Source organism: Canis aureus, chromosome 9 (assembly GCF_053574225.1).
Source record: "Canis aureus isolate CA01 chromosome 9, VMU_Caureus_v.1.0, whole genome shotgun sequence".
In the NCBI taxonomy this organism is placed as follows: domain Eukaryota; kingdom Metazoa; phylum Chordata; class Mammalia; order Carnivora; family Canidae; genus Canis; species Canis aureus.
Window position 1 is genome coordinate 16,862,269 of NC_135619.1, and position 576,716 is coordinate 17,438,984.

The window sequence follows — 576,716 nt, forward strand, 5'->3', positions numbered from 1 at the left end:
ATGCATAGTTTTCAAGATCCAAATCTGCTCCTCTGTGACTAAGCCACAATAAAGTTCTCTTTCTGGGATAAAAAATACTAAGGAATTTGTACAAACAATATTTAAGGATGAAGTCCTCCTTTTTACCAGCATGCATAAATCGACTTAAAAACTAGTTTTAACTACAGGTATCTCCATATAATTCATAATAGCTTAACAGGATACTTTGTCTGCAATATTTAAAATTAACTCATGACTTATCTTTATTTGCTCTTTTCTGTATTTTGCAGATTCCACACTAAACACATTATTTTTTAAATAAAAGTGTAATCACTTAAAAAAGTTACCCAGAAAAATATCAACCATGTTAGTCTAGCTCATTTTTTAGGGTTTTCCCATCAGAATGTCATTTCTGTTTTACCTAAGGCTCATTTTTAAGAATTCTATTCATTATTTTACATATTTCCAAAAGAAAGTCTGAGTGAAATAAAATATCCAGCTCAGAGAAGAAAACTATTGTTGCAGGGGCAATGACACTGAATGACATTTCAACTAATCCCAAAACTTTTTTCTATAGCCAGGACACAAGATTATCTACCTAATTCAATCACCTGGTATTTCTTAAAAACTGCTATTCAATGATAACTATAAGGCATTTTCTCTTTAGCATGTAGATATAAACAAAGCCAAAATAAGGAAGTACTTGCTAAATCAACGTCATCATAAATTTAATTCTAATGCAGCAGCTATTCAAAGTCTACACATGACTTGCTAGGCAATAGTATTACAAGTTGTCAATCAACAATGTTACTTTTAAAAATCAAGCCTAAAAAACCCAGATATGTTCTAAAATCTAAATATATTGCAATTAGGAAAATGGCTAACACCAGTTTTGTTAGCTTCCCATCCTGTTCTCCCTTCTGTAAAAGACTTTTTGAAATGGAAACTATAAAATATCTTTACATCCCTTCATAACATAATTATCAATAAGCAGTAAGAGTAAAGGGGTTGTCACTCTTTTTCTCTAGTTCTTTGATCCATAGCTTTATTTATTTTGGGGGGTGCCTGCGTGGCTCAGTTGGCTAAGCGTCTCTGCCTTCAGCTCAGGTCATGATTTCAAGGTCCTGGGATTGGGCCCCACATCAGGCTCTCTGCTTCTTCCTCTCCTTCTGGCCTTTATCCCACTCATACTCTCTCACTAATAATAAAATCTTAAGAAAACAAAGAGATTTATTTATTTGAGAGAGAGAGAGAGAGACCATGCAGGGGAGGGACTGACGGAAAGAATCTCAAGCAGACTCCCCACCGAGCACAGAGCCCAATATTGGGCTTGATCTAACAACTCTGAGATCATGACCGGAGCTAAAACCAAGAGTTGGACACTTAATTGAGTGAGCCACTCAGGTGCCCTATAGCTTTTTTTTTTTTTTTTTTAAAGATTTTATTTTTAAGTAATCTCTACATCCAACATGGGGCTTGAACCCACAATCCTGAGATCAAGAGTTGCACACTCTTCCAACTGAGCCAGCCAGGTGTCCCTGATCCATTGCTTCTTTATACACAAAAGGTTTACACATTAATCTTCACATAAAATTCTTTTACATTTATTTCATGAAGTCTACATCTCTTTTATATCTTATTCCTTATATGATATAGCAACATTTTATGATTTCTAGAACAAAGTACTGCCATTTTGACCTTTGACAAAACTAATTACGCCAATTTGGGAACTGCCTACCTTTTTCATATGGTGATTTAGTTTGTTGCTAATAATAATTTAAAAAAGGCCCTATCAGCTTACAGGAACACATAGAAATTATGGGCCAGGGATCCCTGGGTGGCTTGGCGGTTTGGCGCCTGCCTTCAGCCCAGGGCATGATCCTGGAGGCCCAGGATCGAGTCCCCGGATCAACCCGGGATCGAGTCCCACATTGGGCTCCCTGCATGGGACCTGCTTCTCCCTCTGCCTGTGTCTCCGCCTCTCTCTCTGTGCGTCTGTCATGAATGAATAAATAAAATCTTAAAAAAAAAAAGAAACGATGGGCCATATGCCCACAAATTTTGACTCACTCAGTAACTATCAATTTCCCAAAGGAAATATTTGAAATTCCACCATTACGAATATATAAAATGAGGAAAAAAGTACAAAAGTTCGTGCCATTAACTTGAGTTTTCATGTTAGAAAATTATACATTTGAACAAAAATCTGTTCCAAATTTTCATGTTATCTGTTCTTTCATGTTATGCCGAATAAACTACTAAACCATTCTGTATGCATAATCAAACTTGCTGTAGAAGTCAAGAGTAAATGAAAGTATTTATATATCTAGATGAAGAGTAATCAAAGCTATTTCCAAGTGAACAAATCTAAGGTACATTTAAGAAAAATCTAATAAGCTCAAAAGATTAATTGGCATTTTCCATTTTTAAAGATTACTTTGCTTATCAAATGCATATTCTCATATTCCGTTGTTTCAATAATCTAGAATAAGCCTTTTCTCTTAATGGGAACAAATTCATTTGTGTGCCTTTAACAATACAAGCATTGCCAAAGACAAAAGTAACTTTTTAAAATATTAATGACAATACACAACTGATAAATTATGGAACACTACGTTTGAAACATGATGTACTATATGTTGGCTAATTGAATTTAAAATAAAAAAATTAAAATATTAATGACAGGGATGCCTGGTGGTACAGTCCATTAAGCATCTAACTCTTGGTTTTGGCCCTGATCATGATCAGGTCATGATCTCAGAGTTATGAGATAGAGCCCTGCATCGGGCTCTGTGCTTAGTGATTCTCTCTCAACCCTCATTGCTAGTGCTCTCTCTCTCCCCCCTCCCACTTGTGCTCTCAAATAAATAAATCTTTAATATATTTTTTTAAAGATTTTATTTATTCATTAGAGACAGAAGGAGAGGCACAGACATAAGCAGAGGGAGAAGTAGGCTCCACTCAGGAAGCCTGACGTGGGACTCAATCTTGGGTCTCTAGGATCACACCCTGGGCCAAAGGCGGTGCTAAACCACTGAGCCACCGGGGCTGCCCTAAAAATATATTAAAATTTTTTATAAATAAAAATATTTATATTAAATATTTTTAATAAAATATTTTAGATGCCTTGCAGGGATACAGCAATGCTTCTTTTATCTACAGCTCAGCTATTTTACATACTTACTAAAAATCCAAAAACCAAGAATCCAGAAAGTACACCAAAGTTCTTTAAATAGCCAAAAGAAATGTTAGGAGGTTCATGTGCTCAGGTATTTTGCTCTCAAGCCCAAGTCTATTCACTTTATATACACAATTCTAAACAACCTGGCTTTCCAAGTCCACATGAGATGAAAAGCAACAATTAAGAGAAAATGCTATAAATAGACTGTCAATAGTAAAATGCAGTATCTAAGAGTTTGTAAAAAGTCAAAAGGAAAGCTAAAGTGGCACCTGGGTGGCTAAGTCGGTTAAGTGTCTGACTCTTGATTTTGGCTCAGGTCATAATCTCAGGGTGAGATCAAGCCCTGCAATGGGCTCTGTGGTGGGTGTAGAGCCCGCTTATGATTTTCTCTCTCCTTCTTCCTTTACCCCTTCCCCCCATCTTCTCTCGCTCTGATTAAAAAAAAAAAAAAAAAAAGGAAAGCTACAAAAAAAAAATTGCATTAAAAAATCCAAAGTTGACTGTTCTGAGGCCAATTACTTAAAAGTAATCATGTACTTCAAGAGAATCTTAGCATACTAGTACCTTATAAAGTTGAAATTAATAACTTTGAATTTTTTATACAGTTTCTTCTATTTAAGTATTACATTTTGACACCAGCCTACTTTTTGGTAGTATGACTACATCTGGTTTGCTGGGAACTGTTACAACTTAAGCCTGTTGTCCTGGGATAATTATTAAAACTCTCCCTTTTGTTCTAAAAAAAAAGTCCTGGTTTGGATTGCAAATTTAAAAAAAAAATTATTTATATATTCATGAGAGACACAGAGAGAGGCAGAGGTCTAGGCAGAGGGAGAAGCAGGCTCCCTCTGGGGAGCCTGATGTGGGACTTGATACCAGGACCCCAGGATCATAACCTGAGCCAAAGGCACACTCAACCACTGAGCCACCCAGGTGTCCCTATAGAGCGCTATGTGCCAGTAATTACTCAAGGTGTTTTCATTAATCCTCAAATTCTATGAGATAGGGTACAATCACTATCTCCTTTTATACATGAACTAAGGCTCCGAGAGGTTGATTTTTTTAAGGTCACTCGATAAGTGTTAAAGGCTGATATGTGAACAACCCAAGCAATCTGATAACAAACTTCTAATACTTAGCCACTTTAATACAAAGTACTATTTCTTCTTTGAAAGATGACTAGAGGAGCATAGGGAGGGAGACATCCAAGTTTTTGGAAAAAGAATGAGGTATCAGCCTTGGGGGCCTGGCTGGCTATGTCCAGTAGAGCATGTGATTCTTGAATTCAGGGTTGCGAGTTTGAGTCCCATGTTGGGTGTAGAGATTACTTAAAATCTTTAAAACAATTTTTTCTAAAAAAAAAAAACAAGAGGTATCAGCTTTCTGGAAAATGGGTCTATACAATCCTTACGGGTTTCCATAATCTCATAAATTTACAATACCGAAACATCTAAGAAAATCTTTGAAGTGTAAAATTATTTTAGGCTTTTATGACCATGGGCTTCCTTAGGAGACAAAAATCCCAAGACTATTTTTCAAATATTCTTGAGACACTACTTTGAAAATATACTGAGTAATTATATCCTGCTCAAAAAAAAAATAGATTATTCTACTTTTAAAAAAAAGTAAATTAGTAACTCGTTCTCCATTATATAAATGCAGAGTGAAAAGTATACTGGACAGGAATCAGCTTTGCTACTCAGTAACTGAGCTGTCTCTTAACCTCTCCAGACTTTAGTTTCTTTGTGTGTAGCAGAGAAATAATGAAGAAAAAAAAAGGATGTTAATAATGATAAGCAGGCATAGGTTTTCAACAACCTGGATCATGACTCATGACAAGTATTCCATACCAATTATTTCTCTAGCTTTATTTCCTCTTTAATTCAAAATTATTTGGGGGAAAAGACTAGTAATTGGTTGTATGTAAAAAAGAAAACTACACTTAAAAAATTAAGCGCAGTCACAAACATCAACTCAGCAGCTATGCTTTGCTACTTTCTGAAAAACCGATGTCACGTGCCAGCTAATTCTCACACTGTAAGATTAAGTGGAATAATTACAAAAATGAAGCGGTTCAAAGACTTATAATAAATCTTAAGATTATAATAATCTTATAATAACCTTATCTTAAACATGGTTGTCTACTTAACTACATTTAGAATGGTTTAACTAAATTATTACATTTATATAGCATTTTCTTGTTTTCCAAAAGTCATTTCCATAGTTGATCCTCTATAATGAGGAATGATAGACAGTTATTATGATAAGGCTCAAAAAGAATAATTTACCCAACTGCTTTATGACAGGAAATTGAAGTGGAGGAATGACTCCCAATTCTACAAGGAAAAAAGCAATTTGGATGTTCCAAAGCAAAAGAAAAGGCTCAGACTTCTTTACTGGCTGAGATGAACACGGAACATCCATAAATTCAAGCTGTCTGAAAAAGTAATCATCACTGGAGCCTGCCAGCACATCTCTAACAATTTTAATATTCATGAAAAATTAATATGCATGTTTGTTTGGATCTCAAAGTATCATTAAATTTGCTACCAAAAATAGGACCTATAAAAAGCAGAATCAGATTTTTTGAGCGGCAAACCTAACGAAGGGTGTTCCCAATCCTTTTATGATTAACCATTGCTGAGATTATTCCTTAATAAGGTACTTAATTTTCTCCCAAACCTCATTTGCTAGATTTCATCAATTAGCTCCTACAAGGGATCTATATCAGAAAAACTCAAAGACGACTTTCTTCCAATCTACTAAAAAGGCACATTAAATATACAATGCTGGCCTCATTATTTTAGATAATGATTGAAAACAACAGCTGATGATAGCCAGTTTGGGACAAATGCCAACTGTTCCCATTTGTCTGAAAATGTTAAAATTAATTGCTATAGCATTAAGTTTTCAAAGAATATTGATACCTGTAAATGAGAAAGTTTATCAACTAAAATCCTGAAAAAGACTAAAGATAATGGTGCCTCCTTGATCTGCAACATTAGTTTTGAAATTTTTAATGTTCTTAAGTGTAAGGAAACACATCTCAACAGCTTTATATATTTTCATACATTTTATTTTTTTAAACACTTATAATTTTGCAAGCTAGCAGTAAAATATTGCCCTCAATATTTTACTAATTAGCACCGTATACTTTTTAAAGCTAACTGGAACATTGTTTCATTGTAAATGATTGTAAAATAAAATGATCATTTCAAATGCCAAATTAGTCTCAAGTAACATGTGAATCATTAATTTTATCATTATTTTTGGCTTTATGCACAAAGATGTATTTCAAAGATGAACTTAGTATCAGTTCCGTCAATCGAACAAAGTACCACAGTTTAAAGCAATATTTAATTTCTGAAATTATTATTTATGAGGCATATAAGAAAGCTGATAAATCAGCTATAAAAAACAAAAGATACTACATAACTTATTTAGAGTCCCTTATTTTTTAGACGAATGAGGAAAATAATGAAAAATTCCACGGTATAAGAATCAGTTACACATATGGTTTAGTGTATGTCAGTATGAGTTTAGCCTTACCAAAAAGCCATCAAAATGTCCAGCATATTTCACAGGGACAGCTGGAAGCCTGAAATAAGATGGCTCAGTACAAAAGACCCCAAGCCATTCATATAATTTTAAATGGAAGCCTAGACATTTAAATCCTATTTTTGTTTTTACTTGAAAAAATATTCTGAAAATATGGGAAAATATCTAATTATACTCAAATTACTTCCACACATTAAAAAAAGGGGGAGAGTTTTTGTTTCCTGTTTTCTGATAAGAGCATTCTTAAAAAAAAAAAAAAAAGAGCATTCTTCAGAGCTATGGGGTTAAGTTCTAAGCCACGATTGACTGCTTACTAGCATGCCTGTTTTGCATACCAGTAGAATCAAGTCCAGTTTTGCCATTTGTGGATAACTATGACAAGATACAAAAGCATGTGTTTGCCATAAATAGCTCTGGCTAACAGCAAACTGCTCACACTGAGCAGATCAAATTCTCTATAAGGAGAGCACTCTGGACCACAGCCAAATCCCACTACTAATGCTTAAGACTGCTACATCATTATTTTTTCCAATTTGCAAAATATATTAAGAAATAATAGCTGAAATGAAAGTTCCTAAACATGAGAAGTATTAACCTTTGAAGGACATTTTATAAGTTTTCATTATGACCAAATATGCAGTAAGAGCTTCCTGCTTCTACTAGTCATTTACTTAGAAATGTAAACGTGAATTAAAAAACAACTACCCTAATTTATCCAGAGAATAAATCTGGTATTGAAGAATATTTTTCAAAGTGCAAAAAATAACTTCTGATCTTCATATTAACATATAAGGAAATAAATAAACTAATGCTTATAAAAGTATCCCGCTATAACAATAATATTTTCTATTAGTTGGCTTTAGGATAGAATATTTTTTAAACTCAACAAACTGGAAAATATCATGCATGAATGTTGTACAAAAAAATTCTTAAATGACCAGTGCAAAGATTAACAGTAGCTGTTTACCCTAAAAGTTGCTTCACGTAACATTTTGCAAAATGTCCAAGGAAAACAAGGCAACGTTCTGTAATATGCCACAATTTTTATTGCAACGTGGCCATTTTTGTGAGGGTAGGGAGTTTGATCTCAAAAACAATGTTCCATTTAAGGCTCTTTTATACAGAAATTGCCATCATGACTGATATTCAAAATATTTTTAGTGTTGCAAAACTTACATGGTAAACATAAACTCCTACACTTATTCAGTAGTGTACACTCAATAGAAAACAAAAAGGCATTAGTAACAGCTATTTCTTTTAAGATATGCAGGTAACAGGAATGAATACTGAGGTACTAGGATAAGTTGATGACACAGTTAACAAAACTTAATTGGCATTCCTTTTGGGGGGGTGGGAGGTTAAACTCATTACAAAAAAAGTGCTTTCAATGCATAGTGTTAAATCTGTGCTGCCATGTCACAAAAATAGGCTTGCCAAGGCAGGTGAGGTGTATGAATGCTCGAGCCTCACAGAACTGCAATCAAGTGCAACTATAAATAATACTGAATAAAGTTTACCATCTGACCAGTGGATAATACTTTCAAGGCATTCAATCAGCTTACCCTTTGCAGTATTCTAAGCTATTCACATTGACAATCACTTTCATTGTAGTGCTTGCTGCAAGGGAGGCATATAACGAGTTGTTTTGGCTAAAATATGATGGGAAGGCATTCCTTGGGTTCTACATAAAAGTAACAGTATTAAACAGTCTAATGGCAATCACTGATAGGCTGCTTACATGAATGATATTTCCTTCATTCACTGTATTGGAAGGACCCAGTGGGAAGAGGGGGAAAAAAAAAAAAACACCACCTAATACTATTTCAATTGATTGAGCTGGAGAAATGGAAGCTCCTTAAGATCCAGATGGCACTTGAATCTCATTTTATAAGGGTTTTCCTTCAAGTGAAACTACTACGTTGCCTCCCAATTTCTCTCCAAGTGTCGAACGGTCCTTTATATCATCCAAGCCATTTACTTGCCACTCATGTTTAATACCTAAAAAGGAAAAACATTATCCCATTATCTTATTATAATTAACAAAGAGTAATTCCTCTGCACAAATTTTTAATGTTTGTACCTGTAAATTTCTTTTTAATGGCATCTTTAGAGCTAGCATAAATCATCTTGCTTTTTAAAGGTGCACTTTCAGGAGCCCTACAGAAAAAAGAAACAATTGTTGAATCCCACTTAAAAGGAAAACAAAGGCAAAACTGACTATGTTAATAACAATCCTTGCATTTTAAAAGTACTTTTTCTTTTGTTTTTACACACCAGAATATAAATACTAGGTCTTCTTTCTTAGACTCTTTTGTTTCGTATGTGGCATCGTACAAAGCATATCGGCAATCATTCAGAGGTAGCAACTTCACAAAAGATGTGTAGGGGTCCTCTACAGTATCACCAATGTCACCCACCAAGATCTGTTTTGCTTCCTCTACAATTATTTGTCTTTTGTCATCGCTTAAACAGAAGAGAACTGCTTTCTTTCTTTTTTTGATCTCCTCTTGTGTAGAAGATTTCCTTACTTTCATATCATTAAAAACTTTGATGACTTCATCATTCACTGTAACTCCAGAAGCCTGAAATAAAAAAAGAACAGTAATTCAGAACAAGTATTTTGGTTTTAACCAAAATTACTGTTTGCCTAGAGAGGATTCACGGATTCACTTTAATCTGGACATCAAAAATTGCATCCTACCAGGCAAGCAGTCCAATCAGAGTTGCCACATTTTAAGAATCAGTATATGAGATGCACCGAAGGATTCTAACTCGTCCTGCCCCATTCATCCTTTTTAAAGGGATTTGGAGGTTGAAGTAAATGGAAGGTAGAGGGAAAGGGACAAATACAAGCTGTCCCATCCCTGAAATGTTTCCTATTTCACTGGGTGATGTCAGAGCTTCAGGAGCAGCAGCAAAAATACCTTCTGTATTGTGTCAACTCTGCTGGCCTTAAAAAAACACTTTTGGATTTCAGTTAAAGCTTCTACTATTTTTTTTTTCTTTAAAGTCATCCTAGCCAGTGCCGTTTCCTCATAAGGAAAGAGAATCAAGTGTGAACTCCAAACCGCCCACGGCTACAACATAATTGCCTCACAGCTCAAATGCAGACACTTCAAAACTAACGGAGCTAGTGTAAAAGCTTTTTACGGCGAAAAGGCATTTTAAAAAGCGTTCTCTCACCTCCTTAACCTCCTCTTAGGGGTTTTATTACAGGGCCAGCAAGCTCCTTCACAGAAAGCCTTCATTCAGCAAGGGCTCTTTAGAGCACGTACCAATTTGAGGCGAGCGCCCAGTAAATAAGGAAGCCCCGCGCGAGCGCCGCGCGCCCAGGACGAGCCCCGCAGACCCTCCCGCGCCGCGGGCCGCCGCTCGGCACGCCCGACCTCTCCAGACGCCGCTGCCCGGCTCAGGCCTCAGGCCCCAGCCCCGGTCCGCGCCCTCCTCGCCCTCAGGAATCCGAAGAGCGGCAGGGCCTGGCCTGACGGCGGGAGGGTAGGCCGGCCGGCTGGAGAGGCAGAGCAGCGGGGCCGCAGCGCAGCAGCCCCCCGCCGTGAAGGCCCAAATCGGGCTAAAATGGCGGCCTCACTCCCAGGGCCCTGCAGGACCGCGCGGGGGTTTTTGCTCGACGCGTCCCGGCCCTCGGTCCCCCGGGGCGGCGCGCCCGCCTTACCATAGTGCCCGCGGCTGTGGCTGCGGCGGCGGCGGCGGCGGCGGCGGCGGCTCGGGCTCCGCTCTGTGGCACTGGTGGGAAGAGAGGGAGGGGCTGGCGGGCGGGCAGCGGCGAGTGCGGGGCACGCCGGGAGCTGCAGCCCGAGAGGCAGAGGCGGAGGCGGCGGCGGCGGCGGCGGCCGGGGGGCTGCGGGCGGCGGGCGGGGCGGTCACGTGGGCACGCCCCGAGCCGGCCCTTCCGCCGCCCGGCCCCGCCCGCGTCCTCGGCCTGACCCCGGCGCGCGCGCCCAGCAGGCCCGGCGGCTGCGCGGCGGTGGCTGGGGCCCAGGGGCTTGCAGAGCCGCCTCCAGCCCCGGGGCGCCGCTCGTCGGCCGGCCGGGGGGTGGCGCTTTCACTCTGCCTCCCCGAGGGCGCTGCTCCCGGCCTGGGGCGCCAAGGTGTCTTTCCTTGGGTCCCCTGTGGTTTCCACCGAAAGGGGCTGGATTCCAACGTTTTGAGGGTTTTTTTTTTTTTTTTTTTGGAGAACACATAAGACGTGGTGTGAATTGTTTAGATTTCCTTCCTCCAGTTAGATGAAAATAAATACTATAGGGGGTTACCCCAGTTGACTGAATTACTCAGCAAAAGCAAAATGATAAACAGAAGCGTAAAATCACTTTCCCAAAGTCTGTGGTTGGCATAGTAACAACAGGGGGAAATTGGGTAGCAACATCCCTTGGTCATATCCTTTTGTATCTTAGACTTCATAGGATGCGGATGCACTCTCTTTCTTTTCATGAAACCCCAGCTGTGACAGCTGATATCAAATAAACGGACCCAAGGGTAGAGAGAGTCCTCCTTCCTGGCAATCACAACCTCTTCTGGCAAAGCCTGCATAACTGAGCCAAGGCTCTTCTCTAACTAAGCCTTTTTTGTACTTACACATGTATCCTGTTTATCATAGAAAAAAATATCGATGACATTTTCGATGAAAATTTTCACAGATATTTACTGCTTCATGAGTTTATATGAAAAATGATAACTGAAACACTTATCTATAACGAAAGGAGATCTAATAAAGTGTTTTATTATTTTGGGTTGATTTATGCTACCTTTACTCCTGAACGCTTACTATTTCTCTCTTTCCTCATTTGTAAAATTGGTAAAATAAATTTAAAGCTCTGATCAATAGTTAAACTTATTTTGTGAAAAAGACTTGCACTAAAAAAGCACAATTGTTATTGCCTAAGACTGCTGGGAGCAAAATAGTAAGTGCAGATAAACCTTGACACAAACTAAGCCAGATGTGCAGCTCCTAAGCAAGAACTTTGGGCTGGGAATTGAGAGACTTGGGTATTAATCTTGGTACTGCCCCTATCCCTGTAACTTTGAAGGGCTTTCAACATTGCCGACATCTGTAAAACAGCTCTTATTAAAATATCTTTAAAGTCCTTTCCAGATTTAAAATTCAGTTTCCTACCATACCACTGTTTCTCAGGAAATTGTATATATATGTTCTCAGGATTAAGCAAATTTAGGGATGGAATATTAGAGTGAGAAGGGGTTATGCCCTAGTTGTGTGATAAAACCTTGTGTCCAAAATTTAATGTATTTAAAATGTACCATGTTAGGTATTGCCCAGCAAACATAGACCTGGCTTAATGTCCACAGCCTGTGTGTATTTTCTTTTCTTTTTTTAAATATTTTATTCATGAGAGACAGAGAGAGAGAGAGAGAGAGAGGCAGAGACATAGGCAGAGGGAGAAGCAGGAGCCCTGCGGGGAGCCTGATGCAGGACTCGATCTCAGGACCCCAGGATCATGACCTGAGCCAAAGGCAGATGCTCAACCACTGAGCCACATGCCACTTGTGTGTATTTTCTTAACGGAAAGATCGACTTAGTTTAGAGATGAAATTTCCCAGTGCATAAGCATGAGTCCCAAGCAAGTGGATAAAGGTACTTTATAGTGGATAAAGGTACTTTATATTGAGCTGGTACTTTACAATTCATGAAACCATTGGGGGAAGAAACACTTTCCTTTGCCTTTCAAGATCTTTTGGCTGGTCTACAATCAGACTGATAAGTGACAGGTTAACAGAGAGGAAAGTCAAATTTCATTTTGTATATGGGGGAATCCAAATAAATATGAGGTTCCAAAAGCAAGTCAGGCAAAATGAAATATATATTTTAAATAAGCTCTACCCCAATGTGGGGCTTGAACTCATAACTCTGCGACTGAGTCACATGTTCTGTCAACTGAGCTAGCCAGGTGCCCCAAAATGTCATCCTAAATTGAGGAGAAGGGGTAGGAGTCTAGGGCTTCAAAAGGAAGGAAGACAATTCACAGGAAAAAAGGAAAGAGTTTAAAATATATATACATATATATATATACATATATGTTTGCCAGGCCATCCAGAAACAATGGGACATAGAGAGGGCTTTGATCGAATACACCTTGCTAGTTTTCTATCTACCATACCTAGTTCATATTTTAAGCTAGTTCTCTGTCGTGATGGCTCTGTTCCTTGAGTAAGTCCCCTATTTAAATTCCTTTAGGCAGTTAGAGGGGAAGCTCAGAATTTCTTCCTGAGTCTTTTGGGCCTTGATTATTTTTAGCCTAAAATAATCTGCATGCCAAAGTGGCACATCTTGGGGCTACTTATTCTGAATGCCTACACATCCTTTTTGCTTTCTTTATCTCTCTTGAAGTTCCACGGAAATCATGGAGAATGGATCTCCAGTGCTCCAAACATTCGCTCTGAGTATGAAGAATGCTTCCTTCCTGGACTCTTTCTCTCAGGGTCTCCCTCCCTCCTCAGCCTTGAAATTTGAACCAGAGAGATTCCATAGAGGCTACAATCCTGACAGAGACCAGGTCTGGCTGGGGACACAGGGATCTAGATTAGGTGTCAAAACGTCTCCCCTCAAAACTAGGGACTCTAAAGATGTTAGTCAACCCCAGCTATGACGTCAAACTCTCATCAAGCCCCCTCACCCCACCTGCTGCCACCACCACCCACAGGCAGAATTGATATTTTTCATACACTAGGATTCTTCTCTTGAAGATATTTTTGTCTTTGCACATATCTTGTTGTATTGTAATAGTTTACGTGTTCTGCTACACGGCTAGGCTCTAAGTTCCTTAAGGATGTGAGTTCTGCTCAATCTTCGAATTTCTGGAACCTGGAATATAGTGGGTGCTCAATAGATAATGGGGTAATACATTTAAGATGCTCAAGTGCTATAAAGAGAACACAGAAGAAGCTTTTGAAGACAGTGAGGTCTATGTGCCCTGTGAGGCTGGCTCTTAGAACCTCAGGGCCAGTAGCAACAGCTCTTTTTTTTTAAATATTTTATTTATTTATTCATGAGAGACACACACAGAGAGAGACAGAGACACAGGCAGAGGGAGAAGCAGGCTCCCTGTGGGGAGCCTGAGGTGTGACTCAATCCCCGGACCCCAGAATTACAACCTGAGCCAAAGGCAGACACTCAACCACGGAGCCACTCACGTGCTCTTCATACCTGTTATTTGTAACCAGAACCTCCCACCACTTGGTAAAGGGATTGCATTACCAACAATTGCTGCATGAATTCGGGCCCCTGTGTAGTGGAGGGATCTGAATGTCGGACATCATGTGTGGTGTGGTAAACAAAGGTGGAAAAAAAATGATTAAATTTCCTTACTACTTACAGCCCATTGACAAGTCCTTGAAACAAGCAGAGTGACATTCTTCCCAGAACCCAGCTGCTTCAGGGTTAATACTTTGCTAAGGGCAAAAGGCAATCTTAGCCCGACTCCCAGGATCCTGTAAGTCTACTTTAACGTATAAAAATTCTTTGAAAACTTCCTTTATCCCTACCTCCCCAGATGTCTCTTAGCAATCATCCTCCAAGCATATGACCCACCAATATACCTCTGAAGGGTCTCATGACTAAGGTTTTATTAAATGGTAATAAGTGACCTTTTCCCAACAACAGCTAGCCCCCTCAAGGTTCTGGGAACCTTGTTTCCAAAATTCCTTAAAGACTTACACGCTATCCCTAACCCCTCCCAACTTGAAAGTGTAAAATGGGCCACTCCTCATGACCCTGGTGCAGCTCTCTCTGCCCACGGGTCCTGTCCCTGTGCTTTAGTAAAACCACCTTTTTGCACCCAAGATCTCACCAGAATTCTTTCTTGGCCATCGGCTTCGCACCCTTATGTCTTTCCTACATCAATGTGTGTTAGTTTCCTATCGCTGCTGTAAGTAACAAATTACCACGAATTTAGTGGCTTAAAACATACAAGTTTATTGTCTTACAGTTCCAGAGGTCAGAAGTCAGAAAGGAATCCTGTGGGACTAAAATCAAGGTGATGGCAGCTCTACTTACTTTTGGAGGCTACAGAAGGAGAATCCGTTTCTTTGCCTTTTCCAGCATCTAGAGGCTGCCCACATTCATTGGTTTGTGGCTCCCAGACAGCTTCAGTCATCACATCTCTGATTTCTCTCCTGCCTCCCTCTTTTATTCCCTCTTTTACTTTTACTTCATTGTGATTATTTTGGACCCACTGGATTATTAGGATAATTTCCCAGCTCAAAATCATTAATCACATCTGCAGTCTTTCTTGCTGTGTAAGGCAAGGTAGTCACCAGTTCTGGGACTTAAGACAGGGACATCTTCTGGGGATGTTAAAAAAAAAGAAACAACAAGCCTCAAATGGAATCATTTGGCTCCCCAATCCCCATGACAGCAAACCAAGACTTAATTACAGTTTCCACCTATCCCAGGAATGTGACCTTTTATTTTTATAAAAGATTTTATTTATTTGACACAGAGACAGAGCACAAGCAGGAGTGGCAGGCAGATGGAGAGAGAGAAACAGTTTCCTCCGCAGAGCTGGGAGCCTGACAGTGGGGAGCCCAACATGGGGCTGGACATGGGGCTGGATGTGAGGCTGGACGTGGGGCTGGACGTGGGATCATGACCTGGGCTGAAGGCAAATGAGCCACCCAGGCATCCCAGAATGTGACCTTCTAAAAGTCAAACTGAAATGTTCTGATCAGCAGTGAGGTAGTCTGCATGATACAAATCTTGCTGTGCACTTGCTTCCCAAAGAAGATGTCCTAACCTGAAACACGCCTTTCTTTGGCTAATAGCTCTCTTGCCCCACTCTCCTCTGTAAAAACCTTCCACTTTATACAACTCCTCTCTACTTGCTAGAGGGATGCTCCTCGATTCATGTATCAGTTAATAAAGCCAATTAGATCTTCAAACATAGTTGAAATTTTTTTTTTTTTAACCGGGGCCATTATTCTACCTACCACACCACATCTGTTCCCTTTGGCAATTTCAAGCCCAAGCAAATAATGAACAGGTGGGACAGAAGGACCCAAATCAGTCCAGTACTAGAACTCACATCTAAGCTAGAATTTTCCATTTGCTGGATCACACGTGGATGGCAGCAATGCACAAGCATTAGGACTAAGAGTAACCTCACAGAGGATGGATCTGAATAGCATCTCTGCTCTGACACACAATAGTGGCACAGTCTTAGGCCATTCACTTAACTACTCTAAGGCTATTTCTTCATGCGTAAAAAGGGGATTATGTTACCTCCTCCCTCTCAGAATTATGGTGAGGATCAGGTGAGATGCAGTATGTAAAGCTCCTTCCAATCCAGGAATAGGAGCCCTAATGGCCAGTTAGCACCAGCGTGGAGTGCAGATGAGAGCATGGTTTTACCAATGATAGGGTTCAGGGCTGGCTGCCCCTAAATATGCCATTTTGGCATATTGATTATTTTAAGTTAAAGTTACTTAAGAAACATCCAGTGCAAACAAAACACTCTGATCATCCTTTGTCCCCTTGAGATAAGGAAATACATCTCCCATGTGAAAGGTACTCTTCTTGTACCAGGAGGTAGAGACATCCCTATCACCAGAGATAGGGAATTCAGGGCCAAGAAAGCTGTATAAACAGCCCTTGTTCCTACTTCAAGCTCAATCAGACCTCTTTGTCTCAGTAATTCCTCACATATTTATCATTTCTTTGTTTAAAAGGGATAAAGCTGCCTGCTCTGAGTTTCACATTTCTATGAGCTCCCATGTATGAAATTAAATTTGTTTTTCTCTTGTTAACCCGTTTTATGTCCATTTAATTAGTAGGCCAGCCAAAGAATTTAGAAGGGGAGAAAGGAAATGTTTTCCTCCCCTACATCAACTCATGGGCAACAGTCATGAAGCAATCCCAGGCCTCATGGGTATTGGTCTGTAAGCCTCAGCTTAAGTTTGTTTATTCAATATACTTAGAAAATTAGAAAAGTGGACATCTCCTAACGCATATTCTCCCAAGAAACAAATTAATCGGAGTTTCTGTGGCATGTAAAAGTTTAGAATCGTTTTTCAAGTCCTGTCGAAACCAATGAATCTGGAAGATTATGCAGAAACATTCTATTCTAGCCCCACTCACTGTCAAGACACATCACACTCAGCTCCCACAGCTATTTCCTGACAAAGACAAATGTAAGCGTAAAGACATTTGCCACTTCAAAATGTACCTTTCTACCCACATGCCTTCTTTATTCTGACATATCTTTCCTAACCCACGCCTGAGCTAAAAGACTGGTAAGGAGGCAAGTCATGTATTTTTCTAAATTCAAGTTGGAACTTAAAACAAGAAAATAAACATAGTGGGGGATGTGTCAGAGTCTGATCTTTGTGAATCACTCTCTGATCCACAAAACTCACTTTGGGTCTTACCTGCCTCATTTCTAGTTCTTTCTAACTTAAGAGCACGATCGCACAATAAAGGAACTTAGCAGTTTATGTCACATGACAAGGCAATGAGGTAGAGAGTCGCAACAGTGAAGTGCAGGAAGTAGTGAAATGTTGTTTGAAACAGTTGCAAACTCTGTATTTACAGATGCTGGTTTCAGTTTATTTACTTATTTTAAAAATATATTTTTTAAAGATTTATTTATTTGAGAGAGCAAGCGAGTGAGCGACAGTATGCACATGCATGGGAGGAGGGACAGAGGGAGGAGGAGGAGAATCTCAAGAGAATCCTTTTGCTTAGCATGGCGCCCAATGTGGGGCTCGATCCCCTGACCCTGAGATCATCACATGACCCAGAATCAAGAGCTGGATGCTCAATGGACTGTGTGACCCAGGCGCACTGCTAGTTTCAATTTATTAACTCACAGACACGTCACAGATCCACCTATCAGTGATTTGCTATTAATCAAATTATGATAATAAGTAGCAACTGGTTACCGAAATTATACAACCCATATAAAAGCAACATCTGAGAAAAGAGACTTGCTGGTAATTTATTTAAGGTGGACATCTTTTGTTTAGCATATTTTATTATAAAAGCTGTAGATTTTTATTTATTTTATCTTTAAATAATCTCCACACCCAATGTGGGACTCAAACTTCAACCCTGAGATCAAGAGTCATATGCTCTATTAATTGAGCCAGCCGGGTGCCCCAAAAGCTGTAGAGTTTCAAATCATAGAAATCATAGAGACATGAAAAGCATTACATACAAAACCTATATATAAGACATGAATAAGAGTAGGCAGGAGAACAAAAACTAAATCAAGAACGACAAAAGCTTACTCAGTCACTCACTCTTTTGTTTCATTTATTAAGCACCTTTGCTAGAACCTGAGAATGCAGAGATAAAAATAACATAATTTGTGCCTTGAAGGGAGTTCAGTTCTGTGACACTACATCTAGGAAGCCAATGTCTATGGAACAATTGCGTCCATGCTCCAGTGGCATATGCACAGGATGGTTGGGAGCACAAAGGAGGGCCACCAGCTCAGTCTGGAGTGGTTTGGGTCCAAAGGGACAAGTGTGAGTTCACTAGGCAGATAGGGAAAGAGCATTTAAAGCAGATGGAACTGAACATACAAAGCCCCAGCAGTGTAAGGCATAAGAAACCCATGTAGTTTGCTATAACTGGAGCCCCTAGACTTGGTAGGAATGAAGATGGGGTGATAGGAGATACCAGCTCTTGTGAGCCTTGTATACAATCCTGCAGTTGGAATTTTATTCTGCAGGCAATGAGGAAGACAACAAGGATCTTTCAATTTTGTTTTTTAAGTAACAGCTATATTGAGATATTAGTCACATATCATAAAATTTACCCCTTTAAAGTGTACTATTCAGAATTTTTTCATATATTCACAGTTGTGCACAGTGAATATGTCACCACTATCTAATTCTAGAACACTTTTATGACTCCCAAAAGAAAACCCCATAACCATTATAAGCACTCCGCATTCCCACCTCTTCTCAGCCCCTGGTAACCATTAATCTGGGTAGATTTTCCTGTTGTGGACATTCCATATGAATCGAATCATTTAATACATAATCTTTGGTGACTGGCTTCTTTCACTTAGCATAACATTTTCAAGGTTCATCCACATTGTACTATATGTCAGTACTTCATTCTTTTTCTATGGTGAAATAATATTTGGTTGCATAGATACACTACATTTTCTTTATCCGTTCATTAGTTGATGGGCCTTTCAGCTGTGTGCACTTTTTGGCTATTACGAATAATGTTGCCATAAGCATTCACGTACAAATATTTGTGTAAACATATATTTTCATTTCTTTGCTTCATATACCTGGGAGTAGAATTATTGGGATCTATGGTAACTTCATGTTTAATATTTTGGGGAGCCTCCAGACTTTTCCAAAGTGGCCACACCATTTTACAATCTCATTCACAATGTTCCAGTTTCTCTACATCCTTACCAATACTTGTTATTGTTAGTCTTTTTTATTTTAGCCATCCTAGTGAGTGTGAAGTGGTACCTTTCTGTGGTTTTGATTTGCATTTCTCTCATGGCTAATGATATTGAGCATCTCTTCGTGTGCTTATTGGCCATTTATATATTTTCTCTGGAGAAACATCTAATACCCTCAGTTATTTTTTTAAACTGGTTATTTGTCTTTTTATTGAGTTATGAGAGTTCTTTATATACTTTTTTCTTTCTTTTTTTTCTTCTTTCTTTTCTTTTCTTCTCCTTTCCTTTCCTTTTCTTCTCCTTTTCTTCTCCTTTTCTTTCCTTTTCTTCTCCTTTTCTTTCTTTCTTTCTTTCTTTCTTTCTTTCTTTCTTTCTTTCTTTCTTTTCTTTCTTTTCTTTCTTTCTTTCTTTCTTTCTTTCTTTCTTTCTTTCTTTCTTTCTTTCTATACTTTGGATCCAAGTCCCTTATTAGACATATGATTTATCAAAAAATTTTGCTTTTTCTGTGGGTTGCAGGTTGTCTTTTCAGTTTCTTAATGAAACTGAAAACTTAGAAGCAGAAAACTTCGGAATTTTTATAAAGTCTAATTTACCTAGTTTTTCTTTTGTTGCTTGTACTTTTGGTGTTATACCTAAGAAACCATCATCTCATCTATATTTACAAAGGTTTTCTCCCATTTTTTCCGTAAGAGTTTTGTAATTCCAGCTTTGCATGTAGATCTATGATCTATTTTGAGTTAGTTTCTTACTATCATGAGGTAGGGGTCTGCCTTCATTTTTTTGCATGTGGATATCAAATAGTCCCAGCAGCACTTGTTGAAAAGATTTTTTCCCCTCAAACTTGTTTTTTAAATGCCATTAGAGTACGCTAGCAATCACATTAAAAAACTACTGATTTTTAGATTTATAATTGCTCACTGACCAATTGAACTGATAACAAGAAAGGAATTCCTCTTGTCTTTCACAACTTGTGTGCCTTAAGATTAATTTCTAAATAAATGTATCAATAGGAAGTACCTGGGTGGCTCTGTTGCTTAAGCAACGGACTCTTGGTTTCCACTCAGGTCATAATCTCAGGGTCTGAGGTCCAGCCCTAGGGCCCCACCTGGGATCAGAGGGGGAGTCTGCTGGAGAGTCTTTCTTCCTGTGCTCCTCCCCCTGGTTGTGCGGGTGCTCTCTCACTCTCGCTTAAACAAAAACAAAATCTTTAAAAAAACATATCAATAAACATATACAGTTTTTTGGTTTTGTCTTTATTTTTTGATTTTCTTTTAAAGATTTTTTATTAATTCATGATAGAGACAGGGAGAGAGAGGCAGAGACACAGGCAGAGGGAGAAGCAGGCTCCATGCAGGAAGCCCCACGCGGGACTCGATCCCGGGTCCCCAGGATCACACCCTGGGCCAAAGGCAGGCTGCTGAGCCGCCGAGCCACCCAAGGATCCCCATATTTTTTTATTTTTAAAATATTTTATTTATTTATTCATGAGAGACACAGACAGGCAGAGGGAGAAGCAGGCTCCTGTGGCTGCCCGATATGGGACTCGCTCCCAGGACCTTGAGATGACGACCTGAGCCAAAGGAAGACTGCTCAACCACTGAGCCACCCGTGCACCCCCTTTTTGATGTTTTTAAAGTATTAAGTTCCTACTACGTGCTGAGAACTGTGCTAGGCTCTGGATTTAAGATGAACAAAACACACGGTCTCTACCTTCATGCAGCTTTTGGTCAATTGAGAAAATAACTGGGGACTTAAGGAAGGTTTCTCAGGTTGAAGAGCACTCCAAACAAACACAAGAGCATGAAAAAAGATGCTCCGCCTTTTGGGGAAAATAATAAGCCAGTGAAGCTACAGCGTAGCCCACAAGGAGAGCACAACAATGTGAGGCTGAAGTATTAATGCAGAACCTATAAACCTGTCCAAATTAATGCAGGATTAAATCAATGCGGGACCAATTTAATGCAGGACCTATAAACGTGTCCCAAACCCTGGGTTGGGGCTCCCACCCCCGCACCTCCACCCCCACCCCACGGGCTCCCAGCGCCCCAGGCCCCCCGCAAATTCTAGCCGCAGATGCTTTAAGTTTTAAGGGGAACACAGCGACATCTCTCGGACACCGCGGGAACTTACTCACTCGAGCCGGTTTGAACTTGAGATCCCGCTGTTTCTTCGCATTAGTTTTCCGCTGTTGGCGGGATAAAAAGCTACTCCTTCCAGAGAATCTGTGCGGAGCAGGAATCAGGGTGGTCATGTACGATGATTCCAAGGTTTGAGAAGTTACGTCGCGCCAAGCAGGCACGGTTCGGACTTATATATTAAGTCGCTTGGACTTAACTACTTAACAGACCTGCGAGGTATTACTTTGGGCCTAAGAGCATCTTGAAATCAATTACTGAGGATATTAACGGCACCTTAAATTGAACAGAGAAGATTTGGTAGCTTCTACTGTTAAGGATCTTTGGGTTTTATTCCAAGTGTTACAGGAAGCTATTAGAAGGTTTAAAATAGGGAGAGTGACATGGAGGGTTTAATACCTTTTAGTAAAATGATACTTAAAAAATCTAGACATTTAACCTAAAGTGATTTTGCTATCAACTACTTGTTTCATCATCACAATATCAGGTTTAAATTTTGAAACTCTAATTAATTAGGGACTCCAGTGCTTTCCTCCCTAACAATTTTGCCCCAAGGCTAGACACTAATCAAGAACCAAAGCAGAGGCAGATGTCTTTCATTTTTAATTTTTTTTTTTTCAAAGAGTGAGAGGCACACAGAGAGAGAGGCAGATACATAGGCAGAGGGAGAATTGTGAGGAGCCCAATTCGGGACTCGATCCTGGAAACCAGATTGCAACCTGAGCCAAAGGCGGACGCTCAGCCACTGAGCCACCAGGTGACCTGGCAGGTGTCTTTCAATAACTTTTAAATTGTTTCTCCCTCTGCAAAACATCTTTATGCCAGCTCACGTACTTTATAAAATTTTCTGAGGATTATTCTTTTCCTTACCTGTAGCAATCCTTTATATATCCAGTATACCAACTTTTTGTGTTATATGCATTGCAAGTACCTTCTCCCCTTCCCAGGGTGATATTTCAATGTGTTTATGGTGTCTTCTAAGAAGTTAAAAAAATCATGTGATAGAATGTATCAAATTATTCCTTTAGGTTTGTGCCCTTTTCTTAATGTTTATGGTTTGTCTTCCCCCCTTCCTTCCTTGATTTTTCCCTTTCATCTTCCTCCCTGTACCCTTCTCCTGCTTCTCTTCCTCTTCCTCCCTACTTCCTCCTTTTTCCCAACCTTTTCTCTTTTCTTTCAAGAAATCCTTCCCCATTAGATATTTGATGAGCTCAAGGAATCAGTAGTAAAGTCTTTTTTAATAATGATATTGAGGTGATTTTTGTTTAGGGTCCCTTTCCTTTTAGAGATACATTCTGAAATATCTACAGATGAAATAGTGTGATGAGTGGAATTTTCCTCAAAATAATATAAGAAATGGAGACAGATTAAACAAGATTGGCCATGAGTTGGTAATTGTCAAAGCTGAGTAAAAGGTACATAGAAGTTCATTATACTATTCCATCTAATTTGTATGTTAAAATTTGCCCATAATAAAAAGCATACATATTATATATATATATGTATCCTATGATATAGGAATATTTTCCTATATATTCTTCAAATAATTTTAAAGATTTTATTTATTTTTCAGAGAGAGTGTGTGCACAAGCAGGGGGAGGGGCAGAGGGAGAAGCAGACTGCCCGCTGAGCACAGAGTCACACACGAGACTCAGTCCCAGGACCCTGGGATCATGACCTGAGCTGAAGGCAAACGCTTAACTGACTGAGCCACCCAGGCACCCTATTCTTCAAATAATTTTAAAGTTTTATTCTTTGCATTTAGGCCTCTAATCTCTGGGTGACTCTGAAGGAACGCCATAGAAGAGGCCCAGAGAACAGGCTTTTATTGAGCTATCCAAAGATGGTCAAGAAGGAATGTTTGTGTGGTTGGCTGCATCCTATGGCCATTTTTATCCGACGAAAGCCCTTTCCAAACCATTGAGGACAGTTTGCCTTGGCTATGTGGAAGCATATTTTTTTACCCAAATTTGAAGAATGAGGCCCATTATCTTCTACAAAATAGAAATAGCCAGAGTACTATTTTACATTTATTAGAAATTTTTTAGACCCTTCTCTTCTTCGCCATTCATTTTTTGGCCATAGGTCAGGACATTTTAAAAAATGTGATAATTGCTTTATTTAAGAAAAATACTCTTGCTAAAGTTTCACCTCAGAAAGTTAGCTCTTTAAGATTCTGCCCTGGAATTCCTTGCACATTTAGAAATGAAGGGCTTCTTTCACATTTGGGTGGGGGCAGTGGTAGATGTTTTTAGACCTAGAAAAAAGTTCAAGCTAAGAGTCTTTGATCTGGTGGGATTCCTAACATATGTGAACTCTCAATACACTTTCTCTAATTCTACCAGATGTAGCCATAGCTAGTCCATCAACTTATAACTTGCTGTAGTTAGAGATCTCTTGCTTTCTATTATACAGGATGGATTTCCAGATGTTCTTTTGGTTTGTAGTTTGCTCCTTTCCACGAAATTGTCAAGAGATGGTCTGGACTGGTGGACCCTTTATCTTTGTTTGTCCTAAAAGATGGCATAGTTAGCCGCCCTCCACCCTACCCACCCAGTATGTTAAATATGGTATTTTGCAGACTCTGACATGGTTGGTTTAGACGTTAGAGAGAAAAAAAGCAAGTTGAAATGGAGGCTTATGGCCCTGGATATGATCTTAGTATTTGTGCCTTGAGTATGTGAAAAGAATGTGTATTCCACTGTTGTTGGGCAGCAGTTTCCATGAATGTTGAACAGATCTATGGATTGATGGTGGTTAGTTTTATGTACTTGCTGATTTTCTGCCTACTTCTATTAATTGTTGAGAGAAGAAGGATGAAGTCTCCAACTGTACCTGTGGATTTGTCTATGTTTTCAGTTCCATCAGGTTTTGTTCTACATGCTTTGCAGCCCTAAGTGCATACACATTTAGAATGACCATTCTTGTATTGACCTTTTATTATCATGTAATGCCCCTTTGCTGCCTTTGATAACTTTTATTGTTCTTAAGTCTACTTTACCTGATATTGATTTATATAGCCACTCCTGATTTTTTTTTTTATCTTTTTATCTAAATGTTTGCATGCTGTATCTTTGTCCATCCTTTTACTTTCAAGCTACCCATATAAATTTGGGTACCCAAATTTATTTATTTATTTATTTATTTATTTATTTATTTATTTATTTATTTATTTAATGATAGTCACACAGAGACAGAGAGAGAGAGGCAGAGACACAGGAAGAGGGAGAAGCAGGCTCCATGCACTGGGAGCCCGACGTGGGATTCGATCCTGGGTCTCAGGATCGTGTCCTGGGCCAAAGGCAGATGCTCAACCGCTGAGCCACCCAGGCGTCCCAATCTCTCTCTTTTTAATTAATAGACTATTTGAACACTTAGAGGTTTAGATAAAAGTAGAGCAGAGGGATCCCTGCGTGGCGCAGCAGTTTAGCGCCTGCCTTTGGCCCAGGGCACGATCCTGGAGACCCGGGATCGAATCCCACATCGGGTTCCCGGTGCATGGAGCCTGCTTCTCCTTCTGCCTATGTCTCTGCCTCTCTCTCTCTCTCTGTGTGACTATCATAAAAAAAAAAAAAAAAAAAAAAAAAAAGTAGAGCAGAAAAGTACAGAGCATTCTCACATACTTCTTAACCCCCATCCCCAGTTTTCCCTATTAGTAACATCTTCCATTAGTGTGGGACATTTGTTATAACTGATAAACCAATATTGATACAGTATTATTAACTAAAGCCCATAGTTTACATTAGGATTCACTCTTTGTGTGGTACATTCTACGGGTTTTAAGAAATCTATAATGAAAAGTAGCCACCATTACAGAATCAGACAGGATAATTTCACTGCCCTAAAAAGCCCCTGTGCTCCATTTAACCCTCTTACTGTCTCTTCCTCCCAGTCTCTGGCCATTTCTTTTTTTATTGTTGTTCTATTTTTTTAAACAGTATATTTGGACTCTTTAAATTGTACATAATTATTGATTTGTTAGGGCTTATGTATACCCTCTTTCCCCTATTTCTTCTTCAAAGATGTTCTCGTCCTAATCCCTGGAATCCTTACATGTTACTTTACATGGCAAAAGAGACTTCTAAAATGCGATTAATTTAAGGGTCTTGAATGGGGAGATTATCCTGAATTGTCCGGGCAGATATAACCTACCCAAATCGGTTTTTAAAATCAGGGAAAATTCCCTGGCAGCAGTCAGAGGAAGATGTAACTATTGAAAAAAGGTGCAGAGAAATGTTGGTAGATCTGAAGATGGAGGCCATGAGCCAAGGATTGTGGGTGACTTCTAGAAGCTGGTAAGAGCATGGAAATGCATTCTTCCCTAGAGACATCAGAAAGGAAAGTAGTTCTCTGAAAACTATTTTAATCTGTGAGAGTTGTGTCAGACTTTTTTTTTTTTTTAAAGATTTTATTTATTTATTCATGAGAGACACACAGAGAGAGACAGAGACACAGGCAGAGGGAGAAGCGGGCTCCCTGCAGGAAGCCCGATATGGGACTCGATCCCAGGTCTCCAGGATCACGCCCTGGGCTGAAGGCAGGCACTCAACCACTGAGCCACCAAGGCGTCCTGCTGTGTTGGACTTCTAACCTACAACTAATAAGCTTGCATAATTTAAGGGGCTAAATTTGTGGCAATTTGCTACAGTAGCAATAGAAAACTGAAACTCTTTTATTTTTTTGTTTCAGGTATGTTTGTGGTTGCTGATTGAAGCATTTTCATCATGGCTGCTTTATTATTATTATTTTTATTTTTAAAGATTTATTTACTTATTTCAGAGAGAGAGAAAAAGTAGAGGGAGGGGAGAGGGGGAAAGTAGTGGACTCCCCACTGAGCAGGGAGCCCAACTCAGGGCTCCGTACCTCCTGACTGGTTAATCATGACCTGAACAGAAACTGGTTAACTGAGCCACCCAGGTGTCCTTGTCATGGCTGCTTTAAAATCTTTATCACCTGGGTGGCTTGGTGGTTGAGTGTCTACCTTCCTGATCCCGGGGTCCTGGGATTGAGTCCCACATCGGGATCCCCGTGAGGAGCCTGCTTCTCCCTCTGCCTGTGTCTGCTTCTCCCTCTGCCTGTGTCTCTGCCTGTCTCTCATGAATAAATAAAATCTTTAAAAAAAATAAAAGCTTTGTCGCATAATTCTAATGTGTCGTCTTGGTGTTGGCATCTTTCTCTTTTTCATTCAGTTCGAGATATTCTTGGTTTGTGGTGTAATTTTTGACTGAAACATGGATATTTTCATATTGTAAGATTCTGGACCTTATTTAAGTCTTTCTTAGCTAGCTTTCTCTGATCCCACTGGTAAGGAAAGCCTGGGAACTGCCTTGAAATCGCCAGATGCAGTAGAAATCTGTTTCCCACTCAGCCTCTCATGACACGAGAAATGGGGTTTCCATTATTGCTGGTCAGTGGCATGAGTGTAGGCATTCCACTGCCGGGGAGCAGGGAAATATGTCATTACTGACTGGTAAGGATGAAAGTCCAGGCTCCCTTCTTGGTCTTTGCAGACACCACTCTAGTGGAGGTGATGGGGCACCCAATTTTATCCTTATGAGGGTAGAAGTCTAGGCTCCCCACTTGATTATTGCTGGGTGTGGGTAAGGCCCGTTTTTGTCTGTGGTGTTTGGCTGAAACAGACTGGTTATTGTCTAAATGTTTTGTCTTACTAGGTTGCTCCTTTGCTGGTCCTTTGGCTACAAAAAGATTTGTGCCATATCGAACATCCAGTCGCCGCCCTCGTCAGTATTGTCTGGATATATGAGCCAAATAGAAAACCCAGGGAATTCATCGTTCTTTCCTCAGATCCCAAGGTCCCTAGTCAGTCTCCCTTCTCTTCAACTTTCAGCCTTAAGTTTGCTTTATACATAACATCTAGGGATTTTAGTTTTTAGTGTTATAGCGGGAGGATTAGGGAAAAGAATGCTTACTTACTTCATTATCCTAGAAGTGGAAGTCTGCCTAAAGCTAATTTTTAAAGTTGTTTTTTCTCCTTATAGGCTTTTGGACACTTTGGCAATTTTCCCCCCAGTCTACATTTCTACTTCTTTCTTTTTCTTTCCTTTCTTTCGTTTTTTAAAGTAATCTCTATACTGAACATGGGGCTCAAACTCACAACCCAGAGATCGAGTCATATGCTTTACTGAGTTAGCCAAATACTGTTCCACTCTACATTTTCCTTCCTTTTTTTTTAAAAAAAATTATTTATTTATTTATTTATTTATTTATTTATTTATTTATTTATGAAAGAGAGAGAGAGAGAGAGCATGAGTTGGGAGAGGGGTAGAGGAAGAAACAGACTCCCTGCTGGGGGTGGTGGTGGTAGTATACAGGGCTCAATTTCGGGATCCTGAGATCATAACCTGAGACGAAATTAGATGCTTAACCAACTGAGCCACCCAGGTGCCTCCTGTCTATATTTGCAAAAAATGTATAGTCTTATGAGGGTTTTAGCTTTACATGCGTTTTCAGTTCAGATCTAATTTGAATGAGCCCCAGAATTAATCTCTATGTAGGTTTTATAGTCCAACTCCCTGTAGTATTAAGACCACCAGCTTTCCTTTACCAGCAGCCTACCCTCACTGGCATAGCTGTATCTTCAGCTCATGTGACTGCCAGAATGGTTTTTCAACCACTCTTGTGCATTCGGCTATGAATTTAAACAGATGCTCATTGTGTTTTAGTTGATATTTCTGGGTGTTTAAAAAATTTATATATTTTATCATGGTAAAATACACATAACATAAACTTACCATTTAAAAACTTACTGTAAAATATACACATTACAGTTTCCATTTTATGTTTATTTTTAAAATAAACTCTGCTCAACATGGGGATCGAACTCATGACCGTGAGATGAAGAGTCTCAATGTTCCACCAACTGAGTCAGGCAGGTGCATGTGAAGTTTCCATTTTAACCATTTTTAAGTGTTGCATTCAGTGTCATTAAGTACAGTCATACTGTCATGCAACCATCACACCTATCAATTTCTGGAACTTTTCATCATTCCAAACAAACTGTGTTCTGGATGTTTTTAGTTTATCAGCTTCAGGCTGGAAGTGGCAGAAAGACATTTCAGGTGGAAGGCATAGCAAGTGAAAAGGCATGAAGCCTTAAAAGAGGCCTAATACCTGAGAAACAATAGAGGCTAGTGTGACAGGGACCAACATGTAGATGGTGTAGTGGCAAGTAATAGATGAGGCTGACAGAATGGTGTCATATTGTGCAGGCCAAGCTAATCCCATTGGAGGTGAAAGGAAAGGAAACTTATAAGTAAGAAATTGAGTGGCTTAGTTTTATTATTTAGGAAGATAATTCCAGCAATAGGGAGATCTTGCAGATGACAGTTCTGTATTGATTATTGTCCAATCTATGAAAGGTTTGGTATATTTTGTTCACTTTTCTAGTTGTTTATAGCAGAGAAGTTTCCCAATGAGGTCTTAGATGCAGTGGAATATTGGACAGCACAAAATGAACAGAGGTATCTACAATGTATTGTACTAAGTGAAAAAAGCTGCTTGAAATAGGATTTGTAGTCAGAGAAAGACAATTATCATATGATCTCACATGTTATGTGGAATTTAAGAAACGAAACAGGATTATAGGGGAAGAGGGAAAAATAAAACTAGACAAAATCAGAGGAAGACCAACCATAAGAGACTCTTATCATAGGAAACAAACTGAGGGTCGCTGGAGGGAAGTTGGGTTGGGGGATGGGGTAACTGGGTGATGGACATTAAGGAGGGCACATGACGTGATGAGCACTGGGTGTTATATGCAGCTGATGAATCACTGATACCTCTGAAACTAATAATATGTAAATTAATTGAATTTAAATAAAAAAATAGGATTTGTATGCCACGATCCCATTTTTGCTGAAGAAACTAATTTGAAAAATTATACATCAAATTTATTTCTATTTTGTATTTTACTGAGTTCTATTTTTTGGACAATGGCTGTTTATTAATTTTATAACTAGGAGGAGTAAGCTCTTTGTATTCCTGGAGAAAATATATGTATAATATTGACCAGATCAAAGGCTTAAATCACAGTTTTAAATTTTACACTCAGTTATTTGTTCATCAATGCTCTGAATATATTTTTCTCAAATTTGATACAAAGTGTCATTGGCTCTCAAGACAAAACTTCTGCAGATACAGAGAATGAATAGAAAGATTAAAGGGGGGATCCCTGGGGGGCTCAGCGGTTTGGCGCCTGCCTTTGGCCCAGGGCGCGATCCTGGAGTCCCGGGATCGAGTCCCACATCAGGCTCCTGGCATGGAGCCTGCTTCTCTCTCCTGTGTCTCTGCCTCTCTCTCTGTCTATCATAAATAGATAAATCAATCTTTAAAAAAAAAAGAAAGAAAGATTAAAGGCTGCTTGGTCATTGTATACCATTGAATTACTAATAGGCTGATATTCCTGCATGTTTTTTCTAATCTAGAGATTTGCTCTGATACTTACCGTAGTAAACCCACTTGAACTGTGAGTATACAGAGCTAACGTGGAAAATGTAGTTTATGCGCAATTTTCTTCAGGTTGTTAATGAAATTAACCTAGGGCTCTGCCCATTTTTAAAAAAAATTAAAACTGTGAGCCCACATGTGTGCAACTCACCATACCTCTTCTTCTCCTGAGAAAGCCTAAAATATTTAAATATTTTAGCACTGGAAAAAAATAGCAAACAAATTAGAGAATGAACTATATTGGAAGACGATTTTCAAAGCATGGCATAGGTATTAAATTTCTGCTTCTCACACATCCAAATATGCCAAAATATTAGTAAGGATCCTATAGCCAGTATGAATTGGATCTGTAGCCAAATATGCATAGGACCTAAATCCAAAGTTTGGAAGACAGCAGCTTTTTTAGTACTCATGCTCCCTTAAATACATATTCTGAGCACATGGCTAAATAATAGGACAGAGAGCCTTAGAAACTACGAATGAGGAAGGAAAATAATCATGTGTTTACAATGAATAAATCTTTGAAAAACGTGATGTAGACTACTGTCTGACATGGATACATCTACATACACATTCTCTATTTTGCCTTCTGCTCACTCTTTTATATTGATCACAGAGGTAAATCTGCTTATCCTTCTTCTTCCTGGAGGTAGCCTAGTGTATTGGAAATACAGAACTTTGAAAGCCTGGTGTCAATTACTCTGTAATCTTGGGTAAGTACCTACAAAAAAAAAATTATCTGAGTCTAAACCTCACTTGAAAAATGGAGAGAATAACAGCAAAAATCCTTATAGAATTGCCTTATCTATTTTTTAAAGAGCCAGAGACATAGGCAGAGGGAAAAGCAGACTCCCTGCAGGGAGCCCAATGTGGGACTCAATCCCAGGACCCTGGGATCATGACCTGAGCCAAAGGCAGCGCCTCAACTGCTGAGCCACCCAGGTGCCCCCAGAATTGCCTTATTTAACATAAAAAACATTTCCCAGGGCGCCTGGGTGGCTCAGTTGGTTGAGCATGGGACTCGATTTTGGCTCATGTCATGATCTCAGGGTCATGGGAGTGAGCCCCACATGGGGCTCCATGCTCACTCAGCATGGAGTCTACTTGGGATTCTTTCCTTTTCCCTCTCCCTCTGCCCATCCCCTGCTTGCAAGCATGCACGTGTGTGTGTACTCTCTCAAATAGATCAATCTGTCAACCTTAAAAAAACCTCACAAAACATAAAAAGCATTTCCCATAGTTATTAGGTATGAAGGATATAAAATTTTATATTAAGGGCTTGGCATGTTACAGGATGTGTTAATTTCTTTCCCTTTTGGCTCTGTCTTGCAATTACAAATCAAGTGCTTTTAGAAATATAATTTATCTGAGGTTAGAGACTGAACCTGGAAGTGGTAACAAGCAGACTGAAATTCTCCTTGACTATCTTGGACTTCAGTTTTCTCAATCATGTTTTTGTTCCACTCATTCCTTTTGTAGTCCTTTTTCCTTTAAGAAAAACATAAAATCAAAATAGGAGTTGAAAATGCTATTTTCTTGGTCAACATTACATTCCTAGCTACTAATATGTGTCCTTGCATTTGAGCCTTGTTGCTGTGCAAGATTTCAATTACTGCTGGTATGTATATGAATAAGTAATGATTTTTGTATCTAAGAAAATCTGGCCAGGCAGATTAAAAAGCAATGTCTTATTTAACTGAGTCTGAGAAAGGCAACATATAAATTGCCAACTTTTTAAAAGATTATTTTAGAGAGAGAGAAAGAGCGAAAAGACTGTGAGCCTTGGGGTGGCAGGGACAGGGGAACAGGGGGCAGAGAATCTCAAGCAGACTCCTTGCTGAATGGGGAGCCCAACACAGTGCTTGATCTCATGACCCTGAGATCGGACACTTAACTGAGCACTCTGGAACACCCAGGTGTTCCTAAATTACCAAGTTTTAAGACATTCAGACAGACTTTCAGACTCAATAATTCAGTAAAAAATTTCCCTTCTTAGTGTTTAGTCTAGAAGAGCAAATATATAAAAGTTATTAATATTAAAAAGTAAAGAATATTAAGTAATCAGATAACTTATTTTTTAAAAAAGATTTTGACAGAGCAAGTGAGCAAGTGAGCACAAGCAGGGGGAGTGGCAGAGGAAGAGAGAGAAGCAGGCTTCCCACTGAGCAGGGAGCCTGCACAAGGCTGACATGGGGCTCTGTCCCAGAACCCTGGGATCACGACCTGAGCCAAAGGCAGACGCTTAACTGACTGAGCCACCCAGGCGCCCCTCAGATAATTTACTATGGAAGTGCAATTATATTTTAGAATTCTCTCCTAAACATCTAACTACTATTAAATAAGATTTTCTAAGAAATTTAATGTGCTCATTAAACAATTGGCATATGAAATGATTACAAATTTACCAAAAGTTACAGTTGTGATGATATTCATGCAAAGAATCCAGAGTCGATCATCTCAAAGCAAATGAGAAAGACACAAAACAGGGGTAACTACCCAATAAACAAGCCTAATTAAATGAGAATATAGTACTGTCAAGATTTTATTTCTTTTATTTTTATTTTTCCCCCCACCCCCGTCTGTCAAGATTTTAGATGAGAAAATAGAGGGATGATTCTACTGCCTTCCAATAAAGCCCTGGAGAGGACACCTGCCTTTTGCATCCTGAAAAGGAACAGCAACTCCTAAGTCTGCTTGAGATTCTCTGTCCCCTGTCCCTGCCACCCCCATGAAACTGAGGCCCTATGTATCTTCCACACCTAAGAAATAGCACTTCCTATTTTATTTAAAAGAAATTTCTGAGTGGTGTTTTTTAACTTACCTGGCATATCCTATACTTTCTTTCCTCCTTTTACTCTGAGAATCCCTGTCACAGATGGTTACTGTTACTAATGGAGATATCTTACTCCTCAAGGGTCTGGGCTGAAAAAGGTGCAAATCACTGCCTTACAGACGCAGGTACAATAAAACATTAGTTCTGATGGTCTGTATGGATCACATGTAATAGTTCAATTCTGATTTGTAAAAATTCCAGATTCAGAATACTTGAAAAACATGTATCATTTTATTTGTACACTTAAAAAGTTGTACATAGAAACTTGTAATACAGTTCTGTAAAACTGAAAGAACTGTCAGGGAAAAGGGAGGGTGTTACCTTTTATTGATTGATCATTAAGGAAGTTAGAGAAATAAAACAAAAACACAGTAAAATGTTTAAAAAATTAAAGAACATTTTCCAGGTACAAATTTTATAAATACAAAACAAATTCACAAATTATTTTGAATGCTAAATAAATATCTAGTTAATAAACTCAGACTTAATACCTCCAGCCAGCACTGGTACAGCACTTCAAGGATATAAAATTGGATTCATTCATGTGTAGTGTTGAAAGAATGTGCTCATTAAACAATTCTTAGACATATATACTTTTCTAAACTGTGCTATAGAAGATTTATCCGTTTAGATAAATCTCCTTTAATACCACACTTCTAAAAAAAAATCAATGACAAAATAAATCACAGATGAAAAAATATTTTCAAAGATATTGGGACACATGAATGATCTCAAAATGTACAAAAACCTCTGTAAACCAGTACTATATCCAATACATCTATCAAACTTATTAGATGCTGAGCAAAACTGTAGCAAAGGAAATCTTTCCTACATTCTCCTGAGTGCTTAATATTAAAATTGAGAATATAGTGCAGGCCACACTTCAGTGTGGTCAATCAGTTGTTATTGCTTTATATATATATGTCTGCTTTTGAGCATGATTTAATGTTCCATTTTCGTGAACAATTTGTTTTCCTCAAATATATCCTTTAGAAGGACAAAATTAGATTCGTGACTTTTTTGCAGCTGGTGGTGTGCTAACTTGATCCACATTCCCGGGAGTGACATGTAGTCCAAGTTTTTGAGCCTGAATATGAAAAAATGCTTGAAGCCTAGTTCCAGCTTTTGCTTCACTTGTGTTACGAGGGTTGTACTCAAAGCAGTTCGAAAACATTAACTCAATATCATCAATAAATTCCGCTAGAAAGAAAAAAACCAAAGAAATTAGAATAAAAGTACATAAATTATAATTTTTGTTGTATCATATCTGGAAATGTCATTAAGAAAACGAAGCCCACCCTTTTCTTTAGAAATTGAAGCCTCTGAAACAACAAGGTAGCAGAACTAAAACTTAAAATTATTAACTAAAATGCTTTATAATTGTTCTATTGAAACTATGCAATTACATAATTAGGAACATTAGATGATTACACAGAACTTCTATTAAGACCAGATTCTACAAAATATTTAACTCATTCAGTTCCTACCCAGTATCTTTCATCTCCATATCCATAGACAAACATTTTAAGAGACCTCTTGGGATGCCATCTACACAATCACATTAATATACATCATTTAAATCACACAAAAAAAAACCCACAGTCTTTACCTCTTTAAGCAAAAATATTAGAGGAAAACATAAATTACTTACATGCTAATTTATATTCACATTTGTTCACTTTTTCACGAATTATATTTAAGGCAATGGGCTTTTTGATGATGTCGTAATAGTCCGGGACCTGTAAAATAATTCAAATATATCTCTCCTATAGAAGATTTATCAGAGATAAGTGGTCAAATATGTGAAAGTTTTGCACTTAAAAGCAACGGAATATTAACCTTTGAATACTACGATCCCATTAAAACCACATAATATATTTCAGTCACTATAACGTTGTAGAAGCTTATTTGATACTACAAAAAATGTTAACTTATTGTGAAAAGAAAAAGTTTGTGATTTTGCTTGTGTACTCTATTTCTCTCTAAAGAGAAACATATGGGCAGCCCGGGTGGTCCAGTGGTTTAGCGCCGCCTTCAGCCCAGGGCCTGATCCTGAAGATCCAGGATCAAGTCCCATCTTGGGCTCCCTGTGTGGAGCCTACTTCTCCCTCTGCCTGTGTCTCTGCCCCCTCTCTGTGTCTCTCTCATGAATAAATAAATAAAATCTTAAAAAAAAGGGAAGAAAATATTTCTATAAAAAAATAAAGAGAAACATATATGTATCTATATAGTTATTTAATGAGCATTACTGCATTTGTAATAAATAATAAAATGTACATAACAAAACTTATTTAGCACAAAAACTACTCAGGAAAAATGAATTAGAGTCAAACAGATTTAATTTTTATAGGATGCTATTCAATGGTAATTAATCCTTCACATTCTTGCTCCAGAAATCTCTCTAACACACCCTTTGCTCCATTCAAACTTCCCATCATTTCCCATATTTTCATTTCTGGGTCTTTAACTTATCATGCCCTTTTCCCGAAATGTTCTTATTCCATTTCTCACTGTTGAAATTCCACCCATCTTTAATGACCGGACCAAACAGTTCTTCCATAACAAACTTTCAAATTCCTGGTATTCTCTCCCTCTGAAAAGCTCAAATCAATCTCCTTTTTTTCTCTACTTCTGGAAGACCATTATAACTTCTATTATAGCAGTATAACACTGTCATATCTGCTGTAGCACATCATACTTGCCCCACGTATATAAATAACTCCAGCACCATCTCAAATGCCTTAGTTTTAGGCCCTCTTTGTTTTCTAAGAGTCCCTATCTTTCTCACACAGTGGTCTCCAGACCAGCCCCATCAGCATCATTGCAGATCTAGTGAATCAAGAACTCTGGAATGAGGCCTAGTAACCTGCGTTTTAACAAGACATCCCAGGTGATTTTAGTGTATGCTACAGTTTGAGAACAGCTGTTTTACATAACAGAAATATCAATAGTACACAGTTGAATTAAATCTATTCATATTCATTACATAGAATAAAAACATTGAAGCTATTACAACACAACATACTGTCATTTTTCATGAGAATCAGTCATAGGATTGGAAGGAACTGAGCGGAGGATGTTCTCTAATCCCCTTTTTTTTCAATTTAGAAACTAACTTTCCAAGTGTTTAAAAAGCAAAGTGTATCGTGACTAATGGATGTTTTGACTGCCATGCAGACTAAATCAGATAATATTCATGAATACGTCTTATCGAGTCTAATAATATTACCTGGATTTTGGAAACGAGTTTCAAAAAAGGCCAGCTGTCATCATGCCGTACCAGTTCCACAACAAGTTGTTCAAAAGCAGACAATTCATGAACTCCTCCTTGTCGGCCTGAACTCCTTCGATTCAGGGTCATAGGAGACGATTCTAAATAAATAAATTTTAGGTGATGACAAAGAAAATTATTTGATCACTACAAGCTAAACAGGTATATAAATACAGCCTATCTTCAAACAGAAAATTAACATTCTATATATGTAATTAATGAGATAAATTAGCCTACATTCTGAAATATGAAAATCTAATGTTCACTCTATTTTTTATTTTTTAATTTTTAAAAAGATTTTATTTATTTATTCATGAGAGATGCAGAGAGAGAGGCGGAGAAGCAGGCTCCATGCAGGGAGCCCGATGTGGGACTCGATCCTGGGTCTCCAGGATCATGCCGGGGGCTGAAGGCGGCGCTAAACTGCTGAGCCACCCAAGCTGCCCTCTTTTTTTATTTTTTTTTTAAAGATTTTATTTACTTATTCATGAGAGACACACAGAGAGAGGCAGAGACACAGGCAGAGGGATAAGCAGGCTCCATACAAGGAGCCCGACTGGGGACTTAATCCTGGGACTCCAGGATTATGCCCTGGGGCTGAAGGCAGGCACTAAACTGCTGGGCCATCCAGGGATCCCTCTCTTTTTGTTTTAAAAAAGATTTTATTATCAATTTTTATTATTTTTATGATTATTAATTTAAAAAAAAGTCTACTTAAGTAACCTCTACACCAAAGGTGGGGCTTGAACTCCCAACCTCAAGATGAAGAGTCCTATGCTCTTCTAACTGAGCCAGTCAGGCGCCCCTAAAGATTTTATTTTTAATTAGTCTCTATATCCAATGTGGCACTCAAATGTCGTATGCTCCACTGACTGAGCCAGCCAGGTGCCTCCACTGTTTCCTTTTGATCATAAAATTTCTGAATTAATTAAACATTCACTGGGAACATATTGTAAAAACACTGTAATATAAAATTCCTTGAACAGAAAGTTTATAGATTATATTTTAGCCCATTTTATTAAAAATCTATTTTCAACTATAATAAAAAGCAAGCAATTCTGCAGAATTTTCTGAAACACATCATTAGGAAAACAATCTTTTCAGATCTAGCAAGTAGACCTCTTTATAAATTACCTTGCATGGTAGAAATTAGATGTTTAACAATAAAATAAAAGATTATCATTAATTTTATTTATTGATTCATTTGAGGGGAGAGAGTGCATGAGAGAGGGAGGTGGATAAGGAGCAGAGGGAGGACGAGCAGACTCCATGATGAGCATGAGCACAGAGCCTGAGGGAGGGCTTGATCCCACAACCCTGGGGTCACAACCTGAGCCAAAATCAAGAGTTGGTCCCTCAACTGAGATACCCAAATGCATCTCTTGTCTTAATTTTATATGGAGGATTTCTGAAAGCAAAATGCTTTCTCATAAAACCTAAGGTATATATAACGAAATCTAAAGTGTATGAATTAGTAGAAAAAGGTAGCATAGTTCATATTATGAATTCAGGTGTTTAAATTCTCTACTTAAATGTAAATCCATACATTGCCCCCTTTGTCATTGGAACCAGGTTAGTAATTTCACAAATCAATTAACAAAATGTTTTCCTTTATTTTTAAAAAATATTTTATTTACTTACTTAAGAGATAGAGATAACAAGTTGGGGGGAGGAGATGAGGAAGAAGCAGACACTCCACCAATATTATGCTTTAGGCCAGGTTGCTCCCCATGAGGGACCATGACTCAGGTCTCAATCCCAGGATTCTGAGATCATGACCCAAGCCAAAGGCAGATGATTCAACTAACTGACCCACCCAGGTGCCTCCCCAATTTTTTTTCCGAGCAGAGTTTTTAAAAAATACAAATGTTTTAGGTATGCTATGTTTCCAAATAGCTTGAAGTTCAGAATTGGGGAAGAGCAAAACAGATAAGGGGATAGGAAAAGCTAAATTAGACCTCTGGTGCTAAGTTACCTGATACAATGCACCGCCTCCCCAAACCTGACAGTCTGGTGATGGCATCAACAGACTAATTGTCTTCTATTCTTTCACCAATGAACTCCTTAATCCTGCCATGTATTTGAATAATGCAATACAACCTATCTATAATTCTTCAAGGAACAGTATCGTTTTTTATGTCTAATTTCATTTTTTGGAAATAGCAAAGTTTTATTACTACTGGCATTAAAGGAAAAAATAGAATTGAAGAGATAAATAAAGAAATTTGGATAAAGATTACTATAAACAACAATTATCAGAATTAAAAAGATGGCTGGTGATCACTCCCTAATGATAATATCACTCCCCCAGCTCTCCCCTGCCCCCAAAATCAGTACATCAGATAGGAACCTTACCAAATACCCCTAAGACAATGTAGCTTGTTTAGGTGATAATGAGTATGTTGTGTTTTAAAGCAGGAAAGGGTGGAAAAGAATGAAATGTGTCATTTCTCACAACTACTTTGCTACATCACTAAAAAATACTCATAATATAATTTACCTTATTCCCCAAATAGCTGCCCCTTTGATGAATATTACGCTTTAGGCCAGGTTGCTAATAACCTTGTATATCCTAGTGACAGCCTTTAAAAAATGATCCAAAATATCTCAACATTCAATATTTGCAAATTACTTCATTTTCTTAGGTAAGAGGAATTTAAATTAGACTTCTTTATACCTGTAGATTGTCTTTTTCTTCCTCTTCTCTTGGATTCACTATCTTGGAGAGAAAGTTTTGAAGTAACATTTAGAGATCTTGACTTCTCACTTGACTTTGTGGCAATGACTCTGAAGTTAGGAAAGTTGGGACTATTTTCTGGTGTATTATTAGCACTTTTCCTTCCTCTGCGTTTTCTACGAGGACTAAGTAGTTCCACAAATACGTCTGCTTGCAGTGGGCCATAACTCTGGCGAGTAGAACGACCAGCAATTCTTAAAGATTTAGTTTCTGTTGGAGGAGCAGACCTTATCTTTCTAAGGCTTCTACCAGTGGTTTTAGAGGAAACCGTTGTTTTGGGTGTACTCTGCTGACTCCGAGAAGTGTATCTTCCAGGATCTTGTCGTTGGCCACGACTTGAGAAAGAAGTGCTAATTCTCCCTCTTGTTTTAATTGGCAATCTGACTTGTGGTCTTCCTCGTTTTGGTGGGCTGTAAATATTGTTAGAAAACATGATTATTCTACAGAGAAATGAATACACATACAATTATCCCTATTCCCTTTGTTCTACTATTCAGCCAATGATTCTACATATATTTCTTTGGTGTCCTTATGCTACAGGAGACCATTACTTTTCATTATCATTGATGGTGAGGTAATTTACAGTTTTGGTCAATGACAGCAACTAAAATAGGCCCTAAATCTGTGGTTCCTGAATACTATGCTGAGAATCTTTCTGCCATCTTCTGATTCTTACTGTAAAATACAAAACTAGATTCAATCTTTTATTTTCAGTAAACTCTACCCACAACATGCAGCTAGAACTCACAACCCCAAGATCAGATCCAGAGTTACACACTTCAATGACTGAGCCAGCCAGGCCCCCCAGGTTCGATCTTTTAATTGTCTTCAAGTCATAGACAAGGATGAAACAACCCTACTGAGCCTCTTTTTATCCATTTCCCCATACCTGGACTTCCAGTTTACCTGGAATTTTCCAAATTCTTTATCATCTTTATGTTTAACACAAATACTGCCCTTATAATCTACAAGGACGATGGTTCCTACTAGTTGGAGCTATTAAAAAACAACCTAATTAAAATAAGCAGGGTAGTTCTCTCTATCCTCTGCAGATTGGCCTTTTTGTACTTTGTCAGTTTGAAGTTGCCCTTGCTTTAATTCACTTTCCTGATTCCACATGAATGGGGTTCAGATGTTAAAAAGGTGGAGAGGTCTTAGGGACCAATAAAGGGGAGAATGCTCTAGTGCTGCCACAGCAGGAATAACCAGGTCCTCACCCAATTCATTAGGCCTGAGTGACACAGCTTGCTAAGTTGCGGAATACCTGCTTATGTATAGAAGTTGCTTCTAACTGCTAATGTGGTAGGAGTCTAACAATATAATGTGCTTCCTGGCAGATCTCTTTCTCTCTCTGTAGATGCCAAGATCACCCATATTTGAGTATACCTCCTTGAGAAAGCAAGAGGGGCACTGGGAAATTGCATTCACTTTATCTCATAAATATCCTTTGGAATGTTTCTTTGCGCTGGAGGCACAAAATTCAGTAAAATCAAACTTAATGGGGGGTCTGAATTGGTATTCCTACGCAAACATCAACTTCTATTGGATTTTATGACCTGGCTAAACTCACATAGGTACTACATTCCCTCAGGAATAACTTCAAATGCTTATCATACTAAAGCAAGGATAACGTAAGGACACTATATTATATACCAGTTTTTAAAAAGTTATCGGCCCCAATCATTCCATTTGTTTTTGAGTAGTCAAGAGATTGTCTAGTTATGACTCACAAACTCTCATTTTATTGCATATTAGGACTTACCTGACTTCTTCCTCTTCTTGAGAGTCATCTTCATCTTGGTCTATCTCATACTCCTCCTCCTCACTTTGACCCTCTTCATCATCATCATCAACTTCATCATCCTCACCTCCCATACTGTCTTCCATCTCTTCATCACTTTCCAAGGATGGTCTCTGTCTAGAGGAGAGTCTTCTAGAACGTTGCTTTGGCCGACACTCTGGACAAAACCAATCTCCTTCAGGCACAGTCTGACAAATCACAGAAATGATTATTAATCATCTGTCACTCAAAACCTCAATCACTCAATCCTCATCTAAGAAGTAGAAGGGGGAAAAATACCTTGAGCTTTGGTCGAACACAGTAGGTATGATGACCCCGATCACAGCCATCACAAAGTACCATGTTTTCAGCATCGCCTTTTTTTCGGCATATCTTGCAACGAGCATTCAGTATAGATTTAGACCATATCACACTACGATCCAAGGTGGAGAGATGAAGAAAGACTTGGGATAGACTAGCAGAAGCAAGCAGAGACTCTCTCCAACGGTCCAGGACTGTTTTGTAAGAACGCCCACTGTCACTGGCATCTTAAATGAAAGGGTAAAGTAATTTAAGTGTCTAGGCAAACCTCAGACATCTCCTAGAACTATTTTCTTGGTATTTTAAACAGGTTAGATTTTAAAGTTCTTCTAAAACTTAACAAAAAGATCGTGTTGATATTAAAAACAAAAACCTCATGTTAAAGAAAATATTTGCTGAGCCATAGCTTGTTTGTGATATAAAGAATTACTTAAATCCATAAATCAAAAGCTTGGGGATTTCAATAGTTAAAAAGAGAAGAATTAACTTAAGCAATGTATTCTCAATCTAGTGGTTTTTAATCAATGCTTGGCCTGACTTAAAGAACTAGCTAAATATGATAACAAATCAGTTAGTATCCATTTGAATCAAGGATAATACTTCTAAGTTAAATATCAATCATATAAGAGGTTTTCTCCTGGGGCTGATGAAAATTTTCTGAAATTAGATCATGGTGAATGGCTGTGTAACAGTGAATATACTAAAATCCACTGAATCCATCCATTTTTTAAAAGGATGAATTTTATATATGCAAATATCTCAATAAAGCTATTATTAAAAATATCAATTATATAGAAATGCTAACTCTCTTGTCTTCTATCTCTAAGAAAATATTTTTTTAAATGAGGTAAAAAAAATGCTAAAACTCCACTTCCCAAAAGAACTTTCAGCATTAATATTTATATAGGAACCTTTGAAAGTTTCTGTCATTAATAACATCATTTCTTTGTCTTCTGGACTAAGATTTATTAAGAGTCATTTGGCTAGATGCCATTAATCTATCATTTAACACTGGCATGTGATTTTTCTCTTCAGTGAATCTTCCATCATTGCTACCACCTTATATTCCTAAAACATTATACTTAATTATGAAAGGACTACCACATAATGTCCAATTTCTACAAGGTTTATAAGACTCCAAACATAGTTTGTTCTTATTATGAGATATTTCCTACTATTATCCTCAAAAAAAAAAAAAAGTCCTCTTGGGCAGTAGCATAATGATTAAAGGGAATGTGGGCTCTGGAGTCAGTCTGCTTCGAGGGGAGTACTAGCCCCCCTGTTTGAGTGCGGCCTCAGGTTTCCCAACAGTAATATGTGGATAGCATCTACCTCTGAGTCTGAGGGCTGTGAGGAAGATTAAGTGGGATGATATATATGAGACAAGTAAAATGCCTGTCAGGTAGTAAACGCTGTTACTGTTATCATTATTGCTGCATTATACTGTTCCTCCTGTGTGCAACAATTTAGAAGATATGAAACAATTCATTCTATGGTCCCTACCTTTAAGAAATTTTTTATATAGCTGGGAGAGTGAAGATATATACAAGGAGCTGAAGTCATAAAGGAGCAGATCTGCCAAACATTAGTTGAGTCTTGAGCTTCTGTTTGATTGTTGGGCTGGATGAGAGAGACAGGACGTGATATCTAGGGCTCACCCAATGTGCCGAATCCTTTCTGAAAAGCTAGGACTCCAAAAGGCTATACCTTCAAACATCAAGGCAGGAAAGGGTACATTGGAGAAAGAAAGAAGTAGCATGGAAATCTGCTCATCTGGACCTTGGTGTTGAGTGGAAAGGGAAAATGAATCTACCCTGAGAACACGTAACCAATGCCTAAACAGTTTAAAACCTGAAAAAACATACGATTTTTAAAGTGGCCCAGGTGGTAGTGAAATCAGGTGGATGGCAGAAACAAGTACACATCTTTGCAAATTCTCTCTAAAGAAATTTCCATAGATCAAGTTCTGAGGAATGACAGTTAATAGTCAAGACTTACAATGCACATGTGGAAACAAAACATTACAGACAAGAGCCAGCAGAATCTGACCCATAAAGACTTGAGATATTTGATTAGACACAAAATATAAAGTAACTGTTTTAATGTTTTAAGAAATAAATGTTTGAAAATATAAGGAACCAAGCAGTTTGAAAAAGCATCAGAATCTCCAAAAATAATTGAGAGTAATAACTTGATGGAAGAGGGAAAAAAACGAATGGGTCAATGGCTCTTCAGGTAAAGCTGAAGAAAAATATTAGCAAAGTGAGAAATAAATGCAGTAATTATTTCCACCCTCTTATTTTGTGTTTTCTATTTACCGTGATTTTTGATATAAGGCTTCATGAAAAGTTCTAGCTTGAGCAGACTCTCTAAGGAAGGAGGCAACAAAAATTGCTAGTTCAAAGATCTTAAAGAAATCTTTCTGGATAAATCCAAGGACATTCTTATTGGTAAGTGCAAGAAATAAGATTGCATATAGGCCACTGTGGAAGAGTGGAGGAAAAAGACAAACTGTGAAGGGCCTTTGGAACCTTGAAAGTCAGTCTGAATGATTTTTAACTTGAAGGTTGGTGAAACATTATGGGTTTTGATCAAAGAGGTGCTTTAAGAAAATTAAATCTGGGCAGCCCAGGTGGCTCAGCTGTTTAGCGCCACCTTCAGCCCAGGGCCTGATCCTGGAAACCTGGGATGTAGTCAGGTTCCCTGCATGGAGCCTGCTTATCCCTCTGCCTGTGTTTCTGTTTCTGTCTCTCTCTCTCTCTCTCTCTCTCTCTGTCTCTCGTGAATAAATAAAATCTTAAAAAAATAAAAAAAAGAAAGAAAAAGAAAAAATTAAATCTGTGGTATCTCAATGTCCAATTTTTATCCCACCCACTTTTTAAATGGATGTCCACATGCTTCTGCTTTTATATAGTACATAAATAAGGATAAAAAAACAGTATACAATTGATTCCATTTTTCTGTTGTCTTGCCACTTCTCCAGATTATAAAACTCCCAAGGGCAGAAGTGTCTTGTTTCTCTTTTATCTTCCATCATGCTAGTATAAATAAATCCCTCAAGAAATTAGGATTAGGATTTTACATATGAAATAATGGTAGAGTCATATGATCATATATTACATTGGGAGACTTCATATTGTTAACTGCTACTACATAGTAATCCATGTGACCATGCTATGTAGGTTTTTCCTGGAGATAACACAAAAACTCCCACCCTATAAATCCCCCTATGCTAGCAAAAAAAAAAAAAAAAAAAAAAAAAGTTTCATTAACTGAGGTATGCAATGTAGAAGAAAAATGCTAGGAAGTTATTATTTTATAAGACTGTCTCCAATCCCATTCCTTTCCAAAAAGACCATCAAATTCAAGGTTTTCCTTCCAAAGCTAAATATTCAAACCAGTACTCAGCAACACAGGAAGTAAAATCATAATTCTTTAAAAAGACAAAATTCTTTAAAAAGTTAAAAATTTACCAACTCTCACACTAGATTGATCTTCCTCTCTCTTTTTCGTGTCCTTTTTTTTTTTCTATCTCCCCTTTGGTCTTTATTAATTTCTGTGTTAACTAATTTCAAATTGATAAAGTTAGTTTGAGGATTTTTTCATTGCTTAAGGATTTAACCATAAGCATGACTTTATAAATGATGAGATTTCCAACTTAAACAATTCTCACAGATCTTACCTAAAATAATTCAAATATGAATATCTTTCTCAAGTTAAAAAAAAGCCTAGTTTTATTAATGTATTAATGATTAGAATAAGAGGGACATCCTACGGAAGGTGAAACTTAAGTAGAATTTTTATTTTACTTGCTTCCTCAAGAAACTGAAACAGGGATGCCTGAGTGGCTCAATGGCTGAGCGTCTGCCTTCAGCTCAGGGCATGATCCTGAAGTTCCAGGACTGAGGCCCACATCAGGATCCTTGCATAGAGCCTGCTTCTCCTCTATGTCTCTACCTCTCTCTTGTCTCTCATGAATAAATAAATAAAATCTTAAAAAAAAAGGAAAAAAGAAAAAAACCGAAACGATCTCTGAAGCTAAACTGGTAAAATTCCTACCACAGTGAATTTGCTATGCTGAAAAATAATCAAAAGAATGGAGAATTTTTATATTCTATCTCAAACATTCATAAAGCAGAACCCACATTTCTCCCCCAGATTAAGGATATTCTTGATAACCTTGCTCTAAATATTTAGATTATCTTCAAACCCCAGAGGCACCTCTAGTTCTTGTGGTCCCATTCAAAACAGATCCCCCAAAGGCTTAAACAAAATATAAAAACCTACAGACATCAATTATTCTATTAACTTTTTATGGGGCAGCAATGGTAGATAACAATCATATTATAAATAATAAATATCTAAACTTTGATCAACATTTACCATCAAAGTAAGTTGAAGTTTTCTTATTTCACCTTTTTTAAGACTTCAAATTGAAATTGTTCTTTTTCTTTTTTTAAAAGATTTTACTTATTTATTCATGAGAGACAGAGAGAGAGAGAGAGAGAGAGAGAGAGAGATGGAGACACAGGCAGAGGGAGAAGCAGGCTCCTGGCAAGAAGCCTGATGTGAGACTCTATCCTGGATTCCTAGATTACACCTTGAACCGAAGGCAGACGCTCAACTGCTGAGCCACCCAGGCACCCCAAAATTGTTCCTTTTATATCCCTTAGGATGAAATGAATGTTCCAACACTGCTGTATACAACCTAGCAGAACTATAGCTCTCAGCTCTCATATAACCTACTAGATTGTAAGCTGCAACATCTCCCAGTGTTAACTTTTTCCCTTTATGTTTAAATATTTAATAACATACTGATGAAAATATGGACACATTAAACAATTTGATATTTTTCTCCTTGATTTTATTTATTTATTTATTTGTTTATTTATTCTCCTTGATTTTATAAACAACTTTAATTGATGGGTAGTTTCAGAAATGGAAGAAAAATCAGCAGAATTGTGTTTTCTCTCTTTTGGAATCACAGAATTAATAGTAGTAGTGAAATATTTATAAGAGTTACATAATTTACAAGTAAATTTTATTTAAAATTTTAATTTTAGTAATTGTAGATTCCTATGTGGTTGTAAAAAATAGTAGAAAGGGATCCTTTGTATATGTAGTTCAATTTAGAGAAACTATTAAGAAATAATGAAAACTGGGAAATAAGTGATATAGCAAATATAAATGAGTATTTTTGTGAGCTATGATCATACATACTTATTTCTCTAACTGCTATTTTCCAATCTGAAAAGTGAGTCATTGAGCTCATGGTGGAATTATCAATTTATAAAAATATGAAAAGGCTTATTAGAACAATAAGATACTGGCCATAAACCCTTCAATTTCAAATTGATATTTTATAAATATATCCACATTGATAGAACCATATATTTATGAAAGCTGTTCTTAGTACTCAACAAGGTAATATTCAAATAATTGAAAAAGGATTTTAGTCAATTCAAGTTGCTCTCAATAGGAGACCAAAAAGATATGGTTTAAAAAACTGTTTCTTCTAGCACCCCACTACTGAGATACAAACTACTTTGAATATGATGATTTATAAATTAATTTAACATGTCAGAAGAAAGGGAAGTTCAAGGCAGTTATGACTTGAGAGTTGATTTGGAACTTGAAACACATTGCTAAAACACAATCCAGATAGTATCACTTCTATCATCCTACCATAAATTATAGAGCATTTCCTCATTTACGTACCCTTTAACACTTGATTCAGTGCTTCTCATATGGTGCTCAGGTTAGTGACCCACATTATTATTTTTTTTTAAAGATTTATTTATTCATCTGAGATGAGAGTGTTTGAGTAGAGGGAGGTTTGGAGGGAGAAGGAGAGAGAGAATCCTTGAGCAGACTTTCTACTGAGTGTGGAGCCCAAAGCAGGGCTCAATCCCATCACCCTGAGATCATGACCTGAGCCAAAATTAAGTCAGCTGCTCAGCCAACTAAGCCACGCAGGTGTCCCAGTGACCCACACTTAAGCAGTTTCTTTGGGGTTCTGTTTTATATAACAAATATTTATGTACAATTTTTGATTATTCAGAATCTGGCCAGTAACAGGTTTTGGTAATCTTTCTTTTGATGAAACACAAAAGAAAAGATTGACAGAAATAGATAAAAAGACAGTCATTAAGATGAGTATCTAAAATAAAAAGTACTTTTAAGTATTATTTTAAAACATCTCACCTGAAAGAACCCACATTTTAAAATGAAAATACAATCTTAAAATTTTTAGCCAATTTCATTGTGTCAGCCCACAAATTTCTATTATAGGGCAATTTCTTTCTTTCCTTTTTCTTTCATCTCGTTCTCTCTTTTTTTAAAGTATTTATTTATTTATTTATGAATGAATGAATGAATGAATGAATGACAGGCACAGAGAGAGAGGCAGAGACATAGGCAGAGAGAGAAGCAGGTTCCCTGTGGTGAGCCCAATGTGGGACTCGATCCCAGGGCCCCGGGATCATGCCCTGAGTCGAAGGCAGACACTCAACCACTGAACCACCCCTATAGGGAGCTGTCCCTACAGGGCAATCTCAAAATCATTTAAGGTACAACTAATATTTTGAAGTGCAAACTGGTACTTACCAAGTGGAGCTTTGAGAAAACGCCGCTCAATGCCCTGCTCTATTTGAAAAAGTGCCATTGCCAGGTAATGAACCACATTGCTCACTGATTGTGGTGTACTTGCGTTAGTTGAGACAGTACTTGGAGTTTCTGTTTTTATGCCCAAGAGTCTACAATGAAAACATGGAAGAGTTTACATTATTATTATTTTTAAAGATTTTATTTATTTATTCATGAGAGACACAGAGAGAGAGAGGCAGAGGCACAGGCAGAGGGAGAAGCAGGCTCCATGCAGGGAGCCTGATGTGGGACTCGATCCTGGGTCTCCAGGATCAGGCCCTGGGCTGAATGAAGGTGGCGCTAAACCACTGAGCCACGTGGGCTGCCCAGAGTTTACGTTATTAAAAACGTAACGTTACACTTAGGTAAGACTTGAGTCTATTCCTCCAAATGCTTGCTTATTATCTGTGTAAGAAACAGTTTCTTCAATCTCAAAGGAGATTATGTAAGCCAGTAGGAAAGGGAAATAAACACGTGAATCAAGAGCTAAACTAAATACCAAGTCATTTAAGGAGGTCAGAAGGGCAAATATTTGGAGGGAAGGTGGATGAGACAAGGCTTAGGTAGAAAAGTTTTAGGTAGATAACCAATGATGAGCCTTAAGGACACAAATCCCAGGCTGCTCCCTTTTTTTTTTTTTTTTTTAAGATTTTATTACTTATTTGAGAGACACAGAGAGAACACAAGCAGTGGGAAGGGGCAGAGGGAGAGTCAGGCTCCTCATTGTGCAGGGAGCCTGATGTGTGGCTCGATCCCAGGACCCCAGGATCATGACCAGAGCCAAAGCCAGATGCTTGTTAACTGACTGAGCCACCCAGGTGTCCCCCAGGCAGTTTACCTCTATACCTTTTTCTCTAGCTTCAATTTTTACTGGCTAGGACACTTGTAGCTGCCTCCTAAGTAGTTCCTTAGCCTCCAATCTCAGCAGCTAAATGATCATTTAAATGTACAAACCTATTTGCTAAAAGCCTTCAGTACTATGTCTCCTCTCCCAGTATCATATCTTCCTTTTTTTCTAGATAATAAACTCCTTAAGGGTAGTTATCTAAAATAACTATAAAGATAGTCAAAGTATCTATCTATAGATATACAGATATAGGTTCTGATTAATAATTCAAATAATAATTAAGCCTACCACAATTTACTAAGTTATCCTACACAAAAGAAAAATGGATAGTATAAAGTTAGTCACTTTCTGAGATTAATAAAATCTTAAGTCCAAAGACTTCTTTTTAAGCTTGAGAAATTGTCATTATCTAACAAGCTGTCTTTTGGCTACACTAGCACAAAGTGGAGTAAAAGAGAGCCTGAGGTTGAAGAAAACGATCATTTCAGTGGTTACAAGTCTTAAAAGTACTCATGATAAGATTTTAAAACAATTTTTTGAGGAAAAAGAGAATTTACTAAAATTTTCAATTTTGCAATTGAACTGCGAAGGAAAAGTGACAGTTTCTTTAGAAAAACCCTTTTTGTACCTGTCTTTTACTATGACCTTTGCTTGCTCATCAATTTCCATCTCTTCCACATCTTCATTCACAGTCTTAATGATCCCATTTTCCTTGTTCTCCTCACTTAACAGCTCATAACGTCCACTCTCTAATGCTGATCTCCAGATGTGTCGATCTGTAACCTGTAACAAAACCCAAATTTATCAACCTGGAAAAATGGCATATGTTGTTCCCACGAAGTATGAGATTCAATGTACATATGAAAAATTCATGAATATTCTAGAACAGATTGTGAATCAAAAAGGGATCTAAAAATAAGGTTACTAAGTGGCCAAAATGAAATTCATATCATTCATAGATGGAAGCTTTGGTACCTCACTTTCTATATAGGGAAATCATAATTCTAAGACTGGTCACCTGATAGTAGCAAAAAAGTGACAGATGATATAGCAAAGGAATGAACAGAACACACATATCAAGCATGAATTACTTACAGATTTTAAAAAGGTAACAAAGAAACCAATAAACAAACCAGACTCAGCAGAGCAGGCAGGAGCTAGTCAAGGAAGAAGAAAATATCCTTACACATTTTAACATCTCGGATGAAAATACCATAAAACAGATATTTTAAAAATACTAAAAATTAATATTAAAAATTAGGTCAATGATGTTCATTAAATTCTATTTAAGAAAGCAGATAGCCATACTGTATATTTAAAGAAAGATCTCTACTCATATATACTTTGATACAGGGGAAGAAACTGAGTTTTCATAAAAAATGTATCACTCCCATGTATTTATTCAAAACACACATACCTTGCCTATACCAAGTAAATTAACAAATATGACCAAAACTTTGGTAATCAGGTAAATTAAAAATGGGAACAGATACAAACCTTGATTGCTCCTAATGTTCCCTGGTAAATTCTGTCTTCAATATCCAAAAGAAAATCTCTCAGCCTCAATTCAAGCTGTCTTTCTGCAGACATCTGAGCTGAATCATATGCAGTGGAAGATCTTCCCCGGCAATATGTAGGTTTGCTATCAGTTTGAGGTTTGTCTGAAATAGTTACCAATACCTTTATTATGATTTTCTTACTAAAAAATATGATTTCCCAAAAGTGGTAGTTATGATCATGAGATAATGGATATAAGAACATTTAATAAATCCTCAAGTGCAAAAAAAAACGGGGGGGGGGGGCAGAAATGTTTGCACATTAGATATCTAATAAGGAACTTGAGTCTAGAATATTTGAAGAACTCTTTCTTACAACTCAATAAAAAGACATTCCAATAAAAAGAATGGGCAATGAACAGATATGAATAGACTTTTCTTTAAGGAAGATATACAAATGGCCAATAAGACCATGAAAAGATGTTCAACACTATTACTCATTAGGGAAATTCACATCAAAACAATAAAGTACCACTTCATACGTCTAAAATGGTTAGAATCTGAAAGTCAGACAAACCAAATGTTGACAAAGACATGGAAAACTTTTAGCCCTCATACACTCTTGGTAGGAATACAGAATGGTGCAGCAAACAGTATGGCAGTTCCTCAAATGATTAAACAGAATTATCACATGACCACTCTTAGGTATACACCCAAGAGAAATGAAAACATATGTTGAGACAAAAACTTGTATGCAATGTTTACAACAGCATTATTCACAACTGCCAAAATATGCAAGCCACAGAAATATCCATCAACTAATATATGGTTACATAAAATGTAGTATGTATCTATATAATGGAACATTATTTGGTTATAAAAAGTATGAAGTACTGACGTGTGCTACAACTTGGATGCACCTTGAAAACATTATGCTAAGTGAAAAAACCCAGTCACAAAAGACCATACATATATTATATGATACCATTCATTTAAAATGTTCAGACAGGGGAATTTACAGAGACAGAAAACAAATTTAGGGTTTCCTTTTGAGGTGATAAAATGTTCTAAAATTGTGTGATGGCTGCACATCTGTGAATATAATGAAAACCACTGAATTGCACACTTCAAATGAGTGGATTATATGGTGTATGAACTAATTCTCAATAAAGCTGTCAAATAAATTGTGATCTAAAGTTTTTAATGTGAAGAGAACTAAAGTAGTCATGACAATATGCCCCTAAATTTAACAGTTCTTTACCTAGAGGATCTTGTTTAGTGATATTAAAACTTATACCCCAAATGCCTTACTGCTTTCTCTTATGTGTTATCAATGAACCAGCCATCATATAGAGATGCTGCTCCCTGATCTGCCGTTGCAGCAATCTCCAAAGAAGTGATCACTAAGAGAACCTGTCCCTGGACTCTCAGCCAAAATCCTTAGTGACTGAACTCTCAGTATCATGTCGAATTTCTAAAACTAATGTTAACCTTAGTGCCTTAGATATCAGGAAATGAGATCAGGAAGAGGATGGATCTTCACACATTGCCGTTTCTCCGTCCAAGTGGAACCCAGCGACATCTAGAGAACCTTGTTCTCTAACTGGCAAACATTCTCTAACTTGCAAACTGAGAGCATGGTCCAAATGGAAAAGAAGGTGTTTTATATATAGCTTTACAACAAATGTTTAAGCCTGAACTAGAGATTATGGGGAGAGAAAATAAAAGAAAGTTTTCAATGAAAATTTACCTGAAAAATGAAATTTCTCTTCAGAAAAATGGGCTAGCTGTGCACATATTCTGCTCTTCTCTTGCAACAAAGTTTCTTTTAAGGCACTTTCTCTATGTCCTCTAGAATTAAGAGCTTCAATAAGCTGGTCTAGCTGTTCACAAGAACTGTAAAAGCACCACCGATTTGGCTTATGCACTGGTTTTGGCAGTTGCACAGAATCATCACATGGACCTTGGTCAATGTTGGAGGTAGATTCAGGCGTCAAAGACTCTCCAGTTTTAGTGGATACCTGAGGATCTTGAGACTGTATACTATTCTGAAATGATGAAGGTCTAGGCAACAGCATGTCTTCAGTGAGACCAGAATAATCCTCTTCAATAAATAATCCAGGAATAGAAGGAAAAATCCAATATCGCCTATACATGCGGTCTCGGCCCAAAGGAAAGATATTGGTACATGCTATGGCACTTTGGATTTTTTCCAAGAGCTCTTTCTCTTTTCGTTGATGTTCCTGTTTTAAAGCTTCTTCCTCATCTGCAGTAAGAGGCTCTCTTGTTACACAGTTGACCTCTTCTTGTCTTGTAAATTCTTTAAATCCATTTTGTCCCCTTTTCCCTATAGTTTAAACATTTTATTATCACTATCACATTTCAAATTTTCATCAGAAAAACAAACAAAGCTATCCTAAGTTACCTTGTATTATGGACCAAACTGAATGCCCCTCAAATTCATATGCTGAAATCCTAAACCCTAATGTGACATATTTGGAGATAGGGTCCTTAAGGAGGTAATTAAGGTTTAATGAGTTCAAAGAGTGTGGGGACCCTGTAAATCAGGACCAATATCCATGTAAGAAAGAGACCAGGGTGCTCACTCTTCACACTTGTGGGCACAGAGGAGCAGTTCTGTGAGGACACAGTGAGAAGGTGCTATAGCAAGCTGAGAGAGGCCTCACCAGAAATCAATCCTGCTGGATTTGGACTTCCAGCCTCCAGAACTGTGAGAAAATAGATTTCTGTCATTTAAGCCTCCCAGTCTGTGGTATTTTATTATGGCAGCCTAAGCAGATTAATACACTATGCTGGTAAGAAACTGGTATATTTAAATACAGGAGACACACAAAAAACTGCAATCTCCATACTGGATAGTGAGGCAGAGTCTATTATTCTCCAACATATGTTCAGTCCTTTCTCTAAGGCACGAGTCAGCAGACTTTCATAAAGGGCTAGCTAGTAAATATTTTTAGGCTTTGTGGGCCATATGGTTTCTGTCACAGCTGCTCAACTGTGCCACTGCTGCATGAAAGCAGCCATAAACAATATATAAAGGAACAAGCATGGCTGAGTCCAATTAAAACCATGATCATTGAAATCTGAATTTCATATAATTTTTGTATTACAAAATATCATTCTTTTTCCCTCAACTATTTAAAAATGTAAAAATGTAAAAAACCAGTTTAACTGGATTACATAAAAACAGGCAGGGCAGATTTGGCCAATGGGCTATAGTTTACTAACCACTAATTCAAGGTAACAGAACCCCTAATGCTTAGTTAGGTACCTAGCGGTTCAAAAGAAGGACACTTCCCAGCGGGAAACGTTTCCCCAGGAAGTATGGCTACATAAGAAGCTTCTGATCAAAGAGATGGGAGTAGAATTCTGCATTATATGTAACCTGTGGGTTGTATCTCTATTTTCCTTCTTTCAACTAGCCAGAATGACGCCATGGGGATAAATCATTTTGGAACATGAGGATGGCAGCAAAACCCTAAGGATGGCAGTATGAACAAGACAGAAAGAGCCTGGATTCCTGGTGAGCTGCCTGGCCTTTTATGATGTGTTGAATTAAACTTCTCCCATTTTAGGTACTGTCAGATTGCTTAGATGGTCAGGGAGTCAGTTTTCTTTCTTTCCTTCCTTTCTTTTGCTTGAAAGCATCTGTATGAGATTAGAATTATCTGCTTTAAAATTTGGGAAAATTCACCTATAAAGTTGTCTAGGATTGAAGTTTTCTTTGTAGGAAGATTTTTTTTTTTTTAAATTCAGAAAGAGTAGGAGCAGGGTAGGGGAGAAGCAGAGGGAGAGAAAGAAACTTAAGCGGGCTCTACACTGATCTCATAACCTGAGCCAAAACCAAGAGTCAGATACTGAGCCACTCAGGTGTCCCTGTAGATTTTTTAAAAAATATTTTATTTAAATAAATAAAGTAAATAAGTAAATACTTGAGATAGGAGCAGAGGACATAAGTGGGCAGGAGAGGGAAAAGCAGGGTCCCTGCTAAGCAGGAAGCCTGACACAGGCATTTTTATTAAAGATACATAAATTTATTACTTATTTGTTTATCTTCATTTATAAAGATTTTATTTATTTAAAGACTCTACTTAACAGAGACCAAGAAGAGTACAAGCAGGGGGAGTGGCAGGGGGATAGGGAGAAGTAGGCTCCCCACTGAGCAGGGAGCCCAACGAGGGTCTCAATCTCAGGACTTTGGGGATCATGACCTGAGCTGAAGCAGATGCTTAACTGACTGAGCCACCCAGGCACCCCTGTAGAAAGATTTTTAATATTGGTTCAAGATCTAATGGTTTAGGACCATTCACATTTTAAATTTTCTCATGAATCCATTTTTTTTTTATGAATCCATTTTTTAAAAATGATTTTATCTATTTGAGAGAGAGTGAGAGGGTAGGGGGAGAGGGAGATGTAGACCTCCCACTGAGCAGGGAGCCCAACATAGGGCTTGACCCCAGGACCCAAGGATCATGACCTGAGCAAAAAGCAGATGCCCAACTGAGCCACCCTGGCAGCCCTCATGAATCTACTCTCATAATGTGTATTTTTCTAGGATTTTGCTTTTGTCTCCACTTTTTCTTTTCTTTTTTTTTTTAAAGATCAAAGCAGAGAAAATCAGCATCATACAGTGCACTGGTTTTCATTTTAATTTTTTTTAAGATTTTATTTATTCATTCATCAGAGAGAGAGAGAAAGAGACAGAGAGGCAGAGACACAGGCAGAGGGAGAAGCAGGCTCCATGCAGGGAGCCCAATGTGGGACTGGATCCCAGGTCTCCAGGATCAGGCCCTGGACTGAAGGCGGTGCTAAACCACTGAGCCACCTGGGCTGCCCTTGTCTCCACTTTCTCAAAGTAACTGCCATAAAACTGTATATGCTGTCCCTGTTTCTTTAAATTTCTACTTTATCTATAGTTATGCTGCTTCCCTTTTCAATCTTAACCTTACTGAGACTCCCTTCCCCCTGCCCTCAAATCAATTTCAAGAAAGCTTTGTCTAGTTCATATCTTTTTCAAAGAACAAACTGTTGGCTTTGCTGTTCTTCTCTATTACAGTTTTACTTTCTATTATCTCCTTATATCTATTGTTTCCTTTTATTGAGGGATTTTTCTGTTATCTACCTCTGACTTCTGAAATGAATACCTAGCTCAATTTGCCTTTCTTCTTTCCTACTAGGTATTAAAACTAGAAATTTTCCTCTTAAGTAGAGGGACTGTATCAAACAAGTGTTAATTGATAGTACTGATAGTCTTTTTCAGTATAGATTAGTTTTATTTTCTAGTTTCCATTTATGGTTTCTACTTTGACCAATTACTTAAAAATGTCTTAAAACTCTAATCAAATGAAGACTTTTTGTTTTACATTTCTAAATCAATTGCATTATAATCAGAAAATATAGCCTCCACGATACAGATTTTGTCTACTTGTAATAACTATTTAGCAAATAATTTAGAAAAAAAAGATACCAACAAAATTATAGGCATAGAATACAGTTAAAAATCTCCTTTAATAGTTGTTAAATGAAGATAGTTAAAGATCTTCAGAAGTAATCTGTATCAACAACTTTTAAAAAAATGTATTCCCCTTGATCCAGCAATTCATGAAATTATTTTAAGGTAGTTGATTTCTATTCTCAGCATATGGAACCTATTAAAAGCATTACTGACTTTTATATTTCTAGCACCTAAAGGGCACTTAATGCATGTTGAGTGAGTATGCAATAGAATAAAAATTTCTATTTGGCCTAATATAAAATAGTAAATACAAAAACTCAACAAAACTCGCTGACTAACCAAAAGTTGGAAGTTATGAGAAATGGGCCTATTAAAACAATATGAAAATTGAATTAAAAAAACAACAACAATCTGAAGAGGTGCCTGGGTAGCTCAGTCAGTTAAGCATCTGCTCAGGTCATGACCCCAGGGTCCTGACATTGGGCCCTGAGTTGGGCTCCCTGCTCAGTGGGGAGCCTGCTTGTCTCTCTCCCTCTGCCCCTCCTCCCCCGTTCATGCTCTCTCTCAAATAAATAAAATCTTAAAAAAAACAAAACAAAACAATATGAATATTGTCACCCTTCCCTCAAGAATAACTTATATGAGAATAAAAACTAAATATAACTTCCAACACCATTTTTTTAAACAAGATGGTCACCATTTAAAAAACTTATCACAGCTATGAGTTGAGCATTTAAGAAACATATACACCTTGGAATCACAAATGAAGTAATCTAATACATATTTCAGGATAGCTGAATTATAAAGTGCCTTATTAATTAAAACAATCAGGCATGCCCTTAAGAAATTTCTGTATTACCCCTTCTTCCTCTTTTATGTGATCCTGGGTCATCTTCATCCTCAGTGACTGTGTCTTGATCAAGTTCCTTTTGCTCTGTTTCTTTGCTTTCAGTGCTAGTATCAAAATCTTCCCTTTCTTCCTCCCTTAATGAAAAAAACAAGGATTATTTTCATTAATGAATATGTAATTCCATTCATGAGGTATTTATTGCCTGCTTATGAAGTGCTAGCCATCATGTTTAGGAAGTAATGGACAAGAAGACTAACACAGAGTTTATATTCTTGCAGCGAAAACAGATAATAACACAATTATACAATTAAAATTTGTAATAACTATTAAAAAATGAGAAGTTCAAGGTGCTATAAAAGCAATTCAATGAGAAACAAATCTAGTCTCAAGAATCAAGAAAGCCTTGCCTGAGGGAGTGGCATTTAAACTGAGACTAGGGAGACTGGGCAGGCGTAAGATAGCAAGTGAGAAGAAATCTCCATTTCAGGCACAGGGGATATCATGTACAAAGGCACTGAGCTGAAGAGAAAAGGAAGGAGCTTATCATTTTGAGAAAATAATAAAACAAAAAGAAGTTATCCAAGAACTGGATGAGAAAAAGGCAGGGTTAGATCACACCTGGCTTTGTAGGGCATTATTCAAAAAGCTATGGGAAAAGAAATAGAAGAGTTTTAGAAAAGGGAAATGATGGGTTTAGAAAGCACTTCGGCTGCTATGTGGAAAATGATCGGGGAGAGAAAGGAGATGAGGGGAGACAATGGGTCACTGTATCAGTCCAGGCAGCTGGCTCGGAGGTGATGGTTGGCTCAGACTAGAAAGTAGATAAGTAGACAAATAGTAGAGGAGAGCAGATAACATTTCAGATATACTAAGTAGGCTGAATGACAAGACAGATGTTTTATCTAATTCATTATGCTATCCAAATTAAAACTAAAACTGTATGAACCTTGAAATAAGTTCTACCATTTGTGTTCTTTACCAAATATCAAATGTTCTTAGGAGCCAGAGAGATAATGTAAAATGAGTGAAGCTAGGCTAGATGAGTATTAAAAAAGTACGAAATGGTGGAATCTATAATGTGTTTTTTTTTTTTAATTAAGAGATCACAAGGGAAAAATCTGTAACTATAGGAGGTGATGAATAGCAACTAAACTTATGTGGTAATTATTTAATAACATAAAAAAATAATAAAATAAAAAATTATTTCATAACATATGCATATATCAAATCATTATGTTATATACCCTAAATGATTAACACAATAAGTCAATTATACTTCAATAGAAATCCAAAAGGTTTATAAAATTAAAAAAAAAAAATCGAGCTATAACTCACATATCCTAAAATCATCATTTTAGAGTGTATAAATTCAGTGGTCTTTAATATATTTACAAAGTTGTGCAGACATTACCCTTATCTAATTCCGGGACAGTTTCATTATCCCCCAAGAAAAACTCTATAGCCATTAGTAGTCACCTTCCATTTCCTCTTCCTCACTACCCTGGTAACAACTCATCTACTTTTTGCTGTGGATTTGCCCATTCTGGACTTTTTATCTAAAAGGAATCATACAACAACACATGGCCTTTTGTGACTGGTTTCTTTAACTCAGCATAATGTTTTCTTTCTTTCTTTCTTTCTTTTTTTTTTTTTTTAGCATAATGTCTTCAAAGTTTATCCACATTGTTGCATGTATGAGAATTCTATTCCTTTCTATTGCTGACCAACATTCTGCTGAAGAAATACATCGTTTATCTATTCATCAACTGATGAACATTTGGGTTATTGCCTTTCTTTTTTTGCCTACTAAGAATAATGAAACTATGAACTTTTGTATATACATTTTTGGATGAACATATGCTCTTAATTCTCTTCAGTGTATACCTAGGAGTGGAACTGCTGGGTTGTATGGTAAACAAATGATTTTATTATCTGAGAGACTGCCAAACTTACCCAAAGCAGCTGCACCATTTTACATCCACCCGCAATGCATGAGAATTCCAATTTCTCCACATTCTCACCAACACTTCTTATTGTCCCTTAATTGGATTACAGCCATCTAGTGAGTGTGAAGTAATATCTCATTGTGATTTTGATGTGCATTTCCCTAATGACTAATGATGTTGAGTGTCTTTTTCATGTGCTTCTTGCATATCTTTTTTTTTTTTTTTTGAGAAATGCCTATTAAAATCCTTTGCCCATTTTTTAATTGGGTTGTTCTTTTATTGTTGAGTTATAGGAATTCTTTATATATTCTGGATATTAAACCATTATTAACACACAATTTGTAAATATTTTTTCCCATTCACTGGGTTGTCTTTTTTTACTTTCTTGACAGTGTTCTTCAAAGTACAGAAGTTTTTAAGCTTGAATAAATCCAATTATTTTTTTTCTTTGATTGCTTGTACTTTAGGTATCAGATTAATTTTGCTAATCTATCCAAATTCCATTTCTTAAAATACTGTTGATGGCCATATAAAATACAGCTGTTACACGTTTGTGACCTATGACCTTACGAGTTAATGGGTATTTTTTTTTTCTTTTTTTAATTTTTATTTATTTATGATAGTCACAGAGAGAGAGAGAGAGAGGCAGAGACACAGGCAGAGGGAGAAGCAGGCTCCATGCACCGGGAGCCCGACGTGGGATTCGATCTGGGGTCTCCAGGATCGCGCCCCGGGCCAAAAGCCGGCGCTAAACCGCTGCGCCACCCAGGGATCCCGTTAATGGGTATTTTTATATGCAAATATAACTAAAAGTCAATATACTAATATCAGAACACTGAGATTTATAGAACCTTCCTCTGCAATTTCATAAAAAAATTATTTCTGCAAAATTTGAATATGGTTTGCCATCTACAATATGCAAAAATTCCCACTTGTTTTCAGAGCCTATTTTCATCCCAAATATTTTCAAATTGCAATAGAGTATCTAAGTCACTAAATTACTTAATGTGCTTCCTTCTTCTCCCTATACCAATCTATTAAAACCTCCAATTTCATCCCTATTCCTCAATAAACTCAGAGGAGTTTTGTGAAACACAGTGTACAACTGTGATAGGTGGTGGTGGAGTGGGGAGATACCACTAGTAATGCTAGAAATGTATTACTGGTTTAAAATAGACTATTGAAAGGTTTTCTGGGCAATTATCATTTATGACATTAATTCTATGAGAAAATGAGTTCTAGATTCCCTGAAAGTATTTTTTAACATAACACACGTATACCTGAGGACTCCCTATATGTAAATTTCATAGGCCTACTGGTATAATTATTATGTACCTATAAATAAAAAACTAGAAAACTAGTTTTTAAAACTTCAGCATTTCAGACCTAGACAGAGGGAGAATGCCTGATGCGACTTGATCCCAGGACCCTGGGATCACGACCTGAGCCAGAGGCAGACGCTCAACCACCATGCCACCCAGGTGCCCCTGATTTTTATTCTTCGTATAAAGTCTGGTGAGCACTGTAATTCAAACCATACCCAACAGATATATCTGCAGCTGAATTTCTTTGTTCATCTTCCTTCAGTTTTTCTTGTTTCTCTTTCATTTTCTGTTCTTGTTCCTTCAGTTTTTCTTCCTTCCTTTTACGAATTCTGAAAGTTAACATAAAATATTAGTCTATTTGATGGAAGATACTTTTAACTTTTAGTATCTTGCCTTTAATAAAAAAATTATGGAAGGTGCTTTAAATGTTATCACAAAATCATAATGTAGTAATTCACTCATAATCTCTTAGTTAAGCCATCACACATTAGTGTGAGCCAGTATCACATTACAACCCGATGTGAAATATCGTTTTAGATGCAAAGAAATAAACAGCCTTCATTAGCACAACTGACTATAATTATCTCTTACCTAGCAGCTGCTTCTTCCCTCTCTTTCCTATGTTGTTCTGCTTTTAACTCCCGGAATTCTTGCTTTGCTTGTCGTAATATATCAACATAATCTTCAATGAAATCCCTAGTAGAAACTAGGGTCAGTAGTTTTCCACAGAGAGCATGAAGTATCTTCATTTTTTCTCCTGTCAAAAATTGGTAAATAACTTCTGTATCATCAAGGATAAAAAAGAATTGTTTGAAAAATCTTAATTTGTGGCTTAATGTGAAAATGCTTAATAAAGAATAGGAAAAACCTCAAGATCAAACACGCTAATGGCATGTCTTCAGAAAAAAGCACCTCTGAATCCAAATTAACAGATATGTGATATACAAGGCATTTCAAATACTAATAAGTACCATATAGACCAGTTAAATAGACATGAAAAATTCTCTAATGACAGAATTTTTTTCAAGTTTTAATTTTTAGGCTCACTTAGGAAGTTCAAATAAAAAATGTTATTACCATATGAAATTAAAAAATGGCAATAGGCAAATCACTCTGAAAATACTGCACAAAAACACTACTATAAATTATAAAACCTATATAAATCTTAGCAATGAAGACACTCTTATTACATGTTCTCTTAAATAAGCATATTAAATTAAGCTTTACATATTTGTGCACTGTAATTTTTTTATTTAAAAAAGGAAGTGAAAGGGATGGCTGGGTGGCTCTGTGGTTGAACGTCTGCCTTAGGCTCAGGGTGTGTTCCCGGATCTGGGAATGGAGTCCCGCATCACGCTCCCTGCAAGGAGCCTGCTTCTCCCTCTGTCTGTGTCTCTGTCTCTCTCTCTATGTGGGTCTCTCATGAATAAATAATCTTAAAAAAATGGAAGTGAAAAATAACTTCTTCTTAACTTTATTTTTTTAAAGAATTTTAAATTTATTCATTCATGAGAGACAGACACAGGCAGAGGGAGAAGCAGGCTCCCCAGAAGGAGCCCGACACGGGACTTGATCCTGGACGATGGGACCAGGCCCTGAGCTGAAGGCTCAACTGCTGAGCCACCTAGGCGTCCCCTGCATCTTAACTTTATATACCGTTTCTCATATCTCAAATTCTATTCAAGTAAATGTTAGAATTTAGCAGCTACAGCCTAAATTTCTGATACACTGATGAATAAAAGTGAAAGTTAGCTAATTCTCACTTTAGTAGATAAACCACAAATTTTTAAAGTAATAGAAAATCCAAATGAAAAAGAACAGAAAAATCAGAAAGAGTTAAAGCTAATACGAATTAACAACAGTAGTCTCCATTTGGGTCACTAATTGTATTCCAACAATTTTTTTAAGGACTGTTCTCGTTCTCTTTTAATTAAAACTGCTATCAGGGTGCCTGGGTGGCTCAGTTTGTCAAGCATCTGCCTTTAGCTTGGATCATGATTCCAGAGTCCTGGATCAAGCCTCAAACTGGGCTCCCTGCTCAGCGGAGAGCCTGCTTCCTCTCTCTCCTTTTGCCCTTTTCCTTGCTTGTACTTTCTCTGTCTTTCTCTCAAATAAATAAATAAAAATCTTAGAAAAAAATAATTAAAACTGATATTATCTAACACTTCTCATCAGTACCTAGTTTTCTGGGCTAAAGAGATAGAAGAGGGGAGGAAGTGGGCAGGTTATACAAATTCCAACTTGCAAAGTTTACCTGGTGTCAAATCATACACTGAAGTGCTTGCCAATTTCTTCACTAGACTGGGATTGCTCAAACGAAGCTCCATACAGGCATCATCTGTTGCATCAAATCCTCCTCGCTTTTGGTATCTATACTTTGCATTTGCTGATGTTACATCAGCCCCTGAAGCTAAGATGTGCAGTCTGAGGATTTCAGAAAGAGTGCAGCTATCAAGATCCAAGCTTTTCAAACTGCAGCCTATAGTTGTTAAAAAATGAAATAGTCATTTAGAACATAAGCAATAGATTCTCAGCAGTGTAAAATGTACCTTTATAAAATTAAAAATAAAAAGCCAATAAAAAAAAAAAACCCACACATACCCTGGTGCAACTGCGGCCATGCAGCTGCCAAAGATGCAACTGCAGACAGTGCAGATTTTGTGGGGTCTGCATCTTCATCCAAAGCCTCTGTTAAATCTTTAAGGAAATAAACACTTTATTCTAGTGCAAATCAAAGCTGGAATATTTGGGAATAATGCCTTTTTAAAATGATGAAAGGAACAGCAAACAGCTTAATATTCAGGAGCCTCAAAAGAACCAACACTAGGTACAACAAGCATCATTCACATCCTGCCTAGTGTCCACCTAGAACTGTAAATACTAAGACAAATACTAAGACATGTACTACACTCATATTTTCCTTAGTTAACATAGAAGACAATTCCCAAGTTATCAAGATGCACATATACATTCCAAAAAAATAGTAAAATGCCCTTTAGAATTAAAAACAAATCTCCTCACTCAACATAACTTTAGAAAAGTCTACTTTCAAAACCAGAGTGTATTTGGAGATCTCCAATCTTTTATAAATATTTTAAGATCGAATCATAACAAAGTATGGGTTATAATCAGAAAACCAGCACAAAGAACTAAAACAATGATAGCACTGCTGTCTTCTAACCACTGATTTATCCTCTTCATTTAAAGTTCCTGTTTTTATTTTGAAGACTCTCCAATTCAAGAAACAACAGGAAGATATCCCTGTATTTTCTAAGTAAATTGCTTTAACTCTGAAAATCATGCCTAGCTTACAAACAGAACTACAGAGTAAATCTACTGGCACAAATGTATTTAAAGCATTAGCATATACAATTATTCCTAATTATAATACACAAATGATAAAAAAAAACAACTAAGCCTACAAAACTTTAAGCTTACAAAAAACTCTTGTTATATCATAGTACAGTGGGTGTAACTTCACACTGAGTCAGATAATACATACCCTAGTCTTAGCTCTGCCAGTCCCTTAGTTCTTAGTTGTGTTGTCTTTAGGCAAGTCGACTTAATTGGCTTCATTTTTCTTAAAGGAGTGAGTCTAGATCAGTATTTTAAATTCTTCAAATATTTCTTGGGAGTACAATACAAAAGAGATAAAAGTTCCCTTGTTCAGTGGGATATGGAGATGATAATCCTGCCCAATCATCTTGCCAACTTTCCTGCAAGTGGCACTGAGGAATCCCTGTACAAGTCACAGCATTCCATGGATTAGAGCTGGAAAATCACTGGGCTAAACTGGTTCCATGGTTCCTTAACCTTCCATTATGTTTCCCTTCTGAAAGTTCACAAGCTGACAAAATGAACCTCAGAGAACAGAACTACTGTCCTTTACTAAAAGGAAAAAGGCAGTTCTGGGATCATGTCTGATTACAATCAATGACAATTTCATGGCGGTTAAAGAAAGAACACTACCACAAAGGAGAAGTTATCTGACTAAACACTGCATTATATGCAGAAGTTATCCCTACCAGGCCACGAATCCAGTTTAAATGACAGACATTATGTTTTATGTTCTTCCTTACCAAGGAAATACTAGAACTAAAACTTCCTCGATTTTCATTTTACATGGAAAGCCAAACAAAATTAATAGGCACTCTAAAATTAACAACAGTCTTAGTTACAGAGCTATAAAAGTGGACTGGCACTCTTCACCACGTTTAACCTATGTTATCTGCAGTAAGTTTTAATTTCCTAGGACAAAGTTACAAAGGCCTTAGGAAATGGACAACCAACAATATGAGAGTTTACTTTTAATTGTGTTAAACTAGCATATTGAAATATGTATTCTTTAATTCAATTATCTACAAAAATGGCACTCTCACAAAACTGCATTATTACTCTAGGATTTGCTTAGAGACAGTTACTTCGATACATCATACCAAGAAAATACATTTGACCCTTGAATAACATGTGTTTGAACTCTGTGGGACCACTTATAAGCAGTTTTACGTAGAGTACTGTAAATGTATTTTCTCTATACCATTTTTTCTCTAGCTTCCTTTATTGTAAGAATAAACCATATAATACATATAATATACAGAATGTATGTTAACTGTTTGTATTATCATTAAGGCTGCCAGCAGTTAAGTTTTGGGAGAGTCAAAAGTTATCCGTGGATTTTTGGCTGGGAGTGGGGACGGCTGGCATTCCTAACCCCTGTGTTCTTCAAGGGTCATCTGTACAGCTGAAAGTTTCATTTATCATCATAGTAATCTAGAATCTACAATTCTAACACTAAACAATGAGATTTCAGTATATACACAAAACTATGTTATTTTTTTTTTTTTAATTTTTTTTTCATTTATTTATGATAGTCACACAGAGAGAGAGAGAGAGAGGCAGAGACATAGGCAGAGGGAGAAGCAGGCTCCATGCACCGGGAGCCTGACGTGGGATTCGATCCCGGGTCTCCAGGATCGCGCCCTGGGCCAAAGGCAGGCGCTAAACCGCTGCGCCACCCAGGGATCCCCAAAACTATGTTATTTAAGGAGGATGCTCTTCCTCTTATACTTTGAAGGCTTTTAAGCTCATGATGTAAGATTAATTTCCAAGATTTGATACAAAAAAAGGGAGATCAAAGGCCAAACAATTCAGATCTTCTTGAAGACAGATAATTTTATAGGCAAGGCTAGGGAAACAAATATTAAAATTTTCAACATCTTTGCCATATTATGAGGCAATATAGCATAGCCATTATGAGGCTCTAGAGCAGACTGGCTGAGTCTGTATCCCCCATCACTTTATTAGCCATGTGTCTTTGGGCAAGTTACTTACTCCTTAAGTCAAAGTTTTTTTGTTAAAAGCAGAAAATAATTAATAATAATCTACCAATCTATTATACCTACCTATTTATACAACAAGGATGGTAAATGAAATATTGCATATATAGTGTTTAACACTATAAAACTACATAGTTTAAAATAAATAAATAAATAAAACTATATAGTTTTATATTTAACACTATAAAAACTAATAGTTTTTTATTTATTCATGAGAGAGAGAGAGAGAGAGGCAGAGACACAGGCAGAGGGAGAAGCAGGCTCCATGCAGGGAGCCTGATGTGGGACTTGATCCCAGGACTCTAGGATCATGCCCTGGGCCAAAGGCAGATGCTCAACTGCTGAGCCACCCAGGCGTCCCCATCTGTTGCTTTCAGAAAGGACTGTGGCAAAGCTTTTTTGTTACGGCGATAGGAAAACATGAGGAAAATACTTGGGAGAATAGCCTAGGGTCCCTACTATAACTGAAATAACTGTAAAATGCAGCCAATACAACAGGGAAGTGAAAAAGGGTGGAAAAATTCCAAAACATATTTTTTCCTCTCCCTGACATTTAAATAAATAGCTTTAAAAGGAACACTAAAACCTCTATTTAACGACCAATACTTATTCAGAAGTAGACCTTGTATTAGTATGTATAGATAGTCCTATACAGGATTAGAGCTGTAAAAATTACAGATCGAACAAATCATGAAAGGAACTTACAATGGCAATACAAACGCCAATAGTCACATTATTTTTTCTTTATGCTATCTGATTTTCCAACATAATTTCCTTGTCACCCCACTTTTTGTCATTACAAAACTACAAAATTCGTCTGCCTCAAATTCTGAATTAAATACAAATTTATACCTTATATTATGGTCAGAACTTGGTCCATAACCCTGTGATGTTACTGGTCATTAAAAGAACTTAATGGCTAAAAGAATGAGTATCTGCTACATTTTCTTAGATAATGCATCTTTAGTGCTGGTACTTGTTATCTCAGAAAATCTTTAGACTTTTATCAATGGTTTGCCCTTCTAATTTCCCTTTAGTTCAGTCTCATTTTATGGACTAAGTCATCTGAGATGATAAAAGGGACAACACTATTAAAATGACCTTGATAAGGGACCTATGGTGGTTAGCACTCATGTTAGAGAATATATTTTGTTTGAACTCAGGCTGTAAAATAAAAAGATAATCAACATCAGATGCATAGTTATCATCATCCTGTTGCTTCAGGGACCAGGCATAAAAATACAAGCTCAAGTTATCTAAGGTCAACAATACTATCTGAATGCAACAATGTCCCATCTTTTTGTATAGAGAATGCTAACAAAATGTCTCCCAAAAGTTATTTCTTATTGTGAATTTTTATGCAAATACACTTAAGTACTGTTTAAAAAGGCTTCCGATCCTAAATCTTTTATGTGGCAAAGTTCACAGAGAGTATGATTCAGGAAGCAAATCAATCTCTTAATACAAATGCTTAACAATTCCTCTGGTTAAGGTAAGTTCTAAACAAAATAGTGATCATACTCTGTTTTAAAAATAAGAAAGGGTTTCTCCAAGAATTAGTCCTACATTAATATGTGCCATACACTGACTTTAGATATTTAAGTGCATAGAATTTAAACAGCAAAATTTCTAGTTCAAACTGTTGGTGAAATAAAAAAATTAAATTTTACATGACTCTTATCTACAAACTGTCACATCTCAAATGAAATCAGCAATAGCATTTTCAATTTAAAGTAATGATAACAATAATTAAAGTATTTCCTAGGTGGAGGCAAAAAAAAATCATTGCCATTTAGAAGAATCTCTTGGAATTAGAGATGCTGGTCAATGACATCTGTAATGCTCCTAAATCATAGGGGAAATCTAAAGGAATGAAAAGCAAGATAGATTGTGGGATGGGAGTAGATATTTTAAGGTCATCAGAAACAGGATATATTAGTTTTTATGAAACTGATAATGTATTGTTCATATATGACTCAAGAATTGGGGAACATGAACAGTTGTATTTTGTAACTGTAAAATCAAGGTAAATTTTAAAATAACCTTCAAAAATCAGTTCCAAAGCTACAAAGCTACTATCAATCAGCAATAATAGTGAATTCTGACCTTTGGTGTCAGCATCCGTTATTTGCTCTTTGGCTACTTCCTCTTCTTCTTCAGCTATCGCCTGGAAGATGGCAGTCAGGAAGAAAAAAAGCAATTCACATAGTGGGCCTTCACTGTCATTTCCTACAAGAGCTTCCTCTAACACTTCTGTGAATAAAATGTTTAAAATGAATTTAAAGTTCCGTTCATGTACTGAAAAAAACAACTCCATTGGAATAATAAACATTTTAATCAAACAACAGCCTGTGTAATGATTTTTTTAAGTGTCTATTTATCAAAGTAGAGTATTATCCAAGGCAAAATAAAAAAACAACTTATAATGATTACAATGAAATATAATAAAATCATAAGCCAAAATCACTACATTCAAGAAAAGCAAAATTAGCCTCCTCAGATCAATATTTTCATTTTAAGTTTAAATTTCAGGTGCAAATTAAAGCACATATTAAAAATCATCATTTTATTCTAATTTGAATAACAACTCAAAAAAGATTTGTTATTGTTGTCCCACTGTTCTCAAGAGCTATGTGGGACATTACTGTTTACCAAGTAGTGCAAAGGAGAGGTAATCATTAGTATTAGGTATAATCTTAATATTGTATCCAAGTCATAAATGTTTCTTATCTAATTTATCTTACCTAAACCAGCATTGTTTAGACCTTGGTCTGTAAGGCACAATGATTATGCCTCACTCTGCTCATAAAGAGAAACTGATGGAATGTAAAAGCCCTCCTGAAGAATATACTTTTATTAAATAACAATGGCATTATAATTCTGTCTTTGAGGGCTTTATTTTGATTTTAAGAAAATTATCTAGCTATTTGACAATTAAAAATCCAAAATGAGATTCAAAGCCCTCCTCAATGTAGTTCTTATGATGTTTATAAAAGCAAAAGTACAGAGGCAATACAGAATCACAAATTAAAGGTAGGCAGTAACTTGTCTCTAAATGCAGCTGATGTCAACTCCTTTCTCCCCTCAACTTCCATAAGCCACGACACCTTCGAGAAGAGGAATCTATTCCTTCATTCCTTTAAATCCCAGCAGGCCTGACCAATGGAATATGACAGAAATAAGGTTTGCAGTTCCAAGCCTAGCCTTTAAGAAGACTGGCAGTTTCTGTCCTCTTCTTTTTGGAGCCTTAGATACCACATAAGTAGTATATGCTATCCTGATGGAGTGGGATGCCATATGTAGGAGCACTGAGGCACCAGGCATTTGTATGAGGAAGTTATCTTGAACACCCACCCAGTCAGGTAAGCCTTCAGATAACTCCAGTCCCAGCCACTTTCTGTAACCACATGAGAGACTTCAAGAAAGAGCTGGACGGCTAGTTCCAGTCTCTATCTCTCTAACTTTGAGAGATAATGATTTATTATTTTAAGCTACTAATTTTAGGGTGAACTATAACATAGCAATAGCACTTGCCTAGGGTTACTCCCTCAGGAAACTCATCCTGAAGATCAAAAAGTTCCCCAAAAGCATTAAGAAACTCCAAAACCATCAGAGCATCACCAAAGATTTCAGGAGGTAGTCTAGTCTTCACTGGAGTTGGTTCTGGAAGTTCCTGGAAGATTAAACAATTTATATAACTATTTAAGTCAAGTACAGAAAACTGTAAAAGGTAGATATATACTTTTTACTGAGTAAGATTTATTTCAGGTAGACTAGTGATTCTCAACCCTGGATATTTATCACAATCAACTTTGGAACTTATAAGATTATGGTTGCCTTGGCCTTATGCCAGCTTTACTAAAGCACAGTCACTAGGGACATTTTTCTTTACCAAACTAAGAACAGCTTTGGGCTGATGTGTATTTCTGACAACACTTCTAATTAAGAGGGACTTTTAACCTAGATTCTGAGATCAAGGCATTAGCTGCATCAATATTAACTTTAAAGCAGGATCTCCTTAGGATATGGAATAGAATTAATCTACCATCTACTAAATTTAGAAGAGATTCCTTATGAACTGAGATGAAATGATAATACTGGATTATCGGCGATCATACAAATGACAAATTATATCTGCAGAATGAGAATTATTATCAAAGTTTGTTATAAACTACTAACAGTGTCGCTTCAGAACTCTTAAATACTGCATTTGGTTAATTAGCTATTTCTTCTTAAATATGAAGAAGCCACTATTAAAAAGAAAAAAAATTTCATCAGCAAAGCCACACAGCACATAGAGTATGGGTGTGAAATATCACATAACATGCTTATACCTTAAGATCATCACATTCCATATCTTCTCTAGGTTTACTCCACTGTTTTAAGTATTCCATATATTTTCGCTTTTCTTCACGTAATTTTTCTCTTTCCTAAAACATAAGGTTAATAAAAATTTGTATAAGAATTTTATAAGGCAGCATCAGCATCATCTAGAAACTTGTAAAAATTACAAATATTTGGGCCCTAAACCAGACCTACTCAACAAGGAACTCGGGTTGAGACCCAGCAGTTGATGTTTTAGTAAGTCTTTCTGGTGATTCTGATGCATGGTAAAGTGTTAGAACCACTGATCAAAACAATGCCTGCCTAACACAATTGCTACAAAGATGGAAAATGTCTCACACAGAGTAGCCCCTGGATAAATATTAATTCAATCTGACTGCCTATAGGGGCTCTTCTCCTACTTCAAATCAATTGAATCTTGACAAAGTAAGGTAACAAATTATTAGAGTACCTAAAATAAAACCTCCCCCCATATTTGTAACCTAGTTATTTTCAAGATTCATTTAAACCTAATAGCCTAAGGACAGAGGGACGGGTAAGTAAAAGCAATATCAGAACACAGTTGGTAGATTTTTTTTTTTTTCTTTTAATCCAGGTCATCAGTCTTGCTCATTTGGTCTTTTGACACCCTTACTTTTTGGTTCTGGTATTTTACACTGGAAGATAAATAATGACCCTAAAAAATCTCCAATAAAGCAGAGTGCAAATAAAATATTTTATTTTATATTATATTTTATAATTATTTTCCAACAAATATTTAACATGTTCATATTATTCTCTTCCTTTGAAATTCAGGACCACTGGAGGTAACAGATGTGAACTTATCAAATTTTCAACATATAACGACTAGAGATAGTTACAGAACTTACTAATTGTGCTTTAAGTAGTCTGCTATAGTAAGTCTTCCCCCTACACCCCATAAGATGGGTATTCTCATTCACTATTGCTAAGGGTGTGAAATAAGCATGTTTAGCAAACACATATCTATGTATGTGTATAGAAAAAGTGTTAAGTATCTTTACCCTTTGACTTATTATTCTACTTCTATGAATTTATCCAGGGACATAATCCAAAAACAGTAAAGACTTTTAATTCATAAATTTGAATAGGGTACCATTATTGATGAGCAAAAAATTTTATCTTATTTTATTTTATTATGTTTTTTTATGAGCAAAAAATTTTAAAGCACTTACCTGTACTTATCTGATTAACTATCATGCAGTTACTAAAAATCCCACCTTACTTATTACTTAATACCAGGAAGAAATAGTTCAACATTAAACAAAACAGAAAAATTACAAAATTACAGATGCTGCATCTTTTTTAAGGCCCAGAATAAAGATTAGAAATAAATTCAAGTGTTAAAAAATGCTATCTCTAGGGGCACCTGGGTGGCTCAGCCTGTTAATCATCTGACTGTTGGTTTTTGGCTCAGGTTATGATCTCAGGGTCTTGGGAAAAGAGCCCCATTATCAGGCTCCATGCACAACAGGGAGTCTGCTTGAAATTCTCTCTCCCTCTCCCTCTGCCCATCCCCTCTCTCAAATAAATAAAAAAAAAATTTTAAATGCTATCTCTAAATATAACCACATTTAGATTACAAGTGGTTTTCTTGTCCTCTACATTTTCTTGAGTGTACATATATTATACCTCCACATCCATCCCAATGGCCTATTTGAAATAGTTCAAGGAACTAGAGGCAATTTAAATGCGCACAGGGTGTAATAAGATCAGCTAGGGCTATTTGTGAATATCCTAGAAAATGAATGACACTTACTGACTCAGGAGAAAACCAGCCACAGAATTCTCTAAGGAATATCTTATAAAAATATATAAAAGATATATTTTTTTAATAAAAGATTTATTGAAAAATCTATTTTTACAGATACTTTGTTCTTCAAGGAGAATAACACTAATATTCTTGATATTTGTAGATTCTATTGCATTTTTCTAATTATGTATTTTACTTTTGCAAGTTTTATGGATATCATCTTCCATAAATTTGGAAGTCTAAATAATGAAGAAAATGGACTTTAGAATTGTATTAAGGGGCACCTGGGTGGCTCAGGAGGTTAAGTGGCTGCCTGCAGCTCATGATCCCAGGGTCCTGGGATTGAGCCTTATGTTGGGCTCCCTGCTCAGTGGGGAGTCTGTTTCTCCTTCTCTCTCTGCCCCTCTGCTTGTGCTCTCTTCCTCTTTCTCACTTGTGCTCTCTCTCAAATAAATAAAATCTTTTTAAAAAAAGACTATTTATTTATTCATGAGAGACCGAGAGAGAGAGAGAGAGAGAGAGAGGCAGAGACATAGGCAGAGGGAGAAGCAGGATCCCTGCAGGGAGCCCAATGTGGGACTATCCCCACACTCAGGATCATGCCATGAGCTGAAGGCAGACTCTCAACCACTGAGCCACCCAGGCATCCCAAATAAAATCTTTAAAAAAGAGAAAGAATTGTACTTAAGAGGTTTTGGGTATAAAGGCATGTATATATATACGTTGAACTCTAAATTATTCATTAAATTTTCCAAAGCAAAAGAAAGCTAAACCAGTAACTTTATCAGCACTCTATGTACAACTAGAAATATAAATAAAAGAGGTAAAAGCATTTGAAAATTAACCATGAATTAAAAAAAAAAAGAAAATTAACCATGAATTTAAATATGCAAAACACTATTTATTATATAGAGAGCATAGCTAATATACTTGAATGAATACCTTTTCTCTTTCTATTTTAAGTCTCTCTTTTTCCTCTTTCTTCTTCAGTCTCTCTTCTTCAACAATTTTCTTCAATTCTTCCTTCTTTTTCTCTTTATCTTCTTTTTCTTTTTTCTTTGCTTCTAGGGCATCTGCTTTTTCTCTTTTTAATTTAGCCTTTTCAAAAGCTGTGGAGAAGGTCAAACTTAGAACTATTCACAGACGGAAAATAACATATTTTTTAAGGTAACAAAAGAATCCCTGAAATAATGGTTAAATGTGATCAGTAGAGTCACAGGGGTTGTAAATTGCTGGAGGGAGCCAGCAGGGGATTAAAATGGGAAAGCAGGTTGACTGGGTTTAAGATAAACTACTGCACTGGAACATATACCTGCCTTTCAAAGTCCTGCTACTCTAAGTGTGGCTCTAAGACTAGTAGCAAAGTATCACCTTGTTAGAAATGCAGAATCTCTTAAGAGATGAACGCACATCTCTTTTATCATAAAAGTCTATAGATGCAGGGAGAAAAACTATGCTTAAAAAAAGAACCCCAAATAACAGAAATATGCCATTTCAGAAATACCCTCCACCAAACACAGAAAAATTCTTTTCTCTACCTAAACAGTTCTTGGAGAGAATATTAAAACTTACCCAGTGACTTCATTTCTTCTTGTTTCAAAAGTTTGTCTTTTTCTTTAGTAGCTTTGTTCCTATAACTTGCAATAGTCTGTTTATTAGCAACGCTGTCCTCCTAAAAAAAGGGAGAAACTTTTACAAACTGATGGTCTGCTTGTTCTTAATAAAATTTCTATTTATTAATCTTTATTTCTTTAAAAGATTTTATTTATTCATGAGAGACAGAGAGAGAGAGAGAGAGAGAAAGAGAGGGGCAGAGACACAGGTAGAGGGAGAAGCCGGCTCCATGCAGGGAGCTCGATGTGGGACTTGATCTCGGGTCTCCAGGATCAGGCCCTGGGCTGAAGGCGGTGCTAAACTGCTGAGCCACCCGGGTTTCCCGTAATAAAAGTTTTAAAACTTTCATCAAGTATACTTTCTTTATAGTACAATAAGATTCTATTTCTAAGCATAATTGAACTTTTGATAATCTTAATCATAGCAACATACAGAATATGAGTTAGTTCTATAGCTCTGCAAATTAGCACAGAAAGCTCCCAGGAAACACAACCAGTGATCTACAAGGAGAATCTTAAAAATATGCATTAGGAAAACAAAACAAAACAAAACAAAATTTCCAAGGTACCTTATAAAACTAAATGGTGTAGACATCAACTATAAAAGAGGCTTATGTCAAAAACATTTTTATGGTCAATGTTAAATAATGTCAAAAGATTTTTTTACTGTACTTCTTGTGAGAATAATGGTCTGTAACCTGCTTAGTATAATATTATTACTATCTTTTATCTTTTAAATGCTCTTCATGTTTCAATCCCATAATTTATTCCCTGCGCTTCTTCCTGCTTTATGTTTCAGTAACTGCTTATATGCTTGCTTCCACTTTGGTATAAAATCTCTGTGGCATTAAAGGTATGTCCAATTCACACTTAAAACTTCCACAAGCCTCACTGCTAAGCAGTTATCAACATACATTACACACATTGTACACAAAGAAATGTGTTCCTTCCTAAGGCTATGTGGGTGAGGGGAACCAAACACTGCTTGTGATTTTCAACAGTTTCTTTTTTTTTAAGATTTTATTTATTCATGAAAGACAGAGAGAGAGAGAGAGAGAGAGAGAGAGAGAGAGGCAGAGACATAGGAAGAGGGAGGAGAAGCAGGCTCCATGCAGAAAGCCCAATGCGGGACTCGATCCTGGGACTCTGGGATCACACCCTGAGCCAAAGACAGATGCTCAACCACTGAGCCACCCAGGTATCCCATCAACAGTTTTATTAAGAGCTACAATGCGGCTTTTATCCGTTCTCTACTTACCTGACTAATAGATACTCGTTTGGGAGGTCTCCCTCTTCTTCTATTAGTAGGAGTGAAGATAAATGTGGGTGGATCATCAGGGAAGAAGTAAGAAAAATCTTGTTCTGCTATTTTATATGTTGAAAGAGATGATGCCTTCATAAAAACAAAAAAAGACATAGGGTACAGTAATAACACCATTTGGAAGCCTTATAGAGATGCGCTCTAAAATGTCATATGACTGCTGTTAAACAGTGGAACATTCTAAACATTAGAATCTCATGTGTTAATATACAGTAACACACATCTTTAAATTCTCTCTCCCTATTTCTTTTTTTTTTAAGTTTTAGGGGTAGAATTTACTGATTCATCGGTTGCATGTAACACCCAGTGCTCATTACATCAAGTGCCCTCTGTAATGCCCATCTCTCAACTACTCCATCCCCTCGCCCCCCTCCCCTACAGCAACCCTGTTTGTTTCCAAGAGTTAGAGTCCTTTATGATTTGCCTCCCTCTCTGTTCTCATTTTATTTTTCCTTCCCTTCCCCATGTTCATCTATTTCTTAAATTCCACATGAGTGAAATCATGTATTTGTCTTCCTCTATGCTTAGCATAATAACCTCTAGTTCCCTCTGTGTTGTTTCAAATCGCAAGATTTCATTCTTTCTGATAGCTGAGTAATATTCCATTGTGTGTGTGATACAACACCATCTCTTCTTTATCCAGTGTTATACATTTTAGCTGGTTTACTTGATTTATTATCAGTCAGCTTTACCAGAAAGAAAACCACGATTCAATTCAAAGGATTCCCCCCCCATAAAATATGCAAGAATGGTTCAAGAGTTTCTTAACTATTCAACTGAGTTTCTTAACTGTTCAAGAGTTTCTAAAACTATTTCAAAATTATGTTTATACAGTAATCTTTTTTGGTTTGCATTGCTTTTGACTAATTTTGTACAGAATTTTCTATGTAAATAAGTAATCCACATATTTAATGTTACAAATCTACTGTATTAACCCAATAAATTTTTCTTAATCATTTCCTAATTGCGGAACATTTAGATTTTCCCCCTAATTGGGGGTAATAAAACTTATTTTTTCAAAAAAGGCTTTATGTATCAAATTTTAAAGTTGATCTGGCAAAGGAGAAATGCTGATAAATTCTTATCAAGTTTCAATTTAGAATTTTAAGTTCAGAGAAGTCAATCTCATTTTTACCAGAAGTTGTGTGATGTTAGGAAAATTGCTAGAGCTAAAAGTTTCAGAACTTATTCACCTTGCATCCATGTCCAACTCAAAACTTTTTATTTTTGGCTAGCAATTCTGAAGATTATTTTTGGTCTAATAGCCAAGATCACTATTATTTCTCTTGAAGAAAACATGCCTCTTACAGAAATATTTTTCAGAAAATGTTTAATAGTGATACAAAAATTTATTTATTTTAAAGATTTTATCTATTTATTCATGGGAGACAGAGAGAGAGAGAGAGAGAGAGAGAGAGAGAGAGAGAGGCAGAGACACAGGCAGAGGGAGAAGCAGGCTCCACACAGGGAGCCCGACGCGGGACTTGATCCCAGGTCTCCAGGATCATGTCCTGGGCCAAAGGCAGGAGCTAAACTGCTGAGCCATCGGGCTGCCCATGATACAAAAATTTAAATTGTTAAAACAGAAATATTTCAACTGGGAATTAAATTTTGTGTAATAATCGTAATCTTGGTAGAATACAGCTTTGAACATTTAAAATTCAATCAGTTCTGGCTATCATAATAAATCAAGAATCTATTAAGATTTTACATTAAAGTCTATTAAGATGGTAGTTGACTATCCCATGTAAATCACACCTGAATATACAAATTGCCCTTTAAATATGAATATTAGCATATTAGCATATGAATAAAGCATATGAGTGGTTTCTTCTCAAATATACATGCTCACAAAAGGTCAAAATAGGCTTTAATACATTAATTGCCAATGTTCCTCATTCATACATCCATAATACACAATAAACAAATACATCTTTGTGTTCTTGCAGTATTTTTTTTTTTAAGATTTTATTTATTTATTCATAGAGACACAGAGAGAGAATGAGAAGCAGAGACACAGGCAGAGGGAGAAGCAGGCTCCATGCAGGCTCCATGCAGAGAGCCGGACGTGGGACTCGATCCAGGGTCTCCAGGATCACACCCTAGGCTGCAGGCGGCGCTAAACCGCTGTGCCACCGGGGATGCCCTCTTGCAGTACTCTTAATAGCAGACTACACTTACCACATCAGGTATTTTTTTTTTTTTTTAAGATTTTATTTATTTATTCATGAGAGACACAGGCAGAGGGAGCAGCAGGCTCCATGCAGGAAGCCCGACATGGGACTCGATCCTGGGACTCCAGGATCATGCCCTGGGCCAAAGGCGGTGCTAAACTGCTGAGTCACCAGGTTGCCCCACATCAGGTATTAAAACTTTGTTATTTCTGTGTGTGCAAGTACACTAGATATCTGCTAATAATCTGTTGTTATACTCTAAGAGAAGAATGTTTACTGTCACTTTAATTGTCATTTCTTTATTAAATAAAGGTGAACTTCTGTTCATGTTTACTGACTATTTTCCTTGGTGTAAAACTCCTGAGGCTTTCTACCATTTTTTCCCCAATTAGGTTGTTTTTGTTCATTGATACATAAGATTTTTATAAATTAGGGAAATTAGCCAACTTGCTATTTATGATACACATACTACAACTCATTTCATATTGACTGACTGCCTACCAATGCCAGCACAGTTCTAGCCACTTCTCAAGTATTTGAATCATTAACTTTTTGTAAGCATCTTTTTTACATGGCTATCCGTGATTTTCAAAGCTACAGAGTGAGCACAATTTAAGCTTTTTTCTCTTATCAAGACAAAAACATAAATATGCTTACATTAACAAAATTATTTCAGATGATTCTATGTTTTCAAGTTTTTATATATCATCCACTATGAATTTTGATCATGCCTATTTGTTTATTCTTCTACTGGGATATTTGTGTTTTTCTAATTGATTTGAGCTCCTCACTGTATTTACTGGAAGTATTTTTCTTCTAGCACTTGCCCTTGAAATCTATTCATTATGTTTTCATTTTTATTTAAAGATTTATTTATCAGAGAGAGGGAGAGGGAGAGAGGAAGAGAGGGAGGGAGAGAGCGCACATGTAGGGAGAGGGCAGCAGAGGGAGATAATCTTCCAGCTGACTCACAACTCTGAGATCATGACCCCAGCTGAAATCAAGAATCAGATGCTTATTAACCAACTGAGCCACCCAGGCACCCCTGTGATGTTTATAAACCTACATTAAACTTATATCGTCAAATCAGTCTTATCCTTGGAATTTCTTTTCTTTTGCTCTTCCTAAGTACTTCAACATGCAGAACATTAATAATTGCTTTATTTCCTTCCCTGCCCCATTTGAGTAGTTCTAACTTCGTTCTTCCCAAGTTAACCAGGTGTCCCAGTTTTATTTGTTAAATAATCTATCTTGGTCTGTAGAGACTTGAAATGGTAATTTTCACATAAAACTCATATATTCCTTTTTTTTTTCATTTCTTTTCTTTTGATGTAACATCTATTAACTATGAAATACACAAATCTTAAGCATTTAGTAGCTGACTTTTGACACATGCATACATCTCACTACCCATTTTACTGATGTTTTACTTAGTATTTCTCCAAAAGGAGTTAAATATTTCTCAGTCAAAAAAAAATAGTCTTAGCTTTACCACTTATTTATTTCACAATGTGAGATTTCTAAACTTGATTTTTTCTCCTTAATGATAATGAATAAAATACAATCCATCTGCTTAGTATTGGTTTCTGATGTTCTTTTTAACCTGTTCCTCCTTTTTTTCTCCTCCTTCCAATAAATAATTTCACTTCTCATTACCTTAATTTTAATGACCCCATCTTGTGGTTCACAGTGTTGCTTCAGAAAAAGCTTTAATTTATCACGAGAAAATAAGTGTTTTCTCCGGCTACCAGGGAAAAAGGAGGAAAAAGAGTGAAGTGTTAGTATCAAAGAATTCATTTCAAACTCCATAATCTCTATAAATCCACAATCTCAAATTCAAGTTTAGGAAAAGAAGGATATTTCATTTTCCAATAGTATTTATATAGAAGTTATGAGAAACTTTATACAGAAGTATTTATGTTGAATGTTATAAGATCAACTTGAGTGGATCTATTATTATAAATGTGCTTTACAAACATAATATACACATTTGCTGCATAAGAATCACTTAGAAGGGATCCCTGGGTGGCGCAGCGGTTTGGCGCCTGCCTTTGGCCCAGGGCGCGATCCCGGAGACCAGGGACCGAATCCCACGTCGGGCTCCCGGTGCATGGAGCCTGCTTCTCCCTCTGCCTGTGTCTCTGCCTCTCTCTCTCTCTCTCTCTCTCTCTGTGTGTGACTATCATAAATAATTAAAGAAAAAAAAATTTAAAAAACTTAGAAATCAAATAAACCTCAAGGAATACACTAAATACACTATTAGTGTATTTGTTGCTATTACTAAATACACTATTTAGTAAAACCAAATTTTAGAAAATGAGATGATCCTTTCTAAAAATATAACCATTGAAAAAAAATTTTTTTTAAGATTTTATTTATTTGAGAGAGAGACACCACGAGCAGGGAACAAAAGAAGAGAAGTAGACTCCCCACTGAGCAGGGAGTCTGACATGGGTCTTGAACCCAGGACCCTAGGATCACAACCCAAGCTGAAGGCAGATGCTTAATCCACTGAGCCACCCAGATGCCCCTGAAATTCTTTAAAAAACTAAAATCAGTAAACTACCAGATATCACATAACACTAAATCAGTCAACATTCAAATGGATATTGCGATCGTTCTTGAACATGTTTCAAAATATTTTGTATTTAACTTTCATATGGCAGCCAATAAGTTCATGGAATTAAAATGAAAGAGAGTTAGAATTAAGATTATAAAAATATGCTATTTTTGATTCTTCCTTGCCCCCAAATTCAAAAACAGCAACCACAATGGTAACAAACACCATCAAAATCAAATCAAAAACAAACACCCCCCCCCCACCGCCAACACCCAAACATTTCTGGAAAAGTTCTGTAAACAAACTAAATGTTTTAATTGAATTCAATGTATTCCTTTCAAGAGAAAGCCAAGTCAAAAGCTTCTAAGAGTGAATAAACAATATAGTCTTAAAGTAGTAGCCTCCTCAAAAATGTATATTCTTTTCTTATAGAAAGGACTATATGAAAGAAAGGATTGGTTTACTGTGATATCCCAGTACTATATATATAGTAGATGGCAATAAGAAGGTAATTAACTATGGACTAGTGAATAAATATACTAGTCCTCAAGAATTGTATTGTCCTACATGGTGTCTTCTAGCCACATGTGGTTTTTTAATAAAATTAAATGTTAAGTTCCTCACCATTACTAGCCACATTTCAAGTGATCAATAGCTACATGGGGCTACTGGCTACTATAATGGACAGCACACATATAACTTTCCATTTTTTGCAGAAAGTTCTACTTGTCAGTGCTACTGTTATATCAAGTCTTCCTACAGAAATAGTACCATCTCTTCATTATACAACAGCACTATCTGTTGATGCTAACAAAGAGCTGCAAGTCATTTAAGTTTTCTATTATCAAGTATAACATTCTTACCTTATCATTCTTTGGCTCTCCCATTAAGAAAGAAATTACTTACTAAAACTGTAACCAAGATCCAGGAGAACTACATTTAAAGTATAAATCAAGGGGTACCTAGGTGGCTCAGTCAGTTAAGCATATGACTCCTGATTGGGCTGGGATAGTGATCTTGGGGTTGTGAGATGGGAGTCTTGTGCTGGACTCTGCGCTCAGCATGGAGTCTGCTTGTCCCTCTGTCTCTGCTCCCCTCAATCCCCACTCACTCTCTCACTCAAATTAATAAATAAATAAAATCTTTTAAAAAAGTGTAAATAAAAAAGTAAATAGAAAAATGAGTTAAAGGAAATTATATAAAGAACGTGTCTTGAATAACTAAAGGCCAAAAAAAGATAAAACTATGAATAAGGAAAAAATTGGTGGTCTCTACTATTCATTTGCCCATAAATTAAACAAATTCAAAAATCTGAATAATCTAGGGGCACCTACGTGGCTTAGTTGGTTAAGTGTCTGCCTCCTGATTTCAGCTCAGGTCTTGATCTCACAGTTATGAGTTCAAGCCCCACTCGGTATGGTGCCTACTTAAAAAAAAGTTCAAAAAAAGTGTGAATAATCTATGAGCATTATTTTGGGAATGCTGTTTTTCAACATAAAATAAGATGCAGAATGCTCCAAAGATCTTAAATTAATGATGGGTCCCCAAAACCCAACCAAACACAAAACTACACACATCTCCTTAGAGTATCTCAGGATTCACTCAGCATTTATTATCACTTTTCTTTTGGACTCATGAGTATATACATATGGGGGGATAAGAGGTATATGAGAATAAGTAAAATCATTTTATTTTTAAGATTTTATTTATTTGAGAGAGAGAGAGAGAAAGAGCGAGCACAAATAGTTGTGGTAAGGAGGCGAGAGAGGGGAAAAAGCAGGCTCTCTGCTGAGAAAGAAGCCCAGTGTGGGGCTCAATTCCAGGACCTTGGGGATCATGACCTGAGCCGAATGCAGACAGTTAACCAAGTGAGCCACCCAGGTGCCCCAAGTAAAATCATTTTATATCAAATGAAACACAAGATTGACTACTAGGTGGAAAGTTGATAGTTGGCTGATAATGTCAACTTACTTTCAGATGACTAAGGGCCTAACCCCAGCAGGCAACAAAGGGGACTGTCCTAAAATAGATCTGTGTAACCTAAAGCGAATACTTTTAAATATTAACCACTCATTACCCCTCTCTTTTGATTAGGACTCAAATAGGAATTTATTTATTTATTAAAAAAAAAAAAGATTTATTTACTTAATGAAAGTGTGTGAGCAGGGGGAGGGGCATAGGGAGAGGGAGAGAAAGACTCTCAAGCACGACTCTACACTGAGCATGGATGGAGCCTGACACAAGGCTCAATCTCTTGACCCCAAGATCATGACCTGAGTTGAAATCAAGGGTCAGATGCTTAACTGACTGAGCCACTCAGGCACCCCTCAAACAGGAATTTTTGAAGATACTAATTTGTTACTACTTAACTTTCTTAGGGAATGGGAAGAGACCGATCAGATGTTTGTGTCTAATGAATAAAATATTACAAATTACGTATTTCTAAGTACCATCAGACTTCTCAGCATTGAAAATTGAATTCTCTCATGAGAAGTACCTCATAAATAGGATCCTTCTTAATTTTTTAGAGTGAAGACACTTTGGGGTTAGTTACAAAGGGCTCATGGAGTCCATTAGGATTCATTTTATCAGTCTGTAAGTGTACATTTATTTTAAAAAGGGAACAATCACATGCAACACGGTTTGTTCTATAGCAAATCTTAATTGAACATAATCATTCTCTTTTAAACCAGCATAGATAAGATACTGAGTTTTACCTGATTTGTGTTGCTTTAACAACAGCACACTCATACAATTCTTTTTTAGTGGGTTGCACCTTGTACTTGAATAATAAGGGATCAACTGCATCTTTTTTCTTCCTAAAAAGAGCAAAGATACAAATCAGTTAATAATTTGTTTAAAAATGTGAGATTTTAAGTGGAAATCTAGTTTCTAAGAACACACTATAACAGAATCCAATGTATTTTTAGTTTAACTAGGATTTTATATAAGTTACTGAATCCCTCACCATTCTATTAGCCAAAATAGCACAAAGCACTATTTTATGTTAGGTAGGTATTTTATTCATTTAATAAATTTTCCTGTGTGAGGAAATTAACTAGAGATAAATAAGCACAGAGTACCCAGTTTAGGTAGGATAAATTTGTAAACAAATAGCCCTTGGATTTTCTTCTAAGTTTTCTTCTTAATAACTATGTAATCCAAGAGCAAAAGTGGAGATAATGTAGTTTACTCTGTTTTAAGAACTGGCAGAAGCTATGCATTTAATCCTTGCCTCCACCAACTTCTCATCTTACCTCTCCTTTGAGAATGTATTCATCTATCTGTCCAATAAATAGTTAAGAGCCTACAACATGCCAAAAACTAAATAATAAGAATTAAGTAGTGAACATAATAGAAATATAGTGGGGAGACAGATGTAAGCAAACAAAAATATACAACAGGGTAGGTGCTAAGTGCTATTAAAAGAATACACTGCAGGGTGGAGGTACTCTGTTTTGTATAGTGACAGTCCTGATACACTGACCAGATAGGGCTGATAAGAGGTTAACAATTGTGGTGCCTAAGGTGGCTTAGATGGCTAAGCATCTGCCTTCAACTCTGGTCATGATCTCCAGGTCCCCAGCTCGGTGGGGAGTCTGTGTCTCTGTTTCCCTCTCTGTCTGCCTCTGCCCCTGCTTGTGCTCCCTCTGTCTCTCTCTCTCTCAAATCAATAAATTAAAAAATCTTAAAAAAAAGTTAACATTTAAGCAGAGATCTAAAAGAAAAGAAGGAGCAATTCATGAGAAAAATCTTAGGGAAAGGAGTTTAAAGGAAGAGAGAAAAGATGTGTAAAGGCCCTGAGGTGGAAGTAAGGCATGGTTTGCACAAGAAGCAAAAGAAATAAGAATAAAAGATCCAGTCAAGAGAGGAAACAGAAGGGCCAGATTATAGGCCATCAGTAAGGGTTTGGATTTTACTCTGAAAAGACACCAGAGGATACTGAATAATGTGGAGATAATGATTTAATTTACACTTCAGAAAGAAGTTACTCTGGCTGCCAGAATGTGGGGCAAGAGTGCAAACATGCAATGAACCAAGTGAGAAGTGATGGCAGTATAGACTAGGGTGCTAGTGGTGGCAGTGGAGAGACAAGTGATTAGATTCTTGAAAAGCTGCCTCTGTGAAAGCAAATGCGTATGTACGGGGATTAAATAATGATTATTGAGAAGAAAATGATATGAAAGGATGATAAAGGGAGCATTCAGCAATGAGGGTCAGATATAGTCAAAGTGATTTAGATACAGCACATACGAGGTAGTGCGTGGGGGGAGATACTCAGCACAAAAAGGAAGTATGAGATAATCACACAAATAAAACTGAAGTATTTACCTTTAACAGCAATAGGTTCCTAGTTGTCAGACCAAGGATCTTTACATTGAGACCCAGTATACACAGAAACCAGGAAATATACTCAATCATTCACTCTGACTATATGGAGTGCAGTCTAATATTTTCTATTCCATTAAAGTTCATCATTAATTTCACAACCTACATGAGGCTATAACCTGTGGTTTGAAAAGCACTGTCCCAAGAGAACGTATCAAAGAGAGAATTCCAAGTGTTCAGAAAGCAATATGATAGGAGTTCCCAATACTGATATGAATTTCTTGAAATTTTGAAAAGAGGGAAAAAGAAAAGCAGGTTTTAATGAATCAGTAGCAGTTGTTTAAGAACAAGAGATCTGATTTTTTATCTTTAAATCATTTTTTGAATTGGTGCTAACTTAGCAATTAACCACTACCATTTTATACACTTAAAGGGTTGGTGAAGTATAATATAGACTGCACTTAAAAAGATTACTACCAGTTAGAGTATATAATTATATATGCATAAATATATTTATTTTACTTATATATTATTTGTTCATAGAAACTCATTTATGGACTTTATCTTAATGGAATTAAGGCTATAAAAATGTTATTTTTTGTGTACAAAAATTATTTTTTGTTTTTTCTTGCTATGTCATGAAATTTATGTCTGAAGATAAAGCATGATATAATCAAAACCATTTTTTCCAATCAGTGAAGATATTCTTATGGCATTTTTGCTATAACGCTTACACAAAACTCTATATAGAATAAAATCATAACTGGATTCTTTCCAAGGAAGTAGTTATTAGAGACCAACAGAAACAGCTTCTTATATGGATTCACCTATAAAAAAGGAATTAAAATATAATATTAAAAAGAAACCTCATTTTAATAATTTTTCTCCCTTGCTTCCTAAAGCCTAGGCCTAAATAGCTAGAATATTAAATTGAAGTTAGTGATCTTAACCATGACTGTGACTAATAGATGGCAAACAGACACATTAAAAAATGCTCAAGGGGTGCCTGGATGTCCAACTCTTGATCTTGGCTCAGGTTATGATCTTATGGGTGGTGGGATCAAGCCCCGTGTCAGGCTCCCTGCTTGGCAGGGAAATCTGCTTGATATTCTCTCTGTCCTCTTCCTTTGTCCCTCTCCCCACTCATGCACACATGGTTGGTCTCTCTCTCTCTCTCTCAAAATAAATAAATAAATCTTAAAAAAAATACTCAACATCTGGGGCTTTTAGGTGGCTCAGTTGGTTAAGCATCTGACTATCTTAGCTCAGGTCTTAATCTCAGGGTCATGAGTTTAAGCCCCACACTGAGTTCCACAATGGAAGTGCAGCCTCCTTAAAAACAAATGCTCAGGGCAGCCTGAGTGGCTCAGTGGTTTAGTGAAGCCTTCAGCCCAGGGCCTGATCCTGGGGTCCCAGGATTGAGTCCCATGTCAGGCTCCCTGAGTGGGGCCTGCTTCTCCCTCTGCCTGTGTCTCTGCCTCTTTCTCTCTCTCTGTGTCTCTCATGAATAAATAAATAAAATCTTTAAAACAACAACAACAAAAATGCTCAACATCACTAATAATCAGGGAAATGCAAATCAAAACCTTACACCTATCAGGATGGCAAAAATCAAAGAGGCAAGAAATAAGTGTTGGTGAGGATGTAGAGAAAAAAGGAGAAAAAAGGACTCTGATACACTGTTGATAGGAATGTTAATTGGTACAGCCACTATGAAAAACAGTCTGGAGGTTCCTCAAGAAATTAAAAATATAAGTAAATAAATACACACACACACACACACACACACACACACACACACGGTGGAATATTAGGCAGCCATAAAAAAAGATGGGATCTTGTTTTGTAACAACATGGGTAGACCTAGGGGGAATTATGCTAAGTGGAGTAAGTCAGAGATAGGCAAATATCATATGATTTCACTTATATGTGGAATCTACAAACCAAATGAATAAATAAACAAAAAGCAGAATCAGAACTAAGATAAGAAAACAAACTGATGGTCAGTGGAGGGGAGAGGGGTGAGGAATGGGCAAAATGGGTGAAGGTGAGTGAAAGATACAGCCTTCTGGTTATAGAATGAGTAAGTAACAGGAATACAAAGGTACAGCATAGGGAATAGAGTCAATGATATTGTAACAGATGGTAGCTATACTTGTAGGGAGCATAAGTATAAAGAACTGAATCACTATGTTGTACAGTGTTAGGTATAAAGAGATGCTGAATCACTGTTTTTTTTTTTGTTTGTTTGTTTTAAGTAAGCTTTATGTCCAATGTGGGCTTGAACTCACAACCCTGAGATAAAGAGTCATATGCTCTATAGAATGAGCCAGCCAGGAAGCCTGAATCACTGTTTTTTCATTTTTATTTATTTTTTAAAAGATTTTTATTCATTTATTCACGAGAGACACAGAGAGAGAGAGAGAGGCAGAGACACAGGCAGAGGGAGAAGCAGGCTCCATGCAGGGAGCCTGATGTGGGACTCGATCCTGGGACTCCAGGATCAAGCCCTGAGCTGAAGGAAGGCACTAAATCACTGAGCCACCCATGGATCCCCTGAATCACTGTTTTAAACCTGAAACTAATATAACATTTTGTGCCAACTATGCTATAAATAAGTAAATAAATAAATAAATAAATAAATAAATAAAAATTTAAAAAATAAAATTAAAGTGGCCTCAGGTGTCTTATTAGAATATTATAGTACTGTTCACTGACAATAGGGAAGAAAAAGACACAAGACATACCGGAAAAAACATTTTTAATTTTGAGATGCCTAAAAGGCAGAGAGGGAACAGAACAGAGCAATAAAGATTTAAATAGCAGTTGTGGAGAACAGAGGAGGGAGTGGAGCTAAAACATGGAAACTTTTAACCAGTTGAAGACTTAGCTGAGATTTTAAATTTACCTGTAGACAATGCCAATCTACATGTGCTTGTGTGATTTTTCTCCAGGAGTACTCAGCTGACCCAGGCTGTCAACTGACTGAACTTCAGAAGGTTAGTTTCTTTATCATATGCACCATAAAGTGATTAAGTATAATAATCAGAGTACAGAATGAATTTTCTCAAAGTAAACTAAATTGGAATGTATAGGTGTAACTGAATGAGGTGAACTTCAATTGCTCCTAAGCAGCTGACTAGAGTTAACTAGATACTTTAAATTTTGTAAATTCTAACACGTACTGTTGAACCATATCACTTGGATGGATTTTACACTGTATTATTACAAATGGAAAAAGAGAAGGGTTAAACAGAAAATTATTTCAATGGGGTATCATTAGTTAATCTGATACACATTTTAAAAATTAATAAAAACCACTTACCCATTTTGAAAAGAACTGTTTTGTGTTTCTGAATCATCACTATCACTGATGATGATAGTTTCTCCATCGACACTACCGACATGTCCATTAGCAAAGCCATTTTGATGTGATGGAGGGAGGACTTCCAAAATCCTACATTGTAACCTGAAAGAAAATGATACATTAAAAATGTAAATTATTTGATATTTTATAATCAAACATTACAGGACAACCTAATTATTCTGAACTGAAAAGTTATTTTGTTTTATAGAAACTATGACTCTGATGTAACCAAATTAACAGAAAATCTGTGACATCCAATTTAAGCAAAGGTTAGATACAATTTAAAATAATAGAAGGTCAACTTATCAAGATTCTTAGCAATTACATTCTTAATTAAAGTTACTGCTTAGAAAATCAAATACTGGCATAACGTCATTATATAGACTGAGTCTCACAGTTTTTCATAGAATCCAGCATTTTAAATTCTGAAGTTCTCCTGATCATAATAACCTTTTTTATTATCACTGTACTTTTGTTGGCATTTCTGATGTCACAAAACTTCCTATTCACTAGTTCTATTACCTCTATTTTGAGTTCCTTTACCTCTGCCCACTCTATGTGGATTTTATGGGCTGCAATTTCAGACATATTTACCACAACTGAAATATTTTTGGGTCTCATTTTTATTCTGCCAATTTGTGACTAATTAAAATGTAGTATACCCATACAACGGAATATTATTCACCACAAAAATTAAAATGAAGCACAGATGAACCTTGAACACATTATGCTAAATGAAAGAAATCAGACATAAAAGGCCACATAGGATATGATTCCATTTATAGGAAATATTTAGAATAGGCAAATCCATAGACAGAAAGTAGACGGGAAAGGGAAGAGGGCGAGAATAGACAGCAATGGGTTGTGGCTGCTAATAGGCATGGACTTTCTCTTTGGTGTATTGAAAATGTTCTAAAATTAGTTATAGTAATGGTTGTACAACTATGAAAACCACTGAGCTGTACATTTCAAATGTGTGAATTTTGTGCTATGTGAAATGTATCTCAAGTTGTTAAAAAGAGGACCGAATAACAAACAAAAGCAGAGTACAGTAGGGAGTGAGAGAGAGCGTATATTGCTGGAATTCTAAGTATAGCATCTCTACAACTCTTAGGCAATCCAGGGGGAGGTTTTATCAACTAAGAATATCTCAAGTACATACAGCTACATTTATCAATAGGGTAAATCCCTTTTATCTGAGAAAAAGTGGTATCATTCATTTGGTCATCTTATGTACCATAATCAAGTTTTGATATATTATGGGCATTCATTTAACTGTCTATTCACCATCCCCATTCTTCTAGGAACTTCATTCTTCCTATACCCTACCTCTTTCTACATGGCTATTAGTAGGGCTGTCATGTTCCCACAAGGTCCTGGCCAGAGTTGATACTGGGTGGGCACCTTTTTGCTGAGCCAATACATTTTTTCTAAGATTATATTTTTTAAAAGATTTATTTATTTTTAGAGAGAGAGAGAATGGGAGAGAGAAAATGTATGCGAGTTGTGGGGGAAGGGGTGGGAGAGAATCTCAAGCAGACTTCCCCTGAGCTGCAGTCCAATCTAACAACCCATGAGATCATGACCCAAGCCAATATCAAGAGTCAAACACTTAATCACCTAAGCCACCCAGGTGCTCCAATCTTTTCCAAGATTTTACAATTTGGAATCTATAGAGTAAAAAATCAGTCCCTCTCCCATCATAGAATTTGTAAGATATAAAATTCTGGTGCGGTTGGCAACCACATTTCCTGCCACGAGAAGCAGGTAATTTGTTCAGTGAGAAGATAAAGCCAACAAGAGAGAAGAGAGGAGAGATGGCAAAGGTACTAGAGACAATCAATTTTCTTATTCCTGTTCTTCCTTAGACTTAGCTGTGCTTTTCTCATCTCAGGTTTAGCTGTTTAATCTTTCCTTTGATTCAATAAACTGGTAATTGACATTTTGCCTATATTTTTCCAAAATTAATTTTTGTCACTTACAGCCACAATAAAGAGAATCATACAATTATATGCAGACTGGATTCATTTTGGGAAACTGGTGAGTTTTTATGAAATAATAGCACGTATTTTCATTAGTGTACATTGTATCATGTGCTTATTAACTCTCCTTTAGAATACCTTTAGTATGCCCTAAAATATCTAATAGTGCTGTTAGGCACAGAAAAAACCAGGACCATGAATTTCCTGCCAGGAAATTTCTGCACTATTCCCAAGTTGAAGAAAGCAACTGGTCTTACAGCACCCCAAGGTTTAATAATCAACAAAATGTAGACTACATAGATGAATCCAACCCTCAAATCATATCTTCTTTGTTTGTTCATTTTCCCTCATTCTGAGTCTTATATAGGTTACAAGTATCGTATGTGACTCCTTTACAACCTGTTCTTAAAGAACTGAGGAAAAAAAAGGGAAGACTCAAATTACTAAAACCAGAAGTAAAAGTGGGGACATTACTAGTGATTTATTTAACTGGCACTAAATTTAAAAAGATTATAAGAAAAGATTATGGACAATTGTATGCTGACAAACTGGGTAACTTAGATAAAATGGACAAATTCTTAGAAACACACAAAGTAACAAAACTGACCCAAGAAGAAACAGAAAATCTGAATAGATCTATAAATAGTAAGGAGATTAAATCAGTAATCAAAAACATTCCAACAAAGAAAAGCCCAGGACCAGAGAGCTTCACTGATAAATTCTACTACACATTCAAAGAGTTAATACTAGTTCTCAAAATCTTCCAAAAAATTGAAGAGGAGATAACACTTGTCAACTCATTCTATAACACTACATTACCCTGACACACAAACCAAACACATGGCAGAACATATAAAGAACTCCTATAACTCAACAAAAACCAAACAACCCAATTAAAAAACAGGCAAAGGACCTAAATAGACATTTCTCCAAGAAAGATACAAATGGCAATAAGCACACGAAAAGATGTTCAGCCCTCATTAATCATAAGGGAAATATAAATCAAAACTGCAGTGAGATACCACTAAGATGGCTATTACTAAAAAAAATAAAAATGAAAAATTATGAGTGTTGGTGAAGATAGAGAGAAATTGGAACCCTTGCACACTGCTGGTGGGAATATAAAATGATGTAGTTGCTGTGAAAACAACATGGTGGTTCCAAAAAAAAATTAAACATAGAATTATCATGTGACCCAGCAATTCTACTTCTAGGTATATGCCCAAAAGAACTGAAAACAGGAACTCAGCAGATACCTGCATACCAATGTTCAGAAGGGCTTTCTTCACAATAACCAAAAGGTGGGGAAAAAAACTCAAATGTCTACCAATAGGTGAATGAAGAAACAAAATGTGGAATATACAGCAGCCACAAAAGGGGATGAAGTTCTGATACAGGCTACAACATAGATGGACTTTGAAAATATTACGCTCAGTGAAATAAGCCAAACACAAAATAACAAATATTGTATGAATCCACTTATATGAAGTACCTAGAATACGAAAATTCATGGAGACAGAAAGTAGAATAAAGGTTACCAGGGTCTGGAGAGAGGGAGAAATGGGGAGTTATTGCTTAATGGGTACAGAGTTTCTGTTTGGAATGATGAAAAAGTTCTGGAAATAGTAGTGATGGTTACATAACATTTTGAATGTAATAATGACACTGAATTATACATTTAAAAATGATTACAATGGTAAATTTTTTATTTATTTTACCATGACAATTTAAAAAAAAAAGAACTTTTTCTGTTCTAACAATAAAGCTTAAGAAGGCTCAATTATCAAGCCTAAATTGATAGCAAATGTAAATGGTATAAAAAGAACTGCAGGCTGACTTTTACCATTGGCTGCCAGAAATAAACCAGTGTTTCTAAAGAGGAACAACTACAGGAAATCCTATTAAAAATGTTAGGTAATTATGTAACCTAATAATAAAAAGGTTCTGTAATTTAGTGACACGAACTGCACAAAAATATTCAAGGAATCAAATGCACCCAGTTTAAAAAAACGTATTATTGAGGTATAGTTGACATACAATGTTATATTCATTTCAGGTGTACAACATAGTGATTCAACGATTCTATACATTATGCAGTGCTCACCACAGTAAGTGTAGTCACCATCTGTCACCATACAATGTTATTACAACATTACTGACTATATTCTCTATGCTGCACTTTTCATTTCCGTGACTTACTTTTAACTAGAAGTTTGTACCTAAGCCCCTTCACCTCAAATGGGCCCCACTTTTGAAGGGCCTGGCTATCTTTTAGGGATGATATGCTCAGACTTCCCTGTGGTGATGAAGGAAGCTTTTCAGTTACATTATGACAAGGTTCTTCAAGTTACAAAAAGAGACGGCTTTCACTGGTAGACCCCAAGTGAGTACCCCTAAGTTGTGATGATGGTAGCAGTCATGAAGGAAAAACATAGTAAATGGGTCTACTCATGTATAGGCTCAGGTATAGTTGGTGTGGCGCCTAAAACAGTCTGACAGTCCACTGGAGAGAATAGTCTATGATCCCCAGTAAGGATCACAGAGCTACAATAATTCAATAATCAATTTATCTAAAACCAATAGAAAAATAAGGTAAAACAGAATTCTCTGACAAAATAAGGAAGAAGCAAACCAGTACAGTACAGACACATAACTGAGAATGCAGGTAATGTTTTATACATAAATTAGGCTAGTTATTACCAATGCTATTAACTTTGCACAAACTACAGGTTTAGCATTTTTGCTAATCTAATCAAGGCCAGGCCTCTCAATAGTGCTTAGCTAAACTTCAGTTAACTATTTAAGATGTCAAGTCAATACTTTCTAATAGATTTACAAAAAGACTTAATCTATGTCTTTTAAATCCACTTGCTATAATTTCTTGGTTCTAGCGAGTCCAAAAAAGATTGGAATGTTAACAAAGGTTAAAGAATCATGAATTCAGACCTAGCTAGTGGGTCTTTTAGGATACAGAAGCTTTCTAAATTAAAGTTATGCTCCATTATTTGAGGACAGAGCAGAGGCTGATAATCAAAAGATGATCCTTATTATTAGACTTCCTGTATGTCAGGTAAGTACATGGCTTATACATGTTTCTCTCTTCATATCATCTCCACAGGTTATACATTTTCCAAGAGATGAAAATTTTAGAGTCAGAAAGTTCAATCATTTGCTCATGATTATACAATCAGTAACGATACAGACAAAACTTTAGCTTTGACTCTGAAGCCCGTATACTTTCTAATCTTCCATTCTATTACTGGAGTTGAGGGGGAAACAGAAACACTGAATTGCTCCAATGTTATTTCAGAGCTCAAAGCCTAGGCAGTCAAGAGGCTCCTAAAGTGCTAATGAAGTTAACACTCTTAGGAGTGAAAGCAAGTCTGTGGAATAGCAGCAAGCACAGAATGAGGACATAGAAGTTAGCCATAAATTTGTAACAGTGACAAACTAAGCATGGAAATAGCTTTTTATAAAAATATGCTATAGGGTACCTGGGTGGCTCAGTGGTTGAGTATCTGCCTTAAGCTAAGGTCATGATCCTGGGGTCCTGGGATGGAGTCCCACATCGGGCTCCCTACAGGAGGCCTACTTCTCCCTCTGCCTATGTCTCTGCTTCTGTCTCTCATGAATAAATAAATCTTAAAAAAAAAAAAAAGGTATATACCTCTTACTCCAAAAAGTTGGTTTTAATAGTCATAGTCCAATTTATATCTCAAAATACAAATTCTCTAAAGTAAAATTATCAAACATTTGAGAATTGAAATATATACAGAGTATTTACAAGGCATTTTGGGTAGAAGACAAAGAGCTAACAGTAGAAGGAAAGAAGACTAGAAACTTGGGGAGAGGGATCCCTGGGTGGCACAGCGGTTTGGCGCCTGCCTTTGGCCCAGGGCGCGATCCTGGAGACACGGGATCGAATCCCACATCGGGCTCCCGGTGCATGGAGCCTGCTTCTCCCTCTGCCTGTGTCTCTCTGCCTCTCTCTCTCTCTCTCTGTGACTATCATAAAAAAAAAAAAAAAATTAGAAACTTGGGGAGACATGCTTGACCTAAGGGACTGCCTCTCTGTTTGGATCTCTAAAAATTGAATATGCTGATTTATGATATACTTTATATCTGTTCCCCTATGCTGCCTCATTAACCTTTTATTTTCTTTTAATACAGGTGTCAAGTACATTTACTTAAAATGCTATGCTTGGATACTTCAACTTTATAGGTAGAAACAGAGTATATATACTTAATTTGAAGTTCAGAATAAAAAAAAAAAAAAAACACCTCAAATTAAGGTGGTTGTATGATACTCCATACTCCATTTTAAGTAGAGGAAAGCAGACTACTTAACAAGTCTGCCACTTCAAACAAGACAGAATTATGTTGATTACTTGTCAGTGGGAAGAAGAGGCTACTCACTTTTAGATATACTGATCAGAGTAGTTCAAAGAATGTTTCATTTTGAATTGTTCTGAGGCTCTTTATGGACCAGAGAACCAGGTCTCATTATTTCTCCAACTGGGATTTGACCTATTGTAAACCCTAAATATTATTAAGAAAATAAGAATCATTAGATTCTTGGGGCGCCTGGATGGCTCAGTCGGTTAAGCGTCCGACTCTTGATCTCAGCTCAGGTTTCAATACCATGGTCTTGAATTCAAGCCTTGTGATTAGCTCCATGCTGGATATGGAGCTTACTTAAAAAAGGAAAAAAAAAAAAAAAAGAATTATTAGATTCTTATTAAAGGCTAAACTTAGTACTAAAAGGTATACAGTTCAAATGAACATCTTTGGAAACAAAATCCTAGATATATGGGTTAAATCCTTACATATACTTTTTTAAAGATTTTATTATTTATTCATGAGAGACAAAGAGAGAGAGAGAGACATAGGCAGAGGGAGAAGCAGGTTCCTTACCAAGAGACCAATGTGGGACTCAATCCCAGGATCCCTGAATCACAGCTTGAGCCAAAGGCAGAGGCTCAACCACTGAGCCACGTAGGTGCCCCAAATCCTACATATTTTTAGTAAGTTTCAAATACCTGGATATTATCAGCATGCTATTTAAGCTCTTTAGTATTCAAAAATGATCATCTTAAAGCCACAAGAGTTAGGCTGAAGTATAAATCAAATTAATTAAAGCTTCACCAAAACACTTTAAAAAACACTTTAAAATTCCAACTAGTATATTCAAATTAGTAGGTATTTAAAGTGTTTGTGTGCTCAGCTTCATGTTAGCTTGGCATTCTCACACCAAAACATAAGAAGAAGACATGATAACCTTATGATAAGGCAAGACCAACAACATATGAAGATCAAAAACAAGTAAACATGAAATATAATGAAATGTCACCTTAGATTTAGAGCAAGTGACCTTTTGTTTCAACATATAGTATTTATTTTTTTAAAAGATTTTATTTGAGAGAAAGCGAGAGAGTGAATGTGAGCTTGAGGGGGAGGGGAGTAGAGGGAAAGAATCTCAAACTGACTTCAGGCTTGATCTCACAACCCTGAGATCATGACCTGAGCTGAAATCAAGAGTCGGATACCCAACTGACTGAGCTACCCAGGTGCCCCATCAACACACAGTATTTTAGAATACTTAAATTGGCTGCAATGTGAAGGATGGATATAGGAAGAAAACAGGCTTCTTGCTTTTCCTCTATCTTGCTGCCATCCTGAACAATGAGAACAATGGTCACAGCCTTAGGATGGAACAGAAACAGGAAAAAAACCTGGGTTCCTGACAACTTTGTGGACCCGCATCCCTCCCCTCCCCTCCCCTGGAACTCTGGTATTTTATATGGAAAATTTTTACTTCCTTATGCCACTAAAATTCCTTCTATCATATGCACCCAAGTCAAATCCCAGCTGATAAGAAAAAACACTAAGTCATCTATTAGGTGTATTAGGTATTTTTTTAAATTAAAAACTGATTCATTTATAAACATTTTGTTTGTGCTAAATTCCTTTTGAGTCACCATACTGTACTTCTCAATTCAACCAATAAAGCTGAATAAGACTTTCAAACTTGAAAGTTGCTTTGTCATTGGCAATACAGATCTCAACTCCTATTTCAGAATACTGAAAATCTGAAGTAGGAAAATAAATTTAACAACCTATGGTTTGTGGGTATGACTATCAAAGGGCAATTATGAAGGATCCATGTAGTGACAAAAATGTTCTGTACATGAGTATATCAATGTCAATATTTTGGTTGTGATCCTGTACTACAATTCTACAAGGTAATACCACTGGGAGAAATTCTGTATTATTTAACAACTGCATGTGAATCTACAGTTACCTCAAAACAAAGTTTAATTTAAAAACACTAATGAAAGACATTAGGAAATAATTAACTCCAACTAAAAACATTTGTTTCACATCAAGAGGAAAAATCAACAAAGGATACTAAAAAGCTACAGTAAATAATGACACTGTAGTATTGTAATATTGGCAAAAGGAAAGACATACAGATCAATGGAAAAGAAGAGTCAGACCCAAGATTTCATTTATATTAATATTCTGGAAAGGGCAAAATTATAAAGACATAAAACACATCAGTGGTTGCCATATAGTCTAGGTTAGAAGGTGGGGCAAGGGTAGACTACAAAAGGGGACAACAGAACTTCTGGGGAATGGTAGAAATGTTCTGTTTTACTGTGATGGATTATATAACTAAGTCACAGCTATACATTTAAAAATGAATTTTATCATAAAGTAATAGTGCTTTAATAAAACTATACTAGTTTAGACTACTTAGGATCAAGGTCTATCTGAATGTTATTTTATTCTTTAGCTTAAAAGAAAAACATTTATTGTTTTTCTAAAAAAAATTAATGCATAAGAGAAAGGCTAACTGAAGTAGGTCTACTTGCTAGATCTCAAATAAGTTTAAATTAGTCCTGCAATACTTACCAGAGGAAAGGCAAGAGAGTCATGTGTAATGCGTAAACTATGTAAAGGGAGACCTATTCTAGCTTGTTTCTATCTCAATCATATTAAACATTATAAAAATTCACTTAAAAATCCATTCCTCACAAAAAAAAGTTCAATGTATAGGTATTCTCTCTTACAACTTGAGTTAGTCAAATCAAAGTCAAATGGCTTCTACACACCAAAATACAGTGCATAAAAAATAAGAATTGGCAAAGAAATTATTATATATACAACTAACAAGTTAAGATGACAAAATTATGCCAATCATTCCCTGCATTCTCAAATTCTAGCTGGAAGCTCAAAGAAAATAACCTGAATTTTTTTTTTTACTATCTTTAAGGTCAATAGCATTCTTAACATTGACAATGTTAACAATGAAAATCAACACGCTGACTGACTATGGAAGCAAGTGGAAGATTCAAGTGTACCTTTATAAAAATAATTAAAAAGTAAACATCAGCCCATTCTAATGGCCAATCATAGCAAATGATTACTGGAGAGCTAAATTAATTTGACATTCCAGTATCTTTCATTCATTCTATTTGAATGTTGGTGATACATTCACTAACAAAATAAAACTTATGTCTCTTTTCCCCTGACTTTTGTTTAGGAATAACTGACATACATCACTGTAGAAGATGCACAGCATGACTTGATGTAGGTATACTGTGAAAGAGTACAATAGGTTCAGCTAACATCATCCATCATCTCATACAGATACAATAAAAAGAAAAGAACAAAGAAAAAAATTTTCTCCTTGTGATGATAACTCTTAGGATTTATTTATTCACTTAACAGCTTTCCTAGCCATACAGCAATGTTAGCTACAATTATGTTGTACGTTACATCCCTAGCACTTACTTATTTGTAACTGGAAGTTTGTACCTTTTGACTACTTTCCTCCAGTTCTCCCTCCCCTCTCAGGCCTTCACTTATATTTGCGCTGCAAACTCTATCCCCATTACCTATGTTCTGCTTGAGAACAATAGATACTAATGCTATACTCATACTGGATTATCCTATAGCATCCAACAGTGTTTTATAGAGAAAATACTGAATTTAATGGGCTAAAACAAAAAATTATGACTCAAGACTAGCCTATCAAGTTTTTTTTATATATTTTACTCTATTAAAAAAATTTTTTTTATTTGAGAGAAAGAGAGAACCAGAGACAGCAAGCACGAGTGGGGGCAGAGGGAGAAGCAGACTCCTCACCGAGCAGGAAATCCGATGGCAGACTCGATCCCAGGACCCTGGGATCTTGACCTGAGCCAAAAGCAGACACTTAACTGACTGAACCACCCAGGCACCCCAAGTTTCATTTTCTTTACAATGCTGATCAGAATCTGAATTATGTTGATTGGTATGTTTCTCTCTCTTGCACTTGAATGTAAGTCCTAGTTCTTGTCTTAGTCACTACCCTCTTTCCGATACCTACAAGAGTAACAACAGCACACAATGCTTATTGAATGAACCATATAAAACTTGGCTTCGTGTATGCTTTAAGTACTAAATTAGAATATTCTCTACTACCTCCAAGAAAAAAGACATAATTGGTTTTTCATTCCTGGTAACTATGCTAAAAGACAGAAAATCAACAAATAAAAATTATAGTTTTCCCCATGCTTGCAGTCACCTTTTGTTGCTAGTAAATAGTATTCTTCCCATCTGCAAGCAAACTGTTTGAAAAGATTAAAGCTTAAACAGCTCAGAGTACAGAAGTAAAATAATTAAGGTACCCTGGGGGGATGCTGGGTGGCTCAGTCAGTTGAGCATCTGCCTTCAGCTCAGGTCATGATCTCAGGGTCTCTGCTCAGTGGGGAGTCTGGTAGTCTGCTTCCCCCACCCCAACCCTGCTGATGCTCATGCTCTCTGTCTCAAATAAGTAATTTTAAAAATCTTTAAAAAAAAAAATTAAGGTACCCTGTGATAAGAACAATGATTAAGAATTTAAATAACAAAAGAACCTGTTTAAATATTGGAGCTGTTTTCCCTCTCTGAATCAATGATCAAAAGATGATGCTGATTTTTAGATACTCAACCTTATGATCTGTATCACTCTTAGAATGAATGATTAAAAGATAATCTAACCACGTATGTATAATCCTGCATCTCTTCACACTTAGACAAATTATAAAATGCTCAGGTAAAGAATAAATAGTGAATGATAAATGAGTACATTCAACTACAATATTTAATCCTGCTTAAGTGCTATCCTTTAATATTTTTTTTCATACTCATGAATTTCTCTCAAACAGAAGCAGTGATTTTTGACACTGTGCTTGGAAATTTCACTTGTGACCTTGGTCAAATTTTAATTAATTAACCTGTTTATGAACTTCTCAACTGTAAAATGAGCAAATGAGCTCTTATTACACATGGCTGTTATGGGAACTAAATAAGATCTATAAATAAAAATCTTAGAACAGTGTGTGGCATACAGTATGCTCTCAAAAGTTTACAGGTATTGTCATCATCTCCCTAAAATGATATATAGCAAACTCTCAAGAACAGGGACTAAGAAAATTAGGGACTGACTTAAAAAAAGATGAGTCATCACAGCTGGCAGACTCATTACTGGTCTCTGACAAGTACAGGAAGGATCTAACATTGAGTGCTTTATGTGCCAGGTGCTATGCTGGCCAACTAACAAATTGTGGCAGATTATTGCAGGTATGGCCCCCATTGAATCAGACCTCTTTGATTCCCTCCCACAGTAACTGAATTTGTTCATGTGACTTGCTTTGGTCAATGGAATACTAATAAGCATGAGCATGCTGAGGCTTGAAATGTGCTTATACAGTGGGGCCTGCCCTCTCTTGCTGCTGGGAACACTGCTACCACCTTGGGAACAAGTGAGGATTAGCTTCCTGAAGGATGGGAGGCCATGTGAAAGTAGCCACTCTAGTCTGAGGCCCCAGACATGTGAGTAAGGCTATTCTAAAGTAGAAAACCTAGACAATCCAGCCTAAAGGCAGGCCAGCCCAGACCATAAGAATGTTCCAGCCAACTAATGATGAGAATAATGTTTATTGATTTAGGCCATTAAGTTTTGGGGTGGTGTGTTAAGCAGCAAAAGCTAGTACAATCACCATTTGAATATAGATATTATTTCAGTTTTGCAGATTATGAAAGAAGATTTCCAGAAATAGTCAGTTTGGCTCCAAAGGCTTTTTTCCACCATACCAAGCCACTTCTCCATGCCAAACTCTGAGGTTCTAAATAAAAAAGGGATTTCTGGGGATCTTATTCTATAACCCTTATTTAAAGCAGTAACATTTCCTCTATTCCAGAAGTCCCTACACTATGGCCTATGGGCCGGATCCAACTTACCTCCTGTTTTTTGTATTGTATGATCTGCAAGCTAAGAATAATTTACACATATTTAAATGGTCTAAAATAAAAACCAGGGGATCCCTGGGTGGCGCAGTGGTTTAGCTCCTGCCTTTGGCCCAGGGTGCGATCCTGGAGACCCGGGATCGAATCCCATGTCGGGCTCCCGGTGCATGGAGCCTGCTTCTCCCTCTGCCTATGTCTCTGCCTCTCTCTCTCTCTCTCTCTCTCTCTGTTGTGTGACTATCATAAATAAATAAAAAAAAAAATTAAAATAAAAACCAGAAGACTACTTTGTTATATGTGAAAATAACTGGTTATTTAAATTTCTGCATTTATATATAAAGAACTACTAGAATACAACCATGCTCATTCATCCACTGTTTATGGCTGCTTTTGCACTGTAACAGCAGAGTTGGGTGGCTGTGAATGAAACCATATGAACTACAGTCTGTAATATCTGGTTCTTTATTTAAAAAAAGTGTTCTAAACTCTGCTCAGAATTATTCCCTTAGCATATGTTTTTAATTTAAGCAAAGGATTTTCCCTGGCCTTTAGTGATGCGTAGATTCTATTTGTACTGTTTTCTTTTTTTAAAGTAGCCTTCATGCCCAATGTAGAGCCCAACATGGAGCTTGAACTCATAACACTGAGATTAAGAGTCGGACGCCTAACTGAGTGAGCCATCTCGGCATCCCTCTATTTGTATTTTTACCACTCTTTTTCCTTTCATTGAAAATTATTTTAGCATATGTCATTTCTCCTAGTTCTCTTTGCCTGTTTTCTTTGGATGGCCTCTGACTTTGTCTAAGATAGATAACCCCATTTTAAAAGCAGTAATTCAGAACCATAGGTCAAATGAATTCCACTTACATACCATACTATTATTGGCCTCCAAGGCAGCATGGAAAATCAACAAACTACAATTTTATCTTGTTCTCAGAAAAATTCAAAATATCTGTGAAGTAAGTTGTTCATTAAAAACTGATCTTATATTGGCCAAATGAAACAGACTGTGAAGGAGGTGGAAAAGATATAGAAGAGAGATTTTATTCAGAAGACACTCAAATTTCTCAGACCTAAACCTGTGTAACCATGTAGAAATGAACAGCAATTTCAGGACAGAAGTAGCTATATATAGTCTCCCCTCTTTTGTGATATTAGTTGCTAATATTTTCCTGCCACAGGGAACTAAGAACTTCAGAATTACTACTGTTCTACTTCACCATCCTGTTACTAACCAGTTCAATGAGATAGAAATTGAAGCAAGCAAACATTTGTTCTTTTTCTGTTAGGAAAGAGGTAAACCTCAATTTACTTGCCAACTCCCCTTTTTATCCTTTTTTTCTTACCCCCAAAGTAATGACTGTAAGTCCTGGTAGAGATTTAGCTGACTGTACTTGGCATTAGTGCAAAGGATCAATAAAGAAGTTGCCACAGAGAATAACTACCCTCACCCCCAACATTTTACAAAGACTTTTGAAAGGCATTAGCCAGATGCTCCTAAGGACTAATGCAATTTGAAGGCCCTTAGAATACTGAAGATTAGTTGTTTGTATGATCAGTCTGAACTTTACTGAACTATATTTTTGTTAAGCTGAACTATTCTGTTGAGTCCATACAGAAATACAACATAAGCTTTATAGGTGATTTAAATTAAACTTGTTTAGAAAAAAATTCATTTTCAGGGGTGTCTGGGTGGCTCAGTTAAGTGTCTGCCTTAGGTTCAAGTCAAGATCTCAGAGTCCTGGGATAAGCTCCCTGGCTGGCTCCCTGCTCAGTAGGGAGTCTGTTTCTCCCTCTACCCCTTCCCACTCCACCCCCCTGTTCATGCTCTGTCTCAAATAGATGATGCTTCTCAATTTACATTATTATGCAAGTAAATAGGACTCTAAATTTTAGCTGTTGAACTTGCAGTGACAATCTAAGAATCAGGTTGTAAGTCTGGGTCTTTGGTACATACAATAAATACAACATATGTCTAAAGAAGGTAGTTTTCACTTTAACTTAGAATTTCAAAGAAAGAACAGTTGTCCCAAACAACCTTTTTTTTTGTACTGAAAATTATATCAACATACTATGGTCATGGAAAACAATTTGGGGATGTTTGACTCTCTTTGGCTGAGAACCAGAAATTTTGACCTTAAATGATCAGTAGTGGGGTGCCTGGCTGGCTCAGTCAGTAGAGCATGCGACTCTTGATCTCAGGATTGTGAGTTTGAGCCCCATTTTGGGTGTGGAGCTTACTTAAAATTAAAAAGATTAGCAGTGTTAGCTGAGCAACAAAAAGTCTTCTTTCTGAAAAAGAGTTATAATACATGAAGTGCCTGGGTGGCTCAGTCAGTTAGGTGTCTGACTCTTGATTTTGGCTCAGGTTGTATTCTTGGATCCTGGGATTGAGCCCCACACATCTGGCTCCCCACTCAAGTGGAGAGTCCACTTGAGATTCTCTCTCCCTCTGCCCCTCCCCTCACTTGCGTGCATATGCTCACTCTCAAATAAATAAATCTTTATCCAACCATGTATGTTCAAATCAAAATAACTACATTGGGTCCTCCAATCTTTTATGTTCATCCTATCTTCTCAATATATTTAGAATTTCTCTGTCTTCAATATCAATGCAGTTTAATTATTATTCACTAACACCATTTAGGACAGTAATATTAAAAAAAAGAACCCAAAGATTTATTTTTTATTTTTTTTAAAGATTTTATTTATTTATTCATGATAGACACAGAGAGAGAATGAGGCAGAGAGACACAGGCAGAGGGAGAAGCAGGCTCCATGCCGGGAGCCCCATGCGGGACTCAATCCGGGGACTCCAGGATCATGCCCTGGGCCAAAGGCAGGTGCTGAACTGCGGAGCCACCCAGGGATCCCCAGAACCCAAAGATTTAAAGGTTCATTTTTTAAATTTCTACTTCTAATAAATACTTAGCGCCTACTTTCTATATTCTAGGTTTTTTTTTTTTTTAAGATTTTTTTTTTTTTTTAATTCATGAGAGACACAGAGAGGCAGAGACACAGGCAGAGTGAGAAGCAGGCTCCATGCAGGGAGCCCGACGCGGGACTCGATCCCGGGTCTCCAGGATCAGGCCCTGGGCTGAAGGCGGTGCCAAACCCCTGAGCCACCCGGGCTGCCCTATATTCTAGGTTTTATTTATTTTTTTATTTTTTAAAGATTTATTTATTTATTCATTCATAGAGACCAGAAAGAAGAGACACAGGCAGAGGGAGAAGCAGGCACCAGGCAGAGAGCCTGAAGCAGGACAATCCAGGGTCTCCAGGATCACGCCCTAGGCTGCAGGCAGCGCCAAACTGCGGCGCCACCGGGGCTGCCCTATTCTAGGTTTTAATGCTAATTTTGTTACTTCATTAGATTAAAGTGCTTAAAGCATTCTATCAGTGAAACCTAGAAAGCTGTAGGTCATATACTTTTAGTAGGTAACGCTTTGTAAATTAAAAAATTTTTTTTAAGGATTTGAGAGAGAAAGAATGAGGAGTGAGTAAGCATGTTAAAGCATTCTATCAGTGAAACCTAGAAAGCTGTAGGTCATATACTTTTATTAGGTAATGCTTTGTAAATTAAAAAAAATTTTTTTAAGGATTTGAGAGACAGAGAAAAAGAATGAGGAGTGAGTAAGCATGAGCAGAGGGAGGGAAAGGGAGAAGCAGACTCCCCATTAAGCTGGGAGCCCGACCCTGGGATCATGACCTGAGCTGAAATCAGATGCTTAACCAACTGAGCCACCCAAGTGCTCCAACACTTTGTAAATTTTAAATCTAAGTAGTATGGGGATAATATTTGGGAAAATCTGGCCATAAATGAAATTCTTTGGTGTAAATCCAATTCTGCTATTTTACTGATTTAACCTACATTGGAGAAAAGGTCTGTCAGTCAGGAGTCAGAGATTATTATTATTTTTTTTAAGATTTTTTATTTATTTGGGAGGGGTGGAAAGGGGGGAGGGGCAAAGGGAGAAGGAGAAGCAGACTTCCTGCTGAGCAGGGAGCCAGCTGAGGAGCTCATCCCAGGACTCTGGGATCTTGACCTGAGCCGAAGGCAGATGCTTAACCAACTGAGACACCCAGGTGCCCAGGTCGGAGATTATTTGGGAAAAAAATGCAGTTTATTATTTTCAAAGGGAAAATTCACATAAGGCTAGCAAAAGGAGTAGCTTTCTCCAGCCTCAGAAAAAGTGAGTAAGCTTTTTAGGAACTAATAGTTTAATCAGTTTATGCAAAACCAAATAGAAATGTACATCTATGTGTTTTGATAAATGAAGATCTCCAAACCACTACTAAGTGAAAAAGATGTTATTTTAAAAAAATTTAGTGCAGTATAGAAAAAAAAAAAAACCTATGTACTAATTTTTTTTTCAGTGCACTAATTTTTTTTTACAATGATTATCTCTGAAAGGAGCATTTGGGAAATGCACTCTAGGCCTTCACCTTTCATAATTTTCTCTAATATATATGAATCTTTATTTTTAAAAAACCCAGATTTTAAAAAATTATAAACATCAGTCTTAATAAGCAGAGCACATAACTTATATTGTTAATATAAAGTCTTCAGTTTTTAAAAACAGTTTTAACATTCGTAGCAAAATTGAGAGGAAGATCTAGAGATCTCCCATATACCCTTTGCTGCCCCACATTCACAGCCTCTAAAATTACTGATATCCCCTTCACTGGAGGTACATTTGTTATAAATGATCAATCTACACTGACACATCATCATTAGTGTCCATAGCTTACATGACAATTCACTCTTGGTGTGTTTCACCATGGGTTTGGACAAATGTAATGACATGTATCCATCATTACAGTACACAGAGTATTTTCACTGCCTTAAACATCTGCCGTGCTCCATCTATTCACCTCTCCCCAACTCCACCTCAACAACCGGCAACCACTGATCTTTTTTACTGTCTCCATAGTTTTGCCTTTTACAATTGGAATCATACATATGTACTCTTTTCAGATTGGCTTCTAACACATGGTAATATTCATTTAAGGTTCCTCATGTCTTTTCATGGCTTGATAGCTCATTTCTTTTTAGCAATGAATATTATTCCTTTGCATGGATGTACCGGGTTTATTTATCCATTCACCTAGCAAAGGACATTTTGGTTGCTTCCAAATTTTGGAAGTTATTAAATAAAGCTGCTATACACATTCATCTGCAGGTCTTTGTGTGGACATTAAGTTTTCAACTTCTGTGAGTAAATACCAAGGAGCATACAACTTTTGGAAAATTCTGCGTCACCTATCAATATCACGAGAATTAAAATGAAAGCATCTAGCACAGTGCCTAGCATACAGGAAACGTTCAATAAATGCAAGTATACTTTCAAATCTGCAATGTCTTCTAATGCTACCAAATTATATACTAAGCCAGGCCAGTATACTTAACCATTAACCAGTAGTTAATGTTTATTCCATCTCCTTCTTAGGAAAGAAAGTGCCACTTCTCGCTGTCAGTATATCTACTTTTTTAGAGGTATCTCTTCATGTCTGTTGCTTCAAATCTCCTATGAACTCCAAGAATATCTTGACTATGCCTGAAATGTCTGAAAACAAGTTGCCCAAACCCACTTTAATTTTTTAAAATTACCAAATACACAATTATATTGATTCAATTTTTCGGATTCTCTCAAACTCTAGCCCCATCCTTCAACTACTGAGAGATGATTCAACAATCCCAAATGTGTTCTTGTGTGATTTCCACCTTCTTTTTTCCTGATTTAATGATCCAATTCTGGGCGGGGCAGGGTGGGGAGAGGGGCAGCAATGGAGAGAGTGGAGAAGATGGGTTTATCATGTAAGCTTTTGAGCTCTAGGTCACCATACTCTCAACCCTTCAGTGAACAACAATAATCAGGCTGTTAAAAAGAAGATAAAGTTAACTGAAACTCAAATGCCTTAAAACTGCTTGTGCAGCATTTTTCAGAAAACCATGTACAAAAGTAGGATGATTATCTTCAAAAACGACTGTCTTTCTTAGTGAAATTGTTAACTGTGGGGTTTCCTTTCAGAGCTACAATAGAAAAACCTGATTCCTAGTTTCAGTGGCCCATGCAGTTATTGTAGTCCTACATTTAGTGATATCTCTGAAAAAACAAAACAAAAAAAATCCTGCCAAACTGCATGTCCCCCAATACAAACATTCAAATACTAACAAGGCACCTATATCAAATGGCAATATTATATAATACAGCTTAAAAAATTCACATTCATTATATCATTTTATCTTGTAAGACAAACCTGTAATGCAGGGGTCCATTTAACAGCTGAAAAAAGACTAAAGCTTAAAGAGTTTAAAATACTTGCTCAGAGCAATTAAATGGCAGAATCCAAAACTAAGGAGACAATGATACAAGGAAAGAAATACTTTTGTTTTGTTTTGTTTTTAGAAATACTTTCGTAAGTCTGCTCTACCTGAATTTAAATCCTACCACTTACTACTTATAAGACTGAAATGGAAGCTCCATGACTTCGTTTTATTCACTGCTATATCTCCAGTGTCTAGAGCAGTCCAAGTAAACAGCAGGAGATCAGGAATATATGATAGATATCACGAAAAAATTACTTGACTTCTTTGGACCTCTGTTTACTCATCTGTAAATGGAAACAATGAGGTCATATCTGATATAATATAATATAATCCTAGTTAAGTGTTCTTTATGGAAGACCACAAATTCTCTCACTTCTTCTATAGGCTCTAAGGAAGTCGTAGAGAACAAATGTCTGCATAACTGGTAGGCAAACTGGGTTAATCAGGATAGGGAGGATAAAGAGTTGGAACTGTTGCTTCAGTGAAGTAGTCAGGTATTGTCTTTATTATTCTACCAAAGCAATGACAAAGGATCTTCTAGAAGAATCCATTAGCTGATTGCTTTTTTCAAAACAGAAAGTCTTGGTAAGAAGGGAAGCACCTAATCTATACTTATAAAATGCAACAAGAGAGGAGGGATACCTAAAGGTAAATGAGATAATAAGAAAAGAATATTGAGGTGAAAAGATCCAGAGTACCTATACTGACTAATTCAACCAACAAATAGCCTCTATCCTATTTCCGTGTAATTTAGCATGCTCTTTCCAGTAAATCTAATTCTGGTGGATGAAGAAGTCTTTAGGACCACTGGTAAATACTACCAGAGACAGAAACAAAAGGTATATGCTATTAACAAGTAGAAACAAAAGTTAAAAGCAAAGGGAGATGATACCTCAAATGGTACCATCAAGAAAGTGAGAAGACAAAGACAACTCATAAAAAAAAAAAATATTTGCAAATCTTATCAGGGACTGTATCCAAAAACACAAAGAACTTTTACATCTCAGTAATAAAAAAGATAAATAACCCAATTTAAGAATGGGCAAAGGACCAGAACAAACATTTCTCCAAAGAAGATATATAAAGGATCAGTAAGCACATAAAGGGATGCTTGACATTCGGGAAATGCAAATCAAAATTACCACAACATACCATCCCATACCCACTAGGATGGCAAAATAAAAAAGATGGACTACAACAAATTGTCCATAGATATGACTTGGTAAGGATGTGGAGAAACTGCAACTCTCATACACTGCTAGGGGGAATGTAAAATGATGCAGTTGCTCTGAAAGTTTGGAGATCTTTAAGTGCTAAACATTGTGTTCCCACATATGACTTAGCAATTCTACTTCTAGATATATGACCAAAAGACCTGAAAACATGGGTTCACAAAAAACTTGTACATGAATGCCTATAACAGCATTATTTATAATAGCCAAAAAGTGGGGACAACCTAAATGTCTGTCACAAAATGTGCTAGATCCATACAGAATTTATCAATAAAAAGAAATATTGATACATGCTACAATGTGGATGAACCTTGAAAACATTATAGTAAGTGAAAGAAATGAGACATAGAACACTACATACTATATTATTCCAAGGGGCTATATAAAGTTTTAATGCAAATAAGGATTATTATGATAAATACTAGTGACTAGCCAATCACAAATGCTTAAACTTCAGGAAAGCAGTAATAATTTTTAATTTAGTGCCAGAGATAATGTCATTTAAAATTTTTGTATATGAAAAATTCATTTTTCTTAAAGAGCTGGGTAAAAGGGAACTCAATGGAGTACATAAAACTCAGTCATTATATTATCAGAGGAACTACTAAAACCCAGCAAGAAACATATGCATATTTATACTTTTATACTATTAGATAACATAAGGACAAAATAGGTATCTTTAAGGTTTTTTTTTTTTACTTGGAAGTAAAGATGGAACTTCTACACAAGGGGACATATTATACAATAAACAAAAAAGAGAAGAAAGGTAGTTTATAAAGCAATGGACTGACCTTCAAGACATTTTAAATGAGAAAGGTATCAAATATGTTACCTTTTGCATTAAAAGGGACAGGAGACTCTGTGTGGGCCCATGCACATATGTGTACAAATATCTATGCATATACATACATCTTTTGGTAGTCTGGAGAGAAATTAGCTTTGGAAAAATATATTAACATTAGGGCTATCTGTGGGGAGGGTAACAAAGCAGTGGGAGGACAGAAGGGAAATTTTCCTCAGTTCACCTTTTTGTGTACTTTGAATTTTGAGTAATGTGAATGCATGTGTAACAAAATAAAAAATTAAAAGTACTTTACCTTGCACCATTGTTCCTAATGACTTCCACAGTTTCTTCAACAAAGTATCGATCCTTGACATATGCAAAAATATCATCACATATTTCATGCAAGCGTGAACGATGGGTAAGGTTGGTCAAGTATAAAACTGGAATAATTAGTGGTTCTGGAAAACTCTGAAGATTCTGTCTTGCTTTTTTTTCTGACTCAAGTGCTTCCTGATAGGTCAGTCCAGGTTTACCCGTCACAGCACAACTCCACACAAGACTGTTGCACAGAATGGTTCGTTCAAAAAAATCACTGATTAAAAAACAAAAACAAAAATCCATTCATTACCCATCATTTCACAAATTTTACATTAAAAGCTGATAAAGGATTGTGCCTTCATTGCAAAATTTTACATAGAATTATAGAACAAGGGTTTACTAACTGGTCAACTTATATACTAACACAAATCTAAGAAAAATTATATTTAAACTAGACATTTATATTTTGCAATTTAATGGTACATTCATCTAAAATTGGGCTTTGATTTCCATCACTTTTGAAATTGGGACTGAAACTGAAAATAAACCCAATTTTTCTTTTTTCTTCTAATTTTAAAGCTTTTTGTTCCAAAGCAACCAAAATGCTAGGGACAATTTAAGCACTTAACTATGAACTTTAAAAAGCTTTAACATAATAGTGAAAAACTGGCAAATCTAAGCATCTAACAAGAAAGGTTAAGTAAATTATAGTACTTCATAATGAAAAATCCTAGTCATTAACAGTATGAGGAGAGTTCTTAAACTTATGGAAAAAAACTTTTTAGTTTGATTTCCTCCTATATTTTTGAAACTAAAAACTTAGCAAAGCAATATATGTAATATGGTCCCACTTGAAAGAAGAAAGAAAAAGGAGGGAAGGCAGGAAAAGAAAGATATTCTAAAGCAGCATAAACTGTTTCTACAATGTTATCCAAAAATCAAGGCAACAGTTACAGAGTAGGGATGGGCCTGGGGGGCCTCTTCTGCACTGTGGCAATTTCTTAATATGAGCATTTATTTCTTTTCAAAAATTCTATAGTCACTTTTAAAATGCAAGAGATCCATAATATGGAAAGATTGCTAAGGCATGTTAAGTAGAAAAAAACTCAAATCACCAAATAATACAATCCTATATTCATTAATTAGGATAACAAAAATAGGGATCCCTGGGTGGCGCAGCGGTTTGGCGCCTGCCTTTGGCCCAGGGCGCGATCCTGGAGACCCGGGATCGAATCCCACGTCGGGCTCCCGGTGCATGGAGCCTGCTTCTCCCTCTGCCTGTGTCTCTGCCTCTCTCTCTCTCTCTCTCTCTGTGACTATCATAAATAAATAAAAATTAAAAAAAAAAGGATAACAAAAATATGTACTTATACAAATACTATAAACAGATGTTCCCTATGGAGAAAAGGAAGGACTACAAAGGAAAAGGAAAATTTGTTATTCTAAATATGTCTATATTGTTTGAATTTGTATAATGAGCATGTATTTGCGTTGTTTTTACAATCAACACATTTTATTTATTTATTTTTAAAAGATTTTATTTATTCAAGAGAGAGAGACAGAGAGACAGAGAGAGAGGCAGAGACATAGCAGAGGGAGAAGCAAGCTCCCCTGTGGGGACCCCCATGAGGGACTTGATCTTAGGACCCTGGGATCATGACCTGAGCCAAAAGCAGACACTCAGCCACTAAGCCACCCAGGTGCCCCCAATCAACACATTTTAGAAAAGGTCAGACATACACAAAAAGGGTAGTAACAGTTGCTTCTAAGTGGTAAGATTTGGGTAAATGTCTTTCCTTCCTCTATACTTTGGGTGTATTTTTCTTTCTTTCTTTTTTTTAAAAAGATTTTATTTATTTATTCATGAGCGACACAGAGAGAAAGAGATACAGGCAGAGGGAGAATCAGGTTCCTTGCATAGAGCCCAATGAAGAACTCGCTCCCAGGACTCCAGGATCATGACATAGGCCAAAGGCAGATGCTCAACCACTGAGCCACCGAGGTGCCCCTTTGTTGTACTTTTCAATAATTATATGTGACTGATACAATTCATTACTGTCTAACTTTTTCTCCTTCCTGAAATCCCCTTTTCCTTCTCTTATTCTAAAAAGTATTAAGACTATATGTTTACTTCCGGGTTAGTCTATCTATATAGGTTATCCCTGTTGTAGTCTGATCTCCAAAGATTTGGGGTAATTCCATTAACATAGTTTCATTTGTATATTCATCTGCAGTATGAACAACAACAAAAATGAAATCTATGGAAATAAAAAGAAAATAATCATATCCTAACATGAATGAGATCTAAAGAGGTAAGATGCATATGCCAAGTTACATGACTTTAATTCAGTACAAAGATGATCCTTTTGGAAGTATTTACCTGTTAGTAAGGGAGATAATGGATGTATATCATTAAAATTAAAATCACAAAGTGATTAAAAGACAAGCAGATATCCTTTGGATGTTCAGAGTAAGGGAAGGAGAGATAAGCAAAAATGATCAAGAAATACTCTGTTATTTGGAGAAGTAGTGTTAAAAGAGTTAGGTTATAAAGGAAAAGTACGGTTGAAGAAAGAAATGCCAGAGAGAAAAAAAGATGAATGTGATCTGGTTCTCATAAGCAAGAAAATATATGTCAGATAAACAATTTATTAGCTAAGAGATCCACTACAAATATACCCAATAACTGGTTATCAATGGTGCAGAATAAAATGAATGGAAGGATGGATCATTAAAGAGGTCTTAAGTTTTATTGCCTAAAACTGAAGTTCACTTAGAAAGCTTTACAAAAGTTTTAAACTTTTTTCTATTGGGACAAACATATCTGTAAGACTTAGCTTAATAAGCCAACACATAATCAGCACATGATGTATGTGAGTTATACTCCTAATAATTTAAACTATATTTAATACTGTTTAAGAAAAATATACTTCAGGGGCGCCTGCGTGGCTCAGTAGGTTAAGCGTCTGCCTTCAGCTTGGGTCATAGTCTCAGGGTCCTGGGATAGAACTCTGCGTTGGGCTCAGTGCTCAGTAGCAAATCTGCTTCTCATTCTGCCCCTTCCCCCACTGATGTGCATTCTCTCTCTCAAATAAATGAAATCTTAAAAAAAAAAAAAAAAAAAAAAAGGAAAAGGGGGCTCCTGGTGGCTCAGCAGCTGGGTGTCTGCCTTCGGCTCAGCATGTGATCCTGGGGTCCTGGGATCGGGTCCCACATGGGGCTCCCTGCATGGAGCCTGCTTCTCCCTCTGCCTGTGTCTCTGCCTCTCTGTGTGTCTTTCATGAATAAATAAATAAAATAAAATAAAAATAAATTTTAAAAAAGGAAAAATATTACAAATTTAGGTATCTTACATTAACTAGTCTCTAACCCAGTACTAACAGAAATAGAATGCTAGCCACAAATAAAATTTTAAATTTTCTGGTGGCTGCATTCAACAAATTCTAAAAAGAAACACTAATTTTATAGATCAGTTAACATTTGTACATTTTTGGGATCCCTGGGTGGCGCAGCGGTTTGGCGCCTGCCTTTGGCCCAGGGCGCGATCCTGGAGACCCGGGATCGAATCCCACATCAGGCTCCCGGTGCATGGAGCCTGCTTCTCCCTCAGCCTATGTCTCTGCCTCCCTCTCTCTCTCTCTCTCTCTCTCTGTGACTATCATAAATAAATAAAAAAATTTAAAAAAAAATTAAACATTTGTACATTTTATTTAACCCAATATATCCCCAAATGCTTTATTTCAATATGTATTCATTTTTAAACTTTTCGGGGAATCCCTGGGTGGCTCAGGGGTTTAGCACCTGCCTTCGGCCCGAGGCGTGGTCCTGGATTGAGTCCAGATTGAGTCCCACGTCGGGCTACCTGCATGGAGCTTGCTTCTCCCTCTGCCTGTGTCTCTGCCTCTCTCTCTCTCTCTCTGTGTGTCTCTCATGAATAAATAAATAAAATCTTAAAACAATTTTTTTTAAACTTTTCAATATGTAAATATTTTAAATCCTTTTTTGGGGGTACTAAGTCTTCAAATTTCAGAATGTATTTTACCTTTATTGCCCATTTTAATTCTGAGTAGTCATATTTTGAGTTATTAATAACCCCCAGGCCAATAACGGCTTCCGTGTTCGACAGCATGGCTCTCACCATAGTGATTTGGAATTTGGTAGCCTGGCATATTTAGTGCCACATAAAGGAGACCGATTTTATACTGAGCTGCAATAAATGCTATCTAGATGTGGTGAGGTTGTTCATAATACCAAAGAGAGGGGATCCCTGGGTGGCTCAGTGATTGAGCGCCTGCCTTTGGCCCAGGGCCTGATTCTGGAGTCCCGGGATCAATTCCCACATCAGGCTCCCTGCACGGACCTGCTTCTCGCTCTGCCTGTGTCTCTGCCTCTCTCTCTCTCTCTCTCTCTCTCTCTGTCTCTCATTAATAAATAAAATCTTTAAAAAAAATTAAAAAATTAAAAAATAAAAATACCAAAGAGAGCAATGGCACAAGTGAAACAAACCTCCACTAAACATATTACAGGGCAGAAAAATAGGATAGTCAGTAACCATTGTTGTACATTCAGCTGTCCTACACCCAGGTTTCCACCCTCCTCTTCCAAAGTGTTTGTACTGTTTGTTTGCCTTATATCATCTACTCTGCAAAGTTGTTATATTATAGCCCTGCTGTGCACAAAGATCTACACTCAGGAGAAGAGAAGGGAGACAGGGCATACTACCATTGTGGCCATTTTAAAGCATGCAAAAAAAAAAAAAAAAATCCCAAAGAATACTTCTTCCGATTCAGCACCCCCTACCAGCATGGCACATCTAACATTTTTATTATCTTCACTTTCTCATACTTCTGTAATTCTGCTCATCAACCATTTGTCACATAGATTTAAAGATGTGGGATTTTGTTAATAATAATGAACTCTAGGGGGCAGGTTACAGTGTCTCCTCAATTTCTATAAGAATATAAAAATCATGAAAATTTTGTAAGAAATATTTTATTATTGTGAGTAAAAAATTTAATATACAAAATACTGCTTTAAATGAATATGTTTAGGCTAATATAGATTATTATGCATCTTATGTATTACTACATTCCTTCAACTATCTTCTCAACCAGAGGTGAGTATACTACTGGCCTGGAGGCCATATCTAGCTTTTCACCTGTTTTTGTGGTTTTATTGGAACAAACCACACTCATACCTTTAGTATTGTCTATGACTGCTTCTTCATCCTGTGGAGTTGAGTAGGTACAATAGACACTATTTGCCTACAAAGACTAAAATCTGACTATACTTGGCCTTTTAAAAAAAAAGTTTGATGACTGCTGCTCTTTACCATTATTTCTTAAGGAAAAAATTGCTTCTGAGTTACCAGCTCAATTGCTAGCAAGAACACACCTTAAATTAATATAAAGGCAACCAACTCTCAGGTGAACAAACTAGGGAACAAAGAGCAACATACTGTTAACTTACAGGGTTATTTGGAAAACTAAAAATCCAGTAGAGGAGGAATGAAGTGACATACAGAATGGCTAAAATTAACAACACAGGAAACAACAGATGTTGGCAAGCACGTGAACTCCTCCTCTTGCACTGTTAGTGGGAATGCATACTGGTGGAGCCACTCTAGAAAACAGTACACAGGTTCCTCAAAAAGTTAAAAATAGAACCACCCTATGATCCAGCAATTGCACTAGTAGGTATTTACTTAAAGGACACAAAAATATCGATTCAAAAGGATACATGCACCCAATGTTTATAGCAGCATTATCAATAATAGCCAAATCATGGAATGAGCCGAACTGTCCATCTACTGATAAAGTAGAGGTGGTGTGTTTATATATACATAAATGTGTTTCTATATGTACATATTTACATATATAATGGAATATTACTCTGCCATAAAAAAGAATGAAATCTTGCCATTTGCAACAATGTGAATGGAACTAAAGACTGCTATACTAAGCAAAGTAAGCCAGGGAAAGACAAATACCATATGATCTCACTCTAATGTGGAATTTAAGAAACAAAACAAATGAGCATGGGGAAAAAAAAGAGACAAGCAAACCAGAAAAGTGACTCTTAATTACAGTGAACAAACTGAGAGGTTGCTGGAAGGGAGGTGGGCCAGGGGATGGGTTATATGGCTATGGGTATTAAGGCAAGCACTTGTGATGAGCACTGGGTGTTGTACGTAAATCACGATCACTAAATTCTACATGTGAAACTAATATCAATGTTAACTATCTGTAATTTCAGTAAAAACTTGAAACTAAAACAAACAAACAAACACCAGAACAGAAACAAATAAAAAGAATGAAGGGACATAAAAACCAGAAGCCAAATGCAATTTAGAAAAGATAAATGCAAAAGTGTACTCTACTTAAGGGCCAAAACTTTATCAACTAAACAGAAGATAAGACCCAGCACAATACTGTAGAACAGATCTACTTAAACTCCTCTGTCCATAAAATATTTAGTATAACTGAGAAATGCAGCCACAGTTAAAAACTAACATAATTTCTGATTTTTAGTAGCATATAATACCAAGAGATGGAAAAGTATAGCTTATAAACTTAGAAAAGTAGAAATTGCTACAAGACAGCATAGATTGTTCTACTAATTTACTCCACTGACAGGATTACAATGCAGATTAGGAGATCTTGAGTATGGCTGACTTAACATGCCTCATGTTATTTTGAGAAAAATCTGCTACATGAAAATTACATTTATTACATTTATTGTCAGAAGAAAAGTTAATTTAAAATGTTTAGTTTTAAAAACCATTTAATGACATATTACTTCATACTTAGGGCTGCCTCAGACTCAGAGAATGACATATAAGATCTGCAGATGACACGAAGATGGAGGATAGCAATAAAGATTTTTTTAAATCTAGAGACTTAAATACAAATCAACAAAAGTAAAATATCACAGTAGCTCAACAAAAGTCCTTGCTTAACAATAATGAATGTGAAAAAGACAAATTTTAAGTGAAAATGCAAATTCACATTTCTATGCCCTTCTATAGTTTCCTCAGCTTAAAAAGTATTCTTTGGAGTATTCTCTGCTTGGAATGTCATTTTTCTCCATTCTGTGTCCTGATAGCTCTATCTTTCAGGACCCAACTCAGATGTTCTTTCCTTATTCGAGAGCTTCCTCAACTCCCCAGGAGTTATCAGCTCCATTTTCTATGCTCCCATTACACAGGCTCCACAGCACATGTGATTTATGCCATTCATGGTGTTATATAGTCATTTCTCACTAGAGGGACAAATTATCTCAGTATCTCCAGATTCTCCAAAGCGCAGTGTCAAGAGTAATAAAAATACTTTCCACTGGCAGTCCACTTTTATTTTTATGTGTTATCTAAACAGAGAAAGTACACATATGAATGTGAAGGAAAGGAAAAGTATCTAAATCTCAGCTTCCCACTTGTAGAATGTGTCTTTGGGTAAATTACACAACCTCATTGAACCTGGTTCTCTTTTATTATATGGGGATATCTTCCATTAATTGTTAATATGAAAATTAAGTAAGATAATACTATTGTATGCCCAGCATACTGTATGGGTACAATAAACAGTATCAATTCTAACTGTTTAGGTACCATATTTGCAAACCATATTTGCAAAAATACACTGGAAAAAATAACCAGTGTGATAAAGGAACAATGTCAGATGAGCTCATAAAAGACTTGAGCATCTGGAAAAAAAGTTTGGCACTGGGAAGAAGGGTAGCAAGAAGGATAAACTGCAGAGAGATTACCAATGAACTCCCAAAATCCAATCAGGATGACCCAGTCAAAAAATCTTACCAGATGCTCAGTGGTAGACTGTAAAGAGAATTGAAGGTATGCAGTCTCTTTAGAAATATGACTGATACTTGTTTCTCATAAGACATGGAATCTATTTTACCACCTCTTTTTAAATCTGGGCTAGCCTTAAGATTGGCTTTGACTAACAAAATACAGAAATGACATGGAGACACTTCTGCTCTTACTCTCTTGGAACCGAGCCCAGCACCACGTTAGTCTTCTGAGATGAAAGACCATATGGTAAAAAAAAAAAAAAAAAAGCCATCTCAGTATTATTATATCACACAGTATACTTTAAATATCTTATAAATCTGCTGGTAAATTATATCTCAACAAAGCTAGAAAAAAAAATAAACACACATAAAAAAAAACCATCCCAGGTGAAGTCCCCGACATATGATTGAGGCTACCTCTTAAACTATCCAACCTCAGCCTACCCTCCAGCTGACCATAGCTAAATGAGGGGACAGGTCAGCAGAAACCATACTGGCAATCTACAGAAAAGTGAGCAAATAAAATGATGACTATTTTGAACCACTAAGTTTTAGGATGGCTCATTACACAACAACTGGTAAGACATATTCTGTCTGAAGAAAGACTGTATTAACACAAAACAGGGTAGCCTACTAAGTGTATAAAAAGTAAAGGAAAAGTATGTAGGAATCTTTGCCATATAATCTAAGAAAAAAAGACTCACGGACCCAAATATCTGACCATGTAGCAGACTTATTCCTAAAAAGAAGGTGAAAATCTAATTTGAAGACACTAGTTATTAAGATTATCCAATTCTCCTTAAAAATTCCATGCTCACCAAATGGCCTTCATATAATGGCCTTCATATAATAATTAGATTTCATACATACCTACTTATCAGTATAATAACTGGTCTGTGTGAAAGACATATATCCCCACTGTAAACTGATGGCATTCTAGCTTGTATAATTAGTATCTAGAGCTTAATCATTGGGGATATAATAAAGAAGACAAATGTCTGGGCAGACAACAAGAGTGGTGCCTACCCAAAGATCTAGGCGGTGAGCTTGAATTCAAAGCAGTGCGGTACATTCTTGGTGCACATTTCTGCAAGCTTCAACAAATATTAGGAAAAATTTTATGTACCATGTGGATCATAAATAAGAACATAAACGCTAAAGTATGTGAGTGAAAACTCTAGTGTCACCAACTGCTAGATAGGTGGTTTTCAAGACTGATCTACTCTCTACTACTACTCTCTACTACTCTCTTTATCCCAAATCCAGTTTCCTTATCTCTAAAAAAGGGCTGTTGAAAGGACTGAATTAACAAATGAAGAGCTGATAACCATGAAAATCAGGTGCTTTATAAATGAGTTAAACACCTTTTACTAGAAAGCCTGGTTGAGGGAATCCTTGGGTGGCTCAGTGGTTTAGCGCCTGCCTTCAGCCCAGGGCTTCATCCCTGAGGCCCCGGGATCAAGTCCTGCATATCAGGCTCCCTGCATGGAGTCTGCTTCTCTCTCTGCCTATGTCTTTGCCTCTGTGCCTCTCATGAATAAATAAATAAAATCTTCAAAAAAAAAAAAAAATAGAAAGCCAGGTTGAAACATAAAGCCAGCCTATGTAAGTGATGAAGAATTCCTACATTTTGAACCATTTGAAAAATGAAACTCACTCAAAGACGGTAAGTACATTCCAATTCTAAGGGTCTAAATGGCTAAAAAAAAACAAAAACTATTTAGGAAATGAAGTCATTGAGTAATACAAGAAATCATCTTCCCATCCCACAAATCTAGAGTTCCTAATATTCAGACCTGACTGCTCCGCTTTTTAACAATCCACAGTCCTAAATAAATAATAAAATGGTCAGTTAACCAAATTACAGAGTAAAATTTTATCTTATCTAAGAGATTAAAGTACATGCTTTATTCTCTCTTTGCCTATGAGCTTATTTTTTTTTTATTATTGTTTTGAAGGTGGGGGTAATCAAGTCTTTCTTAAAGCATGGTAAAAAATAAATTAAAAAAAAATAAAGTATGGTAGATACACACGTTAAGTTCGTTTCAGGTGTACAATTAACTGATTTGAAAAGCTTATACATTACGGTATATTCACTACAAGTGTAGCTACCATCTGTCCCCTAACTATTACCATATCATTGACTAAAGGGACACCTGAGTGGCTCAGTTGGTTAAGCATCCACCTTCAGCTCAGGTCATGATCCCAGGATCCTGGGATCATGCCCTGTATGAGGCTCCCCACTCAGTGGGAAGCCTGCTTTTTCCTGCCACTCCCCCTGCTTGTGCTATCTTATCTCTCTCTTTCTGGTTCAAATAAATAAAATCTCAAAAAAATATATCATTGACTATAGAGCTTAGGTCTTTTTGCGTGAGCTTAGGTTTTTTTTTTTAATGTATTTTTTCTAGATTCACATATAAGAGAGATCATTGGTATTTTTCCTTTCTCTGTCTGACTTCACTTAGCATAATGCCTTCAAGGTCAATCCATATTGTCCCAAATGGCAAGATGTCATTCTCTTTATGGCTGAGTAATATTTCTTTGAAATATAGACAACAATTTCTTTTTCCATTCATCCACTGATAAACAGGTTGTCTCCATATCTTAGCTATTGTAAATAACGCTGCAATGAACACGGGAATGAGTATATATTTTCAAATTAATAGTTTTTAAAATTTGGATAAACACCCAGAAACAGAGTTGTTGGATCATTTGGTAGTTCTATTTATTTTAAGTTTTTTGAGGCACTTCTATACTGTCTCCCAGAGTGGCTGCACCAATTTACATTTCCACCAACAGTGCAGAAGAGTTCACTTTTCTCTACATCCCAGCCAGCAACTGTTATGCTACTCTTTTTGATAGTAGCCATTCTAACAGATGTGAGGTGGGATCTCAATGGGGTTCTGATTTGCATTTCTCTTGTGATTCAGGATGTATAGTCTCTTTTCATGTACCTGTTCGCCACCTATAGGTCTCCTTTAGAAAAATATCTATTCAGATCTTCTGCCCATGTTTTTAGTTAGATGGGTTGTTTTTGCTATTGAGTTGTAGGAGTTCTTTATTATTTGAATATTAGCCCCTACTGGATATATAATTTGCAAATATTTTCTCCCAGTCAGTAAGACACCTTTTAATTTTGATGTTTCCCTTTGCTCTGAAGAAGCTTTTTATTTATTTATTTATTTATTTATTTATTTATTTATTTATTTATTTATTATTTTTTTTTTTTATGATAGTCACAGAGAGAGAGAGAGAGAGAGGCAGAGACACAGGCAGAGGGAGAAGCAGGCTCCATGCACTGGGAGCCCGACGTGGGATTCAATCCTGGATCTCCAGGATCGCGCCCTGGGCCAAAGGCAGGCACCAAACCGCTGCGCCACCCAGGGATCCCTGAAGAAGCTTTTTAATTTGATGGTCCCACTTGTTTCAATTTGCTTTCATTGCTCTTGCTTTTGGTGTCAGATTAAAAAATCACCAAGAACGGTGTCAAGGAGCTTACTGCTTAGGAGTTTTATAGTTTTAGGTCTTATGTTCAAGTCTTTTAACTTATTTTGAGTTTTGTGTTACTTTTGTGTATAACACAAAAACAGTGGTCCAGTTTCATTCTTCTGTACTTTAGCTTATGCATTTACCTACAGTTAATGTGCTATTTTTAATGAGTCTTCTTTACTTATGGAAAGCAGGTCAAACATGAGTTAGTAATTAAAGAGCATGTAGTTCAAACAAACAGAAAAAGGAGTTTGTACTGTATAACCACTAAGGATCTATCCTGGTCACAGTCCCTTTCTCAAAAAATTCAGGGTCTAGGAAAAGAGAAAAATTGAGGCAATAATGTATTGCATTACTATGTAGTAATAGCTGATCTTACACTAGACAAAATGGAGGGATGATCATTGCTGCCTAGGACAAAGGAGAAAGCGCTAGGCTATTACACCAAGTAGGATAAAGACAAAAAACTATTTAACAATTAAAAGGTCACTGGCAAACTTCTACTAACCAGAGTCAGAAGAAAAAGTTATACTTTGCATTGTATTGCAAAGGGAACAAGGTAGGGAGGTGTAGAAAATCCCTTTGAGATTGATTAAGGTAGAAAGGTTCTATTCAGAAATCAAAAACCTGAGCAAATAGGTGAGCACAGTGGTCTTCACCCCAATACAAAAAACAAATATTCATATAATGCCCTTAAAGGATAATCTTCAAACAAATTCACATAAACCAACTGGTGAGCTAATGAATAAAAACAGAGATTTCCTTCTCCAGACTTGGGCCAAGGGTCAGATTACCATAATACCAAGGATCACCATACCATAAACCATGAATACAATTTTGATCTCTCTGTAATCATCTAAGAGGGAAAAAGTAAACCAAAATTTAACACAATTAAATGTCAGTCTTCTTCCCTTTTTGCCAATTTAAAGTCACAAAAATTAACACCTAAGAACACTAGTAGCTCTCCTTTGTTCTTTGCTCCTAAACCAACTGCCTCTCCTGAACTGCTTGTAAATTCCAAAAACCCAAATACTTCATCACAGGGAAAACAACAAAACCCAAAAAAACAGCTATTTAAAAAAGAACTTTGTTAATGCTATAAAACTACAAAGGACACAGTTTCTTAATATTAGTAGAAGGTGGAATATCTAAAATCTCTTCCTTTATTTCGGCATTTCAGATACCTCCATGATTATAGTAAATCAAGAACCAAAGTATACAAAAAGTTTAATTCAAAAGGGATACAGCCATATTCATGCGCCCTTCTAAAGTGGGAAAAGTCTCTTAAAAAGGTAAGATTGCTTATGCCAAAGGGGAAGTTTGAAACTTAACCCCGTTTTCTATTTTCTTGGCACTCTTAAATACCATTTTTTTTTAAATTGGGAATTATTACCAAGGATTTTAACTTAAACTTAAAAAAAAAAAAAAGGCATCATCCTTGTCAAGTTACCTAATCCAAATTCACTTAAGTTACAAGAGTGAACTCTATTTGAGTAACAAAACAAGTCTGTACAGGAGTAGATTTAAGACGTGCAGTCCTATTTTAAAAGTACAGTCGGCTGAAAAACTTCTCCCGATATAACATGTTTATGTGTAACTCTTTCTGTGGAGCTGAAGAAAAAGAAGCCTTACTTTTAAAAGCTCAAAGGAACTGATTTTTCTAACTTCGCTGCTCGTTTCTCAGACAGGTGCGGACTTTGCTGAAAGCCCTCCCTCGAGTAAGGCCCCACTCAGAATAAGGTGCCTCCCACATACAAGTTATTTGGTTGCTATAACATTTGGTTTCTAAGCCACAAAGGGACCCCCCTTCTGAGCGGAGAGGGAGGATAACGCACGAGAAAAAGGGAGGATCAGGCTGTTTCATTGATCGACCAATTTAGGTTCTCACTTGGAGATCCTGTTTAAACACACATCTCTAAAGCACCCCAGTGTTCGGTGTCACAGGACAAGTGGATCTCTTGGGATAAACCAGGCGAGGTACTGAAAATTTAGGAGTGAAAACTACACACGCAGCAGCTCCGGATTCTTATCAAAACAATAGCGAGTGGCACATGTCAGGCAGCCCACATGCGCAGGGGGATAAAAAGAGGAGACTGGCTGAGGCTGGAGTTGAACTTGTCTTAACCCCCTCCCCCTACGCCCACCGCCGCCCTTGGCTACGCCAAAGTGATAACTAAGTGCGCCCAGTGCCCGGCTTTTTCCCCCTCCCTTCCGCCCCCCCCTCCCCGCCCGAACCCGACTTCTTCCTCACCAAGGTCTCCCGGAGGCGGAGACGCTGAGTTCTCCGGGGCCGGGAGTTAGTCACCCAGAAGAGGTGGTGACAGAGCACTAGGCTTGCGTCGCACACTCCGAGGCCTAGCCGCACCGGACGAGAGGCCGCCGGTGATGGCTCGCGAGTCCCGGACCCCGCTGCCCCCCGGCCCGCCGGGGGCTGGGGGTGGGGGCTCCTTCCCCAAGTCTCAACTCGGCCCCCTCCCCTCCCCTCCGCTCCTCCCTCCCCTCCCCTCCCCTCCCCGCGCTAAGGCAGCCCCAACGTCAGGCTCCACTCTCGACCGAGGAAGCAAGCGCGGCCCGGCCGTTTCCTGCCCCCGGGGGTGGGGATTCCCTCTCCGGGCCGGGGGACGGCGGCCCCGTGCCGCTGACCCGAGCGGGGATCCCCTCGGCCGCCGGGCGGGGATCCCGGAACTGGCCCCGGAGTGCGCGTGTGGCCGAGGCGGGGAGGGGCGAGGCGGGGAGTTTCCGCTGCTCGGCTCCCGGGCGGCAGCGGCTGCTAGAAGCGGTCCCCACGGCCGGCCGAGGACCCCAGCTTCCGCGGCCCCGGCCCGCTCTCCCCACGCGCGCCTCAGCCGGTCGCGCCGCCCGGGGACCCCGCGCAGTCCCCGGGTCGGGCTCGGGGGGCCGGGAAACGCGGGCCCGCGGCCAGCCGTCACTTGCGAGTCGCCCCGCCAGAAGCCCAAGGCGAGGAAAAGAAGAGAGAGACAAAAGGACGCTGGGGAGGGAGTCCCCACACTCCCTCGCACCCCCCGCGCGCGGCCCGGCCCTTACTCGTAGTGGCGGAAGATCTCGTTGGTGACTTTACAGTAGAAAACTTCCTCGTCCGGCCGCAGGTCCGCGGGCGGCTTCTGTCTCACAAACGGCTTTCGGTGTAGCAGCGGCATCTCCCGTCCGCCCGCGGGCTCACCCGGACCCTCGGCCGCCCGCGTCGGCCCCGCTTCCCTATCAGAATTGGAGGGAAAGGAAAGCCGGTAAGGTGGGGAGCGCTCGGCCGCGGCGTGGGCCAGTCCGCGCGCCGGGGGAAGCTCGGCTGCCTTTTGTGTGACTGACGCGCCGCGGCTGCCACCGGAGCCGAGGTCGCTCCTGCCGCTCCTGGGGTATTGAGCGCGCAGAGCCGCCGCCTCTGCCCTCCCAGCGCGCCCCACCTCCGCACGCCCGGCGGCCGGCTCACAATGGGGCCGCACGCCCCGCCGCGGGCGGGCGGTGCGGGAACGGCGGCGGCCCCCTCCCCCAGCGCCGGCTCCCAGCCCGCCGCCGCCGCCGCCGCCGCCGCGGGCTCGCAACGTGCTTGGCGCGCAGCCGGCCGGCCCGACGCCGCGAGGAGCTCGCTGCTGGCGGACCCCGGCGCCGCTCCGCTTTGTTCCCCCGCTCGCCTACACTTCCCTGTCGGCGCCGGCCGGCTCCCGACGACCACACGGAGCCCCTCACCTGCGAGCACGCCGACTGCCACTTCTCCACCTCTTCCACTACAAACGCGGCGAGGGGAGCCTGTGTCCTGCCGGGGGGTCGCTTCTCGCCGGCCCCGCCGCGCCGCCCGCCGCCGCTTCTCCCGCTGCCACGGCCTGGCTCCGCGCGGGGGATCGCGTCCCACCGCCACTTCCCCGCCTCTCGGAGCTCCTGGGAAGTTTCTGATCTACTTTCGGCTCAGAAGGAGGAAGAGCTGTTGGGAGGAGCTTTTCACTTCTCGCTTCTACCTTTTTATTGGCTACTCGATGACTTTTACAGCCTGTCACTGATACAGGAAGAGACGGCGGAGAGCCTGGGAGAGCTACATTATTAATTAATGGAGCAACCCCTTGTGTAGAATCAGAAGCATCCTCCATGTTTGAGATTATCAGCCGAGAGATCTAGGGAAGGCGCTGGGCTTGCATAAACACATGGCTAACAAAGTAAAGCCTTCATCTTCAAGTCTGGCACCATCGCTTGGCTTCACGGTGGGGGAAGGAGCCCAGTTAAGATTTAACTTTTATTTTAAAGATGGGAAGAGAAGTGAGGAATAAAAAATAGAAAGTATTTTGATATTTTCCTCAGAAAGAATTTGCATGTCTAAAAACATATTTTGCTTGTGTAAACATCCTTCTTGAAAAGAAAATACCTTTCTTGACAGCAGTTCTCGTTACTATTTAAAGAGGGCAACTCAGCCAAAGACTTGGCAGAGGAAAAGACCAAAAAAGTCTTTTTTAGAAAATGTCATCATGCCTGTAGGACTCCCACATATTTGAAACTAAAAACTAAATACACCTTTAAAAAGTAGTATTTGTGATACGCCAATGAAAACATTTTGCAAAGTATCAACATTCGATTCAATCACACAGAATTTTAAAGGTTGTGGATTTACTAGTGAAATTTCCCCTAAGCAACTTTCCCATATCCACAATTTCCATTTGTGAAACTAATTTTAATTCACATAATAAATGTGACTTTTGAATTAAAAGGAATTTTTCAAACTACAAGTGATTCCAAATGTTTGCCAGCTTTGTGTAAAATGGTCTTTTTTGCTACTGCCCTTGACGTTTGCTTATTTGTGGATTAACATGTAAGAATGAATCTGTAAGACAGTGAGTTTGAAGAACGGCCATTCAACAAAGGACACAACTACCAATACCGTGAAATGGTTATAGTTATAATGTGGGATCATCTTTTTATCTTGAAATTAAGGACATTTGTACATAGGAAAAAAATGTGAGGAATCTGTTCAAATTGCAAGAGTTATAATTTTTTAACTTCTTTCAACGTACTTTTATGGCAGCTAGCAAAATGAATTTTTGTGGAAGACAATATGTTTTGAGTGTTTTAAAAGTCATTAATAAAATTGATGCACTTTACTGTCTGAATATAGAAGTCACAGAGGCTTGGAAATGTTCTCAGAACCAACTATATTCTTTAGTCTGGATAAACTCTTCAAAAAAAATTATGCAGTCATTTAAAGTGGCCTTGTACTTGAGTGACAATTTAAAATTCCCTACCTAGAAAGTATTTAATTTTCCAGGTGAAAAATTTAGAACCTACAAATATAATCTCAAAGGGGGAACATGGAGGATGGATAAATTTACAAGTGCTAATGAAGCATCACTCTCACAATCCAAAATCCCAGCTTATCCGTTAAGCTAAAAACAGGAAATTTTCCCTGAATATATCATATTTGTATTTCTTAGAGCTCACTAAGTTTTTATTTAAATTCCAGTTAACATACAGTGTAATACTAGTTTCAGGTGTACAATATGTGTGAATCACTATTCAACACTTCGATACGTCATCCCTCAGGGCCTTAGAGCTCACTATTTGATGAGGTTAAAATTTTGTTAAAATCATGATCAAAAATGGTGATTTTATTTTTATTAGATACAGATTTTTAGATAATTGGATTCTTTTTAGTACTAACTTAAAATTGAAATTTTATTCTACATTATCAGAATACTATTTCCCTACTACCATATGCTGATACCAATACTACGATACTAACATTACTCAATTCTCTGAGTTACATACATAGCATTTATTTTAATGATTTGTGATATTTAATAATGTTATACAGTTGTTCATTGTTAATTCACAATAATATATATTTAGTAAATTATAATTAACATATTAATTTAGTTTTGATGTGTTTATACTACTTGATCAAATTGATAGACTAAATTACCTCAAAATAATACTACTTTTGTTTATTTCGTTAAAGGTTTTATTTATTTATTCATGAGAGACAGAGAGAGAGGCCAAAGGAGAAGTAGGCTCCCTGTGGAACAGGAAGTTGGATGAGGGACTGGATCCCAGGACCCCAGGATCACTACCTGAGCCAAAGGCTGACACTTAATGGAATAAGCCACCCAGGCAGACCTAAATCATACTTCTTTTAAAGTTATCCTACACATTTATTACTGAAAGTTACCTAAGATGTTTATTTCATATTTTGCTATCACGATTAACTCTTTATTACTACTTCTAGGCTTTTGAGAATGAAAAGCTCATCGCTATTTCAGGAAGTAGTTAAGGAAACTGTCATGAAATAAGACCATGTGTGAAAAAATTGAAAGTATTGTAAACTATGAAAATTAAAGTATCACATAAAAAATGAAATTAAAATCTTTTAATTTTTTAACAATTTAATTAAACATTTATCAGGCTTTTCTTATGTGCTAAGACACTACTAGCTCATGGAATACACTATAAATGTATCCTGGCCTTAAAAATTGTACAATCTGGGGTGCCTGGGTGCCTGAGTCAGTTAAACATCCGACTCGTGGTTTCAGCTCAGGTCATGATCTTGGGGTTGTAAGATTAAGTGCGCCTCATTGGGCTTGGGCTCAGTGTGGAGTGGGCTTGGGATTCCTTGCCTCTCCTTCTCCTTCTGTCCATCCCCATGCTTGTGCTCTCTCTTTCTCAAATCAGAAAGGTCTTTTAAAAAAATGAACAATCATCTTCTAGGAAAGAGATGATGTAAATACAACAAAAACAAGAATTGTGTGAGTACTAATGATCTTGAGTAATATAATGCAAGAAGAGAAGTAGAAAGATTAGAAGTAAATATAGGAGGACGAATGATCTGTCCCAAATGAAGTCATCAATGGGGCTTGATTTGAAAGGCAATAGAAAGCTTGTGTTCCAACATTTCCTCACAGGTCTCAGGATGCATCCCTCACTCTCCTTTAGTCACCTCTCTGAATGAAGACATCAATTGCCCCCACTTAACTGTAAAATGTAAATATCCTAGGTAGGCAGGACATATATTAGTCTAATATCATCAAGACTGTTGAATATTTGAGAAAGTACATTGCTTTATGTATGTAAAAACAAATCTATGAAAAATGTATTTTCAAGCTTGAGCTAGAATACTTTTCCTTTTTTCTATTGATTGATTAAGAAAGGCTTAGGTGGCTTGGTGACATAATAATTAATTACTTAAAGCTGAAAGAAACCTTTGGGAACTCTTAATTCTTTCATTTTGAAGCTGAGGAAACTTAAATTCAGTAACTGAAATCTAGGCCTCTTGACTCTTTGTCCAATTTCTCTAGACCACTGTGCTTTTCCCCTTGGATTTGATAATATCTAGTTTTCTTGTATACCCATCCCACACTGAATCTATAAGTGAGCTAAAGTACCATTCCAAATCCTTCCCAAACTGCTAAAATTATAAAGGGATACGCTGTATTACTCATAATCAGAGATAATAATGTATTTCTGAGAATTATCCAGGAATTTATCTTCAAGAATAGGGGTAATGAGAATCCTAAATTTGAAGAGCTGACGAGTCCTGTCCCCATGCTTCAGTTAATACATCTAACAAATATAAACCCTTTATATCCCTTATACCTAAGGAATGGTTAATAAAAGTACTTAAGTATAGTTGCCCTAAGATCTTCTGAGAAAGATGTCTTAGAAGTATATACAAGGAATATCTTCAACTTTGTAACTTGTTTCCTACATATCTGTATCTGACATCAGTCTCAACTCCTTATGTTCTCTTTTTAATGTCTTCCTAAATAATTCATGGCAGTTGACTTATAGAAATTTCTATATACTTTTCTTTAGAAGCAATGAACATGTTTTCCTTAACGTCTGAAATCACTGGCCTAGTGTTAGGATAATAGTTCTAAACTTTAGCTGCCCATTGAAATCATCAGAGGGATTTTTAAAAAATACTGATGCCTGAGCCATACCCCAGGCCAGTTAAACAATATCTGGGGTAGGGACCCAGGCTTTTGGAGTTGAAAAATCTACTCGGGTAATTCTAATATACTGCCAAGGTTGAGAACTATGGTTAGAGACGATTGGATTGTTGATGCTAACGTGGTAATGGCAAATTTGGGATGCATTTTCTTATTCAAGCCCTTGTGATTAAAGTCATGAATTTTGGGGTGGTAGTATCTGTTGAAAGAATAGTCTATGGCTATCATCATTATCACAATAGTTTACATTTAATGAGTGATTCCAGCATTCCAGCATTGATTGTGAAGCATTGTGCTAAATGAGGGCTTTAAATGAATCACCTCACGATTGTCACAACAAACTAAGTACTATTTATTACTTCCATTTTACAGATGAAGCTGTTGAGGCTCAGAGAGGTTAATTAAGTAGCATACTCAAGATCTTACAACCCAGAAGCAGAAAAACTCAAGTTATCAACTCCAAAGTCCATGCTCCTTACAACTATATTTCCTGGGACTGATTTGATAATCTAGCTCAGATGTAAATTGAAATAGGGAACCTGATCCTATGCACTAAACCATTTAGAACTTATAATGATTAAGAATGTCTGTTAATCATAAAAGTACTAGAGGGAAAAAAAGTACTAGAGGAGTCCATGGAGAATTTTAAGAGTTATCTCAGAGTGGGGAAAGTCTAACACAAAGCCCACCCATAAAAATAATTCTATAAAATAAAAATTAAAAAATTTACGTGACAAAAGCTATCACAAAGTTGTAAGACAATTATCAAACTGAGGGAAAATTATGTATTTGCAACTCATTGGCAAAGGGCTAGCTTCACTAATGTATAAATAATTTGCTATTGCCTTATTGTATAAGTAATACCACAACCCAAGAGAAACAGAAAAGGAAACACAAATGGCTTTAAAATATATAAAAAGATTCTCAACCTTACTCATTCATCATAAGAGAATACAAATTAAAACTACACTGAGATGACATTGTTCATCCTTTGGATTTGCAAAGATCACCATCATTTGTTGGTAAGCCTATGGGGAACCAGGCACAACCTCTAAGAAGGGCAAATGGACAATATTTATTCAAGATTACAAATACATCCTAGGAATGTATTACATTACTAGTAGATACTTGTAAATACATTACAAGTTCCATCTCTAGGAAGATATCCACAAATATAGTTGAATATAAGACTATTTGGCTTTGTTAGGAATAGACTAAAATTGAATTAAATATTTTAAAATTAATGGAAATGCCTATAATTAAATAAATGATATGTCCGTATAATGGGATAGTATGCAGATGTAAGAAAGAACAAGGAAGTTGAAAAAAAGGAAAAAATGCAGAAATATATGTACGGGAAATTTAATATGTATATACATTTGCTTGATACATAAAATGCATCTGGAAGGATATACAGAAAAATAACACACTGGTTCCCTCTGGGAGAAGATTTGATAGGGGACAGAGAAGGGAGAATTTTCAGAGTAGAAAGATGAATAAAAATTTGTAAGATACAGAGATTAGATGATAAATAGGCAGGTCGGGACAGATAGATGATTTAATAAAATATGGTCTTTCACTCAAAGCTGGAAATAAGTTTAGAACTGCAAATAAAAAGTACAGATGTCTATGTTAAATATTTTGCAGGGCCTAGCATAGCACCTTTCCCATGACAGGAGTTCAACACATTTTTGTTGGATGAATGAATGGTTAGATGGATGTATAAAATACGAGCTTAATTTGATTACAGTGAAAGAAAAGTCCAATGGATGGCTGCTTTCATTTTAATTTTTTTTTATTTATGATAGTTAGAGAGAGAGGCAGAGACACAGGCAGAGGGAGAAGCAGGCTCCATGCACCGGGAGCCCGATGTGGGATTCGATCCCGGGTCTCCAGGATCGCGCCCTGGGCCAAAGGCAGGCGCCAAACCGCTGCGCCACCCAGGGATGCTTTTCACCCAGGGTGAAAAGCAGGATGCACCCTGCTTTCATTTTAATGTGGAGATAGAATTTAGATTATATGTTGCCAAAAAAACCTCTCTAGATTGTTTATGTTAATAATTAGTTATATACCAATTTACAGACCAAATCATACTATGTTCAGTCAGTTTATTATTGTGTTTAAAAAGACATAAGGAACAAGTAGAAGGTTTTAAAATGTGAAATAGAGGGTTCTTTTTCTCATTTTTACCAACTGCAAAACTAATTTTTAGGTTTTATTTTTTAAAATATTTATTTATTCATGAGAGAGACACACACACACAGAGGCAGAGACACAGGCAGAGGGAGAAGCAGGCTCCATGCAGGAAGCCCGATGTAGGACTTGATCCCAGGACTCCGGGATCATGCCCTAAGCCAAAAGCAGACACTCAACGGCTGAATCACCCAGGCATCCCTAATTTTTAGGTTTTAGTTTATCTGCAAGCTAAAACTAGCTATCTGTAAACTAGCTCTCAGATAGAAGTTGCACTAATATTTATCTAATTTACTAACTAATTTACTAACTAATTTCTGTTAATACTGGAGTATAAAATACTGGAATATATTTTGTTCCTCTTTAACTTTCCCTTTAGTGTTCACGCTATAACCTACTATCAGATATCATTTTAAGTATTACCATACAATTTTAAAAATCTGTTTTTTAATCTTTTAAAAAATATGTACTACAATGCCTGGAACACAGCGGGCACTCAAAATATAATAGTATAATAGTATATAATAGCATATAATAGTCTAGAAAAGCATTATTATCTTTCATTTTTCTTATACTGTTTCTTATAATATTTACATAACACTTATAATAGTCAAATTATAATATAATTAGGGCCGTATCTTGTTTTTTTTAGGATCATATCTTTTTTTTAACCAATTTTATCTCATGTGGTTAAAGCATGGTATTAGCATTGTAAATACTGCAAGTTTGACACCAATAACTAGCCCCATATTTCATGTATACGTAGACTATCTGGCAATTATGGCTAAAGAGAGAGAATGAAGACATTTAAAATTCAGAATCCATTTCTGAATATATCGCTAAATTCTAATCTAAGAATTCCTGCTGAAACATGTGCTAATGCTACAGGTGCCTATAAATGAAAACATTTAGGGTTTTCCCCCTTTTATTCCTGTTGCCATCATCTTACCTAGGACCCAGGAGACATTCTACTACCTTATTTTCTCTAGTCTAAATGGTTTTTTTTAAACATTTTTATTTATTTATGATAGTCACAGAGAGAGAGAGGCAGAGAGAGAAGCAGGCTCCATGCACCGAGAGCGCAACATGGGATTCGAGCCCAGGTCTCCAGGATCGCGCCCTGGGCCAAAGGCAGGCGCTAAACCGCTGCGCCACCCAGGGATCCCTCTAGTCTAAATGTTTAGGTCAAAATATCTCTCTTATTTCCTTAGCACAACTGAAGTTTCACTCTAAGCTACCAGCAAACTGTTTCTCAATAACTTCTTAGCATCTAGACACTACATACCTGACATCTAGAAACCAGTTTATCTACCAAAGCCAGCATTTTGCCTACTTCAAGTATAAAACACAAATATTAAACATTGTTATTTTTCCCATTTCAAACTTCCCTCTTAAAGACCTCAGTTCCAGTGTTGTGGGCAGAATAATAGCCCCCAAAGAAGTGCACAACCTATTCTTCAGAAACTGTGAATGTGTTATCTTACAAGGCAAAAGAAATTAGCAGATGTGATTAAGGTTAAGGACCTTGAGATGGGGAATTATGCCCAGATTATCTAGGTGGGCCCAATCAAATCACCCGAGTCCTTAAAAGTGAAGAAGTTCTCATGAGTGTGGTCGTAGATAGATGACATTGAAGAAAGGTTAGAAGGATGTTGCTGGTTTGGAATAGAGAAAAGGGGGTGACAAACCAAGGAATTTTGTGGTCTCTGGAAACTGGAAGAGGCAAGGGAACAGATTCTCCCCAAGAGGCTTACAGAAGGGAACCTAGCCCACCAACAACTATGATTCTGCCCAATGAGACCTGTGTTGGGCTTCTGACCTATCACTAAGTTTCTGGTAATTTGTTAGAGCAGGCAATAGAAAACAGATACATCCACTTTTCAGCCTGAAATATATTCTTAATCACTCAGCTGATTTTCATGGCAAATAGTGACTGACACCTTTGAACTTTAATGAATGATTAAGCTCTTTCAAGCTGAGGTTATTAGCAACTCCTTAAGTTTTCTGAAATGATTCATCCAGTTTTACCCCTTCGAGTTGCAAAAAATCATGTAGTCATTTTGTAATGCATCATTTCCTTAGCCATATACAACCATAACATATATATATAGTCAAGAATTATCATGTATATAGCAAGAAGGTGATTATAAATGGATGAAGACGTTTTTCTCCTCATTAGATTGGATCTCCCCAGATCTCCTTGGGGATGTCACTCAGTCAATCGTCTTCCCTCTATCTAATATCAAATTCTCCACCGCTGAGATTTCTACCCTCAGGCTATAATCTAGTGCAAGTCTCTTTCCTTGGGTGTGAGGGGGAATTCTTAAGTTCATCTCTCTTTATCTTCAGCATTGTTTCTCTTCTCTCCTTAACCAACATTTTAAAAAGGACATCCATGTTCCTCATTTCTATTTCTTTATTTCTCAATCCTCCATAATTTCCCTATGCTCCCTTGCTCTTGATTCTGACACCCTAATTGCCAAATCCAAGGGACTCTTGCCAGGGAAGAGTCCACCTTATTCAAACTCTGTTCCTTGATACTGTCTTTTACCTTGGCCTCTATGACACACTCTCCCCTGGTTCTCTTTCAATCCATCTAACTTTCCTGAGTCTCTGTGGCATCACCTCTTCTTCCTCAATCTATTTCCTAAACCCTGATGTATCTCATTTTTCTCGTGTCCATTCTCTTTTCTCATATGAACTCCTCAGGGAAGCCTCCTCTAAATCAACATCTCCTGACTACATAAACTGCCCCATTCTCATTGGACTATGATGTCCTCTAGGATCTTCTTGTTTCTTTCAGGACTCTACCACACATAGCTCCTTGAAGTTTTTTGAGATGAGGAATGACTTATCAAATTAACCTTTTATAAAGATTAATCTATATGTGATATGTAGGACAGACTGGATTCAGTAGGCCTGAAGACAGGAAAACCAATTGAGAAGGCATAGATGTACCAGTGTGGAACAAGAACAACCTGAATTATTGCCTTGGCAATGGAAATGAAGAACAGCCAGGAGAAATATTTCAGTGGAAGTATTTAAGGATAGTACTTAATGACACATTAAGGAAGGGAGAGGGCAAGTCCGAGATGACTCAGAGATTTCAGGTCTAGGATATTAGAAAAGTAACAACATCATTAACAGAAGTGGGGGAAAAAAAAAAACAGAAGTGGGATAACTGAGTATAAAAATAGGTTTGGGAGGAAGCTGAAACATTTAATTTTAGATATGGAGCATATCTAAATCTAAAGCAGAGATGCCCCATAGGGGAAAGACCAGGCCCTGTTATCAAAAGAGAAATCAGGATTGAGGCTATAGATTAAGGAACAGTTTCCAGAAATAGGATAACAAAAGCTACTGAAGTTGATGGATATAGTAGTCCTCCCCTTATCTGTAGTTTTGTTTTCTGAGGTTTCAGTTACCCACAGTCAACCGCTGTCCAAAGCAGACGATCCTCCTTCTGACGAGTCATTAGAAGTTCAACAGTCGCCTAACACCAAGTCATGACATCTAGCTCGTTCACCTTACCTCATCAGATAGGCATTTTAAAAAATATTTTATTTATTTACTCATGAAAGACAGGCAGAGAGAAGGAGAGATACAGGCAGAGGGAGAAGCAGGCTCCCTGCGGGGAGCCTGATGTAGGTAAGACTCAATCCCAGGACCCCAAGATCATGCCCTGAGCTGAAGAAAGACGCTCAACCACTGAGCCATCCAGATGCCCCATGAGGTAGGCATTTTATCATCTCACATCATCACAAGATGTGTGAGTACAGTATAAGATATTTTGAAGGAGAGAGACCATATACATATAACTTTTATTATAGTATATTGTTATAACTGTTCTATTTTATTGTTACTTATTGCTGTTAATCTCTTACTGTGTTTAATTTATGAATTAAATTTTATCACATGTATGTATGTACAGCAAAAAACATAGTATATATAGGGTCCAGTACTATCCATGGTTTAAGGCATCCACTGAGGGTCTTAGAAAATGTCCCCCATGAATGAGGGGGGACTACTATATTACTGTATAATATTTGTACATAAATATTAATATGCTAATAATATTTGCTAAATAAATAAATCTCTTGATGTTATTTCCTGTGTTCAAGTACCCATCCGAAGTATAAGAATGCCCAAGACATTCACCAGCTCTCCAAAATATCTCACTGTCCCACCATGAGTAGCCCCCAACATTTGCTTTTTCTGTTGCTTCTTCCTGATTGATCATTGCAAGATATTACAAAAATGTCGTGTTTGATCTTAGGGGTCTTCATAGATACACTAAATTCCTTTTAAGACTTCTCATGCTGACATTTTATTGAACACCTTACAACAGGTTTTCTAAACCTCTTTTCATTTTTCTCAAGCCACCAACCTGATCTTTCCTTCTTAGCCTTATCTTGCTCTCATTACTCACCTTATCTCCTAATATAAATCTGGGCCATTCAATATGACATCTGTTCTCAACCCAAATTTTCTTATATTTTCAGGCCACTCTTTTTTCTTTCCCCATTGTCTTCTCCTTTCCAAGGTTATATCTGTGCCTTTGATCACATTTCTTTCAACCTCCAGGACATTATTCTCTGACTTCCTTCTCAAGGTCTCCCCACTTTACTTGCTCCTTTTTTTTTTGACTATTAACATATTCAAGCCCACCCTACTTTAAAAATTTTTTTCCCTTTGCTTTGATTTCTTCAGAGCATCCTATCACCTTATTACTCTTTTGTATGGATGTGCTACTAAGTAATATAAACTTTACAACTATATGTAGTCTTGATAATGGTTTAAATTCTTGCTAGAGCTATTTGTGTTAGTATGTCCTATATGTTGATGTCAGCGTCTCAAAAATGTGAGTTCTGTGGGGCAAAAAGCATATAGTAAATGAACCATAAAATGTTTTCTGCCATGACTAATTAAAATAGTTGTGAGATTTGGGATGCTGACTTCTGAGAAACAATAAATAATATAAATACTACTTTGCCATTAACTGTTTCCAAAAAGGTAAAATTGTAAATGCACTTAGAGTTGTCATGTAATGCTTATGTCTTAGTCATAAGTCAGGATTTTTCTGATGTCTCTCACAATAGCAGTTATATTCATTTAAGGCCATAGGTGAGAGTCTTGGGCAATCCCTAATGGCAACAGATTTAGACATTCTCATAAGAAATGGGCAGTCAAGTTTTAAACTTAGAAGGCATCATGAGAACACTACTTTTTTCCGTTGTTAATTTAGATGTAAACAATCTTCAGTAAAGCTATTTACATTTCAGAGCTTTCCAGAGGGAAAGTTGACAGTGCTTTCCCCTTTATATTCTATACATACGCCTACATGTCTCCCTCCAGCCTTAAAAGCTACCTTTTAGCCCTGATCCACTATAGCTGCCTTCCTAACCGATGGAGTTAGAGAAAATGCCAGAATATGATGCTACATATTTGGACCTGGGAGCTAAAGGACAAAATATTTCAAAACTTACATGAATTTTTGTAACCAACTTTCAGAAAAAGCAATTTTTATAATTTTACAAAAATATGTCTTTTATGTTATCCTAACAAAATTAAGGCCCCACAACTAGAAAACTCCCCCTAAAATTTTAAAGATCGTGATTTGCAGGTAAAGCAAGTTTATTCCTTACAGTGAAGTATAAAAATTCATTTAAAATTCATTTAGTGAGGGGCACCTGGGTGGCACAGTCAATTGAGTGTCTGACTCCTGGTTTTGGCTTCATCAGTGATCTCAGGGTCATGGGATTAGCCCTATGTCTGGCTACATGGTCAGCTCGGGTCTGCTTGGGATTCTCTCCCTCTCCTCCTGCACCCCTCCCACATCCCCCACGTTCTCTCTCTAAAATAAATAAAATCTTTTAAAAAATCTTTTTGAGAACTACTTGGTATAAAGCACTTTGCCAAGCACTGAGCTTATTATATAAGTATAATATAAGAAAGTCATAATGGCTCAGATTAAAGGTATGCATTACAAACAGGTCTAGAAATACATTCTAGATTGAGGAGTCAGCCCGGGTGGCTCAGCGGTTTAGCCTCGCCTTCAGCCCAGGGCGTGATCCTGGAGACCAGGGATCGAGTCTCATGTCAGGCTCCCTGCATGGAGCCTGCTTCTCCCTCTGCCTGTGTCTCTGCCCCTCTCTCTGTGTCTCTCATGAATAAATAAATAAAATCTTTTTAAAAATACATTCTAGATTGTTATTCCTGTTATATTAGATAATAAGGCTGAGGTTTAGCAGAGTAAAGACATTGTTCAAGTTGCCACAGTATGCAAGTAGAAAAGCTGGGATTCGAATTGAGATTGATTAGATGTCGAAGTCTATTCATCTAATGAATATTTCTAAGTGTTTTCTATATGCCAGCCACTGTTCTAGAGACATACACTCTATTTGGGAAGAAAACAGAAGATCCTTGCACTCTTGGGTGTTTATCCTCACTAGCTGACAACTCCTCTGTCTTCTCTCCGGCCGCTCACCTAAACACACAAACGCACACACATGCACATTTACTTTCCCAAGATTAACCCTCTATCTAGATTGTTGATTTTATCACCTTTATTGTAAGTCTCCTTTGAAGCCTGGCTTAATCAGTTATTGCCTCTTCTACTGGATCCATTCAACTATATTAACTATATACAGGTCTCATCTTGAAAAATGCCTCTACTTGTCCTTACTTCCACTCTTTTTTCTTGCTCCACACCACCCCCCACATTCCATAGGACTCATTCTCTCTAACCCTCTGCTACCTGGTTTTCCTTCCACAGCTTATTTGCAGTCCTCATGCCTCTCGATTTGTCTACAACATTTAATGAGGCTGACCACTCTTAGAAATTCCTTCCTTGATTGCCGAGAAGTCTATCTTATGCTGACTTTGAATGAATGGTGTTTCTACATCCATAATATTATCTTTAAGAAAAAATAACACCTGTGCATAATGTCATCACAGTGATACACCGAGTAAGTCAGAAAATTGACTAATTTTGTCTTGAAATCATCTAGAGGAATTTTCTCTTTTCATGTTTTTAAGATCTTTCTTTTTAAATTTATTTTAAACTTTTTTTTTTTTCGGGGGGGAGTGCGCCTAAGTGGCTCAGTTGGTTGAATGTCTGTCTTCTGCTCAGGTTGTGATCTCAGGGTCCTAGGATCAAACCCCGAGTCCAGCTCCTGCTGGGAAGGAAGCTTGTTTCTCCCTCTCTCTCTCTGCCTGCCACTCCCCCTGCTTGTGCCCTCTCTCTCTCTCTCTCTCTCTGTCAAATAATTTTTTTAAATAAGCTGTTTTTTTAGAGAAATAATCTCTCTTTTTTAGAGAAAGAGATAGCTTGCATGTGAGTGAGGGGGTGCAGAGGGCAAGGGAGAGAGAATCTTAAGCAGGCTCCACGCTTAGTGTAGAGCCTAATATGGGGCTCAATTTCATGACTCCGAGATCACAACCTGAGCCAAAACCAAGAGTCAGACAGTCAACCGACTGAGCCACCCAGGCACCCCTAAGGTCTTTCTAATACAAAAAAGATGATACGTATTCATATTCATGGTATCATGTACTTCAGTGGAAAGTAGAGATAACTCCCCACTGACCTAAAAATCGGACACAATTTCTACCAGTTAGAAGATGACTCAGAACTACTTCCAACTCAAGACACTCAGAAGCAAGTATAAGAATTTTAAAAGCCTGGATTTGAAGTCATTTAATGTTAGGACAAAAAAATCCTACATAAATCAATTATATTATAGACTCATAATAAGTGTTTATTATAGTGCCTCTAAATTTTTAAGAAAAGATAAAATTATGTTCAGTATACTATACAGGAATTTGAGAATGTATATACTGTATATATGTGTATACATACAAACACATTTTTACCTTTTCCACTGCAAAATACACAGAACAATAGACAAAATAAGTATATACTCTAAGGAACTATCACAAAAAAATCACCTGTGTGAAAAAAAAGAGAACACAGTGTATACTCTAATGTTTATGAGATTCATCTATGTTGTTACACATAGCTGTAGTTTATTCATTATTGTTGCAATGTGGTATTCTATGCATTCACCACAATTTATCTATTTTTCTGTTGATTAACATTGAGTTGTTTGCAGTTTTTGTCTATGAATATTCTTGTACGTGTGTCTTGAACGTATGAATGTATAGATAGGAATAGAATTGTTGGATCATAGGATATACAAATTTTTAGCTGTAATAAATGGTCAAACTGTCTTCCAAAGTGCTCATACAAATTGGCACTCCCACCAACAACATCATATAAGTTCCAGTAACTGTATATCCTCACGAATACCTGATACTACCTTTCTTTTTAGCCATTCTGGTGGCTATGCAGTAATACCTCATTGTGGCTTAAATTTGCATTTTCCTGATTGGTAATAAGGTAAAAGGTATTTATTATTCTTTCAGATGTCTATTGGCCATTTAGATTTTTTTTCCTTTGGGGATATCCTCTCTACATTTTAAGGGATTTTGATATTAAGTGGTTAAAATAAACAGAATGAATTTTGTTAGGTGGAACAGGGACAAAGAACGGCCACTAAAGCTCTTTAATTTTGCTCTTGGGCTCTCTGAGAAAGGCAAGAAAAGACCAAATCTGCTGTACAGCCACGGAGAGCTATTGTTTCTATGGAGTGAGCATGAGGCCAGCAAACAAAGGGACAATATTACTTTCTCAATAAGCTTTGGAGAAACTTATGCTTCAAACTATAATGTGCAAGTTTTGTGGAGTCTAAAGGAGCAGGGAGGCTAGAACAGGGAGGCTAGAAGTGATCTCTCACATTTCCTTCTAAGCCTCAGGATTCAGAAAGCATCAGTTCAAAGACTGGACTTCAATCAGTTTCTAGTGTTTCTAGTGGGTTTTGGTAGCAGCAGAGAGCCTCATAACCAGAAAAAATATTTTTGAGAGATTGTAAGGCTGACATTGTAGGCCTCCCCCTAGTCTAAAAGTGAAGCTGCAGTAGGGGCTGAAATGGGAGGGACAGCTAACCGCTGGCTGATCATATATGGGAAATTCACAAATATAGAAGAGTTTCATTTCCCCTCCTTGTCAGATTATTGAGGCTTTTTGTAAATTCTGTTCTATCAGATGAGAAGAATCCCTTATTTGCAAGACATCTCTACAATCGTTAGGGATAGTAAACCATGATAGAGAAACAATAGGCTTTTGTAGAAAGCAAATGCCTTTTATGATTGGGGTTTTAAATTTCCATTTGGTCTATATAGACTTGAGAAACAAAAAGTTTCCTCATCAATAAAGAGTGAATATAGATTCCAGGCTCATAACTTTAAGGCATACATAATCCATAATATCCACAACCCATTCTAGAAAATAGAATGCTATGGAAAGCTTTATTATTCATTTTACAAAGTTAGAATAACCCAGAGAACAAAATCTGAGACACATAGTACACAAAAAAAGAAAACCACAAATTAATATAACTTATGAAAACTGATGTAAAAAAATCTCAAGTAAAATATAAGCAATCAAATCCAGTAATATGTTATTAGAAAAACACATCCTGAGAAGGGCTTATTTTGAGAATGTATAGATGATTCAACATTAAGAGATCAATAAATAAATTTCACCACAGAAATGCATTAAAAAGAGTAATAATCTAAAAAAAAAGAGTAATAATCTAAGATTGCTCTGAGAGAGAACAAAAGAGAAGTTGGTAAAATTCAGTGTCTGTTCCCACTTTGTCAAAAACCAAAGTATAAATAAAGCCACAATAAAACATGAACAGCAAATTTCAAACCTAATATTAAAACTGCTTACATTTTCATAAAAATTAGGAACAATAAAAGATCCCCACTATTATTGCTATTATTTATATCTGTTCAGGAAGCTAGCTAATAAACGAGACAAGACAAAGGAACATGATGTAGATACTTTAAAATAAGAGAAATATGGGATCCCTGGGTGGCGCAGCGGTTTAGCGCTTGCCCTTGGCCCAGGGCACGATCCTGGAGACCCGGGATCGAATCCCACGTCGGGGTCCCGGTGCATGGAGCCTGCTTCTCCCTCTGCCTATGCCTCTGCCTCTCTCTCTTCTCTCTGTGTGACTATCATAAATAAATAAAATTAAAAAAAAATAAAATAAGAGAAATTTATCGTTATGTGTGGATGGTCTAATTGTCTGGAAAACCAAGAGTCAACTACAAAAACTATTACCACTAATAAGAGAGGTTCAGAAAGGTGTTTGGTTACAAGATAACTTTCCTCTACAGTAGGAGTAACCATTTGGAAAATGTAAGAAAGATCCATTCAAAAGGGTCCAGACTGAGGCCTTTCCCTTGGTACTTCTGCTTGAAATATTTCCCCTCCATCTCTATGTGTCTGCCACTCTCTCATCATTCCTTTCTCTTCTCAATTTCCTGTTCTTTATAGAGACATCTCCCCATTCTAGGCCCTAACATTCTTTTTTTTTTTTAATTTTATTTATTTATTTATGATAGCCACAGAGAGAGAGAGAGAGGCAGAGACACAGGCAGAGGGAGAAGCAGGCTCCATGCACTGGGAGCCCGACGTGGGATTCGATCCCGGGTCTCCAGGATCGCGCCCTGGGCCAAAGACAGGCGCTAAACCGCTGCGCCACCCAGGGATCCCGGCCCTAACATTCTTAATCATTTCCAGAGGCAGAGACAGCTGCTATGTGTGTTAGCATGTGTTTACCTTTTCTCCTGGGTACACAGAAAACATTTCCCATCCTTCCTTGTAGTGAGTTGTGTCCATGTGACTAAATTCTGGCCAATGTCATATGGGAGAAAGGGCCACTTTGGGAGCCAGGCGGTGGGGAGGGGACCCTCTCAACCACTTCTCTGCTCCCCGTTCTCTTTTCCCACCAAGAAAATGAAAATACTCCAAAGACCTAGAGATGGTGAAGCCACAAGAAGGAAGTAAGAATTAAGGAGTCTACTATTGAGTCACAGTTTAGAAGAGAATTGCTCAAGGAAGTCACCTTATCAGGAACACCCACATTGGCCTGTTGCATGAGCAGGAAGTAAGTTTATTTCTTTCAAGTAAGAAGTTTTTGGGTTTTTTATTACAATGTTAGACGACCAGACTAATACATTTACTCTGTGTCAAACATTACTGCACTCTGTAGACATTAAGTATTTAGTTCCACAGCTCCATTTTCATTTCAGTTTGCTTGCCCAAGGCCCCATACCTACTTGAGTGGCGAAGCCACTGTTTGTTTTTGGAACCTAAAACTAGGTTTAGGCTGTTTGTTTTTGGAACCTAAAACTAGGCTATACTGATTCACCAGAGCAAGAACATTTTTTAAAAAGAAGAGGCATAAAGATGACCTTCCTTATCTTACCAGAAGCAAAACATATCATAAATCTCAAAAAATAAAAAAGAATAAACAGGGCCAGTAGACACTGTTTCCAGATCAATGGAATAGAGTTACAAATAATCCCAACAACGGGCCTGAGTGATTTTTGACAAAGGTGCAAAAGCAAGTCAATGGAAGAAGGAGAGCTTTTTAAATAGATGGTGCTGGAGTCATTGTGGACAGCTATAGGCCATAAAATAAAAACTTTTCTCAACCTAAAACTTACACTTTACATAAAAAATAACTAAAAATGGGTCATGGACTTAAATTTAAAACACAAAAATTATAAAACTTACAGAAAAAGAAGAAAAATTTCAGATCCTCTGCTTATTTTTCAATCAGATTGTGGGTTTTTTGTTGTTGTTACTGAGTTGCATGAGTTCTTTAAATATTTTGGATAGTAGCTCCTTGTCAGTTATATTATTGGCAAATATTTCTCCCATTTCTGCCTTTTCGTTTTATTGATGATTTTCTTTGCTTTGCAAAAGCTTTATTTTATTTTATTTTATTTATTAATGAGAGATACAGAGAGAGAGGCAGAGACACAGGCAGAGAGAGAGGCAGAGAGAGAAGCAGGCTCCATGCAGGGAGCCTGATGTGGGACTCAATCCCAGGTCTTCAGGATCACGCCTGGGCCAAAGGCAGGCGCCAAACCACTGAGCCACCTGTGTGTCTCGCAAAAGCTTGTTAATTTTATGTATGCATGTGTGTATGTGTGTATATACATTTACATACACATATATAAAAATGAAGTTTTAGATATAAATATGTATATATATATATATATATATATGAAGAACTCTCAAAATTCAGCAGTTACAAAAACAATTCAATTAGAAAAATAGGCAAAAACCATGAACAGACATTTCACTGAAGAGGACAGACAGATGGCACACATGAAAAGATGTTCAATATCATTAGCCATCAGGGAAATGCGAATTAAAACCATAATGAGATATTACTATGCACTTATCAGAATGGCTAAAATAATGAAAAATGCTAAGACCAAATGCTGGCAAAGAAGTGGAGAAGTTGAATCACTTATACATTGCTGGTGGGAATGTAAAATGGTACAGTCACTCTGGAAAACAGTTTGGCCAAACTGTTGCATAGAACTTTATACACATGCACACATACACACACAAGTGCATATAAAATCTGAATAAGCTCTATGGGTTATACTTATGTCATTTCCTTACAAAGAGAAGGAAAAAACCCAATAGAATAATGGGCAAAGGACATGAAGCCCCTTATAAAGGGAGAAATACAAATGACCAGCTGTTTGGGGAAAGATGTCATCTTAGACATTAGAGATGTGGACACCAATTTTCATGTATTCATCTTCAAGGAATAAATTTTGCCCACCTTTTTATTTACTAGAATTATATTCCCCAGAAATTTTGGGTACTGTAAGCAAATATTTATATATAAGAATGTCTATCGAAGTTCTATTTATATTAGTAGAACAGAAAAAAAACAAAAGAAAAAGAAAGCAATTCAAATAGTTAGCAAAAAGGGATTAAATAAATTATAGTATATCCAAACAATTAAATACTGTACTGCCAGCCATTAGACATGATGTTGTAGAAGTGTTTTATTCCCATGGAAAGATATTTTTAATATATGGTTCAGATGAAAAAAGAAGTTACAAAATAGTATGTATGATATGTCTTAAAGATGTATCAAAATTTTAACACTGGCCAGCATGTATTTCTGGACTGATGGGTGTTTTTAATTTTTATTTTAAATATTTTCTTTTTGTTTTGACTTTTCTGCAGTTGGCATATATTGTGTATATAATAAGAATAAAAAGTAAGTGGTGGTGCCTGGGTGGCTCAGTCCTTTGAGTGTCTGACTTCCGCTAAGATCATGACCTCGAGGTCCTGGGATCCAGCCCTGCGTCAGCATCTGGCTCTGCCCTCAGAGAGGAATCTTCTCCCCCTCCATCTCCCTTTACCACAACCCCCACTTGTGCTCTGTCTCTCTCAAATAAATAAATAAAATCTTTTTAAAAAGAATAAAAAATAAGGTTAGTTGGATTTTGTTTGTCTTTAACTACTGCAGCTGAGTAATTTTTATGACAACCAGAAGACAATATATCATGAAAACTTTATGATGGGTCTGTGAAAAAGTGTTATTTACAATACACAATGAAATAGTTTGTCTTTGGTAATATTATTACATACAAAGAATACAAAGTGCAAGTATGGATGCCCCCCAAGCAACACTATCCCAGTCCCTAAAGTTTGCTTCATTGGACCTGCCTCCACACTGCTCATTTAAGTGGTGTGAACACAGAACACAACTCAACATCACTTTCTCCTTTCCAGTTCTCTGTTGATAATAATGGTAATCTTCATACATAAAAACACAAGGAAAATGGATTTTGAAAAATTATGGCTCTAGTAAATTAGTTTGATCATTTAGTTTATTGGCTAGCAAAGGTCAGATGACTTTAAGTATTGATAATTTCTCAGTTTTCTAATTGCTTGTTTTTAATAAGATAGTTAATTGTCACCTTTCAGAGAAGATACTAAGCACAGTGTCTGCCCATAACTGGCGTTTAGTATTGTTCTCTCCTTCTTATGCAGTATTTGTATTTATAACAAGAATCTTTCTAAACAGCAGCAAAATCATAGTGGTTAATGATGTCTTTCACCTTCCCACCAAGAGTGGGACTGATCATGCCCAATCTGTATAACCCGAGAGACCACTTTTCTACTTCTGGGTTTTGATGTTCATTTTATTTTATTTTTTATTTTTTAAAAAAGATTTTATTTACTTATTCATGAGAGACACAGAGAGAGAGAGAGAGAGGCAGAGACACAGGCAGAGAGAGAGGCAGAGAGAAGCAGTCTCCACGCAGGGAGCCTGATGTGGGACTCAATCCCAGATCTCCAGGATTAGGCCCTGGACTGAAGGCAGCACGAAACCACTGAGCCACCCAGGCTGCCCTTTATGTTCATTTTAAATTGATTTTGCCTCTTTTTTTATTTATTTTTTTATTTTTTATTTTTTATTTTTTTGATTTTGCCTCTTTTTAAAAGGCTGGGTGGGCACCCAGTATAATGTGATCTGGGCCCATCTCTCTATAAAATTGTCCTAGTGGCCTTCCCTCAAAGTTACAGCCACACCCACACATTTCACCTCTATTCCTGTGTTGTTTCTGTTCTTTCCCAGAGCTCATGTAGGACTTTTGACCAAACTCATGGAAAAACCCCCTCTGATGTCTGATGCTACAGCAATAGCAACACGAGAGCAACACTCATCTTTTCTAGGAAGGCCCATGGGTCTTACGGTGGCTCCCTCTCACTCATTTTGAAAGTAAGGCTCTTTGGGACTTGCTACCTACAGACTACTAGTTTAGTCTCTGTCCCTCCTAGGATTTAGCTTCCCAGCAAAAAAGTATAGTCTATCTGTTCTAACAAAGTAACAAGTTTTGTTTTAGTCTGAATATTGCTTGTCTGTTTTTGGTTTTTTTTTTTGTATGTCTGGGTTTTGAATAGCTGCAGGCTTACAAATTGTCAGTAACATAACTTTCTATGCATGTTCTCAAAGCCTAAAATGTAATTGTGCCTGTGACTTTATTCTTCATAATAATGGGGTTACACAATTAGGTAGACCCCTGGAGTCCACTCCATTGCCTGATTGGACCTTGGGAAGTATATTCAAATATTAAGATTCCCAAGAGACAATCACCCCAGAAGCTTTTCTGCAATTCACACTTATCTGTTTCTTGTATTATCTGTGTACAGTTTAAAATTTGAAGCAAAGTAGCAGATAGAATGAAAAGCAAATTCTGAACTGTAGCATTTTGTGTTTTTGTCTTTTAATTTTACAAACACATTCCAAAGCTGTTGCAATCAGTCTGTTCAAGAACAAAAGCTCATTACTGTGTCTCAACAGTCAGAGAAAACAAATTGCAACAAGTAGTACTAAAATTTCCAAAATAAGCAGGACCCAGGAAAAACATAAGGAGTCAAAAACTTCTTATGTAACTTTCATTGGCAGGAATAAAAACTTCTATTTTGTACAAGTCAGATATAATGATGCAAACCAAGCCATTGTTTTGCAAGATCAAGACCAGTAATCTTAAAACATATTAGACTAAGCACATATCTTCTCAAGGAAGCACTTCCTGTACCCCCACACCCAGACACCAAACCCTGAACGCTTCTTTCTTGGTTCCCATAATTCCCCTACATAGCTCTTTTAACACATCATACCCATTTGTTTATATGTTAATAAAATTCTGGGATGGAGGAGGTCAGGGACATCCCCTTCTAAAACATCCCCTTTAAAACCATATGAGACTAAAAAAATAAAAATAAAAAAAAAATGAGACTTACTGTAGTCCCTTATTTAAAATATTCTAAATGAATGAATGAATATGAATGAAAGGAAGAATCTGGATTGTGTTTTTTCAACCCCATTGTACGAACTTAAAGAGATCTGAAATAAAGGTTTCTCCCTTCTTTGAATCTTGAAGAAAGTTGAAATAAAATCATGTTAAAAGTGGGATGGAAAAAAAGAAGTGGGATGAAAAGAACCCTAGTAGTAGCCAGGAGGTTTAGTTTCTACCATCATTCACTAAACTTCTGGTGAGGAGTGAAGGAGACCCAGTTTTCTTAGTGGTGGAGTTAACATATCTATAAAATAAGAGGTTTAAATTAGATGCTTGCCACAGAACCAGCTATTTTGCTTTTTTTTTTTTTTTTTTCCTTAATGTTTTATAGAGAGGGAGAGAAACAGAGAGAAGGGGCTGGGGAGGAGCAGAGGGAGAGAGAGAATCCCAAGCAGTCTCCATGCCCAGGGTAGAGCCTGGCTCAGGCTCCATCTCACCACCCTGAGATAGTGACTTGAGGCCGAAATCAAAAGTCCAATACTTTTGTGAGCTACCCAGGCACCTCTGGAACCAGCTTATTTTTAGATTTTGTGAGGCCCTTTACTATTCCATAGCACAGAAATGTATCTTTGTCTGTAGGAAAATTGGTATTATTATTATTAACAGTTTTTGGAGTGATTGTTATTAATGCAAGATCTTTTGCCTTTTTACATGCCATTGTCCTCATACTTTAGCAGAAAAGCTACTTTTTAAACACCTCTGTAATAGCACTTATCACTTTGTATCATAATTACTTGCTTCCTTGTTGGTTTCTCCTTAGATGCTTAGCTCCTGAAGGATAGTTGTCAGTGTTGATATAGCTTATGTATCATTGTATAAACCACTTCTAGCATATGTTTAATGCACAGTGGGCATTAAAAACATTTTTTGAAGAATGAACTAATTTTTAATATTTTAGGTCCACCTTGAACTATTTCAAGCATAAAATTTTACATATTTTTAAAGGAGTTCTATTTTTAAATTTAGGAGTTTTCGTGATTATTTTAAATGGATTTGTATTTCTCTGTGGCTTGCACCATTATTGTTATTTAAATTTTTAAATTTCATTTTAAATATGTAAGAGAGCATATTAACTAGTTACTGATTCATATATCAAGTGGGCAGATCACAGAATTTAATTATCTATAAACTGTTTGTCAGAGGTATCGTGAATTTTAATGTCTGTAAAGGCGTTTACCATGCTGGGATGAAAGACATTCAAGAGTAATGCGTCACCGTCAGTAGTGCAACCCCCATCTATGCACACAAATTTAAAAGTACATCTAAAACACCACTTCAAATTCTGTAAGGATATGCAAATATGCCAAATTATGCTATAAACAAAATTAGAAATAATTTATATTTTTATTAGTTCTTATTTTAGCCCATTATTTCTAGCTAAAATGTTTCATCTTTGTCAACAGAACTTAATTAATCTTCAACTACATTTTAAGAGGGTCTTTTTTTTTGTTTTACTGTTGTGGTGGTTATTAATATAGTTATCTCTCAAATTACTTGATCTCCAAAACATAACTGTATTTCATGGTAAAACCACTTAATTTTTTCTTAATTCCCATTATCTAACTCATAAAAATCCCTTTTTTTAAAAAAAAAATCACTTAAATCAGTTAAATCTTATTACCATAATCACCATACAAATCCATGGTTTGTTATTGTTGATGTTATCATTTAATAAGATCTAATCATGTCATTTTCAACTTTGATTACCTTCAATGTCTTCCCATTGTTCTTAAAGTCCAAACTCCTTAGCACAGCCTTCAAAATCTTGTACGTTCTGATCCCTCATCTATTCTTTGGGTTCTTATTACAAAAACCTTCTTCTGGCCTTCTCCAGCCATGCTCCCCATCTTTCAATCCTTGGTACTTGTAAAATATCCTGGAGCTGTTTTCTCTGCCAGAAATATTCTTCTCACTGTTTTTGGCCAGTTACTTGTATTCAGACTTCAGAGAACATCTGTGCCATCCTCTTGGAAGCCTAGTGAGACTTCCTTGACTGAGTTAAAAACCTATTTGCCATAATTTCTCACAGCACTATGTGGATATCTCTCATAGCCCCTACCACAAGTACAGCTTTACATTTATTTCTGCAATTATTTGATTTTGCTTCTTCCATGAGGGCACGGACTATTTTTGCTCACCATTAGCTCCCCAGCTCCTAGAACAGTGCCTGGCACATAGATACCCAATAAATATTTAATTCTATTCTATTAATGCTTTGTCTAAAAGATATTAAAATCATAGATTTAAAAGAAAGAATTTAAAAAGTAGAATCATAAAAAATGAAATAGCCAATAGTCAACCCAGATCTATCTGACTGCTGATTCCCTTCCTCATCCTTTCTTAACCACGAATATCTGTATGCTAAGAGATACTAGATCATCATAGGCTTTGATGTTAGACCAGCTCTGAGTTTGAGACCCAGCTTTAGCACATACCAGCCATTTGATCTTAGGCAAGTTACATAACCACCTCACTTCCACCCTAAACCTCAGCAGAATTCTGTAAGTATACAATGGAAACAATAGCACCAACCTTGCACATTTGCTATAAGGGTTAGGCATACTATAGATAAAGTGCCTGGCACACAGTATATATTCAAGAAATCACTTTTTATTGTTGTTTTATATGATGTCTATTTTTTTTTTCAAGTAACTTGTTTTGGCAACATTGTGTTCAGGATGGTCCTCTCTCTGTAATTCAAAAGCACTGTCACCAAAAATATATTTGTCAGAGCATGTATCCTATTTTTTTGTTTATTTAGAAAATAGGATCATTAGTACTAAGCCTATTAAAGATACCTAACAAATCTATGTTAAATAACCAAACGAATATTATATAGCAAATACATGAAGAATTCACGGGTAAATAGAAAAATCCATTTAAAATAGATCAGAAAGGATAAGCAAATTATCTGAGTTTTATCTCTGATTAAGCTCTGAAAATATAGGTCCAATTTAATTTTTGCAATTTGATGCAATAATGAAAAGGCAACATCACTGTCTGTACTATATAGTACATAGTCTACAGTCTATAGTTACCGATTAGTCAAAAAGTTATGATTCACTATTCATACAAGCAGAATAGACAAGTAAATACAATGTTAAAATGATGCACAATATTTAATCAGGCGCATGTGAAAATAAAAATAATTATTTAATTAAAAGAAATACATAAGATTCAGATTGTCCACAAAAGTATTGAAAATTAACTGAGTTATTTGAGTGATGGGAAACATAGACAAGGACCTTTCAACATAATTGCTAAAAGCAGTTCTGCTTTTAAAGCTATGCCAATTCTTTTTCCCAATTCTAAAACCTTAGGGAGAAATCCAAATTAAGTAGTATAGTTTAAAAATAGAATCCATGAGATCTGCAACTGAAATAGTATGTGGTTATACATTGTATAAATTAAAAATTACAAGTCAGTTTATATTAATCAGCAGTATTGATTTAGAACCTATAATTAGCACTGACGTAAAGTGCCAATAGTTTTCTTATTTTATTCTGATTTGCTCATTAGGGACAAATATGACATGCAAAAATTAGATTCTATATTTTATCCATTTTGAGTGTTTAACACTTCCAAAAGTTCTATCCATCTTGATTTAGTGTTTATATGAATTAACATTTCACACTTTAAATTATAAATTTATAATGCTATATTTATACCTGTATAATTTTATAAATGCTAATATTGTAGAAAACTACAAGATTGTAACTTTATCATATTTATCATTCACTTGTTTTAATACTTCCAATGTAATGAATAATCATTTTCTGTGACATTCTTATATGACATTTTATTCCTATTTATAAATGATTAATATAGGAATGCATATAGGATATGTGGTAGCAACAAAGCTAGGAAAAAGATGAATTTCTGATATATGATTTTGGAATTAGTCTCAACTCTGGATGTTAAAAAAAAATTCCCACATGGGAAACACAAGCAGTAGCCCCTAATGAAAGAATTATTTTATATTTAAACAATATATTGTTTCAAAAAAACCCCAACCAATATATTGTTTCCAAATGAACCCCAGCACTTGTCAATTAATTTGCTTAGGAGAAAGATCACACTTGTAGATAAGCTAATTAATCTGTTGCTCAGGTGGGATTTGAAAGCCACAGAGAGAGGCCTTTCTCAAATCTCTTCCCCAAATTCCCAAGACAGCTGTCAGCCATTAATATGTTAGTCTGAATTAATTTATCAGTTACCAACCTGTGTAAGACTTGTAGGAAATGGGAGCTCAGTGCAGAAAGGGAAGGAAAGGACAACTGTCAGGCTAGTAAATCTGCAGTGGAGACTGTAGGCAGTTTGGGGAGCAGCAGCAGGACACCAGTCCCTGGAAGAATGAAGAATGCAGAAAGATCCCACAGAAAAGAAGATAAATAAAGAATAAGGAAGAATAAAGAAGAAGAATAAAGAAGATTCATGGAGGAAAACATCACATATTTCATAATTTTTCAAATAATCAAAAGTTTTTAATTTATACAGCTGATCCTAAGCAGTATTCAAACAAAAGTCAGATCTTAAATATTAAATAAAGATAAAATAGCTCTAAATGGTGAAGAAATACTTAAATAATTACCTTACTTTTGGTGTTGAAAAGTTATAGGCTGAATTTCATATCATGAATACATCATGAATATATTCTATTTATTCTACTGGTTTTCTCCTCCTAGCAGTTAAAAACCAGTAACCTACAGGAAAACAGTAGTATAATCTCAACATTCCATGAAAGTTAACCGTAATCGGTAGCTGAGCCAATACTGAAATGGTAAGGTCATTTATTGTAATTTATAGTGAAGATACATGTGTGTGTGTTTAATTTCTTCCATTGGAAATATGAGATTACAGAATATTTAAGTTATTGGAGAAAAACATATTTTTATTTTCCTTTCTTAGTTATTATCTGTACACAATTTTGATACATGGGCTATGATCAAGGGTTGAGTTCAAAATCTGAAAATGAATGTAATATAAGATAAAGTTGTTGCAGAAGGGTGTATGTCCATGTTTCTGGCTAGTTCAGATATGTGCAGAGCTGTCAAAGACAGAAAAGAAAGCAAATATTCAAATGGGCCATATGGGCACCACTGAGTGCATGAACTTCTCAAAGAGTAGGGCAGAGGAGCCAGAAAAGGACCATTCCCATTTTTGTTTTGTTTTCATATATCACTGAAGAAAAGCGGAGTGTTTTATCAAAAAAAACAAAAGCCTCTCAATTAAATAATAAATAAAATCTAACAAAACAAAACAAAGCAAAAGCAAACTAAAAAACCACCCATCACCACAGACACATAATAGGGCTGGAATTAAGAGATGAAATTGCTTAGTCTGAGACTTCCAAGAACCATCTGAAGTCTGCGGCTTCAATATCCCACTGACAACCTGAAGAAAGGCAGGGAGGCAAATTACCCAATAGTGGAGAGACAACAGCAGCAGACAAGAGAGCAGTTTGTATGGTGGCTCCTCACTTATGCCTTGGCGTCAGGCAGGCTTGGGTTTGAATCCTACCACTGGCACATAACAGCTGCCACTAAACAATGTGTAAGTGTCTATTTCCTGATCCTGTGCCTATTTCCTGATCTGTAAATGGAGTTAATAATAGTGCCTACCTCGGAGGCTTGTTGTGAAGATCAAATAAAATAGGTGCCGGGCATAAATGAGCTGAACAGTCATCATTGTTAATTCTCTTCTCTACCACTGTTCTGAAGTTGGAAAGGACAGATTTTGACACAGATCATAAAATATGTGATGAGTGACTTGTTGCTAAATATTTGTTGAGCCAAATCTGCTTTAACACTCTGACTGTATGCCCAAAATACTAAACATTTTAAATCTTTATCTTGTTATAATTTTTAAAAAATCTTTCACCTGTAGATTTTCTTTAGAAGTTTGTGGGAGGAAACACTTCCCCGCCCCAAGAAAAAGGCCCACTGCTTGAGAGAAATTGTATGATTGTAACAGTAAAAAAAAAAAAGAAGAAGAAGAAAAAAAAAAACAGTAAAAAAGGGGGGGGCTACTTGATTACTTCATAGATTCCATCTTCTAAAAACAAAGAAATATTTTCAAGCTGTTAAGAAAGATCAAAATACTTGGAATCTGGTCTCCAGTCCCTCCAAGATAAAACTGTTAACATAGTCTATACTCCTGAGTCAAGCTTTAAAATCTGCAAATTTATAATATCACTATTCAGAACTTTAAGACCAGCTACTTTATTTTTTTTTTAATTTTTATTTATTTATGATAGTCACAGAGAGAGAGAGAGAGGCAGAGACACAGGCAGAGGGAGAAGCAGGCTCCACGCACCGGGAGCCCGACGTGGGATTCGATCCCGGGTCTCCAGGATCGCGCCCCGGGCCAAAGGCAAGCGCCAAACCGCTGCGCCACCCAGGGATCCCCTAAGACCACCTACTTTAACATACAAAATTTCATCTACCCCTTCCAATCCACTTCATTCACACAAGAGTCTGTATTGGTTGAAAACATAACATATTACCTTTCCAAATGGAGACTAAACTCAATTATTCAACTTTGTCCAAGTTCAGCACATCATGGTGTTCACTCATGTATGTTAGATAAACAAAACTAAAAGTAGATGAGAAGAAGCCTACAATATGTGAAGAAATAATGACTATTCTTATAGTTTTACTTCTACAGAGTTCAAGACTCCAGGACTCCTGAGAATTATAGCCTTAGATGCTGAAAGAATTTGCCCATTGATTTCAGAGTCAGTGTTAGTAATCTGTGAGAAATGATGTAAAAAAAAGGGATAGGAGGGAACAGGCTTCTAAAAACCGTAGACTGATAACTTTATGAATTTTCAATATGTATATTCTAATAATTACACAGTGGAAATCTTGATTCTGGTAGCCTGCAACATTCTGTAACAGTAAACATTGGTTTGTGAGTGGTTTTAAAATTTTAAATATTTTTTAAGTTATTTATTTGACAGAAAGAGAGTGCAAGAGAACACAAGCAGGGAGAGCGGCAGAGGGAGAAACAGGGTCCACTCAGGGGCTTGGGATTTGATCCCAGGACTCTGGGATCATGACCTGAGCTGAAGGCAGCCACCTAACTGACTGAGTCACCGAGGCACCACTGGCTTATGAGTGTTAATGGAAGTATACTATTCATTACAAGTTACCATGTGTTCTCTCAATGTCATTCCAAAGGAATCCTTTTTTACCTCTTTTGTTAAAGTTATTGGGATGGTGTATCAGGGGAATTATAGAGTCTGTTTTTACTCATCATTGTTGGCTGCACAGTAAAATGAACTGGCCACTGTGATAGTTATTTATGAGTATAGGATTTTAACTGTACAAAAAACCCCAAATCTCTTAAGCGAATGCTGGAGCTAGCAAGCAGGGATGAAATTAAATCAGGCTCATGAACTGGAATATTTAAGGTAGGACAGAAACACAAGCTGGAAACAATTTATGACTTCATATTAAAGTAAGAAGACAGGTCAGAAACTTTCATTGGGCATCACAACAGGAAGATGAAGAAGAGGTGGTTCAGTTATCGGGAAGCAAGAGTCATTTATCAAGGAAACCAAAGAAATGGTGGGAGAAAAAACCATGCCAAGCTGGTATAACAGCTAAGAAATTCTGGGGATGCAAGTTGCACAGATAATGCCTATGGATCATGGTTGTTTTCTAAAGACACCCCATCAGATGATAAAAGCATCCTTCTTGGTTTTTGAGTAACTGGGACCCTAACAATGGCAAGCTGTAATTCTAGAGCACTGCTTCTCAGCCCTGGCTGCAATTACAGGTTTTAAAAAATACCATGCCAAGGGTCTCAACTCCAGACCAATTAGATCAATCTCTAGGGGTGGAGCCCAGTCCTTAGTATTTTTAAAAGCTCCCCCAGATGAATTTACTGTGCAGTGAAGGTTGTGGATTACTATCCTAGAGGGAAATCTCTATTGTATACTGATCTCAAACTTTTAACATGCATACAAATCACTTGAGGGGACCTTGTTAAAAATGCAGATTTTGAATTAGTAAGTCTGGGTTAGGGCCTCAGATTCAAAATTTATAACAAACTCCCAAGTAGTATTGGTGGGGTTGGCTCATAGACCATACTTAGAGTAATAAGGTTCTAGGACAATGCTACAGGCATCTATTTCTATAGAAAATTTTATATTGGGTTAAGATCTATAGGCATGATCATTAAACATGATAATTAAAGAGAGAACAAACTGTTTACCTCAGAGTTAAGATTTAAAAATATTTTTACAGGCTTAAATAAACAAGATGAACTTTATCCCTTAACAAAGACCCTTTAAAGTCTATCATCTAAAAAAATAAAATAAAAATAAAGTCCATCGTCTAAACGAATTCTGAAAAAAGGAGGAGATATGAAAATACATTAGAAAACAGTAATAATCTCACAGTGTGGAAATAGCTTATGAATAGACTACTTAAATTGAATAGTAAGCAGAAAAATGCATCTTAAAACAGAATTTGGAATATGAAAGAAGTGTCTATTTAAATTGGGAGAGGATCATTCAATTGCATGTATTCAAAATGAAATTTTAAAAATGGCCATCCAGGGATCCCTGGGTGGCGCAGCGGTTTGGCGCCTGCCTTTGGCCCAGGGCACGATCCTGGAGAGCCGAGATCGAATCCCACGTCGGGCTCCCTGCATGGAGCCTGCTTCTCCCTCTGCCTGTGTCTCTGCCTCTCTCTCTCTCTCTCTCTCTCTCTCTCTCTCTGTGACTATCATAAATAAATAAAAATTAAAAAAAAATAAAAAATGGCCATCCAGAAAAAAAAAATTAAGATCCGTATTTCACACCCGAGGACAAGTTTCATATAAATCAAGATTTAAATGTAAAAAAGACAAACCCTTGAAACTATGAGATAAAACCATGGAAGTATTTTTTTGCTGCTAATGTCTGAATGGGGAAAGCATTTCTTAACATGATATAAAGCAAAAAAGCCATAAAAAAACTAATACACTAACCAGAAAAAAAATGCATGGTAGAAACCCTCATAGGAAAGTCAAAAGACTAAGAACAAGCTGAGGAAAAATATTTGTCACTCATAGCATAGACAATATTTCTAATATTAAAGAGTTCCTACAAAATAATAATAATAAAAACCCCCAACCCCCAAGAAAGATGAGCAAAGTATGTGACCAAGCTGTTCACAGAAAATGATACCAATACATCTCATGATTCCTCTACCAGTGTACTTATTAAACCAAGATACCCAACTAGTTATCTATGGATATGCTTTGTATTATCTCTAAAGCAAGCAAATTCCCATGATGCCTGCTAATTGAGTAGTCATAGAAAGAAAGCATTATCAAAAGGAGGGAGTGATCATCAGGAAGAGTCAAAGCTGGTGAAAGGTCAAGTATGGAAAGTGCCCATTGGGCCCATACATCTATGGTCAATTGATTTCAACAAGGGCGCCAAGAAAATTCATTAGAGGAAAGAATAGTCTTTTCAACAAATGAATATCCACATGCAAAATAATGAATTTGGACCCCTATATCACACTATTCTCAAATGGATCAAAGACCTCAATGTAAGAGCTAAGACTATAAAAGTCTGAGAATAAACAATAGGTATAAATCTTCATGACCTTGTATTAGGCAATGGTTTCTAAGATATGGTACCTAAAACACAAGCAACTAAAGGGCAAATAAATAAATGGGGCTTTAAAAGTTTTTGTGTGTTGGGGTGCCTGGGTGGCTCAGTGGGTTAAGCATCTGAGTCTTGATATTGGCTCAGCTCATGATCTTACGGTTGTGAGATAGAGCCTCACATTGGGCTCTGTGCTGGTTGAGGAGCCTGCTTGAGATTCTCTCTCCTTCTCCCTTGGCTCCCCCTCCCTCCTGCTCTCATATTCTTTTGCTCTCTCTCTCAAAAAGAAAAAAAGCTTCTGTGTGTCAAAGGACACTAACAATAAAGTAAAAAAATAGCCCACAGAATGAAAGAAAATATTTGCAAATCATGTATCTGACAATGGTCTAGTATCTAGAATATATTAAGAACTTTCACAACTCAAGAATAAAAAGATAACCCAATTTAAAAATGAGCAAAGGATTTGAATAGACATTTCTCCAAAGATACATACTTGGCTAATAAGCACATGAAAAGATGCTCAACATTTTTAGTCACTAGGGAAAGGCAAATCAAAACCCCAAGGAGATATCATTTCACACCCACAAGGAAGGCTAGAATCAAAAAATCAAATAATAACAAGAGTCAGTGAAATTGGAGCCCTCATATATTGCTGGTGGGAATGTGAAATGGTGCAGCTGCTTTAGAAAACAGTTTGGCAGTTCCTCAAAAGGTTAAATAGTTATCATATCACCCAGTAATTCCACTTACATATTTACTCAAGAGAATTGACACATATGATCACACAAAAACTTGCACACAAATGTTCATTATTCATAATAGCCCAAAGTGGAAACAACACAAATGCCCACTAACTGATGAATTGATAAACAAAATGATATATCTATTCTGTGGCATGCTACAGAATATTATTCATCAATAAAAAGGAAGTACTGACATATGCTACATCATGGATTGACCTAGAAAACATGATGCTAAATGATAGAAGCCATCACAAAGGATAACATATTTTATGATTCCATTCATAGTAAATGTCCAGAATGGGCAAATCCATAGAGACAGGAAGTAGACAGGTGGTTGGCAGGGCCAGCAGGGAAGAGGAAATGGAAAGTGACTACTAATGGCTATGGAGTTTTTCTTCAGAGATACTAAAAATATTCTGGAATTGGGGTAATGGTCACACAATCTTGTGAATATACTAAAAATCACCAAATTGTACACTTGTTACTTTTCTGATATCTTAATTATACCTCTTTTAGAAAGTATTTGTCAGATTTTCAAGACTAGGATATCACTGACGTCCTTTGCAAGAGTAGTTTTACAAATGTCAAAAAACAGATTGCAGTGGATCACAGAACGAGTGGGAAGTGAAGTATATAGTTAGTGAGTATATGCAACTCTTTCAAGGTTAGATGAGTGAGAAGAGAATAAGAAGGGCAACAGCTGAGAGAACGGGGGAGGGGCAGAGAGGGATAAGCAGACTCTACGCTGAGCACAGAACCCTTCCCAGGGCTCAATCCAGCAACAGGAGATCATGACCTGAGCTGAAATCAAGAGTTGGATGCTCAAGTAACTGAGCCACCCAGATGCCCATCTACCTTTAACTTTTTAATCTATGTGAGCCACATACCTGTATTCTCATTCTTCTTTTGGTGTTTTATAAAAAGAAAACTCTATAATCTGCAATACTTTTGCAGCTATCATATACATTTTCCTGAAAACATACAAAATTATTTGTTGACTAATTGTATGTGGATAGGCATGTATGCAGGCCCTGAATCTAACAAAGTTACTTAGAAAGAACATAATTTTCTCCTAGTCTTAGAACATGTAAGATTTAATTTAAACATCCATACTTGATAAAATGATCATAGTGGCATGAAAACAGCAGAGTATAGTGATTAAGAGTAGGGACACTAGAGCCACACAACCTAGGTTTAAATCCCAGGAATTTCCTATAAATTATGTAACCTATCTGAACTTTAACCTCCTCAAATGTAAATGTTCACTATTAATTAAGTATAAAACATTTAAGATAGAAAAAGTCTATGTTTGAATCTGATACTAGTACCAGAAATCTCAGTTATTTTTTATTAAAGATTTTTTATTTATTCATGAGAGACAGAGACAGAGAGAGAGAGAGAGAGAGAGAGGCAGAAACACTGGCAGAGGGAGAAGCAGGCTCCATACAGGGAGCTGAGAGAGAGAGAGAGGCAGAGACACAGGCAGAGGGAGAAGCAAGCTCCTCGCAGGGAGCCTGACGGGGGACTCGATCCAGGACTCCAGAATCACGCCCTGGGCTGAAGGCAGCACTAAACCTCTAAGCCACCAGGGCTGCCCCAGAAATCTCAGTTATAAGCACAAACTAATACTATTAGTAAAACCAGAAACTCAGTCTCTAGTCTGTGATGATTTAGGAGGTTTAGGGCATTTGATCTGGTCAATTGCCTCTGTAATATATCATTGTGTTATTCTTAAATTCCAAAAAAATCCCCAGACAAAATAATTCCAAAGACCCCAAACAACCCAGTTTGGTTCTATTAGTGATTATGCTCATGCTACCTGGAATACCCTGGTAGCACACACTTTCTGAAACTGATCAGAACTCCTTGGAGAATCTATAGTGCTTCTGACCTTTTGGGCATATGGTACCTCCATTTCCACTCCCTTGATTTAGGTCCCTCACACCTATTCTAATCTTAGTCTAAACCGCTGAAGCAACACAGGATCCTGAAAAGATAGCTGGTAGCTTCTCATCAGTTTAGTGAAACTCTAGGTTAAGCTACAGGTGTCAGCTACTTTCCACTAATGTCTGAGTGGGACTAAGCCACAAGAAACTATTTGTGTAGTTAGAATTCCTTGGTTATTTTAATTTCATATTTCCATCTTGTGTTAGGCGCGTGCGTGTGTGTGTGTGTGTGTGTGTGTGTGTATGTCTTTATCTCCCTTCTCCACTGTGGTTTGTTATTGTTTAAAATAATCTTTATAATAAACATCACCATGATTTATAAATGACTAATACTTTCCAACTTCCCCTAAACAATGATAGAAATGATATATTCTAATCACATAAGGGGCACTAGCTTTATTTTTTTTTTAAAGATTTTATTTATTTATTCATGAGAGACACACACAGAGGCAGAGACACAGGCAGAGGGAGAAGCAGGCTCCATGCAGGAAGCCTGATGTGGGACTCCATCCTGGGACTCCAGGATCATTCCCTGGGCTGAAGGCAGATGCTGTGCCACCCAGGCGTCCCGGGGCACTAGCTTTAATATATGTCTGTACTACTTTATTTAGTGCTTACTAAACAAATTTCCTTTTGCTAACCATGATGAAGTTTTGTGTAGGATTGTTGTTTGGGGTCAACAGTCTACAATAAACCTCAGGATATGCCCAAACTCACCAGGAACAAATAATCCAGTTTGCTGAGTCTTCAAACATTGAAAGCTAAACCTCGAGGGGGAAATGGTGGTTAGAGTATCCATAAACAATGTGGCACCTCTGACCCCGGGAGGAATTAAGTGACTAAGAAGCATGGCCAGTAGAGCCTCTTCACATTTCTTCATCCTTCAACTAATCTCCAAGTTAGAAGGTGAAGTATGTTACTTACCGTATCACTATCAATGTCTTTTCCATCTCTCCCTGTAAAAACTGAAGCACAACGTACTGAAGAAAGGAAGCAAAGAGGCTGTGACACTTCTGACAAGTCAGAAGAATAATCATATCTAATGTAGACTAAACATCTATTGTCTACACACACAATTTCTCAACTAAATTCATATTTGTATCTAGTTTTCCCATGGTGTGGTAGCTTATCCATTCACTCTGTAGCAAAACCATGGAGGTCACAAAGCTTTCAGCAATAAAGCTAAGGACTCATGTTTCCTGTGCCTAAAAGTAGATTTTTGGGGACACCTGGGTGGCTCAGTGGTTGAGTGTCCACCTTCGGCCCAAGGTGTGATCCTGGAGTCTCGGGATCAAATCCCACATCGGGCTCCCCACAGGGAGCCTGCTTCTCCCTCTGCCAATGTCACTGCCTCTCTCTTTGTGTCTCTCATGAATAAATAAATTTTGGAAAAAAAGATTTTTATTGTGATAAAGTACACATAATATAAAATTTACCATTTTAGCCATTTTTAAGTATACAATTCAGCAGTAGTAAGCACCTTCATAATGCTGTGCAACTATCACCACTATTCATTTCCAGAATCTCTTCATCACCCCAAACAAAAAATATGTACCCATTAAACAATAACTCCTCATTCCTTCCTCCCCTGGGCTCCTGGTAAACTATTCTACATTCTATCTCTATGAATTTTCCTATTCTAGGTACCTCATATAAGTGGGATCATATAATATTTGTACTTTTGTGTCTGGTTTACTGTACTTCACATGATACTTTCAAGTTTCATCCATGTTGTACCATGTATCAGAATTTCAGTCCTTGAGACTGAATAATATTCCATTGCATGTATATACCACATTTTGTTTATTCATCTATTGATGGACATTTGGATTGTTCCCACCTTTTGCCTGTTGTGAATAATTCTACTATGAAAATTGGTGTACAAGTATCTGTTTGAGTTCCTGTTTTCAAAATTTTCTTTAGGTATATACCCGGAGGGGCAATTGCTGTATCATATGGCAATTCTGTATCTTCCTTTCTTCTCCTCTTCCTCCTCCTCCTCCTCCTGCTGCTGCTGCTGCTTTCACCTTCTTCTTCTTTTTAGGAACCGCCATATAGTTTTCCAGTATGCACCATTTTGCATTCCCATTGGCCGTCCAGGAGGGTTCCAATTTCTCCATATCCTCACCAACACTTATTACTGCCTTTTAAATTTTTTTTATAATAGCCATCCTAATGAGTATGAAGTAGTATCTCATGGTGGTTTTGGTACATTTCTATATTGACTAGTGATGTTGACATTTTTTCATGTGCTATCGGCCATTTTATTTCTTCTTTGGAGAAATGTCTGTTTAAGTTCTTTGCCCATTTTAAAAATTAGGTTGGGTTTTTTGTTATTGAGCTATAGGAGTTCTTTAGATATTCTGGATATTATTCCTTTATCAGCTATATGATATGTAAATATTTTCTTTCTTTCTACGGGTTGTCTTTTCACTCTCTTAATAATGTCCTGTGATATGCAAAAGGTTTTCATTTTTATAAAGTATAATTTATCTTTTTCCTCTGTTACTTGTGCTTTTGGTGTCATATTTGAGACAACCTCTCCAAATTTAATGTCATCAAAATTTCCTTCTATTTTCTTCTGAGATCTTTATACTTTTAGCTCTTATATTTAGGGCTTTGATCCAGTTTGAGTTAATTTTTGTATATGCTGTAAGTTAAAAACCCAACTTCATTCTTCTACACGTGGATATTCCTATGCTTTTTGGTTATATTTATTTTTCTCATTTATAAACTTAAGATTGTAATGGCTACATCCTATATTAAAAATTATTGTATGTGTTATTATATTGTTAACAAGATAACTACAGCATGGACAATTTAAAAAGCAGATTTAATTCAATAAGACACTTGTTGATTGTATTTCATAGGCTGAGGATACTTTATACCACAGCATTTGTGGGAAAGAGAACTGGACTGGCAGCTGATTTTCAAAAACAAAAAAAGGGGATGTTACCAAGAGGAGCCAGCTCTAAAGAAGAGCGGTGTGCTTCAGCAACGGGTAATGGGGACAACCGATGTCAAGATCCCTGTGCTGGGTTATACCATTAGGGACTTTTATAACTAGGGAGCCTGGGTGGCTCAGTGGTTAAGCGTCTGCTTTCGGCCCAGGGCATGACCTTGGAGACCCAGGATCGAATCCCACGTCGGGCTCCCCGCAGGGAGCCTGCTTCTCCCTCTGCCTGTGTCTCTGCCTCTCTCTATGTGTGTCTCTCATGAATAAATAAATAACATCTTAAAAAAAAAAAAAGGACATAACAAGAAACTGGAAGAGTCTTCTAAAGCTCTGTGGAATAAAGGCATTCCACAGCAGATTATTTTTGATTTCTGCTTAATGTTAACCCTAGGCCCCTGACCACTCACCCAGGGTAGGTGACGACCCTCCCCCTGGGCAGTCAACCAGTCAACGTACCTCCAGCCTGGGTCTGCCGGTATTTTCTCGCATTCTCGGTGCTGGCCACCTGCTGCTCCCCAAGAATCTCCTCCCAGTTCTCACCCGGCTGGTGCCAGCCCTCGGGGTTGTGCCCCTGCCCTGAGGGGAGCTGCCGGCTGGAACAGCCCTTCAGATCTCTTCGGGTCACCATGTATGTTCCAGGACAGGATTTCTGCGGGAAACATGTTGAATGACTCGCAGCAAAAAGAGTAACAAAACACTTGTGAGAAGACTCGAGTTCTAAGTCTGCCTTTCCCACCAGCGGAGCTTCAGAAGGGGCAGGTGGCTGGTAGAGAAAGGAGCTGGGGCCGGGCAGGGGCAGGGCTGCGGGGGAGCCCAGGGCACCTCGCAAGTTTGCACGCCTAGCGCTCGGGAGGTTATGAATGGAGCCGTGGTCAGGCCATTGTGACACACCGAGTGTGACAATTACCTACCTGGTCGCCTACACAATACTGCCTTTGACTGAATGGTACCTTTCCAAAGCAGACGCTCTAGCTACCTCGGTAAATACGTTACATGTGAGGTAGATATCCTAAGTTATAAACCTAAGTGAGAAGTGGACTGATAGTAATTGAAAATTTTAAAAAGTGGAGACTAACCTTCAGATGATTATGCCCAAAAGTCTGCTTACAGACTGGCTAAAATTATTTAAAACATTTTATCTTTTTTAAAAAAAATATTTATTTGACACAGAGAGAGAGCCAGAGAGCACAAGTGGGGTAGGCAGAGGGAGAGGGAGAAGCAGGCTTCCCTGCCCAGCAGGGAACCGGATCAAGGGCTGGATCCCAGGATCCCAGGATCCCAGGATCATGACCTGAGAGGAAGGCAGACACCTAACCGACTGAGCCACCTAGGTGCTCCTGAAATGCATTATCTTCTTGAAGACTCCTAAGGATGGAAATTCTAAAAGCTTATTTAGATAGCTCTTATATGAATGTAAATGAAGCCCTTGTACTAGTGAGGCAGCAGGATGTAATGAGAAAAATCTAGGACTTGGAATTAGGGTTTTGCCTCCTTTTTCTTTCTAAGTTCCACACCCAGGGTGGAGCCCCATGGCAGGCTTGAACTTGTGACCCTGATTCAAGATCTCAGCTGAGATCAAGAGTCAGGTGCTTAACCACTGAGCCACCCCAGGCACCCATCTGCTTCTTTTTAAATGTGTGAACCTAACCTAAGGCAAGTTACCTAACCTTTCCCATTCTTAATTTCCTCATGTTTAAAATAGGAATAATAATAATAGCATCAATGTTATAATAGTGTTATGAGAAATAAATGAGATAGAGTGTATGAAAAGTATATTGTAAAGTGCTATGCAAATGTTAATCTTTCAATAAATTTGTGTTTTGTAAACAACTTGTACAAAAGGTCATCTCTTCTATGGCCATTTATTTCTATTTTTTTCTCTTTATGGTCAACATTGACATCTTTCCTTTTCTCCACGTCATTATATTGGTCACTTTAAAATGGCTATTTCTTGTCATGTTAGATTTAATTTTGGTAAGGCCAACCTTATAAAAATGTATCATTTTCTGTGAGCCATTATATTTATAATTCAGATGCCACCAAGTGGAGGGTGGTGCCTGGTTTATAGTTGCATGGGCTTACTGTTTAGTCTATTCTCTGATTTGGATAAGAGAATATAGAGTAGCATATAACCCAGCCAATTTTTTCTATCATATCTGTTTATTAAGAATAATAGTCTTGGGGAACACCTGAGTGGCTTAGCCATTGAGTGTCTGCCTTAGGCTCAGGATGTGATCCTGGAGCCCCAGGTGGAATAGCGCTTTGGGCTCCCTGAGGGGAGCCTGCCTCTCCCTCTGCCTGTGTCTCTGCCTCTCTCTCTGTGTGTGTGTGTGTGTGTGTGTCTCTCAGGAATAAATAAATAAAACTCTTAAAAAAAAAAAACAATGAATAATAGTCTTGGGGTGCCTGGGTGGCTCAGTTGGTTAAGTGTCTGTCATTGGTTCAGATCATGATTCTAGAGTCCCATGATGGAGCCAAGAGTCAGGCTCCCTGCTCAGTGAGGAGTCTGCTTCTCCCTCTCCCTCCATACCCCCCACCCCAGCTCGGTTCTCTGTCTCTTATTCACTCTCTCTCTCTCAAAAAAAAAGAATAATAGTCTTAACATGAACAGACATTTCTCCAAAGAAGACATACAGATGTCCAACAGATACATGAAAAGATGCTCAATATCACTCATCATCAGGGAAATACAAATCAAAACTACAATAAGATATCACCTCACACCTATCTGAATGGCTAACATAAGAAATATAAGAAACAAGTGTTACCAAGGATTTGGAGAAAAAGGAACCCTCTTGCACTGTTGGTGGGAATACAAACTGGTGCAGCCACTGTGGAAGATAGTGTGGAGATTCCTCAAAAAGCTAAAAATAAAACTACCCTATGATCCAGCAGTCGCACTATATAACACTAATTCAAAGTGTTACATGCACCACTGTGTTTATTGCTGTATTATATACTATAGCTATGGAAGCAGTCCAAGTGTCTATCAATAGAAGAATGGATAAAGATGTGATGGAATATTATTTAGCCATAAAAAGAATGAGATCTTGCCATTTACAACATGGATGGAGCTAGAGAATATAATGCTAAGCAAAATAAGTCAGAGAAGGACAAATACTGTATGATTTCACTCATGTGGGATTTAAGAAACAAATGAGCAAAGGGGAAGAAGAGAGGGAGAGAGACAAACCAAGAAACACATTCTTAACTACAGAGAACAAACTGATGGTTCAGAGGGAAGGGGGTTAGGCATGAGAGAAAGAGTAAGGGGGATTAAGAGTACAACAGAATTATTGAATTACTGTATTGTACAACTGAAACTAATACAACACTGTATGTTAACAAACTGGAATTAAAATTAAAAACTTAATAAAAATAGAATAATAGTCTTCAAGTATGACCTCCGTAATTATTAATGACGTATGTTGAACATCAAATTCAATAAGACTTAGAGAAGCACAAGCACTCATATATAAAATGCTCCCTCAGTTGATTTCAACTCTTTAATAACACCTTGCCAAAACCACCAAAGGTTATTTTGGAGCTAAAATCAGAGCTGGAATGTTGCACCCATTAGGATGGGTGAAAGGTGAAGGCAGCAGAGGGCTGCTGGAGTGGTTCATTCCCAAAAGCCCTGAAGAACAGGTGGGTCAAGTTGCCAAGGTAGAGCACATAGTGTAGGAACCAGAAAGGAATTGTGGTGTTCTCTGAATTAGTCACTGGGATGTCAGGGAGAATATTGACATTAAGTCAGGATCAAAATGAGCCAGGAATTAGGAAACCCAAGAAGATGTCTCACGAGGGCAGGAATTAGGACTAAACTGAGTCAGGCTGCCATGGGGAAAAGCCAATGTATCCTTGGATCAAATCTTGTATGCAAGCATATCCCTCTTGAAAATTAGAATCTCCCTTTGGGTTGGTGGTCAAGAGCTTTCCATAATTATCTTCTTTTTTTAAAAAAATATTTTGTTTATTTGAGAGAGTGAGAGAGAACACAAGTAGGGGGAGTGGGAGAGGGAGAAAAAAACTTCCCACTGAGCAGGGCTCCATCCCAGGACCCTGAGATCATGACGTGAGCTGAAGGCAGCCACTTAACTGACTGAGCTCCCGAGGTGCCATATAGTTATCCTCTTTTTAAAAAATCTGATATTTGTTGAGCATCTGCTATGTATCATCAGTGTTCTAAGTACTTTGCTTGAATGATCTCTTTTAATTTTTACAACAACTCTATGGAGTAGGTAATCTACTACATGCATTTTATAGAAGAAGAAACTGAGGCAAAGAAGGTTAACCAATCAGCTTGTCCAATGTTACTCATCCATTGAGTAAAGCTATGACTTCATTTTAGACAGCCTGACTCAAGAGCCTGCACTCTAAGCCATCTGAACTCATGTTTATCATTTTGCCATTTCACCAGGCTCAGCATAGTTTTGAGAGAGATGGCTGAAGACATGCATATCAGGTCCAGATACTTTTTAGTCTAATTTTTCTTAAGAAAAATTTTATTTAAGAAAAAACTTAAAGAAGTACAATTTAAGGAAAAACATCTTTATCCCCTTTGAGATTAAAAACCCTCTAGTTTGCTGCACAAAAGCCTTGACATTTTGTCATCAGAATTCTTCATGGCAGATTTTTCTCAATTTTGGATTTGTTCCTTTATTAAAGGGAAGTTGGCCTTATTTTTCCTCCTTAAAGGAAAGACCACATTTACCTCTTTGCTGTTTAAGCCCTCATTCCCTGCATTTTTTTCCTCCCTGGGAGCATACTGGATTTAAAGGGATTTCAGTATGTCCAAATGAATATGTCAGCTAATGTGTGTAATTCGAAGTCAAGAGAAATTAGGACTAGAAATGTGAATTTGGGTATTAATAGTAAAGAGGTTATAGTTGAAGTTATGGGAAATACTTAATTAAGATCTCCCCGGAAAAATATTCAAAAAATGAGAAAAGAGGGCTCAGTCCAGGTAGGAAAGACTTTGTAGATCATTCTAGTCCAATCTTTTACACAAATCTCAACTCCCCAGAATAAAATGATCTGACTTTATTACTGTACCTATGATAATGGAAACTCATTAACCCCCTACATTAGTTTCCCCTTATCACTGCAATAAATTACCACAAATGTAGTGGCTTAAAAAGCACAAAAATATAATTTTACAGTCCTGGAGGTCAAATGTCCAAAATGAGTTTCACTAGGTCAAAATCAAGGTGTTGATAGAACTGAATTGCCACCAGAGATTCTAAGGTAGAATCCATTTCCTTGTCTTTTCAGGTTCTAGAGGCTGCTTGCATTCCTTGGCTTATGGCCCTTTCCTCCAGCTTCAAAGCCAGCAACAAAACATCTTCATTTCTCCCTTTCGCTCTGGCCTTCTGCTTCCATCATCACTTCTCCTCTGATTCCTCTCCTTCCCTCTTCCATCTTTTAAAGACCACTGTTATTACATTGGGCTCATCAGGTAATCTCCCTAAATTAAGATTCTTAAATTAATCACCTCTACAAAGTCCATTTTGCCTTGTACAGCAACATATGTGGGTCTTCTGGGGATTAAGATGTAGACATCATTAGTACATCTACCACACCCCCAAAATAGCCCATCACCCTAAAGACTAGAAAGTTCTTATATTGAGCTAAGCTTGGTCTACATGTAGTTTCTGTATATTGACCCTGGTTTTGTTCTCTGAAGTCACAAATCCTAAGTTTAATATCTACCACTTAATTTTCCTTCAGGTATCTGAAAATATATAGACACTTCTCTCCCCTGGACAAAACAATTTCTTCAGCAGTTTCATAAGACATAGGTTCAAATTCCTATTATCCTGCTTGGCTTCCTGTGATACTTTTGATTTATCAATGCTTTTTTGAAACTCTAATGTTGTCTAATCAAGTAAGAATAGATAGGATCAGTGTCCCTCTGGTTCTACACACTGAATTTTAATTAATGAAGCCAATGATTGTAGTCTACCAAAATTCTTAAAAAAAAAAAAAAGATTTTATTTATTCACGAGAGACACAGAGAGAGAGAGGCAGACAGAGGCAAAGGGAGAAGCAGGCTCCATGCAGGGAGCCCAATGTGGGACTTGATCCCAGAACTGCAGGATCATGCCCTGAGCCAAAGGCAGATGCCCAACCACTAAGCCACCGAGGCGTCCCTAGTCTACCAAAATTCTTGTTCTTCCAGATACTGCTGAAAGACATGTTTACTTGAATTATACTTTTAGAGTTTATTTTTAACTGAAATGCTGGCATTTACAATGGCTTATCAAGTAAGTCGTGTCAATGGAACAGTGTGGTGAGATGCCACAGACATTTCTAAAAATTATCCTATTTGTGAAAAATATAAAAATATAGAAAAAATCCATTCTTCAGGTATCTCAATGTTTCTGCATTTGGTTAGATTTTTCAACTTGTTTTTCTAAGTTTTATGACATCTCATATTTCAAAAAGAAAAAAATTTAAAACCTCTGGCACTCATAGCACCATGCTTTAAGTTAAAATGCAAAGCTATAGTATTCAAAACAATATGGTACTGGCACAAAAATAGACATACAGATCAATGGAACAGAATGGAGAGCCAGAAATAAACCCATACTTTTTTTTTTATTTTTTTAAATTTATTTATGATAGTCACAGAGAGAGAGAGAGAGGCAGAGACATAGGCAGAGGGAGAAGCAGGCTCCATGCACCGGGAGCCCGACGTGGGATTCGATCCGGGGTCTCCAGGATCGCGCCCTGGGCCAAAGGCAGGCGCCAAACCGCTGCGCCACCCAGGGATCCCTAAACCCATACTTATACAATCAATCTATGACAAAAGAGTCAAGAATATAAAATGGGGGAAAAGATAATCTCTTCAATAAATGGTGCTTGAAAATTGGACAACTACATGCAAAAGAATGAAACTAGACCACTTTCTTATGCCATACACAAAAATAAACTCAAGATGGATTAAAGACCTAAATATAAGACCTGAAACCATAAAACCCCTAAAAGAACACATAGGTGGTAATATCTTGGACCTCAGCCTTAGCAATATTTTCCTGGATGTTTCTCAGGCAAGGGAAACAAAGGCAAACAAAAACAAAAACAAACAAGTGGGGCCACATCAAGCAAAGAGATTTTTGCATAGTGAAAAAAACCATAAACAAAATGAAAAGACAACCTACTGAATGGGAGAAGATATTTACAAATTATATATGCTTTAAGTGATTAATATCCAAAATACATAAAGAACTCCTACAACTCAACACCAAAAAACCCCAAATAATCTGATTAAAAATGGGCAGAGGACCTGAATGGACATTTCCCTGAAGAAGATATGCAGATGGCCAACAGACACATGAAAAGATGCTCAACATCACTAATCAGAGAGAAAGGCAAATCAAAACACAATGAGATATCACCTCACACCAATCAGAATGGCTAGTATCAAGAAAACAAGTAATAATAAATGTTAGTGAGGATATAGAAAAAAGGGAACACTCATGCACTGTTGGTGGGAATGTTAACTGATGCAGCCACTATGGAAAACAGTATGGAGGTTCCTCAAAAAATTTAAAATAGAGGGGTACTCGGATGGTTCAGTTGGTTAAGTGTCTGACTCTCAGTTTTAGCTCAGGTCATGATCTCAGGGTCCTGGGACCGAGCTTCATGTTGGGTTCTGCCCTGGGCTCTGTGCTATATGTGAAGTCTGCTTGGGATTCTCTGTCTCCCTCTCTGTCTGCCCTTTCCCCAACTCTTTCTGTCTCTGTAAAATAAATAAATACGATCTTTTTAAAAATTTAAAATAGAAATACTATATAATCTAGTAATTCCGCTTTTAGGTATTTACCTAAAGAAAACAAAAACATTAATTCAAAAAAATATATGCACCCTTATGTTTATTGCAGTGTTATTTATAATAGCCGAGATATGGAAGCAACCTAAATATCCATTGATAGATGAATAAAGAAGATGTCATAAATATATACAATGGAATATTAGGGAATATTACTAGCTATTGAAAAAGAATGATATCTTGCCATTTACAACAACATGGGTGGATCTTGAAAGTAATATGCTAGATGAAATAAGTCAGGCAGGAAAGAAAAATACCGTATGATTTCACTTATATGGGAATCTAAAAAATAAAACAAATAGAAACAGCAATAGGCTCATAAATACAGAGAACAAACTGGTGGTTGCCAGAGGAAAGCGGAAATGGGGGGAGCAAAGGGGAAATGGGGGATGAAAGAAATAGGTGAAAGGGATAAGGAGGTACCAACTTCCAGTCATAAAGTAAATAAGTCACTGGGATGAAAAGTACAGCATAGAGAATGTAGTCAATCGTAACATTGTACAGTGACAGAGATGGTGACTAATTGTGGTGAGCATTGAGTAATTATATAGAGTTGTTGAATCACTCTGTTGTACACTTAAATCTAATGTAATATTACATGTCAACTATTCTTCAGTAAAAAAAATGCAAAGACTATTTATTCCCTTATAATGCTAGGTAGATGTGTTCATCAGAACATAAACTCCCTAACTCTGGAAAATAGTACAGATGTTCTTCAAAAAGTTAAAAATAGAACTATCCTACGATCCAGCAATTGTACTACTAGGTATTTACACAAAGAATACAAAAATACTGATTTCAAGGGATACATGCACCCTGATGTTTATAGCAGCATTATCAACAACAGTCAAATTATGGCAAGAGCCCAAATGTCCATTGACCGATGAATGGATAAAGAAGAGGTGGTACATATATACAATGGAATATTACTCAGCCTTCAAAAAGAATGAAATGTTGCATTTTCAATGATGTGGATGGAACTAGAGACTATTATGCCAAGTGAAATAAGTCAGAGAAAGACAGGTACCATATGATTTCACTCATGTGGAATTTAAGAAACAAACAGATGAATATGGGGGAAAGAAAAAAAGAGAGGGAGAGAGAGAGAGAGAAAACCAGAAAACAGACTTTTAACTATAGAGAACAAACTGAGGGTTGCTGGAGGGGAGGTGGGTGGGGGCTGGGCTAAATGGATAATGGAGATGAAGGATGGCACTTGTTGGGATGAGCACTGGATGTTGTATGGAAGTGCTGAATCATTATATTGTACACCTGAAACTAATATTACACTGTATATTAACTAACTGGAATTTAATTAAAACTTGGGGAAAAAAAGAACATAAACTCCCTACACACAGAAACGTTGTGCTATTTGTCTTTGTATCCCCAGTACTTGGGCAGAATGAGTTCTGAAAATGTTTATGTAAAAACACACTCTCTTGTAGATCACCTACATGAAGAGAACAGAACGATGGCTCTCTAGCTCTCTATTTTTTTATTCACTTCATTTAGTATATCTACATTTTTACAGATGTTTGTGTTTATTGTCTCAAGGGAGCTTCAGCAATGAAATTAAGAGAATGAAGAACTAAATTCCAGTTCCAGGCATTTGATTTGCTCTTAAACCGTAGTCAGTGTTCTTTATATCCCCTCACAACATGGGCCAAGTCAGTTAAGTAAAGTTATTGAGAAGTTTTGAGGGTATGTGAATTCATGAATGTGAATAACTGTTCATTTTATTTATTTTATTTTCCTTAAAGATTTTATTTATTTGAGAGAGAGAGAGAGGGAGAGAGAGCATGCGAGCTATGGGGGTGGATGGGGATAGGGACAAGCAGACTCCATGCTAAGCTTGGAGCCTGACATAGGGCTCCATCTCATGACCCCAAAATCATGACCTGAGCTGAAATCAAGAGTCAGCCAACCGACTGAGCCATCCAGGCGCTCCTAGAACTGTTCATTTTACCAGCTACATTTGTGCACATTTAAGAAAAGAATAGTGCTATGTAAATTTTATATATATATATATTATATATATATAGTATATATATATAATTAGTAGATGTCATTTGGTCTATAGCCTTCTAAATGCTTTATTATCGAAGTTACAGTTCGCAATTTGTACCTGTTAATCATTAGTTAATTCAGAATGTGGTCCAGTTAGTCCTTTTGCATGTGTGCATGTTTGTGTGTATGCATTGTGTTTTTGTTCTTAAGTCAGGATTTCCCATTTGTCTCTAGCAATCACAGATAACATTGCTTCACAGAACCACTTTAGACGGCAGTTTTGAATAATTATTTAGATTTATGATCTTGTAAAGCTAGGTTTTTTTGATAGAACATATATAAAAACTTTTCTCATTAAAGTCCTAACAATAGGGAAAAGTGAGTCTTATCTCAATTTTCCACAAAAGACCTGAAAGCCATTGTAGCCCTAAGAGTTTCACTTTTTAAAAGTCCCATTCTTAGTTTAAAAAATTCAGGGACTACTTGAGGATATAGAAATGTTCATTATCTTGATTGTGGTATTGCTACAGGTCTATATGTATGTTAAAACTCATCAAATGTACAGTTTAAAAATATGCGGTTTACATAACCTCAACAAAATTGAAAAAATGTTAAGCTCATGAAAGAATGACCGAACTATAATTCTATAAAGCAATTGTAAATGAATGTCACAAACATAATGTCGAGCAAAGGAAATCAGATACAAAAGGGTACATAATATGTAATTCATGCTGAAGGGAGAGTAATGACTGAAGAAAGGTATGAGGAGGTCTTCCGAAAGGTGGTGATTTTGTTTCTTGAATTGAATTGCGTGGATGCATTTACTTCATGAAAATTTACTGAACTGTGCATTTGTGCACAGGAATTTTGTGCTGATGGAACTGTCCTATACCTTGATGATGGCGGTGGTTACACAAATCTATAAAGATGTGATAAAATTGCACAGATTTTGATACACACATACAAGTGAGTGCAGGTAAAGGTGGTGAAATCTGAATAAATTCTATGGGTTTACTGATGTCAGTTTCCTGCTTTTGATATTCTACTACAGTTATGTAAGATGCCACCACTGGGGGAAGCTAGGTGGAACCTCTCTGTACTAATTTTTCAACTTCCTGTGAACCTGTATTATTTCAAAATAGAAAAAATACTATTGTGTTAAGTGAAATTTTAGTGTAAGAATGTCTGTTGGATATTATATAGGACTGGTGAATCACTGACCTCTACCTCTGAAACCAATGATACATTTTATGTTAATTGGATTTATTTTTTTTAATTAATTAATTTATTTATTTATGATAATCACAGAGAGAGAGAGAGAGAGAGGCAGAGACACAGGCAGAGGGAGAAGCAGGCTCCATGCACCGGGAGCCTGACGTGGGATTCGATCCCGGGTCTCCAGGATCGCGCCCTGGGCCAAAGGCAGGCACTAAACCGCTGCGCCACCCAGGGATCCCCTGTTAATTGGATTTAAATAAAATAAAATTAAAAAAAATTTAAAAAGAACATCTACTGGACTTTTACTTATTTCTCATTTCTAGATATTTCTTTCTTTTCCGTCAGAATTGTGGTGAAAGCTGCTGTGTTCAATCTAAGTGGTCCCAAATCTAGATGACGGTTGATTAGTTCAGGGACGGGCATCTGTCCTAATGTGGACCAACTAGAGCCTTTTCCTGGAATATGGCATCTGGACTAAGAGAACTATTTCTTTTTATATGTCTGGACTATAACTTTCATTTTTAAAAATATTTTATTTATTTATTTGATAGAGAGTCAGAGAGAGAGCGACCACTGTCAGGGGGTGCTGCAGAGGGAGAGGGAGAAGCAGACTCCCCACCGAGCAGGGACACTATCCCCCAACACGGGGCTCCATCCCAAGACCTGAGATCATGACCTGAGCTGAAGGCAGATGCTCAACCGACTAAGCCACCCAGGTGCCCCTGGACCATAACTTTTAAATTCAAGAGCTTCCAGGCTGTTCTCTTTTCTACAATGTGGTCAGGGGTAGCAGGAGAACCTGGAAGGTAGAATGAAACAGATGCACAAAGAGAGGGAGAGGTGGGAAAAGGAGAGCGCCTTGGACATTTGCCTTCCTGGTTCCTTATGTGCCATTGAATTTCTTCTGTCCTTGAGTTCTGGGAGATGCCTCTATAATTTATAATAAATTTGCCTTCTCATCAAAATAAAATCCATTTGGATTTCTATTACTTGCAACTCTAAAGAATCTTGACCAATACATCTAGGAAGGTGCAACGTGAGGCTTACACTTAGAGTATTTTTTAAAAAATTTTAGTAGCATGATTTTACTGTATCTGAGATAAAGATTTCCACTTCTCCATAGTACAATTGCACACAGTGTACTAAAAATCATTTAACCACACATCTCATTTTTGGGTGAGAAAGCTGAAGCCACAGAGTTTAAGGGACTTAGGTAAAATCATACAACCAGTTTCTAGAGGATGCAACCACCACTATGTCACCTGCCTCACTTTTATATTACATAGTATCTATAGTATGCTTCCTGGAGGGAAGCACCAGAATGTTCCACTGAAGGTTTTATTTGCTTGTTTTCAGTGTATTAGCTGCATAATTAATGAATCAGAATATGATTAACAAGGACCTATTTGAAATATCAAATGAATAAGGGATAGGGTATATGGATATAAATAGAGTTATAACTACAGGCAGTGACTACTAAAATTTTAACTTTTACCATTATTAGTCATAGAGATATTCCATTTGTCACTTAGAACAGATATACGTAGTCTTCTGAGAGTCAAAGGAAACAATTTCAGGGCAGATTACTCAAACATTTTAATTCAAATAGTGAGTGTCTGGAATTGAGGGAAAAAATTTAAGCCTCTATTAAACAGGATGTCAATACTCATTTTGACGTAAACTTCCTGAGAAGTGGAGGTTTGCTCTGAAACTTCCTGCTTGGTCATAAAGAGGAACAAGGCAACTGGAACACATTAGTTTTTCTCTCTCAATCTGGTCCAATGTGGTCGATTAAAAATGCTGATTTGGGTTTATTCTTAAAAAACACAAGTTGCCAAAGCACAGCATCGTGTTGACTATTTCAGGAGGCACCTGCAAGGTGAGAAAGAAGTTATTACCCAGTTTTAAATAAAGAGAAGTTTGATAAACACGTGACTTGCTGGAAAGCAAAGCACAGAATAGAAAAAGTGTCATTTGCAGCTTTCAGTTTTATGTTCCCTTAATGGAAGTGGCTGCTCTTACCACGGCCAGGACATTGGATACTTAAAGTTGTAGCTGTCTACTTTTTGTTGAAAGCTGTCTGCCAACTCTCTGTGCTGGGGCTGTGGACGATAATCCAGCCCTCTGTTATGTACACACGTTAACTCTCACTACTCTTGTTCTCCCTTAAACCTGCATAGTGTTTTTGTTTGTTTGTTTGTTTGTTTGTTTGTTTTTAGGAACTCCTTTTATAGAGGGTCACTTTAACACGGATTTCCCAGGAGTAGAGATCCCAGCTCTGTCACCACATCAAGTGCATATGTTGCTGTCCTTGAGTTGTGTTGTTTTGTTTTTGCTGCCAACCCCTACATCCAATAATTGGTCAGTCAATGATGCTGCATGCTGTTTCTTTGTGATCTCTCCCAGCGCCACAGGTGGCCAAGTGCCATTCTTAGTCTTTGGATCTCTTTTTGGCTTTGCATGCTGGTTTGGCTTCCATCTCTCTCTTTCTTTCTTTCTTTCTTTCTTTCTTTCTTTCTTTCTTTCTTTCTTTCTTTCTTTCTTTCTTTCTCTCTCTCTCTCTCTCGATAGGTAAAGAGTCTATAACTCTCTAATGACCACCCCCAAAGTTGAGGGCTCCAGGTCCTTGGTCTTCATCTACTGGAGCCAGGGTACCCGCTCATTGACACGCTTGATACTTCAAAATCTTTGAGCTAGGGGGAAAGAAAAAAACTTTTCTTACTACATAGTTGCCAAAAAGTAAATAAATAACTAAAAATAATAGTTGCTAGAAAAAAGAGAAGGAAGGAGCAAAAAGGAAAAAAAGAAAGATCTCTTAGTTCTTAAGATTTTTTTTCTGGGGGAGGGGCTCCAACACTTTCATGTTTAGTTGTCTTCCCAATGTTCCCACTCCTTTTTGGAACATTTTCTATTTCTTGCCGGCCTAAAGCATCTTCATAACATTGTTTTGCAAACAAATGTATCATGCCTGTGACTTTGGTATTAATATCTGGCATAATATCAATTTATCCTCTCCCCCTGTGGAAATCCCCATTAACTTGCAGCTCTGTCACATAGGCTAGAGTAACAGAAGGATAAATTTATTTATTTATTTATTTATTTATTTATTTATTTATTTATTTATTTAAAAATATTTTATTTATTTATTCATGAGAGACACACACACAGAGAGAGAGAGAGAGAGAGAGAGGCAGAGACACAGGCAGAGGGAGAAGCAGGCTCCATGCAGGGAGCCCAACGTGGGACTTGATCCTGGGCCAAAGGCAGGCGCTAAACCACTGAGCCACCCAGGGATCCCCGGATAAATGTATTTAATTTAATTTCACAAATCTTTGTTAAATGGAAAAGTACTTTGAGATCGATTGGAAGCTCATAATCCTATAACTGAAACTCTGATAAGCATCAGTTGATATCACGAAGGTACAGATAGTATATAGACACTCAGAAAGTAATGACAGAAGAGTGATGCCAAATGAGAATAATGGGATTTTAGAAAAGTAGAACTCTGTTAAAAAAAATTACTATTCTTTTCTTTGATGACAAAAGGAATACCAGTTTTTCATTCTTAAAAGTTTGAAATAACAGAAAAGTGTGGGGTGCCTGGGTGGCTCAGTTGGTTGTCTGACTGGGTTGGTTTCCACTGGGGTCATGATCTTCTGAGTCATGAGATCAAGCCCCCAGTCGGGCTCTGTGCTCAGTGAGGAGCTGCCTGGAGATTCTCTCCCTCTGCCCCTCCTCTCATGGGCAAGTACTTGCATGCTATGTCTTTCAAATAAATAAATCTTTTAAAAAAAGAAAGAAAAGAAATACACAGAAAAGTGGAAAGAAAGAAAAAAGCCACCTGTGAGATAATCACTGTTTATATCTGGGCATATGCCTCTTAACATTTTAATTCATATATACATTTATACACATCTAACATGCATGTATGTAATTGGAATTTTATTCCATGTAACACTCTGTAATCTCAATTTTTCTGCATTTCAAATCCACTGCATAATCGTTGTGCAAAATACAAATTACAAGCATTCAAGAAGCATTCTTGTTCTGATGTAATGACCTATGAGTAACGATTTCAATAATTTTCAGGCCTGAGGTAATTATTAAGAAATGTCGATGTAGAGTTGTATGCCCTTTAGGAAAGAGTTAGCCAGCTATTCTCTACTGATATCTGTGAAGCTTTCTTTATTGAAACTACATCAACTCATATTCTCTACTTCTATCTATTGCTATTATGAAGATATATCAGTATTTTAATGGATTGGCACTACTTTTTCTTTAAAGACCAATTGGTATAGCATCTATTTACAAAACTCACAATGTTCCTTAGTCATACAGAATACAGAGGAATGATGCCCTAAACACTGATTTCAAGGTAACGATATCAATGTCATAAGTCAACTATGAATAGCATCTCTATTTGATTTTATTCATGTATTGTATATTACATTGTCATTAATCTTCCATGGAAAATTAGATATCCATGAATCCCACCTAATAAAGAAAGGCATTTCATTTCATATAGTTCATGCAGAAACAACCAATCACATGATTTCATATACCCTTGGAATAAATGAATTTCATGAAGTGACTTGAAGTAGAAATATGTTAATATTTGCTAGTCACAAATTTCAGGTAGGGTCAGTGTGAAAAAAAAGCACATATTGAAATTCATGATAACTGTCCAAAAATTTATCCCCTTAATCTTTTGAAGCATAATAGCATATACATTGTTTAAGAGCTTAATTTTGGATTATTCCTTATAAGTATTCTGATTTAGAGTAATATCACAAAAGAGTGACTAGCTTTCTGCTATGTGAATTCTGTGACATTTATTGACATCTGATTTTCAACTAAATACAATTCTATATTTTGTAACTTCGTTTTTTAACCTAACAATATACTGTGACTATTTACTCACATCCTTAAATATTTTTCTATACTTGATTGTCATTTTAGAATATAGTAGCTCTGTTTTTAATCTCTATTAAACATTTAGTTTGTTTCCAGTGGGTTTTTTTAAAGATTTTATTTATTTATTTGACAGAGAAAGAGCACAAGCAGGGGGAGTGGCAGAGGCAGAGGAAGAAATAGAATGGGCAAGTACTATACCCCATGGGGCTCCATCCCAGGGCCCCAGAAATACAACCTAAGCCCAAGACAAACACTTAACCGACTGAGCCACCCAGATGCCCCTGTTTCCAGTGTTGAACCATTATAAATAACACTGTGGTAAATTATCATACATAAATAACCTTGTAAATATCAGATTATTTTCTTAAGTTCCTAGAGATGAAACTGCTTAGCCAAGGTATTTAAACATTTTGGGGCTTTTATGACACTCCTATCTACAATATATGAGGGTCTCATATTTTGATGGGTAGAACTTTCCTAGGGGTGACAATATTTCTTGCTTGAAGCTTGATTTGTTTTGAAGATAGAGAAAATTATATAACAGATTTTCCTCCCTGGCATGCCATACCAGGAAAGAGACACAGTGCTCTCTATCTATTCTACTCTGCCAGTTTGGTGCTTGAGTGGAGAAGGGTAAATTTGTGTTTAAGGTGGTGTCATACCTTCAGTGTGTGAGGCCCAGTATATAGATCAAAGAGGAGAAAGCTCCAGGTATTTCTTCTTATTTTCAGTGGGCTCTTGCTAAATGCCTTCCCTGCAATATTAAGCAGTCTACTGCAGGTGTACAGTATATGTCTTTTTTCACCTGAATTTTCTCCCCTTCAAAGGTGAAAACTAATTTTGTTATTTTCATCAAATATTCATGACCTGAAATATCAGGTCTACTCAAAGATATTTTCTTTTTGTATTTAATGGTAAACTAGGTAATGTTTACAGAAAGAAAGAAAAAGAAAACCAAGTGGCATTAGCTTTGATTTGAGTGTATACATGATGAGAGTTACTCCCTCCCTGTTTTAATGAATATGGCATTAAGTGTATATATCTTGATTTTTAGTGCTGTGCAACCTATCATTGGGAGATTTCAAAGCTGTTATTTAAGATGTTGATTATATAATCTATAGATGTCATAAGTTTGTGGTTTAACCTGTTAAGACACACTTAGAGAACTAAGGAAATGTGAGTATATTATTGTCACTTTATTACAAATCTGCATTAAGATAGATATGTAGTAATGTATAGGTACATATACTATGCTATATAGGTATACACACTACATGATACTATACATGGTATATTTAGTAATCCTTGAATAACAACAGATCATAGGTTATTGAAAAATATTATGCCATACAAAATTTCATTTGGTAATTTATTTCAGTCGCATTCTCCACCTCCACCCTGCCCCCAGTTAAGATTTACACCCCATAAAGACTTTGACCTTGTCTATCTTGTTCACTGCTGCATACCTGTCTTAAACAGTTTCAGATATGTACTGAAAGGTCTATAAATACTTGCTGAATGAATGAAAAATAGAGCCATATTTTAAAGAGAGTAAAAAACAGCATTGAATTTATAAAATGCTATAAACAAATGTTCCAGAGGCATCCAGTTCTAAAACAAACGAGGTTTGCCAATAGAGTTGCAAGTTTAATCTACTTCCAAACTTCATTTTTTGAATTTTTATTTTTTAAAAAGATTGATTTATTTGAGAGAGACAGAGAGAGGAGAGAGAACACAAATGGGAGGAAGGAGCAGACTCCCCACTGAGCAGGGAACCCCGTGGGGCTCCATCCCAGGGCCCCAGGATCATGACCTGAGCTGAAGGCAGATGCTTAGCCAACTGAGGCACCCAGGTGCTCCTCTAATTCCAAACTTTAAAGGGGTAGCACGCATTACTGGTTCAATGAATGATGTAATTAGATATTAATAGGAATAGTTAAAGCTCAGAGTGAATAATAAAGGCATAGTAGAGTCCATAATACTGGTGCCAAAGGTAGCACTTGGGGTTCTGACTGCACATTTGAGAAAGGGGAGAGATCAGTCCATGCTGGCAGGTGTTTGAGCCTATGGGGGGTGAAAAAGGAGGTAATCATAGGAACAATTTATTTTTTTCTGATTATGTGGCTTCTCTTTAATGTCTAGTCTTTTTACCCTGTATCTTCCAAAATAAGAGGATTCACTAACTTTGGAGGGCCTGATCTTTCGTAAATAGGTAACTTAAAAAATTTTAGGAGAATTAAAGTATGTTGAGCTTAATGAAAGCTTAGAAAGCACATCTTTTTTCAGATGACTACTGTATGCACCCTTTAAAACTTGACTTTTCCCTAAAGTCTTAAATTTCAGAAGATGGCAGAAGCCTTGTTTGATTTTTAACTTTGTTTTTATTATAAAATGTATCATACACACCAAAGAGCATGTAAAACATAGATATAGATTTTGAAGAACTAGAGAAAAATCAGGGTATCCACTAGCTTGAGAATAACTTCTTAACTGCTTATGAGAATTGTCACCTTGATTTTTCTCCCATTGAGCTTTCACAAAATGGTGGCTGTTTATTTAGATAGATACGTCTATTCAAATCCATAGCTCTAATAATTTCCACCACAGAATAGTTATTTCCGGAATAGACCATGGTTACTACAAAGCTAGGAATATATCATTTTTCAGAATAGTGGAAAATTAGGTACTTATGGCTGGTGAAAATAGAACCTTGTAGTTTTTTAATGGAAAAGTATGACTGGAAACTACAATTCTTTAAGATTAATTTCTAAACTCAGAAGTGAGATTATGACACAATCACTTAGCAAGTATCAAAGCTTTTTCTGGGCAATAACTACCTTGAGTGGGTAAAGAATATACTTCTAGATGCCTATCAATTTCTTCTTGAGTGAAATTTGAGTTAGAAGTAAGTTATTATTTGTCATATGGAATCTGTATCAGTTTTCTATTGTTGTACAAGTTACCATTTAGTGGATTAAAGCAATAGACATTGACTATCTTATAGAGTCTATAGTAAGAAAGCAGGACATGGCTTAGTTGGGTCTTCTGGCTCTGGGTCTCTCACAAGGCTGCAGTCAAGGGATACCTGTTGCTGCAGTTTTCTTAATGCTTGACTAGGGATGGATCCATTTCTATCTCACTCAGGAGGATGTTGGTAGGATCTAGTTCCTCTTAATATGTTGTGCTAAGCACCTCAGTTATTTCTCACCAGCTGTTAATTGGAGGCTGCCCTCAGTTCTTTGCCACCTGGACCTATCCATGGAGCAGTTCACAACATGGTAGTTTCCATCACAGTGAGGAAGTGAGAGAGAAAAAAAGAGAGAGAGAAAGATGGAAGTCATAGCTTTTGTAATCTAATCTCAGACATGACTTTCCATCACTTTTACCATATTCTGTTCATTGGAAACAAGTCACTGGGTTCAGTCCACACACAATGGGAGGAAATTACAGAAAGAATATGAAAGCCAGCAGGTGGAGATCATTGGGAGCCTCAAAAAGAAGCAGAAGATGCTGTATTTTTAGGTGATTAGCGGAGGATAATCACCGTATTTCCTGCCCTTTGGCACTCTTACATGCTAACATTTCTACTATGCCTTCCTTTTCATCAGAAATAGCTCTTTGGGCTCATTTCATCCATTTGACAGGAATGCTGACAATACAGCCTTTAGGTGATTACGGTTCCAGAAGCCTGCTGGAGAGATTGCTGTATTAAAAGCCCTTTTCAGTTTGCCATGGCTTTGGTCAGCCCAAAAGTGATGATTTTTTGTTTGGAAAAAGTGAGGTAACTCATCTGAGGTGATTTTTTAAGATCTATTTTTTTTAAGATTTTTAAAATTTTTATTTATTTATTCATGAGACACACACACACACACACAGAGGCAGAGACAGGCAGAGAGAGAAGCAGGCTTCATGCAAGGAGCCCGACGTGGGACTCGATCCCGAGTCTCCAGGATCACATCCTGGGCCGAAGGCAGACGCTCAACTGCTGAGCCACCCAGGCGTCCCGTGATTTTCTTAAGTACTCACAGGGGAGAATATATTTATTACTTCACTTTGAAAGTTTTCTTTTAAAAGTAATTCCTAGGCAGCCCGGGTGGCTCAGGGGTTTAGCGCCGCCTTCAGCCCAGGGCGTGATCCTGGAGACACAGGATCGAGTCCCACGTCGGGCTCCCTGCGTGGAGCTTACTTCTCCCTCTGCCTGTGTCTCTCTGCCTCTCTCTCTCTGTGTCTCTCAGGAATAAGTAAATAAAATCTTAAAAAAAAAAAAAAAAGTAATTTCTTCTTTCATTCTGTAACTTGTGCTGGGAAATGACCGAACTCATTTTTGGCTTCATTAGAATAACATCTGGCCACTCAAGAATTAAGTTTTATGCTCAATATCTTCCATGATTTAAAGAACATTTTTCAAATTTTACTTACAAGCACAATTGTGGTGGAAGGTAGGTTTTCAAAAAGCTGCCAGTTTAGAATCTGTTTAATACTTGAAGCCATAAAATTGAGATCTAATAAATGATTAAAAGGATTTTTGATATGTTTTCTAAAAGGCTTTAGGGTATTTAATTATTAGCTAGTGCTATGGTGGGGCACCTGGGTGGCTCAGTTGGTTAAGCATCCAACTCTTGATATCAGCTCAGGTCTGGATCTCAGAGTTGTGAGTTCATGCCCTGCATTGGGCAAAAAATTAGCTAGTGCTACATTTTGACAAAGCATCATGATTGTTTTTTTCCATTTCTCAATTGTTCATTTCAGGCTTTTTTGCCTTTCTCACTTTTTAAGCTTCCTCTATCTTGTAAAGCAATTCAAAAAACTTAAATTTGGATTATTTAACCAAGAAAATATTAGGAAATTTAAAAAATTAAAATAATTGTGGCATGATTTCTCCTACCACCAGGGACCAGAATTAGTCTCTTTCCAAAAATAATTTAGAAACTGGACAAAATGTATGAAGGCATGGTTTTCAGGGATCAAACAGCAGGCAGTGCAGGACAGCAATTTTTCAGAGAAGGAACAAACAAGATGAGTCCTGTAATTCTTTTGGCTGCAGGAGATTTTTTCCACACTGCAGCACAGGGAAGAGGAACCCAAGCAAAGCTCTAGCCCCTCTGAACAGAGGAAACAGAGTTGGGAGATCTGGGAGGTTGAAGGCATCAGAATTTCAGAGTGAAAACCACAGGAGGAGCAGCCTAAAAGAAGAGCTTGGAAGAGTTCCCCTTGAGTCTGCAACTGAATACTGATCAGCAAGGCAGGTGAGAAAACTAGTAAGGCTGGAGAAAAAAAAAAATCACTGGAAAAGAATAAGTAGAGCAAAATTTGGAGTCACATGGGACCAAGAAAAATTTTTGTTCCAACCAGATTGAGTGGAAAGACCGTCTAACATGTAGGGCATTGAGTAGAGTCTTAAGAAGGTTATTGCCTCAGTCATTGGGTCAATAAGCCCCAAATTAAAGGCCGTTCTGGACCTGCCCAACAAAGCTTAGAAGTAAGACTTGAAAGGATCAAACTGTTTCCAGGTAACATAACCGTATCCCAGAACAAAGCCCCAAAATGTTTAAAGGAATACAAAAAAATCCAGCATGATGGCATGCATTCAAATAAGCAGGAAAATACAACCTATAATGAGAAGAATGTAATCAATAGAAATAGTCCCAGAAATGGCGCAGATGACAGAATTAGTTAAATTAATTAGGAATATTAAAACAGCAATTATAATACTACTCTGTATCTTCAAAAAGGTAGAAGAAAGTGTAAGCATGATAAGAAGAGGTATGTAAAATATAAAAAAGACCTAAATCAAACTTCTAGAGGTGAAAAAGAGAAGCAATGTCTGAAATGAACAATACTCTGAATGGGATTAACAGCAGATTGGACACTGCTGAATAAAAGATTAGTAGAGCGTTTGGGTGTCTTAGTGGTTGAGCATCTGCCTTTGGCTCAGGGCTTGATCCTGGAGTCCCTGAATCGAGTCCCACATCGGGCTCCCTTGCAGGGAGCGTGCTTCTCCCTCTGCCTCTCTCTCTGTGTCTTTCATGAATAAATAAATAAAATCTTAAAAAAAAATAACACACAGCAATTCACATCAAAATGCAATTGTTGAGGACCAGTAATGAAAAGAAAATATTAAAGGCAGCCAGAGAAACAAGATACAAATACAGAGAAACAAAGGTTAAGAATGACAGAAGCAGTGCCAAAGTGCACATAGAACATTCTTAAAGTATGAAAGACAAAGCCATCAACCTAGAATCCTAGGCCCAGCGAAAATCTTTCAGAAATTAAGTCAAAATAGACATTTTTAGACACATAAAAGCTGAGAGAATTCATCACCAGCAGACCAGTTCTAAAAACGGAAAAGAAAGTTCTTTGAGAACAAGGTAAATGGTAATGGATTGGAAATGTCGATCTATACAAAGAAATGAGGATGACTAGAAATGGTAAATGTGGGGGTAAATATAAAAGATTTTCCCCTTACTTTAAAATATCTTTTCTTTGGGGTGCCTGGGTGGCTCAGTCAGTTAAACAGCTTCCTATGGCTCACGTCATGATCCTGGGATCCTGGGATTGAGACCCATATCAGCTCTCTGCTCAGTGGGGAGTCGGCTTCTACCTCTGTTTTCTCCACTGCCCCTTCCCTGTTGCTTTTGCTTTCTCTCAAATAAATAAATAAAATCTTTTAAAAAATGAAGATAAAAATATCTTTAAAATAATGATCTGAAAAAAAATAATGATCTGTTTAAAGCAAAAAGCAATAACAATGTAGTGTGGCGTCTATAATATACATGGAAGTAAGTATTTATGACAACAATAGCACAAAGGCTGGGTGGGGACAAAGGGAAGTATGTGGTTACGAGGTCTTTATGCTGTATATGGATTAGTATGTTACGTAGGGTAGACTGTGATGAATTAAAGATGTATACTGTGAACTCTAGTGAGGTCAGTTATCAAAACAAGATGGATTGCTAATAAGCAGATAAAAGAGATGAAATCATTAAAAGTGTTCTAATTAATCCAAAAGTAGATAGAACAAGAAAAAAAAAAAAGCAAACAAAGAAGAGATGAGACAGGAGAACCTGGGTGGCTCAGTAGGTTAAGTATCTGCTTTTAGCTCAGGTCATGATCACAGGGTTCTGGGATAGAGCCCTCAGGTCCTCTGTCAACACGTGAAGGCTGTCTGTGTTTATTTCACAATACAACAGGGGAAAAAAAAGCCACCTCTTTCCTTTGCTGGATCTCATATAATCTGAGTCAGCTCCCTGCTCAGTGGGAAGTCTGCTCGTCCCTTCCTCGGCCCCTCCCCCTGCTCCTGCTTTTTCTCTCTCAACTAAAATACAAATAAAATCTTAAAAAAAAAAAAAAAAAAAAAAAGAACAGATGAAACAAATAGAAAACAAAAAGAAAAATGGTAAATTTAAACTTAATTATATCAATAATCACAGTAAAAGTAATGATCTAAACACACAATTTAAGGGCAGAAATTGTCAGAGGCAAAGCATTAACCTCACATCAAAACCAGACACCGACATTTCAATGAAACAACAAGAACAACTATAGTCTACACATCACTATCCCTTGTAGACATGGATTTAAAATTTTAGCAAATCAAACCCAACAATTTACAAAAACGGTACTATGTCATGACCAAACAGGATTTATCCCAGGGATGCAAAGTTGATTTAACATTTGAAAATCAAACACTGTAGTTCACATTTTTTACAGACTTAAATCAAACACTGTAGTTCACATTTTTACAGACTTAAACTTTACAGTAATCATATGATCATCTCAATAAGGGCAGCAAAATAATTTGACAAAATCAATATCCACTTATGCTATACATCTCAGCAAACCAGGTATAGAAGGGAACTTCACTTAATTCAAAAAAAGCGTGTACTGAAAACCTATAGCTGGTACCATACAGGTGTAAGACTAAGTGCTTTCCCCCCAGCGGATTGAAAAGAAGATAAGGTCTGTTTTTACCACTTCTGATAAATATTTTGCTGGAAGTCAGATCTACTGCAATAAGGCAAGTAAGGAAATAAAAGTAAATAGACTGGAAGGGAAGAAGTAAAACTTCTGAAGGAATCACCAAGAAACCCACTAGAACTTGTAAGTGAATTTAGCAAGATTACAGAATACAGGTTAATACATAAAAATCAATTGTATTTCTATATAACTAGCAATAATCAGAAATTGAAAATTTGAAAAATACCATTTATTAAAAACATTAAAATATGAAATTCTTAGGAATAAATTTAACCAAAAAAAAAAAAAAAGGGACAAGAACTGTACACTAAAAGCTGTAAGAAATTGCTGACAAAAAGTAAAGGCCTAAGTAAATGGAAAGATACACCTTGTTCTTGGGTCAGGAAACTCAATATTGTTTGGTTAGGTTTTTTTTAAGATTTTATTTTTAAGTAATCTTGACACTCAATGTGGGGCTCTAACCTGCAATGCTGAGACTGAGAGTCGCGTGCTGCAGTGCCTGAGCCCAGAAAACTCAATATCGTTAAGATGTCATTCCTCTCCAAATTGATCTATGAATTCAATGTAATCCTGATGAAAATCCCAGCAGGATTTTCTGTGGAAATTTACAAGTGGATTCTGAAATTTGTATGGAAATACAAAGGACCTGGAATAGCCAAAAAATTTTTGAAAGAAAAAGTTGGAAGACCTACAATGCCTTTCTATCAAGATTTATAGAAAATGGTAGTAAATCTATACCACTGAACACTATTCATCAATAAGAAGGAACAAACTATTGATACATACATGAATGGACATTTAAGTCCTTAGGCCGAATGAGAAAAGCTTGAAAAGGAAGTGTATGCAGTATGGTCCCATTCATGTAAAGCAAATTAATCTATCACAACAGAAATCAAATCAGTGATTTCCTGGGGCAGGGGTCAAGGGAGGGATAGATGACAAAGAAATAAGAGAAAAGCCTAGAAGGGATGGAAATAGTTACCATCTTGATTGTGATAATGGTCTCAAAGGTGTATAAAAAGTCATGGTATACTTACTGCAGTTATTGCTGCTTATTGTGTTTTGTGTGTGTGTGTGTGTGTGTGTTGTTCATACTTCAATAAAACTGTACGCTTTGATACCAATAGTAATATTAGATGTAGTACTAAGAAGAACTAGTTAGAATTCAAAATGTGTATACTAAAGCCCTGCAAATTGGCTTCTTCAAATCGTTTTATCTGTAAAACTTGTAGTCCTTTTGCAGTAATCAAAGATGTTTTATCTGTGCCACTCCTTTTCTACTCAGCCTTCTGAGAGTTTTCAGCATGTATGCATTTATCGGTTCCAGTATATGTTCAGGAACTCTTACTAAATATAGAGAAAAAAGGAGCACCTGGATTGCTCAGGGGTTGAGCATCTACCTCCGGCTCAGGTTGTGATCCCAGGGTCCTGGGACTGAGTCCTACACTGGGGTCCCCGTGGGGAGCCTGCCTCTCCCTCTGCCTATGTCTCTGCTTCTCCCTCTGTGTCTTTCACGAATAAATAAATAAAATAAAATAAATAGATATAGAGAAAAAAGGATGGCATGTGCAATTCCTTTCAGGCCTGCTGCCTCCTTGGTTTTTGGGCAGCTTGCTTTCTTTTATATCTTTTTTTTTTTAAGATTTATTTATTCATAGACACAGAGAGAGAGAGAGAGGCAGAGACACAGGAAGCAGGCTCCATGCCGGGAGCCTGATGCGGGACTCGATCCCGGGACTCCAGGATCGTGCCCTGGGCCAAAGGCAGGCACCAAACCGATGAGCCACCCAGGGATCCCCCCTTTTTCTATCTTTGTCAGTGAGACATATTCCAGATCTTGTTTCACGTCTATAGTCATAAATGTAAAAGTTATTTTCAGTGCTAAAAAATCTATGAAGGCTATGAAAATGCTAGACATCTATCTCCCCAGGGTCCCCAGTGGGCTTGCACCAGAGGAGGAATAGAAAACCTCTGGTTTACCCTCTTTTTAGATAACTTTATGTCCACATCTACCTAAAATAGTATGTAATAGTACTAACATGATTTCATTTCTTCTAACGAATCTACTGGGATTAGCATAATTTTTTACAAGATTTTTTTTTCTAAATTTATTTATTTATTCATGATAGACATAGAGAGAGAGAGAGAGGCAGAGACACAGGAGGAGGGAGAAGCAGGCTCCATGCAGGGACTCCAGGATGGCGCCCTGGGCCAAAGGCAGGTGCCAAACCGATGAGCCACCCAGGGATCCCCGGGATTAGCATAATTTTAAAAAAGATTTTATTTATTCATGAGAGAGAGAGAGAGAGAGAGAGAGGCAGAGACACAGACAGAGGGAGAAGCAGGCTCCATGCAGGGAGCCCGAGGAGGGACTCAATCCAGGGTCTCCAGGATCAGGCCTGGGCTGGAGGCGGCGCCAAACCGCCAAGCCCCCTCCTACCCCTCCCCCTCCCCCCCAACCTCCCCTCACCCCCAATGCCCGGATTAGCATAATTTTTAATGTAATTAGTTGTTTTCTGAAAATCAAGCACGTATATGTTAAACTAAGTATAGGTAGTCTTCTCACTTCATTATTTGATAATACAAACACTGCTGTGCTAGTCACCCAACTCTTTCAATGACAAAGCCACAGAGATTGCTTACAACCTAAACTAATTTTGATACCTTATCTTATTTTTTTTTAAGGTTTTGTTTATTTATTCATGAGAGACACAGAGAGAGGCAGAGACATAGGAAGAGGGAGAAGCAGGCTCCCTGCAAGGAGCTTGATGCAGGACTTGATCCTGGATCCTGTGATCACACCCTTGAGCTGAAGGCAGACACTCAACTGCTGAGACACCCAGGTGTCCCCTCATTTTATTTTTTTAAACAACTTTATTGAGATGTAATTCACATACAATATACAATTTCATCCATTTAAAGTGTACAGTTCAATGGTTCTTTGCATATTCAGAGTTGTGCAATTATCACCACAATCTAATTCTAGACTATTTTTATCACCCCAAAAAGAAACCCACATCTATTAATAGTCACTTCCTATCTTTCCTCTGCTCCCCTCCCAGCTCTAAGCCACCACTAAGGTACTTTCTGTCTCTATTTGCCTATTCTGGACATGTCATATAAATAGAATTATACAACATGTGATCTTTTTTGACTGGTTTCCCTTAGCATGATGTTTTCAAGATTCATCCATGTCCTAGCATGTATCAATACTTTATTTATTTTTACTCTGAATAAATGCCATGGTATGGAATTATTTATCCACTATTCTTTATTCATTTATTAGTTGATGGATCTTTGTTTCCCCTACCTTGTTTTTTAGATATTATAAATAATGTACTATGAACATTTGTGTACAAATTTTTATGTTGGACATATGTTTTCCTTTTTCTTGGGTATGTATTTAGGAGTGGAATTTGTTAGGTCATATGGTAACTCTATGGCTAACATTTTGAGGAACTGCCAAATTGTTTTCCATAGCATCTGTACCACTTTATATTCCCACCAGCAATGCAGGAAGGTTCCAGTTTCTCAACATCAACCTAAAGTTTTTTTTTTTTTTTTTATTTGAGGGAGAGAGAGAGAACACAAGGTGAGGAGAGCATCAGAGGGAGAGGGAGAAGCAGGCTCTCCCTGAGCGGGGAGTGTGATGCAGAGCATGATCCCAGGACCCTGAGCTCATGACCTGAGCCAAAGGGAAACACTTAACTGACTGAGCTACCCAGGCACCGCCACATGAAGTAATTTCCAAGCTTCATTTTATCCCATAAATTGTATGTTCCATGTTATCAGAATGCAGATCTATTTTAAGGAAGCTGCTTTTCCCCACTTTGCAAAGACACTTCAAATACAATTTTCTTTCTCTAAGAAAAGAAGAGAAAGATACTTTGGTTTATCCTAAAGTATCTTCTAAGTAAAAATCTGTGCTGCTTTCATCTTCCAACAGAAAGAATGGCTCTTCTTATTTGCACCTTGCAGTTTGACCTAAATAATAATGTTTATTTGGCAGAAAAAATAAACAAAGCTGGAGTCCAAAAACTGAGTCATTGTTTTAAGTAAATCATCTATAATCTAGTTACTCTTTCTCCCTGTAAGCCAAAATCTTGGCATGTTTTCTGTCTTCAGTTGCTTTTGAAAATTTCAGGTATTATTTTATAATGTATGAGTAATTTAGTAAATGAGGGGAAAAAAGGAAGAGATTGAACCAATTGTTTATATAGGTAATTTTTTAAAAAAGATTTTATTTATTTATTTGAGAGAGAGCAAGAGAGAGAGAGAGCACGAGCTAGAAGGAAGGGGCAGAGGGAGAGGGAGAAGCAGACTCCTTGCTGAGCCGGGAGCCCCACTCAAGGGCTCCATCTCAGGACCCTGAGATCATGACCTGAGTCGCAGGCAGCCGCTTAACTGATGGAGCCACCCAGGCCTCCCTATAGGTAACTTTCAATGTAAAAACAGTCACATTAATAATTTTGATTTAGGATATTATCATCATAGTATTACTATCAATTATAATATTAAAGCCATGCTGCACCTCTCTTTCATTCAGAAGCCATACATTTTGAACTATGACCTAGTTGTCACTTTTCCTCTTGGTTTAAGCATCTAACAGATTTATAAATCACAGCTGTAACTGGGTGGGGATATGGGTAAAATAGTTGAGGGGAATTAAGGAATGCACTTGTGGTGAGCACTGGGTGTTATATGAAAGCATGGCATCAGTATATTGTACACCTGAAACTAATATTACACTGTATGTTAACTAACTGGAATTTAATTAGTTAATTATTTTTAAAGATTTTATTTATTTATTTGACAGAGAGCACAAGCAGGGGGAGTGGCAGGAAGAGGGAAAGGAAGAAGCAGACTCCCCACTGAGCAGGGAGCCACATTTGGGGCTCCATTCCAGGCCTGGGATCACAACCTTAGCTGAAGGCAGACACTTAACTGACTGAGCGACCTAGGTGCCCCAACTAACTGGAATTTAAATAAAAACTTTTAAAGAATCACAGCTGCAGCTTATACATTAAACAATTACTCAAGCAATTCTCACATTGATGAAGAATCCAAAGGCAAAATAAGGCGGCTTCTCTCCATTTTAATCTGTTGGTTTTGTGGTTAATATTAGACTACGAAATTTAAAATACAGAGATAGCATAACAAAAGAGCACAGGCTTTGGAGTTTAGGTAGAAAATAGGATTGAATCCTGGCTGTGCCATTTACCAGCTGTAAAACTTTTGGAAAGTTTCCTACCTTCACTAAATAAAACTCAGTTTACTCATCTTAAAACTCATATTAAATAGGATTAATAGCTCCTACTTCATTGGGTTGTTGTCAGGCTCCATAGCTAAAACATCAAGTACAAAATCCATGTCAATGAATTTAGATTTTTTTTTTAATCAGAAAATCTTCCTTAAGCACTCAGGATTTAAATACATATTACCTTCCTGGTCTCTAAGTCTGTCTTTGATTTGTCAGTATGGAAGTATTTTAATAGTATTTAACTATTTCTACTTAAGAACTGATTTCATAGCTTGTGATCTTTTCCTGCCATTAGATTCAGATTTTTCGTATATTTTTTCCTTCTTAGTCTACAGGATTATATTTTCATTTATTCATATTCGATTTATCCTAGGTTACCTTGGGCATATGTTTCTTTTCCTCATCTTCCTCAAAGAAAGTAGAAATTTGAGAAAATAAGTTTTGGAGAATTTAACAACCGAGGATTATTCTTGTTAGCAAAAACTAACTTGAAATGAGGATCCTTGATGCAATTATGATGATTATATCTATCAATTTTCATGAACATGTCTTTAGAGAGAGAATAAATCAATTTCAATTTGTATTCTATTTATATGCTTTTCCTTGTGTCTGTCTCAAGGTATTTACCATTCATTTAATGCACATAATACTCCTGTGAAACTCATGGCCCAAAAACATTAATTAACTTAATTTGCAAGTGGGTAAACTACAGCCTAAAGTGGTTGAGTTGCTTTAGCCATCTGGACAAGTCTAGGGAAGTTGATAACTGCCAAACAAGGCCTGTTTAATTATGTCCCAGAATTGAATTCTTCTGAAAAAGAGAAATCTTTTTCTGTGCTAGCATGTCCCCAGTGAAACCCTTAAGTTTGTTGTTGTTTCCTTTTTCCCTAGCTAGATTCTTCATTTATTTACATGAAAAATGTTTGGAACTTTATGCCCCACCCAGATCCTTCTCTTCAATGCTAATTAATATCCTTGTTTACTTTGTGTATGTGTATATGAACACACGCATGCACACACACACACAGGGGTGTGTTTCATCCTTGGCAGGTTCCTTTTCAAGTTATTGTCTTAATTTTTGCCTCCTAGCATTCATTTTTGGCCATATACTTAGTACTTAACTAATTTTTTTTAAAGATTTTATTTATCTATTTGAGAGGGAGTGAGTGGGAAAGGGAGAAACAGACTCCCCACTGAGCAGGGAGCCCAACATAGGCTTGATCTGGGGACCCTAAGATCATGACCCTAGCTGAAGGCAGACACTTAACTGACTGTGCCACCCAGGCGCCTCAGTATCTATTTTTTATGCTGATCGTATAAGACTGCATTCAGTAGATTCTTTGCTATTATCTTTTGATTTATTCTGTTGTAATGCCACATTTGATTTTCTTATATATCTTCATAAATGTAATTTTTAAACCCTCTTCATGTCTGGATTTATGTACTCCCTAACAAAGTACTGAGCCCTCCTAGGTACATCTTGACTCCTTTCTTTTCCCTATGTCCCTAGAGTCACTGGACCACAGTATGGCTTCTATAATTTTATTCTGATCATATCAACATGCTGCTTAAAATCTTCTAATGGCTCACCCTCAGAATAAAATGTGATCTCCTTTGCTTGGTATACCATTCTCTTCCTGATCTGGCATCTATCTACTTCATGATCCTTGTGTAAATCCTTCCTATCCTGGGCTCTAGTCATACTAAAATACTCACTATCCTCTGCCTCTGCACATGGTGTTCTGTTAACCAGGAACATTTTTCCTTATCCTATATCTAAACTAACGAGTCACCCCTCTCCCTCCTTAGAGTCTGAGTTCTTTCATGGTAGAGCCAAGTGTTTTGTTTTCTCTATCTGTAGAGGCTGGCAGAGTGCCAGATACATAGTGTGAGCTTAATACATGTTTGTGTGATTTGTTTGTGTAATTAATAGCTGCATGGCTTGGAATTCACCATCAATAGAAAATATCTTATGATGACTACTATTAATGAGGTTTTCATGAGATCCTGGAGTGTTTAAACCAAATAGGACCTGGTTTGGACATCAAGGGTGTCTGCATTTAGTAGAAGGGATTGGAAGTTCGGTGAAGGAACAAGATGATCAAACTTGGATAAGCTCTATGGAGTTCAGTAGTTTTAAAGGAGCATCGGCAGAAAAAAAGGTCTAAGAAATAATTTTGTTTTCTATCAATTTAACTCTTTCATCATATTTGTCATGTATTTTATGAGCTAAAGAGCTAAAAAATTTGGACATTTACTATAATCTTAATGTTTTGAGTTGTCTGAGCACTAGTAATGCTATACGAAAAAAGATTTAGTTTTGTGTTATTTTTCATTTGGCTACTAAATACAAAAATATCTTAACTCACTGCCCTTCCTCCCCTGAGCCTTGTAAGACACAGAGCAGACACTGAAAGGGCAGGAGGGAGACTGAGGCCAAGGAGTGACAATTGTCAGGATGTCTAGCTCGCTCAGTGAGTAGAACACATGACTCTTGATCTTTGGGTCATGAGTTCAAGCCCCAGGTTGGGCTAGAGATTACCAAATAAATAAATAAATAAATGTTTTTCTGTAACTTTATGCACATATCTATGGAAACCACTGATAATCTGTGCTCTTCGGTGTATTCCACTATTGATAGCTGAATACTTAATTTTTTTTTTTTATTAAATTAGGGGCTGGATGATACAAAACTACGTTTACAAAGAGACTTGTTCCTCCATGGTTCAGAGTATTGCTAGTATTATCTCTCCTTCTGTCCTGTCCAGGGCATTCTAGAATGGGAGTTCTGGCATTCACCCAGGGCCATAGCAGCAGATTTTGCTTTAGAGGTTCATGCTTCTGAGAACAGTCAAATAAACACTAGGGCAACTGGGAATCAGAGTTTAGGAAATACAGTTTTTTAAGAATAGGTGCATCATCAAGTGAAATTCAATTTATGTTCTATGTTTATAAGTATGTGCCATATTATTAATAAACTTATTTTTCACGCATGTTTACTGTTTGTATCTTATGTATTTGCTAGTTAGTATTGTACTTGAAATTTAAGTGACTATATGTTATTACAATAAATCAATACATTTAATTATGTATAAAACAATCATATGAATAACAGCCTCAAGTATTTTAAGTATTGAAATATTTTCAAATACTTCAATTAATTTTTCTCCTTTTCCAGAAATCTTTTCAAAATTTCAGAAAATCTGCACAGATTCCTGGAAACATCCAACTGTTACTGAGATGCCAGGATTCTAGTAACTCCGTAACTCTGCTTTAGCTTCTTCTTGGGTGACTAGAATGGTAAGAATATTTAATGAGTTAGCAGGAATAAGTAATGCCTCTGTGACTAAGAAATTAATGGAATTCCAGCATTTATTATTATACCAGATACTAAATATGACAGATAATAATAACAGTAAAAGTTCCAAACTTCTTTTATTTTTAGCACTTTCTTTAGCTATTGAGCAATAATTTCTTGAAAAAACAAACAAAACAAAAAATAAAGGGGTGCCTGGGTGGCTTAGTGAGTTAAGTGTCCAACTCTTGATTGTCCGACTCAAGTCATGATTTTGGGATTTTGAGATTGAGCCCTGAGTCAGCTCCAAGCTGGGTGTGGGGGCTGCTTAAGATTCTCTCTCTCCCTCTCCCCCTCCCCCACTCCAAAATTAAAATTGACTGCATGGCAAATTCTTTCTTTTAAGTAGGGGAATGACAAAAAGTGCTTTCGATGAATTCCCGCCCCCCCCTTTTAAAATATTTTGTTTATTTATGAGAGATACAGAGAGAGACGCAAAGACACATGCAGAGGGGTAAGCAGGCTCCCTTCAGGGAGCCTGATGCAGGACTGAATCCTAGGACTCCAGGATCATGCCCTGAGCCAAAGGCAGATGCTCAACCACTGAGCCACCAAGGTGCCCTGGTAAATCCCTTTAGAACACAGATTTCCAGGGGCACCTGAGTGGCTCGTCAGTTAAGGGTCCAACTCTTGATTTTAGCTTAGGTCATGATCTTGGGGTCTTGAGATCAAACCCCATGTGGGGCTCTGTGCTCAGTGGGGGTCTGCTTAAGATTCTCTCTTTCTCTCCCCTCTGCCCCTCCCCTCTGCCTATTAAAAAAAAACAAAAAACCTAAAACATAGATTTCCAAAAAGTTCCACAACTCCAAAATGTAGGTTAAAAAAAGGTAATTTATATATAACACTAAATATGAGATTACTAGAACTAGGTGTTAGGTGTTCTTTTGATGTTTCAGTGTACTTTTATTTATAAAATATTTTATTCATTCATTCGTGAGAGACACACAGAGGCAGAGACATCGAGAGAGAGGCAGCCTCCCCATGGGGAGCCTGATGTGGGACTCGATCCTTTGACTCCAGGACTCTGGGATCACGACCTGAGCCTAAGGCAGATGCTCAACCACTGAGCCACCCAGGTGCCCCTCATTGTATTCTTTTAAAAAAGTTTTGCTTTTCCTGATTTCAAAAGAAATCCATTCATTACAGAAAAAAACTGTAAAATACAGAAAAACATGGAAAAGAAAAAAAAATTATTAGTAACTGTTCCACCTAGACAAAATCTGTATTTATATTTTGGAGGCTACCTTTCTAGTTTTGCTTTTTCCTAGCAACTGTGATTATTTTTTATTTTAATCCTTGTCCTAGCCTCTTCACATAAAGCTGGATACAAGGAATCTTACAGGATAGAGATCTAATAAATGGGATACAATGTAGCCTACTTTCCCCTATATCCTTCTCTCATGATAGAAACACCTTTTAATCCTTTTTGTTATATTTGGAATTGGTACACAGAGTTAGTGACTAAAGACATATTTATGTTTTTAAAAAGATAAAAGAAACAGGGGAAACCAAAAATATTCAGGTAAATATTTTAATTAAATTATCACAGAAATCAAAGTTGTATATAGACACAACTATGTGTCTATACACAACTATGTATATGTACATATACATATACAACTATTTACAAATAGGTAAACATATATATAAGTCTAAAAGAAATATACAGAAGTATGTGTCCAGGTATTGGGGTGATGTTTCTTTTTTATTAATTTGTAATATATTCAACAAAACATTATGCTGAGGTAGGACTATTTTATGTTATAGAATCTTATACAAATGAATTTGTTCAAGAGCTTCTCTGTCAATATGCTTTTCTGGGTATACATCATAGTTCAGTGTTACCTCTTCAACCCAGGAAGATAATTGTATATTAATCTGAAAGAAAAAAGGTTATAAACAAACATGAAAACTGCAGAATGATTCTATTCTCTAAAGCTTCAAGAAATCATGATGAACTAAGTAACTGAACACAACAGATTTTTTTACAACAAGCAGGACTAAATTTATGTGGTTATTACATGAACGATTCTTTGTTACTACATGGTAGGTCTGTGGATTCAGGATTTAATTTATTTTGATTTTGGAATTTGAAAGAATAAAGAAAATACAGAATAGAGTAATTGTTTTAATGTAACTAATTTAATAATTATCATTAAACAATAAAAGATTAAAAAACAATGAGAATACACAGAGGACAGAGAAAACTATTCATAAACACACAGTGATGGTGCTAAGGGGTTAACTTGAGAGGGGCCCATAAATATATATGTATTTATTTTAAAGTGGGCTTCACACCTAGCAGGGAGCCCAACACAAGGCTTGAACTCAAGACCACTGAGATCAAGACCTGAGCTAAGACAAAGAGTCAGATGCTTAACTGACTGAGCCACCCACATGCCTCGTGGAGACCATGTATTTTAAAAGGCATGCTTTTATAAGCATGGAAAAGTATAGTAGGATTATACCACCCATGAGATGGGTCTCTCCTCAAAAAGAATTAAGTGGAGGGAATGGGGAAATTTTTCTTTCTTTCTTTTTTTTAAACATTTTATTTATTTATTCATAGAGACACATACACACACAGAGAGATGCAGAGACACAGGCAGAGGGAGAAGCAGGCTCCACCCAGGGAGCCCGACGCGGGACTTGACTGAAGGCGGCGCTAAACCCGCTGAGCCACCAGGGCTGCCCGAAATTTTTCTTTATATATCTTTTCTTTATATATCTCAGGATTATTTCCCTTGTTAGTTCAAACATGAATTACTTCTGTAATTTAGATGACTGACCAATATTTCTTAAGGAAGTGTTACTGATGATGGTTTAGTTTTCTTTTTTAAAAGGAAGATATAGATGCTTAAATTTGGCAGTGTTTATAGGTAAGAAAAACACCACTAAAGAAAACTATAATAATACTCCATTATTAAGAAATACAACAGTATCTTTCATCTAGGGGTCTCTAAGAATTTTATATATAACCCTTTACATAAGGTCAACTGATTGGGCTGAAACCTATTAAATATGAGCCTTACTTTATATGGAGAATCTAAGGAACAAAGAAGCAGTTTGTATAAGATCCCAAACTGTACATAGTACATGGACTTCCAGTCTACACATCTGATTCTAGAAGCCTTGAGCAACTGTATTCCTTTTGTTCTAATGGGAAAGTTATGATGTGGGTGTTCTAAGCCTCTTACAAACATTTAATAGCATTTGTTAACCTAAAACTGTAACCCTCAGGTGAAAAAACTGGGTAGAGAAGCCAAGAAATCTATATCAAGATAAGAATTACAATTTCAGAGCTCTTGAGGCCAATGAACAAGCCACAAACCAGGTCTTAGGCTTAGTTACTGAATCATCTGTTGCTAGATTCAGACAGAATGTCTCTAGAATATCCAAACAGCTATCAGGAAAAAGGAGGAGAATAGTTTTGACAGTAAAAGTGCTGGGAAAGACACTTACATACCTGCAGGCGTGAAAGAGAATCTTCAAGACTTGGTACTGTTACTAATAACGATCCTTGTTTCCTTACATTATGGCTGATACATTCCCAGGCTCTGCAACATATTAAAGACTTATATTTTAGGTTTTACCAGACACTAAAACACTTTTTAAACAATGAAAATGACAAGAGAATATGTAGCACAGGCAATACCTACAAATCGAGATGGGCAAAATGTCTGCAGGTAATAGGACTGCAGCAAAATACTAGAAATTGGTAAATTCCTCAGTTCCTGAAGGGGGTGTTGGCAAAATCGTGATGTTACAACACTGAAGAGATTTAACAAGATGGGGATTTGTGTTAATAGCAGGTATTAAGGCTAAAGCTTAGTTTTCAAAACCAACATACAAGTCAAAGCTGGATCAGCAATTAAAGCCCCTTAAACTCTTCTGGGGTTTTTTTTTGTGGGGGGAGGGGGAGAGAGAGAGAATGTGTGTGCAAGCATGGTTGAGGAGAGAATCCCAAGCAGGTTCTAAGCCCAGTGTAGAGCCCGCACAGAGCTTGATTCCACAACCCTGAGATCATGATCTGAGTGGAAATCAAGAGTTGAAAGCTTAACTGGTTGAGCCATCCAGGCGGCCCTTAAAGCCACTAAACTCTTGATGAAATGTGTCAAAGCTGGTTCTGCAGAACGGAGAAGGGCTGAGAGGTAGAAGTGGGGAAAAGTCATGCAGAAAGGCCATAGAAACCAGAAACCAAGTAAAGACTTACAATACAGCATAATATGTAGATTACATCTTTTAAAATAACATCAAGACTGAAACTATACTTTATTTGGTGGTCAAAAATATTTAATGGAAAGACTTTTGGACAATATGGCACCTGCGAAGTTGAGTGGGCCAGCCAGGTTGAAAGCACGATGAAATGCCATGTGCACATGTATGTGCCATAGGGCAATGCCTGACCGGTTCTGACTAACTTCAGTGCAGACGTGAACTGGATTTCTGTATCGTGCATGAGTGCTGACAGTATACCCCACTACTGGGAAGCAGTGGGTAAGCAAAGCAGAGATGTGCATCCCTTGCAATGGGCAGGTGGGCAGTGGTGTCATTTCCATTTATTTTAGTTACAGTAATAGTTATTAGGTTTAGTATTCTGGAGTTTATTAGGCAAAATGATACAAATGTTCTTTTTCCCAGGCTATATCTAAAATAATGTAGCAGTGCTTGATAACAGCCACTGTGCTTAGGCTAGAGTTATTGTTTTGATGTGGTTCCTTAAAAATGACATTTTATAAGCTTATTTAATAAGAATGAAGAAGTTAATTAAATTGGCATGACTGGTCATGACTCTCAAAATAGTATTTGCTGTTTCTGGTAAGTTGTCATTGTAGTAGTATCTGCTTCACCTACTCAAAAATGCATTGAGGCACCTTTTAAACTAACAATTACTCTACATATCTGGGATGTTATTCTGTAATGAGACTGAATTTATTCTGAAGCCTGAGCCTTTCCTGAGTACACATTTTCTATTATTACAAAATATTTGTTTTATCATATATATTAACTCCTATAGCAATATCATTCAATTTGTCCCAGATTCTAATTAAGACAAGTCTTTAGAGGCTATATGTAGCATCATTTTTGTCACTCAGTACAATACAGAATTAACATAGGTAAATGATCATTTTGACAGAACAATCCCAATGTCAGAATCATTTACTGTCTTCAAAACATTCTCCTAAATATTGTCATTCATGACTAGAACCTATATTTTGAACGCACTGCACTAGATTTAGGAGAAATGACTGAACAAACACATGCGGCCGATACCTATTTGCTGAACAATGTAGAGAGTGTGAATGAATGTACCAAGAAAGCTTTTAAAACAACCCAAACATTCAGTATTTCCGATGTCAAGTTCACCAGTGGCTTTCATCATTCTTTGGCAGTCAAATCTTTCTGTAATGAATCTCCAAAGACTTTATGGTGTTTTTTTCTTTTACCTTCTTAAACAACAGAAACCTGGTAATACTTCATTCTCCAACAATTATGTAATGTTTTGGCTACTGGTCATTAGCTTAAAAAGGTGAAAAGTAAATCGCACTTTGTCCACTGGAAATTAAGTTTAAAGAGGTCTATGATTAAAATTTTGCAAAATAAAACAAAACAATTTTGCTCATGTTCTGTTTCTGGTCTTCAGTCTGTGACCAAAAATTGTCACACATTCTGGCTGAACTTTGTTTTTTTGTTTTTTTTTTTTAAAGATTTTATTTATTTATTCATGACAGACACAGAGAGAGGGAGAGAGAGAGGCAGAGACACAGGCAGAGGGAGAAGCAGGCTCCATGCAGGGAGCCCGATGTGGGACTCGATCCTGGGTTTCCAGGATCCGGCCCTGGGCTGAAGGCGGCGCTAAAGTACTGAGCCACCCAGGCTGCCCCTGGCTGAACTTTGATTATGAGATTAGTTTTCATTGAATTAGTTTCTTTTTAAAATATTTGTTAATTTCATGATGACCTTCACCTACTAGTAATGGGTATGTGCGTGCGTGTGTGTGTATGCATGTGTGACAGAAAATTGGGGGAAGGGCAGAATAAAGAAGATAAAAGGGTAGCAGGATAAAGAGGGTTAGCCATTCAGGATTCTACTCTGTATTAACTATATGGTCTTTACAGCCTGTAGTTATATGATCTTTTTATTTCTCTGTAGTACAAACCTTACTGATGCACTGATCCAAACATTTGTGTAATTCCCTTTCACATACATGGGAAGTTTTCTTGCATCTAGAGTACACATATGCCATTATGAAAAAAACCAGTCAGCAATCCTAACTAGCTAGAAAATCAATGTGTCAGATTATAGACCACAGTGATTTCCTAATTAGAGGAACCTACTGGCTCTGAGGGTCACAAAGCAACAATTTGTGGCAGAGAAGTCAAAATACTGATCACAGATAAGCTAATTTTTCCATTCCCTGAATAGTGGAATATTTTTAGGAACCTACTATTACCACCTTAATATTTTTGAAGTTTGATAACTACTCACTCTTTTGGTTAATATTCTTATATCACTTACAGAAATTAATTCCCATGATTTTGTGATAGGATAGTACACAACTTGTTTTTCTTTTTCTTTTCTTTTTTTTTTTTTTAACAACTTGTTTTTCAAAGAAAATAAAATGGAGACAGAAAAGAGTAAGTATAAACGCCCATTGGGAATGGTTATCTTATTGCATCCCTGATGGCTAAGCAAATGCCTGGGTCATGATATCATTTAATATATGCCACCCCATTTGGTGTAATATTTTACAAAGCTGGACAATATTTTTGTTTTATACATAACATATTTCAAGATTAACATAATCTTGTTGAGGTTGTTTTAAAAAACAGTTTACTATGAAAATATTTCTACTTTACCATCCCTTTAAAAAAAAAAGATATCTATTTAAGTAATCTTTACATTCATGTGGGGCTTGAATTCACTACCCCCAAGGTCATGCTCTACTGACTGAGCCAACCACCCACCCAACTAATCCCTTTTTATACTTTGCTGATCATATTTTAACAGATTTCTTCCTTGAATAAATAACATACCTGGCCTGTTCTGCTTCATCAAGAAAATATTCGAAGACATTATTCATTATAATAACATCAGCATTTTGCAGAAGTGAACCCTGGGTACAGATGTCTGCATGAAGCACCTAAAGAAGAATGGGTTCATTTTAAGAAAACAAAGATAACCACAGAAGAAATATCTATTGGTTCAATGATACTGTGAGGCAATATGAGAAGTTAACCCTACTTAAAATGGGAGAAGGAACAGTGTATTTAATAGTATCATCTATGGGAGATACCTTTTTTTAATGTAGACTTAAAAAAAAAAAAAGAATTTTATTTATTTACTCACAAGAGACAGAGGGAGGCAGAGGGAAAAGCAGGGAGCCTGATACGGGACTCAAACCCAGGACCCAGGATCATGAGCCAAAGGTAGATGCTTAACCGACTGATCCACCCAGGTATCCCTCTATGAGAGATACTCAATATCTAATTAAAAACCATAAACTTGTGAAAGTTTTAGATAGATTTATGTACATAGACATATAATTATGGTCTTTCAACTCCGACTTCAGAGCTTCTTCCTCTATGACTGTATCATTAATTTTAAGAGTCAAAGGCCCTAGGTTCAGACTCTTGCTCCATCATCAACTAAATCTGTATGCTTAGGCAGTCAGTGTCCTCATAAATAAAATGGAATAATATCTGTCCTGATCCACAGAATCAACTGGGATCATATAAAAACTATAAAAGTAATTTATATACTATAAAATGTTAATACAATATGTTTATTGGCTTTGTCTGACTTTTCATCTAAAATTTATTTGATTATTTATCCAAAAAAGCAAACAAAACAATTTATTTAAAAAATATATGCCTCACACCCAAAACAACAAAACACCTAGGAATAAACTTAACCAAAGAGGTGAAAAACCTGTACTCTCAAAACTACAAAACACTGATGAAAGAAATTGAAGATGACACAAAGAAACATTTTATGCTCATGGATTGGAATAACAAATATTGTAAAAATGTCTACGTTATCTAAAGCAATTTACAGATTTAATGCAATCTCTATTAAGATACCAACAGAATTTTTCACAGAACTAGATAAACAATCCTAAAATTTGTATGTAACTACAGAAGACCCCAAATGGACAAATCTTTAAAAACTGGTCCGCTACACCCAAAAGAATGAAACCTGACCTCTTTCTTATACTGTACACAGAAATACTCAAAATGGAGTAAAGACCTAAATGTAAGACCTGAAACCATAAAAATCCTAGGAGAGCACAGGCAATAATTTCTCTCACATTGGCCATTACGACATCTTTCTAGATATGTCTCCTGAGGTAAGGGAAACAAAAGCAAAAATAAACTACTGGGATTGTATCAAAACAAAAAGTTTCTGCATAGCAAAGGAAACAATCAGTCAAACTGAAAGACAATCTCCTGAATGGGAGATATTTACAAATGACATATCTGATAAAGGGTTAGAACTTGCAAAGCTCAACACCAAAAAAAACAATCCAATTAAAATATGGGCAGAAGACATGAACAGACATTTCTCTAAGAAGACATACAGATGGCCAACAGACACATGAAAAGATGCTTAACATCACACATCATCAGAGAAATGCAAATCAAAACTACAATGATATCACCTCACACCTGTCAGAATGGCTAAAAACAAAAACACAAGAAACAAGTGTTGGTGAGGATGTAAAGAAAAAAGGAACCCTCACGCACTGCTGGTGGGGGTGCAAATGGTGCAGCCACTGTATTAGACAATATGGAGGTTTCTCAAAAAGCTAAAAATAAACTACCCTATGATCCAGCAATTAATCCCAGTACCACTGGGTATTTACCCCCAAATACACTAATTCCAAGGGATATATGCACCCCCGTGTTACTGCAGCATTATTTACAATAGCCAAATTATGGAAGCAGTCCAAGTGTCCTTCAACAAATGAATGGATAAAGATGGTGTGTGTGTATGTGTGTGTGTGTGTGTGTGTGTGTGTGTGTGTATAATGGAATATTATTCAGCCATAAAAAAGAATGAAATCTTGCCATTTGCAAGGATGAGGTTAGACCTAGAGAGTATAATGCAAAGTGAAATAAACCAATTAAAGAAAGACAAATAACATGATTTCATTCATATGTGGAATTTGAAAAATAAAACAAACATGTACAGGAGAGAAACAAACAAACAAAAAAGTAGAGAGAGACAAACCAAGGAATAGACTCTTAACTATAGAGAACAAACTGATGGCTACCAGAGGGGAGGTGGGTGGGAGATGGGTGAAATAGGTGATGGGGATTAAAGAGTACACTTATGATGAGCACTGAGTAATATACAGAATTGTTGAATCACTATATTGTACACCTGAAACTAATATAACACTATACATTAATTAAAATTAAAAACTTAATAATAAAAATTAAGACTATATACCTCAAAAAATTAACTTGACCACAATCAACAAGTCTTAAGAGTCCAGGCAAGATAATAAGAGAAAACATCTATTTTCTCAAGTGCAAAAGAAACCACTTTTATTTTAAAAAGAAGAGAAAAAGTTTAACTATTTTGTTTTTTTTTTTTTAATTTTTTTTATTGGAGTTCAATTTGCCAACATATAGCATAACACCCAGTGCTCATCCCACCAAGTGCCCCCCTCAGTGCCCATCACCCAGTCACCCCAACCCCCCGCCCACTTCCCCTTCCGCTACCCCTTGTTCATTTCCCAGAGTTAGGTGTCTCTAATGTACTATTTTGTATTAAATGATCTTTGGTCTTACAAATAAATAGCATTCAGAATGTTGTGGGGTCTGACTCTTAACACATTTTATTTTCTTTTTTAAGTAGTAAAATACTAAGATAATTTAAATTAGGTGGGCCTCTAGTCTCTGAAACACACCTTGGACATGTTCTTGAACACACAGAAAACAGTTAATCACTTTAAACTTTCTAAACATGTTGCTGAGATATGAAATAGGCATGCAAATTAACCTACTGATATATCACAGTTTCCTCTTTTTCCTTCCCATCTCTGTTCCTCTCTCACACCCCACCACACAGGGTAAAAAATAATCTGGCAGATCAATTCATTATGGCAACCAACAGAGTGCCCAGGGAAACCCTCCAAAATGGCTCTGGACAAGCTGGAATGCTAACAACGCAAAGGTCACAAAGCCACTAAATCAATTTAATCAATTTTCATGGGCACCTCCAATATATAAGATACTGTTTGGGGAGATACACCATGACCAATGAGATATAACATCTACACTCAAAAATGTTATATTCTACTAATAGGATGAAACAGCTATGTTGGTAACTCTAAGTGCCATTCAAGGAATAAGTAAGATACGAATAAAGGAAAATTCACCTTTAGCTTAGAGAAGACGGTGGAAAGAATTTAAATCAATGGGTCTTTCAATGTAAGGTAGTGCATAAAACACATGGCATGTATTCTTATTTCCTGAAACCCTATTATAATAACAATATAGGGTTTTTAGAAGAAAAGATGTATACCCACAAGGATGGGAGGAATGGGAAATGAAATAACAGAGATGAAATTTTGTAAGTTAAGAAAAAAAGAGGAATTAATAAGGAATTTAGGAGACCAGAAAAATCTGATTTCTAAGCTAGACAGATAGAAAGCAAAGACCCAGACTTGATTTATACTACAGAATCTCAAAAAAGGCTCACAACTGATGGTACTAGGTATCTCTGGGTGAGGGAGTAGGGAGAAATGCTAAAAATAAGGTAATTTGGTTCAAAGTCAGTTTTAAAAGCACTCAGACCCTTATACAACTTTCACATTTCCCAGCAAAAGAATAGAGACTGATTCTCTGTAAGGGTAAAACAAAAGGTCTCTGGGTCAGGGACACCAGGATAAGTTGAAAGAAAGGCTAATGTACTGTAAACAAGGGAAGTAAGGCAGACAGGATGCTGTGAATCCCTAACATTTCACTTCTTTTACTCTACCACTCTGTCCCCAGGATGTTGCTTGCCATAGCCCAAGAGGAAAGATCTTAAGATATGTCATCAGATATTCCCCTAATTAATGACCCAAACGAGATCACTTGACAGTGAAGCCCACAGTGCTCAGAATCCTCACTTAAGTGCTGAGAACTTCAACCAGCTTTTTTTCTTTTTTCTCTCACTCTCTAAGTATGAACAGACAACCAAGGACTCCTAGACTTCTGAGCAAAGTCCTGCTAAAACAAAGACCAAAAAGAACAAACAAAAAGCAGAGCCCAAGATTTAAAGGCTGATGCATTTCACCAGATAATATAAAAAATAACCCTGGAATTCCTTTCTGTTGCTCTTAAGGCCTCTCAAACACAACAACTGTCTCTCCCATTGAGGAAGGAAACTGTTAAGGTTGCCAAAAAAATGGTATAAAAACAGCTTTCTGTCATTGGGTTACTAATTGCCACCAAAGCCACAGGCCTTGAAAGTATGTGGGGTGGGCATTCATCTATATACTCCTTTGAAAAGCAAGGGGTAAAAATCTTTTAATGTGTAAATAAATGTGTTTTATATACCTTTATCATCATCTTAAAAAAATAACAATAAGTTACATGGTTCTCCCTTATTTATTAAAAGATTTATTTGAGAGAGAGAGAGAAAGAGAGGAGAGAGAGAATCCCAAGCAGGCTCCCTGCTGAGCTCAGAGCCCCACACAAGGCTTGATCTCATGACCCCGAGATCATGATCTGAGCCAAAATCAAGAGTTGGATGCTCAACTGACTGAGCCACCTTGGCACTCCTTGGTTGTCCATTTATAAACTATGATTCTTAAGAGGTCAACTTTTAAACCTTAACTTCCAATTAAATTGATATTCTTAGTAGTTATGTGATTCTTATCATGCAAGAGTAACGTGTTCTTGTTCACTAAATATGGGACAGTGAGAAAAATCCATGGATTTATTAATGGACAATAAATTTGTTTCAATCGTTTGCCTATTTTTTTTTAAAGATTTTATTTATTTATTCATGAGAGACACAGAGAGAGAGGCAGAGACACAGGCAGAAGAAGAAGCAGGCTCCATGCAGGGAGTCTGATGTGTGACTTGATCCCAGGTCTCCAGGATCACACCCTGGGCTGAAGGCAGGCGCTAAACTGCTGAGCCACCCGGCTGCCCTCATTTGCCTATTTCTGAGATGAGAGATATATGCAAAGAGAAAAAAGGAAGTCTGGAAGGAGGAAGAAAAAGTTTCCTTCAATAAATAAGGGGAAGACTAGATCTTTAATTCTACCGAGATGTCTTTCAACATCTTAACACCAGAAAGCCTTAGATGCTCAATGTTTCTCTGCATTGCCATTAGAAGTGTAGGATCCTCAGTGGAAGGATAAGAATGAGCACATTAACCAAGAAATGTTCTTTCCCATTCTTGGTTATTTTTCCTCTTACATGTAGAAAAAGAGAAAAGTTTTGTGGTAGCCCAACCCAAGGCATCATTCCCCCTGAACTGCCATTCTGTGGCATCCACAACTCCTCCTGGAAGCTTAGAAAAAGGATAAAGAACTGAAAGCATTAGTTAACCTTTTTGATTACTTTCAACATAAGAGTTTAATTAAGTACATTTATGACCTACATCTAGAGATTCAAAAATGCTGCTACCAAAACTAAACTACAGCAGAGATGAAAGAAATTAAGAAAAATTCTACTTTCTAGTAAAATTGGGGAGGAAGAAAAACAGGAGTGGAAAATAATTATAATTAAATTCACATATATTCATGTTTTAAAATACTAAGTCAACTTGATCTGTTTCTGCACAACAGCAACCAGGAATAGATTCAAAAAGATTTTCCAACTCCAATCCAGAAGAAACTTAGCTAAATTATGCAATAAAATAGATAACAGAATATATATTTAAAAGGGTATCTTTACTACAGCATAGGGAACATAGTCAATGGTATTGTCATAGCACTGTATGGTGACAGATGGGAGCTACACTTGTTGTGAATAAGCACTGTGTAAGGTATAGACTTGTCAAATCACCATGTTGTGCACCTGAAACTAATTAAACACTGCTTGTCAACTGTACTTCATTAGTAAAAAAATACATAAATAAAAGGGTACCTTTACTCTGTCAGTAAACTGGTATTTTTTTATGACCATTTCCTGCAATTGGCAAAAGTCTCCATTCAATTCTACTCCATATAGCTGCAGTGCTGAACTGTAAAGATAACCCTGAAAGAATGAAGACCTGTTATGATGCAAATGAATGAACTGTGAATTTATGTCTATATAAAATGTAAAAAATCAAACTTTAAAAAACAACTCAATAAAGTGAAAATAAAATGAAAGATAAATAATAATGTGTAATGTATGTAACTCTTAAAACTTCAAGAACTTAGACTCTTACTGATCAAGACCTTGAATGTAATTTATTAATTTCCATTATTTAAAAGTAATTATAGTTTGAAAGATTGATTTCTCACTTCTGACAAAATGGTACATTCAACCAAGTTGGAAATGAGAAAAGTGACCACATATAGAGTCTCTGTTTAATATCCTATTTCTATAATTTCTTGGAAAGTTACAGCAGGGGAAAGCAAGAAAGGAGTTAACCTGGGGGGTGGGGAATATAATGGAAAATCATTCAGAGTCTGACACTAGAGGAAGGTGGCTGGAGATGTGTCTTGTTGGTTTAGGGAAGTCAGTCTGGCGTCTGCAATCTGCCAAATGTAACTGACCAATTAGCTAACAAGGATAATCAAGAACGGACTAGATATTATTATGTATCCATTTTTGGTGGTGATCACAAAAAAATAATATGAAAGGAAAGGTCAAATCATATTCTGAATATCACTTTACATTAACATCCATGTATGAACCAAATTTATGTTTATAGCTAATGATAGATTTTTAGGATATGTTCAATGGAGCATATGCAGGTATTCAAAAATTTTCTGTCAGCTGAATCAGTAACCACTTTAATACAGAGAAAAATAAGAATATTTTTAAACTTATTAATGCTGCCACATACTTGCATAGCCACATTTTTTTCAGCTATATACTTTTCTAACAAATCAAAAAATGGACAAGAGTGGAGCAAATATGGTATACAATCGTAATCTCTACTGTTCTCTAAAAACAACCATTTGACAAACTGTATATTCTATTATGGATATCTTTCCTAATCATAGAATAAAAGCCTTACTACTGAAAAATAAACTAAGCACTAAATAGTTAACTGTTGCCGTTTAGAGCAGGCAATGGATGCTGGGAACTGATAGTGCCTGTTTCTGGCATGAGTCTCTACTGCTGTTGGCCATATGTTTTAACAAGTCTGCTAATAACAACCAGAAACCACATTTAAGTTTTCTGATAAAATCAGTTAAGAGCATTAGAAATACTCATGATTTGAAATTTTTAAAAAGCCACATTGAAGTGATATTTCAGACACAAATGTCCACAAAGTTGAATCATAGAAAATTGGAGCAAGATGTGTCCTCGGATATCATTTAGTTAGCTTACTTACGGGTGAAGAACTTGAAGCCAGGGGTGTTAAGTGACTTTGTTATGGCCACATGCAATTTCGTAAGTCAAGTAAATTTTATAAAAGCTTTAAATTTTTTTAATAAAAGCTTCTATAAAAGCTCTTATCAAGGCTCAGTACACTATTTTAGCACAGTATAAAGAAAATGAAATTAGGAGGTCAAAAACAAAGTGTTATGAAGGTCACCTGCTTCTGCTTTGTTGATACTCCTCCAGCTGTGTCATAGAGACTCAGAAAAGGAAATCAGAGAGCTGGCCTTTGAAATTCCAAGTTCAATATAATATTTTAACCTTATTTATTCTGTTACTCTAATAAATAAAGCCAAGCTGTCACCTTGGATGGTGACAGGCCAAACTGTTGCTAGCAGCAGGAGGAGAAAGTATTTTCCCAATGTTGATTATGTCCACAAGCTGGACTTTACCCCATAAAGGACCGTGCCAAGCCTGGAGCCAACGTCAACCAAGACTTTTCCCGACAGATCAGGGAGTACATGATGATAAATGAACTTCAATTCCACGAGGGAGAAGGAATGAGAAATAAATCCTGGAGGATTAGAACAGAATAAATATCAAATTGTGCTTAGGTATTACACATTCTATTCTGTATTTCTAATTCTTTTATCTATATTTATAAAGCATATTTCATGTTTTTCTCTTCATCAATGAAAGCCATTCAGAAATTGTTTAGAAAAAGTTTATGTGATAATCTTGCACTCATTCACCTGAGCTATATTAGAGAAAATAATAATGAAGTCTCCGACATTTATTCATTTTTACTTTTTAAAGATTTATTTATGTACTTGAGAAAGAGAGTGAGAGCATGAGCAGGAGGGGCAGAAGGAGAGGGAGAGAATCCCGAGCAGACTCCACGCTGAGTGCAGAGCCTGATGCAAGCTCAGGGCTCACAACCCTGAGAGCATGACCTGGGCTGAAACCAAGAGTCACATGCCTAAACTGCTGTGCCAGGTGCCCCAAAATCTCTGACATTTAAAAGGCCTCTAGGGAATAGCTGCCCAGCAACCTGTCCCTATCCCTGTGTCCGAAGGTCCTTGGTTAGTCTTTTATTTTCCCATTTTTCCCCCTATGATTGTTATTCTGTGCGATGCTTCCTAACTCCCGTATCATCTGGCTTTCTCACCTTAGTCCAGAGCAACCACAGACTAGCCCCATATTACTGCATACAATATAGACTACCAAATGAATGACCATCTCTGGAGTTGAGCAATGTGGCAGCCCTGACCAACCTAAGATATGTTCTGGAGTGCAGGGAAGGGTGTTATGAAAGGAAGTAAAGATACTCCCAGAAATTATTATTTCCCCTAGTTTAATTGCTACAATTTTTAAATTGCTACAGACTTCCTAGCCCATCTTCTCACTCCACTGTTTCTGTAATCAAGTATCTGGGAGAGCCTGCATGTACTTTTTAAAAACTTCCTATATTATGTCCTACATAATATATTGGTCAGGAAGGGGAGAAACTTTGGCCATATCTAAACGATGATAGATGGTGGCAAAGAAAATGGAAGTAGGCAGGCTAATAATTCCTTGAAAGAAAATAAAAGGGTGTGACTGGGGGTGGGGTGGGTTTTGACCACCATCGTACTGGTCTGCCTAGAATCTTCATCTTCACTACTCTGTCACTTTAGCACTTCTGCTTTGGGTTACAGAGTCATCATTAGTGTGTTATAGCTAGACAAGCCCCATGTCATATATTGGAAGAAAAGTTCCCCAGATGATAGTTTTTTTCAGATTTACTCTAGTTATATGGGCTGGCCTACATACCTAGTCACTATTTACAACATGATTTCTATGGGAAAATATATCCTAATCTTCAAAATTTTATTTGTCAAACATATATCTTTAAACTTCAATAAATCAGGGGCACCTAGGTGGCTCAATTGGTTGAGCATCCAACTCTTGATTTTGGCACAGGTCAGGATCACAGGGTTGTAGGACTGAGGCTCATGACAGGCTCCTCACTCAGAGGAGAGTCTGCTGGAGATTGTCTCTCTCCACTCCCCCAAATTAAATAAATAAATAAATCTAAAAAACCCCCTATAAATCAGATCTGATATGATTCACTTTTTAGTTTTCCTTCTATGATTCTTATCTAAGTCCTTTTCTATTCTGTGAATTTCAACCACCTCCAATGGAAACTATAAGTGCTATCTAAAAATAGAATCTTAAATAGATCAGGAAAGTTTAATTCCCAATTATAATGTAGATACAATATACTTGTATTAGCAGCATATTACAAATTTGGCAGTAGTTAAGTAATATGAACACAAGATTACTTACCTGGAGAGCAGGCCACTCTAAGCCATTAACTCTGCATCTAAGTGACCAGAAATATTGAAATATAGCATGTCTAAAGTAATAGCCTAAGCAATCATATCCAATTTGAACTATATATATATAAAAATAAAAAGATTATATAAAAGATTTATAAAAGATTTTATATAAAGATTATATAAAAGATTTTATATATATAAAAGATTTTAAAAGATTTATTTATTTGAGAGAGAAAGCATGCCCATGTGTGAGTGGTAGGGAGGGCCAGAGAATCTCAAGTAGACTCCTTGCTGAGTGCAGAGCTTGATCCCACAATCCTGAGACCATGACCTGAGCTGAAATCAAGAGTCTGATGCTCAACCGACTGAGCCACCCAGGTGCCTCTTAAGGAAGAATACAGTAACAGAAGAGTTAACATATTAGCCACATGGGGTCAGTCTAGTTTCCCATTTTGGACACAGGTACTCTATCTGAGGGACAGAGATGCAGTAGACTTTTTGTCACTAGAGTTGTCCTCTGTTACGGACTGTAGATATTCTACTAGGTCAAATTATGGCCTGAATAAACTCTTCCTCAAGATCATCACTGTTTTCTGAATCCATGCCTAATCAACAGTATCTGATTACTATCTGACTTCTCAAGTAGATGCTTTTATAGGGAGAACATTTCAGCCCCCTTGTAGTTACATTTCTGTTTGTGAATTAGCATTATGGTTTATCTATGAATCTCTTTGAAGTAAGGAAAGTATAAGTTGGTTTCCTGGTTCTCAGTCACTTGTGATTAGTTTCTGGACCTGCAAACTCACCTCTGATTAAACAGTTTCTGTGAAAAGCAGAGATACCCTGCTGGGACCCCTGGGCGGCTTAGTGGTTGAGTGTCTTTGGCTCATGTATGATCACTGGGTCCTGGGATCGAGTCCTGCATCAGGCTCCCCCACAGGGAGCCTGCTTCTCCCTCTGCCTCTCTCTCTGTGTCTCTAACGAATAAATAAATGACATCTTTAAAAAATAAAAAAGAAAGAAAAGCAGAGATACCCTCCTCGGAGACATTAAGTGGCCCAGCTTCCCCGGACAATACTGCTGTTTGGTCTCCCTAATCTCAATAATCAGTAATGGCTATGCTACAGGGTTGGCCTTTTCCTTTCAAAAAACACCCAATGGGCAGCCCCGGTGGTGCAGCGGTTTGGCGCTGCCTGCAGCCCAGAGCCTGATCCTGGAGACCCCAGATGGAATCCCACGTCGGGCTCCCTGCATGGTGCCTGCTTCTCCCTCTGCCTGTGTCTCTGCCTCTCTCTCTCTCTCTCTCTCTCTCTCTCTCTCTGTGTCTCTATGAATAAATAAATAAATAAATAAAACAAAAAAACAAAAAAATGAAAAACACCCAATGACTTGGTCAAGAATTTGTGTTCTCAGAACAATGTAAAGTACACACAGTCGTCAGATTTGCACACTTGAGTGCCTACCTAAAGGTGCAGTCTGATGTGAGCCACACACCATACAGTAGTTTCTGCTCATTTTTCCTTCCTCACATAATGAATCAATAAAGTCTTCATCATAAAGGAATGCATCAACGTGAACTGTGGGTTCTGGCTGCTGCTCTATCTGGTGGAGAGAAGAAGAACTTCAAAAGAAACCAAGTACAAAGGAGTCTCTTTTTATTGCTAAATAAGGCAAAACATCAGTGGTTCAGATGCTAAAATTCCGAGAGCAACAACAAGGCACAGAAAGACAAGTTTCACTTATTAAAGAGCAACCCTGCTCTTCCTTCATTCTTTTTTTTTTTTTTTTCCTGAGACACCAGCAACTCTTAATTTGGTCTGTAATGATACAAAGCCTGGCTAGGGGAAATATATAAAATTTGAATTCAAGGAGTATTTATTTTGTGGCCATCTCGTCCATCCTAGGTAGTATATTTTACAAATAAAGAAACCCCCATTCAGAGATTTCTCCAAAGAAATGACCAAAAGAGGGGAAAGAATTGAAACTAATACCAGGTCTCCTGAGTCCCACACATCAGTGACTTAGCAAGTGATCTTTTCCCAGAGGCAAAGTTTTCAAATAATAAAAACATTAGTACAGTTTCATGCTTACAACTAATAGCCCTTTATTAATACTGGTAATACATGATATAATAGCAAGTGGCAACAAAGAGAAAAATGTCTGATTCCTTTTACCTTAACTATAATAATCAACTTATCCACTTAGAGATCTACAAAATTCTATCTACACCTACACACACACATCTATATTGTAAATGTGTAAAACACATGGACATACACAAGAACCAGAAGGAAACAACAGAAGATACAAATAGTTTGTTAGGAGAAGGGATTATGGGTCGACCATTACATTCAAGGAATACTTTTTTGTTGTTTCATATATTTTGGTATATCATGCTACTGATAGGACTGCCTTATGAATAATATCCAAACTATACTACAAACATTTTTGTCAGTTTTTATATTAGCCACTATTTTCCACCTTTGGGAGTACTGTGACTGGATGTTTACTAAGATTTGCTAGTGCTCACAATATGCACAGCACTGTTACAAATGTACATGATTTGGTTCCTCTGCTTAGGAATCTACGTAGTAAAAAACCACATGGAGGGGTGCTGTTTTCAGATTAGTGGGAGAAGACATTATTATTATTATTTTTGCTTTAGGAAACAATATTCTCAGTATATGTACCCGATAAAAGTTGAGGTTTAAAGGGACTTGGATGAGGGGGCGGTCTGTAGAAGAAAAATGAGAACTTATTTTAGGAATGAAGGAACAGGATAAGCAAAAACCATATGGCACAAAAGCAGGAGAAGGAAACAAAGAGATGAACTTCACCTCTGGCAAAAGTGGGGGATGTGGAACAGGAAAGAGAAAACCAGGACAATGATGGAGGCAGGGCCAGATTACCGTTGGGCCTTGTTTTTGTGTGTGTGTGTGTGTGTGTGGGAGGGGGGAGGACGTGGAGGGAAGGGGGTTGAATGCCTGGCAAACAGGATGCCCTCAAAAAAAAAAAATTTTTGTCGAATGAATGGGGAGCCAGAGGATTATGGACTCAAAAGAACTGGGGACATCGTTGAAGCACCAAATGAAAAATTGTTTTTAAAGCCAAATTCAGGACTAATTAGACTGGAGAGGCTGCAGGATTAGGGAAGACTAGGAGAACCCTCAAGGAGCAGTAACGGTACATTAATTTAATGTATTTACTTTTCGGAGGGATAGATGTTCTGAGGACAGCATTGTGTCAAGAGGTAAGCAATTCCGAAGGTCCTCCGCTATGTTTTTCAACATAATGTCATTATTGTCTTGAGTGAATTCATCAAAATCTCCTGGAAAAAAAAAAGAAATCTCTTTTTTGGTTTTGGTCATACCTAGACTAAGTGAACACAACGGACATATTTTCCATTAGCATCAAATTTGTAGCAATAAATAAACCTTCTAACCAATGAAATATTCGAAGTCTAATGAATGTTCCATTTCAAATATCGAGTTTTTCCTTTTTCTAAACCATCTGAAAATACAAAACATGGGGCACCTGGGCGGCTCAGTAGTTAAGCTTTTGCCTTTGGCTCAGGTCGTGATTCCGGGGTCCTGGGATCGAGGCGTGCATTGGGCTTCCTGTGAGAACCCTGTTTCTCTCTCTGCCTCTCTCTCTGTGACTCTCGTGAATAAATAAAATATTCTTTTAAAAATACAAAACTTAAAAAAAATAAAAAATAAAAAAATAAAAATATAAAACTTGACTACTTCAGCCTGTTTGAGAAAAACAAAAGCAATTAAAAAATATATAGTATTTTAACTGTTTTTACTCAAGAACAGCACTGCCATTAGTTTGTAGGGTTTTTTTTTTTTTTTTTTTTTTTAGTTTGTAGGGTCTTAAACTCACCAGTAAGTAGTCAAATATTCCTTCTCTGACTATACAGATCTGAGAAGTATAGGACATATCACAGAGATTATTAAAATGATAATTTAGATCTGAGTACCCCTGCCTTCAATAAAATATACCTAAGACTTCAGATAATAAGCACTAACAACGGCTGGCACCAACCATATAATAAACTTCACAATAATCATGTTGCCCTGCTGCATTTGAGCAGCAGATAAATGATCATTAAAATAGCATGTTTCTGGGGGTGCCTGGCTGGCTCAGTTAGTGGAACCTGTGACTCTTAATCTCGGGGTTGTGAGTTTAAGCCCCACATAGGGTGTAAAGATTACTTTAAAGAAAAAAGTGTATTTCTGATGGTTATGGTGTACTTTTGGATGATGTGACAAAGAGGGGAGGGGAATGGGAGGGAGAGAGAGTGTGTAGCAATAAAGATGGAGAAGATCTGGTTAAGAGATTGACAGCTGTTGCATCTAGGTGAGAGTATAAAAGTGGTGTTCATTGTTCTGTTTTTTCTACTTTTCTGTGTGTTTAATTTTTTTGGTTCTAAAACAGTATTATTTCTAAGTGGGCTCATATGTAATTTTAAATAGAATGTGACTTATCTGGAAGTAACATACTCCTAAAGTTAGCTACTGTCTGGGATGCCAAATGTAGACTAGAAAGCTCTACTAATGAAAATATTTTACCTTTCTCTTAAAAGACTTTCTTATATTGAATTTTTGCTAGAATAAAAGCACCTCAAGGGAATTGTTTATTACTCTAAAACAGAGTAAAAAACAGTTCTAAAACAGAAGGAAAACAAGGAGATCCTGAAGGGTAATGTCATCTGTGTCCATATCCCCTGCTCTCAAATCTTTGGTTATTTTTAAGTAGGCTCATGATTTTGTTCTTAAAAAATAATTCTTGTGTTGGTGCAGAATGCTATTTTCATGTCACTATTAACGAAAGTTACAAAGCAGGCCAACAGCAGCACAAGGAAATAAAATGGAGGTTTTCTATTTCTAAATACAAGTGCTCATCTTTTTAGCTATACTACTCTGTGCCCTGTATATGAAGGATCTTTTTCTGCATTAACTTCTCACTGAGCAGTCATAGTTAATACAAAGATTTGGCTCTCTGAACTGATGAGGAAAGGCATTTGAGCCGTTTTATCCTTCTTGCCTATCTAGTATAATGTTCTAAGCTGTTGCTTCAAATTATTTCTAGAAGGAGGCAGAATATAAGTTAGAGTAACAAAAATTCTATTAAAATTCATTCCAAATTGTTTTCAGTGGAACTTAAATAGCATCTGTGATACGTTTTTTTAAAAAAAAAAAAGGCCTTTTTAACTGTATTTGTAAAATCTAATTAAATCTTCCTAAGGTGCTAATTAAACATTTATTTAAGTAATCTCAACAGTCAACATGGGGCTCAAACTCATGACCCTGAGATCAAGAGATGCATGCTCCTTGGACTGAGCCAGCCAGGCGCCCCTCAAAGTGCTAATTAATACCTAACAACCGCTTAGCTTCCTTCCCTCCATAGATAGAACACTGTCTGGGAGCCTGTGTGACTCACATTTAAGTCTAATAATATCATTCCCACTAGTGATCCTTAGCAGGTTCTCTCAATTTGTAAATGGTGAAACTAGAGGAGCCACTAAAAATCTCATTATGTGAAACTAAGATATTCCCTATCCCAACTTCTTTGGACTTAAGTCTGTAATATAAAGTCATGTTAATGAAACAGTTTTCATGTGGTTCTGCCTTATAAAATGAGTCTTAACAGTGAAAAGGGAACTAGACTATGAACGATTACCAATGGGCCCATCCTTTTACACATCTCCGATATACCTAGGATAGTTGTTTAGTTTTTGCTTGAACACTTTCAGGGCCAGCATTTCTTCCATGTGGTGGAGCCAGGATCTGCCGCTCTGTAACATTAACTCATTTTTCCAGTTTCAGCCTGGGAGGAATCATCGTCTTCAATGTAAACAACATTTACTGAATGAACACTTCTGACATGCTAGACTTGGTGTGGTGCTTTTCACATGACATTTAATCCTAAGCAACCTACAAGTGGTACTATAATCACTTCTATTTTATAACAACAGCACCAAAAAATCTAAGGTCAGAGGTTTAAGTTACTTGCGTCCGGTCATATTGGCCAGAAAGTGGTGAAGCTGGGGATTGAATGCAGGTCTAGACTAAGTTCAGACTAGAACTTTTTTTTAAGGTTTTATTTTTAAGCAAATATGTGAAAGAAAAAAAAAAGTAAATATGTGGAGCTTGAACTCAACCCCGACACTGAGAGTCATATGCTCCTCCGACTGAGCCAGCCAAATGCCCCCTTAGTCTGAACTCTTAATTACTACACCAGACAGTTCTCTAAAGTGGCAAAGAAGGTAGCTGGCTAGTAACAGTTCTCTTACCGCTATCATAGTTTTCTCTTCTCCCCACCTCTGACCACAGTTCTCCATATGACGTGCAGTCGTATCCTTTGCCATTGGCTTCCAGACTTGTTTAACAGAACCCTTTAAATGTGGCCCTGCAACCAACACTAGGCAATCTAGTTCTCTAATCCATGACTATACCTTAGTTTATTCTCTTCTATCACTTTGTAGCATCTAGGGCCCTGATCACTACCACCACAGGGTGATTAGTAGATTTGGAAGGGGGGATGGAGGCAGTGGAGGCCAAAGAGTGTCTCAAAAAGTCATATGTAAAGATTAAGGAAGCTGGAACACTGATAGATAGGAATGGCTGCTAATTTTGAACCATCATAATAGATTTCCAGCTGTCTGAAATAGGTTTGAGAGTCAACATCCTAATTAACATGAGCATCACCAGTCAGGATGAGAGATACTAAGAAACTGTATATTAAATTCAGTCATTCAAAAAAGGTAGTATTACATGAAGACTGCATTAATTTATCTCAATATGAAGGATATCAGGTGAAAGCATGAATTGGCACCCCTTACCCTGGACAATAACTCTGATTCAAACACACTCAAGGGTAAAAAGAGATTTTTTTTCAGTTACAGCAATGATTCTTCACCATGGTTCTAGTCAAAGAGATGGGATTTATGTGATTCATAAAGGGCCTAAAGTTGGATGCTTGGTTGTATACATAAATACGTATACTTTTCTAGGAAGAAAGTTCTTAAGAAATCTTCAATAATTATAGGTAATACTACTGAGCACTCTATGTAAGGCACTGTAGGAATTTTTAGTGCAAGAAGGTTAAGATTAGCTTTAGTATCTGTGGTGGCTAGCAAATAACTTCTGAAAAGAACAGCAAAACATTTCTGCCCTACTAATGGCTGTACAGGTAAAAAAAGCATGATACGATAGGATATTACTGACATGTGTAAACACATTGTATATTTACTCTGTTATTAAAGTTCAGTTCCTTCAAACATCATTTCTAAAGGCTGTGCAATATTCTAGTATTGTCTATTTACTTAACCATCGGCTACTTCTAATACACATTTAGATATAGTTAGAATTGTGAAAAATTAAGTACACTGCAACTTACATTTTGGCATCCATCATCTCTTTGCATTTCTGATTATTTCCTTACTATAAATGCCTAGAAGTAGAATTACTTACTATTTTAAAGGCTCTTGCTACATATTGTCAAATTTCTTTCCTTAAAGATTATACCAATTTATCTTAACAGAAAAGAATATGTGTCTCATTAAACCCCTGCAGCATTAAATATTACCATAAAAACAAACTTTGTTGTTTTAATTTGCATTTCTTTAATTACTGGTGAGGCTAACATCTTTTAACATGTGTAATAGCTATTTCAGAATGTGTGGTAACAGTATTATGCTTGGAAAAAGATTAAAGAAAGGTGTTAATCAGTTGCCTGACAGTAAAGTTTTTCTCAAATTACACATGTAGGTGGGAAGGGAGTGGAGGAAGAAAAGCTTCTCTAGAGGCGAAAGTTAATTCTTTCAGAATTTCCTAGTTATTTTTAAGGAAATATATGAGGAAACAGAAACCACCAAAATTGATGGTGTATGAATCAAATCTTACTTTTTTTTAATCTAGTCAGTATCAAGTCCTACTCCCTTTTGCTCGCAAATTCTACTTTCTCTTTATTTCCACTTCAACCACCTCATAACCAGTCATCACCTCACACTTTGACACCTTACACCATGACAAACTCATAACTAGCTCCTTGATATTGGTCTCCCCCCACTATAAAATATCTTGTACATCTATTTTAAACTAATTTCCAAAAAAAAAAAAAAAACTAATTTCACTTTAACCTCACTTTTTTTTTAAAGATTTTATTTTCAAGTAATCTTTACACCCAACATGGGACTTGAACTTACAACCCCGAGATCAAGAATCACACGCTTCACTGACTGAGCCAGCCAGGTGCCCCAAACCTATCACTCGTTTCCCTTAACAGGTTTTCGATATTTTTCTACATTTTAACCTAGCAAGTCTCACTTTAGATATTTAAGGTCTTCTATATCAGCAGAGTCTACCCATCCTATTTTCCATTCTCATTATCCCCTGACATAATTTCTCCTCAAGACAGGCCAATCTCTCCAGTTGTTTTCCATAGTCTTTCCTGTTTATACTATTCCTTTCAACTGCATGACCTTGTCTTTTGCAACAGGGCCTGCCCAATTTATTTTGTCTCCATGAGGTCTTACCCTCAACCTGTAGCCTTAACTCACCCACATCTTTACCTCTAATGACTTAGAGTGCATAATTAAACTGAGTTACATGTTACCTACTATTCATTCATATCACATATTACTCTGAAGTCCCTATTCAAATTTTAAAAATTTATTGAGGGGGCTTCTCGTCCCGGACAAGATGGCAACTTTCCTCACTTTCCCCTGTTCCTCCCCTATAACTATAACTAAATACCCTGGAAATAATTCAACAGGCAATTATGAAGACTCTGAAAGCTAGAAAGGTCAACTGTCTGGGTGTCTTACGATTAAAGAAAGGCCACTGCAGTGAGTTCCCTGGGTTTTCTTTTTATCTTCCATGTAGCTTAGATTGGGCACCAGAAAGACCTGCATCCCAGAGCAACTAACAGACATAGGGGAGAAAAAAATAATTAAGAAAAACTTGCTATCTCTTGCCAAAGACTGGCAAAAAGGGAAGAACAACAAGCGACCTACTGAGAAACCCTAAGCCACACTCCACACGTAGGGCAGTAGCAGACTACCCAGTCTTCAGGCCCTCAACTCAGGGGTATAAACAGACCTAGGTCTGGCATCTACCAGCCATCTGCCCAGTGGTGGAGAACACAGGCCCTGAATTGCTTGTTTCCTTACCCTCACTGGTGGGAGGCAGCTCAGTGAGACAGGGCAGCCCAGAATCTTTCCCCATGCAGGTGACACCAGTATAGATTGAACAAGAACTGTAGCAGTGCCAAAGAATGAAGCAGAACTGAACAGCACTGCAAGGACACTGAAAACTCAATTGTTATCAGGCTAAGAACCAAAAGGTTAAAACTAAGGCAACTGCCTATTAAGATACAAAATCTGAACAGGAACAAGGGTCTTAGCATAATATTCAAAATATCTTGGATACATTCAAAATTATCCTAGCGTAATACCCACAATATACACGATACAATGGAAAATCAATTATCACTCAAAGAACAGGAAAAATAACCACTTGATTCATAATTTGAATCTGACAATCTCTGGATTATTTATCCAATATCCAAATGAATCAGAATTTGGATTATCAGAAAAAGATTTTAAGCAACCATCATAAAAATGCTTTAATAAAGAATTATGAGTTTTCTTGTAACAAGTGAAAAAAAAATCTCGGCAAAGAAATGGAAGTTATAAATAATGAAATGGAAATTACAAAACTGAAAATAATCAATCATCCAAATTAAAAAAAAAGCTTGCTGGAAGGGCTTAATAGCAGAGATGACAGAGGACAGAACCACTGAACTTAAGGACAAGAGATAAAATTTACTCCAACTGAACAACACAGAGAAAAGACTGAATAAAAGGTAGTTGAACAGAGCCTTAGAGGTCTGTGGGTCAATACAAAAAGATATAACTTTGGTATCAGAGTTGCATACGTGGAAGAAAGAGTGTGGGTCTGAAAAGCATGTGAAGAAATATAGCTAACCACCCTCCCCAAATGTGGTTTGTAAGAAGCTGAGAAACTCCAAAATAGGATAGACCCAAAGAAATACACAGAAAGACATATCATAATTAAACTTCTGAAAATAAAAGACAAGGAACAAATCTTAAAAGCAACCTGAGAAACGATTCATTAACTGTAGGCAAATATCAATTTGAACAACAGCAAATTTTTCATCTGAAACCATAGGAGCCAGAGGGAAGCACAACATTTTTCAAGTGCTGGAGAAAAAGGACTGTAAGCTGTGGAGTTTATATCTTTATGAAATTGTCCTTCAGAAATGAAGGGGAAATAAAGACATCCTCAGATGAGGAAAACTAAGAGAATTTGTTGCCAGCAGATTTACCCTTAAAGAATGGCTATAGGAAGTTCTCCAACAGAAAAGAAAGAGCAGAAGGTTTGGAACTTCAGAAAGGAAAGAACAGAATGGGTAAAACTAGAGTAGAATGGGTAAAAAGAGTAGGTATGAAAGACTATCTTTTTGTCATTAGTTTCTTACAACATATTTGATGATTTAATAAAAATTTATGAAATCATCTGATATAGTGTTCAATGTATATTGAGGAATACATAAAACAATTCAATTTAAAAAGTGGTAAAGAGACCTAAATGGAAGTAAGATTTCAATACTTCACTCAAGTGATAAGCACTGATACCAGTAGATGGTGATGAGTTATGCGTATGTAACTACAAAGAAGAGCAATCACAAAGAAAACTATATACTCAGAAAAACAAAGAATTCTAAAACTAGTTCTAGTGATCTATAGGAAGGCAGTAACAGATTAACAGAGTAACAGATAACAGGTTATGAAACAGAAGGAACAAGCAGAAAACAAACAATAAGATGCCAGACTTAAGTTCTGACATAGTAATAATTAATTTTTTTAAAAGATTTTATTTATTTATTCATGAGAGACAGAGAGAGAGAGAGAGAGAGAGAGAGAGAGGCAGAGATACAGGCAGAGGGAGAAGCAGGCTCCACGCAGGCAGCCTACACGGGACTCCATCCTGGGTCTCCAGGACCACGCCCCGGGGCTGAAGGCAGGCGCTAAATGCTGAGTCCCCCAGGCTGAGTCCCACAGGCTGCCGGCAATAATTACTTTAAATGTAAATGCTCTAAATGTATCAATTAAAAGACAGAGATTGGCAAAGTAGATTTAAAAACACAACCCAATAGAAACTCACTTCAAACATAATGACATAGGAAGAATGAATATAAAAGGATAGAAAAAATACATTGTGCAAACTTAAAAAAAATGGTAGCGGCTATATTAATATGAGATAAAGTAGACTTGAAAGCAAAGGAAATTATTAGGAACAAATATAAATATTACATATTTATTAAAGGATCAATCTACCAAAGAACCATAGTTATCCTATGTGCATCAGTAAACAATAGCTTCAAAATACATGAAATAAAAACTGATAGATGTGAAGGCAGAAAGAGGCAAATTCACAATTATAGCTGAGGACTTTAAGGCCCCAATCTTAGCAACTGATAAACTACCGCGCAGAAAATTAGCAAAGATGTAAAACTGAAAAATATAATCGACTAACCAGATGTAACAGATATTTATAAAACACTCTACTAAATAAAGTGGAATACACAGTTTTTTCCATAGAACGTTCACCAGGATAAATTATATCCTGGGTCATAAAACAAATAATAAAAAATTTAAAATAATTGAAGTTATGCAGAGTATCTGTTCTGACCATAATGGAATTAAATTGGAAATCAGTAACAGGTAAATCTCCAAACACTTGGAAATTAAAGAATACACTTTTAAACAATAATAGTTACAGTAATCAAGAGAGTGTGGTATGGTCAGGGAGAGATACGTAAAGCAATAGAATATAATAGAGAACTCAGAAACAGATCCACATAAGAATGCCCAACTGATTTTGATAGCCTTGTCAACAAATGGTGCTGGGAGAAATGGACATCGACACAGGGATAAAAATGAACTTCAACCTAAACTTCACACCTTATGCAAAAGTTAACTTGGATCAAAGAATTAAATGCAAAAGACAAAACCAAAGTTCTCAAAGAAAACTACAACACAGAACTTGACACTAATATAGTGGTGTATAATTTTTAAAGAGGAAAAAAAATGGGAGAAAATCTTTGAGATGTAGAGCTAGACAAAGTTCTTAAAGTTGACTCAAAAAAGGAAAAGTGAGGGGCTCCTGGGTGGCTCAGTGGTTGAGTGTCTGCCTTTGGCTCAGGTTGTGATCCTGGGGTCCTGGGATCGGGTCGCATCTTGCTCCCCGAGGGGAGCCTGCTTCTCCCTCTGTTATATCTCTGCCTCTCTGTGTCTCTCATGAATAAATAAATAAAATCTTTAAAAACAACAAAACAAAAAAGTTAAAGTGAATACATTGGACCTCATCAATATTAAAAACTTCTGCTTTTAAAAACTGTGTTAAGAGGAGGAACAAATTACAGACTGGAAGAAAATATTTGCAAACTACATATATGACAAAGGGCTTATATCTGAAATGTATACAGAACTCTCAAAATGATACAAAAAAATACAATTAAAAAAGGGTAAGAGACATGAACAAGCATTTTATCAAAGAGGATATTCAAATGGCAAATAAACACTTAAACAAAAAAAGGTCAACATCATTAGGGAAATGGAAATTAAAACCCACTACAAAATTAACAGAATGGTTAAATAAAAAAATACTGATAAACAAAATGCTAGTGAGGATGCAGAGAAATTGGATTACTCATATATTGTTTGTATAAATGTAAAATGGTGTAGCAAGTCTGGAAAACAGTTTGGCAGTTTCTGTAAAACTAAAAATGCACTTACCATATGACTCAGCAATTGCACCCTCGAATATTATCACAGAGAAATGAAAACTTATGTTAAACAAAAATCTGCACATGAATGTTCAAGTATGTTATTTGTAAGAAAGGCTTGACCAGACTAGGCATTTCAGAGGCTTCTTTACTCACATGCCTAATGCCAAGGCTAGGATGGCAGGAACAGTTACAACCTGGTTGGGTATCTTGCTCTCCATAGGATAGGTGGGAATACCTGACAGTTTGACAATCTCAAGGCAAACTGTATACATTTGGTTAGCTTCTTCAGACCAAGCATTCCAAGAAACAGAAAGTCGAAGTTGCCAGTTTCTTAAATCCTGGATCCAAAACTGACAAAGTGTAACTTCTGCTATATTCTATTAGCCAAAGCTTTCACAGAGCACATCCAGATTCAAAGGCTGAGGATACAGATAAGATTTCTCATGGAACAAGGATTAAGGAGCTTGCGGCCATTTCCAAAAGACAGCTTTATAAAAATAGAATTCATATACAATAAACTGTACATATTTAAAGTGTAGAATTACATAAATTTGATGTATGCAGACATGAAACCATCACTTATGATCAAGATAGTGGACATATCTGTCACCCCCAAGTATTTCCTCTTGCCCATCTGTAATCCTTCTCCTCTCCAACCCCTCCACTCACTCAGCTGCCAGAGACCTATTTTCTGTCACTACAGATTAGTTTGCATTTTTTAGTTTTAAATAAATGAAATTATATAGTTTTTTTTAGTATGCTTTCTTTCAGTATAATTTAAACATGCCATTGTGCAAGTAACTTCTTTCCATTTATTTGCCAAGTAGTATTCTATTATAAAAATATATTACAAATTGTTTCTCCATTTACCTGTTCCTAACTGAAATGCCTCCCTCCTCTTTTTCTTCCGTATTGTACTGGCCAGAAGCTGTATTATGATGCTGGATAGTAGTAATGAGTGCACATTCTTGTCATTTCTGAATTTAGGGGAAAGAACTCAGTCTTTCACCATTAAGTATGAGGTTAGCTGTAGATTTTTCACAGATGCCCATTATCAGGTTGAGAATGTTCTCTTCTAGTCTGATGAGAGTTGTTATCAGGAAGAGATGTTAGATGTTGTCTAATGCTTTTCCTGGTCTATTGAGATAATAATATAGTTTTTTTTTTTTTACTTAACATGGTGAATTACATTGATTTTTAAATGTTAAACCAACAATACATCCTTGGGATAAACCTACTTGTTTATGATGTGCTATTCTTTTTATATATCATCCCCATTTTTAATACACAACAGTATGTTAAAGTACAAAAATACTTTAGAGAAAAGTATAATTCTTTCTTTTTGTTTAATGGAAAAATTTTTAAGAGGTACCAACTAAAAAGAAAAAGAGGTACCAGTACATCTGCTCAGTACATCTTTTTAGTTTTTGAAAAATCAATCTATTTTTGTTGCCTCATATAATTGATAACTTTCATAAATTCACATGGTTTCAATAAAGACTGGAATATCTTTGTTATACTGATACTTCCTCAGTGGTAATGCAATATGGACTGGCACAGTATGCCATCTGACAATGTATCTAGAAACCAGGCGTGGCTTTTTAGATTTGTAGGAATTTCAAAGAACTTCTAAAAGCTCTGTAGCTGCTGCTCACAAACGTATCCAATTTTGGTCAGGGAAGATATACTTAAAATACTTCTAAAAGTATTTTAAAATAGTTTGAAGCTTCTAAAAGCTTCTAGTCACCTACTGTTACCTTTTTTTAAGCATTAAATGATTTTTGATGATTTTATTATTTTTCTTAAAGCAAACCCTAATCTTCTATCTTTTGTAACTTGATTCTTAATAGAAACTCTTATGGGCTGTGGGCCGGACTTCCTCATTTGTATCTGCATGTCCAAGACAAAGTCAGAGGCTTCAGAATAGCATTTGTTAACAGATAGCTGTCCATATATATATATATATATAATTTATTTTATTTATTAAATAAATTTAATTATATATATATAATTTATTTATTTTATTTATTTACTTATTTATTTTTTAACTAGGCTCCACGTGCAGTGTGGAGCCTAACATAGGGCATGAACCCATGATCCTGAGATCAAGACCTGAGCTGAGATCAAGAGTTAGTCGCTTAACCAACTGAGCCACCCAGGTGCCCCTCAATATATTTTTTAATATGCTTCTTAGGGATCCCACTTGCAGTTCTGGCTCTTTGCTCTCTTCACTTAATGGATTGCAGTCACTCTCCTACACTTTGAAATCTAGATCAAGAGCCCACTTTATATACATATAGGAAATAGAAGAGAACAGATGTTCTGCCACAAGATCAGAATCAATCAGCTGAGGTCCTGCTGTATTTTACTTTTATTTATTTTTGGGGGTGGGTGGATGGGTATCTTTGCGAGCTTTGCCTCTCAGACTTGATTCATCCTTCCTATATTAATGTTTGTTTCCTCATTTTTGGCCTAAGCTGTATCAAGGTAAAATGTAGCCTCCTGTTTTTATTTCTTCTATATCTTCAGTTTATCAGGCATTGACATGTGCTTGGCTCTGCCCTGGCCCAAGCTTCTGGTTCTAGCAGCCCCATTCTAAATGACCCCAGGTCTTGGTAGGATAATCCCACTATCCCTTCAGAGATCAAGAATATTCTTCTTTTTCTGTATCTAAAATTATTGTGATTTTACCTATAATGCTTTTTAGTTTCAATAAACTCCATAAAACTCAAAACTAAAGTCAAACTCAATGCCTATTGTTGTCTCTTGCTATTCCATTAAATGGTAAAAAAATTCAAGGAGAAGGGAATCCCTGGGTGGTACAGCGGTTTGGCACCTGCCTTTGGCCCAGGGCCCGATCCTGGAGACCTGGGATCAAATCCCATGTCAGGCTCCCGGTGCATGGAGCCTGCTTCTCCCTCTGTCTGTGCCTCTGCCTCTCTCTCTCTCCCTGTGTGACTATCATAAATAAATAAAATTTAAAAAAAAATTCAAGGAGAATTACAATTATTAAAGGTCTAAGGAAATGTCAGGCAAGTACTTAATACTAGAGATAGAAGATAATTTGTTTTTCATAGAAGGACACTACTTAGGAAAATAACTGGAAGAACTTTTTGTGCCCTATTTAGAGCCACCTCATAAAAAGGTATACTACGGTTCAACTCGGGAAGATGAGAAAGTTGTGGTGATAGTGATGATGGTTGCATAATGTAAATGTATGTAATGCCACTGCACTGTATACTTAAAAACAGCTTAAAATGGGGATCCCTGGGTGGCTCAGCGGTTTAGCGCCTGCCTTTGGCCCAGGGTTCGATCCTGGAGTCCCGGGATAGAGTCCTGCGACGGGCTCCTGGCATGGAGCCTGCTTCTCCCTCTGCCTGTGTCTCTGCCTCTTTCTCTCTATCATAAATAAATAAATAAATAAATAAACAAACAAATAAACAAATAAATAAATCTTTAAAAAAAAACAGCTTAAAATGGTAAATTTTATGCTATGTGTATTTTACCACCTAAAAAATGGTGTACTAATAAGTTGCTTTTTAAGATTTATGTTAAAACACTCTTTTAAGCAAAGGGACACCCTCATTTCTTTTTAGATTAAAATTTTTTTTAATTTTTTAAAGATTTTATTTATTCATAAGAGATAGAGAGAGAGGTAGAGACACAGGCAGAGAGAGAAGCAGGCTCCACGCAGAGAGCCGGAAGTGGGACTCAATCCTGGTACTCCAGGATCACATATTTTGAGCCCAAGGCAGACGTTCAACTGCTGAGCCATCCAGGGTCCCGACATCCTCATTTCTGAAGATACTCACGTTAATAAACATTCGCAGAAACTGAGATTTTTTCTTTTTTTTTTCTTTTTAAAATTTTATTTATTTATTCATGATAGAAAGAGAGAGAGAGAGAGGCAGAGGGAGAAGCAGGCTTCACGCAGGGAGCCCGACACGGGACTCAATCCCGGGGCTCCAGGATCACGGCCCGGGCCAAAGGCAGATGGTGAACCGCGGAGCCACCCAGGGATTCCCCTGAGACTTTTTCTAAATCACTTAACAAAATCCATGAACTTCTCGGACTAACGGATATGCTGCAGAAAGAGCTTTTTAAGAAAGTAAAAGGGTACTTTTTAGCCATTGCTATTGGGTCTTGTTACAAAATTATCATCCAAAACATGCTTAGAAGTTTTCCTGATTTTGAAAAATGGAGTTCTTAAATGATGCCTCTAAAACTGGAGATTTTGATTACAAATGGTTCCACAAAACCAAAATCTTGAGGGCAAGGGTATTTTAATAATTGTGCAATTGCCAGAACCAGGCAGTAGGTGGCATTTTTGTAGGTACTCAGCGTTTTTGGAATAAAAGATCCTGAGCTGAGGAATACAGAAAAAAAAAAACGGAAATTAGCACGTTTTAAAATCAATTGGGATATGATCAATAAAACTGGCAATACAAGGTTTAAATGAAGAGACAGAAGACTCAGCAATTCCTATCCTGAATCTTGTTATGTTTAAGTATGAAGCTGCCTGTCTGGTTTTCTCTACTTTTCCAGGCTAAACTTCACTATCAGCTGCTCAAGTTAATTTCAGTTTGGCATCTTAGCTAAAATGATTCTCCCCAATGGGTAATAATACCCTAACCTACTGATTGACGCTAACATCATAAAGAAAGAGAGTTCTAGGCAGATGTTTGGAAGTCATTAGCACACAGGAATATTTCAAGTCCTGAGTCTGGAAGAAAATAAACACAAGATTCAACGTTTAGGAATACAGAGGTTCGGCATAGCTCCCAAACAAGGAATACCTTATTTTTTCGTGTTTCACCAGGCCTCAATTTGCCAAAACAGATCTAACCATTCTTCAATAAGCAGACCTAATCGCTACATCTTTTCGATTCTAACTTGTGCTTTTTAGTAACACTTAATAATCAAAGTCTTGTCTCCCCCTTCTCTCTCCCTGGAAAAACTGCTATCAGATTGATGGTTCACTTTAAATTTGAGAAAATAAATCCATTAGCTACAGGTGAGCTTGCTTGCAGGGTAAAAGCTTCCTGCTCCACAGACTGAAACTTATTTTGCAATGTGCTTTTTTCAGGTAGTATCTTTACTGAAAATCACAAGCTTGTGGGAGTAATAGGGACCAGGGGGAGGGCCAGGGTGGGGGTGGGGACGAAACCCCCCTCTCCTTTTCCTTCGAAAAGGGTTAGGCACAAGGAGCCTCTAGTGGCTTGTCTGAAGTCTGCAGCTCAATCACAAACAACCTAGGGCCAGGTCTTCCCGCACCCAATTCCAAACTGGACTCTGAAGCTGCTACGGTTTGAGATGTGCCCCCCACAACCTCTCCTATAGCCGAGCAGGGACCAGCACAGCGACCCCTAGGAGGCCGAAGCCTCACCCTGTCTTAAGTCCCCAAGGTCAGCGGCCACGGCACATCCTGGCCCCAACCGCCTGCGCCTGGCGCTGGTCGCTTACGGGTAGTTCGCATCCACTCAATCAGCGCTGGGAGGTCTGCCGGAGCCACCGTACGCAGCAGCTGCAGGACTGCTCCCCGAGCCGAGCGGAATTCCATGTTGAAGCACAAAACAGCGCAGGGGAAGGTTCGCAACGCGCACGCGCAGGCAGAGACCGGTCCCCACGCCAGATCCGACGCCGCGGAACCCGCCCCCCACCCCGAGCTGCGAAATCCCTAAGCCCCGCCCCCTCGTCGAGTTCTCAAGTGCTCCTGGGGAGGAATCCCTACTCAATCGCACCATCTCATCCTTCCCCTCTTAGCGGGCAGGGCACAGCGTAACCACTTTTTCTTAAAGTGACTGATGCCGGAACTCTTTCCTGAGATCGCATCCCTAGAGGGCATCCTATCTTGTCACTTTGCTGTCGCAGTGATGGAGCGCTAGGAAACGGAATGTCAGAAAGCTAGTCGAGGCAAAGAAACATCTCAATAAACCTTTTCGGTAAAAGCACTGAAAGAAGGCGGCAGGTGCCCCGGAAGCGGAAGTGTATCCTTTTCATGAAAGGCTGGACTTCGCGGAGTGGTGACGTTTCCTCATTGGGCGGAAGGTTCGGTGGCAATCGTCGGTCCTCCAGCTGGTGGGAGTTGGCGTCGCTGTGCTGGGCGCTGGAGCCCTAGTTTGTATAGTTTGGGAAGTCGGGCTTTGGAGTCGCACCTGTCTGTCTGACCCCTGCTTTCCTTGGTTTCCTTCCACGTTGCGGGGGCCTCGCGAAAGACTCCCCGGCCCCTTTGGGCCGCAGCGGTAGCGGTGCTTTTTTGCGGTAAGTGTCTTGCTTTTTCCCGCCCCCGACTAGGGACTGGCAGCTAGGGGCAGCCTCAGCCCTGCTTGGGGGCTAGAGACTCCGGAGAGAGTCGGCCACCGGCTCTCGTCACCGAGACTGAGGTGCATTGGCTCTCTTTCATCTCGCGTGCTTCATCAGAAGTTTTATTAAAAGATGCACCGTGACCCTTTTAAGTTGTTTTTAGGTTTACCCGAGCCAAAGTAGGTGTAGGCAATTAACAGGCCTGACACTCTGCTTTGCTCTTTCGGTCAAGACTTTAGTTGCGGCTACTTTTCCGAAAACCTTTCAGCGTGTACCAGATTTTATTTTTCCCGTGTCCCTTGTGCTTAATACATTGCCCTGCGTGTAGTACGCGTTCAGTAAATGAATAAGGGGTATCCGTTCAATGCCAGTGAGGACTTCACCATTGGCCATTTCTTGAAACTCTTTCTGCTGTTGGCTTTCTTGATGCTCTTCTCACCTAGTTCCTCCATAATGCTTAATTAAACAGAATATTTACTTATTCCTATCTATAAGGATACAGAAACGAATTACACAAACCTTGTCATCGAGGAGCTAACAGTACAGTGAAAGAGAGGCACATAAATACACGTTGAAGCACGATGAGTAATGAAAAACTCTAGTAAAGTATAAAGAGCTGGGAGAGCGCTGGGAACATAGATGAGAGTCCTCCTTGGGAGTTTTGGGCCCCTGAGCAAGTTGCTATTCCAGTCCAGCTTCAGTTTCCTCAACTATCTAACAAGCTCATTATGGGTATGAAAGATTAGGGGACCTGTTTCGTGCAGTGCCTAGAATATAGCAATGTTGGTGCCAAAGGAGAAAGGAATTATTTCTCTCTAAACTCTTTCTCTTGATATTTTCATGTGGTCACTTAGTATTTTCTAATTTAATTAAAAATATCTTCAAGCCTTCTTTCTTTTTTTTATTTTTTAAAGATTTATATATTTATGATAGACATAGAGAGAGGAGGGGAGAGGCAGAGACACAGGCAGAGGGAGAAGCAGGCTCCACGCAGGGAGCCCGACGCGGGACCCGATCCTGGGACTCCAGGATCGCGCGCTGGGCCAAAGGCAGGCGCTAAACCGCTGAACCACCCAGGGATTCCCCAAGCCTTCTTTCAAACAGATTATTCCTCTCACTCCACCTAACTGGAAATTCTAGACCTGCCACTGGAATTTAGTAAGATAAATGGTAGCTTAAAAACAAAACTGATTTTCTTCTGTATGCCTTTGGAGAGTGAAAGGAATTAGTAAGGGCTTCTATCCCTCCCCCCCCTTTTTTTTTGCCATCCTATGGTCTTTCACAAGCTCTCCTTGAGAATTTTCATCTACATCCATGGTTTCCATAGCATTATCTTTGTATGCTAACCATTTCCAAGCTTCTCTAACTTTTTTTTCCCCTGTAACTTTTGTCTCATAAGTGATATAGTTCTTTAGTTTCTGCAAATTCAATAGGTCCAAACCCAAATTTACTACCTCCACTTTCCTGGTTTTTTTTCATTATTATATCATACATATGAGTTTTGACTCCTTGTTTCTACCTGAATTTTGTAATATTTGTTCAATTTTAAAACAATAATAAAATGAATGCCTATGTGCTCACTATCCATCTTTAGTAGGACATTACAAGGTATTATAGTAGATGTGCTCAAAATCTCAATTTGGTAGAACATGACAAATACAAGTGCAATATTACAAAACCTTAAAACTTCTTGAACTTTTATTCTGTTAACTCTTTAACTTTCAAACCAGCTTCTCTTTTTTGTCTTCCATTCATTGGTTAATGGTATCCCTGGCCATCTGGTTACTGTTGGAAACCTTGGAGTCACTTTTGCCTTTTGTTTCTCCTTCATTTTCCACAACTATTTAGTCATTGAGTCCAGTAGCTTCTGCTGTCTGGGCTTGACTTGAGCCATTCTGCTTCCCTGGTTCAAGCCCATAGGTCTCCACTAGACTTTGGGAGTATGATTAGTATATGTAGCCTCCTTGCTCTCAAGTTTTTCTCCCTTCAGTGTATTGCTACATTGACTCTAATTTTTAAATTATGGAACAGATTTTTTCTTTCCCTTGTTTCCTTTGAGGAGTATTGCTTCATGCACTGATTATTAAGCCTGGCTGCACTTCAGTATAGCCAGTGAAAATTTCCAAAGTGTAGATGCCTTATTTCACTCTCCTAATCAAGAATGTAGAAGAGGCCACTTCCCCTGAAATCTTTTGATTTTACTATCCTTGGAGATTCTGATTGAATATTTAACTTTCAGCTGATAGGTGTTAGCTACATGTAGCTGAAATAACATATTCCTCCTCTTCCATGTTTTCAGTCTATGTTTTTATCAATTTCTGGACAAACTATTTCCATGGAATTCTTTTGACTTTGTTTTAATCTTGGTAACAGTTTACATAAAGATTCTTGTTATGATTGATCTGATAGCCAATAAAGTATCTTAAATGATTCTCATTGTTTTTGAGTTACTACCCTTTGTTGCTAATTGATTTTTTGGTATACCTTTTCTGCTATCAAACTATGAAATGTTGTATTGTTTTTTTTAATACTAAAAGGAGTCTTAAAATTTGGAAACCGATTATTTTAATGAAGAGAGAATTTCCTGATACTTTTTGACATAATTGAGTATAACCTTTGGTGCAAAATTAAAGCAGATAAGTCAGTGGTAGTATGATGGATAATTTGTCTTCTGAAGTTTTTTTTTTTTTTTTTGTCTTCTGAAGTTAAGAGAGCAGTCTTGCCTTTGTTAAATTGATGTAATTTATTGATTTGGAGTTAGAACTTTTCTCATGCTGGAATAATTCCTGGAACACAGTAGGTGTTTAATGAATGAATAGCTAAATGAATTCAAGTGGCATTTCCATTTCAGTCCTCAGTAGAATAGCACTGTAATTCTCACAAGGGAGCACTTTGAAAAATAATTTTCCCTTTGATCCAAAAAATAATAGTCTCAGTCATTACCAAAGATTTGGAAATTACAAAACGATATAAATTAAAAAATAAAGATTACTAGTTGTTCATCATCCAGAAATGACAAATATTATTATTTCCTAATAGTTTTATTGAAATAAAGTTCACGTATCATACAGTTCACCTAAAGCATACAATTCAGTAGTTTTTAGTGTATTTACAGAGTTGTGAACCATCACCACAATCAATTTTAGAACATTTTAATCACTCCATGAAGAAACTCCATACCCATTAACAATCACTCCACATTTTCTCCCAACTCCCATGCCCTAAGCAACTATTAATCCACTTTCTATCTCTATAGATTTACTTCTGGACATTTCATATAAGTGTAATCATAGAGTATGTCACTGGTTTCTTTCATGTAGCATAATGTTTTCAGTATTTGTCCACGTTGTAGCATGTATTAGTACTTCATTGCTTTTTATTATCACATATTCCATTTTATGGATATTTGTGGATGTGTGTCTTACTTTCTCTTGGATGTACCTAGGAGTGGAATTGCTGGGTCATATACAGTAACTCTGTATTTAACATTTTGAAGAATTGCCAAGCTGTTTCCAAAAGGATGTGCCATTTTACATTCCTGCCAGCACTGTATGAGGGTTCTGATTTCTCTATTTCCTTAACATTTGTTATGTCTTTTTAACTATAGCCATTCTAGTGTGTGTGAAGTAATATCTGATTGTGCCTTTGATTTATATTTCCCTGGAGGCTAATGTTATTTTTTGATATTTGTTCATGGGCAAAAATGGATTATACTATATGCAGTTTTGTATTCTGCTTTTTGCACTTAAGCATGTTTTTAGCATTAGCAAGCATATTTACAAAAGAATTTCCCTCATTACTGCTTCCTTTTCACTCTCCCAAATCATAATTTTTGTGAAAACTTGCCTAAATTATATACATAGGAAACAAAATCTATAGGAACGTATACCAAATTGTTACTGATGGTTATCAGGGGACAAGGGTGTGAGATTAGGGGAATTATATTTTCTACCTTTAGTATTTCTGTAATGTTTGGATTTTTACAATGAACATGTATGCTCCTGTAATCACAAAACAAATTATTATGAATTATTTCCTTGGAGGACTAAGATTCAGAATGAAAAAATATTCATAAATTTAAAAGTCATAATTAATATTATATTGTTCAGAAATAATAATTTTAGCAAATGTGTCTAAGCTACTTTGTTAAATAAATTTACTTTTCTGTTATGCTAGACTATGAATACATATACCGTATGGTATTTAAATATATATGCTCTTATTTAGTATTATAGTCAGGAAAGCAAGTATTGGTTTGGGCTATTGATTAGTTTATGGAAAGATATTTAATGTAGAATTTAATTTTCTAAAGGTATTTACTACTAATAATATATTTATTTAGTGTTTTGGTCTAATATTGACCCAATAAGTTAGTTACTGACTTAGAAGGGCTTAGAAGAACTTTTTTTTTTTTTTTAGAAGAACTTTTTTATAAGGCTTTTCATTGAAATCTCTGGTTATTAGGATCTGTTTATATAACCACAGACCAGGCAAAAAGTTCTGACAGGAATATTTATGATTGTTTATATAGAAGAAAGTGGCTTTTTGGACACTCCAGCTTATGTTGAATAGTAGAATTACAGGTACGTGTAATTGGCACCAAAGATTCCTGGGGTAGCTCCTAGGTAGTGGGACAGAACTTCAGTAGAGTTGTTAAGAAAATTTCCAATTTACTTCAGATAATACTATAGGGAGAGCCAGTTGGTATTATTCAAGAAAGCAAGGGAGTTAATATTGTAGGCGCTTGCAGACAGTTTTATACTTATTGTCTCATTTAACCCTCACAACATCCTTTCAGGGTCACTACCTTGATAATGGTATTATCTCCATTTTGCAGGTGAGGAAAGTAAGGCTCAGAGAGATTAAGTAACTTGCCCAAAGTAACACAGCCAGTATGTAACAGAGCTGGGATTTGAATCCAAGTCTGTCAGACTCCCAAGCCCATGCTCTTTCCAGTACTTCACACTGCAGCAGGTAAGTATGATACTTGGCCTTGTGCTTACCTTATCAGTGCACCATAGACTTGGGCCTGTTTCCATTGCCTCACTATCCAACTCCTCTTAGAGTCCTGTTAGAACATGTGATTTGGACATAGCTCAGTCCTTAGACATCCTGATTGCAATGTCCTTATCAGTTCTTTCTGGACATTGCAACTGTTCTTCCTTGAAGAGAAGTGTGCATTTTTGCTTTCAAAATATAATTTCCTCTCTTGTAATACAGCAATTCGTCCCAGAGTTTGCCAGCAGGGGTATTCAGCCCTATTTTTTAAAGCCTCATTCATACTATAGGAACTGTGACTGTGTAGCCAGGGGACTGTGGAAGTTATTTTGTATTTGTGTTTGTTTTTGGTAGGGAACTCCATTCTCTAACCTGCTTAAATCATAAAATTGTTGTGAGGGTGGAATGAAATAATAGATATTAAACTGTATGAAGTACTATACAGTAATTTACCCTTCAGCCTTTCCAGCAGCCCCATCTAAGTAGAGAGTCCTCTTGTGAAATTCTAGTATACACTGATTTACTTCTGTTAATCTTTTTAGTTGAACAAGAGAATTTTGAGCAAGTGTTCTTGAATTGTAAATTACTCCAATTTGAGATAATAGGGTTAGTAACATTAAAAAAGATGTTTTGTATTTTAGTGTGCATATTAGATCAAGGTGTAGTTAATTTTTAAGAATGGCATTGGAATTTTTTTTAGGAAAATTCTAAAAAGTTATAATAAGTAATGGCAAATGGATACTAATTGTACAATATCAATTATCTAGGTCATTGACTTTGCTTTAATTTCATTGGTTTATATTAGTGGTCTTAAAAGATATTTGTAAGGCCTTTCATACTTTGGTTTCTGTCTTGCTTTATTCCTAAAATCTTAAATACATTCATAAAGTTCATTTTTAATAAGGGTTCAGTATATAACTCTGAGGATACGTAAAGCAGTGAGCTCACAGGAGAGAGCAAAAGAGGCAGAAGTCCCTGCTCTCATGCAGTTTACATTTCAGTATACTGAATACAGCCACAAACAGTATAAGTAAATCATGTGTTATTTGGTAATGGGACAATGAGAAAAAATAAAGGGAATGGAGGTTGTGATTTTAAACAAGTAATTAGCAAAGGCCTTATTGAGAATCTGCATCTAGACAACAACTGAAGGAGATGAGGGAGGGAACTGTCTTCCTCTTGACAGCCTGGGGAAGATTGTGCTAGCCAATACAAAGGCCCTGAGGTGGTGATGTGCAGCATCAACAGTAAGGAGGTCAATGTGATTAAACTGGAGAGAGAGAGAGAGAGAGAGAGACAGAGTGTGTGTGTGTGTATTTGGGAGTGCTTTACAGTCCATTTTGCATTTTGAGGCCTTTACCTCTCCCTGAAATAGGAAGTCATTGAGGTTTTGAGGAGAATACTAATACCAGAGCTTTCAAAAACCCATCCTTGGAAATTGCACAGAAAATACTGTATAAATAAAGGGTTTAATTAGATACCATTATTCCTCTACTGAAATGCAAGTTTTTATAATCAGGCAAATAAAAAAATTTGCTGCCAATAAATACTTATATAAGGAAAAATGTATTAGAAAACTTCACAGAAGTTTTTTTAGTTTAAAGGATCTGGTAAATGTGGGAAAATAGGTTTATTTTTAAGAGTTAACTAGTATAGCTTTTTAATATGGAGGGTGATGTGTTTATGACAGGATCTCTAACAGTAAATTATGGTGTCATAATTAGGATTGTATTGCTCTTGGTAACACAGTGGTAAAGGAGATGAACTGAGACATCTAACTCTTATTTTTTACCTCAAGAATATTTACTTAAGCAATAATAATTTAGTATAATGAGTACGGGATAAGAAAAAAAAGTGCTGGAAGTAGTTCATCTTTCGGGTGAAGTAACCATGTAACTATAAACAATTTATGGTAAGCATATTTTTTTCAATTCCATCAAGTGTTGATAATAATTTTTTAGGTTCTAAATTACCTAGTTTTGCCTGAGTAGAAGTGTAGTGTTTAATTTAGTATATGTGCTGCCGAAGCGAGCACTGTAGTGTTTAATTTAGACTTCATCCTGGAACATCTCTTTATCAGTGATAGGTCCTTGAGTGCATTTACTTTCCTGCTTCTGACTCTCCTCATCCCCTCTTTTTCTATGTTGAATGAGTCAGCAGTTTTGTCCTTCTGTTTCTCTTATTTTTAATCTCCTACATACTTTCTATATAGGAATCTAGTGTAGATTATTTTAGTTGACTAAATTAGATTAATTTGGAAGAGTTATTATTAAAATCATTTTGAACAATGAGCTTTTCTGCTGGTTTTGCTTATACCAGACAATTGATACTTAACTTGGTTTCAGAGCTCTTTACAACCTGTATTTCCTTTTAATTAGATAGCCTACTGTTCTGCCTAGAATATTTTATTTACTGTCTCCCAAATAATACATACTTGATCATCTCTAAGTCCATACGTAATGTGTATGTAAGGTATAGTATGTCCCAAGCTTTTCTGTCTCCATTTCTGCTAATGCAATATCATCTTCAAAATCCTTTTTGTTGTCTTCTTCACCTATCCACGTTCTACTTCTATTTCAGGATCAAATTCATATTCAGACTTCTCTGTAAAGCCTGTTCTGTCTACTTGAGCCTGTTTTTTCTTCCTCTGAATTTTTACAGAAGTAATCATTGGCAGTTGATCATAAAGTTTTATTGTTAGCTTCAAACTGGTACATAACTGTTATTAGTCAAGGGTCTCCACAGAAACAGAACAATAGGATACACACATTTATAAAAAATTTATTACAAGGAATTGGTTCATGTGATCATGGAGGCTGACAAATTCCAAGATCCTCCATCTTGGCAAGTTGGGAGACCCAGGAGAACTGAGGGAATGGTGTAGTTCCATTTTGAAGACTGGCAGGCTTGAGACCTTAGGAAGAGCTGATATTTTGTTTGAGCCTGAAGGTAGGAAGAAGCTGATGGCCCAGTTTGAAGGCAGTTAGGCAAAAGGAATTCTCTTAGTATTTATTTTGCTGCACATTCATGTACCTTGTCTTGCCAGTTAGTAGATAAGCAATGTGAGGCCAGGGACTATGTGTCATATTTGCTTGCTTACCACCCATACTCCTTGTATGGTACAAGGACTTAGATGTAGTAGGTACATCTACATACTTTATTAAAACCATAACATTTTAGAGCTAGAAAGGGCCTTTGAGGTTCTCTTGTTTTAAGGGTTGGGGAGTCAAGAACAGCTTTAAATTAGGAAAATTAGTAATATACTCCTTTCCTTGGTGATTGGAAGAGTAAACCAAGGTAATGTAATATGTATGAAAAGTGAAGTGTCTGATTACTTAAAACTTTTTTTTGGCTTAGAGCATGAATCAAAATAGTTTACAAAGTTCTTTTTTTTTTTTTTTTTTTTTATTTATTTATGATAGTCACAGAGAGAGAGAGAGAGAGAGGCAGAGACATAGGCAGAGGGAGAAGCAGGCTCCATGCACCGGGAGCCCGACGTGGGATTCGATCCCGGGTCTCCAGGATCGTGCCCTGGGCCAAAGGCAGGCGCCAAACCGCTGCGCCACCCAGGGATCCCTACAAAGTTCTTTAATGTGATAAATTAGACAATAATTCTGAGTGGAGATTTCACTTTTTTCCTTCTCTTATTCATATTCACACGTATGTCCAAAATGTCCATGTTCACATTCATGTCCAGCTTTGAGGTTATATCAATATTTCCTCAAAGCATATTATTATCTGATCTATTAAATTTGCCAATTTGTATAGAATATTCCAGTTAGGTATTCAAACATAAGGCATCAAAAAAAAAAAAAAAAAAAACATAAGGCATCATAATCAAGTGGTAATTTTAGCTTTTGGACATGCCTATATTGAAACTGGAGGTTGAGGTTATATAAGTTGCAGTTACAGTATCTAAACATTAAAGTACTTTAATTTGAACTCAAACCCTCTTCTTCAGAAGTCTTCAATTATGGGAACTGGTATTGATTATTTTCAAATGTTTTTATTTAATTTTTTTCCTTCTAGATTTTCTTGTAATCACATCTTAAAGCCTTCAAGATGGTACTAGCAGACCTTGGAAGAAAAATAACATCAGCATTACGCTCATTGAGCAATGCCACCATTATCAATGAAGAGGTATGTAAAAATGTGTGAAAGATATGTGATTGCACATCATTACTAGCACTGGGGAGATAAATTTTTAGTAATCTCTACATTTATATTTGTTTGGATGTAGATTTAATAACTAGGTAAAAACTTAAAACTTGATAAAACTAGTGTTTTTTATTGAGTTGACCATGTTACTGTTTAGCTTTCTATAAAGAATTATGAAAAGGGAAACAAAAAAAAAAGCCCTGAATCTTAACTAACATGTAAAAATGACATAAATTTTATGTTCTGAAAATGCCTTAGATATGGAGATATACTTTTTCTTTCTCTCTTGACATAGGCCTAAAATGCCAGTGTCCTGCTTCTTACTTTTTGAGTAGGCATGTGTAGGCATCACACATTTTTCTCCTTCACTTTTATTTAGCACTCTCATAAAGGCTAGTATCTTCATGTTGTCTACTTTGATTCATTTTCTCTGAAATCTTCACTCAGTTTTGTTTTGTTTAGATTTTGTAAGCTGACTCCTTATATGGTATCTGAAATACTCTTCCTCCTGGCTTTCTTGTTTTAAATTTAAAATATTTCTTTCTGGGCAGCCCGGTGGCTCAGCAGTTTAGCGCCGCCTTCAGCCCAGGGCGTGATCCTGGAGACCTGGGATCGAGTCCTATGTCGGGCTCCCTGCATGGAGCCTGCTTCTCCCTCTGTCTGTGTCTCTGCCTCCCTCTCTCTCTCTCTCTCTCTCTCTCTTCCTCTCTCCCTCCTGTCTGTGTATTCTCATGAATAAATAAATTAAATCTTTAAAAAATATATATATATACATATATATTTCTTTCTGAAAAAAATAAAATATTTCTTTCTGTCATTTTCCCCCCAAAATCTAGTATCTTAATGATTTGTCAATTGAAAAAGTTGAGAGTCCACAAGTATACTTTATATTTTGTGGTTCTAATAGGATAGTACTGTAACTGGTTTTAGAAGACCTTGTTTAGCAACCCACTTAGTAGCTTGTAATAGAAATTTGGGCAAGTCAACTTGGGATTTCTTAATGTATAAAATTAGAAAATAGACTACCTTACAAGATGGTTTTAAGGATCAAATGAAATAATAGTTAAAAGTACTTTCTAGGGACATCTGGGTGGCTCAATTGGTTAAGCATCTGACTCTTGATTTCAGCTCAGGTCATGATGTTAAGGTCATGAGATTAAGCCCTGTGTCAGGCTCTATGCTGGGTGTGGGGCCTGCTTGGGATTCTCTCTTTCCCTCTGCCCTCCCCACTCTTCTCTCTCTCTCTCTCTAAGGAAAAAAAAAAGTACTTTCTAACTTGGAGGTCTGGAAAAAAATTTTTTTTTTAATTAAAAAAAATGTTATTCCAGTGTAGTTAACATACAGTGCTATATTAATTTCAGGTGTACAGTACAGTGATTCAACAGTTCTGTACATTACTTAGTGCTTACTGAAAAAAAAATGCAGAATTTGTATCAATATTTTTAACAAGCTAAAGGAATTTAATAATTTGGGACCATCTTTGAGTTCAGTTAGTCCACCCTCTCAGTTAACAGCAAAAGAAAAGTCAGTTTCACACGTTTATTTATCAGAAGAACCAGGATTAGTATCTTTTTTTCTAATTCCCTATCCAGGGCTTTTTCTAATAATTATTATTAATTGATAAATCGTAGCTTAAGCCATTGTATAGTCTTTGGAATTCAGGATAAATAAAACAACGGCTTTCCAAACAGTTTTTTCCTATTGTAAAACCTTTATGCTGTTTATGTTTATATTAGAGAAAAAAGAAACCAGGGAGAAGAACTTGGTGGGAAGTAGAGTAATAGCTGTTGCTTGAATTGGCAACTTCTCTGCTCTTAGTACTGTGCTGCTAGGGAATTAATAAGAAGAAATCCCTCTAATGAAAAATCAGTTTTTGTCAGACCCCTTTAAGGAGAGATAGATCTGATAAACTTCTGTAGCATGTATGAAGTGAGTTGAAGATGGAAATTATTCAAGAAATATTCCAGGGCCTACATTTTTTTTTTTTTTAAGATTTTATTTTTGAGTAACCTCAATACCCAGTGTGGGACTTGAACTCATAACCTAGAGATCAAGATTCACATGCTATTACTGACTGAGCCAGCCAGGTACCTGAGGGCCTACATTTTGCAGACTTTTTGCTGGCACCAGGGATACAGCAGTGACAAAACAGACTAAAATCCCTGCCGTCATGGAGCTTACAATTTAATGTGTAAATACTTACTTACATGAGCAACAGAAGCCTCATCTTTTTTTTTTTTTTTTTTTTAAGACTTTATGACCTTTTAACCAAAGTCCCGGGGCACCTGGGTGGCTCAGTGGTTGAGCATCTGCCTTTGGCTCAGGGCATGATCCTGGGGGGAGCCTGCCCTCCCCTCTGCTTATGTCTCTGCCTCTCTATCTGCATCTCTCATGAATAAATAAATAAAATCTTTAAAAAAAAAAACACCAAAGTACCTTATAACTCAGCAAATATGTGATGATAGTTATTAAGGGAGGTTAGTTTTCTTTTCAACTTTGTTCTTCTGCTCCTGCTCTGAGTGGAAATAGTAAGACTGCTAGGTCAGACCAGGTCATTTTCTTTTGTTAATTTTCTCCTGGTAGTCAAATTAAGCAGATATTGTGAATATAAAGTGCTGTGTATCAGCAACAGAAGGTGTTCAATGGTAACATCCATTGTGTAATAACTTTCTTTGGCTTGCATATTGCCTTTACTGTTGTTACTTCAATATAGGAATAAAATTGTGATAATACATGGTTAAATAAAACTGAGTGTAAGATCTTATTTTGATAAAATGATTAGACATTTGATAAGATTACCTCTCTGAGGCTAATTGAAAAAATTTTTTCTCTAGCAGTGTAGTATTGTTTTTATTAAGCTATGGTAGTATATGATGACTGATCAGCCATTATTTTTATACAATCGAAATGATACACTGGGAGTGTTGAATTTTTATGTATTTATTTGCAGGTATTAAATGCCATGCTAAAAGAAGTATGTACAGCATTACTGGAAGCAGATGTTAATATTAAACTAGTGAAGCAACTAAGAGAAAATGTAAAGTAAGTTAAATTAACCAGGTAAAAAACAGGCAAACTAAACTTAGTTTACTGGGATGAAGAGCTAATTAGAAAAGTCTGCTATATCATGAAAGTTTCTGCTATACAGCATTTGAAAAGAATAGAACTCATGTTGCACGACTGTGTTTATATAGTATATTTCCATAATGATGTTTCAAAGAATAAACTACATGTGGCTTTCATTTAATTATGGATTTCTTTCCATTTTACTACTCTTTTATTTGGATGGATTTAATCATATGCAGTATAGTGTTTTAATATAAAAGCCTTTTAACAGTTCTTCATAGAAAAGTACCTTTTTATCCTCTTCAGGTCTAAAGTGACATTAATCAGCCTCCTTCATTATTGGAGAATTGTATTCATTCTTGTTCTCTTTATGGCTTTTCTGTCCATATTTGAATGAATGAATACTATGTGTCATTTCAGTTATTGTATTCTTTGGGAGAGGTACTGACTGGGGCAGGGCACGTAGAGTAACACAGGCACCTTAATTAACTGCTTGAATCCTAGCCCTTGTCATGTTCAGGCCATTTCTCCTTTTCGTACTGTTAGACTGGGTAATAAATACCTAACTACTAGCATTTAAACATTTACAACTAGAGAAAGTAATCCTATTTTTTTGCTGTGTGTAAAGATGCATAAAATACATATGCTGTAAAAATAAAATTAATACTTTGCAGTGATACAAGGACAAATTAATATTTAGACTTTCAAAAGAAAGCCTTGAAAACTTAAAACTAACCAAGGTCTTACGTCTAATATTTCATGGTAAATTCTTTATATGCACCTCAATCAGAAGACTATTAGTGTGAATGATCGAATATTTTTACATTCTTTGGAACAGAAACGTTTTTTCAGAGTGTCTTAACCAGCTTTTCTCTCTCCCACCCACAAAAACCATCACTACAAAGGTCTGCTATTGATCTTGAAGAGATGGCATCTGGTCTTAACAAAAGAAAAATGATTCAGCATGCTGTGTTTAAAGAACTGGTGAAGGTAAAAGTATATCAGGATTGTGCTATGATTCTCTGTAGACTCCAGTGAGTAAAAATACACTAGTCCTGCAACAGGAATACTATTTCAGAATACTTTTTTACATTTTTATAGAATATGCATCTGTATTAAAAAATATTAATTGAAGGGTTATAAACTTTTCCTAAAGGGCCTATTTTTATTATAGACTTTTCTGAATACAAAGTTCTGAATATAGATATGATAGGCCAGTACTACTCCCATAAAAATTCCCAAAGCCAGTTTACAAAAGTAAAACTTCACTACAGATGAATTATTATCGAAGGGCCTACCTTGAGTTTATTCTCTTTAATATCAGGTTTTGCTTTTTGAAGGTTCTAATTTGTACAGAAAGTCATTCTTGACAAGTGTTCTTTCCTGAACTGTTTGTTCATTGTGTACAGAATTTCCTTTGAAAAGACCAAATACCCTGATTCTTGCCTAGATTATGAGCAACTAGTGAAATTTTATTTTGCAAGTAGTAAGTAGAGCCTATTGCCTTGTATCCCTTAGAACTGATATTGCTGCTGGGTCATGAAAATTGTGGTGGAAATATTAGCTTTAAAAAATATGTATGAGTCCAATGGTAAGGGAAAAAAAGGGAAGGAACTAAAAAAATTTTTTGTAGGGCAACATGTCTGCTAGTAGTCTACTGGTATTTTTCCATTTATTGTGTGAATAGTTTACTCCTTTGGTTTCAGCAGAGCTGATTGATACTTTGAAAAAGTCTAGTATCTCAGATGGTTATGTCATTTAATGTAGTCTTGTAGAGTACTTAATAAAAAAAGAAATAAAGACCTAAAAGAGGTCAGAGAATTTATCTAGTCATACTTCTCAGTTTGCAGTTGAGAAAAATTAAATAGCTAGTTAGTGGCAGAGATAGGTCTGATCTGCAAACTCCTTGTAGGACTCCTCACGTTATTTCCAGTTTGCTTTTCATGTAGCCCCTGATCAGCGCAGGATGAGTGAAAATTTCTATTTTTAGGGTTTGGCACCTATAGGCAATTCTGGTGCATTAACTGCTTTGTTAAGAAGCATTTATTGATTACCTGCTTTATTCTAGGCAATTTACTGAGTGCCTGCTTTATTATATGCTGCTGATAGCAGAGATAAATTAGACTGGTCCCTTTACTCAGAAGCATATGGTCTAGAGCAGTAATGTGCAAAAGCAAGGTTAAAACTTTTCATAATAATACTAAGACATTATTTGCCTTTCCTGCCTTTTTTATTGTTTGATATTTGCACTAATGATGCAAAAGCAATGGTGGGCAAAACTCCCTAGCATGAATCAAGACAGTAGTACCAAACTGCACTAGGAGACATTGTACTCTTTACTACTACACCCTTGCAGGGGGAAAAAAAAAAGCCAGTTTTACTTAAGAACGCCCTTGATGGAGCAGAAGTTATTAGTTGTATTAAATCTTAACCCTTGAGTATACATGTCTACGATTTTGTGGGATGAAACAAGAAGTATATAGAATGCTTTTTTGTTGCATATTGAAATTTGATGGTTGTCTTGAGGAAGACACATATGTGCTTATTTGATTGCAAGCTGAGCTAGCTGCTTCTTTTATAGAACACCATATTTATGTGAGCAAACAGATAATCTGTGTTATTCAGACTTGAATAAGATCTTCAAGTAAAGTGAGCCTGTCACTTTAAGGCAAATAATAATATTGTGGCCAGTGATAAAATTTGAGCTTTCCAGTGAAAACTAGAGACTTGTATCTCCACCATGAGTTTGACAAGATCCCAAAACATTTCTGATGAGATCAGTATTGATAAATAATTTTTTTGATGTTTAGTGAAATGTGTGAGTGACTAATATATGATGTCATAAAATCATGCACCAGCATAAGATCCATTCAAAGTGCAAGATAGAATAACAGATTTTAATGTAATGAAATATGAAAGTTTATATGGTTTCAGATTCTATATTGCGACTAATCTTAAAAACTACTATAATTACAAAGGAGTCCTGGACACCTGGGTGGCTCAGTTGGTAGAAGTATCTGCCTTTGATTCAGGTCATGATCTCAGGGTCCTGGGATTGAGCCCCACACCAGGCTCCCTGCTCAGCGGGGAGTCTGTTTCTCCCTCTGCCTCTCCTCACAGCTTATGTTCTCTCTCTCAAATAAATAAATAGAATCTTTAAAAAAAAATACAGAAGGAAAGGCGTCCTGAAACTGAAAAGTACTGCTGTTCTAGAGTGCAGAAGGAATAGGAGTTAGGTTTGTAAAATAGTCACTAAAATACAGAAGTTCCAAATTTAGGTTCATAGAGAGGTGAGTCCTTCTGCTATAAGATACTGAGAATGGAGGTGAATGTAGGGTAGCATGAATGTTCTGAAAGGATCTAAGGGAGGGAGAGTGGATTTATGTTTAAGATAGATTTTGCCTATTTCAGAAGTTTCCTTAAGGCTAAGCCTGCGCCTTGGAAAGAGATGACAAAATGTGTTCTCTTTTCCTCCCTTCTCATGGCTTTCCTTGAAATTCAGTTATAATACGGACTATGTGATCTTTATGGTATGGTCTGTCATGAGCTCTAAAAACTTTCTCTTAAGGACTAGATAGTTTAGGCTTTGTGGGCCATATGATTTCTGTTGCAGCTACCTAGCTCTGCTGTTGTAGTATAGAAGTAGTAAATGAATGGGCATGGCTATGTTGCATAAAAACTTTATTCATATGTAGTTTGCTGGTCTCTGGTTTAGGACATTAACTGCAATTATGGCTTTATTATCATGTGGAGATATGTGCTGTCTGCTCTAAACAACTGACTTGCAAATGAATTATTTTTTAAAAATGAACTTTAAAAAGGCTTCATGCTTATTAGTTTGTGGGCTGTCCATATACAAACCTTAATTTCCTACTGACTCATGGAATTGGTGGTTATTTTTTACTAGCCCTCTAAATATAGTAACTTTATAGAATAGTAGGTCTTTGGCATTGGAGAACTTGACATCTGACTGACCTGGAAAGTCTTTCACATGTAATTTGTAATTTTGCTCATACATAAACATTCATTGAACATGAAGATAGGTATTGTCCCAGGGTGGTAGCAGCTAGCCCCATGTAGTTATTGAGCACTTATAATGTGGTTATACACATTATACATTGAGATGTGCTATAAGTATAAAATAGATACCAAATTTGAAGACTTGATATGGGAAAAGGGAATATAAAATATCTCATTTTTAAATGTAGGTTACATGTTGAAATGATAACATTTTAATATACTGGGTTAAATAAAGTATTAAAAATAACATGACTTATTTTCACTTTCTTTTTTTTTATTTTCACTTTCTTTAATGTCATTACTAAAACTTTAAAAGTTCATAGAGTGGTCTGCACATACATTTTTATATTTCTGCAGTGCTGATGTGGATTGCTCCTCTCAAACTTGGTCTCACTATTCACACTCCAGCTTGTTCTAAAAAATGTCTTGAGACCCTTCTCTGAATTAGGTTTGGGAGTATAGGCTTGCTTATGACTTTGCAATACATTATTTTATATTCTTACATTTCACTGTGTGTGTTCAAAGGGAAATAGTAAACATGTAGTAGAATGGTAGGATTATGGTGGTCTTTTATACTAAAATGTCTTTAAATTATTTTTACAATTTAGAAGTTGTGGAGAAAGGGGTTTTGAATGTAAGCATATGTTAACCTGATTTTATTTTTATTTTATTTTTGGTACATAGCTTGTAGACCCTGGAGTTAAAGCATGGACACCGACTAAAGGAAAACAGAATGTGATCATGTTTGTTGGATTGCAAGGGAGTGGTAAAACAACAACATGTTCAAAGGTAAATTATACTTAGTTTTAAAAAAAATCGTAGAGAAGATATGTTTGTATAAATCAAATTATATGTTAAAGCCAGGGTAGTATTGTTGTTTTACAGTTTTGTGTTTTTCAATATATCTGTTATGTTTTTGTAATAGCTTTTTTTTACAATAAAAAGAAAGAATCCCAGAGTCTCCCTTGTGATTGTTTTTTGTAAGAATGGCAGACTTTTACATAATTGTGCTATTTCTTTTACCAAAGAGATTGTTTCTGTCCTTTAAAGAAGTGAGCATATGATTTTTGGAGAAGAGAACATGGAAAGCTTACCTTATCTCCTGTGGTTCAAGGCTCCCTTTTTCCAGTGTCCTGCCCAACATAATCCAGATCTTCATTTGCATATCCTTTTACTAATTTTTAATTCGTTATACCATCTCTTTCTCCAGAATTGGGTGCCACAAGCTTCTTACCAGATTTTGTTTCACAAGCCTCAACTATGTTATAACCTAGAAAAAAAGAGAAAAAGATAATTTCTTAGAGGGTTATGTTATTGTTTCTTTTTCTTAATTAACATGAATATTATACATTTTTCACTATGGTCATGTATTGCTTGATCATTTTATATCCTTTGAATGTTACTAGATGGCAGTTAGCGCTCAAGCTTTTTAACATATTTGCTGTATTCAAAAATGTAACACTGGGAGCACCTGGGTGGTTCAATTGGTTAAGTCGCCGACTCTTGATTTTGGCTCAGGTCGTAAGATTGAGACTTTTGTCAGGCCCTGCCCTGGGCATGGAGCTTGCTTAAGATTCTCTCTCTCTCTCCCCACCATCCCCCTGCATGTGCACTCTCTCTCTCTCTCTCTAAAAAAAAAAAAAAAAAAAAAAAAAGTAATGAGAGGTGTGTAACTTTAACTTGAATCTAGGAAAATACTATTTTTTCCTAGGAATATTCTTCAGCCATTAAATACCATTTTTATGTGAACAAACAGATAATCTGTGTAATTCAGACTTGAATAAGATTTTCAAGTAAAGTGAGCCTGTCACTTTAAGGCAAATAATAAATATTGTGGCCAGTGATAAAATTTGAGCTTTCCAGTGAAAACTAGAAACTTGTATCTCCACCACGAGTTTGACAAGATCCAAAAACATTTACACACTCACACGGGAATATTATTCAGCCATTAAAAAGAATGAAATCTTGCCATTTGCTACAACATGGAGTATTATGCTGAGTCAAATAAGTCAGAGAAAGACAAATACCATATAATTTCATTCATATATGGAATTTAAGAAACCAGATGAGCAAAAGGGATAAAAAAGACACAAACCAAGAAACAGATTCTTAACTATAGAGAACAACCTGGTTGTTCTATCAGAGAAGTGGGGGCGGGGGAGGGGATGGGTCAAACAAGTGATGGGGATTAAGGAGGGCACTTGCTGTAATGAGTACCAGGTGATGTATTAAAATATTGAATCACTATATGTTACACCTGAAACTAGTGTAATACTATTTGTTAACTAATTAGAATTCAAGTAAAAACTTAAAACAGTGTAATAATAATTACTTTCAGGAGAATGTGAGTTTATTTTAATCTTTAAGTAATAAAGGTAAACAAACAATTATGTGCATAATAATTTGTAGTTATTAATGTTGTATTTTTAAAATATTTCTTTCCCAGTTAGCATATTATTATCAGAGGAAAGGTTGGAAGACCTGTTTGATATGTGCAGACACATTCAGAGCAGGTAATGTGTTGAAATTTGAAAACTTCTCTGTAATTTTTATTTTTAAGTTTGAGGACTCATTAACTCTTTATCTTATAGGAGCTTTTGACCAACTAAAACAGAATGCTACCAAAGCAAGAATTCCATTCTATGGAAGGTGGGTTTCTGGTTTTTATTTTGATACGTATTTATGTGTCTCATCTTGTCTCAGTTTTTATTTTAGGCTGTCTGGTCACATTTTAATATCTACTTAGAAGTTTAAACCTTTCTGGAACAAAGTGGGGTATAATAAAGTGTTCTCTTTTATTATTATAACATGACTCTTCTGATCCAGCCTGATATATCAGAGTGGATGTTGTTTAGTTTATAATCTGCCTATACTTTTCATCCTGTTTTGTATGCTTCTCTATTCTTATTTATTTCTTTTCTTCCTTCCTTCCTTTCTTTCCTTTTCTTTTTTTTTCTTTCCTTTCCTTTCCTTTTCTTTTCTTCTTTCTTGATTTTGTCTATTTATTCATGAGAGACACAGAAGGAGAGAGGCAGACATAGGCAGAGGGAGAAACAGGCTCCATGCAGGGAGCCTGATGTGGGACTCAATCCCTGGACTCCGGGATCACGCCCTCAGCTGAAGGCAGATGATCAACCACTGAGCCACCCAGGCGTCCCTTATTGTTTCTTTTAAGACCTATCTGAAGCATTCCTTGATAAAACACACGGGTGAATTCCATACTATTTTTTTTTGTAAATAATTTTAGAAAGTTTGATCATCCTAAAAAAGCTTATAATGTATAATTATCTCAGGTAGAGATCATTGCTTTCTTTTATTTGATATAGTAGTTCAGTTAAGTAATTTATATGTTAGAATGATTAATGAAAAGAATTGAGTCTATATTGAATTTAGGACTTTTTGGGAGGATAACATTTTCTTAACATTATTCATATAAATGGTTTCTTAGTAAGGTAAAGAAGCTAAAATTTGAGGTAATTTAATGAATGGTATCATTTTGTTAGTCATGCTTTCTACTTTTTGGGTGGCGAGAAATGCTAATGAACTTTTGGCTTACCATATATTCTTTATTTAAATTTTTTTTCTTTTACTTTTTTATGATTTCATTTCTTTTTTTTAAAAGAATTTATTTATTCATGGGAGACAGGTGCAGAGACATAGGCAGAGGGAGAAGCAGGCTCCCCACAGGGAGCCTGATGTGGGACTTGATTCTAGGACCCCAGGATCACGACCTGAGCCAAAGGCAGACACTCAACCACTGAGCCACACAGGCACCTTAGTTTTTTATGATTTCTAATAGGTAGATTAAAGAATAGCATTAGGAATTTATTTTTAGGATAAGAACTGATTCTAATATGGACTTAAAAATCAAAGGATAAAAAAATATTAAGGGATAACAAACAGTTGTATCCTTTGGTTCAAAATTTGTAAGAAATTTGGCTGATAATTAACTATTGGCTAAAGCCAGAGCATTTTTTAATAGTATTCTCAATACCATTTATGAAATAATCTTTCTTTTACTCATGTAAATTTAAGAAACATAATACATATATGGAGTAAAATGTTAGTGATCATTGTTTTCTCTGGAAGGACTGAAGGGACTGGGACTGAGGAAGAATTTGAACTGCATCTCTGCTGTTAAATTTACATATTAGCATTTATTTTAGGGGTGGCATATACAGAGCTATTTGTTACATAACCATTTGTCCTGTATTTTTTAAAAAATCTATTTTATTTAAGACTTTTATTTTTTTTATTTTTTAATTTATTTTTTAAAGCAGTTCTTTTTTTAAGATTTTATTTATTCTTTTTTTTATTTATTTTTTTTATCTTATTTATTCTTGAGAGAGAGAGAGGCAGAGACACAGGCAGAGGGAGAAGCAGGCTCCATGCAGGGAGCCGGACGTGGGACTCGATCCCGGGTCTCCAGGATCACGTCCTGGGCTGAAGGCGGCACCAAACCACTGAGCCACCCGGGCTGCCCTTTAAGACTTTTAAAGAAGTGAAAGCGCTAAAGATTTCACTTCCCAGTTACCAGTTTTTAGCCTGTCCACCTGTGGTTTATTTCAATGTCCGTGCAAATGAACACACAGATATAGACAGATAATTTTAAATTGAAATGGAGTCTTACAGTGCTTTTTACTTTGTTGTGGTAGTGGGTATATGTAAATTTGTCAGCTCTCATCAAAATGAACACTTAAAATAGTACATCTTACTGTGTGTATCAGTAGACCACTAAGGAGTTGATTACAAATGGGATCTTATGACAAGATAGTGGTTACTCTTGGGAGGGAGTGTGGTGCTGGTTATGTTGTTTCTTGACCTGGATGTGTTCACTTTGTGAAAATTCATTGCATTTATAATTTGTGCAACTTTTCAATGTAAATATATTGTACTTCATTAATACATTCACAAAAGAATGAAATCTTTATTCTGAAATAGACCAATTACTGTTTAAGTTAATTCCATTTTATGGCATCATTGCATTCCACTGTGTGCATTCCATTCATTCCAATATGAATTCCATCATATTTCTTTGTACATTTATAAATTTTAATTATATCTTTAGCATATTTAAAAATATCTGGTAATGCTAATCCTTTTTTTTTCAACATCCTCTTGCCTGTTTTCATCTGCTTATTTTCCTAGATTAAATTTTGAAATTCCTTATTAAGTTCCCAAAAGATTTTGATTGGAACTACTTTGAAACTAGTTAACTTAGTGAAGAACTGACATCTTTACTATATTGTAGAGTTCAGTTTAGGAACCTATTGTGTTGTTTTTGCTTTAAAAATTTATGTCCTTAAATATTGTAATTTTCTTCATTTAAATCTCACATATTCTTATTAAATGCCTTCATACCTGATTTTTATTGTTGCTCATTTAAGGAGAAAACTTTTTTTTAACATCTGTCTTTTCATTTGACAGTATTGATCTGTATAAAAAATTGCCACTTCTAAATAAAAAAATTAAAAAAAAAAAATTGCCACTTCTGAAAATAGTGCAGATTACAATGTGATCTCATTTCTGGATTTTAAAGTTTAAAAGATTTTTGACAATTGTGAAAATGTAGTGAATTAGGAATGAAATTAAACTTTTATGGAAGACGTTTTCCTTTTAGGAACCAAAAGCCTACCCATTAAAATAAATGTAATAACATTCATATTATAAGAGTCTCAGAAAAAGAAGAGGGAAAAGGCAGAAAATTTATATGAGGAAATAGTAGTTGAAAACTTCCCTAATCTTGGGAAGGAAATGGATCCAAATCTAGGAAGCCCAGAGAACTCCCATCAAAATCAACAAAAAAGAAATCAGAAGCCTAAATTTCAGATCATTTGATCCAATTCAAGCTGTAGGACTGTGTCATAACAATTTTCAAAGAAACAACATTATGAACTCTTTATATTGGCTATATTTTTATTTTTTATTTTTATTTATTTATTTTTTAAGATTTTATTTATTCATGAAAGACAGAGAAGAGGCAGAGACATAGGCAGAGACATAGGCAGAGAGAGAGGCAGGCTTCATGCAGGGAGCCTGACATGGGAATCAATTCCAGGAGTCTGGGATCACACCCTGGGCTGAAGTTAGGCACTAAACTGCTGAGCCACCCAGGCATCCCTGGCTATATTTTTAATACCAAGAAATTAGAAATACTTCAGATGACCAACAATAGGGCATTTATTTAATAAATGATAGCATAACATATGATGGAATATTATTTAGCCTAAAAAGTCATGTTTTACAAGAATATTTAATGGCTTTATAAAATGCTTATGAAAGGGTGTTAAATGGGAAAGCATGTGTATGTATTCTTCAATTATTAAAGAAAATATAAAAAGTATTTGAGGGAAAAAACTCATTCAGATAAGACATGCAGCAGAATCACATAGAATTTTGTAATTGGAAAACTAAATAATGCTTTCTGCTGCTCTAGAAGTGGTTTGCTATCTTTATTTTTAAACTTTTTTGTTTGCTATTTTTAACATTTATTAGATTTTATTTTTCAGAATTGAAATTGTGACTTTTTCAGAATAAAGTTATACTAATAATTGTCAAATTATTAGTATTCGGAAGTTTTGCTCTGTGGTTGTTGTTGAATCATTTGTCCTTGTTAAATAGCTATACAGAAATGGATCCTGTTATCATTGCCTCTGAAGGAGTGGAGAAATTCAAAAATGAAAATTTTGAAATTATTATTGTTGATACAAGTGGACGCCATAAACAGGAAGACTCTTTGTTTGAAGAAATGCTTCAAGTTGCTAACGCTATAGTAAGTAACTTTCAATTTAACAACATGGTAAGGACTTTGGCTAATTTAATTACAACCCCTTATTGAGTTTATGATCTATGTAAGTTATTTTTGGTTGTATAATAGATTCCAAGTAATTTATTTCTTTCTATTTTGGGTATATGTATTTGTATGGTAAGGACTTAATCTTCTCTATACTAGATATGAAATTTTCATGAATAAGTATCAAAAAATTTTCCTTTCTCACTTAATCATCTTATTGTATATATAATAAAAAACAAGAAACATAATTTTAAAATTAACCTTTCATATTGACTTTTCTGTAAATTATTTAAATCAAATTAGGACATTTCCTTTAGCTGAATTTTGAAAGATTTTCAAAATGAAGCATTTAAAAATGTTAATGATCATTTAGTGTCTCTTTAAAATTGTGATGGAAATAATTTAGGGAAAAGAAGCAGCTTCTAGATAATCTGTAGCACATATTTTGCCCATGAACTCAGTTTTGCCTTTGAGGAGTTGGCAGTAATTCTTTAGCTAATCAATGCTAATAAATTTCTTTTTAGCCATGCATTATTTTGACCTGGTTGAGCAGAGCTAAGGGAAATAACCTCACCTCTGTTTTATTCATTTTGGTTTTAATTCATACTTTTCTACTTTTTCCCTCTTACTTACTTTTAGTATTCTCTTGCGTAGAATGTGATTCCTCAGATCATTACATATAAAAAACATTTTTCCTCTTTATTCAGGCCTCATCTCAAATGTTATTCCAGAGAGGCTTCCCCTGGCCGCCCTATCTAAAAAAAGTCTCCCATACCTCATATTGTTGTACATCTGAAATGTTTACTTGCCCATTTATTATCTGTGTCTTCTGACTAGAATATAAGTCTCATAAGGACAAGGATTTTATTTATTTCTTTGTCTCAGGACCTAAATGGTGTCTAATATATAGTACTCCCTCAATAAATATTTATTGATTTGATGAATACTTATAATAAATATTTTTCTATAGCTTCTAATGATGAAATTTGCTCAAGAGCAGTAAAAATATGTATCTTTCTTATTTAAATTTTCTAGCAACCTGATAACATTGTTTATGTGATGGATGCCTCCATTGGACAGGCTTGTGAAGCCCAGGCAAAGGCTTTTAAAGATAAAGTAGATGTAGCTTCGGTAATAGTGACAAAACTTGATGGCCATGCAAAAGGAGGTGGTGCACTCAGTGCGTAAGTATTACTGATGCTATTGTTCTAAGGCTTGGGCTTATATGGGGCTTGTGTGTGTGTGTATGTATTTATAGCTTTCTATTGATCATTTAAAATACAGTCCAGGGGCACCTGCTTGGCTCAGTGATTGAGCGTCTCTGCCTTTGGCTCCAGTCATGGTCCTGGGGTCATGGGATTGAGTCTCGCATTGGGCTCCCCTCGGGGAGCCTGCTTTTCCCTCTGCCTATGTCTCTGCCTCTCTCTGTGTGTCTCTTGTGAATAAATAAATAAAACCTTTTAAAAAAATAAAATAAAATACAGTCCAGTATATACCCAAATTGAAAAAAAAAAAGATAAATTCTAGTGGCATACCTAATATGGTCTATAAAAGAATTTTAAATAAAAACAAATTTGGAGTCCTTCTGATATAGTTCTGTTTTAACAAGTGAAAAGAAACTTGAACTGTATATCTTTAATTACTTTGAAATCTGCTGGAAAAAATTTACCTTTTTTAGATTATTTCATCATTTTCCTTTTCTCTGCAGAGTTGCTGCCACAAAAAGTCCAATTATTTTCATTGGTACAGGGGAACACATAGATGATTTTGAACCTTTCAAAACACAGCCTTTTATCAGCAAGCTTCTTGGTATGTACAGTGGTGGGATATAAAAAAATCTCTAAGGAATAGCGTGGCTCTTTAGGACAGATTAGGATTTTAATCCTACTCTCTCATTGACTAATTTAGGAAAATCATTACCTTCTATGATTTATCTTCCTCACCTGTAAAAAATCAGGATGATGGTTTTCTTCTTCTTTTGGTTTGAGTGGTAGAGGATGAAGTATTAGAAAGAAAGTTCTTTGGAAAAGTTTTAGAGCACAATACAAAAATACGTGGTTTTGGAAATAGCAAGGGTAATGGCAGTAAAACCTTTTGTATCAGGTAATAGAGTTCGAGAGCATGGAGTTTGGAATAAAACCTGGGGCTGGAGTTCCTGCTTTGTTTTAAGTTCTTGAGGTTCGTTTTTCTCACCTCTAAAATATAGTAGGAATATCTGACCTGCTGTCTCACAGGGGTATTATCTATGTGCATGTATTTTATATAATGTAAAGCAGTATATACTGTTGTTAATTTTTCTTTTTTTGGGGTCTTATAGGTATGGGTGACATCGAAGGACTGATAGATAAAGTCAACGAGTTGAAGTTGGATGACAATGAAGCACTTATAGAGAAGTTAAAACATGGTATATGAGAAGCAAAAAGCATTTGCTCTCTGATGTCTTCTCACAATTTCTTTTTGATAAAGCTACTGTTAATTTGTTTGAAATGACAAATCTATTATTAAAGTTCAATTCGTCAAATGTTTATTTTCTACATGATTTATATGCAAATCATTTTAAATCTCAGATAATCTGTAAACAATTGTAGAATTGAGTGTTTTTATTTTCTTTCTTGTAATCAAATGGCCTGAAGGTTAAAATTGAGATTTTCATTGAATTTCATGAAGTAGAACAGGTTAAATGTAAGTTGGAACACTCTTTCTAATCTGTTTATTTACAAATTATGAGTGTGTATGTGTGTGTATATATATATAATATATACACTAAATATAAAAAAATGTAGAAGAATGAGATTAAGCACACATTTGTTTTCACTCCACATTTAAGACCACTCCTATAAAGAATATATGTTGTGATTAAGAGCTCAAATTCTAAAAAAAAAAAAAAAAAGAGCTCAAATTCTTAAATTTGTCATATTTGAATTTATATTTGATCTATTTTTAGCTGTATAACTTTTTCAAATTACTGAACCTTAATTTCCTTATCTGTAAAAAGTAGGTAACGCTAAGTATCTTCCTTATAAACTTGTGAAGATTAAGTCAGCTGATATATATAAAATCAGAAGTATTCATCGTATATTATTATTGACCATTTCTTTTTTTCCTCCAAATGATCTTACTCTTAGTTTCCATGGTTATATACTATCCTGCCTCTGCTCATTCTCACTTATCTTGTCAGTTACCTATGCCTTTATCCCTCTCTTAAATGTTGGTATTCTTCAGGGACCAATGCTAGGCCATCTTCTTTCTCTGGAGCTTCAGGTTGATACCTGTTTGTTTACTAGACCATACTTGGATGTTCATAGACATTTCAGATTCAGCGTATCTGTATCTTCCCATCCTAAAGTCTCACCTCATTGTTATCATCAATGAATGCTAATGTCATTTGTCTTATTGCCAGAGGCAGAATCTTGGGTGTTGTCATGGACTCTCTTATTTCTTTCTTGCTCTGCCCATTCCTTTTCCCATCTGTCAGCTTGTCCTAGTAGTTCTACCTCCTAAATATCTTCATTCCATTCCCTTTTCTTGCAGCTCCTGCAATTATGCAAGTTTATCTCTTTATTAGGTTGTTTATTCTAAGTCTCATTTTAACAGATCTTCCTGTTTCTTGGATTCTTCCCCTTGGATCTATTTTTTATACTGCGGCGAAAATGCAAGTCTAATCACATTACTGCCTTTCTTAAAATCTTTCAGTGGCTTCCCATTGCTCTTAGAATCTTGTCAAATGACTATTATTGGGGTACCTGGCTGACTCAGAGAAGCATGCAATTCTTGATGTCAGAGTTGTAAGTTCGAGCCCCACCTTGGGTGTAGAGATTACTTAAAGTTTTTTTTAAAAAAACCCATGACTCTACCAACTAGCTCACATCTTCCATATCATTTTTTTAAGACTTTTATTTATTTTTCCATGAGAGACACACACACACACAGAGGCAGAGACACAGGCAGAGGGAGAAGCTCCATGCAGGGAGCCCGATCTGGGACTCGATCCAGGGTCTCCAGGATCACACCCTGGGCTGAAGGTGGCACTAAACCGCTGGGCCACCTGGGCTGCTCATCTTCCATATCATTTTTGATGCTCTTTTCCTTAACCTTCCATGTGCCAGTCATGCTGAATTTCTCTCAGGTTCTGAAATATATGTCACCTCTGTGCCTTTGCCTGTTAAACAGGTGTTCTCTCTTCTTCATACTTCCACGCCCCTCTCCCCAGCCATAGAGGCTAACTCTTACTCATACTTCAGTCTCTCCTTCTTTAGGGGCATTTTACCTGATCCCTGGACTGAGTTAGAACTCTGCTATATGTTTCCATTGCACCCTGTAATTTTTGTATTATTCATTATAATTATTAGATATATGTCTTCCCTGTTTGAAGGCAAAGGTAAGTTCATAGCTGTGTTCCTTACATTTTATGTTTATAGTACCTAGCATAGTTTCAGGCACTTAGTAGATTTTTAATAAATATCTGTTTAATGAATGAATCTATCCCTCATTGCCGGGTGCTTTTCCCCACCTTTCTTTATACTTGAACAGCTCTACCACTGCTTCTGCCACCAAATTAAACTGGGTAATATATCCCTAGTCAGTCTACTTTTTAACTGTTAGATCTCTCCTTATGCCTGCATTTTGCTTCTGCTCTTAGCATTCTACTCATTTCTAAGGTCACCAAGGGCAAAAGTAGTAGCAGCCTTTTTTTTCCCCCTTGGTTCCCAATATTTGTTACTTTCTTTTGTTTTTGAACTTTTCATGTGGGTTCCATGACAGTGTATTTCCTGTACTATCATGGCTTCAATGGTCACTCCTGTGTAATAGCCAAATATGTATTTCAGCCTTAACTTTTTCTACCACTGTTTAATTTTACATATCTAGCTGCCTGCTATAACATTTCCTTTAAAATATTGTACTGTCGGGCACCCCGGGTGGCTCAGCGGTTTAGCACTGCCTTCTGCCTAGGGCATGATCCTGGAGTCCTGGGATCGAGTCCCGCGTCAGGCTCCCTGCATGGAGCCTGCTTCTCTCTCTGCCTGTGTCTCTGCCTCTTTCTCTCTCTCTCTCTCTCTCTCTCTGTGTGTCATTCATGAATAAGTAAATAAAAGCTTTAAAATAATATTGTACTGCCACTTAAATTCAGGATGAGTAAAACCAAATGCCTTTTCCAGTTATATCTTTAGGCCATAAATAGAAAATACTCTGGATTGTTTTTTTTTTTTTTTTTTGGATTGTTGTTGTTGGTTAATTGAAGTTAATTTACATATAATGAAATGCGTGGTTCCTAAGGATATTGTTCCAACAATTTTAACAAATGCACAGAAACACATATCCATCAGGAAATATTTCCATTAACTAGAAAGTTTGCTCATTCTCCTTCCTAGTAAGTACATCATATTGTAGGAATCCTAATATGTCCCTTTTTCCCTACACCTGGTTTCTTTGACAGCATAATTTTTTTGACATTCATCCATTTAGTTCTATGTACCTGTAGCTTGTTCTTTTATTGCTGAGTAGTATTTCATCCATAGTCTATCATTTTCCTCTTCATGGACAGCCATGTTGTTTAGAAAATGCCAAATAATCTAAAGTGTTTTTGCCGTTTTACATTTTTACCAGTGATCTATGAGAGTTCTGCTTGCTCCATATCTTCTTGAACTTTTGGTGTTGTAAGCCTTTTTCATTTTAGTCATCCTAGTATGGTAGAGTTTGTCTGCCTTGTTTTCACGTTTTTTGTATATTTACTTCTGTCCATTTTTTCTGATAGAGTGTAAGCTTTTCTAGGATAGAATCTGTCTGTGTATCTATAAATTCTCGACTGCATTTACCATATGATCTTGCCCATAGTTAACTGCTCAGGAATATTTATTGATTAGATATTTTGCAAGTATGCTTCAAGATGAATCCATGACTAAGGAAAAGATTAATTTTATTGAATGGAAATGTACATTCTCTAACATACCTGAACCATTTATGTTGTATTTCAGGTCAGTTTACGTTGCGAGACATGTATGAACAATTTCAAAATATCATGAAGATGGGCCCCTTCAGTCAGATCTTGGTTAGTTATCCAAAAAAGTTTTTTTTCTACCTTCTTTTGTTTTTCATTAAAATGTTTAAGAATAGATGCCTTTACTTTCATTATTTTTGCTATTTGGGTAAAAAAATATTTTAAAAATTTAGTGTCAAAATTAAAGCTAGTAGTTAAATGTGAACATTCTGAACAATTTAATCACAAGCTGTTGTTAATTTTATGTTTAAATATATTTGTTTTAGGGTATGATCCCTGGTTTTGGTACAGATTTTATGAGCAAAGGAAATGAACAAGAGTCAATGGCAAGGCTAAAAAAGTTAATGACGATAATGGATAGTATGAATGATCAAGGTAAGATGGCAGATTACTTGATTTAGAGGGCAATGTTCTGAATATTTGCAAGTGGATAGTTTCACTGTGTTCTTGTGGACAAGACTGGAAAAAATGTAGACTGAAAGATTAGGTAGATTTGTAGCTGTTTTGAACTCAGAGTTCTGGTTATTGGATTGACTTCATATAGAGAAATGCGGAGTACAGTGTTTCTCCAAATGAGTTCCGTGGAAAAAACTCTCTTCAGATGATGATAGATATAGCTTGAAAGGAATGTTCTGTAGTCAAATAAATTTGGGGGGAATTGTGGGTTAAAAAAACTAGTAAGTTTATTATATATGTCTCCTCAGAGCTCTCATATGTTAACATGATTTGGGAATCTGTAAGAGAAATAGTTTAAGCAATGCTTACAAAGTTATTTTGTACTGAAACTCTCGAGGCTTCAGTATTTTTTTTAAGAGGGAGAGAGAACACGCACGAGTGGGGGAGGGGTGAGCAGAGGAAGAGACAGAGAGAGTCTTAGGCAGGCCCCACGCTCAGCATGGAGCCCAATGTGAGGCTCCCTGAGCTGAAATCAGGAGTTGGACACTTAACTGACTGAGCCATCCCGGCGCTCCTCAAGGTTTCAGTCTTATTAGAATACTGCTCTCTGTAATCCTGTATTATCACTACCTCCTCCTATACTTCCAGCCCATTAACATTTCTAGTTCCATGACCCCTTTATCTTTTTTCCAGTTTTTAAACACTCTTTCTGATTCAACCCAGCACGTATTCCAAACCTTTATCACCGCCCCCCCACCCTTAGGCTTTCAATTCTACCACTTGACCTCTGACTTTACAAAGAAACACAGGCTTTTGGCATAGAATTCCCTCAGCCTTTGGCTAACTTAGCTATAAGACTGTGACAGTCATGAACCACTCTTCAGGCTTTTTCAAGGACCTTAGATCTCCCTCAATAAAATCCTTTCCTGTCTCCAGTCTTTTCTTACCTCCTGACTTTTATTCCCCTTTCAGCATATAAACATTCTTAAGTTCACATTTTCTGGGCTCATACTTCTCCCTCATGCTTCTTTACTCTTTGTTTAGTCAAACTTCTTGGAAGAACAGTTTGTATTTTTCTCAAACTACTGAAATCTGACTTCTGTCCCTACCACTATGCAGAAATAGAATATACAAAGATTTCCAATAACCTATTGGGCTGCTCCAGTGGATCCTTTTCAGTCTTTTTCTTGACCTTTACAACAGTGGCACTTGTTGATCACCTTTTTGCTTGGCTTCTATTAGTATCGTCTTTCTCCAGTTTTACTGTACCTTTCTTGTTAACTCAGTCACTTTTTTAGCCTGTCCCTAAAATGAATATATATACTACAGGTTCTGACCCGGAGTTCCTTGTTGAGCCTGGAATTGGGCTCCCTACTCAGCTGGGAGTCTCCTTCTCCCTCTCCTTTTGCTGCTACCCCTGCTGGTGCTCGTTTCCTCTGTCAAATAGATAAAAATAAAATCTTAAAAAAAAAAGGAGTTCTAAGAGGAATAGTCAAAGGAGTTGGATATTTGTAACCTAGAGGAGATTCACCAGAGACTTGGTAGCTCTCAGATATTTGAAAGCCTTTTTCTTTGTGCCTGGCAAGGAGACATGTATGCAAATAAGAAGTGCCAGGCAAATTTATTTTATTTTAATATGGAAAAGATTTTCCATAATTACAGGTATAATAGAATGGCATAGATTACTATATTTTAGATAGTGTGACATCTGGACTGAGGGTAGCTGACTATTTAATGGGAGATCTTGTAGAGAGAATGCAGATGTATTAGGAATTTTAATTAAAGTCCATTGTATTCTGTCTGAGATCATATGTAGCTAATGCCAGAAGAAATGCACCTTGTATTCTAAGAGTTATAAAAACACTGGAGGGAATTAACTCATTCTTTGTCTCACAGAAAAGATTAAAATACTAGTCGAAATTATATAGAAAATATTACCGTTATTCTGTTGATGATAGAACCTACCTATTTCAGTTGCTTAGATGCCTAAATTTATGATTTAAATGTTAATAGTTATTTAGAGCTAAAGCGAGCACTTTTCTTTTTTGAATATACCTTATGCTTCTAGTATATGCTCTGAGGAGCAGTTGGAAATGAGATATGGAAAAGGTACACATAGGCTTCAAAAGTTTTCAGAATGTCCTATTTTACTTAAACTGTGGGGTGAGTACATGTGTATTTGTTTTATTGTTTTTATAGTTTATAAATATTATAGATGTTCTTTTGAATATATTTCATGTTTAAATTTTAAAAATCAGATGCAAACATGGCAGATGATAACATTTGTTAAATCTGGCGGTAATTTTATTTGTGTATAAGATAAATTTGTACATAACTTTTGATAATATTAATTGTATGTAAATGAAAGTAATTAATCCTTGTCTGCAGAACTTGACAGTACTGATGGTGCCAAGGTTTTTAGTAAGCAACCAGGAAGAATCCAGAGAGTAGCAAGAGGATCAGGTGTGTCAACAAGAGATGTTCAAGAACTTTTGACACAATATACCAAATTTGCACAGATGGTAAAAAAGATGGGAGGTATCAAAGGACTTTTCAAAGGTAAGAAAAGTATTAGACTCATCATTATTTAACATAGCGAAAGTAAAGAAAGAAATTGAGAAACTAAAATTAAAGCCAAGTAGTACTGCCAGTACTGGAAAACACATTGCCGAATTTCATGTTATATTCATGTACTTCTTGAATATGATCTGATTTATGTTTTCAGATTCAAGGTAATAAACACTAATATTTATTAAAGATAAACAATGACTTTATCTTTATGAAGATGTAATACATAGTAAAGAAAATTTAGAGAGAATAAGAAAGTATAAGAAAAAAACTTAAAACACCCATCACCTTTTCTCCCCAGGGAATCCTATCAGTCCTATTGCAAAATAGGACTATAACTAGTGAACTACTGCTTTCTTCTGAAACATCATTACTATTATTCCATATCGTCAAATATTCTTCAAGATTTAACTTTTAAGCACTGAATACTCTTCCAGTTATGATTATATCTTTGGTGCAGTGGATATTTAGGCTGATTCATCTGCTTCTGGTTAGCCGGGGATTTTGTCTGTTTTGATCAGATACATAGTTGATGCTGAATGAATTTTATAATAATTTAATTATTTAATATTTTCTTTTTTTTAAAATTTTTTTTATTTTTATTTTTTTATTTTTTATTGGTGTTCAATTTACTAACATACAGAATAACCCCCAGTGCCCGTCACCCATTCACTCCCACCCCCCGCCCTCCTCCCCTTCTACCACCCCTAGTTCGTTTCCCAGAGTTAGCAATCTTTATGTTCTGTCTCCCTTTCTGATATTTCCCACACATTTCTTCTCCCTTCCCTTATATTCCCTTTCACTATTATTTATATTCCCCAAATGAATGAGAACATATAATGTTTGTCCTTCTCCGACTGACTGACTTCACTCAGCATAATACCCTCCAGTTCCATCCACGTTGAAGCAAATGGTGGGTATTTGTCATTTCTAATAGCTGAGTAATATTTTATTTAATATTTTCAATTTAATAATTTCAGTTTAATGATTCAGGATATGTTTTTTAGATTACTACTCAAGTTTAACATCTCTTCATACATTTATTAGTTTGGATTTCCTTTGTGAATCATCTCTTAGGATCCTTTTCATTTGTCTTTTTTTCTCCCGTTGCTTTGTAATCACTCTTTAAAATCCTTGGCTTGGGATCCCTGGGTGGATCAGTGGTTTAGCACCTGCCTTTCGCCCAGGGCCTGATCCTGGAGTCCCGGATTGAGTCCTGCGTTGGGCTCCCTGCATGGGGCCTGTTTCTCCCTCTGCCTGCATCTCTGCCTCTCTCTCTCTCTCTGTCCCTCATAAATAAATAAAATCTTTAAAAAAAATAAAATAAAATCCTTGGTTTATGTTTACAAATATTTTACCCAGTTTTCATTTGCCTTTTATTTACAGTTTTTAGTGAATGGAAGCTTTCCTTTTTAATGTAGGCAAGCCTATTTATCATTTTTTTTTAAATTTTCTTATGCTCATAAAAGCCTTCCCCATCTTGATAACCACAGTAGTCACCTACATTTTCTACTTGTTTTGGTTTTATTTTTTAGGTTTTTAAATTTTTATCCCATCTGAAATTTATTTTGCTGTGTATCGAATAAGGTAAAAAGATAAATTTACTTTTCCAGAGTTAGTCAATTGTCCAAGCCCTCGCAAATATTTTTTCTGTATTACAAACACTATTGAAGTGAATTTATTATTTCAAACACATTGATTAGATAATCTCCAAAGATGAAGCAATACTATTGAATAGCTTTCTAAAAAGAATGAGTATTTATATAATTTTTTAAATCATCTTTTTTCTTTGATGCTTTATTTTTTTGCTTGTTATATGCTATTTTTTTGTGACAGGAAGAAAAATTAGAAAACATGTTTAAGATGGGTTATAATTTCTCACATCACATGCTATTTCAGATAGTGATTTTTTTTTCAGATAGTGATTATTAAATATGTTTAACATCTTTCCCAAATAACCCTGTTTGTGTTTTGTTTTGTTTTTTGTTTTTAAGGATTTTATTTATTTATTCATGAGAGACACAGAGAAAGTGACAGGCAGAGACACAGACAGAGACACAGACAGAGGGAGAAGCAGGCTCCATGCAGGAAGCCCGATGTGGGACTTGATCCCAGGACTCCAGGATCATGTCTTGAACCAAAGGCAGCTGCTAAACCACTGAGCCACCCAGGAATCCCTATTTATTTATTTTAGAGAGAGAAAGCTGACTATTCTTGATTGAACTACTGTGGACCTGTTTATCTAAGCATTGATAGCATTGATTACTCAATAAAGGCAGAATCAAGATGAAATGGGGAGTGGATGTAACATACATTCTTGTCACACCAAGTTCTTAATATTTTTTAGAAGTTTTAATTCCTCAGAAATAATTTGTCAATGGGCAGAGTATTCACACCTTACACAGATGTATTAATCGTGAAATTTAAAAAAAAATTGTGAAATTTTTTTATCATGTTTTATAAAAAACATCTTTCATTCATATTTCTTAATTCATGTAATCTATTCATTCATGTAATTTATTCAGATTAGCCAGCCTTAATGTTCATTTTCATAATGAGAATTTCTGAGGAAATACCAGAATTAATGTTCCTTTGAAATAATTTTGCCTGAAGCAACTCTACTTGTTGTTGCATTGATGATCTGTTTTGCTTCCTGTCTCTTAAGACCACAGCAGCTTTTCTCTAAAGGATGCTCTTACCTGTTCTGCCTCAGAGTGCATCTCTTTTATTGGCTTCCTTTTTTACTGTGGAGTTTCAATTGAGTGTGTGGAAATTCATTGGTAAATGGAGTTGCATTATTTGTCTTTCCATTCTCTGAAGCCTTTCATTATTTTTAATAGCTTCTTAGATATTTGCAAATCTTCATGTTCTCTGTCTTATTCTTTCATATTAATCTACAAGCAATCCAGGTACTTTCCCTGTGAATCCTTATCTATAGTCAGGTTTTTGTTCAGCATTCTCCCATAGGACTATTAAACAACTGTTATAGCTTCCTATTAATAATCATTGGATACAATTTTTTATTAACAAAAATCATAGCCCTTAAAAAAATCCCTTAAATATCCCTTAATACAGAATTTCACTCGTTCTTTCTCAAAAATATTTAAGTAATTGAGATAAAGATGAGAAGGGAATATGTACAAATAGAAATTATGTGTTAGGGTGATAAGATTAGGAGTGATTTCTAACAAATTTTACTCAGTTCATTAAACTTTCTATACCTTGATTATATTATATTCTACATTGACGCAAAACCTCTTTTTTTTATTCAGGTGGTGACATGTCTAAGAATGTGAGCCAGTCACAAATGGCAAAACTGAATCAACAAATGGCCAAAATGATGGATCCAAGAGTTCTTCATCACATGGGTAAGTACAAAGTTGTTACCAGTTTCTAATACACAGTTAATTTATAAGGGTTAAGTTTTAATAAGCCTTCTGTTGTGATATGATGAATATCTGTTCAAAAGATGTATGATTTGAGGGAAATGGTCATCTGAATTCTAAGTTGGATAGTTGTAATAGTGCTATATAATTGAGGTTTTATTCACTCTTCTGCCATCTATGTGATTTTTTAAGCAATATACTTAATCATCTTTTGTTAATGTTTGTTTCAGTGACTATTTGCCCTAGTTTAGAATCTGGGTTATTTTCAATGATAAGACTTTGAAATTATATAAGGATTTTGAAACCCAATTATACTTTTGCTAGTGACCTATGAAAAACGTTCCTTAAACTTTATGAACCTCACTTTCCTCTTTTGTAAAATCACAGATATCTCATCAAGAAATTGTGACAATTAAGTGAGCTAATATACATGAAAGCATTTAGTACAACTTTGAGCATATAGATATTTAATAAATGATGAATTCTTTTCTTCCTGGGAGTCCTTTGAAACAACTCCTCCACTCCCCAGAATTGGTTACTATTTACAACAAGACTCTTTTGGACTTCTCAGAAAAAAATTTTGTTTAGATTTATTAACTCCCTGCTGTGTGACAGGAACTGTTCTAAGATCTTTTTATATATTATTTATTCCTTCTAACATGATGAGGTAGGTTATTCAATCTCTTTTATAGATAAAGATACTGGTGATAACAGATATTTTTAATTGGTATGTTCTTTAAAGCTGATGACCAAATTGCAGTCAGATCCCAGAAATTTTTTAGAAGTAAAACCATTTATTTGGTAACACCTTTCAAGTTCCACTTAATAATTATCTGATTTTACCCTATTTTTACTCTAGGTGGTATGGCAGGACTTCAGTCCATGATGAGGCAGTTTCAACAGGGTGCTGCTGGCAATATGAAAGGCATGATGGGATTCAATAATATGTAAAGAAGATGCCTTAATTTAAACTGACTCAGTTGATTACATTATTTGCTGAGACCTCAAGAGTTTCCCTCCTTTTTGCAAACAGGAAAAAAAAAGTATTTTTCTTGCCTGTCTTGCCCTTTTTCTTTCTCTTCTCATCTTCTTCTTTCCTTCCTACTTCCTTCCCTCCCTTTGATATAAGGGAGGAATATATAGTTTTTGTGGAAATCATTATATTTTTGCTTTAGATTTTCTTTTCTTAGTTTTCACCATCATAATACTTCTTAAGTTAAACAAATCATGATGTAAAATCTAGTACTTAGAAGTTTTTAATTGTCTCAAAGGCCAAGCATTACATTTGTAAACAGTCCTGATCAGTAGTTATATGATGTCTCAATAAAAGTGCTGTAAAATAAACTTCAAACTCGTTATAAATTAAGGGGTTGTTAACTTCCTTTATGATTTAAAATTTTCAGTGAATCACATTAAAAGGCAGATAGAAAAACCAATGGCTATATGTTACTTGAAACTAGTCCTATAGGGGCGCCTGGATGCCTGGATAGCTCAGTTGGTTTAGCACCTGACTCTTGATCTCAGGTCTTGATCTCAGGGTCATGAGATCAAGGGTTGGGCTCCATGCTGGGCATAGAGCCTACTTAAAAACAAAACAAAACCAGTCCAGCAAGTGTACCTTTAATCAGAAATATGGTAGAATGACTTAACCATTAGTATTGGGAACTTTTGTTTAACTTAGAATAATTATGGTAATTTTGCCATAGAAAATCTCAGGCCTGCCATTTAAATTGAATTTAGTTTATAATAAATGTTTCATATATAGCTTCCATTTTTTTTACCTCATATATTTGAAGCCTTAATGGCAATATGTTTCTTTTTTTGAAAAGCCAATTTTGTTGTTTCTTACACATGAAAAAAAAACTGACGAAATTGATGTACTTTGATACTAGTTAATGTATAGACCTCCTAATGGGAAAATGGTTACATATATTAGACTGTCACTACTACATATTAAAAATAATGAGACGATGACAAGGTTGATTTGGTTGTTGGTTACTTTGGAGTTTTTATGACTCAAGTGTTTTAAAAAGGTCATATGAGCCAAAATCTCTTTAAAAAAGTAATTATAAAAAAATAAATAAAAATTAAAAAAATAAAAAGTAATTACATAAAGAATGCAGCAGATTTTCTTGTTTACTTGGTCAAAGATTTTATATCCCACTAAATTATTTTTACCAGCTAAAAATTAGCATATCCCTATAGAACACTGTACACCCTATATAAATGATATATTTTGTGTTCTGCAGAAATGTCATCATAAGGTCCAGCTATAGAAATTTGACAATGAGAAAATTTGTTTTCCAAATTAGCTTCTAATTAAATTGATGCATACCACCTTTTCTGGGCAAGGATTTTTGTGATTTCTATCCTCAGGGTACTACTTTTCACTTTGACCAAAGAAGGAAATAAGACCCTTGGCCAAACTTTATGGCTCAGGCACTATTTTTAAGTATTTTTGTATCTGGTGCAAATTATATTTTTCAGAAGCAAAAATAACAGTGGGCAGAGGACACCAGAACACTTATTCAGCTTCTATTTCTCTTTCCTCTTCTGTGAGATGAGGGAATTGGAGATGCTCTTTAAAATTCTGACCGTATCAATTCCTCAATCTGACATTTTTAGTTACAAAAGCTATCCTTCCACCCTTACAGTTTTTGTCAAAGTACTGATGTTTAACCACATAAGTACCCCATATACCAAAATCAAATATTAGACCAAATTTCCTATTTTTCACTATTGTTGAAATTGGTTCCTAAGCTTTTGTTACCTGTTATATAGGCCCTGCTTAGACTACTAGCTAGATCTAATATTGTGTAACATTGGATTCTTCTGGAATTTTATGATATTAATTAAATATGTACAAACATAAAATTAGGTGTAATTCCTAAGCTTACAATGCTTATATAATTATAAAACAAAAACTCAGAAATTAATTTCAACAAACTATTGTACCAACAAAGGTCAAATTAATGCCATTTTGATGTGATGTCAGTATTCTTCTGGAAGTATATTTGCTGGCATGTAGGATACAAGGTAAGTATATACAGTTCATTGCAATTTTATAGAGTAATGTTTTGGAAAAAATTAAGTATTTTCTATGTAGTAAAACGAATTTCAAAATGTGTTGTATACATTATTTTGTTCAAATAAATACAGTATATTTTAATGAGAAAAGTTCCTAGGTCTGATATGCAGTAATGTACTAATCTTGAATAGAAGTATAGTGTCACATAGCTAAAAAAGAAATCTAATACTGTCAATAAATACTTATATACAGAGGCAACAAAAGCAGGAAATTTACTAGAACTAAAGTCTCATGCATATTAGTGTAGGTAAAATTAATATTAATACTTTATTGCAGTGAATATAGAGGATTTAAAAAGTAAGCCATAATATAAAAATAAATTGAATCTCTTTTACATATAGCTCTAGAAAATACAAATATTTCAGTAAAAAATGAAACAAAGCATTTAAAATAAATGCAAAAGAATTTTAACTTATACTTGTGTATGTGGTAAAATTTAGTATTTTACAGTTTGTATGAGACAGCAACCAAGGAATCTGAATAAGCTTTAATAAAAACTATGTCAGTGAGACTCATGGCTAAATAACAATAAAATGTAAGTTTTGATATTCCTTAAAACCTAGATATAATTATTAATAAAGCCAAATAAGTTCTATCCAAAACTAGAAATCCATCATCACAGCTCGAATCTAGATGATCTTCATTGCTTGCATACACTAGATTTGAAACAACTGTCATCATCACAGTTTTGCTCTAAAATCCAATTACCATATTCTCAACATTAAGCTTGTTGCATTAAAGTTGAATCTAATATCTTCTTTGTTTTTGAGTCATGAGTTACAGGAATGATGAATTTGTATCTCATATGTTGGGTTAATTCAAATTTAATTTCTAGATAGTTGTGTAGTCTGTGGGTTATTTTTGTTAAGTAGTTGATGTGATGTGAAATTTTGTTATGGTAGTTATTTTCCCACAGTTTGCAGTTAGGTGTAGGTAAGTATTTGTGCTCTGTGTTAAGTAGTTGCTAACCCTAAAATCTAGGCCTTGTCTCCTCTGACCTCTTATCTGTGATACGGGTATGCTGAGTATGAGGTAATTTTCAGATACTTTTAAAGTGAAAATACACCTTGTAAGCTGGTAATTATGGCACATTTCCTTTGATAAGAACTTCGTGCCACAGAAATTCTTTTGAGTTTGGCATGCCTAAGCTAGTGTTTACAATTTTCTCATTTTTCTCTCTCCATTTGAAATTATCATTTCAAAAGCATGTATCTTTTAACTTCTCTTGCCTTACAGAGTGCTTGGAGCCTAAAACAGTGCATTTCTTGGTACCAGTTGGATCTAAATGCAAAATATTCAAGTGATTACACAGCAGTACCTGCCTGTAACAGGGATAAGACTCCTCTGACACTGGGGCATAAATGCTTTACCTTCTCATAAAAAGCAGAAGGGAGTAATAGCCTGTGACTATGGTATGTAGTTAAACAACACATGCTCAAATTTTATGAGTCTCTTTCTAGAGAATGGTTACTTATCTGCAAGTAAGGAGAACATACAGTGTCTATCTATTTGCATATTTTAGGAACCATGCTTGCTTGCTTTTTATTATTTTATAATTGAATAAGAGAAATTTCTTCCTCAGTGACCCAAAAGAGCTGAGAGTTGTTATAGGCTATATTCATGGGCCCATAATTTTTGACTTTGGGAAATCAATTAAGGGGGTCAGAATTTCATTTCTGGCAGAAGGTGGTACAAGAAAATATCTGTCAAATTTTTGACACCCTGTTTCATAGGAAATACAGGAAGTGTGAAATCCTTCAGTTGATGTATGTCTTGATTCTCTGCAATTTCCTCCTTACTGTGTTAAACAATGGATGATCTTGCCCTGAGATAACTGCTATTTATCCCTCTCCAGTTTTCTTGAAAGATAATTGACATATATCACTGTTTAAGGTTTCAGCATGATGGCCTAACATTATCTATTGTGAAATGATTACCACAATAAGTTCAGCTAACATCCATCATCTCATGTCCATAAAATATGAAGAAGAAAAAAAAGGAAAAAAGATTTCTTTTTGTGATGAGAATTTAGGATTTACTCCCTTAAGTTTTCTAAATATTGTATATCAGTGTTAGCTTTAGTCATTGTTACATTAAATGGAAAGGCATCCTTAATTGTGGCAATCCTTATAGCTTTATACTTGTTTTTTAGATTATTGTCAGAAGACTCCTACGTTTCGACAGACTTCAGACTAATATGTTTAGCTTTCAACACTGAGATTGCTGTGCTCAGGCATAATGTACAAAGAAACTGATTTTTTTATGATTAATGCCATATAAAAAATTCTGCTAGTTGAATATCAATAGTTCATTCCCATGACACAAAAAAAAATTTGACCAAATTCCAATTAAAAGAAATGTACTCACATGGCATCAAGTAAAACATGTTCACTTGGTATTTTCATTTGTTTGTTAAATATAGGTCTTTAAAACTTGCAAATGGCTACCTCATAATAGATTTTAAAATATATATACTTTGAAAATTTGTATTCAAATCTTTTCAAATATCACATTCACCTTTGGTGTAGGAATTTTCTGCCCCTAATAGCCTATTTTCTGGCATTTTTTATTCCCAGAGGAGCAGAGTGGCTGGCTAAGAGTATAGGCTCTGGAATCAGACTGCCTGGGTTTAAATCCTTGCTCTGCTGCTTACCAGCTGTATCCATGAGCAAATTTCTTAATCCCTCTGAGTCTTTGTCTCCTCATCTGTAGAATGTAGGTAATTATAATAATGCCTCTATCATAGAGCTGTTGTGAGGAAGACAAGGAAAGTCCTTAGCATAGTACCTGTCATATTGGGCTCCATACATGGAACTGCTACGATTATTTAACAATTTATGCTTAAAATCAGCCTAACGTGCATTTTTAGTTTTACCACCTTATTTTTTCTTATGTATTATTGACAGTTATCCCTTATTTGAGACATGAGGTAATCTTAAAAAGAAACTTTTTATTAAAATAGATATGTAGCTTTGTGAAGACCATAAGAAAATCTTGTTTTTTTATTTGGTGGACATTACTGGTTATTGAATTTTAGTCAGCTCTGTTTTTCCAGCTTTTCAGAGAAATAGGAAGATCTAAATTTACCTTATTTATTTATTTATTTATTTTTATTTATTTATTTATTTTTAAGAATTTTTATTTACTCATTCATAGAGACACAGAGAGAGAGAGAGAGAGAGGTAGAGACACAGGCAGAGGGAGAAGCAGGCTCCATGCAGGGAGCCCGATGTGGTACTTGATCCTGGGTCTCCAGGATCATACCTCCGGCTGCAGGCGGCGCTAAACCACTGCGCCACAGGGGCTGCCCCTAAATTTACCTTTTTAAAATCTATAATACCATTAAGTGATAAATTTAGAGCACAATTATGTCTTCCAAATAGATAAGTTATATTAAAACCTGGATGAAAAAAAAGAACCTGGATGTATTTTTCTCATAGTGTTATACAACTTATACTAACAGGTGAAGAAGGAAAGATTTGATCTATTGCTTTGTTTGCCCACTTTGAGTTATGACACTCTGGAAATACTGACAAAAATATAAATTCCCAAAATAAAACTGTTAGATTTTATGCTTTTCTGTTGCTACCAGTCCTTCATTTGTAATAGACTTCTCTTGAACTATTTTTGTTAGAAGTAACTCTTCTTAGGAAATACTTCCAGTTCATGTTGGGATATGACTTGCATTTTGAATTTTCGGTTAACTAACAAATACACGTGTAAACTATGAAAACACATTCTACTTAAGCATTGAAAATTGTAATTTGGTGTTTGTCAATTTGCAAAATAAAATCATGCATTTATAAACAGTCCACAAATTTTTAATACTGTTGATGTCTATAAGAGGAAAGGGATTTTGAATACAAGTAATGTAGAACTGTCCTTGTTTATGAAAACCAAAGCATAAGGTCTTTAACAACTGGCTCTTTATTTTCCTTTTCAATTTATTGCAGAATTTATTTTTGTTGTTTGGGACTGTCTCAATCCCTGCTAGTACTACCAGGCAGCATCAGGTCATATTACTAAAACCTGTTTACCTTAACAACAAGCCAACTTGATTTTTTTTTTTTTTACCAGAATATGGATCATGAATTAACAACCAACTACTAAAATGTTGATGGTTTTCAAATAATCAACTTTGGTCTTTAAAAGGTTTTTGTTTTTTTGGGTTATAGTTATATGCAAGATAGAAAGTCTATAAAGACATGAACAGAGAAGAAGGAAAAAATAATTTTTGCACAGGAGAGAAAGGAATATTTAAGGTTGCAGGGGTGTTGGACCTGTTGGTGCCATCTAGAAAAACAAATCTACAAGGCCGTAGCTTTGGGGAGTATTTCTGAATTTTGATTGGCATAAAAATGTAATTAAAAGTTTCATAAAAGGCTCCCTGTGGCCAAAATAATGTATTTTATTTTTCATTTCTACAATTCACAATAACTTGTGTGAAAACTTTCATACTACAACTACAATAAAAGAACATGTACCTGGAAATGCTCCAACTAGTTTAAGTAATACTGTAATCACTGCAATCATGACTTTAATTTGGATGAACACAGGGAAAAATGGGCAAAGTCTGGCATACCCCTTACACACCACACACACACACACACACACACACACACACGGCCCTAAAACATAAAATATTTCTCACATTTGCCCAAATGGACCCTTGCTGGTGCCCTTTGTTCTCCTTCAGATCTCACTTAACTTTTTCTACAGTTATAAGGTATTTCAGAGAAGTGTAAACAAAGTTTACCTTTGAGGCTCCTATTTCAAGGGTATTTTTGGCTAGACTGTCATCCATGTTAGGAAGGGCATATGCAGCAGAGCCTTACATCTTAAAATATATTTTCACAAGCCTTTGAAGCACACCACGAGGCTGTTTGATTTCTAAGTGCAGAGACCAAGGTCTGGGAGAGCATCCGCCCAAAACGCAGCGGGTGGCCGGCTGCGCCCAGATCCCGCCAAAGCCAAGCTCCAGGTGCAGGTACGAGGCCTGACGTCACCGGCGGTGCCAGGCGGCGGCTCTCGGAGCCGCGGACGTGGGCTGGGCCGGAAGCGGCGCTGGAGCCGGCCGGCCCTCGTCCCGCCCCACGCAAGCCGGTCGTCGCGCCTCCCAGGCCACGGTCCGCCGAGTGAGGGGCGAGGCGCCTGCCGGCCCCGCCCCTCAGGCCGGCCCCACCCACCAGAGCAGCCCCGCTCCTGCCGTGGCGTGGCCGGGCGCGGCGCGAGGTGGGCGCTGCCGGTAAGTCCCGTCTGTGACGGCCGCTTCGGCCGCACCCGGGTGGGGAGGCGGAGGAGGGAAATGGGCTTATCGGCCATTACGTTCTGTCTCGCTAGCGCCAGCAGCCCTGTGGCGGCGACAACGATGGATCCCGAGTCGGTGAGCCGTGCGGAAGGAGGAGAAGCGGTAGCAGCTTCGGGAGCTGCGGCTGCCGCGACGTTCGGGGAATCGGGTCGGCAGGTAAGTGGGGCCGCGGCGGGAGGCGGCGGCGCGGGGGCTGGCGCTCGGAGAGCCCAGGCTCCTCCTCTCTGCCTCGTCCGCCGGCTGCCCTCTTGGCCTGCCCGGCCTTCCTCCGAGCAGGCCGCCTGCCGAAGGTGCGTTTCGGGTTCCATCTCTCGGCAGCCCCACCCCTGCCCTGAGACACCGGCGTGCGGGAAGCCGACGCCTCCCCACAGCCGGGCGGCCCTGGCCAGCCCTCCGCTTTCGGCGCCGCAGACCCGGGGGCTTCCCGGCAGCTATTCCGGCTTCGGGTCTGCGAGCGGGAGGAGGAAGGCGTGTCCCCCCAGGTGACGGCGGCTTCAGACACTTCTCAGCCTCTCGGGGTGCAAGCGCCTGACTTGGCTTGTGCCCTTTGGTTAGCTGATAGCAACTATGTGCTGAGCGTTTACAGGCTTTATTTCACTTAATCCTAATAACTTCTGCATGATGTGGGCGTTATCCCCATTTCACCCGCGAGGTAGCAAAGGCTCGGAGCTGCCCAACAGAAACGTGATGGGAGTCACACTGTAAATTGTACATTTTCGAGTAGCCGTATTTTTAAAAATAATATTTTACTTTTTTAATACTATATGTTGGCAAATTGAATTTTAAATACAAAATTTTAAAAATAGAAAAAAATGGATTTTATTGTGTGTTAATATTTAACAAAATCTTCAATACGTAATTAATGTGAAATTTAACAATTATTTTACAGTCTCTTTGGTACAAGTTTTAGAAATTCTGTGTGTGTTACACCTACTGCGCATCTCAGTTTGAACTATCCTCATTTCAAGGGCTCGTTAGCCACCTGTGGCTTGTGGTTGCTGCGTTGGACCGCATGAGTTTAGAGGGTTAGGTAACGTTCGGAGGTTTGCTTTGTTTTGCATTTGGTAGTCTAAAGTAATAGTGGAGGATCTTTGGCCAAGTAAAACTAATGTAAGTAATTGCTTTAGCTGAAACCAGCTCAGGAGTATACAATTTGGGCCATTTAAAACTTGAGTTTAAAAAAAAAAACAAAAAACAAAAAACAAAAAAACTTGAGTTGCTCCTATGTAGAAGCCTTTCCACATTCAGTGAAAATGAAGCTTTTGTATTCGCTTCATTTTTGAGACCACCAGAATGTTAGTAAGACATTCGCCCCAAACTACAGATTCCTAAGGCAATAGTGCCTGAATGTGAGTAGAGCTGTTGTAGTATAAGATGCAGTTGCATGAACAAAAACTTTTTCCACATGCTAGTTTTTATAAGGAATCTTTTGTTTTTCTACTGCTTAAGGAAAATAACCAGCAAGAAGCAATTCAGTGGAAACACTAATTGATTAGAGAGCCACTTTTCATTTTCAGTTGAGACCTGTTGCTGATAGGTACGTATGAACGGGATGGACCTTTAAGTGCTGGGTGTATTTTCCATGTGATTTTTCATTCTGTTACTGTAATTGTTTTCAACCACTGCTTCAAGGTTTGAATGGCTCTAATAGCAAAGTAAACATACCTGTATTGATTTACCAGCTAAATATTATTTGAAGAGAGCTCTGTTTTAGTGATATTAGGTTATTTTCATATTCTTGGTTGAAAAACTAAACAGTAAAGGAAGCTGTTGAAGAGAAAGTAGAATGTCACAGGAATACTCCCATCACCAGTATGTCATATTCATGGGAAGTTTGTGTTGTAATTATTCTCGGGTTTCCTATGCATATATAATCTCTTCTTTTGTATTAAACACAAATGGGTTCCTACTATACAGACTATTTTCTAACTTTCCCTTTTTGCTCTCTCACTCACATTCCTGAAGCAGAAACATCTCTGGGACCCCAGACCAATGCTTTTGAGAACAGTAAGAGAAAAGGCCAGTGAGGTGGGGACTTCGATGGAGGGAGAGCTTGCTGTCCTTCATCGGTTTGTCAGAACTGAGAAATTCCAAGTGTAGTGTAAGGAAAGGAGTAAGAAATAGGAGCTTGGCTCTGTTTAGAATTTCACCTCAAACCAGGCTATTCAGCACCTGTTGTGACATTTTATCAGGAAAATTCCCTGACTAGACTTTTAACCCAAATCTGAGCCTCAGTATTACTGAAGTAGTTAAAATGTAAGTACTCATTTATATAGCAGCTCTGCTACCAAGAACTTATGATGTACCAGGAACTATAGGCTATAGGATATAGCAGTGAAGGATACACACTATGCCTATGCCTATGCTGCCAACTACCTAGTTGGGGAAGGTGATACAGAATAAAATCCATGATGTGTAGTACATGTTTTAAAGAAGTTCTTGGTGCTATGAAACTATATAAAAAGAAGATTGCCATTGAAATCAGGCCTTGAGGAACCAGATAAACATAGTTCAGTCTGGTGATTAACCATAAAATTTGATAAAATGTGAATTGACAATGCGCATATTAATTTCCTGGTGTTAGGAACTTTTTTTAGATCTTTGGAATTTGTTAAAATGAAATTTGTAATATTGACAATGAAATTTTTCTTACTAAGAATTTTATTGTTTATCTGTAAAAAAACATTTTCAAAAGTCAGAGAATAACTTTCATTTATAAATTGTCAGAAATTTTTTACGAAATTAATTTTCTGGTTGGTTTTATCCATCAGTGCCTCCCTTCACTGTTCCTCCCTTCTTATTCCCTAAGTAGAGGTTGGAATCACATGCCATAGATTGCCTTTCACAGATTTTTTTGCTTGCCAGCCTGGTTCCTTAAGATGAGGGGTTGACAGAACTATAGACTATGGCCCACCAGCCACTTGTTTATATAAAGTTTTATTTGAACACAGCTATACCTATTTATTATATATTGCCCATGGCTGCTTTCACATAGTTGAGTAGTTGTGAAAGAAGCTGTAGGGCCTTCAAAGTCTAGAATATTTACCATCTGGCTTTTCCTTTTTCTAAGAAAAAGTTTGCTTATTCCTGTTTAAGAGGATAAACCTAAAACTTGGGTTTTACTGTATTAAAAATTAATATTAAATTTTTAAAAGAAAGCCCTTAAGTAAAAGTCTCTTTAATAAAAATCTTTATATGGGATCCTTGGGTGGCTCAGCTGTTGAGCGTCTGCCTTCAGCCCAGGGCCTGATCCTGGAGTCCTGGGATCGAGTCCCACATCAGGCTCCCTACATGGAACCTGCTTCTCCCTCTGCCTGTGTCTCTACCTCTCTCTCTGTGTCTCTCATGAATAAATGAATAAAATCTTTTTAAAAAAATCTTTATACAAAATGTTACTAGAGCAAATAAAATACCAATTTAAATTCTATATTATGTGTAGAGACTATTACTCAAAGTTTTGTTTAAATTAACTAACTTTGGCATTGGAATGAAAAATATGAATCATATTTCACCTCTGTAGGTTTTAAAAAAAATTGGAAATAATATAGCCAAGAGTCAGAGTTAATGGAAATAGTAGCTAAGTTTATACCAATTGTTAGGACCCGGCTGAAATGTTTTGACTCTTTAAAGTTGTCTAAGGATGGTAAAATAGTTGAGTCCATGAGAGACAGTCTTTCTCCTTTGCCTTTGCTTAAGAAAGGAAAAATTGAGCCAGTGAAAAATCGCTAGAAGTAGTAGCAAGAAGCTGCTTCCTGCTCTAATTGGGGTGGTCATAGTGATGAACCTTGAAAGGTCTCAGCTCTATTCACTGACTGGAACTGTTGCTTTGGCATTAGATCCATCCAGATAGTGTGACGACTGGAGATCTACTTCAGCTGCTTTGACTTTCTCTTGCTTGTAAAGGGATCCACAGAGCTAGGTAATGGTTCAAAAGGAAATGTTGATGTCAAAACAACCATAAACCAAATTTTATTCAAAGGGGAAAAGTGAGATTGGGTAGGAATGGCTCACCATGCTTAGGGATCAGGTGAACTTGATGGACCATTTGTTGTCCATTTTGTTTGTGGACATTGTAAATGGGCTGGTCTTCCTCTAATAAAGGCCAGGATGTATGTGAACCCTCAAGGCAGGCAAGGGAGAATTATGGCTTTTTTTTTTTTTTTTTTTTTTTTTTTTTTTCAGGTTAAGCCATTGGTAGCCCATGCTGTTGAGGTTTTTATGATCTCACTTCTCTATACAGCAGTTATAGTTGATGTCAGTCATGTCCTCATGTGTCATGGAGCAAATGTGTGTGTTTTTTAGGTTGGATATACCTGAATGACTAAACTTACCTTTGGGAAGTGAAGAACAAAGAGTCATATATATTTTCTAAGATGGGACTTAGAAGTTTAAGGGGGATATGATACAAAAATGAAGTTACTTATATTTGCATAACTGGGCAATTCTAGTTGCGCTGTCTTTATCAGTATAATTCTATCTTTGCAACAGCAGCTCAAAGAACTATCTTATTGGTTGAACAACATTTGTGGGTTTAAGTTGTTTGGTCATATCTACAAATGTAAGAATCCTTATAGAGGATGAAATTTTTGAACTCTGGACCATCCTAGAAAATCTCACCAATATGAACTCCAATCGTGGCAGTCTTATAGTCCTGTATCACTTTGGTTTAGTTTTAAAATTATATCAGTAATAGATGAACATATTCTCAGCAAAAACAACAAAATACAAAAAGGAATAACAGACCCCCTTGACTACTCCCTTACCTGTACTTCCTCCTCTGCCTGAGTACGTATCCCTAGGAGTAATACTTGCCGGAATTTTCTTCACAGTTGTACTGTGCCTTTTTGAAGTATTCTAGAAAGGAGGTGAAATAAAGACTTTCTTAGGAGTTTAAACTTGAGGCAAGATGACAGTGAGAAGCTCTTTGTCCTCTCCCACAGTATGCATTTACCCTGAGTTGGGAACATGGGTATATATGTGAGGTAAAATTAGTGTTTCCCTAGGAATGAAATTTGGATGTAATTAGAATTCATAGATTATTGTACTAAAACTTGTAAAATCTTTTTACTATCAGGAAAATTCTGTTGTCACCTATGCATTATTGACTAAGAAATCTGAAAGTTCAGAGATAGAACACTTATGGCTTGCTTTCCACATTTGATCTACAAATGAGTTTTATTTGGACAGCACAGTGCTTTAAAACATTTTTTTCAGTTTGAATGCCTTCATTAGGGATACTTTCTCCACAGGGTCTACTTTGCCTATATAGTTTGCTTATTTTGGTACCATGTGGGCTTAAAAGTGATTTTATTTTGGAACTCCTGTTTTGAGAGAAGGATAGATGCAAAGTTAAGTTGAACTGGTTTTGTTTAGTCCACACATAGCTAAGCCCAAATCCAAAGATTTAGGAGAGTTCCCTGTCATGACATGTTATCTTATGTCTCTAATATATGTATTTGTGCATCTGTATGATTTTCCTTTGATATTACACAATCTGTAATTAGCATTATTTTTTAAAATGATTGATGTCCTGAGTATCTTCACACATTATATAGCACCAGAATTGCTATGACTTGAAGTATGATGCTTGATTTCTTAGCTGTTGACTTCAAAACAGTTTAATGGGTTAAATTTTATTTTTTACCCTCAGTAGTGAGTATGCAGATGTTCGCTTTATTATTCATTGAGCTCTACATTCATGTTATTGATACTCTTATGTGTGTATATATTTTTTAAAAAAGAAAAAGTTTAAGGAATGGTTTATGTTTCTTTAGTCCCTAAAATAAAGCAACCAATACTTTTTTTTTTTTTTTGCCATATGAAAGAAAATTAACCTCACTTGAAACTCATTATCTCATTATTGACATTAGATGAATAGTGAAAGAGGCTTTGAAAATGTAGAACTGGGAGTCATAGGAAAGAAGAAGAAAGTCCCGAGGAGAGTTATCCACTTTGTTAGTGGTGAAACAATGGAAGAATACAGCACAGATGAAGATGAAGTTGATGGCCCAGAGAAGAAAGATGTTTTGCCTACTGTTGATCCGGTAGGTTTGATGCTTTTGTCAATAGTTTTTTATGAGACTGACATGCTGCCTACTGCGCTAAGAAGGCACTGGCAATTGTTTTTTAAATTGATTTATTTCTCCTTGAACATTGAATGGAAGGGGTCTTTTGAGGTATAAATCAACAATATTTTGATTATAAAATTCTGCATTGATTTTGGTAGAAAATAGTATTTTTACAAATATGGATGGAAAGATTTCTGGATTTCAGAGTCTAAAATTTCAGTCTAAAATAGCTGAGTGTCAGATTTCTTTGTCCATGTGGCTAGGTTTTTTAAAGCTTTATCTTACTAAACAGAATGTTTGAATTCTAGTCTCTCTGAATTAAGGACTAGGCTACCATAGTAGTTTCCACCTAAAACTCAGAATTTGTCAATTCTTTTTTATATTGCCTCAAGTTTTGATTGGAAGATAGGAGTGTACAGTTCCTTATGTCCATTATTAGCTAAATTTAAGAATTTGTTTTACATGGTAAAACTCTAAAATTATAGGACTAGCTACACATTCTTTTTTTTTTTTTTTTTAAGGATTTTATTTATTTATTCACAAGAGACACAGAGGGAGAAAGAAGCAGGTTCCATGCAGGAAGCCTGATGTGGGACTCGATCCCGGATCCTGGGATCACGCCCTGAGCCTAAGGCAGACACTCAACCGCTGAGCCACCCAGGCGTCCTGACTAGTTCTACATTCTTAAAAAGGAGTGTTGCCCTAAGTAATCTTTTGAGAATTTAGGTGATCAATATTTACTGACTTTCTAATAGGTACTGTTTTAGGCACTGATGATACAGCAATGGGCAACATAAATTTTTGCTCTTATATGCTAGTGGACAAACAGGCAACATTGGATAATTAACAGACTGAAAAGTGCTATGAGGAAAATAAACCAGGGTACCAGGATAGAGAATAATTAATTTGTGTTTGATTTTAAAAGGTTATTACTAGTATTTCATCAGATTTGGCTTTTGATAGATTTTGGTTATTAAAAAATATCAGATCCAGAGTCTCTACTATAGAATATATTCAAAGGGCCATGCAGTATACTCTGATGACATTTCCAAATGCATACAGAGTATTATAGAGGTGTTTCATGCACTGGGAGAATTATTGGAATAAGTATTTTTCTTTTAAATTACTTTGTAATGGTTAATTCTTATTTGTATACATTTGTGTCTACCTGTCTGTTTTTAAAATTCATTGTCCCAGTAGTTACTCTCTATTACATGGAAAATGATAATAAAAGCATTTCACAGTGGGGTGCCTGGTGGCTCATTTGGGCATCTGACTCTTGGTTTCGGCTTAGGTCATGATGTCAGGGTCATGGGATTGAGCCCTGTGTTGGGCTCCACATTCAGTGCAGAGTCTGCTTGTCCTCTCTCTCTCTGCTCCTCCCCCCACTCACATGCACTCTCTCTCTCTCTCTCTCTCTCAAATAAATAGTAAATAAATAAGATCTTAAAAAAATAAAGGCATTGTATAGAAAAAAATGCATCCTTACTACTTGACTAAGGATTACTCTTTAAAAAAAAAATTGAGATACAGTTCAGATAGCATATACAATTCAGTGATTTAAAGTTACAGTGATGTGGCTTTTACTATATTCATAGATGTGCACAACCATTACCATAGCCAGTTTTAGTACATTTGAATCACCTCAAAAGAAACTCAGTACCTTTTAGTTATCGTTCCTTATCCTTCATTTCTCTAACTCCTGATAATCACAGTCTATAGATTTCCCTATTATGGACATTTCGTACAATGAAATCCTATAACAAGTGATCTTTTGTAAGTGATCACAAGTGATCACACCCTGGGCCAAAGGTGGTGCTAAACCGCTGAGCCACCCAGACTGCCCAGTATTATTTAAATGTTTGGTAGAGGGATACCTGGGTGGGGATTTGATTTCTTTTTTTTCTTTTTAAGATTTTATTTATTTATTCATGAGAGACACACAGAGAGAGGCAGCGACATAGGCGGAGGGAGAAGTAGGCTCCTCACAGGGAGCCCCATGCGGGACTCGAGCCCTGGAGTGGGATCACACCCTGAGCCGAAGGCAGATGCTCAACCACTGAACCACACAGGTGCCCCTGTTCTTGATTTCTAATTTCACCTCATGTTGTTGAAGAACATACTTGTATTATTTTTGTCCTTTTAAATCTATTGAAGTTTGAAGTTTGTTTTATGGCCTAGTATGCGGTCTCTCTTGGAAAATGTTCTATTTGTATTTGAGAAAAATGTAGATTCTGTTGTTAGGTCACGAGTTCTGTAGATGTCTGTTAGGTCTTTTGGTTCATAGGATTTTTCAAGTCTTCTATTTCCTGTTGATCTATCTAGTTGCCCTATTTATTATTGAAAATGGGGTATCAAAAAAAAAAAAAAAAAAAAAAAAAAGAAAATGGGGTATCAAAGTCTCCAGCTATTATTGAGTGGTCTATTCCCTTCATTTCTGTCAGTTTTTGTTCGGCTGAGCCTCTCCGTGAATTTTTCATTTTGGTTATTGCACTTTTCAACTTGAGAATTTCCATTTGGTTCTTTTTAATACTTTTTTTTTAAAGATTTACTTATTTATTTTAGGGGGAGAGGGAGAGCGAGAGAAACAGACTCCTCACTGAGTGTGGAGCCCAGCAATGTGGGGCTCGATCTCAGGAACCGAGCTGAAATCAAGAGTCAGATGCTTAACTGATTGAGCCACCCAGGCATCCCTCTCCTAATAATTTTTATCTCTTTTGGTATTCTCTGTTCAATGAAACATTGTTATACCTTCCTTTATTTCTTAATTATGGTTTCCTTAGTTCTTTGAACATACTTATAAAAGTTACTTTGAGGTTTCTTCTGTTAAATCTAACATCTAGTCACTCATGGGTAGTTTCTGTTGCCTGCTTTTCTTCCTGTGTGTAGAACATACTCCTGTTTCTTTGTATGTCTCTTAATTTTTTTTGTGGATTTTAGACACTATATTGCAACTCTGGGTATTACCCTTGCCTTCTCTCCCCCCCCCCCATCTTGTTATTTGCTTTTTTGTTTAGTGACTGCTGTATTATTTTAGTATAGTCTGTCTCCTCCCCACCTCCTGTTCTTTGCTACAAACTAGCTATCCTATAGTTTAGCCTGTATCTTCATAGAATCTAAGAACTTCCTCTCAATTACCTTTCACCACAGTCTCCACTGATTTTGAGAGCACCCTTTGGGCTTGGATTTTTCCAGGTCTGTTGCAAATGAAGTCAGTTCATTTGGGAAGAGATTAGGAGCTATTTTGTGGCTTACTTTTCCTCCTGGACAAAATCTCTTAGAGATCTGAAGTTAAGAATGGGAACAGTGTTGTGTTCCTGTGCAACAGCCCAACTTTAGGTACTGAGTACTTGGTGGAGGTGGGGAGCAGTAGCCTTAGATCTTTTTTACTTTTTTCACTGCCTCAGTGAACTATCCCAGTATCCTCAGTGGCACCATGCCCCTGGTAGAGCCTCCATTACATAAATGGAGGCTGACGAAGAAGGAAGCTCCCAACTGTCAACTGCACTCACGTGAAACAGTCTCAGTGATAGGTGGCTTGTGGCCAGGATCAGAAATACTGATTGATGTTCTGTTGTGCAGTATTTGTCTTTCTTTAACTGGCTTATTTTATTAGCATAATATCCTCAAGGTTCATCTACGTTGTTGCCTACAGTAGGATTCCTTTTTCTAAGACTGAATTTTCCATTATATATATGTGTGTGTGTGTGTGTGTGTGTGTGTGTGCGCGCGCACGCGCGCGCCACATTTTCTTCATGCATTCATTCATCAATGGACATTTAGGTTGTTTCTACATCCTGGCTATTGTGAATAATGCTACAGTGAAGATGGGAGAGGAAATATCTCTTTGAGATCCTAATTTCATTTCTTTTGGGTAAATACCAATATTGTAAATGGTAAAAACCGCAGGATAGAGAAAGTACAATAATGTTGTAAAAACATACACGCTCAGGAAAAGACTGGGAAAATATACTAAAATGTTAGTGATAATTATATCAAGGTGGTGGAAAATGGGTGACTTAGATTTTCCTTATACTTTGCTCAGTTTTCTAAGTGTTCTACAAATAAGCAATACTTTTATGGTCTAAAAGTAAGTTATTTAAAAACAAAAAAGATAGCAAGTCTGAATAGTTCTTATTAAGGAAGAGGTGGATACTTAATTATTCAGGAAGAGATTGATACTTAAATTTTTGGAGGAAAAAAATGAATCAGCTTGAGTTTGCACCATAAACTGGAAGTCTTAAAGACCAAGATCTAGGGCAGCCCCGGTGGCGCAGCGGTTTAGCGCCGCCTGCAGCCCAGGGTGTGATCCTGGAGACTCAGGATCAAGTCCCACATCGGGCTCCTTGCATGGAGCCTGCTTCTCCCTCTGCCTGTGTCTCAGCCTCTCTGTGTGTCTCTCTCATGAATAAATAAATAAAATCTTAAAAAAAAAAGACCAAGATCTAGTCCATCTCTCTTATTATTGGAGTGTTGATGGTAATAGTGATAGTGATGCTAATAGTAATGGCAAGGTTCCAATGTAGACTCTTGAGTCATCTGTCCTTTTGATTCAATAAGAACAGTGTCTAAACAAAGAGCCCTATACATTACATTCATTCTGTGTAATTGTGTGTGATAATGATTGTTATTCAGGGATCTTTATCCAGTTACTCAGTTCTGAAGCAGGTTTGATTTGTTAGTAGTCACTGCATGGATATTAGCAATTGTTCTGTCTAGAAACAAACCCAGGAGAATTGGTCCACTGAGAAATATATGCTTTCCCTTAAAAGGCCTGTTTAATCCTTTTATAAGTAATTTCTTGGCCCTGTCATTATCGTGTGTTACAGAAACTGGTTCCATTCCCTATATTACTGCACTGTCCCATTTGCTGTTAAACTATAAGGTAAACATCATCTCAGTAAGATGAGAGTATCTTAAATGGAATCCCTCAAATAACTCTTATCCCCACATAAGATACATACTTCCAGCTCTGAATATAGAAGATATAGTAGGTTTGATTGAAGGAGTCATAAATATACAGTATTTTTTTAGTTGAATGTATTTGTTTGCTTGGATACTCATTCTTGTGTAAATAGAGATTAAGGAGCTAACTCACTTCTGTCTTTTCAAGAATATGATCACAGAAATTCGCATCCTTACTTTTCATGGGAAGAATTTTATGTGTTACTCCCTTTTCTCTTTAGCCCATCTACCCAGGCTTATAGATAGTCTTGTGTTTGCTGTTTTAATACCCTATAATCATGAACATAATATATAAGCTAAGAAGATTATGTAATTTGATTGTTTTTCTCCTTCCTGAAAACAAGATAATAATACTATTAATAATAATAATTGTCATTTGACTGATGAAGCATGCTTATATTACTGATTTCATCCACAGAAGCAAACTGTCATCTGTGTGCAAGCTTCACAGAAGTATTCTATGGGAATTACAGGACCAAGATTAACAGTGGAGTTGTGCATCATAGATTGCCTTCTGCCATTGGTCTTTCTTTACTATATATACACTGAGCTTGTCTTGGGTTATACAGTCTAGGCCCTTCTTAATCCTTAAACAAAGAACTCACCTTGCAACTTATTGGCTACTTATTTTCCCATTATTGAAAGTTCATTTTATGGGCTCTTACTTAATCCTGCTTACTTTCTCTGAACCTTAATTTCCTTACAATACCATAAGTATATTGTACTGTATGATTTGTTTTTTTCTAAGATCTTACTTATTTGACACAGGGAGAGAACATACACAAGTAGAGAATAGGTTTAGAGGGAAAGGGAGAAGCATATTACCCCATTAGCAGGAAGCTTGACTCGGGGCTCGATCCCAGGACCCCAAGACCATGACCTGAACCAAAGGCAGATGCTTAACCAACTGAGCCACCCAGCACCCCTGTACTATATGATATCTTAAGGTCCCTTTCTATTTACTGCATATTCTGATATTGTGCTTATGAACAATGAAGACAGAAAAGCAAGACCAGAGAAGAGATCCTAGATTGCAGTTCCCATAAATAATCAAGATTATGACTTACCAACTCCATTTTAATGGTGGCTGCTTTCCTTGGTTATTCCACAGGAATAAGGTGGTGGTAGTTATGTGGGCAAATATAAAATGTATTTATGGAATTTTTTATATCAAGTTCTTACATTCTTATTTGGATTGTAGTATATAGTATTATCTATGGAATATTCTATGTGCCAGCCAAATATTTGAACTACTTCATTCTGGCCTAAGTACATAGAATGAGTTTAGGTATGAATGTTCCTAACTTGACTTCTCGTTGCAGACAAAACTTACCTGGGGCCCCTACTTATGGTTTTATATGCTTCGAGCTGCCACATCAACCCTTTCAGGTATGACTTTTCTGTTTGAATATTGCATGACTATTATAATATGCTCTAAGAACAGGAACTTTGCCAAATGGAGTGTTTCCAAAGTGAAGGAGAAACAATAAGGAGTTAGTCACTCTGTTCTCTAGCATTGTAAGATGTTAATCTAACTTTAAAACATTCTTCAGCTTCAAGTTGTGGGGTTTTTTTAAGAACTGAGAAATGGCTTTATTAATTTATTTTATATTAATTTTTATGTTTTTGAACCTTTTCTTTTTTTAAGATTTTTATTTATTCATAGAGACACACACAGAGAGAGAAGCAGAGACACAGACAGAGGGAGAAGCAGGCTCCATGCAGAGAGCCTGACGTGGGACTCGATCCATGGTCTCCAGGATCACGCCCTTGGCTGCTGGCGGCGCTAAACCGCTGCGCCACCAGGGCTGCCCCTAATTTTTATGTTTTTGAACCTTTTCTATTAGCTATTTTGCTAGGTGGTTTCCCTACTGATACTGTTCTTTTTCTGTTTTACTATTTATTCTAGAGCCTGTAGTTATGTAATTCATTTATATTTTAATTTCATTAATATTTCATATCTTAAGTTGATCTGTAACTAAGTCATATTTGAAAGAAATGAATTATCAACTTACGACTTACTCATGCTAACTTTAAATATAGGTTTTAAATTATAAGGCTTTCCTCTGTTTCCAATTTTAACTCCCGGATAGCTTCTAGCATTTTCTGCTCTTTAGTAGAGGTAATTTTGAATAATAATTCATTCAAGACACATTTACCAAGCACTCAATATTACTAGATAGTGTGGTGTAATGAAGAGAACATGAGCTTTACATTCAGACCTGGATTACATTGTGGATCTGCTTTGTCAGCCTCTCTGAATGAATCTAACCTTTCACAGTGCCTGGCATGTGGCCAGCACTCAGTGAATGTTATAGTACAAGCCATTCCTTCCCTATAGCCCATTGATGACCTCTAAGAGTATGTTTTTCTTGAAAAAAAGTAGGTATGTAATAGATAATTATAATACATGGTGATACATGTATAATTAGAGGTATGAACAGAGTATTGTTAGGGAACCCAGAAGGAGCTACTAGTGCCTCTTGAGGATATCAAGGAAAATATACAGAAGAGATGTATTGAATGTTCACAATCTCTCTGAGGGCAGGGACTGCAACTTTTCTATTCTTGCAGTGCCTTGCACATAGAAAGTGCTCAAGAAATGTTTATGGAATTGTATAAGGCATTTAACTTTTGTGTCTTTAGTGTGTGACTTTCTTGGAGAGAAGATTGCATCTGTTTTGGGCATTAGCACCCCAAAATACCAATATGCCATTGATGAGTATTACCGGATGAAGAAGGAGGTATGTCTCCTTTTTACATTTTTTTATTCAGTTAGGTTTACTGGGGACTTCGTGGGTTGTGTAATGAGCATATATGTATATACATGCTCTCTAGCTGCCCAAAAGAGAGCTCCCTTAGGGTAGGCATTTCATTCTAGAGTTATTTATTTATCAAGTTAGATGTTTTAATTTATATATTTTTTAACCCTGAAATTTCCCTAGGATCTTTGTGTGAAACTAAGCTAGATTTCATTGTGCTAGGTGTTATGGAAGGTGCTGTATATATGTTATCTTATTTAAATCTTCATACATCTCTCTTTGAATTATTATTCCCATTTTCAGATGAGGAAATAGGACAGTCTCTACTTAGAACACGTAGACTAGATATATGAGAAGTGGAGGGTTTGATGCACAGAGAATTATGAGTACTAGAAATGTGTAAGAGGGCCAGCTGGTGAGGCAATTTTGTCTGCAAATGTAGTGAGGGCTTAGGGTGGGGGTGAAATGAATTTAGCCTTAAAGAGTGAGAAAAGTTTAGCTCTTAAGGGCATAGGCTGAAGAACCAAAAGGTCTGAATTCAAATTTTGACTCTACCACTTCTAATTTTGTAATCATTGGGCAAGATACTTAACCTTCATCTTTATAATGAGGAAAAGTGTGGCATCCATTTTCAGGGTTGCTCAGGATTTCAGGGTTGTTTCAGGATTAAATGAGTTGATATATAAAATGCTTAGAAAGTACCCAATGTATATTAGTGAACATGAAATAAATATTAGCATCTCTTATTATTCTTCAAGCAAATGTAGCTAAAACTACATTTAGCTACATTAGCTAAAATGTAGAGGCTTGAGGATAAGTTGCATATTTGGAAAAGTGGCAGGAGTGGTACTTTGTCACTGGAGTGGAGTGCAACCGGGGAGTGGCTGATGTGAATCTGGAAGAGGCAGCTGACTTTGTATTTGTTATATGGTTTCAAAAATGTTTTATGAGCAAATGAGTGTTTTTAACACTACCACCCTTGTTTAGAGCCTCATTACCTCATTTGGACTATTGTAACAGGCTCCTAAATGTCTTTCTTGTTTTCTCTCAAGCAAGCTCTAAATTAATCTTCTTGACAGGTTACTTACTCTCTAACTACTCAGACTGCATCGACCAATACAATTGCCATTTCCTCCATGAACTTAGTAGTTCTGGAACTAGAAAATTTTTTAAAATATTTATTCGAGAGAGAGAGAGAGAGAGAGAGAGAGAGAGAGAGAGAGGCAGAGACATAGGCAGAGGGAGAAGCATTCTCCTTGCAGGGAGCCTGATGCGGGACTCGATCCCAGACCCTTGGATCACACCCTGAGTTGAAGGCAGACACTCAACCTCTGAGTCACCCAGGCTTCCCTGGAACTAGAAATTATTTATTCTAAGTCTCTTGTACTTATTCCTTTCTGTCTTAATATTCTTTTTTAGGTGTTATTACTTCCCTCCTAGGTTGTAAACTCGAGGGCAGCAACTGCCTTACCTATATACTAGCTGCTTAGGGGAACATTAACTATATCAGTTAGTGAATAGACCACCCTATTCCACTGAATAGGCTGATACTCTATAATTGAAGTGATATAGTATTTAGCTATTTTTTATTTAGATTAGAATTAATCTGAAAAGCTACAACCTTTGTCAAAGTTAATTCAGGACCCATCTAAGTAGTACTGTACCATGCTTTAAAAATAACTTTCCTTGGGCAGCCCGGGTGGCTCAGGGGTTTAATGCCACGTTCAGCCCAGGGCCTGATCCTGGGGACCTGGGATCGAGTCCCACATCAGGCTCCCTGCATGGAGCCTGCTTCTCCCTCTGCCTGTGTCTCTGCCTCTTTCTCTCTCTCCTCTCTGCTGTGTTGCTCATAAATAAATAAAATCTTTAAAAAAAAAAAACTTTCCTTTATATGTCATAGTTTCCATTTCAGTTTGGGAACAGGGTAGGGATGTATGTCTTGTCTTAATTAGACCAAACTGAATTGGACGTGACACTAATGTTTTAGTTTAGAAAAAAAGGCACAAGCAGTTGAAGTGGGGAACAGATACTGTTCCTTTTGGGCATTTATATTTCAATTATTCTTGATTATTTTAGGAAGAAGAAGAAGAAGAGGAAAACAGGATGCCTGAGGAAGCAGAAAGACAATATAAGCAGAATAAACTGCAGGCTGATCCCATTGTCCAGACAGATCAACCAGAAACAATGGTATCCAGTTCATTTGTGAATCTCAATTTTGAAATGGAGGGAGACTGTGAAGTAATTATGGAAAGCAAACAAAACCCAGTCTCTGTCCCACCATAGAATGACTATCAAACTTCAAATTCTAGGGTTTTTATAATACCAGGAACTTTCACATTCTTTATTCAGTGGGACTTAATACAGTTATTTATATTTTAAATTATTAAGTTATCTGGAAAGGGAAAAATGTTTCTTCATTCTTAGGCTCTATCTAGCAAAAGCCAGATATGAAATTTGATTATTCGTACTATGCTTTTACTGTGTGTCAAATTAGTGCTTTGGTTTTAGAATGTTCTTTAAAAAAACTAAGGACATTGTAGAGCCCTAATTGCCAAAAATAAGAGTTAAATTATCAAGCTTGTCTGCTGTGTTTGTAAGAAAAAAATAGTTAAATTACTGATTAAGACTAATTGGAGCTGATTTTCCTAGTCTCAGATTAAAATGAGGATTTCCCCCCCTAGATTTCTCATGTTGTCTTACATTTATATATCTAACCATTAATTTCATACTAAGGATGGTTCACTGAGTGTATAATAAAAGGAGCAAGATAAAAGCACTTTGATTTTTCTTTCCTTGAGAATATTTCATGAAAAGGTAATTGAGTTTATAATAACACCAATTCTAAGATGGGTTTCCTTTTTTTGGGGGGTTTCCATTTTTTAATGGTTTCTTACCCTTTTTTTTCCAGCAGTTATTCAAATTAAATAACTAGCTTTGAACATGTTAAAAACACTAGTTATAGGATGTATTTATTAATGTATTTGTATTCAAGTGGTAACACCTAGTGATTATCCACATGGCATCCTGATTTTGTCATTCAGTGGACCCTGAATGCTTCTTGTGGGTCAGCAGTTGGGAGGGAAGTGGGTGGGGTGAGGGACAGATGAAGATTTGACCCTTCAGGGGCATACTGTTCAATACTGTACAAGGTCCAGGGTAGCATAGTAAGGTTTCCAATCATTCTCTTCTTTGAAGTAGCAACAGTAAAAGTGGACAGTTTACTTAACCCAGGTTTGGCCTCTAGAGCCCACTGTGCCATGAGCAAAGCTTACAAAAGTATAATATGAAACTAACTTTGAAAATATTCCTAAATATATGCTTATAATCTTGAGCGATCTGTATGACTTATGACTTTGATTTATAACTAAATGTGGGTAAGGAAGAATGTATGAAATATTTCAGAAATGCTGCTCTTAAAAGCCTAATCACAGATTTAGAGCTTTCAGAGATTAAAGGTTGTTCTAAACAACATTAAGCTGTCAGTCTTAAATATTTTTATATAAAATATGGCTTCAAAGAAACTTATAGGTACAGTGGACCTATTATGAAATCTATTATCAGTGAACATGAACATTTGGCTAAGTTCTTCAACTGAAATCTGAAGGATTTAGGAAACATAATTTTTCATTTGCAATCTTCAGTTACATGGATTTGTGGTACAGTAGTTCATGCATGGTATGTGATGGTAATTTTTTGGTCATGGCTATAAACTCTTTAGTACCTTTAAGGGATTAATCTTCAGATTATGTAATTAATGTCACCATAAATAGTTTACCAGTAGCTCTAAAACATGCTAACCTGACCTCTTCCCTCTAATTTGTTTTTAACTTGAGATAGGATTTCCAACTCAGATATTTATTGGGTTATCCAGTGAAGGCATGCATATCTAAAGATCTGAATCCTTTCTCCCTAGATCTGAAAGTTTACCTAGAAACTTTTCTGATTATAGTAGAAGGAAGATTATGAAAATTTTGTTTCTTAAATTTCACTTTCTTTAATTGTCCCAACAGTGGCCAGTTTGTAATGTTTATATAGTTATTCACTGTGCCTTAAATTTTTATACTTTATTTATGCAAATTATAAAATTTCCCAGAAATGAATTAAATGGTTTTGTCTTATTTTTAAGCCTCTTTTACTTTTCCTTCCTTTTCGACCCTTTTTGTAATTACTATTCCCTCTGGATCACTGTTCATATTTTACCCTCTTCTAATCTTTCTTCTCATAAAAAAAATGAAACAGAAGAGTATAATTGAGAACCTTTACACTGAATTAACACATTCTCTAACAAAATTCCTTAACAAACTGGAGTTGAGTCTTATAAAATGTAACCCTAAAAAATAAATAAATAAAATAAATTTGAAAAAAATGTAATACTGGTACTGGTTAAAAAGCTAGACAGATTTTTTTTTTTGTACCAGTGATTTTAATGTAAAATATTAACTTGAATATTTTTATTGAAATATCCTCCAAAAAGAAATATCATCTTTAAACACATCTAATCCAGAAGTGGCTTTATTCTTACAAATGGGAAGTTTATAATCTATGATACAGATAATACTTTAGAAGACTCAAGGTTAAATGACCACATATAAACTATCCTTCAAGTATTTAAATTCTTAATGTCTAATGTCAGAAATATCCCATGAAAACTTCCTTTATTTCTAAAGATCATACACATTTGAATGGATTCTACCTTTTTGCCATATTTGAGCTAAATGGACCAAGAACTTACTACCTCCTAAAACAATATTTGGTCCTATTGCTTCCAAACTACCACAAGCAAAATTCCAATAACCAGAACATTTGCTGTGTTCTATAGGCATATGGAGTGTTTTATTTAAGCTGTTTCTAAGAATTGTGCTTAAAAGGTTTTACATGGAACATTCAAGCTTATCTTAATGAACAGTCTAGTCTTTGAGAGATCATGTATCATCAAGGTCTGTAGAGTTTTCATTGTCATTTGCAACAAGAGCTTCTCTGTTCTCGTAAGTCCAGAAGCCATTCAGATCAATTAGAATGGTGGTGACTGTGTCTCCTTGATTACTGTTGATTAAATCCTGAAGAGAGATTTTCAAAGGATCCTTTGGTTTAACCATGTCAAAGATTTCATCCTGCAAGAGAGGAAAAAAAAAAAAACCACAATGAAATCTGTTATCAGGCAGCCCAGGTGGCTCAGCGGTTTAGTGCCGCCTTCAGCCCAGGGCCTGATCCTAGGGACCCGGGATCGACCCCACATCAGGCTTCCTGCATGGAGTCTGCTTCTCCCTCTGCCTGTGACTCTGCCTCTCTCTCTCTGTGTGTTTCTCATGAATAAATAAATAAAATCTTAAAAAAAAAAATCTGGTATCTGACCCACTAAATTTCTACCATATAGTAATGTGAAATTCAACGCTGGCACTTGAGTTTATGTAAAATTTTTTTTGTAGTTTTTTTTCCTGCTAATTCATACACAGGCAGTCTCCTTTTCTCTATGTACAATCACAATTTTATTGGAGGATTCCTTAGGTATTTAATAGCTATCCCTCATCTAAAAAAAGAAACAATGAACTATTGGGACTTCAAGATAAGAAGCATTTGCACAGCAAAAGAAACAGTCAACAAAACTGAAAGACAGCCTACAGAATGGGAGAAGATATTTGCAAATGACCTGTCAGATAAAGGGCTAGTATCCAAAATATATAAAGAACTTATTAAACTCAACAGCAAAGAAACCAACAATCCAATCATGAAATGGGCAAAAGACATGAACAGAAATCTCACAGAGGAAGACATAGACATGGCCAACAAGCACATGAGAAACTGCTCTGCCTGCATCACTGGCCATCAGGGAAATACAAATCAAAACCACAATGAGATACCACCTCACACCAGTGAGAATGGAGAAAATTAACAAGACAGGAAACAACAAATGTTGGAGAGGATGTGGATAAAGGGGGAACCCTCTTGCACTGTTGGTGGGAATGTGAACTGGTACAGCCACTCTGGAAAACTGTGTGGAGGGTCCTCAAAGAGTTAAAAATAGATCTGCCCTATGACCCTGCAATTGCACTGCTGGGGATTTACCCCAAAGATACAGATGCATTGAAACGCCGGGACACCTGCACCCCGATGTTTATAGCAGCAATGTCCACAGTAGCCAAACTGTGGAAGGAGCCTTGGTGTCCATCGAAAGATGAATGGATAAAGAAGATGTGGTCTATGTATACGATGGGATATTACTCAGCCATTAGAAACGACAAATACCCACCATTTGCTTCAATGTGGATGGAACTGGAGGGTATTATGCTGAGTGAAGTAAGTCAATCGGAGAAGGACAAACATATGGTCTCATTCATTTGGGGAATATAAAAAATAGTGAAAGGGAATAAAAGGGAAAGGAGAAAAAATGAGTGGGAAATATCAGAAAGGGAGACAGAATATGAGAGACTCCTAACTCTGGGAAACAAACAAGGGGTGGTGGAAAGGGAGGTGGGTGGGGGTGACTGGGCACTGAGGGGGGCACTTGATGGGATGAGCACTGGGTGTTATGCTATATGTTGGCAAATTGAACTCCAATAAAAAAAAATTAAAAAAAAAAAAACTGAGGTTCAGAGTTTAATCCAAGCTAGCATAGCTAATTAGTGGCAAAACTAATGCACTGTTCTTTGAATATGTGTTAAGTATCTTAAAACTTTTTTATTGTCTTCTAATTGGTGGTAAAACAAGGTCTTGCTTCCAAAGCCAAGACCGTGACAAAGCTTCATTTCCAATATAGATGTCAACCTTTTATACTCTGGATCTAAAATGGGTGGTTGGTGGGGGAGGTTCAGTTTTAAAGAATTAATCATCCAGAATGACCATGAAATTATGCTAAAATTTACTGGAACGGATGGAAAAACTTCTCTACTTTGAGGTATACTGTAGGAGTATTTATAAGGAATTCGGTATATGTTTTCTAATCTTTTTGTGGTAAAATTACTCAGGATTTAGTAGCATTTAAGGAGGCAAATTATATTTTAAAAAGAACAATTTGGGGTGCCTGGGTGGCTTAGTCAGTTGGGCATCTGACTCTTGATTTCGGCTCAGGTCATGGTCTAAGTGTCATAAGACCAAGCTCTGCACTGAGCACAGAGTTTACTTGTCACTCTCCCTTCCCCTGCTTGTGTACTTTCTCTCAAAAAATAAGTAAAATCTTAAAAAAAAAAAGATTAAAACAATTCAGGTAAATTAAAGGTACAAGCTTTTAGTCTTGTATGTTTATGAAACTTCCTTTTCAAGCTTAGAGGCAATTTAAAATTACTAGTTCTTAGGTTGCCTATTGCATAGCTTCAGATTTGTCTCATTTATATTAAACCATAACAGCCCTTTATCTTACACTTATTTAAAATTAGATGGGTTATTTTATTACATTATTTAACCTAAATCTGTACTGGATACTGTATGTTTTTCACAGCTAGAAGTCTGACTATTAAAATGAAGTATTAGCATGTGTTTCAAATAGTTGTAGTTTTCATATTGTAGGATTGGTATCTCCTTAATAAATAGCAAGCAAGCAAGCAAGACCTTTGAAGTAAATTTAAAAAGTACCCAAACCTAAATACAGCTGACCCTTGCAAACACAGGTCTGAAATGCATGGGTCCAATAAAACATGGATATTTTTGATAAATACAGTATACTGTAAATGCATTTTCTTATAATTTTCTTTCTCAAGCTCTATTTTTAAGAATATAGTATATAAAACATATATAAAATGTGTTGTTAACTATGTTACTGTTTATTTGAGGCTTCCAGTCAACAGCAAGCTATGAGTAACTAGTTTTTGGGAAGTTCTACATGGATTTTCAACAGCATGTGGGTGGTGGTTGCCCCTAATTCTCATGTTGTTTTAAGGGTCAAGTGTAGTTACCAAGATAAAAATGAATTTTACACTGGAATAGGCTGTCAAAGGATGCAGGCTCTACTGATTCTCTTCATTTAAAATCAAAATGAATGAATGCTTCCAATGAAAAATAGTCTGACAATGCTAAAATTATAAACTATACAAATCATTAGTCCAAGTGTGGTCAGCGTTTCTAATGATTTGAATATAGATTCAGAACAAGTAACAGCAAATACTTGATTTGGTTTAGTACTTCATATTCTAGGTTTCTTTCTTACAAAATTTCATTTAATATACATGATTCTACGGTATTGTGTATGTTATTTTTTAAAAGATTTATTTAGAGAGAGTGTGTGTGCATGTGCACATGAAAGGGAAGGGGGGAGCAGATAGAACCTGATGCAGGCTCAATCCCAGGACCCCAAGATCATGACCTGAGCCATATCAACTGGTGCCCAAACTGGTAGGTATTATGTAAGAAAAGGTAGGGGGTGGCTGGCTGACTCAGTCGGTAGAGCATGCGGTGCCTGATCTTAGTATCGGGAGAGTCCAAAAGCCCCACCCTGGGTGTAGAGCTTAATACTTAAAAGGTAACCTTGACATCTTGAAATGAAACAGGATCTTGTCCATGGATTTTCATTAGTTCCTGTATGGCCTGTATGGGTAAAAATAAGTCTGTAAATAAAAAAATAGAACACAGCCCCCTTCCTGTCCCATGTCCCCTTTCTAGTCCCACTTCCTTTCCTATCAGACCACAAGCCTTATCACTTTGACCACTCTTGCTAATGTTCCCAGCTTCCTTGACCTTGCTTCACATCCAGTTAGCAAAACTTAAACAAAGATCAGTGTGACCATCAACCTTTCTAGATCTTTATCTTGCTATTAAGAATTCCAGAAAAAAGTATACAAGACCGCAGATTATTGCTACTATATAGGAATGGTCTCCACCCCAGATGGGTCTTTACATGGCCTAGCAATTATTTTGTTATGCCCAATTCTTGCATTTTCCAGGAATGTTGTTCATACCTTCACCATTCTTTAAAATACCCAATCTGCCACCTCTGCCTCCCACCCTATACTTTGCCTTGTAGTTGACAGAAAAAGAAGTGGAGGTAAGCCTCCCTCAGACTCTCTTTTATAACCTTTAACAAAAACAACAACAAAAAAACACGACACCCCCCTCACCTACCCCTCCCCCCACCAAACAACCCACTAACAGAAGAAACTACTGTGATCCAGTTGGACTAATAAGTATTTTAGGCAAGAGTCATTCACTAGAAAATGTGAAGCTTAAAATTCTTGGTAAATAGTCAAATATGTTGCAGATGCAGCTACTCTGTATGTGGTGCCACTGATATCATTGTGTGCATAGGGAATCTCTTTGAAGTAGGTGAGAATCTGAGTATATACTCACAGCTACTAGTGTAGTAGACCTAGAGATAGGATCTAGAGTGCATGAGCTGGGCCAGCCTTTACCACTGGGATACTGATGTATAAACATTCTATGAACAGCTTATGACTGCAGGACTCAGCACCAGTAAGTCCTTACCTTAATCCATACAATCAGGCCTAAATACTTTGATAAAATAAATTCATGTATAAAATATTTTGAAAACAAAATTTAATATTCTAAGATACTGTAAAGAAATCCTTATATGAGAGGATTGAGTAATTTCCAAAATATATTTGTTTTTTCTAAAACTGAATTTTCATTTAATAGGTCTGCCTAAAGTGGGACATCCATATGATGAGTTGGTATTCTGAGACTGGCCACCGATTGAATTTTTAAAAAATGTATCCTAATACTGTGATTGTAATTTATCCTAATGTTTGTAGTCATTACTACCTAGGAAATCATTTTGGAAGTTTACGGAATTTAACATGAAACTATGAATTTTATATACTATGAAACACAGAAACCAAATAGTTATTTTTAAGATATCCCAAATTTTAATTTTTAAAAATTTTTAAGGTTTTATTTATTTATTTAACAGAAAGAGAGAGAACGTGCGTGCTAGCCAGAGAGCACAAGCAGGGGAAGAGCAGAGGGAGAGGAGGAGCAGGCTCTCCACTGAGCAGGGAGTCCAATGTGGGGCTCAATGCCAGGACCCTGAGATCATGACTTGAGCCGTAGGTAGACGCTTAACCAACTGAACCACTCAGGCACCCCTAAAGCATCCCAGATTTTTAAATGGAAAAGGAAAAGCCTCTGGGGAAAAATGTTTCATGACAAAGATGTGAAAATGTCATTTTTATTGTTTAAAAAAAGCCATTTCTCCCTACTGTTGTGTTAACCATATAAAAATCAGTCTTCTAAAAATTAGCTATAGAAATAAGATGAGAGAGTGAAATACTACCGTATAAAACTATGCCACCAGAGAAGTCACCAGATTTAGGAAATGATTTATCTTAAAAGGGCAGACATTCCTACTTTTATACTTTGTGTATCTGAATGCTTATCAGATAAGATACAGTAAAATTTCCTTCAAGACTCATCATGTTATTCACAAAATAAGCACTTTAGCAAATCTGTTTTCATGCTGAAATGCAGCATGCAATAATTTTAAAATTATTACAATAAGTAATTTTTATTTTGTAGCACAGCGTTTAATAGTACTACCAAAGTCTGCAAAACCTCTACCTTTTCTGAACTGTTTAATTGAAGCTTCTGAAGGATTTTATATACTAGTTTTGATCACAAAAGCACACCTTCTCATGTATGTCTCAGTCTCCAATGGCCAGTGCCCAACACATATTTTACACTTTTGTGTTCTACAACTAATCAAATCAACTTTTAGTCTATTTATATGTTTTAAAAATAGAAAAAAAAAAGACTTGATTTTCTTCCAAAATCTGCTAGTAAATTGGGGTGCCTATGGGGCTTAGTCAGTTAATTAAGTGTCCGACTCTCGATTTCAGCTCAGGTCTCAATCTCAGGGTTAGGAGTTCAAGCCCCATGTTGGACTCCATGCTGGGCATGCATGGAGCCTCTTAAAAAAATATTAATAATAAAATCTGTTACTAAACCTTTTTATTAAATTTAAACATCACAAGTTGGATAAAATTGCTACTAAGTAGATAAATAAAAAATGTAAGATATCTTAAGGAACAATGACTCATTTACAGAAATGAGACTTACCCTAAAGAAGTAATTAAGTGAAAAGACATTCAGATATCCTTTGTTCTCAATATCAAGTAATTTGAAAATATACTGCAGAGCTGCAGGTTCTTTTCGATTTTCTAACGCAAGAACAAAGTCCAGGTAGGTCTTATAATCCTATAAAGAAAAGAATAGCCTTCTTTGGAATTAACTTTTCAAGTGAATAATGATTTGAAGCTGTATTACAATCAAAGATGGCAATTTTTAAAATATGAAATGAGATACTCATTTGTATACTTAATATTGGTTTCTAAAAATTCTACATAGCAGTTAATCTATACAGGACAGTTCTGGGGATACATTTTCTTATGAGAGAGTTGCTGTCTTAAGGAGTAACTTAATTATGCCTTTGAAATGGACAAGACAGTGACTAAGCTATTATATAATGCCACTAAATTAGTATCTTCATTTCAGTGTGGTCAGTTTGGGGGAAAAAAAGTTCATCTGGAATGAAGAGAATATTTAAATAGTTATTTTGAAATTTATTTAAACATTTTAAAATCAGATGATTTCCAATAAGAAGCCATCTTAAGACTACCCAACCAATACTCTACAGTGAACTGAAACTTTTCTCACCCAAAAAAAGGCAAAACACAAATGAAAGCTAGAAAGACATGAAGAGAATAGCAAGTTTTCTCTACAAAAATGGGATACTGGGGATCCCTGGGTGGCGCAGCGGTTTGGCGCCTGCCTTTGGCCCAGGGCGCGATCCTGGAGACCCGGGATCGAATCCCACGTCAGGCTCCCGGTGCATGGAGCCTGCTTCTCCCTCTGCCTGTGTCTCTGCCTCTCTCTCTCTCTCTCTGTGTGACTGTCATAAATAAATAAATAAATAAATATTAAAAAAAAAAATGGGATACTCAGATGACTTTTTTTGCATAGTGAAAAGAACACTGGAGATTCCACTAAGAAAAAATTTTATATTCTTGTATTTTTTTAGGCTAACATTAAGAATTCCTTTTTGCATAAATTGCAGTATAAAGAGCTAAAGAGATAAAGGCTCATCATGGTCTAGGTCCATCCAAAGTTGTAGCTGTACAGTTGTGACTGTATTCGCCAGAAGTCATTAGCATACTACAAGTTCCTCATTGTTGACTATAGACAGCTATAGGAGTCACAAAGCAGAATTTCTGCACCTGTTCCCTCTTTTCCTATACTGCTGGCTAAAAATGGTGTTCTTTAGAAAATGGCTGTTCAAACCAAGTGATAAAACATAAAACCCCAATTCTTTTCTGACAATATGACCATTTCTTACATATCACTGGTTTGGCAATTTATCACATCTTTTTTTTTTTAATATTTTATTTATTCATGAGAGAGAGAGAGAGGTAGAGGTAGAGGTAGAGACAGTCAGAGGTGGGGAAGCAGGCTTCATGCAGGGAGCCTGACTCGGAACTTGATCTCCTAGATCAGGCCCTGGGCTGAAGGCGGAGGTAAACTGCTGAGCCACCCAGGCTGCCTAATTTATCACATCTTTAACACGTTTTTAATAACAAGGATGGTGATTTTAAAATGCTATTTAGAATTTCCTTAACTATAGTAGCATTGTTGTGATAAAAGGACAGGTGCATGTTAATCAGCAGCTGCTAATATAACCACTTTCAGAAAGTAATACAACCTGATTCTTAGATTTAAATCACAGCATCTGTGGTCAGATAGTGTACCTATCCTGAAAACAGTCGAGGATTTGCCAACTTCAGATTTCACACACCCCCCTCTTCCCCCCACAATCCATACTTCTTAGAGGAGGTGGGCAGGGGAGATGGGCTAAATGAGTGATGGGCATTAAGAAGAGTACTTGTTGGGATGAGCCCTGGGTTACAGTTGTATTAAGTGATGAATCATTAAGTTCTATACCTGAAACTAATATTATATGTTAACTAACTGGAATTTAAATAAAACTTGAAACATTAAAAAAAGAGATACACTGATAATGAAATGAACAAAATATACAAATTTTATATTTGTCCTGAGACTATGTTTTTAAGTAAATTTACCTTAAGATCAAGGACTCCAAAACTCACAATTTGATTAGTTCAGGCTTTTAAAGATACTGGTATAAAAAAACGCTGATATAAAAAAGATACTGGTATAAAATCACATCAAGAAAAAAGTTTGTGGAAACTGTGGGAGCCTAAATTTTTAAAACTTAGCAGAGATTTAAACTACTACCATTTCTCCATCATAAGTGAGACACTCCTGGAAAACGCGATCTAAGAAGACGTTGGTCATGGTTGCTGTTCCATAGCGGGAGAGTTCTTCTTTACTGAGCATACCATTGTGATCCTTATCAAGATTCAAATACTGGCCTTGGGAAGAAAAATGGTAAAAAGATATTTATGACCAAAATAAAATTCTAATTAGAGGACAAATGAATAAATACAAAAAGTTCTTTTTATTGGTTAATACTTTGGTTTTCTTTTTTTTTTTTTTTTTTAAAGATTTTATTTATTTATTCATGATAGTCACACAGAGAGAGACAGAGAGGCAGAGACACAGGCAGAGGGAGAAGCAGGCTCCATGCACCGGGAGCCCGATGTGGGATTCGATCCCGGGTCTCCAGGATCAGCCCCCGGCCAAAGGCAGGCGCCAAACCGCTGCGCCACCCAGGGATCCCAATACTTTGGTTTTCAAACTATATTAGGGTAGTGCCCTAAGATCAGTTATCCCTGTACTCTCTATTACAACACCCCTTAAGCTTTGCAAAGCCATGACCTTTGGGGCTATTTCCATCATTATTTGTTTTCAGTTTGCAACCTTTTAGTACTTTCCTAGGTTTCAAAATTAAACAGGAGTCAATAAAAAGCACTGAAATGCTGGCTCTTGAGAGATGAAGGATGCCAAGATGAGTCAGAAGGCCACCCAACATAAGAATGTAGCATTCTAATAAAATTAAAGGAAAAAGGAAACAATCCTTAGAATACCTGCCACTGTGGACACTGATAGCAGTGGCATTTTATCACAATGCAAGATAATTACATTCTGTATGTTCTATTAAAGAGTAAGAAAATGACAAGTAAATTTTAGTAATCTAAAATATTAGCTCTTGGGCAGCCCTGGTGGCTTAGTGGTTTAGCGCCGCCTTCAGCCCAGGGTGTGATCCTGGAGTCCCGGGATCGAGTCCCATGTCGGGCTCCCTGCATGGAGCCTGTTTCTCCCTTCTCCTGTCTCTCTCTCTCCCTCTCTCTCTGTCTCTCATGAATAAATAAAATAATAAAATAAAATAAAATATTAGCTCTTAAGGTAATTAGAATACTTTCATCCTAAGGTAAACTAGCTTATGTATAAAACTGTCCTTTGAATACTAATTAACTGAGGAATGGATCATTCAAATTTTAGAATTATGACAGGAACCATACCATATACCCTTAGGGCAGAAGGTGCAGAAAACCAATTAGTTTCTTGACTCTCCTTGGACAGTTCCTCATCCCTTAACTAAATAAACACAGAGATATAATTAGAAGACAGTAACTGTCAAGTAATATAATTAAGTATTTAAAAAACAGACTTACCTCCAATAAATCATCTAGGAAGCTGCATGCTAAAATATCTTGAATTTTAATCTTCCCTTTAAAGAAAAAACACAATTTTAAAAAAAGAGGAAAATTTTATAAAGGTACTATTTTAGAAGAGTAATCACACAATTGACATCTTAAGCCTTCATATTTTTCATCAAGAACAAGTCTCCAGTATATTACATATCAGGGATAACAAATCATATCAGAATAACTGGCTGCTTAGAACTGAAAGGATCCATTGGTTATCCAGTTCGTACATTACTTTAGAGATGAAGAAACTAAGAGGTTAGGTGACATGGCTGGTTCTAGTTGGTGCAAGTAAATCATAAAAGATCTTTACATATTAAAGACGATGTGTTAGAAAAATGACATTTTCAAGACTTTTCTCTAGTTATTGAGATTTAAATAATATCTTTTTAATATCTAAGAATTTCTTTTACCTGTTCTCAGAGGGTCTAAAAAGAAGAAGAACTTCCTAACTGCTGTACAAACATAAAAGGAGTAAAAAGACTTTTCCAGCCCATCTAATTGTGGCAAGGTAGGGATAAGTTCCAGTATGTAGTTTTCTAAGTCCTGAAAGAACAAAACAAATCAAGACATTAAAGTGTTAACTGTCTGATCTTGTTTCTTCATTAGATACTCGAATGTTGGATTTCAATCCTAAAAAGTTTCCAGTTATTAATAGTATATTAATGATAAAATCTAACTATTGTTAGTGGTAAAAACTAATATTATGTTTTACCAATTTGCTTTTTATTTGAATTTTAACATTTTTGAATGAGCAATACATTTTACATAATTCCAAATTCAAAAGGAACAAAAAACGGGTGCCTGGGTGGCTCAGGTCGTGATCCCAGGGTTCTGGGATTGAGGCCATTATTTGGCTCCCTACTCAACAGGGAGCCTACTTCTCCCTCTTCCTCTGCCGCTCCCCCTGCTTGTGCTGTCAAATAAATACATAAAATCTTTAAAAAAAAAAAAAAAGGACTTCTTTTTTAAAAATAGCTATGTATTATTTCACTGTTTAGATGTACTATAATCCATTTAACTACTCTCCTATTGATGGACATTTAGGTTCTTTCTAATCTTTTGCAATTTTAAAAATAATATTATAAGGGCACCAAGATAATTTTTTATTCATAGATGTTATGAGAGAATATGGATATAATTTTTGTAAGTGATATTGCTAAATCAAAGAATATGCCTGTTTATAATTCTGACAGGCATTGGCAAACTTCCCACCTCCCCCAAAAAGGCCACCTCCATTTTATACTCCCACCAGCAATGTGAAGGCTAAACCGACAGTTCCCAAATTGTTCCCCAGGAATGCTTCAGTAAACTCATAGGGGTGCAGCAGGATATTTAAAAAACAGTGACATCTGCCAGAGAGTACACAATATATGTTGCCATGAGCTAGAGCTATGAGCTCAAAGTAGTTCACATTTTCAACACTAATGGAGATATATGCTTTTTTTTTTTTAAGATTTATTTATTTATTCATTCAGAGAGAGTGAAGAGAGAGGCAGAGACACAGGCAGAGGGAGAAGCAGGCTCCATGCAGAAAGCCCGATGTGGGACTCGATCCTGGGTCTCCAGGATCACAACCCGGGCTGCAGGCGGCGCTAAACCGCTGCGCCACTGGGGCTGCCCGAGATATATGCTTTTTGATGACATCAATCTTTGCAAAGCTAGGTTCTTGACGGTTCCTGTGACAAAGCAAGTACTACACAAACGTGTGGAACAGGAAGGGAGGATGACTATTCAATCTAACTGCCAGGTTTGACTGGCCATACAGTGTGCCCCCTGGGCACAGATTCCATTAGTATTTGTAATTTAAGAATGAAGCAAAAATATTACTTACTTTCAACTTCTGTGTATTTTTCTTCAAATGGCTAATATAGTAATAATCCTAATGAATATTTACTAAATTGTTTAGAACTAACAAATGGAACTTTTAGGTATTTCTTTTGACTTAGAGCCACTATGCAAAAATTACTGAGATACTAAGGGCCCCATGAATTGAGAGTTTGGGAAATCATGGCCTATTTTATATTCCCTTATTAAGCATTATCAAACTTTCTTTGTCAGCCTGAAAAATTCCTGGCCCTAACATTTATAACACTGATGAGTAACCAATAGTTTTCCTCTGTTTCTTCAATGCTTTTTAATCCTGTTAAAACATTACATTCTTTTTTTTTCTCCTTTGAAAAGCTGTTTTTAAAAGTTGGAGGAAAAATCTAAAAAGGAATTTTTGTGGTCAATATATTTTTTTTGTGGTCAATATACATTTTAAAAGATTTTTAGTAACACATTATTTGTAAAAACAAACAAAAGCAGAGAAACAAAAACTAATAATCACCTGTAATCCCAACAGGCAGTGATAACTACTGTTAAAATTTTGGTGTCTGTTGTAGTTACTAAAGTAGGCAAATACTTACAGATTCCCGAAGGTACCCTTGTCCAGCAACATCATATAAACTGAGTCCTATTCTCGTCTGATGAAGCCAAACTGATAATAAAGAAGACGCAATTTTAAGATCTGTCCTTTACCATAAAAGGAGATAAATAGCTAGATTAGTGGGACAAACTAATAACTCTACAAACATACTTCTTCACACACGTTACTTATTCAGTAACCCCAAAGTTATTTGTAACAAAATAGACCAGAGGATTAATGGCAGATATCACTAATTCTACGCTGCCTAAAGTGACAATAAAATTGATGCCCCTGAAAATATTCTTTACCCACTAAACTTGGTGTTCCACCAGAAAGGGACAGTGAATGTAATGTTATGCCTATAAATAAAGGTGCATTTATTCTTACTCTACTGAGGTTAATTACTCTGACCAAAAATTAAAGATGGTACACATTAAGACTTCACAGATCACTATGGAACTTATAGGAATCATAATTCCAGGTTGTTTAATAAAAGCTCCTTGAATCTGATGCTACAATTCTGAGTTTGGAACTATCCTCTCAGGCAACTCAACCTGTAATACAGCTGACCCTTGAACAATACAGGTTTGAACTGTGTGGGTCAACTTATACACGTCCTCCCCCCTCCCATAAGTACAGTATGGTACTGTAAATATATTTTTTCTTCCTTATGAGTTTGTTTGTTTGTTTCTTCCTTCCTTTCTTTTTCTTTTTAAGTAATCTCAACATTCTATGTGGGGCTCAAACTCCGAGCCCCGAGATCAAGAGTTGCATGCTACATTGACGGAGTCAGCCAGGTGCTCCACCTCACAATTTTAATAACTTTCTTTTCTCTTGCTTACTTAATTGTAAGAATATAGTATATAATATGTATAACATATAAAACATGTGTTAATCAACTGTTTATGTTATTCGTAAGACTTCCAGTCAACAACAGGTTATTAAGAGTTTTGGGGGAGTCAAAACTTATACTCAGATTTTCTACTGCACAGGATGTCAGTGTCCCAACCCCTTCAAAGGTCAACTGTATATTGGTAAAATAGAATTACTAGCCAATTACATTAAAACTCTTCAGTTTTTGATATATAGCTCTTAGCTAGTATATTTAGGATACATGTTTTGGTTTTGTAATAATGGTTTAGAATAATGAACCCAAATTTATAGTAGAAAATCTCAGCTCTAGTAAGTTCTAGGACAATCAAAATAATAATAATAAAAAAATCTGGGTCAAAAGATAAGAAATTCTACTATTCAGGGGCTCAGTCAGTTAAGTATCCAACTCCTCATTCTGATTCAGGTTATGATCTCTGGGTTGTGATATCCTTCTGGGCATGGAGCCTGCTTGGGATTCTCCCTCTGTTCCAATACCTCTCCCCATGCTGGGTCATGTGTGCTCTCTCTCAAAAAAAAAAAAAAAAAAGAAATTCTGCTATTTATTCAAACTTACTAAGAGAGTTGTTTCACATAAAAGGAATACTGTAAAAGCATGTACCAAAACTTCCTTGATTCCCAGATTAGAGTTTAAACACAATAAAAATGAAATCACCTTTTCTCATGACATAATTGAAGAACTGCATGATAGAAATTCTTCCATAAGAGTCTGTATGAAGAAGTTTAGCAAAGACTTTTGCTGTGAAAAACTGCCTAAGGAAAGGAAATAAAGATTAATCTGCCAACATAACATAAAAATGACTTCTATACTGAATTGGCAAACAAGAACATGAATTCAAACAATTAAAAATCAAAATGGGGGATGCCCGGGTGGCTCAGCGGTTGAGCGTCTACCTTTGGCTCAGGGCGAGATCCCAGTCTGGGGATCGAGTCCCACACCGGGCTCCCTATGAGGAGCCTGCTTCTCCCTCTGCCTACGTCTCTTCCTCTCTCTCTCTGTCTCTCACGAATAAAAAAATAAAATTTAAAAAAAAATCAAAATGAAAAAATTCAAAGTGAGAACCACAGTTCAAAACTTAAAACATTAAGTCATACATTAAGTCATACATCTTCGAATTTTATCATCTAAAGAGCAAAAGGTTAAAAAAATCCAAAAAAGAATAAAAGCATATACTGTTGTGTAATATAAAAACATACTATATTATAAGCTATTGTTTCTTTTCATAACTTCATACCAATGTAATTTTCTTGACTAATTTTATTAAATTTCACTTATAACTCAAATGGACTCAAATTGTCAACACTGTTGACTTATATTTTCATTGACATTTATTTCATGCATTTAGAATGCTTAACATAACATACCCCTTTGTTAATTATACTATTCTTACTTGCATTTTGGTCCAGCTTTTTCACCAACCTTCAAGAAATTTTCATAATTAATCATTGCTTCCTCTCCAATCATAGGTGGTGTCTGGTGCTTATCCAGCAAAAACCATAAGTTCTTAGGAGAATTGCAAAAATGAAGATGTTACAGTTAACAAAACAAAATTTAACATTCGGAAAATGTGTTATTTCCATTAAAATGATAATATTAAATCTCTGCTATCAGACTAAGATGAATCTCATTCCCTATTATCCTTTTGATTACTAATAACATAATACAAATGGCAGGTGTTTATTGAATGACTAAAGTTTTCACATATGGTACCTTTTTAATCCATATATCTATTTGATGCAGATAAATACTGTTATCCATGTAACAGAAGAGAATGGAAGCACAGAAATGTTAAGTCCATTGCCCAAGATCACAGAGCATGGCTAGGATGTGAACCCCTGAAGTTTGAGCCTAGAGTGGTGGTTCTCGACTTTGGCACCTAGGGACTTAACAAAACAAAACAAAACAAAACAAAACAAAACAAAACAAAACACAGTATCTTTAGGAGATGGTGCACAGGCAAGCTCTGTAGATGATTTTGGTAGGAATCATTGCACAAGGGCCGGTGCATTCACCCACTCTCCAGTAGTGGCTCCATTAAGACATCCTGAGATCCTCTATGACTTTAGTACAAATAAAGAAATGGCTAACCTCCAAAGCAATCTTTAATCCTATTCTTACCTGTAATTCTTCATTATCTAACAGTTCTCTGCTTTTCCTTTGTAGAAAGACAGCTCTGGATTCCTCTCTTAATTTTTGTAGTAAGACTTCATCTTCGGCTGGCAGCTAAAAATACACTAGAGTTAATTTCTACACTTAAATTCTATACTATTATTGGATCATGTAAAATATATTCTGCCTCATAAAATAACTATATATTGCACTGCCTCAAATTACTTTTCGTATATCAGTTTTGCTTAACTTCAGGTTATCATTCATTTAAAAAGTTCATTTAACTAAAAGAAATCCACAGAGAATTCAATGATCAGCAAGGCCAGATCCCTGCCTGGAAAGAGCCCAAGTTTCACCTTACATTCTTAGAGTACTCTTTTCACTATAACCTTAGACTGACATGGAATTAAGTTAGGACTAACTGAAGATAGATGGTCTTTGCAAATATGGCTTTGAGCTTGAATGACCTTACTTCTTGGAGACAGTCAAGCCAGGGTCTATTATGTTCACCTCCTAGGCAGAGGGTCTGCCCACTGGAGTGATTTCTGTAAACAGGGCTTTAAAATGACTCATTCCAGCTTGACTTCAAATTGCTTCAAGGATTTATTTCTTCTTAGTCTATAGCTCTGTCCTATTAAATGTGACTAGCCACAGTCCAAATTGGTTCTTTCATTTCCAAAACCTAAGAAGCCATCCCTCCCATCAAAAGGAATGGAAAAGAGGAAGCATTAGGAGGTAAGGCTGGAGCTGAGACTGTGATGGTGCTCTGGTGCCTAGTCAACGAGCTAATCAGCCAAGGAGAGACGTGGTAACCAAAGATGGTAGGTGGTTTCTCCAAAGCAGTGGGAAGACAGAAGAAGAAACAGAAAGAACATCCCATATATCCACCTCTACAGCCAGGAAATCGTGGGATCTGGAAGAGGTCACAAAGAGAAGGAAGAGACGGAAGTGGGGAAAAGGTCGGTACTGGAAGTACAGGAAAGTTGTACAGAAGTACAACTTCTGTACAGAAGTACAGAAATGTCAAGTTGTCAGTCATGTCAACATCTAAGGGCTGTTTCTGGGTAAGTAAGATACTATTTCATAATCCTGATTAAATGAGATCATGAATATAAAGTGCTCTGGAGTACACTGGCACTCAATAAATGTCAATTCCCTTCCTGCTCCCCCAAACTATTAAAAAATTTCAGTTGTTTAGTTGACTTTATAAGAAAATGTGAAACGCATAAAGCAGAAGTACATATGATATGATTCCATTGTTGTCAAATACACACATGCACAGAAGTATGGAGAAGGATTCATTTAGAAATATTTATATCTTTGTGCAATGTTATGGGAAAGTATCAGCTGTTTTTTCTCTTTTCCATGAAAACATGGATTAGTCATATAATTCTTTTTTTCTTTTAAAGATTTTATTTTTAAGTAATCTCTACACCCAACATGGGCTTGAACTCACAACCCCAAGATCAAGTCACATGTCCTACCAACCTGGGGGCAGCTGGGTGCCCCTGGTCCTGTAATTCTTAAAAGACTGGGAAACGGTATTACAGAAAAGTTTCCAATAAAAATGGTTCATTTGGAAAAGGTTGGTACTTGAAGAAGTAAGTTATAACTATTTAGATAATTCACTTATATCAATACATTGCTCCTAAATGCAAGTAAAACAATGGTTACTTTCTTTGTAAATAATGTTATAATTGAGTTTAGAAGGTAACAAGTTTAAGAGACACTCCTCTAAAATTCCACAGTTAACTTTCCATTCTGGTCACATTTTACATAATACTAAATAGGTCTTATTCTTTTCAGTAGTCTTCAATTTCAGGTTTATGTAAGTAACTTTCTTAAGGTCTTCATGTTCTCTTTTTTTCAAAGACTTCTTTATGGTTTAATTAAAGGAAATATAATTAAGTGTAACTCTTCAAGTTTTCCATTTTAATCTATTTTTCAGTTTAAACTTCAGCAAAATGTATTACACCTTAGAACATGGGTAAAAGACAAAGTTAAAATGGTGATCAGCCAAGTAAACCTGTCTTTTGAAAAGCCTGACACAAAATCCAACAGAATACCTACTACTAATATCTTAAGAAAAATCAGGAAGGAAAGGCCTCTAACTCAAAGGGGGCCAAGTAACAACTTTGTGTTCTTACACTGATTTATATCACAACTTGAGATTTTACCAATTTCAAAACGATAAGATCAACTACAATGAAATATATAAAATTTAAATTATAATCCTCTATTTATTTATATAAAAAGATTCTGATCCCATTTTAAAAGTTACATTTCAGTTATAAACTCTGTGAGACATTTGCTTAGATACCACTTACCCTATAATAAAACCGGGGAATGGTCTTATAGAATTCATTTGTGTTTTTTCTATCTCCTTTCCATTCTGAGTAGTATTTGGTAAACAAATCCATTTCTTCATCTTTTAATTCTTGTTCACTTTTTTTTCCTGGTAACAAAACAAGTTAAAGGGGGAAAAGCATTTTTAAAATCATTATTTTTATTTAGCTTTTTATAGAGAGCAGGGAGGAGGAAAAGCAAAGAGAGAACCTTAAGCAGTCTCCACACCCAGTGCGGAGCCCAATGTGGGCTCCATCTCAAGACCCTGAGATCATGACCTGAACTGAAATCAGGAGTTGGACACCCAACTAAGTGAGCCACCCAGGCGTCCCTTAAAATCAGTATTTTTTTACTATCATGTAATTAAGGTGCAAAAAAGACGTTCAAAATTGTCTTTATACACTGAACATCTATCTTTAAACACCAAGAATCACAAACCTCCCCTGCATCTTCAACCACATCTTAGTTGCTCCCTCCACTTCTTTTTATCTCTATACTTGTCTCTTCCTCAAGTCACTACCTCTCTTACAGACCTCTGGCACATTCATGATTATTCCATCAAAATACTACTAAGTACCTACTATGTATAGAACACTCCTAGGTACTGGGGCTAGCGTGACGAGAAAACAGACATAGGCCTTGACCTCATGAAGTTTCAGCCTTGCAATCACTGTTCCTCTACCTTCCATCTGAAGCATACACCTCAGGATGCTCTTACCCTCCGGCTGGCCTGCTGCTGGCCTACAGCTGTCTCATTTAGTCAGTCCAGTGCACTGGCACACAGTGTTCTTCACCTCAAGGTCCTGCACTCGTCAAGAAAGGATAAACATTTGTGAATAACTGATACCTCAACTCTGAAGAGGGGTCACCTCTGTCACTTGGTTCCATGGCAAGACCACAGGTCTTATCTGCTCCTAAATATACTGAACTTAAATAAAATTTTTTTTTTTTTAAGATTTTATTTATTCATGAGAGACACACAGAAAGAGAGAGGCAGAGACCCAGGCAGAGGGAGAAGCAGGCTCCCTGCAGGGAGCCTGACGTGGGACTTGATCCCGGTTCTCCAGGATCAGGCCCTGGGCTGAAGGGGGCGCTAAACCACTGACCCACCCAGGCTGTCCTGAACTTAAATAAAATCTTAAACTCAAATATACTCAGATAATTCTTTTCCCTGGCAATTCAAAACTTGTCATAATAGCTGCATTTCAGCCTCATTGCAATCTTCAATTCTATGACCTATTTTCTTAATAGTTTATTTTCCACTTCCTGGTCTCACTTCCTTCCAACATGCTTATAGCTGTTGCCCTAAACCTCTATTATGCCCACATTTCTGCCACAGTGCCATGTTAATTTTTAACCTTAGGCTGCACTGTTGATTCATTTTCTGGCCATTCCCTTTTTGTTAATCTTTCTTCCTCATTTCAACTTTTGTAGTTTGACTTCTAAGTCCCAAATATATGTCACTACCCCAAACATTGCTTTTTTTTTTTTTTTTTAATTATTTTTAAAGATTTTATTCACAAGAGACACAGAGAGAGGCAGGCAGAGGGAGAAGCAGGCTCCCTGCGGGGAGCCTGCTGTGGGACTTAATCTCAGGACCCCAGGATCATGACCTGAGCCAAAGGCAGATGCTCAACCACTGAGCCACCCAGGTGCCCCTAGACATTGCTCTTGAACTCTAAACTCATACATTCAAAACAAAAATATTTTCATCCTCACACTCCAACACATCTAACATACATTGCTCACCTTACTACTCTTCTTCTAATTTCGTATTTCTATCCCCAGTTAATTGTATTTATCCAGTCACCCAAGCCCAAATCCCAAGAGCAGTTTTCATGATTTCACTCTTTTCCATCCAACATATTCTAGGGACACACATGTATATGCATGAGTGGATGTGTGCACGTGTCCATACTTACATACAGCTTTCAACAGTGTCAGGGAAAGCCTCACTGAGATGTAGTGGGGCAAAAAAACCGAAGAAGGTAAGGAAGCAGGTGATCCAGGTAAATGGAGAAGTGCATACGTACCAGGCAAGGAAATAGCCAGTGCCAGGATCCTAAGATAGGAGTGTGCCTGGTGTATCCAAGGAAGAAGAAGGCAGCCCGTGTGGCTACAGCAGAATGAGACAGAAGAAAGAGTAGATGAGGGAAGGCAGATAACAGGAGTAAAGGTCACTAGGTCATTATAAAGACAGTGGCTTTTATTCTGGTGAGGGAGAGAGCAACCAGAAGCAATTTGAAGGCTAAGGCAGTGATCCAGGTGACAGATGGTGGTGGCCTGGACCAGGGTGACTGCAATGAAGTGGTTTGGGAGTAAATACTCTGGTTATATTTTCTTTTAAGTCTCAGGATTTGCAGACACACAGGATGTGGGTATCAGAGAAAAAGAGCAGTTGAGATCTCCAAAGGTTTTGACCTGAGCATATGGGGAAAGCTATGTGTGAGCAAGTTAGAAAGGAGAGCAGGAGTTCAGTTTTGGACAAGTTAAGATTAAGATACCTATTAGAACCAAGTGGCCATGTCAAGTAGGCAATTACGATATATGAATCTGGCATTTGGAAAACAGACAAAAATTTAGGAGACAAAAATAAATATACGGTATTTAAAGCTGTAAGAATGGCTAATTTCACCATGAAGGTGAGTGTAGATAGCTCTTGGGCACTTCAATGCTAAGCTGTTGGGGAGAAGAAAACACAAAGACTGAGAAGAGATGGCTGGCTGGTGGGGTAGGAAGAAAACTAAAGGAGTTAAGTCTCCCAGAAACCAAGAGAGGAAAGGATGTTTAGGAGGAGACTGAACTACTCAATCCCTGGCAGGGACTGCTGGCTGGTCAAGTAAAGTGAGGACTAAACACCGACCACTGGAACAACAATGGAGATCACTGATGATCCTGACAAAAACAGCACAGATTTAAGCAACAATCCTTTTAACAAAGCATTGGTGTAAGGCGGGGAGCAGGGAAATGAGGCAGAGCTAGAGGCCGAAATAAAGACAAGAAAGTTTCTTTAAGGTGAGAGAAATACCACCATATTCATACACTAACAGGGCTGACTGGGGAAGAAAAATTGATGCAGGAGAGAGGGGACAACTGTAGGAGTATATCTTCAAGTAGGCAAAAAGAGGATCTAGCATACCAATGAAGGAAAAGCCTTAAATACACATTGTACAACCTAAATGATTTACTTACTATTTTATCTCTCCCAACACCAAAGCTTAAGTTCCACAAGGACTTTTGTCTGTTTTGTTTACTGCTATAGCCTAAAAAAGTGCTTGGCATATAACAGGCACAAACATGCAGAGGATTTAAGAGTGAAGAAGAGGAGAGAGTACAAATACACGTGACTTTTTGGATAAGTTTTCCTATAAGGAGTGCAGAAAAATGCAGCAAAAACTGGAGATGTGAAATGAAATGATTTTTTTTTTACATGGAATTATTATAGTTTGTCAGAGCTGATGGAAATGATCCAGTACAGGAGGAAGATTTGATGATACATAAAAGATAACAGTGAAGTCACTGGATAAAAGAAAGGGAACAGTATCTAGTGTTGGAGTGGAGGAATTGTCTCAAACAGGAGTGCGGAAAAGGCAGAGTTTACAGGCATCTATGGTGGTGAAAGGGCTGACAGAAATGGTTACGTGGAACAGGTGAGGGTTTTCTTTGCTTCGACTTTCTCAAATACATACACAAGTTCATCAACTGAAAACAAGGAGCAGGTAGGACATACCGAAGAACTGGAGGTCTGGAAGATGAGAACTGCCTCAGAGTAGAGGAGAATGAATAGGGAAATGTGGAATATGTGTCAATAAAGAAGTGAAACACTTATCTGGTTAGTGGACATGAATTCAAAGTGAGGCAATTTTCCATGGTTCCGTTTTTCTCCAGCCACTTTTGGCTGTCCCAAGGGCACGTGTGGAATGAGAAAGATAGTTTTAACCCGGCTGGTTAACAAGCCAGTGTGAAGGAGAAGGAAAAGAATAAGGAAAAATAAATTATGGAATCTAAAATGGGTAAGGGAAGTGAAAAAAAAGTGTGAGAGTAAAAAGGCGTAAGACCAATGGATTATAGGTTGTAGTAGGATTGAAGAGTTGTTGGAAGCAGGCTTCTCAATTATTCCTCAAAAGCCGAAGTCAAAGCCACGTGAGCGAGTGGTATGATAGCTCTTCTTCATTCCGGAATCCTCCTCCCGGTAAGGCTGGGTCAAACCTCTCCGTGCCCCTTAGCCACGTCCCATCTGCCTTTGTCAAGGGAGCTTTCACAGAAGCGTAAAGTGGGGCTCCCAGTAGCTTCTCCTCCCGGATCTCCCTCAGGAGTTTACGGCCGGCCTATCTCCCAGAGCAGCCCCTCTCAAACTCACTGTTTGTACGGGTGTTGGGCATCGCTAACCGCCGGCGAAGAATCTCTTTCCAGTCCATGGCTGACTCCCGCGCAGCAGCTCCTGCATTTGCTGTTTACTAACCGCTCCACCCCCTACTAGCTCAGACAGCAATCACTGCCCAGCCCCGTAAAGGTCAGGAACGCTCAACCGCCATCTTGGACATGGGCGGAAGTCGGCTACGAGGCAAGAACCGGTGACAGCCACTGCCGAGAATACGGCCATCACGTTACCCGCAGGGAAAGCCGACTTGAAACAGATGGAAAAAAATGATCTTCTATGAGGCAGGGCCAAACTGCACCAAATCCAATTTTAAAGGTGCAAGATAAGGAAACCCGCGTTTTATTTCTCTAACTTGGGACGTTGGCGCGTGTGTACCACGTGACTCAGAAGTCCTTTGGTGTTTCCGGCCGGATGGAAGAGACTTCTTGCTTCACAATATATTTTCTTTTTCTTTCTTTCTTTCTTTCTTTTTTTTTTTTTGCAGTTTATTTATTTATTTTATTGGAGTTCAATTTGCCAACATATAGCATATCACCCAGTGCTCATCCCGTCAAGTGCCCTCCTCAGTGACAATTTATTTTCCTTGCTCATTGCGGATCCCTAGAAGTCCTAAAGTTTCCTTGTACGTAGTAGACGTCTTCAACAGCCCTTTCTGTCAAAACCTTCAAAATTGTCTTTTCTTTTTTCTTTTTTTTTTTTTTTAAATCGCCATCCGGCCCGGCGGAGCGCCTGCGTGTGGTTCAGCCACTCCCCGGTCGCCGGAGCCCTCGCTGTGCATTGTGGACGCGGTAGTCCCGCGGGGCTTATGGTTGCTTTAAACGTGAGCGCTGAGGTGAGTTGTTGAATGGAGTGAACTTCGTTTGTGATCTGTCCCTACACGGCCGGCAGTGCCCTTCGTGGACCTTCCTTCCTTACTTGAATTACTGGCTCGGCTCTCTCCCCATCTCCCCCGCCCTCATATCCTCACCTGACGCGTTTGGCGGCTTGCTGGGGTTGTTATGCCGGCCCAGGGCCCCTAGATTTTTGGCTTTTGCTGCTGCCCTTGCTCCTAGGTGTGGGGTTGGGGGCGCCGGGTAGGGGTTTTCAACTTTGCGCCCCTCCTTCAGCAAGATCCCATGGGATCCTGCCTCTTTTCAGGGGCAGTCGTGATCCATGAGAATCAAACTGGACGGACCTCCTTGTGCTTTTTCCTCAGGTTCACAGATTAGGATATATCAGGCACCGAAGGATTCCTGCCCTGTCTCCTGGTTCTGGGACTTGCGACCGAGGTCGGATATATTTCCCCGGCTGGTTATTTAATGGAGAACTCACCAGACTCCGTTGTATTAAGTAGCTCCAAAAGCAGATCCTTGATTTGTGTCTGAGAAACTGAAGATCATCTTTTAAGAAGTTGCTGTGCTTCGATTCTCCACACCTTCACTCCCAATTCCTTAATTATTCTATAGAAATAGGGGCTTTTTGACATCTATCTGGTGCTGGTCTCACTGCATGATGACTTTCTGTTTCACTGGTATTCGAAGCCTTCCTAAGCTTTGGAAGAGCAACCCATACCTTGGCCTAGGCCCAGGACACTCTTTTCTCTCTCTCTTTCTTGAAGACTGTTATGGCATCCGGAACCAACAGAAGTGGTTTTCTCTTAAAACAGTGTCTGCACAGAATACTAAAGCAGTGAATCTGCTGATCGCCAAGGCCAGATATCTTAGAAATGAAGGCAGTAGTAAGCAAGTTTCTTCTGATACCCATCTTTTTGCAGCTGGAGCGGCTAAGAAGAGATCACAGATGAATCCTCATAGGAAAGACGATGCCTTGCCACCTATGAGGAACACTATTCAACTCCCAACAAAACCGTTGAATTCTGAAGAGTGGGATAGACTCAAGGAAGATTTCAAAGGAAGGGCTAATTTTGAAAGTTGGATCATTTCTCAAATGGCTCAGTCCTGTAGCTCTGTGGATGTCGCCAAATCTCTGTTAGCCTGGGTAGCTGCAAAAAACAATGGTATTGTAGGCTACGATTTGCTGGTCAAGTATTTGTATCTCTGTGTCTTTCATAAGCAGACATCGGAAATTATTGATGTCTATGAGATCATGAAAGCCAGATACAAGAGATTAGAATCTGGAGGGTATACTCTTCTCATCCAGGGATTAATCCACTCAGACAGATGGAGAGAGGCCTTGCTATTGTTAGAAGATGTCAAAAAAGTCATGATCCCTTCAAAAAAGAACTATAATGATTGTATTGAGGGAGCCCTCCTTCATCAAGACGTAAACCTAGCTTGGAATTTGTACCAGGAATTGTTAGGTTATGATCTTATTCCTATGTTGAAAACTTTAAAAGCATTCTTTGATTTTGGAAAAAACATAAAAGATGATCAGTATTCAAATAAGCTATTTGACATTCTTTTGTATCTAAGAAATAATCATCTATATCCTGAGGAGTCATTTGCACACAGTATAAAGACATGGTTTGAGAGGTAATTTTGATCTTTCTTTATGTGTATGTTTTCATTTTGATATCTCTATCTAAAAGCAGCCACCTCCTTTTTTTGTTGTTGCTGAAAATTACGCTATTCAAATTATACTTTTCCTTCTCTCAGATTTGTTTCCCTTTAGAGACAAAATTTTTTTACTCTTAAAAAAAAAGTGATGACAGAAACAAGTTCTCTTCTCCATCACGTAAAAGAGAAATTGTTGGGCACTTGTATGTTTTCATGGGTTTTTTTTTTTTTCTTTGTAGAAGGATCATCAGTTTTTTTCTGAGGTGTTCAATATGATGTAATTACAGATAGCACTTGTGACTGGAGTTCATAGCAAGAAAACTGGAGCTGTTTTGGGATCATATTAGTATTTAAGAAGTTTTTCCTAAACCTAGTAACTGGTATCTGTTTAATCTATGCATTTCATTAACTTGGATGGTTAGAGCAGATAGGGGGACCTTAATCAGACATGATTGATATGCAAGTGTTAAAAATGGAAAGTCTCATTGTTCCAGTTCATTTTGGACCTTTCCATCATCCATTTGCTCTCTCCAAGGCTCTCTGCTTTCCCTTTGCTTTTATTCATGTTACTGGCTCTCTGCCTAATTATTGCTTCAGTCTTTATTTACTTATTTCCTCACTACTAATTTATTCCTTTTCTGTTTTTCTCTTTTCTACTACATATCTTCTTTACAGATCTTTGAAGTAGCAACCATGCTACTTATTATTTTATTTAACAAAGTTATTGACTATCACTGAAGGAGCTAAATTGTGAAAATTTTGAATGCCTAGGATTTTAGATTTTATTGTTACCTTGGAGTAGAGTTTTAGAAAAGTAACTGCCTAAACAAAACAAAGGGTTGGAGAGGGATTAAGATTGGAAATAGGGAGATCTATTTGGAGGCAATTATAGGTTTGAATGAGAAATGACGAGGTCTTGAATTAAGAACCAAGGAAGGAGAGAAGGCAAGCGAATCAATAGGAACTGATAGTGTATATAAGAGGAAGGAAAGGATAAGTTGATAAATCAAGTAATTTTGAATTCCTTCAAGGCACTGTGGGTGTTTGGTGATATAAAATTTCTTATGATGGAATTCACAACCTAATTGGGAACATAGTACTTGACAGTTAATAGTAGTGTCTAAGAAGATGGTATAGGGGGAGAGATTACTTTGTGCAGGAAGAATCTCCAGTAGCTTTATGGAGAAGATGAGAACTGAGTTTGATTTAGAGGTTACACTATTAATGTCAGCTTCCGAGTCCCCTGAAGGTAGATTTAGTCTTGAAGATGAGGGTTGGATGACCAGAAAAGTGAAGGGAAGAAGGGGGTCCAGAGTAGGGTACTTTGAGCTTTAGCTCTGTCACAGTGTATCACCCACTCTTCTAATTAAACCATTCTAGGGAAATATCCTAAACTTTTCAGAGCTCTTGCCTACTGGGTTTCTAAATAAAATGCCTATTTTTTGGTTCTGGAGGAATCTGACCTTCAAATGATCTGGTTTTGCAATCTTTTTTTTGTAGTGTTCCTGGAGAACATTGGAAAGGACAGTTCACAACAGTCAAGGAAAGGTAAAGCTCAATATTTAATTTTTAGCTTGCTTGATGCAGGTAGTAAGTTTTGTTGCTACTGATCAAAAAATTTTTGAGAATACATTAGAGATAGGATAATTAAGAGCGTACCCCAGAGAAAAGCCATGTTTTGCATGTGGAGAACTTGTAGTGCTCAAAATGTTTTTCTCATAAGGTGGTCGGAACCTTGTGTGAAGCCTCAGAGATCTTTTCCTGTACAGATTTGGGACCTCGTTGTGTTTTGGGAATGACTTTAAAAACTATCTGGATGCCCAGCAGTGTACTTTTTTTTTAAGTATTTTTTTTAATTTTTATTTATTTATGATAGTCACACACACAGAGAGAGAGAGAGAGAGAGAGAGGCAGAGACACAGGCAGAGGGAGAAGCAGGCTCCATGCACCGGGAGCCCGACGTGGGATTCGATCCCGGGTCTCCAGGATCGCGCCCTGGGCCAAAGACAGGCGCTAAACCACTGCGCCACCCAGGGATCCCCAGCAGTGTACTGGGACTACACTAATGTGTGTTATCAGGTTTATAAGAAATTGGATGCATGTGATGATCACAAAGATTGTAATGTTCTTTTTTCATTACTTTTCAATTTCCTCTTGTTTAAGGATTATTCACTTTAGAAAAAGTTCTTTTCCGGGATACCATTTAACCCAAATTACTGTAATTACAGTGGTCAGTGTTTGGGCTGTGGAAAAACCATAGAATCTATTCACCTGAGTTCAGAAGAGTATGAATCTCTCAAGGGAAAAATCATGAAGGATGTGATAGATGGAGGTGATCTATACAAAAAGACAACACCTCAGGTGAGTCCTGAACAGGTTTTCTTTTTTGGATTGCTTGTCCAGAGTAGGATTGGCAATTTTTTTCTGTAAAAGACCAAATAGCAAATGTTTGAGGCTTCATGGGTCATATGGTCTCTTGCAACTTTTCGACTCAAAATACATTACATAAGTGAATGAGCATGGCTGTGTTCTATTAAAGCTATATTTATGAAAATAAACTGTGGGTTGGATTTGGCCTGCTGGCTATAATTGCCAACCTTCAGGAGAGACTGCTTTAGAATTTCTTTTTTTTTTTTTTAAGATTTTATTTATTTATTAGAGACACAGAGAGAGAGAGAGAGAGAGAGAGGCAGAGACACAGGCAGAGGGAGAAGCAGGCTCCATGCAGGGAGCCTGACATGGGACTCGATCCCGGGTCTCCAGGATCATGCCCTGGGCTGAAGGCAGCACTAAACCGCTGAGCCACCAGGGCTGCCCTAGAATTTAATAGAATAATTGGGGTAGACTATCATCCATCTAATGGAGTCAGTCCTGTTTTATCTAGGCACAGATCCACTGAAGTCAAAGAGATAGGTGCTCATTTTCTAAGTACTTTAGAAAATTGTTCAGTAACTCCCATGAAAACATGGTTTCTCATAACTTTCCTAATCCAGAGTTTAAGGTAGCTTGACAGAATTATTTCCAGATTTTCTTAATATTGAATATGATTCTGTAAGTCATTTTTTGTAGCTTCATTTTTGCTTCAGTACTTTATATTGGTTTACTAAGATTAAGTGAAGAACTAAAATGTTTTTACCTTGGAGAAAGGTTGCTTATCATCTTAGTAAGAGCTTTTTCTTCAGGGTACCAAATAAAAACAAGAAGTGAAAATTGTTCTGCCTTCTTACCTTGACTTAAAATTGTCACAGAATGCCCCTAGATCATATGAAGACCTTTAATCTTCAAAATAAAGTCAAAATATGGTCCATAAAAACATTAGCTTCATTTTATGGAGTACCTTTTAGCTGATTTTATTGATGAAATTAGAGTTAAGATGCATGAAGTGATACTAAGTACTTTACATTCATTATCTTATATCTTATTTAATCCTTATAAATGTCCTGTAAGGTACTATTTTATTTCTCTTTTACAGATAGAGTGATTGAGACTTGGGAGGTTAAGTCTGCCCAAGAACACCTCACTAATAAAATCTAGGTCTGACTGACCCCAAAACCTTTGCTGTCATACTCTATTGCTTCTCATTGTGTGAAAAGTTACAGTGACAATCCATAGTTCCTTATGCTGCCCCTCAACCTGTATCTTCTAAGAATAAGAAAATTCTGTAATTAAATATTATTATCAGGTTTCAGAACCTTAGCATTAATTCAGTGTCATTTAATAAAAGGTACATTTTCAAATTTTCCCAGTAGTCTCCCTGAAAAGTTATATTTTATAAATATAGGAATTATAAAAATATTTTATATTTTGTATAAAATATAACTTTTCCCACTCTGATCCAGGATTCAACCAAGACTTACTCATTGCTTTTGGTGGTTATGTGTCTCTAAATTGAGAACAGTGCCTCCCACACTGCCTTTTTAAGTTTTTATGACATTGATTTTTTGGAAAAGTTTAGATATTTTGTCTTGTGCAGGGCTTCTCAAACTTTGTACCTATGAATCACTTGAAGATCTGGTTAAAATATAAATTCTGTCTGAAGTGGGGCCTGAGAGTCTATATTTTGAATAAGCTCTGGGATGAGTGATTCTGGTCTTTAGACCACATTTTGAGCAGTAAGACTGTGGACTAATTGTCTGATTGTTTTCTCCTCCATTAATTCAGCATAAAAGCTTTGGGGTATATTGCACAGGTAATGTATGCTCATTGCATCACTGCAATCATATAATATCAGGTTATTCTCACTATTGATGCTAGGTTCCATCACTTAATTAGGAGGGCAACTGCCAGGTATCTCTATTGTAAAAGTAAATTTTTCCCTTTGTAATTTTTTTTAAAGATTTTTATTTATTTGAGAGAGAGAGAGCAAGAGCACATGCATAAGTGGGGGGTAGAGGCAAAGAGAGAGGGAAAAACAGACTCCCCACTGAGCAAGGAGCCCAATGCAGGGCTCGATCTCAGGACTCTGAGATCATGACCTGATCCAAAGGCAGATGCTTAACTGATTGAACACCCAGGTGCACCTCCCTTCGTAATTTTTGTAATTAAAATTTAAGTAACCTGTGAAGTAGTACTTCAGGCCTATACAGATGTCCTGTTAACTCTTCACCCAGTGTTTTTTACATCATGGAGATGATTTCTACTTTTGGAGATTGCGAAGAGTGATTTTCTAGTTATTTCATTCCTTCCACATTTTTTAACTGGTGTTATTCTATAAAAGATTTCTCCTTTTTTCTGTTCTAGACCTAAGGACTATTTTTTTTTCTTAATTAATTGTGTTAGGATCCATTATCACCATCATTATTCTTTTTTGATGCTCAAATTGCCCGGGTTTGTCCTTTGGGAGCCCCTTCAAGCCAGTTCCTGTGTCTTTTTGACATTTCCTCCACTATCAGTTTTTGCCCCCCGTTTTTGCACTTCTCTTATTTCTGGCACAAGATGTCCCAGGCTCTCACCTTAAAGTTCTTCTGTCTCAGTTATGGAATCAAATTGAATACTTTGGTTTGACACTTGTCAATGATTAAACATTGCTATAATTCCTTTTTAATGTATATCGCTTTGATTCTATCTTAATAGAAAGAAGATTTTGTTAGTTTTCTCTGTTGGCAAAGACTTAGAACCAAGAGCAAATCTTCTTGGAGAGTCTTATACTGTAAGAGGAGTTGCAGGCTCTAGACTATGGTGAGAATAGCAAAGAGTAGTCATACATTTAATTACTATAACTCACAAAGCAACTGGATATATTCACAGAAGGATTGGAACATTTTCGGTCAAGGGAAATGATTTCCTCTTTTTTTCTTTCTAGATATACTTCCCTTTCCCCTCCTGAGGGTCTCCAATCCTGTATTCCATCTCTTGTCACTGCCTTTCACCTTCAGGCTATTAACATAATAATAATTGCTACCATTTATGAAATAATTGCCACATGTCAGGCACTTCTAGATCTGTTACACTCAAAACAGCCTTGCAAGGATTTCATTATCTGAATATGGGGAAGCTCAAGACAAGCAATGTATCCATGATTAAAGAACAGTGAAGAAAGACATATGATACAGTTGGATTGTTGAGGATTTGGTTTTTGTAGTATTAGTGAGGTAGAAGGGACAGGGATGGATCCAGAGCACTGCTGGTAGGTTGGAGTAGAAGCAACTCTTTTTCTGGGACTAGAGGGAAGGAAGTTAAGGATAGTGGATAAATTAAGTGTTTGGGTGCAGCAAAAATTTGAGAACATATATTCATACCTCTTAATTTCTCTGAAGAGTCTGAGGCAAATTGGTCATTTGAAGTTAAGAGAAAGTGTGAGAGTCTAAGCCTAAGGGACCTTGGGGAGAGTTTTAAGCATTGGAAGTTTGAATTATTTGTGAGAGGATTGGGGAAAGTATTGCTGGGTGATGCTGAAGCCCCAGTTGAGGCCAGAGAACGTAAGTTTGTAATGGCATTGATCTGTGAGACATTTTCAGCAGTCCTGGGCCATCCAGATGTAGGAATGGAGAAGGCAGACAAATGGGGTGATACAGGATTTGCTGGTCTGGTACAGTTGGAAAACAGTTGAGAGTGTAGATGAGAGGATGGCTCAATTAAGACCATGATATCAAGCTTGATAGGAAGTAAAGATGGGTGGGAGCTCATGGATTAGGAAACAATAGATATAAAATTGGATTGGAGGCTCATGGAGGTTGAAGAGCAAGCATAAAAGGAGAGTGACAAGCAGGAGATTTTGATCAGTGTATATTAGAGTTTTGATTTCAGAGGTAGAATGCTCTGTAATGTAAGAGTGTGAGAGTTAAACAGCTGAAGAAGCTTAGAGCCAAAAGTGCTAGATGGTCATCCACAGATTTATTGAGTGTTTATATGATAATTTTTTTAAATAATAATTACAACCACATTTATAAAATGCTTATCAAAAAAATAAATAAATAAATAAAATGCTTATCAGATGCCAAGTAATGTGCTTTGTTACCCTAGGCTAGTGATGAAGAACTGAATCAGGTAGCAAATTTTTTATAAATGTAGAAGTGCCTGAGATGACACAAGGTGCTAGCAAAGAGGAGGAGTCATCAAACTGGCCTGCAGACCAAATCCAGCTCACCACATGTTTTTATAAATAAAGTTTTATTAGAATACAGCCACAGTGATTCATTTATATATTGTCTGTGGCTGCTTTTGTTGGGTACCTATAAAAGAGATCATGTGGCTCATAAAACCTAAACTGACATCTGGCCCTTAATGGAAAAATTTGCTGGCCCCTGATATAGATGACTATCATATAAACTCCAGTTGAGGTAAGGAGTGGAGATATAGTGACTTTGAAGGAGTAATGCGTACTAGAAGAGGGTCTCTTCTTTCTTTTCAGTCCTATAGCATGTTTTGAGAGAATGGGTTACATAAGAACTAAGTAGCTGAGAAGTTACTGATAACCTCAGGAAGAGCAGTTTCAGTTGTACATTGGGGTCCAGAACCAACTAAGTTAGAGCAACTCAGTGAATACACATTGAGTGTAAACTATACTTTTGAGGGGTTTAGATGAAAATAACAAGAAACGGGATAGTTGTGGCTGGACGATGGTAGAGTTCAAGGGAGGATATAGGGACATGGGAGAGACTTGTGCATGTTTAGGAGAAGAAAGGGTGTCAATAAAGATAAAAATGTTGAATTAGCAGGACAGGTAAGAGAGAACGGATTACGAATGAGCAAGGTATAGAAAGAGGGGCTGCCAAAAAGAGCACAAATGGGGAAGTTAGAAATGAGAGTCCTCATTTGAGACTACAGAAAAGAAAGTGAAGATGAGTGCAGATATAAACATATGGGCAGAGGAAGAGAAGTTTGAAGGAAATGACATCTGAGTTAAATGGGTACAAGGTAATAGATTGGAATTAAGTGGAAAGTCTAGTCAACACTAGATGGGAGTCACATCTTTGTCTACTTAAAAACAAAGTATGGTGCTAGCTGACCTCCATAAGCACATAAAATGAGAATTATCAAAATTATTTCAGGCTTAGGGGTGCCTGGGTAGCGCAGTCAGTTAAACACATGCCTTCGGCTCAGGTCATGATCTCAGGGTCCTGGGATCAAGCCCTGCGTCAAGCTCCCTACTCAGCAGGGAGTCTGCTTCTTCCTCTTCCTCTGCCCCTCCCTCTGATCCTGTTCTCTCTTTATCTCTCTCAAATAAATAAAATCTTAGAAAAAATTATTTCAGACTTATGTTTTCATCAAATAGAACTCTTTTGTTCAAAACAAAGTAAATGAGATGGCACCCTCTGATGAAGTGGTTTTCAACCTTGGCTACTAGTTAGAATAGCTTGGAAGATACCAAAAAATTAGTGATACCTGGACTCTACCCCCTATAGATTTTGATTTTAAGTGTACAGTTCAGTGATATTAAATAATTCAAATTATTGTGTAACCATCACCACCATCCATCCCCATAACTCTTTTCATCTTGTAAAACTGAAACTGTACCTGTTAAACAATAACTCACCATTCTCTCCTTCCTCCCAGCCACTGGCAACCACCACAGTACATCCTGTCTTTATGATTTTGACTGCTGCAAGTACCTCATATAAATGGAATCATATAGCATTTGCCTTTTTGACTGGGTTATTTCACTTAGCATAAAGTCCTCAATGTTTATCCATGTTGTAGCATATTGCAGAATTTCCTTCCTTTTTAAGGCTGAATAATATTCCATTGTATGTATTTTTTTAATCCATTCATCTGACAATGAACACTTGAGTTGATTATACAGGTTAGCTATTGTGAATAATGTTTATGAGCATGGGTATACAGATATTTCTTTGAGACTCTGCAATTCTTTTGGGTATATACCTAGAAATATGATCGCTGCATCATATGCTAAATCTATTTTTAATTTTTTGAGGAACTGTGTTTACAGTGGCTACATCATTTTACATTCATACCAACAGCTCACAAGGGTTCCAATATCCACATCCTTGTCAACATTTACTGTCTTCTGGTTTGTTTGGTTGTTTTATAGTATCTATTCTAATGGGTATGAGGTGGTATCTCATCGTTTTGATTTGTATTTCCGTAATGGTTAGTGATGTTAAGCATCATTTCATGTGCTTATTGACCATTTGTACATCTTTGGAGGAATGTCTGTTCAATTCCTTTGCCCATTTTTGAATTAAGTTTTTGTTTTTTGTTGAATTTTAGGTAGTCTCTATATATTCTGAATATTAGTTTCTTATCAGATAATATGATTTACAGATATTTTTCCCCATTCTATGGGTTGTCTCTTTACTCTGTTGTGATAGGGTCTTTTGATATACAAAATTTTTTAAATATTGTGAAGTCCAGTTCATTTATTTTTGTTACTACATGTCTTTGGTGTCATAGCCAAGAAAATCATTGTCAAATTCAATGTCATGCTGCTTTTGTTCTATGTTTTCTTCTAAGAGTTTTGTTCTTTTAGGTTTTATGTTTAGGTCTTTGATTCATTTTAAGTTTCATGTTTGTATAGGGTGTTAGGTAAGGGTCCAGGTTCATTCTTTTTGTATGTCAATATCCAGTTTTCCCAGCACCATTTGTTGAAAAGACTGTCCTTTGCCCATTGAATAGTCTTGGCACCCTTGTTAGAAATCATTTGACCATACATGAGAGGGTCTGGGTTTATGTCTGTTCTCTTGGTCTATATGTCTGTTTTTATGCCAGTACTACACTGTTGTTTTATATGTTTTTTTTTTCAAAGATATTATTTATTTATTTATTTGAGACAGGGGGTTGGGGAAGAGCATGAGCAGATGAAAGAGCAGGGGAAAAGAGACAAGCAGACGCCGTGCTGAGCGCGGAGCCTGCTACAGGACTGGATCTCAGGACCCAAAGATCATAACCTGAGTAGGAATCAAGAATTGGATGCTTAACCAACTGAAACACCCAGGCACTTCCAGAACTATATTGTTTTGATTAATGTAGCTTTATAACAAGTTTTAAATTCAGGAAGTGTGAGTTTTGTTCCTTTTTAAGATTGTTTTGATTATTCAGGGTCCCTTGAAATTCCATATCAATTTCAGGATGAGTGTTCCTATTTCTGCAAAAAAATATTACTTGGATTTTGATAGGGATTGCATTGAATTTGTCGATTGCTTTGGGTAGTATAGATGTAAGTCTTCCAGTCCACGAACATGGGTTGTGTTTCCATTTATTTATGTCTTTAATTTCTTTTAGCGATGTCTAGTAGTCTTCACTGTAATGTTTTTTAGCTTCTTGGTTAAGTTACATCCTAATTATTTAATTCTTTTTGATGCTATTGTAAATAGAATTGTTTTTGTCATTTATTTTTTAGATTGTTCATTGTTAATAGAAATGCAACCCAATTTTTGTATGTTGACTTTGTAATCTGCTACTTTGCTGAATTGATTTATTCTAGCAACGTTTTTTGGTGTGGAATCTAGGATTTTCTGGATAAAAGATCAAATCATCTGCAAAGATAATTTTACATCTTCCTTTCTAGTTTGGATGCGTTTTATTTCTTTTACTTGCTTAAATTGCTTTGGATAGAACTTCCAGTATATATTTAAATAGAAGGGGTGAAAGCAGGCATCCTTGACTTGTTCCTGATCTTAGAGGAAAAGTTTTCAGTCTTTCGTCATTGAGTACGATGTTTGCTGTGGGTTTCTCATATATGACTTTTACATTGAGATAGTTTCCCTCTATTTCTAGTTTTTGATTTTTTTAATCATGAAAGGGGGCTTTTGTCAAATGCCTTTTCTGCATCAATTGAGATGATCTTGTGTCTTTTTTTCCCTTCATTCTGTTGATGTGGCCTCTTACACTGATTGATTTCGTATGTTGAAATCATCCTTGTATTCCAGAATTAGATCCCACTTATATAGTGTGTAATCCTCTTATTGTACTGCTGAATTTTGCTTGCTAGTATTTTGTTGAGTATTTTTGCATCAGTGTTCATGGAGGATCTTGGTCTATAGTTGTATTGTCTTTCTCCGGCTTCAGTTTCAGTGTAACACCAGCTTCAATGAGTTGGGAAGTAGTGTCTCTCTCTTTCAATTTTTTTGGAAAAAGTTTGAGAGGGATTGATATTAATTCTTTAAATGTTCAGTAGAATTCACCAGTGAGCCATCAGATTCAAGGCTTTTTCTTGTTGGGAGATTTTTTATTGATTCTGTTTCCTTATATATACAGATATATTCGTATTTCTTCTTATTTGTGATTATGCTTTGTTGCTTGAACCTCTGCTCAAAAGCAGCAATCAGCAGAGCATAGATCCCCAATATTTGGAGAACAGGATCTTTTTTGTCCATCCTGGTTCCCATAATGCATATGAAAGCTGCTTTAGGAACATGGTAGCTGCCTGCCATTTGGCTTGGGATGAGAGATGAGTAGCTGCTGCTGCACTAAGAGCTAAAACTGGACAAAATTAAGGATAGTTTTGCATCCAAGGCTTCCCCTGCAATTTGCAAGCCTTCCACAGACTCCAGAGTTCCAAAATAGTTACATCAGACAGTTTCTGTCAGTGTAATTGTTGTCTAGGTGGGAGAGACAGATTCCTGGCACTTCCATCTCCACCATCTTCCCTTCGGCTTGATGAGTTTTGACACATATATACTCCTGTGGAGCTGTCACCACAGTCAATATAATAATATATTTATTACCACCAAAAGTTTCATCTTGCCACTTTGTAATGGCTCCTGTACCTCATCTTGCCTCCCCCACCCCAGGTAAACAGTCAATATAATAATATATTTATTACCACCAAAAGTTTCATCTTGCCACTTTGTAATGGCTCCTGTACCTCATCTTGCCTCCCCCACCCCAGGTAATCATACTATATATTAGTGGTTTTTGTCTGTTTTTTAAAAATATATATTCAGCATAATAGTTTTGAGATTTCGTTCGTGTCTTGTGTCTCATTTTTATTCCTGAATATTATTCCACTGGGAATAAAATTCCACTGGGATATGCCACAACTTGGAAATTCATTCACCTATTGATTGACATTTGGGTTATTTCCAGTTTGAGCCCCATGTTGGGTGTAGAAATTACTTAAAAGATAAAATCTTTAGGGGCACCTGGGTGGCTCAGTCAGTTAAGCGTCTGCCTTCAGATCAGGTCATGATCTCTGGGTCCTGGGATCAAGCCCCGAGTCCGGCTTTCTACTCAGCAGGGAGTCTGCTTCTCTCTGTCTCTCTCTCTCCCCTCCCCACTTCTGCTCCTCCTCACCATTATTTTTTTCTCTCTCTCTCAAATAAATAAAATCTTTAAAAAAATCTTTTAAAAAATTGGGTTGCTTATTTTTTAAAAAAGATTTTATTTATTTAAATAAATAAATTTATCTCTCATGAGAGAGAGAGAGAGAGAGGGAGAGAGGCAGACACATAGGCAGAGGGAGAAGCAGGCTCCACGCAGGGAGCCCAATGTGGGACTCGATCCCAGGACCAGGATCATGCCTTGAGCCAAAGGCAGAAGCTCAACTGCTCAGCTACCCAGGCATTCCTCTAGATACAATTCCTATGTCAGATATATCTTCTGCAAATATCTTCTCTGTGGCTTGCCTTTCATTTTTATAAAATAGAGGTTCTGATTGAGTTGTTCAGGTTTTGGGGCTTAGACATCAGGATTTTCAAAAGTTCCCAGGTGATTTTAAATGCAGCCCAGGTTTGAGAACCACTGCTTCTAATGTGAGGTTTTGGTCTACAACCATACCACCCTGAACACACGCCATCTTGTCTAATGTGAAGTTTTGAAGAGCCCTAATGATGTATGGCAGTTTTTTTTCTACAGGATAATTTTGGGAGAAAACCTCAGAGGTAAATTTTTAGCTTTTCTGTTTTAAACCTTTGTTTATTGTACTTAGACATCACAGCCAGCAGATGGCAATAGTATAACATGTAAAAATTATTCTAGGTTTTATAGCCCGATCAATCAGGTTAAAGGATTTGAAAGATTATCTACGTCATTTTTAAGTCTGGTTAGTGATAGTAGGTAAGACAGGATGTGAATTTTAAGTGAACAAAGCAGAAATCCAAATAGTATGTATGTCCTGTGAAACTAATTGAGAGAACAATAATGAAGATCAGAAAGTGCATTCAGAGCTATATGAATACTGTTAGTTTAACATTAATAAGATATTTTCCCCTTATTAACCTTCATTCTTAGCAGTAACATTATGGTACAGATTTTTTTTAAAAATTCAACTGTTAAGGTATGAATTCAATTCTTCCTTGAATCTTTTTATTAGGGAAAATTTCAAACATATGTAAAAGGAGAGGGACTAGTATATCGACCCCCTAGCTCAATGATTATTAACTCATGGCCCCTCTTATTTTATTTATACTTCCACCTGTTGTTCCCTTATCTCTCAGATTATTGTGAAGCAAATCTAATCTTAATCATTTGTCCTATAAATTATAAATTCACTTCACTTGTTTCTTTTTTTTTTTAAATTTTTATTTATTTATGATAGTCACAGAGAGAGAGAGAGGCAGAGACACAGGCAGAGGGAGAAGCAGGCTCCACGCACCGGGACCCCGACGTGGGACTCGATCCAGGGTCTCCAGGATCGTGCCCTGGGCCAAAGGCAGGCGCCAAACCGCTGCGCCACCCAGGGATCCCCACTTATTTCTTTTACCGTTCTCAAACCTGGTAAACCTTTTACTTTTCTTTTACCGATACTTCTTTGTAGAGTGATTTTTCTTAAAGAAATACTTTAGAACAGCAAAAATCTCTACACTCAATGTAGGGCTTGAACTTACAACCCTGAGACCAAGAATCACTCCACTGACTGAGCCAGCCAGGTGTCTTAAGACCCCTTAAATTCTTAAAAATTAAGGACTTCCTGAGAGCTTTTGTTTATGTAGGATTATATTTATTGATAATTACTGGATTAGAAATGAAAACCAAGAACCTTGGGATACCTGGGTGGCTCAGCGATTGGGCATCTGCCTTTGGCTCAGGTTGTGATCCCGGGATCCAGGATCAAGTCCTGCAGCGGACTTCTGCGAAGAGCCTGCTTCTTTCTCTGCCTATGTCTCTGCCGCCCCCCCCCCCACCCGCCTCTGTGTCTCTCATGAATAAATAAATAACTCTTAAAAGAAGAAAACCAAGAACCTTTAAAAAATATGTATTAATTTATTTGAAATAACAATATAAAAACTATTACATGTTAATATGACTAACATTTTCTCAGTAATAACTGTCATCCAAAACAAAAACAATTTGTGAAACAGGAGGCATTGTCATATATTTGTAAATGTCTTTATTTACTTGCCATAATAGAAGATAGCTGAATTTTTGTATCTGCTTCTGTACTCTGTTGTGATTTTGGCTGAAGCATATGAAAAAAATGGAGGCTCATTAGAAGTAAACATAGTTAGAAAAGGTAAGATTATTTTATTCACATTTTCAGATAATTATGTTTATTCTTTGATATTATATCAAAACTCCTGCGTACTTGTGAGCAAATGTGAAAAGGGCAGATAATATGTTAATATTATTATAAAAATAGTTTTTAACTGACAGATTTCCTGAACCACAGTGAGAACCACACTGCTTTAGAAATACTCTACAATAGATATAGTTTCCTTTTTCTCTCTTTGAAAAGTTTCAGTAAAATTTATCTCTCTCAATTATACAAACATTAACAAAAAATGTTAAAAAAAATCTCAATACTCAGCATTTTTTTCAGCATATTTTCTATTTAATGTCTTCTATTCTCTTTTAGTTCTTTTTTTTAAGATTTATTTATTTATTTTAGAGAGAGAGAGGAGAGCACTCTAGTGGGAGGGGCAGAGGGAGAGGGAGTCTTAAGTCAGACTCCCTGCTGAGCAAGGACACCCCCCCCCAGCCAGGGCTCAATCCCAGGACCATGAAATCATCATGACTTGAGCTGAAATTGAGCATCCGACACTTAATCCACTGTGCCACCCAGCCACCTCTTTTTCACTTTTTTTTTTTTTTTTTAAGATTTTATTTATTCATAAGAGAGGCAGAGACACAGGCAGAGGGAGAGGCAGGCTCTCTGCAGGGAGCCCAGGATCAAGCCCCAAGTTGAAGGCAGACCCTCAACCACTGAGCCACCCAGGTGCCCCTATTTTAGTTCTTACTGAAACGAATTTCATCACCATCTGTCACTTCAAAATGGAAGTGTTTTTGTTCAAGGGGATCCCTGGGTGGCTCAGCGGTTTGGCACCTGCCTTTGGCCCAGGGTGTGATCCTGGAGTCCTGGGATCGAGTCCCAGGGATTGAGTCCCACATTGGGCTCCCTGCATGGGGCCTGCTTCTCTCTCTGCCTGTGTCTCTGCGTCTCTCTCTCTCTCTCTCTGTCTCTGTGTGTCTCTCCTGAATAAAAAATCTTAAAAAAAAAAAAAAGGAAATGTTTTGTTCTAATCACAAAATTTTTTTAAATAAAATTAATATTTATTAATTATAAAAAAATTTCAGTCAACATAGATAGGTCTAAAGAGGGAAATAATATGGGGATCCCTGGGTGGCTCAGTGGTTTAGCGCCTGCCTTTGGCCCAAGGCATGATCCTGGAGTCCCGGGATCAAGCCCCACGTCGGGCTCCCAGCATGGAGCCTGCTTCTCCCTCTGCCTGTGTCTCGTGGAGCCTGTCTCTCTCTCTCTCTCTAGGTCTATCATGAATAAATAAATAAAATCTTTTTTTTAAAGGGAAATAATAGCCTACAATGGTCCTCTCATTTTGAGCTTTTAATGAAACTCTTAAACTTTAATCACAGTAGCAGTCCCCCATAAGCCTGTGATTTAAAACTTCTTAAATAAAACTTTAATGACTTGGGATTCTGTTTTCTGAAAAAGAAATTGGAAAAAAGCAAATCACCTGTAGTACATTTAATTGAATTTTGGGGGTTAAGTTTAAATCAAACCATTTGTTCTGCTTGATATCTCTTGAGTTAATTGACAGAGGGAGACCTTCTGGTGTTTCTCAAACTACAGACTTAAGACAGCACATTCACCTGAATGAATGTCAGTATAAGAACCGATCTAATGTAGGTGTTTGTTGTTGTTATTATTATTGTTTTTAGTTTGAACGGCAGTGGCAAACTTGAAAGATGTGAATTGACTAAGCCCTTTGTTACAGTATTCAGAACTTAGCACTCTCATCTTTTCTGGGTTTGAAGCTCAAGTTATCTCTAAGATGAACTATGAGGTTTCCCCCCAGTTTTAAAAAAATGTTGAATGGCAAATGACAAACTTGTGGGGTTTGCTACTTTAAGAAAAAAACCTGAGAAAAAAATGCAATAATATGCTAAGTATAGTTATATGTATATGTATGTATGTATGTATGTATGTATTTTGAAGTCTCTATAAAAGTCCATTAATGAATATAGTCCTTAACTTAGGAACATTTTACCCAGTGCATACTTAATTAGCTATTAATGTTATTCCCCATTCTCTCTTCCTTAGCCTTACAATTGAAAACTGGAAAATAGGCATGTCATCCTTAGATCATTCAGGGTGGTGAAAAATCAATGAGTTTTGAAGTACAGGAAGGGTGAAAACATAAAAAGAGAAGCAGATAGATTCTTTGCAGTGGCCTTGTCAATGTCAGATATTTCCCTTATATCTGTATTCTTCTTCATTTTCTCCTATATAGTACTTGCTGAAATTCTTCCAACTGGGATCAAGTCATTTTCATTAGAATTGGCTTTAAGCAGTGTATTTCCTTCTGATCCTTGCTGAATTTTGTTTTACAAGGGAATGGGAATTTTGTGTGGTTGTGGGTGTTTGTTGCCTCTGTTTTAGAGCTGGGTGGGCAATTTTTAGACATGGAGAACAGTTTTCCTGATAGATTTGCAGAGGATGCTAGAATGGGAGGTTTCATGAAGATTACAGTGCCAGAGACAAGGATAATGGCGCTTTTAGGGTAGAGATTTGAATAAGGTGGAAGTGTACAGATGAAAAACTTGAATTATTTTTTTCTCAGGCCAAAGACAAGAAAGTCTGGTCTCTCTTACATCCTATGATCTTTTCTCCCTTAGTTTCAGGGGGGTACTGCTATTATAATGTAGCCCCATTATGTAGTTTGGCATGGAAACCAGGTCATTTCTGATAAATTTGGACTTATGGGAAAAATATTGTGAGTTCTAAATAACCAATTTATAAGTGAAGTTTAGAAATAATGTATTGGAAGTGAGGCACTACCCAGGGTAAGCACACTTTTTGAGTTTTCTTTTCCTTAGGAAATAGATGCCTCAGGTTTCTGATTCAGTTTTTCTTTCACTGTTGAATAAATGTGTCAGTTGTTATTGCCTTTTCACTTGGTCTCCCTGGAGAATAGAATAGGGACTAAGATAGATTAGAAACAATAACAAACTGGTACTGAAGACTGTTTACTTCTGAGGGAAGAGAAAACTCTCAGTGTGAAATGGCAGCAGCAGAAATGTTGAGAATAAGGGCAAAGGTCTCCTTCATTCTCCATGTGGCTCCAAACTCCTAACTCCTGATCTTTGTGAAGATGTCCCTCTAGCCCCTTTCTTCTCTCAGTTAAATAGAACTTTGTCCTTCTAGATATTCAGATATCAAAATTGTCACTCATTCTGGACTTCCCTCTTTCTTTCCTTCATACCCTACCGCCAGCTACCAGAAAGTCCTGTTGATTTCCTTCAAAGGATTTCTGACCATTTTTCATCACCTTCACTACTACCAAGCTTTTGATCCAAGCTACTGTCATCTCTAGACCAAGCAATTGCAATGGCCTCCTAACTGATTTCCCTGTTTCCCAATGCCCAAGTTTGTTTTCAGTTAGTAATCCTTTTGAATCCATGTTGGGTAATGTCACTTCCCTGCTTAAAACTCTCCAAGAGCTTTCCATGTCACTCAGGCTGAAACTCAGTCTTTACAGTGACCTGCAAGGCCCTTTGCAATCTTGCTCCCCTTTAGCCTCTCAGATCTTACTACATTTCAGCTGTATTGGACTCCTTTGTGTTTCTTTCTTTTCTTTTTCTTTATTTTTCCTTCATATTTCTTGATCCTAGTAGATATGCTCTTACCTCAGGACCTTTGCACTTGCTATTTCCTCTTCCTCCAAATATCTTCATGATTATTCATCTACTTCTTTTAGCTCTTTTTGCATCTGTAACCCCCACACCTCACCCAAATATTCTGTCCCTGCTTTATTTTTCTCCATAGCACTTATTACCATCTACATACTATATGTTTTGTTAGTTTTTATTATTATTTTTTTTCATATTAGGATAGAAGCTCCATAAAATAGGAATTTCTGTGTGTTTGAACTCTGTGGTGGTATCCCCATAACTTAGAACAATGCTTGGCATAAAGATGCTCAATTTGTTGAATTAATAAATAATAGTTACCATTTACTAAATGCTTCCTGTGTATCAGGCACTGTGCTAGATCTTTGTTTTCCCTAATCCTTTTGATAATCCTCTAAAGAAGGCAACATCTCTTATTTGCTAGGCATCAGAGAGGTTAAGTGACTTTGCCAAGCCAAATTTGTTAGTTTAGTAGTAGAGCTAGGGTTAGAACCCAAGTCACTAAAATCTGAGTTCTATTCATTAACCTTACCTATATTTATAATGAAATACTGGGCCACTAAGAAATTTAATAATATTGTTTGGTGTTTTTCATTTGATAAAGGAAAGTAAGCAACATAATTCTAACAACACTTTCTATCTTGAGTTATTTTGACTTTAAAAGATTAAAATGGAATAAAGTTGGGTATTTAAAGGAGCATGCCTTAGTTATCTGGAACACTTATATTCCCTCAAAATGCAAGATAGAAGGGAGTATTTGTATTCTCGAAGAAATTCAAGAGATCTTTTACAATATTCTCTTTAGTTAGTTTTAACTATGCTTTTAAAAAATAAAGCATACATTTATGTAAGGCTTATATGCTAGTCACTATTGTGAATACTTTACAACCATTAACTCATTTAACATCTGTTTGTTTGTTATGTTTTTTCTAGAATTATTTATTTTGTTTTAGATAGAGCTCAAGCAGGAGGGGCAGAGGGAGAGAGAATCCCAAATAGACTCCTGGCTGAGCATAGAGCCTGACTTGGGGCTCAGGCGCCCCTAACATCATCTTTATAATAACCATTAGAAAGTTACTTCATTGCAGTAGTGTTTGCTTATCCACAGTTTCACTTTCTGCAGTTTCCTGTAGTCAGTCATGGTCTGGGAGTAGATGATCCTCCTGATATAATGTCAGAAGGTCAGTAGTAGCCTAACGCTGCATCATAATGCCTGTCATTTACCTCACTTCATCTCATCACATAGGCATCTTATCACCTCACATCATTATAAGAAGGATGAGTACAATCTAATAAAGACATTTTGAGAAAGAGAGACCACATTCACATAACTTTTATATAGTATGTTATTATAATTGTTCTATTTTGTTACTATTGTCATTAATTTCTTACTATGCCTAATTTGCATATTAAATTTTGTCATAGGTATATGTATGTATAGAAAAAAACCCAGTTTATTTGAGTTCAGTGCTATTGATGGCTTCAAGTATTCACTGGGGGGTTTGGAATAAATCCTCTGTGGATAAGGGGGGACTGTTTTCTTGTTCTCCGTTTCGTCATCTTTAAACAGAGCAGATTGAACTGCATAATCTCCAAGGCCCCTTCCAGCTCTGAAATGTTGAGACTTTCTAATTGTTGCCAGGCAACCTAGCTATGTGTTAAGTAAGGTAAGGTCAACTTTTCTAGTGGGAGCAGAGATGAGGGTGGTGCCCTGAAAACGGTACAGAGTAGAAGAGAAAGTTGTGATTTAGGTGCATAAAAATGCAGAATCTGTATCTAGCACAGTGTCAGTCTGGGAAGGAAGAACGGGAGCATCAAATCATTGCTGAGGTTTCAGGGGGGTAAGGCTCTTTACTTCTTTGCCTTTCAAAGGCAGAAATTCAAAGTTAAGTCTTGAGCAGAGCACTGCTTATTATTCAGTACTACTTTGTAGCTATATGTTGAAACTTGGCCAATGGTTCTTCTCTCGCTAGCTTTCAAGAAATAAGAGAGAAGAGTTTAAGAATGTGGTATGTGAAAGTATCAAACTTGAATCTGATCAAACATCTAGAGCCAACTACTGATTTACAGGAAATATAGGGAATATGTTACACCTGAAGGCTACAGTACAAATCTAGTCCATGGGAAACTGTGAGACAACCCAGTATCTTCCAATAAGTCAATTACAAGGAGACAGAGACCAATTTGTATTATATCAATCATTTGCAGGGTATGGACTGTACTGGGCTTTTGTTTAGTTATTTTTGGTATATTTTTTTATCGGGGTTCAGTTTGCCAACATATAGCATAACACCCAGTCCTCATCCCGTCAAGTGACCCACTCAGTGCCCGTCACCCAGTCACCCCAACCCCCTGCCCACCTCCCTTTCCACTATCCCTTGTTCATTTTCCAGAGTTGGGAGTCTCTCATGTTCTGTCACCCTCACTGATATTTCCCACTCATTTTCTCTCCTTTCCCCTTTAATCCCTTTCACTATTTTTTATATTCCCCGAATGAATGAAACCATATAATATTTGTCCTCCAATTGACTTACTTCCCTCAGCATTACACTCTCCAGTTCTATCCACGTTGAGGCTAATGGTGGGTATTCATTGTTTCTAATGACTAGTAATGGGCTTTTATTTATTTACATATTTTTAAAAATATTTTATTTATTTATTCATGAGCGACAGAGAGAGAGAGAGAGAGAGGCAGAGGGAGAAGCAGGCTCCATGCAGGGAGCCTGACATGGGACACGATTCCCGAGTCTCCAGGATCACACCCCGGGCTGCAGGTGGCGCTAAACCGCTGCACCACCGGGGCTGCCCTGGTATGGGCTTTTAATTCCTAATTTGAATGATCAGAGAATTCTGAACACCAATTTGAACAATCAGAGAATTCTGAACATCAGTTGTTGGAAATATTAGGAAATTACTGTTTATTATTTTTTAGGTGTAATAATACTAGTGAGTTATATTTTGAAACTATATTTTAGAGTTACACACTGAAATATTAGGATTGCAATCTGGGCTGCAGGCGGCGCTAAACCGCTGAGCCACCCAGGCTGCCCCAGGAGAGATACGTCTATTGAACCATATTGCTTTTGCTTTGCAAAAAGATTAATGTCTGTTCTGGAGTTTTAAAAAGATCCTTTTCCTGTTAATCCATTCTGTAGTGAAAACTATAGCTGTAGTGGCAATCTGGAATGCTCCATTGTGCATCTATCTACCCCTGTCTTTAGTGCAGGTGGCAACTGCAGATTAATTGTGGTTAGGCCTTCCATGAAGGGAAATTTGAACCTGAGAGCTTATGTTCTCAGCAGTTCTAATTGGAAGATGTGGAGTAAGGGGATTTCCACTCTTTGTTAATAAGATCTCCAGGCGTATTTCCTCTTTGTTTTTGCATTTTCCTGAGCTATGAAGCAGCTGCAGGGTAGTAAAATGTGATTTCCTGCACTTAGGAGTACCGGCTTTACTTTTGGAGACTTATAATTGGAAGAGTGGAATGTTTATGGGTTGAACTACCTACACCGCTGATTTAAATGCTTGTTTTGTTTTGTTTATAAATTCACTGCATTTGTGCCAGTGGTAGGTGTTTGCTCAGTTGATTTGAAGTAGCAGATAACTCAGTTGTCCCAGAGGCAGGCATCCATCTTGATGGACCACTGCTTTTACTAACAGTATGCTTCTTTGTGAACCAGCAGGAAGACTATGAATGATAAAATTGCATTCTGCCATATTAAGAAAAATACTCTATCTCCTTTGCAGATTAATACAATATGCATGCTTGTCTTTGGGGTTGAACTGATTATTTAACCTATAAATTCCCCACAATGAGAAAAGTGAGAAGGGGGTATTTTTCAGGAAAATAGGATTAGGCCCATATGAGGTACTATGCTGGGTGCAAGGTCACTGGGAGATGAAAAGAACTTATTAGTAAAGCGAATGCTCAGGAGCTAGTAAACATAAGGTGAAAGGTAGAAGGCATTATCATAAATTAGCACCTTTTCTGCAGTCAGTATCCCATGGCCTAATAACTGTGATTCATTTTTCCAAAATATATTTAGGGGCCTATACTACATATAAACATGGGCCAGACCTTTGGCTAAAGAAATTTTTGGGGATCCCTGGGTGGCGCAGCGGTTTAGCGCCTGCCTTTGGCCCAGGGCGCGATCCTGGAGACCCGGGATTGAATCCCACGTCGGGCTCCCGGTGCATGGAGTCTGCTTCTCCCTCTGCCTATGTCTCTGCCTCTCTCTCTCTCTCTGTGTGACTATCATAAATAAATTTTTAAAAAAAAGAAAAAAAAATTTTTGAGGTGACCTCTTCCCAAGTTGCTCACTATTGTGGTAATAGTATCAGGCTTCTGTGCAGAGAAACACCAAATGATTATTAGAAAATAATAAGGGATTATTCTTTTTAAATATTTATTTTTCTAATTTTATTGAGATATAAGGGACATACAACATTGTATTAGTTTAAGGTGTACAACGTAGTGATTTGATATATGTAAGGAAATGATTGTCACATAAAGTACCAAAATAACCTGACATCACTTCCAGAAGTAGCAGAGCAGAATAATCAAATCCAAAGCACAGCATGCAGGTTCCTGACCATCAGCCGTGTTATCAGTGAAGTGAAACTAGTATTGAAATCCAAAAGGGTTTACTTTTAATTTAACATTATTGTGTTAGAATAAAACTGTTAAAGTTGAATACTCTTATAAAGGAATGATAGTAGATTTTCAGGGGAGAGGAAAAGGTCATAACTTTGCCTTTTGTTTTGCAATTAACTGGTGGTTTTTAGGTTTTTGTTCCATGGGATTCTGAGCCACCAGAAACTTCAGTAAAATTTTGTGTAAGTATGTGTGCAGTGTTTTAGGTGGGTTTTAGACTGATGGATACCACATATATATTCAAGGTAAAATTAGATTAAATTTCCTGTTTATATATCTAAGGACACCAAACTTTATCTGAAAATGGTCAAAAATGGAAGAAACAAGTGCAGTTTATTTCAGCAGACTTTCTCTAGTTCCCTGGAGTCCCAAATGGGGCTGAACAGCCAGTGACAATGGCCATTCAGGATAGGATCTCCCTATCTTAATTCACATTGCATCACAGATCTTGTAGACTTAGGCTGACACCACTGTTTACAAGGACTTAAACCACTATCTGGATGATTCCCTTAAGAGGACTTTTACGAATATTGGGCTCTCCTGGACTCCATGTCCTCTCCTCACCAGAGGAGAAAACTCATTTCACTACCATGGAATGCATTTTTTTTCTCCTGGAAGAAGACCCAGAGGCATTTTTTTTTCTCCTGGAAGAAGACCCAGAGTCCCAAATGGGATTTTTTTTTCCCACTGAGCTTTAGTGTTCCTTTGTCCAAATGACTCCCAAATTGTCTTCTTTAGTCCTGACTGTTCTTTCAAACATCAGATCAGTGTAATCAACTGTGTGACATTTATCATTTATATGTGATACGCCATTATGAACTCAAAGTCAGTACGTCACAAATCAAGTTCTTCATAAATGCTTCTTCCCTTTTAGCTTCTGATCACACACCATTGAGTTTGTGTGTGTGTGTGTGTGTGTGTGTGTGTGACTTTCCTCTTTGCCACCCGGACTGAAGAGAATAAAACTGCTTTTGACTCCTCTCTTATCCTTAACCTTTGTGTCTAATCAGTCACAAATTCTCTTGTGCACTATTTCTCTTACCTTCCTCTGCTGTTCCATTTCCACTGCTTCCATCCCTCCATTGCTTCCTCAACCTCAGCCTCCCATCTGGTTTTCTAATAACACTCTCCTCCTCCTGTCTTTCTTTCATGCTATTGCCAGATTAGGTTTTTCAAAACACTAATTGAGTTGCTTATTCATTCCCTTGCCCAAAAACCTTTTGCAGTTTCCCATTCCTACCCTAAAAATAACCCCTTCTTTGGCCACAACCCACTTTTCAAGCCTCATCTCTTATTATTCTCTACAAGCAACCACTGCAGCCAGAGCTTACTGCTCACTGGCTCTGGCCCACTTTGCTGCTTTCTTCCTCTACTTTTTCTCCTTCTCTAAAATGTACACTTGTCGCCAAATCCTTTCTTTCTTCAAGGCTTCTCTCAAGTCCCTTTTCAGTCATGAAGACCTCTCTAGTCTGCATTTATCTTTTCTTTTTTTGAACTTGTAGCATTTCTGAACCCTGGCAGACACTTGGCTCCTAACCCTGTACCATATGTTCTCGTTTTAGTGCTTAGTTTTTCACACTGGTATCTATTGTCTCTTCAACCCTATTATAAACTCTTTGAAGGACAGAGTACCCTTCTTTGTATTCCCCACTATGCTTGGGATTTGGGAGGCATGCAGTAAATATTGTTATTTATACATTTCATCCAGTGTTTATTTCTTTTTTTCAATGTTTATATTTCTTCTGTAATAGCTACCATGTACCATGTTAATCAATTATATTGATTACCCTTTACAATAACTTTGAGGAAAGGAGTATGTTGCATACTCTAGAGAAGAGGAAACAGGCTCAGTGAAGTTCACAGTGTTTTAGTCATAAAGTCGGAATTCAAACTCAGATCTTTGGACTCAATTGCACATGCTATTTACCTTTATTAGTAACTCCTTCTTACTAGTTTATGCATATTTTTTCAGAGTGGAAGAGTGCTTAACACGTACCTTGCTATTACTTGCTTAATTAATGTTAGCAGAAAAAGTGTGCAAACATGGATTAGCAGTCATTACTAACAGGGATAATGCAAACAGATGCAATCTGTGCCAAGCAAACTGTGTCAGAGTTCACAGGAAAATAGAATTTCCCCTTAATCTTGTTGGTTACTGGTGGAATGACTCATCTTCCAGTTGTACGTTGTTCTTAAGTTATTCAATATTTGTGTGAGTTGGACACTGGAGGGAAAACCACTGATTAGATATACAAGACACGTCATTTGAGCTTATGAGTGTTCCTGGGATATCCCCAAGATGTCTGCCTGTGCATTCTTGCCTCCAATTTACTTCTGACTCTTTCACCTTTTGGATTTCTTTCAGAGTGAAACCACTTTCCAGTTCCTTTCTGCCTTCCACGTAGACAGCTTCAGTAGGCTACTTTTTATTATTGTGATGCACAAGCCTTTAGTAATGCTTATTTTACTGTAGTCAGATTTACTTTTGTTTACTCAGACACTAAAAATTCCAGGAATTGAAATTTTCCCTTCTCTATTCTCCCTTTTCTATTCTTGATTTTTTTTTCATTAAAAGAGGACAAAAAGACAACCCAAACCGTTTTCTTTTGTAATTAGAAATAAAAAAAGAGTATAGGTGATAGCAAATTCTGCCTCATTGGTAGTGTGAAAATTTTAAGTTTTGATGGCTTTTGCAGATACAATGTTTCTGTTTTATAAACAAAACAAATAGCTTATTCAGCTTAGTAAAGTAATGAGTTAAATAAGAGTCAGAAATACAAGTTTTGTATTTTTTATGTAGTCATTAACTTGGTATTTTTTTCCTCTGTGTGTCTCAGTTTTCTCACAGTATTGTTTGTTTGGAGGACAAAATCAGAAGATACATGCACATTGTAAAGCATAGTTTTCGAGGATGCATGACAAGCAGTCCCAGTAGAGAACACTTGATTTATGAATCATCTGTACATGTGTACTGCAAGGGCAATCATCTGTACATGTGTACTGCAAGGGATCTAATCTCACAGTTGAGAGCCCTTCTGAAGGAGATGAGCTGAATGGTTTCCTTGGCCCCTGAATCAGAATACTTGGGAAAAAATGAAGTGTAGATATTTGTAGTATTGACTTTTTATAGTTAAATCATTTAATTTTATTGAGTCTTTATGATAGTGCTTCAAAGTAGGTAGGTGGCCCCACTTTATACTGGAGGAACTTTGAGGCCCAGAAAAGTGAACTGCTTGGCCAAAGCCACATAAGATAATGAATGGCCCCACAGAGATGATGCAAATCCAGATAGTTTTATCGCTAGTCTTATCACATTCCACACTCTTTTAGTATCCTCACAGCTCCTCAGAGGGCTTGTACTTGTATCTGAGAAGGATAATAATAATATGGTATCTGAAAATACTGTTAAAGAAAACATTTTGAGTTTAATCATTTTTTTAGAGTGGACAATGAAAAATCTACAAGGATTCTTAGAGCCTTGGGTAACCCTCTATAATTGCTTTTCTCTGGGAATTCTTTTTGAGGGCTTCAAGTTCTGTCTATCAAGTGCTAAATTTTTCTTCAAGATTTTTCTCTCCCTTATTTGAAAAGTGTTTACTTTCTGATTTTGGGGGGGGGTGTTTTTAACTGAATTTTAGCTATGCGTATTTTTATTTTGTTCTGTTTTGGGATCATCCAGTGAAAGGACTTAAATTTTCTGTGTGTTTGCTTCCAAGAAAGGAGGGCAGTTTGGCACAGTGTTGGTGCTTTAGAGCTGGTTCCTGGTTGGTTGTGAAGCAGAGGGGATTTCCAGGATATGTGAGCATGGATGAACTCCTTTAACTGAAAGCAGAATTAAAAAAAAAAAAAAAAAAAAAGTGGTTAGCAGCATTCCTGGGAGCAGTGTTTATTGCCTTTCTTTGCCTGATTTGTTCCTTTCTAATTTGGGAGCTAGATTCTGCAATTACAAATATATTGCTTTTTTGCCTTTCTTTTAGATGTTCTTTGTAAGTTAGTCAGGAAATGATATTAACAGGAAAGAGAGTGAGATTAAAAAGAATATAGCTTTTTGTTCTCCCTGGAAATTTAATTTCTAAGCTATTTTTAAATTGATCTGAATAAGATCTATTTCCTCAAAGCCCATGCAAGATTTAAGAAATAACTGAACTTGTGAGTAAATACCATTCTGTCTCGGATATATAGTAGAAGAATCTACTTATAAAATATACTTAGCTGCTAGATAATATGTGTTGAACACAACCCAAGGTAAATGTGGACAGTGAAGAACTTTCTAGTCCTTGTTACAAGGAAGGAGACAGAGAGATAGATTCAAAGCACCGCCTCCTTGTAGGGTAAGTACAGGAAGCTTTTATTCAGTGTGTTAGGAAGCGGGGCAGGGACTTTACAGACAACTTGTGGTTCAACTGCACATGCCTAGCATGTCAACATACTAGTATATACATCATATGTTCAAAAAATGGCAGGAAACTCTGCCCATAGGAGGAGATCTTAGTATTATAATGAGCTTAAAGGTAACTTCAGGTCAGCTTCCAGGGTGCCCTGCACAGATTCTCAACTCCAGTCCAGCTCCAACTGGCTCACGTGTAAGGGGCTACTAGGTAAGACATAGAAAGGGGCTATCAGGTGGAACACCTAATTAGTGCCTCCTTCTCTGGAACTGTTGATTCTGCAAAACAAAACACATTCCTTCCCTACTTCGATCCCTTCTCTTTCTCCTTTCTGTTTAATAGCTTTCAGCCCTCTTAGATTTTAGTAACTTTGCTTTGCATCCTAGCTAACAGAATGACCATAATTTACTTATTTTGTCTTCTATTAAGGGATTTTTAGGTTGTCTAAATTAAGTCTTACGGGATCCCTGGGTGGCGCAGCGGTTTGGCGCCTGCCTTTGGCCCAGGGCGCGATCCTGGAGACCTGGGATCGAATCCCACATCAGGCTCCCGGTGCATGGAGCCTGCTTCTCCCTCTGCTTGTGTCTCTGCCTCTCTCTCTCTCTCTCTGTGACTATCATAAATAAATAAAAATTAAAAAAAATAAAATAAATAAATTAAGTCTTACTATTGCAAAAATGCCACAGTGAATCACCTTACAAATCTGTAATTTCTCACATTTTCTAAGACAGCTGTAACATTGAATTGCCAAGGCAGTGGAAATGTATCCATTTTGATCACCTCCATGGAAATTTATCAGTATATATGCACACTGATCAGTAAAGTAAGAAAATTCTTGTTTCTCTACATCATTGTGTTCCAGTGTGTCATCAAACATTTTGATTTTTGCCTACCTAAAGTGAAAATGGAATCTCAGTATAGGACTAATTTACATTTTTCTTAAGTCATGCATCTTTTTATAGGTTCAAAACCACTGGTATTTCTTTTCTGAAAACTGCTTGCTTCTGTCATTTAGAAAAATCTACTTGTAAATCTATTTGCCTGTGTTGTATTTTAATTGTTTACTTTCCTTCCAAAATACTGGTTGCAACCTGTTAAATTGATTTCATGACCCAGTACTGGGTTGTGACCTGCAGTTGTAAAATACCTCATTAGACTTCTATGCAGGTGAAATCCCTTTTCTCTACAATAGTCATTTTTAGGGTTGAGAGAGGGAGATGAGGGATATCTCATCCTAAACAAACAAACAAACAAACAAACAAAAACGAAGACCACTTCAAAGCAAGTAGGATTTCTCAACAAAAGAACTCAGAAAGGATATTTGCATTTCTCTCCCATTGTTTGCAAGTAGGGGAGGTCATAGCCTTGATTGGCATGCCTTGCATAAGAATATAGACCACTTCTGAATGCAAATTGGGGCAGCCACTGTGGAAAACAGTATGGATGTTCCTCAAAAGGTTAAAAATAGAACTACCCTACAATCCAGCAATTGCACTACTGGATATTTACCCAAAGAATAGAAAAACACTAATTCAAAGGGATATGTGCACCCCTGTGTTTATTGCAGCATTATTTATAACTGCCAAGATCTGGAAGTAGCCCAACAGATGAATGGATAAAAAAGATGTGATGTGATATATATATATATATATATATATATATATATATATATATATGTATATATCATATGTATATATATCATGTATATATCATATGTATATATGTATATATATACACATATATATTTCTGTATATATGTATATATATCCACACACAATGGAATATTATTCAGCAATAAAAAGGAGTGAAATCTTGTCATTTGCAACTACATGATTGGAGCTAGAGAGTATAATGCTAAGCAAAGTAAGTCAATCAGAAAAAGACAAATACCATGTGATTTCACTCATATGTGAAATTTAAGAAACAACACATGAGCAAAGGGGAAACAAAAGATAAGTAAACCAAGAAACAGACTTTTAACTATAGAGAAAATGATGGTTACCAAAGGGGAGATAGGTGGAGGGGATGGGTAAACTAGGTGATGGGGATTAAGGAGTGTATTTGTCGTAATGAGCACTGAGTGATTAAAATAAATACTTCTTTAAAAAAAGAACATAGAAAAAAAAAAAAAGAACATAGGCCACGTTTAAAATTAGATCTGGGGTCTTGCTATTGAGTTGTATGAGTTCATTATATATTTTGGATATTAACTCTTTATCAGATATGTGGGTTGGAAATATTTTTTCCTGTTCCATAGTTTGTCTTTTCACTTTATCAATGATTTCTTTTACTGTGCAGAAACTTTTTAGTTTGATGTAGTCCTGCTTGTTCTTTAGTTTGTTGCTTTGCTTTAGGTATGATTTCCAAAAAATTATTACTAATACCCATGTCAAGGAGCTTTTTTCCTGTTTTTTTTTTTTTTCTACAAGTTTCATAGTTTGGGGATTTACATCTAAGTCTTTCACCCAGTTTGAGTTATTTTTTGTGAGTGATATAAGACAGGGGTTAAGTTTCATTTTTTTACATGTGAATATCCACTTTTTCCACCTCATTTATTTATTTATTTTTAAAAGATTTTATTTAAGAGAGAGAAAGTGAGTGGGGAGGAGGGGCAGTGGGAGAGGGAGAAAGAGGTTTTTTGTTTTTTTTTTTTCTAATTTTATTTATTAATGAGAGACAGAGAGAGAGAAAGAGGCAGAAACACAGGCAGGCTCCATGCAGGGAGTCCGATGCGGGACTTGATCCCAGGACTCCAGGATCACGCCCAGGCCAAAGGCAGGCGCTAAACCACAGAGCCACCCAGGGATCCCCGGGAGAAAGAATTTTAAGCAGACTCACACTGAGTATGGAGCTCTACATGGGGCTCGATCTCATGACTTTGAGATCACAACCTGAGCTGAAACCAAGTGTCAATGCTTAACTGACTCCACCACCCACGCACCCCTCCCAGCTCCATTTATTTAAGACACTATCTTTTCTCCATTGAGTATTCTTGGTTCCCTTGTTAAATATTAGTCAGCTGTATATGCTTGGGTTTATTTCTAGGCTCCTCATTCTGTTTCATTGTCTGTTTTTATGTCAACACCATATTGTTTTAATTACTATAGCTTTATAAGATAGCTTGAAACCAGGAAGTATGATGCCTTGCTCTTTGTTCTTCTATGTTAGGATTTCTTTGGCTATTTGGAATCTTTGTGATTCCATATAAATGTTAGGAGTGTTTTTTCTATTTTTATTTTTAAAATGCTCTTGGAAACTTGATAGGCATTACACTAAATCTATAGATGGCTTTTTGGTAGTATTGACATTTTAACATTAATTCTTCCAATTCACCAATACCTTTTCATTTAGTTGTATCCTCTTAGATTTCTTTCATCATTGTATGAAAAGTGGACAAAGGGCCTGAAGAGACATTTTGCCAAAGGAGATATATTAATGGCTAACAGGTACATGAAAAGATATTCCACATCACTAGTCATTAGGGGAATACAAATTAAAACCACAATGAGATATCACCTCATACCTATTAAAATGGCCATCATCAAAAAGATAAGAGAACAAATGCTAGAGTGGGTATGGAGATAAGGAAACCCTTGTGCATTGTTAGGGGGATCATAAATTGGCAGAGCCACTATGGGAAATAATATGGAATATGGAGGTTCCTCAAAAAATTAAAAATAGAACTACCATATGATCCAGTAATTTGTTCTGGGAATACATCCAAAGGAAATAAAAACACTAACTCAAAAAGATATCTACATCCCCACATTTATAGCTTTATTTACAGTAGCCAACACAGGGAAACAACCTGAGTGTCCCACTGGTGGATGAATGGATAAAGAAGTTGCATTTTATATATAAATATATATATATATATATATAATGGGAATATTTTTCAGTCATTAAAAAAACAAGAGAATTTTACCATTTATGAAACATGGATGGACCTTGAAGGTATTATGCTAGATGAAATAAGTCTGATAAAAAATACTGTATAATCTCACTTATCTGTAGAATCTAATTAAAGAAAACCACCAAACTCAAAGAAAAAAAGATCAGACTTGTGGTTACCAGAGGCAGAAGATGGTGACAAGGAGATTTGGAGGAAGATGGTCAAACGATGCAAAGTTCCTGCTATAAAATAAATAAGTACTAAGTACGTAATGTACAGCATGATGACTGTAGCTAACACTGCTGTAGGACAAATGGGAAAGTTGCTAAGAGAGTAGATCTTTAGAATTCTCCTCACAAGGAGAAAATTTTTTTCCTTTTATTGTTCCTGTAAGAAATGATGTTAACCTTATTGTGGCAATCAGTTCACAATGGATGTAAATTGAACCATCATACTGTACATTTAAAACTTATATAGTGATGTATGCCAGTTATTTTTCAATACAACTGGAAAAAAAGAGCATAGACCATAATTTATTAGTATGTACTGTCCAGGAAGAAGGAAAAACTGTTACAAAGCAGGTGCCAGGGGTTTCAGGCCCACGTGAGGCTACTCTACCATCTTTAGTTGTTTTGTTGTCTTCTGGCTTTTTTGGTTACCAGCTTGATTTTTGTTGCTCTGAGATATTGTGGTGCACATGAGAGCATGACTCCTAGCTTTTGAATCCCAGGGCCACCACTTACTAGTTTGGTGACCTGCTTAACTTCTCTGTGCCTTAGTTTCCTAGTCTGTTCAGTTCCTAACCATTTTTAGGGATGAGTTAATTTTTTTTTAAAGATTTTATTTATTTATACATGAGAGACAGAGAGGCAGAGACACAGGCAGAGGGAGGAGAAACAGGCTCCATGCTGGGAGCCCTGTGCGGGACCATAAGGCGGGGTCCCAGGATCACGCTCTGAGCCTCCCGGGATCACGCCCTGAGCCAAAGGCAGATGCTCAACTGCTGAGCCACCCAGGCGTCCCGAGAGTTAATACTTGAAAAGCACTTAGAATTCTTGTTTTTCTATATTTGGTGATCTACATGGCACTTAGAAAACACTGTAAAAGTCTTATTATTCTTATTTGGCTCGATGTAAATACAGGATTTCTTTCTTCAACCTCAAAATTAAAAATTTTGTGAGAAGAGGAGGACTAGATAAATTTTTTCATTAAGTTTTCCCTGAATCTCATGAATCCTTAAAGATGCAGATTTTTTTTAATATTAGTATTAGGAAAGTTTGGGGTTTTTTTTAATGATTAGTTCTGATCTTTTTGTTCTGAGTATTCCTCACTGTTGTGAGGTTTAAATTGTCTCTATTGTCTGTCCTTTGTATCTATAATTTTTTTTCTCTTAACATTCTCTTTTAGTTCTTTTCCCCTGCATTATGGTAGAATTTCTCAAGATTTGTGCTGCATTTCACCAAATCCATGTTCTCTAAATTACTTCTAATCTTGACTGCTTTTCATGGAGATTTAAATTCTGCTGGTGCATTTCACTTTCCCTTGCATTGCTATTTTATTTTTGCCAGATCTCTTGTCATTTCTTGCAGTTATCTCCTTAAAGCTTACTGCTCTTTCTTCACAGATGCAACTGAGTTTGTCCTCAATAGTAAATAAACAATAATAAAAAAATGTCCTCTATCCCCTAATTTTTTATTGTTTCTGAGGGCTTCTTCCTTCTTCTTTTGCTACTCTACCCATTATCTCTGGCCATTTCACCCACACTGGTTTTATCTAGCACCTGTGCACCAGTGACTCACAGATATATATAGCTGTAACCCTCACATTCTCACTGAACCCCAAACTTCCTGTTGGGCATCTCCCTGAATAACATTATTTCAGTGACAGGATAAGAGTGGTAAACTGTTTTATTCTTTGTCTGTAAATGTCTATTTGAATGATAGTTTAATTATGTAGGATTTAATATTTTCCCTCAACACTTTACAGATAGTATCGCAATATCTTCTGATATCTGTTTTAATTACTGTTGAGATATTTGCTTTCCATCCAGTTTTTTTAAAGTTTTTTATTTAATTAAATAATCTCTACACCCAGCATGGGGCTCAAACTCATGACCCTGAGATCAAGAGTAACATGCTCCTCTGACTGAGCCAGCCAGGTGCCCCATTGGTCCAAGTTTTATTCTGTATATCATTTCTATCCTCCTCATTGCTCTTAAAATGTTTTTTTTTTTTTTTTTTTTTTTTACTCCTGTTTCATTATGATGTGTATGTATGAATGTATTTATTTTTCCTGCTTGGGATTCACTGAGCTTCCTGAATCTGAGGTTTCATATCTTGAATCATTTCTGAATAATTCTCAGCCCTTGTATCTTCAGTTATTACTTCTCCTGAAATTCCTATTAGACTTTTGTGGGACTTTATCACTCTTCACCATGTCTCTTACTCTTTCTTTCATATAATTCATCTTGTTATGTTTCTGAATTGCATTCTGGGTAACATCTTTTGATCTATCTTCTAATTCACTATTTTTTACCTCAGATATATCTATTCTCTCTACCCATTCATTTACAGGTTTTTTCCCCACTGTTTCAAAAATTTGCAGGCCACCAAATTCACTATTTTAAGTGTACAGTTCAATGATTTTGAGTAAATTTATATATTTGTGTGGCTATCTCCATGACTTAGTTTTAGAATACTTTTTTCACCCCACAAACTTTCATCATGCCCTTTGGAGAGCAATCCCTGCTCCTATCCCTAACCCTAGAAGTCATTGAGTTGCTATCTATTTCTTTAGTTTTGCCTTTATGATAAATTTCATGTAGATAGAATCATAATCTGTAATTTTTTTGTTTTTTACTTAACATAATGTTGTGTATTTGTTTTTAGAATATTTTAGATATAGTTTTAAATATGTTTTTGAGTTTATGTTACATGTATCAGTAGTTCCTTTTCATTACTGATGTATTCCAGTGTATTAGGACCTCACTGTTTTTTTACCACCACCTGACGGACATTTGGATTTTCTCCCATCCATTTAGTATCCATTATTTTAGAATTTTAACTTTAGAACTTCTCTTTTGAATTTTTTTTCATTCTTTCATAGTCTATTTTCTTACAGTTTTGATTTTGTTTTTACATTTTAATTATTTTTCATACTTAGTTTATATCATCTCTTAGGTTTCTCTGTTATCATTTATCTTAAATTCTTTGGGCTTTAACCCTTCTGTTGTGCCAGAGGACTCACACGTGACATTGTTTACTCTTGTGTTTCATAATTTTAAATTGGTGACTTCAAAAAAAATAAATAAAATAAAAATAAATAAATAAATTGGTGACTTCAGTTTTAGAGGGGCTTGCTCTTTCTGTGAGAATCCCTTTATTGTCTGGATTATTGATAGTGTCTCTCCAGAGAGGTTTTCTGTTTGTTTCTGCCAAGTGTCCAAGAGATATTACTGGATCAGAACCAGTTTTTGTTTTTGTTTTTGTTTTCGTTTTTTTAAGTAAGCTCTACATCCAACATAAAACTTGAACTCATGACCCTGAGATCAAGAGTCACATGTTCTACAAACTGAGCCAGCCAGGCGCCCCTGGATCACAACCAGTTTTTTTGTAATTTCTTGGTGGAGCATCATGAGTTTAGTATCACATAGTTTGTCTACATTTGTACTCCAAACCCATTTAAAACACAAGCCTGGAGTTTCTTTTTGTTCAGGGATGTCTTTTCCCCCTATTTAGATCCCTGGTAGAGATAGAGAAGGTGGTGTATTACGTTTTGACATCAGTGTTCTGTTTGTAAAGGTTCCTCTTTTATTCAGGAGTTCACTTCCAATTTCTCCCTTCATTTGTAGAGTTTGCTATATCTCAAGTTCCCATGGGGATATCAAAAGCCAAGCTCCTGTTTGCTAATACCCATCCCATTTCTTTTCTTCTCTCCTAGAAAACATTAGCATCAAACTTAATCCTTACCATTCCGATTTTCAGATTTGGCTTTATCTCTGGCACTGGGAGATTTCTTTCTTTTTCTTTCTCACAAGTTCAACCACACATAGGTATTTTTGTACAGCTGTATTTTATACAGCTTTTTAGATACCTATAGCGGGTAAGATTTGTTTTATTCTTGTTTTCATCTTACTGGAATCAGAAAAGTCAGATAGTATGATCAGATAAGATTGTAAGTATTTAAATATAAGATAGTATACTATGGTAAGTATAATTACTAAATGAAAAATACCTTCTAAAACATAACTTGCTATTAAATGAGGATAAACTTTCTAAGACTATTAGTTGTTAGATTGCAGTGACGTTTTCCAGACACATACATTAAGGCAATCATTTTAGTGTTTTTATTTAGGATTTATTTGTGCATCATGGTTTAAAGAAGGCACACAAAGAAATTTGGCCATCAGAAGCAGAGATAGATTTTTTATTGTGGTTCCCATGTTAAGAGCAGTGCTTCCCACCAAAATAGCTGGTATTCCCCTGTTTTTCCATATCCATTATGACTAAAGCCAGTTGTTTTAATATTCCCTTTCTTCTAATCTTTGGAAAATATAATCTGATTGTTGTAGTACATTGGATATAGTCAACATAAATTCACTGTTTCTTTTATGATGTAAAGTTTCGAGTATAAATTGTTGTAGTCCTCCTGTTTCCCCTGAGTTGCCATTCTGGAGTAGGATGTTAACTCAATAAGATAAGTGACATAGATGTGTTTTGAATTTCCTGGTGAGATTTGTATCAAAGTCTTGGAAGTAAACCACCATAAACATGGATTATCATTAAAAAAATGGAAGATTTTTAACTTCCTCTAAGTGGCAGGGTAAAAAAGAAGTTTTCACATCTCTTTGAATATCATTTGTTGAGAAAAGTCAGTTGCTTAACCTCTTTGCCTTCTCATCCATAATGTAGAAAGAGTAATAAATAGAAGAGTCAATTTTTACTGCCATGTATGTTTTGAGAGTCACTCTTAATTATGAAGTCAGCTCTTTGATGGCAGGTGCTAGAGTCACCTAGAGACACGTGACACCTCTAGAATTCATGTGTAAGGTATAAGCTGTCCCATTCTTTTATTTCTCTTTTGGTGCACATATTTGGATCATTTTGCTATTCATTTGTGATTAGGTTACAACTACAAAATAATAAATATTAGTTCTGCTTCTTTGTTTCTAATAAGTTGAATAAGGTAGAGAATTGAAAACTTTTGATTAGCTGTTCTAGAATTGTTTTAAACTTATTTACTCTTTCCCATATTGTACTAATAAATATTAAACATGAATTGGCTTTTTAAAATTTAAACTTAAAACATGACTTACAAAGACTTTATCCTTATTCTTTGAGGTTTCAGATTGCTCAGTTGTTCATCCTCAAACATGCAAAGCTCTTTGGTGTTTAACTAAGGGCCTTGGCAGTTCTTCCCTCTGCCTAAAAGGCTCTTCCCTCAGAGGAAGCATGGTTGACTCCTTCACTTCTTTCAAGTGTTTTTTAAATGTAACCTCATTGGAAAGGCCTTTTCCTCTCACCATATCTTAAATAGAAAGGGGCTAGGAAAAGTGGTATTAACACCCTACCCTAATTAACTTGTTTTCAAGGCACTTTTCTCTACCTAAAATTAAGTTTTTATTTGTTCTCTTAGTATTGCTTGTTCCCTCTACTAATATATAAATTTCTTAAGCTCAATGAATTTGTTCACAGTTCTGTTCCTAAGGATAAGAACATTATTTGGGGATGCCTGGGTGGCTCAGTGGTTGAGCATCTGCTTTCAGCTCAGGGTGTGATCCCGGGATCTGGGATCAAGTCCCACATTGGGCTCCTTGCATGGAGCCTGCTTTTCCCTCTGCCTGTGTCTCTGCCTCTCTCTCTCTCTCTCTCTCTCTCTCTCTGTCTGTCTTTCATGAATAAATAAATAAAATCTTTTAAAAAATTATTTGGTGCATAATAGGTGCTTAATGAAAATCTATTGATTGGTCAAGTGAATATACTACAAACTTGTGGTTTGTGGGTTTAATCTAGCTCATCTCCCTTTATAACGAACCTACATTCTCTAGTTTGTCAGTCTTTATCCTTTTCTTTCTTTCTTTTTTAAGATTTTATTTATTTATTCATGAGAGACACAGAGAGAGAAAGGCAGAGAGAGATACAGGCAGAGGGAGAAGCAGGCTCCATTCAGGGAGCCCAACGTAGGACTCGATCCCAGGTCTCCAGGATGATACCCTGTGCCAAAGGCAAGCGCTAAACCGCTGAGCCATCCAGGGATTCCGCCAGTCTTTATCTCTTTCTATAGAATCTTGGACAGTGAGACTTATACCATTTGCTATTTATCATTTTGCCTGCTCTGTTATGTTTTCTTAGACTTGGCCCAATTATTTATGTCACCTGCCTGGTCCCTTTAGGCATTTGAGGTAATAACCTCTGTTGCAAGTCATGGTATTTATAATTCCTATGCAGTAACACCTCTCAGATTTAAATTTGAAAGTATAAAATGAGTAAAGATAATAGAAGTTGTGACTGTTATTGAAAGAGCTATACATTGAATTTATAAAACCAATATGTTACAAAAATTAGGAGCTACCTTTAGGCCAATGAGCACATGAAATAAAGCTCAACATCATTAGTCATTTGGGAAATGTACATCAAAACCACAATGAGGTACCACTTCACACCCACAAGCATGACTTTAATAAAAAACACGTACCATAACAAGTATTTATGAGGCTGTGGAGAAATTGGAAGCCTCATACATTGCAGTTGGAAATGTAAAATGGTGCAGCTACTTTGGAAAACAGTCTGGCAGTTCCTCAAAAAGTTAAACATAGAGTTACTGTTATTACATATAGTAAGTAACTCATGACAGTTTCCCTCCTAGATACATACCCAAGAGAAATGAAACATACTTCCATGTAAAACTTGAACACAAATGTTCATAGCAGCATTAGTAACAATAGCCCCAGAGTGAAAATAATCCAAATGTCCATCAACTAATAATGGATAAATAAAATGTGTATTTAAATAAATAAAATCCATATAATGCAATATTATCCAGCAATGAAAAGGAGTGAAATACTGATTTATGCTGCAGTGTTAATGAACCTTGAAAATATTAAGTTGAGTGAAAGAAGTCAATTACAAAAGACCACATATTTGTATAATTTGGTTTATATGAAATGTCCGAATAAGTGAATCTACAGACACAGAGATAGTTTACTGGTTGCTTTGTGGTAGGGTAGAGAAATGGGGATTGACTGCTAATGGGTTATAGAATTTCTAGTAGGAAAGCCAGAATATCCTCAAGTTAGATTGTGGTAATATTGCACAACCTATGAATTGTGTACTTCAAAAGAGTGAATTGTATGGTATATGAATTATATATCAATAATTTTTTTTCAAAAGAGCTCCTTTTGTTAATTGAAAGATTGGTGGAGTTTTATACCCCAGATCATTAGTGAATCTGTAATCAAATACAATCTAGCAGCAGTGCTAGAAAGAAATGATTATTTAAATTTACCCTCCATTAAAATAGTTAGGCTTGCATATTTCTTTTGCCCTATATACTACAGTTAGTATGCTATCTCAATTGGTCAGCTCTTTTCTCTGTCATGCCTTATCAGCATGCATGGTCTACTCAGTGGGTTTTTTTTTTTTTAAGATTGCATGTATTTATTGTTTGTTTGACAGAGAGAGGAGTGTGCAAGTGGGGGTTGGGGGGGAGCAAGCCAACTTCTGAGTGCAAAGCCCGACTCTGGGCTTCATCCATCCCACCATTGTGATATCATGACCTGAGCCCAAATCAACAGTCAGATGCTTGGGACACCTGGGTGGCTCAGTGGTTGAGCTCTGACTTCGGCTCAGGACGTGATCCTGGAGTTCCAGGATCGAGTCCCACATCGGGCTCCCTGTAGGAAGCCTGCTTCTCCCTCTGCCTGTGTCTCTGCCTCTCTCTCTATATATATATGTCTCTCATGAATAAATAAATAAAATCTTTAAAAAAATAGACACTTAACCAACTGAGCCACGCAGACACCCCTACTCAGTGACTTTTAAGTACAATGATATGAAGTTGTTTAGTTTGAAAACTGAGCATCATGGGGACGCGGGGGCTGTATTACAAAGTAATAAACTTTTACTTCCCAACTAATAACATTAGTAAATGGAGCTTAGTAATAGAGGGAAAAACCCAACTTGACATCTTGAACTTTTCTGTGTATTAGACATGGATCAGGAGGATAATCTTTGGAAGGGATTTTATTACACATTCTATGATTGTGCAGAGGCTCCTGAGACTCATCTTTCAAACAAACCATCACAAGTATACCCTTTTCCATTCTACGATTTTAAGGGATTTCCAAGTCTTGTAAAATAGAATATCACAACTGGAAGGGGACTTTATAAATTATTTAGCTTAACTCTTGATTTTTACAGATGTCCATTTTGCCAGTCATAGTGAACCACCTTAGTTTGTCATACTCCTGAGGTGAATATAATGTGGTACTAAGAGCAGCACCACAATGATACATTGGAAATATAGTGGGAAAACCTTTTCCATGTTAATTAGTGGAATCTGAATTTTAGAAATTTAATGCACTTGTTTTGTTTCCCTTGGCTCATTCAGACTGAAACAAAAAAAGGTCATATTGTATGCAATATTTTTAATTCTTCTTGATAGCTTTATTTCCACTTATAAAAAATAGTATTCCTGTTGCAACCAATATTTAGTTTTGATATTAATTGGAACTTTCTAAGCATTTTGTAGAAATATTTTAGAGCAGAGAAATTTTTTTTTTTTTTTTTTAATTCATGATAGGCACACAGTGAGAGAGAGAGAGAGAGAGGTAGAGACATAGGCAGAGGGAGAAGCAGGCTCCATGCACCGGGAGCCCGACGTGGGATTCGATCCTGGGTCTCCAGGATCGCGCCCTGGGCCAAAGGCAGGCGCCAAACCGCTGCGCCACCCAGGGATCCCAGAGCAGAGAAATTTTTAAAAAGGTGTTTTGCTGAGTAGAAAGGAAAGAGAATAGTTCTATACGGCTGGAGTTGGCAAGGATAGAAAAGCTAATGAAGTCAAATGAGAAATGAAAGGATGCATATGGTCCAGTGCTAATTTTATTTCATTTTTATTTATTTTTAATTGAAGTATAGTTGATATATAATATTATAGTAGTTTCAGGTGGACAACATAGTTATGTGACATTTATACATTATGAAATGCTCACTGAGATAAGTAGTTACCACCAGTCACCATACAAAGCTATTACAATATTATGACTGTATTCCTTATGCTCTACTTTACATCCCTGTGACTTATTGTAAAACTGTAAGTTGATACCTCTTAAAATCCTCACCTATTTAATCCATTCTCCCACTCTCCTCCCCATTTAAAAGCTACCAATTTGTTCTCTGTGTATATGAGTCTGTTTCTGATCGGTTTTGTTTGTTCCTTTGTTTTTTAGATTCCACATATAAGTAAAATCATATAGTATTTGTCTTTCTCTGACTTAATTCATTTAGCATGATACCCTCTAGGTCCATTCATGTTGTTGCAAATGGCAAGATTTAATTTTTTTTAGTGGTTGAGTAATATTCTCTTGTAATACTTTCCACACTTCTTTATCTGTTTATCTACTGATGGACACTTAGGTTGTTTCCATGTCTTGGCTATTGTAAATAATGCTGCAATAAACAGGGGTACATATATCTTTTTGAAATTCATGTTTTGGGGTTTTTTGGGTAAATACCCAGAAGTATAATTACTAGATCACATGATATTTCTATTTTTAATTTTTTGAGGAACCTCTGTACTCTTTTCCATAGTGGCTGCACCTGTTTACATTCCTACCAAGATTACATGAGTGTTCCCTTTTATTCATATCCTCACCAACATTTGTTATTTCTCATTTTTTTTTATACTAACCATTCTTATAGGTGTGAGGTGATACCTCACTATGGTTTTGATTTGCAATTCCCTGATAATTAGTGATATTGAGCATCTTTTGGCAATCTGTATGTCTTCTTTGGAAAAATATTTATTCAGGTTCTCTGCTCATTTTTAAATTGGATTGTTTTTTTGGTGTTGAGTTATATGAGTTCATTATGTTTTGATCAATGGTTTTTTTAATAAATTAATTTTTTATTGGTGTTCAATTTACCAACATACAGAATAACACCCAGTGCTCATCCCGTCAAGTGTCCCCCTCAGTGCCCATCACCCATTCACCCCCACCCCCCACCCTCCTCCCCTCCCACCACCGCTAGTTCGTTTCCCAGAGTTAGGAGTCTTTATGTTCTGTCTCCCTTTCTGATATTTCCCACGCATTTCTTCTCCCTTCCCTTATATTCCCTTTCACTATTATTTATATTCCCCAAATGAATGAGAACATACAATGTTTGTCCTTCTCCGATTGACTTACTTCACTCAGCATAATACCCTCCAGTTCCATCCACATTGAAGCAAATGGTGGGTATTTGTCTTTTCTAATGGCTGAGTAATATTCCATTGTATACATAAACCACATCTTCTTTATCCATTCATCTTTCGATGGACACCAAGGCTCCTTCCACAGTTTGGCTATTGTGGACATTGCTGCTAGAAACATCGGGGTGCAGGTGTCCCGGCGTTTCACTGCATCTGTATCTTTGGGGTAAATCCCCAGGAGTGCAATTGCTGGGTCGTAGGGCAGGTCTATTTTTAACTCTTTGAGGACCCTCCACACAGTTTTCCAGAGTGGCTGCACCAGTTCACATTCCCACCAACAGTGTAAGAGGGTTCCCTTTTCTCCGCATCCTCTCCAACATTTGTGGTTTCCTGCCTTGTTAATTTTCCCCATTCTCACTGGTGTGAGGTGGTATCTCATTGTGGTTTTGATTTGTATTTCCCTGATGGCAAGTGATGCAGAGCATTTTCTCATGTGCATGTTGGCCATGTCTATGTCTTCCTCTGTGAGATTTCTCTTCATGTCTTTTGCCCATTTCATGATTGGATTGTTTGTTTCTTTGGAGTTGAGTTTAAGATCAATGGTTATTTTAAAGACAAAACATATGTTAGTATTAGGATTTTTTCTTTTGTTTTTTTAATCAGTTTTATAAAGGTATAATTTACATGTAATAAAGTTTGAAAGTGTACATACAACTCAGTAAGTCTTGACAAATATATACAATTGTGTAATAACCTCCATCATAAAGATTTGAGATAGTGATATCATCCCCCAAAAGTTCCGTTGCATTTATTGCAGTCATTTCCCCCTCTTCACTTCCTAGAACCATTTATCTACTCTCTGTTGCCAGAGTTTTGCATTAAATTTCATATCTGTGGAATCATACAGTAAGTAACTCTTTGTGTCTGCCTTTTTTTCACTTAGCATAATACTTGAGATTCATCTATGTTTTTGTGTGTATCAGCAGTTGGGGTTTTTTTTTTTTTTGAGAGAGAGCGTATATGTGTGTGTATATGTGTGTGAGTGGGGGGAGGGGCAGAGAGGGTGAGAAAGAATCTTAAGCAGGCTTCATGCTGAGTGCAGAGCCAATTATGAACTGAGTCATAATCGAGTCGGACACTTAACCAACTGAGCTACCCTGGTGCCCTGTCAGCGGTTTCCTTATATTGATAAATAGCGTTCCGTTGTCCGGATATACCACATTTTTTTCTGTTCTTTCCCTAGTAAATGGACAGTTGAATTGTTTCCACTTTTGGGCAATTAGGAATAAAGCCATTATTAATATTCATATATAAGTCTTTGGGTGGATGTATGTTTTCATTTATCTTTTTTGAATAACTAGAGGTGAACATTGTTGAGTTGTAGAATAATTGTAGGCTTAACTTTATAAGAAACTGCCCAATTGTTTTCCAGAGTGGTTGTACCATTTTACATTCCTTCCAGCAATGTTTGAAAGTTCCAGTTGCTCCACATACTTCTTATGGTCAGTCTTCAGCCATTCTAGTGATGTATAATGATATCTCACTGTGGTTACAAATTTTCATTTCCCTAATGGTTAATCATTTTGAGTATCTTTTCATGTGCTTATTGGCTTAAAGGGAGGAGTTCATCTCTGTAATACTGATACAATAATATTATCTAATCCATAGCTGATACTCAGGTATTGTCAGTTATGCCAATAATGTCCTTATAAACTTTTCCTTCCCCCATATCCAGTTTTCTCCAACTTTTCCTCCTGTTAACTTTCTTATTTTTCTGTTTCTTTGATTCTGTTCCTTATTATTTTGCTTCTTTGGAATTTCTTTTTTCTAGCTTAATTTTTCTAGCTAAAAATTTAGACCAATGACTTAGAAATTTTTTTTTCATTTGAGGATTTAAAGCTATACATTTTCCTCTAATTATTTACTCTTATGTAGCCCATAAATTCTGATATTTAATATTTACTATGTATCACTTTGTTGAAATATTTTCTAATTTCCTGTATAATTTCTTTATTGACTCCTGAACATTTAGAAGTATTATTTAGAAATATGGGACTTTGGGGGTGCCTGACTGGCTCAGTCAGAAGAGCATGTGCCTCTTGATCTCAGGGTTGTGAGTTCGAGTGCCACGTTGGATGTAAACATTACTTAAAAAATAAAATCTTAAAAAAAAAAAAAAAAAAGAAATGGTCAGCCAGGTGGCTCAGCAGTTTAGCGCTCTCTTCAGCCCAGGTCCTGATCCTGGAAACCTGGGGTTGAATCCCATGTCGGGCTCCCTGCGTGGAGCCTGCTTCTCCCTCTGCCTGTGTCTCTGCCTCTGTGTGTGTGTGTGTGTCTCTCATGAATAAATAAATAAAATCTTTAAAAAAAAAAAAAAGAAATATTGGGACATTTATAGATATTTACTGCTGTTGGTTTCTGGGATTGTGTGTATGTATATGCAAACATACCTTTCAGATTTTAATATTTTGTGTTCCATGTGTATATAAAAAGAATAAATATTTTGCTGTTGGGTGTAGTGTCCTTTAGATATTAAGTCCACGTGGTTAATAGTATAGTTTGTTTTCTCTATCCTCACTGATTTTTTTCTACTTGTTCTATCAGTTATGAAGAGGAATGTTGAAATTGTCATCTATATGGACACCTGTGTAGCTCAGTGGTTGGGCGTTTGCCTTTGGGTCAGGATGTGACCCGGGAGTCCCAGGATCGAGTCCCACATAGGGCTTCCTGCATGGAGCCTACGTCTCCCTCTGCCTGTGTCTCTGCCTCTCTCTCTCTCTGTCTCTCACGAATAAATAAATAAAATCTTTAAGAAAAAAAGAAATTGCCATATATAATTGTAGACTTAATTGTTCCTTGTTTCAAGTTCAGTTAAATTTTGCTTCATATATTTCTAAGCTCTGTTCTTATTTATGAACATGACTTCCTGATATATTGATCTTGTTGTCATTATGCAGTTTCCCGTTTATTTTTTGTAATATTTCTTTTCTGGAAATCCGTTTTATCTAACGTTAATGTTATCCCTGCAACTTTCTTAAGCTTACTGATACATGATATTTTCCTCCTAATTTTCAGTTTATCTGTACTTCATATTTATAGTATATCTGTTATAAACATTTTTTTTAAAGATTTTATTTATTTATTCATAGAGATGCAGAGAGAGAGAGAGAGAGAGAGAGAGAGAGAGGCAGAGACACAGGCAGAGGGAGAAGCAGGCTCCATGCAGAGAGCCTGACGTGGGACTCCATCCAGGGTCTCCAGATCACGCCCTGGGCTGCAGGCAGCGCTAAACCGCTGCACCACCAAGGCTGCCCTATAAACAACATTTTTGATAGAGTTTAATTTAAATATTTTATTTTGTAATTTATTTCTATTCAAAAAAAATTTTTTTGTCTCTTGTCCTTCCTTTCATGTTCTTTTGGGCTAATCAAGATTTTTTTTTTATTATTTCATTTTATTCTTCTGTTCACTTTTTATCTATACCTTTTCTGCATTATTTTTTAATGTATGACTTGGTATTACAATAAGAACCCTTAAGTTAATCCAGTTGACTTAGAGTTTAGTTTAGATTGTACCATTTTGCGTTTTTTGTAAATGGTACCATTAGTACCATTTTTTGCTAGGTACCTAGCAAAAAAAAAAAGAAGAAGAAGTAAGTACCTAGCAGCAATAGAATTCCATTTACCACTTCCTGTCATTTGTGCTGTTGTTGTTATACATACCACATCTGCGTGTTCCATTTACCTATGATTTATCCTGCTTTGTGTTCAGCCTGCTTTGTGTTTGCTGTGCTTCTTGGGTCTGTAAGTTACATTTTTCACCAAATTTGGGGGAAATTTTGGCCTTTATTCAAGTATTTTTTTCTACTCTCTCTTTTTTATCCTCTTTCTAGACTGTAATTACCCATATGTTAGTCTGTTTGACATTATTGCACAGTAGGTTACTAAGGCTTTATCTTTTTTCTTTAAATTTTTTTTTCTTTAGATTGTGTAATTTCTATTGCTCTGTGATTCGTGTTCACTGATTCTTACTTCTGCCATCCCTAATCTGCTATTAGGTACATTTTGTGAATATTTTATTTCACACTTGTGCTTTGGGTTCTAGAATGTTCATTTTTATAGTTTACATTTTTCTGTTTTCCCTTCTTTGATTTCGTTAACTGTATTTTCCTTTAAACTCTTGGATATATTTAGATGAGCTACTTTAAAGTTCTTGCCTGATGACTTCAGCATCTAAACATTGGATTGATTTCTGTTTACTTCCTTTTTGTCTTGACCATGGGTCATATTTTCCTATTTCTTCTAATGTTTATTAATCTTTTTAAAATTTTTTATTTATTCATTTGAGAGAGAGAGAGAGAGCACATGATTGGGGGTGGAGAGTAGAGGCAGAGGGAGAGAGAGAAAAGCATACTCCCCATTGAACAGGTAGCTGGACACGGGGCTCCATCCCAAGAGTCAGAGGTCATGATCTGAGCTTAAGGCAGATGCTTAACCATCTGAGTCACCCAGGTGCTCCTGTTTATTAATCTTTTAACTGTATATTGGACATTGTGGGGAACACAATGGAAAGGCAAAAGATTATTTATCTTTTTCCAGAGGTTATTGATTTTTTGCTTTGCCAGGCTATAAAAAAGTTGGTTAGACTCTGACTTCAGACTGTCATCTCTGCAGTAGATAGTAACTGAAATCTCTGCTCAGATCTTTTAAGTCTTTCATCTGTTGCTTTTTTGCTGGGTCCACAGTGTCTTCTCCATGCATGTACAAATAGGAATTAGCCAAGGATTGGAGCAGAATTATGCAAATTTTTATGATTCCTTCCTTTGTAGCATCCCCTTTCTCACTTTCTAGCCTCTCTGACAGCCCTAAATGTGATCTTCTGATTTCTCAAACCAGTAAGTCTGCAGTTTTCTGCTTGATTTCTAGCTACCTCTGCCAACCATGCTAACTGGAGAGTACCCTTTGGGAAAAAGCCATAGACAGGCAAATTTTACCTGGTGCAGTTCCATTCTTTTTTCGTTATCCATAGGTTGATAACAAGCCACCCTAATGTAGTGGCTTTAAACAGAAACATTTATTATTTTTATTATTATCTCTCATGGTTCTTGAGTTTGACTAGACTCATTTGTGCAGCTCTTGCTTGGGTATTCAGCACAAATACCTTTAGCCCCCAAATGGGGGCGGAGGTCATCTTGAAGTCTTCTTTAATTCTCACGAGTCTGATGGTTGTTGCTGGCTGTTGGATGGGACTCAGTTGGACTATTAGGTAGAATATCTATACCTGGCTCCTGCCTGGACTTTTTAATGATGGTTGGGTTCTAACAGCAAACATCTGGGGAGGGAGAGCCAGATGGAAACTGTACAGCCTTTTATTACCTATCCTTGAAAGTCACGTAGAGTCACTTCTGCCACATTTGTTCATAGAGGCATTCACAGAGTAGAGCTCATATTCAAGTGGAGGGAAGTCAGCTCCACCTTTGGAGTGGGGGGACAGATCTCAAAGAATTTTCAGACATATTTTAAGACCACCACAGTGTCTTTCAAATTTTGCATTCTGTTGAATTTCTACCTGGCTTTTGGTCATTCTCTAGTACCTAGAGAATCTTTAAAAAATAATAAAATAAATAAATAAATCTCCCTGGCTTCAGAGCAGGATATAGAAACTTTGACATTTCATTTTCATCATGACTGCCATGTGAGTCAATTCAACAGGCAATAGCTGGTTACAGATCAAATGCAATAGCATGTGGAAGTACTCTATGAAGTGTAAAGTGCTATGAGGTTATAAAGTATATCAGATAATTACATACAATTGCATGTATTATTCTGGTCTTTTCAGATTTAATTTTTTTTGAAGATTTTATTTATTTATGCATGAGAGACATATACAGAGAGAGGCAGAGACACAGGCAGAGGGAGAAGCAGGCTCCACACAGGGAGCCCGACATGGGACTTGATCCCGGGTCTCTGAGATCACACCCTGGGCTGCAGGCGGCGCTAAACCGCTGTACAACCGGGGCTGCCCTCAGATTTCATTTTTAAAGTATTTTTGAGTTTGTATATTTTTAAGGGATAAATATTTTTATTTATCAGAACAATAATAAAAGTTACGGCAGTGTGTTTATAGTAAAGTCCTTGCTAAGTTCTTATTAATATTTTATCTGGCTTTTCTTTTTCAGGAACTTGAAAGATTTCAGAACTTTGTAAAATGCTGTCCTCCTTTTGATATCGTCATTGATGGGCTCAATGTTGCCAAAACATTTCCTAAAGCTCGTGAATCTCAAGTTGTAAGTATAATTTTATATTGTTATTCCAAATCTCTAGAAATATTTATTGTACTTATTTGTGATCTTCCTTGGATCTCTTAACTCCCCATTTTTCCTTCCTCTAAAAATAAACTCCTAAAGATGTCACAATAACTACTTTCTAAGATTCACTGTTTTCATCTTTGGCAAAGAAGTGACTATTATAGGCTGGCTAAGAGTGATTAAAAAGTCTACTGGGTGGCTCAGTTGGTTAAGCATCTGACTCTTGATTTCAACTCAGGTCCTGATCTCAGGGTCATGAGTTCAAGGTCTACATAGGGCTCTATGCTGGGTGTAAAGCCTTCCTAAAAAAAAAAAAAAAAAAAAATCCACATAATAAAGGGCCATCTCAACCCTTTTTCTTATATAATTTTTAATTAACCTTCTTCTACACCTCTCCTCTTTCTTTGAGGTTATTCCAACATTTCCCTGTGAGTCACATTCCTCTATTTGAAATTTATCAACATAAACTATCAAGAGACATTAATATTTTTGTTTTTTCCAAACATAGTATGCTCGTAAACGAATCTAAGCAGTTTTCAGTAAGGTAATCATTTGTTCTATCAATTTATAAATGTCTAGTAGTTTCTAGTAGGAATATCATTATTTTTTATAGCAGTAGTGAACAATGATTTTCCTTTTTATAAATTAGAATATTAGAATATTAGAAAAGTGAAAGTGGAGGAATTGTTTACAACACATGTGACAAAGAGCTAATTTTCTGACTGTAACATTGTCTCTTAATAAGCCTATAAGTAGAAGAGTGATTTAACTTTATTCATGATTATAGATATACAAATAAAATCCAGATTGGTAGACTTAAAAATTGATAGTATCCAGTATTTTGAATGGTTTGGAGAGGTAGGGAGAAGAGTATCAGTACAGTATTTTTGGGGGGTGATTTGACAATTTTGAATACTTAAAATGTTGAAATGTATGAACTGATACATTGAAACAAACACATAAAGTTACATTTTCAAGCATGTTTGTTAAGCATTATTTGTAAGCAGAAAAGTCTAATCAACCTAAAAGTATATCAGCCTAGGTCCATTTTATTTATTTTTTAATTTTAATTCCAGTATAGTTAACATACAGTGTTAAATTAGTTTCAAGTAGGGACGCCTGGGTGGCTTAGCGGTTGAGCTCCTTCCTGCCTTTGGCCCAGGGCATGATCCTGGAGTTCCAGGATCAAGTCCCACATCAGGCTCCCTGCATGGAGCCTGCTTCTCCCTCTGCCTGTGTCTCTGCCTCCCCCCGCCGCCCCACCCCGTATCTGTCTCTCATGAATAAATAAATAAAATCTTTAAAATAAATAAATAAATAAATGTATGTATCTATGTATGTATGTTTGTTAGATAAGTTTGTATATGCCCAGAAATTTTCTAGAAACTACTCATAAAAACTTAACAGTAATAAGCTTTTTGGAGGTGGAGATAGAGTATAAGAGAATGAGAGGATTTCAGTTTTTCATTTGTTTTTTTCAAATTTTCTTTCACAAGGAATATGTATTATTTTAAAATAAAAAGCAGTCTAGGATCAGGAAAAGAAAGAAGTGAAGAGGCATTCTTGGTAAATATTCTATAATAACTACGTAATACTTTGTATCTCATGGATATTTCACAACTCTAATCATTTCCCTGTTGATCAGCATATTAGATTGTTTCCAGTTTTTCAGAATGGTAAATAATGCTTGGAAGATCTCCATGCAGGTTTCAGATTATTTATTTAAAATAGATTCCCAGAAATAGAAGTCAAAGAGTATGGATATTTTAAGGTCTCACTACATATTGCCAAATTGCTTTCCAAAATAGTTGTAGCAAGGTATATTCTTACAAAGCTTCCAAATAGAAGTTCCTTAAAGGTTGCTTATTATATTATTGCCGCAACTGTTTAGCTACATTTGTGCAGAATCTATTAAATGGAAAGAACTGGACAATTTCCCCTTCCCCACCCCTGCATTTTTTAGATCAAACATTTAAAACATATGTTAACAAAACTAAATAGTCTAGAAAGGTAATATTCTTGAGTATCTTATCTGTCCTTTCTATTTCTGTGTGCCTTAAGCTTTTTCATCTTTGTGTGAAGAAGTTTCTGGATATCTTCTGTGGAATCACGCACAGATTATTTATGTTTTTCCCATGAATTCTCTGCATAAAAATTACAAATTCTTGGTCTTTTCCATTAATGGCTAATTATTACATATCCAACAGTGTTCTCTGTAAGTCAGCTCATAGATAAAGAAAGACCAATTTTACCTTCACTATTAAGGGAGTAGCACCTTGATTATATATCTTGATCTCAGAGCCTATAGCTTAGGAGTGACAGAGGTCAAGGAGCTAAAAATGTGGCTTATATATAATGTCAGCAGGAACTTGCCAGTTGCTATGTGGAGTTGAGACTTATTGGCAGTTGTCATTGCTAGGGTATGTGCAGCTTTAGCCATACGTATATAACGTGTCTATCTATCCACTCATCACCTCCATTGAGTTAGTTGTATTGGCAGCTCTATGTTGTTTAATATTAACCTTAATCTTAACTTTAGATATTTGTTGAAGGGTTTCTAACAATGCAGTAAAAGGTAGTGATAATTGACACATTTTTCAGAGTAAGGTTCAGAATTTTTAAACAAGGGGAGGTTGTTAAAAACTAATTTTTGTTGGGCAGCCCGGGTGGCTTAGCAGTTTAGCACTGCCTTCGGCCCAGGGTGTGATCCTGAAGACCCGGGATCAAGTCCCACGTCGGGCTCCCTGCATTTAGCCTGCTTCTCCCTCTGCCTGTGTCTCTGCCCCCCCACCCCCATGTCTGTCATGAATAAATAAATAAAATATTTATTAAAAAAACAAAAAACAAAAACCTGATTTTTGCTTTTTGAAAAGCTGTCACTCAGGCTGCAAACTTCTGTCTGCCAAAACCTTCCCATAGACATTCAAGTATATAAACTTACTTGGTAAATAAGAAAATATTGTTTACAACACATGTGACAAAAACAAAGTGGCATAATTCATTGAAAGAAAAAGCAATAATCAATGTGGAATACAGGTAATACCTCAGTATTCTTCAATCTGTCTTTGCTGTTGGTCCTAAAAGTGATATAAAAGTAAAGATGAAGAACACAAATTCTAAGGAAAATGGTATGTAATATAGCATCATGAGGATGTACAGAGCTGTTATGGCTTAAAGTGATTCGGAAGAGTGTTTAACTTAGATGTCAAGGTTTATATTTAAATGTTACTGTGATTCTGAAGAACGAATATGGTATGGGAAAGTAAGGGTTAATGTATGATTTTGTTCACGGAAAAAAACTTTTTTGCTTAAAAGTTATTACTAAATAAATATTTAATTTGTTTTATCTTACAGTTTCTGATGTCTTTACAGTTACAGATACAAGATATAGTAAATGAAAATGGAGTTTGTAAAGCCCCTGACTAGATTTCCCTTTGGGCATAGTTTAGTATCTTGACCAAGTCATACCTCAATTCTTTAATATCTGCATTGGTTTTCTTTTTCTTTTATTGAGATATAATTTATAAACCATAATAGACTTTTAAAGTGTACAGTCCAGGTGCGCCTGCGTGGCTTAGTGGGTTAAGCATCCGACTCTTAATCTCTGCGCAGGTCTTGACCTCAGAGTCATGAGTTCAGGCCTCACGGTAGGCTCTACCCTAGTTGTGGAGCCTACTTGAAAAAAAAGTAAACATAACTAAAAACTTAAAATGTATTTAAGTATACAGTCCAACTTGGCCTTTTGGCTAAGATAATGCATCAAGTGTACTATCCAATGGTTTTTAATATATTCCAAAAGTTTTGCAACCATTATCACTATCTAATTCCAGAATATTTTTATTCCCCCAAAGTAATAACTATACCCATTAGTAGACACTTCGAGTTCCTTCTTCCCCTTAGTCCCTTGGCAACTACTAATCTGCATTCTGTCTTCATGGATTTGCCTATTCTGGACATTTCATATTTTCACTTAGTATGATGTTTCCAAAGTTCATCTGTGTTATAACATGAATACCAATTTATTCCTTTTTATTGTAGAATAATATTCTTTTGTATAGATAGGCCACATTTTACTTATCCATTCATAGTTTGTGGACATTTGGGTTGTTTCCACTTTTTGGCTATTGAGAATAGTGTTGCTGGGAACATTTCACATACAGGCTTTTGTGTGGATATGTTTTCTTTCTATTTTTTTTAAGTTGTCTTCATTTAGACACTGAGGAATTACCTTCCTGAATGGCACCCCCAAGCATGAAGAATTATGCTTATGCTTATGTTTTCTTCTAAGAGTTCTATAAAATTTACTACTAACCTTGTAGATGTTTTTCAAATGTAAAGTGTAAATTATGCTTATGCTTATGTTTTCTTCTAAGAGTTCTATAAAATTTACTACTAACCTTGTAGATGTTTTTCAAGTGTAAAGTGTATCCTGCTTATAATATATATATATGTATATATATATATATATATATCCAGCTTATAACATATATAACATATATATGTATATATATAGCATATATATATATATATAGTTTCAAATTTTCAGAAGAAGGTTCTGGTTTGTATTTTTATTTTGTATTTTTGTTTGTATTTTTTATTTTGAAGAAGAGGGAAGGGTTCTGAATGACCAGCAGATTAATTAGATAGCCTCCATTTTGATAACAGTTAGAGCATCTTATCTGGGAATTACGATGTAGATTCAGTTACTGTTTACTGAACACCTATTCCATGACAGATACTTTTTTAAGATGTGAGGATATGTCTTTAGACCAATAAAAGGTAGGAATTGCTAGGAACATGATTCAACTAATGGTTATATTATCTAAACAAAACATTCGGGGTGCCTGGATGGCTCAGTCAGTTAAATGTCTGCCTTTGGCTCAGGCCATGATCCCAGCGTCCTGGGATCCAGCCCTGCATTGGGCTCCTTGCTCAGCGGGGAGCCTGCTTCTCCCTCTCCCTCTGACCACTGCTCCCCCTGCTTGTGCACTCTCTGTCTCTGTCAAATAAATAAATAAAATCTTTTTTAAAAATAAAGTAAAAATAAACAAGACATTCATAGTATATTGTGCATGTTGTTGTGTATTAACAGTCATTCTTGTATGTGATTCTTTTCTTAAAAATTTACTAAAAATGTCAGACTAGAGAATAACGTTTACTCAAAATACTTGGATAAGAATTTGTTTTAAATAGGTATTGCAAAACAGTTTTCATAACACTCATTTCTCCAGAATATGTTGTAACTTGGGAGAAACTAAATTTGACTAAATTTTAAATTTTGACTAACTTATTTTACTTATTTTTTAAAGATTTTATTTATTTATTCATGAGAAACACAGAGAGAGAGGCAGAGACACAGGCAGAGGGAGAAGCAGGCTCCATGCAGGAAGCCCGATGCAGGACTCTATCCTGGGACCCTAGGATCACACCCTGAGTCAAAGGGACACTCAACTGCTGAGCTACCCAGGTGTCCCAAATTTTGACTAATTTAAAGTGCCAAGTATGAACTCTTGTACCATTGAACCCTTGAGTCAGTCTTTATGTAGCATGTTCATGTTACTTGCTGTAAATTAGAGTATTTTGGATTTTCTTAGGTTGCATTTATTTTCTTTTAATTTAATAAACTTACCGTCTTAGAGCAGTTTTAGGTTCATGAATCTTTTTGTAAACAGCCATTCCCCAACAACATGCTGTTTTGACTCTTACAAATAATTCCAAGGAAAAGCATTGCACAGCCATTTGGGTAGAAATTAAATTGTATTTTTTAAAGCTTAAGTGAGTAGGTAATTAGCACCACCAGCTTCCTAATTGTTTAAGTCAAAAACCAAAGATTCAAGCCTCAATTGTTCTTTTTCACTAGCCCCACATCCAGTTGGCTGGCAAGTTTTATTAGTCATATCCCCCAAGTATCCCATAATCTTATTATTTTTTTCCATCTCCATTAAAATCATTTCTCACTTAAACTCTTATGTGGTTTCCTTCCTTTTTCACCCTTGTTCCAATGACTTTCACCTATACTTAGAATAAAATCCAAGTTCCTGATCATGGATTATGGTACCTTTCATCATCTGATCTTTCCCTCTCTTTCAGCCCCCTGTTTGTTTTTTTTCTCTCTTTCACTGAATTATGGACACTAGAATTTTTCCTATTCCTCAGATATACCAAACTTATTCCTGCCTCAAGATCTTTGTGCTTGCTATTCCTTCAACTTTTAATATTCTTTCTACATCATCAGCATCTCATAGGTCTTCCCTAGTTCTTCTAAAGTAATCCCAGTCTGCTCTCCTACCTTCTGCCTGTATCTTCAGTCACATCAACCTTATTTACTTTAGTGGTGGATTAAAAATGGCCACAGATTCTTTGTAGTTCATCTTATCAGGAGATGGAGTCTGTTTCCTCATCTCTTGAATCTGGGCTTGCTTAATGATTTGCTTTTATGAATAGAATGTGGCATAAGTGACATTATGGAAGTTCCAGGCAAGGAGTTCAAGGGGCCATGCAGCTATGCTGTCACTCTCTGGGAACCAGAGCCTTGTAAACAAGCCCGTGTTAGTCTCCTTGAGGATGAGATGCCACATGGAAAGAGAGGGAGAGGGAGAACGAGGACAACCATCCCAGCTAAGGCTCTGACATGTGAGTAAGGTCATCTGGAACCTGCCAACTGACAACACATGGATTGGCCTAACCAATACCATGTAGACCACAGGAACTATCTAGCCGAACCCAATCCAAATTGTCAACCCTTAGTACTGTGAGAAAATAACTGGTTATTTTAACCCAAGTTTTGGGGTAGTTAATTATACAGCAATAGTTAACTTATTAAATACCTTCATAACACTTCAGTGCATGTCTTGTTTACTTTATTAATCTCCATCAGAATATAAATGCCTTAAGATTGAAGATCTTGTGCAGCTTATTCACAGTTACATTCTCAGCACTAAGGAAAGGGCCTCGCACATAATAAATTGCCCAGTAGGTACCTAGTAAATGAATGAAAGAATGAACAAGTGGATATACAGTAAATTGTATAACTTGTCAGAAATAGCATCTATTTTTCAGGATTAATTCTAAAAGACTTCTTGAGTTTCAGTCTTTGTACCCTAGTCCACTTGCTAGTGTCACTTAACCTTCTCATGCCTTATGTAAAGATTAAATCGGGTAATTCTTAAAAAGCACTGATTGCAATACCTGGCATATAGTCCAATTAATTTAAACAGAAAAGAAAAAGAACTACCTTGTGAATCCATTTAGTTGTCTATGGCCTTAAGTTTTTTTTTTTTTTTTTAATTTATTTATTTATAGAGACACAGCTAGAGAGAGACACAGAGACACAGCTAGAGAGAGGCAGAGATACAGGCAGAGGGAGAAGCAGGCACCATGCAGGGAGCCTGATGTGGGACTCGATCCCGGGTCTCCAGGATCACGCCCTTGGCTGCAGGCAGCACTAAACCGCTGCGCCACCGCCACCGGGGCTGCCCTGGCCTTAAGTTTCTAGGAACAATAGCATGGTAGTTTTTTGTGATGTGTTTAGTCTCCTAATTTAAATAACTGACAATCTCCTCTTTTAATTTTTTTAGTTTGAGGGTCTTCATTTTTTTTTCAAGATTTTATTTATTTATTCATGAGAGACACACAGAGAGAGACAGAAACACAGGCAGAGGGAGAAGCAGGCTCCATGCAGGGAGCCCAATGTAGGACTCAATCTCCAGACTTGGGATCACACCCTGAGCCAAAGGTAGATGCTCAACCACTGAGCCACCCAGGCGTCCCAAGAGTTCTTTTTTTTTTTTTTTTTTTTTTTAACTGATGCTTAGATTCTAAACTTGAGTGTCTAAATTAATGGCTTACTTTTCTATAAAATAATTAAATAAGGAATATATTAACCATATAGAGAAAATAAAAGATTATTAGTATTAGGATATGTTATGCTGCAGTAATAAACCCCAAATTTGGGTGGCTTAAAACAAATTATTTCTTGTACATGCTACATGTTCATTGTGGATCCTCTGTGTCATCATCATTCTTGTCCCCCATGAGACTCAGAATAACTTTCTGAGATATTCCCAGTCACTGTGACAGAGGGAAAAGGGAAGGTGGTAGAGCACACACTGACTCATAAAGCATCTACTCAGATATGATACCTATCACTTCTCATAATTTATTAGCAGCTAATGCAAGCTATGCAGCTACACCTTAGTTCAGTAAGATAAGGGAGGCAATCCTACTACATGTACCCAGAAGGAGAAAGAGAATTAGTATTTTTGAACAGCTCTAATGACGGCCGTACTGGGGTTGGTGATGTCTTGTTTGGTATAATGGTCAAAGTCTAGCCCAGGAGCTAGAAATGAGTTTCAACATGACCATGCAAACTGTCTTTGCCTGGGTTCTTTTTTTTCGATGTCAGTTTCCTTCACCATGGTTTTATGTGGAAAGAACTAATGCGTTTGTTGATCATTTTTTCTAGAATGATCAGGTTGAAATTCTAAAGTCTCCATGACTCATAGTTTACACATACTTTCACAACTTTCATTTTTAAGATGGGTTTTTCTTTTGAGTCACCGAGTCATCATTAATAATTGGCAATGTGAGATTGCCTGGAGAAGACAGAGGCACTTTACTAACCTTTCATCTAAAAAACAAAAGGATATAGGGGATCCCTGGGTGGCTGAGCGGTTTAACGCCTGCCTTTGGCCCCAGCCCGGATTGAGTCCCACATGGGGCTCCCTGCATGGAGCCTGCTTCTCCCTCTGCTTGTGTCTCTGCCTCTCTCTGTCTCTCTCTCTGTCTGTCATGAATTAAAAAAAATAAAAAAATTTTAAAAAAAAGGATATAAAGTGGAAAGCTTCTTATCTCTAGTTTATCTCTGTCTCCACACACACACACACACACACACACACACACACAAACACACACACTCTCCTGCCCATAAGTCCTAGTGTCTTTGTTCCTTGCTCCTTTTGCAGCTTGCATTTTGGGCTTTCAGTTGTTCATAAGCTCCTTTAGTAGAGGGGGTATAGGGAAAAAGTACCTCATTTTAGATAATCTTACTAGCTGTTCAAAACTCTACTACCAATTTTTGTAGATAACTGAGAATTGGTTAAAATAGCTTCTGCAGAATGAAAATTTATAATGTAATTTAAAAGAATTACGACCAGAGATCAACATTGAATGCTTTCATTCTTATAGCATGCTTGGGGCATTGAATAGAAAGCAGTTTGATGGAAACACTGCAGAATTTGTTTTGATTACCATCTCTTAGTTGGTTTTACTACAGTGAGAGAAAAATGGAGACGTGGGTCTTAGCCATTAAAGGTCATTTGGCAGTAGCATTTACTTGGCAATGAGTTTTCTTTTTTTCCTGCCACCCAAGTTATTTTATTTCTTTCTGTTGATTTACATAACCTCTTACAAATGTTTCAATACCATAAAGAACCTAAGATACAGTAAACTATGCTTGGTGGCTTTTTTTGTGTGTGTATATATAAAATCTTGGGCATATTTTTTTTGCCCAAATTGTAGAAATACTGTGGAGTTTAACACCAACTGTGCTTGAAATTATCTTTTAATGATGTTAAAGTAGCAAAGAAACTCTTAAATACTTTACTGTGTTTGCAATGGCAAATGTTAGATTAAGTATTGAAGTATTTTTATTATACCTCTGCAACTTTTAAATACTTTTCTCCATATAATTTCTCCTCCTGCTTAAAGACTAGCTCTTAAGGTCTGGCTTTAGAGGTAGAAGGTCTTGTTCCTTGGTGTCAAAACAAGGATGTCGTGCTGCTACTGTTGCCTTCAAAGAACATGTACTACCCCCATGTTTGCTCTGAGAAGGTGTTTGAGTAATTTTTTTCTATATTGAAATCTAGAATCAAAAACTTGTCATTTTTCCCAGTTTACTTTCGTAAGTTTTATTGATTACTAATGATTGGAAATAAGTGATTGAAGATTATTTCTAAATATTTTCTTAATTTTAGTCAACTGGTTAACAAGTTTCTTTCCAGTGGAATTTAAGGAGTGGTTCTTGGGGCACCTATGTGGCACAGTCAGTTAAGCTACCGATTCTTAGTTTCAGCTCAGGTCAGGATCTCAGGGTAGTGAGATTGAGCTGAGCCCTGCTACAGGCACCATGCTCAGCATGGAGTCTACTTGAGATTCTCTCTCCTTCTCCCTTTTGCCCCTCCTGCTTGTGTTTGCTCTCTTTCTCTAAAATAAATAAATTTAAAAAGTGATTCTTTCAGTGTTTTTAAGGGCAGGAGTTATAGGAACAATTATTAATCCAGTTATTACTAGGTTAAACTCTAATCCAGGATAGCACATTTTATTTTATCTGAATTACATATTTCTACAAATATTTATTATATTTCTTTAGAAAAAACTAACTTATTCTTAAAGATAAGAAACTTTAAAATAAATATGTAGTATTATAAACTTAACCACTAATGATTCTGCTGTATTTTAGAATATTGATTCTCAGACTTTAGTGAGCCTCAGAATCACTTTGAGGGCTTTTTAAAACAGGATGCTGGCCCTATACACCCAGAGTTCCTGATTCAGAAGGACTCAATTTACATTTCTAAAAAGTTCCTAGGTAGTGCTGATGCTGCTGGTTTGGGGACCACATTTTGAGAACCACTATTATATAAAAGCAGTTTCTCAGAAGTGGGTTCATATTGCTTTACAAAAATAAGCAATTTATAAAAGTCAAACACTCAAAATTATTAGAAGTCTTAATGATTCTTAGATTGGGAATCTCTTTTTTTAACTGACTTTATGAAACTCATTTTAAGGTACTGAAACGGGGATCCCTGGGTGGCGCAGCGGTTTGGCGCCTGCCTTTGGCCCAGGGCGTGATCCTGGAGACCTGGGATCAAATCCCACATCGGGCTCCTGGTGCATGGAGCCTGCTTCTCCCTCTGCCTGTGTCTCTGCCTCTCTCTCTCTCTCTCTGTGACTATCATAAATAAATAAAAATTAAAAAAATTAAGGTACTGAAACGGTCCTAAGAATAATATACTTCTTCCACTTTCAAAATAGAAGTTTGTCTTATTTCCATAACCAACTAGTAGTATATATCAAGTACTTGTATTATAAGTATACAATTGTATATTTAAATTTTATATTATTTATAATATATTATAAATTATATATATACTTTATATAATATATACTAATTATAATATTAGAAGTATTATCAAGTAGTTCTATTAGCATTATGATGATTTTAAGGTACCTAGAGTACTCATTACACCTTCTTGACTCGTAAGAGTTCTATTTTGGCATGTGACTGCTGGAATAGTTTATACCACTTAGAATGGTTCTTACATGTACTGACTGCTAATGGGGTGTATGATCAAGTACCACATAAGTGGGTTTTGGGTGAAGTAATCAAGGGAGTAAGTAGAAAGCTGAATGAAGCCAGGCAAAATTTCTATAATGAATTTGACCTTATATCTCTTTCTTTCCAGATATCCCCAAAAGGGTATATTTTGCATGGTGTTTGAAACAAAATTTCCCTGATTGCATTAGTCAGCCAAATGATTGTATGTCTTAGAACAGCATTGTTAGGAATACAGCGTTGCCAGGCTCCCATATCTGTTTTCTCTCTGACAGAATATTAATGGCAAGTTGATTCTTCTCTTGATGTGCCCCTGATAATGTTTGTGTGATAACTACTTGGGGTGTTGTGAGATTGTCTATGTGAATCATTGTGGTATACCTTGCTTCTATGGCAGTATTTTTTTTTTTAAAGCTCCTTAAAGAGCCAGTTTTCTTTTCTTTTTTTTTTTTTTTTAGATTTTATTTATTCGTGAGAGACACAGGGTGGGGGGTGAGGGAGAGAGAGAGAGAGAGAGGCAGGCAGAGATACAGGCAGAGGGAGAAGCAGGCTCCATGCACGGAGCCTGACGCGGGACTCAATCCCGGGTCTCCAGGATCACGCCCTGGGCTAAAGGCAGCGCTAAACCACTGAGCCACCCAGGCTGCCCTATGGCAGTATTTTAAAACACACTTCTTAGGAATGTGCTAGGTAGAACTACCTGTGAAAATATAATACCCACTTTAACCAAAATTTTAAAATACATATTATTAAATCTGCAAGGTAAACAGCAGTTCCAGAATGAGTAGTAAATTAACTTAAATATGTTTTTGAAGTTTTATAAATTGTTCATACCTAATTATTATGACAGTGGTACTATTTTATTAGTCATTAATTTTGTGTTAAAATATTTATTTCAAAATAACAGGTCTTTTCCCTTTTAAAATAGTTTCTGTTTCAGACTTCTAACTCTTGGAAGGCTGATTTTTCTCTCAATAACAATTAAGATGAATTCAAAGCTTAGATTTTATTGCAGTATTTCACTTAGACATTTTTTTTTTTCAAAATAGTATTAGGAAGAGTATGTAGTTCCTTCAGGTTTATCCTCCCCACTCCAGAGTAGGTACTCTTTATTTTTAGATTATTTCTGTTTTGCTTTGTTCTATGAGATAAAAGATGATTATAATGATGTATGCACTGCAAAAAATAAACTTAAAATAAGTTAAAATAAAGGTAAGATAAGAGCACAAAGGGAAAATAAGCTTAGGAAAAATTAGAAGTTTAAGGTTGGCCCACAAAATTCATACCAATGAAGTGCTCTAGTAATTTAGCTGTAAATTCTATCCACAAACTTGAAGATGAAAACGTGAGTGCCAAAGAGCAGGGATTCATCCTTTTATCTTCCTGCACATCATTCATAAGCACTCCACACTACATTTATAAACACCCTCTTTACCTAAAGAGATTCTCAAAGGGGCCAGGATGGGCTTGAGAAAGAGTTAAGATATATCAGTAAGTGGAGAAGTTTGAAGACACATAATTCTGGTACACTTTCTAAGGAAGTTATTTCCACTGTAAGATTCACTGATTTTGAGGATTCACATAGTTCATCAGATCAAATGGAAACAAACTGTTTAGAGAAAGTACCATTATTCCTAATATTTAAACCAACTAAAACAAAATAAAATAAAATAAAAAACAAAATGAGTTCTGTTGTAGGCCCTTTCAGTACAGGGCATGTGGGCATTGTGAGTGCTCTTTACAGCATCCTTGTTAGGAATAAATGAATGAAAAAAAAAAGGAATAAATGAATGGATTGTGTAAAGGAGTCAGCAATAAAGGAGTGAGAAACACAGTTATATGAGCTTGAGAGAACAGGCCTCAATAACTCCATATCACTAGTGCTATCTCAGGTTGGTCAGAAGGCCCAGTAGCAGGACTCGTGCTTATTGACCTCTTTGGAAAATGGAAAGCTGATTCTTCACTTTGGATTCACAGTAATCCGTAGCAGTACTAGACCTTGTTTTAAAAATTTATAATTTTATTGCAGTTTTAAAAAAATCTGGTCAGGAAGTATATATCCCTAATATACCTCCTATAGAGTAAGCACTCTTAAGATTTAAAGAGATACTCAGGTGGGTTGGAGTATCAGAATTGCCTTTGGTATTTGTTAAGTAATTATGGCAAACATCATTTCTTTAATGTGGGGCGGGGGAGAGCTTGCAAATGCAACATTATTTAGTCAGTAGAGCATTTTTTCACTCTGTTTTGTGTAACTCATAAATGCCTAGAAATTGCTTGTGTATATAAAGTTACAGAATTAATCTAAATTGAAGTTTTCCAGTTATCGTAGATCTCCCTCTCCAGAAAAGATCTATACACATCCTATGATATGAATGGCAGGAAAACCTCTTGAAAATTTTCTCATCGGTTTAGGAAAGAGATAACAGGCAATCTTCCTGGGTTTAAGCTTAGAAGATAAATGGAAACAGCACTTCCTCTTCAAATGGACCAAAATAACCCTGCAAAATATACATAAAGTGTTTTATCAATATCAGTCTTTTACCAAAATAAGAACTTGAAAGTGAAAATTGCAAAGCCACATAGTTTCATGGTTGTAAAAACATTCTAAGTTTACCAAATTCTTAATTACTTGCCAGTGTTTTGTTTTATTAATTCCATTTCAATGTCCATCACCTGGTTATCACTCTTGACATGTCATCAGAAAGAAAAAATAACATATAGCTGACAACATCTGTCATAGGATCTCATCCAGAATACCACCTTACGTTTAATTCATCATGTCTCATTAGACTCCTCTTCCCTGTGAGTTTCTAAGACTTTATTTTGAAGACCTTGACAGTTTTGAGGAGTGCTGGGCAGTTATTACATAGAATGTCCCTCAACTGGAATTTGTGTGATGTCTTTCTCATGATTAGCCTCAGATTTTAGATTTTGGGGGGAAAGACCATAAAGGTAAAGTACTGGCCCTATAACATCACATAAAAGGTATAGTATCAACATGACTTATCCTTATTGATACTAACTTTGATCACCTGGCTGAGGAAGGGTTTGTCAGGTTTCTCCAATACGAAGTTTTTTTTCCCCTCTTTTCATGCTGTAATCTTTGGAAGGAAGTCAGTGTGCAACCATGCATGGGGTGGGGGGGAATGGTTGTATGCTTTACCTCTTTAGAGGCAGAATATTTACATAAATTATTTTAAATTCCCATGGAGAAATATGGGAAATTTGTATATTCTCTATTTACTTATTTATTTAATCCTTATTTATAATAGTATGTACTCATGGTGTTTTTATTTTATATTTTGGGTTATAATCTAATATTTATTTTGTTCAAATTAGTCTGGCTTTGGCAATTGCAAACTTTTTATTGGCTCCTGTCTCTTTGACATACCCCCATCATTGTGCAGTTTTTTGAGACTTCTTTGCCGTCTGGCACCACAGTATACCTAATTTGTACAGTGTTCTTTTTTAAAAGCTAAAAACCATAGATAATTAGGTTGGCTGCTTCAATCTTCTTTGAAGGAAAAGTTATCAAGATTATCGGAATTATAAAAAAGACTGGCTAGTATTTTTTTCTACTTTTACTCCATTTTTCAATATCTGATAATATTTGTGTCTGCCACTTAGTCTAACAGTTTTGCCCAGTCACCTTTGATTTTTTCTTCGAGGTTAGTCTTACTTATGGATTGCCTGTTTTGGAGGATCAATGTGTATTTGGGATTTTCTTTTTCCTTTTCTTTTTCCTTAGTAGTGAGTAGGAAATGTACAGCTCAAAGGAGAAATTGAAAAATCAGTATAATCTTGTTCAGAGCAGCTCTCCTATTACTATTCTCAAATAATCAAAAAAGTGGCTGTTACCCAACTGATAAACATTAGTTACTTCCGAAGGGAAAGGTTATATAGAATGTTGGTTTTCTATATTACATATTGCATAGTGTTAGAATTTTTTTAAACAACAAATATATATTTCCTTTATAATCTGGAAAAAATAAAGGTTTATTTTTAGAGTCAGTGGAAATGCAAAGAAAAAAACTTACCCTTTCTGTGGTTTGAAATGCTTTGGAACTTAAAGACTTTTCCCCCACACTGATGTTCTCAAAATTTTTGGTTATTTTTCATTAATATTGTTTACCAGTACCTGTACTAGTGAAATTGGCACATCTGTCCAGTTGTTTTATGTAATTGTAATGCCTGCTTTAGCATTTGACAATTATTTGGGGTTCTCTGACAATTGTTTCAAGTGTGTAAGACTTCTTTTTAACAAATTTTTAAATATATTGTTAGTAAAGACCGCTTTTATGGTATCTTACAAAAAGACATAGAGTTGTTTTGGTGTGTTGCTTTAGAAGGAATAGGTGGGAATCTTTCCCGCTCTTTCTTTGTTCTGCTACTTGTCATGCTATCCTGAGATTTTCTTTCTTTCTTTATATCCACGGTGTTTTCTGTTCTGTGCGTGCTGACCCTTACCGCCTGAGATTCCTTCTGTTTTTTTTGTGGGTTTTTTTTTGCTTTTCTCTCTCTCTCCTTTAACCCACCAACTCAAGGACCCTGTCAACTTAAGGAAACCCCTCTCCACATTTTCCCTGGGATATGACATGGTCTCAAAATAAGAATGTCGCTGCAGCCAGTAATCTGTATGTTTTCTAGCTCTAGTAGGCAATAGCTTCACTCTCTTTATTTCCTTACTGCCACATTCTACCCCTACCCCTTACCAAGAGCCCTGTGTTTAAATTCTCAATCTAGTTATGCCATTTGGAAAATAAGATATTCTAAGATTTAATAGCAGAAGGAATAAATAAAACCTTGGTAGAGTTTTATTTACATTTCTTTGTGCTACTGTAGAAGCCATAAAATCTTTTTGTCCTCTCCATGTGTTCTTATTTTTATTTCAGTACAACATAAAACAACCAAACATTTGTTTTATGTAACTCCAAACCAGAAGGTTTTCTTTTACTATGTATTTTGTTTGATGGAGTTTAAATACAGCATAGTCACTTTCTAATAAAATCTACAAATCAACAAAAGTAAATTTAATTATCTGTGCTCAGATTCAGTTTAATAAATATTAAGTGACTATTATGTGGTTCTGGAAATGACCATATGGCTTGCCCTGAGAAAACTCACAGCTCTGAAGTGATAAGACATACACGATTCCGGGGAGGGACGGCATATGAACACCGTCAGTGAGATGTAAATAAGGAGGTTGAGGAAAGACTTCATGAACAGGGTGGCATTTGAGATAAACTTCCTCAGGCTGAGTTAGTGGAGAGGGTATTCTAAGCAGAGACAGCAGTTTGAGTCATGAGGGTTTAGAGGCAGAAAATAAAGGCATACTTGAAGAATAGTGAGTAGACCCCTAGTAGCTGGAGCATATCTTACTTGTTTGGTAGTAGCGGGACATGAGGTCAAGAATGTTGGTTATGGCCCTGGTTTGGAACACCTTAAATATCATATTGTGAAGGGTCCGAATTTTCTTTCAGTTATTCAGCAGCTAGGTTGAGGATACAGTGGTAAATAAAAACAGGCATGATCATTGTCCCCATGGAGTTTTTAGCCTGACATTATAATAATCCTAGAAATACAGGTAAATATGCAAGTGTGATAAGTGGTACCAAGCAAACAAAAAAAGGTACAAGGTCCTATGAAGACATTTAAGAAAAAAAACTTGACCTAGATAAGGAGATCAGGGAAGGTTTCCTTGAAGATATAGCAAGTGAGTTAAGATCAGAGGGATGAATAGGAGTTAACTAGGTAAAGAAAGATAACAAAGAAGGATGAAAAGAGCATTTTGGGTGGAGAGAATAGCATGTGCAAAGGCCCTTACTGGGGGCTGGGTAACAGAAAAATGGAAAGTATGAGAGACTGAAAGGTCAGAATGGTAGCAGAAAGGGTCCAGACCTTGTAACTTCAAGGACTTGGGTCTTTATCCTAAGATTGCTAGAAAACAGGGAATTGACATAATCCAGTTTTCATTTTAAAAGTATAATTCTGGCTACAGTGTGGAAAGTGAATCAGTGATTTCCAATCAAGGTGGTTCCATAAATTCACACTTCGATGTACCACTTCTGCACCAAATACGTATCAATGATAGATGAACTTACAGAAACTGCAAACCAAAAGGATATTGCCAAGCTCAAAAACAAAAGAAAACATAAAGGAAATCTTGAGTAGAGCTAAAACTATTGGCCTGCTTGGTTCTGAGTCCTAGAATAGGCATGGAGACAGGGATTTCAACTCCTTTGGGATAGTAAAGACTAAAAGTGTGCAAGGTGAGATGGGGCAAAGTCAGATTTATTTTTTAGAAGTGGAGCAAGAGTGAGGCTTCTCAAAATGGCAAAAGAATCTAAGGTAAGGAGGGGGAAAAAAACCCTTATAACTACCATTTGAAGTCAATGGCCTGTAACTCTCTCTCAAAACAATAAAAATAAAGTACGTTTTATATGCTCAGATTCAAATTAATATATTCCATTTAAGGCAAACAAGAAAATATTAAATAAAAACAGGCAGAAATGAAACAAGAACCAGATGAATGTTTAAAAGAATCAGTTAGAATTCTTGAATGAAAAATAGTCATTGAAATAATTCAGTGATATGATAAACCCTAGACTGGCCACAATTAAAGAATTTATTAATTGGAAGTTGGTACTGAGAAACTCACCCAGAATAAAGCATAGAAATATAGATTTAGAGAGGCAGAGACTAGTTGGAAATGGATGAATCTTCAGATATTTAGGAAATAAAACTGAGAGAATTTGATAACTGGATGGGAGTATGTGAACTGGAGAAAGAGATCAAGGATGACATCAGCATATGGATTTGTTTAACTGGTTGGAAGGTGATGCCCTTTACTGAGAATTTGAAAGACATTTGGAGGGAAAATTGTGAGTCTGGCTTTGGATGTATCTAGTTTGATGCTTCTAGGGTATCCAAAAGGAGATACTTAATAGATAGTTGGGCATATAGCCCTAGAGTTCAGAAGAGAGGTCTGGGCAGCAGATAGAAATATTTTCAAATGCCTGTGGGTGATAATTAAAATCATATGAAAGGAGAAAGAAATTCTAAGACTGAGCTTTAAGGTATTTTAATATATAACTGTGTAGTAGAGGATACGCCTGCCAGAGGACATGGAAGAGTGCCTGCAGAAATTGGAGGTTAACTAGACAAGTATGTTATGGCAGCCAAAGGAAGAGAATGTTTCAAAAGGCAGGCAGAGATTAATATTGTCAAATGTTAACACAACAATCATGGAGAATGAGGATCAGGAAGGGTCACTGAATATAGTGATAAGGAGATGATTGGTTGACTCTAGAGTAAGCTATGGAAGTGGAGGGAAGGGAGAAGCAGCCAAATGGAGTAGCTTGCAGGTTGTATAGGAAAAACACACTATGTGTCTCTCTTTTATCACTGACACAGAACATGCCACACTTAAACTCTGTCACCAGATGTTTTCACACATCAGGCAATTATCTGTGATATCAGCTGGTTGTCCTACAATTGAATAAAGTTTTTTGACACTAGGAATTAGTGCCGACTCCATAGGTCAAGGGCTGAGTCCCACAAGACTTCACATCCCCTTCAGACATTAGTTGCAAGTCCCAGGTTGTCACCTGTACTTCTGACTGATTGCTGTAAATTGGAAGTTCCCACGACCCCTCTTTGAGTTTTATCGTTTACTAGAATGGCTCTCAGAACTCGGGGAAACACTTACTTAAGGTTACTAGTTTATTATATAATAAAGGATAATGTAAAGAGTACAGATGAACAGCCAGATGAAGAGATACATAGGGCAAGGTCTAGAGAGGTCCCAAGTATGGGAGCTTCCATACAGAAGGAATTGGGGTGTGCCACCCTCCTGGTATATAGATGTATTGAGCAGCTCTCCAAATCCCATACTTTAGGATTTTTATGGAGGCTTCATCATGTGGGCATGATCATTAATTCCCAGCCCCTCTTCATTTCCTGGAGAGTGGAGGGCTGGAGCTGAAATTTCCAAGCTTCTAATCATGGCTTGGCCTTTCTGGTGACTGTCCCTCATGCTGAAACTATCCAGGAGCCCATCAAGAGTCACCTCATTAGAACAAAAGACACTACTATCACCCAGGAAATTCCAAGGGTTTTTGGAGCTCTGTGCCAGGAATCAGGGGCAGAGACCAATATGTATACTTCCTATATTTCGCAAGTAATGATGGAAATTGAGACAGGAAGCAGGGAGGATAGAAATAGGGCAGTATTTGGAAGGGATAAAGTGAGTGGACAAGTGGGAGAAGATCCAGATAGGGGTTGAAGCTGACTGTGTAAGAGGAAAGGAGCGAGTGATAGTGAATTCAGGAACATAGAAAACGATAGGGTCCAAAGCATAGAGGGAGGAATTAGGCAAAACAACAAATGTGGAGGGAAAGAGATGCAGATATTTTCCAAGAGAAATATACTGTTTGACTATGGAACTTTTTTCACAGAGCATTTTGAAGGACATATTCTTCAAAATACACTTGGGGTAGATTTTGCCTTAAAACATGACTGCCTTCTGAATTTTCTAAGTCATCAAGTACTATTCACTTCTTATATGAGAAGCTATGGCAGATTTTCAAAATTAGTGTTTTTAATGCTTTTTAATCCTTTATTCCAGAATAAATTAAAAGTAATTTTAGATAGCAAAATGTTCTTTACACTTTCTTTTTTTTGTTGTTCTTTACACTTTCTTAACATTAGTTTGTAATAGCAAAGAAATTGTATATTAATGTAAATTTCAACCTTATTTAACTTTGCTTGATTTTGCCACTAGTAACATCTAGATTTTAGTATAAGGGTGTTCTTTTGATAGAATTGAACATTTTGTTAGTGTGTTGAGACAAATAAATCTGAAAATCCAGCAAGAACATCCTAAAGGTTTTTTTTTTAATTGAATCAGTTAATTAAATTCTGAATAACTAAATACGTACACCTTCTATAGTTACCTTGAGCTTTGTATTTCACAAATGGTATCTCTTATCTCCTTTAATCTGCAACCACAAAAAACTTCCTGCAGAGAAAGAGCTTATATTTTTAGATAATACCCTGTTTACTTACCTTTCTTCTTTTAAATTTTTTTCTTCCACTTTAACATTTGTCAAAGGTGATACTCATGTCACATGGTTGTGTTACTGGAAAGTCACATTGGGAGAAGATTTGTGAAAGAAATGAGAAAATGAATTTCACCTGTGCCAGGAACTGTTCTGAGCATTTAATATGCATTATCTCATTTAGCCCTCATGATAGTCTCATAAGGTATTATTTTCATTTTACAAATGTAGAAATGAAGGGTTAGAGGAGTCAGGAAACTTGCCCATGATAAATTTACAGCTAGTAAATGTCAGAATTGAGATTCAAACCTAGGCTGTCTGACACCAGAGGCTTAGCTTCGTGACACTGTATTATATTCTGTCTCTGAGGATCTTGCCAGCTTTCCATACATCTGCTTTGTTTTTTAAGATTTATTTATTTATTCATGAGAGACACAGAGAGAGAGAGAGAGAGAGAGAGAGAGAGAGGCAGAGACACAGGCAGAGGAAGAAGCAGACTCCATGCAGGGAGCCCGACATGGGACTCGATCCTGGGTCTCCAGGATCAGACCCTGGGCTGAAGGCGGCACTAAACTGCTGAGCCACCCGGGCTGCTCCATCTGCTTTATTAATAGAGAAAAGCAGCTTCAGAAGTGAAAGTAAAGCCATCAATGGTATTCATTTATTTTAATTAGATATTGATACGATCTTGAAATAGAAAATGTTCATAGTCTATCAAACAGTTGAGTCTTATATAATATCACCATAGTTTTGTGCCCTTATACATGTAGCTTCATTAGTCTGGCTAATTTTTTCTTTTCCTTCAGGGCTCAGCTTGAGAATCTTCTCCAGGAAGTCTTCCCTAACCCCCTTCCCCACATTCCCTACCTTCACCCAGAGGTCCTCATTCTTCTGGGCACATGGCCCCTTATGTGTGCTTTCTGAGCACCCTGCTCTCATCTATGGCATAGCACCAGTCACCCGATTATAATTATCTAGACTCCTTGATAAGCAGGAACTGTTCTTTTTAGAAATTTCAACATCCAGCACAGTGTCTGATATGTGGTAGGTATACGAAAAAGGTTGAGTGAATGTTTGACCCAAAGTGTATTTTTAGACTTACGGAATGTTTGGTGACTGTGATAGTGGTGCTTATGATAGACAATGTACCTTTTGTTTGGTTCTCCAATCTTTCTGGTGAATAAGGAGTGTTTTTCATATCTCTGAAGTCTTGAAGTCATCAGATGGGAGAGGGGTGAGGAAATGCTGTTGGTGAATTCCCTGAGTAAGGCAGAGGACATTGGTGTTATTTTTCTTTCCCTTCCCAGTGAGAAGGGAGCCAAGTTGTAGAATTAGGGGGAAGATAGTGGCATTCAGATGAAACTTCAGAGTCTATCAGTAGCTTACTATTTACTGGTTAGAACCTCTAATTTAAGTATTGGCTAGGTCTACACTGTTTAGGCCCATAGCTGTTTTATACAACTTTATATTCCCACCAACCAGCACCAGGTTTAAACTTTTGTAAGTCAAGGTGATAGATCATTCCTAAGTGTTCACCCCTAACCTGAAGCCAATGTTTTATTCTCTATCACAAGTCTATCGACTAGCAATATTATCGTGTATCAGAGGGCAGGAAAACTGCACACCGTCCCCATCACCAATGTTTTTTGACTAGATGACCTTAGGTAAGACAGTGAGCTTCTCTGGGCCTTATTCATCTCCTTTCTAAGGTGAGCGCCCAAGTTTTTATGTTCATGAGACCATAGATAACTTGGATTGTCTTTCAAGGTCCATTCCATTTCTATTTTTGGATCCATAATTTATATTAATTATTTAGCAGTGTTCCAGTGCTGCTCACTGAGAAAGTTGATTAGAAGTGTTCTTCTCTGTGGCAGTTACACATTTGCCATTTGTCATTCAGCAGCGTTGAAATTTAACACATGAATTTACTGCATTTAATGTATTGATTTTTTTTAACTCCTACAATCTTGATAGTTGATTATTATCATGTGTAGTCCTCGTTTTGAGTTTCTCTTCTCAAGGTAGTTGTGTTTCTTTTATTTTTTTGCTTTAAGGGTAACAGCCTAATACTGCTGAATGAATACTGTCAAGCTATTTACCTACGAACACCAGAGCCTTTTGGGCATGTGAATACATTTATATCAGCATATATGATAAATGCTGGAGTGTTCTTACTGAGGTTCTTTAACTCTCTACTCTCAAAAGAAAGTTTTTGAGTGTAAAATAAAAGACCTTATAATTCTTTATTAAAAGCCTTACTTCCAGGGATCCCTGGGTGGCTCAGTGGTTTAGCACCTGCCTTTGGCCCAGGGCACGATCCTGGAATCCCGAAATCGAGTCCCACGTCGGGCTCCCGGCATGGAGCCTGCTTCTCCCTCCTACTGTGTCTCTGCCTCTCTCTCTCTCTATGTCTATCATAAATAAATAAATAAATAAATAAATAAATAAATAAATAAATAAATAAATAAATCTTTTAAAAAAAGCCTTACTTCCTGAAGGCAGAGATCAAATAACAAAAATCAAGAACTGTAGTAGTCAGAAAAAAGTATCTTCTTCAGTATTACTATGAATACATTAATAATTCATTGTCCTATTCTCCACCAACAAAGAAACTGCAAAGTATACATTTTAACAGCAAGGGTATCTGGAGCAGGCCTCCTAATCTCCAGTATAATCCTTATGCTATTCCATACTGATAGAACCTTCCTGTTTCCCCCCTTTTTTTTCAACGTTTTATTATGAAACATTTTTTTAAAGATTTTATTTATTCATGAGAGACACAGAGAGAGAGAGAGAGAGGCAGAGACACAGGCAGAGGGAGAAGCAGGCTCCACGCAGGGAACCCGACATGGGACTCGATTCCGGGTCTCCAGGATCATGCCCTGGGCTGAAGGCAGTGCTAAACCACTGGGCCACCGGGGCTGCCCTATTATGAAACATTTTTAAAATACCTGAAAGTTTAAAGAATTTGCAGTGAACATCTGTACACCCATCTCCTTGATTCTACCATTAACATTTTACTACATTTGTTTTATCAGCTGCTTTTCTATTCATTAATTCATGTTGATTTTTTAATGTATTTCAAAGTAGATTGTAGATATAGGTACCTATACCTATTCTCTTTTAATCAATATTTATAATACTTCTGCCTACAGGCATGACCACTGCTGATTGACTGATTTGACTGATGTAGTTCTTTTTTTTTTTTTTTTTTTTTTTATGATAGTCACACACAGAGAGAAAGAGAGGCAGAGACCCAGGCAGAGGAAGAAGCAGGCTCAATGCACCGGGAGCCCGAGGTGGGATTCGATCCCGTGGGATTCGATCCTCCAGGATCGTGCCCCGGACCAAAGGCAGGCGCCAAACCACTGCGCCACCCAGGGATCCCCTGATGTAGTTCTTAACCCATTATCACCAGCCTTATTAGTAGAGTGCTGTCAGCCTATACAAAATGGTCTTCACCAGTGACAATCTAGAGTAACATTCTAGATCAGCACTGTCCAATAGAAATATGCTAGATTAAATCTTTTAGTAGCCACATTAAAAAAAAAATTAAAAGAAAAAAAATTAAAAATTAAAAAAAAAATTAAAAGAAACCGGTGAAATAACTTTATTTATTTATTTATAAAGATTTTATTTTGTTTATTCATGAGAGAGACAGAGAGAGAAAGGCAGAGGAACTCCATGCAGGGAGCCTGATGTGGGAGTCAATCCTGGGTCTCCAGGATCATGCCCTGGGCTGAAGGCAGAGCTAAACCGCTGAGCCACCTAGGCTGCCCAGCAGTCAATTTCTTAATGAATGCAAAAGAAGTAGTGGTATTTGGAGCACTTGGGTGGCTTAGTAAGTTAAGCGTCTGCCTTGGGCTCAGCTCATGATCCCAGGGTCCTGAGGTCAAGCCCTGTGTCCTGCTCCCTGCTCAGTGGGAAATCTGCTTCTCCTTTTCCCTCTGCCATCCTCCCCCTTCCCCGGCCCTGCCCACCTCCCTGCCCCATGCCCCCGACAGCTCATGCTCTTTCTTGCTCTCACTGTCTCTCTCTCAAATAAATGAATAAACTCTTAAAAAAAAAAAAAAAAAAAAAAAGAAGAAGTAGTGGCATTTATCATAGCAGGCCCTAATTATACCTTTTATGTTGAGGTCATTTTTATTCTTAGTTCCCTGATCAGAAACTTCTTAGTCTCCTCTTATTCCCTTAGGCATTTCTCTTGATTTCTTGGCATCAGTACTTAGAGTTGAATTACATTCCCTATAGCAATATTTAGTGTATTTTATTACTTTTCTGCCATTCTCCACATAGTTTCATGCTGTACCAATTTATCTTCTCCCATTTTTGCTAGAGCAGTCTCTCTAAAACAGATCAGATCTTTACATTTCAATTATAAAAATAAAAAAAATACGTGCTAGTGTTAGGGAGTTTTAACCAGAAGAAAGATTTCTGGAAAAAAAAAAAAAAGAAAGAAAGATTTCTGGCTGAATAACTAGAACAATGTTCCTATTTATAAAGTATAAATTGAATTTCCTTTAATGATTTGTCAGAAGTCATCTATATTCTTTCATTTTTCACTAACAAAATATTTAATTTTGGATAATGAAGAAGCTGCATCTCATTCTCTGCTTTCAGTTGGTGTATTTTATCCAGAAAATGGATGAGAAAAAGTCAAAAGTTACATAAAATAGATCTGATTTCAGATTATCTTTGGTTTTTATTTTTAACGTTTAGCTCGTCATTCTGAGTCTTGACTAGCCCACAAAGAAGACCTAGACTGGAAACCACCAGAAGAGGCAAGAGTAGCTAGTAATCTGGCAGTGGCAGAATTTCACAAGAGAGGGACACTTGGGTGGCTTGGCGGTTAAGCAGCTGCCTGCAGCCCAGGGCGTGATCCTGGAGTCCCGGGATCGAGTCCCACATCGAGCTCCCTGCATGGAGCCTGCTTCTCCCTCTGCCTGTGTCTCTGCCTCTCTCTCTCTCTTTCTCTCTCTCATGAATAAATAAATAAAATATTAAAAAAAAAAAGAATTTCACAAGAAGCTTATGTTGATAAGTGTCAGTTATCTTGAAACTCAGCACATGTGACTAGCTAGAAATACCTAAAACATTGCCTAATTTAGATACTGGATAAATAAAGTAATTTAAATATCTGGGATACTAAGATATGCCTGCTAAACTTCCGGAGGAAAAAAGAGCATAGCAGTTCACCTCCTCCAGTAGAGCAAGTCACTATAGGCTCCATGCCCATGTCAGATAGCATTATAATGGACAATCTATAAAGGATTGATTTGGTTGCCACAGTGATGAACAATTTTTAGTGGGTGTTCAACACTATAAAGATTAATTTTAAGGTTTTCTTTAGGTACTCATTTTACTGTCTTCACATTTCACTATCACCTTGTTCATTTATTTTTTGTTTACTAACAGTTTCCCACTTTACAGGAATGTCCATTCCATGAGAGCAGGAACCTTCCCTCTTTTATTCACTCTTATATTCCCAGCACCTAAAACCATGCCTTCCGGGCCTGGGTGGCTCAGTGGTTGAGCCTCTGCCTTTGCCCCAGGGCGTGATCCCAGAGTCCAGGGATTGAGTCCTACATCGGGCTCTTTGTGTGGAGCCTGCTTCTTCCTCTGCCCATGTCTCTGCCTCTCTCTCTCTCTCTCTCTCATGAATAAATAAATAAAATCTAAAAAAAAAAAAAAAATGCCTTGCAGGTTGGCAGCTCAGTAAACATTTATCAAAAGAATTAATGATGCTTACTTACCTTTACAGATTCATCAATAGACAACTATCAGCCAAGAATAAGTATCATAGCCCCAGTGCAACTACTTCATACTTTGAAGGCTGTTAAAATGCCGCTGATGATAAAAGCCATACATTATTTTATTCATCACTTGTCACAGTGTCCATTTGTTTCTTTTTGTCAACCATCCTTCAAATAAGAGGAAAACACAGGGTATACTTTCAAAGAATACTATCTGTCAGGGAAACAGGTGTAATGTTTAGATCTAGAAGTAGAATGATAAAAGCTAAAATGGCATTCCTTATGTTATTTATATTTTTGGACAGGAGTTATATACTGTTTCTTTCCCTTTATGAGTGGCCATTCATAAACCAGCCTAAGTAGTGAAAATGTAGGACTTTACTTCAGAATAATATCCCAGTTCTGAGTGCTTTAGCATTTTCTTGAAAAGAAATGAAGAGAGAATCTTACCTTAATTTTATGTTTTCAGACTCCCAACCTTTGAGAACTGGCATCTAATTCCTTAAATTTATAGAGATGAGGTAATATAAACCAATTTTTGATGTTATTAATACTTCTAGAAGCTTTCTTTAATGTTGATTTTTTAAAATCTTGCAAGTAATGTTTCAAGGAAAAAACTTTAAATATACATAATCTCACCCACCTGCATTGAATTCCCCATAGGGAGTTTGCTTCTCCCTCTGCCTATCTCTCTGCCTCTCTCTGTGTGTCTCTCATGAGTAAATAAATAAAATCTTTTTAAAAATTACTCCTTTTAATTTAAAATATTTGGTTTCATGAAAACAATTTAAAGTTATAAAAAACACTTGTGACATATAGTTAAGATTTATTCCTTTGTCTTAGTAGTCTTTTCTCCTTTTTAAATTAACAATGCAAAAAGTTTGAAACTGGAATGTCATTCTTTGTGAGTATTCACATTTCGTAAAAGCTTATGAAGTACTCAGATTTTTAAGCCCATTTTATAAATTAGTAGCTAGGGTAGAGTGATACGGGCCTACAAAGACATTTTTTTTTTCTACAAAGGGACATACAGCATTTATGAAAGCTTGTGACCTACACGTGACATTGTTTTGATACTGAGTACTTGGAAAGTGTTTGGCAGCCACTCAGAAGAGCATACTTCTCCCCTTACCTGCATAATTTGGATTAGCTACCATTCCTTAAGTGCCCATGCGTGACATTTGGATGAAGTCCACATCTAATGGCATTCTACATGTTAGATATAGCTTCATGCATTTGTTAGAGATAAGTTGCTACTGTGAACCTTACAACATCACCAGTTAATTTATTGGTAATTTCAGTATGCCAACTTGATTGCATCAAAATTAACATCCTCTTCTTCATTGCCTAAAGAGTAGAGGTGTCAGTTTCTGAAAAGTTTCTGGAAACATTGCTACCACTTTCCGAAGTGTTAGCTTTCCACATAGACTCTATTTTTCTGTTTTTGTTTTTGTTTTTCCCACTAAGCAGGAAATGACTAGAAACAGATTCCGAGATTTAGAAGTTCTCACAAATCTACTTCTCTAAATTCCCCCTCTCCATATCATGCCACTTTCTCTGTGTCTCTAGGCCGCTCTCCTTCTGTCTCTTATAGAGTCATTGGATTTAGAACTCAGCTGGGTAATCCATGATGATCTCATCTTGGAGATCCTTAACTTGTTTACATCTTAAAAGAGGCTTTTCTCAAACAGGTTCACATTCACAGGTTCCAGACAATAGGACATAGATACATCTTTTCGAGGTTCACTATTCAATATCCCACCCCAGTCTCACTCCACTTGCTGCCAAGTTCACTTTGCAGCACCTTGATAAGGAGCTGCAGGATTCATGGTCAAATGGCACCTTCATCATTTCTCATCTCTACCCATCCTGTTTATGAACAGTCCTAAAGGTTAAAAATTATTCATTCTGTTAAGCCTAAACCTACCCCAGGATAATATTTGACAATGGAATCTAGGTCTCCTACAAAGCTATATGGGATAAGTAAAACTTGTTCCATGACAAGTCCCAGCCTGATGCTGGGCTAAGAATGAAATGTTCATCTCAGCTGCAACATTTAAGGGGATGCCAAAAAATTCAGTAATTAATAAGGATAAATATTTTAATGCAATTTTTAAAACTCACAATTAATGTAGAAAATCCATGATGGGGTGTCTGGTTGGCTAAGTCAGAAGAGCATGTAACTCTTGATCTCAGGGTTGTGAGTTCAAGCCCCCATTGGGTGTAGAAATTACTTAAATAAACTTAAAAAAACTCATGATGAACAAAATACCAATATTTTAAAGAAAAAAAGGCACACAACACTGTTATTGATTTTCCCTTTTGTCTCAGGTACCAGTATGGCTAGGCGTGGCGCTATTGTTGAACCTTTTTTAAAATTTTTATATTTTGTTCATCATGGATTTTTGTGCATTAATTTTGATTTTGTAAAATACTGCATTGAAACACTATTTATCTTGTCCAGTGAGTTTTTTGGTGCCCTTTTAAATTTTGTGCCTAAGGCAAGGAAGGGTCTTAGTCACCTTATTCTGGTCTCAGCCCTATAACTAAAACAGACACACAAGATCCATACTTAGCCAAGTGGACTCTCCCTCCTGGGACTTTCCCTCCTGGGACTTTGTGGAAGATGTAAAGACGAGGATGTTGTTAGAAACATTTCACAACAACATCAACAGTGGAAGTCAGTATCCTACCCTACTGTAACTGTGGTGTGTTTGTCTGCACACACATGCAAGCCTGTTCACCTGAGGGTCCAGCGGCAGGCCTCAGAGGCAGTGCCTAATTAACCACTCCTGTGGCATAATCTTGATCATATTACTACTCTGGCTTTGCTGGGTCTTACTCCTTTTCTGAGCTGGTGGTCTGGCATTCAAGACTCAATTTGCTTCCTTTTTGAAAATCAGTCATGTTTGTTTATCTCCAAACTTCCATTCTTCCTTACTTCGAGATGTTGCATGATTATATATGTACGTTTTCTTGGTATCTTAGGATGAAAGTCATCCAGGTCTAGAAAAATGAACTCATTTGGAGTATTTTTTTCAGTCATTTTCCTTGTTTTGTATTTCTTTTCTCATTCAGTCTTTTTTCCAAACATTTCGAACTTGAATATAACTTTGAACATTTATTTTTTGTTGTCCATAACTTATAAATTATAATAGTCCCTGGACCTAACTATATGAACTGCAGAGATTAAAGGGTGCCAGACTCAGGGGATCTCACCAAAGAAAAGCACCAGAGGCATCCACGGAGGGAAACAAATAATGTTTACCAAGAAACAGTGCAATATTTAGAGACATCATTCAGTATTCACTAGGCTCAAACTCCAGTCTTTGGGAAGAATGGCCTTTAAAAATTGGTATATATCTAACAACTACAGATTTGGAAGAACTTTAGAGTAGAAAAACAAAGAGCATTTTCAGTAAAAGCAACAAAAAACTCAAAATAACAGTTATCTGAAGGAGAAGTCACAAGAAATATGGGAAATGTGGGTTTACCACCCAGATCCACTGATGGAGCTAGCCCAGTCTGCCTCATTTCTCTAGATCATCTGGAACCCTTAGTCCAAGCCAGCATTTCCTGATTTTAAGATCAGGAAACAGTCCACTCTGTTGGCCATAAAATAGCCTATTTGGGATACTGCCAAGTCCCTACCAGTATTTGTCTTTTTCCCATTTTGGACTTTCAAGTTCTTTTCCCAGGCTGAGGTTCTAATTCTTTGGTCTCCTCACTCCTAGGTAGAATGTAACCAGCAGTTCTGACCTGCAAGAGAAGGGGAGGAGGAAACAGTAAGGTGCTGTGGATAGGAAAAGAAATATTTACCTCCTTCTGGGCATTAACTTTACTGATGTTATTATGGTGAATTTGCACCACTTTTTGTAGTCACCCTCTAATAAATACATCTCTACCTGTTTTTTTTTTTTTCTTTAATTACTTCTCTCCTTTTTTCCTCATTGGAGTCAATAATATTACAGTTTTGTTTTTTAGGCCTCACCTTCCACCTTTCTTAAGTTACACTCCCTTATAGAGTTTCTAGCTTGGAATTACCCCATCCTATATCCAAACACTTTGGAATTTACTCTCGTAGGATCTAGAGTCCTCCCATGTGAAAGGTTTCCTTCCTTTGCTCTTACAAAGTCTGAACTTCCTTTGCGAGGACCATTACTACTTTTAAAGCTCTTGTCAGGGATCCCTGGGTGGCTCAGCGGTTTGGCGCCTGCCTTTGGCCCAGGGCGCGGTCCTGGAGACCCGGGATCGAGTCCCACGTCAGGCTCCCGGTGCATGGAGCCTGCTTCTCCCTCTGCCTGTGTCTCTGCCTCTCTCTCTCTCTCACTGTGTGCCTATCATAAATAAATAAAAATTAAAAAATAAAAATAAAAAAAAATAAAGCTCTTGTCACTCCTACATCATCTACAGCTTCCTCCTCCTCAGTCTTTATAGTCCTGAATAGCAGTCCTCTTTGTTGTTTCTTCTACTTTCTGAGAAATGAAATTGTCAATATGCTATCAACTTATCAGGTGCTCTACTTTTACCAGAATGAAACCTCTCACCCATGCTGGGAGAGGTGACATTTCCCGTTACTACTGTATATAGTGTCTATATCTATTTTGTTATCTGTATTAGGCCATCACTGTTTGTCGACCACAAGAGCATCATTAGAATAGAACATACCTTGCCAGTGTCACAAGTTTCAGTGATGTTTGCCTCCATGTGTTAATCTTCTAAATTTTCCTTTTCTTATTATCCATGTTCTACAGATTGTTATTAGGAATAAGGCCATTAGCTTTGCTCTCCATCTACCTGATTTTTCACTGATAAATTATTGGAAGGCTCTATTATTCTTTAGGTACCACACCAGCACCTCTGTGTGGAGGCTCTTCTGATTTTACATGATTTATTGAAATTTCAGACCCCACTGTATCATCAGCTTTAATCCATACCATCATATATCTCATAAGGGAAGTGATGTGTGTGTGTATATTCCCTTTAGTTTCTTGTGGCATGTGGCAGATTTGGAGGCAGTGTACTTAAGAACCCTGAGCAAAAGTTATACTATTTCCTAGATAATTATCTTTTAACTAAAATGATAGAAACAGAGTTAAAAAATCACAGGGGAGAAAATGAAGGACAGACAATAAAGTCAAAGCAGGGCTTCTGCAAAAATAGAAAACCTTTCTTTAGGTTATACCGAGTTTCATTACAATAAATACATCTGGAGACCTTCTCATCATGGGAGCCAAACTTTTTTTTAAGTCAGATGAACAGCTGATGTATTGAGAACAGATTTTATTTAGCAAACATTCATATAGCACTCACTCTGGAATACAGTTCTCAAGTGCTTTATAAATAATAAATTAGTTTACTAAATTAATCATTTAATCCTCATAACAAATAAATCCATTTATCAGATGAGGAAACTGAAGCTTAGAGAGGTCAAGTGACATCCCTAAGGTCACAGAACTAGTAAGCAAGAGCTAGAATTTGAATTCAAGAAGTCTGCCTTAAGCCAGTACTCTAACCACTACATAATTGCAGTCTCTTCAGTTTATTTTCTTTCTAAAGTTCCAATGAGAAAAATGTTAAAAATGTTAAAACCTATACTGGAAAATGGGCATGAAACATTAATAAAACAACAACAACAAACAACTAACTAAGGACTTTATCAGATGTGAAATACCTTGACCCTCGTAGTTATAACTTAACCAAAAGCTGCTGAATTATAATAATGTTCTCTCCCTATTAATTATTGTCTCCTTGGTTCTCCCCACACTTCCCAACTTTCAAATTACATGGTTAGTATCTGGCTCTTCTTTGACCACAAACTCCTTTTGGTTGGTTGTGATATGTTGTGGGATTCTGGGAAGTTTATTGATTGTTTCCAGGGTCAGACTAATGACATCCTTTCATCTATTTCTCTTTTAGCTTAAGTATAATTTTGCCTGATAATTATTTCTGCCTGTTCATATTCATATATAATCTTCCATATTTGTTTTGCTAGCATCAGAAATTAATTCTTGCATGTGTCTGCATGGATTCTATGTTCTTCTTTTCTGAATATATTGCTCTTGTTTTAAAAGAAACTCTGTTATAGTTAATTTCACATAATATAGCCTACCATGTACATAAACTTACTAGTAGCTCTGAATTAATCTATGGAGGGCTTCAATACTTGAATACCTTGGTAGGACATCTTTCTACCATAGTGAAGGGAGCCCCAAGTAACTAAATCAGTAAACATAAGGCTAAGGATTCTAATACCTGCCTTTCTTCTCAATATTTTGTATGTTTTAAAATATGTTATGCTTTCCTTTTTGGTAGTTATGACATCTCCCTGGCTGTAGTACAGTCTATCTATAAATTAATGATAAGAGCTTTAGAAGTATTAGCTCCTTGTAAATCACAGGCCCCTAGCCTAATCAAAGCTTTGACAAGTTATAACATTAAGTTGTCACTAGACTGCTGGTGACTTAATGAAACTAATGATTACTCATAAAAACCATGAGCTTAAGTACGTATATTTTACTATAGTTGCCAGAGATTCTAGCTTTCCTTGTCCAAGAAATATTTTTTAAGATTTTATTTATTTGAGAGAGAGGGGGGAAGAGAACATGGGAGGGGGGGAAAGGAGGAAGGCCAGAGGGATAGGGAGAAGCAGACTCCCTGCTTAGCAGGGAGCTTGACGCACTGTGGGGCTCCAAGTGAGGCTCCACCCCAGGACCCTGAGATCATGACCTGAGCTGAAAGAGGATGCTTAACCAACTGAGTCACCTAGGCACCCCATGTCCAAGAAATATTTGACAAAGACCCTTCTGTTGTTGATCTATGGGCTATGGTATTTCTCAGAAGAATTAATTTGGTTTACTGTGAGCCATGTAAACTTTCAAATGTAAACATACATTATTCATTAAATCTTTGTTGACTTCCTTTTCTATGCCAGGCACAGTGCTAGATATTGTGGCAGATGCAAAGATATATAAGATGCAGTTTTCTCCTTGTCAAGGAGTTTATAATCTAGTAAATACACAAACTGTTAATGTTAGAATATATATAAGGGCCCTAAGAAGTATTTGAGAAAAAAGCTAATAAAAAAATTCGTATTCTAAAAAAAATACTTCTAGCTGGGGAAGAATCAAAGAATACTTAATGGCTAGACATCAGCATTTAACTGGTACCTTATTTTTAGGTTAGGTTTTGATAACTAGAGTTGAGAGGGTGGAAAAGAAGAGGGACTAATTCTATATCCAGACAACACTGTTCAAATAGCACCATGTAACAAAGTAGGACTTTGGAGGTAAAAGGTAAAGGGTGGGGTAAAGTACTAAATATCACCTTTTATTCCTATTGTCAAACATACCACAGGGCTGCTGGGTGGCTCAGTCAGTTAAGCATCCAATTCCTGGTTTTGGCTCAGGTCATGATCTTGTGGGTCGTGATATTGAGCTGTAGGGCTCGCACTCAGTGGGGAGTCTGCCTGAAGAGTCTCCCTTGCCTCTCCCCCCACTCACTTGCATACATTCTTGTTCTTGCATGCTCTCTATCTAAAATAAATTAATTGGGCAGCTCAGGTGGCTCAGCGGTTTAGCGCCACCTTTGGCCCAGGGCAGGATCCTGGAGACCTGGGATCGAATCCTGAGTCGGGCTCCCTGCATTGGAGCCTGCTTCTCCTTCTGCCTGTGTCTCGGCCTCTCTCTCTCTCTTTCTGTCTCTCACGAATAAATAAATAAAATATTTTTAAAAATAAAAATAAATTAAATAAAATAAATTAATAAACCTTTCTAAAAATTTAAGAATAAAAAAAGGCCCACATCACATCTTTAATAGGATGAGATTTGAGAAAAAAGATGAAATCTAATACCCAGTTGACAATGGTTGGTTAAACAACCTAGAAAAATTCTCACTGTCTTAATATTATTATCTTTGGTTATCTCCAAAATCAAATTTCTTCTTTTTAATTCTAAAATATAGTTTTAATAGATTCCACTTATTTACCTTAAAGCTGCATTGTGACAACACAACATATTGGTATAATATTCTCTTGGAAGCATGAAGATTACTTGTGTTTTGGAATAACTTCATTTAGGTTTTTCCAGCTTGCACCTATAAATCAGAGTCATGCTGTTCACTTTTGATGTTCTTCCTCCTTTTCCATCCTGTCTGTCCCTAGGCTAGCCCACAGGTCAGTAAAGAGGAATCTCACCAAAAATAAGAGACTCTTCACTTCAAAAAAAGGGACTCTCTTACTTCTCCTTGGAAAGCCCCAATTTGTGTCTTATAGCAAAATGAAATAAATGAGCATTGGAGCATATTAAAAATATTTCTTAAAATTCTAGCTCAAAATTACAAATTACTTCTTTTTTTTCATTATTGATAGTTACATAATATTTAAAGCCTTAAAATCATAAGCTCTAGCTTTACAATATTAATTTTTTTACAATATTAATTTTTAAAAGACAGTAATCAGCCCATTAAGTATTATTACCTTTCAAAATATGTAGAGAAAACATACTATGTAACTTTGATAAATGCGTGTATTTAAAAGGGCATAAAGACGTTATCCTATAATATGCTAGGCTTTTCATTTCAGTTATTTCTCCCCTAAAAAAAATAACCATGATTCCTGCATGTACTATAGATGGCAATACTTATATGGAAATGGAAGTTTGAGAATGATTAGCAGATAGAGTCTTAAATGAGTAAGGTTCAGTTGAAATGTTCTTAATTTTTCTCCTTCACTGGATTTTTAAAAAATAATAATAAACTTTCTTTTTCACTCATGATGTTTCCATTCAGTTTTATTTCACCATCACCTGACCTTCTTCCCCCCCTCACCTTTGTTTCAGAAATCACATGTTATACAACCATTTTCTCTTTAGATGGCAGTGATTGGAAACCAAGTGATTATGCACACAGGATCCTATGTAAAGTGCTGTAGAAGTATTTTTTCTCAGGCAGGTTGAATGCCACATGGCCTTGCTGTAAATTCCAATAGGGACAGGGAAAACACTGTCATGTATGTTTCAAATACACCATCATTAAACATCTACAGTTCCAGGGTTGATGAAGTCTATCTTTGCATGGAGGGAAGTAGCTCATTCTCAATAGCTCATAGCTCAATATGGAAAGCTCTCATTCTCCTTAACATTAGGAATTTGGGGACACCTGGGTGGGTTAGTGGTTGGGCACCTCCCTTTGGCCCAGGACGTGATCCTGGAGTCCTGGGATCGAGTCCAATATTGGGCTCCCTGCATGGAGCCTGCTTCTCCCTCTGCCCACGTTTCTGCCTCTCTCTGTGTGTCTTTCATGAATAAATAAATAAAATCTTAAAAAAAAAAAAAAAGGAATTTTGCTGTGGGATTCACTCAGTAAATATATATTAAATGATATTACATGTTAGGCCCTGTGCTGGGTAAGCACCTTGCACTATATACATAAAAGAGCATGGTGTCTACCCTCAGACACCCCTTCCAAGCATAATAAAGTATAATAATTCTTATAATAGAGGCATGTAGAAGATAAAGTAAGGCACAAAACAGGAATAAATGGCTGTAGCAGATATTACAAAACATTCACAACATACTTTTTTTTTTTTTTAAGATTTTATTTATTCATGAGAGAGAGAGAGAGGCAGAGACACAGGCAGAGAGAGTAGCAGGCTCCATGTAGGAAGCCCGACGTGGGACTCGATCCCGGGTCTCCAGGATCATGCTGAAGGCGACGCTAAACCACTGAGCCACCCGGGCTGCCCCACAACATACTTTCTAAGCCTACTGGCCTCAGACTCCTTCACAACACAGCTCTTCAGGAAGCTGCTCTTGTTCTATCAAAAACAAAAATAAAAACCCCACATGCAAGAAGAAGCCTTTTGCCTATCATTGGCATAGTGGGAGATGTGTCTACCTAGAAGTGGTATACATTATGCCACCAATTGTGCAAAGAAGGGGAAAGAAAACACACACACTTTCTTGCTTGTTCATGTCTCTTGAGAGGGCTACCCAAGAAGCAGATAGTATTGGTTGCCACTGGGGAGAGGAGCTAGGTGGCTAAGGGATAGGGTGAGAGGGACACTCTTCAATGAATACCCTTTAGTTTCTTTTGACCGTGTGGATTTATTACCCATACAAAAATAAGGCTTTATTCACTTCGTATATCACATTACCACATGAAGAGAATATATATACCAGTTGTCTTTTATTTGGTGCATTCTACAAGTTACTAAACTCCTAAACATATAAACATATAGTAGATAGCAAACAGGTATTGCTAAGGATCATGTAAGTATCTGTAACATTTTTTGTTTTGGTTACAGGGAACTTCCCACTCTATTTTTCATAGCTCTCAACTAGTATATCCTGATAAACATCAAGTGGCTGTGAGTAGGAGTGGTTCCTCCCAGAGAAGCCAACTGTAGATTTTGTATACAGCGAGGAGCTATGTGTTTTGTTTTTGTTTAGTTTTGTTGTTTTAGTGGAAGTTACAGATGGTGTAGGCCAAAACCCATGGCAGAAAACAGATTATGAACAGAAAAATTATGGGTCAGCAAATATCTTTGGTATTGCTCAGAATTTAGAGCAACTTTAGCAGATTTCCTTGATGAGAAGAATTGTTTGTGATATGTCATCAGAAGAATCATTATAGGACATGTAGAGTCATCAGCTCTCTTGAAATAAATTTTTGTAGCTGAAAATTTTCAAAAGTGCTCTAAATGTGTAAAACTCCACAGTTTTACACATTCACTGGGTGGCTTAGTCAGTTGAGCATCTGACTCTTGGTTTTGGCTCAGGTCATGATCCCAGGGACACAAGATCGAGCTCTGCATTAGGCTCCATGCTCACTGAGGAGTCTGCTCAAGATTCTCTCTCTCTCTCCCTTTCCCTCTACCCCTCCCCCATGCATGCTTTCTCTCTGTTTCTTAAAATAAATAAATCTTAAAAAAAAAAAAAGACACCACAGAAACTCCACAGAAATAGCTATAGCCCATGTCTCCACAGAAATAGCTATAGCCCATGTCCATAGAAATTATATATATATTTATGGGATAAAGATGATAGAGAATTTTAAGGAAACAGAATTTTAGGTCTTGTTGAAGCCTGATCAATAGAACAGAATGAAAATCAAGTATACATAAGGAATACATATTACCTATTTTGTATACATGCATATATGCTAAAGTTCAGAATATAGTCAGTAGACATTAATTGACTGGTTAATCTTTATGAACTCTATTTCTTTAACTTTGATAATAAAAAATAGCTAACACTATGGTAGCATATAACAATTTAGAGATCACTTCTGCAGTGTTTATATTACTTGATCATGTGTTCAAGAATTTATTTGGGGGAGGGTTCATATTTTAGTGAAAATCCTCTTTTCTTCTGACTTCCACCTCCTTGTATGGTTATGGACACGTAGATACTTCTGATTTAAAAAGAAAAAAAAAAAGCAGTTGAGGGACACCTGGGTGGCTCAGCGGTTGAGCATTTGCCTTTGGCTCAGGTCATGATGCCAGGATCCAGGGACTGAATCAAGCATCAGGCTCCCCATGGAGAGCCTGCTTCTCCCTCTGCCTGTGTCTCTGCCTCTCTCTGTGTGCCTCTCATGAATAAATAAATAAAATCTTTTAAAAAAGAAAAAAGCAATTAAGTGAACTTTTCTTGACATACTTAGCCTGTTAACTAAGAAGAAAATCTCCCATCTATGCTATAAAATGGTCTTTCCACCCTTCATTACATAATTTTTGCTTGACCCTTCATAAGTCCTTGAGCAAAATAAAACTTGGCAAGACAGTTCAAAACTGGCTCTATCATCCCTTCTTTCTCCTCCTTTGTAACAGGTAAGAATTCCTTTCCAAGTTTCTGGATTTTTTACTTGGTCTGTTTCTTCCAGTTGTAAGGAATCCTTTCCTAACATATACTTCCCCTCTGCTCTCAAACTTCCATTTCCCCTTTTCTTTCATTCATTAGCACATTCACTCATGCAGCACATTTTAATTGATCATCTGAAACATCAGGCCCTGTTCTTTGTGCCAGGGATACTGTGATCAAAACAGAAAAAACTCCCTGCCCTCTTGGAGCTCAAATTGTTTTTAATATATATGTGCCATCAGGGGTGCCCCTCACATTTTGGTCTGTGAATGTTGCCCTAGAGTCGTTCAGTGCACAGCCACCTCAATTCCACATGGTGGCCTTGTCTACTAAGCTTAATTTGGATGTTTGTCAAAATTAATTTCCTATAATAAAGTCAGTTGCCACATTCCATTGTTGCCAGAGAGCAACCCTTTGCTTTAAGGAAAGCATGCAGTCATCTCCATGGGGGTGGAAGAAGATTTTGTGGAGAAACCAACCTTTGTCTTTCTTTGTCTGTCTTTTAACACAGACTAACTGTGTTAAAGCTGCTCTAAAATTCACTTACCACTTTTTTCTTCACCTAAAGTAGTAATTGGAGGATATTTTTATTTGCCTTTAAGGAGTTCTCTAATTATTTTCTTTCTTCCTTTCTTCCTTTCCTCCCTCCCTCCCTCCATTCTTTCTTTTTTTCTTTCTTTTTGTACAGCAAAACATGGGACTTTTTTTCTAGTTTTCTTTCCCTCTCAATCATCACAGCATCTTTTTTTTTCTTTTTCTTTTTTTCTGAGCTATGTAGTGATTCTTCTACCTTGATTTGTGATCAGTAAATGACCACAGAAGTCTGTGCCCTGAAATGTGAAGACAAAGTTGCATTTCTTGTATTTATTAGGGAGAGATATTTGGAAATAGAATTGCATTGGATTCCGTTTTACTATTATCTTGCCTTGTGAGTCTGGACAGTTCTAAATTCTTTAAACCTTAGGTTTTCCTTGTAATCAACATATGAAGCTGAGCATACTTATTGATAATTTCACACACACATGCCTCCCCCTCCCTGAAATAACTCTGAATTTATCTAAGAAAGCTATAATGTCAAGACTCATTACTAGAACAAACTGTGTATTTGAAGAATAATTCTTTGTGCATGTAGGGTTGGAAACATTGAGAAGTGTGTTTGCACATCTATTATAGTTAGAATCAGATGGAAAGGTTTAGAGATTGTGCAATTAGGGAATGTTTTCTACCCACAAATTCCCTAGTTGTGTGCTTCATATTCATTAACAGGCCCAAGGATGCTTGAGCTCAAATCTACTTTGGAAACTAATTTTCCTAAATATTTTGTTTCCTAGATCTTTGCTAAAATGATCAACAGCATCAGGTATCAGTTCCATCAAAACTTTACTCCATGAAGTGGCTTGTTTGTCCTGTGATCTTTTCCATGTCCAGCATCCTACAGCTCCCATCTCTGTTGCAAATTGCATCCTTTGAAGACCAGTAAGGGACCTCTATTTCAAATAACTCAGGGACATATGCTAATCATGTGTAAGACATGAGGGCTCCCCGGCCTCACTTCCCTCTTGGCATTTTATTTGCTTCATTCTTTTTTAGACTTCAGACAAGATTAGCTCTCTCAAATCCCTTTCCTCTTTCAATTCTTGTTCCCTATTTTTAGTATTTCATAACTGAATGTCTTTACCTGGGGCAGGCAGCTTTCCATCATCTTCACCGCTTAATTGAAATGACACTCTTCAGTGTTACCAGTGACTACTGGGGGGCATTGGGAGCTGGTATTTGTTCAGTATGTTCAGTGGAGCAAGCAGAAGGTGCCTGTGTGAGACACTTAAATGCAGCATCTCATTTAATTTCCACAACAGTTCCACAGATAGTGGTATTTCTTTCTTAAGGATGAAGGAACTATGGCTCAGAAAGGGTTAAGTAACTTGTCTCATAGCTAGTAGGTGGTAAAGTCACAGAATTAGATACACTTCCTTCCAAAACCCATATTCTTTCATCTGTAACAGATCTATTTATCCCTTCCTTCTTGAAATACTACTCTGGGCTCTTTGTGTCATGCTTTTTTGATTCTTTGGATCTCCATTGCTTTTTTTGTTGTTGTTAAGATTTATTTATTTATTTGTTTATTTGAGAGAGAGAGAAAACAAGTGGAGGGAGGGACAGAGGGAGTGGGAGAAAGAATCCTCAAGCAGACTCCTTGCTGAGCATGGAGCCTGATGTGGCGCTCGATCCCAGGATCTTGAGATCATGACCTGAGCTGAAATCAAGAGTTAGATGTTTAACGACTGAGCTGCCCAGGCACCCCTGGATCTCCCTTGCTTTAATCAGTAACTCATACAGCTGGCTTGCTCTAGCTTCTCTCTTCCTCATCTAAATTTCTCAAAAGACTGGTATACAATTTATTTCTTGCTACCCATTTACTCCCTAACCCCTAAGGGATGGCTTACCCCCATCACTTCATTGAAACTGTTCCCACTTGGGCCATTGTAATTTCCTAATTGCCAATTCCAGTGGACATATTTTAGTCCTTGTATTAGTCTGTTTGAGCTGCTATAGTAATACCATAAATTGATAAATAGCAAACATTTATTTCTCACAGTTCTGGATGCTGAGAAGTCAAGTTAATGTTACTGCAGATTCAGTGTCTAGTGAGGGTCTGACTCTGTGTTCATAGATAGCCATCTTTTCACTGTGTCCTCAAATGGCAGAAGGGGAAAGGAGATCTCTCTAGCCTCTTTTAGAAGGGTACTAATCCCATTCAGGAGGGACCTGCCCTCATAACCTAATCACCTCCCATCTCCAAATAATATCACATGAAGAGTTAGGTTTCAACATGTGAATTTAGTAGGGAGATATAAATACTCAGACCTTTTCTCTTATATTTGGTACTTTATTTTTTCTTCTTGAAACTGTGAATTCTGTGAGTCCATACTCATTCTTCTCCTTGTCCTCTGACCGTTCTTTGTCATCTCTTATTGAGCTCCTCTTCCCCCTTAAATGTTGATATTCTAAGGCTTCACCGTGATTGATCTCATCTACTTTGTGTGCTGTCAGGCTCCAAATCTATATCTCTACCTTAGACAAGTACTTCGAACTAAATATGTCCAAAACTGAACCTTTTCTCCTACGGATACGACTGTTCTTCAAGCCAACCAACCCAAAACCCTGGAAGTGATCTCTGACTTCTCCCTCTCTATAATCCTCAAATCCAGTCATTCAACAAGTCTTGCCAATTTCACTTTCTAGTTATTTCTCAAATCAGTTCTCTTCCTTCCCTCTATTCCATAGCCTTCTTTAAAAAAAAAAAAAAAAAAAAAAGATTTTATTTATTAGAAAGAGAGACAGTGCAGGGGGAGGGGCAAAGGGCAAGAGAGAAGCAGGGCAGGGCAGAGCTTGATCCCAGGGCACTGGGATCCGGACCTGAGTGGAAGGCAAATGCCCAACCCACTGAGCCACCCAGGTGCAACCCCAGGATGGATCTTCATAAGGTCAACCTGTGTAGGCCCCAATGGTCCAGTTAAAAGAGAAGGCTGCCTCTTTTAGAACATGTTTGCTCCCTGTCCTTCTACTTTAGTTACATACACATTTCCTGCTGAGGCTCTAGGGAGGAGCTGGCAAATTTACTTCCTGAGAATTATAATGTTTCATTTTTTTTGCAACATTATACAGTCTTCAGATCATTATTAGCATCTGCTTAAATATCTACCATATCCTCCTTGTGGTTTCTCATCTCCAGTTTTGTTTCTTTCAAGTTCATCCTATTTTACAGGCAGAAATGACCACGTAACTCTCAAGCTTAATTTACAGTTTAACCGTAGATTTACATTTGTTGTCTTGACCAGGGAGATATCTGAATATTTCAAAAGACTTATTTGGGGAAAAGATGTGAACTGTGTTAGTAAGTTTGTTCCCCTTTCCAGTGTAGTTTTTATCTTCTCAAACTTTAGATATAATACCTGCTTACTAAGTGGAACAAATCAAACTCTAAATATACAATGCACATAACCATTTTCTCATTAACATTTTCTTTTTCTGCCTGTTTTATATGAAGGGACAGAAACTAAAACACACTAATGAAGTTAGACACTGTGCTTAAGTAACCCTATGAAGTAAGCGTTTCCATTTTACAAACTGAAGTACAATTAAATCATTTCCTGGAATAAATAGATATAAGAAACAGGTCCAGAATTCAAATGCCAATCTAACTCCAAAGTCCATGCTCTTCCCTCAAATGCTAACAATTTGTTATGTTGTTCTCTGTTACAATTTCCAAACCGTGTATCTAGCCCTCCCCTCACTAGGTAGCTCTGAATTTGTTCATGCCTACATGTTAGGATAGCCTACTAATCCCAGAAATTGGGATGAATCCCAGAAAGTGGGATGAATAGGAAAATGATAATAGAAAGCAATGTTGCAAGAAAAGTAACCTGGCAATGGTCCATGAGAAACCTGTTTGCAAAACCAACCAGCAGACCTAATGGCATCTTGAACTAAAGTGATGACAGTCAAACTAAGAAAGAAGAAATGAATGTACTTAAATCAAGGAAGTTAAGACTCTTTGAAAATAAATATGTCTACTCTATTTTAATGAAAACAATTCTCTTAACATTTTAATCATTTAAGGTCTGTCAAACCTATATATTAACATATCACAATTTTGTGCTTTCATAGCCTAACAAAAACAATATGTAGTCTTTTTTTTTTTTACATGGCAAAATCAGAGCTTTTATATTTGAGTTTATTCTTCATTTAACTTTTAAAACTTACTATAGTTGAATATCAAAACAAAACAAAACAAAAAAAGAATATCAAAACAAAAACAATTGCAAGTAGTGAACTATTATTATAGTCCTTCACTTATTCACTACTGCATATAAAATGCCAACAGTGTTATTCACTGGCCCCCATTAAGAGGTCTGACACTGAACACCACCCCTAGGATGATGTTCACCATCCTCATATCCTTCCCCATTGTAATGGCGCCATTTTTCCTGATTGGGATCAAAGTCCACTAGTTCTACCTGGTTCATTTCATCAGTTCTTCTACTTCTTTCTCTCAAGTAGGAATTTTTCCAGCAAAGAAAGTTTATCAGAAGAGAGAAAGCCATTCTCAGGGAAGTTTACCTTAAATTCAATGATTAGGCGACCCTTCTCATGTGGTCAACGATAAATTGACAAGCCTTCATTTAGCACACACTTGATATCCCCATGCTTGACAATCTGACCTGGATGAGAGGTGATGACATTGGTTCAGTTGTCAAGAGTAGATACTGGCTTTTGAAAGCTGTGCAAGGCTTCAACCAGCTATATGTCCATACATATGAAAAGGTCTGCTCCTCATCAAGTAAAAATAACATGATCCTTCTGATCTAAAACAATGATAGTATTTCCTGGTTCCAGTCCTGGCTCTTGGTCTCCTTCACCATGGAACGTTATCTTCTGGCCATCTTTCATGCCTTTGTCAAAATGCACTTCTAGAATCTTCTCTTGTACTATCTTCTTTCCATTGCAGCTTTTACATCTATCTTTATGACTGATCCATTCCCCAGGTCCTGGCACTCCATTCACACAGATTGAATTTGCTGAACCATTCCAGGTCCTATCTGATGAATTCTTTTTTTTTTTAAGATTTTTTATTTATTTATTCATGAGAGACAGAGAAGAGAGAGAGAGAGAGAGAGACAGGCAGAGGGAGAAGCAGGCTCCATGCAGGGAGCCCAGTGTGGGACTCAATCCTGGGACTCCAGGATCAGGCCCTGGGCTGAAGGCAGGTGCTAAACCGCTGAGCCACCCAGGGATCCCCTACCTGATTAATTCTTATTTGCATTCCAGTACCTCAGCAATTGGGACAACATTCAACTGCTCCTTTCTTACTACCTCGGCCTTCACATTTATCACAGATCAGTTTCTTTTGCAGAGCTAGTTTTCTTGTTGTACCATCATATAAATCTTCTAAGGTTACTGAGAGCTAATGCACATTTATACCTCTCCTTTCTCTCTGCATCCTTCCTCCTCCTCCAAAAAACATATCAAACATGTCTGTGGGGGAGCCAAAACCACCACCAGCTCCACCTTCTTTAATTGCCTGTTCTCCTTTGTCATATTAATTCTCTTTTCTTTGCATCAGAGAGTACTTCATAAGCTTGAGAAATCTGTTTAAACTTCTCTCCTTCATTTGGATTCTTATCAGGGTGGTACTTCAAGGCCACTTTCCTGTAAGCCTTTTCCAATTCCTCCTGGGTGGCATTGGGTTTGACCCCCCAAAACATCATAGTAAGTGGTTTCTTTCATCATTTTCTACAGCCCCTGAGAGGGCTGAGGCCCGTGTGGGGGGAGTGGGAAGGAGCGCATTGCTGGGCACAGCTCCGGCAGCCAAGCTTCTCTCTGTCTCACCAAAGGTTCTGGAAATTTCCCCAATATGTATTCTTTTAAAACGTACTGAGTCCTTTTATAGATATTATCTGATTTTATTCTCACATGTTTCTTTGGCATAAGTAGTTGTATTTTTGTCATGTTACATATGAGGAAACTGGCTCAGAAGCTAAGTGACCTGCCCAGGGGTTAACAGCTCTCTAGTACTACACTGAATCCACATTCTGTGCTTTTTTTTTTTTTTTCAGCAATGTCGTTTCCCTGAAAACAAACAATTTTTTTTTCAAATCAAATGATCACATTCTCAGCGTCTAAATACCAGCTTAGCAGCATATTATGAGTTGGTTAGATCAGGCATTGAGTAGATGAAGAACAGAAACAGATGATCTGATTCATGCCATGGGCTGAATTGTATACCCCTGCCAAATTCACGTGTTGAAGCCCGAACCACCAATGTTTAGGTTTAGATGAGGTCATGGTGGAGGGGTCCTCACGGGGAGATTAGTGTGCTTATGAGAAGAGGAAGAGACAGAGTTCTCTCTCTCTGCCATGCAAAGGACACAGTGAAAAAGCAGCTGTTTGCAGGCCAGGAAGAAACCCATAACCAGAACTTGACCACACTGACACCCTGATCTCAGACTTCCCAGCCTCCAGAACTGTGAGAAATACACTTCTGTTGTTTAAGCCACCCAGTCTATGATCTTTTGTTGTGGCAACCGAAGCGGATTAGGATAGTTCATAAAATTATTTTCTTGTGATGACTCCCAACTGCAGTATTTTGTAGAATTAGATACTTGCCTGGTCTACATCTTACAAGCAGGATTCTTGTTCCCTTTGACAGGTGGCAGATACTAGGCACGTTTTTTATTCTGCATTTCATACATTTCCAGTAAATGAAGCCATACTATTGCTATGTCAACTCACATTCATATGGCATGTCACATTCAAACAAGTTTCTCATTCACATGAATTATCCTGCCTTGTCTACCTATGGAAAATCAAGGGCCTTCTGCTCTGTTCTCTATTTAAAAACTTAGAAAAAAAAATTAGAAAAGTTATAAAATCTTTAAAAAAAAAAAAAAAAGGGGGCAGCCCCGGTGGCTTCACACAGGCAGAGGGAGAAGCAGGCTCCATGCACTGGGAGCCCGACGTGGGATTCGATCCCGGGTCTCCAGGATCGCGCCCTGGGCCAAAGGCAGGCGCCAAACCACTGCGCCACCCAGGGATCCCTCTTAGTAATTTTCTATTAGGTTATTCGTAAAAATTAATATCTTCACCTATAGTATGAATATAATTTTGATGAAATCTTTAAGTCTCACTTCTAGGCTAGGTGTATATATTTACAAAGTAGGATAAAATACCTTACAAAGTATATTTTTTATGTTAGATTTTTAAAATTATGAACATTTAAAAAAATCTCTTACTATCTTCAAAAATATTGACAATTATGGCTATACTATTAGTGCAAGAAATTATTAATTTGGAAATCGAATGTACTGCCTCACATACTTGGGGGTTTTTAGTTTTAGTTTTTTGGTTTGTTTTTAGACACATAGCAGTGTGAAGGTATTTCATATTGAATGAAAATAAAGGAAGACTTTGACCTCCCATGCCATATCCTTCTTTTTTGTCAAATCCTCCCTCAGAGGAATCTTTAGAAAAGACTGGGTGCATCAGAGAGATCCAGATCAGAATTCTGTGCTATCATGTGCTAGTGAGGTCATCTTGGGCAAATAACTTCATTGCTTAGTTAACACTCTAAAACCAAACTTTCTGTCCCTTCCCCTCTCAGACCTAGTCTTCTTTCTGTATCCTCTATTTGGTTTGCCAGTACCACTCTCCATCCAGTTATCTAAGCCAGCAATTCCAGGTTTTTCTACCTTTTTATTGTCCACTAAGTTAACAAATCCTGCCAATATCGCCTCCTAAATTAACCCTTCCAGTCCTGCACTAACATGGTAGCCATGAGCCAGTGGGGCTGTTGACCACTTGCGATGTGGCTGACCATATTGAGAATTGCTGTAAGTGTGAAATACACACCAGATTTTTAAGATTTAGTATAAAAAAGGGATAGATACTATAGTGAGTTTTACATTAATTTCATATTGAAAGAATATTTTTGGTATAGTGGGTTAAGTAAAATATATTACTAATATTTATCTCGTGTTTATTTTTGTTTTTTAATGTTGCTACCAAACTTTTATTTGTGGCTTATGTTCTATTTCACAAGGCCAGTACTTCTCTTGTTTACTTTGTCCTATGTTAGTTAGACTCTTCATCTCTCACTACTGTCAAAGTCTAGTAACGGACCTCCCTACATTCTGAAGCTCAGTGAGAATGCTCTTTCTGAAATGAACATCTGAAAGTATCACTGCTCTGCTACTATAGCTCTTCAGAGGCTTGTCATCACATAAACCCAAGGTACTGGGCAGTGCACAGTCTTGATTGTTTGACTTCTGTGTCCCTTTCAGCCTCTCACCTTCTCAGCACCTCCTTCCCCCTACCCTGCACTATACGCTCCAGCAGTCCTCAAATTTCTGTCTTGCCCTAAACACATCATGCTGTTTCATTCATCTGTGCCTTTACATATCCAATTCTTTAATGTAGAATGCTCGCCCCCATACCTCCCCCATCTTACTGGGGAGTTGCATTTTAACCTTTAACAACTTTCCAGAGGCCCCTCTTTTCTCCCTCCCTTGTAGAGATTCTACCAAACCTTTATTTACTCCCGCTGAGCTCTGAGCTCCTTGAGGGTCGGGGCCATGTCTTATTCATCCTTATGTCCATCTGTGCTTGGGACAGTACCTGGAGCACAAGTTACATTCATTTGGTAAGTTTTTGTATTAGTTATGTTGCATTAAAATCATATATATTACAGTGATTTGTTTACTTGTCTGTCTCCCTGCTATGGAGTGAACTCTTGGAAGAAAATAAGTGAATTTTATTGATACATAAAAATCCAAATATCCCAGCACCTCAAGTAGTGCCTGTGAGAGTGGACGCCATATTTGTTCAATTGAATTAAATAAATTCAGGTAGGACCTACTCTGAAATCTGCTGACTTTCAGGCTCAATCATTCAGAGGGCTATTGACTTGGAAGATCCCTAGGAATCCTTTTTTATCTTTAGTTTTTGGGATTATTTTGTGTGCTATTATTACTGTTTTTCCCTTCAGGTTTATTGAGATATAATTAACATAGAACATTGTGTAAGTTTGAAGTGTATAGCATAATGATTTTATATATATACATGTTCATATGTTTATGTATATATTTGATATGTACATAGTGAAATGCTTACCACACAAAATTTAATGAACATTTCCATCACCTCACATAGATATAATTTTTTTCTTGTGATGAAAACTTTTAAAATCTACTCTTCTAGCAACTTTCAGATATATAATACAGTATTGTTAACTGAGGTCACCATGCTGTACATTACATCCCCAGAACTTATTTACCTTATAAACTGCAAGTTTATACCTTTTGACAACCTTCATCCATTTCCCCCACCTTCTTGTTGCTGTTTTTTTTAACCTTTAGATGTTTTTCATCCTATTTTATAAAGGTAGAATACATGTTGACTGGGGGAAAAAAAAGTCAAATAATATCAAATGATGGAAATTGAATATTCTCTCAGTCCTGCTTCCCAGAGGAAACCACTGATAAGAGTTAAGTGTGTGTCTTTCAAGACTGTTTTTACACATACACACATAATTATTTTTTTCAAAAATAATGTCACTGAGTACAAAGTTTTGTAAGTGTATTTCAACAGTCAGATTAGGGTCATGTTCCATGTCATAACTTTGTTCCTGGGCTGGGCAAAGTGCTGTTCTTAGCTGACTTATTTTACAATCCAGTGCTCAGTCCTCACACTGCTTGCAAAGAAGAAAGAGCTCCTATACCCACAGGGGTTGGAATATATGACCCTGCTGCAAGTAGAAAATATCTTTGGAGTCTTATTTGTTTTGTCTTAAAAGATGGTGTAGGGGCCCCTGGGTGACTCTGTCAATTAAGTGCCTGCCTTTGGCTCAGGTCATGATCCCAGGGTCCTGGGATGGAGCCCTGTGTCAGGGTCCCTGCTCAGCGGGGAGTCTGCTTCTCCCTCTCCCCATCTGCCCTTTCCCCACCTCATGTGTGCTCTCTCTTGCTCTCGCTCTCTCTCTCAAATAAATCAATTTAAAAATCCTTAAAGAAAAAGTTAGTATAGATCTTGCTTTTGAAGATACATCTCTGTTTTCAAATAAAAAACAAGGAAATCCTAAACAAACAAACAAACTTAAAGTAAAATTGTCAGTCCAGGAGGATATGCCTATTTGTCCTCTGGGCTTCAGGGTAGCCCCAATATATTGCCAAGTACTGTTTGTGTATACTCCAGTGTAAGAAATACAGTGTTAGGCTTTCAAATAAAAGTAGCTAGGGATTTCCCACAACTTAGGAAGGAGGGAGCAATAGATGGTACTGGAAAAATCATTTTCACAGTTAGCTACAGAATAAGGGACAGGATTAGGAAAGGAACATTTTGAAAAGAAAGGAGTTAGAATAGAGAGGTATTATTATAAGAGGGTTACTGACTAAGAGAATGGGTTTGAGGTTAGAATTAACATAGGTTTGAAACCTGGCTCTGCTGTTTACTGGCCTGTGACCTTGAACTATTTCTTTAACCTTACTGAGCATCAGTTACCTCATTTGTAAAAGGGCATTAGGAATAGGATAGCAATAATGGTGCCAAAATCATAGGACATCTATGAGGATGAAATGATGATGTATATAAAGACATTTAAAGTGCTTCTGACCTGTCAGAATTGCTCAATAAATTATAGCTAAAGGGGGGAAAGTAGAAGATTCTTCTTTTTAGTTTACATGAATTTTTAACCTATATCTTGGAAAAAGAGCCTCAGATAGGTCTTCTATCAAGAACCAACTCAGTCCACCCATATCTCTGCCTTGATGAGAGAATAATGAGCACACTTGTCTCATTTAATATCTAATTCCTCCTCTCACACCTCTCCCTCAAATCACATCCTCATTATTACTTCCTGTCATTTCCAGTTTCTGTGCCCCCATTTCTGCTAAGAAAAGCAGAAGTGAGGGAAATATGAGGGTTTGGGGATTTCTAAAAACTGTTCCTAAGTTCTCGTTGTTACCTTATATTGAACTGTAGCTCTGTGAATATAACATTTGCTGGATCTTTTCTCTGGGAAACAAAGGAATTTCCCCATTAGCTTTGCATTTTAACTTTTTAGAGGATGAGAATTATTGTATTAGGCACATACAGTATGAGAGTTATGCAGATCCAAGAGTTCATTACATCAAAGAAATTCTCTGTTGTTTTATTTTTCACTCTGCATTGTGCAAATGGGGAGACTCAGGCTGTTGACTTGCCTCAAGGGTGCAGGTACATTGCTGACCCTGAACTGCTAGTTGTTGTTGTTTAAGATTGTGTGTATATATTTGAGAAAAAAGAGATTGTACGTGAGCAGGGAGGGGCAGAGGGGAGGGATTAAGAATCTCAAGCAGACTCCATACTAAGCCGGAGCCCCACTCAGAGCTTGATCCCAGGACCACAAGATCATGACCAGAGCCAAAACCAAGAGTCAGACACTCACCCAACTGAGCCATCCGGGCGCCCCCTGAACTGTTAGTTTTAAACATTTGAGGTTGCTCTTTTGTACCTCAAAAATGATAGAATATGAAGACCTTCATATGATTCATATTACAAAGCCTTTGTGTGCATGTGTGTGTAACATATCATAAAGAACACTTTAAGCGTAGATATATAGTGTACACAATAATGATAAAACTAACTCTCCTGTGCCTACCAGTCAAATTAAGCCGCTGTCTGTGTGCCCTAACTTATTTTTCTTCCTCCTACTAACCTCTTCTTCCCCCATGCCCATAGCCTGAGTATGGTGTAAATAATTTCCTTGCTTTTCTCTATTTAGGTTTGAAAAACTGAATAGCAAGTTCAACCCTAGCTGTGTAAGGAAAGAGCAGTATTGCCACTATTAGATGACAAGTCCCCAGAGAAGGTGAACAGAATCTTTGGTTCATGGCTTCTCTGAGCTTGTAAGAGCCCTTTCTGGGGAAGTAAAGGCTTAAGGTTATGCACAAGCATAGGAAACAGAGGTTTTACCTCAGTGAGGGCATCTGGCAGAGTTGTAGTTTGGATCAGTTTCACAGCATTTGACAGAAATATGGTCAAACACAACAGGCTGCTGTTTACTACCTCTAAACTCGCGTGGCTTTCCTCCAGATTTTAGGAGTAGATCAAAACAAAAGCTTCATGCATTTTCAGTAAAATGCAAGTCTTCACTGCAGCAGGGCATGGAGTGGGAGTATAGTAACTCCAGACCATGGTTAAGACAGTATAAGATCATGCAGGCATTCTATGCTTAAATAAAAATGATGATGTGATGGCAGTGGGGATCGTGGTGATGACTGTCCCAGTGTGGCTCTCGCTTGAGTCACTTTCCAATCTGGATTGTTTGCCCTCCGAATCTGATACACAGCCATTATCCTGGAATCTCTCTTCATCATCCTCCTCCACTTCCCACTGTTTCCTGTCTTCCTCTTTCTTGGGCTAGTGTCTTTAGTGGAAAACATTCTCCAGGAGCTTCTTAAGGAAGGATGCCTGGGAGGTAAAATTTTGGAGCGCTTTCATGTCTAAAAATGTCTTTATATTATTCTTATATCTGAAGAGTGGCTGAAAATAGATCTCTAGGTTAGAAATAACATTGCTTTGTTTCCAATGTTGGAAATCTGAAAACTTCTTTTTAAACTTTTTTTGCATTTATTTTATGCAGAATTTACTCCTGGGCCGTAAGTTTTTGTTTCCTCTAGGATATCTTTTTCTTCTGTGTAACATCCTCTTCTGGCTTAGGGACAGTCTGCTCTTTTTCAGTAAGGATGATCTCAGTATGGCAAGGAGAGCTCACATATGGGTGAATCTGCCCATGAACCCTGTAAATTCTACACCGCATGTTGGGGGTTTTGTTCACCTGGATGTGCTCAATGACACAGAGACAGAGAACCTACATCTAGACCCTTAAGTTCAGCATTACCCTCTGCATTTTTAAGCATGTGCAGCAGAAATTCAGCACTCTTTTTGGGCCACCGACCCTATCTATATCCAGCTCCACTTTTTGGCCTAGACACACCTACCAACTCCACCATTGTAGCGACAGAATGGTACACATTGCTTCTGCAAAGTGACATTCTTCAGATACTTGGTGGCTTTTCAGATATGCATCCTCTTGATGGCCTGGGCAATTTCACATGTGTTCTTAAAGGAAACATGAAGATTGAACCTCTTGATTTGCATGATTTTGTAGGGTTTTCTGAGTCATGTAAGTAGCAAACCATTTTCAGAGATCATCTCAGGCTGCTTATGGGAAGAGTAGAAATCTGAAGACATTCTGATGCCTGATCTTTTCTGTATGATCTGTTTTTTCTTTCTGGAAGCTTTTAGAATTATCTTTTTTATCTCCAGTATTCTAAGCTTTTATAGTAGTATGACTTGATATGGTCTGTTTTGCCATTCATTGAGTTGGGTATGCAATGGACTATTTCATTCTAAAAACTCACTATCTTTCTGTTTTGGGAAATGTTCTTTTATTTTCTGGTGACTCCTTCTCTCTGTTTTCCCTGTTTGTTCCCTCCTACCTTCCTCCCTCCCTTCTCCTCTCTCTCTCTCTCTCCCCACCTTGCCCCCTCCCCCTCTCTCTCTTATCCAGATGTTAGCTCTCCCAGGCTGGCCCTCCAAATTTCTTACTTTTTACCTCTTTTCTCCTTTTCTAGGAAGTTTTCTCAGTGTTCTACCCTCTGTTGATATATATTTTTTTTTTTTTTTAATTCATGGTAGCAGCCATGTTTACATGTTCCTAAGAGCCCTTCTTTATTTTCTTCCTTTAGAAAAAAAAGCATAGTGAATATATTGTCTCATGGAATTTTTTTTTTAAGATTTATTTTGAGAGAGAGTGTGCACATACATGTGCAGGGAGAGAGGCAGAGAGAAAGCATCTCAAGCAGACTCCCTGCTTAAAGGGAGCCCCACAGGGGCCTGATCTCATGACCTTGAGATTAAGAGTCAGAGGTTCAACCAACTGAACCACCCAAGTGCCCCATTATCTCATAGGATTATAATGATGGGTTTTTTTTTTTTTAACATTTTGTTAATTTATTCATGAGAGACACACAGAGAGAGAGGCAGAGACACAGGCAGAGAGAGAAGCAGGCTCCTTGCAGGGAGCCTGATGTGGGACTTGATCCGAGGACCCCAGGATCATGCCCCGAGCCGAAGGCAGACGCTCAACCACTGAGCCACCCAGGTGTCCCTGATAATAGGTTTTTGTAGGGGTTTTGCCTTCTCCCTTTATAGTCTTTTTTGTTTGTTGGTTTTCCTTATTTGTTTTAGACTCTTCCATTTCACAGGCTCTCCACCCTGTGATAATTCTTTGCTATCTGCTTATGATTAAACATAGTCTAACGATGATTACAAGCTCTAAGTGTGTAGGTGGGGTTATTGACTGTTGACTTCACGGTAGGGTGATCTGGGTCAGCCATTTGTTGGGGAATTCCCAGTCAGTATCTCTAGGGGTTTTTTTTTCCTTTGCCCTGGTCAGATCCCCAAAGGAGAGTTTCCAGTCTCTTAACTGCAGGGCAAAGGCCTTACTACTGCCAGTGTTTCTGAGAGCAAGTAAGGAAACAGGTCTGAGTTTCTCTAGGTTCTAATTTCAATATGCATATATTCACATAATCCTTATTTTCAGTATGGTATGCACGCTGTCAAATGTGCTTGTTACGCCAGTGTAGAGATCCTTTGATTTACCACATCCACGTAATGAACCTTCAGACTTCCTATCCCCACCTCAGCAGAAGCAATATGGATGTGGGGTGAGAGGGAAAATTTAAGAATCTGATGCTGCTTTAACAGCTTTTACCAGTTCTCCTGAGTTAGAACATATACTTCCATTTAGCCTGCCACCTTTGCTTTTAGTTCTGGAGAAATTAGGTTGGTTCTTAGCTTATCCCTCTTTAAGTTTGACTTTGTTGGATCTGCAAGGTTAGTTGCCACCTGTCCATCTCTTTCCACCTTCCAAATTTTATTTCTGTTATCTCCTCTCTTGTTCTCCAAGTTCTTGTGGGTTTGTCATTTTAGAAGGTTGTATATTACAGTTTTACTGGGATTTCAAGTGGGATTAATATCAGATGCATGTATTCCTTTTGTCTTCTTAACCTGAAAGCTTATGTTCTGCTCTTAACAAGTGCTGACAGAGAGATTAACATAAAAATCACCCAAGTCTGTGATAATACCAAAAGAATCTCTTTCTTTTTTTTTTTTCAGTTTTTTTTTTTAAGATTTTATTTATTTATTCATGAGAGACACACAGAGAGAGAAAGGCAGAGACATAGGCAGAGGGAGAAGCAGGCTCCGTGCAGAGAGCCTGACGTAGGACTCGATCCTGAGTCTCCAGGATCACGCCCTGGACTGAGGCAGCGCTAAACCGCTGAGCCACCCGGGCTGCCCCATTTTTTTTTTTCAGTTTTGATTCTCTTTCCTTTTTAGTTTTTTTCGGGGAGATGGGGTGGTGGTGGATGGATACAATGAGGTTTGGGAGGTCTAAATGTACTAATCCAGCCTGTACTGTCTAATAATATCTAGTATTATTCAGTTCTTTTCCATATACTTTGTAGCTACGTTAATCCTCATAATAATCCAGTTTGTATCTCCATTCTACCAATGATGAAACAGAGGCCCAAAGAGGAAATGTAAACTTCCCAAAGTCACACAGTTCTGACATAGTGGAACCAGAATTTGAATCCAGGTAGCCTGATATCAAAGCTTGTTGCTTTAATTACTATACTATCAAATACTAGGTATAAATTGGAAAAGTCTCTTTTATGCCTTTTATGTTTAGTTTCTTTTATGTTCAGTTTCATTTACTATATAAGCCTCTCTTACTGCAGAAGTGTATAACTGACATGAAGCATCTATACAAGGGGTCTTTTTATATTCTTAGGTCTTTTGTATATTTTGAACTGACAGGATTACTCCAGAAAACAAAATCAATAGCCAAAGTGTACAGTTGTATGTGGCTCGTACTAAAACAGAAGCTATATGAATCAGTGCGGCCATGGAAAGGCTACACAAATTTTCAAGCCTCCACAGCCCCCTCATCTTATTCTTTCTCTTCTAGTTATTAAAGAGTGTCTATGGTCCTGAAAGTATTTACATACTTTCCCAGTGTGAGCAGATTATTCCCTGTACATGAACTGGAACCCTGGTGGAAATTTTTAATAAATTTTTGAAAATGGAAATTAAAATGCATCAGAGTAAGTTAATTTAATCTTCCTGAAATTAGTTTTCAATCTTCAAAATACTGTCCTTTTTTACCTCACAGTGATAAAGGAAACACAAATATAGAGAAATTAAAAAGACCAAAGAATGCATGTAAATGTTTGGAGAAAAGTCATACTATGAGTCAGGAGCCAATCTTCTGTCTTCTAGACAGTGCTGATTGTCAGCTAGATGGGGAAATCCATCTTGGCCAATTTTAATCATTCTCTAAAAGGCTGGACAACTGTGTGGGTGCTAATGGCATTGGAGAGACATGGTACGCAGGAAAAACATCCCACACTTGACAGGATGTTCCCAAGTCAGGAAGGGCATTTCTCTTCCTCTGTAGACTGTTTCATTGACTAAAGACAACATGAGATCATTGAAATCTCCCCAAAATACCAAAGACTGACGAAAGCAGGATATAGGACATGGTGAGTCTAATGTAAACCAGTGGGATCATTTACGACATCATAATAAAGTTGATAGTATTTTATGTATCTGCTTTCTTCCAAGAGACTTAAAGAGCTTTATAGAGTCAGTCAGTCATCAGATTTTTAAATCTTCGGTGTTCAGAGTACATGGTCCCAAGGATAGGAGTAGGACTCTGCTTCAGTCTCAGCATCTCCTCCCTGGAACTCCACTACCAGGCTTTTGAAGCTTCCACTTCTTGAGTGCCACCCAGTGAAGTTTCCCTCCCCCTCCTCACCCCAGCTTCTGCTGCTTCTCTAAAACATTTCCTTTTTTCATCTTCTTCCAATTCATTTTCATCAGGTGTTAATCTGTGTCATATGTGGTATTTGGTTCCTGAACAGTTCTAGCAATAAAATGTCATTTATCTTCTTTAAGTAAAGAATGATCTCTCTCTATCTCTCTCTCTCTCTCTCTCTCTCTCTCTCATTCTGTGTAAGCAGCAACAGCTATTCTAGGTAGAACTAAGACCACACCAGTAAGTAGTTGGCAAATGAAAACGTGATGAGAAGCCTTGAGCCACAACTTTGATGGGTTTCCTGCACTCCTTCCTTGGTGGCATTTTCAGAGGTGCACAGAAAAATACTGAATCTAGCAGTCACCTGAGGACTGTCTCTAGGGCAGGAATTCTCTTCCCCATACTTAGCTTGAGAGAATAATGAGAGTTACAAAGACAAAGAAGAGAATGAAACTGTGTATGAGCTTACCCACAGCTAGTAGGAACACAGAAACAAGTAGAAAACTCCATTGCTCTAGGGTAAGTTATGACTTGCCTTGTTTTTTTCTGCTGCAAACTTTGTGGAGAGCACAGTGTGTCAATTTATAACACTGTGTAGTCTTCTGAGTCTGAGAACATTGTCTCTATAGAGTTCATCAATCATTATATCTCTAAAGTTACTTCATGTTCTCTTGGGAACATGGGAAATAATTGTCAAAATTAATTAATGCACATGAAAGAAAAGGATCCAAAGAATCTTTATTCACTTTTCTTGCTTTCTCTTGTCTGCCTTTAACATAAACCCATTGTATCCTAAAACCCAGCCAAATTCAAATAGGAACCCTCCACCTCCCATCCATCCTAGTTCAAGCCTGGAGTTACCATGAGGTTGTCTTGAGTGAAGCAATAGCATAAAAAGTAGATGTGTATTTCCTGGCTTTAGTGTCCAAAAAAAAAAAAAAAAAAAAAAACTATGTAACTGATCTTAGAAATTGGTATTCTTTTATGTTGAAGCCAGATGTAGGCAGTTTGTGATTATTTTAAGAATTTCTGTTTCTTATGGAATTTTAAGTCTCTCCACTTAGAAATAATGGAAAATAATCTCTTTAACATCAACATTCTCTTTTTAAAAGATTTTATTTGTTTATTTGAGAGAGAGAGAGAGCAGGCATGAGTTGGGAGGAGGGGTAGAGAGAGAGGGAGAAGAAGACTACCCACTGAACAGGGAGCCCAACGCAGGGTTCGATCCCAGGACCCTAAGATCATGACTTGAGCCTTAAGATATTAAGCCACCCAGGCACTCCTCAACATTCTATTTAAAATTAACCTGCTTTCCTTTTGCAGCTCAGGTGCTGAACTTAATAGCTGTGTATATGTATAAAGAGGAGACAGGTCAAGGACAAAATCACTTCACATCTTCCTCAGTGTGAGCACTATTTACATGGTTTCATCTGAGAAAAATGAGGCCTCCAAAAACTTAGACCACTCAAGTACACAATGCCTTGTTCCTCAAACACCCCATCTGATCACTGTTTGTACCTATAACAGCTACTGACCGTTTTCAGAGAGAACAATTGCTACTTTAATCAAGCTCCTCTTCTGCATCAGGTCCTTTAAAGAAAACTGTCCACAGCTAAATGTAGGAATCTTTGGCCTTCCCATTTCACACCTCGAATACCAGCATCAGAAGCTGCCAGAGAATGACACAGGATGCCTTATTCACTGGGTACTGTGGGCTCTGACTAGCTGGATAGAATTGGGGAAGGAACTGCCCAGAGATAAGGCTAAGATAAGTAAATACAGCTTCTCCTCACTGTTTGACTGATGCATTAAAAGGAGAGAGATTGGACCGAAGAAGGTAGAGAGGTAGGTTGAGGAAGAGAACATACTTCAACACTAACCTGCAGCCTCCCAGGGCCACCTTACCAATTGGTTGGTTCCAGAAGTCATTAGAAAAGGGAGACATTGCCAGAGAGAGCATGCCCTGAAAGCCACATGGTTTTGAGATACTTTCTCCAATGAGCTTTTCATATAGGAATTGTATGTGGCTGTGATGTCATTTTACATTTTTGTTGATGACTTGACAGATAAATGTTCATAATACTGTTAAGGATAGTCGGGGAGAGGAAAGAGGAGAGGGGGAGGGTACCTTATTTCACATTTAAAACGTAAAGCAATCTGAGCAAATAAATAAAATAGGAATTTGGAATTCCTGACAAAGACCTGGATCCTGACTTAGATCCAAACCACAGATCCTATATTGATCTAAATTTGGAATGGTATCTTCAGTAGGATATAGGGAGAGTGATATTAGATGAGTGATGTTTTGATTATGGTTCCACCTGAAAGTGCCTTTTGACCAAATGTTAGTATGGAACAAGGAATGATCATTACTCACACTGGCCTTCTTACTCAGCCAGGACGCTGAGTGCTGAAAATCTCCCTACTGTGCAGACTGCTGCTGCCTCTAGGCACTCCTGGCTTCCACCGTCTTCTGGGTCTTTAGACTGATTGGCTTGATCTGTGCATCTACAACCGGCTTCCACTTCCAGCCGTACACCAGCTGCATCTCCTCCCTGCCTCTGCCCTTGAGCCTCCAGCTCCTCACCACCACCACCCCTTTGCCAGTGACTCACACAGAAAATAGAAGCTGTTAGGAGGAGCCACCTCTTGTTTCGACATAACACACCACACACACACACCACAGTCAAACTAGTTTATCTCTGCTCAAATCCGCCTCTGTGCTAGAGTTCTCTCTCCCACCTCTTCTCTAGAGTCTCTTGCTGCTTTCTCCCTAAACCAGTTCCAGCAATCATCCCCTCTATGCCTGTACCTTCAGCCACTTTATCTGATCAGAATATGAATACTGTCAGGTTTCTTCCATCTTTAAAAAAAAAAAAAATCAACCACCTACTCCCTTCATAACGAAGCTTCTGGAGGTTGGAAGTTTTGAAGAGGACATACGACACAGTTTCTGAAACGAAAAAGCGGAATTGATTGATATCTTTGGTGAGCAAAATAGAGCTATGCTCGTAAGACACAGTCTCTCCAGATAAAGCAAACTGTAACCATATGTAGTTTAGGAAACTGACTGAAATCTCACTCTTGTCACCATGGTATTGTCAAAGTGACTCCTCCAAGTTGCAGGCCGCACTTTGGTGTCTCTAAGCACTGATACTTAACCTCTCCTTTCTTCTAGAAATGCTTTTATAGTCTTTCTGAGAGACTTCTGTCTCTTGGTTTTGCTTTCATCTCTGGCCATTCCCCAAGTTTATAAATTCTTTTCTTATTCTTGTCTTCAAAAAGTAGTATTCCTCGTGTTTCATCCTCAGCTTTATTCCTTTCTAAGTCTGTATCCTTCCTGTGATACCTCATCTACTCCCTGATGGCTCCAAATCTTTATCTCTGGCCCAGACTCCTCTGCTAAATAGTGGAGTCAAAAAACTGGCTGCCCATTGGAAATCTCCCACCTGGGGATATCATGAGCTTTTCTTCTCATAGATCTTGTCTTGGTAGCATCATTTGTCCAGTTGTCCCAGTCTTACTGGATTTTCCCTCTCTTCATATCCCACATGTGATCAATGATTAAGCCCGATCAGTTCTGCTTTTCTCCTGACTCTCAGAGGGCTCTCTTCTCTCCATCTTTACTACCAGGTCTCATCTCTTACTTGGATTACCACAGAAGCCCCCTACTTGATCTCCTTGTCTAGCTTTCTTGCAGTTTACAATTTTGGTCTCTAAATTGGTAGTCATGTCATGCTCCTGTTTTCAATCCTTTGTTTTCCCCCCATTGCTTTGAGGTGGCTTACACAAGGACCTTTGTGATCTGACCTCTACATTCATTTCCAGCATCATTTCTGGCATTCATCACTGTCGTCCCACACTTTGGCTTGAAACACATTTGACAGCTTGCAGTTTCTCGAATTCAGTGTACTTAATAGAGAGCTTCCACCTTCAACATGCTATTCCTTGTCCTTGGAAACTCCCATTCCTTGCCTGGATAATTCATCTGAAACTTCAGGTGTTTGCTTCCTCAGTGGAGACTTTCATGACCACCCTCCCCACCTCCAGTTTGATTTAAGTGTCCATCCTTTGTGCTCCCTCTCAGCAGTTATTAAATTATAATCATTTGACCGCAAATACCTGGAGGTTAGGGATAACTGTATCTTTAGATCTATATCTCCAGGAACCTCTCCTTATTGACTGACAGAGAAGTGCTCATTAATACTTGATGAATGGGGATCCCTGGGTGGCACAGCGGTTTGGCGCCTGCCTTTGGCCCAGGGCGCGATCCTGGAGACCCGGGATCGAATCCCACGTCGGGCTCCCGGTGCATGGAGCCTGCTTCTCCCTCTGCCTGTGTCTCTGCCTCTCTCTCTCTCTCTCTCTGTGTGACTATCATAAATTAAAAAAAATACTTGATGAATGGAGTTTTCACCTTATCAGAGCCACGGTTTTGAGTACACACATGTACACACATGCACATATACATACATAAGTGCACATCCAAGAAATCCTTGAATCTGATCAAGTGTTTAGATGCAGCTACCAATTTATAAGAAAAACAGACAACTGGAGAGTATGTTATATGGGGATGCAGTCAGCAAAATCTAAGTGTGGGAAATTCTGTAAGACAAACAGCTATGTTTCTTTAACTGCAATCAAGCAATTGCAATATATGAAGCTTTTTTAGATCCTGATTTTTTTGAAAACTGTTTAAAAAAACCATGACTCAAGGAACACTGTATATTTGATATTAAGGAAGTGTTAAATTTTTAGACCTGATAATAGCGTTGTGCTTTTTTTTTTAAAGATTCCTTATGTCTAGATGTACGTACTGACATATTTACAGACGAAATGATCTGATGTTGGATTTGTTTCAAGATAATCTGAGAGGGAGAATAATCTGGGTGGGGATATAGATGAAATTGAATTGGCCATCAGGTGATAATTATTGAAGCTGATGACAGGCACACAGCAGTTTATTATGCTATTTTACCTACTTTTGTTTATATTTTTAGATTTCAATAATAAAACTTTAATTGTTTTATTGAAATATACATAATGTAAAATTTATTTTAACCATTTTTTTGTAGTTTCTAGTTTTTATTTAAATTCCAGTTAACAAATAGTATAATATTAGTTTCAGGAGTAGAAGTTAATAATTCATCACTTACATTATAACCCACTGTTTTAACTGCTTTTAAGTATACAGTTCAATGGCATTAAGTACTTCACATTGTTGTACAGCTGTCATCACCATTCATCTCTAGAACCTTTTCACCTTCCCAAACTGAAATTCTGTATCCATTAAATAATATCTCCTCATTCCTCCCACCCCTACCCCTTGCAATTATTATATTTTCTTTCTCTATGAATTTGACTACTCTAGGTACATCATATAAGTGGAATCATACAATATTGGTTCTTTTGTGTCTGGTTTAATGCCTTAACATAATGTTAACATAAATGTCTTCTAGGTTTATCCATGTTGTAGCATGTATCAGAATGTTATTCCTTTTTAAGGCTGAATAATATTCTGCTGTATGCCTTTACACATTTTGTTGTCCAGCTGTTGTTAGACATTTGGGTTGCTTCCAAAACTTTTTCCAGACTGTATCTGATAATGAGTATTTTAATATAGGGTATACTAATTATAGGTATCCTGCTGAAGAACTGGCATGAAACTAATTTCTATAGACATCAGATCCCAAAGGCTTTTGAAGATCTACAGTCCACACAACCCAGGAAGTGCCAGACACTGCAGGCAGTGGGGTAACAAGTTAAGAATAGGGAAAGGAAGTTACACTTGCTGTTTAGGATTACTCAGAAAAGCTCTTGCTCTCATTGGCCTCTACCACCTCCTGGGCAGCTTTTCTACTGCCTGAGTATCCCTACGCAGTTATTTATAACACATGTAGCCACGCCAAATGTATTTTTACCCTAAGCTCAGGAACTACCTTTCAGCATTTTTATGCCAAAAATAAGTGTGTCGGGCAGCCTGGGTGGCTCAGTGACTTAGCGCCGCCTTCAGCCCAGGGTGTGATCCTGGAGACATGAGATCAAGTCCCACGTCGGGCTCCCTTCATGGAGCCTGCTTCTCCCTCTGCCTGTGTCTCTGCCTCTGTCTCTCTCTCTCTCTCTCTGTCTCTGTCTCTCATGAATAAATAAAAATAAAAAATCTTTAAAAAAAAAATGTGTGTCACTTACAAGTAAAAACAAAACAAAACAAAACAAAAACCTTTTATCTGTTCCTGCAGGAGATAAAGCAAATTAGAATGGAAGCCTAAACCAGAAAATGTTTGCATTAAATATTAGTCTGAAATCTGTTCTTACTCTTCTGGTTTTTGGAAAATTATCCTTTAGACATATTAAGGAGCAGTAGGGGGGTGAGGAGGGGGCAGTTAACCTTTAGGTACCCAGAGAAGTTCCGGAATCAATTTGGAATTTTAGATATTCTCTTAAAAGGAGCCAAACTATTTAGTGTGTTCCACTATGTGGCTCAGATTCTAGACTCCTTACATAAGCCCAGAACTGTTCCTACCCATTCATGGTTTCCCAAGTAAGAACAGTCCAGAGTGGGGATGCCTGGGTGGCTCAGCGGTTGAGCATCTGCCTTTGGCTCAGGGCATGATCCTGGAGTCCCAGGATCAAGTCCCACATTGGGCTTCCTGCATGGAGCTTGCTTCTCCCTCTGCCTATATATCTGCCTCTCTCTCTCTCTCTCTCTCTCTCTCTTTCATGAATAAATAAACAAAATCTTTAAAAAACAGAAATTAAATAAATAAATAAATAAATAAATAAATAAATAAATAAATAAATAAATAAAAAAAACAAAACAGTCCAGAGTGGATTGTGGCTTTTATGGTCAGGACTGCCCTGAGCTCAAGAAAATTCTTCATCTTTCTCATCTAAACCTATTTCCTGCTTATAGTCTCAGGAGAAGATTGCCTTTTATATCTTATATTAACCATCCAGCATGGATTGGATATTTGTCACAGACCCCTTTGTCCTTAGAACCTCCAGCTTGTTTGGCTTAGAGGTTTTGTTTTTTGTTTTGTTTTGGCTTTTTTGTTTACTTTTTATTTTGAGGTCATCGTAGATTCATATGCAGATATAAGACATAATGCACAGGGATCCCATGTATCTTTTACCCACTTTCCTCCAATGGTAGTATCTTGCCAAACTGTATTATCACAATCAGGATATTGACCTTGATAGAGTCAAGATAGAAAAATTTCCATCACCACAAGGATCCCTCCTGTTGCCCTGTTATAGCCACACCTACTTCCTGCCTGACCTCACCTCCAACTTAGCCTCCAGTTGCCACTAATCTATTCTCAATTTTTAGGATTTTCTCATTTCAGAAATGTTATATAAGGGGAATCGCAAGTACATAACCCTGTTTGGCTTTTTTCACACAACATAATTCTGTGAAGATCAATCCAGGTTGTTGCAGTATCAATACTTTGTTCCTTTTTATTGTCAATTAATATTCCATGATCTAGATGTACCAGTTTGTTTAACTATTCACCTATTAAAGGACATCTGGATTGTTTCCAGATATTGGCTATTAAGAATAAACATAAGTAGTTAAACATGTGTACAAGTGTCTGTGTGAACCTAAGTCTTCATTTCTCTGGGATAAATGTCCAGAAACACAATAACTTGGTCACATTAATAGTTGCATGTTTAGTTTTACAAGAATCTACCAAACCATTTCTAGAGTGACTGTACCATTTTACATTCCTACCAGTGGTATATGAGTGATTCAGTTTTTCCGTATCCTCACCAACATTTGGTGTTATTACTATTTTTTATTTTAGGCATTCTGATAGGTGTGTGGTGATACCTCATTGAGTTATAATTTGCATTTCCCTGATGGCTAATAATGTAGGATATCTTTTCATATACTTGTATATCATCCATGTCTTTGGTGAAAGGTCTTTGGGGTTTGTTTTGTTTTATTTTTAAGTAAACTCTACCCCCAGCTTGGGGCTTGATCCCGAGATCAAGAGTCGCATGTCCTACCAACTGAGCCAAAGGTGCCCCAAAAGGACTTTGTTCAAGTTTTATTTGGATTGTTTGCACATTTTTTAACTGTTTTGAGTTTTGAGAGATCTTTATATGTTCTAGATACCACTTCTCTTTTTTTGTATATTTTTTTATTGGAGTTTGATTTGCCAACATACAGTAGTATAACACCCAGTGCTCATCCTGTCCAGTGCCCCCCTCAGTGCCCATCACCCAGTCACCCCAACCCCCCCCCCACCTCCCTTTTCACCACCCCTTGTTTGTTTTCCAGAGTTAGGAGTCTCTCATGTTCTGTCACCCTCTCTGATATTTCCCACTCATTTTCTCTCCTTTCCCCTTTAATCCCTTTCACTATTTTTTTGTATTCCCCGAATGAATGAAACCATATAATGTTTGTGTTTCTCTGATTGACTTACTACACTCAGCATAATACCCTCCAGTTCCATCCACGTCGAAGCAAATGGTGGGTATTCGTCCTTTCTGATGGCTGAGTAATATTCCATTGTATACATAGACCACATCTTCTTTATCCATTCATCTGTCGATGGGTACCGAGGCTCCTTCCACAGTTTGGCTATTGTGGACATTGCTGCTATAAACATTGGGGTGCAGGTGTCCTGCCATTTCACTGCATCTGTGTCTTTGGGGTAAATCTCAGCAGTGCAATTGCTGGGTCATAGGGCAGATCTATTTTTAACTCTTTGAGGAACCTCCACACAGTTTTCCAGAATGGCTGCACCAGTTCACATTCCCACCAACAGTGCAAGAGCGTTCTAGATACCACTTCTTTGTTGAATATGTAGTTGCAAGTATTTTCTCCCAATCTATAACTTGTCTTTTTCATCTTTTTAACAGGACCTTTCATAAAGGAAACAGTTTTAATTCTGATGAAGTCCAATTTATCAATGTTTCGTTTTCTGCATACAGTCTTAGATGTCAAGTCTGAGAACTCTGTGTAGCTCTCTATCATGAAGATTTTTCTCCTCAGTTTTTTTTTCTAACTTTATAGTTTGTTTTACATTTAAGTCCATGGTATATTTTGATTTAGTTTTTTATATAAGATATGAGATTTAGGGACCCCTGGGTGGCGCAAAAATTTTTAAAAAATTAAAAAAAAAAAGATATGAGATTTAAATAGAGTTTTATTTTTTACTTATTTTTTACTTATTGATGTCCAATTGTTTCAGCAGTACTTGGCATATTTGTGTGGGTCTATTTCTGGCTCATCTATTGTTCTATTGATCTATATGCCTACCCCTCTACCGGTATCACAGAATTTAAATTACTTTAGCTCTATAATAAGGCTTAAGATGAGGTAAACTGCTTCTTCCCACTTTTTTTTTTTTCAAAATTGTTTTAGCTGTTCTTTTTTGCCTTACCATATAAGTTTATAATAATCCTGTCTATATCCATCAAAAAATCTTGCTGGGATTTTGGTAGGAATTACATTAAAACCCACATATGGATTTGGAAAGAATTGACCTCTTTACTATTTTGAGTCTTCCAATCCATGAATATGGATAGTGTTGTTTTGAGCTCTTCCATATACTTGCTGGTTTTCTGTCTAGGTCTTCTCCCAGTTGTTGAGAGAGGAGTATTGAAGCCTCCAACTATAACTATAGATTTGCCTATTTCAGCTTTACATTCTGTCAGCTTTTGCTTCACATATTTTGCAGCTCTGTTGTTTGGTGCACACACATTTAGAATTGCTATGTCTTCTTGGTAGATTGATCTTTTTATCACATAATGTCTGTCTGCATGTCTAGTAGTAATTTTCTTTGCTCTGACTTCTACTTTATTTGATATTAATGTAGCCACTCTGGCTTTCCTTTGAGGAATAGTTTGCATGATTTAACTTATTCTACCCTTTAACTTTCCACCAGCTTCTATTTTTATATTTGTTTTTTTTTTATAAATTTTTTTAAAAATTTTTATTTATTTATGATAGTCACAGAGAGAGAGAGGCAGAGACACAGGCAGAGGGAGAAGCAGGCTCCATGCACCAGGAGCCCGACGCGGGATTCGATCCCGGGTCTCCAGGATCGCGCCCTGGGCCAAAGGCAGGCGCCAAACCGCTGCGCCACCCAGGGATCCCTATTTTTATATTTGAAATGAGTTTCTTTTAGATAGTATGTAGTTGGATTATGTTTTTTATTTAGTTTTATTTTTTTAATTTATGATAGTCATATATATATAGAGAGAGAGAGAGGCAGAGACACAGGCAGAGGGAGAAGCAGGCTCCATGCACCGGGAGCCTGACGTGGGATTCGATCCCGGGTCTCCAGGATCGCGCCCTGGGCCAAAGGCAGGCGCCAAACCCCTGCGCCACCCAGGGATCCCAAGGATTATGTTTTTTAATGCACTCTGCCAGCTTCTTTTAATTGGGGTATTAAAAACCCTTTATATTTCATGTTATTATTGAACTGTTAGGATTTATGTGTGCCATTTTATTTTTTGATTTTTATCATCTCTATTTTGTGTTTTTGTTTAATTTTTCTTGCCTTCCTATGTATGTGTATACACACACACACACACACACACACACAATATCACAATCTGCTGGTGTCATCATTGTACAAGTTTTCTATCTTGCCAGATGGTCTCCTTCCTGGTCCTTTGGCTAGAGAAAATAGACCTTTGGTGGGCTCTTTTTGTCTGTACCCATCGGCATTTTGGGGTTTCTGGCTCCAAGTCTAGGATATATGAGGCAAAATGGAAATCTAGGGAACTCACTGCCATGTCATTCTTCATGCCCCCAGTACTCTAGCCAGTCTGGTTTTTTCTCTTTACCTTTCATGGTCTTCTTTTTCTTAATTTCTGATTTTTTTTTCTTTATTTGGAAAATAGGCATAAATTTCATTTTATGCCATATTTTTGTTTTGTTTTGTTTTTTGTTTTTTTTTTTATGCCATATTTTTTAAAGCAATATCCACAACCAACATGGGGCTTAAACTTAAAACCTCAAGATCAAGAGTCTCATGTTCCACGACTGAGCCAGCCAGGTGTCCCTATACTGTAGTTTATATCTTAAACGTGTTTGATTTTTGGAAACATCAAACTTTCAAAGTATTTCTGGGTTTGTTTTGTATAATATCTGGGGGTTTTAGTTGTACTTAGTGGCAGAGATAGGAAAATGTAGATTTACTCCCATCTTCCCAGAAGTGGAAATCCCTCCCATTTTTATTTTTGTTCTAATATAGAATTAATGTAAATTTTCTTTTTCTTTACTGTTCTGAGTATACCTATGACTCTGACCTAGCCCACTGGATCCAGCCTTGGAATTTACCTCAAAGGAAGTTGACTCATAGCTAGACTGTCAATAGTTTCAGGCCAGTGCTTTTTTCTGTATACTCTTCTTTCTTTCCTGTGTCTTTCATTTATTCTTCTTTGTTTGCATTGTTTCAGAGAGAGAGCTGCTGCTAGTCGACACCTCTAAGCCACAAGATGGTGCCCCAGAGCAGTTCAAGTTAATCCTTTTCTGTTCTCTGGGCCCCTGTTTTTAACATGGTATTAGTAAACTTAAGGCCATTTATCTAAACCAGAGTATAGCTCTGAAGACTCAGTTGTATTTTTCTTTAAGCCATGTACGGAAGCCAGTTGCATGGAAATTTAAGCAATCAATATCAAAAAATGTTTTTGTTTGATTAGGGGGGGCATCTTTTAATTCGGTAGGAATTCATATGGAAAATTTTAAAAGTAATTGTAATTTATCTTCAAGAATCCAGTTGCTATTTTGTAATTGGGCTCACTGAAAATAATCTGTAATTTCAACATAGCTTTAGGAAAGGACCGTTATAGAGGTGCCTGGGTGGCTCCATCTGCTAAGCAGTTAAGTGTCTGACTTGGGCTCAGGTCATGATCTCAGTGTCCTGGAATTGAGCCATGCATTGGGTCCTGCCTCGTGCTCAGCAGGGAGTCTGCTTGTCCCTCCCCCCTGCTCATGCTTTCCCTCTCTCGAATAAATAAAATCTTTAAAAATACATAATAAAGTAAGTAGATAGAAAGAAAAAGGAAGAAAAGAATGTTACAAGTACTTTCTGAAGGAGATGCACCTCTGAGTATCTTTTGAGGTATTTGGATCGATGAGCCAAACTTTCTTATAGTGTAGATGTTTGTTTTTGATTGCTAGCCTTAACTTTTAAAATGATGGCTTAAAAAAATAAATAAAATGATGGCAGGGCTTCCTGGGTGGCTCAGTGGTTTAGTGCTGCCTTCAGCCCCAGGGTGTGATCCTGGAGACCTGGGATCGAGTCCCACGTTGGGCTCCATGCATGGAGCCTGCTTCTCCCTCTGCCTGTGTCTTTGCCTCTCTCTCTGTGTCTCTCATGAATAAATAAATAAAATATTAAAAATTAAATTAAATTAAATGATGGCTTATAAGCTTATAAGATTATATAAAAATGTACGGAATAAAACCACTGTTAAATACATGTTAACAGTCTTTGGGTGGTAAGATTTTAAAGAGAGAGAGATTTTATTTATAGGAGAGAAAAAGAGAACAGGGTAGGCAGAGGGAAAGGGAGAAGCAGGCTCCCTGCTGAGCAGGGAGCCCGTTTAACCCACTGAGCCACCCAGGTACCCCAGAGACCAAGTATCTTAAAATTTTGTAGGTTGAGATACCTACCATGTGCCTTATAATTAGAGAAACCTGGGAAATAACTGTTGAATGAACACAGAAGCCACTATCCCTAGCTTTGAAGGAAAGAATCATATTTTACTAGTTTTAAGCTTTGGGTTTAGAGGCTTTACACTGACTGGTCTTGGTATACTTTTCTGCTTAAGTATTAGCACACATTCAGTGGGCAAGTTGTGTCCATTCTGTCTTAATTCTAGAACTACTAATTAGAGATAATAAAGCCATCTGCAATTTCCTAAAATAAGATTAGTAATGGAGTAGGATGGACAATGTAAATCCAAAGCATTAAGCAGTAATACTAAAAATTTGGCCCTTGCTAAATTTATTCTTAAATTGTTAGAGAATCTACATAGATATTATACTAACAGTGCTAAAACTATATTTGACAACTGACCAAATAAACGAATGAAGTTTTATTGATTAAGGAATTTTAAATAATATTCTAAAAATCTACAGGGGAAGAAATTATGAGTGAAGAGAAGCTAGATTAAAATCAGTGCCCTTGGGATCCCTGGGTGGCGCAGCGGTTTGGCGCCTGCCTTTGGCCCAGGGCGCGATCCTGGAGACCCAGGATCGAATCCCACGTCGGGTTCCCGGTGCATGGAGCCTGCTTCTCCTTCTGCCTGTGTCTCTGCCTCTCTCTCTCTCTCTGTGTGACTATCATAAATAAATAAAAAAATAAAAAATAAAATAAAATAAAATAAAATAAAATCAGTGCCCTTTCCAACCATGACTCAAGAAAATTAATTTCTTCGTGACTTTTAACGCATGATTTTCATAGGCTCAGCAATTATTATAAATAACTTTTATATTTCTGATATTGTATAACAATTTACAATTTTTCATTAACTTCTTTTTTTAGTAATATCCATTGATAACTTAGTTTAGTACATTGTAAACAAAAGTAATCTATAGACTTCTTATGAAAGGTTGAATGTAGGCAAGCTTACCAAAGTACCAGATTTGCTAAAAATCCAGACTTTTGAGAAGTGGTCATGTGCACACAAGATGAGTGGGAAGTAGAGAAAATGGGAGTAAATTCACTGAAAAGGAGACTAGAGAATAGAAACTGACAGAGCTTTGAGTGGAAAAAAAGATTTCAGTGAAAGGTAGCAGTCTTAACAAAATCATGACACAGAAAAGTTGGCTGAAAAGACGCTTTATAGACTAGCCATATACAAATTTAAAAAAAAAGAAGTAGAACCCTTTATTCAAATGGAAACTTATGCAGAGTTCTGATATGTAAGTATATAAAAGCTGAGCTGTTTTGGTTGAAACAGGTTGGGGACTAAAACCCATCCTTGAACCTTCCTGTATCTATCCCAGTGTGCTCTGTGAAATAGACATTAAAAACAACTCATCTTGTCTGGGCTTAGAGAACCCCTCCCTAGACCCAGTGAAAAGTAGCCTGACCAGTAGGCAGGTATTAGTTAGACTTTAATTTGTAATAAGGAAGCATTTTCTTCAGGCTTACAAAGATGGAAAATTATTTTAAGGAATGTTTTCTCACCCCTTACCAGGAAAGAGTATTTTACCATTGAATCTACTAGCTGGAAGAATCACTCCACTTACTTGAGATTCTTCCCTTGGCCTTCTTGGGCACTGGTTTTGTGTTTTTAGCTCTTGGATGTGGTCTCTCAACTAGCCAAGCAGAATCTGGAACTGCTGGTCCTGGGCCGAAAGCACATGCTAACACAGCACTCCAGGTGGAGAAAGGATGAGATGAAAATGGTACAAAAACAAGCCAGCTGCTTTTTTGCTGACAACATGTAAGTACTGAAAGTTCTAGGTGAATTACACTAGGCCCAAGTCATCTGCTTGTTAGTTACCTATATTCACCATTTTTAAAGTGCCTGTGTAATGAATCCAAAAAAAGATTTGAGGCAGCTTATAAAAATATATTTCCTACACAGGATAAATTTAAATAGATGAAATCAGGAGAAAGGAGAAGTAGGATGAAGATAAAGTCAGAAGTGAGATGAGTACACAGAATGCATGCCATTTAGGTCCTACCTAAATCATTAAGCAAATATTATATAAAGATGAAAACCTTCTGTGTTCTTGGAAAACAACAGTTCACCAAGTCCCTGCCTTCATGGGATTTAAACAGGTAAACAAATTAAAAAGTAATGTAATTCTAGGCAGTGATCAAGGCTAAAGACAATAAAGCAGAATAAATAGGTAAAAAAGGATAAGGGAAGGGGTAGGATTTGGTGGTCAGGAATAGCACATATGCTTTCTATGTATTTGGTGCCCTGCCACAGTTTTATATGTATCAGGGCACCAAGTACATAGAAAGTATATATGTAGTGCTCTCATCATCACTATTATATTTCTTAGGTAGAAGAATTGGATAAATGCAGCAATAAAACCAAAAAGCCTGTTGGAAATTGGTCTCATACTTGGTTTGAGACTTGTACTTATTGCGTCCATTAAAGTGACCTTCTATGGCTTCAGATTTGAATACTTAAGTTTTAACATTAATTCTATTTTCCACCAACGTGCCAAATAAGTCTTTTCAGACGTACATTACAGAGAATAGTATAGTGAATCCCCATGTAACTGTCACCCAGCTCCAACAATTACCATCATTTTTCTAATCTTGTTCCATTTAATCCCCTATGTTTTTTTCTTTTTTTCTTTCCCTCTCTCTTTTTCCTGGAGATTTTTTTTTAAAGATTTATTTATTTATTTATGATAGACACAGAGAGAGAAAGAGGCAGAGACACAGGAGGAGAGAGAAGCAGGCTCCACGCCAGGAGCCCGACGTGGGACTCAAACCCGGGACCCCAGGATCGCGCCCTGGGCCAAAGGCAGGCACTAAACCGCTGAGCCACCCAGGGATCCCCTTTCCTGGAGATTTTTAAGGCAGACAGATTCCAGTCATTTATCATTTCATTCCAAATAGTTTAGAATAAAATAAACACTAGGGATCCCTGGGTGGCGCAGCAGTTTGGCACCTGCCTTTGACCCAGGGCGCGATCCTGGAGACCCGGGATCGAATCCCACGTCGGGCTCCCAGTGCATGGAGCCTGCTTCTCTCTCTGCCTGTGTCTCTGCCTCTCTCTCTCTCTCTCTCTCTCTGTGACTATCATAAGTAAATAAAAATTTTTTAAAAATAAATAAATAAATAAACACTAAAATGTCCTACTTTGGGTCATTTGGATCAAGGCAAAAGACCTATCACATGCTGAAGTCCTAATCTGAGTCAAGGCAGCTACTACTGTTCTTACAGCACACAGTACTCCAGTGGTAAGTGCCGAAGTTGAGGGTCCATTGGAGACTCTGAGTCACTGACTCTTCTCAAAGCAGGAGATGCCTTCGGGTGCTGATCTGGGTGACTTCCCAGAAGCTACTTTGAGATACCAATTTTAGCTTTGAGGGCAGCCCATTATTTTTGGTAACTTGCAAGCAAGTGTCATCCTGCCCTGTTACTATTATGAACATTTTTTTAGTTTGAGTGAGGAAAGCGGGGGAAGGGTGTGCTCTGTGGTGGATAAGGCAAATAGGAACAGCATCTGGGGCACACAGAGACCAACTTTTGAATGAGAAGAGAGGATAATTGTTAGAATTCTCCATTTTAGTGGAAGAGCCCAATTGAGCTAAGGTGAATATTTGCATTCCCTTCCCTTTAGCTTTCATTCTGTATTCTAGATAGTGCTGTCAACTAGCAAAGGACTTGGAGGTGGTTAGTTTATAAGCATCACTGAAATCATGTCAGTTAAGAATGCAGAGCATCAGGGTGCCTGCCTGGGTGGCTCAGTCAGTTAAACGTCTGCCTTCAGCTCGGGTCATGATTTTAGGGTCCTGGGATCAATTCCTGCATTGGGCTCCCTGCTCAGTGGGGAGTCTGCTGCTGCTTCTCCTTTTGCCCCTCCCCCAGCTGGTGTTCTCTCTTTCTGTCTCTTAAGTAAGTAAATAAAATCTTTAAAAAAAAAAAAAAAGGGAAAGAAAAGAAAAGAATGCGGAGCACCTCTAAAGAAAGTAGAATAAGAAGTAAAAAGCATGGTAAAGAATTCTGTACTCTGCTTCCTTGGGGTTATGTTTGATTGTATTCTTTCTTATGCCTGGCTCAGCTCAGAGGACGATCCATTCCTTCTCTATGCCACGCTGCACTCGGGGAACCACTGCAAGTTTATCACCAAAGATCTGATGCGGGACCACAAGGCCTGTCTACACAATGCCAAGACCCAGCACCTCTTCTTTAAGTGGCAGCGGGGACATCAGCTAGCAATTCTTAATAGGCTTCCAGGATCAAAAATAATCTTTCAGGTATGTTATTTGTTCTCTACTTAATGTCAACAGAATCCAGAATATAATAAAAATGTGGCATAGTAAAAGAATGTTGCAATTAGTTGAAGGTTCTGAATGCTTTATTTTTCTCAGCTGCAGTTTGGTATTTGGAATTAGCCAGTTCCTGGAAACAGAAAGTCAGCCAGGGCAAAAGTTTTCATAGACCAGCCCCACATTAATTGATACATTGAAAACATCTGAGATGTCATCAGTTGTGACTTCAATTATGTTACCAATTATAACTCCTCATACATATTTTTTAATTTTCCTATTTATTTGCAATAGCTGAAAATTCCTTATCCCTTGTGGTCCATGAATACCTCTGCTAAGGAATTCCTTTTTCCTGTTAATCCACTTCAGCAGCACAGACTCAACTGAGTTTTCCTTTGATTCCAGTTTATATTCCTACAAATACAAGGAATGTCTCTTGTGTGAAAGCAAAGGGAGAAAATCCAAAGGAGAGTTATTATAGAAAAATACATTAGCCAGTAGTAAATATGGCTCAATGGTCAAAAAACATACAAAACAAGTCTGTATGAAAAATCAAGACTTTGGGAAATGATACAGAACAACTGACTTGGTTTTCTCAACAACAAAAAATTACAAGAAAAACAGAGATGAGAAGTAAAGGTCTAATTAAAATTAAGAAATAATTCAGTCATGATGTAACAACCTAATTTCAATGCCTATTCAAAGAAATCAACTGTAAAATATATGCATGCACATGTAACAATTGGAGAATATGAACAGTAGACATGATAAGGAATTATTAACTCTTAAGTGTAATAATAGTATTGAACTTATATTCACAAAATAGACCCTTATCTTTTAAGGGTACATACTAGGGATCCCTGGGTGGCACAGCGGTTTAGTGCCTGCCTTTGGCCCAGGGCGTGATCCTGGAGACCCGGGATCGAATCCCACATCAGGCTCCCGGTGCATGGAGCCTGCTTCTCCCTCTGCCTATGTCTCTGCCTCTCTCTCTCTCTCTCTGTGTGACTATCATAAATAAATGAAAAAAAAAAATTAAGGGTACATACTGAATATTACAGAAGTAATATAATGTCTGAGATTTGTTTCACAATAATCTTGAGGGGTGGTATGGATGAAACAAAATTAGCCACGTGTTGATAATGGTTGAAGCTGGGGGGGTGGCTGGGAGTTCATTTTACTATTTCTCTACTTTTATATATATATGAAATTTTTGTCTCACTGATAAAGGCAAGAAAAGGGATACTATAGCCTATAAATGTGATGTTCCTATAGAGAGCGTTTAACCTTAAAAATGAAACCCCCCCCAAAAAAAAGGAACCCCTAATACTAGGGTTTATCTTCACAGAGCTAGCTGCTCTTTGAAAATTCATTAAGTCAAAGAGAATACTCCTGAAGCAAACTGAGAAGTTGTCAGAAAAGAAAGGGAAATGGCCAGGTAACCCCTTAGTGTTCTCAATGTTTGGTTCCCTTTTTAATTCAACAGAATATTCCCAGTTATGACACAGTGGTGCAAACAACTGGAGACTCATGGCACATACCATATGATGACGACATGGTGGAAAGATATTCCTATGAAGTGCCAACCAAATGGCTTTGTCTTCACCGAAAGACATAAGGATTCTACTCTGCCCCATGCCAAACTTGTGTTTGGGGGCCCTTCTGGTTGGCATCAGAGCTCTTCAGTCAATGCTTGTTTAGAACATTGCTCCTGTGTGATCAAGTTTGTCCTGTTTGGTCCAGTTGGTTTGCATGTCAACAAATTGATTTTTTTTTAATTAAATAAAATATAAAATCTTTTCATAACAAGTTGCATTTGTTTCCGGAGACTTACCCAGAGTTGGGGAACTCAAGGTAGAATGAAGCCTGTTTCTCCTGTTGGGCCAGATATCCCACTTACTTGGGCAATAAGTGCTCTGATATCCATTTTGCTACTCCTGACCTCACCTTTCAGGTCCTGCAATAGTGGAACCAATGCATCTAGGCCTAGGCCGCTCATGTTGTATCTAAACGCCTTCTCCCATTTCCGGTATCTTCTCATCCTGTAAAGATTATCTCCCACTCACACTAAATCACTTAATGACCTCTGATAAATGGGCCAAGATATCAGAAGCTTCTTAGAGGATGCCTGGGTGGTTCAGCAGTTGAACATCTGTCTTCAGTTCAGGGCGTGATCCTGGAGTTCTGGGATTGAGTCTCACATCAGGCTCCCTGCATGGAGCCTGCTTCTCCCTCTGCCTATGGCTCTGCCTCTCTCTCACTCTCTCTGTCTTTCATGAATAAATAGATAAAATCTTTAAAAAACAAGAAAAAAAGCTGAATGCCTGGGTGGCTCAGCGGTTGAGCATCTGCCTTTGGCTCAGGATGTGATCCTGGATTCCTGGGATTGAGTCCCACATCGGGCTCCTTGCATGGAGCCTGCTTCTCCTCCCTCTGCCTGTGTCTCTGCCTCTCTTTCTGTGTCTCTCATGAATAATAAATAAAATCTTTAAAAAAATTACTCTAAAAATAATAAATAAATAAATTTAAAATTTAAAATTAAAAAAAAAGCTATTAGCTACTTTTACTTAACCACCCAATGATTTGGGTTGAAGAGAAAGGAGCAGTGCATTCTCTTTAGCCTCTGGTCATTTGTTCTTCATTCTACAATGCCTTTATTCAGATTGATTCAATATTTTATGAACACTATTAATTCCATCCCTTAGTATATGAGGGCTTTTTGAAGGATACAATTTTTTTTCCATTTAATCAAGTTTGACTTAGTTTAACAAAGTGATTAACTTTTCATATTTGCCTCTGTTTTACCTGCCTTCCAGCCAACTTACACCTCACGGGACCTTAATTTTAGCTGGAAATATTCATGTTCCAATACTTAATGTTCTTTACTTATTTGTACATACTGTATGATTTAATATTCAAGAATAGGCCAAGTCAATCTATGATAATAAAAATCACAATAGTAGTGCCTGAGGCAAGGGCACAAGAGAACTTTCTGGAGGGTGATAGAAAGTTCTATGTATTGATTTGGGTGATGCCAACTTATACACTTATGTGTATATTAGTCAAAATTTATCACACTAAACACTTTAAAATAGATGCATTTATAACAATGTATCCAAAAATGTTAACATCAAAAAGATAATTATTTAGGGGTGCCTGGGTGGCTTGGTCAGTTGAACGTCTGGCTCCTGGTTTTGGCTCAGGTCATGATCTCCTGGGTGGTGGAATGGAGCCCTGCATCAAGGAGTCTGCTTGAAGATTCTCTCTTCCTCTTCCTCTGCCCCTTCCATTCATGCTCTTTCTCTCAAATAAATGCATAAATACATAAAACCCTGGGACAACTGGCTGGCTCAGTCAGAAGAACATGAGACTAAATCTCAGGGTTGTGAGTTCAAGCCCCACATTGGGTGTAGAGATAACTAAAAAATTAGAATTAAATAAAATACCAATTTCTACTTGACAGGAATTGAAGTACATCTGTTCTTTGTCCAGGAGTTGGGGAAATCTAGGGCTGCTTAGGTAAATCACAGTGACACAGGACCCTGGGGAATGCAGAGATCTTCTGAAGGAAGGCGGCTTGCCCCAAACACATAGACTGTCCTTTTGTGTTCTGATCACCTGAGTGGAAGAAAAAAACTACCTGTCAAGCAAGGTCCAAGACAGTGAGAAGAGGAATTCTTTTAAAAGTCGTACTCAGGGGGATCCCTGGGTGGCTCAGCGGTTTGGCGCCTGCCTTTGGCCCGGGGGCGGCCCTGGAGTCCCGGATCTAGTCCCGCGGGACTCCCCGCATGGAGCCTGCTTCTCCCTCCTCCAGGGTCTCTGCCTCTCTCTCTCAATGTCTATCATAAATAAATAAATAAATCTTATAAATAAATAAATAAATAAAAAGTCGTGCTCTGGGGCATCCCTGGGTGGTTCAGTGGTTTAGCGCCTGCCTTCGGCCCAGGGCGTTATCCTCGAGTCCCGGGTCCAGTCCCACGTCGGGTGCCCTGCATGGAGCCTGCTTCTCCCTCTGTCTACGTCTCTGCCTCTCTCTGTGTGTCTCTCATGAATAAATAAATAAAATCTTAAAAAAAATAAAGCAGGAATGGAAAGAGTGTGTTATGTGGGCACCTGAATTCTGGTCCATCATGGTGAGTTTTATATTCATTTGCTAAAAATTAATATTATCAGGGTAATTGAGGGCAAAGTTCAGATCTGGTATTTTGGCCATCCTTCAGTAATTTGGAATTCTTAGAGTGAAAAACATCTAAGGGAGCCCTTGTGGGAATGACAGAGTACAGGAACATAGACAACTATGATGAAATGAACTTAGATTTAGGTATTCTTTCAGGCTGGGACCTAAGCAGATAGAGTTCTCAATAAGAGGGACCAGGCAGCTATTAGGGCCCCTGGTAACCCACAGCGTTGAGAGGAGTGTCTCCAGGTAAAACGGGACTACAAGTTAAATTTGAATTCCAGATAAATAACATTTTTTTTTAAGTAAAAATATATCTCAAGTATTGCAGGGACAGACTTACACTAAAAGTATGAGCTATCTGAAATTCACATTTAACAGGTCACTCTGTATTTTTATTTGCTACATCTGACAATCCTAGGTGAGAATTACATGGGAGTGTGAGCGATAGTGGGGAATGAAGCATCTGATAGTCCAGCAGTCCTACAGGAGGCAGGAAGGGATGAGTAAGAGGCACCTGGGTGGGGAAAGAAAGATGAGAAGACCAGCTTTTCCTTGCTTTGTCCCAGCCCGTGACAAGCAGTCTGCTTGAAGATATATTCTATAGAAGCAAAGGGACTTCCATTTAGAGATCTAAAGAAAGCCATAGAAAACAGTGAAATGAAAAAATACAGGAGAATACCAATGAGTAAATGCAGTAAATCTTGAGAAAAATCTTGAATTTCCTCTTATCATATCTATTTCATGGTATTTCAAAATTCCCTAAAGCTCTCTCTCCTGAGGTTTGTTCTTTGTTGGCAATTTTCCATCTGATGGGTGCTTCCAGAGATCCCACATTCACAACTTGCATTCAACCAGGAATTGATATAAACAGGAAGACAATTATCTAGTCACTGATGGCAGCTAAAAATAGTTTGTGTTGCTATCAGAGTATTGTCAGTACACTCTTATCAAATGAATTGTTATTAAGGTAACCATGATAATTTGTTGTAGATAACATTATCATATGAAGGGTTTTCAGTAGTTTCTGACAAGAAATGTGATGTAAAATTCAACCACATAAAAATAATTACCCCTGTCTGCTCTTAAGTTAAAATACAGCTCAAAAAGCAAATACTTGAGAAATCACTAAGGACTTTAATTTCTAATACAGTAGAGACATTAATTCATTTTTTAAGAGACCAGGTTGGCTGGACTAAAACATTACTTGGTATCAAGTTTAGTTCATATTCAAAATACTTAAAATTGATTATTAAAACAGATTTCTTTTGCTTTCTATGACTGCATCAGAACAGAGAATGTCATTGTTAGGTGCCAGTGGAATTCTCTGACAATTCTGCTGTTCATATGACTGGCTGGGGCAGAGTGGCGTCCCAGCCTGGGGGAATAGAATGGGCCTCCACCTCCATGAAATAGGTTCCTTTGCAAGTGGTGATGGCAGGTCTTCCCAAAGGTAAGTCCCCTGCCCAGACTTGTTGCTTAAGATGTACTGTATTAGTCTTTTTTTTTTTTTAAACCCCAAGATCAAGATGCATGCTTTACCAACTGAGCCGGCTAAGCACCCCTTTTACTAGGTCTTTAAAGGTAAATTATTCTTATAGTTTCTTCCTGTTTTCAGTGACCTTATCTTCAAATCCAAAGCTGCATTTTTTTCTATCCTCTGCTCCAGACCTGAGCTGTCAATTGCTATTATGTTTTTATTCATACATATATGCCTATTACATAGATAAATATTTTTATATACAATTTTTTTAAAGTATCATTCTCTGCAAGCTCTTTTGTAACTTTTTTCACCTGACAGAAAATGAAAACTTCTTTGTGTGGTCTTCTACATCTTCCTGGTGTACTCTAAATCATAATAATGTAAATTCATAAAGAGAGGTAGCCAAGTTAAGCTACAGCATGGTTGTATACCATAAAATACTACTTGCAGAGCTGTATACTTATGAACTCCTCCAGGCTTCCTTGTGTTCAGAAGGAAATTTGTGTTCCAGGAAGCTGTCACTCTGATAATATCTATTGGCTCAAATTAGTGGTTATGTCCTTTGGCATTTAGTCTTGTTTTGGCTGGCATGGTCAGATCTTTGAAGAAGTGGGTCTTTTCCAAGTTAGGCCCTCTAATACCCAACTACTAAAGAAATAAACTGTAGTCAGACCAAGTTTTTGAAGAGAGTCTCAGGAAGGATTGCTGCTTTACACAGATAAAGAGCTTTTTATCTTTTAAAGCAAATCACATGACTCCTTTTGTTCGTTGACACACCAGGGGAAGTTTATATGAGGATATGAGTGTCAAACAGTTGGTGCTTTTTAAGCTGTCAGTAGACTTTTTATTCCCACCCACTGCCATTGTCCCCAGAGTGTCCAACACCATGCATGTTTTGGTTTCGTTTCTAAACCTCTTTTTTTTTTTTAAGATTTTATTTATTTATTCATGACAGACAGAGAGAGAGAAAGGCAGAGACACAGCCAGAGGGAGAAGCAGGCTCCATGCAGGGAGCCTGACGTGGGACTATCCCAGGTTCCCAGGATCATACCCCGGGCTGAAGGCGGTGCCAAACCGCTGGGCCATCGGGGCTGGCCCTCTTAACCTCTTAAACTTGGATCTTTTTTCGCCCCCTGTGAGATGGCCAACCTAGGCCTTTTAAATTACTAAAAGTGTTCCACCTTCAGGATTGCAAACTTTCAAGTTCTTCATTTTGATCACAACTCTTTACCTGCCCCACTCTTTCATCCCAACTACCAGCTCCTTGGTGTGTTCTTAGACCCATCCCTTATTCACCTAAAGGCCTCTATTCCTCATCCTCATCTGGGTTTGCTTACCTTCCTCCCCATCCCACTCTTTTTTTTTTTTAAAGATCTATTTTATTTATTTATTTGAGAGAGAAAGAAAGAGAGAGAGCAGGGGGAGGGGCAGAGAGAGAGGATCTCAAACAGACTCTGCATTGAGCAAGGAGCCCAATGTCAGGCTCAATCTCACGACCCTGAGATCGAAATCAAGAGTTAGATACTTCATTTCCTGAACCACTCAGGTGCTACATCCCTCCATCCCACTCTTAAAGCATTCATCTTAGAGATGGGTTTCAATAACACTGCAGATTCTTTCTTTCCTTTCATCTCCTGCAGTGCCTCATATAAACCTCATTTTGAATAGCCCCAAACTATTCCACTTCATTCTAACACACAAGTATTGCTAGAAAAGTCATGAAATTTTACAGCTAGAACTTCAATTGAAGATTCATGATTTCATCTTTCATTGAATTCCCATTAATTTCCTGAAGGACTTCTCTCAACGTTTGCAATCTAAACTTGAAAAATAGTTTATCTCTTGGAACTTCCATTTCCTTTTCTGTTAAGTGAGGAAGATGGGCTACAGCAGTACTTCTCAAACTTTAATAGGTATAGAATCATCTGTGATGTTGTTTAAAATGTAGATTCTCATTGGGTCTGGTGTATCTAGTGATGCAATGCTGCAGACCATATTTTGAATAGTATTTTAAGTAGCAGCAAATGAGCTGAAGCTTACTTTAAAAAAATAATACAACAACCCTCATGAGTCTTAATCCTGAGTCATATCTTCGCCATTCTCACTGTCAGCAGATGACTTAACCAGGATCTACAAGCCATCTGTAATGAGCCTCTTCCTCAATTTTTGCCCTTTCCAGTAACTTTTCTGTCCTGACCCTTTCTCTCTTTTCTTTTCTAGGTTCTTTTTCTACTTGCCTCTATTCTGTCATTCTATCCCTTCTTGGTGACTTGAGACCTTGTTCTCTTCAGTTAATTAATCCCTCTCCACTGGCTCTTTTCCCATCTGACTGCAAATACTTTTAGGCTGGTAGCCTGACAAAACCATGCCTTGTTGGGGTTAGTTTAACAGACAAGTATCTCAAAGGAAGGTGCCATCTCTACCCTTGGTTTCTTTCCAATTCCATATATGTAGCTGGCATTTCTACCTGGGTGGCTGGCAGACCCTCAAACCCAAGCACTTTAGAAACCACTCATCTTCACCCCAACAGAGCAAATTCTCACCATACTTTGTTATTTTTTCTTATTCCTTCCCCCCTCTTACTTGCATACGTATACAATTAGCAAATTGTGTTGATTTTTACCTTCAAAATATCTATTTGGGTTAGTCCATTCTTGACTGCCTTTCCAAAGGAAAAGTTCTTTTTTAAAAAAGCTTTGTACTGAAGATATTCATAACAGTGCTATTGATAATAATAACAAAATTGTAAATAAATGCTCAAAACAAGGAAATGAAGAAGTAGGTGTAATTTTAAATGTTACAGAATGTTAAATTTCTATTTTAAAGATATAACATTTTGCTGAATCCAAAATGTCAGTAGATATTTCTGGGTGTTAGAATTGTGGATGATTTTTACTTTCTTCTTTTCATCTTCTACATAGTCTGAAACTGTTTCAATGTATGTGCCACATTCCACAGAAGCACAAATGTACTAGATATAAAGATTCCCAGATGAGGGTGAGGCACATACCACATAGGCAGATTTTACAAAGAGAATGAAGGAGAATCTGCCTCACAACCTCAGGCCCCTTAGCCAGGCCAAAGATATAAAAGAGTCAGAGGAGGGAAAAAGATAAAGAAGTTTCTTTGGAGAGTACCTGTGCTCTGAGTTCCTTGGGTGTCCTCTGACCCCAGAACCCCAAGAATGATGCCTTAGTAGAAGGACTTGGAAGATCCTCCTGCAGTATGGCTGACCCAGAGTGCTGGTGCCTGGGAAAGCTGAAGCTTGAGTCTGCCTGCAAATATAGATGACAGAAGGGTTGACAAGGGGCATTGGAAAGGAAACCGGAGAGGATTCTGGCTTGGAAGATCTGATGGGGGCCAGATATGGGAAAGAGAGGGTTGTTTTGGACTAGAGGGGAACTTCTGGATGTCTAGGAGGTTCAAGAAGGAGCTGCAATTCGCCACCTACATATAAAGATAAATGGACCCAGCAGAGAACCATTGATGGACCTAGAAGAGTGGCCAAGAGAAGCAGCATCAGCTTTAACCATCTGTCAGGCTCGCCAGAAACACCAGCTTTAAACATCTGCTAGGCCTACAAAGTATTAAGCCACTCATTTTTACCTACCCTCTCTATTCTAGCCCTCCACTGCCCATCCTCCACCTTGGCTAGGGACAATTTTGAGCGAGGAGTGATTAGGAGGAAAAGCCAACCATGCTCCCAACCCCTTTCCACTAGAGGCTTTAACCTGAAACCAGCTTAAGCTTGGCAGATTAGAAGTGATGCAGTGATTAGAAATGGTTCAGTGCTGTTTGGAATTTTTATCGTTTTAGAACTGGATATTCTAATTTCTGGAGTGAGAATGCATTTGTTATTTAAAGTGACCATAGCAGTGCATATCATCTAAGGAACAGAGAAGCAATAAGACCTGTCAGAATTTTCAAGTAGGGGCAAGAAATAGTGGGAGAGGAAGAATCATATTGTAGTTTTACCACAATCTGTTCATCATGCCTGTTACCAGAACCCAGATGCCTGCTTCCATCATTTTTTGCCCCCACAAAGGTAACCACTATCTAATCTTCTAGCAGTATAGATCCATTTTGCCTGGTTTTATACCTTATAAAAATAGAATCATTCAAGTTGTACTCTTTTCTGCCTGGCTTCTTCCTTTCGGTAGTAGGTGAGGTCCATGCATAGTGTTGCATGTAATTGTAGTTCATTCATTTTCATTATTATACGATGTTCTGTAGTGTTAATATGCCACAAATTATTGATTGTACTGTTGACAGGCATTTAAATAGCTTCCAGTTTTTGCCTATTACAAGTAGCACTGCTTTGAATAGTATATTACTTTCAACAATTGAGGGAGAGTGATTAAAAAAATCTCTTGCAAATATTCTTTCTCTTCAATTCTCATTACTACCACCCCAGTTCAGGATTTCAGAAACGTCTTCTTGGACTATTAGCAACAGCCTCCTGATTGATATCCCCATGTGTAGTTCATCATAAACACTGCCACCAGGTTTATAGTTCCAGAACATAATTCTAATCATGCTGCTTCCCTAACTCAAAAACATTGTATATCTCCCCATTGCCTTTCAACCAGAGCCTAAGTTCCTTAGCTTTGGCATTCAAGGCCTCCTCCCTGCATTTGTATCCTAATCTAGAATATTTGTGAGTCTTAGTCAAGCTAGGCCATTGCCATGTCCTAAAGACAGGCTCTTTTTTTTTATTTCCCCTGCTTCTTTTCATGCCACTCCCACTCCATGTTGCATCGTGGTACCACTCACGCTGCTCATAACTAACATGCCTCTCAGAGTTCTTGCCCTCCTAAGCTGAGCACAGGTAGACTTCTTCCAGCAGGCAGCTTACCTTTCCTATGACCCAAGGTAATTTCCCATTTACAGTGGTCTGTTGGACTCTACCTTATGTATCATGAACTGCCTCATGTTAGTATGGCTTTTTTTTTTTTTTTTTTTTTTAAAGATTTTGAGAAAGAGAGAGCACAAGCTGGGGTAGCAGCAGAGGGAGAGGGAGAATCTGGATCCCTGCTGAGCAGAGAGCCCGATGCCAAGCTCAATCCCAGGACCCTGTGATCACGACCTGAGCCTAAGGCAGACGTTTAACCGACTGAGCCACCCAGGTGCTCCTGTTAGTATTGGTTTTATTCATGTTTCATCTTCCCCACTGTGGTGGGACCCCTATCTGGTTCATCTGTGTGTGTCCTAGAGCAGCCAGACATCTTCTTACCCATAGAAGGGGCTCAATACATGTTTGTTGAATGACTTTGGAGAAGTTGTTTGAAAATGTCTTCCTGATTTTTACCTCTGATTCCCACTTTTTTTTTTGTATTTAAACTTTATTTATTTCCTTTATTTTAAATAATAAATTTATTTTTTATTGGTGTTCAATTTGCCAACATACAGAATAACACCCAGTGCTCATCCCGTCAAGTGCCCCCCTCAGTGCCCGTCATCCATTCACCCCCACCCCCTCCCCCCGCCCTCCTCCCCTTCCACCACCCCTAGTTCGTTTCCCAGAGTTAGGAGTCTTTATGTTCTGTCTCCCTTTCTGATATTTCCTACCCATTTCTTCTCCCTTCCCTTCTATTCCCTTTCACTATTACTTATATTCCCCAAATGAATGAGTGATTCCCACTTCTTTGAGTGAATTCCCCTCAGGCTCCCTGGTAATTTGAGCTGGCTAGCTCAAGAATATAGTCTTTGGTGTCTGATGCTTTGATTCTCAAGAAATAATAATTTCTCAATGCCACCCTCTGTAATCATTACTATTTAGACCCCCCTGTGTCTAAAATATTTATGTATTAGGCATGTATTGTTCTATGAACTGTGATGACTAGAATGAAATTTGCTATACCCCTGTAGGACATCATTCCAGAATTTTTAATCTTTTTTTTTTTAAGATTTTATTTATTCATGAGACACAGAGAGAGAGAGAGAGAGAGAGGCAGAGACACAGGCAGAAGGAGAAGCAGACCCCATGCAGGGAGCACGACAGGGGACTCGATCCCAGGTCTCCAGAATCAGGCCCTGGGCCAAAGGTGGCGCTAAACCGCTGAGCCACCCAGGCTGCCCCAGAAATGTTAATCTTGAAAATGTTTTAGATCTGTTGTCTGGTTGATTTTTGAAAGTTGCCTTTGTTTCATCACTGTGGACAATTGCACTCTGGGTGAAGTTTGGGGATCTCAGCTAAGGTCTGTCATGTCATTTCAAAGGAGAAAATCAGACTGGAGCACTCTCTTGCTTTCCCATTGATAACTGGCTTCTCAAGAACTAGTTCCTAAATTAGTGACTGAAGATATTGCTTATAATGATCAGAAATCTCATTCGTTTGTTCTCTTCCCCATTACCCCACGAGAGCCTGGTTCATTCTGAGCATCAGAGATGACTTACTTTTGTGGTAAGAAAATAGGAATTAGTGGAAGCCAATTAGGAAACCTCAAGGAAGGGAAGTGTCTCTAGGCTAAAGGGAAGGCTGTTGAGTCTTATTTCCTCTCTGTTCTTAACTCACTGTCTTGGTGCTTAGCCAACTTCTATAACTCCCTTTCCCCACCTGAGCAGGGGGCTGGAATAAGGGTAAGGGGGAGGGTGATGAGCAGAGTGAAAAATTAAATAACATTCATAAGGACCCCAATATGATAGGCATGAAAATTTTACCAATGAACTGATTGTTGCTTACAGTTGCCATCCCCCTGTCCACAGCTGTGGGTGAGACTGAGTGTGTGTGGGACAAGGTGGGTAAGAACTGGCTGCTCTCCAAGTTAAGAAAATAGACTTTCACTTCTGAACAATAGCGGAGTGCAGTGCAGCTTGGTGTAATACTTGGTTTCCTTCTGTACTAGGGAAAGATTGAAGCAAAATAGCCAACAGCCAATCCTAATTCACCAGTGGCCCCCACCTTCACAGAGAGAGAAGCTGAGTTCAAGTCTACTAGGTAGCTTATTTTCACTGTAGTGGTTAATATTTTTTTCTCTGTGCCTTAAAGGTGGGTACACCATGCTTACCTGATTGAGAAAAGAAACCAAGGTCATGGTCATCAGACAGTCTGTGGCAAGGCTCAGATTGTAATTCAGTGTTTCTGACACTCAGAGCAGAGCCTAACCATGTTTAAGACTCCAACCCCTCCCTTCCCCTTCTGATTTTTCACTGGAACATTGCAGTTCTCTCAAGCTATGAAGGGCTTCCTGTGTTATCATGCCTAAGGGGAAGTTGTATGTTAAAAACCACCAACGGTTAAGCCCAAGCCAGCTGGGGTCTTCCATTGCTTCTTCCAGTATTCTGAGGAGACCCATGAGAACTCTTGATGTTTCTCAAGATCCTAGGGTTCCAGAAACAAGAGATCAGTTGAGCGCTCGGTCTTCATTTCAGTGGAGTTTGGGAAAACAAGAGAAACATGAAATATTATAAGAGGGTACTACTGAGGTTGTTATAGCTAAAAATCAAGGGTGAACTGAAAACTAAAGATTCTGGCTCTAAAAAAAAAAGGATTTGCTCTACAGAATTGCGGGGGGGGGGTGGTTCCTGGGTAGTTTTAATTAAATGTCCTTTGGGTTAGGCGGATTCAAGTTAATTCCCTTTCAAATCAAAGGACAGTATTCTCATTACTGGTGATGATTTAATGGAATCCAGGCACAGAATTATACTGACTGGTAAGGAAAGAAGGGAGCATAAGGGAAATGACAGTTGTGTCATTGCTCTGCTCTGTTGACAGACATCATGTTGTACCCACCACTGGTACTAAAGAAGAGAGAACCACACTAGATGTTATGGGCAAGGAGGCAGGGGAGTGTTGCTTTGTTGGCATCTGATCAGGTAAAGGATTTGAAGGGCTTTCACACATGCTTCATGTAAGTAACAGAAGCACACTTCACCCGATGTTTGATGCTGTATTTGTCCTCTTTTGCCCATAAAGTATAGAACTGGGGTACAGAGAAATCACTCTTCTCTTCCTCAGAGCCTCAGCCAGAATGACCATTCCCAGACAGCCAGCCATAGCTACTGGGGTGCAGGAAAAGCTGCAGCACTGAGAATACTGTGAGAAAGGTACAAATAGGTAAAGCTACAAATTCAGCCAGGTTCTTTCCCTCAGCCCCCTGAGGAGCACTTGACTGGTAAATGTGGCCAGGGAGCTGGGCAGAGATCTACTTCCCTCCTACTGTTCACCCAAGCTGTTATATTCCTAGCCCCATCCTGGCCACTGTTGACCCCTGGGGTCAAGAAATCCTAACTCTCCTAAAGTACTATATTACCAGTGTTTATGGCTAACTCAGGGCATTGTGTTTCAACATCCACTAATACCACATGGAAACACAGACAAGCTTCATTTTTTATATTCCTTGGCTCACTGAACTGCCAGCAGAGCAATTTAAGCTTAGGGCTAAATTCTTATCTTGCCTTTAAACACCATGTGATTCAGCATGCCTGCAGTCACTGGGAATCTACGCTGCCACTTTTTACCTTTGCCTTGTGGGTAACCCCAACCTTCTACCTACCTCCACCCCCAGGGGAGAATGTGGGCCTTGCCAAATGGAGGCCCCCAGGAGATTTTCCAAGACTCACAAGATGTCAAGTCATCTCTAAAATTTTTCAAAAAACCAGAAAGTCATTTCAAAAAGTCTACCTTGGTGGCCCCACAGAGAGGAAGATGAAACTTTCCACACAGACACAGCAAGTCTGCCCCCATAGGCCTGTATTAAAGCTGCAAGAGCATTGACGACTCTGGTGAAAGCTCCCCAACCCAGGGGGAAGTCCACCTGGTGAGTAGGTTAGCTGCTGCTTCCTACCCAGTGGCACATATTCAGTCTGCTTCCAGGGGATTTCCCTCAGCAGTGGCATCAGCAAGGGGTTTGTCTTTCTGAAAGATTTCCCAGAGGAATTCATATGCCTATGTGGAAAAATATCAAATTCTAATATAAAATCTCTGGACTTTTAGGTTTTTGAAATTTGGATTTCTCATTTATTCACAAATCTCTTCAAATAAAGAAAGATAAGCATAACAGAAAACTCAAGTCACGAGCCTGCATATTCACTGAGTGATGCTAGACATTGTTTGGCATTGAGGACACACGGGAGAGCAACACAGATGTGACTACTGCCCTCAAGGAGTCTGATGTTATCATTGTTTTCCAGTTTGTTTGAAAAATGAGGCTGATTCTTTCCAGCAAATATCCTTAAGAGTATTAAAATGCATATACCATCCAAAGCCCAATGACTCTTTGGGGCCCAGTTTAAATGCAACCTCAAAAAGGGATCAGGATTTCTCTGAACATGTGAAATTCTCATGGCCTACAATGTGTATGATTTTAAATATCCCATCACTGCATGGCAGTGAATACTGAGAGGTGCCTATGGCAGTCATATCTACATGGGAAGGAAAGTATTGTGGCTATGAAAACATTTCTCAGTTATTCCCTTTCTTTTTACAGTTTTCTGTTCAATTTAACAGTCATTTACTGAACTTGAATGAGCCAAGCCTCTTACCAGAGGTGTTAGAAGATACAGAGATGAAAAGTACCCAGCCTCTGTTCTGCTAATCTTTGGTGAAGTCTAGACACACAACTCTTTAAGTTAAATCATATAATTACCAATATTTGACCATTTTGACCTATAAACATGGCTGTTCCATTTGGTTCAGGCTAATAAAAGATTCAAATTATGTGCATTGGACATATAGAGAGGAAGAGATCAATTGGTGGACTTAAACTTCTTAAAAGAGGGGATAGGGAGGGGGATCCCTGGGTGACTCAGCGGTTTAGTGGCTCAGCGGTTTAGCGCCTGCCTTTGGCCCAGGGCGCAATCCTGGAGTCCCGGGATCGAGTCCCACGTCGGGCTCCCTGGTGCATGGAGCCTGCTTCTCCCTCTGCCTCTGTCTCTGCCTCTCTCTCTCTCTCTCTCTCTGTGTGACTATCATAAATAAATAAAAACTAAAAATAAATAAATAAGAAAGATCAGTATTATACAGGGACAGAATAAGTTTTGGAGAATTGAAGACTGCATCAAGGTTTTGGCTCTGAGGACTTAAGTTGGTACATGGGACAGGAACTGGCTTGGTGTGAAAGAGATGAAATGGTGAGCTTGGTTCTTGTGTTTCAACAATTTTATTTTTTTGAGAGTGAGAAAGCATGCGTAGGGATGAGAAAAAGAAGCAGACTCCCCACAGCAGAGAGCCCAAGGCAGGGCTCAATCCCAAGACCCTGAGATCATGACCAAGGAGAAGGTAGACACTTAACCAACTGAGCCACACATCAACTAACTGATGAGCTATGTTTTAAACACAATGGGTTTTAAGGTACCATGTGTCTCAATGTAAAAAAAAAACAGACAACTAGATAAGACTGTGCTCCATGGGGCACCTGGGTGGCTCAATCAGTGGAGCGTCTGACTTGATTTAGCCTTGGGGATCAGATTTAGCCTTGGGTCATGATCCCCGGGGTCTCTGGGTGTTAGGATTGAGTCTTGCATCCGGCTCCACCCTCAGCAAGGAGTCTGCTTGGGATTCTCCCTCTCCCTCTGCCCCTCCTTCACACTCTCTCAAATCAATCAATCAATCAATCAATCAATCAATCTTTTATTTATTTTTTTTTAATTGTTATTTATTTATGATAGTCACACACACACACAGAGAGAGAGAGAGAGAGGCAGAGACATAGGCAGCGGGAGAAGCAGGCTCCATGCACCGGGAGCCCGATGTGGGATTCGATCCCGGGTCTCCAGGATCATGCCCTGGGCCAAAGGCAGGCACTAAACCACTGCGCCACCCAGGGATCCCTCAATCAATCTTTTAAAAAGAGAACGTGCGGGACACCTGAGTGGCTCAGTGGTTGAGCATTTGCCTTTGGCTCAGGTCATAATCCCAGAGTCCTGGGATCAAGTCCCACATCGGGCTCCCTGCATGAAGCCTGCTTCTCCCTCTGCCTATGTCTCTGCCTCATTCTCTGTGTGTCTCTCATGAATAGATAAATAAAATCTTTAAAAGCAAATAAATAAAAATAAAAAATAAAAAGAGGGAATGCTCCAGAGAAGGATCCAGTTAGAGACCTAGGTTTGGGACACACCAGCATAGGGGGGGCTGTTGAGGCAGTCCATCCTCCTTAGCAGCCTTACAGAGAACTCTTTATTATTATTCAGGCAACGTCTGGAAATTACAATATACCAGGGTAAGTCAGAGTGTGAGAGGGGAAAAAAGCACTGAAAATGTCAGGAGGAGGTGGTCCTGAGGGTAGGGATCTGAATCAGAAGCAAGGGACAACTTTTATCAGTACGCTTGGAAATTAGCTAGAGCTGGAAGGTACCCGGTGTGCCAGAGATGCTGTTTGCATTTAGCATTTTCTTTAAGTTCTGGATTTTTTTTTCAGGTTGATAAAATAGAAGTTTATTTTTAAAAAACATTCTTGAAAATTGGAGCTTCCTTAAACTCAAGAGGTTCTTACACATTTTCCCCCCTCTATATGCAAAATGAGTTTAGGAAAAAGTATGTTGAAAAGGTAAGAATCCCTACTTCGATATTACTTACAGCAGGCACTGAAGTGCCAGAAAACATTGGCATAACTGGCCCTCCTAGTGCACAAACTCTAAGGGGGGAAGGGGGGAATGACACCGGCCTACAGTCATGTTTTGCATTTTTTATTGGTTAAATAGAAGTGTGCCTTGGGGAAAAGTCAAAATAGGCAATTTTACAATTTGAAAAGCCACCTGCTGTGCTCCCGGGGCTACCCAGTTCGCTTGGAATTACTCCCATCAATTCATTCAACAACAGCCTCCTATTCGCCCCGTCCCTTCTGTTCATTATCGATCAAGGCAACTTAACCTCCTATTCCTCCATTACACCCATATTTCCTGTTCCATTTCTAAGACAAACTGTTGGGGCTGCTGGCCAAAAGGGTCTTGCCTGGCCAGACAACCCTGCTCTTTGCAGTGCCTACCAGAACCCGCTCCCTTCCGTACCTAAAATGAGCGGTTACTGCCGCAGTCGCTGCAACTCCTTTTCCCCTGTGGTAGGAAGGAAAAGTGGGTGAGTACAGAGCAGATTAGGAACGACGCCAGCAATCTAGACCCAAGCTGGATTTACACGTCCCAAAACTAACGACAGACTTAAATACGCCATCCATTTAAGTCCCACCGGTAGGCCGATCACTAGTCTGGGCGCCCAGAAAGGGTCTTAGTCCTCGCCTCGGGCAATTCACTCGCCAGATGAAAGCTCTAAACCGCCTCAACGCCAGTTCCACGGGGCTTCTGCACAGCGCTCAGCCCAGGGGCCGGCGCAAGCGCACACCGAAGGCCTCCCGGCCCTCCCCACCCCCAACTAGGGGCGGGGCCTCGGAGAGCTCTCCGCGCCCGCCTGACGCTGGAGCCCGGAGTTCGGCGCGCAGGAGCGGATGCAGCTCGCCGGTGCCCCGGAAGCAGTCGTTGAAACTTCCGGGGGGATTTGTACGCCTGGTGTGGGAGCTACGGGGCTCAGAGACAGTGCTTGAAGTAGTGGGTTCGCCAACATGTCCCGTGGTTCCAGCGCTGGGTTTGACCGTCACATTACCATTTTTTCACCCGAGGGCCGGCTCTACCAAGTAGGTGAGTGAACCGAGTCCGCCTTTGGTCCACTGGAATTGCTCTGTCATGGTATGGCCTGGAGCAGGGAGACGCGGCCGGAGTGTAGTCCGCGAACGAGGCATGGCCGGAGCTGGGACGGGAGAAAGGCCGAGGCAGGGTCCAGCCTCACGGTGTTCCCACCCCTCTCGGGAGGCGGGGACTGGCGGCCCTTCGGGGCTAGCGGCCGCAACGCCTAGACACAATAAAGAGTAAAGGTAGGTAGGACTGCAGTTCCTGACTGTGGCTTCCAGATGCCTCTTCGCTTGTTACATTTTGGCCTGGGTGGGCCCAACGTCTGTACTTCTCTAGAGGATAATTGGCTCCTTAACCTTGCCATTGAAACGCTTCTCTCCGTTTTCTTTTGTTTACAGCATGCACTTCCTTATCGTAGTTAATTCCACACTTTTATGTGCCAGACACTGCTGGTCCTGCGGCGTGCAAAGATGTCACACACTCTCCTGTACTGTAGCACACAGCTTACAAGGAGTGATAGATATGTAAACGGATGAAAAGAAAAGATGTCAAATTACAAGTATCTACGTCTTTGGAAAATTGACAGTGAATGAGTGGTTGTCAATTCTAGAGGTGTTGTTGAAACTAGCATGCCCTTTTAACCCACATCTGACCGTGTCTAAATAGTTCAAAAGCTGGTTCTGACTTGTAGGTGAGGTACGGTGAACTAGCTGTTTCCTGAAAGAACAGCTTTAGTGGAAATAAGCCCAAAATTAGTTATTCACTCAGTGTAACAATGTATTTTGTTGGATCGAAGTGGTGTCAGGGCTTAGGTTATAATTACAACCCGGATCCTTAACCTCCTGCCATAGGAGATCTGGAGAATGTGATTTACATCTGGTCCTGTGATCCTTTGATTTGGGGGGAGGAAAGTAATATCTGTACTTAGAAATCATAAGGAGAGAATTGGCCTATAAATGAGATTCTCTTCACCTGTGTATTTTAGAAATTGGATTAAAAAATAACTGGGAATGAAATTTACCCAGTATATGGCTGCATACTGTATATAATGTAGCAAGAAACCAAGGTAATTCAGTAACCCTTTTAACTTATCCCCCCGATTGAAAAATAAGATCAAAGAAGAGAGATAACTGTATCCTTAAGAAGGTTTCATCTATAGTTTCTTTCCCGAGTTTTAAAGAATTTTTCTATGTTGGACCACTGCTTTAAATGTTCTGTCATTCTTAATATGTGAACAGGAAAAGTCAGAACTACACTTTGCTTTCCCATACTATGTTTTGAAATCCAGCCATAAAACATAGTCTTTAATGCTTCCCAGATTTGGTGAGTAGAAAGGCTAGATATTGTGTCAGTTAAATAATTTTTTAAAATTTGGAATAAAACATGTAGTCAAAAACAAGCTTAATATATAGACAGGATGACTTGAAGTTCTGCCTTGTTGAATAACATATTGTCTCTACTATTCAGGGTGCTAATAAGACATTGCTAGGAGAAGGAAAGTGAAAGAATAGTATGATCAAGCAGTATAGTGGTGAAGAGTTCAGGCCCTGGAGCCATACCTGGATTCAGATCCCTGGGTGCTCCATACTAGCCAAGGTGGGCAAATGATACACAATGTTAGCTTTAGTTTCTTTTTTGCAAAGTTGAGTTAATAATTCCTTCTTGTGTGGTTGTTTTGAGGATTAAATAAAATGATATATGTAGGCTGCTTAGCATAATATTAAGTGTTCAATAAGTGTTATTAGATACCTATTTGATTCTTTTGCTTTTTTTTTTTTTTTGTCTATTAGATTAGTAGCTCTGTAGACATGGAGTATTTTCTTTGTTATGGTCCATCCATGCTTGGTTCTCTAGTGATTTATACATCATGATAACATTGTAAATGCTATTTATGAGTTTATAAACTTCAGAATCCACCAGAGACAAAGCATACAAGAATTAGGAGTGCAGGGCAGCCCCGGTCGCGCAGCGGTTTAGCGCCGCCTGCAGCCCAGGTCGTGATCCTGGAGACCCTGGATCGAGGCCCATGTCAGGCTCTCTGCATAGTGCCTGCTTCTCTCTCTGCCTGTGTCTGCACCTCTCTCTCTCTCTCTCTCTCTCTCTCTCTGTCTCTATGAATAAATAAATAAAGTCTTTAAAAAAATTATGAGTGCAAATTGTTAACCTTGATAATGGAAAAATAATATAGCAAAAATGGAGAGATAACAGGAAAGAAAGATTAATGGAAAGGTGAGTGTATGCTCCTCATCTTCCATAGTTGGTACTCAAAAGATAAATGTAATCTAAAGTTGATAAATCATAAGATAGAGGTCTAAATTTAAAGTTACAATGCTAACCTTAATTATAAGCAAACTGTTGACAGTGCTTGCTCCCAGGGAATAAGAGAAAGAATTTTGATTGTCATTTGTGCATTTGTACTCTTTAGTAACTATGGACAGATTTATTTTAATGAATGTATTCAAGGGGTGGGTGTGTGGGTGTGTGTGTGTGTAGAAAAACTGTAGAGCTATACACGGAGCATCTAGCTTTGAAATCTAATTTCAGAAATTACCCAAGTTATCAGTGGGGAAACTAAGGCCCAGGTGGGACAAAATAAACCTGATTACTTTCGGGCTCTTCTCTTCTGGTTGCTGATCCTTTGCTGGATGGGTCTGGCAAGGGAGGAGAGGAGTATCACTTGAATTTGCCCAGCAGGTGAATATGAGCATTGCTTAGTTGCATCTAAGGGAGCATACTGATGAGGAACAGGGGAAAAAAATGGACTGGTAGAAATAGATTGAAGACAACAGTTTTCTAATCTAGAAATACCGATCTGGTCTTGGCATAGAAGCCAAGATTCCTGGGTTCAAGTCCCTGCTCCACACCAACTATGAGAACTTTCTTCATTTGTAAAATAGAAATAAAGGGCTTACAGAGCTCTAAGGATTTTTTTTTTTAACATTTTGTTTATTCATGAGAGAGAGGCAGAGACACAGGCAGAGGGAGAAGCAGGCTCCATGCAGGGAGCCCAACGTGGGACTCGATCCCAGGTCTCCAGGATCATGCTCTGGGCTGAAGGCAGGCGCCAAACCGCTGAACCACCCAGGGATCCCCGAGCTCTAAGGATCTAAGCTCTAAGGGGGACTTAATACATGTAATGTACTTAGAACAGTATCTGTCACATAGTAAGTGCTCAGTGGCTGAGAATCAAGAGTTTTATAAATAAATGGACTGAGAAGTACTTAACTGTTTGCATCTTTTGCTATTAAAAAGATACTCGTTTTAAAGTAGTATTTCTGGGGATCCCTGGGTGGCGCAGCGGTTTGGCGCCTGCCTTTGGCCCAGGGCGCGATCCTGGAGACCCGGGATCGAATCCCACGTCGGGCTCCCGGTGCATGGAGCCTGCTTCTCCCTCTGCCTGTGTCTCTGTGCCTCTCTCTCTCTCTGTGACTATCATAAATAAATAAAAAAAATTAAAAAAAAAAAATAAAGTAGTATTTCTGAACCCAGACTTCTCATGCCTTCCTTGAGTTAGATTTGCAAGTAAACGTATGTGTATATATAAATACATATGTATGATTTTTTAAAGATTTTATTTAAGAGAGAGAGAAAGCACAGAGGGAGAGGGAGAAGCAGACTCCCCACTGAGCAGAGAGCCCAATGCAGGGCTGGATCCCAGGACCCTGAGATCGTGACCTTAGCTGAAAGCAGATGCTTAACAGACTGCTTAACCAACTGAGCCACCCAGGTGCCCCAATACATACATACATAACTACTCAAAAAAGTAATGAGATCAAACACTGCTATGTTTTCAAACCTCATATTCACCCCCCACCCCTGTCCCATGCTGGTGCCAAGATTTCTGAATATCCCACCTGCTAAAAGATCATGATGGGGCTTAGGGTTTGTTTTTTGTTTTTTTGTGTTTTTTTAAAGATTTTATTTATTTGAGAGAGAGTGTGTGTGTGTGTTGGGGGGTGGTGCATGTGCTCAGGCATGTGAGCAGAGGCAGGGACATAGACAGAAAATCTCAAGCAGACATGATGCAGAGCATGGGGCCTGTTGTGGGACTCCATCTCACAACCCTTAGATCATGTCCTGAGCTGAAACAAAGAGTCAAACATTTAACCTACTGAGCCACCCAGGCACCCCCAGATCATGGTTGTAGAGAGGATAATATTAGGTGGCATTACAAAATGAAGCATATGTTTGTCTTGCTTTTTTATCCATTCCGACAGTTTCTGCTTTTAATTGGAGTGTTTTGTCCATTACATATATGTTTAATAAGTTGTTGACGTGATTCTGCTGTATTCCTCCAAAGAATGTTGATTCATTCTAGCAGGCAGTTACTTTGGGTGGCAGCTCAAATCTCACTTTCTTTTACCCTTAGCTAAGCTGCCTGGAGTCTGTCTTACGCGTTTGTGGTTGGGGCTTTCCCTCTCCGGCTCTCACCCTTCTTTCCCTTATTTTCCAGCAGCTGTAGTTACCTTCAAATTGTTCTCTAGATCTTCATGCCAAAAAGACTGAATTTTCTATAGGTGTTTAGCCCTGACCAGAGCCTGCACTCAGTTTGTAAGCCATGAAAACGGGAAACTCACTTTATGCCATTCCTTTCTTCCAAGCATTGTCTCCCCACCTAGAATCTGCCTACTTTGGGCCACTTTCTGGTGTCTTTCAAGTGATTGTTCTGTGTAGAGTTTATAATGTTTAGCTGTGGAAGTTTGATCTGGTAGAAGCTTTTTGGCCATATGAGAAATAGCACTGAGAAGCATTTTGAAACACTGTACTTTTTTTTTTTTTTTTTTAAATTTTTATTTATTTATGATAGTCACACAGAGAGAGAGAGAGGCGCAGAGACACAGGCGGAGGGAGAAGCAGGCTCCATGCACCGGGAGCCCGACGTGGGATTCGATCCCGGGTCTCCAGGATCGCGCCCTGGGCCAAAGGCAGGCGCCAAACCGTTGCGCCACCCAGGGATCCCGAAACACTGTACTTTAGAAGTTATTTGTGGTGTAATGGGATGATAAAAATAAACTTGTAATATAATTAAATCTAGGTTAGATTGAGGATTTCCCCTAAAGGTTGAGTCGTTTTACTCTACTTTCCTGTCTTCAATATATAGCCACTTAGAAATATTTGATAAGAGGTCTTTATTATAGTTCCTATTAAAGGAAATTCTGTGGCACAAGTAGTATCTTTTTCAGCTGGTCCTCATTACCATTTGGCTTTTTAAAGAGATGAGGCCAGGCTTCAGACCCATTGCGCAAAGTTGTACTTGACAGAATTTTTAAAACGTTCATATGTCAAAATGTAGATGATTGGAGTTAGAAGTAATTTTTTTCTTTTACGTTATCTTCTGTATTCCCCATATTTTCTACAGTGAACATATATTGTTACTGTTTTTGTAATTACAAAATATATATTTATATTAGATTTAAATGTTGTAGAAATACCATACCATTGAAAGGAGTAGTCTTATCTGTAATTATTTCTGCAGAGGCAGTCATTGTCAACTAAACTGCAGGGTGCCCAAGAAGTTTGTTTTCATGCTACCACTTTGATTCATCTGTTTTAATCTAGGGGATGTTTTTTTTTTATATATATAAATTTATTTTTTATTGGTGTTCAATTTGCCAACATATAGAATAACACCCAGTGCTCATCCCATCAAGTGTCCCCCTCAGTGCCCATCACCCAGTCACTCCCACCGCCCACCCACCTCCCTTTCTACCACCCCTAGTTCGTTTCCCAGAGTTAGGAGTTTCTCATGTTCTGTCTCTCTTTCTGATATTTCCCACTCACTTTTTTCTCCTTTCCCCTTTATTCCCTTTCACTATTTTTTATATTCCAATCTAGGGGATGGTTTGACAGCAGCTGGAAGTGCACAAGCCGAAAATGGTTTTAGACAAACTAAAGAATCCTTGTTTTAGGTATGAAAATTGGAAAAACCGTGATCCAGAAAATTTCAACTTAGCGGGGAGAAAGAAAACAATGGAGAATAATCTAACAGCAATTAAAGTTGCATATAGTCAAACTAGTTACTGGCCAAAATTAACAGAAGTAGTAAATCTTGAGAAAATTTAGAGGAACTAAATTTGACTCAGGAAAACTGGACATGGTAAAAATAATGGCCACAAAACAAACTTTTGAAAGATGTGATTGATAATGACTTATACGACAAATTCATTAAATCTTTATTGGAAATTTGGTACTTGAGCCTAATGAAAATAATTACAGGAAACTAAGATGGAATGAAATGGAGTTGGTTTAACAATGATTTGTAATTATTATTATTTTGACTTTGCATATCTTGGGCAACATTTCATGTTAGTTCATAGAGCTCTAGCTCATTCTTTTTAAAGACTGCTTTTATGCTATTGCATGAATCTAATAATTTATTCTACCTTTTAAAAACACTATTCTGTTTTCCAGAATATGCTTTTAAGGCTATTAACCAGGGTGGCCTTACATCGGTAGCTGTCAGAGGGAAAGACTGTGCAGTAATTGTCACACAGAAGAAAGTACCTGTAAGTAATACTGCCTGGGGGCGGGAAATAATGCTGCCTGGATAGCCAATTGTTACGGAACATAATGTAAGAAGTCTTTACAAGTTGGTACAAAGGTATATTACTACTTATATACATTGACATTATTCTTGCTTTGCCTCTGCTTTCCAGTTTCATTCAAGAAGTATTTACTGAGCAGGTATGAATGGTTTAGCTGAGAAGACAGAATTAATGTATTGGACTTTGTGGTATGATTATAAGCACAATGGGAATTCTAGGTCTTTCATCTTTAGGAGCCTTGAAACAGCTTTTTGTGAGCTATAGTTCTTACCCACAAGAAACTTGTCATCTGAAAAAGGAAGACTGAATCTCCTTCCCGCCTTTTTTAAAAACTGGTTTTAACTATAAAATGAACAGAAAACATTTTTTACATAGTTTATCACTATAATTTTATAGTATTTTTTATTGCTGCACAGAAACCTCTGATTATTACGAAATTATCTTGATTTATTTTGTTCATTAGGACAAATTATTGGATTCCAGCACAGTGACTCACTTATTCAAGATAACTGAAAACATTGGCTGTGTGATGACAGGAATGACAGGTAATTGGCTTGATGTCTACTTAGATTTGTTATTCAAATTATTTTTGAGTTTTGTATTAATTTTAAAAGGCTCTTTTTAGCGCATTTGCAAGTGATTGGAATACATTTGCAGTCTTCCAAAGTTAATATCAGTATATTCAGAGTATTTTGAGCTTTTTTGAAATAGTAAGTCTAATAGAATTAGATCTCTATGCTGTTGCTGTCAGGAAACTGAGCTGAGGCTCCTCTCATAGAAGACTTGTTTCATATATAGGTAATAGTTTAAGGAGATACAAGTCAGTATATTTGAAACCTGGTAACAATGACCCTATTAGAAACAAGTGAGAATTATAAAAATTACTTCAGGTTTCTATTTTCTGAAATCAAGGGAAAATTCAAGCCTAAAGAAAAGATTAAGAGAAACATTCTCTCTCCTTAAAACTTGTTCTTTTGGGAATTATTAGACACCTGTAGAAACTATTTTGACAGCTGGTGAGGGCTCAGCATGAAAATACAGTGCTGTGTGTAGAACTTCTATCTTTTAATTTTTTTTCCTTTTTTTTGTCATGTCCTTGTTGCTGAGTCCTTGACTGTTCATGAGTGGTAGAAAAAGCCATAGTGGACCACTTCTACTTTTGTTAAGTTGTAGTGGAGATTTTATATATATATAAAACACACACATGTGAATTTATATATATATATATATATATATACACACACACACACATAAATATATATACATACACAAACACACACACATGAATTTTCTACACACACATACACACACACACATATATATACACATATATATACAATATATATTATATATATTGAAAATTGATTTTCAGGTTCACTCTTTCCTATAAAGAAGTAAACTTATGTTTTTTATGCTCTAAGCTGACAGCAGATCCCAGGTACAGAGGGCACGCTATGAGGCAGCTAATTGGAAATACAAGTATGGGTATGAGATTCCTGTGGACATGCTGTGCAAAAGAATTGCTGATATTTCTCAGGTCTACACACAGAATGCTGAAATGAGGCCTCTCGGTTGTTGTAAGTATACTAAGAAGTCTCCCAAAGAATTGATGAATTACATGTTTTATTTTAGAGAATATGAATAAAGTTATTGCAGTCACATTTGGGTTCTGAACATGTGGTTTGGAAATTATATAAGGTGAGGAACCCTTCATAATAAATCAGCAATGAAGGGTAAGTTTCACAGCAGTATTTTAGGCATTATGTTTTAAATTTTTTTTTTTTTTTTAAGATTTTATTTATTTATCCACGAGAGGCAGAGACACGGGCAGAGGGAGAAGCAGGCTCTGTGCAGGGAACCTGACATGTGGGACTTGATATCCTGGGTCTCCAGGATCACAGCCTGGGCTGAAGGCAGCGCTAAACCACTGAGCCACCTGGGCTGCCCTATATTTTTAGAATACATTACATTTTTTAAAAATAAGTAAGATTCTCTCAGAGAGATGAGTTTACTGATTTTAGATTTAATGTAACATATTAGTCTAAAAAATTCACATCTCTTTCTGATATTGTGTCATTTATGAGAATTAAAGCAATCAGTGTAATGATTTTTCTTCATCTGACCCTGTTTTTGAACTCTCATTTAAGAATGTTCCCTCAGACAGAACATAAAGACTCCTAACTCTGGGAAACGAACTAGGGGTGGTGGAAGGGGAGGAGGGCGGGGGGTGGGGGTGAATGGGTGACGGGCACTGAGGGGGCCACTTGACGGGATGAGCACTGGATGTTATTCTGTATGTTGGTAAATTGAACACCAATAAAAAAATAAATTTATTTAAAAAAAAAATATTCCCTCAGTTTCTTCAGTGATACTCTTCCTAACTTTCCTTAGCTCATCCTCTTCCACTTTTCCTTTAAATATTTTTGCTCACTGGGTTTTCTCTGTGGTCATTCTCTCCCCTTTGGTTCTGTCTAGGTAATCTCACCCTCAGGTTCATGCTTTCATTTACTATGTGTATATAGTCAGTCATTGTTACATTAGTATTAGCCCTGTCCCTTACTCCATGCCCCACAGATACTTCAGGCTTGAAATCATTGCTGTTTTCCTACTTTAATCCTCAGCCTCTCTTTCCTACACTCACCTCACTTTCCCGGGTCATCTGGTTAGTCATTGCACCTCACCTCAGATATGTGTTCCTTCTTCATCATCTCTTGCTTTGCCACCTAGTTTACTTGTGTCTTCTCTTCTCATTCTTTCCTCATCTGTCTTCTGTTACTATGTGAGTTACCATTTTAAAATCAAATTTTGATTTTTGCTCCCTAGAAAAACTGATTCCTCTTCAGATCTGGTGTAAAATTCTAAACTCCTTAGTATGATGTGCAAGTCCCTGATAGTTTATTCCCAAGCAACCTCTTTCATGTACTGCTTTCTTTCCTTCCTCACCAGAAGTCCCAGTAGTACTTGGGTCTTTTGTCATCACCTGGTATACCATTACCTTTCATGTCTTTATACCTTTGTGCATGTTGTTCCTTTTGCCTTGATGATTGCCCTTCATGTCCTTATGACCTGTTAAACCCTGTTCATCTTGCAAGATTCTGAAGTAGAGAAGAGTTGTGTCCCCCCAAGCAGTAAGTGGATACCTCTCTTGTGTGGTCGTGTACTTTGTGTATATCAAGTAAAACATGTAAAGAAAATTATGGGGTGACATAACTTTTGAATAAAACAGATACCTGATCACTATCATAGTGTTTATCAAATAAAGTTGAAAATTTCTCATTAATAGACTGTAAAACATCTATAAATGTGAATAAAGTAATTTCTTAATACTGAAACTTAAAAGAGAGGACAGTAGAAGCACACCTTTGGAGATATTGCAGGTTCAGGAGAATAGTTAACATGCTATTGTATATTATTTTCTCTAAAAGAAAATATATGAAAAATATACTTTACAAATTTATTTGCCAGTACCATCTCAAAGGAACATGTTTTGGATAGTAGCAAGGATTAGAAAATTGCTTGTTAAGTTACACTTTTTGATAATTCAAATTTTAAAAACATCTGTGATAAACCTTTGGTGAAATGGAATTTTTCTTTTTAATAAAAAAAAAGATTTTATTTATTTATTCATGAGAGACACACAGAGAGAGGGGCACAGACACAGGGAGAAGCAGGCTCCAAGCAGGGAGCCCAACGTGGGACTCGATCCCGGGTTTCCAGGATCACACCCTCGGCCGAATGTGGCGCTAAACCGCTGAGCCACCTGGCTGCCCCATGAAATGGAAATTTCTTGATTACCTAATTTATCTGAAGTAGTAACCTAATAACCAGTTTCTTTTGGGGGGTGGGGTGGGAGGGTATTTTTGTTTGTTCTTATTGAAGTTCGATTTGCCAGCATATAGTATAACACCCAGTGCTCATCCCATCAAATGCCCTCCTCAGTGCCGGTCACCCAGTTACCCCATCCCCCTGCCCGCCTCCCCTTTCACTACCCTTTGTTCGTTTCCCAGAGTTAGACTCTCATATTTTGTCACTCTCCCTAATTTTTCCCACTCATTTTCCCTCCTTTCCCTTATAATCCCTTTCACTATTTCTTAAATTCCTTGTATGAGTAAAACCTAATAACCAGTTTCTTAAAGCAAAATACATACCCTAAAATACATGGACAGAATAATGATTAACAACGGCTTTTTGACGATACTAAGAGAAAAGAAATTGTGTTGTACAAAGGTATAAAATATTTATTTTAAGATATTTAAATATATATTAATGTTAATATTTAATGTATATGATTATATATTATATAATTCCATATAATACATATTTAAATAAATTTGATAATTAATATTTAATGTCTTTCTAGGTATGATTTTAATTGGTATAGATGAAGAACAAGGCCCTCAGGTGTACAAGTGTGATCCTGCAGGTTACTACTGTGGGTTTAAAGCCACTGCAGCAGGAGTTAAACAAACGGAGTCAACCAGCTTCCTTGAAAAAAAAGTGAAGAAGAAATTTGATTGGACATTTGAACAGACAGTGGAAGTAAGTTGGCCAAAAGGAGCTTTTTTTTTTAATGCTATGTAGAATAGTGAAGATCATTGTATAATTGGCAGTTTATAAAGGCTCTTCCTCAGGTTTATCACAAGAACCAGGTTTGTCAGCTGGTAAAATTGGTGTCATTCAGCTGACACGGGAAGAATGAGGACTGCTTTTATTTATTATTATTCTAAAGATCTTACTTATGAGAGAGAGCGTGCAAGCACAAATGCAAGGAGGGGTAAAGGAAGAAGGAGAAGTCAGCTCCCCGCTGAGTAGGGAGCCCAATGTGGGACTCTATCCCAGAACCCTGGGATCATGACCTGAGCCGCCCAGGTGCCCCTGAGGACTGCTTTTATTCACTTCATTACCTGTCTCATTTCATAATGTATTTAAGACTGCTTTCAACAAAACACATAGAGAATGACAAGATGTAACTAAAAATAAGAATCAAGACTAGGGTCTAAGGGACCTACATGGTTGTGACTCAAATTAGGCTAAGCTTCCTGGTAACAAAAGTGAAAAAATATGGTCAGTAATGTTACTCTTAAAGCCCTAAAGGAAAAACAGCTACATACCAAATTCTCGGGAAACAAACATCTTGGTAAAAGAATATATGCTCATAGGATAACTTGGCAGAGAAATTTTGCTATCCAGGATGCAAAAGTAAAGCTAGCTTAATGCAGAGATATTAAGAAAATTTTTCAGTATGATTGGGACATTTTGACACAATAAGCTAAAATTCTTATACAAATATTTAGTAACCTTAGTCTAAGGAAGCCTCTTATTTACTACTGCTAAGAAGTTAAAAACAAAAAGTTTAATAGATTTTGGAAAGGAGAGTCTGAGATATAGCCATTCTAAAGACTAACACTGTGATTCTGAGAAATGACAAATGAAAAATGCCATCTAATACTTTCATGTTTGGTTGGCAGTATTATTTATGCAAGAGATATAAGCTAGTTCTCATCTGGGAGGTACTGTGCCCTATTTGATGTTTCCAAAAAGTCTTCACTTGCAGTTCATAATTAACGTTAAGTAATTCATTATGTCAGATACAAAGCCACTTAAATACATTCTTAGGGCACCTGGGTGGCTCAGTTGGTTAAGTGTCTGCCTTTGACTCAGGTTATGATCCTAGGGTCCTAGGATTGAGGCCCGCATCAGGCTCCCTGCTCAGGGGAGCCTGCTTCTCCCTCTCCCTCTGACTGCTGTTCTAACTGCTTGTGCGCTCTTCTTGCTCACTCGCTCTGTCAAATAATAATTAAATAAAATCTTTAAAAAATATATATTCTTAAAAATGTATAAACAAATAAAAATAAAAAATATATATTCTTAAATTGTTATTACTGCAGATTTTCCTTGAAGGAAGACTGTATCATTCATGTTTATCCTCTTCTTCCTTCTCACCCCAAGTGCTAAGCATAGTCCCCAGCATGTAGTAGTCATCAAACAGACTGTTGTGTGTTTATTACCTGTTCTGTTTGATGGACCCCTTTCATTTATGACTTGAATTTGTTTTTTTTTTTTTTTTTATGACTTGAATTTGTATAAGCAAGTTTCTTCTCGTTGGTAGGCAACACATTAGAATTAAGCAATCCACTAGTAACACATGGCTATAGAGCTGCATCACTGAAACATGAAGCAAAAATGAATAGCTAGCTTGTGGTTAAGTCATGATTTGAATAAGCTTGGAATTAGAAAATCGTGGGATCGCTGAAAAATACTATTTTACTGTTGCTTTTTTCAGACTGCAATTACTTGCCTATCAACTGTTCTATCGATTGATTTCAAACCTTCAGAAATAGAAGTTGGAGTAGTTACAGTTGAAAATCCTAAATTCAGGTGAGTTATATTGCCAGCCATGTGCTTAAAGAAGTTTGCCAAGAGATAAATTGCAGTCTAGAAAGGTAAAGGTGTGTGGGTCCATTTGTCCTACAACTTACTGGATTTTTTTTTTTTTAACTACATTTACAGTTTTTTCCTGAGAGATCTATTTTAAAACTTACTGGAATTCCCTTTAAAAAGCCAGACATAACTGCTTTTCTTCTCATTTCAGAGTGATTTTATATCTATATCAGAGGCAACATAAAATAACCTTCTCTATATTAGAAGTAAAGTAAGCATAGATGTTTTCTCTTTTTCAGCCTAAGGCCAATAGAAATTCATTTCCCAGAGTAGTATTTTTTAGTTTTTTCAGGTGGAGCTTTGATTATTTCGGTTAGTTAAGTGGAGCTTTGAAAAGCAGTATAAAATTCTCATCTACATCAGAGCCTATCTGGAGATCTTTGGAAACCCCAAATTTTGAATACAGCTAATTGAATTGCAGATGCTGGATGCTTGTCTGTTCTTACTAAGTGACTAACTCCGCAAATCAACCTTATGGCTTCCATGAGTCAAATCTATACTGGGTGCTTAACATATATGTTACTCATTTAATCCTCCCAGAACACTGTGAGGTGGTTTACTTACCATGAACCTGGATGTGCTTGTAAAAATACCTCAGGTAAATCCACAGATACAAGGAAGTGCTGGGAGGCACGTTAACTATTATTTGTATCTACTCTTAGGTCACAGTTATACGGACACATGTCATGGTTAGAGGTGGGGTATTAAGGTGGTAAATTAAGCTTAACTGGGCCTTGAAGAGTTTCTTGTTACTATCCTTTTTTCCCCCTAATTTACTTTTTGTTGCCTACAGGTAAGTGATTTAAACATGAATGATTTAAGAAAAATTCATAGAAAATTTTTGAATCCTCTCCCCCTCTCCCCCTTAGGAAAAAGTTGTGGTCTTATTTTATTTTAGCAGTACTATTTTAGCAGGAGCAATTTATAAATCTTAAAGAGCCTGCAAGTTCTTTTTTCTTTTCTGAGACCCTCTTACAGCTTTTAACATTTTTATTTCTATTAAGAAACCAAAGAACCTGTATCTTCAAAAAGTTCTGGTATGATTTATAAATTTAGTGATAGTAAGTATGCTACTACAATATATAACATAAGCATCAACAACCACATATAAACTACTTATATTGCCCCAGTCTACACTAAAAAATGTCACTTTGACAAATTTCACCGTTTAGAAATCAAGCAGTAATAGGTCCTATTAAGGTTGCCAACCAGTTGATTTCTTTGGAGAAAATACCATGTGTTCATCAGGAAGTGCCTTATATCTTTTAGCTGATACAAACTTGAGTTATACTAGGTGTAAAGGTATTTTGACATAGGAGCTAAAATATAGTTAGCTTTATATTTAATTTAAGCACTATTATAGCTGCAATTGAAAGGACTTGTCTTCAGAAGACCAGATTTCTTGATCTGATGTCAAAAAAGTAGATGCTTTTGTGTATAGGTGAAGTTGATAGAATATTTGGGAATTATTTCAAAATAATCTGAAGGGATGAGTGGTGGATATACAGAGTTTTAAAATATTAGCTATAAATTATTGATAATTGTTGAAATTGGGTGTTTAGGTACTCAGGAATTCATCACTATCTATTCTATTTTCTTTAATGTGTATTTGGAATTTTACATAATAAAAAGTTTTCAAAAAGTAAAATGGTTGTGGATTTTTTCTCCCTTGCCTTCTAGGATTCTTTCAGAAGCAGAGATTGACGCTCACCTTGTTGCCCTAGCAGAGAGAGACTAAACATTGTAGTTAGTTTACCAAATCCATGACGCCACTTGCCTGTGTCTGGTAGCAACAGACCAACATCATGGAGGCCCCTGGATTGAAAAAGGAACCTCTCCCACTCCTCCTGCCACTGTGAAGTGGTTAGGACTCTGTATAAATAAAAACAGTGCTTTTGGAAAATAATCGCATCCTGTTTTACTTTCATCTCTAGCTTTAAGTAGTAAGCTTCTGGTGCATGCAGACTGTTAAAAGTTCACCATCCCCACATTGTACCTTTACTCATTTTGTTGATGGAGATCCAAGTTTCTTTGGCCTCAGGAGCTTAACAGTTTAACTATAGCTATATGGCCTAACTAATAAATGGCATACTAAAAACTCTGGTTTCAAAACTTGCTCTGACTCTAAGCTGGTATGTAATAAGGCAAGGCCTTTATTTTGCAGTTTTTCATTTAAGTGGGATATTTCTGAACCTAGATTCCCAAGTTCTGTCGGAGGTTTTAACTATAGTGAAAAGATTGGCATTATTATTCAGTGGTTTTGAGATACATATTTAATCTCTACTACGTAAGATCCAGTAGTTTTAAGAACAAAAATCGCAGTTCTCTCTGAGAAACAATAGGGCTATAAAAGTAGAATATGTGTGTTTTCTATGCTGCCTTAAAATTACTTAAAGCCGACTTTAAGGAATTGTTCTATGACAGAGATACCAGTATAAACAATATTAAGGGGAAAAGGAGAGTAAATTATATTCAGAATAATTATTAATGGATGGGATTAAGGTTTTTAAATATTTTTAAAAGATTTTGTTATTTTAAAGGGTGCATGGGAGGAGGGGTAGAGGGAAAGACTCTTAAAGCAGACCCCCTCCTCTGAGCCTCATGTTGGCTTGATCTCAAGGCCCATGAGATTATGACCTAAGCCAAAACTTAGAGATACTTAACCAGCTGAAACAGCCAGGTGCCCCTGAATTAATTTTTTTTTTTAATCCCCATGGTGATTCTTGTGACCTGAAATACTAATTGTTGTAAGATGATCCAAAAATCTTGTGATTTCTAAGGTTGATAACATTTCACGTCGTCATTTGTTCTGGGTGAGATGGGCTATCACCTCACACAGGTGAATGTGGCTGGTGGTCTAATAGAAATCCCTGGAGCCAGTTGCTCCTGTTTCTATAGCCACTAGCCCCACAAAAAGGGAGGCCATGTGAACTTGTGACCACGAAAAGCAGGAAACTTCACCAACCACATCCTCTTCAGAGCTGAGTCATTAATTGTAGTAAAGTGTCTTAAAGGGGAAGCAAGGTTCTTCCAATCCGTCTGTGGGTCAGATTACCCATCCATATCCACTAGGTTCTGTAAAGTTACTGCCATTTTGAAAGTGGAGTCTGTAGACTCCAGGCCTACTCCCCTGAATAGACAACTATACCTTGGAGCGTTGACACTTAGCTCTTCTGGAATCATGGATGACAGGTTACCAAATAACTTGGTTTTTCTGCAAACAAATGCCTTCTAGTGAAAAAATGAAAATTGCCTCATTTGTTAGAAAAATAACTTTTTACATTATGCAAAATCTAGATGAATAGTTCAAGGAATTTTATTTTTAAGTAATCTCTACCCAACGTGGAGCTCAAACTCACAACCCCAAGAGTCACATGCTGTTACCGACTGAGTCAGCGAAGGGCCCCAAATATAAAATAGTTCTAAATAAGTTTGTTAGATTGGTTAAGTATGCTTAAAAGTACTGGAAAAAAATGGAAATAATTTAAGTATGACTTAGGTCACCAATACTGTTTGTGTGTGTGTGTGTGTGGTTTTGTTGTGTTTTTAAGATTTTATTTATTCAGGAGAGACAGAGACATAGGCAGAGGGAGAAGCAGGCTTCCTGCAGAGGGCCCTATGCAGGGCTCTCAAGACCCCAGGATCATGACCAAGCCAAAGGCAGATGTTCAACCACTGAGCCACCCAGGTGCCCCTTTGTGTGTGTGTGTTTTAACACAGTCTAGGATAGGTAAGAGTTAATGCAGAAATCTTACACAAATGCTAATTAAAATATGTTAAAAGGCATTTTGGAAACTAGTAAATGAACACCGGTGAATATTGATATTTAAAGGGATATGGTGCAACATTCATGAATGTGAAGCTATTTGGATAGATACCCACTTTCTCTTGGTACCCATTTTCAATGAAGAAGCAGCTTTGAACCATTTAGGTTATAAGGGAACAACAAACGAGGTACTTATCTCCTTCATTAGATCGCAAACCTAAGATTCAGATTTGTGCCACAACCAAATTACCATATTAAGGATATTCAGGATCTCCCTTAAAAAGAAATGCGCAGAGTTAATATGTTCTGATCTGCTAATGCATTTCCAAAACAAGAAAACCTTAACAGCCAATATAATGGTGAATTACGGTTAGGCACTTACACTGAAATCAGATGTGATCCAAGAATGACTTTTTTTTTTCCATTTATTTTACATTTCAGAAAATTCAGCTAACACAAATGAATTAAAAGTTACCAGAAAGGAGATAGAATTATAATTTGCTATTTAGACTGTTCACCCAAAAGGAAGGCAAGAGAATTGCCTAATGAAGTATTAGCCTGTATTGAAGCAGGTCCTATCTTCCATATAATATCCCTGAGTTGAGGCCTCTCGTGTGCCCACAAATTTAGGAACTTGTTAAAACTCATTTAGCTCAAAATTTGGCCCAAACTATTGTGAGGCCATTTATACTCACACTGCAGAGATATCTCTGTAGAAATTTTAATATGTTTAAATTATAAGGTACTACTAGACTCCAGTGGGAGAGTTATGTAATATATTACCATATTACCTTCCTAAAATCCCAAACAATAAACTCCAAATTGAATGTCCCAAGGCTTCTGGATAAAGAATCACAGACCTATACTATTATAGTCCCCTACTGCAAGTGCAAAAACTAAGCTCAGTAAATTAATTTGTCCAGGATCACAAAAACATTGATGACAGTAGACCTACAGCTCTGAACCCAAGACATGTTTGTCAGGGCATTAGATGAAACCTACAATCACTTTTGTCAAGTTCTCCCCTCCTCACCAATGGTAAGGTAGCTAGATTCAGAATTCTAAAAAATATTCTATGCCAAGAATAACTGCTTCAAAAATAGAATATATATATATATGTTCTTTATATACCCTCTCTATAATATATATAATAGAATATATGCAGATCAACAGAGGGAATATTCTCTATTTTTTTGTTGCTGCTGCTGTTGTGACTATAGCTTTCTCAGAAATAGTTGTCACAACAGCAACAAAAAAATTAAAATCCCTAGGAATAATTCTAATTGGGAATACTGAACCTATATGATGGAACTAAACTTGACTGAGGGACATCCTATTCCTGAATGGGAGTACTGGGTATTAAGAAGTCAATTCTTTTTCCAAAGTAACATACAGGTTTTAAGTAATTTGAGTCAAAATGCTAAAGGAAAGTTTCCTGAAACTTGTAATTGCCTAGAAACAGATTTTAGCATATATGAGAATCTAATATATGATAAAATTAGCACCACACGCTGATGAGGAAACAGTGGGGGTGTGAAGATGAGGAATGACTATATTGGGGGAAAAATGTTCCTCATCTTACATCAGAATAAAATCGGAGTGATTTAGAGAATTTACATACACACAGGGAAAAAAAAAAATATATATATATATATTTAGCCAACTACACCCAGCATGGGGCTTGAATACATGACCCCAAGATCAAAAGTTGCATATTCTATGACTGAGCTGGCAAGATGACTAGAGATCATTTTTTTTTAATCTTTTAAAGAGAAAAGAAGGAAAAAGTGTAGGTTAAAAAGGATCTTCAGATGGTAAAATACTTTCTAAGCAGAAATAATAGATAAAATCACGAAGGGAAAAAAATCTGTATATTTTGCTACATACAAATTTAAAGTTTTACTAACAACAAAACATCCACCATAAAGTTCAAATAGTAAGATACCAAGAAAAATATAAAAATAGTAACAACAAGTCATAAAAATGTTCTAGTCAATAGACTAAAAAAAATGGTTAAATTTTAAAATGCAAAATATAACCATATTTTCTATCAAATTAGTAAACCGTCTACATTCACTATAATACATAATGTACTTGGTACATTTCAAGTACTCAAAAACTTTTTGTTGCATGAAGGAATGATGATAGTATGTTAAAAGTTTGTTACTCATTCTGCTGATGGAAGGATTAAACATTGAATCTTTCTGGAGGGCTACTTCGAATATGCATCAAGAACAAAAAAAATATATACTTGTAAGAATTTATCCTGGGGCCTTTTTAGAGATGCAGAATTATGTTACAGCAATAAATTACATTGCATCTAGTATTGTGGAATATTGTGCAGCCATTAAAATCCCTGTTTTGAAGAGTAATGATATGGAAAACATTTACAAAGTAATGTTATGTAAGAAACAGGACACAAACTATCCAATGTGATGATCCCTGCAGCAGACACTTCTTGTACCCAAAACGTGTTATGACTCCTGCCAACAATACCCCCCCTCACTGCTTCTCCCTCTGTCTCAGGAGCTTCTCTGAAGCCTTAGGCCTTCTGCAAAGTCAGGAAAGCCTGCTCAGCCTGTGCAGGCCTAACACAATCCGAAAGTGTGGCATAAATCATGCCAACTGAAGCTGGTTGATAAATGTCCCAGCCTTTTTGTTGTTAATTGCAGGGCCTGAATCAGGGACAAGGTCCCTGCTCACCTACAACAGGAGGTCAATGAGCTGCACCTGTGCTGGTAACCTGGTAGTCAAAGAGCCTGTAGCTCAGGATAGATGAGGAGGCTGCCCCAGAAGAAAAGGATGAGTAGGAGGAAGCGGGAGGATAGCCCTCACCCTGGCGTCACTGGAGGCAGGCAAGGAGGTTGGGGTAGGGTGCCAGAAGGGGATGCACACTTGGTACATGTACATGTAACCATCCAACACCTCCTCCCCGAGGGCAGCCATAAGTGTGGCCCTGTTCCAGCCTCTTGTGGGACATTTCTAGGATGGGCCATAGAGCCCTCTAGAACTCTGAAACTATGCAAAATTTAGTGCATGTCTTAATTTCCTGGGATAGACCCACAGCTTTCATCAGATATTCAAAGAAAGCTATTGCCCAAGAAAAGAGAACCACTGGCAGAAAAAAATAGTAGAAAGAAAACAATAGAATGTGAACTGTAGTTATTTCTGGTGGAAATTAACCTGGTTATTTATGGTAGAATTATGAGCACATTTCATTTTTGTCTTTATACTCTTCTGTATTTTAATGTGTTAACTAATGTATTAGCTAATCATAGCTCATAAAATGTTTTGCTGCCATTAAAAGTGTTTTAAAAATTTTAAATGACACTGAAAAATGCTTATGACATAGCTGAGGGAAAAAAACAGGATATAAGATTGTTTACAAAATCTGTGACCTCAGCAATATAAACAATGAATGAAGAAAAAACTTCTGGAATTAATATGTGTTTATAGGAAGGTTGCAGATATGGTTTAATATACAAAAGTCAGTTGCCTTCCTATACACCAGCAATGAACAATTGGAATTTGAAATTAAAAACACAACGGGTGCCTGTATGACTCTGTTAACTGTCTGACTCATGATTTCAGCTCAGGCCTCAATCTCAGGGTTTGAGTTCAAATCCTGAGTTGGACTCCACATTGGACGTGGAACCTACTTAAAACACCACACACACACATAACACTACAACAGTACCATTTACACTAACACCCTCAAAAATGAAATACTTAGACAGAAATCTAACAAAATGTGTTCTACAGCCATAACTATAAAACTCTGGGAAGATTTAAATAAATGGAAAGGAAGAGTCAATATTGTCAAAATGTCAATTCTTCCCAACTTAATCTATAGATTGCACATAATTCCAATCAAAACCCCAGCAAGTAATTTTATGGATATTGACACTAATTCTAAAGCTTATATGGAAGGGCAAAAGACCCAGAATAGCCAACAATACCAAAGAAGAACAAAGTCAAAGGACTGATACTATCTGACTTCAAGACTTAACTACCTAAAGTAGTGAAGACAGTATGGTATTGGTGAAAGAATGGATATACTGATTAATAGAACAGAATGGAAATCCCAGAAATGGACTCCCATACATATAATCAACTGATCTTTGAGAAAAGGAAAAGCAATTTGATGGAGAAAAAATAGGTTTTTTGGTAAATGGTGCTGTAATAACTGGACATTCACATGCAAAACATGAATCTAGACACAGATCTTCACCTATCACAAAAAGTAAATCCAAATAGATCATAGACTTGATGTGAAACATCAAAATATAAAACTTTTAGATAATAACATAAGACAAAATCCAAGTGATCTTGGGTTACAACTTTTGGATACGACACCAAAAGCATAATTCACTGAAGAAAACATTGATAAACCAAACTTCATTACAATTGAAAACTTCTGCTCTGTGAAGACACTTCAGAGAATGAAAAGACAAGCCACAGACTGGGGGAAATATTTGCCCACTCATAGATGGTAAAGAACTGGTATCCAGGGGTGCCTGTGTGGCTCAGTCAGTTAAGTGTCTGCCTTTGGCTCAGGTCATGGTCCTGGGGTCCTGGGATCGAGTCTCATATTGGGCTCCCTGCTTGGCATTAGCAAAGCCAAGCTAATTGGCTTAAATTCTTAAAACTCAACAGGAAGAAGGGCACCTGGGTAGCTCAGCCAGTTAAGCATCAGATTCTTGTTTTTGGCTCAGGTCATGATCTCAGGGTTGTGAGATCAAGCCCCAAATCATGCTCCATGCTCCTCTGCTCTCCACCTAAAAAAACACAAAATGCAACAACTCAACAATAAGAAAACAGTTTAAAAATCTGCAAAAGATCTTAATAGACACCTCACCAAAGAAGAGATATACAGATAGCAAATAAGCATATGAAAAGTTGTCCAATATCCTCTATCATCAGGAGTTGCAAATTAAAACAACAATGTGATACCACTACACATCTATTAGAATGGTTTAAAACAAATTGACAATACAAAATGCTGGTGAGGATGCAGAGAAGCAGAAACTGTGAGAATGACTTTGGAAGACAGTTTGGCAGTTTCTTATAAAAGTAAATGCCATCTTACTGTAAGATCCAGCTTATGCCCACACAAAAAGCTACACATGAATGTTTTTAGCAGCTTCATTCATAATTGCCCAAAACTGGAAGCAAGATGCCCTTCAATAAGTGAATGGAAAATAAACTGTGGTACATCCAGACAATGGAATATTATTCAGCTCTAAAAAGAAATGAGCTATGGAGTTTGGAAAGACATGGAGGAACCTTAAATGCATATTCTAAGTGAAAGAAGCCAATTTGGAAAGACTAAGACATTCTGGAAAAGGCAAAACTATGGAGACTGTAAAAAGATCAGTGGTTACTGGGAATTTGGAATGGGGGTGAGAGAGTGGAGGAGGGTAGGGATCAATGACTAGAGCAGCACAGGTTTAGGGTGGTCAAGCTGTTGTTTGATATGGTAACGGCGGATGCATGACATTCTGCATTTGTCAAAACCCCTAGAATTGTGCAACATAAAGGGTGAATCTCTATATTAACCATGGACTTTAGTTCGTAATAATGTATCAATATTAGTTCATTAATTGTAATAAATTTACCACACTAATGCAAAGATATTCATAATAGGGAAAGCAGGTATGTGTGTAGGTGGAAAGGGGATTATACGGGAATTCTCAGTAAAATCCACTCCTTCTTTCTGTAAGTCTAAAACTGTTCTCAAAAATGCGTGGGGTGGGATTCCTGGGTGGCGCAGCGGTTTAGCGCCTGCCTTTGGCCCAGGGCGCGATCCTGGAGACCTGGAATCGAATCCCACGTTGGGCTCCTGGTGCATGGAACCTGCTTCTCCCTCTGCCTGTGTCTCTGCCTGTCTCTCTCTCTCTCTGATGTGACTATCATAAATAAATAAAAATTTTTTTAAAATGCATGCGGAAAATTTCAAGAAATGATCCAAAATGTTCATACTGGATATAAATAATTTTTCTCATTTCTTATATTTCAATGTATTTTCCAAATTTTTTGGATGAATTATGTATTACTTATGGAACCAGAAAAAAATTAAGTTCTGAATTTTTTTTAAGATTTTATTTATTTACTCATGAGAGACACAGAGAGAGAAACAGACTCCCTGTGGAGAGCCTGATGCAGAACTCGATCCCAGGACCCCAGGATCATGACCTGAGCTGAAGGCAGACATTCAACCACTGAGCCACCCAGGTGCCCAAGCTCTGAATTTTAAAAACCTATCCTGGAAAGCATGGATTTTTTTTTTAACCTCATTATAGTTTTCAGTTTTTTAATGAATAAATAGGCCCAAATCTTCCCAATAAAATACCCAAAGTGAAGGTACATGTGTGGTCTTATCCATTTTTGAAGCATTTGCACAGCATACGTATCATTACCCGGAGAGGGGTGTTGCCCAGCTAGTCATGTGCTGGTCAAGATCCCTTGTTCAAACTCTATGTGGTGCACTTGCTTTCCTCAGTTCAGGGCCACAGACACAGTCCAGCCCAGGTGGCGCAAACCCTGAGCATGCGTGAAGTATGTTTATCTTTCCTGGGCAAAGTCATCACTGCTGCACACAGCACACATGGGGGAAAGCAACCTCCCAAGTTCCCTGGTGCACAGTCTCACCCTGCTCACATGTTATCCATCTGACCTCACCTCCAGCCCTCCGAATGTGCCTCACCTTAGCTTTAGATGAAGCATCGGGGGCTGGTGCAGGCTTCTGTCTAAAGAAGAGCCTCCTGGGTAACGAAAAGCACAATTTGCCCACTGACCTCTCCACCAAGAAGGAAATCGCTGAGCTCAGTGTGGTTTCAAATTCTCTGTATTACCACTTTTCTATGCCCACATCTCATGAGGGTAGCAGCAATATTTTTAAACTGAAATGTCTGAATTAGCCATTCTTAGCCAGGGTTTCACATCAGAACCACCAGGGGAACTTTGTCAAAGAACACAGGCTGGGCCCGCAACCTTGGTCAATCAAATCCGAGGTTCCCAGGATTCTGCTCTGGACATGTGGATTTTGAGGTGCTCCCCTATAGGCCCGGTGTCTGCCGCCAGTCAAGCAGCAGCTGTAGGTTGTTGCATTACTGTGGTACATTTATATATTGTAGGTGGCATGATTGTGGGCAAGTGTATTTGGGGCTCATCTCCCCTCTACCTTTTTTTTTTTTTTTTTTTTTTTGGTCAGTGGGCCACTTACGAGTGTGCTGAGGAGTCAAGAGGGTGTCCAGAAAGTTCCCCCTGTGCCTTAGATTCATGTCATTTGTGCCTTTGCTGACCTCATCCTTGGGTCCTAAAGCCAGTCAAGGGGACAAAAAATGCAAATGTCTAACAATAATGAACCCTTTTCGGCTGCCCAGCTTGCAGCAACCACATCCTGGGGCTCCACTGGCAAGGGCTCCAGATCCACAGGGATATGAAGGGAATACATGGAAATACCCATTTAGGAGGAGAGAATGTGTCCTTGTTCCTTGTTGCTGCAGAAGCTCTGCTGATGCTCTGGATGCCCCTCTGGAGAAGCTACCACCAGAAGACTGTCTGCGTTCAATGGCTTCCACACAGAAAGCAGCATCTGGCCTGCTTGATCTGCAAACCTCAGAAGGAACCCGATCACGTAAGTTTTACCCAGAGCTACAGAGATTAAGCCTCCACTCGAGACTGGAATGAAGATGAAAAGGAGAAGCAGAAGAAGAACAGGAAAGAGCTGGTTTCCCTGGGCAGAGTAGGGATGAATTGGGGGGAGCCCCGGCTAACAGCCGCAGGGTGCCCGCCTGGCTGGGGTTTTCCAGGGATAGAGCAGAGCCTTGGTTATCAACTGGCCATAGCTCTCCAGCTGATAACCACTATCAGAGCTGTGTTTGCCTGGGTCGGTGTAACCAGAGCCATCCTGCCTGGGCTATCTCCAGGGGTCCGGTGGACACCGGTTTCTGGGAACTTATGTAAATTCTCACCAAGAGGGAGGGCAGAAAAGCTTCTGTATGGAAGGCCATGCTGGCGTTTCTTAGGTGATGGTGGTTAAGCTCTAACCACCATGTGTTTTGGATGGACACAATGGGACAAAATCAAAATTACCCCCTCCAAAAAAAGTAGCTCACTGATGCTACTAGAAGGGCTGTAGAGACTTGCAGAGTGACTGAGAGCAGCCTGCCAGCTTTTCTGTGCCTCTGCGTCCAGCACCTGAGAACCATGCTCCAGGAGGCCTCGGGGAGAACCGCTGCACAGGGCTCGTGACATTGCACCGTCTCCTGGCAATGCAGGAAAAGTTGTCTTAGTTCTTATTTATCAGCAAATATTTTTGACCCCTTCTACAAGGCAGACCCAGCTTTTAGGCCTGGGGACACAGAGATGAACAAGGCAACCTGGGCTAACTCTCTCTCCAGGGGCCAAGGGTATGGGCCCTTGCTTCTCTCACAGAGCTGCTCCTGCAAGGGAGCTCTGGCTGAGATATTTGTGGCAGCTTCACATCCTGTCTCCATCCAGCAGGGTACGGGTTTGCCCCTTCACAGAGGCAGATCAGGCACGAAGGCATCTTGTGCCAAGCCAGCCTCTGGGCCCCCTTCCAGATGGGCTTTGTTGAGGCCACCCCCCCCCCCACCCTACCCCCCAGGACCAGCAGCAACTTGCCCATGATGGGTGAGAAGATGCATCTGAAAACTCTCATTTGTCATAAGCTTAGTGTGCTCCTTTCTTGCCACAAACTACGTGGAGATCCCTTCTGGGTTTTTCTTTTTTTTTTTCTTTTCTTTTTCTCTGTGTTCTCAAAAAACAAAACATCATTGTAAAACAGAGCATTGTGCAGTTTTCTTCTAAAGCAGGAAGGGGTGCAGGTGCTCAAGGCTGATTTCACATTTCTGAAAAACCCCAGTCCCAGGCCTCCCTTACACAAAGTAGGGGGAGCTGACGGCCTTAAAAGGGGGTGCTTTCCATGGAGGGGGTCACCTGAACCCGACACCAGACAGCAAAGCAAAACTGGGTGTGGGGAGGATTCCACTGAAAACACCGTGGCCAGGAGTGCCTGATGGCTACACACCCAGCGTGGAAGTCCCAGCTCTGCATTTGCTCCATTTCAGACTGGGAACCAAGACAAGGACCCAGGTGACAGAGGCAGACTAGAGAGCTGGGGGGAGAGGGCTTCTCTCTGTTGGATTCAAGTGCCAGGGACTTCAACTCGCCAACAGACAGGTTCATTAGGTTCATTGAATTCTTGGCCCACAGCTGAGTAACTTACAGCCTATTTTCTCTTTGGTAAAATGATGTTATCATGGGATCCATTCAAAAGGGACGCTGTGAGAATAAACGACATCATGCATTTAAAGTGCTGAAAAGAACAGTAGGTGCTATCAATCAACAGAGTATGGTGTAGTTCTTCCAGAATGGCTCTTAAATGCTTTCAAGTTTCTGAGGCATCCTGGCCTTCCAAAACATGATTTCCTGGGAATGTTTTCACCCAAGTAGTGGGGTGGGCAGGGCAGAAGCCAGCCCGTAGTTAAAAAGCCTCTCTCCTCAGCCAGAGCCCAGCGGGTGTGGCTTATGTAACTTGCAAAGGCTCATGGTTCAGCCTGAGAGCCAACTTCCCACTTCTTTCTGGGTGAAGAGGTTCCTTCCGGGGGACTTCCATTGCTCACTTGCTTATGACATCCACCGGCTGTAAATATTCCCCATGTGGGTCCCTAGCCTTTGGGGCCAGGCTAGAGCCTTCTCGTCCTGGAAGAGCACACAAGATGGCATCAGGAAGCAAGCAGCTCTCCTCCCTCTGAGGGGAACCTGGGCTTGGATCTCCTCCCATCCACCCCCTCTGAGGCCTGCAGAATCCTCCAGAACCCTGATGGTCCTGGTTTAGCTGAACCCCAGCACAAAAGCTGTAGAGACCTTGGCCTGTACCCAGAGCCTGCCTTCCCAGGGGCTCCTCACCCCAGGTAGCCTGAGGATGACAGCAAAACACATGGAGGGAGGCCAGAGGGCAGGTGCCTCACCCAGGGAGTGTGTGAGTCAAGGCCAGTTAGGGAGGGAGAGGCAGAGATGAAGGAGCCCTAGGAGGCCAGAAGAGGGGGAAGGGAAAACAGAAATCCTCCTATGCTACCAAGTTCTCCCTGTAGCTTTGGGCCATGCTAGGGGCTCCTGATGCGAGCCAGCCCCTATAGAACCAGGGTGCTTCCACTTCTCTTCATATCCTTGTGGAAAAAGCATGGCCTCTTGAAGCCTGCATGTGTGGGAGGGATTTTGCAACCTCCTAGGGGCTTTATCACCTATAGAAAACTACAGGTTAGCCAACAAACCAACTTGCTTATCAGGTGATTGGAGCCAGATTGTAGACCTTGAGGTGGGGAAGTCCTATCTTGCATGGCTTCCTTCCTTCTTCCCTTGGCTGGGTCTCAAGTAGCCTCCCCACAGTGGGGACACACCCCCTGTCACCTAGATCCTTCTCATCTTCCTGGAGTACAGAGGACACGAGGCGCCCACTTGGGGGACTGGACAGAAAACCCCTCACACCCAGGGCCTTGGAATAGCCTGCTCTAGCCTGGTTTCTTGGGGGAAACAGCGCACTGGTCAGGAGCATTTCTATGTGGCTCTGTACTGCATCAAGCATATCCTCCTGCTTACGGGGCCCTTAACTACCAAGGACCACCGAATGAGAGACTACGTGAACGTGTCACCACACAGCAGGTGTCCCGTGGCTGTTTTTCCTCAAGGCCCAAGGCCCAGAAAAGCCTGATATTTATCACTATGGGCTGAACCTTAGAGTGTCTGCATCTGACCTTAAGTAGTGATTTATATGCTTGTGGAATCCTGATCGATCCATTTTTTTAAACCCATACGGCCTGGGTGTTTTGTTTTGTTTTGTTTTCAGATTCTCAGCCTATGTTGGACCATTGCTGGACCTTCTTTCTATTCAGAAAACAAGATGTGTCTTCTATCATTTCCTAATGGCCTCCCCTTCCCACTGGCACACACAAACGACAAGGCCAGAGTCAGGCCAGCTCCCAGGACACAGGAACAAAGAGGAAGAAGGTCTAGGGCCAGGTCTCTCTTCCCTTCCCCTTATAGTTGTTCAGCAGCTGCTGCACCCGGGGCCACCCTGCTCACCCCAAGGTTGGGCTCCTTCCCCTTGCAGTGAGAGCCAGGGGGAGAGGGGGTGGACATGACACTCACTGTCCCCACGCTGGCTGCCACCTCCTGTGCAGGAGCACTGTGGGGATTTTCCATCCTACAGCCTGACTGACTCCTCTTCAGATAGATCATCACCTGCTACTGACATAGGCCTGGGTTGGGCCAGCTTTCCTACAGGTCAGCATGGCTGGTAGAGGCAGCGCCTGGGCCTGCTCAGGAGCTGGCTGGCATCTCCCTCTGTGGCTCAGAAGAGAGGAGGAGGGGTTCAGGGCCCCAGCCATCCATCCCTCAGCCCCGTGCTCAGGCCAAGCTGCATTTCCCCCTGACTGCCTGCAGCCTCTGCCTCTGCCCAGGCCTGTTTCTCTCTGGCCTCTCGCTCTCCTGTTTCCTTCAGCTTTCTCTCTGGAAGGCTCCCAGCTCTTCTAAAAACCCCCTCCAGGAAATTTGCTTGTTGCCACAAAATAATGCAAATGTGTTCCCGGGATTGCTCAGGCAACTGCAATGTCTGTCTCCAAGAGACCTGGGAAAGGAGGAGGGGACAGGCCTGTGTCTCTCCCCTCTGAGCCACCCCCACAGGGCCAGCAACTCTCAGCAGGGTCACATGGGGGCCAGACAAAGCTTGGCTCTGCTAAAGGGACACAGCCTGAACCAGAGAAGGGCCACACAAAACCCTCAGATGTTCTGAGGTCATTTCTGTTTAATATAGAAACATGGTTTGCATTAAGTTTGTGTTCATGTTTAGCCTTTATCTCTGTTTAATTTAAACTCGCCCCATCCAGAGCAGAAAGTAAAGACCTGTGTGCAGACAGGTAGTAACTAATGCAGGGACACACAGGAGGGCTGGCTGTATGGCTGTCTGCGGGCCAGGGCCAGGCCCTTGTGTGGGCTGCACAGTCAAAGAGGCCAACTCTTCTGCTCTTGCTGCTGCCACCTCTCAAGATCAGGTCATGAGTGCTCAGGAGAGGAATGGAGTCCTAGGGGCAATCACTCCTAATTAAGGCAAGGTGGCAGGAACACCCACTGACTAATTCCTGAGAACTGGGCTCTTAGATGAGCGCTTAGAGTGAACACTAACTCCACTGACTGACGGTCTCGAGACCAATCCTACGAGGTAGATGTGATCATGCCTATTTGACAGATGGGATTCTGAGGCTCACAACGATTTGTGACTTGCTCAGGGTCACAGAGGTAGTAGGCGATGATTCAAAGCCAGGTCTGTTTAGAATTCAAAGGCCATGGAGTCTTTCCTGGTTACACAGGGAGCTGCTGCTCAGAACATGCAGCCTTATCTTGTTTTGTTTTTAATATTTATTTATTTATTTATTTATTTATTTATTTATTTATTTATTTATTTATTTATGAGAGACACAGAGAGAGACAGAGACACAGGCAGAGGGAGAAGCAGGAGCCCTGCGGGTAACCCGATGCGGGACTTGGTTCCAGGACTCTGAGATCATGCCCTGAGCCGACTGGTTGCAGGTGATGCTCAACCACTGAGCCTCCCAGGCGTCCCAGCCTTGTCTTGTGAAAACAGCACAGTTCATCCTGTTCTCACTCGGCTCCCAACTTCAAGTCTCACAGCACCAGGCACCTGCAAAAGGGAGCCCTGAACCTCCCCCGAGGCCCATAGAAGACATGGGTATGAATTGGCTCGGCTTTCTGGAATGGCCTGGGATTGCCAGGTGGGAGCAAGCAAACAGTGAAGAATAAGGCAGGAAAAGCTTTTCCATTTTCACTCTGAGCCCTCCAAATTAGGATGTAGACTAAATGAGGTAGAAGACCTAGTAAGAAGCAAGTCAAAGTAAGCTTGCCGGCAGCCTCGGTGGCTCAGCGGTTTAGCGCCGCCTTCAGCCCAGGGCCTGATCCTGGAGACCCGGGATCGAGTCCTATGTCGGGCTCCCTGTGTGGAGTCTGCTTCTCCCTCTGCCTCTCTCTGTATCTCTCATAAATAAGTTAAAATTTAAAAAAAGCTTGCCTTGTGATTGCAAAGTGGAATTTGCTCTTGTTGGATGGTAGTCGGCAGCTCTATTATTCACTGTGGACAGCGATCTGGATCTCACCAGGCAGAAGCCAGGGAGGACTTTGGGATTCTGGGGCTGAGCCTGTGGGCCTATCTCCTATTTGGGCAGGGCAGCCCCTCTCAATCCCCTACTTGGCAGCTCTAATGGGATGAAAAGCCACAGGCCAGGACTGGGGCTGGGAAGGGGAGAGAATTATTAGGACAAAAGCTCTGCCTCCCACAAAGGATACTGAAACACTGATACAGTTTGGTAAGTCCTAACATAGACCTCATTCTTCCCGGCCTCCCAGCAAGGGCCTTCAGGGCAGCTCCCCAGTCCAGGCACCGCCCCCCTCCCAGGGTTGCAGTTCAGGACTTAGAAAACAATGAGTTGCAGGTGACTAAGAATCTTAATTGAGGCCCTAAAGTTTATGCAATGAGGCCCATCTGCTCCCCAGCAAGCACCACATGCCTCTGCCTCCTCAGCCTCTGCCCCTGGACAGGGTGGCAAGTTGAGAGCAACATCCTTGACCTGCCTGAGGTCCTCCTGGGGTCTCCTCATCCCCTCTGACCTTCCCACCAGCCAGGATGCTCACCCCTGCCTGCGGCGTCTGTAACCTACCAGCGTGGGGTTGGGCAGCGAAGTAATGCCTTGATGCCTCTGGGTTCTTAGCAGCTGTGAGCTCTTTGTTGCTTGGTGGTTTCAAGCCTTTCTTGTGGACTATTTATCTTGTGGACAACATCACCATCCACTGTGAGTGCTGGACTGTGAGCTGAGGACTTAGTGAAGGCAAAATGCATCTCAGGTTTGGAGTCCCAGACCGGGGCCACCACAAATCCTCACGTTTGCTTTGTCCAAGCTGTTTTTCTGGTGGGAAAGACATTATTGAAAATATGGGGGAGGGGGGGCAGCCCTGGTGGCGCAGCGGTTTAGCGCCGCCTGCAGCCCAGGGTGTGATCCTGGAGACCCGGGATCGAGTCCCACATCGGGCTTGTTGCATGGAGCCTGCTTCTCCCTCTGCCTGTGTCTCTGTGTGTCTCTCTCTTTCTCTCTGTGCCTCTATGAATAAATAAATAAAATCTTTAAAAAAAAAAAAAAAAAAAAAAAAAAAAAAAAAAAAAAAAAATATGGGGGAGGGGGCCCTGGAGCCTCTAGTGTGGCTTTGGTGGCGCACAGATGGAGCAGGTGGGAATGCCAGTGAGAAGACCCCCTTCTGAGACCTAGTGGTGGAATGGGGTGGAGGGACTGGAACAGACCAAAGGAAACGTCCTGGGGTCTCTGGAGCTGCCACGCCCCATAGTGAGCCACTGATTCCCAGCCTTCCTGGTGGCTTCTGTGCCATATAGACCCAGTTTCCAGGGCTCCGGACCCACTGGCTGCCTGCATCAGAATTGCCTGGATACTTCTTCAAATTGCATGTTCATGGGTACCCTCCTAGACATTCTGATCTCAAAGGAGAGGAAGAAGGATGGGAGTCTTCATGCCAACAGGACCCTCTGCCCCCCAGGCTAATTTTGTACCCTCAGGTTGGAGAACCACTGCCCTGCATCCTCAGGCCAGACACAGGCCTGTAGTGCCTCTAAATGAAGCCTGTTTCCTCTTCCCTCACCAGCTCCTTCCTCCCTCAATTTGTGTTAACAGTCAGGAACTCAGTAAAGGCAGCATTTCTCCATATCCTGGTGCTCTCTGCAGAGGAATGAGTGGCCAGGCCTGAGGAGAAGCAGCCTGTCCTGAGGGGCGGGGTAGGGAGGGGGGGGCGGGGGCTGGGGCCTCCCAGAGAAGCCCCTCCCTAGGGTTCCCCCCCATTTCACCCCTCCCGGACTTTGCCCTATGGGACTCTGGCCAGGCTGACAGCCTGGGAAAACCCCATGGGAGCCGCTGCTGAGGCGGCAGGAGGGGGAGGTACCATAGAGGCCTGGGGATGCGTCCTTTCCCTGGGTGCTATCTGACCCCCCGGGGGGTGCCCACTGCACTCCACTGCACCCACCTCCTCCCCTTCCCTCCTCTGCATCTCCCACACCAGCCTGCAAATTTGAATTCATCTTTCAAAACCCACCTCATCTCCCCCACCTTTTCTATGAATCCTTCCCACCACTGTGACAGAGCCCCATCCCTCCCTCTCCCGTGGTGCCTGCGGGGCGGCACATCTCTCACGTCTGTGGTCACGTCCCTCCTGTCTGTGAGCCCTCCTGTCAGCACGCACAGGCTTCCTGCAGGCCTCTCCTCTGTGAGCGGCTGCAGGGTGGACTAGGTGTTCAGGGAAGTCGGTTCTTCCAGCTTGGCTCTGTGGTCTTTTTTTTTTTTTTTTAAGATTTTATTTATTTATTCATGAGAGACACACAGAGAGGCAGAGACAGGCAGAGGGAGAAGCAGGCTCCATGCAGGGGGCCCAAAGTGGGGCTTGATCCTGGGACTCCGGGATCATGCCCTGAGCCAAAGGCAGATGCTCAACCACTGAGCCACCCAGGCGTCCCTGGCTCTGTGGTCTGATGGTCCTTCAGGGTTTGTTTTCCCTGGACAGTGATTTGGGTGGGTTTTCTATGGTCTTTCAGAAGTGAAGCAAGACCAGCTCCGTTACACTTTCAACACTCATGGAGGCCTGTCGCTCTCCGTGTTAACATGCTGTTTGTTCCCTAGTGCTTGTTGCAATTTGCAATTATTTTGTTCGTTATGTTCTTGCTTTTTGGGGGGCTATCTTACCCGCTAGAATGTGAGTGCCAATGTGCAACTGCTTCCTTACTGAGTCTTCAGAAACAATGCTGAGGGAGACCCAGGAGGTGTTCGATTAATGTTTCCTGATCGAGTGAATAGGGCTTTGAGATTCGTTTTTGCAAATCTGAACATTCCTGTGAATGATGTAATAGATATGAAGCTAAATCGTTGGTCCTGCCCCAAGGTACTCACTTGACAGGTAATTTAGTCTCGTGGTCTATGTTTTTCAGATCAAATGCAAGTACCACGCTGATTCCTGGCCTCCGCTTCCATGGGGTCACTCCTCATTCTGCTCCTGCATGACTCAAGCCACTGGTGATGAAATTTGGTTCAGGGGTGACTCTGCCACAGTGGCAAAAGTTAGGACCTAGGGGAGGATGTGGAAGCAGAGAGTCTGGGGAGGAAGGAAGGGGTCTGGTCTTTGTCAGTCAGGAGCCTCAGGCTACTCTGCAGACCTCGGGTCACCTCCTGGGCTGAGAGCTCCCCCAGGAGCCTGAAGCACTGATGTACCAGGTCAGATGTGCTGGCCTGAAAGTGGCACCCCTCCTCTGGGGAAGGGCTCACAAAGCTAGCAGCTATCCCCAGTGTACACAGGACTAATCTCTCATAAACAGCTCCTTTCTGACCCTGGCCTAGTGAGCACCAGATACCAGTCCACATAGGGCCTCAGTTGATGTGGAAAAGGGTGACCCAGCAATCAGATGGACACAACCCAGCACCATCTGGGTTAGCCCCCACCCATGCCTCAGCCCACACCTGCACGCTTGTGCACAGTAGCCCTGACCCTAGGAAAGTCCCCAAGATTTGTAGGAAAAGGAAAGGCAGACACAGTACATTCTCCACCAGACCCCTTCTCTGGGCCTTCCCCAAGCATTCCATCCCCTTTTCGTTCTACCATGTCCCAGCTGGGCAAAACTTAGACTCCCTCCCTAGGCCCCTGGACCCTGGGGGCTCCGAGCTGGCCCCACATCCGGGGATTCTAAGTCAGGTTCCTAGCTGGAGCCAGCATTGGCTGGGCTGGCCCACCTGGCTCCCCTTCAAGGCCTGACTTGGGCTCCTGCCCACACCTCCCGCCCTCTGTCCCCACACCTCCCTGCAGTGTTTACCACACAGAAGGAGGCGAGGCAAGCAAGCCGGGAAACTCCCAGCCGCTGCTGCCGCCAGCTGAGGATAATTAGCCCCGCTGCTCCCACAGAGGCGACACTGTGTGCCTGCCAAGCCCCTGCCTTCTGCAGCTTGTTGGCAGCTCCTCGGGGCAGTCGAGCCTCCCAGCCCTGCCTTCACTGGGGGAAAGGCCAGAGCTGCGGACGGGAGAGGAGGGGAATGGAGCCAAGATGGGGAGGCTGGGTCCCAGAGCACAGGGGGGCCTTGGAGTGCTGTCTCCCCAGAGGCGCCTCCTTGTCCCTTGGCCACTAAGCTCCTTGCCCTCAGCCATCCTGGGCTCTGTGCAGGGGTGTGGCAGGAGAGGCCTCTCTGGGCATCTCCACTCAGCAGCTGCCCTTGCTGGCTGGGGCTTTCCACAACACAAACCTCCTGAGCTGTTGGGGGCTGGCCACAGGGGCCTCAGCTGTCCCACACGATGTGTTTCAAGTGGTTTTGCTTTTGAGGAACCTACTGCCCCATGCCTGTCCCAAGGCCTCCACTGGCCATAGCCCCATTCCCCGCCACCCGCCTGGCTTCCATCTATTTGCTGCTGGTCTTGGGCTCCTGGGGCCAAAGAGAGTAGGGCAGACATTTGAAAATGCATCAGCCTTGCCCCTGGACTGATTCCAGGCTCTGCTGGAACTCTGGAAGGCAGACAGAACCAGGATGTGCTCCATAAATATGTGTTGAATGAAGGAAATGCCAGAGGTGCCAACGTGTCTTTGAGTCAATGGCCTAGCCCTGTCCTCTCCACCAGGGAGAGGCATGGATCACTCAGAGGAGTTTCATTTGAAAATTTGAAAATGACCATTTGACTCCAGAGAGGGTCTTTTACCACCGAGGATGTTTCGGGCAAGGGGTTTGACCCCTATCCCTCCTCTTACCCTGGCGTGAGGAGCAGCCTGGGGCCTCTAGGCATCATAAGTCATCCATGTGACATTACAAGAGGCCGCTCACTACTGGATCTACATTCTTATTGATAAAGATCCCATCTGCCCAGCACTGGCCTTGCAGACAAGAATCAGAAACTTCCGGTCTGTGGTGCCTTGGCCTCCTCACCAGGATGCCTTTCTGTGTACATGAATGGGAGGGGCCGCCACTTCCTTTTTTTGTCTTCTCCCTTATGTCCAGTTCAGTCTGAACTTTGATATTCAAGGCAGGACTAGAAAAAGCATGGGAGAGATCGTCTAGAATCATCTGTTCTTGTGTTCTCTCAGCACAGACAGATGGTCTCAGGTGGTTGAGAAGTCATCCACTGGGTATCCTGAACATACACTGAGGCATATATAAGCACGTCTGGATGAATATTCTGGCCAGGGTCTGCCCACAAGGGAGAAGTCTCAAAGACTATGATGAAGGATCCAATGCTTCCCATTAGCCACTCAAGTAGAGGTCAGAACCTCGTCTCAGAAACAGGGCCCAGGGCACCTGGGTGACACAGTTGATTAAGTTTCAGAGTCTGGGTTTCAGCTCAGGTCATGATCTCAGGGTCGTGAGATTGAGCCCCGAGTCAGGCTCTGCACTCAGCACAGAGTCTGCTTAAGATTCTCTCTCTCTCTCCCTCTCCCTCTGCCCCTTCCCTCCACCCCCATGTGTGCATATGCACCCTGTCTCTCAAATCAATCAATCAATCTTAAAAAAAAAAAAACACAAAACCAGGGCCAGAATCAGAGGATCAGAGTTGGCGTGGTACTGTGGCCTTGGTGTCCTCCATACTGGGCATGAGGGAGATGTTAAGCCTCTGACACAAGTCTTGATTTAAAAATGAGTCTCAATATCACCCCTGCTCGTGGGAGGCAGGTGGTATAACTATAATGCAGAGACAAAAGCCTTCCTCCCCACTGCTTGACTTCTCTGGTGGTACCGAAGGATCCAGCTTCTCTCCACCCCTCCTTGTCCTGGCACTCAGTCTGGGCACCCACCAGATCCTCCCAAAGATGCTGTCACCTTGAGCCCCCAAATGGTGACCCTGACTGACATTAGTCGCTTCTCTAACCTCCCCTTACTCCTTGGTGAGATAATTCTCCTTAAAGCCCGAGTCCCATCACTTTCCTGCCTCAAGCCTCAATGGCACTGTACCGCCTCTTGGGTAAAATCTTTTTTTCAGCCTTGTGGCAAACTGGCTTCCCAAGCTCATCACCAGCACCTCTTTTCATTGGTCTGTTTGTCCTTCAAATGTACCATTTGCCCATCAATGCATTCATTCATTTATGTTTTCCATGAATAAATTTACTGATATTTACTGATAGGGATAAAAATCATCTTTCATTTTGTGAAGGGACAGGGAGCAAGGAGGTGATCCAGATGCTAACATGTGGGGTGGCCTTGGACTTTTAAATTCTTTTAAGTATTGTTTGACAAATTTATTTGTACACTTACAAAATAATGCACTTAGGGATCCCTGGGTGGCGCAGCAGTTTGGCGCCTGCCTTTGGCCCAGGGTGCGATCCTGGAGACCCGGGATCGAATCCCACGTCGGGCTCCCAGTGCATGGAGCCTGCTTCTCCCTCTGCCTGTGTCTCTGCCTCTCTCTCTTTCTCTCTGTGTGACTATCATAAATAAATAAAAATTAAAAAAAAATAATAATGCACTTAAAAACTATTTTCAAAAATAAAATTATTTTAAAAGATAACATGTACATCAGAGCAAATACAAAACTTATTTATATTAATTATCCCAATATTTAAAAATAAGAAACAAAAACAAAAAACAACAAAAAAAAAACCCATATTATTCTTGGTACTATAATCACTTCATTGCTCTTGTACCTCAATCACTTTCTTACCCGAATCTGTCTCTAAATATCATACCATTGATATTTTTTCAGAAAGAAACGCAGTGCTTTCAACCCAGCCTTATTTTTTATTTCTCATAAAATTGCCTGCAATCGGGCAGCCCCGGTTTAGCGCCGCCTTCGGTCCAGGGTGGGATCCCGGAGACCCGGGGTCGAGTCCCACGTCGGGCTCCCTGCATTGAGTTTGCTTCTCCCTCTGCCTGTGTCTCTGCCTCTCTCTCTCTCTCTATGTCTCTCATAAATAAATTTAAAAAAATAAAAAGTTGCCTGCAATCCCTTTGAAAAGTTGCTTTTTAAAGTCAATAAATTTGACACTTTTTGCACTCTTGACTCTTCTCCACTGCCTCTACTACTTTTTATTTTTTTAATTTTATTTTTTTATTCATGATAGTCACACAGAGAGAGGCTCCATGCACCGGGAGCCCGACGTGGGACTCGATGGGTCGCGCCCTGGGCCGAAGGCAGGCGCCAAACCGCTGCGCCACCCCCGGATCCTGCCCCAACTACTTTTCAACGAGATTTTGCCCTCTGTGTAAGTGCTGAGACGCTCAGAGAGATTCCGTAAAGAGGGGCTATTTTTAATTCTGATCTTTCTGTGCTGCACTCTGAATCCTGGGCTGAGCCTCCGCGGAACACTCGGCAGCTGGGAAGCCCGTGGCGGTGGCTGCCGGCTCGGAGTCACCGTCCGTAGCTGTGTGGCCTTGCACGGGGGCTTCCCCTCCGGAGCTGCAGGCTTGCCTGGGCTCTAAGGCGGGAAGATTCCACCCAGCTGCCCGGTGAGCCGAGGCTCCCACGACAAAGGACGCGGCGGGCCCAGCCCAGGGCCGCGGCCGCGAGACGCCGCCTCAGGGCGCCTGAGAGCTGCTCGCAGGCGCCGGCCTCCCCGCGGCCGCCCCTCAGAACGCGCCTGCGCAGTCGCGTGGGGCCGCGGGAGGCTCCCAGGCAAGCTTTGCGCGTCGCGGGGAGGCTGCCCCGAGCCCGAAGAACCGCGCGAGGCACGAGTCCGGGGCCCACCGCGGGCGCCGCGCTCTCCTGAGCGCTTTCGGGAGAAGTCAGCAAACTGAATCCTGACAGGTCTAGGGGAGCTACGGCGGCCACCCGTGTTCCAGGCCCGCACACCTGAGGACGCCCCGGTGGTAGGGGCTCGAGCTGGGCGCCCGCCGCCAGCAGCCTGCAGCGACGGCCCCTGATCTCACCAGACGGTCCCCTCACCCGTCGCCCCCTGCACTGTGTCCAGGGGAGGCGGACCCACGCGACTGCTCCTGCCTCCAGGGGGGAGCCCAGGAGGGATGAAAGGGAGGGAAAAGGGCAGCCCGGGTTGCTCAGCGGTTTAGCGCCGCCTTCGGCCCAGGGCGTGACCCCGGGGTCCGGGGATCGAGTCCCGCGTCGGGCTCCCTGCGGAGCCTGCCTCTCCCTCGGCCTGTGTCTCTGCCTCTCTCTGTGTCTCTCCTGAGTAAATAAGTAAAATCTAGATGCTAGATAGATGACAGATAGATAGATGATAAAGGGAGGGAGGGAGGGGAAAGGTGGGAGTCCGCTAACTCCAGGCGGTCTCCTCAGTGGGTCTCTGCTTCCGATTCCAGGAAGCGGGACGAGTGCGGTTCTCTGGACCCGAGCCGCTGCACTGTCCCTCTGCTCTCCTTTCCCCCTTTACATCTGTGTAGGTTGTTCCTTCTGGAAACGAATCAGCCACGACCCTGCACTGCCTCACGAGTATCCATCCATCCAGCGAGGCTTAGCTTGTCTTTGGGCCTTTTTAGTCTGCTGCTGCTGCTGCTTTTATTCTTTATTTTTCTTATTTTTTGAAAAAATATAAATGGGTACAAAAGGATGTCTAGCAAAAAGTTCCCCTTCCTCTCTCTCTCAAAAACCTTGCTCTCCCCACAGGCAATTCATGAAATGTTTGGGGGTGTTTTTATTGTGGTTAAAGATGCATAATATGAGATTTACCCCTTTAATCATTTTTAAGTGTACAGTTCTGTGGCATTAAGTACATTCAGATTTTGTGCAGCTATCGCCACCATCCATCTCCAGAGCTTTTTTCATCTATCTGGACTGAAACTCTGTACCCATTAAACATGAGGTCCTTGAGGGGCACCTGGGTGGCTCAGTGGTTGAGCCTCTGCCTTTGGCTCAGAGTGTGATCCCAGGGTCCCAGGATGGAGCCCCACACTGGGCTCCCTGCTTGGAGCCTGCTTCTCCCTTTGCCTATGTCTCTGTCTCTCTCTCTCTTTGTCTCTCATAAATAAAGAAATAAAAAATCTTAAAAAACAACAACATGAACTCCTTGAAATGTTTTTATTTTTGTTTTTGGTGAATTTCTCCAGAGACATTTTATACATATTCAAGCAAATACATATAAATAAAAACACAAATGATAAGCTTATTTTGTACACTGTTTGGATCTTGCTTTTTTCACCTAGAAATAGATCTTGGATACCATTTTGCGTCAGGAAATAATGCAATTCTCATCCTTCTGTTCAGCCTTTCCTATATTACCTGGCTTGGATATTCCCAGCCTTCCCACGTTGATGGAAACTGAGGGTGTGTTCAGTGTTTTGCTGGCCAGATAGCTACGGTTTCTTCTAGCCTCCTGTCTCCCTTCTTGGCTCACTCCCCTGCGTCTCCATCTCTGCATCCCTACAAGGGAGACCAACCACCACTGTGACTTCAGGGCCTGCCAGTCCTCTGGGTTCCCAACTTGCCGTCCCTTCCCATGAGACCATGTTCCTTCACCTCTGACCCTGCAGGGACCCCGGCCCGTGTCTCTGGGCCCAGCACCCTCCCTGGTGGCCTCTGTTCCAGATGTGACACAAAGTGATGGAAGAGGCCGTCAGTGGCCCCATGGCATCCATGGGTGGGGTTGCTTTCCTAACACAGACTCGTGGGGAGCACCCGCATTGCACCTGCAGGGCCGAGGGGCCTCACTGGCACCTGCAGAGGTGAGGAGCTCAGCACTAGGTTTCCAAACTTGAATCCATCCCAGCTGAATTTGCTGGCACCTACTCTTGGGGACGTGGCCGCTGAGAGCCTATTTATCTTTCCACCTACACCCAGTTCTGCTTTTCCTCCCTGGCACTGCCACTGCCACCTCTGCCTCCACCTTCTAGTTAAAAAAAGAACTGTAGCAAAAGGAAAAAGAAAATGGTAGAGAAACACATCCTCCTCCAAAAAAATACAAGACTCAAGATTTACGCTAGATGGGCCTGGGTCAATCACGAAAAATGCTTTGCACGTTACCCTACTAACAGCACACGTTTTAGAAATATACACTGATGTCTGTGGAGCCCTCACCACCCTGTGATGTAAGTACCGTTTTGTTTTCCACCATTTTTCTGATGAAGGAGGCTCAGGGAAGTCAAGGGACCAGCCAGTAGATATCAGAGGTGGGGCTGGACCCTCCTCCCAACCCCAAATCTCCATTACTGTGTACATTTCCCATAATTCGGCCTGTCGTCCCGAGGTAAGCTTGCAGGTGGATAGTGTTGCTCAGAGAAGCCACTGAGGAGAAGATTAATTACCACAAAAGAGCCAGAGGCAGTGAGGCCCCGGCGGTAACGGGCACAGATGTGGGGTAACAGGGTCAGCAAAACTAGGTCAGATTGCAGGCTGGAGGATGTAGGAGGGGACAATTAAAATGGCTGGAAGGCTGGAAGACCAGAGAGCTGGCTCTACCCAGGAAAGAGAAAGAGAAGGAGGAGCAGAGTGAGGGTGTTCTGAGCTGGGAGGACCTCACAGAAAGGACCTTGTCCTTGTGAACAGAAGCCTTAGAGATGGAGCTTTTATTTAGCTGGAGGCAAAGTAAAGATGGAACCGGGGGGTGCAGTAGGGATGGGATGAAAACAGCATGAGGAATGAGTTCATTGTGTTCACTGAGGCGCACAATGGCACCTCTGCTCCAGCTCTTCCCTCCAGCATCCCTTCCTGAGGGCCCGAGGTCTGTGGTCATGTCACCCTATCCAGCCCCCGAGCCTGAGGGAGAGCCAGCAAAGCAAGGATGGAAGCTAGGGAAGACAGACTTGGGTGGGGGGCCTCACCTGCAGACAGTGCTCTCTGGAGAAAACCTTTCTTTCCTTGGCTTCTTGGGGTCGGCTGAGGAAAGCTTTCAGGAGAAAGCAGAAGCTGAGGAGGCCATCTGGGGGGCACCCGAAGAACGCCCCTCACTGATGCCCCACCTTCCTGGCCTTCTTGGAGAGCACCAAGGACAAGGACAGGCTGGCTTCTTAAAACCAGCAGGTGCTTCCCTGCCATACATCCTGACGAAGTGCCCAGATATGCAAGGCCCAGGGGTCTAGATGCCACAGAGGAGGGCAAGATGGGCCAGCCTCCAGCCACAAAGGGGGCACAGGCACATACTCAACCCATAACAGCCTCAGATGGTATCAGGAGGGCCTGAGAGGGGACAGGCCCCCAGTAGTGAGGAGTGTGACTGAAAATTGCTGGGAGAGGCTTGGGAAGTTCACAGAGTTTAACGCCTGGCTGCTTTCCTCCTGGGGTTCCTGAGAAACTTTGGCCTCTCCCTCCCCAAGAACTACACACACACACATACACACACACACACACACACACACACACACACACCCATATCTGGCCATTCTATGTGCACTGCCTCAGGGAAGGGATGTGAGCACAGAAAGAGAAAAAAAAGTATAGAAAGAAAGTCTTCCTGACCTCTGAGCAACAGAATTACAACTCCTCCGAACAATGGAAGACATAGGAATAGAGGTGAGAGCTCCCTGACAAGGGGGAGCGAGGTTTGTCAGTCTCTCCAACCAGATGGAGTCCCTGGGCTTTGGAAGAGGGCAGAGGTGAGGGTGTCTTTAGATGTATGTGGATGTTGGTGGGGTCCTGAGAAAGAAGCTCTGCCCGAGTTTCCTAGGATGAACTCAAGAGAAACTGGCAAAGGTCTAGATTAGAAATGGCCATGGTGTGTTAGGCCAATGGGCCTCTGCATCACTGTGGTCAGCAGAAAGAGTCCTGTGTACTTGGTAGTGCAGGGGCATGGAGGAGAGAACAGCCATGGAGGGATCTTGTGGACAAGAAGTGACAGCCCAAAGTGACCAGACAGAAAATTTCAGTAGACGCCAGATGGACAGCTGGCCTGAAGGACTGAAGGGGCTCCAATGTCCACTCATGTACTGAGTCAGCTCACCTGAACTCAGGATCATTCCAGGAACTTTGGGAGGGACCGGCTGACCTCTGAATTGAGGAGACAAAGTGTCTGTCACCTTAGAGGAATGGGAGCTGAAATATAGAAATGATGATGAGATATAAAAAATCAATTCTTGCACACCCAAATGTGTGTATTGAAATTCTAACCTGCTATAGGACAGAATCTGTAAAGGCAATACGTATATAATAAAAGCCCACAAACAAAAGACACCACAAACTGGGGGATATTATTATACCATACATAACAGAAGTACCAATTTCCTTCATATGTGAAGAACTATTACTTTATCAGTAAGATAAAGACTGGCAAACAATAGGATAGTTCATAAAGGATCTAAATAGTTCACAGAAAAATATTAATGTCTTGCTAACATGTGAAATACATCCCCCTAGACCATAATGAGAGAAATGAAAATTAAAATTACAATGAGATGCCATTTTCACCTCTCAGGTGTGAGGAGCTTTATATGTGTAACAAAGCTGGATGTTGGTGAGAGAGGAGAGAGAAATATACCCTCTTTCAGTGAGTGCTGACAGGAGGGTAAATTGGCACAGCCCCTTCAAGAGAGCAAGTTGGCAATATCTATCAGAGTTAAAGTACATATTTTCTTTGACCTGCAATTCCAGTTCTAGGAATTTACAGTTGCATATCCCCATGGATCCACAAGGATGTTTATTTAAGGATGTTCGTTGTATTGTTGTTTGTAGTGGCAAGAAAAAGAAAAAGAAAAAAAAAAACAACCCAAATGTCTATTGATATGGGACTGGATAGATAAATAAATAATAACACATCAATGGAATACTATGTGGCCATCCAAAATGAAATAGATCTGTATGTGCTCATATGGAAAGATCTTGAAAATACATTGCTAATTAAAAATAAAAGCAAGGTGCAGAACGCTGTGTATAGTTGTCTGCCAGTTTCAATTTTTAAACAAAGAATCTATATGCAAATAGATGCATATTTATGTGTGGGTATTTCAAAAGATGCGCAGAGGCTAAACAAATATCCATGTATTTTCACAGGGTCATTTTGTACTGTTGGAATAGTTTGTGTCTGTGGATGTTTCACTTGTATAATAGCATTGAGTTAGAGGGGTGAGCAGGAGCAGAGGAGCAGTGGGGCGAAGGCTCAGCCAGACTTCTGCGGGCCCCAGGCTGAGGAGGGCAGGTTTGTGCCAGAGAATGAGTGTTTTCCAGGTGGACAGCCTCTGACGTCAGGGACTGGAGCTGAGTCACAGCCACCGTGGAAACTGTGACAAAAGTCCATGACAGGCAGGCTTTGCTGACGAGTTCTAGAACAGTTTATCCTCAAGGAAGGAGCGCTGGAGGGGCCGGGAAGGTGTCTGTGAGGAGAGGTGGAAAATGAGTCTGCTTGTCCCCAGCTGGGCTGTTGTCACTCTGCCACCAGAGCACCTGTTTCTCAGCAAAATCTACCTAAGCTCAAAGGTGAGATCAGCGAAGAGTTGTAAAAAGTCATTTTAGATTATTTTTAGGAAGCATGCAAATGCTTGCACAAGATAAAAGAAGAAATTCAAAGTCTAGTAATAGATGGACAATGGGAAAACTAGGAACATCAATTCAAAAAAAGTCCATTCAAATTCAGACAGGGAGAACCCATTTTCCACTCATCAGATTAGTAAAGATGTTAAGGATTGCTTCTATTCAGTATTGGTGAGACTGTGGGGAAACAGGTGCTTTTAAGCACCATCCAGTCTTTTTGGAGGACAGTTAGACAGTAACAATAGGTTTAATGTGGATTCACTCTGATCCAGAAATTTCATTTATGGAAATCCACCCCTGGTGCAGGCTAGTAACCACACATATGTCTTTTTTTTTTTTTTTTTTTTTTTGTCTCTCCTGAGAGCCTGAGGAAAGACACCCTCATAGGAATAAGCACACTGAGCACCCAAATCTTTATTTCTGGAACCATTATCCAATAACAGGGCTCCTTGGAGAACAGAGTCGAGAACTGAGGAAGGTGAGCCTGGAGCATCTTGGAGTACTAGAAAGTAAGGAGGCACTTACAAACACATTGACAAGTGTGTGTCAAAGGGCCGTACAAGGGATCCCTGGGTGGCGCAGCGGTTTAGCGCCTGCCTTTGGCCCAGGGCGCGATTCTGGAGACCCAGGATCGAATCCCACATCAGGCTCCCGGTGCATGGAGCCTGCTTCTCCCTCTGCCTGTATCTCTGCCTCTCTCTCTCTCTCTCTCTCTCTGTGACTATCATAAAAAAAAAACAAAAAAAAACAAAAAAAAACAAAAAAACAAAGGGCCGTACAAGCCAAATGAAAGAGTTCTCAATGGCCTAAGTGGGAAGATTTTGAGGAATACAATTAAGGGGAATATAACTCAAAATATAAAATGAGTCCATATTGACATAAAGAAATGATTAAATAAATTAATATATGAAGGGAGATGTGTCTTCTGTGCAGAGTGATTTAAAAACAGAAATGCATGCCTAAGTCCAGAAATGCTCAAGACAGTGTCTTGGCATTTTCAGGGGAAAAAAAGTATACAACTTGTATTACCTGTTTATAAATATTTTGCTTAATATTTGAACCTCAGGCTTCAAAAAATCTGCAATACAATTTGCAAATGTATACATATATGTATTTATGACATACATATATATACATTTACAAGTTTAAATGCTGTAAAAATATATGTACACACATATACATATACATATGCTGTAACACCTCAATTCTGGCAAAGTTGCAAGAAACTTAGTATTCGCATCCACTGCCGCAAGCAATGTTAAGTTCACACATGCCTTTTGGACAACACCTTGGCAATTACCTGTTAAGAACTAGAAAAGAATTCAAACCCCTAAACGTGGTATTTCTCTCTTTCCTGGGAATTAATTATAAGCAAATTTAAATCCGAAGGGAAAGACAGCAAAGAAAGCAAACTGCACTTTTGCAATTTGTGGCTATCACATTTAAATGAACAAAACTGGAAACTAAATGTCCCACAGAAGGTTAACAAAATGATACAGTCACTTGGAGGAGTATTAGTTGATTACCAAAAAGAATGATATGAGGACTATGTAGGAACATGGAAAATGCTTATGAACATTTATGAGAAAGTGGCATGAAGCAAAACATGCAAGTATACTGTAATTCCAACTTTATAAAAGTGCACACGCAGGGGCTTGAGACCCGGGGAACTGAGCAGCTGGACTGTTGGCACCTGGACCCTTACCCTCCCTTGTCCCACACCCACCCCTCCTCTCTGTCCTTCAGGGTTCCATGGCAGCCAGCTGCACTCTTGGCCTATGTACTCCAGGCACAGAGAGGGTGCTCAACACATATTTCTGGAAGGAATGTTTTGGTAGTGTTGCCACGATGTTCTGGGGTGCCGCTTTAAAATTTCTAAAGGCTAACTGGTGAACCTGGATTCAAACTAGAACAGTGCCTGTCAATGCCTAGTCCCCACTTGAGGCCTGACCAAAACCTCCCACGACTCCCACATCCTATTCAAAGTTTCCATTGCTATCACACAGCCACCTACTGGCTCTCTCAGCCCAGCCCAAGAAAGCCCCTGTGTGCCCTCCCTTCGAAGCAGAGGATTTTAAAAGGTCAAAAATGACTGCTTGAAACTCTGCTTGGCTCTTATCTGGTGAATCTAAGAATCAAAACATCTCACATCTGGGCTGGTTGACTCTCAGTCCAGGGAAAGGGGCAGAGCAGAGGACCTCTACGCTTTGGTGGGCACTAGAGATGGGGCTGGTGCCCGTGGGCCACCGGGGCAACTATCTGGAGCAGCGCTGCAAGAGAAATGGAGTGTGCCCCAGATGTAACTGTAAATGCTCTAGGAGCCACATTTTTAAAAGGGTAAAAAAATAGGTGACATTTGTTTTAATAAATTTTGTTTAATTCCAAATCTCCAAAGCGCTATCATTTCAACATGTAATTGATAACAATTCTTGTTACCTATTTGACATGCCTTTCTACATACTAAATCTAAAATCCAGTGTGTGTTTTATACTTCCAGCATATCTCAATTCCGATCAGCTGTATTTCAAGGGTTCCATAGTCCTATGTGAGCAGAAGCCACCATACTGAAGAATATAGCTCTAGAACTTTTATCTTCTCCTTTCCATTTCTATTCCCTTTCCTTCCCCTCCCTCCTTCCCTCCTTCCTTCTCCCCTTTCCTCCTTCCCTCCTTCTCTCTCCGTTCTTTTTTTTTTTTTGGGGGGGGGGGTTCTTCGTTTCTTCTCTTTCTTAGAAAAACAAATTATTCTTTAGAAACATATGTTAGAGGGATGCCTGGGTGGCTCAGTGGTTGAACACCTGCCTTTGAGTGAGGGCATGATCCCGGGGTCCTAGGATTGAGTCCTGCACTGGGCTTCCTGCAGGGAGCCTGCTTCTCCCTTTGCCTATGTCTCCATGTCTCTCATGAATAAATAAATAAGATCTTTTAAAAAAAAGAGAAGAAACATATGTTAGAGACGTATGTCTACCTGCCTACGGCATTCTCCAGGCAGATATTTCTAGGAAACCTTATTTTCTGGAATTATCTTCTGTCTAGTGGCCCCTGGGAGGAAAAACTCTTGAATCCTTGCAGGATGCATGTGACTGGGTACCTTCTTTGGGTTTTCTGGCAGCTCTCAGGTAGACTCCCCAGCCCCTACACCCCCATCGTCCAAGGTTGTAGGTAACAACGGTGAGCTATGTCTCTGCACAGAGCGATGGGGGCAGGCTCATGCAGGCCCTTTATTCTTTTCTGGCAGTCTTTAGTATTTGGCAAGACTCTCCATGTCTTTTCATAATTGGAGAAAAGACAAAAATTGTGCAATTTCAAAATTGCACTTTGCATTGGAAGTTGGCTAGTGGCCAGAGGCTCTTCTAGCCTGGAGAGTCCCTGCATCCATCTCTGGGCCTGAGGGAAACTTTGGGTCCCAAAGTAGGAAGTCTCACAGAATTAATTACCTTGCCTGTCTCATGTCCCTTTGTGATCCTGGAAAATTGCTGTGGGAAATAAGCTCCTGGAGAAGAGATCTTGATAGGAGGACTTTTGAGGGGATGGGACGAATAGAGAGCAGGAAGTCGTCTTCTAAGCATTATTTTACCAGAAGTCATTACTTTTTTATTTGCATTTCCTTTCATTATCAAAGTTAGAAAAAAAAAAGCGCAATTGCAGTTATGCAATGGTTTATGCAGTTATTATGAGCCTGAAAGTGTTCTTTGGGCTGTGTGTGAGTCGGCACATCCCTGGCTTCCCGCACTCAGGGCAGCAGAAGGCACTGGGAATTTCTCAAATGTTCGCAAGAATGTTGAGAGGGAGTTCTGAGTAATCATAATTCCTTGAAGTTCTTGTGGGAAAATGCAGTCCCAATTTCCTTTTAGAGACAATGGCTGTTGAAAATTACTTGCCACGAGAGCTTTCATTGGTGCAAAGAATGATAGAAATGTGCTTCTATGGAAGGCCCCAGCAAATGAAAATCCTTCTGCGGGGACAGCACGGCCCTAAGCGTGGAGCAAACTCGCATCCTCCAGCCACCAATGCCTGCTGTGTTTCTGATCCACTCAGCTCTGGTGTTTTGGCCATTAATGGGATCAGCCTAATAAACTTGTCAATGTCCTTCTTGCTGTCCTCTTCTCTGGGAGACCCAAATCTTGGTGTCTCTCGCCTGTCCCTGGTCTCTCCGGCCCTACAGGAATCTCCTGGGCGGTATCTGGAAACCATGTCTCCAGGTTGATCAGCTGGATATGCTTGTCCTGTGGGCAGGCCCAGGAGCTGCTGTCACCCTGTCTTTGCCACTGGGCTCTCATCTCCACTGTAAGTTTCTGTCCAGTGTCGTACCCTCTCTGGTCTCTGGTTTCCACCAGCCAGGCTGACAATTAGACTAAGTAAGGAGACAGCAAAGAAAGAAAAAGGAAGAGAAAAGGATAGAAAAGGAAAGAAAAAACCCTAGCCAACCCAAGCCAAGATGCCTGGGTGGCTCTCTGCAGTGGGGACTAGCTAGGTGGCAGCCGCCCTACACATGGCCCTCCGACTCACAGGTGCAACTGAAGGTAGAGTTCAAGACATGAGGAGATGCCCGGGGCTGATGGAGCCTGCAGTGTGAGGACCTGTCTGCCCAGACCAGCACGGCAGCCTGACCAGGCCCACAGTGGCAGCCCACTCCTCCCAGCCTGCCCGTGCTGGTCTAGCCTGGACTCTCAGCACCTGTCACCAGGCCTTTGTTTTTGTTTTTAAGGAGCAAAATAACTTTTTTTTTTTTTAAATCCTCTTTTGATGGTCTCAGACAACACAAACTCTTTATAATTCCAGAAGTAGTCCAGATATGAGTGGCCTTATTCCCTCAAGGTGTTTAGGGCCAACCCCTGCCTCCTTGGAGGAATACAGAGAAAGGGTGAGCCCTCGGGGCATGTGGATCTCTTTGCTCCCAGCTGGGCATCTGCTCACTCTGGAGCTTCAGGCTCCCTTGTGGGCATCAGGTGGGCATCACTCCTCCTTGCTAAGCAGCAAGGCAACAGGGAATATATATGTAGGAAAGCATGGGCTTTAGGGTTTTGTGCCAGCTTCACATCATTTTTTCTGTTCACTGAGTCATCTGACAGACATTAATGGAAAGCCAGGGGCTGAGGGAACTGAAGTGAGCACCTACCGGTCCTGGCTCTGAGGGGCACTCCCGTGCTGGAAAAGCTCACCTCCTGTGTCTCCCCATTCTCCCTCCAGGAGGTGAGGGGCTTCCTTGAAAAGTGCCTACGGAGCAGTTTCATCCCTCTGTGAAGGAGCTTTGGCAAGCACATGGCTGAGTCACAGTCTTGGTGACACAGAGCACGTGGCTTTAAATTGCCCAGAAGTATGACTGGCACTTCAGGCTGTGCCTCCCCACCCGGAGGGGTTCTGGATGAGCCACTGTCAGCTCAGAACAAGCGATCCAAAGATAATCCTTCTTGTTTTCTAAAAGCCAGCTGTTGAGTTTCAAAGCCTGTCTGTACATGGTGAATTCCTTGAAGGCAGTTGAAGTAACCACTATTTTTTTTTCTCTTTTTTAAAAATTACCTAAGCTAAGTGCCTTTTTCTGAGAAGAGCAGATTCCCCTGTGGGTCTCCTGAGCTTAAGGGGAGGGTGGAGAATGCTCTTACTTAGGAGTTGAGTGGTGTGATCAGGCCCAGTTCAAACAGCTTGCTGGTGGCAGGCACCTGGGTTCCTGCCCCTGGAAGCTCATGTGACGCTCCCTGGAGCAGCCCCATCTCTCCGCTGCAGGACAGAGCAGAGATGGGAGAAGGCAATGGGCAGCTGTCCCAGTGTCCACCAGGCAGGGTGGAAGCCAGGCAGCTGGCAGCTTATCAGTGACAGGCTGAGGCCTGACTCATGGCCCCGTCACAGCCCTTGGTGAAGGACTGACCCACAAAGGAAATTACACAGCACTCTGTGGCCCACAGTAGAGGCAGGGGCTTTTCCAAGTGCATCAACTGGGAAGCAGCCTTCACCCACGCTGGGACCTGACTTGGGGACCCTCGCTAGCTTCAGGTTGGGCCTGGTGACTGCAGGAATAGGGTGGCTGGTGCAAATCCTTTGTATGGTTCCCCTTTGGCTGGCCGGGCACCCAAATCCCTAACCCATCGGTGACAGAGCTGCTGTGCTCACGGAGCTAGCCTCCACACACTGTTCCCCAGGCTGCAGCGCCTACTTGAGCCACAGCCATTCACCCAGAATCTGCACTGGCCCTGGAAGCTTGCTGAGGGACCCTCAGTCTGAACAGACAGTGCTTCCAGTGGAACCGGATGCACGCCCCTCAGATAGTTGTGTGACTCTGGATAACTAAATCTGACTTGCTCTATCTCAGTTACCTCCTCTGTGAAACGTGTGTGGAACGCCTACCTCACAAAGTTGTGTGAGAATGACATGAGAATACGTGCAAAGGGCCTGGCCCATAGTAGCTGCTCTGTACAAGTTCCTTGTTCTAAACCTCCTCAGAGGCCCAGCTCAAACTGGTACCAACTAGCACCCAGCGCTCAACTCTCAGTTATCCCTTTCTGTCCCCCATATCCAGTCCCCAACTTTTCATGCAAATGTGTGGCTGGAGGAGACAAGCTCTGTCACCATCATTGCCATCGTCATTGAAATTGAGGAGTTGATTCTCTGGGCAGTGTGAAAGGTGGGCCTAGCTTGAGATACCCACCCAAGGGGCAGACCTTTGAAGAGGATTCTTTTTCACCCTCCTCCTCCCAGCTTTGGATCTGACACCCCAGGACCACCCTCCAGGGAACAGATATGGAGGGGAGGGGACTGGCTACCTGCTCCCAAAGTCAGGGGTGGGTGGGAGGAAGTGATGGGTGGCCCACGGGCCTTGCACCTGGAGTTAGTTCCAGGAACCGCCTCTGGGAAGACCTTCAGCTCCATGAGGACTGTGATGGGGTAGGATTCTCCTGGAACCCAGAGGATAGGACTCTGTTGTAGACTCTTCCAGTCTACCTGTGCCATCATCTGGGGCTAGGGCTGCACTCCTATCCCCTTCTATGACAGGGGTCCCGTGCTGGGATGACTGTGTGCCAGTTGTGCAGAGGGCTGTAAAGGTGGGCAGCCAAGGTCCTGCCCTCCAGGAAGTACCAAAGCATAAATCAAGTAGGTATGTAACAAGAAAATATCAGCCCAGGGCCTTCCCTCTGCCTAACCCATGCTCCACGGTCCCCCACATCCTGCTGTGCCTGCTGTGCCTGCTGTGCCTGCTGTCCCCTCAGCCTGGAGGTCCAGCTTCTAGCACTCCCAGCTCTGGAGCACCACCCAGGGCTCCTGTTAGGGCTCCAATTCTCTCCTGGCCTTCAGTATGTCTCAATCACCAAACTGGCAGCTCCCCTAGGTCAAAGCCAGCCCTGGAGCCTGGTCCCCTGAACTTGCACAGTGCCCACCACGTAGGAGACACATTTGCTGAAAGTTTTGTGGTGAAGCCAAATGGAGTTGTGCATGGATGCGCATGTGCATGAGGGGAACAAATTCACTGTGTGCCCATGAGGCTCCGGGAAGCTCTGGGCCAGCGCCACACCCTGCACTCCTGGCATCTCCTTTCATTGGTGTAATTTGTGTGGTTGCTTCTGTGTGAGTTCGGGGTGGCTTTTATGCAGACATTCCTCAATAAGGCAAGCCCTATCTCTCTTTTTATTTCCCCCATTGGAGGATGCTCTGACCACAGGGCCCCTGAGCTTCCCTGTGCTTTCCATTACCCTCAGCTGCAATTAAGAGCTTTAGGTTTGCAAAGGGTTTGTTTAGGTTTGCTTCACATCCAGTCCCCCCGCCTCTCTGAGCCCTGCTGGCCCCAAGGCTTGGGCCACCTTCTCCAGAAGATGGACCTTCATCCCCCAGGCTCCAGCCTGGGCTGCTCGGGGACAAGAGCCCTGCTTCCTCCTGGAACTGCCCACAGCATTTCAAGGACTCACTTGGGCTAATGGCCTCCTCCCCCTAGCAGCCTGGGAGTGGGGGCAGACCGAAACCCCTGTGTGGCTAAGGGACTCCCCTGAGGCCTCGGCATACATATCAAGGTTGGCTTATTTTAATCCATTCCACCCCCAGCTGAGCTTTAGAGAGTGCTGTTTGGGTTTGAAGGCACAGTGGAGACTCATGATGTTACATCTAGGAAGAACTTAGAGTTATTCTGCATTTGGTTTTTAAAACCACCCTGCATGTGGGTAGGTGAGGAGGGCAATTATTATCTCTAACAGACAGGAACCCTGAGGCCCGGCGATTAAGGTCACTCAGCTGCTACACTGAGTATCTTCTGAATCCTAACTCAGGGCTACTTTCCTCTAAGTGCCCCAGGGACAGGTCCAGGTGCTGGGCTTTGCGCCTAGATAGAGTTCTAGAGACCTCTCTCCCCAGGGAAGGAAGGTCAGGAGAGCCATGACTCCACTTAATGGCTGGCTGGCCCTGGGTGTTGAGGAAGCCCTGAAGCTGTAGTCTCAAAAACAGAGAATGGATCTGTCCTCTGGTCTGGCATGTGACGTGATCATAGCTGATATGACACTGAACAACCATTTTTCTGTGCACCAGACACCATCCATATACTTTACCAAGATGGACTCATTTAATCCTCACAAAACCCTAAGAGGTGATACGATTATTCCCATTTTACAGATAAAAAGTTGGGGGACACACAGGGGTTAAGAAACTTATCCACGTTTACATAGTTGGGAAGTATCCATTAAATGTCACTTTTCATCAACTCTTTGGAATTTTTAAACAAGACCCGCACCTAAAGCCGTGCCCTGGACCTGAGATCAAGTGTCCCCAATCTATTTGTCATTCCTCTACTTCCCCTACAAAGGTATGCTTTTGCTTGGTGCGTACAAGTGTGGGCAGTTTATTGTATTTTGTAAAAATGAAACTCCTCTTCATGTTCTATGTTGTTGGGATAAGAAGCATATTTTCATTTTTAAGTCACTTGCAGTCGCTGGTGCTTTCCTTCAGCTGGGATTCTGCACAAGAGTGGCCCAGAGAAGGGACAGTAACTGGGCTGCTGGAATTTCTAAGTGGTCTCTGGGGTGCACCATGTGATGCAGGGACTTTTCTGGACAGGGGACCTGAGCTTACTGGTGACAGTGACTGTCAGGCAGAAGAGCACGTGCCTGGGGCCAGTGCCGCAGAGAGCTCACCCCTCTCACCCAAGGATGTCTGTCCTCCTTGAATGGGCCCCAGCACACAAACCCAGCCTGAAACCAGTCCCTTGGGGGGTGTCTGAGTTTGAGTCTTGAGACATCTGTATGCAGCTATTTTTATAGGGTTATCTCTAAACTTCAAAGACAAAACACAGCCACTTAAACATTAGCTCGCAGTGCCAGACAGTTGTCCCCCCACCCCCACCCCCGCTCCTCTCGCCGGCCCCCTCGCTGCCCCGCGGCAGGGCTCGCACTCCGCACTCCGGGCTCAGCACCCCTGGCAGCGGCAGGAGGGCGGGGAGGCTGGGCGCATCCCCCCCCCCCACCTCCCTGAGGCCTCTCTCAGGGCTCGGCCTCGCCGCCCTCTTCCTGCCAGGCCTCTGGGGTCCCCAGGGACACCGTCCCCCGCAGCCTCCTGCGCCCCCCAGGGCACACACCCTGCCTCTGCCTTTCCCCACAGCTTTCCTCAGCTCTGTGCGGTGACGCTTCCACCAGTGAGGTGCACAACACACATCTCGACCCTCTCCGCATCCACTCCTCCCTCCCACTGTAGCCCGTCGAAATGACCTCCGTGAATGCCACCCTCCACGCGGGACGCCCAGAGCCTGGAAGGTCCTGGCTGGATGTAGCTAAAGTCACCGATGGGCTTGGCGTCTGGAAGGTGACTACATCCCGGAGGGAGGGCCCGCAGGGAACCAGCAGCCGGCTGTGCTCGGGCCTGCAGCGCCTGGCCGCGCCGGGCCGTCCGACCCCCACGCGGCCGAGCGAGGCCTCCGGTGCCGCCAGCGCCGCGCCCCGACAGAGCCTCCGGGCCGGAGCGAAGCCGGCGGGGCCACCGCGAGGACAGGCGGCCGCCTCGGGGCTCCCGGGACAGCCGGGGGGGGGGGGGGCCGCAGCGCCGGGCGCTTCAGGAGATGCTCTTTTTTTGGCCTGCGCTGCTCCCGGGATGCTGGGCCCGTGAGCCTTCGGAGAAACAGGAAACGCTCACAACTGGTCCACCCTTGGCCCTCTCGGTTTTTTCCAGGTCCAGAGAGCAACATGAAACGCATCCTGTTACGGTAACATGAGTCAGCTGAATCCTGCTGGGGCTTCTTCCCCAGGTGCACAGATGCACGGCTGGAGTGGGGGGCAGGGACCGGAGCGCAAAGGCCCTTAGACTCCGCAAGCCCGGAGAGAGGTTGTGGAGCTTCTGGCCCACTTCCTAATCACTCTAATTACACAGACAAGGAAGGGGCCTGGGTGGCAGAGGGGGGCCAGAACCCAGGAATCCCAGCTTGGAACAGTTCCCTTCCGGCCAACCCTGCTCTCGTCTGGCCCTGAGCTGTCTTCTGAGCCGTTTTTCTAAATCCTTTGCTAAAGGCCTAGAGGCTCAGCTCAAAGATGCTTCGTGAAACCTGGTCGTTCAGAAGTGGGAGAAGGGTGATCTGACAAATTAAGGAAAGTAAATGCTGCCTCCCGAAGCCTTTCTTCATATTCCCTCCTGGAGTGATGGTTCCTTTCCCTGAGATCCTGTTTCTCAGAATCTCCCGAAGTAGACTGCGAACATTAACGTTCATCTCTATGTAATGTCAATGCTTTTTTCTCCTGCACAGTACACAGATTCCTAGGCAATTTTACACCTCCCCCTTCATGCCCATCCTGAGCAGTGTGTGTTGAATTTGAGCGAACAAGTCATCCAAGGACAGAAGCCACAGAAATCCAGGGACTGAGACTCAAGCAGGTCTGATTGCTGATGGCTGGGACGTTCCAGTTAGCAGAAGACCTTCTGTAGCACAAGCAGGGGTGGGGATGAGGGTTGGTGCCAGATTAACAGGAACCAATTGGGATTGTTCTTTGGACCAGAGCAGATAAAAAGACAGTTCTCCCCATTGCCTTACAGCTAACAGTAATGGTTGTATTCTTGAGAGCTTACCATGGCATTTGGGTTATTCCTTTCAACCCTATGGATAGGAACAACCCCAATTTAAATATGAGAAAACTGAGGCACAGAAAGGTTAAATGAGCTCCAAACCTCATGGCTGAGAAGTGGTGAGACCAGGAGGCCACCATTAACCACTATGTTCTACTGTCCCCTCCCCCTGAAGTGATTTGGTGGTGGTCTCCTTGCCTTTGATGGGGCATTGAAGGGTCCTCTGAGCAGAGAGTCACAGAGGCTGCTCAGGCAATGTGGGTTCCAAGATCAAGGAGCTCATTCTTTGCCAGGTCACCACAAGGACTCCAGTAGTTCCATGACCTTTCAACTGTGACATGTCCTTGCCCAGCTCCTGCCCTTGGGTGCCCAGTGGGCCTCTCAGGCAAAGGGTGGGCACAGAAAGAACCCCATGAGGAATAAGCCCAGCCTGACCCAGGCCCCACCTCTGGTGCTGCCTGCTGGAGGGTGGGTCATGGAACCCTCACCAGAGAGCCTGGTTATTCAAACAAACTGAAACAATACAGTTAGAAACCAAGCCAAGATGCTGGGCTAAGAAGCCAGAAAAAATAGGAAAGGTGCCTCCCCTTATCAAGATCACAGAGGCCTGGTCGACTGAGCACTGGGAACAAAAGGTTCCAATTAGAACACAGAGCTGTTATTGAAGGAGACATTTGGGAGGAAAACCAACACTGTGTAACCAGTCCACTCCTTTCCCGGGACAGGGGCTCGGCAATCTTTCCTGCATCTGTGAATGGAGCTCTCGGCAAACAGAAAGGCATGTCCGGCTTCCCATTTCCTGATCCTGAAGCAGTCCTAGCTGTTAACACCAGGGTCTTTCTACCTTCTGTGACATTTACTAGGCTACTCATTATACTAATTTCTTAATCAAGGAAAAATAAAGTAAAAAATCTTGGGAAATCTAGGAAGCTCAATGCAGGCATACCTCATAAAGGTGACTCAGTACTTCTTTATTTCACAAAGGGAACCAGAAGTTTCACAAGACCAACGTTGTTCCCATTAACGTAGTCTGAACCAGGATTTCCTGACTCCTAAACTTTTTGCTGATGGCCCTGGGCTCAGTTACAAGATTTGTGCTTGGCAGGAATAGCGCTCTCACCTTTTCAGAAATGGTTGAGTCTCGAATGGCTAAATGAGTTGTGCTTCTGCAAAGCATCACAGACTGGTTCAGCCCTGGAAGCCAGGGTGTCCTTCTGGAACACTGAGAAATACCGAACTAGAATCCATCTCATGAACCAAAAGCAACATTGTCAACAGAAAATTTGCCTATGAATGAGACATGAAATCAAAAGTAGGTGTCCAAAAAAAGCTTTCACTAACAGCACGATCAGTGGTTTCTGATTTTTTCATTAATACCCATTTTCTCTTATAAATGTATTTTTTATAAATGTATTTTGTAAATATATGTGGACATTTACTGTAATTAGTCAAGAAATCAGAAGGATGGAGGTAAAATTTTATGTTTTGGTAGTTTCTTGTTTTGCAAAGTTACTTGTTTATTTTTACAAAGTACTTTTCCAGATATCATGCCCTCCTTACCAATACTATAATTTTCCTAATTTTGCATGAGCCTCACATATGGTGTATTTTAGCCAACAAGAATTCAGTTGACTTTAGAACATCTCATGTCGTGTCATCTGCTTGCTGATGGCAACCACAGCATGGTTTGGTCTGAAGCTGACTGAAAGAGTTGAGAGAGTTCAAGACTTGTCAGTGAGTCCCAGGAAGGTCCTTGAGCCTGGGGACTGAGCCCTGCATTGCCAAAACCACAGCGCCTCAGGATGGGGCAGGGACAGAGGAGGTTCTGAGGCTAGATTACTTTTTGCTTGTGTGTACATGCACACACACATTCACATGCACACATACACAATCATTTTGTTTTGATAGTGGCACTTCTTCCTTACCGAGCTACCTTTCCACAAAAAGTGGATGTCAGTTGCTTCTCCTGAGAGCCTTATTGGCCTTCTACTGACCCCAGAACTTCTTCCATTCAGCCAGTCTCTCTCTGGGCTGGGAGCCACAAGTATTGTTCCCAAGAGCTGCCTGGCACTACTACAAGAACTTCTAGTCCTTGAGAACAGGAGCCATGATAGACTTTTTGAAATTCCTTGTAGCACTTTCAAAGAGATATACACTTAAAAAATAACCTAATGAACACTTAGGCTGTTTCCATAATTTGGCCACTGTAGATAATGTTGCTCTAACCATTGGGGTGCATATATCCCTTTGAATGAGTACTTTTGTATTCTTTGAGTAAATATCTAGTAGTGCAATTGCTGGATTGTAGGGTAATTCTATTTTTAACTTTTTGAGGAGGCTCCAGAGTGTTTTCCACAGTGGCTGCACCAGTTTGCATTCCCATCAATAGTGCAAGAGGATTCCTCTTTCTCCACATCTCTCCAACGCCTGTTGTTTCTTGTGTTGTTGGGTTTAGCCATTCTGACAGGTGTGAGTTTATATCTCATTGTAGTTTTGATTTGCATTTCCCCAATGATGAGTGATTTTGAGCATCTTTTCGGTGTCTTTTGGCCATCTGTAGATCTTTTTTTGGAAAAATGTCCATTCATGTCTTCTGCCTGTTTTTTAATTGGATTATTCATTTTTCCAGTATTGAATTTTATAAGTTCTTTATCTATTTTGGATGCCAATCTTTTATCAGATACATCATTTGCAAATATCTTTTTCTATTCTGTAGATTGCCTTTTAGTTTTGTTGATTGTTTCCTTTGCTGTGCTTATGTTTTTTATTTTGAGGTAGTCCCAATAGTTTATTTTTGCTTTTATTTCCCTTGCCTCAGGAGACAGATCTAGAAAGAAGTTGCTATGGTCAATGTCAAAGAAGATACTGCCTTTGTTCTCTTCAAGGATTGTTATGGTTTCAGGTCTCACATTTAGAACTTTAATCCATTTTGAATTTATTTTTTTTAAGTTTACTTTTTTTAGCAGTCTCTACACCCAATGTGGGGCTCAAACTCATGACCCTGAGAAGAGTTGCATATTCCACCAACTGAGCCAGCCAGCCACCTCATTTTGATTTTTGTGTATGATGTAAGCAAGCTTAGTTTCATTCTTTTGCATGTTGCTGTCCAGTTTTCCCAACGCCATTTGTTGAAGAGACTTTTTTCCCATGGGATATTCTAGAGTCGTGAGTGCATTTCTAGGTTTTCTATTCCATTTCATTGATCTATGTGTCTATTTTTGTGCCAGTACCATACTGTCTTGATGACTACAGCTTTGTACTATCATTTCAAGTCCAAGATTGTGATGCTTCCAGCTTTGCTTTTCTTTTTCAAGGTTGCTTTGGCTATTTGGGGTTTTCTGTGTTTCCATACAAACTTTAGGATTGTTTGTTGTAGCTCTGTCAAAAATGATGTTAGTATTTTGATAGCAATTGCATTAAAATGAATGGATAAAGATGTAATATATATATGTATGTGTGTGTGTGTGTTCATTACTCAGCCATAGAAAAAGAATGAAATCTTGCCATTGGATGGACCTAGAGTATTATGCTAACTAAAATAAGTCAGAGAAAGACAAACACCCTATGATTTCACACATATGTGGAATTTAAGAAAAAAAAAAACAAATGAGGAAAGGGAAGAAAAGAGAAAGGCAAACCAAGAAACAGACAACTACAGAGAACAAACTGATGTGGGAGGTGGGTGAGGGAATGGGTTAAATAGCCGATGGGGATTAAGGAGTGCATGTGTTGTGATGAGGAACAGGTGTTGTATGGAAGTGCTGAATTGCTGTATTGTACACCTGAAACTAACATTACACTGTATGTTAACTAACTGGAATTTAAATTAAAAACTTTTAAAAAATGAAAAAAAAACTTTAAAAAATGAACCTAATAAGCAGCAAACACTTTTAGGAATTTTAAAGTGGCTTTTAGTACTGGTTTTAATTTATTTTTTTTAATTTTTATTTATTTATGATAGTCACACAGAGAGAGAAAGAGGCAGAGACATAGGCAGAGGGAGAAGCAGGCTCCATGCACCGGGAGCCCGACGTGGGATTCGATCCCAGGTCTCCAGGATCGCGCCCTGGGCCAAAGGCAGGCGCTAAACCACTGCGCCACCCAGGGATCCCTACTGGTTTTATTATAGGCATACATTTTTACATAGACTTGATGACTGTGTGTCTCCTTTTGTATTTTACTCTGACCTAACATCCTACAGTATATACTGCATATATATTTCCATGTATTCAATTATCTTTTACTGTTTAACAAACTACCCCTGAATGTAGTGGCTTAAAAACTACCTTATTACTTTTCATGAGCCTGTGGTTGTTTGTTGTTTGGGAGGTTCTTCTGCTCCACATGGTGTTACTCAGGTGGCCGCATTCAGCTGGGAGCTCAGCTGGGCATCTCTGCTCTTCTCCATGAGCTGTCTCAATTCTCACAGACATCTCCATGCTCCCACTGGCTAGCCAGGACTTCCTTAAAGCATGGCAGCTGGGTTCTAAGAGGGCATAGTACAAGAGGACAGACCTAAAGCACAGGCACTCATCAAGGCTGTTCTTGTCCCATGCCTCCTTCAAGTCCCATTGACCGAACCCAGACGCATGCCTAAGGCCAGGGCTGAAGTGGGAGGGAGTGCACAAAGACATGGATTCCAGGAAGCTTGCTTTCTGGGAGGGCACAGTCTACTACAATGTAACAGCCACAATTCCTACTTTTCCAGAATACTAGTAATAGTTAGGGATTTGGCATTCTTAGGCTCAATTATTTGAGAGCAAACCTGATGTCAGGATTGTGATTTTGCAAGGACGCATTAGAGTTGTGTCTCCAGGCCAGGGCTGAAGTGAGAATCACTTACCTCTGAGTGAGCCTGGCTGTCTCAACACCTGAATTGTCAAGGCTTAGATGGCCTCCACTCATCTTGGCTACAGGGTAGTTCTTGCAAAGTGTGTGGTGGGGGCAGGGGGATTCAACAGTTTTCCTTTGTGGAAACAAAAAGGACATCACCTGAAGATAACTAGTGGTGGTTGAAAAGATGCAAGAATAAGTAAAAGATACATAGGGACTCTATGAAGACATGATTCAGCAGGCAAGGAGCTGGATGTTTCCTTATGTACATATTTGGGGATTAGCAAAGTTTTTGAAATATATTCATTACAAATGTCAGGAGCTACTTACTATATTAATTAATGTAATAAATCTTTTGTTGCTGACATTAATAGAATTTAAATATGAAGGAAAAATAATTCACCCAGGGGCACCCCTCCCATCTCCAGATCCACTTTCTGAATACCTTTCAAGAAAGGGACAAACAGCCAGGGGCCACCCCCTGCCCATCCACAATCAGTAATTTACTCACAACCCTACCACTTGTGTCTTTTTCCCAGACTGTGGTCTTATTCTTGCATGATTATATGTAAGTGTAAGCATACAGTAGGTACATTTTGTATTCTTTTAAAAATTCATCATATATACCTTTCCTTCTCCTATTCCATGTCATGGTTTGCTTAATTCTTCCTCTGCAAGTAGATATCTGGGCGTTCTACACTGTTGCTATTATAAATAGTGCTGCTATTAACATCTTTGCAAATCTTTTACTTTGAATTATTTCCTTGGAGGTATACCTCTAAAGTGGGTAACAGAGTATAAATAGCTTTTGCTGTCTATGTCCAATTGTTCCTAGATTTACCCCACCAAAATAAATTCCAGATGGATTGAGGTTAGATATTAAAAGAATAAATGAATAACCCCTCCCCCAATCTAAAGGAAAACAAAAGAAAGTAAGTAATATAATCATTGGAGATGGGACTTTCTAAGTTTAAAAGAGAAATAATCAGGGGAGCCTGGGTGGTGCAATGGGTTGAGCATCTGACTCTCTGTCAGGGTCACAAGAACAAGCCCTGCATTGTTCAAGCCCCATTAGTCCTAAGCCTAAGGACTCTGCTTAGCGTGGAGACTGCTTGAGATTCTCTCCCTCTCTTTCTACGCTCTTCCCTCACACATACACAATACCTCTCTCTCTAAAATAAACAAATCCCTGAAAGAGAAATAATCATACAAGAAAAGACTGATAGGTTTGATTTAAAAACATTTTAAGCCACACTGAGCTGAGTAAAGACTATTTCCTGTGGCAGTGAGGGAAGTACACCCCTAGGCAGGGCTATGGTCTCTGCAACCCAATAAAATGTAGATAGTGAAATCCTTTCCCAGAAATAGCACAGAAGTAGCAGGTACCTTGTGGGACAAAATATATATTGCTTGGAAAACAGCATGAGAAAACACACAGCCAATACTATATTATAGAATTCTTAAAAATTAAAAGAAAGTCTAGTAAAAGATACTGGTAGGCAGGATGCCTGGGTGGCTCAGCGGTTAAGCGTGTCTGCCTTCGGCTCAGGGCATGATCCTGGAGTTCTGGGCTGAGTTCCACATTGGGCTCCCTGTGGGGAGCCTGATTCTCCCTCTGCCTGTGTCTCTGCCTCTCTCTTTCTGTGTCTCTCATGAATAAATAAATAAATAAATATCTTTAAGAAAAGATATTGATAGGCAAGGTGACAATGTGTTAAAATTCTTACAGTATATCAAATGGGAAAGAAAAATAATACTATCCAGGATAGAGCATATGAGTAGACAAATCACAGTAGAAAAGCACAATATTATTAACCAATTGAAAAGGTGTAATAATCAAATATTTACACTTAAAATAGGATATATTTTTCCATCTATCAAATTAGATGACTTTTAAAATGTATAACATTGGGGCAGCCTTGGTGGCTCAGTGGTTTAGCACTGCCTTCAGCCCAGGGCCTGATCCTGGAGACCTGGGATCAAGTCCCATGTCAGGCTCCCTGCATGGAGCCTGCTTCTCTCACTGCCTGTGTCTCTGCCTCTCTCTCTGGGTCTCTCATGAATAAATAAATAAAATCTTTAAAAACATAAAATAAAATGTATAACATTCTTACACACTGCTGGAAGGAGGAAGGCTTGCTTTCAAAGTGCACTGATTTAGCAATGCTGTAAAGAGCCAGAGTAAACCCGTGCCCTTTGGCCCAATACATGCTCTTAGGAAATGCCATCCTAAAGATAAAACCCTAAATACTCAAGAAGCTCTGTAGTCAACATTCTTTCCAGTATAAATAAATAAATAAATAAATGGAAATAAAGATCTAATATTCGAGATTTGGTATTAATCTAATATTAGTGATTTGGTAAATTATAGTAATTACTTGTTGGATATTATTCAACCATTAAAACTTAATGTTTTTTTTTTTTTTTAAGATTTTATTTATTTATTCATGATAGTCACAGAGAGAGAGAGAGAGGCAGAGACACAGGCAGAGGGAGAAGCAGGCTCCATGCACTGGGAGCCCGATGTGGGATTCGATCCCGGGTCTCCAGGATCGCGCCCCGGGCCAAAGGCAGGCGCCAAACCGCTGCGCCACCCAGGGATCCCCAAAACTTAATGTTTAAATAGCATATAATATGGAAACTGCTTACAGCATGTTACATTTTAAAACAGATTACAAAAGTATATATACACAAGTATATAAAGAAAAAATGGCACAGAGTCAGGAAAGAAATCTTTTATGGGCAGCCCCGGTGGTCCAGCGGTTTAGCGCCTTCAGCCCAGGGCAGGATCCTGGAGATCCGGAATCGAGTCCCACGTCAGGCTCCCTGCATGGAGCCTGCTTCTCCCTCTGCCTGTGTCTCTCATGAATAAATAAATAAGATCTTCTTTTAAAAAAAAAATTTTTTTAAAGAAATCTTTCAAAATAGCAATTTTGAGAGCTACTCGGTAGCTGAGTTTGTATTTGGGTAAGGAAGGTCTCGTTAAGTTAGTTGAATTTTTTTTCTTTTAAGAAGCATGCATTTCCTTTGTAATAAAAAAAGAACTCCCTCCCTGTTAGCGGGGATTCCGGCATCTGATGTATCCCCGCAGGCTGAGAGGGCGGTACACTTAGAATCATTTGATTTTGTATTTCTCAAACTTCTACTCAAAAGCTCTCCACAAGATCAGGAGAACTGAAGGTGTTATATGGGGGAATTAAGGGGTTACAGGGAGGGCGCAGGAGGAGGGTCCAAGTGGATCTAATACCGAGAACCGAGAGCAATGAGAACCTGAGGGAGCCGGGCAAGATGGGAAAGGACGCATCGGCCGTGACTTTACGGTCTCAGTAGAAATACTGAAAATAACTCTTGAGCCAGATCCACATTCATCTGTCTATTTAAAAATACTTACTGAGCACCTAACTGGAAGTACAGACGGGGAAACCTAAAGGGCGGGCCTCCAAGGGTACACACACAGCGAGAACCAAACGGCGGCGTCACAGCCCGGGCGGCGCCATGACGACGCCGAGTAGGGCGCGGAGCGACGCCAGGAGCGTGACGACACTGACGTAAACGAGCGTAAAATCAGCGCTGCCTGACGCCCGTACAGGCGCCGCTGGTGGATAAATAGAAGTGTCCAGACGTAGCTGAACTGGATGTGGAGGCTACGCGGCGGCTGTCAGAGGCGAGGGGAAGGCGGAGAATGGAGCCAGGCGTGATAGTTTAAAAAGGACTTAAAAGAAACGATATGTCAAGTCCCCTTTGTTAGTGACGTGGGAAAAGCATTGCAAGTAAATATCACGGAGTGTGGTAATTCTAGGGGCTGGGGTGGGGAAGTGCTTTGGTTGAGATCCGTACCAACATGATAGGATGGAAGAAGGAGGGTTTAGGAATGCTGGGGAGATCGGGGAAGGGCTTCTGCAGGCTGAAGAGTCAGCCAGCGCCAGCCAGACCTGGGGCTGGGGGTGAGGAACAGAGGTCTTCCTGCAGGGCGACCAGCGGAGGCGAGGACATACGGAATGTGGCAAGTGTGTGTGGCTGATAGGGAGGCCGCGCGGGCACTACCAGGGCCTGGGGCCTCAGCGCCCTCAAAGGACCTTAGCTTCATCTTGGGGGTGCTGGAAGGCCTGTGTCCACGCGAACTGGAGGAGGAAGTTACCCTAGAAGACAGGGACCATCCTGAGGTGTTCTGGAAGCCCAGTGGTCACCCCACCACTCACGCATTCACCCATGGGCAGGCGCTGTTTGTCATTGCAGGAACATCAAATGCAGCACAAAAGTCAAGGAACACAGGATATTTGAGTGGCCCTTACAAGGGTGGAGAGCAGCTTCGGAGGGGAATAGTTGTGGTCAGAGATCTCAGCAACCTGGGGAATCAGCGGGATGGAAGCAAGGGCCAGGTGGTAGCTAGTTGTCATTTTTGGGGTGCCCAACACCCATTATGAGCATTCTAACCTTTGGGGAGATTGCATCATCTCTACTTCCCTTAACAAAGAGGGTGAAAGAGAGCCGAGGGAGCCAAATCCTCTCCACTCCACCCCCTTCCTTGCCCAGTCAGGACAGGAATGTGGTCTCCACCTGGCCAATGGATATTCTTGCCTAGGGTTTCAGATGCTGAACAAGTGAGCTGAGGACAGTGAGTGGTTAGAGGTCATTTACAAAAGCAGGTGCAGCGGGGTGCTGCAGTCTTGGTGCACTGGCCATGACCTTTTTCTGGCTTTCTAGAGCCCTCAATTTTTGACTCTCCTGAGCCCGGTCTTCCCAATCTCTTGTCTATTCTGTGAGCTCTCCACTCCCCAGGGGTTTCTATCAACTTCCCCTTTGCTTAAAGTTAGCTGTGTCTGGTTTACGGCTCATGGACACATGCATCAGCCTGAGACAAGCACTCATCTGACAGGTGGCAATGGGGAGTCAGAGTATCCCACACTCTTCTCTTCACAATATATCTTGTTTCTAATTCATCCCCCCCGACCTGCATCTAGATCTGGTTTTCTCACTCCTGGATAACTGCAGCTTCTTGCCCACTGGTCTCCGTTACAGCTCACTCTGCATCCTAAGCACTGGAGCCCTTCTATGACCTCCCTGCTCAGGAACCTAATGTGACTCCTTGTTGCCCGTAGGTCAAATCTAGACATCCATACCCTCTTTTTATCTGGTGCCATCCCTGCCGTCTGACCAGAGAAGCCCTGTGTACTCCTTCAGGGGCTCCAAGTGGACACCTGCCTTGGCACTTCCCCTGCTTGTAAGCCTGTCCTTTCTTGTCCAAACTGTGGCAAGAATTTGGCTCTCTGAATCTGGCTCAGTGTTCCGAGGAACTTGTCTAGGGTTGGGGCAGTTACTGACCCTCCCTAGGAGCTGCTGCTGTTCTCTGTAGAGAACAGGTCAGATGGTCGGTCACTGAAGGTTCCTTACAGTTTCCAACTGAACCAATACTATACAAAGCCACCCTCCCTACACTGTTATTCACCCCTTTCCTTCATGAGGCTCCAGGCCCAGGAGAGATCATGGAGGGAACATCCAAAGGCCTCCCTTTTTCTGACTCCATCCTTCATCATTACAGTCCTACAATCTGGGTGGGTGCAGTTGGCCCTGCACTGTTGCACTCCAGAAAAAAGGAGACCAATATTGAACCCAGGCCCACAAAGACACAGAGCTCACTGTTGGCCTCAGTCGCGTGGACCACAGCCTGTCTGGTGTGCAGTCTGGGATTTGGTCATGTTGTCTACAGGACTCTCCCCTGTGGGTGCTGCTGCCTAGGCCACCACCCGGCCCTGTGTATGGCTTTCTAACCAGTGTCAGCACTGGGACTTCTCTCTGAAACCAAGCTTAATGCCAGCACAGACCTCTTGTGAGATAGGCACCCACTAGGCTGGCTCTCCAACTCACAGTGGCCCTCCTGGTCATTGATCTATCTAAATTCATTCAGGGATTCAGTGCCTGCTCTCAAGATTTGACAGGTGTAAACATGCCCCACTTTGGGGATATGATTAGTCTGAGTCGTCTCCCTGGAAGTGTATGTGGGGCAGGGGTGTGACTATATGTATGTAAATGTGTAAGTATGAACGTGTATGCTAAGAGTGTGGATGTGTGTAAATGTGTGTGTAAGAAAAGAGCAAGATTCACTGAGGGGTTGGCCTGTCTCCATTCCATGCCAATCACCTGTGAGCTTGGCAGCCACAGCCAGGCTCTTCTGACATGTGACAGGACACACAGAGAGAAAACCGGCAGAGCTACTACTTGGAGAGGAGCGCAGGTGGAGGCCAGGTGATTTCTCATGGCTTCACCACTTCAGTGAGCTTCCATAGCCCTGGCTCCAGGGGCGTCCGTTTCTTGTGACACAAACCATGACCATTGTCACCTTGGCTTATGCTTCTGGATCCCTGACTGTGGCCTTTCTCAGACTGGGTTTGTGAGGCATGCTCAACTGTAGTTAATGTTTTTTAGAACAAATTAAATATGAGAATAGCTTTATTTCCCCCCTCATAATTAAAGTAATAGAGAAATACAGAAAGAAGATAATTTTTTAAATCTCTCTGAATTATTATTTTGTTTTGGGTATAATAATGGCATTAAAGTTACACATTTAAAATATAGTTCTAGGGCACCTGGGTGGCTCAGTTGGTTAAGTGTCTGACTCTTGATCTCAGCTCAGATCTTGATCTCAGGGTTGTGGGTTTGAGCCCCATGTTGGGTATAGAGATTACTTAAAATCTTAATAAAATATTAATTAATTTATTTAAGAGATACAGAGAGAGAGCGAGAGAGAGCAGGGAGAGAGTAGGAGGTATGTGCCAGAGGGAGAGAGAGAGAGTCCTAAGCTAGAGATGCCAGTTCATTTTATTTTTTTTTTAAGAATTTTTTAAACATTTTATTTATTTATTCATAGAGACACAGAGAGAGAGAGAGGCAGAGACACAGGCAGAGGGAGAAGCAGGCTCCACGCAGGGAGCCCGACGTGGGATCTCCGGGATCAAGCCCTGGGCTGGAGGCGGCGCTAAACCCACCGAGCCACCAGGGCTGCCCTCATTTTAATAGTCTTTCTGCATATGTGTGTGTTTGAAATTCTCCACAGTAAGTCACAAAAAAATAAAAAACAGGGATCCCTGGGTGGTGCAGCAGTTTGGCGCCTGCCTTTGGCCCAGGGCACGATCCTGGAGACCCGGGATCGAATCCCACGTCGGGCTCCCGGTGCATGGAGCCTGCTTCTCCCTCTGCCTGTGTCTCTGCCGCTCTCTCTCTCTGTGTGACTATCATGAATGGATAAGTAAAATCTTTAAAAAAAAAAAAAACAATACCTTATTAATCAGTCCAATTACCCAGAAATAACCACTGTTAACATCTTGGGTATTTGTCACTCAAGTTTGTCATCCAAAGCCACTTACTGTTGTTTGGAGGAGATGCTCTAACTTAAAGCAAAAACTCCAGTCACTCACGTTCCCAGTCTCCCTTCTCAGGCACATCACGGAGGATCCAGCAATCACACCCTCTGCCTACACCTTGAATCAGAGGCTAATAATGGGAGGACACATTGGGTCAACCAGTAGAGCCAGAGTGTGGCAGCCTAGACTGCAGTGGTGAGGTCACTAGCTCTTCTCTTTGGCTCTCCAGCCCTCCTGCAGATTCTGAGGGCTCCCCAAAATCCTTCTCACAAATCTTTTCTGCTTAAATTATCCAGAATTAATTTCTTTTGTTCAAACTAAAGTCCCAGTCGGCAGAACATAGTATAGTTTTTTCCTTACTGACAAGATAATACTATGCAAACCACTCTGTGAGGTGCTTTTTTTTCTTCCACTTCATAGCACGAGGAAGGCATCTTTATAGGCATACAGACCTTCTCCCTCTTTTCTGTTCAAATGCTATTAATGCTCCTACAAGAATGAGAGTGCTCTCTTTCCCTGCCTTTCCCACAAGTGGGCTGGGAGAAGGAAAGGAAGGGTCTCCATAATAAAAATTCACTTTCTCCTGATGAGGCAGGGTGGGGGACCCTGAATGGCCTGAGGGTATGCCCAACCAGCTGTCCCCTCACAGTGGGCTCCCAGCAAGGCCCCAGGAGAGGGATGTGCATCATAGTCCATAAGCAGTTTATACTTCTCCACTGAGACTCGTCCCCTGAGCAGCCTGCAGCCCAGCCCGCTGCTGATCGCCAGAGCAGAGGGTGCACCTTCCAAGGCTTTACAGGACTGTCACGGGTCATGAGCCTTCAGGCTTGCCCCCTGGGGCCCGGACCCACAGCAACCTTCAGTTTCCCACCATTAGTCAGGCACCTCATTGATCCCATCTCTTAGTCCAGCCCTGTGGCAACTCCTGGATGTCAGGTATAGGCCGAAAGGGCTCCCCCATCAGGGGACCACATATGGAGGCTAAAATGGCCTGGTTGAAGGTGGAGCCCTGGGGCAAAGCACAAGGTCAGGGAAGCTGTAGGTAAGCTCCTTGCCCCAGTTTGTACTTAGAGAATCTGGTTCCACAGGTCCTGGAGGGCTTCCCTGAGAGGCAGAAGAAGGAGTGCTACTTGGAAGGAATGGCATGCCAAAGGAAGGGTTGTCACCTGCCTCAACCTTACTAATGTGAATAATCCTAACAGCAGGAGCTGTCATCTACTTAGCTTCTACATGCGTGGGCACTTTGCCAGAGGTCCACTTTGCCAGAGCCCCAACTATGAGTGATAGTTAAGCATCACAGCAATGGCAAGGGAGCTGTACCATCTCGCTTTACAGATGAGAAACTGAGAAGCCCAGGGTCACACAGTGGCACAGATTGGGGCCCAGAGTGGGACCCAGGTTGGCATACCCTTAGGTCTGCCTCATTAGGAGGAGAGTGAACTTTTATTATGGAGACCCTTCCTTTCCTTCCACCAGCCCACTCGTGGGAAAGGCTGGGAAAGAGAGCACCCTCATTCTTATAGCAAATTAATAGTGTTTGAGAAAATGAAGGAGGAAAGAGGTCTTTATACCTACAAAAGGACACCCCCACACGCTATTAACTGAACAGTCCTTCTGGAAGTTGCTTCTGTCATGATAGTCACCAGGGGTGGTGCCCCTTAAAACAGCCTTTGCTCAGTACCGTCACCCCCTCAGAAGGTCAGCTGAATGTGGTCTAAACTTAATCACAAATGACCTTGGGCAGAGTTTCCGAGCAGGCGCAGAGGAGGTGAGTTTTGTCTCCCCTTTGCAGGTGGGTTCCTACCAGTTGCTCTGAAAAACCCTCCCACGACACCCTGCTGACCTGAGACCAGAAATTCTGGAGCCTCTCTGCCTGCAGCGGAGACCTCTCACTGAAGCCCTGGGGGCCGGGACTGTTTCCACAGCTATGCAGTGAGTTCATAGGAAACTGTGAGTTTCCCCAGCACTTGTAGCAACTCCGTGAGTTACCTTCCTTTTTTTTTTTTTAAAGTTCGTAGAATGTATGTATGTAATCTCTATTCCCAATATGGGGCTTATACTCACGACCCCCAAGATGAAGAGTCACATGCTCTTCTGACAGAGCCAGCCAGGCACCCCTATATCAGTTACCCTTCAAACACTCCTGTGAGGTACTTTTCCAACTTTTCCGATGAGGAAACTTTATAAAATAGAATTAGTAGTAAATGGCTTCTCAGAGTAAAATGGGTTTGTGTGGCAGCCAGAGCAATGGGAGGTTACCATCTGCAGTAGTGGAAAAAGACAGTTGTGAGGTGCTTCAAACCTCTTCAGCAGATGAGGAGGCTCACCCGGGGCCAGCCTGATGAGCAGGGGGGCCCAAGAGGCAGGTTCCAATCCCAGCACTTCCACTTTCCCTGGCTGCATCACCTCAGACAGGTTGCTAAACCTCTCTGAACCTCCGTAAAATGGGGATCATGATGCCACTTCTGCCCTGTAGCGATCACAGCTGTAAAGTGGCTGATATATAGCCACTGTCTGAGAAAGGATGCCTACTGTTATAATTCCCCAGTAGCTGGATTACCTGGGTCCATGGTGGTGTGAATTTGTGATGTGGATTAATGCTTTGAAAAGACAGAAATTGTAGCTAAGGCTCGTCAATCACAGGTGAAATTCTAGAACACATAAACTTCTTCTCTGATCCTTGCCTCACTTGCTCCGTGCTCCCTTTGTAGAGTTTCCTCTGCTTACCCCTACCCCCACCCCTCATTGCTTGTAGGTTTATGTCCTGAATTTTTAATCAGTTTAATTGATCAAACTGTTTCTATCATGTGTCCTCATATTCCTCAGGCCCTTACTCCAGGCCTAGTGACTAGTCAGACCGGGGACAAATCTACCCCCCTCCTGCCCCTCGTTTTCTGCCTACATTAATGTGACTTTTCATCATCTCATTAACTTCACTATTCCAAGCTGCTCTTGCCTAGGCAAATAACTTGATTATTCATTACAGGAATTTCCTGAAAAACCCATTAACCCTTTAGAGGAAGCATCAACAGACAGTTCAGGCCTGAGAAACCCCTTTCCTTAAAAATCTTACCTTGCTGTTTCCAGTCCAAAACTGCTATATTGTAAAATTTCGCCAGTCAAGCCTTACCCGCACTGAAAGACCCACTTAACCCAAACTCCAGATTCTCACGGAGATTTGACCTTGCCCCCCACCCCCCCACACCACCCCCGGATGCTTTGGCGACCATGGGTGGAGGCCTTCGTTCATAGAGCTCCTCTTGCCCATCCCTGTCGTACATATTTCAGACCTGGAAAGTACTGCATACACCCCAGACAGACTCCTCTGTGGTGAATCTGCTGGTGGTACAGTTATTCCCAGTTCTAGCCTCAAAAAGGTGAAAGCTTTCTACTCCATTTGACTTGTAAGTTATGGGATATTTACATATTGATGGTTTAGGCCTCCCCTTCAAACCAGAGGCTTACTCTGTGTTTTGTGGAGAGTAACCGAGCTAAGTGTATATACACGGAAAAGTTTTTGGAGCCCAGTCCTTCCTTCCCACTCCAACCCCCCATCCCCCCTGCAGGCCGCACACTGTGGGCCAGGTGGCAAGGTCCTGCCTTGGCAAGTGGCCTCCCAATGATGGGGTGTGAAGGTGTGAAAGGAGAACTTTAAAACACAACTAAAATTAAATCAACACTAGAACATTTCACCTGAAAGAAGCTCATTCATTAGTCCTTAAAACTTGCATTTGCTTGTTTGTTTTGGGCTTCCCTGGAGATGAATATTAAAATACTGCAAAGGTCTAAGACGTCTGACCAAAATGTTTAATGTGGTGACTTTGGGTACACGTAGCCTCAATTAGAAGTGAACATAGACCGCACAACTGGAAACTCCTGGAAGGAGAGATGTATGTGCCTCACTTCCTTTTATTTAGCACCACATGAAACTTGACACTAAACATTCAGAGGCGCTGAATACTGGTCCCACACTATTGTTCAATTTACTGAGGTTCCCTGAGGTCTTATGTCTTGCAGCCTCTGCATTATTACATAGTTTCTGTGAGACACTCTTCCTTTAACAAGACACATCAGGAAATCAAACCATCCTTAGTAATACTTATCCAATTTCGATAGCATATCAGTAATGAATGTGTGAGAACCAGATTCAGAATTGATGAGCTGCCATAATTTTAGTTAGCGGGAATCCCATGCATGCTTTGAAGTGGCTTTATATTTAGAGGTTGGTAATGTGGCTCTGGAGCCCACCCAAGCGTGGCGTTGCCACCCACTAACTGTGTGACCAGGCTGAGTTTCTTAAATTGACTGTGCTTTAGTTTCCTTATAAAAAATATGAAAATAATAATAGTACCTCCTCACAGGGTAGTTTGAGGATTACAGGAATTCATACTTGCAAACCACTTAGAATAGTGCCTGGCACATAGGAAGCACTATGTACATGTTTAATAAATAAAAAGTGAATTTATGATTTTATTCCATGGTATATCTTATCAGATCAGGTAACACTTTGAAAAAAGTATTGTATAAACTGAAAATATGGTAATTTAAAAGACCTTAAAAATGTATCTTTAAATAGTTGAGTGCTTTCTGGGCACCTGGGTGGCTCAGTCGGTTAAGTGTCTAATTATTAATTTTGGCTCAAGTCATTATCTCAGGGTCATGAGTTTGAGCCCCAAATGGGGCTCTGCACTGGATATGGAGCCTGTGTAAGATCCTCTCTTCCCCCCTCCCTCTGCCCCTACCCTACCTCCATAAACAAACAAATAAATAAATAGTTGAATGTTTTCCATATAGACTATATTCCATAAATTTTTAAAACTTTAATTCCAGTATAATTAATGTACAGCATTGTATTAGTTTCAGGTGTACAATATTCAATAACTCCCTATATTACTCAGTGCTCACCAAGGTAAGTATACTCATGGGGTACCTGGCTGGCTCAGTCTGTGGAGCATGCAACTCTTGATGTCAGGGTTGTAAGTTTAAGCTCCATGTTGGTTATAGACATTGCTTAAAAATAAAGTCTTTTTTTTGAAAAAAGAAAAAGATAGGTGTACTCTTAATCCCCTTCATCTATTTTACCCATCCTCCCACCACCTCTCTGGTAACTGTTTTCTATAGGTAAGAGTCTGTTTCTTGGTTTCTCTCTCTCTCTCTTTTTCCCTTTGTCCATTTTTTTTTTTTGTTTCTTAAATTCCACATATGAGTGAAATCATATGACATTTGTCTTTTTCTGGCTTATTTCATTTATACTCTCTAGATTCATCCATTATTGGCTCCTAGGATCTTTCTACTTTGATTTTTTTTGAGAAACTTCCATAGTGTCTTCCACAGTAGCTGCACCAGTTTGCATTCCCACCAATAGTACATGAGTTCCTTTTTTTTCTACATCCTCACCAATACTTCTTTCTTGTGTTTTTGCTTTTAGCCATTCTGACGGGTGTGAGTTTATATCTTGTTGTTGTTTTGATTTGCATTTCCCTGATGATGAGTGATGTGAGCATCTTTTCATGTGTCTGTTGGCCATTTCTGTGTCTTCTTCGGAAAAATCTGTTCATGTTTTCTGCTCATTTTTTTTTTTTTAAGAGAGAGAGCAGGAGTGCAAGTAGGGGGGAAGGACAGAGGAAGAGGGAGAAAAATAATCTTAAGTAGGCTCCACAATCCACATGGACTCTGATGTGGGCCTTGAACCAAAATCAAGAGTCAGATGCTCAACTGACTCTTCTGCCCTTTTTTTTTTTTTTTAAGTGATTTATTTGGGATTTTTTGGTGTCGAGTTATTTAAGTTTTTTGTATATTTTGGATATTAACTCTTCATTATATATGTCATTTGCAAATATCTTCTCCCATTCATTAGGCTTTTAGTTTTTTTATTTGTTTCCTTCACTGTGCAGAAGTTTTTATTTTGATGCAGTCCCAATAATTGACTTTTGCTTGTTTCCCTTGCCTCAGGAGACACATCTGGAAAGATGTTGTCATGGCCAATGTCAGAGAAATTACTGCCTGTGCTCTCTTCTAGGATTTTTATGGTTTCAGGTCTCACATTTAGGTCTTCAATACATTTTGAGTTTCTTTTCGTGTATGGTGTTAGAAAGTGGTCCAGTTTCATTCTTTTGCATGTAGCTGTCCAGTTTTCCCAACACCATTCGTTGAAGAGACTTTTTCCCATTGCATACTCTAGCCTCCTTTGTTGAAGATTAATTGACCATATAATTGTGGGTTTATATCTGGGCTCTGTATTCTGTTCTGTTGATCTATGTATTTGTTTTTGTGCCAGTACCAGACAGTTTTGATGACTACAGCTTTGTATAGATTCAATAAATTTTTAAAATTAGGAAATATGAAATGATGGCAACATTTAAGGGAAGTTATTCTTTGCTTAAGATTTTCCCCAATATAGCTTAGTAAACTGCTGGCTAAGGCTTCTCATATTCTGATAAGGATAGTAGGGACTTTGTCATAGGGAAGCAGCTCTCTCCCCTCTTTCCAGGTTAACGCCTGGTCAGGGCCCCTCCTATATGCCATACCAACCCCATACAAAGGTACAAAAAACTCATTTTAAAAGCCAACTTGTCAACTTCTTAATTAACAAGTCATCCCTTGGGGATGCTGGGGTGGCTCAGTGGTTTAGCGCCTGCCTTTGGCCCAGGGTGTGGTCCTGGAGTCCCAGGATCAAGTCCCAGGATCAAGTCCCGGCATCAAGTCCCGCACCAGGCTCCCTGCATGGAGCCTGCTTCTCCCTCTGCCTGTGTCTCTGCCTTTCTGTGTGTCTCTCATGAATAAATAAATAAATAAATATTTAAAAAACAAAACAAAACAAAACAAAAACCAAGTCATCCTTCAAATGCATTTCCCTCATGATTTTTTTCCTTTCTTAGCCTGTATTGTGTCACCCTCCTTCCTTATTACATTTACTTGTTTTGGCAGATTTGTTGGCCTTGGCCAACAGCACTCGGGATCCTGCCCTACTTTCCAGAAGGCTCGTGTTGCCTGATGCTGGATCATCCTCATATGTGACTGCAGAGGCGCTTGTCCTGATTTGTAGCAGTATGGGACGGGGGCTGTGTGTGTGTGTGTGTGTGTGTGTGTGCCAGCAAGCATGGACCTTAAATAAATAACATTTTATTCAAAATATTATTCAGAATGATCTTCAGATCATTCTGGATCAGTAGCCCAGGCCTTGTCTGGGAACTTGTTAAAAATGTAAGTGTCGGGGATCCCTGGGTGGCGCAGCGGTTTGGCGCCTGCCTTTGGCCCAGGGCGTGATCCCGGAGACCCGGGATCGAATCCCACATCGGGCTCCCGGTGCATGGAGCCTGCTTCTCCCTCTGCCTGTGTCTCTGCCTCCCTCTCTCTCTCTCTCTCTGTAACTATCATAAATTAAAAAAAAAAAAAAAATGTAAGTGTCGGACCAGCTGGGGACTGACTGAATCAGAAATTGCATTTCTACACCATCTCCAGGCCAACACACCCAGTTAGAGAAGCTCTGGTCTAAGGCATGCACATCATTTGCCATCAATTCAAAGGCTGGTAGCAAATTGTAGGCTCAGCTTTGGAATCCAGGATGACACATAGATGTAAAAATGAATAGCCTATCCCAGTTCATAAGTTCTGAGTATGGCTGTGTTCCCTGATACTTGTCAAAAGGATGCCATCAGTCACTTGGGAAATGGAATGAGAATAGATAGTACTGGCCTGGGGGGCAAATAGCTAACAGGGGTGTAATCCCTTGTAAAGAGTAGTGCTAGGACTCCAGGAGGGTACTGCTTTGTGCAGAGCTGCGAAGTTGAGATCATCTCATCTGCCTGCACTCAGTGTTGGAGGCCCCTGACCTGAGCTCACAGCACACTCTATGCTTTATTTTGCCCTCCTGTCTTACATGTGCTTATTCAGTTCCCTTTCCAACCTAAGCAAGGTGTTTTTGGAGGCAGAGGCTGTGGCTGGCTCCTCTGGGGGCTCTGGTCCCTGGCACAGGTCCTGGGGAATAACGGTGCTTCATAACGGGAATGAATGAATGAGTCTGAGAGTTCCACTTCTCTAGGAGGAAAACACACGGGGTGTGTGGGTTTACTCTATGTAATGCTCCCTTTAAATGGGGAGCCGACCTGGGATATTCTTGTCCAAGGACCAGGGTTGGGGAATGTTTCTTGGGCCTGTTTCTGACTGGCGTTCCACTCTGACCCTTCTTGCCGAAGGAAACTTCAACTGCACCTAAGGCAAGCGGATGAAAGGGGGGGAGTAAGGAGGGGGGTGTGAAGGAAGAACCCATCTCACTGACTCAGTTCTCACCCTCAGCACTTAATCACTTCCAGTAGCAACTGAGGTTTCCCTGCAAATACCTCCAAGCACCCAGCCTCCCGCGCTTCCAGGCCCCACAGGGCTGCCCTCCAGTTGCTCAGACTGGAGTTTGTTTCCCTCTTTAAAGAAAAACCCTTCCTTATGGGAGGGACTTGGTACATGTGACCTATAAAGGAAATTTGTCCTGGGGATGAGGCAGGCAGAAGGAATCAAGGAACTAAATTCGAGGAAGTTGCTGACGTGACTTTTTATTTCCCCCCTTCTGCCATTTCCCTCTTTCCCAAGGCTCCCTTACTCCTACCTGTCCTGACAGGACCTTTGGCTTCTTGGAAGAAATCTGAGGGCAGAAAAGGCTCTCGGGCTGCTGCACTGTTTTCTTTGAAAACGTTTGTTCTTGTTTGCTTAGAAATCTTCCCAAGACTGACTCTGCAGATTAGAGTGTTTCAGTTCTAAAATTTTTCTTTAGGGAATTCCAGGCTCCAGTAACCCAACTAGTGGCATGAAGGAAAGAAAATAGGTTTCAGATAAAAAAAAGAGAAAGAAAGAAAGAAAGAAAGGAGGTGAAGAAACAGGAAGACCCCAAGAGTAAGAAAATGGGCCCAGCGTTCTTGAGAGATTTATGGTGATAATGGAATCCACCCTTAAGGTGGAGGTCCTGATAAGCAGAAAAGCTGAGGCCTAGAAATGTGGGAGAGGCTGGGCCCAAATGGGTCAGAAGAGGCCCCTCCCTGCCATGACCATGGAAGGTGTCACCTCTACACCAAAGCCAGTTGCCAAGGAGCCTGAGGAAACCAGTGGGCCACATCCCTTTGCCCCATTTTTCCAAACTTCTCAAGAGCTGGAGTAAGGGTGACAAACAACTTGGCACAAATTCAGTACCATAGAGGAGAGAGAGATATGTGTGACTGTGAAGTGCTAAGGGCATCACTCCAAATTTGGAAGCCAAGTTTCCAACCTGTGTTCGTTTGAATATGAGGTGATGGTTCTTCCCCCCACCACCCCTCTTACCTACCTCTTCTACCCATCAGCTGACAGAGCCGAACCTGGTCAACATTCACGTGTTAGATCACATAGCACCTGTGTTCATGGGCTCTGGGGTGCACGGGGAATTTCTGTGATGGGCCTGGAGCACTTTGAGAGAAGACAAAGCTGGTAGCGGGGCCACCACAGTGCTCGGCTCCAATGACTGAGGCTGCAGGAGGAAGACAGGGATGGCTTTGATGGGTCACTCCAATCTACAATCAATATACGCTTTATATATTAAAAGAGCCACTACGTATTGGCTCCTCTTTGGTCTGAGAGGAAGGTGATCATCATGCTCACTGGATTTTGACAGCATTTATGGATCCGGAAAGGGATAATGTAATGGCAATGTTTTCTTAGGTGTAAGCCAAAGTACATGGATTGCATTTATATGCCATTCTGTATTTTATATAATGCCATGAACTTGGCTATACTACTCTTTCTACCTAGGCAAGAAATGTCTTTTAGGGATGAAAACGTCAATACAGAGCATTTAAACTCAAATTTCACAAGTTCTTGACTTCTGTTAGATTCAGTAGAATTAGCAGATGGACCGAGCTGGGGAAAAGACTCTTTAGGCCTTTAGTATCACTCACTACAGCTGGTAACAATAGGTTGATTTAGAGGTGGAATGCAGTTAAAAGATATTAATCACCTGGAAAGGGCTGGAAGTTAACCACCTGCCTTTCCTGCAAGGTGACCCCAGACTGGACATTCTCTCTGGACTGGTTTCTTCCCCTTTGAAATACAGGATGTTGTGCAGTAGCTTGCATTTCTCTCTAGCACCATGTGCCTAGCACTCTGCTATGCTTTAGACGTGTGTTATCTTGTACAATCTTTAGAACAGCCCAGTTTATAAATTAAGAAATGAAGGCTCAAAGGTGGGTACCTGCTAATGTTAGTGCATTCCATTTCTGAGCTCATTCCTTAGGAACTTCCAGTATTATAGTTAAGAACTTTCCCAGTAATATAAAATGTGATTTAAGCATATTTCTCTTCATCAAAATAATTCCCTAAAGTGGAAGAGTCCTGGCATGCTTAAACCAAGATGAAAGCAGATGACAATGGAGGATTCCAGCTGTAGGCCAAGAAGCCCCCCATCCCTACCCCACCCCCACCACCTAAGAATGGTGGTTTCCTATCATCTTGCTAGAGCCTCCTCTCCCACGCATAGGGCCCTGGGGCTGCCGGCAAAGCCTGGCGGGGAGGCTGGCTTACACAGCGTGAGAAGCTGCTCTCTGAAAGGGCTTTGTAGCTAGCTGTGGTAAGCACTCCCACACAGCTCTACACCTCCCCAGAGGATCGGATGACTCTCAGGTTGGGAGCCCCATGGCAGCCCAAAGAGAATGATCACGATAATTCTGTTTGTAAAAATCTGTTTAATAAATACATGTCTTAGAAGTACCAAAATAATTACCAACAAAATACACAATGTACATCATTTACAGGGGGGTAAACACAAACCTTGACAGGTAGTGACTTTTAACCCCACACCGCCCCCCCCCCCCCCAAGGTTTAATGACACACCAGGTCATTACACCTGGTTGTCACGCATCCCACACTGGGCACAGCCACTGAATCTATGGTGATTCAATCAAAAAGCACAATGCGATGTAGTCCTTTTGTCACATTTTGCATAACCTCCTTCAGAAACCCCACAAAGGCAACTTCTGAACAAGGTTTTCTTTGAATTCCATTGATCTTGTCCTCCTTCCAAAGTTCACAAAAAATAACAAGGGCTGATCCACCATAGTAAATGTTTCTGGCTAGGGAATGTGAAGTGTGGTTTTAAGTACCCCCTTTTGATTTTTTTCTTTTTTTTTCTTTTTTTTAGAAAAATAAAACTCTCTTTTTGTACAAATATACAAGTCCGTGTTCTTTTAGATATGTTTTGAAGCTCATAACGTCAAGCGCTGGCCTCCAAGCACACAGTCATCATAGGGCAGCTAAAAACAAGAGAAAAAAAAGCCATGTTAAGCTTCCAGAGTTTTGTCAAAGGTACTGGGATAAGGGTGAGGGCCATTATCAAGTACTCTTGGATTCCATTCTCCATAACCCAAGTATAAATTAACCTCAGGGGCTAAGGAAGTTTTTCTTTAATGCTCCTCTCCTTTAAAAAGAGCAAAAAACAAAGACACACTTTTGGGAGACTCCTGGTCATGAACACTAAAGTGGGAGAACTTCATTGCATTGAGCTCTTTGGATAAAGAGGAGCTCTGAGGCCTGGGAGGGTACTGCTTTGTGCAGAGCGATGGAGTTGACACTCACCTCGTCCTCTGTGAACTCTGACTCTGTGTCATAGCTCTCCTCATCCTCACTCTCTGGCAGCATCTGAAGGTTTTCTAGGGTCAGCTGGCCCAGCTGCTGCTGTATCCGTGTGCTTGGGCGGCCCCACGTGAGCTGGTACGGGGAGTAGCCCTGGTAGGTAACTCTGTTGACATCAGCCCCACACTTCAACAAAAGCGACACAAGGTCAGAATTCTGCAGGTCCACTGCAAGATGGAGGGCGGTTCGGCCATTACAGGGCTCCTGAAACCAAAAGGAATTTGAGATGTTTATGGTTGAGTTTGGAATTTCTACTTGCAACAAGAACATGTGAAGTCTTATTGAGGAGGGCCTGGAGCCCTGATGCGTTCCATCTGGAGACATGAAGGACTCACCTGAGCATTGACATCAGCACCCAAAGACACCAGAAGCTCCACAATGCCCAAATAGCCATGGATAGAAGCTAAATGTAGACATGTGTGACCTAGAAGAACAATGAAGCAAATATAACCACTTGCTTCAACCCTCAGATCTCAAGCAGAACTTTCTGTCTATTCTTATAGGGAATAAATTCTGAATTTGGAGAACCCAGAATCTGGGCTCTGAATGAACTTTATCAAGGCATGAAACAGACCTTTTGCATGCATATTTTCTCAACCTTTCAAGTATTCAGAGTTTCAGCTCTTGCCTGGACTCCTAACATTGGCCCACCTCTCCCTTCTCCATGTCACCTGCCTTCTGATGGGCAGGGTAGGACAGGCAGACATACCATTGTAGTTGGTGGCCTGGAGGATGGAGTAGAGGTGCTGGGTCCTGCAAGTCTGAGTCAGGACTCCCACGCTGGCCAGGCAGCCTTGCTCACAGGCAAGGTGTAGGGGGGTATTTCCTCGAAAGTCTCGGAGCTCAGGATCACAGCCAGCTTCCAGAAGTGCCTCAGCAATTTCTGGTTGGTTGGTGATCACAGCCAAGTGGAGTGGAGTCTACAAACACAAGAGGGAATAGAAAGAGGGTAAGCCATGGCCCAAACTCAAGAGTCTGTCTTCCCTTGAACTCCGGAGATCTACTGGTTGTGGGTGCTGCTCCTCCTCCCAGACAGGTATGAAGGGCAAGATAAATGCCAGAGGCCGCAGGTGGGCTTTCATCATAGGCCTCACCAAATCAATAGAATTTTCTTTATTCTCTAGGACGTTGGCCGATTCCAATGTAAAAAGGTCAAGGTACATAATGCCCAGTGATTATTAATTTAGAAAGGATTGGGAGCAACTGAGCTAGATCCAACTTCATCACTGGGTCAGAGGCACAGGGCTGGGCGAGCCGGCGCACCTGCTGCAGGTTGTTCTGGAAGTTGAGGAAGGCCAGGTCGCCCTTCACTTGGCGGACCACTTCCATGGTCAGGGCCTTCTCTTCATGGATGATGGCCAAGTGCAGGAACCTAAGGGGAAGAGAGGGAAAAACCCCCAGGGCTGGTGAGTGCATCGCGTGGGGCCCAGGGAGGCGCGGGCTGCGGGGGATTGCGCAAGGCCGGGGTTTCTGGAGGCCGAGGCCGCGGTGTTTTCCGCGAGGTTATTATGAGCTGAGTGTTCCTGGCAGGCGCCCAGGGACTTTCCGGGCCCCCTCCCTCCTCGGCGGGCGCCGGCCAGACCGCCCCGCCCTCCCGCCGGGCCGGAACGCCCTGTACTTCCCCTCCCGGCCCCCCGGCGCCCGCCCGCGGGGCAGGAGCTCCCGCCCCCCTTGTGCAAGCGGGGACTTCGCGTCCCCGCCGCCGCCCCGCCCCCGCCGGCAGGACCGGCTCCGGACCGGGGCCCGGGGCTGGGGGGTGGGGGTGCGCGCTGCAGCGCAGGGCTGCTGCACCGCCAGCCCGGGATCCGACCCTCCTCTGCTGCCCGCAGCGCAGCCGGCAGCTTTGCGCGGTCCCGGGGCCAGGGGGGTACGTGGGATCGGTGCCCACACCCCGGTCGGCTGCCGCCCCTCGGCCTCGCGCTGCAGGCGCGGCGTCCCCACCCGCCCCGAGACACCTACGAGTCTCCGTCCTCGGTGAGCTGCTGCTTCCAGGGCTCGGCGCCGCGCGGCGCCTCCTGCGGCTCGAGACGGATCTCCCGCAGCTCCTTCACCAGCTGCTCGTACTCCTCGTCCTTCATGGAGTCCAGGCCGCTGTCGTGGCGGTCGTCCAGCAGCCGCTCCTTCTTGAGCGCGTCCCGGGGACCCTCCATGGCCCAGTCCTGGGCGTGCTCGGCTTGCTGCAGCATGGCGCGGGAAGGCTCGGCGCTGCTGCCCAGGTGCGCTCGGCCGCGGGCTGCGCGCTCGCCGCCTCGCCTCGCCTCGCCTCGCCTCGCCGGGTCACGGACGCAGGACCGCTGGCTGCGACTCTTGTGGGCTCGCCAGCGCCGCCGCGGCGCCCTATAAACGCTGGCAGGGGATTTCTCCGGGGCGGGGTCAGGCGCGGGGAATTTCCAAGCCAGTCAGACCAGAAAAGAGAACTGGCCCCGTCCTCTGCTCGGGAGGGGGAGGAAGGGGGAGAAGCCTAAACCCTGAGCCGGGTTCATCAGAGAAACTCCCGGCGATGAGCCACTGGGGTCATGTACAGGGAACTTTTTGATGAACGCTGAGCGGCTGGAAAGTCCTCCCGACCGAGGCCCCCTCCCCCGGTACTTCCCTGCAGCTTGCACTCGGTAATCCTGTCCCTCTGCAAGCGGCCTTCTTTCCCTGGGGTTTCCCACGATCGATTCGACTTGGGGTCGTCGGCTGCTGAGATCCCAATGAACGCAGACCCGCCAGGCAGTTCCTCCTTGGGGTTTGCCAACCTTTCCGTTTCTTGATCTTTTGAAAACTCGGGTGGAAATGATGGCTGGACGTAGGGATTTGCTTCCCCAAACTTCTGCGGGGAAGGACGCACTGGCGGGTTAGAAGGTCGCCGGCTGCCTCTGCCACCCTGCCAATGCCAGGCTCTTTGTGGCGCGGGTACACACGTAGCACTCCCTCGAGCCCCCCCCCGCCCCCCAACCAGGTAAAAGTTGTGCATGCTTTGGCATTAAAAGCCAAAAAGCTTTTGGCATTTTTTGGCATTGAAATGCTTGGAGAACCCTCAAATCATTTCCTCGGGATTAACATTCCTGTTGACTGGTGGAGAGGCAAGCACTCTGCCCTGTGTTCAGCGAAAACGCTGAACAGGACCATACTTTTTTTCAGGTAAAGCAAGGTGTTAATCTTTGTAGTAGAGGTTGTAGCTAGCTGCCCTGCACGAACAAAATAATTATTGAGGTCATGTTTCCTGATTTGCACTGTGCTGCTGCAGAGCCTACTTCTGGGTACCCAGCCGGTGTCTTTCCAGAAGCATTTGGAAGAGGCTGAAGAATAGGTTGAGAAGTGCCTTACCCAAGATCGGGCCTTAAGGATGGTTTAGATTGCAAAGCATCCTACAGAAGGCCACCCTCCCGCCAACCTAACATTACCCTCTTGCTGGCTCCCTGCTCTCCTGCCCTGGAGAGGGCAGCAGTTGGACCTCTCCAGGCGCTGTGTATAGCCCCTATGGGCTCCTCATCCTTTGGTTTCACCTGCAGAAATATAACTTAGGTTCCCCACCCTACCCCCATTCTCCTAGCCAACCAGCCTCTAACAGAATTTTTCTATCTCTAGAATTGGTCCAGGCAAAATGAAGCAACTCAGGTCAGAGTTTTTCAGAACTAGCTCCAGGAGGCTTTATAATTTTGCAGAAATTTCTGGTGATTATATTGCAATCATCTTAACTTGACTGGCCATATACTAACCAACCCTTTGCTCATCTCTTCTCCCTCCACTCCTCCGACTATCTGAATTTAGGGAACCGGGGTCGGGGGAGTGAGATAAAAAAATATAAGGGGGGATAAAAGCCCTAAAATCAAGAAATAAAACCTTCAGGATAGGGACGCCCGGGTGGCTCAGCTGTTGGATGCCTGCCTTCAGCTCAGGTCGTGATCCCGGGATCTGGGATCGAGTCCCACATCAGGCTCCTGGCAAGGAGCCTGCTTCTCCCTCTGTCTGTGTCTCTGCCTCTCCCTCTCAGTCTGTGTCTCTCATGAATAAATAATCTTAAAAACAACAACAACAACCTTCAGGATAGTAATGATCACATGTTATAATGAAAACTTCCAAAGATAGACTCCATTGTCTCTGCAGGCATATAATATACAAACTATACAATTATTGAGGCAGGGCACAACAGCTATAAATAAATCTCAATTGCAGGCTCTACCTCTAATTAATTACATATTAATTTGGAGAGATCAGTTAACTTTGCTGTGGTGTACCGGCTTTTATAATAACATTGGATTTAACGTCATTTAAGGTTTCTCTCCAGCTTAAAAATTTTATTACTTGTCCACAGATACATAATAACTGCCTCAGGGTGACCATGTCTCTTAGAAATATCACAGTATGTTTTTAGAAGGATTCCCAACACTTACTGCAATACACTGTTAGTTCTCAGAACTCCTCTTGTTAGGTATAGTTCCTACTTTCCCCAAAAGAGACTGAAATGCAAAGAAATTTACCGAGGCACCCGATGGCAGTTTATCTAATTTCTATTCCAACGTATCAATCATTGGGCCAAAGCAGTTGTAGTATTAACACTTTTGAAAACACATCGTAGAAATGAGGCTGAATGCACTGTAATCTTTGAAGACGATACTCAAAATATTTTCTACTCCAAGCATTAGGTAAAATAGAGGGTTGATGTTCCCCTATCTGGGAATATTCGTGTCTGGGGGGGGGGGAGAAGAAGAAAGAAGGAAAAGTTGTATTTTAAAGGCCCCACTTATCTACCTTAGAAGAGGATTTTTAGCTGCAGGTTTAAAAATGACCATTAAGAAAGAAAATCATGCATGAATAAAAATATCTATTTCAATAGCTTTTTTCCTTTTTTTGCTTCAGGTTCCTGATGGGTCTTTATTCCTCATTGTGTAGTGTGACACCTAGTGGTAAGAGTCAGGCCCAGGCATTTCCTGATTTGTCATGAGGCTTTTGGAAATTTTGGGAGGCGCTGAGAGGCTTGATGACCTGTCCCTGTGGTAGGGATTCCCAAGGAGGTACCATATGATTTTCTGCCACCTAGGAGGCAGTTTTGAATGTGACCCAACGTGTTTTCCTCACTACCACATAGAGCTCTATGTGGTTTAAATCAACAAACGTTACAATTTGGATGATAAAGAACATACTTGGAAATTGGAAAACATGAGCAGCTGGGGCAAAAGAAGGCAGCTAAACTGATGATTGGTTTAGAAAGACATTTATGGACTCTTGGACATTCAGAGTTTGCCCGCCGACATTGTGAAGTTGTTAAAATCTTAGATGACTCATTTTTAAAATGTCATTTGGCTTTTTTTCTTTTTCATGCAAGAGACAGAAGAAAGAGTACATTAACCTCAAAGGGGTTTTATATTTTCGCTCAGGATGTAGCCATAAGGAATGACAGGATGGCCAGTGATGCTCAGTGGGCTTCACTCTGGGCAGGAGCACCCCTGTCGGGGAAGGAGCATTATCAGAGGCCTGAGGGAATGCAGGCCCTTCACACAACCCTCCTGAGAGGGAAATGCACAGTGTGGACTATACCTACTGTCTGAAGTGCCCAACGGCCTAGCAGCAGGGTACATGGGCCAATATATTTGGCTTAACATCATGGACAGGGTGTCCTGTGCCAGTTGTCCTGGCCAATTAAACTAACATTATTTTAGCCCCAGCAACTTAAACTCCTGGAAAGGGCTACCTGTTGCCTGATAAAGCCAGGCGGGGGAAAAAGGGAGCCATGGCACAGTCCTGAAGTCAAGTACACCACTGACAGCCCCACGGTGAAATTCTGCATTTATATTCTGCTTTTGATCCCAGGCCCTGTCTTTTTTCCTCCTCTGGTTATTAGCAAGCACCTCCATCCATCCCTTTCAGAACTTGGAGCCCCCAAGCTCTGGATCTCTCCTGAAGAAAGACCATTAGGACTTTCATTTGTCATGCCTTAAAAGGAACACTGTCAAAGCCTTCATGTGTTTCTTTTGCTACAAATTCTGCAAATTTAACGGGGGATTAAAGCTTTAAAGGGTCTTAAGCGCAAATATCTACCTTTTAGGGGGCAGGCGGGCTCCACAATGGAGTGAGGCCAGCCAAAGGAACGAGTCCAAGGGGAGTTGGTGGCCTCTCTAACAGACTAGACCCAGGAGAGCATGTCCCTCACACTCAGCTCAAACGATTGTTGTCAAGCAGCATTTGAAATTCGGTACTGATAGTCCACTGTTAAAAAAAAAAATTCAGAAAGTGGATTTTGATGTGAAAATTGTAAAACATGAGAATCAAACAAAGTGCAGTTCTGCATCTTCTGGCTAAACTGAGCCCCCGGGCTTTGAGTTTACAACCTCTCTTTCAGCTGACATATGATGTCTTTTTGGTGCTTTGGGGCAAGGCCCCAGCCTTTGGCTCCCTTGGTATTCCAGGGTCTCTGTTCCTCTGTGGAACTGGAGGGGGCACCGAAGTGGTCTGTCCAGAAGGTTTGGCTTGCTCTTGGCAGGCAGGATTGCAATCAGAAGCTCTAAGCCCTGAAAAGAGTAGTTCTCTGCCCCTCAAAAGAACTTTCAAGCATTACACTGTCAAGCAAGTATAACCAATTTGACAAAGTTCTGATTTTTCCCACAAAGACTGTTAAGGTTTTTTTTTTTTTTAATTATTTATTTTAAACTCCTTTTAATAAACATTTTGCTGGATTCCTGCTCTACTCCTGCCCCAACCACGTGCCCAGTCTGCCTGTTGGGTAACTGGCTGTCAGAGGGAGGCCTGCTCATGTCACTCTGGCCCAGATTCCTGGCTCTCCCTTTTCCTTTGTTTGTTGGCAGTAACCAAGCAATATCTATAGGTGTGTGGGGTTGTTCGTGTTCTGTTGTGTTCAGGGCGGAGTAGTTGGAGCAGGGAGATGGGGGTGGAAGCTTAACAGCACACTGCCTCCTTGGCATGCCAGTATATTTGCTATTTCGTCTGGGGTATAAATTCATTCTGAGTTTAGTCAGGGTATGAGGACGCTCAGCACTAGGGCAGTTCCATAGAAGAGCCTGGTACTTAGCAGGACATGGGACATGAATGTTAGGTGCTCCCGGTTCTCAGGCTCTAGAAGCAGGTGCAGGGCTCATGATCCCTCTCAGCATCAGAATTAAAATCTGCCACCAGAAACTATATGTGCACATTTTCCCCTCTCTGTGGTCTAAGGTCTTGGAGATGGTTTAGGACAGAGGTAAACAAGAGCCGTAGTCGCTAAAAGATGTGCTTCAGATTACAAATAGTTAAGAACTTTTATCCTCAGCCCCTTCTCGTAATCATGAGATAATATCTTTCCCAAGCCTCCTTTTAGAGCAGAGCCCCAGATTATGTGGCTAAGTATCAGAAATTGAGGTGAATCTTGGAGGCTTATTTCTGAGGCTGTTAATGGGGGAGACCTAGAAAAATACAGATTCTGAAAGTTATTTTTAGGCTGATTTTTTAAGTACTCAAAGCAGATGAGAGAGTAGGAAGGGTCACAAGCAGAAGCTGTGAGAAGGGAGAGAGGGGGAAATTGGCCTGGAACCTTTTTTCCTTTACTCCAGGTCCCCGCTGTCAGGGTCTAGTCTCATGACTGTGACATGTCCCTCTGGATAAGTCACTTAGCTTGGCTCAGGAATGCTCATTATTTCCTATATCCTAGGGCTGTTTGTAGGCTACAGTTTAGGGATGATTTTACCATGAACACTAGTATTTTCAGAAAGCAAGGTTGATTAATGCATCACCGAATCTTTAAATGTTAATACCTGAAAATTGGGCCAATTTAGAGGAGCAGTTAAATAGCAGGGAGACAGAGAGTAGGGGTGCCCCGAAATTCACTAATGAAAACCCAGGAGGCTAGGGCCTGTGGGTGGGGGTGACAGCACGACTGCAGGACTTGGTTAATCATCCACATGAACACAATGATGGGGAGCGAACAGGGAAGGCCGAGTTCAGGCCAATCACAGCGATGGCCCTGCTGCCTTAAAGGACCCGGATCCACCCCCACGTGGTGGGGGCATCGGGACAGGGAGGTACCTGGAAGGACAAGGACGCACAGGAGAAAGAGGGGGCTATGTCACAGGTCAGGAGCGTGGAGGAGGGGAGTTAGGGAGCCACGGTGGGGGGTTTCCTTCAGGAAAGGCAGCATCCTGACCCCCCCCCCCCCCCAGCAGAGGTGCTGTGGATGGTACTGTCTCCAGCGACACCTTCAGGCCATCTGTGGAATAACTACTCCCTCCGGAGCCCAATTTGCTTGAGGGGATTTTAGGAAAGCGGGATTAAAGACGTGCACCGAGACTGGATATTTAGGTGGGACGATAGTCCATCATTTATCGCAGTCCCGAGGGGAGCTGCGAGTGTTCCTTCTGAAACCCCTGTGGCTGATCAGTTCGTTCATCCTGCTTTCGCAATGACCCCAGCCTGCCCTTCCCGTTCGCAGCCCTCCGGGATGAGCGGGATGAGCGGAGGCCCAGTTTTACCACTGGAGCCTCTCGTTTATGTAAGCGTTTGCTGAACACTTAACAGGGTCGGCTCTTGGTGTGCTTTATCCTGTTTAATCTTCACAACCATTCTGTTAGGCGGCTGTCATTATTTTTGTTTGAAAAAGGAGTTGGAGGGGCACCTGGGTCGCTCAGTAGTTGGGTGTCTTGCCTTCCGCTCAGGTCATGAACCCGGGGTCCTGGGATCAAGTCCCGCATCAGGCTCCCCACAGGGAGCCTGCTTCTCCCTCTGCCTATGTCTCTGCATCTCTCTCTCTGTCTCTCATGAATAAATGAATTTTAAAAATCTAAAAAAACAAAACAAAGGAGTTTGAGGCTTAGAAGGGGTAAGCCACTCACTCACTCAGAAGGCGGAAGTCAGTTGCAAACCTCTCACCCCACACTGCCCCTCCTACTCTTGCTTTTCACCCTCTACAAATGTTGCCTGTTTCTATTTTAAACATCTGCAAAGCTATTGACATAAATCATACTTTTCTATGGTGTTAACATTAATTTTTAAATTGAAACATAACACTTGCACATGACTAAAAATTTGAGTAATATAAAAGGGTTGCAATTATATAATTACATCCTTTTTCAGCACTATTTCTTTTTTCTTTAAGATTTTATTTGTTTATTTGACAGAGAGATATCCAGAGAGCACAAGTTAGGGGAATGGCAGAGGGAGAGGGAGAAGCAAGCTTCCTGCTGAGCAGAGAGCTGGATGCTGGGTTCAATCCTGGGCTCCTGGAATCATGTCCTGAACCCAAGGCAGATGCTCTAACCAACTGAGCCACTCAGGCACCCCTTGGCTACTGTTTCTAATGCACATTTTCATCACATTATTTCCTGTGACAGAGCCTCTAGAAACCTACCATGGCCTGCAGCATGGAGTCTGAATTCCTCAGCCTGAATTAAAAACCCTCCAGAGTCAGACTCTGCCCAGCTTGGTCACTCCTGATCTCCATTTCTCCCCAGCACCAACACTGTTCCAGCTGCTCTGGGCTTCCCTGGGCTATGTCCTTTGCTCCCACACACAATCCAAGGATCAACCTCTTTCTGCTTCCTTGCCAAGGCCTGCCCTTTCCAAGAGTCCTTCCCTGTCCTTCTTTCCCTAGAGAACTCTGTTCTCTTCTGAACCCTCCTAATTCTTATCATCTGTCTTACATACTGGGCTTGTGGTCACGTGTTGCCCTGCAGTGCATAATTATTGCTCATGTCCTGCTTTTGACTCCAGTTAGACACTTAAGAATGTGGAAGAATGTGGAGTGTAATGGTTACTTGCTGAGTGGGGAGGAACACATTCATCTCTTCTGTGTCTCCTTTGTTCACTCCCCTGTTTAAGGCACCGAGTATCCTCTTTTCTTCAGACCTATCATAATTGATTTTGGACTCTTCTTCTCTGCTAATACTTTCCTCCTCATCCAATCAACTTTTCTCCTCTATCTGGAAATCATCTCAAGAACTGCTCAGGTCCAGCTTCTGCCTTGGAATGCGTAAGGTGTTATTCCCACTTTAGAAAGGGAGGAGGCGCTGTGGAATAAAGGCTATTTGGAGGCCAGGAAGTCCAACCAGAGCCCCCAAGGAACACAGCCCTTTGGGGATTAGCACATTTGGAAGAAGAGTGAAGAGATTATAAATAGACCTAGATAGTGCTCCCCCTTCTCTTTTTTTTCCTCTCTTGATGCCCGAGAGTAACCTCTAGTGGGCCCCAGAGTAAGGCGGAAGCTCCCTCTTCAAGGACCTCATCTATTTCCATACCAAAGGTTTTGAGTCCTGCTTACTGCTTCGCCCAGCTCCCCAGGACAAGACACCAAAAAGAAAACTAGGGCAGAAGCTCTAGTTTAGAGGAATAATTGATCACTTGTCTACAATATCCCCTGTGTCAAAAATCCTTTAGGGACGTAGAATGAAGGGAAGGGAGCTGAATGGGAATCAGTCTGGTTGATGGAAAGGTTGCCAGGCAGGATGATGCATCATCAGGATTTTCATCAATGGACTGCAAAGCTGAAGGGCCATAGACACGTGTGGCTGGCTGGAGCCAGTGAAGGTGTAGCTGTCAAAGCCCAGCAACTGGTTTTCAGATGAAGATCTCTGATGGCTTTCAGAAGCAGTAGCATTTCCAACAGCAAATATTGTACCTCAAAAGCTTGACCTAGCATAACAAAACATACAGCTGCTAATCTAATTGGAAAATACAGCCCAGTGCAGTCTGACTCAGGTGACACCTAGAACCATTCATTTCTCAGGTAAATTTTCCTTAAAGAGGAATCCTAGGGAGGACTCTAGGTTTTCCAGTGCAGGCTCCACATCTCAGACTGATCACGAATTTCATTCGTATCACATTGCATATGAACATACATGAAACCATTTGATAAAAGTAGCATGGAGTCGGGGGATGGGCTACTAGACATATTAGATGTCAGGGGTCTTTGCAACTTTCCACTGTCCAGGACTTTGCCTTTTCACTGCAAGTCTTTTTTATTCTCACTTTCTTATTCTCTCAATTTGTCAGGCCAACCCTGGGTGATTCATACTGGCAAGAGCAAGATTGAAAGTTGACATAGTGGTGTGTGAGAGGGTTGCTGACTGTAGGGTGTTGAACTGAGGCTAAAAATAGGTGGAGGTTCCTGGGGCAGCCTCCTTTGTGGCCACAGGCACCACAAAAGGAAAACTCACCAAAGAAAACTTCCCACAAGAGAGGACAAAAGCCCCCACCTCTGTCACCCCTATTGCCCCACAGAAAAGACTCGAGGTGATGGTGAATTTGGTACTTTCAAAATGTCACAGCTCCTACAGAGAGGCTCTTACTCCTCACCCCTAGCCCTCAGATTGGAGACTTTCCCTTTGGGTAAATTCACTTTCTTAGTTCCTGCTCTAGGATCAAACACAAATGTCTGTCTCTAACTGCCCAGAGCCACGTTTAGTCAAATTGATTAAAATAATCTGAAACACTGACACACATGGCTAATATGAGGAAAGAAATCTCCAAAGAAAAAAGTACTATATATATATTATATATATATTATAGTTCTATATATATATCCATATATATAGTTATATATATTATATATACATATAAAATCAATGTGTCAATCATTTTTAGTACTTATTTGTGTCAGGTACTGTGTGGGGCTCTGGAGTTACAGAGGAAATAAAATAGGGGTCCTGTTCTCAAGAGTTTATGGGCTGATAGAGAAATAAGTAAATGAGTGATTCTAGTAAAGAGTGATAAGGGCTATGTTTGTGGTAAGAACATGTGCTCTGGGATCCTGGAACAGAGGAAACCAGGGAAGACTGGGACAGTTAGTCAAAGATGGCTTTTGAGGGACAAGTGTGAGTTAGTCAGAGAGGGTACGAGGGTATGCCAGAGAAAGTTGAGTCTGTGGCAAAGCATGGAGGTGTGAAACACCTTGGTGTTATATGTGCAGCTTGATGTATGGTAGAGAAAAATGAGAAGATTAGGCAGGAAGAAGATGGTATGTGGCCATGTGACTGAGCAGAGAAGCTGGAACAGCAGCCTGGAAGCCGCTAAGGGAGTTTATATGGTAGCTATCAGTAGTGTGAGTTTCAGAAGGACAGTGTGGCAGACAGGCTGGAGTGTGTGAACCATGAAGCCAGTGACCAGTTAAAGGCATTGATTGAAAAGTGAAGAAGAGAGTTGGGTAAAGAGAGATATAAGAACAAGGGTCTGCCAGTCATGGTGACTGGATGTGAGGGAAGGAGAGAGAAAGCCTCTGGGAGCTCTCAGTTTCTGACCTGGGCTGCTTCGTGGAGAGACAGGAGGCAAAGTGGGATGGGGGAAAGAGGATGAGTTCTGTCTTGGACATGTTGAGTTGAGGGCCTGCTGGAAACAGAACAGATGATTTAGTGTGGGGAGTTCTAAGAGAATGAAATATCTTAAAGTCATCAGCTTATTCGAGAAATAAAGTCAGGGTAAAGACAAAGCCACCCAAGAATTGTGTGTAATTTCAAGATCCAAGACAGGAACACCAGCATATAAGGAGTGGGCTGAGGCTAAGAAGCCAGTAGAGGAAACTGAGAAAGAACATCCAGCAGAAAAAGGGGGAAACAAAGAGAGAGGGCTGTCCCAGATGCTGGGAAAGGCAGCTGGCACAAGAAGATGGTCCTTGTAAAGAATGTTGAGTGTGAATTGCTCACTAATTCAGGCTTTTCTGAGAAGAAAAAAACCAGGATGAAAGAAAGGAAAGTTTCACTTGAGGTATGATGTTTACTTACTTACAAATACACAATTACAAGGCTAAGGGGAACTTCAGGGATGTGAGTTTAAGAATTATCAATAGGATATTGAAAGCATGTAATAAAAATTTAGCATCTCTTTCATTTTGTAGGTGAACAGATGGAAGTAGGTGAAGGAATGAACCAGTCACCCAATTAAATCAGGACTTGAATCCAGATCTCTAGATATTTAGCCCACAGCAATTCCTTTAGATCAGTGGTGGGTTCTCAAATGTCAGCTTGCATTAGAGTCACCTGGAGGGCTTTTAAAACATGGACTGTGTCAGAAAATAAGGAATGAATTTTATTATGTATGTTTGTAGTTTTAATTTAAATTCTAGTTAGTTAATATTTAGTGTAATATTAGTTTCAGGAGTAGAATTTAGTGACTCATTACTTACATGTAACACCCAATGCCTATCACAGCCCATCACCCATTTAGTCCATTCCCCTCCAGCAGGTGTCTGTTCTCTATTGTTAAGAATCTGTTTTATGGGGAAGCCTGGGTGGCTTAGCAGTTGAGCATCTATCTGCCTTTGGCCCAGGGTGTGATCCTGCAGGCTCCATGCAGGGAACCTGACATGGGACTTGATCCTGGGACCCTGGAATCACACCCTGAGCCAAAGGCAGATGCTCAACCACTGAGCCACCCAGGCATCCCTGCCTCCCCAAGATTCTAATCCAGAAGGTCTGGGGTGGTGTTTAAGAATGTATTTCCTACAAGTTCCACGTTGTCTATTTCTTCTGGCCTGGGACCACTTTGAGAATGACTGTGCTATATACATCTTTGTCTCTAAAGCAAGTGCTTGAGGAGTCTAGAAAGAAATTAAGTCTCCTGGGTTGGTTGCTTAATCATTCTTTAACCCTCCTTAGAATATTAATTTGCTCATAAAGAATATTTTCTTTATGTGAATCAGAGTGTCTTTGTGGAAAGTCTGAATATGGAATGGAACTTTACTCAAAACTCTGTTTTGAGCACTCACACTGTTCTAGACACTCTGGTAGGCATCAGAGATACAGTCAGAACTCTGCCCTCAGGGAGAGTCCCTTGTTGTAGGATACATGAATATACTAGATCAATGAGTGAAATATATAATTGGTTAGTGAGAGTGAAGAAAAGAAAAAGTAATTCAGGAAAAAAGGATAGAAATGTCAGGGCAACAGAACATGTTAAAATTGGGGGGGCACCAGTCTGAAGAATGTGAGACTCTTGATCTTTGGGTTGTGGGTTTGAGCCCCATGTTGGGTGTAGAGATTACTAAGAAAAAGCTTATGTTGGTTTTTTGTTTGTTTTTTAAGATTTATTTATTTATTTGACACAGAGAGAGGGCAAGCACAAGCAGGGGGAGTGACAGTGGGAGAGGAAGAAGCAGGCTCCCCACTGAGCAGGGAGCCCAATATGGGGCTCTTGAGCCCAGGACCTTGGGATCTTGACCTGAGCTGAAGGCAGATGCTTAACTGACTGAGCCACCCAGGCGCCAAAAAAATAAATTATTATAAAAAAAAAAGAGGACTTGTTAATATTTTCCAGAAGGTGGATAGGAGGATGAAAGGATAACATTGACAGGAGCTCTGAAGGATGGGAAAGAATGAGTGGTGTATTTAGGAGAAGAATGGTCTGCATAGTGTTCAGTGAGTGCAAAGGCCCTGAGGTGGGAACACCCTTTGAGGAGCAGCAGGGACTCAGTGTGAGTGACCTAGAGTGAGTCAGGGGAAGAGTAATAGGAAATGAAGTCAGAGATAAATGTTAGGGTCTTAGGGATTGATTTTTCCACAACATTTAGGCAATTCCTCCATAAGGTATCATTCTGTTTCTCTTGTACTAAAATACTATTTCCTTTTGAGGGAACACTGGCTCCCAAACTTGAGCTCTGGCTCTCCCAGTACTGAGATCTCATTAGTGAAATCTCATTAGTGGCTAATGAGTTTGCTCTGCTGCTTGTTTTACCAAAACAATTGAATACAGACCAGTCTGGAAAGACCAGTATAGAAGGAAATACGTTTCTTTGGTTATCTTTTATGTGTATCTGTGTACTACCCGATTCTCTCCCTCCCTAAACCACCCCCCGCCCACCCCCACCCCACCCCACTCCACCCCACCCCCTATCTCTTCACTAAATTCCAAGAGAATTGCCCTGGCAATGTCTTCTGCATTTTTTCTGTATTACATGCTACATTGTGTGCACTTCTGGGAAAAGTTGACCCCACCCATATGAGTCGTGGGCGGTGGCTCAGACCTTTAGTTTGTCAGCCTCCACTCTTTTTATGGTCAAGCCTTTTGGGGCTGGCCCATCCCACAACCACCTGTACTGGATGAAAACTATTCCTTAACACATTAAAGGACAGGCTAGCATGTTTGTCTTTCTGGCAGATTACTGAACTAATATTCAAAGAGCGAAATCCTAAAAGTAACAGTTGCCACAGTTAAAGGCAAACCATGAGGCTGGATGGATCACTGTTGTAAAAGTTTTGCATTTTTTAGAAAAAGATTGTATTTATTTATTTGACAGAGAGAGAGAGAGAGAGAGAGCACAAGCAGGGAGAGCAGCAGGCAGAGGGAGAGGGAGAAGCAGGCTCCCCACTGAGCAGGGATCCAGATGTGGGACTTGATCCCAGGACCCTGGGATTGTGAACCAAGCTGAAGAGCTGAAAGCAGACACTTAACTGACTGAGGCACTCAGGTGCCCCAAGTTTTGCATTTTTTTTGTTCTCACAAAAACAATGTGACCTGGCATAGAATTGAATATGAGGCACAGTGAAGCACCTGACTGTCGTCTGCGGAGCCTGGAGCTGGATCCTGCGCAAATACCAGGACTGAAAAGCTGTGGTCCTGGGACCCCTGGTTGGCTCGGTGGTTGAGTGTCTGCCTTTGGCTCAGGGCATGATCCTGGAGTCCGGGGATCGAGTCCCACATTGGGCTCCCTACATGCAGACCGCTTCTTCTTCTGCCTATGTCTCGGCCTCTCTCTGTGTGTGTCTCTCATGAATAAATAAATAAATCTAAAAACAAAAACAAAAACTATGGTCTTGGCCCCAAAGAGGTGTATGTCCTAAGCCTCTGAGAACAGACGAGATGTTTATGAGGATTCACATTTTCACATCAGCACATGAGAAATATTTTCCAGCAGAACAAAAGCAAATTCTGAGCTTCCCTCACAATTTGGTTTTGAATCTTCAGAGACGACATTTGTTTCCGAAAGCAGAAAAAAGTTTTTTTTTTAAAAAAAGATTTTATCGGGATCCCTGGGTGGTGCAGCGGTTTAGCGCCTGCCTTTGGCCCAGGGCGCGATCCTGGAGACCCAGGATCGAATCCCACGTCGGGCTCCAGGTGCATGGAGCCTGCTTCTCCCTCTGCCTATGTCTCTGCCTCTCTCTCTCTCTCTCTCTCTGTGTGTGACTATCATAAATAAATAAAAATTCAAAAAAAAAATCTAAAATCTTAAAAAAAATAAAATAAAATAAAAAAAATAATAAAAAAAGATTTTATTTATTTATGCATGAGAGATGAGAGACACAGAGAGAGACAGAGACATAGGCAGAGGGAGAAGCAGGCTCCCCGTGGGGAGCCCGATGTGGGACTTGATCTCAGGACCCTGGGATCATGCCCTGAGCCAAAGGCAGATGTACAACCACTGAGCCACTGAGATGCCCCCAGAAGATAGTCTTGAAGCCATGTTTACTCACGATCAAATTATCTGTGGGTAAAAAAGGATGAAGTATTTGATTGAAAGACACATAGTTTTCATCAATGACTTTTTTCTTTCCAGGTTTGAATTGGCTCTTAGTGGCCCACACAGAGTAGAGGGGTGACTTTCTGTAGGTGAGGTTCCCTGCTTCTCTAGAGCAGGGCCCGCACATAGGCTGCTCCTAGGGTCTGAGGGCCTTTTGGGGGAGGGACAATTATTTTGTTGATCCCTAGAATCTTAGATGGTAGGGGCTGAAGTGTCCTTTAGGGTCATTTTGCCAACGACCCCGTCTGTGCTTAAAGCATGCCTCAGTATCCTTACCAAGTGGTCTAGAAACTTTGGTAAAACAACTCTAGGTTTGGGATCCCTGGGTGGCGCAGCGGTTTGGCGCCTGCCTTTGGCCCAGGGCGTGATCCTGGAGACCCGGGATCGAATCCCACATCAGGCTCCCGGTGCATGGAGCCTTCTTCTCACTCTACCTATGTCTCTGCCTCTCTCTCTCTCTGTGTCTATCATAAATAAATAAAAAATTCAAAAAACAAACAAACAAAAAAAACAACTCTAGGTTTGTACTTAGGAATCGTATTAGGTGAGGCATGAGACCCCAATTTCATTTACTCAGGAAGGCCTTTGTGTAGGAGATAAGTTTTGATGCAGGTTAATCTGTCCAGTTCAAATGTAATTCAGTTCAATTAAACGAGAGGAAGAGGAAACTTGACTAATGCTTCTTTTCTTTTGCCAAATGAAACAATACTGTCGATGGAGAATTAAGAATATCTTTTTGGAAAATAACTAAATGGCAAGCACCCTATATTCGTTTTCCCTCCTGATGAAAAAAACAACCCCAAATGTCTGACCGCAAGATCCTACTAATGCTTTAACAGTGCCCCACACCCCCAAAAGTCATAGTTTCTTGTCTCTACCAACAAAAACAAATTTTATGGCCCAGTCTTTACATGAATCACTCTGTGAAAATGATACCAAATGTAATAACCCCAGACAGCTGCAATTATCTAAATGTTTCCCTGTTAGCCATTTGAATGGCTAAAGCTTAATAATCAAATCAGAGGGAATGCTAATTGAAATCTAATAGAGCTTACATCCATGTGATTAGGTATCAGAGTTTGATTCCAATATTGTTAAATTACAGACAAGGCCCATCAAATCACACTAAAAATAGATATTGTAACCTCAATGGCAAAAGGAGATGGATTGTTTCAATAAACAGAGATCAAACTGGAACCGGTTTATACGGTGTCACCGCCACCTACTGATAACTTAGTGGAACTGCAGAGACCGTCTTTCCTTGGAAGTGGGGCACAGCCGTTTGTTTCTATTTTCCCAACCCAAGAAGTTTCTTGACAATGGAGTATATGAATAATGATCATTTCTGGAAGAAAAGACCAAGAAGATTCCAGCTGTGAGGGTGTATGTTGACAAGAACTAGAGGTTAAGTTGGACGGACTCAGGACCAGATAATGGACTGCTGCTGACATATGGCTAGAGAAAGGAGTCCTAATAATCCCTGGGTCCCAGGTCACTTCTTTCCCACTCCCCACCCCCATCCCCAGTTCTGCTCATGGAAGCTTCACTTACTGTTGGTAACACCTCTAGAATAGATAACATTTACTGAATTTCTACTCTAATATGAACACAGTCTGAAAATCCTGCCAAGTAATAAAAATATAAATTGTGATCCCTCCCTCAGGGAGTTTATAATCAGTTCTATGGAGAATTAGAGAGAAACACAGGCGACCATATACCAGCACTTGTGGACTGACTTTTGTCATAGAATAGTCTCCTAAGATAAAATGCGTAGGATGTAAACTTTTGGAGGCTTTGCATGTGCACCAATGCCTTTGTTCCACATTCGTGCTTGAGACAGTTTGCCTAGACAAAGTATACTTTCCTCTCACTTGTTGAATGACTAGGGAAGCTTGATTTGTAAAATATATGCCCCTGGAATGTGAGAGGCAGTAGAGGGAGGGCAAATCAAATTGCTTAATTCACCACACAGAAACTTAAAAACATAAAGACTAAAGTTTACACGTATGCATACTGGATTTGGCCTAAATTAGCTTTGATCTTTCTTTTTCAAAAATTTTTTGATAAAATACACAAAACATAAAAATTTTCATCTTAATCACGTTTAAGTGTACAGTTCAGTGTATTGATTATGTTCATACTGTTAAGCAACCATCACCACGGTCCCATCTCCAGAACTCTTTTTATTTTGCAAAACTGAAACTGTGTCCCCCTCCCCTCAGTCCCTGGCAACCACCATTCTACTCTTTGTCCCTATGATTTAGACTACTCTAGCTACCTCATGTAAATGGAGTCATATAATATTAGCCTTTTTGTGGATGGCTTATTTCACTCAGCATAATGTTCTCAAGATTCATCCATGTGTAGCGTATGTCAGAATTTCCTTCTTTTTAAAAGCTGAACATTCCACTGTATATGTATACCACATTTTGCTTATTTATCTGCTCATGGGCCCTTGGGTTGCTTCCATGATTCAGTGATTGTGAATTATGCTGCTATGAACATGGGTGCACAAATATATCTTTGAGAATCTGCTTTCAATTCTTTTAGGTATACATTCAGAAGTGGAATTGCGGAATCATATGCTAAATCTGTTTTTAATCTTTTGTGGAACTGCCATAATGTTTTCCACAGTGGCTGCACCATTTTGCATTCATACCAACGGTGCACAAGGGTCCCAATTTCTCCACATACCTGCCAACATTTTTTATATCAAATAATAAAAAAAACCTTTTTAAAGTATGCTCCACTCCCAATGAACCCTGAGATCAAGAATCCCATGTTCTTTTTTTTTTTTTAAAAGATTTTATTTATTTATTCATAGAGAGAGAGACACAGGCAGAAGGAGAAGCAGGCATCATACAGAGAGCCCAACATGGGACTCGATCCAGGGTCTCCAGGATCACGCCCTGGGCTGCAGGCGGCGCTAAACCGCTGCACCACCGGGGCTGCCCAAGAATCCCATGTTCTACCAATTAAACCAGCTAAGTACCCCCGCCTTGGATTTTTTTCATAGTAGCTATCCTAATGAATATGAAGTGCTATCTCACTGTGGTTTTGCTTTGCATTTCCCCAATGATTAATAGTGTTATGCTCTTTTCATGTGCTTATTGGCCATTTGAATATCTTCTTTGAAGAAACGTTTAAGTCCTTTGCCCATTTTTGAATCAGCTTATTTCTTTGTTGTTTAGTTTTAGGAGTTCTCTATATATTTTGAGTATTAGTTCCTTATCAGATACATAATTTGCAAATATTTTCTCCCATTCTATGGATGCCTTTTCATTCTGTCACAAAAATCTCTTTTGTGGAGGGGATAACAAATTGCTTTATTTGAAGGAATGGTACAAATGAAAGAACTTAAGTGTTTATTTTGGTAAGACCTATAGAAAAGGTAAAGGTTACCCCAACATGCATGCACTGCCTTGGTGACCAGGGAATTCACCGCCATGTGTGACTCCCTGGTCATACCAGACACTCTACCATGCCAGATTCTTATGTAAGTTGGCTTTGTGGTCATCCAATTCTTTGATGGATTTTACCTGCTAATTCGGGTAATGACTCTCAGTGAAGTCACATAAGTGGGGCTTTTTTGCCAGTGGTTAGTTTGGGCAATTCCAGTAGTGACTGATTCACACTTTCCAAGTAGAATGCATACTCCATCGCATTCAGCCTGTTTTCCCAGTCCTCACGGTACGGTTTCTTGATATCCTTGAGGAAGATCTGGTCATTGGTCCTGCAGCTTTGTCAGTTTCTCAGCATGTTGTCTCTCCTCATGAGATTGGTGAAGAAAACATTTGATGAAGTTCTTCAAAGTCACAGCATCAAAGTCAAAGTAGTAAGATGTGGATAGGTAGATGTAGGAGGTGTAGAGCCCCAGGTTGATCTGGCAATTGACAGTGGCCTCTGAGTGCTGGTAGTATTTCCAGCCCACCAATAAGGGAGACTCAGAAGTCATGGTGGGCAGCTGAAGCGAGGCAGCTGCCCCATGCTGAAGTAGAGTGCTGGCCTTCCTGTGAGGAGGTGCTGAGAGCTGGCTCTGTGGAGCCAGTGGGGGTGAAGGGTTAGTGCCTGTTCTCTCTATGCCCTGCTGAAGCAGGAAACTATGGCAACTCTCAGGGAAGACCATTGAAAGTACCCTTGGATGCACAAAAGTTTTACATTTTCATGAAGTCCAACTTGTCTCGTTTTGTCTGTTGTTGCCTGGGCTTTTGGTGTCATATTTAGAAATCATTGTCAAATCTAATGTCATGAAGCTTTTGCTCTGTGGTCTCTCCTAAAAGTTTTGTTTTAGGCTTTAGTTTAGGTTGGTGATCCATTTTGTATACAGTGTTGGGTAAGGGTCTAGTTTTCCCATCACCATTTCCCCCATTGAATGAGGAAAAGGCCTTGGTACTCTGGTCAAGAATCAATTGACCATATAGGAGAGGGTGTATTTCTGGGATCTCTATTCAATTCCATTGGTCTCTTTGTCTACCTTTATGCTTGTACCACGCTGTTTTGATTACTGTAGTTTTGTAGTAAGCTCTGAAATCAGGATGTAGGAGACCTACAACTGTTCTTTTCAAGATTATTTTAGTTATTCTGTGTCCCTTGCAATTCCATATGAATTTTAGGATCAATCTTTTCTATTTCTGCAAAAAATGTCATTGGGATTTTGATAGAGATTGCATTGAATCTATAGATTATTTTGGGTAGTGTGGACATTTTAATAATAAATCTAATTCATGAATATGGGCTTTAGGTTTGAAATGTTTCAATTTATGTTTCAATTTATTTGTACCTTTAATATCTTTCAGCAGTGTTTTTTAGTTTTCATTGTTTAAGACTTTTACCTCCTTAGATAAGATTATTATACTCTTTTTGATGCTATTGTAAGTCTGTTTTTAAAATTTTCCTTTTCAGTTTGTTCAATATTAGTAAATAGAAACTCAACTGATTTTTATATGTTGACTCTATATCCTGTTGTTTTGCTGTATTTATTAATATAATGAATTAGTTTTTGTCAAACTAATAGGTTTTTTGGTATGAAATCTTTATGGTTTTCTACAAATAAAATCACATTACCTGTAAATAGAGATAATTTTATTTCTTTCTTTCTGATTTGGATGTTCTTTTGTTCTTTCTTCTAATTGTTCTGGCTAGAGCTTCTAGTACTATGCTGTGTAGAAGTGGTGAATGCATCATTGCCTTGTTCTTATCTTAGAGAAAAAGCTTTCAGCATTTCACCATTGAATATGATGTCCTCTTGGGTTTTTCATATATGGCTTTTATTATATTGAGGTAGTTTCCTTCTATTCCTAGTTTTTTTTTTATCATAAAAGAGTGTGGAATTTTTATCAAGTGTTTTTGCTGCATCAGTTGAGATTATCTTGAAGGGTTTTTTTCCCTTCATTCTGTTAATATGGTGTATTACACTGATCAATTTTTGTATATTGAACCATCCTTGCATTGCAGGACTAAATTCCACTTGGCAGTGATGTATAATCTTTTAATATGTTGTTGAATTTGGTTTGCTAGTATTTCTTGAAAATGTTTGCATCAGTGTTCATAAAAGATAACAGTCTGTAGTTTTCTTTTTCTGTAGTGTCATTGGCTCACTTTGGTATCACAGAGATGCTGATCTCATAAAATGAGATTGGAAGTATTCCCTCCTCTTCAGTTTTTTGAAGTTTGAGAAGGATTGGTATTAGATCTTTAAGTGTTTGGTAGAATTCACCACTGAGCAATCAGGTCCAGGGCTCTTATTTTGGGGGGAAGGTTTTTGATTACTGATGCAATCTCCTCACTTGTTATAGGTCTATTTAGATTTTCTTTTTTTCTTATTTTGACTTGGCAGGTTTTGTGTTTTCTAGGAATTTATCCACTTCATTTAAGTTATCCAATTTGTTGCCATACAATTGTTCATACTATTCTTTTATAATCCTTTTTATATCTGTAGATTTAGTAGTAATGTCCCCACTTTCACTTATTTTAATTTTGTTTTTTAAGTAATTTGTATCTCTTTTGTCCTAGTCAATCTAGCTAAAAGTTTGTCAAAAATTTGATTTTCATTTCCCTGATGATGAACATCTTTTCTTGTGTCTGTTGGACATCTGTGCGTCTTCTTTGGAGAAATGTATGTTCATGTCTTCTGCCCATTTTTAAACTATTTTTAAAGACTTTATTTTCTTATGTGAGAGAGACAGATAATGAGAGAGAACACATGAGTAAAAGGGAGAGGGAGAAGCCCCAATGTGTGTCTTGATCCCAGGACCCTGGGATCATGACCTGAGCTGAAGGCAGATGCTCAACTGACTGAGCCACCCAGGTGCCCCTTTTCTGCCCATTTTTAAAATGGATTATTTGTTTTTTTTTTTGGTGTTGAGTTGTATCAGTTCTTTATAGTTTCGGATACTAACCCTTTATCAATATGTCATTTGCCAATGTCTTCTCTCATTCTGTGGGTTGGCTTTTAGTTTTGCTGATTGTTTTCTTCATTGTGTAGAAGCTTTTTATTTCAATATGGTCCCAATAGTTGATGTTTGCTTTTGTTTCCCTTGCCTCAGGAGACATATCTGTTACTATGACTGATGTCAGAGAAATTACTGCCTTTGTCCTCTTCTGGGATTTTGATGGATTCCTATCTCACACTTATGTCCTTAATCCATTTTGAGTTTGTTTCTGTGCATGGTGTAAGACAGTGGTCCAGTTTCATTCTTTTGTGTGAAGCTGACCAGTTTTCCCAACACCATTTGTTGAAGACTTGCTCCAATCTCATATTCTTGCCTCCTTTGTCAAAGATTAATTGATCATATAATTGTTGGCTTATTTCTGAGCTTTCTATTCCATTCTGTTGATCTATGTGTCTGTTTTTGTGCCAGTAACACACTGTTTTGATTACTAGCTTTGTAAGATAACTTGAAGTCTGGAATTGCAATACCTCCAGTTGTTTCTTTTTCTTTTCTTTTCTTTTTTTAAAGATTTTATTTATTTATTTGAGAGAGAGAGAGAGTGCACAAGCAGGGTGAGAGGCAGAAGGAGAGGGAGGAGCAGACTCCCCACTGAGCAGGGAGCCTGATGCAGTCGGGCAGGACTCAATCCCAGGACCCTGAGATCATGACCTGAGCCCAAGGCAGATGCTTAACCAACTGAGCCACCCAGGCACCCCTGTTTTTCTTTTTCAAGATTGCTTTGGCTATTCAGGGTCTTTTGTGGTTCCTTTTTTTTTTTTTTTTTCAAAGTAAGAAGAAAATCTTTATTTGAAATAGGTTTGATACGTGTGCTACAGAACAGGCTGGTTCTAGCAAATAGTTTCATTTCAAACCTGTACTGATGTATAAATTAGACATTATTTGGGAATGATTAATTTCTGCTAAAATGTAGATTGAATCTAACGTTATGCCAATTTTTACATTTATTGTAGACCCTATTTTAGCACTAGAGGTTAAATTTTCATCACCAAAAAATGAGAATAACCTTACAGCTACCACTAAGGTAATGAGCTGTGAAATTAATTTCCCAGTATTGCTTTGAAAATATACCCCTAGGTTGTAATGAGAAATTCCAACTCCATCCAAATGTGTGATTTCCCTGGAATTCTTCAGTCATCATCTACTGTTGGCTTGATTGTCACTCCTCTTCTTATTTGACCCCAACCAATTAAACACCAATGTTTCTCAACTCTTCGGCTAAGGGCAATTTTTTCTCCTACTTCTGTGCACACAGGATTAGTCAAAACGATTTTGCCCAAATCAGCCTTGACTGCGCTAACTCTTCCTCCTGTTGACAGGGATCCTATGTTCACCATGAGCACTTCATTCTTAGACAGCTTTTGCACTTTTGCTGCTTTCTTGTCTCCTTCAGTACGTACACCTAGAAGCCGTCTGAGTAAGAAATAGGAGATTTCCAATTCTGTGAAGATCTCTGGTAAAGCTCCAACTGCACCAAGTACCTGTCCCACCATTCTGTCAGCCCGGCACAAAGTAGGGTCAATTTTTGTTCCCACTCCAATAAGACCTCCTGGAGCAGCATATTGAAGATCATTATGCTCTGCAAAAAGTGACACGATTTTGGAAAAGATCGGTTTACACATGAGTTTTCCTTCACTATCTTTGGAGACAATACCAGGTCTGACTTCTATCTCCTGGCCCACCTTTAATACTCCTTTTAGAATACTACCACCAGCTACACCACCCTTAAGGTCATCAACTTCACAGCCAGGTTTGTTGACATCAAAGGACCTAATAACAATAAGTCGGGGTTCTGAAGTAAAGTCTCTTGGGGGTACTGGAATTTTCTTCACTATGTACTCACAGACAACTTCAATATTGTATTTCAGCTGAGCAGAAATTGGAATAATAGGAGCTCCTTCTGCTACTGTGCCTTGTACAAATGCAAGGATCTGTTCATACTGTTCCTTAGCCTGACTTTCTTTTACCAAATCAATTTTATTTTGTAAAATTAAAATATGCTTCAGTTTCATGATTTCTATAGCAGCCAAGTGTTCAGAAGTCTGAGGTTGAGGACAAGACTCATTACCAGCTATCAACAGAAGAGCTGCATCCATCACTGCTGCACCGTTTAGCATAGTAGCCATCAAAATATCATGGCCAGGACAGTCAACAAAGGAAACATGTCTGACTAATTTAAAATTCCCTTTGGTCCCTGGAATGTCTGTAGGAAATTCATCTGGTGTACTACTTCCACAGGATCTGTAACATTCTGGCCGAGGACAACTTGGGTCGTCAAGTTTATAAATCTTAGCATTAGCATATCCAAGCTTGATTGTAATATTTCTTTCTAGTTCATTTTTGAACCTGACAGTGTGAACTCCAGAAATAGCTTTTACAACTGTGGATTTCCCATGAGCCACATGACCAATTGTACCTATATTAATTGTGGCTTGTCTGCTGATAACTTCGTGTGAAAGTGGAGTCAACTTGGTAACATCCAAGGTGGCGAGATCCTGGCGAGAAAGGTGCGGCTGCCCCAGAGTCACTCCAGCCTCGCCCCCCGCCATCTTGCTCCGAGAGGAAGGAAGTCCTCTTTTGTGGTTCCATGCAAACTTTAAGATTGTTTGTTCTAGTTCTATGAAAAATGCTGTTGGTATTTTGATAGGGATTGCATTAAATATGTAGATTGCTTTGGATAGTATAGACATTTTAACAATATTTGTTCTTTCCACTGTATACTTAACATATTTTATAATTTTGTCAACTATAGTTCAATAAAAATAATAATAAAAATCACTACAAAATAAGCATAATTCTAAAACATTAGTAAAAAAAATTACCTCATGTCCTGAACAATTTTTTTAATTCTTACTACATAAGTGAACTTTATCACATTGAATCATGATAATCAGTGAGTTGGCAGTCAGCCTATGTGTAGATGGCCTTCTACTGTGTAATTTGAACAGCAACAAAAATAATCCTTCTTCAAAAATATCTCCTTTGGTACCAAAATTTGGTATTGCTCTCCATTCCTATGCAAATTAACATCCCACTATAAGGTTTTGGGTAATTGGATACTAATATTGATTGTTTCTCCCAACAGTGGTTCTCAAACTTGAGCATTCCATAACAATGATTGAGAAGGCTGGTTCAAAATGCAGATTCAAAAGGTCAACTATATAGTCCAAGAAACTAAAATTTAAATAACTATCCTAGTTGATTATAATAGCAATCATCCTAGGACATCTCTCTGAAAAATACTGTTAAAAAAGATGAAAAGTTAGCCATTTATTTACCTGGAAATGATCCCAGAGCTCTCCTACCTCTGGGTGCTAGTTGACTTTCTATTGATAGTCTAAGACAAAGTTATAGGAAAATCTCAGAGAGAAAAGGCATCAGAGTGATGACACCTGCCAGGAAGTAGTCTTGAAAGTGCCAGACCAAGGAAGAATACCAGTTGAGTCTCAGGTAGCACTGTCCTGTAGAATTTCCTACAATGATAGAAATGTTTTATATGCTCACTCTACAATATATTAGCCACTAGTCACATGACCTTAAAGCAGTTGAAATATGGCTAGTCTAACTGAATAACTGAATTTTAAATTTTATTTAATTTTAGTTTTAATGTATATGGTCACATGTGATAGTGGCTATCATATATATAGCACAGGGCTGGAGCTTGTCTAAGACTAGCTCCGATTTTCTTAAAATTGTAATTTTCTATATTGTAATACAATTCCTAAGCCAACCAAACTGTTAAGAACAAGGCAGGAATATAAACATATGAATGAAAAACTTTAGAATCAATAGTAAAGGAAAATGTCATCTAAATAAAAAAAATGGAAGTCTATGAATATGGCTTACAGCATTATGGCTCTGGCAGGTAGACCAATGCCCTCTTCTCCCCTAGGATGTCCATGTCCTGATCCCCAGATCCTGTGATAATGTGAGGTAACATGGTAAAAGGGAATTAAGGTTGTGAATGGGGTGAAGTTTGCTAATCAAATGACCTTGAGACAAGGAGGTTATCTAGATGGACTTAATCTAATCACAGAGTTCCTTATAAATGGAAGAGAGAGGCAGAAGAGAGAGAAGCAGAGAGGTGGTAATCTGAAAAGGACTCAGCCTGATGTTGCTGGCTTTGAAGATGGGGGGATGAGGCCACAAGCCAAGAAATACAGGCATCCTATAGAAGCTGGAAAGAGGCAAGGAAATGGATTCTCCTCGAGAGCCTCCAGGAAGAATGCAGCCCTGCCAACACCTGGATTTTTGCACAGTGAGACTCATTTTGGATTTCTGGCTTCCACAGCTGTTAGATAATACATTTGTATTGTTTAAACCACTGAATTTGTGGTGATCTGTTCTGGCAGTGGTAGAAGAGGTAATGTATGGTTTGATAGGAAGAGAAACCAGAAGTGAGGAGGTACAATCAAGGCACTGTTATATAGGAGCAAAAGCAGCAGACATAGGAAATAGACCAGCCAAGGTACCCAGTTTTGCCAATTACTACCTTGTGTGACTCAGATCAAGTTATTTAACCTCTCTGTGTCTCAATAGTTTCATCAATGAAAAGCAATAATAATTTTACCTCCTTATCTGGCTGTTTTGAGGATGAAATGAGGCAGTGGGTGGGCCTAATATATGTGTGCTGTTGCTCCTGCTGACACTGTTATTGTACTACTGCTGCAGCTTTTGTATATTTATTTTTTTTAGTGATCAGGTGTATATTTACAAATCTACCTCTACACTGCATCTTTAGTTAAAATCCACTTTTTGTGTGAAGTAATATAGATTAAAATTACATTAGAATTTTGTACATAACAAGGTTTAGTTTAACAGATCATTCAATTAAGCCCACTTGCCTGTAACCATATTTCAGGCTAGGTGGGTCCTGCACAGCAGATGGCGCGCCCAGCCCTCTGGAGGGTAAAAACACACCATCGCCATGGAGGCAGTTATTCTGGAAACCTGAATGGTGACTATAGCTCCAGGTTAGTAAAATTAAGTTTGCTGCTTATCAATCATGACTATAAGGTACCGATATAGAGTGTCATTGTTTCATTAAGTTTTTGAAGTGATTCAGGATGTGTAGATCTACAGAATATGAAATATGGTCCTGATGTTTGCAGGTGAGAATCTTCCCAAAGTAAATTTTCTATTTGATAGTCCTCCGAAATAAAAGCAGTCATGCTTTTATGCTTTTTATTTTGAAATAATTTTGTACTCACAAAAGTTGTGAAACCGGTATAGAGTTCCTGTGTATCTGTTACTCAGCTTCCTCCAATGGTGGCACTATCAAAACTAGTAAATTGACATTGATACAATACTAGCAATAATTACAGATTTTATAGTTTTTATATATACTGATTTTTGTTGGGGTGCTACATAGTTCTATGAAATTTTATCAAATATATAGATTTGTGTAATTACTGCCACAATCAGGATATAGAACTATTCTGTTGCCACACAAAAACTCCCTTGTATTACCCCTTAGCAACACACCCTCCCTACCACCAACCCCTGGCAGGGACCGGTCTGTTCTTTATTAATATAACTTTGTCATTTTGCGAATGTTCTATAAATGGAATTCTACGATATGTAAACTTTTGAGATTGACTTTTTCACTAGGTATAATGCTATTGGGACCCATCCAGATTGTTGTAATGTGTTAATAGTTTTTCTCCTTTTTATTAATGAGTAGTATTCCATTATACGGATGTACCGCAGTTTACTGGGGGACACTTGAGTTGTTTCTAGTCTTTGACTCTTACAAATAAAACTGCTCTGAGCATTTATGGTTTTCTGAGCATAGAGGTTTTTATGAATACAAGCTTCACTTCTCTAAGATACCCAGTTTTATAAGATTTTAAGGGTTAAGTAGGATTAATGTTAAAATACTTTGTAAATGGCAATGCTCAATTTAAATTTATGTTATTCTGAGTTATTTTAATAATGGTAAACAGTGACAAAAGGCTGAAACAATTGTAGGGGAAAAAGTGGTAAGAGTTGGTGGCAGAGGATGTGAAGAGGATCCTGTTTTGAAGGTTTTTTTTTTAATTATTATTATTTTTTATTTATGGTAGTCAGAGAGAGAGAGGCAGAGACACAGGCAGAGGGAGAAGCAGGCTCCATGCGCTGGGAGCCCGACATGGGATTCGATCCGGGGTCTCCAGGATGGTGCCCTGGGCCAAAGGCAGGCGCTAAACCGCTGCGCCACCCAGGGATCCCTTTTTTTTTTTTTTTTTTTTTTAGAAAATAAAATGATGTTTGTTAGGTAGCAGAGAGTGTGGGATTCTGGGGTAGTGGACACATGAGGTTGAATTAAAAGCAAAAGATTGAAATGTCTTGGTACATTGGCAGGGCACTAGCATCTGGAGTGTATCAAAATTAATATTAATAGGGAATATTAATAGGAAGAAGAATAGATGAACAGAGGCCATAAGAAAGGTAGATTCATTCACTCACATGTCCCACAAATATTTACTGGCCCTTGCTGTTGGTCGTGTGACATCCTAGGCCCTGGGTGTCCCAGTGATGTTCACTACTAAGACTGCCCCCTGCATTATGAAGCTTTTATGCTGGAGAGCGTGGGAAACAATAAATTAACACATAAGATGACTTTGGGTAGTGATGAATGTTCTAAATTAATGTAATGCTGGGAAAGGAACTGGGGAAAGACTGAAGATGCTATTTTAGGATGAATAGTCAGAAAGGTTTCTTCAGGGCAGCCCCGGTGGCACAGCGGTTTAGCGCTGCCTGCAGCCCAGGGTGTGATCCTGGAGACCCGGGACTGAGTCCCGCATTGGGCTCCCTGCATGGAGCCTGCTTCTCCTTCTGCCTGTGTCTCTGCCTCTCTCTCTCTCTCTGTGTCTCTCATGAATAAATAAATAAAATATTAAAAAAAAGAAAGTTTTCTTCAAAGAGGGAATAGCTTTTTAGGTTTCTGGGGAGCCGAGCTCATAGGAAGGTAACACTGGAGCTACAACTTGGTTCAGAAATTGAAGTTGTCAGAGACATTGTATACACTTGGAGGAGAGGCACATTCTTCCCTCTGCCCTCTTAGGGTTTTTTTTTAGCTGGACCTAAGAATTAAATTGACATAAAACAGATTAACAGGAGGGACACCTGGGTGGCACAGTGGTTGAGTGTCTGCTTTTGGCTCAGGTAATATTCCCGGAGTCCTGGGATCAAGTTCTGCATTGGGCTCTCCACGGGGAGTCTACTTCTCCCTCTGTCTCTGCTTCTCTCTGTGTGTCTCGCATAAATAGATAGATAAAATCTATTTTTTAAAAGATTAACAGGAGAAAAACATACACATAATTTATATTAAGATTTACATGACATGTGAGCCCTTATAAGGAATGAAGGGTCAAAAAATGGCAAAACCTAAATAAGGTTGAACAAAGGCAAGTGTGCAAAAGTGACTAGACTAGGAGTGAGGAGGCTGAAGGAAGACAGTGGTTTTAACAGGGCCTACATGTGTAGAACTCTCTCAACCTCAGCTTCTCATCCTTGATGATGGGAATGTTACTTTCCTTTTGGCATTAAGAAATCATCTGTCACATAGGAATTTCATCTCCTGCTTTTAAGAACAAGGAAGATCAGAGTATTCTTGTATTTGCTGTTTTCCAAGTATCTTTCACGCAAAATAGTCTGTATGCCATGCAGCATATTTTGGGGTAACGTGCTCTGAACTCCTTCACATTCAAGGGAAGAAGAAGATTTTGGGGAGGAGGGTCAGAGCCCAAACCTGTGGTAGTCATATCAGGGTAACTTGCATTGTTCTTACTTTATTATATAACTCTCTGTTTTCTACTCCCAGTGAAACAAGTCTGAAAATGGAAGGGTACTATAGAAACATAAGTTGGTGTTACTATTGATTTTGTGCCTCCCACTGTGACTCTCACACACCAGGATGATAAAATATATCCATTCTTCTTCTTCTTCTTTTTTTTTTTTTAAAGATCTTATTTATTTATTCATGAGAGATAGAGAGAGAGGCAGAGACACAGACAGAGGGAGAAGCAGGCTCCATGCAGGGAGCCTGACATGGGACTTGATCCCGGGTCTCCAGGATCAGGCTCTGGACCGAAGGTGGCGCTAAACCACTGAGCCACCCAGGCTGCCCAAAATATATTCATTCTCTAAAGAGAGGCATAATCCTTCTAACAAGTGCTAATGTGATTCTGACTTCTTTTTTCCTTTCTTTCTTCTTTCCTCTTCCTCCTTTTTTTTTTTTTTTCTTTTTTTGTCCATACAGGCAGGTACTGATATCTAAGTTTGTTTGAAATTTCGGGAAAAAAGAGATGAAAACTAGTGAAATAGATGGTTCTCAATCCAGCCTTGTTTTGCTGTGCAGGGAGGAATGCTCCCATTGAACCACCTTTGCAGTTCTCCTCCACACAGGATGGCCGATCTCAGTTTCTCAGCAGCCACCCCTGCTCCTCCGTGGGGTAGGGAGTAGGGAATTGGGAAGGGGTGAGCTCCAGGTAAAAGAAACAAGAGATCATAGATACAGTGAAGCTCCTTTTAAAACCCTTCCTAATCTTAATTTCCTTGACCCCTCACTGATATGTATCCTTCTTATCCACGCTTTTGTACTTTTGGTGCCTGTGAATAGACACATAAACAATAGACTGTTGTTTAAGAGATTTTTGAAAAGATTTTATTTATTCATGAGAGACATACAGAGAGAGGCAGAAACATAGGCAGAGGGAGAAGCAGGCTCCATGTGGGGAGCTTGATGTGGGACTCGATCCCAGGACCCCAGGATCACGCCCTGAGCTGAAGGCAGATGCTCAACCACTGAGCTACTCAGGCATCCCTGTTGTTTAAGATTTACCTTACTGGTATCTTGAATATATTCTTTTACAACTTGTTTTTGCACTCACCATGATGTATGAGAATTATGCATATAGATATATGTCGTTCATTCAACAGTGTTGCTTGATATGTTTATTCAGCCATTTCCTTATTGTTGGTTTCCAGTTTGTCAGGACTGTAGACGAAACTATGTTGAACTTGTCTGTGTCCCCTTAGGTGCATGTATGAGGTTTCTTTGGGGCTGTGATTCTCAAAATGTAGTGCCTGAATCATTAGCAGCAACAGCAGTATTACCTGGAAATTGTTAGAAATGCAAATTCTAGGACTTCCATCTAAGTTTACTCAATCACAAACTGGTGGTGGGACCTCACAAACTATTTTCACAAGTTCCCCAGTGATTCTTATGCAAGCTGAAGTTTGACAATCACTGCTCCAGCTATGCATTTTACACTAGGATTACTGGGTTATAGAATATGTGTATTTCCAACTTTGAGATGTAGACAAATTGCCTTGAAAGTAATTGTGTGAATTTACATTCCTAAATATCATTTCAGTCTGCTTTTTCTTAACTTTTAAAAATAGTAACTGTTGTCATTTAGAAGCTTTATATGTTAATGTAGTTGAATTTATGAATATTTTTTCTTTTCTTTTCTTTTCTTTTCTTTTTTAAGATTTTGTTTATTTGGGACACCTAGGTGGCTCCGCGGTTGAGCATCTGCCTTTGGCTCAGGGCCTGATCCCAAGATATGGGATTGGGTCCCACATTGGACTCGCTACAGGGAGCCTGCTTCTCACTCTGTCTCTGTCTCTGCCTCTCTCTCTCTGTCTCCAAGATTTTATTTATTTATTCATTAGAGACATACAGAGAGAGAGGCAGAAACACAGGCAGAGGGAGAAGCAGGCTCCCTGCGGTGAGCCCGATGTAGAACTCAATCCCAGGACCCCCAGGAACACGACGTGAGCTGAAGACAGATGCTCAACCACTGAGCCACCCAGGTGGCCCTATGAATGTTTTCTCTACGTGTTGTGTTTTGGGTCTTGTTTATGTCTGGATGTCAGAGTCTCCTTAACGGGCTTCTAAACATTTAAGACTTTTGCTTTTCCCATTTAGGTCTTCAAACCATTTGGAATTAATTCAAATATAGTGGTGCTTTTTTCTGACCTACTCTTGCTGAAGAGATAGGGCTCTTGTCAACTTTTAAAAACTTGAGTAGTTCTCTAAAAGATAAAAATATCCTTATAAGTATAGATTTAGTGGGAGGGGGGTAGATGGAGGATGATAATAGAGAATACATGTTCAGGGGGGAAAAAAAAGAAAAAATTAAGAGTCAAAGTGTTTACCATAATGAAAAACACAGATTTATCTGTATCTATTTTTTTTAAAGATTTTATTTATTCATGAGAGAGAGAGAGAGAGAGAGAGAGGCAGAGACATAGGCAGAGGGAGAAGCAGGCTCCATGCAGGTAGCCCGACGTGGGACTTAATCCCAGGACCCCGGGATCACGCCCTGAGTGGAAGGCAGACGCTCAACCGCTGAGCCACCCAGGCATTCCGATTTTTCTGTATTTAAGATTACTTAATACAGATTAAGATTACTTTATTCATAAAGTTGGCACTGTGTTTTCTATGATTGTTTTATTTCTAGTGCAGTGCATTTTGTGAGCTTAGTTATTTGGTACATCATAGATGCCTTTGCACATGGGTCCTATTACACACACACAGAGGCTGTGAACATCGCACTATATTAAAATACATTGGTTTATGTCTACATTTGGATATTTTGCCCTCAATTAGCCCCCTAAATTAGTGTGGATTAATAATCAACTCATGTACTTGATCAAGTTCTCTTGATAGGAAGTTCTTACTAAAAATTCAAAGCAAATAGAGGATTTGGGGATAATCTGTATTTCATTGGGAAATAGTCTTCCTCTACTTTTAGCTCATCCTGTAACCAGAGCACAGGGGTGCCAGAGCACTGGGCTCCAGGGGTCCCAAGTAGACCAGGTTTGGCCACTGGCTGCCGACAAAATCCAAAGGCAGAGAGAGAAGGGGTGGGGAAACAAGAAAGGAATTTATTTCAGTGAGGCCAACACTTAGAAGACAGTGAACTAACATCTCAAAGACTATCTCTAAAGCATTGAAAATACTTCTAGATTTATGTAAAGAAAATGTGGGACAATGGTCAGTGGGTATGTGCAGGTGGGCAGTAAAGGTCATTGTGATGGGGTCAATCAAGTGGGATCTTCCTGGTTGAGGGGCAGTTGTTATAGCTTCAGGGGTAGTTATGTTCTCATCACCGGTTGCTTTTCCTCAGGGTCTTTTGCCTGAGTTAAGAGATGAGCTGGAAAGAAGAATTTAGTCTGTTAGAAAGTACAGAATAATGTCAAAATGAAGGTATTTAAATTATTTTTTCAACCTGAGATGAATTTCCATTATAATCCTAGTGCCTGGAACACTGTCTCATGTACACAGTTAAGTATAACTGTTGATTAACTGGTTGATTATAAAAAGTGCTGAACTATCCAAAGTTAAACCTAGAAGTGCTTGCCCTGCAGAAGAAAAGCTTAGCAGAGCAATGAGTTATGAAAACTGCTCACCTGCCATTTTAAGTATTTCAAAATGTCAACAAATATGGTGCTTTGGAAAGATTCATTAGTGCATGATTTGTACATTCATATTGTTAGGCCTGTCCTAGGTTTTAATTTAAATTTCTTTATATTATGTTCAGTTCAAAAAACTATTTTTGTGAACTTACTGGGTGCTGTACCAGAGTCTAATGATAAGTATAGCACAGTTTCTTCCTTAACTTATTCAAAATACCACCTCATACCAATCAGAATGGCTAAAATTAACAACTCAGGAAATAGTAGATGATGGCAAGTATGCAGAGAAAGGGGAACCTTCTTACACTGTTGGTGGGAATGCAAACTAGTACAGCCTCCCTGAAAAATAATATGGAGGTGCCTCAAAAAGTTAAAAATAGAACTACCCTACAACCCAGCAATTGCACTATTAGGTATTTATCCAAAGGATACAAAAATAGTGATTTAAAGGGGCACCTGTGTACCCCAGTGTTTAGAGCAGCAATGTCCACAATAGCTAAAATATGGAGAGAACCCAGATGCCCATTGACAGATGAATGGATACAGAAGATGTGGTATATATGCACAATGGAATATTACTCAGCCATCAAAAGAATGAAATCTTACCATTTGCAACAACATGGTTGGAACTAAAGTATGTTATGCTAAGTGAAATAAGTCAGCAAAAGACAAATACCATATGACTGCATTCATATGTGGAATTTAAGAAACAAAACAGATGAACATAGGGGAAGGGAAGGAAAAATAAAATAGATTAAAAACAGAGGGAGACAAACCATGAGAGACACTTAACTCTAGGGAACAAACTGAGGGTCACTGGAGGGGAGGTGGGTGGGGGGATGGGGTAACTGAATGATGAACATTAAGGAGGGCACGTGATGTAAGCATTGGGTATTATATACAACTCATGAATTACTGCATTCTACCCCTGAAACAAATGATATACTATATGTGAACTAACTTGACTTTATTTTATTTTTTTTTATTTTTTATTTTTTTTCTAACTTGACTTTAAATGAAACCAAACAAAAACACCCAAGCCTGGAAGAATTTTCCTGACTGGGGAGTGGTGTTGCAGGGCTCTCTCATCAACTAGTAACTGAAATGTGTCTGCTAGGGTAGCCATGGGCATCTTTGGTGTGCACCAGTACCTTCCACTCACCACCCAATTCTCATTGTACTTTATCTGTTTTACATTGCCTGGCTCAATTCAGGGCCTTGCAATATAATGCCAAGAGATTCAGTTTTGTCACTGTAGCAATCAAATGAGCCTAGAGGTTATTTGGTTTTAATGATCATTCATTAAAACAATCAATGTAGAAGATTTAGTCATTCAAATGGTTAATGGTGGGACATTTAGGTAATTACAACTGTTGAATGTTCTCTCTTCTGCTAATTGTTTTTATTGAACAAGATTTATATCTAGGTCTTGAAAAGAAGTGGTTGAAGCTATGGATAACTCAAGCCAACATTTTGGGAGGAAGAGGTAGAGGGAGATCTTTTGGGTCCTAAGCCCTTACTCCCCACTTTGGCTTTAATCTCTTCATATTCCAAAGAATAGATGTACAGTAAATAATCCCTTGAGGGTCAGGGAAAAGACCCAAGTCAGATTCTGTCTATATTTGGATACTTGTGCCCTCAAGTAGTCCCCTAAATTAGTCAGCACTACTTAATAATTAATCCATGTACTTGATATCATGTTTCCTTTGGTAAACAGCATTAGCTTTTATGTAGCTCTCCCTTTCTCAAATATTCTTCTCCATCCTTTCTAGTAATCCATATCTTACCCTTTCTTCACAGGCTGGTTCCAGAACCATTCAATTGTTCAAGTTCATTCACTCTTTAGTCATTCATTCAAATTTATTGTTTTAACCAACCAATCATCTGCTAGGTCCTGTAGTTGGCCCTGGAAATAACAATGAGAAGTTGAAAATTTTTTTAAACTTGTTTCCTGACACCACCTATGCTTTTATTTATTGTTAAAAATTCTTTGATGACACTGGTGTTTGAGTTATTATGATTTGAATACTACCTGGTCTTTGTCTACAGCTATCAAACATAAGGTGATGATAACTGTACCCAAATAAAATCCTTAAAAGTACTGATAATAGCTGAGATTAGAAGTAAGATAAATTAAGTATGAAATTTGGCTAAGATACTGAAAGGAAATAGCTCACAGAGACTATGCTGAAAGAACTGTAAAGACTGACCATTTTAAAGTCTCTTGTATTTCTGTGTGGTATTCAGCCCAGGTTTGGCCATTACAGACATAGGCTTTATTGTTCTTGATACTCAGTTTCCTTGCTCCCTATCACCACATCTCCTATATCACCATGTCAGGGAATCTCATAAATTTTACTTCCTAAATGTCTTTTTGAAACAGTTAACCTCTCCCATTCTTCCTTGGGGGCACTTCCTGGAGTATCCCACCCTATCTCCCAAGAACCAACTGGCTGATTTAGGTGGTCCAGTAAGTCCTAGAACTTATCACTATAACACTGTATTGTAAATGTTTGGCCACTACTACTATTTTTTTTTTTTGTATTTTATTATACTTTTATTTCATTGAGAGAAAGAGAGTATATGTGGTAGGGGGGTGGAGCACAGAGACAGGGAGGGAGAGAATCTTAAGCAGGCTCCTCCTTGTTTGGTGTGGAGTTGCACACAGAGCTCCATCACAGGGCCCTGAGATCATGATCTGAAGTGAAATCAAAAGTCGGCCATGAGCCACCCGGCACCCCCATTGCTAGCCTTTATTAATCTGAGTTCCTTAAGAGTAGGCATCATGACTTATTTGTATATTCTCCTTACCAATAGACTGCCTGGCACACTATAAACAATAATAAATGTTTGCTGAGTTAAAAAATGAATTTAATAAGCCAAGTAACAGTTTCCCTAAAACTCACAAGGGGGCAGCAAGGAATAGAATTTTTCCTATTGTCTGTAAAATCACTTATCTTTAGAACTAGGAGAAACATTCACTTCATTGAGCGAACTTCTCATCTTCTTGGAATGCTCAAATATTTCTTTAGAGAAGGACTTCATGGTGCTCATAGGAATTGCTCTGATAGGTGCCTCGCTTCCAGGCTTTTAAGATGTCATGGAAGCTTCCAGTCTGTTGGCCATCCTCCCTTGACAGACTCCCTTAAGATTATATAAAATAATAGGCATTGCCCTAAATGGGATTTTCTGAGGGTAGTATTTGTTTTTGGCTTCTTGATGTCTCATATAATCACATAATTTTACCACTCTAAGTATTTAGCGCTCTCTCCCCATTTTTAGAGGTGAGAAAATGAAGTTCTAGAGTAGTTAAAGGATTTGCCTTTATTCACACAGCAAATCAGTGGCGGATTTGCTGATCTGAAACCAGAATCCCAATCTTCTGACCCTGAGTCTTATATTTCCTTTCATTGTCTGAAGGTCGGCAGAGGCTTTGGTTTGGAAACCAAAGCATAATTCACCTTGGTACATAGACTTTGGTACCCAATTCCTTCTAGATAAATGAGTGTTTACATTTCAGTCCTAATGAAGGTTAGATTGTAGCATCTAACTATCATGAACAAGAGTTTTGCACACATTTCTTTTTCTTTATTAGGAAATGCAAGAAAAACAATCTTTACAATCTTACAATTCTGAAATAATACAATTCTATTATAGGGAAGGAAAGCAGTTTTCTTCTACCCTCTGAGGGTCCCTGACTGGGTCCGAAAATTAAGCTGATAAAGACAGATTAATAGGAGAAAAGCATAGAAAATTTTATTAAATTTTTTCATGTAGATGGGAGCCTTCACAAGAGAATGGAGACCCAAAAAATAGACTGGAACAGGATGTTTTTATGCTTTTTAGATGAAGAAAAAATAAATTTGTGAAGAACTGATAAGACAAAGAAGTTTGGGTTAGGGGGTAGTAAATGGTGAAGTAGAAACTAGGAAGGAAGGGATCCCCGGGTGGCTCAGTGGTTTGGCACCTGCCTTTGGCCCAGGGTGTGATCCTGGAGTCCTGGGATTGACTCCCACATCAGGCTTCCTGCGTGGAGCCTGCTTCTCCCTCTGCCTGTGTCCCTGCCTCCCCCGCCCCCCCCCCAACTCTGTGTCTCTCATGAATAAATGAAAAAAATCTTAAAAAAAAAAAAAAAAGAAACTAGGAAGGTTGGCTCCAAATTTCCTGTATCTGGTTATAAAAATGTCTTCTTCCCTCCTGGTACAGGGAGGGTTCTTTCCACAAGGGAGTTTTATGACCTGTTTCAAGGGGAGAAGGGTGAGGGGGGCAGAGGTCAGAGTGATCTTCTTGCTTTTGCTGTTTAAAAATTCCTTCAACTTAAGATATTTAAAATGCCAAGTTACCATATTTGGGGGTAGCATGTCCTAAGCCCATCATCATTGAAATAGATGTTTTGAAGTATCTTAGAAGAAATTAAAAAATTTTTTTTAAATTTTGAAAACTTATTCATGAGAGACACACAGAGAGAGGCAGAGACTTAGGTAGAGGGAGAAGCAGGCTCCCTATAGTGAGCCTGATGTGGGACTCGATCCCAGGACTCCAGGGTCACAAGCTGAGCTGAAGCCTGACTCTCAACTACTGAGCCACCCAGGAGTCTCAGGAATTTTTAAAATTACTTGTTCTCAGACATTTGTTCTCTTAAAAGGGTATATACTTTAAATGATTTAGTATATTTTTTTCTGAATATGAAAGTTATGAATGTTCTTTTACTAAAAATTCAAACATTAGAGGCCTATGCAACATGAATATTAATATATACCATTATCTGGGGTGCCTGGTTGGCTCAGTTGGTAGAGCATGACTCCAGATCTTGGGGTTGTGAGTTTGAGCCCCGCATGTGTGTAGAGTTTACTTAAAAAAAAATAGTATACCATATCTATCACTGTCAAAGATAATCACTATTAATTATTTGGTATATCTCTCTCCAGATTTTTTTCAATGCAAACCCGAATAGATATTGTTTTCCCCACAAAGATTGGGATCATGTTATTCACATTATTTTTTTTTAATCGAGGTAAAATTCACATAACCCAAAACTGACCATTTTAACCATTTTGTTATTTGCTTTAAAGATTTTATTTATTTTAGAGAACATGTGTACATAGCGGGACAGGGAGGGGCAGAGGGAGAGGAGAGAGAGAGAACTTCAAGCAGACTCCCTGCTGATCATGGAGCCTGATAGAGGACTCAATCCCATCCTGAGATCATGACCTGAGCCACAACCCAGAGTCTGACATTCAGCCAGCTGAGCCACCCAAGCGCCCCATTAACCATTTTAAATTGTACAGTTTGGTGGCTTTTAGTACAAAGTGTTATGTAACCATCACCACTATCTAACTATACAACGTTTTCATCACCCCATAAAGAAACCTTGTACCCTATTCACACTGGTTGCAACTTGCTTTCTTACTTAATGCAGGCTACTACTTAGAGAAATGTCTCATTCTTTTTTTTTTTTTTTAAGATTTTATTTATTTATTTCTGAGTCACACAGAGAGAAAGGCAGAGACATAGGCAGAGGGAGAAGCAGGCTCCCCGGGGGGAGCCTGATGTGGGACTTGATCCCAGGACCCTGGGATCATGTCCGGAGCCAAAGGCAAACGTTCAACCACTGAGCCACCCAGGTGCTCCTGTCTCATTCTTTTTAATAACTTTGTAGTACTTCACTGTAAGTACCACAGTTATTTATCAATCTCAATTAGTGGATAGTTAGGTTATTTTGGAATTTTATTTATTTATTTTATTTTTTTTAAAATTTTTATTTATTTATGATAGTCACAAAGAGAGAGAGAGGCAGAGACACAGGCAGAGGGAGAAGCAGGCTCCATGCACCGGGAGCCCGACGTGGGATTCGATCCCGGGTCTCCAGGATCGCGCCCTGGGCCAAAGGCAGGCGCCAAACCGCTGCGCCACCCAGGGATCCCTATTTTGGAATTTTAAATTTTAAAATATTGCAAACAGTGCTATACTGAATGTCCTTGCACACTTGTACACTTCTGTGAGACACATTATTAGAAATAGAACTGTTGAGGGGCACCTGGGTGGCTCGGTTGGTTAAGCATTTGTCTTCAGCTCAGGTCATGATCTCAGGGTCCTGGGATCAAGCCCTGTGTCAGGCTCTCTGCTCAGCGGGGAGTCTGCTTGTCCCCCTCTCTCTGTCCCTCCCCTTTGTTTGTGTGTGCATGCTTGCTTGCTCTCTCTCTCCTTTCTGAAATAAGTAAATAAAATCTTAAAAAAAAAAGTGACTGACTCTTGGTTTTGGCTTGGGTCATGATCTCATGGCTGTGGGATCAGTCCCCACATTGAGCTCTGTGCTCAGATTTCCTCTCTCTCCCACTCACTCTTTCTCTTTCTCAAAAAAAAAAAAAAAAAAAAAAAAAAAGCAATGTTGGGAAAACAAAGAAATAAAAATGTTGAGTTAAAGGAGGTAACATTAAAAATGTAATAAAAATTTCTGTATTTCCCTCCAAAAAAGTTGTACTAATTAACAATTCCAACAAGAGTATATCCCCATTACATTTTCCTACCCTCTTGCCAACACTGAATATCATCAATCTTTAAATATTCTCCAATCCAATAGATAGAAATAATCACATTATTGTTTTAATTTTTGTTTGGTTAATTATAAGGGAAGTTGAGTATCTTTTAATGCTAGAAGCCATTTTTTTGTGTGTTTGTGACTTGCCTGTTCATGATATTTGCCCACAGTTACATTGAAGTGTTTTTCTTTTTCCTATTGATTTTTAGATAATTAATAAAGTTTTTTGAAAGACTTCTTGCATTCTCATTTTGAGTAAACTTTTTTCCTTTCCTGCCCAGGTAACATGTTCTCTTTGTGTGTCTCTCATCTGTGTTAAGAACTACCAGGCCATTTGGTTAATGTAACCTTTTCCTCTGAAGAGAGAGGGCTTGGTCTGTGATCATCAGAAAGATCTTAATATCCTATTTCCGTTTCCTTTAGAGCCACCATCCTCTTTTTCTCTCACATTAATTGGTTTGTGTTCTCTATGCTTGATGCATTTGACCTTAGTTTTTCATGTAGTTCTTTTTGCTAATATCCAGCTGCACTATATCAGAGGAAAATTAATTCCTTTGGAGTTTTGAGGACATTATATAAGGAAACTCCATTGCATTAGTATTTCTTTCAAGATGTGTCAACTTTTTGTCTCAATCAAAGATAACCCCAGGGCTTACACATTAGTCTTTGGAGTCTACCTATTCTAAATGCTTTTTAGATTGTCAGAGTGAGGTCCTCACCTCAAAGCCAATGGCGATAGACATTATTTCTTTGTCAAGGTGAGAATGTCTGACTAAATCCCAGGTTAAGTGGTCATAGGCAATTTCACGGAGCTCTCCTATCGTGGGAATGCTTTTCTGTTTTTTTTTCTTTTTTTTCTTTTTTTTTTTTTTTTTCTTTTTTAATTTAAATGACTACCCTGGGTTCCTATGTGCTATCAGATGGGGCTTTGCCCCAAAGCAGCAGCAATGACCTCTGGGGCTAGCTTGAGAAATTAATGAAACTTTGTGGGATCCTTTGCAAAGGAAGAGTTGGGATAAATGGGACGTATGTTCTATACAGTTCTCAGGGAAGTGGGAACAAACCAAGGATGAAAAAATGCTGCCACAGCTGCTCTATTGCCTGTGAGTAATGTGAGGGTGATGTGTTGACAACACACTGATCCCCAGAGAAAACATGGGAGTGAGATGGTCACAATACCACAGTGGTTTTTTTTCATAGTTTTAGCATTGATTTTCAAATGACACATTCACTTAAAGTCCAACCTGACCACTGTGTGATGTGGGATGAGTTGGTTATACAAGGCTCATGGCACCTTTCTCATCTCTCCCACCAAGCATCAGTGTGGGAACAAATCAGGGATTCTAAGTCCTTTTTACCCCCAGCCCATAAATAAGCTTTATTTAGCGATAGACTGAGAGGGACAAGCCAACAAGAATTTTTCCTTCCATGCCTTTGACAATGAATAGAATGAAGTTTTGTTCTGTTTTGTTTTTATGAGTATGCATGATATTATTCAGTCACCTCTCTGTACCAGTGCCTCCCCTGACCCACCACCATTCCAAAGGGAGAGCCCCTGTACTCACCTAGGTAGCTCTTTTACATGGTTACTTATGCCACTGGTACCTTTAGAAACACTTAGTGCCCACCCTTTATGGCTTCCTGAATGTTATGAAGATCTTTAATCGGTAGAACCTAAGAGTCTTACTATTATTTATTATGCAATTAATTTTTCTTCATTTATATATACATTTTTCCTTCACATATATATTTTTTCTTCATTTATATATGTATATATTTGTATATTTCCTTAATTATATATATATATACATATACATATATCAGTACATGTTGCTGATAGAAAATTTGGCAAATATAGCAAAATGTGAAAAAAAGTTAAAATCAACCACATTCTTATTAAAATTTTTTCTTATTAATATCTTGATATATGTCCTTCCATGTTGCATATGCTCATACAGTTTTCATTTTTTGAGGAAATTATGTTCTTTTTTAAAAGATTTTATTTATTCGTAAGAAACACAGAGAGAAGGCAGAGACATAGGCATAGAGAGAATCAGGCTCCTCACAGGGAGACCGATGTGGGACTTGATCCCCAGACTCCAGGATTACGCCTGGATGCTCCAGGATGCTCAACCACTGAGCCAACCAGGTGTCCCAGGAAATTATGTTCTATATAAAGTCACAGCAAATAATGAATTTGTGAATACCAAACCATGAGCCCTGAACCAGAAGTATGAGGCTTAGGTTCCTATGAGCTTCTCATTACAATATTTTTATCAATTGATCAACACATGACTTTGTTTTATGTGTGTTTTAGTTTGAAGACAGTTTATTCATTCATTTGTTCATTCATTCATTCATGAGAGACACAGAGAGAGTGGCAGAGACACAAGCAGAGGGAGAAGCAGGCTCCATGCAGGGAGCCCAATGTGGGACTCGGTTCCAGGACTCTGGGATCATGACCAGACACTCAAACACTGAGCCACCCAGGTGTCCCTGAAGACAGTGTATTTAATATGTATTGTTAATCAGTTACTATTGAACTAATGGCCAACAGCACTAAAGTTCCTGCCCAAATTCACTTTATCCAACACAGGTATTTTCTCCATGAAGCATACCATAGCCTTCTTGCACGTAGGAACATTAGGCCACACTTCAGCACTAGGTTTGAAATCAACGAAAAGCACAGAAATGTGAACTACACAGCAGTAAATAGACTATGAAAAGAACCCATGAAACAAGGGAGCAGGGTTGCCTTGCTCAACCACAGCTGAGAATGTGCTTGTTGGGAGACTCAAATTTTTTGCCACTTCGTAGAAGTCCACAAATGACTGCAAAAACATGGAGATTATTGATTTGAGGATTACAAATAAATTTCAGAGAATAGATGAATTCACAAATACAGAATCCACAAATAATAAGGGTTGATTACGTATTGTAATATTTCTAAAAAAAAAAAAAAGATTTATTTTTTTGACATGCACAGAGAGGATAAGCAGGTGGAGCAGCAGGCAGAGGGAGAAGGAGAAACAGGCTCCCCACAGAGTAGGGAGCTGGATGTGGGACTCAATCCCAGGACCCTAGGATCATGACCTGAGGTGAAGGCAGATGCTTAACTGACTGAGCCACCCAGATGCCCCATAACATGTTTTATTCACTTAAAAATATCTGGATTTCAATGGATCTATAGTAGTCCAAGATATGAATGTACCATGATTTGACCATTTTTCTAGTCTTGGACATTTAGTTCGTTTTCAAAATTTTGTTCTTTTTTTTTTCTTATTCTTCAATGTAGATCTTTATTCACATCTGTTATTGTATATATTTCTATAAGAGGAATTGTGATTCTAGTCTTTATTATTATTTTTAAAAGATTTTATTTATTTATTCATGACAGACACACACAGAGAGAGAGAGAGGCAGAGACATAGGCAGAGGGAGAAGCAGGCTCTATGCAGGGAGCCTGACGTGGGACTCGATTCCGAGTCTCCAGGACCATACCCCAGACTGAAGGCCTGCCAAACCGCTGGACCATCAGGGCTGCCCAATTCTAGTCTGTCTGTCTGTCTGTCTGTATTTATTTATTTATTTTAGATTTTTAAAATTTATTTATTCATGATAGACATAGAGAGAGAGAGAGAGAGAGACAGAGACACAGGCAGAGGGAGAAGCAGGCTCCATGTCGAGCCCGATGCGGGACTCAATCCTGGGACTCCAGGCTCATGCCCTGGGCCAAAGGCAGGCGCTAAACCGCTGAGCCACCCAGGGATCCCTGATTCTAGTCTTTAAAACAGAGTGATCTGTGGTTATGTTTTGTATACATAATCTAATCTGTAGGCCATATTTTTATGTGTGTGTGTACAGTAAAGGGTTAACTCAGCAGGCATAGGTGTTTAAATCCTGTATATTCTAACAGTCTTTGGAATTGGCCTTTGACAAGCTCTTGGGAGACAGCCTGTTAACCCTTGGAATATCCTGCTTTTAAGGGAATCTGTGTATGGTGAGCATAGGCCATGCCAGATAACTTACATTAGCAATGTGATTTCTGGTGAACATCTGTTTGAGTTTACCTGGGGCCTTGGGCCATATGGTATCAGCCCTTTGGGGGTCTAGAGTTTGACTAGCTAAGGTCAGTTATATAGGTGCTTCACACCTATGTGGTTGAGTCCTTATAAAAACCTTGGACACCAAGGCTCGGTGAGTTTCCCTGATTCACCATACTTCCTACATGGTGTCACACATTGTTACTGGGAGAGTACTGTCTATGTGACCTTGCTGAGAGAGGGCAATTCAATGCTACTCTATGAAAATTTTCCCTTGCAGTAATTAAACCATCACAATTACAGCAGTTTTTCTGAGTTCTGTGAGTCCCAGGGAATCACTGAAACAGAAGGTGGTCTTGGGGACTCCCCCCAGTGCAATCCATTATATGTTTATGCATACATGTAGCATTCTGTCCTTGAAATCCTGTGTACTGCATTTCATGGGAGGTTTAAGAGGTTTTCAAGGTAATTGGATGTACTATACTTGATTTTTGCTTACATTCTATTTTTAGAAATCAATCGTTATCAGCTATAGTTCCACTATTGAACATCTTTTCAAATACTTATTGGCCACTTGGATTTCTTCCTCTGTGAGTTGTCTGTTCAGATTCTTTTTCTTGGTTGAGCCATTCTTGAATTTAGAAAACAGTAAGTATATTCACATAGACACAAAGGAAAGAAAATTTTATTTCCTTATTGGTTTATGGAGCTTGGTGCTTTCTATGTAGTTTGTGAGTAATCCCTAAGATTGCTTATTTCTCAGGAATACCAGCTTTTTCCAATATTTAATTTTCGTATGCCCTGCCTTAATTTTAGATCATGTCAGGCCCATTGACAGGCTCCCTTAGGCCTTCTCTGGGCAAAAGTTTTACTCACTGAATTTGTTATTTTTCTTTTCCAGGGCCTCTAAAATATGATTCTTCCTTTATGTCACCAAGTTTAGGCTTTTAGACTCTCCTGTTTGGTGATTATAACCTTCTCATGATTTCCTCAACTTCTTTAAAATCCATCCTGCAGATGTCAGATTAACTTTCTCAGTGTACAACTTCATCATACCTCTCTTTTGCTCAAAATCTTCCAAGACTTTCTTTAGGTTCTCTTCCCAGACATGGAGACTTCTGAATGTGCTGAATCCTGTCCATTAGGTTTATGTCTAAAATCAACTTCCGGTAGAAAGGTCCTGCAGTAGGCCTATTTCTGTGTGGTTGGTTGAGACATCCTGAGCCAGGAAGACGCGTTGTGACCTAGGAGATTGAACTGGTGGGAGATGTCAAAGGTGTTAAAGCACCTTATGCTAAAGCAATTAGGCTATTTGCTGATTGAATCAAGCTTGATGCAGGCTGAGAAGAGGGTGATCCGTGAGAACAAGACTGTATGAAATGGATGCCACGTCCTAAC

At 38.6% G+C, this 576,716-nt stretch overlaps 10 protein-coding genes, 3 long non-coding RNA genes and 1 pseudogene across 33 annotated transcripts; 5 read left to right on the top strand and 9 right to left on the bottom strand.

Annotated features, from left to right (window-relative positions):
- Positions 1-7,741: 7,741 nt before the first annotated feature.
- Positions 7,742-10,559, bottom strand: CFL2 (cofilin 2). 3 transcript variants are annotated; one of them, XM_077909007.1, is made up of 4 exons: positions 10,392-10,559; positions 8,993-9,300; positions 8,799-8,875; positions 7,742-8,716 (listed from the first exon to the last, which is right to left on the bottom strand). In XM_077909007.1, exons 1-4 carry the CDS (start codon positions 10,392-10,394, stop codon positions 8,604-8,606), a joined length of 501 nt encoding a protein of 166 aa, XP_077765133.1. In that variant the 5' UTR covers positions 10,395-10,559; the 3' UTR covers positions 7,742-8,603. The 3 variants fall into 3 exon arrangements, with proteins under 3 accessions (XP_077765133.1, XP_077765135.1, XP_077765136.1); XM_077909009.1 differs by lacking the exon at positions 10,392-10,559 and adding an exon at positions 9,902-10,015; XM_077909010.1 differs by lacking the exon at positions 10,392-10,559 and adding an exon at positions 9,420-9,517.
- Positions 10,560-32,759: 22,200 nt separating this feature from the next.
- Positions 32,760-122,175, bottom strand: BAZ1A (bromodomain adjacent to zinc finger domain 1A). 4 transcript variants are annotated; one of them, XM_077909012.1, is made up of 27 exons: positions 121,979-122,175; positions 121,322-121,492; positions 106,977-107,255; positions 86,018-86,161; positions 81,081-81,182; positions 77,460-77,547; positions 73,567-73,701; positions 72,268-72,367; positions 71,638-71,804; positions 68,915-69,010; positions 68,115-68,253; positions 66,687-66,833; positions 61,846-61,941; positions 61,499-61,723; positions 59,836-60,001; positions 59,460-59,573; positions 55,983-56,107; positions 51,398-51,994; positions 49,649-49,812; positions 48,780-48,934; positions 47,266-47,414; positions 40,639-40,886; positions 40,321-40,547; positions 38,499-38,968; positions 35,780-35,922; positions 34,202-34,289; positions 32,760-33,750 (listed from the first exon to the last, which is right to left on the bottom strand). In XM_077909012.1, exons 2-27 carry the CDS (start codon positions 121,432-121,434, stop codon positions 33,554-33,556), a joined length of 4,674 nt encoding a protein of 1,557 aa, XP_077765138.1. In that variant the 5' UTR covers positions 121,435-121,492; positions 121,979-122,175; the 3' UTR covers positions 32,760-33,553. The 4 variants fall into 4 exon arrangements, with proteins under 4 accessions (XP_077765138.1, XP_077765140.1, XP_077765139.1 ...); XM_077909014.1 differs by lacking the exon at positions 106,977-107,255; XM_077909013.1 differs by lacking the exon at positions 121,979-122,175 and having other exon boundaries at positions 121,322-121,599.
- A 24,278-nt stretch (positions 122,176-146,453) lies between these two features.
- On the bottom strand, positions 146,454-161,111 carry LOC144321353 (uncharacterized). The gene is made up of 4 exons (XM_077910901.1): positions 161,088-161,111; positions 159,877-160,327; positions 148,390-148,513; positions 146,454-146,874 (listed from the first exon to the last, which is right to left on the bottom strand). Exons 1-3 carry the CDS (start codon positions 161,109-161,111, stop codon positions 148,449-148,451), a joined length of 540 nt encoding a protein of 179 aa, XP_077767027.1. The 3' UTR covers positions 146,454-146,874; positions 148,390-148,448.
- Positions 161,112-193,502: 32,391 nt separating this feature from the next.
- Positions 193,503-271,361, bottom strand: LOC144320448 (uncharacterized). 4 transcript variants are annotated; one of them, XM_077909024.1, is made up of 9 exons: positions 271,145-271,361; positions 245,257-245,432; positions 212,002-212,123; positions 210,259-210,397; positions 206,927-207,048; positions 205,083-205,193; positions 199,023-199,129; positions 195,452-195,542; positions 193,503-193,863 (listed from the first exon to the last, which is right to left on the bottom strand). In XM_077909024.1, exons 3-9 carry the CDS (start codon positions 212,083-212,085, stop codon positions 193,747-193,749), a joined length of 771 nt encoding a protein of 256 aa, XP_077765150.1. In that variant the 5' UTR covers positions 212,086-212,123; positions 245,257-245,432; positions 271,145-271,361; the 3' UTR covers positions 193,503-193,746. The 4 variants fall into 4 exon arrangements, with proteins under 4 accessions (XP_077765150.1, XP_077765151.1, XP_077765149.1 ...); XM_077909025.1 differs by lacking the exons at positions 245,257-245,432; positions 271,145-271,361 and adding exons at positions 222,488-222,697; positions 227,081-227,211; XM_077909023.1 differs by lacking the exons at positions 245,257-245,432; positions 271,145-271,361 and adding an exon at positions 227,081-227,258.
- On the top strand, positions 227,359-264,644 carry SRP54 (signal recognition particle 54). Of its 3 annotated transcripts, XM_077909017.1 has the most exons (17): positions 227,359-227,878; positions 232,758-232,894; positions 236,948-237,058; positions 240,027-240,118; positions 241,048-241,132; positions 244,847-244,951; positions 246,609-246,675; positions 246,754-246,811; positions 250,784-250,934; positions 251,991-252,139; positions 252,664-252,764; positions 253,273-253,359; positions 256,928-257,001; positions 257,217-257,325; positions 259,735-259,905; positions 263,187-263,282; positions 264,160-264,644. In XM_077909017.1, exons 3-17 carry the CDS (start codon positions 236,981-236,983, stop codon positions 264,249-264,251), a joined length of 1,515 nt encoding a protein of 504 aa, XP_077765143.1. In that variant the 5' UTR covers positions 227,359-227,878; positions 232,758-232,894; positions 236,948-236,980; the 3' UTR covers positions 264,252-264,644. The 3 variants fall into 3 exon arrangements, with proteins under 3 accessions (XP_077765143.1, XP_077765145.1, XP_077765146.1); XM_077909019.1 differs by lacking the exon at positions 232,758-232,894; XM_077909020.1 differs by lacking the exons at positions 227,359-227,878; positions 232,758-232,894 and adding an exon at positions 234,676-234,830.
- A 114-nt stretch (positions 271,362-271,475) lies between the features above and the next one.
- On the top strand, positions 271,476-288,267 carry FAM177A1 (family with sequence similarity 177 member A1). 3 transcript variants are annotated; one of them, XM_077909033.1, is made up of 6 exons: positions 271,476-271,633; positions 271,729-271,852; positions 277,567-277,740; positions 284,052-284,118; positions 285,376-285,473; positions 287,568-288,267. In XM_077909033.1, the coding sequence occupies exons 2-6, from the start codon at positions 271,757-271,759 to the stop codon at positions 287,772-287,774; spliced, it is 642 nt and encodes a 213-aa protein (XP_077765159.1). In that variant the 5' UTR covers positions 271,476-271,633; positions 271,729-271,756; the 3' UTR covers positions 287,775-288,267. The 3 variants fall into 3 exon arrangements, with proteins under 3 accessions (XP_077765159.1, XP_077765156.1, XP_077765157.1); XM_077909030.1 differs by lacking the exons at positions 271,476-271,633; positions 271,729-271,852 and adding exons at positions 272,586-272,726; positions 273,146-273,233; XM_077909031.1 differs by lacking the exons at positions 271,476-271,633; positions 271,729-271,852 and adding an exon at positions 275,533-275,615.
- A 2,026-nt stretch (positions 288,268-290,293) lies between these two features.
- On the bottom strand, positions 290,294-312,600 carry PPP2R3C (protein phosphatase 2 regulatory subunit B''gamma). Of its 2 annotated transcripts, XM_077909021.1 has the most exons (13): positions 312,173-312,589; positions 307,794-307,921; positions 305,476-305,580; positions 304,748-304,860; positions 304,012-304,109; positions 302,467-302,537; positions 300,469-300,601; positions 300,023-300,078; positions 299,870-299,945; positions 298,683-298,819; positions 296,490-296,627; positions 293,946-294,005; positions 290,294-290,602 (listed from the first exon to the last, which is right to left on the bottom strand). In XM_077909021.1, the coding sequence occupies exons 1-13, from the start codon at positions 312,228-312,230 to the stop codon at positions 290,414-290,416; spliced, it is 1,362 nt and encodes a 453-aa protein (XP_077765147.1). In that variant the 5' UTR covers positions 312,231-312,589; the 3' UTR covers positions 290,294-290,413. The 2 variants fall into 2 exon arrangements, with proteins under 2 accessions (XP_077765147.1, XP_077765148.1); XM_077909022.1 differs by lacking the exon at positions 296,490-296,627 and having other exon boundaries at positions 312,173-312,600.
- PRORP (protein only RNase P catalytic subunit) lies at positions 312,126-435,992 on the top strand. 2 transcript variants are annotated; one of them, XM_077909015.1, is made up of 8 exons: positions 312,126-313,025; positions 313,389-314,664; positions 316,189-316,236; positions 316,917-317,049; positions 361,695-361,802; positions 431,520-431,668; positions 433,976-434,171; positions 435,670-435,992. In XM_077909015.1, the coding sequence occupies exons 2-8, from the start codon at positions 313,682-313,684 to the stop codon at positions 435,799-435,801; spliced, it is 1,749 nt and encodes a 582-aa protein (XP_077765141.1). In that variant the 5' UTR covers positions 312,126-313,025; positions 313,389-313,681; the 3' UTR covers positions 435,802-435,992. The 2 variants fall into 2 exon arrangements, with proteins under 2 accessions (XP_077765141.1, XP_077765142.1); XM_077909016.1 differs by having other exon boundaries at positions 312,346-313,025; positions 313,389-313,461.
- On the bottom strand, positions 374,117-452,744 carry LOC144320451 (uncharacterized). 4 transcript variants are annotated; one of them, XR_013386026.1, is made up of 7 exons: positions 451,790-452,744; positions 442,981-443,118; positions 391,625-391,732; positions 387,974-388,141; positions 383,370-383,480; positions 382,228-382,301; positions 374,117-375,659 (listed from the first exon to the last, which is right to left on the bottom strand). It is a non-coding gene; the product is annotated as an uncharacterized LOC144320451 (long non-coding RNA). The 4 variants fall into 4 exon arrangements; XR_013386025.1 differs by lacking the exons at positions 374,117-375,659; positions 382,228-382,301; positions 383,370-383,480; positions 387,974-388,141; positions 391,625-391,732 and adding exons at positions 436,811-437,484; positions 437,630-437,801 and having other exon boundaries at positions 451,790-452,720; XR_013386024.1 differs by lacking the exons at positions 374,117-375,659; positions 382,228-382,301; positions 383,370-383,480; positions 387,974-388,141; positions 391,625-391,732 and adding an exon at positions 436,811-437,801 and having other exon boundaries at positions 451,790-451,834; positions 451,965-452,664.
- PSMA6 (proteasome 20S subunit alpha 6) lies at positions 439,659-467,293 on the top strand. 3 transcript variants are annotated; one of them, XM_077909029.1, is made up of 8 exons: positions 439,699-439,813; positions 444,813-444,977; positions 458,813-458,907; positions 459,410-459,491; positions 460,368-460,523; positions 463,307-463,485; positions 465,230-465,324; positions 467,068-467,293. In XM_077909029.1, exons 4-8 carry the CDS (start codon positions 459,476-459,478, stop codon positions 467,123-467,125), a joined length of 504 nt encoding a protein of 167 aa, XP_077765155.1. In that variant the 5' UTR covers positions 439,699-439,813; positions 444,813-444,977; positions 458,813-458,907; positions 459,410-459,475; the 3' UTR covers positions 467,126-467,293. The 3 variants fall into 3 exon arrangements, with proteins under 3 accessions (XP_077765154.1, XP_077765155.1, XP_077765153.1); XM_077909028.1 differs by lacking the exon at positions 444,813-444,977 and having other exon boundaries at positions 439,659-439,813; XM_077909027.1 differs by lacking the exons at positions 439,699-439,813; positions 444,813-444,977 and adding an exon at positions 452,229-452,410.
- A 40,958-nt stretch (positions 467,294-508,251) lies between these two features.
- On the bottom strand, positions 508,252-514,974 carry LOC144320452 (uncharacterized). Its single transcript, XR_013386027.1, has 3 exons — positions 514,853-514,974; positions 511,472-511,594; positions 508,252-511,114 (listed from the first exon to the last, which is right to left on the bottom strand). It is a non-coding gene; the product is annotated as an uncharacterized LOC144320452 (long non-coding RNA).
- A 50-nt stretch (positions 514,975-515,024) lies between these two features.
- Positions 515,025-525,903, top strand: LOC144320453 (uncharacterized). Of its 2 annotated transcripts, none has more exons than XR_013386029.1 (3): positions 515,025-515,231; positions 520,612-520,799; positions 525,747-525,903. It is a non-coding gene; the product is annotated as an uncharacterized LOC144320453 (long non-coding RNA). The 2 variants fall into 2 exon arrangements; XR_013386028.1 differs by having other exon boundaries at positions 520,612-520,751.
- A 3,596-nt stretch (positions 525,904-529,499) lies between these two features.
- Positions 529,500-532,787, bottom strand: NFKBIA (NFKB inhibitor alpha). Its single transcript, XM_077909034.1, has 6 exons — positions 532,425-532,787; positions 531,729-531,837; positions 531,175-531,385; positions 530,801-530,889; positions 530,409-530,669; positions 529,500-530,086 (listed from the first exon to the last, which is right to left on the bottom strand). The coding sequence occupies exons 1-6, from the start codon at positions 532,649-532,651 to the stop codon at positions 530,039-530,041; spliced, it is 945 nt and encodes a 314-aa protein (XP_077765160.1). The 5' UTR covers positions 532,652-532,787; the 3' UTR covers positions 529,500-530,038.
- Positions 532,788-554,099: 21,312 nt separating this feature from the next.
- On the bottom strand, positions 554,100-555,897 carry LOC144320455 (eukaryotic translation initiation factor 2 subunit 3, X-linked pseudogene; annotated as a pseudogene).
- Positions 555,898-576,716: the final 20,819 nt, after the last annotated feature.

Bases quoted from the DNA above. Each gene is read 5' to 3' on its own strand.
- CFL2 (XM_077909007.1), bottom strand. The intron at 8,876-8,992 runs GTGTGTAAAAAC...TTTTTTCTGTAG, and splicing joins GACCTAGTATTTATATTCTG to GGCTCCTGAAAGTGCACCTT. The intron at 8,717-8,798 runs GTACAAACATTA...TTTCCTTTTTAG, and splicing joins CATTAAAAAGAAATTTACAG to GTATTAAACATGAGTGGCAA.
- BAZ1A (XM_077909012.1), bottom strand. From the start codon at position 121,434: ATGCCGCTGCTACACCGAAAGCCGTTTGTGAGACAGAAGCCGCCCGCG. The intron at 71,805-72,267 runs GTAAGTTTTAAT...CCTTCTCCACAG, and splicing joins AGAAGAAATGAAGTCACTGG to CTTTTGAAAAGGCTAAATTA. The intron at 56,108-59,459 runs GTATGGTTTGAA...TTTTTCATTAAG, and splicing joins GCTGCAGATATATCTGTTGG to GGAGGAAGAAAGGGAAGATT.
- LOC144321353 (XM_077910901.1), bottom strand. From the start codon at position 161,111: ATGAGGAAATTAAGAATGGGAAAG. The intron at 160,328-161,087 runs GTTAGGTAACTT...GCGACCAGGTAG, and splicing joins GGAAATTAAGAATGGGAAAG to GTAATTGTCACACTCGGTGT. The intron at 148,514-159,876 runs GTACGTTGACTG...TCATTCTTCCAG, and splicing joins CCGGCAGACCCAGGCTGGAG to GGACTGGTGTCCTGCTGCTG.
- LOC144320448 (XM_077909023.1), bottom strand. From the start codon at position 227,177: ATGGAATTCCGCTCGGCTCGGGGAGCAGTCCTGCAGCTGCTGCGTACG. The intron at 210,398-212,001 runs GTAAATACATTA...TCTCTCCACCAG, and splicing joins AACATCTATCCCTCCGAAAA to ATAGAGCAGCAGCCAGAACC. The intron at 207,049-210,258 runs GTAGGCACTCAA...CTAATCCTCCAG, and splicing joins ACATCAGACTGCACCTTTAG to GATTTATTTCTCATTCCTTC.
- SRP54 (XM_077909017.1), top strand. From the start codon at position 236,981: ATGGTACTAGCAGACCTTGGAAGAAAAATAACATCAGCATTACGCTCA. The intron at 246,676-246,753 runs GTAATGTGTTGA...TTTATCTTATAG, and splicing joins TGCAGACACATTCAGAGCAG to GAGCTTTTGACCAACTAAAA. The intron at 252,765-253,272 runs GTATGTACAGTG...GGGGTCTTATAG, and splicing joins TTTTATCAGCAAGCTTCTTG to GTATGGGTGACATCGAAGGA.
- FAM177A1 (XM_077909033.1), top strand. From the start codon at position 271,757: ATGGATCCCGAGTCGGTGAGCCGTGCGGAAGGAGGAGAAGCGGTAGCA. The intron at 271,853-277,566 runs GTAAGTGGGGCC...TATTGACATTAG, and splicing joins TCGGGGAATCGGGTCGGCAG to ATGAATAGTGAAAGAGGCTT. The intron at 285,474-287,567 runs GTATGTCTCCTT...TGATTATTTTAG, and splicing joins ATTACCGGATGAAGAAGGAG to GAAGAAGAAGAAGAAGAGGA.
- PPP2R3C (XM_077909021.1), bottom strand. From the start codon at position 312,230: ATGGACTGGAAAGAGATTCTTCGCCGGCGGTTAGCGATGCCCAACACC. The intron at 307,922-312,172 runs GTGAGTTTGAGA...TTTTGTTACCAG, and splicing joins GCCCAACACCCGTACAAACA to GAAAAAAAAGTGAACAAGAA. The intron at 300,602-302,466 runs GTAAGTATTTGC...TTGTTCTTTCAG, and splicing joins AAGGGTACCTTCGGGAATCT to GACTTAGAAAACTACATACT.
- PRORP (XM_077909015.1), top strand. From the start codon at position 313,682: ATGATGACTTTCTGTTTCACTGGTATTCGAAGCCTTCCTAAGCTTTGG. The intron at 314,665-316,188 runs GTAATTTTGATC...TTTTTTTTGTAG, and splicing joins ATAAAGACATGGTTTGAGAG to TGTTCCTGGAGAACATTGGA. The intron at 431,669-433,975 runs GTAAGTACTGAA...TGCCTGGCTCAG, and splicing joins TGCTTTTTTGCTGACAACAT to CTCAGAGGACGATCCATTCC.
- PSMA6 (XM_077909027.1), top strand. From the start codon at position 452,335: ATGTCCCGTGGTTCCAGCGCTGGGTTTGACCGTCACATTACCATTTTT. The intron at 460,524-463,306 runs GTAAGTATACTA...ATGTCTTTCTAG, and splicing joins AATGAGGCCTCTCGGTTGTT to GTATGATTTTAATTGGTATA. The intron at 463,486-465,229 runs GTAAGTTGGCCA...TGCTTTTTTCAG, and splicing joins CATTTGAACAGACAGTGGAA to ACTGCAATTACTTGCCTATC.
- NFKBIA (XM_077909034.1), bottom strand. From the start codon at position 532,651: ATGCTGCAGCAAGCCGAGCACGCCCAGGACTGGGCCATGGAGGGTCCC. The intron at 531,838-532,424 runs GTAGGTGTCTCG...TCTTCCCCTTAG, and splicing joins CTCACCGAGGACGGAGACTC to GTTCCTGCACTTGGCCATCA. The intron at 530,890-531,174 runs GTATGTCTGCCT...TTGTTCTTCTAG, and splicing joins CCAGGCCACCAACTACAATG to GTCACACATGTCTACATTTA.